The following is a 576716-nucleotide window of genomic DNA, read 5'->3' on the forward strand; positions in this document are numbered from 1 at the left end:
ACTGCCTGTGCCAGCACGACGGCATCCAGGCTGATGGAAACCACCGACGCCGTCGTGCACGTGCCCTGCCCGATGATGCCGTCACATCCTCCATCTGCTGGGGTCCAGTTGCTCTGGTGTCCACCCCTGCTGGATCTCTGACTCCCGACTGTGGCAGGGATGGGATCCCCACCGAGCTGGCTGCATTGGTCGGGGCAGGTCCACAGGGGGCCCTGGTGGCATCTGGGCTGGAAGACGGCAAGGAGAACGACTGGTGGATAGCCTGCACAGAGGAGGAGAGGGCCGCCACATTGGCCAACACATGCAGGAAACCCCCGAACATGGCCGATCCCAATTGGGCCACGTCGGCACGGTGCACTTCGTGATGACGTGCGTGCTCCTCCCGGGAAGCACGCACGGCATCACGAATCGCAGCCGTGCGCAACGCGACCCCAATCAGGACCTTCTCCGCACGGCCAGGGGTTCCCACGTCCGCAGGTGGAGGGGAGTCAGGTGACATGGACATCCCCTCTACCTGCGGACAGGCCTGGGACGGGGCATCCCTGCTGGTGCATGGTGGTGCACTCACAGGGTCAGGGACAGCGACATGCACAGGCCCCTCCACGGTGACCTGTGCTGCCTCCTGCCCCTGGCCCTGGACTGCACCACTTGCACCAGCAGGGATGCCCCCACCAGGCCCCATGTGTGCCCCAGTGGCGGCCTCCTCCTCCTCTGTGCAAACCACCAACCTGGATGGCTCCTCACCGTCTCCCACCGTAGCAGGCCCCTGTGGGGGCTCACCCACCCCTTCCGCTGCAGCCGTGGGGGCATCCCCGCCGCCTTGCTCCACAGCGCCGTCTCCGCCCTCTTCTTCACTAGCCGCTGCGTAGAGGGAGACAAAGAACACAAGCATCAGGGCACTGTACAATGGTCCCCTAGACAGGAAGCAATAGCAGATGAGCACCACTGTCAAAGTACACTTCCATCATGTCCCTCCACAACACATGGGCCAGTCCAGGCAAAACACACACAGTAACAGGCATGGTGCATGCCATGGACATTTCCATGCATGTCCAATGGACTCTTGAAACATTCAATGATATGTAACTCACATGCATCATGGCTCATGCCCATCACATGCACACACATCACCTCAGTCACATCCATCTGGCCCCAAACACACCAAACACAGCGGATACAAGGGTAATTTTGCTGCTTTACTGAATCTCTGCATTGTCACACACATGTGTCATGCATCCATGGCATGCACAAGTCACAGACACGCAGGTCAGGCACACAGACATGGCTACCATATATGTACCTGGCATCAGCACCCATCCCTCACCCCCACCCATGTTCAGGTACAGAGACTGGCATGCTCTCATGTTCATAATCTGATTAGGGCTCCCCATGCGGCATTTCAACACATGCAACAACCATGTGCATCACACATCACTGGTCGCACATGCATTACCATGATGTTCCTGCACACATACATGCATACATGGGCTATGGCACACATACAGGCAAGTATCATAGAACCAGCACACCGCAACATGCCCTGTCTCACACAGTAATGCATGGACACTTACCGCTCAACTCCAGACGGGCCTCCCTCTCAAGGATCTGGGCGTGGAGCGCTGGGCGTACGCGTTCCAGGACCCTCATCTGGATGGTACTCATGCGGCCCCGGCCCCCCTCCACGAGGCGCCGGGCCTTCACAAGGGTCCTGGACCTCAAGTCCTCCCAGCGCTTCTTGATCTTCAGGACGTCGCGGGTTGCCACCCCCTCCGCGTTGATGGCAACCACACAGTCGGCCCAGATCCTCTGCCGTCCTTCCTTGCTGGCGCGGGACGATCCAAAGAGGGCATCATACTGCCCCAGGACATGCTCCACCAGGACACCAACTTCGGTGACAGTGAAGCTGGTGCCCCTCTGCCCCTCTGGCCTGGGGTTGCCACTGGTGCCAGATGTGGAAGTGCCCGACATGGCAACCCCAGAGGCAGGTGTGGGTGGGCAACTGGGTCCTGGGGCTGGGCTGTGGAGCGATGTAATACCAGTCGGGAGTCTTCAGTTCCAGCAGGGGTGGACACAGCAACTGGACCCCTGCAGATGGCTGATGTGCAGGCACCAAATGGCAGGGCACGGTGGCAGCAGGCAGGCAGGCAGCAGCAGATGGCACGTGGGAGGCTGCTCGGGGCACTGGGGGGCAGTAACTCGGCCTTCTGGGCAGGAGCGTGGGCTTCCGTGTGTTTTCGCGTGGCCAGCTTGATACGGAGTGATTTGGCACGTGAAAATCCTGCACGTCAGCGTGAAATCCGAGGAAAGGCCCTTAGCGCGTAAGCGCGTCAGCACGCATACGCGATTCTATTGGACCAGAGTCCCTCAGCGCGTAAGCGCGTCTGTGACGTGACCCGCACGGGTGTTCCCCACTCAGGACGTGATGACGGGGCACACGTGGAGATACTGCACGTCAGAGTGTCATCGCGTGTAATTGGACAAAAGTGCGCGTACACGCGATTGGCCTATGTACGTGTATTTAATGGGTGCGCGGCCACTTACACACGCAAGTACGTCAGCGAACCTGTATCCCGTGGTGCGTGTGAATTTCCACACGCTATTGGACTGGGAACTGGATTCCAGGGCTGCGCGGGTCACACGCTGTATCCCGTGGTGCGTGTGAATTTCCACACGCTATTGGACTGGGAACTGGATTCCAGGGCTGCGCGGGTCACACGCTGTATCCCGTGGTGCGTGTGAATTTCCACACGCTATTGGACTGGGAACTGGATTCCAGGGCTGCGCGGGTCACACGCTGCATCCCGTGGTGCGTGTGAATTTCCACACGCTATTGGACTGGCAACAGGATTCCAGGGCTGCACGGGTCACACGCTGTATCCCGTGGTGCGTGTGAATTTCCACACGCTATTGGACTGGCAACAGGATTCCAGGGCTGCGCGGGTCACACGCTCGCCTAGAACACGCGCTAAGCATAAATTGCGGACTTTAACAATAACAAGCTCAGACGCCAGGATGAACATACCGTTCCTAGCAGCAGTGGCAGTGGGCTACCAAAGGAGGAGGAGGAGGATAGTCAGGGCCAGAATATTCACACCCAGAACCAGCCTTTTCGGGATGCCTGATGACCAGGTGTATGGGAGGTACAGGTTTCCACCACACATCATACTGGACCTGGTGACTGAGTGGGAGGATGACCTCACATCACCCACCCTGTGCTCCCAAGCACTCAGCCCCCTGGAGAAGGTCCTCAATGTACTGCACTTCTTAGCCACTGGATCATTTCAGCGGACAAGTGCCATAGTGGGTGGGGTGTCACAGGCCACCCAGTCACGCTGCCTACACCAGGTCTTGAACATCATGACTGCACGCCCATCAGTCCGCAGGCACATATACCTGCCCAGAACACCTGCAGAAAGGCATGCTGCCGCCCTGGATTTTTACGCAGTGGCACGATTCCCCAAAGTGCTAGGTGCCATCGACTGCACCCATGTGGCTCTACGTCCCCCCAGGGCATCTGAGCACATCTATAGGAACCGCAAGCACTGGCATTCCATCAACGTGCAGGTAGCATGTAATGCCAAGGGAATCATCACCTCAGTATATGCCAACTATCCCGGCTCCACCCACGACAGCTTCATTTACCGAATGTCCACCCTAAGCCGGGACCTAGAAGCTGGGCGGCATGGCGATACATGGCTGCTTGGTGAGTATGTATGCCACTGCACATGCATGCATGTTGGATACTGAGCAAGGTCACAACCTCACCAATGATACCAATCCCCACCTCCACAGGGGACAGTGCCTACCCTCTCAGCCCCCACATGATGACGCCAATTCGGAACCCCACCACGCCACCCCAGGTAAGATTTAACACAGCCCACATTACAACCAGGGGCATAGTGGAGCGCACATTCGGAGTGCTGAAGTCACGCTTTCGCTCCCTTGACCGTTCTGGCGGGCAGCTGTTATACGCTCCCCCAGTAGTGTGCAGGATCATAGTGGCAGCATGTGTCCTGCACAACGTTGCAACACGCCGGGGCCTGGCCGTGGACATGGTGGTGGCCCCACATCCCCAACCACATGCACAGCCGCTGCGCATGGGAGGGGAAAGGGCACGGGGGAGGCAGCCCGTACACAGCTAGTGGCTAATTACTTCACATAGAAATCACACCCCTGTGGAGTGCACACTGCCCTGGCACATTCCATCTGACAATCAATGATGACTCAACCTGACACTGATCCTGAATGTGTGGAGAATGAACCGGGAATTCCATGTCAGCCTGAGATTGTTCACCTGGAAGTGTCACAATGTGTGCATCCCTACCCACACAGACACCACCAATGCAGTTTTGTGAAGTTACACATTGAAGCAGCTAAAATGAATACCCACTTGCAAAATGCAACAAGAGGACAGTGCCATGTCAGCCAACCCAACCCCAGCACTGCCACACGACACACCGTGCCATGTCATGCTAATTGCAGGTAAACAAAGTAATCCCCACAACATGACATCACTCTCACTATGTACAGTGGCACTATTAGAAACCTGCAACACCTGAAATGCTCACAGCAATGCCGGACCAACAACATACTTGAGCACGTAGTACCATTAACATGACATCAAAAATGTAACATATTAGTAGACTCACCACCTGGAAATGCCTGCACTCCCACCACTACCAACTGTGCAGTGTTGGCGCCATGTAGAGTTGTAGGTGCACTGCTGCCAACATGGTCCCCATCGCCAGACTAGAGGTCCTTGTGTGGACTTGAGGAAGGGACCTGCAAATTGGGAGGTAGACACAGAAGAAGAGTTACACATCAATGCAACATGCAGTGTACAACACAACAGCAATATGCACTAGGAATGTATACACAGTATTGACTACAGACTGGCCACACAGGTCATGGGAGTCCAACGTCACTGTGTAATTCACTGTCACTTGGGCACACCCTTTGCAAGCCCATGGAAACGGGAAGCAGGAGGGGTGTGTGTGACTCAAACCCAAGCATCTGAACCAAATACATTACAAGCCTGCATGTGCCCAGCCACAATGCAGCGTATGCCCACAGGAACCACGGAAGCCAACAGATCGGAGCCAACAGATCGGAGCCAACAGATCGGAGCCAACAGATCGGAGCCAACAGATCGGAGCCAACAGATCGGAGCCAACAGATCGGAGCCAACAGATCCTCCCAAAAAAATTGGGAATAAAAGAAATCAAAATAAAAATAAAAATAAGAAAAAATCAAAAATGGCCATTGATGGGCCCGGGGGGTTGGGGAGGCCACCCAGGAGGTCCGAGGACAGGATGCACACCAGAACCCACCTGCGTGGATCCTGGCAAAATAAAACACCTCCATGGGCTCATGGCCCACACGGCTACCCTATTGTGGGAGTGTCACTGCTGTCGCTATTATCACCCTGTGCAGCTGCATCCGGAGGTGGTTGCACTATGGGAGGCAGCCCACGCAAGGCCCTAGTCTGCTCCTCCATGGCTGCAAGCATGCGGGTGTGGTAGGTCTGGTTCTGGAGGATGAGTGTGCGGAGGTCCCCATGCAACAACTCACGGGATGCCCGGACCTCCGCCCTCGTTGCCTGCATCTCAGCTGAGAGCGTACGGGTGAGACGCTCCAGCTGCTGTTCTGTCCTTTGGTGTGTTGAAGCCTCAAGCTCAACAAGAGTCGTCCTGAGGTGTAGGAGCTCCTGCCTCAGGGCTTCCCTGTGGCCCTGGGACTCAATGGAGATGGCCTCCTGCAGAGTCGCCAGTGCCGCCCGCCTGTCCCTGTTGGACCCCAACATGTCCTCCCTGTGTGACTGGCAGATGGAGTCAGTTGCCTGCTCTAGTCGCTCCATCAGCCTTTCTGGGGGGACAATGGAAGTGGCCACCCTATCCATGGCCTGAGCCATCATCTCGGATGATGCAGCCTGTTGGGTAGCCATACCGTAAATGGATTGCTCCCATGCGGTATTGCCAGGTGGCGTACGGCCACCACGTCGGCGGGCACCACACCTGTCTGGGGCAAGGCGAACTGCGCCTTGCTGTGCCGGCACTGCCTGAGGCTGCAGGACTGCATTCCCCCTCTGATCTGCTGGCCCAGGAACAGGATCAGATGTCGCGGAGTGTGACCCTGCATCCGTAACCACCAAAGGCGTAGCTGCCAACACTGACATCCCCATGGAGGGTACTGACCCTGGTGCAGGTGGGTGAGACAGAACAGAATCCCTCCCTGGAACACTCACCAGCGACGGCACGTAGGTCTCATCCGAATCAACACCTGAGTACAGCTCGGGGGAGGTGCAGCCAGAGACACCCCTTGAGAGCACGACCTGCAGCACTTGTGGGTTCTCCCCCACCACCACACCACGTCCCTCACTGGTGGTTGGTCGGCCCTGGGACACCTCCTGGGTCTGCACCATCTCCACAACCCCAGCAGTATCAGGTGCGTCTTCCCCTGCAAAGACATGAAAACAAAGTAATGGAAACAGGCATTAGCACCATGGCACACATTGAGGGCTGAGAAGCAAGAGAACCAGTACTTGATTGACATGTCCCACATGACTAGAACCCTCCCATGCATGCACCCTCACTGCGTATGAAGTGCAGGCAAACGGCACACACTGATGACACCAAGATGGAAGATGAACAAATTTTCTGCATGCTGCCTGGCAGTGGCATCACACATTGGCCTGTGATTGGCAGGTGAAACACACATGCCATCACACAGATGGCATGTACCATTGCTATTGAGTGAAGATGGAGAGGAGGGCAGCACCTATTCATTCAGTCCAGTTCCCGCATGTAATAGCTTTTCTGATTCTAACAGGTCAGATTTTTCACCTGGAGCTGCCAGTCTGTAATGGTCAAATTGCACAGGGACATGTGTGTACAAATGATATCCAGGTAACAAAGTCACTCCCCTTTACCATACCCATGTCAGACATGTGACTAGTGGACAGCGACATGCCTAGTGAAAGTGGTGGAATGCAAACAAACTGACTGAATGAACAGTGAAAAATAAGCAAATCTGTTGTGTCAAGGTGACACTTCAAGGGCAACTGGCGTGCAGTTGTGCTAGATGTCTACTGTTGGCAGAAGGGATACTGCTATGGCCAAATGCAGCTGCGCAGGAAGTATTGCATGAAGCACATGGCTGACCCATACGACTGAGGCGCACACACTCTCTCCTGGCACCCAAACAGAAGCCCTCACACACACACCATGCACATGTATGACACACACATGCATGTGCACTCACCGGACAATGCCTCGTAATCAGCCAGATCTCCCACGCCTTGGATCTGTTCCTCCGTGACGTAGGTCCCAGCGACTGACTCATGTGGAGTGAGTTCCATGTCTACTACTGGAGACCCACCTCCAGTCACTAGAGTTGCGGCATGACTTGAGGCCAGCTTACTCTTTGCCCTGCGCTTTAGGTCATTCCAGCGCTTATAGCAATCATTGGCTGTGCGCCTCACGATTCCAAGGGCACTTACGATGTCCGCAACGGTCTGCCAGTGTGCCTGGCGTTGTGCAGGTGTGGTCTTGGATCCTGCAACAATGACCATCTCGTTGTCATGTCCGGACACATACTCGACAAGTGCATTCAGTTCGTCATCCGTGAAGCTGGGCTTCCTGGACGGGCCGGACTGTGTAGCCGTGTCTGGGGCATCAGCCTGTGCCGGACGAGCACTCTTCCTCTTCCGCTTGGAAGGTGGTGGTGATCCTGAGTGTCCTGCGCCGCTCTGGACACTAGGGGCAGGAGCCCTGGTGGACTCTGTATCAGGAGTGTGGGATTGCACACTCAGCATGGGAGTTGGTGCAGGCATTGGCTCGAGTGTGATGGTGTCAGGGGGAATCTCAGCAGCATGGACTAGGACCGACACTGTCCTGGCTGGGTGTGTGAGGGCTGGGGTGGATGGAGCCGCAGCTGCCCCTGCAGCCACTCCGCCCTGCCTCCTTGGTGCAGTAGATGACCTTGCTGCCCCAGATCCACGTGGCATGATGGCATCAACGTGCACCAGCGCACGTGTCGTAGCCCTGCTGACCTGGAAGTCAGCCATGGAGTCAGCCAGGTCTGGTGCCACAATGGGCTGGTCCAACAAGGGCTGAGCATGGATGGTGTCAGCCACTTCAGCCTCAACGGGAGGGGGGGAGGGGGGGGAGGGGGGGGGATGATGGGTGCCCTTGACTGGTCCTCCACACATGGGGGGACAGGCTCACCCTGCAAGTTACGACCACGTCCCCTACCGGATCCACCACGGCCACCACTTGTGGCTCTTCCACCTTTGCCACCCTTACGGAATCCTCGCCTCCCAGCCATGGCACTGATATTAATGTGCGTATGGGAGTGGCTGTAGACAATTGTCCTGGGCAATTGGGGGTCAAAGGGGTTGGGTACCAGATGGTAATTGTACCCTAGTGCTCTAGCACGGCTGATTGTAACCCCTGGGGAAAGATGACGGGTCACGCAACGCACAGGAGGCCCAAAAAAGGGAGATGACGTGCACGCAACCCCTCCTAGACCACGTGTGCAGAAAGAAAAACCTGCACTACGCTGTGGCACCCAGTAACACAAGAATGAACGTATGCGTGTCACACGCAGCCTAGAATGACCTCTGAAGGGGTAGGCAACACACGGGGCAAGCACAGAAGTTGGATACGTGCGTGACTCACCGTCTGCCAGGTAAAAGAGCGTGAAGAATGAGCGCGTTTGGCTGGCTAAACCCCCGCCAAAAGAAGATGTGTACGCTGTCTGAGAAGACAGGACAACAGTAGAAGGGGACACTGTTTGAGGGAACAGGCCCAGGTAAACCAGTAAAAGAGAAAAAAGAGAAAAAGCTGTCAGAGGTAACAGGGAATACGAACTGGAAACGCCGTGAAGTAAATCGCGTGTGAAACGACAAGAAGTACAGATTTCACCCACTCGCTCTCCACGAAAAGCACGTACAAGGAAATGGTGTTCTACATGTACCTTATATACAGGCCCACACGTACAGCGTCACTTACGCGGCGTGTACGTTCACCAATCACACGCTTTGTCACTCCTGCGTGTAGATCCATTTTCACCAATCACACGCTTTGTCACTTCTACGTGTACATCCATTTTCACCAATCACGCGCTTTGACACTGGGACGTGTCACGCAACAATTTCCTGCACGTGCAGGTGACTATAGGCGCGCATATGCTGTTGACGGGTTTACGCGCTAAGGGCCTTTGCTGACGTGTGGGATTTCACTACCTATCAGGCTGTCCACGCGTTCACACACGAGAGACCACGCTCCTGGCCAGGAGGCGAAATTACTGCCCCCCCAGAGCCCTGAGCACGCTCCCACCTGCCATCTGCTGCTGCCTGACTGCCTGCTGGCCACGTGCCCCACAGTGCTGGTGGGTGGGGGTGTTGGGAGACATGGGTGGGGGCCTGGTGGAGGGTGCCCCTGCACTGGTGGGGGTGGTGGGAGACATGGGTGGGGGCTTGGTGGAGAGTGGGAGACATGGGTGGGGGCCTGGTGGAGGCTGCCCCTGGTGGCGGGAGGGTGGGGGTGGTGGGAGACATGAGTGGGGGCCTGGTGGAGGCTGCCCCTGCACTGCTGGGGGGGTGGGGGTGCAGGGGGACATGAGCAGGTGTGCAGGGTAGTCCCCTGTTTTGTAGGCTGCCTGCAGGGGCCGTGGAGGGTGTACAGGGAACACCTGTGAGGACCCACCCAGCCTAATCGCGTGTTAAACTTCCCGCGTACCCCTGTAATACACGTACCCTGGCTAATCGCGTGTATAACTTCCCGCGTACCCCTGTAATACACGTACCCTGGCTAATCGCGTGTATAACTTCCCACGTACCCCTGTAATACACGTACCCTGGCCAATCGCGTGTTAAACTTCCCGCGTACCCCTGTAATACACGTACCCTGGCTAATCGCGTGTATAACTTCCCGCGTACCCCTGTAATACACGTACCCTGGCCAATCGCGTGTTAAACTTCCCGCGTACCCCTGTAATACACGTACCCTGGCTAATCGCGTGTATAACTTCCCGCGTACCCCTGTAATACACGTACCCTGGCCAATCGCGTGTTAAACTTCCCGCGTACCCCTGTAATACACGTACCCTGGCTAATCGCGTGTATAACTTCCCGCGTACCCCTGTAATACACGTACCCTGGCCAATCGCGTGTTAAACTTCCCGCGTACCCCTGTAATACACTTACCCTGGCTAATCGCGTGTTAAACTTCCCGCGTACCCCTGTAATACACGTACCCTGGCCAATCGCGTGTTGAACTTCCCGCGTACCCCTGTAATGCATGTACCCTGGCTAATCGCGTGTTAAACTTCCCGCGTACCCCTGTAATACACGTACCCTGGCTGTTTGGCTGCCCTGTAAACTGGTCCAGAGTTAGCGCAGCCCTTTGCGATGATTTCGCGATTTTGCTGGCTTTTCCTTGCGCGAGGGCGTTCTTGGGGGCGTTACTGGCGCTGCTGCAGGGTCGCTGCGATACTCTGCGCCACGGCTGGTTTGGGAGCATGAAATCCATGAATACGCTGTGCGCGGAAATCGGTTTTATCGCACGTGCCTGGCGCAGTCAATCGCACGCGGACACTCTGCGCCAGCCGCTTGCGACACTTTTCTGCGAAATTCTATGAATTACCCTGTAAATCTACTTCACGAGACTGAAACATTAGAGGGTGCAAAATATGCTACATCTGACTTCATTTTATGCACTGAGAAGAGCTGACCAGGAGGCAAAGGATCTCTCTGGGGAAGCAGAGTGAGCGCTCTAGCTTCTCAACAAATGTGATTGGCCCAAAGCAATTCCATTTTCCAAAGCAGGAGTTTAAATATACCATGGCTGCAATGCGAAGAGACACCTATCTACCAATGAGGAGGAAACCGATGAGCCGTGTAGCTGGTAAGCAGACGAGAGCCAACAAGAGGGAAGCCACAAGCGGAGGAGGAGAACCCGAAGGCTGTCTAGGAAGCAAGAACTGTTTGGGCTGCTGCTGAGAAGAACCTCCGGGATCCACAGCACAGACGAAGCATCCATGAGAGAGGACGCACTGCCAGGGAGAAGCAGATGTCTGCAGAACCTTTGCAGACCACGGCAGAGCCCGAACGCTAGCTGAGACTGAACAGCTGCAGCAGCTGCTCAGGAAAAGCTGGTACTTACCAGGAAGAAGTAAACAAGTATGTGGGTTACCCAAGAGGTGCTGGAGATCAGGGTCTGGGTCCCTTCGAATGAAGAGTGTCCAGGAAGCAAGGACTGCTTGGGCTGCTACCAAGAAGAACCTCCAGACATCCAGAGCACCGGCGACGTGTCCATGAGAGAGGACGCACTGCCTGGAAGAAGCAGACTTCTGCAGAGCTGCTGCAGACCACAGAATAGCCCTCAACGCTACTGGAGACTCAAGAGACGCAACAGTTGCTTGGAAAATGGAAGTACCTACCAGGAAGAAGCAAACAAGTACGTGGGTTACCCAAGAGGGAGGGTCTGGGATCTTAGGAGCGAAGGGCGAGTCTGTGACCCGCACCGACATGAGAAACAGAAACAAAAGCCAATCAGAATATTGAGAGTCTGGGACCTGCACCCATATGAGAAACAGAAACAAATCCAATCAGAATATTACTAGGTGAGTGATCCAAGCAGTTATAAACATTGAAAGTCTTGGACTTGCACCCAAAAGAGGGAAAGTCTATGAGAGAACAATTGCTTGGCAGGGGAGTAAACCAAGCCATCCTCAATACTGCGAGTCTATGACCCGCACCCAAAATAAGTAATATATAATTCAACAAATCCTACACTTGGTAAAAGGAGTGTGCCAAGTTGGTGGGATAAACAGTAGAAATACAAGGAGCATATCCTTGTGAACTGTCTACTGATCATCGCATAAGAAAATACAGGCCTGAGAGGCCCTAGACGGAGAGAAACACTACAAAAAGGAATCTAGGGGAAAGGACTTAACCCTATCCCTGGAGTCCTACAGTTTTTAACATTTCTTTACTTTTATCACTTTTGATTACCCGAGAGACTGGGAACTTTTCTGTTGGTTGGATCTAAAGAGAACACTTTACTTTGGGAAGAGATCATCCTTGCACGGTTGGTTTAAGTTATTAGTGTTAGGGACAGATGTCGGCTTTTTGAGACATGAAAGTGACAGACTTTATAGTTTTGGACAGGGATGTCAATTAGGGTTCGCCAGAGGTCGCAAATGTGACCTCTGAGGTCTCCCTTGCAACCTCTAAAAAAAATGTTTCTTTTAAAAAATATATATATATATTTTTGTAATGCCAGCTCCTGGACTGTGGCCAGCACCAAAGAAGTCTTTACTTCTGGAGTGGCTGGCTTTCTTGTTCAGGCCCCTTAAAAAAAGAAGAAAAATAAGAACAGGAGTGCCACAAGTCTAACACTTTCAGCACTGATCCTAAATAAGAAAGAATAGGAATGCCAAATAATGTGTCTTTCTGGAATTCTATACAATAATTGCTAGACTCATTAAAGGTTTATTTCAGGCACACTTCAGGGGGTGAGTCACTGATTTAGTCTTTTCTAAAACGCCTCAACTCAGCCTTTCATCCTTCTGAGGTCGATAAATGAATACCAACACAGGTTGGGTGATATTGGGTGTATATTTTTTCTATATAAAGCGCTTAAGCGTAAGTGCTATATAATAACATGTCTGGAATGTTTGAAAAAAGGGTTTTTCAGGGTTTTACCACTGAAGGGTTCTGAATAATGACAACATGCCCTCACTGCGTATGAAGTGCAGGCAAACGGCACACACTGATGACACCAAGATGGAAGATGAACAAATTTTCTGCATGCTGCCTGGCAGTGGCATCACACATTGGCCTGTGATTGGCAGGTGAAACACACATGCCATCACACAGATGGCATGTACCATTGCTATTGAGTGAAGATGGAGAGGAGGGCAGCACCTATTCATTCAGTCCAGTTCCCGCATGTAATAGCTTTTCTGATTCTAACAGGTCAGATTTTTCACCTGGAGCTGCCAGTCTGTAATGGTCAAATTGCACAGGGACATGTGTGTACAAATGATATCCAGGTAACAAAGTCACTCCCCTTTACCATACCCATGTCAGACATGTGACTAGTGGACAGCGACATGCCTAGTGAAAGTGGTGGAATGCAAACAAACTGACTGAATGAACAGTGAAAAATAAGCAAATCTGTTGTGTCAAGGTGACACTTCAAGGGCAACTGGCGTGCAGTTGTGCTAGATGTCTACTGTTGGCAGAAGGGATACTGCTATGGCCAAATGCAGCTGCGCAGGAAGTATTGCATGAAGCACATGGCTGACCCATACGACTGAGGCGCACACACTCTCTCCTGGCACCCAAACAGAAGCCCTCACACACACACCATGCACATGTATGACACACACATGCATGTGCACTCACCGGACAATGCCTCGTAATCAGCCAGATCTCCCACGCCTTGGATCTGTTCCTCCGTGACGTAGGTCCCAGCGACTGACTCATGTGGAGTGAGTTCCATGTCTACTACTGGAGACCCACCTCCAGTCACTAGAGTTGCGGCATGACTTGAGGCCAGCTTACTCTTTGCCCTGCGCTTTAGGTCATTCCAGCGCTTATAGCAATCATTGGCTGTGCGCCTCACGATTCCAAGGGCACTTACGATGTCCGCAACGGTCTGCCAGTGTGCCTGGCGTTGTGCAGGTGTGGTCTTGGATCCTGCAACAATGACCATCTCGTTGTCATGTCCGGACACATACTCGACAAGTGCATTCAGTTCGTCATCCGTGAAGCTGGGCTTCCTGGACGGGCCGGACTGTGTAGCCGTGTCTGGGGCATCAGCCTGTGCCGGACGAGCACTCTTCCTCTTCCGCTTGGAAGGTGGTGGTGATCCTGAGTGTCCTGCGCCGCTCTGGACACTAGGGGCAGGAGCCCTGGTGGACTCTGTATCAGGAGTGTGGGATTGCACACTCAGCATGGGAGTTGGTGCAGGCATTGGCTCGAGTGTGATGGTGTCAGGGGGAATCTCAGCAGCATGGACTAGGACCGACACTGTCCTGGCTGGGTGTGTGAGGGCTGGGGTGGATGGAGCCGCAGCTGCCCCTGCAGCCACTCCGCCCTGCCTCCTTGGTGCAGTAGATGACCTTGCTGCCCCAGATCCACGTGGCATGATGGCATCAACGTGCACCAGCGCACGTGTCGTAGCCCTGCTGACCTGGAAGTCAGCCATGGAGTCAGCCAGGTCTGGTGCCACAATGGGCTGGTCCAACAAGGGCTGAGCATGGATGGTGTCAGCCACTTCAGCCTCAACGGGAGGGGGGGAGGGGGGGGAGGGGGGGGGGATGATGGGTGCCCTTGACTGGTCCTCCACACATGGGGGGACAGGCTCACCCTGCAAGTTACGACCACGTCCCCTACCGGATCCACCACGGCCACCACTTGTGGCTCTTCCACCTTTGCCACCCTTACGGAATCCTCGCCTCCCAGCCATGGCACTGATATTAATGTGCGTATGGGAGTGGCTGTAGACAATTGTCCTGGGCAATTGGGGGTCAAAGGGGTTGGGTACCAGATGGTAATTGTACCCTAGTGCTCTAGCACGGCTGATTGTAACCCCTGGGGAAAGATGACGGGTCACGCAACGCACAGGAGGCCCAAAAAAGGGAGATGACGTGCACGCAACCCCTCCTAGACCACGTGTGCAGAAAGAAAAACCTGCACTACGCTGTGGCACCCAGTAACACAAGAATGAACGTATCCGTGTCACACGCAGCCTAGAATGACCTCTGAAGGGGTAGGCAACACACGGGGCAAGCACAGAAGTTGGATACGTGCGTGACTCACCGTCTGCCAGGTAAAAGAGCGTGAAGAATGAGCGCGTTTGGCTGGCTAAACCCCCGCCAAAAGAAGATGTGTACGCTGTCTGAGAAGACAGGACAACAGTAGAAGGGGACACTGTTTGAGGGAACAGGCCCAGGTAAACCAGTAAAAGAGAAAAAAGAGAAAAAGCTGTCAGAGGTAACAGGGAATACGAACTGGAAACGCCGTGAAGTAAATCGCGTGTGAAACGACAAGAAGTACAGATTTCACCCACTCGCTCTCCACGAAAAGCACGTACAAGGAAATGGTGTTCTACATGTACCTTATATACAGGCCCACACGTACAGCGTCACTTACGCGGCGTGTACGTTCACCAATCACACGCTTTGTCACTCCTGCGTGTAGATCCATTTTCACCAATCACACGCTTTGTCACTTCTACGTGTACATCCATTTTCACCAATCACGCGCTTTGACACTGGGACGTGTCACGCAACAATTTCCTGCACGTGCAGGTGACTATAGGCGCGCATATGCTGTTGACGGGTTTACGCGCTAAGGGCCTTTGCTGACGTGTGGGATTTCACTACCTATCAGGCTGTCCACGCGTTCACACACGAGAGACCACGCTCCTGGCCAGGAGGCGAAATTACTGCCCCCCCAGAGCCCTGAGCACGCTCCCACCTGCCATCTGCTGCTGCCTGACTGCCTGCTGGCCACGTGCCCCACAGTGCTGGTGGGTGGGGGTGTTGGGAGACATGGGTGGGGGCCTGGTGGAGGGTGCCCCTGCACTGGTGGGGGTGGTGGGAGACATGGGTGGGGGCTTGGTGGAGAGTGGGAGACATGGGTGGGGGCCTGGTGGAGGCTGCCCCTGGTGGCGGGAGGGTGGGGGTGGTGGGAGACATGAGTGGGGGCCTGGTGGAGGCTGCCCCTGCACTGCTGGGGGGGTGGGGGTGCAGGGGGACATGAGCAGGTGTGCAGGGTAGTCCCCTGTTTTGTAGGCTGCCTGCAGGGGCCGTGGAGGGTGTACAGGGAACACCTGTGAGGACCCACCCAGCCTAATCGCGTGTTAAACTTCCCGCGTACCCCTGTAATACACGTACCCTGGCTAATCGCGTGTATAACTTCCCGCGTACCCCTGTAATACACGTACCCTGGCTAATCGCGTGTATAACTTCCCACGTACCCCTGTAATACACGTACCCTGGCCAATCGCGTGTTAAACTTCCCGCGTACCCCTGTAATACACGTACCCTGGCTAATCGCGTGTATAACTTCCCGCGTACCCCTGTAATACACGTACCCTGGCCAATCGCGTGTTAAACTTCCCGCGTACCCCTGTAATACACGTACCCTGGCTAATCGCGTGTATAACTTCCCGCGTACCCCTGTAATACACGTACCCTGGCCAATCGCGTGTTAAACTTCCCGCGTACCCCTGTAATACACGTACCCTGGCTAATCGCGTGTATAACTTCCCGCGTACCCCTGTAATACACGTACCCTGGCCAATCGCGTGTTAAACTTCCCGCGTACCCCTGTAATACACTTACCCTGGCTAATCGCGTGTTAAACTTCCCGCGTACCCCTGTAATACACGTACCCTGGCCAATCGCGTGTTGAACTTCCCGCGTACCCCTGTAATGCATGTACCCTGGCTAATCGCGTGTTAAACTTCCCGCGTACCCCTGTAATACACGTACCCTGGCTGTTTGGCTGCCCTGTAAACTGGTCCAGAGTTAGCGCAGCCCTTTGCGATGATTTCGCGATTTTGCTGGCTTTTCCTTGCGCGAGGGCGTTCTTGGGGGCGTTACTGGCGCTGCTGCAGGGTCGCTGCGATACTCTGCGCCACGGCTGGTTTGGGAGCATGAAATCCATGAATACGCTGTGCGCGGAAATCGGTTTTATCGCACGTGCCTGGCGCAGTCAATCGCACGCGGACACTCTGCGCCAGCCGCTTGCGACACTTTTCTGCGAAATTCTATGAATTACCCTGTAAATCTACTTCACGAGACTGAAACATTAGAGGGTGCAAAATATGCTACATCTGACTTCATTTTATGCACTGAGAAGAGCTGACCAGGAGGCAAAGGATCTCTCTGGGGAAGCAGAGTGAGCGCTCTAGCTTCTCAACAAATGTGATTGGCCCAAAGCAATTCCATTTTCCAAAGCAGGAGTTTAAATATACCATGGCTGCAATGCGAAGAGACACCTATCTACCAATGAGGAGGAAACCGATGAGCCGTGTAGCTGGTAAGCAGACGAGAGCCAACAAGAGGGAAGCCACAAGCGGAGGAGGAGAACCCGAAGGCTGTCTAGGAAGCAAGAACTGTTTGGGCTGCTGCTGAGAAGAACCTCCGGGATCCACAGCACAGACGAAGCATCCATGAGAGAGGACGCACTGCCAGGGAGAAGCAGATGTCTGCAGAACCTTTGCAGACCACGGCAGAGCCCGAACGCTAGCTGAGACTGAACAGCTGCAGCAGCTGCTCAGGAAAAGCTGGTACTTACCAGGAAGAAGTAAACAAGTATGTGGGTTACCCAAGAGGTGCTGGAGATCAGGGTCTGGGTCCCTTCGAATGAAGAGTGTCCAGGAAGCAAGGACTGCTTGGGCTGCTACCAAGAAGAACCTCCAGACATCCAGAGCACCGGCGACGTGTCCATGAGAGAGGACGCACTGCCTGGAAGAAGCAGACTTCTGCAGAGCTGCTGCAGACCACAGAATAGCCCTCAACGCTACTGGAGACTCAAGAGACGCAACAGTTGCTTGGAAAATGGAAGTACCTACCAGGAAGAAGCAAACAAGTACGTGTGTTACCCAAGAGGGAGGGTCTGGGATCTTAGGAGCGAAGGGCGAGTCTGTGACCCGCACCGACATGAGAAACAGAAACAAAAGCCAATCAGAATATTGAGAGTCTGGGACCTGCACCCATATGAGAAACAGAAACAAATCCAATCAGAATATTACTAGGTGAGTGATCCAAGCAGTTATAAACATTGAAAGTCTTGGACTTGCACCCAAAAGAGGGAAAGTCTATGAGAGAACAATTGCTTGGCAGGGGAGTAAACCAAGCCATCCTCAATACTGCGAGTCTATGACCGCACCCAAAATAAGTAATATATAATTCAACAAATCCTACACTTGGTAAAAGGAGTGTGCCAAGTTGGTGGGATAAACAGTAGAAATACAAGGAGCATATCCTTGTGAACTGTCTACTGATCATCGCATAAGAAAATACAGGCCTGAGAGGCCCTAGACGGAGAGAAACACTACAAAAAGGAATCTAGGGGAAAGGACTTAACCCTATCCCTGGAGTCCTACAGTTTTTAACATTTCTTTACTTTTATCACTTTTGATTACCCGAGAGACTGGGAACTTTTCTGTTGGTTGGATCTAAAGAGAACACTTTACTTTGGGAAGAGATCATCCTTGCACGGTTGGTTTAAGTTATTAGTGTTAGGGACAGATGTCGGCTTTTTGAGACATGAAAGTGACAGACTTTATAGTTTTGGACAGGGATGTCAATTAGGGTTCGCCAGAGGTCGCAAATGTGACCTCTGAGGTCTCCCTTGCAACCTCTAAAAAAAATGTTTCTTTTAAAAAATATATATATATATTTTTGTAATGCCAGCTCCTGGACTGTGGCCAGCACCAAAGAAGTCTTTACTTCTGGAGTGGCTGGCTTTCTTGTTCAGGCCCCTTAAAAAAAGAAGAAAAATAAGAACAGGAGTGCCACAAGTCTAACACTTTCAGCACTGATCCTAAATAAGAAAGAATAGGAATGCCAAATAATGTGTCTTTCTGGAATTCTATACAATAATTGCTAGACTCATTAAAGGTTTATTTCAGGCACACTTCAGGGGGTGAGTCACTGATTTAGTCTTTTCTAAAACGCCTCAACTCAGCCTTTCATCCTTCTGAGGTCGATAAATGAATACCAACACAGGTTGGGTGATATTGGGTGTATATTTTTTCTATATAAAGCGCTTAAGCGTAAGTGCTATATAATAACACATCATTATCATTTGGCCATGGAGGTCTGCTTGCATTCACAGTAATTTGGTAATATGGGCCTATACATACTGATCTTAACGATACATATGGCGATCCATTCTTGTATGAAATGTACATCACATTATAGTGATATCGTGACCATATTTGTCGTAGTGTACAATGCAATGTGATGCCACTTCCTGTTTTGTCAACGGGTGAAAGGTCGTGTTCCATCGCTTCTCGCGATATCACTTCCGGGTGGGGTCAAATGACATCACTTCCTGTGATGTCATCAGGGGGTCAAGGGTCGTGTGATGTCACTTCCGCTACCCCTGGCATTTTGGTGAAATGACGTTCCTGGTTTTGGACATTTTGACAATTTCCTGAGTTTTCATAGAGGCAGGGACCCCCACTTAGTTTTAGGGACAGAGACATTTTCCAACCCTTTTTCATATAATCAATGTTTCTGCAGAAAACATGCCACCATTGTGTCTGAGCCTTACTTACAGCAATGTTCTGTTAAAGTTAATGAAAATGTCTCTTTCACGTAATACTTTCCTCGGGATGGCAAAGCAAATGTATTTTCCACAACACTGTTTGGAGCATAACAAAAGGAAGTCTTTTCTACTTTACAGGATGTCAAAATGTTTAATTTCAACAACTCCTTGAAATGTCAAAGTTTCTCTTTCACACAACTGCTCCAAAATGATTTCCTGGTGTTCCCTCCTTCCAGGAATTTCTCAACGGAATCTTTAGATAGCGTGGTTTACTCCCCTGCCAGGAATTCCCCCCTCTGGTTCTCACAGATCCCCCGGTGTACTCTCCTGCCAGGTATCTCCTTCCAAAAAGGGTTCATTCACCAGGTCTTCCTACAATGTTCACTTTCTTTCAAGTATAACACAATTGCATTTCTTTGCTGCTTATACCTGATTGACTCCAGATATGGCTTGTTCCAACTTAACCCGTATTGACATCCCGCACATGGGGGTTCAAGTTCTGTCTGTCAACTTGTTCTTAGTATCTCTTGGCCTTTGTCAATGCTTGTTCCAATTTTCCCCAAATTGATGTTTCATGTGAGGAGATTTGTACAACTTTAGGCTTTCAACTCCTTCAATAGTGTCTCTTTGCTTACAGGAATACTTGTTTCAAATTTCCCCAAATTGACATCTTATATAAGGAGAATTGTACAACTTTTTCCCCCTTCAATTTCTTTATTAGTTATGACAATGGCTGTTCCAAGTTTCCCCAAATTGACATCTCATATAAGGGGATTTGTACCGCTTTTGCCCTTCAATTCTACTTGGATGGTATTCAAAATAATGACCCAAGTGTTCATAAATTGTTGGCACCTACCCGGACCCCCAACTTCTCTGGTTCGACTCACTGTTGTAACGTGCAGCTGCGGTGAAGGTTTACTGTTGGGCAGGCTTCCCCTGTCAGGTAGACTCTCGATTGGTTCCCGCGTCGGGTTTTCACCCACTCGCCGATGGAACCAGGACAAAGCCACAGGACCACATCTTCTTTGGTCTTGCAGCGGGTGTCTTTTTTCCAGTGGTCCCTCCAGGGCACACACTGTGGGTTTCCCGGACTCCTGCTCCTCCCATAAGGTATGCCTCCATTCAGTTGCCTGTAAGCGTTTGCCTTTTCTAACACGGCTCATCGCTGTGTGTCTGCCTCCTCCTTTGGATCTGCTTCCCGCTTCACTTTCTCTGCAGCTCACCTCTGCTCTCTCTAGACTGCTCTAGACAACTAGACTGCATGTTGAACTTGATGTTACTTTCATTCCACATTGACGTTTTTGTCTCAGTACTTGAGGATTTCTGAGACTTGGAGTCCAAAGGGATTTGAAACCGTTTTAAGTTATATTGCTGGACATCGTTGTTTAAATAACTTCCATTATTTATTTTTTATTTTATTTTTTGTATTTGTAGAGCGCACTACAGCCCAAAGGCATTGAGGCGCTGTTAGAGGAAATTGTACGTACGCTTGATTCAGGGGTTCCAATGGAACAAAGTAAGGTTTCTTGGTTACAGATACAGTGGTCATCACAGAGATGAAGAAACAAGTAGATGTTAAATGTGGTTTGGGGTGTTATGTACACAGGAAGAGTGAATAGTATTCTGTCTGGAATGTTTGAAAAAAGGGTTTTTCAGGGTTTTACCACTGAAGGGTTCTGAATAATGACAACATGCCGTCAGGAAATCTGGAATTAGATGTTCTTCTTCACAGGAAGGAGAAGAATACTGTGTCCCTCCTGTTGGAGTCACCACTTCTACCCTCCCATGTGATTCAACCCCAGAATACCACCTTCAGGATCAGGTAGCGGCCACCTTTTCCTGGTCACATGGGAAAAGACTTTAGGCAGGGGATCAGTAATGACTCCATAGGACTCATCACTGCAAGCCCAACTCAATGCAATTGTTTCAATGCAAAGCATCTCTGTGCAAGCCCAACTGAATGTGATTATTGCAATGCAAGCCATCAATGCGCAAGCTCAAGTCAGTGCAGTCATTTAAATGCAACAATCTCACTAGACGCCCATCTCAATGCAATCATTTCAATGCAAGCCATCTCATCCAGGCCCAACTCAATGTAGTCTCTTCAATGCAAGCCATCTCTGTGCAAGCCCAACTCAAAACGTTCATTTCAGTACAATCTATTTAATCAGAGGCCTAATTCGATACAGTGATTTCAAAGCAAGCCACCTTACAGCAATCCCAACTCAATTAAATCGTTTCAATGCAAGCCATCTCTATGCAAACCTAACTCAATGCAGCCATCTCAATGCAAGCCATCTCAAAGTAAGTCAAGCTCAGCTCACGCATTTCGATGCAATATTTTCTTTGGGAATTTCATTGTAGGCCATTTCACCAAAATCCGGGTATGTTTTTCTTTTTTATTGTATATTGTTATATATATTCCCCTTCTTCATTGCTAAATGGGGTAGCCCCTCCTGTAACCCCACTTCCTGCCCCTACTGATCCCACTTTCTTCTTTACTTCACTCGTATTATTATTTGCTTGCTTTATTCCTTTTTGTTTTCATATATGTATGCCATAATCTATCGTCCTGATTATATTATTTAAACATTCATATATTATTAAAAATGTTAGTGTGTCTTTTTTACATTTTTTTTTTTGGTGCATTTTACAAATCTCACAATGTGTGCATTTTCAGTCAGATGGCCTCACATTGGAAGAGTGTTTTCTTTTAAATTACATTCATTGAAATACAAATTGTTTAAGGGGTGGATGCCAGGAAGTTGTTTTTCTGGTATATGTTAATTTTTAGGATGTACTGAAGTTCAGAGCAACATTTAGACACATTGTTCATTTTATCGTTGTAAACAGTATAAGGGTGCAGAAGGAGGAGACTGACACACAGATGGCATGGTGATTGCTATAGATTTTAATTAGTCAGGAAAATAAGAGAAAACCTAACCTTCCCTACCTCTAAGAGGGGTTTCCCTGCCTCAACTAATGGTTCTGTCAGAATGTCTGCATAAATCAATAGTCCATCGTCCTGTGTCAAAAACCCTACTTCAAATGGATTGTGTCCTCCCACGTATTCCTCATTATTGATATTCGATATCCAGCTTCAGCTGCTTTGGAAAAAAAATGTGGGCAGAGGGTGCTGTGCGACGATGCAGTCGACTCGATGTCCCTTGAAGGCCTCTGTCTCGAGGATGATGTCATCAAAGGCATATATAGCACGTGCAGCGCCCGTTGGCTTCAGTTCTGTTTTTCCGCGAATGCTATCGTTTTGAGAAATATGGCGTGCTACATTTACTTCATACGTGACTATTTCTTCTTCGTCGACACCCACTACTCCAAAGACTGGGTTCAAGAAGTGTTGACATTGTGATTCGAAAATGTCATTGACCTATCCGCACTGCATATGTTTATGGTGTCTCAGGGTAGAGCATAAGACCTCGGAAAGCTCCAAGTACCAGCCGATGACCGGAAATGCCCTGAAGCAGCAAAAGGGGAAATTGGTGGTAGGTCAAAACCCCAAATCATCAAACCCGACCAAAAAACCTTCAACTGACGAGTCGAGATGCAACTCTCCTCAGAGGAAGAAAGTGTCACAACTATCACAGTATACTTCAATTCCTTCTGATCCATTACCCTCCTCCGACTCCTCACCTGTGGAACTGGACTCCGTATTGTATCCAACTGGTTCACGATATTGATGTGAAGCGGATGACTGAAACCTATCTCGATGGGAAGCCACAGTTGCCACCTGTAAGCTGTAGCCTCCTGTGGCTCCTCCACCGAAACAGGTGAGAAAGAAGGGGAAAAAGCTTTGGCTACAAAAAAAACCTCAATCCGATGAGTCTGGTACTTGAAGATTATATGGAAGAGCTAGAACTGGTTTAGCGATTCCAGAAGCGGGAAGAAGAATCAGGACAATATCCGGTTCACAGCACGGCAGGATCCGTAGCTCCGACAAATGGCCACAATGGAGAAGGGTAACAAAGTCCTTTCATGCCGAAGGAAGGAAAGCCGCTAGGAGATCCCTTGAGGAAGACAGAAGAGGAACCAAGAAATAGAGCAGAACACTCAGAAAGGATCTGAGCACTATGAAGAAGAGAAACGTAAGTATTACCGAAGACTCCAAAGATAGTAGAAAGAGGAGGACTACGAGCGGGGAAAAGCAAGGGGAAACCCGCTCGGCCAAGTACCGAAGAATTAGCAGGTAAAAAAAAGAGTGCGAGAGGGAAAGGAACCGCCACGGAAAATGCACGGCGGTGAGAAAGCACGAATAGTGCAAAGCACGTAGAAAACAGGAGCGCTGTAACAAGGAACGGCAAAGCGAAACTCTGACGTTGCAATGCGCGGACTGCTGGGAGCACGGGGGCTAAGTACCTCCCGGCAGTCCGCACGCCGAACAGAAAGCAGTGAAACCCTCCTAGAGAAAGGTGCTATAGAACTGGGCAGGCAGATCACAGTCTCCCACGAGTGGGAACTAGCTCAGGAAGTCCTTCATCAGATCTTCACCCTTTCGGGGCCACCTCAAGTGGATCTGTTCGTGACCAGTGTCAACTGGAAGTGCGAACTGTACTGCTCCAAGGAATTTCCCCCAACAGGAGCTCTAGGGGACGTGTTCTTGGTGGACTGGGAGTTTCCACTCCTGTACATGTTTCCATCAGTCCCTGCCATTCCTCACGTGATCAGGAGGTTAAAAATATTTGGGAAACACATGATCCTAATTGCCTCGAGTTGGGCCAGGAGGACGATGTACCCGGACCTTCTGGACATGTACATCGGTCCTCCAATACGTCTTCCACTAAGAGAGGACCTTCTCTCGCGAGAAGAGTGTCAGGTTCTCCATCCACCAGAGGTCAAAACACTCAGCCTTCACGCATGGTTTCTGGGAGGCTGAGATACAAGGATTGGGACCTCCCGGATGATGTAATAGAGATTTTGCTTTCGGCCAGAAGGCCAGCAACAAAGTCTTTGTACCGTTGCCATTGGAATACATTCTGCAGCTGGTGCAAAGACAAGAATGTAGACCCTTTTCTGTGCAATACACCTGAAGTGTTATCCTTTCTACTATCCTTAGCCAATCTGGGGGTCAAGGTTGGAACTGTTAAAGGCTATTTGGTGGCGCCATCCATCTTTAAGCGCTCGTCTGAAACATGTTCATATTTCAAGATTCCACTGGTGACACAATTCCTAAAGGGGCTCACCAATGTGTTCCCCCCATCTCCTTTCCAGGTTCCAATTTGGGACCTTAATCTGGTACTAACATTTCTAATGTGTGCACCCTTTGGAACCTTTACACTCATGTCCTTTAAGGTTATTAACCTGTAAAACCATTCTGTTGGTAGCTCTAACATCAGCCCGTAGAGTGAGCGAATTGCAGGCACTTTCATCCAAGCCACCCTTTACTATCTTCCATAAGAATAGGGTTGTTCTGATGGTTAAGCCTTCATTCTTATCCAAAATCATTTCTGATTTTCACGTAGAGCAGAATATTGTTGTACTTTCTTTCTATCCCCACCTCAGATTACACAGGTTGGACCCTCGTAGAGCTCTGAGCTTTTATATATATATATAGGCTGTCAAAACTTTGCAGTAATGATCAGCTTTTCATTGGCTATACAGGCCACAAACTGGCCCAGGCTGTTATGAAACAGACCTTATGAGAGGGCGCTAGAGACCCAACCAAGATGGCCGCTCCTTTGTGAGCTCCCGCGCGGCGTATTAAAATCCTTATTAATCCTGTTTATTCCGGCAGTATAACCCCCTAAAATAACCATCATTGCTTCAGCCAGTGTACAGGGAAGAAAATCAGTCGTGCAGAAGCCGAATCCAGAGACCCTGGCTGTCTAGATCCCGCTTCGCGACATCCCCAGATGGCTGGGGAGCCTTAAAGGCCGCGAGAGAGCTTCGGCGGCTGCAGCGCGGCCCAGGTGAGGCCGCGCTGAAAGCGGGAGAAAGGAGTAGCCCGCTGCCCCAGCTGCCGGCGCTACAGATCCCGCACCGCCCCGGCAGCTGAGAAGCAGCATCCCGGCAGAACCTCACGGCTCCACAGCCCCCCGCCGACAAGCTACACAGTTGCATCCTGACGAAGTGGCGGTGGCCGAGAGACTGGGCCAAATCGAAGGAGCGGAACGCAGGCGAGGCCTCACCAGGTACGGCGCACACTGGGGGGGAGGCGGCGCGGCTGTGCCCAACGACCCACTCGGCGCTATCTAGCAAGAGGCCCCACTCTGGCAGCACAGTGACGCACCGCAGGGACCATAGAACTCCGAACTGAACCAACTATTCTGGGACCCGACTGGCTCGGTCGGCTGATGATCCACCGTCCCCGACACCAACCAGAAACCCCCGTCTCGGCCGCCACACAAACTCGACGGCCAGGCAACCAACGGCGCTGTCCATCCGTACCCGCAATGGGGAAAACCGACAAACAACAGCGCAAACTGAACTTTGATGCAGGAACCTCGGCAAAAACCCCAAGACACAGCAACGAATCAGAGTCCCCGCCACACATGCTACACCAAGAGAACAACGATACCCAGCCCCTCGACTTCAGAGCACTGCTCCTGGAACTGAAATCCGGTATCAGTAACCTAGATAGTAAGATGGACGGCCTTTCGTCCAAGGTTGATCAAGTCCAACACCGGCTGGACACTCAAATGAACGGTTGGATGAGGCAGAGCAACGGATATCTACTTTGGACAATGGGGTATCATCTCTCGAGGCCCAAATGAAAGTAATCAATGCCAAAAACGAAGACCTCGAAGGGTGCTCCAGAAGGAACAACATCCGGATAGTGGGAGTAAGAAAGAAACAACTACAAGGCAAAATGGAAGATCACACTGAAGAAATGTGCAAATCGCACTTCGGTCCAGAAACTCTCTCGCCCCTGTTCGTCGTCGAAAGAGCTCACAGAATACCAACGCTAAGACCCGCTCCGGGAGCCCCTTCTCGCCCAATAATTGCAAAATGTCTCAATTATAAGGACAGAGATTTGATACTACGAATGGCCAGAGAGAAAGGCGAGCTACAGCACGATGGCGATACCGTCCACTTTTATCCGGACTTCTCCCCAGCCGTCCAGGCACAAAGGAGGTCTTTCACAAACATTAAATAGAGACTACGCACGAACCAGATACCATACTCGATGCTGTTCCCAGCCCGACTGAGAATACAACACCAGGGAAGAACCCAGTTTTTCCAAACACCTGAAGAGGCAAATATGTACCTAGACCGGGCGAGCTGTGGACCATCCAGAGAATAACCAGGCACAAGCTCAAAGGGAAAGGGCACAGAGGAACCCACCATAGATGGACTGAAGCAAAAGAACACGAAACACAGCAACAATCAGCACTGCCGGAACGCAAAATAGACGGTAAAACAACCTTAAGGCCGCGCGACTTGGGAAGATCCAAGCTCCCCTAGCACAGCAATGTTCAAGTTTTCAAATTACGAGTTAAAAAAAGGGGGATCCACGACGAGCCAGTTGGGGATTGCTCGCGAGAAATGGGAGGGAGAATCACACAAGTTGGGGGTTAACAAGTTGTACAGCACCCAGGACACCCCATATGCTCCACTCAAGAGAAGACCACACTACAAACAAAACCGACCCAACAAGGCCCACCAGCCCCGCCCGTTAGTAGCTAAATGCCACGATCCGTACGTGCAAAGATTTGAAAACACAGCGCCTTCACCGTAGCTACATGGAACATTAAAGGTGGGAATCAACCAGCGAAAGTGAGGAAGATGACTCAATACCTACGACGGCACAAAATCGACATAGCGTTTACCCAAGAAACACACCTACGCCCAACATCCGAACACCCCTGGGCCAAAGACTGGGGATGTCACCGCTACTTTGCCTCTTTCTCGTCCTACGCCAGAGGAGTGGCCATAATAATCAATAAGGCAATCAATTTCAAACTAATCTCTCAAAAAAAGGACACAGAAGGCAGGTCGCTCATGGTACAAGGAACGATTGATGGAGAAGAAATCACCTTAGTGAATTCATATGGCCCAAACACCGACAGTCCCAATAACTTCGACTGGGTAATGACCCAACTGAGCACGGTCAGTCGGTCCACGATCATATGGGGTGGCGACCTCAACACAACCCTGAACCCAGCCAAAGATAAATCGCATAACCAAACAGTGACCCCATCCAAGACGTCCCAACAAATTACTGAAATTTGCAAAGCCTATGACCTCATTGACATCTGGAGACACCAGAACCCAAACACCAGCGACTTCACCTTCCACTCCTGGGTACGCAGAACCAGTTCGAGAATAGACTATATCCTCTTGTCCTGCCACAGCCGCCTACAATGGAACGACTGCCATATCCTACCGAAAACCCTGTCAGACCACTCCATGGTGTCTCTAACCTGCAACACCGCACAAACAACCAAACCTCGACCTCATTGGAGATTCAAGCCACGAGCGCTGCAAGACACAGTCTTTGCGGAAGAACTCCCAAGTGAACTAGAACAAACCCTCGACTCCAACCCAGGTACAGTGCCCTCAGTGGGAGACTCTAAAATGTTTCACCAGAGGGGTCTGCATGACAAAGGAAGGCGGAATATGAAAACTATTGCAAAGGGAGCTGAACACCAGCGAAGCAAAACTCAAAGACCTTGAAGGCGCTCTCCTGACAAACAAAACTCCACAATCACTAGCAGCAATCAAGAAAGAATTAGAAGTGTTCCGCGACACAGCTGAAAGGGAAATAAAATGTCTGGGCAGACACCGCAAAATTCGGCAGTACGGTGAAGGGCAGCAACCTGGAGCTCTCCTCGCGAGTCTCATAGCTGCCGATAGGATACCCACAGCGATTGAGTCAGTAAGGGACCCAACAGGCAACACCGTCCACTCGACAATTGACATTGTTAAAATATTTCGCAGATTCTACCAGGAACTGTACGACTCCAACTACTCTGCCGACTAAACAGAGCTGACACGATACCTAGATGAAATAGAACTTTACTGGGTCAACCCAGAGCTCAGAGAACCATTAAACGCCCCCATTACCATTGAGGAGATCCTCGAAGTCATCAAAGAACTACCCATCTCTAAAGCACCAGGTCCAGATGGCCTGTCCAGCGAATTCTATAAACACTTTGCAGACCTCCTTGCCCCGCTACTCCTCCAAGTCTAGGACGAGGCCCTGACCAATGACCAGCTACCACCAACATTATACAGGGCCAACATAATCCTCTTGCACAAGCTCGGCAAAGATCCTATGGAATGCGGCTCATACAGGCCAATCTCGCTAATAAATTTAGACAACAAAATCTTTGCAAAAGTCCTAACCAGAAGGCTGATGCCCCTCATGCCCACCAAGGTGCTGGCTGACCAGGCGGGCTTCATCCCTGGGAGGAACACTTCATACGGGATAAGGAGGTTGTTTGGAGCAATTGAAGCCTTAGAACCAGACTGTCAGGCCGTGGCAGTACTATTAGACGCCGAGAAGGCTTTCGACTCGGTCGAATGGCCCTTTCTGTTCACTGTCCTGGAAAGGATGGGGCTGGGCAAACGTTTCTTGCAAATGATTTCCCTACTCTACACAAAACCAATCTCCAACATCACGCTAGGCGGCCACTACTCTGCCGATATCCACTTGAGAAGAGGAACAAGACAAGGATGTCCACTCTAGGCACTTTTGTTCGCTTTAGTAATGGAGCCCCTAGTTTCCGACATGCGAATGCGACACCTTCACAGAGGCCTATCTTTCGGCCCACACAAGATGGTCATCTCGCTTTACGCAGATGACATAGCCCTGTTTCTACAGAACGCAGATGAAAACCTAAACCCAGCAATGAGAGCGGGAATACAGTTTGACCGCTTCTCTAGGCTGAAAATCAATAACAGCAAATCAGTCATCTTCCCGCTCACCGCCGCCACCACTGAATTTACTGACGACTTTGCCTTCCAGTGGCAACATACACACGTAAGGTATCTCGGCATCTACATGTCCCGTCTGAGAGAGGAGATCATTCATGATAACTACAAAATCACTATAGACATCCTCCAAGACAAGATCGAGAGATGGTAGTCCCTACCACTCAACCTCTGGGGCAGGGTATCAATTGTAAAAATGATCATCTTACCAAAACTGTTGTACCTCTTCTCAAACATCCCTCTACTCCTCACACAGAAACTTATTCAACGCATAAAGAGTATGGTCCTAGATCTCGTCTGGGCCGGCAAGGTAGCAAGAGTCGCCTACTCCACACTAACCCTACCGGTACGGCATGGTGGATTGGCCCTTCCGGACCCAGAACGTTACTATTGGGCGGCCCAGGCCCAATACCTCAGCCAATGGTACGCAACGCAGTTCATACGACCACATGTCCAGATAGAGAGAGCATTGGCGACACCGCGCCTCCTTCGAGCCATAATCTTTGGGCAGTTCCCAGTCACTCAGTCCGGAATTAATCCTGTCGCCACCACATATTCAATCTGGAAGAAAATCGCTAAGGTAAACAACATCTCGACCAGATACTCTCCTCTCCTGCCAGTGAAGCACATTCCTGGTATCCCCATTACAACCGAAAAAGTCTTCCTGCTCTGGACAGAAAAGCTACAGGTGCACTCCATGGACGACCTCTTTCCGGCAGGGACTTTCATGACGGCACAACAAGCCCGAGAAAGAGGAGACGACAACGCCCTCGACACGTTCATATATTACAGGCTACGACACTCGCTTCAGGCAGTAATCCCGAGTTTTCCTCAACAACCACCAATCTGGCCACTACTCCACTACACAATCCAAGCAAATGGAGAAGGGCACCTGGTAACTAACATCTACAAAGGCCTCTTCGATGAAGCAATCCCACCCGGAGCAAGAGCCAAAAAGAGATGGGAAAAGACACTAGACAGCACGATTTCAGATGAAGAATGGACCTACATCCTAAAACTCACCCATAGAGTAGCGATCAATGCGAGATTCAAACTGATCCACTTTAACTTTCTCCACCAAACATACCACACACCGGCGAAACTGCACTCCCAAAGGGACTCCATCTCAGCAGAGTGCAACCGATGTGGGACACCCACAGCTGACTTCCTTCACTTGGCGTGGTCCTGTCCCCCAGTAGCCACCTTCTGGAGGGCAGTACTCGAAGAAATCTCAGCAATAATCGAAACAGAGCTTGTCCCCGAGCCAAAAACAGTATTACTAGGCCTGACGCAATCGCTACCGAGCTCAGTTAGAAGGCTGACAGATCTACTGCTGGTCCTGGCACGTTGGAGAATCGCCTACACGTGGGGTAGAGGACCCCCTCCAAACGTACAGCACTGGCTGAAAGACGTAACTTTTTGTCAAGATGTGGAAACTGACTTTATCAAGACTATGCCATTACACGCACGCCCTCCGGACATATGGGGGCCGTACATCATATACCTGCTTTCAACGACCGACGCTGCTGACTCTCAACAATCGGAACAACCGCAGGACTCAAATACCAGCCCGACACACAACGCCAGAGCCCTAGCAACGGCGCCACCTAGTTAATAACCTTTAGCACAATGACTCTTTTCAACATGATGGGTGGGGGGGGAGGAGGGGAGGAGGAGTGGGTGGGAAGGGTGCAGTTTTCACAGTACAACCGACGTTCGGTCTCATGGTTTGTTTGTTTTGTTGGAAAAAACCAATAAAGAAAGTTTTAAAATAAAAAAAAATGAACCAGACCTTATCCAGGTGAATCATTCTGGCAATTTCAGAATGTTACAGGTTGGCAGGCAAGAATCCTCCTGAAGGATTAAGGGCCCATTTCACCAGGGGAATGGCTAAGAGTATTTGGGAGGCAGCAACGTGGTCTACTATTCACACATTCACAAAACATTACTGCCTGGAGTCTTCCGCCGGTCAGTATGGGCACGTTGGAAAAGCAGTCCTGCATTCGATTCATGAAAACCTTTAAAAAAAACTAAAATGTGTTCTCCCTCCACCAAATCTAATACTGCTTTGGGAGTCTATCAAAGATGAGGAATACGTGGGAGGACACAATCCATTCGAAGAAAAAGTTGCTTACCCCTGGTAACGTTCTCTTGGCTGTATGTTCTTCCCACGTGTTCCTCTTCACACTCCCAACCTAGCCAACAGTAGAATTTCCCATGCTATTACAGCTTTTGCTCCTTCATAGTTGAGTACGGTCATTCCCGTGGTTATGCAGATATTTCTACTGTAAGAAAAAACAGAAGTGAAGCCAACGAGAGCTGCGCGTGCGATATCATCCTCGAGACGGAGGCCCTCGAGGGACATCGAGTTGACTGCATCGACGCACAGTGGCTTCTGCCGAACATTTTTTCCAAGCAGCTGAAGATGGATATCGAATATCAAAGATGAGGAATACGTGGGAGGAACATCCAGTCGAAAGAACGTTACCCGGGGTAAGTAACTTGTTCTTCTGTCCCTTACACTTAAAACTAAACTAGAGATAAAGTAGACCTTATTGGTCCAGAAGAATGTCGCCCTTCTTCTGGACTGAGGTTAACATTTCACATCAGGTTTTAGTCTCTTCTAAGGGGAATGAATACCTTCACCGGGTCAAAATTGTCCTCCAACATAAAGTTCCAGCACTTTTCTCTGTTAAACACACTGCTTATTTTCTAACACTTTGTGTCAGACAGTCTTTCCAGCTCTGGTTACCAGGAGAATGACTTCCTTCTCCTGATATCTGGATTTTGCAGTTCAACACAACCAGGGGGAATGCCTCCCTTCCCCTGGCCTTTCTTCCACTTGCTTTATCACTATTCACAACACCAGGGGGAATGACTCCCTTCCCCTGGCTTCCCTTATACTTGGTTTCAAAGTTCACAACACCAGGGGGAATGACTCCCTTCTCCTGGCTTCTGTTATACTTGGTTTCACAGTTCACAACACCAGGGGGAATTACTCCCTTCCCCTGGCTTCTCTTATACTTGGTTTCACAGTTCACAACACCAGGGGAATGACTCCCTTCCCGTGGCTTCTCTCTTATGCTTGGTTACACAGTTCACAACACCAGGGGAATGACTCCCTTCCTCTGGCCTTACTTTCACTCTGGTTTCACAGCTTCACTATACGAGGGGGGTATGACTTCCTTCCTCTGCTATTCTGATCACTTGGTTCTGAGCCAACTTGCCCAGGCCCTGAGGAAGACAATATGTAAGTCTCCCTGATTTTGTGTGCAGGTCCCAGAGCCGTATTTCTCTACTTCTCTTGATGGGCGGACTTGGTTTACTCAACTGCCAAATACTGCGACAAAGAAGATTATGGATGGCTCTTCCTTGGTGCTCTTCCTTTAGGTGGGGGATTTTCAGGATTCCCCTTAATAAAAAACGATCTGCTTTTTGGATTCTCTGGGATATTTTCTGTGAGGGAGGTCTTATGTTGCCCCAGATTTGTATGTTTTCATCCTTGGTGCCCCTCTGCAGTTGCTAAGACCCTCTTCTGTCCCCACCAGCCAGCCTTTTCACTTCCGTACCTTTGGGGTTCGTCTTCTCAGGGTCTGACCAGCCTCAGGGTTGGTTTCCTCCTTGCTCAGATCTTTTGTGCCTTATGCGGGCATCCCCTTTGCTACGGCATCTCCGGAGCTTGTGGGTCTCTTGCCTCAGTCTCTTGCGGCTCCCGCTGACTTCTCCTTCATTATGGCACCTCCGCAGTGTTCGTGCCTTGAAGTCTGCCTACCCATTCCAGACTGTGCAGTCCACCTCTTCTCTGAAGTCGGGTTCCTGCCTTGCCAGTTCTTTGTAGGGTCTTCCGATGTCAGACCCCACAGAGACATGTCTTCCTGCTAGACAGTGTCCCGGTCTGCAGGCACTGGAATTTCTCACTTTGAAAAGTTCCTTCTCTCTCTGTTCCTCCTGGGACGGCTTGTCAGCCCGCTTGGCAAAGTATTGAGTCCTTCTTCCCTTTTTATGTTGGTTGTTGAAACAATTTGACATGAATGACAAGAATGTTCATTTGAGTCTCACAGAGCATTCTTCACTACTCCGCACCTGCTCCTCGTCTCAGTCTTTCCCAGAGTCTCACAGAGCATTCTTCAACTACTCCGCGCCTGCTCCTCGTCTCAATCTTTCCCAGAGTATCACAGAGCATTCTTCAAATACTCCGAGCCTGCTCCTCGCCTCAGTCTTTCCCAGAGTATCACAGAGCATTCTTCAACTACTCTGAGCCTGCTCCTCGTCTCAGTCTTTCCCACACAATTCTCCACTGGGTAGTCCCAGTCTTCTTCGTCTCACTGGATTTCACACTGACTGCTCTACACATATACGTAGGTTGGTTGAGTATGGTTTTGAGGTATACATTGTAGGGACGGTCAAGAGGTGTTCGGTTGGAACGGCCATACCGCGTTCTACCAAGATGTTCTCCCTGATCCCTAGAGGGGGAGTGGCTCCCCATGAAATCCTTCCGCTGAGTACCATCCCCAGGGAGACTATCGGTAACCGCCCTGACTTCCCAGGCCTCATGGAAAGGTGCTGCCCTTTGGAGAGAAGTGACGACATCTTGGAATTCGTCACAACAGCCATTTCATCGGCACATCTCACCACTGTTTCGGTGCCAAGATGCCCTCCGGAGCATAGCTGATGCAGCAGTGCGAGACATTGCCTATCATTTCGCCACTAGGCGTTTACTGGTAATTGACAGCTGTCAAAGTGTGTGCACATGCATGCCCAGTCCACAATACATCTTGGTGCATCGTTCTCAAGCAGATAATAGTTCTAGCTTGTGTCATTGCCAGGGCCTTGGTGGCCTAAATGGTGGGAAGCCTGTCCAACTTCCAGCTGAGGCTTTGTTATCATGGGATGCAACTTTATTTTCATTACGGCATTCCTCAAAGGCAGTAAAGGCAGTCTGTGCCCCCCCCCCCCCCCCCGCTTCCTCCTCTGTCCCCTTGCTCTCCGCTCCAAGCATCAGCACCTACATTTTCAGAGTCGTAACACAATCGTATATCCCTGTAAACTGCAAAGCAAACCTCTCCATTTGGATGCCATGAATGCCATACTCGCATCCTTGACATCAGATTTCCTGGGACTGTTCAGAGATTCAATAATGAGGCTTTCGCCCACTCAATGGGGACCGTCGTCCTGTTCCTTAGCCAACTGGAGTCTGTTTTCATTTTCAAATCAAAATCCTGTCCTGTGAGAGGCTCCAATCTATACCAGCGCACACCTCTTCCTGAGGCCTACTTAGGGCCTTTGGTAAGATGATTTTCCCACCTCATAAGCGCCCTTATAACCATGTAGCAATGGCCGCAGGGGTCTGCAACCTGCATCTCACCAGGTGTTTTGGACTACGACTCCCATGACCTCTCACCATTGATTATGCTGGCTAGGGCTGATGGTAGCTGTAGTCCAAAACCTCTGGAGAGCCAAAGGTTGTAGACCCCTGCAATACTGTTATTTGTTCATAAATGGGGGGCGCGCAGCATGATTTGCACGTAATCAGGGGCGAGCAGCGTGATTTGAACGTAACTAGGGGCGAGCAGCGTGATTTGCTTGCAGCAAAGGGTGAGCAGTGGGATTTCCTAAGTACACTTTTTTTTCTGGAAACTGTATAATGCATGAAATAACTAATCCTCTGCACCCTACAAAAGAGTTCTAACCCATATATTGTCCCGTACAATAGTGTCATTTGCTGCATGATTTTAGTTGTGTGAACCATTCATGCCCAAGGCACAGTTTGAACTTATTATGGTGAAAATTGGGCAAGATTCAAAGTTGAAATGCCCCTAATCGGCATAACATATTCTATTGTACAGTATGGGGCGGAGTCACAAAGAGGTTACCATGATCAACTCAGACTTAGTAGGAGTACATTAGGTGTAGGTATAAGTTACTCATGGTAACTTCTTGGTGAACTGAATAGCCCTCTCCAGATGTAAAATAGGAGTAAGTCACAGCCATTTAATGTGAATTAGCCTCTATCTCTTCAACCTCTTGTGATGCGGCAAACCAGGCATGGCCCACATATCGAAAGATACTAATTTCACTCCATTAATGTCATGAATAATTAATGATGTTGCCATTCTTCTATCATATAAATCTCACCCTGGAGAGAACCAATCACTCGAGGGGTTTTCTCAATATCTTATCCTCCAATATCTCCAGCCCATTCGCTCTAGAACGAAGCATTCGTTCAGCGAAACCCTACACCTTTTTGTGAATTACACGCCTCATATTAATCTGAAAATCGCAACAGAGCTGGCTGCGCCAATGCAATCATTTTTCTAATTAACTGATTGCATCTTATAAGAATTTCGAGATGTTACATTATGCAACAGCCCTTTCAAGATGAAACAAAGTGTCAGAAAGCGTGGAAATGCTATCCCAGATTTGCTCGAAGCAGTGAAATTGACACGGATTTAGGGAACTTCCTGCTGGCCCCACTTTTAGCAACGGTTTGGTGGGGACGCTAGAAAAGAAAGTGATCAGTGACAGAGAGGAAGCAATGACACTCTTTTGAGCAGTTAATGAGAACAATGTTTTAGGTAAGCGGTGGTGAAAAGATGGCCTGATGGAATGAGGGTTTCGATGAAAGATCTTCTTGTGATTAGGAAATTGGCGATCTAGCGGTGATTCATGTTCTTGGTGGAGGTCTCGGGTCTTTGATGCTTAAGCCTAGAGCGACGTAGTGTGTGCATTGCGCGTCTCATCTGAAATATACTTTGGGCCTCATTAATCTGCCAGAATACCACCCAACAGAATTACCATTACCGCCAGTTGGTCTGGAGGAATAACCACTGGTATACAAGTGGCGTGGCGGAGTAAATCCCCATTTTTTTGAGTCCATTGGACTCAATGGGGCGTTTTCTGGCGCTAATTACGCCGATGTTGCCAATTTTCGGTGGAAAGCGGGAGGATTTATCTCCAGCATGATGCTGGAGGTAAATCCCCCACTCCAGGGCCATACCAATAGTATGGCCGGAGCAGGAAATGTGGTGGTAATTCCGGTGCCGCCAATTATTTCCTGCACCGCCATACTTGTAATGAGCCCCTTTGTCTAAGTCAGCACTTTAAAGCACATACATGTTATGGCTCAAGTAGATCCAGTGCGAGAAAATATGTATAATACTCACCTTGAATAATGTTAGGGAATTTGCAAGTAAGGGCACATTATTTGATTGAAAGTGAGCTTATGAACTAATACACCTGATTTACTACAGATACCTGTTTGGGCGGCCAGCCATCCCAAGCAGAAAGGGGCCGCTTATGTTCGCAGGTGCTTTATAAAGTGATTTTAAATCAAGGAGATCTCGGTTTCCTATTTCAATGACCAGAACCTTTTCTTTTAAATGTAATGTAAGTGGTCTTGTATAGCGCCTGGCTGCCACTATCGGTGGGCCTCGTTGCGCTTTGCTCTGTAAGAGAAAGGGGTGGGTGGGGTTCATTATTGGGACAGTGGATAAGTCAGTTGTGAAACCTGTGGTGTTCATGGGTGCAGGCCAGAAGTACCCGGTTCCTGCGTGCAATCTGCTTTCGGTGGGTATGGCGGCGAAACTTGGGAGTAAGTTATCCATAGGGAAGAGTCCAAGATCTGATAGAGTGCAGAGCTTTGGGTCTGGGTAGCAGAATAAGTGGGACATTGTGACAGGGCTAAGCGGGAGACCTTCGTCGTGGCTCGGTTAGTGTTGACGCGCTCACGGCTAGGCCTGTTTTGGCCTTCTGTGGAGGATATGTGTGTGTAGTGTGAGGTGGTAAATCACCAATATGGATGCATCTGTATTTGAGTTCTGTACAGTTTGATGCATTGACATACCTTTTCTATGGTGACTGTGCTTACTATGTGTGTCTGTTCACGCTGGAGGTGCAATATTTCTGAGTCAACGAAAAAGGTGGCTGGAAGGCAACGAGCTCCAGCACCTTGCAAGTATAGAGATGTCAGATACCGTATTATACCGTATGCTCTCGGGCAGCTAAAATTCCCTGCTGTGCCACTGCTACCCATTGCAAGGCCTAGTGAAGTCCCTCGTTCCATAGTTCCCACAATCCCCCATCCCATCTATGCAGCACACCAGCACATTCCTCATCCCGTCTACCCAACACAAGCCCACGTGACTTCCCTAATCTCCCACTAAACCACTCTCAGTCCAAACTAGTCCCCCAGCTTTCCTCCTCCCATCTCGCCCCCATTTCTTTATTTTTATAAACTCTGTTTATTAGCATTATTATGTTGAAACAATAGCACTAAACATGAATAACTTGCCCAATGTGGATTCCTCCAACCCGCATCGCCAAAGCCACCCCAACCCCTCCCCCGCCCCATATCATGATTATACTCCTGATGATCAGTGACGGCCCCGATTCAGAGGTCCCTGTCCACCCCCCCACCCTTACCCTGTGCTTTCCTCCAGTTTCCCCCATATTTCCCCTTTATCCGATATATTATCATTTCGATGCTGCGACAATGTCCCATACCCGCTTCCCAGTTCGTTCTCGTCGGCATCACCCCAATGTCTTAATTTACATTGCCTCCTCCTTCTGGCATTGATGCCAGAGCAGAAGCCCTTGCAGAAATCTTCAATTTGCTCCTAAAAAAACAGCACTGTGTCTAGGGGTGAAGACTGAAGTGAAAATTGAAAATGTTCCCTTTGCCACTTCTAGTGCATTTAATGGTAACCTTCCAGCTGCCACTTATTCTGGGAAAATCTCTGCCCTGACCTCCCCATGCCTCGCATAGGCACCTTGATCATTAGAGTCTGCATGCAGTATCCCTAGACCCCCCGGCTGCCAATGAGGGTGGCGTTGCTATGGGGGGGGGGGTGGCTGATGGGGCTATAGCCCCGGGTTTTTTGGTTGTAGCCCCGGATAGAAGCTCAGGGGTTACAACCAAAAAGGCTAGCTGGCCCCCAGTCCCGACAGTCCCAAAATGAGAGTAGCCCCGGATCTTTTCCAGACCTAGCAGCCCCCCTGATGGTGCCTTCCGGGAGAGGTTGCAAAGGGCTCTGTTCGGGCCAATCAGAGTCGCTGAATAGGCTGTTGCGAAACGTTATGCCCCGGGGGTTCGAGAGACACATAAAAGGACCAAATTACTTTCACTTTCTCTTTGTGGGTTTTGTTAGGGCACAGGGTCCCAAAGGTCTGCAACCGTTGGCCCTCCAGATGTGCGTGAACAATTGCCCTTCAACATATCAGTTTAGATCTGACTCTTTAGGGAGAAATGATTGTCAAGACCCAGGAGGACACAACTGCACCCCAGAGCAATATAGCTAACACTATTTTTATATTCTAGATCGTTCAGAAATAGAACTGGCTCATTCTCAATTTGTAGGTCAACCAGGGCAATATTAGCCTTAGGAAATTCCATGAAGAAGTGTCAATGTCACCTGGTTCAAAAGTGCTTTTTTCACCAGAAAGTGCATTAACTAAAATCGATCAGATTGCAATGGGATTAAAGAAGCAGGGTCATCTAATAACGCCCTGCTTGCATTCCTCACTTTAATATAATGCATATAGACTGGTCATTTGGCCTTAACAAGACACGATTACGGTGTCTACACCTAACAGGTTTTGGCGTCCAATGCAGTCATGAAAAGGTAGGCCCAATTTATGTTTATGTGGCATGGTAAATATCCCACAAGAAGGCCGTGCAGCATTGCATGATGATGATGCGGGCCTGCATCCATCGGCATTACATGATGATGATGATGCAGGCCCGCATCTACCGGCAATGCATGATGATACGGGCCTGCATCCACCGGCATTGCATGATGATGATGCGGGCCCGCATCCATCGGCATTACATGATGATGATGATGCAGGCCCGCATCTACCGGCAATGCATGATGATACGGGCCTGCATCCACCGGCATTGCATGATGTTGATGCGGGCCCGCATCCATCGGCATTGCATGATGATGATGTGGGCTCGCATATACCAGCATTGCATGATGATGATGCTGGCCCGCATCCATCGGCATTGCATGATGATGATGCGGGCTCGCATATACCAGCATTGCATGATGATGATGCAGACCAGCATCCACCAGCATTGCATGATGATGATGCCGGCCTGCATCCATCGCCATTGCATGATGATGATGCGGGCTCGCATATACCAGCATTGCATGATGATGATGCAGACCAGCATCCACCGGCATTGCATGATGATGATGCTGGCCTGCATCCATCGGCATTGCATGATGATGATGCGGGCTCGCATATACCAGCATTGCATGATGATGATGCAGACCAGCATCCACCGGCATTGCATGATGATGATGCTGGCCTGCATCCATCAGCATTGCATGATGATGATGTGGGCTCGCATATACCAGCATTGCATGATGATGATGCAGACCAGCATCCACCGGCATTGCATGATGATGATGCTGGCCTGCATCCATCGCCACTGCATGATGATGATACAGACCAGCATCCACCGGCATTGCATGATGATGATGCTGGCCTGCATCCATCGGCATTGCATGATGATGATGCAGGCTCGCATATACCAGCATTGCATGATGATGATGCAGACCAGCATCCACCGGCATTGCATGATGATGATGCTGGCCTGCATCCATCGCCATTGCATGATGATGATGTGGGCTCGCATCCATCGCCATTGCATGATGATGATGTGGGCCTGCATCCACCGACATTGCATGATGATGATGCGGGCCCGCATCCACCAGGATTGCATGATGATGTGAGCCCGCATCCACCGGCATAGCTTGATGGCCACGATGGCAGTGTTACCCGCCAGGACACATGAATCCCATTGGACAAAAGACAACACTGACCAGACAGTATTTCATAATATGTGCTTACTTTCTATTTCCTTTTCATGTCCCACCTCACCTATTCCATATGACAAGATCCCAGCATCCTTTTGTGTGGCAAAACACAAGATACACCAATACTAGGTTATCTACACGATTTCTTTCAAAACACCCATGTCCACCCTCCCCACCCCACCCTACATGCCCTAGATCACCAACAAAACATCCCTGATAAACCCCACATGCCTAGGCCCACTTCCGGTCTTAAAGTAAACACCCTTAAAATGCCTATAGCCACCCCTTTCTAACCCGACTCGCCTAACACACTGTGTGTTCCCTTTTTCCTCTTCCCTCCCTACTTCGGTATCGCCTCGAAAAAACGAATTACAAAATAAGGCTGAAACTGCTGTTTTTGTATCGAATATTTCGGTATTTTGTACTTTTTTTCACAATAAATAGATGAGGTTCGGTAAGGGAATAAGATACGGCTGGGGGATGTGGGGGAAACTCGCGGTGGGTCTCCCCCTGCATTCAATATCGAAAAAAGTGCACACAGTAAATTCGAAATTCGATTAAAACAAATTTGGCATTTTCAGCGTTGTTGTTTTAAATTCGTTTATTTTAACGTAGAACTCTCGACTTCAGCCCATTTTGCACACCCTGCATGCCCAAATCTCTTCTTAATACAACAGCCCAAACACCCCTAAGTCACTTTCTCCATGGTTCTTGATCAATGTCTGTGGACGTTAGAGAGGGGCCTGCTTGGCTGGCTGAATGCCTCTGCTGCCTATCCCAACATACAGTTTCATGGCGGAAATGGAGGATAACCTGGAAGTAGAAGGTGGGTTTGAGTTCTCGTCAAGCCCAGAGCCTTCTGGGGGATGTGGTTCTTCAAGATGTTCCACTGTGTATGTCATTATTGTGAAGGCAATCCTCCTACCCTCAGTGGCTACCAAATGCATTGAACCTATAACACATTTGATGCAGCCAACTCTATTCATTTCCACGCAGAGGGCCTGGCTCCAACTTTAATAATGCGCTTGCCACAATGACTGCTGCCTGTGACCTGCCAAGCCCCTTCTTGACAGTCTGATGGCCCTCATAATACTCCCCCGCTGTCGTGATGAATTATTTCTTGACCCCACCATTATAGCCACAATCCTCTGGGATATGTCCTACCATACCATTGACAGTCCGAGAGTCAGTGCAGTGGTTGGCATTGCCATCGCCAGGTCCAGGCTCCAACATCATCCTGCCTGGTACAATATGGATTCCTGACGTCTCACCTCCACAGGAGCAGCTGCCCTAAACCACAGAGAGCACGTGCTTCACCAAACACCTGCAGTGGTGTGTGGCTTGATGTGGAGGCAGATAGAGACTGGGCTATTGTCCAGGTCATTTACCTGGCGTGTGGGTCCTGCCAATCTGCAGATATGGTCATATTCAGAGGCTAATTCAGTGAATGAGGTAATGGCAGTGGCTTTGGGGCAGTAATGTGTGGCTCCTTAACAGAGTCGCTGCTGTCCCCCAAGTCCTCCTCCTCCTCCACATTTTCCTCTGCCTATCCCAGCTCCTGTACAGGATTCAGTGAGAAGACAGCCAGGAGATGTTCAGAGAGGGCTATGGTGCGCAGCACACTGCATGAGGCTTGAAAGGCCCACACCAAGCTCTCACTATTGCTTCTCACCCTTTTGAGGTCCACAAGGCTGAAGTGATCAAGAATTGAACCTGCCCTCTCCGCCAATGGCTCCATTATTAGAGAGGCACACGCCCACCTCCAGTGGCCATTGTGTGGTGCTGATGCTTGGCTAGCGTTTCCCACGCTTGGCGTTTGAGGTTATTCTACCCTTTTCTAATGTGGACCACTGTCCTGGGGTGGATGGCCACTGACGCGAAAATGCCCAGGCCCGGTGCCATGTGGATGCCTGCTTGCAGAGCGATGTTAGGGCAACTCTGTTGCCTGTCTGGAAGCCTCCTAGGCCACCTCCACCGCCCCTTTGCTGTTGCCCATCCAGCTGTACCTCCCTGCACTGTGAAAACCTACCTCCCCCTGACATAAAAAGTTTACACGCTAAGCTAGATGGTTTCCCCTGTGAAGATGGCCATGTAGGTGAAAGGTCTCGGGCGGATAGCTCAGCTGTAACGTGCTCGCCTTGGAAAAAAAAAAGACCACACGGAGCAACCCCGGGTCCGCGCTTAGAAACCTCTGGGTATTAAGCGCGTTTTAAATAACCTATCAAACACGACACTCTGAGCATCGGTTGATAGTCCAGGGTGCGGGCCACGGCTTTGTGGGGGTCAACAGGGGAAGTAGACAAACCGGCCACGCCTGAGGTTCCACGTGTGCCTACGCTATAGGGGGGAGGAGGGGTCGCCAAGTATTATTCTCCAGAGCCAAATCCACCTCGCTATTTTCAGGCTAACCACAAACAGCACATTTGAACAGAGTGAATTTAAGCCGGCTATGTTCATGCAGTGGCTAGCCTCAAAACCTGGTGGAGTTGGGATTATACAATTACAGTGCCATTTTTTACAGTGACCCCCCAAAATATCGACTTCTCTTTTAATTTCAACCCCCTTTTCATCCCATGTATATGTGGGGAGGATGAGTACAGTATGTAATAAATAGGGGGGTTGCGAGAGGTCTCCCCCTGCATACATATGAGGTGAAAAGGGGGTCGAAATTAAAAGAGAAGTCAACATTTTGGGGGTTTGCAGTAAAAACGGCACAGTAATCACAGAGATCGGTGTATTTGGGGCCCTTGATGGCCATACGCAGACAGTTTGATTACATATTCATTAGTTCTCTACACACAATAGTTATTGCCTCTGGTAGGGTACATTTCGTTTTTCTCCTGGTGTAAACAAATTTGCTGGATGGGATGGGGAACATTGGTTTAAGAAGCGTGCCATCATGGCGAGTGGAAAGTTTGGGGGTGTTGCCGTTTCGCCCCACAGCAAGAGTGGGACGGGGTTGGCTAATGAATGAATGAATGAATGAAGGAGTCACGTTTGTGGCAGCCAGGGAGTCAAACTGCATCACCTTTCATGGCCTTCTTCCCCTTGAAGTCTGTAACACCACTGATTGCATGGCATGAAAACTGTCCTGTGGCACATTCTTTCAACATCCTGCTGTGTTTGCTAATTTTTCTCTCAGTAAAAGACCAATAATAGTCACTTCTGTGACTTTAATAACCTTTGGATTTTCAAATGGTATGTATGGAAAATCTACATGCTCTCCCCACCAGGGTCTACAGTACAGGCACTAGGCTTTGTTTACTCCACTGCCTGCCAGAGCATCCGATTATCTCTCCAGCTGGGGGATTTCACTTTCAGACCTTCATCAAACGGATGTGCATTGAAACCACGGTGAATGCTCATTGTCTAGTGTGGCTCTGCATGGACTCTGCATTGCCAATGCAGGCATGCATCCAATTAGCCTAACTGCATCAGAACTGTACGGCCACTGTAACGGAAACCCTAATCAAAGAACGTAGCTGGACCTCTGCAAAACAACAAAAAAAACAGAGCGTGACAGATTTGTACTCTTGCTTCAAAGATTAAAAATTCCTATTTGGGTTTCTTCTTTGACAGAGGAGCGAGGAACCAGAGATGATTGTTTTTTCGCCTCTTGCGAGCGCTCGAGCGGTGCACGGATACTTTGCGACAGATTGCGAGTGGGCTGTAACGAGAAATGACTAAGCAGTTGAGAAGCTTGGCGCACATACACCCGGGCCGCTTCCTGGCGGCCGCCCGATTCAGGCGCGTTTCTGAATGGTCCCGCTGGATGCCTCGCTGATGACTGCACCAGGGCCCTCAACGCCAAACGAGCTCTTGTTGATCTTCTTCATCAGCGCGGCCAGATGGTGCAGTATTGCTAGCGCTGACTTCAATTGGACTCAGATATCATTGCCACACACTCGAGCAAAAGGGTCTAGACAATTGCCGAGATACCATAGAACAATCTACAGAAATAGTTTGGTCCTGTGAAGGAGTAGATCAAGTACTATGTAGGGATTTTAATTACGCTGGCTTCTGAAGAGGGAAAATGGGACGATCCCTTCCCCCGATTCTCATCCAGACCATGTCCTATGAGGTCACGACCTAAACACCCACCGCAGGAGGAGTTCGACCCACTCACTTCTGCCCCGGATGCCCCACAGGTCTGCTGCACGCCACCCAAAGCACGAGGTGGGACCTCGGGTGGAGCCGAGATTGACCTTATGGACCAGCTCCATTAGATATCACCCACTCATATCACCATCATTAGAAATGACACAACGACATAGCCAAAGGACAAGAACACACGTGCCACCAAGCACATGACTCAGCCACACACACACCAACCCCCACACGAAGAACATACGCAGTGCTATGACATAGACGACCGCGCGCACCCACATATATGCATCGTTGTTATTTTTCACATAGGCTAACTACCGCACCGCAGAAACGCAAGACGCCAGAAGAGCTTGTGTATATGTTTGCAGATGCTTCCTTGCTACTAAAACCATGACGACGCAACCCTGTACATGGACTAATGCATAAGAAACTATGTCGCCCCTCGCGACCCCCGTATTAGGGACCAAATACCACCACCCATGAGCTAGGCCAAGGTAGGCCGCAAACCGGAGTCCCCAGGCCAGAGCAGCCCAGGCGGAGCTACAGGATGCTGATCATGCAGAACGAACCCTGACGAGAGTCCCACAGCCAAGGCCACAATGTTGCAATCTACATGCCGCGCTCCACGCAACAAGGTTACACCTGCCACTGCTAAACACTCCTAAGAGACAAAATGCAAATCAAATACCCATAATTCTGCTCCAGCCACAGACACGTGACCAGGCCGACCTGATACGATGCCAAGCCCCGAGGAACAGGGAAGCTCTGGGGTCTCACACCGACAGCGATGGGAAAGGAGCACCTAACAGCCAGTAGTAAGACCTGTCCATTGTCTGCCACTGACACATAGTCACACATTGTTGCCAACACCAGGTACATTGCGAGCTGGGAACGGCGATGGTCCCAGGCTTGGGGGCTCGCAGATGAACCAATCAGAATACAACGGGCTAACCACTGATGACCAATCACTAACTTTCCCCTTGTAACAATTTTCATATAGCAACTATAAGGGACGACCCAAGCGTACCACCTGACCCCTTCTCTACCAATAACCTTTTCTTCTATATGGGTCTATACTGACCCTACCACTCGGGGAGCCAACCCGAGATGGCGTTCGGTTTAGAGGCTAGTTTTCCCAGGTGACGCGCGTAGTCACATCATCCGGCTAGAAAAAGGGCCTGCGAGGCCACTACAAGTGAGACGACTCCTGGGTACCTGTGATCTAAGAACCTGTCCCAGTCTGTTTTGTGCAATAAACAGCAGTCACTCTTTGCTCTTGCGTGTGTCTCATACTCCTTGGGGACGCAGGAGGAGTTGGGGCCTCCCCAACCCCAGAGGTCAGCGGACGGCTCTGCCAACCCCCGGGAAATTACCCCGACAAGTTGGAGGCACTGCTGAGATTGGTGAGATAGACCACAGCGAGGCCGCTTGCGACAAAGTGGCCCGGCAACGCGACCCCCTCTGCCGTTGCCCCCTTTGGAGGACTACAGGACCATCATGGAACTGCGAGACGACCGGACAGTGCAATCCGGAGATTGGCCGTCGGGAGCCGACTTGAGAAAATTCCCGCCCGTGGTTGGTGAGTGTCCAGACGTGGTCCAGGAGAGGGGAAGTGACGAGCTGATTGGGAGGGGTGCCTGCAGCCGAGCAGCACCGGCAGGAAAGAGCCCGATGTGAGTATGGCACAGGCAACCAGCAATGTAATATTGTGCGGGTGGCAGGAGGAACTGTAAATAGGGTGGCGTGTGTTTTTTTTTTTTGCAGTCTGTTCAGCAATGATTTTGGTCATTGAACGACGATCGATATGTAAGGTGTAGTAAGGATCGGAACGAAGACTGTCCCCTCTAGTGTTGCAGAGCAAGCTGGGTGGGGCTTCGAGCGCCCACGTGTGACTGGCGGGTCGTGCTGATTGGTCTAGATTGCGGACACCTGTATAAGGGGATGTGGTATTCCTATGAGTTGGCGTTGTAGATCAATGAACAGATGAGGATTCCTATTAATTGAGTGTTTTAGCTTGGTAAATAGATGACGTATTCCCGCTAGAGGTAGCTAGATTGTTTCTCTGTGCGGAAGATAGATGGTTGTTTAAGCTCCCCTAGAGAGAGGGCATATCACACGCGAGGCGATGCAGCGAATTATAATAATGAAGCGATTGATGAATACTCCACTCCGGATGTGGAGGGAAGACAGCTGTGGGGATTGTGGGAACTGTGGGGATTGTGGGGAATAACGTTGTAAGAATTGGCACACACTTTACCAACTGTACGTACCGGTAACACATTGTAGTAGATGGTGACGTCACCTGTAGGGCTTGTATAGGACACCGCGGTTTTTCTTCAGCGTTAAGGGAGGGGTGAAGAGGGACAGGCAGCCACGCACAGAGACCACCGGCACTTCTTTGACCAAAAATGGGTGGCACAGACAGGCGGTGCAACCAGTGGGAGGGGGAAGAGATGGGCATACACTGCATAGGCAGTGAGGACAGAAAGGAAGGAGGAGGGGTTAGAAGTACGTTGCAGGTGCGCTGAGTAGCGGCAGCACTGGAAAGGTGGGGCGGCTTAAAAGCACGCTGCATGGGGAGCGAGGCCGCAGGGGTCTTCGCGCGCCACAGGTTGAAGGGGAGCCTAGCCTCAAAAAGAGGAGTGTAACGTGAGGTGATAGCATTGTAAAGAACAGCAGGGCGGTGGTGGCCAGAACAAAGTACTGTAATACAAATATTGCTTTTCCTTGCAGCGGAAAGTCGGAAGTCCTCAAACTACGGGGCCACGTAATGGTGGTACTGACAAGTATAACATTTCAACATGTCTGTGTATTATGGGATAGGGGCAGGATATAGGCCCAACACATTAACAACACTGCTCCAACACATCTGCACAACACTAATACCGCACAGAGATAAAATAGTAAAGTATAGTATTGAATGGACTCGAGATACAGATGACAGGATTAGGTTACCGTGGCCGCCTAACAGCAGTTTTGACCTGACCACGCAACATTCACTGCTAGCATACTTACACAACACATATAAGGGAAAGAAGTTTGCCGGCCACCAAGAAGTTTTCAATCTTTGGAGGATGTTTCAGGGGTATGCACCAGGGATGTTTAGTATGCAGGAGGTAAAGAAGGAGGAGGTGTGCGATGGAGACGGGAGCAGCGCACACAAAGCACCTCCTAGTGCTGAGGAAAGCGAGGGGGAGACAGAAGGATCATACCCCATTGGAGAAGTAAAAAAGGAGAGTGAGGAAGGGACACCTGTAACGCTCACCTGATTCCCACGGAGGCGCTGGTCTAGGCAGGAAGGAGTCTGTGACTCGAAAAGTGATGTGCAGGACTCGATTGGCTTCTGGGGCTGAGCCTCTTCGCACTGTGTGTCGAACTCGAAGGGTGAGATTTCTGCAGATGAAAGAATATATGGGGTTAAAGATCTGGGCAATTGAGTGTCCTGCTCTCTCTCTCTCTCTCTCTCTCTCTCTCTCGTCTAAGCTTCTCCGTAGAGCCCCCAGGTCAACGTGCTCACCTTAGATAGGTGAATGCTGGGCTCTCCATCTGCGTCTGGTGCAGGGTGCCGTTGCCAGTTCCTTCACTGGGTGAAACGTAGGCCTCTTAACATCAGAGGATCGAAACCGCCGTTAACAGCACGAGCGGTGAGTTTCCGGACACCTTTTAGTCCATATAGTCTTTAGGTGCGTGGACACGTAAGTATTGAACAGGGCTCGGAATAATGCTTTCTTCTATTTGTTTTGCAGGGCTCTAGCGTTAGAAGATGGAATGAAGAGAGCCAAAACTGGAGCCAGAACCTTGGAAAGAAGCGCTTGGAAATGCGTGAGTAAATGCAAGCGCTTTAACTGTCTCTTTCCTTCACAGCTGTGAGTTCGTGCTGAAGAGGTGCTGGAAAACGCCGGAGTAGTTGCAGGCGCTCTATTGTGGAGAGCGCGATGGGCGTAAGTAAATACCTGTTTAATGTCTCTTCTTTTGTCTTTCAGATGCTGGGTTGCAGTGTTGAAAACATCCGGAATTCGCGGATTGCCGGTAAGTAATAACTATGCTTTTGTCTCCACAGGCGGAGGTGCAGCGTGAAGAAATGGTCGCTGCCGATGGGCCAGGTAAGGAATGCGTTGCATGTGAAGTCGTCGTGCTAACCTGTTGTTTCTTGTCTTTTACAGGCGCTGCTGAAGACTGGATACTGGAATGGTAAGTATTGTTCTTGCAGGTACAGGATCGGAAGAAGAAAAGCTGGAACAGACTCGGTGAGCGTTCTGCTGCAGATGCAGAATAACGCGAAGCACGCTTCATCAATCGGGTGTGGTTTAAATAGCCTAGGAGTGATGAGGCGTCTTCCTCCACGGCCCCGCCTAGGTAAGAAAAGAGTTCCTGTTCCAGAAGAGTTCCAGTGTTGTATCCAGGGCGTGGATCTTGCCCCACCCAGGTAAGAAAATAGTTCCGGCTTACAGAGGATTCCTATGTAGCTGGTAAGTAAGCAGCATGGTCTGCTGCAGGTAAGTCCACCCAAGCATCTCCACACATATTATGAGCCCGGCGCTTCCTGTGCCGGGACCGATGGCTTTGATGAGCCTGGTGCCACCGGCGCCAGGACAAGGTCCAAAAGGTCCCAGTAGGGACCGGCTGGTGCCTAGGCTAAGGATTAGGGGCCTGCTTCCAAGGACGTTGGGCTGGTCCTGGCTCCTTGGAAGCAGTGATCATGACAACACCCCAACTAAAGAGGTAAAGACGCAGACAGAGGGGCTGTACCCGATGAGGGTGTTAAGAGAAGCAACACAGCGGCAATTAACCGCTGACGAGGGATACTCCAACCCCGCCTACAGCCCACCACCATACGCACCAGAAGACAACTATCAGAAGGGGCTGAGCGTGGGGAGTGCAGTAGAAACCAGACAGGCACAGGTAAACTCCAGTAACATAAAAAAGACACGAATGGACTTGGCGTTTGTAGGGCCAGACGAATGGATAGCAGCACAGGTGTTACTGAAACTCCGGGGAACGATGACTGGAGAAGAGGAGGAGGTGATAAAACAGGTAGATAAGATGATGGTAGGGCACACGCGGGAAGGGAGCGAGGTAAGTACGAAGGAAGAGGGAAACATGACAAAGGAGGAGGTGGCAGTATTAGAGGCGAAACTAGCGGAGCTGAGAGAAGCGTGACACGTGTTGATTAGGCAGCTCGAGCAAGAAGCGGGAAAGGAGGGTAAAGAGGAGAGAAAGTGAGGGGATGCGAGCAGGATTAAACCAGCAAGAGGAAGGGAGAAGGAAAGGGGAAGAGGACCGCATAAGGGGAATTGCAGAAAGAGTAGCACACATGGAGCAGCGGGAGAACAGAAGGAAAGAAGAAGAAAGGGAGAAGAATGACATGGAGATGTCACTATGGAAGAAGAAGATTATATCAGAAAGCCCACGAAAGTACGAGGAAGGGAGAATAATAGAGAGCATACTGGCAAAAGAGGGCAGGACATGGGATATCAAGGATAGCAAGGGTGCTAGGGCAAGTAAGTGATGTGGTAATGAATGAACTTCGCAGGGCGGGGGCCGCATTAGAGAATGAAGGGGACCAACGAAGCAACCAAGGACTAAGGTGGACAAGCCAAGCACCCAGGAGTAAAATAAGTGCATGTAGTAGTGCGATAAAGCAAGTATGGGGAGAAACGGAGGAGAAAGGTGAGTACACAGACATAGACTTAGAAACTGTAACAATGGGGGAAAACGTACAAACACAAAATTTACATTCTCAGACGGGTTTTGTAGTGAAGAGGAAGAGGGATCTTGCGGGGGCAGAGTGATGGGAGTGGAGAGGGGCTAAGTAAATTATACATCACACGCACAGACTGCGGGTCAACATGGAGTGCAAGACTCAAGAAGAAGGGAACACAGGACTGGAGGGCAAAAAACAACAAAGAGAAGGAACACCACGGCAAATTACACCACCAGCACAGCACACGCCATATGTTAATAGGCTTAGAGACCTCCCAGGACGCAGAATGGAGGGACACACGGCTCACGCAACACCGTACTGACTTTTTCTAACAATTTTCTGACATGGAAGAGGAGAGTGAAAACACACGTATCACCACACAACGCGCACGCCAGAGGAAATAACAGGATACACACAGATGCCACTATTAGAGTGAGAGGGGGCAAAGCCACAATATGTCCCATGGAAGCATGCAGACAAAGAGAATATTAAATGCAGGCTACCATCATTGATTGGAGGGGCGGGAAAATTGATATATGAAATGGAGAAACTGACTGCAGGGCACAGGTTGGCGGTGGGGGATGTAAAGGGGTTACTAATCTCCATACTTGGTGGCGCAGCAGATAACATTTGGAAGAGGGCGGGATTCCCAGGGGTGACCATCAGTGACACATCGCATGATGGGGCGCCATTTGCAAATTGCAGACATGCACTATGGCAAGCGCTGAGGGTACAATATCCGGACACTTCAGACATAGGGCAATAACGTCACGCAAGATGCGTGAGAATGAGGACCCTGTTAATTACATCCAGGAAATCCAGGAAAAGTGCTGCCTGGAAACGAAGGAACCGTGGGACAAAACATTAGCAATTTTCTACCACATACTGATACAGGGGCTCCCAGAACCAGTACAGAGGAGGTTGAAAAAGTTGGTAGGAATGGAAGCAAAAGAATGGCCAGAAATACAACTAACAATAGTACACCACTGTAGGCTATGGCAGGAAAAGATTAAACAGAAAGAGGAAGATAGAAAGGCAGATGAGGCGAAACTGGTACAAAAGAAATTGTCAAAATACGCCATGGAAGGTGCGCTAATAACAAGCCCCGCCCAATCGACACAAGTACCAGCCCCACCAACACCAGCCCCAACACAGCAGCAACAACAACCAGCAGCACCACCAACATTAGAGCAAGCACAGGTTACGACACAGCAACTGCCACCACCGCCTCCATACACAGCCAACAGATACGCTCCTCCAATGGGGGGAGGATACATGCAAATGGGGAACGTCTACACAAACAACTACAGGGGGAGGCATGGGTTAGCAAGAGGGAGGGGATTTGAACCAGCAGCACCAGAGCAAGGGGGAAGGTTCAGAGGGTATATCCAGTTTGGACAGCAGGGGTACTCAGACAACACTGGAGGGTACCCGTGGCAAGCCCGAGAGCCGCCAACGTGCTGGACATGTGGGCTAGTAGGACACATAACATGCACATGCAGGGCAAGACCAACACAAGCAGGACGGGAGGAACAAGGGCAACAGGGTTACAACGGGGGACAACAATATTATCAACAACCACAGCCACACCAAATGACAGAATCATACGCACAGCAACAAGCACCACCGCAACAACAGCAACAGTTAGTGAAGCCCCCTGCACAACAACTCCAGTACCAACCAGCACAACAACAAGCACAACAGCAAATGACAACAGCTCAACAACAACACATCTAGACAGTACAACAGCTCACACAAACACAGGGCAATACACAACCCCCGGACACACCAGCACCACAGACACAAATGGGAAAGGTGACAATACTGGATCAAAACCCTTACACAGGGAACGGACAATCATACCCCCAATAAGACACCCCACAGACATCCTTGTTGTGTCCCATCCTGTCGGTAATGGTTGTAGGTGAAAGGATCGAATACAAAGGATCAAATGACAATACTTTCGAGTCAAAAGGACTGAAAAAAAGGTAGATTTCTTTTTTTTTGGGGCGGGGCTTCCCCCCCAAATCCCTGTTTTTGGTGTAAAAAGCACTTTCTTTTACTATACAGAAGCCAAAAAGAAATACATTTAAAAAAAGGCATTCAAACTTTTTTTCCAGTCCTTTTGACTCGAAACTATTGTATTCAATCCTTTTGTTTTCGATCCTTTGAGTGAACACCGTCGGTAACACCTAACCCTGCGGAGGAACCACGCATAAAGCTGGCGATAGGTGACAAAACATTTTCTTTCTTAGTTGATAACAGGTGTCATGACTTCAGTCGGGCGGCGTTTCTTTTCTCTATGGAGACGCCATTAATTTGTTCCACCAAGTCTGACGGCCGTCTGAGAGCACCGCTCTAGTGTTTTTCCAAGATGGCCGCCGGCGTTACTTATGGCCGGCTCACTGTGGCGTTCCTCGCGTTGCACCTTCACTGTGTTTCCCCGCCTCGAAGGTAACGCTTGGTGTATCCCTCCTACGTGTGTTTCTCTCCTGTGTTGCTTCCAGTGTCTCGTCCTCCTTTTGTTTTCTCTCGGGCTGTTTGCTTCGGTACAGCTCGTACTGGTCTCTCTCTCCCTCTCTTTCCCTTTCCTCTCTGCCCTTCGGCTTGTCTTCCCTCGCCCATGCTTCTACATTCATATAAGCCGGAGCGCTAGAGGTTCCATTCCTCCTGGAGCTATTTGTGAGCCATTCGAGCTACTTCTGGTGCCCTTATCACAGCTGTTCTCCGATCCCTTCTATGGTTCTGTTCTACGCTGAAGGATCGTTCGCCTGGACTTCTCATTGCCACTGACTCTTTCATCGGAACAATTGCTGCAGGGTTTTTTCTGCCCTTTTGGGCTTTTTCCCTGTTCAGGTGCCGGCTCCCGGGAGTCCCCGCTGTTCGTGTTCTCTAGAGACCCGACAGTGTGGCATCCCAGGGAGCTCGCCCCTACTTACGGCAAAAGAAAGAAGCAAGGAAGACTGATAAAGCGCAGACCCAAAGACGTCCTGGAAGAAGGCCGGAACTACAAGAAAGGTCCACAGTCGATTCAGGTGAGGAGGAAGGAGGGGATAGTTCAACCAACCCTGATAAACACGACAGAGTGCAACGCCAAAGGACCCCCATGGCATCTCTCGAGCAGTACCAAGAATTGGTGGCAGCCATACAGGGACTTACCGTAGAAGTGCAATCCCTCCGGTCCGAAAATCAGTCTCTGCGACAACAGGTAGCAGCTCGTGAGGATGCCCGTGGAGATCTACCTCCCCTTCCTTTACCTTGCGGGAAATTCGACGGAGATCCAAAAACATTGAAGGCATTTCTGGACGCCTGTCAGTTATATTTCACCTTCCGCCCTCGTACTTATGAGACTACCAGGGCCAAGGTGGGTTTCCTAGTGTCTAATTTAACGGGAAGTGCCTTGGCATGGGCTTCACCGTTGGTGTTACAGGCTGACCCAGCTACTGCTAATTACGATCTGTTTGTGCAACTCCTAAAGTCTCGCTTTGACCGACCCGAGGTACAGTATGCCTCTTATGAAGCAATCCTCGATATCAGACAGGGTACGCACGACGTACATACTTATGTTACCTCCTTCATGCAGCTTGCCACAAATGCCGGATGGCTTGATTCTGCTCAACAGACTTTGTTTCGTCGCGGCTTGCATGAAGAGATAAAGGATGAACTGGCACGTATTGCACGACCTCAGACATTTCAGGAACTAGTATCCCTCGCTCTCCAGATTGAGTATAGATTGAGAGAAAGAAGACAAGAAAGGAAACGTCCACGATCTTCTCCCTCAACTTTCTCACCAAACCCTTCTAGGGAACATCCAACCTCATCCGTTGGGGAAGAACCGATGCAAATAGGCACCACCCGAGGACCTTTAACAGCCGAAGAGAAGAAGGGAGCTAGGCCTCTGCATGTATTGCGGTTCTGGCAAACATCTGCTCCGTAACTGCCCTGAGGTTCCTCCACGCCGCCAGGGAAACGATTCACCCCGAACCTAAACAGGGATAGGTCCGGGGGTGTTGGGATGAATCCCTGTGCCAACACTGACTCCTCTTCCCCGTGAAGACAATCGTCTTATGGTATTTCAGGTTATACTGTCCCGGGACTCCTCTACCTTCTGGGAAGCCTTAGCCATGTTGGATTGTGGGGCAGCAGGAAATTTCATCGATGTATCCTGGGCTCAAGAGAATGGTGTGCCCATCGTCCCAAAGAATCTACCCATTCCGGTGGAAGGGGTGGATGGCCAGCCTCTGTCCTCAGGACCTGTTACTCAAGAGACTCTGCCACTTCGGGTCAAATTGTTTCAACATCAGGAGGAAATGGCATTCGATCTCATTAAAGCAGCGCAATTCCCGGTGATCCTCGGGATCCCGTGGCTGCGTAAACATAACCCAAAGATCGATTGGTCTAACAATACTATCCAATTTCAGTCGCATCTTTGTCTTAATGAATGTTTAAACAATAAATACCCCCTATACTTCCTGCAGAAGAGTGCATCCGTGCTGACAGCTTCTCTCCATCAAGTACCTGAACACTATCAGGAGTATGCTGAGGTCTTCATGGACAAACAACCTCACTCCCTTCCTCCTCACAGAAGAGAAGACTGCACTATTGAGATCCTACCAGATGCGCCTGTTCCTTTTGGAAGGATGTTTCCCCTATCTTTACCCGAGCGGAAGGCTCTTAAGGAATACCTGGACTGCAATCTACAGAATGGGCTCATCCAGGAGTCCAAATCACCCGCTGGAGCATCGCTATTCTTCATCCCGAAGAAGGGGTCATCAGAACTCCGTCCTTGTATCGACTACCGGGGCCTAAATCGCCTTACTGTTAAAGACCGTTACCCTATGCAGCTAATCAAAGAGATAATAGAAGCTGTCCAAGGTGAGTCTGTCTTTACAAAATTGGATCTCAGGGGTGCGTACCACCTGCTCCGTATAAGACAGGGTGATGAATGGAAGACGGCATTTCGAACCCCACTAGGGCATTTCGAATATCGAGTTATGCCTTTCGGTTTGGTAAACGCCCCTGCCATATTCCAGCGCTTTATGGATAGATTGTTTGCCGACCTCCTATTCTCTTCAGTAGTGGTGTACTTGGATGATATCCTCATTTACTCTTCCTCTCTTCCTGAACATAGAAGACAGGTCCGACAAGTGCTGAAACGTCTACGGGAAAACAAGCTACTGGTAAAGCCTGAAAAGTGTGTCTTCGAGGCCTGTTCGGTGTCTTATTTGGGTTTTATCCTCTCCCATGAGGGCATTCGTATGGATCCCTGTAAGATACAAGCAATCACCCATTGGTCCGCTCCAAGAAACGTTAAGGAAGTACAACGTTTCCTCGGTCTGGCCAACTTCTATCGCCAATTTATTTCAGGCTTCTCAAATATGGTTCTTCCGATTACATCACTCTTGAAGAAGGGTATTATCTTCACTTGGACACAAGAAGCGGATTTAGCTTTCCAAACCTTAAAGGAGGCATTCACCTCGGCTCCCGTATTGGTACAACCGGATCAACTTTTTCCCTTCATTGTAGAGACGGATGCCTCAGGTGGAGCCATAGGAGTTGCTCTCTTGCAAAAGGGCAAGGACGGTCTTGAACATCCTGTGGCGTATTATTCAAAGACTCTGTCACCCAGTGAAAGAAATTATTCTGTCATCGAGAGGGAATTAATGGCTATCAAACATGCCTGTGAAGAATGGCGTCATCTTCTTCAGGGAGCCATGCATAAGTTTACAGTTCGTACCGACCACAGTAACCTTCGTATACTCCAACAGATGGAATGTCGCAATGCTAGACATGCCCGTTGGGCATATTTTTTCTCTCAGTTTGACTTTGTGATTACCTATCTACCAGGCAAACAGAATATCTTAGCTGATGCCCTGTCACGCAATCTGGGTTCGGACTATGAGGTAGATTCTAGCCATGAATTATTGTTATCGGGCAAAGAGGTACGGACTATGGCAAATACGTACTTTTTTACGCGAAGTCCAGTGCGAACAGCACCGTGCACCGATGAAGACAGAAGCAGCCTCCAAATTGGAAGAAAGAGAAGGAATCCTTTTCAAGGGTCAAGCCTTGTACCTGCCCAACAAGAAACACCAAAGGCTGGCCCTTTCATGGTGTCATGATTCGCCCATGGCTGGTCATAAGGGCATTCGAGCCACCAAGGATTTGGTGTCCAGGCTATTTTGGTGGCCAGGTTGGAACCAAGACGTACATTCTTATGTATCTACCTGTGCCATCTGTGCTTCCAATAAGTATCATTCAACCAAACCCCTAGGTCTTCTACAACAGGAACCTGCTCCCAAACAACCATGGACCCACGTTTCTACAGACTTCATTGTGGACCTGCCTAATTCTGAAGGGAACACTGTCATCATGGTGACTGTGGATTCTCTAAGCAAATTGGCTCACTTCACTCCCTTGAAAGGATTACCTACAGCCCCTGAAACAGCCAAAACCTTTCTGAAAGAAATAGTGCGGCTTCATGGCCTTCCCGAGACTGTGGTGTCCGATCGAGGTCCTCAATTCACTTCCCAGTTTTGGGGTGCCCTCTGTAAACAACTGGGGATTCAACGAGCCCTTTCATCTGGGTTCCATCCACAAAGCAACGGTCAGACGGAAAGGCTCAATCACACGCTGGAACAATATCTTCGATGTTTCTGTGGCAGAAAGCAAGAGGACTGGAACGTCTTTCTCCCTATGGCTGAGTTCACCTATAACAATACCAAACATTCAGCCACTAATATGTCTCCTTTTTTTTGCACATTTGGTTACCATCCGAAACATCTGCCGTTGGCAGACATCCAACCCTCAAAGTCACCCACTCTTGACCACCTCCTGAAGGAACTCAAAGACACCCATGCGCTAGCCAGTGAAACCTTGGACGCTAGCCGTCATGTGTATAAATTATGGGCGGACAAGAAGAGGAAGGCTGCACCTTCTTGGTCGGAAGGTGATAAGGTTTGGTTAGCCACTAAATTTCTACCTCGCTGGACGCACATAGGGAAATTTGCACCAAGATATATCGGACCTTTCCAAATCAGGAAGAAGGTAAACCCTGTTGCATTTCGCCTTCAGCTACCCCCCTCCCTTAAACAGGTGCATCCCGTGTTCCATACCTCCCTTTTGAAGCCATACCTTCCGGATCCATACAAGAGACGATCCAAGAGGCATTCTGCTGATGTGCAGTCTGGTCCAGCTGAATATGAGGTTTCACATCTGGTGGATTCCCGTTACCATCACGGTAGTCTACAATATTTGGTTCACTGGAAGGGTTATCCCATCGAAGAACGGACATGGGAGCCTGTGAGACACATTCACGCCCCTCGACTCATTAGAAAGTTTCACAGACTGTATCCAGGCAAGCCTGGGGGCCCCCCATGTAGAAGGGGGCATACTGTCATGACTTCAGTCGGGCGGCGTTTCTTTTCTCTATGGAGACGCCATTAATTTGTTCCACCACGTCTGACGGCCGTCTGAGAGCACCACTCTAGTGTTTTTCCAAGATGGCCGCCGGCGTTACTTACGGCCGGCTCACTGTGGCGTTCCTCGCGTTGCACCTTCACTGTGTTTCCCCGCCTCAAAGGTAACGCTTGGTGTATCCCTCCTACGTGTGTTTCTCTCCTGTGTTGCTTCCAGTGTCTCGTCCTCCTTTTGTTTTCTCTCGGGCTGTTCGCTTCGGTACAGCTCGTACTGGTCTCTCTCTCCCTCTCTTTCCCTTTCCTCTCTGCCCTTCGGCTTGTCTTCCCTCGCCCATGCTTCTACATTCATATAAGCCGGAGCGCTAGAGGTTCCATTCCTCCTGGAGCTATTTGTGAGCCATTCGAGCTACTTCTGGTGCCCTTATCACAGCTGTTCTCCGATCCCTTCTATGGTTCTGTTCTACGGTGAAGGATCGTTCGCCTGGACTTCTCATTGCCACTGACTCTTCCATCGGAACAATTGCTGCAGGGTTTTTTCTGCCCTTTTGGGCGTTTTCCCTGTTCAGGTGCCGGCTCCCGGGAGTCCCCGCTGTTCGTGTTCTCTAGTTACCCGACAGTGTGGCATCCCAGGGAGCTCGCCCCTACTTATGGCAAAAGAAGGAAGCAAGGAAGACTGATAAAGCGCAGACCCAAAGACGTCCTGGAAGAAGGCCGGAACTACAAGAAAGGTCCACAGTCGATTCAGGTGAGGAGGAAGGAGGGGATAGTTCAACCAACCCTGATAAACACGACAACAGGGGCCACTAGGTCATGTATAAGGGAAGGGAAGTTCAACTTGTCAGGCGAGGCCATATAAACTCAAGGATTCTCTGAGGCTTGAGGGCAGGTTCCTTTTACTTATAACATCTCCTTATCTGTAGGAGATCACGACTTATCTCTGCCACTGTTATACTCAAAGCAATCACCAGTTAACATACTTGGGAGAGGCATCATGAGCAGACTGAACATGACTATATCCTTCACTGACAAGGGAATAGCGTGCTCCACACCAGGCATACACATGCTCACTGCACAACACATACTTCAGGCTTACTGTGGCAAGAAGGTGGCAAGGGCTGAACCAGAGGATGGGGACCTCTTCCAGTATGGTACCGATATGGCAATAGCATGGCTACCAGGAATAGAGGGCAAGTTGTGGAGGAGACCAGCAGCATACATGTTCAGACCAGAAACGCCTACTAGTGAGGAAGAAGGGGCAATCATATCAGTGGACATCGAGAGTATTGTAGCAACACAAGATTACATTGCAGTCCATGCTCAGGATGGAGATGGGAAAGCATGGAGGGCAGTGATATCACTGACTGAAGGGTGTCGGCTGACACAGGCATCAGATGAAGAGCTGTTCTCAGACGGATTAGGAGATAGTATTCCAGATGAGCGTCTATATTTGGTTGAGAGTGTCATACAAGGAGGTAGCACAGAAAATGGCAATGGCACTAGAAGCACCCACCACTACACAAGTACCCTTCTACAAGGAAGATTTAGCAACTGTACCTACATCACTATAGACTACCAGTCCCTATGACGTGGGTTGCATAAAAAGCATTGGAGGAGTACAAATAAAGCTAAAGAAAGGTGTAATGCTGCCCAGGGTGAAGAAGTACCCACTATCTAAAGAAGCTGATGAGGGGATCTACGAGACAATAACTGCCCTAGTGGATAGAGGAATATTGGTACCATCAGAATCCCTGTGCAACACTGTGGTGTACCCTGTGCGCAAGGCAAAGGGAGGGTCTTGGCATTTCATACAAGATTTAAAGCCCCTTAACAACATTGTAGAAGCAGAGTACCCAATGACAGCTAACCCAGCCACAATCTTATGTGGAATACCAGCAGAGGCATCGCGATTCACAGTGATCGACCTCAAAAACGCTTTTTTCTCAATACCATTACACCCTGATTCACAAGATTTAACAAGTTCCACATACCACAATACAAAGTGGAAGCACACTAGACTGCCCCAATGGTACTGTGAGTCAGAGTAATACAAATGGACCTAGGAAACATAGACATGGAGAGCACGGTGCTGCAGTATGTGGATGATATCATCATCTGCAGCACCACTGAGGAAAAGTGCAGGAGGGACTCTGTAAAAATGCTCACAGTGTTGGCTGACAAAGGATACAAGGTTGACAAGGGGAAACTGCAGTACTGTCAGGAGCAAGTACTTTATATCGGCCAGGTCATCTCACAAAAAGGAAGGAACATTGCACCACAAAGGGCACAAACAATCAAGAATACACCTCAGCCACATACGATCAGGGAACTGCAGCAATTTCTTCTCCTATGCAACTACTGTAGAGCATGGGTCTTTGATTACAGCTCATACATAGGACCCCTGCTAGAGATCCTCAGGGAAGCACAGAGGGGGGCAAAGAAGTTGGGTTGGATGAGAGAAATGACAGATGCATTCAATGAGCTTAAAGACACCATTTCTACAGCACCAGTACTAGGTACCCCTAATTACGAAGCTGAATTTTATATATCTTCAATATTTTCACACTGCGATGGTGCAGTACTGAAAGCGGTGCTAACACAAAAGACAAGCATGGGAAACAAACCAGTGGCATTTTACAGTGGCCATTTGGATCCTGTAATGATGGGTCACTTCCCATGTGAACAGAGCCTAGCTGCAGTAGCATTTGCAGTAGAAAGATCTGTACATGGAACACGCCCTGTTTGCAATATTAAACAAGCCAAAATCCACACTGACTACCCAAAGAGCAACAGGGTACGAGATTATCCTGTCTAAACCTGAGCTGAAAATAGTAAGGTGCAGTAATTTCAATCCAGCACGATTTATAGCAGAGGAGGTGGAAAATAGGGAGCATGCACACGACTGTGCACATGCCATTGAGTTCTACTCATGTACCAGAAAAGTAGAACAGAATGCCCTAGAGGGGGGTGAGATAATGTACATCGATGGGTCATCAACAATTGATCAAAGCAATGGGATAAGAAGGACAGGAGCAGCAATTGTGCGATTGAGGGAAGACTGGACTTGCGCACCAGTAAAATGTGTCAAATTACCCCAGCACTATTCAACGCAAGCAGCAGAACTAGTAGCACTCATTCTGGCCTTAGAAGAAAGCAATGAGAAAAGAGTAACTATATACTCTGACAGTTCATATGTTACATCAACAGTACACTGAGGATTAATAAAATGGCAAAGAAGAGGATTCAGAAGAGCAGATGGTACTCCAGTACAACATGCTCTCCTACTGGGTGAACTAATAGAAGTACTTAATTACCCAGAGGAGGTAGCACTGGTGAAGTGTCAGGCATAGACTAATGGTGACAACCCACTATCAAGAGGCAACAAAACAGCAGACGCACATGCAAAATATGCTGTGTAATTGGCGAGACATGGAACCTCCCAGAAAAACAAAAAGATAAGGGGGGGGTAAGACAGATGTGGATGAGGGATGGGTATACGCACATCCCAGAGACACAGATTATGGAGCTGCAGACAGCAGCACCAATGGCAGAAAAGGAACTATGGGTCAAAAGACAATGCACCATGTCCCCCAAAGATGTACTATGGCGAGAGTGTAATGCAGGGAAAGATGTGATGCCCCTGGCCCTACTGAAATCAGCTCTGACCCATATACACCATCCCACGCACACAGGGAAAGAAGTAATTGCAGCACGAATAAAAGAATCATGGTTCTGCCCCGAGCTAAACTCACACATTGCAAATTTCATCAGCAATTGCCTCACATGCCAGCAATACACGGCCGGTCACATGCTGCAAGTGATCAAAGGTACAATACCCCGGCCTAAAGGACCCTTTTTACACCTACATATTGACTATGTCGACATGATCTACGTATGTCAAGGATACAGATACATGATTGTAGTGGTATGCCCATTTTCAAGATGGATCGAGGCCGGTCCGTGCTCTCATGCAGATGCATTAAGAGCAGCTAATTTCTTGGTAAGGGAGGTATTCCTGAGGTGGGGAGTTTGCGAAGTATTGAGGTCAGACAACGGTCCCCACTTTGCCAACAAATTATTCCAACACGTAACTACCCTTCTAGTAATAAAACATAAGTTTGCCTGTTTGTATCACCCACAAGCTAATGGTGTCTGTGAACGCCTCAACCGCCTCTTAAAAGAAGAAATAGCAAAAATCCAATAAACAACCAAAAAGAGTTGGTTGTACTGCCTCACCCTGGCACTGTTTGAATTGATAAATAGACCAAGATCGGACCACCACCTCACACCCCACGAGGTGGTGACCAGATGCCAGATGCACCTTCCCCTCCCACCACCGTCAAGAGCTATGAGTGATTGTAATTCTGCAAGTACTGATTTTGGTGAAGAAATGCACGAGTATGTCTCTTCCTTGGTTACTAGTGCCGCTTTTATCTCTCAACAGATTCAACAGACACAGGGCAGGTCGAAGAACAACCAACAGGGAAAAGCAACCAACGAGGAACAGGAACTGACTGCACGGTGGACAGTAAAAGAAGGAGATGAAGTTCTCTTAAAGAACTATCGGAGGAAGTGGAACGCTCCTAGATTCACAGGGCCCCATATAGTGCAGAAAGAAGCACCTAGAGCAGTAAAGCTCCAGGACAAGGAGGTGTGGACACACATTCACGACATCAAGCCCTACAAAGCAAAGATCTGCCCTCACCTCAGCGAAGGGGCCAACGCTTCAGCAACGACAATCGACAACAGTGACACAGCACAGGCATCAGATACCCCAAAAGGCACAAACGATCAGCCCCCCCTAGCCCACCCCATGATCACGAGATTCCAGACAAAGTACGCCACCACACCAGAGCAATAAATTAAGAACTATAAGTTGAAGTAAATTTAACACACACTTGCCACCAGCTAAAGAAGAACATTATCAAAGGAATCTGCAATATACACCACACTGTGTAAACACGTGCATGCTCTCTTCTTCTTTTTGTCTCGCACATGCAGGTCCTGCACATTGTTATTGTATATGTCAGTGAATGACAAAGATCATATGCCTCTGAAACATATGTCACTGCCCAGTGGCAAATGCTACCCAGACGTTACTACCCCAGAAGCACTGTCACATCAATTTCTATATGTTATAAAAAAGGCTGCAATACTTAAGACGGAGGAGAATACGTGTATATTATAACACGTTCCTCATGATAATAGTACAATCATTTCCACATCTTCATGCAGCATTACCCGCCTTGAGTGATAGAACGGTGAGGAAGGCGTGGGAAGAGCTTTTCGCCTGGGCATTGAACGACTATTTGATACGCAGGGCTTGAATAAAAAGTACTAACAATAATAAAGCACATTTTCAGAGATTTTCAGGCGGGCTCCTATATCATCTAAAGTAAAGTAGCTGCGGGACGGCAGCACATGTAAGATAAAAATGCCAGTGGTATTAGCAACTGTAATAAAGATGTTAGGGATATTTTTCACCACTGGTCCCATAACTGCTGCTGTCTGGCAGGCAAACTATGCTTTTCATGTGACTGCAACTCCCAGTACTAACATTTCCCCCACCACAGCAGCAAGAAGAACTGTGTCCGGTGGTAAAAGTAGCATGGGGCCCAACGTAAAAAGGGATAAATTTAGTGTTTCTATTGATGTACATGGGGTGGACACATACATTACAGAATCTGCACACGTCTCCAACAACATGTGGTACAAGCACATGTTCAAAATTGGTAAGGGCATGACAAAGGACAACTGCTATGTGTGCTCGTTGATCCCATATGTCATGAGTGCCTCAAGAACATTCGTGGCAACTGAAGTACCTGCAACAACTGCAGAATGCCTGTTATATTTAGCATTGTTTCAAACACAGGGACGATTTCAAGGGAAGACAGCAACACTAAGATGGAAATCAAGGTCAACAAACCGCTACGAAGACAACTACATCAAAACAATACCAAATTTTGACAATTATTGGCAGCTGACACAAGGGCTCCAGTACATAAACGATGGACCCGACAAAGGAGAAACGAAAGAGGTAACACTGAACTACCTATCATGCCAGTGGAGCGCTAAAGAAGTTGGAGGTGAACCAGGGTGCTGGGTGAGGCCGCTAATACTAATATATGGAAAGGTATACACGAAGGACGGTTGGGTGGATGGAGTTGTGGGAAGCAAACCACTGACATTGTCAAAATCCACAGTAATGACAGTACAAGAAGAAAACGATAAATGCTACAAGGAATGGACAAAGAGTGCAGCATTAATAACATGGTTGGATAAAGAAGAAGAACCCATAACAATAATTCCCCTTACAACGCCCACACTACGTTATCAACATAATGGGGAGATTGATGTTGGAACGAATGAAGGATGCAAGAAGACAGTCAAGCTTCCTGAAGGGGGTGCAGGAATAGCAGTACTGATGGACCACTATTGGGCCTGTGGAGCAAAAGCATACCATAGCTTGCCACAGTCATGGAATGGAGTATGCACTATGATACACATAAACGTTCCATCACTGGTAGTACCGCAAAAACACGTCAACATGGAGAACTTCCCTACGATGGATGAAGGGAACAAAAGGAAGAAAAGATCGCTGAGAAAGGTAGGGGACAAGCCACTAAGCGGCACTACACACGTATCGAGAGTAAAAAGACAAGGGGAACCACTGACAGTAAATTACCTATGGGGACGGTCTGAAACAGCACTGAGCGACATTCCACCAGCGCACAGACTATTTAGCAGAGCGGCAATGTACTTTTCCTCCATCATACATCCAGGAGTGCAGGCGTATGCAAATGCAAAATGGCTACAGATAAGATGGGAACTCAAGATGACGATCAACTACACTGTCAACAGGTTCACCGCAATCAGGGAAGAACTGAGAGCGATTAGGATGGTGGCCCTCCAGAACAGATATATACTGGACCTTCTGACAGCAATGGAAGGAGGTGTTTGTGCAAAAATTGGAAGTTCATGTTGCACGTTCATTCCTGCAAACAACGAGGACAACAGAACTCTATCTGCAGCGGTATCACAGCTGGCCAAGATGCACGCCAAGATGGAAGAAGAAGCAAAGGAGGTGAATAAGGATGGTAGCTGGTTTTCGTACATCGGGTCTTGGATGCCATCATGGCTCTCGGATGGCCTCAAGATTGTGGCAGGATGCATGATGCTGGGAATGGCTTCTCTGATGGGGTTAAAGCTATGGAGAACAAGATCAAAGCATACTGCTGAGGAGATGATTGTTATGCGCGTCCTGATGCCAGCCGAGGACGACAAGCACGCAGACATCATCATCAAGGAACGTGAACGGCTGCGCCAGCAGATAGAAGCAGACTTGTCATTTCTTTTTAACACCACAGTTTTTGGGAGTGCGCTTCCGGTATTCCCTTTCTTGTCATTCAAATCATACAAAATAATATCTTTAGTTGTTGGTTCATATCTTTGTTTATTGTCAAGCATATGATTTTCTCCTTCAACTATATTGCCTCTCAACACGTGTTTCTCCACGCCCAGTATGTGTGGTTCATCAGGAGAGTTTCCATTTTTAAAGATTTAGTGTTAATTTCGATTTTTGACTCATAACTTATTTCTTAATCCATGAAGAAAAATTATTTTAATTCCTTTTCCATCTTCTAAGTGTAGTATTTTTTAAAATTCTTGCTGTCCAGGTGCGATTGCCTCTAGTCCTTCTTAATCCGTGCCCATCATCCATAAAGGTTGAGAATCCAAGGAACCCGAAAAGCTATGTTGGAAAGTGGGTTTATTGCAAACACTGTGGTGGATGTGTATATATGTACTGGTCATTTGAAGATCACTTGGACCGGTATGGACACTTGGCAGAAATAACAAAGGTATGACGAGTACGAGGAGATAAGAGAGTGGATAATTTTGTGGTCAACAAGTCAACCAGAGGGGGGACTGAAGAGGGAAAATGGGACGATGCCTTCCCCTGATTCTCATCCAGACCCTGGCCTATGACGTCACAACCTAAACACCCACCGCGGGAGGAATTTGACCCGCTCACTTCTGCCCCGGACGTCAAGATCCACTGTGGCCAAGCCCCACAGGTCTGCTGCATGCCATCCAAAGCACGAGGTGGGACCTCCGGTGGAGCCGAGATCGACCTTATGGACCAATTCGATTAGATATCACCCACTCATGTCACCATCCTTAGAGATGACACAACGACATAGCCAAAGGACAAGAACACACGAGCCACCAAGCACATGGATCAGACACACACCAACCCACACGAAGAACATACGCAGTGCTATGACATAGAGGACCGTGCACACCCATAGACATGCATCGTTGTTATTTTTCACATAGGCTAACTACTGCACCGCAGAAACGCAAGACGCCAGAAGAGCTTGTGTATATTCTTGCAGACGCTTCCTTGCTACTAAAATCATGACGACGCAACCCTGTACATGGACTAATGCATAAGAAACTATGTCACCCCTCGCAACCCCCGTATTATGGACCGAATACCGCCACCCATGAGCTAGGCCACAAACCAGAGTCCCCAGGTTGGCGCAGAGCTGCAGGATGCTGATCATGCAGAACGAACCCTGACGAGAGCCCCACAGCCAAGGCCACAATGTTGCAATCTACATGCCATGCTCCCTGCGCCAAGGTTACACCTGCCACTGCTAAACACTCCTAAGAGATGAAATGCAAATCAAATACCCGTAATTCTGCTCCATATAAGATAATTTCTGCCATGATGGACCAGGGCATCTTAATGACGTCTGAGTCACCATGAAATACAGCAGTTTATCCTGTCAAGAAATCAAAGGGGGGGTCTTGGAGGCTAATTCAAGATCTTAGACCAATAAACGATATTGTTGAGGCTGAGTTCCCTTTAGTCCTGAACCCAGCTACAATATTGTGTAATATACCCGTCGAGGCAAAATATTTCACAGTGATTGACTTAAAAAATGCCTTTTTCTCAATCCCATTGCACCGTGACTCACAAGATCTGATGTCATTCACGTTCAGACAAATGCATCTGAAAAGCACGAGGCTACCACAGGGATAATGTGAGTCTCCATTTATTTTTAACACAGTCCTGCAGATGGATTTAAGCAATATTGCATTAGAAAGTATAATCTTGCAGTATGTGGATGACATCCTAATCTGCAGCACCACAGAAGAGCAATGCAGGCACGATTCTGTTCAGCTTCTGACTATACTGGCTGAGAAAGGTTATAAGGTTGACAAGGAAAAGTTACAATATTGTCAACAGGAAGTGCTGTACATAGGCCAGCTAATCTCACATGAAGGCTTGAAAGTGACCCCAGAAAGGACTGAAGTCATATTGAACATGGCTAAACCACACATGATAAAGCAAATGCAGAGTTTTCTAGGCCTGTGCAACTATGTTAGGGCATGGGTTTTTGATTACAGCTCTTATAGTAGGCCTTTACTTCAGGCCCTAAAGAAGGCCCAATTGACAAAAAAAGATTGAATGGTCTGAGACAATGGAGGAAGGGTTTGCTGAAGTCAAGAGAGCAATTTGTACAGCTCCAGTTCTCGGAGTTCCCAATTATACAGAGGAATTTGACCTGTTTTCACACACTGATGGCTGCGCTATGACGGCAGTGCTCGCTCAAAAAAACTCGTTGGGGTACAAGCCCTTAGCATATTACAGTGGGAATCTGGACCCAGTAATGAGAGGCCACTTCCCATGTGAATAAAGTTTAGCTGCCACAGCGTTCGCCATAGAAAAGGCGACAACCATCGTAATGGGATGCTCCATGATGTTGTTCGTCGAGCACTCATTATTTGCCATTCTAGAGAAACCAAAGGGCACATTGACATCTCAGAGAGCTTCTGCTTATGAAGTGAGCATATCAAACCCATCGATTAAAATAGTCCGATGTAAGATAGTGAACTTAGCTATGTTTATAGCAGAGCCGGTCACTGAAGGCAAGCCGATCAATGACTGCACAAATTAAGAAGAATTCTATGATGAAATTCCCAGGGTAAAAGAAAATGCCTTGTCAGGTGGAGAGATCGTTTTTATTGACGGGTCTTTGAGAATCGAACAATGTGTTGGGCAAAGATACACAGGCGTTGCTGTGATAAACCACACAACGAATGGAGAGTTTCAAGTGCTTCTTAGTGCTCCAATACCATCTCATTATTCAGCACAGGCTGCAGAATTATTGGTGTTGATACTCGTCATTGAGAATCACGTAGACCAGGAAGTAACGGTGTATAGAGACTCCGCCTATGTGACGTCAACGGTGCACGCAGGCTTACCGCGCTGGAAAAGGAGGGGCTGCTTCGAGTGGACGGCACGCCAGTGCAGCACGCAGCCTTCTTGGACAGGCTGATTAAGGCACTACAGCTCCCAGTGGGGATAGCGGTCATGAAATGCGCCGCCCATATGAAAGAGACAGATTTTGTCTCACGCAGAAATCACGCAGCAGACACGGAAGCCAAGCGTATGGCATCCAAAAGTGAGACGATTGTGGAAGTGGAAGTGGCATGCACCCATGAAAGAATGAGGGTTGCACGAACCACACCTGAAGGTTACAACGATTTTGGGCAAACGCAGCTAATGGAACTCCAAGGGGAGGCGCCGCAGGATGAGAAAAACCTGTGGAAACGTCGAGGGTGTTCTTTAAACCCCTCTGACAGCTTGTGGCAACAAGACAGCACTGGCAAACCAGTCATTCCTGTACCCCTATTAAAAATAGCGCTGGGGAGGCCACCAGGGGGCGCAAGCGTGATGGCCGCCTGATCGTTCGGCTCCCTTGAAGCCCCGAGAGATTTGTGAAGTAAACTGCGATAACAGGAATGTTATCCTCCTATAAAGGCTAAATCCAGGTGGGGGAACTCCTGGGGACTCCGGAGATACTTTCCCGAGTCTTGGGGGTGCCCGGGTCCCCAGATATTTGACTTGGAGCATCCGCGCTTCCCCTCCCCCCCCGGGCCCGTGCCACGCACGAGGTGAAGCTCCGCGGCCAGGGTCCTCCTCTCCGCGGATGAGCGTCTTGCTGGGATCAATCTGAGGAATCAACACCCTGCACCTCTGCAGGCATCACTGAAAGCCCGTGCGAGTCCCTCTGAAACCGGGGCCCTCGCCTGTGGGGGCCTCCTCAGACGAGCCCACCTTCAGCTCCTGCTGTGGCGGCTCTGGACGTTAGTACGCTTTGGGCCTCCACGGCTGGACCCCGGCCTGCCGCACACACATCTGTGTATCTCGACCCGGGCCGTCGCTGGAGCGCGCCCGGGCCCCTTCCTCTCCTCACCCCCCAGGCGTTGGGGAACATCTTCGTAACAATTACCATAAGGACTCCCCCGGCTGCTGCTGTGACACAACTCTTAGAGGCCTACACCGAACAGGCCCGGGCCGACGCGGGAGCGCGTCTGGGCCCCTCTGCGACCTTTGAAAGCACCCACCGGCTCCACGTCGGAGCAACCGTGAGTAGTGGCTGTCGGGGGGTTGGGGCATGATCCGCCCGTCCTAACCACCACACCTCATCAGAGTCGGCGCAAATCGAGGGGACTGTCTCCCTGAGCCCCAGGGGGAGTTCTCGAGGAACTACGAAGACCTAGAGGGGGAGACACCACATGAGTTGGAAAGGAACCCTGGCAAGATACCAATTCATTCCCCGAAAACAAGAGATGGAGACCAACCCGCCGCCCACGCCGACCCCCGACATGAACACCATGCAGAGCAATATCCAGACAATCCTAGACGAAATCAGGGGGATGAGAACGGACATGGGAGCCAAGCTGGCCGACCTCACCGCCAAGGTCTCCACGTTGGAGGATAGAATGGAGGGGGTGGAGAACAACCAGGCATCCACCGTCTTCCTGGAGGCTCAGATGGAGGCGAGGTTCAAGGAGATGCAGCGGCGTGAGGGAGAGCTCTGCTTCAAAGTGGACGATATGGAAAATCGTGAACGGAGATGCAACATGCGATTCTTCTGCCTGTCGGAGGAGACTCAGACCGGCCTGGAGGGCAAAGTGCAGGAGATCATTAGGATTGTCCTGGGAACCGACTCCAGAGAAACCATCCTGATCGACAGGGTTCATCAAGCTGGTGGAGGCGGTAGGGGCCCACGCTCTGTGCTTGCGAAGTTCCACTATTACAGGGACAAGGCAAAAATACTTGAAAGAGCTAGAACCCTGAGAGAGATACAATTTGACAACTCCAGGGTGGCAATATACCAGGACCTGCCCGCCCTCACGCTACAAATGAGGAATAAATGTGGCCCGATCACCAGGTGGCTCCAGGAGAAGGGGGTCCGGTACCGCTGGGGACACCCATTCTACCCTGTACAAATTGCGCCCTGATGCCCCCGGGCCTGATGGTCTGCGCGTTATAAATAAACAAATACAAATACAAATACCTATCCTTTGAGTGGCAAGGGGAAAACTTTCAGCTTGTTACAGAAGAAGACATCCAAAGAGGCATCGACAAACTGATCGGGGTCCCTCCGGGGCCCTCGGGGGAGAGTGGTGGACCCGACAGAGACCCAAGACGGGCCCCACGGGGCCCTGACCACAGCCAGGGGAAACACAAAGTGAAGGGCACCCGGAAATTCAGGAAAACCAGACACCCCTCGGAGGGACGTGGAGGACCCGCATGATTACGGGGTAGAGGGGAGAAGAAATGGAACGCAGTGCTGATCGGCTGTGGTTCATTCGCTTGGGCGCCCCGGCAAATTGAGGACAAGCATTTGTTCCACTTCTGCAGATGCCAAAGCACGCACAGTGGATCCAAGTGACTGAGAGGGGAGGGGAGAAAGTTAAAGAAATGTGATGTTATGTTGTTGTGTTGTATTGCATCTGACCGCAGGGTCCTCACGGGCCCCCTCATGTTTGGGAGCGATTTATGTTGTGTTGTGATGTTGCCACGGTTGGCGAGGCTTAGGCCGAAATTGAGGGCTGAAGGTTCGGGTCCCACCTGTTTGAAACACGGAGGGGGGTTGTTCTCGGTCGCCGGAGGGTGGCCAGCTGCATCCCCCAAGACCTTCAAAGATCCCTCCAACTCACATTGGAAGCTAGTTCACGGTTGGACCCAGCCCCTATGAGACACATGGCGGGAGTAGAGGGGACTGGGGTAGGGGAGGTCTTGTTGAGGGACTGGACCCCGACTAAAGCTGTTGAATGTTCCTAAGGGTAAAAGTTGGAGGGTACGCTCCACACTATTTATCTCTCGGGGCCCAGGCAGCGGCCCTGGTGGTTCGTTGACTAAACACGATGTCTGTCGGGCGATGGAGATGGACGCCTACCAAAATGGTTAAGGGAAATCGGGAACCGGGGAGGCGGGAGAGGGGAAAGAAATAGGGACCGCCACGCCATGGTTCTGGGGTTCAAGCCAACAGATGATAACGGGGGCACTCACTGAGGTTTCACAGGGCAAGGATAGCGGCGAACATGGTTGAAGGTCGGATCGGTACGCTCAACGTTAAGGGTCTCAACTCGCAGAACAAGCAGTCTCTCACGAGTAACTTATTCCGCAAACAGAAATTATTTGCCCTCTTCCTACAAGAAACCCACTATAGAAGGGGGGCCGAGTCAACGATTAAGGGAAAGGAGATAGGCAGAAACTTCTGGGCCTAGCACAAATCCTCTAAGAAGGAGGGAGTGGGTATCCTCTTGGGTAAATCGCTGCATCTCACCGATGTAGAGACGAAGAGGGGCTTTGGAGGCAGATTTCTGGCGATTAAGGGGTTAGCCCAGGGTGCACGAGTCACACTAGACACAATATACGCACCTAACGCCGGCCAAGTCAAGTTTATTCGCAGGGTCTTTGGGGTCATGGACGGGTGGGCTGAGGGAGCCACAATCCTGGGCGGAGACTTCAATCTCATTACAGACCCCCATCTGGACTGGTGGTCGGCCAAAGGGACGGGACCAAGAGCCCCCACAAAAGATAATCTCGCCTTGAGGGACCTCCTACAAGAATACTACTGGGTTGATGTATAGCGCAAATGCTGGCAGACCCCTGGGGGTTACACGTTCTTCGCCCCTGCCCACCAAACCTACACTAGAATTGACTTACTGCTGGTCTCGGAGGAGGGAGGGGGAGAGGTTGGGGACCCTACGGTTGAGTCTGTGACCTGGTCAGATCATGAGCTCCTCGTTATGGAATGGCGGTTGCAAGCCACCGTGAAATCACGTAGGTGGTGCTGTAACGATACCCTCATGAGGTACCAGGTATTTAAGGAATTCCTTAGGAACGAAATGAAGGCCTTCTTCCAATCGAACGACACAGGGGAGGTCCCAATGGTCTCAGTCTGGGAGGCAGCGAAGGCCACCTTCAGGGGTCTCCTCATTGCAGAGGGTGCAAGCAAGAAGCGAGAGAGGGCCCTGATAGAATCCAGACTCCGGGAAGACCTGCGGGCCATGAGGGCACAGCTCACCAAGGGAAACATAGACAGCGAAAACCTCCTGAGTGAAATGAGAGAGAAGAGACAGGCTCTGCATACAATCCTGATTGGAGAGGTGGTTAAAAAAATGAGATACACGAAGCAGAGATACTACGAGAGGGGCGACAGGGTTGGGACTCTTCTGGCACACAGGCTGAGGGGAAATAGGGCGGACAGACACATAGAAAAGGTCAAGGACGGGGCGGGTAACACCCAGATCAAAACTGAACATATAGCAGAATCATTCGCGGCCTTTTATAGGGCCCTCTATACCAAACAAGAGGGTGAATCACTGGAGGAAATTTGAAAATATCTTGATGACCACCCCACACCCAAGCTCACAGACCTAGAGAGAGAGAGACACTGGACAAGGAGATAACGGAGGAGGAGGTGGAGGAGGCCATCAAAAAGCTTAAAATAGGCAAGACCCCGGGGGAAGACGGGTACACAGCGGATTTCTATAAACAATTCCAGTCCGAACTAACCCAACCGCTGACTAAATTATTTAACCACATCAAGACCTTAGAAACCATTCCACCGACATTCCTGCAGGCCATAATCACAGTTATCCCTAATCCGGGCAGAGACCCAGCGGAGTGTGGCTCATATAGGCCCATCTCGCTCCTGAACACAGACGCCAAGATCTTCACCAGGATCCTGGCGACACATCTAAAACGGTGTCTCCCCCGGCTGATCAACCCCGATCAGGTAGGCTTCGTAGTAAGTAGACAAGAAGCGGATAGTATGCGCAAAACCCTGCACATATTGAGCTCAAATGGAGTGAAATCCGATGGTGCCCTTCTCCTGTCTCTGGACGCGGAGAAGGCGTTCGACAGGGTGAGCTGGGCCTTCATGGAGGGGGTTCTATCGTCCTTGGGGATGGGACCCAGGTGGCGGGGATGGATGACGGCCCTCTACTCCCGCCCTTCAGCTAAAGTGGTGGTCAATGGAAGAGAGTCAGAGTCCTTTCCTTTAGAGAGAGGCACAAGACAGGGATGCCCATTGTCCCCCCCTAATATACTCACTGGTGATGGAACCTTGGGCTGTAGCAATCAGAACTAACGATCAGATCCAGGGTGTTAAGATGGGGGGAACCGATTACAAAATAACCCTGTTTGCCGACGATGTCCTCCTGTACCTCTCTAAACCAACCCAATCTGTCCCAAAGGTGTTGAATAGTCTGGAGCGAATGGTTCCCTGGCACGCTACAGGGTCAATGTAGATAAATCAGTGGTGTTCCCGGCAGGCCAGCTCAACGAGACCGAGAGACAATATACCGATAACCTTCCATTTTGTAAACGTACAGAGGGACTCTCCCACCTGGGGATCCAAATTCCATCAGACCTAGGGGATCTCTTCAAAGTAAACTATCTGCCCCTATGGAGGTCGATCAAACACGACCTGGGATGCTGGTCGAAATCCGGCCTCTCATGGATGGCTCACCTCAACTGCATCAAAATGGTAATCCTCCCCAAATTCTTGTACCTTTTTCAAATGCTGCCAACCCAGATACCAAACCCATTCCTCCTGGAGATCAAACGGGCCCTTCTCCGTTATCTATGGGCCGGTAAATCCCATAGAATTGCTTACGACACTCTCAAAAGACCCAAAGATGAGGGTGGGGTGGGTTTTCCCGATCTTGACACCTACTATAAGGCGTCACAATTGCGCGTCCTTGTTGACCACTTGATGACTGGCCCAAAGAAACAATGGGTAACGTTAGATAACACACGCTTCTCGCCGGTCACATTGGACGAATGGCTATGGGTCGCCAAGACATCTATTCCAAGAAGGGTTCTGAAACACCCAGTGTTGGGAGTGCTGTGGTCCATTTGGAAGGAAGGGGGTTACCTGAGATGGCTCACAACGTGGTCCTCACCTTTGAGCTGCATCTGGGCCCCACCACTTTGGGAAGGGACCAATGAACCACTAGCCTTCCAGCAATGGTATGAGGTGGGTCTCTGTAGGGCCGGACAGCTCTGGGTGGATGGGGTGTTTATTTCTCTAGGTGACTTGAAGGACGCCCTGGGCCTCCCTGACCTCTCCCACTTTCGATATCTACAGCTCAAGGGTGCCCTTACCGAGAGCAGATGGGGAGACACACTTAGGCGGGACCTAACCGATTTTGAGAAATTCCTCATAACGCACAAAGGTACCAAGGGGGTGATATCGCGGCTTTATTGCTTCTTGCTGTTCTCTACCCCACGGGACCCCCCATCTTCCCAAGTACAATGGGGGAAGGACCTGGGCACCCCTATAACGGAAAAGAGATGGACCAAGATCTGTAGGCAGGCACACCGCTCCACAACTGCACCCCAATACCGCCACCAGGTCCTGAAGTTGATACACAGATGGCACTATCCCCCACAAAGGATAGCCAGAATGAGCAAAGGCTATGACCCCCACTGCTGGAAATGCCATGTTGAAAAGGGAGACTATGTCCATATGTGGTGGAAGTGCCAGGTGGCACAAACCTATTGGAGTGAGGTTCTGCCATGGATAAGGGGAGTGGACGGATTGGTGAGAACTCTGTCCCCCTGGCTGGTGTTGTTCGGTATTGAGGTTGAGGGGGGCCCCAAGGTGAAACACGACCACATGTTGCAGGTCATGCTAGTCGCGGCTAGATCCTGCTGGGCCCAGAAATGGAAATCACCCCGACCTCCGGGGGAGGGGGAGTGGGTAGCGAAAACACGAGCAATCTACGATATGGAGTATTTGACCCACCTGATCGATGAATCCAAATCTATGGCTGCCATTTTTTGACAAATACGGGAAAACAACCTGAGGCATGAGTAACCATCTCAGACGGTTCTCCTGATGGGAACAACACGATTGGGGCAACCCCTTTGGAGTTGGAGGAGATCGATTGTTACAAGACATGTGACTCTTATATGTTGGACCTTATTTTTTGAGCACCGTTTCTCTCTCGGAAGCAACCCTATGCTCGCATTGTATCCTCAGATGATGTGCTGGACCCTGTTGTTGTTATCTACCATTAAACCATGGCGTGCGATAGGGGGGTGATGGGTTTGGGAGGGAGGGGAAAGTTGTGACCTCACCTTGATATATATGGATGTTTGCATTATTTTTTTAATTATGTCATAACTGTAAAATTCCAATAAAACCACATTTTCAAAAAAAGAATAGCGCTGGAGCAACTACGTTACCTGGCACATTTGACAAAAGAGAATCTAGCAGCAACGCTCGCGGAAGACTGGTTCATACTGAATTTAGCTGAGCATGTTGCATTCTTTATGGTGAACTGCATAATCTGCCAGCAATTCACCGCTGGGCACACAAGTAATGAGAGGAGTCATCCCCAGGTCAAATGGGCCTTTTCAGCACTTGCATGTCGATTACGTTGACATGATTCAAGTATGCAACGGGTACAGATACTTAATTGTTGTGGTGTGTCCATTCTCTAGATGGAAAGAAGCAGGTCCATGTACACACCCAAACTCTACCTGTGCGGCCAAATTTTTAGTGCGGGAAGTATTCCCCAGGTGGAGGGTGTGTGAAGTCATAAGATCAGATAATGGGGCTCACTTTGTAAATGCAGTCTTTGAGCAGATTAGCTTGCTGCTTGGTATAAAGCACAATTCTCATCGGCGTATCATCCAGAAGGTAATGGGATCTGTGAGAGGCTCAACATCTTGTTAAAGGAAAGGATAGCCAAGTTGAAGCTTACTCTAAAGAAGGGATGGTTTCACTGCCTTCCACTGGCACTGTATGCTCTTTGGAACCAACCTGGCTCCGACCATCATCTTACGCCACATGAAGAAGAATGAGAACTCCCCTCACACCCTGAGATAGAGCTAGATGTGATGCCCAGTCGACAGGAGAGGTTTTAGGGTCTGAAATGCTAAACTATCTGAACTGTATGACATCTTGGCTTACTGTAATTTCAGACCAGCTGCAGCGATGACGAAAAGGGTGCAGTGCAGCACAGAACACAGAAGGAGACACTACACCAGACTCAGCTCAAGGTCTACGTGTTCCACTCGTCTTCCCTGGAGACGCCGTCTTGGGGAGAAAACATACAAGGAAAAAGTGGGACGAGCTAAGGTTCAACGGACCGTTCACAGTTGAAGGCAGTACTCCATCCACAGTCAAGCTACAAGGAAGAAGAGCTTGGATCTTCCTTGGTGATATCAAGCCATACATTGGAGGAAACCCCCTGCCTCCACCCCACCGTGAAGAGACTACAAACAACGGGGAAGAACCACAGCACGTGCAGACGAGATCCATGACGAGGAAGAAGGACGCATGACTAGCAAAGTAAAGATAAAGAACTTTTTGCAAGTTGTGGCTTAACTTGGACACTTACTCTAAGCAAAAAAGGGGGTAAGAACATAAAAACGGACACTCTGTGCATCCTAGTTGCAGGGTGAAGAAGAAAATTGCGCATATAAGCCACAACATGTTTTGTTAATTTGAACTTTGAACTATGGCACACTTAAGCCGTGATGAGAAAAAGACTATGACACATTTTGGCCAAGGATATTTACATTGGAAACATATACAGTATCCCTATTCATCCAAAACCGAGACTTTGTTTGGAAGCACTTATGGTGTCCCACAGTAGAGACATCACAAAGGACGTGGTCACCTATTTCAACCTAGTGTTAAGATCATACCCGTCACTGGTAGGGAGGCTCACCAGTGTCACAGACTTTCTCCAAGATCCTGAAAACGAAAAAATAATGAGACAACTGCTTACTGTCATTGCCGAACAATCCATCATACTCCCTGAGTACAGCGAGAAAAAAAGCAAATGCTCCCAACACAGGCGGAAATAGATGAGCTCATCAACACACTGTTCTTTCGCATAATTGAAGACTGTCCAACTCTTATTGGAAGGACGACAGACACTCTCACATTCCTTCGAGACCCAGTGAACACTGAACATTTAAGCCATCTTTTAAATAAAGTAATCATTTTGGTCACACTCCACGCAACCGGACAGTGCAGACATTGTTTACATCAAGGAAAGAACATATAATCCTGAATCTCAACAAAGACAGAACAGATGTCCCTGTCACCAGAAGACAGTAGATTAGCATACAAAGTCTTGTTTCAGTTTATTGAAGACTTTCCAGAGCTAGTGGGAAGACCAACCAATGTTGATGTACTTACTTTTCTCGGAGATCCAGTAAAATGTACTCAGCTAAACATGCTCCTGCATGCTATTATAGCTCAAATTAAAACTTCCAATCTCCATCTAATCCTTAGGAGAAGATTGTGAAACTTTCCGCCGAGGGACAGATCGAGGGAGCAGAGTCAAGAACTTTATTTGTTATATTTGTTGTCATTTTTTCCCTATTTCTTCATACTGACCAGTGTCCAATATGTCCTCCGGACTGGAGCAGATTTGAGGAGTAGAATCGGAACTCACTTTGTGAGTACTTTGAACATGCACAGTAAAGGTGGCTCGTCAAAGTATTATTTTAATCTATTTTTCCCATAGTTTAGCAAAGGAAGTGTATCCTACATCAAGAGACAATTGTCACTCGCAAGAGGGGGGACACTTGTGAAGCACCTGACACTTTTGACACAGAACTCGAAGAACGATATTGGATGGGGGAACAATAACATTGACATTTGGCGAATGATCGAAATGGGGGCCCAGGGCAGCAACCTGGTCCTCCCACAAGTAGGCACCCCCGCTTCTCTGGAAGAAAATGCTGTTGCCTTACATATCGAACCATAATGTACTTATGCATTATATTTATCATTAATTTACTGTCATTAACAATCAGAACTGCATTTTTTATTGGTGCACGGAGCGTTCCAATTTCAGTGCACCCACCTAATGACACACGCATGAAACCCACAAGAGCACCCAGACCCTATATAGTCATCCCAGTCCCTAGAAAATCTGATGGTAGAGTAAATGAACTTGAAATGAACGTGATTAATAGTGATACACACACACACTTATGGTAACGAATGAGCAGGAAAGCCGGAGACAGGGTCGGCATGAAAAGAATGAAGAAAAAGCACTGACAACTACACGCACACACACACTGAATGCACACGAAACAGGCCTAGTATCAATGACCACAGAACTACAAACGAAAGCAGCAGAGAAGATGAGACTGCCTACCGTAAGCACCTTCCAAGAAGGTAGTGAGAGAAAACAAGAAGAATTCAGAGAAAGACCAACAGAAGCAGTCATATCAGAAACACTTAAGAAAACAGAAGCGGCCTCAGAAAAACTCTTCGCAAGGACACAAATGTTAGTAGACTTCCTATTCCCGCACATAGCCAGGGCGAGGAAATGACAAGAGGAACTGAAGAACAAAACAACAGAGACTGTATTACCTAGCACACATATTCTAACACAAGGGACAAGTACCAGGTCTACAATGCAGCCATATAGTGGACTGGTGTCAGGCTGGTTGACATGGGCAATTGCACGCAGCAGAGAAAAGATGCATGAGGACCAGGAAAGAGCTTCCAGACTCTTGTCCACTCAAACGGCGCAGATAAAGAGGCCTGCACCATGGACCAGGATACCTGAGAACCCTCCAGCAAGAAAAAGCCATACAGAGGCATTCAGAGATGTAGTTATAGCGAAATACAGGAAAACCTTAAGAATCAAGAGAAGCATGCCTGAAGATAATAATGAACTAAACGATTACCTGGAGAGCACAGCACATCTAGTAAACAACATTTGGTACCAGCACATGAAAGAAGTTGGAAGACGCAATTCAGAAGGAGAATGCTTTGTTTGTGCACTTCTACCGTACAGCATGGGGAAATCCAAGATCTTCGTGGCTGTAGAAATTGATGTCCCGACAGTACACTATCTCTCACACATAGCAATGTGCAACACCAGAGGCCAGTTCATGGGAAGTGATGCCTCATTGATATGGGCAACTGAAACAGCTTATCCCTATGAAGATGGTTATGTCCAGAACATTAAGACGAGAAATAGAGCCCATGCTAGGAATCACGTGATCAGGTACGAGAATGTCATGCCTGCGCCATGGGCGCATACATTGGCGACCATTATGGACTAATTGTTATTCATTTATCTACAGAAAACTCTTGGATCAACCCCTATTCACTTTTTGGACCTTATTTCCCATTTGCGAGACTTTTGTGCTTTTTTATTTTACCCAACTAACTACAAGTACCACAATGCACTTTGCCATAACTATCTATTTCTGGCCATTCCTATTCGTCATCATCGGAACTACAATCCCCAGAAGCCTTAGGGATCAGCTCTGCTTCCACCAGCTCAGGAACAGAGAGAGAGGAGGCAGATTGTATTCAGGTGTGCTGATCAGGTGTGGCCAATTAGCCTGCCTCTGTGATGGGCAGGGCGGTATAAAAGCTGCTACCTGGAGGGGCTCAGTCTCTTGCATTAAGAGTCCTTCAAGCACCTTTTTGCTTCGAGCTACGAATTTTTCTATGCTGTTCCTCCTTACTCCTGCTTTTTATCCAGTGCCCTGCCGGGCTCTCTGCATTGCAGCCGATAACGCTCTGCTGCTTGCTACCTTCCGCCTTTGCCCTTCCGGGCTCCTGCCTTGCAGCCGATCACGCTCCGCTGCTACCTTCCGCCCTTGTCTTCCAGGCTCCTGCCTTGCAGCCGATCACGCTCAGCTGCCTTCTACCTACAGCCTTCGTCTTCTGGGCTTCCAGCCTTGCAGCCTACTTCAGTCCTCTGCAGCCTTCTACAGTCATCGGCCCTACTCCTCTGGGCTCACTCCTTGCTGCCCGGCCCTTCTGGCTCCTTGCCGCACAGCCTGCTTCACTCCGCTGTCAACAGCCCTTGTCCGCTGGGCTTCCAGCCTAGCAGCCCTCTACAGTCCTCTGCAGCCTTCTACAGTCAGCGGCCCTGCTCCTCTGGGCTCACTCCTTGCTGCCGGCCCTTCTGGGCTCCTTGCCGTGCAGCCTGCTTCACTCCGCTGCCCTAAACCCTTTCCCTCTCGGCTCCCTTCCTTAAAGCCCAGCTCCTTTGGGCTTGCTATTTGCTGTCCTGCTCCTCTGAGATCTCTACCTTGTACCCTACAGTCCCCTGCAATCCACAACAGTTTACCTGCATTCATTACTTTCAGTTATTGCAGTCCCCCTGTTTCCTGACTGCTGCTCCCTTGCTTTCTTCCTTGTTTTCAACCCTATGTTCTTTATCCCTGTCCAATTCAGTTATACTGTTTTCCCTTCATTTCGTTCGGCGAGGTTGCTCATCGACTTCCTTTTTTCTTGGATTTGTCTGTTATTGTCTTCTCTTGTATCATTTGTAGACCCCTTGTACAGAGCTTGTCTGTTGGTCTCTGGCAGGCAACCTCTGCCCCTTCCCATGTCTAGTTTCTGTGTTACAGACACCCACAGCTGTTGTTCCCAGCCATGAACAAACAGCGTGGGCCTCTGTTATAGCAAACTGTGCAGAAGGCTGGAGTTTTTCCTAAGGTCCGTGGAACACTCTTTCCCGTATCTGCATACACCTCAAGAGGGAATCCATTCTGTTGTACTTTATTTCCTTGCTACACTTGCCTACTCTTTGTTCTCTTTTACTTTCAGCTGTGTGTGTACTTATCTGTCCACCTTACTTCGGCACAACCACGCAAACCCTACCTGGGTGCCCTGTGCCATTCTTAACAGAGTGCCATCCTTGACAGAATGCAAGAGCCAAACATTTCTTGTTCCATAGGCAGGAAAGGCACACACATACCAAAGATGCTTTCCTTTCGGGTTAAGAAACCTTTGCAAAAATCTATAGTTTCCCTAAAGACAGCAAACAAAAACCTTAGTTTAAAAGACAGTCTTGCCTCAGTAAACAAAGATTTACAAGCATGGTACTACACTCACTGGCTTGCTGACCCTTCTTCCATGTATAATTATTATGACATTTGCGACTATGATCCGCAGTCCTTATCTGTTGAAGAACTACAGCAAGATAATGAATTCTTACAGATCTTGTTAGCCCAAACAGTGAAAAACACTCCTGCGTCTTCTGACAATTCTTCTAACACTGCTACAGCCAAGGATATTGCACTCATTGTGGGAGACTCTAAACCAGAGTACGCTGTTGCCAGAGTGACATGCTCAAGATCAGCTTGGCAAGCTCCCCAGACTGCTGGAAACCCTCATTTAACAGGACAAGGCATTCAGTATCCTGAGGTTAGTGCAGCTGGCCGTGGGTACAAAAGACCAATACTGACCATCAGTTGTCTTAATGCTTCCCCAGTATCTACTAACCATAATAACTTTAAGGTCAGTCTTCCTATTGCTACACCCGAATTTTCTGCTTCACCAGTTTCTGAAGCTTTAGATCAGGCTAATGGAACATACCTGTTACAAGAACAACTCTTACGCCTTAAAAGACAAACTGAAGACCTCTATGATGGCTTTGTTTATTTGCATAGTAAGAATTTAATGAAGGGACACAATTTACCAGACCATCTGACACTATGTCCAACCCCCGACATTCTGTCTTTAGAGATCAGCATGATATGGCCTGGAATTGCCACGCAGAAAAGGATACAGACTTATACCAAGCAGATGGAAGGCCTAAATTTAGCATATGCATCCCTTCTAAAGTTTGACACAGCTCTTTCACTTTCCAGCCACAGTAACTCAGGTTGTTGTACAGATAGTAAAGAATTAACTCCTTCGGTGGGCCAAATCACTCACACTGCCATTACATCACAAATCAAGTGTAATCGTCTGATTGGAGATCCTTCTGAGTCAAAGGATTGTTCTGCTCTTACCCTTGACTACTGTCCTTTACTCACACTTACAGCCTCTTCTGAAGTGACCAAATCAGAAACGTACTCTGCTTCTAAGGGTTTTTGTACACCAGACCATGAGTCAGATTCTGAACAATGCCCAGTACCTGTCTGGAATCCAGCCTTTCCAACAGTCAATACCCCAGAGCCACCTAGCAATCTGAGCACACCAGACTTTGAAGACCAGCCTTCAGAAAGCCTACCCTATCCTGACCCCATATCTGTCATACTACCTGTTACTCTATCTGCTAGCCCACTCTCTGCTGCTCCTCCTGCTAATACTTCTAAATCTGCTACTATTGCAGCATCTCACATCACTCTTTCTGCAGTAGAAGCACCCCCTTCCTCTCTGCCTGCAAAGACAGTACCTGTTGCTAAACCAGTTAATAGCTCTTCTTTTAAGACTTCAGCTCCGGTTGTTCCTGCTGGTGCCTCTGCAGCACTTAAACTACCAGACTCTACTCTACCAGTCTCAGATGCGTCCCTGCCCGCTGGTTCTCCTATGGCACCCACACTCCCAGTTGCTACAGCACCGGAACTATCTACAGCCATTCATGATCTCCCTGCTGCTGTGGCTTCTGAACTTCCTACAAATCATGGAGAACCCGCCGTTGTGACTCCTGAATTCTCTGCGGCTAATCTTGACTTTGCCATTGCTGCTTCTGACGCCTTGGAAAACCTTTCTAGAGCAACCAACTCAGCTGTATCTCTGGCTCCACCTTTCAAAAATATACTGTTGCTGGCCCTTAGGAAGACCACTACTTTCAAAACAAAATTTGCCATGGAGCCTGCAGCAGACATTCACAGTTCCTCAGTTCATGAACACACTGTTGGGTTTTGTGCTCCAAAGACTTTGGGCCTCATTACACGGAAGGCGGTAAGCCATGGCGCTACTAGCGCCATGGCTGCCGCCGGTACCTTACCGGGTCCGCCTTGGTGGATGGCGGAATTAGCGCCATATTCCAAGGTGTGTGGGGGTGCTAATTCCGCCATCCACCATTGCCCCTTCACCATTGCCAGTCAGCCCCATAGGGCTCCATGTTAATGGTGAAGGTGCTAATTACGGTACCGCAAATTGCGGTACCGTAATTAGCACCAAGGTCCCTTCGCGGGTCCCGTACTTAACGCCTGTAAAAACCAGGCATTAAGGGAGGACCTGCAACGGGACCTCGTAGTAGGGCGGTAAGGGTTTACCGGTACCGGTGCCCTTACCGGTACCGGTAAACCCTTACCGCCTTCCGTGTAATGAGGCCCTTTGTCTTTTCTGAATTCTACCTCAAAGGTCCAGAACATTGGTACTGTCTCCTTCTTTCAAGACTCTCACCTTGCAACCTTAAACAGTTTTTGGATCTTCATGATGTGTCTTTTTGGTATAAGACTCTTCCACGGTGTGACAGACATTCTTCTTGTTGGTCAGTCTTCATGGAGCCTGGAGAGGGGCATACCGTCATGCCTGCGCCATGGGCGCATACATTGGCGACCATTATGGACTAATTGTTATTCATTTATCTACAGAAAACTCTTGGATCAACCCCTATTCACTTTTTGGACCTTATATCCCATTTGCGAGACTTTTGTGCTTTTTTATTTTACCCAACTAACTACAATGCACTTTGCCATAATTATCTATTTCTGGGCATTCCTATTCGTCATCATTGGAACTACAATCCCCAGAATCCCTAGATATCAGCTCTACTTCCACCAGCTCAGGAACAGAGAGGGAGGAGGCAGATTGTATTCAGGTGTGCTGATCCAGGTGTGGCCAATTAGCCTGCCTCTGTGATGGGCAGGGCGGTATAAAAGCTGCTGCCTGCAGGGGCTCAGTCTCTTGCATTAAGAGTCCTTCCAGCACCTTTTTTGCTTCGAGCTACGAATCTTTGTATGCTGTTCCTCCTTACTCCTGCTTTTTATCCAGTGCCCTGCCGGGCTCTCTGCATTGCAGCCGATCACGCCGCTCTGCTGCTTTCTACCTTCCACCTTTGCCCTTCTGGGCTCCTGCCTTGCAGCCGATCATGCTCCGCTGCTACCTTCCGCCCTTGTGTTCCAGAATCCTGCCTTGCAGCCGATCACGCTCCGCTGCCTTCTACCTACAGCCTTCGTCCGCTGGGGTTCCAGCCTTGCAGCCTACTTCAGTCCTCTGCAGCCTTCTACAGTCATCGGCCCTGCTCCTCTGGGCTCACTCCTTGCTGCCCGGCCCTTCTGGCTCCTTGCCGCGCAGCCTGCTTCACTCCGCTGTCAACAGCCCTTGTCCTCGGGACTTCCTGCCTTGCAGCCGATCACGCTCCGCTGCTTTCTACCTACAGCCTTTGTCCGCTGGGCTTCTAGCCTAGCAGCCCTCTCCAGTCCTCTGCAGCCTTCTACAGTCAGCGGCCCTGCTCCTCTGGGCTCACTCCTTGCTGCCCGTCCCTTCTGGGCTCCTTGCCCTGCAGCCTGCTTCACTCCGCTGCCCTGAGCCCTTTCCCTCTGGGCTCCCTTCCTTACAGCCCAGCTCCTTTGGGCTTGCTCTTTGCTGTCCTGTTCCTCTGAGATCTCTAGCTTGTACCCTACCGTCCTCTGCAATCCACAACAGTTTACCTGCATTCATTTCTTTCAGTTATTGCAGTCCCCCTGTTTCCTGACTTCTGCTCCCTTGCTTTCTTCCTTGTTTTCAACCCTCTGTTCTTTATCCCTGTCCAATTCAGTTATACTGCTTTCCCTTCATTTCCTTTGGCTAGTTTGCTCATCGACTTCCTTTTTTCCTGGATTTGTCTGTTATTGTCTTCTCTTGTATCATTTGTAGACCCCTTGTACAGAGCTTGTCTGTTGGTCTCTGGCAGGCAACCTCTGCCCCTTCCCTTGTCTAGTTTCTGTGTTACAGACACCCACAGCTGTTGTTCCCAGCCATGAACAAACAGCGTGGGCCTCTGTTATAGCAAACTGTGCAGAAGGCTGGAGTTTTTCCTAAGGTCCGTGGAACACTCTTTCCCGTATCTGCATACACCTCAAGAGGGAATCCATTCTGTTGTACTTTATTTCCTTGCTACACTTGCCTACTCTTTGTTCTCTTTTACTTTCAGCTGTGTGTGTACTTATCTGTCCACCTTACTTCGTCACAACCACCCAAACCCTACCTGGGTGCCCTGTGCCACTCTTAACAGAGTGCCATCCTTGACAGAGAAGCCTGAAGTTAAAGGAGCAGGAAATAAACCCGAGACTGAATGTCCAAGGAAAAACTCCAGAAGAGTCTCAAATTTGGAAAAACAGAGGCCAAATAAAGATTTGGGGAACAGTGCTTTCACCAAACGGATAGGAAGAAGGAGTAGTGATCTGCCGAGCATGCATGGTCCTTGGAGCCTGCAAGGAAGCAATAGAAAACTCACAGAGACTGTGCAAACCACTGTAGGCAAAATGTACAAAATTACTGACATGGGTCGACGACAGAGGAGGACCCTTGCAGATAGTGCCACTGGAAAGCCCGAAATTGTGTTCCAGGAACAATGGCACAAGGAAGATGGGAGAGAATCAGAACTGCGGATACATTTTTGAAGCTCCGGGAATGACTCATGGGATTGCAGTAATTATGGATCATTATTGGGCATGTGGATCCAAAGCATACATCAGACTGCCCAAAAACTGGGGAGGCATATGTTCAATAGTGAATGTCTATGTTCCAGCACTAGTGATCCCGAAAAGTGACCTGAATATTGACAGTTTCCCGAAAGCAGATGCCCACCTGAGGAAGAGGAGATCTGTGGAACTGATAACTCGAGTGAAGAGAGAAAATTATTTTCCTGCCAAATCAGAAGAAGCATTTCATGCAATCCCATATGAACACAGACTGTTCAGCCTCACCTCATCAGTGTTCGCGACAATCTTCATGCCAAGATTCCAAGTTGGAGCAAATACTAAATGGTTGCAGATAACCAGATGGGAGTTACTGCAAACCATCAACACGACAATAAAAGGATTCAATGCGATCAAGGAAGAGTTAAGAGCCATCCGACTGATGACTCTCCAGAACAGAAATGTACTTGACATGATCACAGCTGTGGATGGAGGAGTTTGTGCAAAAATTGGAGAATCGTGTTGCACATTTACACCTTCTCACGACGAAGAAAATGGAACTTTAACAGAGGCTATAGGTATGCTTGCAAACCTTCAGAACCAGATGATCAATGAAACCGACGAAGTTGATAATGACAACTGGTGTGGATCGCTGTTTTCATGGGTTCCGCAATGGATGGCGGTTACATTCAAGTTCCTAGGAGCCCTGCTAGTAATGATATTACTAGGATTTTGTGTTATCAAGATAATAATCTCGCAATGCCAGAAAACTGAAGAAAGCCATAGGGATGAAGATCATGATTGATGTCAAACCAGGATGGAAGCCCAGAGATCGAACTGATGATGAAATTAGAGACTTTGTGAAGTCCAGTGACCATGCACCAGAAGGCACAAAGTTTCTTTATCCCAGGAAACGCAGAAATTATGAAGGAAAATGGATCTATTGCAGCCCAAATGGACAATGTCAGCTGATGACATGGAACAAAAACAAACATGTAAGGACAGCAAGCGTCACTGTCAAGTTAAAGCAGTGGCATAGAGTTGATGAGAAAGCCGCCAAGAAGGGGCATTGGTTGCATGACCAGTAATGGTGGACGGTGTGGTCCGGCAACTGCGCCGAGACCGAGTACACCCCTGTATGAAAAAGCCACTGAAATCACATATAATGTAGTTTGTGTTTTATAAGAACCTTTTGTGTGGTTTTGAAGCTAAGAAACTGAACTGCCTATGTGAACTTGTAAAAAGTTACAATATCATAAGACCTGGGAAGTGCCCCAGGTAATTGTGTTGTTTTGAAAATCTGGAAGATTTGAACTCTTGGGGAAGGGAAACCCGGGGCCTTTTGAACTATTGTGAACTGGGGGAAGGCAAGCTGATTACGGAAAGCTGGTTGAAGCTTTGAATGCTACTTTGAACACTGTTCTTTTGTTATTGACATCCCTACATATTGTATACCTTTAGATGTGTGGGCAAGTATAGGTTTTGGACGCAGACAGACTTTTGCTTTAGACTATCCTTAGACAAAATCCCACCTTAGTACAGGGTAAGTTATGCCTTCTCTAACCCCACATGTCGAGTCAATAAAACGTTGCTGACCAAACTTGAACCTGTTGTCTGTGTCTACTTCATGATGCCTTCACAGACCCACCAACCTTCTTTCTCACTATCCACAGACTAAGGTCTTGCAACCCCTCTGACAAGGTTTAGGTGCTGTAAGAACACTTTGGTGGTGATGGACAGAGTATAAATATTGGATAACATAACACACACCCAAACAAAGCTGATGACACACATGTGGTTCTGAAATGGCTACGTACACGGGGGGTCTAATGATATTGACCAAAAAGTGTCCTGTGCTAAGGTATGATTGTCAGCTGCCCAGTGGAGAGCTTCCCCCAACTCCGGTAAGATATGAAACGTGTTCAGGACTCAGAGAACCCTTCTCCACTTAAAATGCAGCGCCAAAAGATTAATAATATTCCACACAATAATTGCAAGAAATAAGAGTGTATTGAATGCGCTCTTTTCGAGACGCGTGTTTCGGCGACAGACTCGCCTTTTTCTTTCAATCAGGGCTAAAGAAGGTAATCATGAAAGGAATTGAAGTTTCAAATTGCAATGGTAAATGACAAAAAACAAAAAAGCACAAAAACAGCAATAAAATCAAGCATAGCAAAGTAGAATCCAATGTTGAGCCTACATAAAGATATACATGCAGGTTAATAATGACATTTATTATATCACAAAGAAGGAGGGGAGGGGGTAAGGGAAGGATTGTTATAGGTAATCAGAAAAAATGAGAGTGAGGAAAGAAAGATAAATAATGCATTAGTTGGTGATAACTAGCAGTTTAACGTTGACTACAAAGTGTAGTTTATGACATTGTCAGTCTAATTTATCTCATTAGTGAGGATGGAGTCTTACCTAATAAGTGTCGACAATGGTCGGATTTGCAATTTGATGGTTGGCCTGTCCATAGGATAAACCCCGCCTCCGGAAAGGGTAAGTGCATTAGGTGATGGCGTCCCAAGTAGGTAACACAGGTGGCTGGGCAGCGGTACCATGGTTTTTATCTCATGCAAGTGTGGTATTGGGGTTGCATACCCTACACTTGTACTGATAAGTCGTAAAAATCCAGGGGTAGTAACTAAGCATTAAAGCATTATGTGTCAAAAGTAGTCAAACGACCAAGGGTCCGTGTTTGACATGCTAGATCACAGGATTAGCGTCCGACTTGCTTACCGTAATTCACAGTTAGCTGTTACTCTCATTTTATATATTGAGTACGTATTCCATTCATAAATGTGCGCTTGTGCAATGCATCTATAACCATTTAGTTTCCCCTCATTTTATAGTTAGCTATTGCTCTCATTTGATATGAGTCTGTATTCTATTCAATAAATGTGTGCGTATTCAAAGCGTTAATACACATTTCCCATCAATAACACGAAAATATTTGTATGTGCTTCAAAAGAAATGCAGCGGCATTCGTGCGGCACTAAATGAGCTGTGATAAGTATCCAGATGCTGTGAGGGGCTTAGGACTTACCTCGCAAGAGGTGAATCCTTGCTCAAGCGTCGGTGTGGGCAACGAAGAAGCAGACGTTGCGCTGGGGATTTGTATTATAAAAGGGGAAACCATGGTAAACACCGTTGTAGAGACATCGCGAGAGCCTGCGCTCTCGCGAGATCTCGCGGCCCGATCAAGCTCCGCCCCCGGGCGCTTCGCGCGCACTACGGGACGAGTGAGGAGGACGCGATAAGGGGCGTCCTGCATAGCCCTCCTGCTACGGGGCCCGCTCGGGAGACAGCTTGGACTGAGATCATCCCTGCATCATTCTCTCTGCCACTTTAGGCCCGTTGGCCTTTATCTTTAATGCACACGTGTTGGGTGCATACTGCATGAAACTGGTTAAGTAAAGAAATACATCGTAACCAGATCAGAGGCTGCTGTCTTCATTGAAAGAAGTATACAACATAAATTGGCGACGAGGATCACCACCAGAACCCACGGAAAAACATGCAAGGAGCAACGCCACCGCCGCCATTTCTCCAAACTCCAGGTAGGCCTGCCATTCCATGGCCACAATGGCAGCCCCTATTCACGACATATGTGGAGGCTCTAGGAGGGGCGGGGTTTTCAGCGGCGAGGCGCAGGGACATGCTATTAAATGCCCTGGGAGTGGAAGGACAGAGAATATTCGAGAGTCTCACTCCGATACCAGTGGCTGGCGACAATGACGATGTTTTCAAGGAGGCTGTCAGGAGAACCATAAAAAGGTTTGCCAGTAAAGAGAACACAGTGCTCCACCGAATACGGTTTTACACACGAAAGCAAGAAATATCTGAACCAGTCGACGATTACGTCACCAAGCTGAGGGAATTAGCGGCGCTGTGTAACTTTGGCAACAACGCGGAGAGTCTCATTTGTGACATGTTGGTCGTCCACACTAACAGCCGGAAGGTCCAAGATAAGTTTATTGTCGAAAAAGAACTGCAGTTGGAGAAAGCGATTGAGATCGCCAGGGCAGTCGAAGAAACGACAGGAAGACGTAAGGAGCTTACTGGGGCCCAGGGTTCGGCAGAAATACAAGCAGTGGGTTACCATGCAAGAAAAGAGAGGCCGGCTGCTGACACGAAAGAAGGGAGAGGGAACAGAAAAGAACCCCTAAGGTGTCACAGGTGCACCAGCACGAAACACCTGGCGTTTGACAGGGAGTGCCCAGCCAGAGACAAGGAGTGCTCCATTTGCAAACGCATTGGCCATTTCTCCATCGTGTGTCGGTGGAGGAACAAGAAAGTATCCAGCCTCAATGCAGATCGCAATCCGGAGAAAGAGTCATCCTCCGAAGATGAAGGGAGACCCATGGTCATCATGGTTAACAGCACAAGAGCGAGGAGAGAGAAGCCCCACTGCGTGATCAAGATTGATGGAATAGAAACCAGGGTCATGGCAGATTCAGGGTCCGATCTAACGATCCTTCCCCTTCGCACGTACAAGGACATGGTGGGAAAGGAAAAGGTACAAGTGCTCACAACAAAACACCCACGGTGTTTGGAGGGGCGTCAGTCGAACTACTAGGATACATCAAAGCCAAAGTTGAATTCAAAGGAAGGGAAACCACGACCAGGGTCTATTTCAGTCATGAAGGCCCAGCAGTGCTAGGGTGGGACGACCAGGACAAGCTGAAAATCAGACTGGATCCCAGCACTGAAGAACAAGTCCTGTCAGTCAAGGTGACGAGAGGACACGTGGTCAAAAGCGACTACCCAACACTTTTCTCAGAGGAGCCGGGGCACATTAGGGGTTTTCTCCACAAGATAATACTCAAAAGGAATGCTGTCCCTGTAAAGCACCGAGTGAGGCCAGTACCAGCCACGGCAAGGAATACCCTTAGAAGTCAGCTGGAAAAGATGAAAATGGAGGGTGTCATAGAAGAGATCGAAGCATCAGAATGGCTGAGCCCCGTCGTGCTCATAAAGAAACCCCAATCACAGGAACTCAGGGTATGCATAGACTTACGTAGCTTAAACTTGGAAGTCATCACTGATAACTACCCCCTTCCAAGCATAAATGAACTCATTCTGTTAATGAAAGAAGCCAGGATATTTTCGAAACTGGACATGAGGAACGCATATCACCAAATACAGCTACATGACGAATCGAAACCCCTCACGGCATTCATCACTCCCTTTGGCACATACCAATTCACCAAAATGCCATTCGGGTTGTCATCGGCAGCGTCGGCGTTCCAACGCATGATGGACGTCTTGCTGAAGAAAGTTAAAAACGTCGCGTACTTCCAGGACGACATCCTCGTGTATGCGGAGGATGAACAGACGCACGACGCCACATTGAGAGTGGTCTTAAACAAGCTACAAGAAGCAGGGGTGCCGTTACGCTATGAGAAATGTCTCTTCAGAGTGAAAGAAGTTGAATACTTAGGATATAAGATTTCAGAAAAAGGGATCAGTCCCAAACAGAATCTCATGCAAGCTATCATTAAAGCACCGGAACCAGTCAGCAAAGAGGAAGTAAGGTCATTTCTGGGGCTGGCTGAGTACTATGCGAAGTTCATACCTAAGTTTTCCGAAACCACGGCACCCCTTCGAGAAGTACTCAAAAAGGGCTTGGAATTTGTGTGGCAGGAACCCCAAAAGACAGCGATGGTGAAGATAAAACAGCATATCGTAGAAGCACCATGCCTCCAACCGTTTAATCCCGCGTGGGAAACGGTTGTCACCACCGACGCCAGTGCCTATGGACTGGGAGCAGTGCTAACACAAAAGAAAGGCGACACCGAACATGTAGTGGCCTTTGCATCGAAGGCATTATCAGAGGCGGAACAGAATTATTCCACTATTGAAAAAGAAATGTTGGCCTGCGCATGGGCGGTGGAACATTTCAGGACATATGTATGGGGCACCAAATTCAATTTGGTGACTGATCATAAGCCCCTGATCCATATGCTTAGCCCGGGAGGCACAAAAGTATCCACGCCCAGATTGGCACGCATTGCAGCCAAGCTGCAAGAGTACACGTTTGAGATCCAGCATATTTCAGGCTGGAAAAATTCACAAGCCGACTGCATGTCGAGACTGCCGGAGGGTAAGGATAAAGCCACCACTCGATTACGGACGTGAGAGCGCCAGAGTACCTGTAACTCAGTGAGAGACACTGGGAAGAGGAAGATGGAAAAGACCCCACCATGGCCATGATCCGAAAATGGACCAAGGAAGGTTGGCCAAGTGAAAAGGCGTTACCCAAGGGCATGAGACCCTACTGGAAGGTGTCGGACAAACTATCGGAAACGGAGGGAATAATCATGAAGTCAGACCAGATTATTCCTCCCACAGGAATGAGAAGAATCATCCTAGGTAGAGCACACGCGGGCCACCTGGGAAACACCATGACCCGTCGCAGAGTGAGAGAAGGCTACTGGTGGCCATCCATGGACCAGGAAATTCGATCCATGATAGAACGTTGCCATGAATGCCTCAACAGCGACAAGAGACTCAAAGTTCGCCAAGCACCCCTAATACCCACAGAAATTCCAGAAGCGGTGTGGTCAAAGGTCGGCATCGACTTCATAGGACCTTTGGAAGCAATGGCACCTGAACACCGGTACGGTGTAGTACTGGTTGACTACCTAATCAAGTGGGTGGAGGCCGCGTTCGTCCCGAACATAACCACGGCAACTGTTATAGAAGTACTGACAGACATCTTTCAGAGGGAAGGTCTTCCCAAGGAGGTAGTCAACGACAATGTGGTGCAACTAGTCTCGAAAGACATGGAGGAGTTCTTAAAAAGAAACCACATAAAACAAAAGAAAGCGGCCCTGTATCACTCACAAGCAAATGGGCTTGTCGAAATGGCCAACAGGTTCATAAAAGGCGCCATCCAACTGGCGACAGCTTCGGGCATGGACCCGCTCAAAACCACCAAGGAGGCAATAGCAGCCCACAGACTCACACCCAATGGGATCACCCAGATATCCCCGTTCAAAATGTTGAGAGGGAGGAGTGCAGCATCCACGCTGATCCCACCATGGTTGTCGAAAATACGAGAGGATGAAGTGGTGGACATGGCAGAAGTAGTCTGGAGAATTGAAAGCGATAAGACACGCATGAAATCATGGAGCGATCGAAGAAGAAGAAGCAAGCAGACGTCAGATATCGGAGAGGGAGACTTGGTCAAAATCCAGTTACCAAAGAAGGATCAAACCACGGGGTCTCGGTTTAGCCGACCCATCAAAGTGATTCACAAAGGGACAAACCACATCCGCACGGAAGATGGGCGAGCGTGGAATCTAGAAAGAGTAGCATTATACCAGAAGAACCGAGGAAGAGCAAAGACCCCAGAGAGACCACCAGCGGAAACCGAAAGGGACTTTGGAGCAGGCGAAGAAAGAGAACCAGAAGGAGACGACAGAGAGAAGGGTGAAACAGAAGTTGAACCGGAACCATTGGGTGAAGATCCCGATCAGGAGCAACGAGAGAATTTCACCCGGACTGTTGATCGTCCCAGAAGGGAACACAGAAGACCGATGAGATATAATGACTATGTTTTACAATGATTTGATGTGCGTTGAAAAGGGGAGATGTGTAGAGACATTGCGAGAGCCTGCGCTCTCGCGAGATCTCGCGGCCCGATCAAGCTCCGCCCCCGCACGCTTCGCGCGCACTACGGGACGACCGAGGAGATCGCGATAAGGGGCGTCCTACATAGCCCTCCTGCTACGGGGCCCGCTCGGGAGACAGCTTGGACTGAGATCATCCCTGCATCATTCTTTCTGCCACTTTAGGCCCGTTGGCCTTTATCTTTAATGCACACGTGTTGGGTGCATACTGCATGAAACTGGTTAAGTAAATAAATACATCGTCACCAGATCAGAGGCTCCTGTCTTCATTGAAAGAATTATACAACATAAATTGGCGACGAGGATCACCACCAGAACCCACGGAAAAACATGCAAGGAGCAACGCCACCGCCGCCATTTCTCCAAACTCCAGGTAGGCCTGCCATTCCATGGCCACAATGGCAGCCCCTATTCATGACATATGTGGAGGCTCTAGGAGGGGCAGGGTTTTCAGCGGCGAGGCGCAGGGCCATGCTATTAAATGCCCTGGGAGTGGAAGGACAGAGAATATTCGAGAGTCTCACTCCGATACCAGTGGCTGGCGACAATGACGATGTTTTCAAGGAGGCTGTCAGGAGAACCATAAAAAGGTTTGCCAGTAAAGAGAACACAGTGCTCCACCGAATACGGTTTTACACATGAAAGCAAGAAATATCTGAACCAGTCGACGATTACGTCACCAAGCTGAGGGAATTAGCGGCGCTGTGTAACTTTGGCAACAACGCGGAGAGTCTCATTTGTGACATGTTGGTCGTCCACACTAACAGCCGGAAGGTCCAAGATAAGCTTATTGTCGAAAAAGAACTGCAGTTGGAGAAAGTGATTGAGATCGCCAGGGCAGTCGAAGAAACGGCAGGAAGACGTAAGGAGCTTACTGGGGCCCAGGGTTCGGCAGAAATACAAGCAGTGGGTTACCATGCAAGAAAAGAGAGGCCGGCTGCTGACACGAAAGAAGGGAGAGGGAACAGAAAAGAACCCCTAAAGTGTCACAGGTGCACCAGCACGAAACACCTGCCGTTTGACAGGGAGTGCCCAGCCAGAGACAAGGAGTGCTCCATTTGCAAACGCATTGGCCATTTCTCCATCGTGTGTCGGTGGAGGAACAAGAAAGTATCCAGCCTCAATGCAGATCGCAATCCGGAGAAAGAGTCATCCTCCGAAGATGAAGGGAGACCCACGGTCATCATGGTTAACAGCACAAGAGCGAGGAGAGAGAAGCCCCACTGCGTGATCAAGATTGATGGAATAGAAACCAGGGTCATGGCAGATTCAGGGTCCGATCTAACGATCCTTCCCCTTCGCACGTACAAGGACATGGTGGGAAAGGAAAAGGTACAAGTGCTCACAACAAAGCACAAACCCACGGTGTTTGGAGGGGCGTCAGTCGAACTACTAGGATACATCAAAGCCAAAGTTGAATTCAAAGGAAGGGAAACCATGACCAGGGTCTATTTCAGTCATGAAGGCCCAGCAGTGCTAGGGTGGGACGACCAGGACAAGCTGAAAATCAGACTGGATCCCAGCACTGAAGAACAAGTCCTGTCAGTCAAGGTGACGAGAGGACACGTGGTCAAAAGCGACTACCCAACACTTTTCTCAGAGGAGCCGGGGCACATTAGGGGTTTTCTCCACAAGATAATACTCAAAACGAATGCTGTCCCTGTAACGCACCGAGTGAGGCCAGTACCAGCCACGGCAAGGGATACCCTTAGAAGTCAGCTGGAAAAGATGAAAATGGAGGGTGTCATAGAAGAGATCGAAGCATCAGAATGGCTGAGCCCCGTCGTGCTCATAAAGAAACCCCAATCACAGGAACTCAGGGTATGCATAGACTTACGCAGCTTAAACTTGGAAGTCATCACTGATAACTACCCCTTCCAAGCATAAATGAACTCATTCTGTTAATGAAAGAAGCAAGGATATTTTCGAAACTGGACATGAGGAACGCATATCACCAAATACAGCTACATGACGAATCGAAACCCCTCACGGCATTCATCACTCCCTTTGGCACATACCAATTCACCAAAATGCCATTCGGGTTGTCATCGGCAGCGTCGGCGTTCCAACGCATGATGGACGTCTTGCTGAAGAAAGTTAAAAACGTCATGTACTTCCAGGACGACATCCTCGTGTATGCGGAGGATGAACAGACGCACAACGCCACATTGAGAGTGGTCTTAAACAAGCTACAAGAAGCAGGGGTGCGGTTACGCTATGAGAAATGTCTCTTCAGAGTGAAAGAAGTTGAATACTTAGGATATAAGATTTCAGAAAAAGGGATCAGTCCCAAACAGAATCTCATGCAAGCTATCATTAAATCACCGGAACCAGTCAGCAAAGAGGAAGTAAGGTCATTTCTGGGGCTGACTGAGTACTATGCGAAGTTCATACCTAAGTTTTCCGAAACCACGGCACCCCTTCGAGAAGTACTCAAAAAGGGCTCGGAATTTGTGTGGCAGGAACCCCAAAAGACAGCGATGGTGAAGATAAAACAGCATATCGTAGAAGTACCATGCCTCCAACCGTTTAATCCCGCATGGGAAACGGTTGTCACCACCGACCCCAGTGCCTATGGACTGGGAGCAGTGCTAACACAAAAGAAAGGCGACACCGAACATGTAGTGGCCTTTGCATCGAAGGCATTATCAGAGGCGGAACAGAACTATTCCACTATTGAAAAAGAAATGTTGACCTGCGCATGGGCGGTGGAACATTTCAGGACATATGTATGGGGCACCAAATTCAAGTTGGTGACTGATAATAAGCCCCTGATCCATATGCTTAGCCCGGGAGGCACAAAAGTATCCACGCCCAGATTGGCACGCATTGCAGCCAAGCTGCAAGAGTACACGTTTGAGATCCAGCATATTTCAGGCTGGCAAAATTCACAAGCCGACTGCATGTCCAGACTGCCGGAGGGTAAGGATAAAGCCACCACTTTCCTCCACGGAGAATGCATAGTGGCATCGATTACGGACGTGAGAGCGCCAGAGTACCTGGAACTCAGTGAGAGACACTGGGAAGAGGAAGATGGAAAAGACCCCACCATGGCCATGATCCGAAAATGGACCAAGGAAGGTTGGCCAAGTGAAAAGGCGTTACCCGAGGGCATGAGACCCTACTGGAAGGTGTCGGACGAACTATCGGAAACGGAGGGAATAATCATGAAGTCAGACCAGACTATTCCTCCCACAGGAATGAGAAGAATCATCCTACGTAGAGCACACGCGGGCCACCTGGGAAACACCATGACCCGTCGCAGAGTGAGAGAAGCCTACTGGTGGCCATCCATGGACCAGGAAATTCGATCCATGATAGAACGGTGCCATGAATGCCTCAACAGCAACAAGAGACTCAAGGTTCGCCAAGCACCCCTAATACCCACAGAAATTCCAGAAGCGGTGTGGTCAAAGGTCGGCATCGACTTCATAGGACCTTTGGAAGCAATGGCACCTGAACACCGGTACGGTGTAGTACTGGTTGACTACCTATCCAAGTGGGTGGAGGCCGCGTTCGTCCCGAACATAACCACGGCAACTGTTATAGAAGTACTGACAGAAATCTTTCAGAGGGAAGGTCTTCCCAAGGAGGTAGTCACCGACAATGGGGTGCAACTAGTCTCGAAAGACATGGAGGAGTTCTTAAAAAGAAACCACATAAAACAAAAGAAAGCGGCCCTGTATCACCCACAAGCAAATGGGCTTGTCGAAAGGGGCAACAGGTTCATAAAAGGCGCCATCCAACTGGCGACAGCTTCGGGCATGGACCCGCTCAAAACCACCAAGGAGGCCATAGCAGCCCACAGTCTCACACCCAATGGGATCACCCAGATATCCCCGTTCAAAATGTTGAGAGGGAGGAGTGCAGCATCCACGCTGATCCCACCATGGTTGTCGAAAATACGAGAGGATGAAGTGGTGGACATGGCAGAAGTAGTCTGGAGAATTGAAAGCGATAAGACACGCATGAAATCATGGAGCGATCGAAGAAGAAGAACCAAGCAGACGTCAGATATCGGAGAGGGAGACTTGGTCAAAATCCAGTTACCAAAGAAGGATCAAAGCACGGGGTCTCGGTTTAGCCGACCCATCAAAGTGATTCACAAAGGGACAAACCACATCCGCACGGAAGATGGGCGAGCGTGGAATCTAGAAAGAGTAGCATTATACCAGAAGAACCGAGGAAGAGCAAAGACCCCAGAAAGACCACCAGCGGAAACCGAAAGGGACTTTGGAGCAGTCGAAGAAAGAGAACCAGAAGGAGACGACAGAGAGAAGGGTGAAACAGAAGTTGAACCGGAACCATTGGGTGAAGATCCCGATCAGGAGCAACGAGAGAATTTCACCCGGACTGTTGATCGTCCCAGAAGGGAACACAGAAGACCGGTGAGATATAATGACTATGTTTTACAATGATTTGATGTGCGTTGAAAAGGGGAGATGTGTAGAGACATCGCAAGAGCCTGCGCTCTCGCGAGATCTCGCGGCCCGATCAAGCTCCGCCCCCGCGCGCTTCGCACGCACTACGGGTCGAGCGAGGAGGACGCGATAAGGGGCGTCCTGCATAGCCCTCCTGCTACGGGGCCCACTCGGTAGACAGCTTGGACTGAGATCATCCCTGCATCATTCTCTCTGCCACTTTAGGCCCGTTGGCCTTTATCTTTAATGCACACGTGTTGGGTGCATACTGCATGAAACTGGTTAAGTAAATAAATACATCGTCACCAGATCAGAGGCTCCTGTCTTCATTGAAAGAATTATACAACAACCGTCCTTCTTTACTTGCCATTAAAGCTAACGTATAGCAGAGCACCATGTTTAAAAGGTCAAAACGGTGTGTTATTGATTGGTATATAGTGCCGGGCTCCCTCCTAATAAGTTATTACATTCCATTAATGGGGTGCAGGCGCCAAGACAATGTATCTATCTAGTAACACACATGTATTTCTGAATTTACAGAAGGGAAAGTTTAAAGAAAGTTAGTAATGACAGAAACGTCTTCTCCAAAAGTCTCATAGAATAGGGCTTCAAAAAGATATTAGTATACGGTGATCCAGAGTCATGGGGAGTGCATATTTTAATAGGGTAGTCTGTACTATTATAGGGTACAAGGTTGGTGCACTCAATTGAAGAGTGCAGAGGCCAAGGCATTCTATTCAGTAACACATGTACACAAATTGCATTATTGAAGAGAAGTGTGAAGAGAGTTAGTAAGGGCAGAAACGTCATATTCAGAGGTCCCCTGGGGTGCTGTTTAAAAGAAAGTGTTAGTATAGAGTCTCCAAAAGTCATGTAGCATGTATAGTCCAATAAAGCAAGTATGTAATAATGTAAATTACGGAATTATAAAGTTTACTAAGAAATTGATGTAAACAAGAGCCCCTTATCTCCATCACTTCACATATAATTACAGCAGTATGAAGCACAGTTATAGTTTTTACATTTTTTACATTTTTGCAACATATATCAGTAAAGATAGGCTTTGGTATCTTCATCTCACAGGAAGGCTCCCATCTCGTTGTCAGAATTTAGACCCACCAAGGTGGCTCTGAAGTGGCATATGGTACGTGCTTCCTGTTGTCTGAGTCGTAGTTCCTGATTGCCCCCACGTCTACCAAGACGTATTTTTCTCAGTCCAATAATTTTAATTTTGCTTTTTTCGTCCATTTGGTGATATTTTTGCCATTGTGTCGCAAGACGCAGTGTCGGGTTTTGGCTGCCTATTGTAGAGAGATGTTCACGTATCCGTGTCCTTAATTCACGTATGGTGCTTCCTATGTAAATCTTATGACATATGCAGATGATTGCATACACAACAAATTTAGATTTTCAGTTGATGTTATCTTTAATCATCGTTGTTGTGCCAAAACTGTCTGAAAATGTATGTTTGCTCATGTGCATGCTTACACATCGTGCATATCCCACATTTTCTGAACCCTGAGGGTGTTGTCTGTAGCCACGCTGAAAGTCGGGGTTTGGCTTCTTCTGGCAGCATGGATGGGCTAATGTTCAATTTGAGGGTTCTGGCTCTCCGCTACGTAATTGTAGGATGATCATAAATGAACTTATTGATATGCTCATCAAATTTGAGAAGATGCCAATTTTTTCGTAGAATTGCCCGCAAGATTCTATTATCACTGCAGTACGTAGTGATACATTTTATTGTATCAGGTCCAGTATTTGAGCCTTGATTTCTAGGTATCAAAGTTGATTCTCTCGTTATATTGTGTGCTTTATCAGAGGCTGCTTGGATATGCCTGATCTTGTATCCTCGCTCTTTAAATCTATGGTAAAGGATTTTACATTCTTATTTGAAGGTATTGGTCTCAGTACAGTTTCGACGAGCTCTAATGTACTCCCCTTTGGGAATATTGTTCTTCACTAGGTCATAATGGCAGCTGGTTGCAAAAAGAGTCGAGTTTACCTCTGTGTGTTTTTGGAAGGCTCTTGTCAGGAGCTAGTTATCTTGCACATAGATGGTGAGGTCCACGAAGTTAATGTGTGTGTTATTGTGGGTACCTGTAAAGATCATTCCTATGGTGTTGTGATTAGCTCTCAGCATGAATTCATCCAATTCCTCAGGTGGTCCTTTCCAAATTAGTAGGACATCATCTATGTAGTGAGTCCACATGACGACATTCTTCTGAAATGATGTATGATGATGTATCCATATAAATGTGCGTGTCTTCATACATTCCCATAAAAAGGTTTGCAATTGGCGGGTTCTGAAATGGGTCTGTAGGTCCACGCATGGAGCTGGAGTCTCAGCCTCATGTTATGTGCATCAGTTGGACAAAGCCCAGCATGGATCGCAACCCGGGTCTCGGCGCAAAACATACAGTGAGATAGCAACCAAGCATTGTGCATGATATGATAGCATGAATGACAACTTTTAATGAAATGCGCACATTCAGGAAGAAAATAGCAAATTCTTAACAAACTTGTATGGCAGAATACCAGCATGGGCCCTGCCATAATGACCCTAATTCTAATTTGGCGGGCCCACCAAGGGCTGAACTGCAATCTCCCTTAGCTGTCGTCACCTGGTCTTAAGGAGAGGGTGGATCTAACCCACAAGCGGAGATAGTGGGTGCACATGTCCAAGACCAATCAAAACAGAAACAAACAGGATAGCCAATCGACTCATTATTGCCCCATCACCTCATTATGCCCACATATAAAAGGGGACATGAATCCTCTGGCGGTGTGGGGGAGAGGATGGTGCTTCTGGGTGCTGGTGTTGGAGAGAAGGAAGAGGTAGTAAGAGGTTGGAGGATAAGGGAGAGAGCGGGAGAGGTTGGAGGAGCAGAAGGTATCGCAAGAACAGGGGGAGGAGAGAGCACAAAGGGTTGAGAGGGAAAGGTTGGAGGACAAGAAGGGGAAGCAAGAGCTGGAGTAGCAGCAGCAGGAGCTACTCCACGGGTGTTGCGTCCATCCCACAGCGATGCGCTACTTTCCGTGATACGTATTCATCTCTCGGAAACTCCCCCTAGATGTATATTCCCTTCACCTTTAGATGCCTCAGAATATAATCTTTTAATTCCTGCCCTCCTGATCGATGGTCTACTTTGTCTGTATTGATGCACATGCAAGCTCCCACTATCCTCCTTCCTTGAACCTGCCCCACCTCAGTTCAACCCCCTTGTTTGTTTCATCCATACTCCCCATTCTTTACTGCCTCCCTTTTCCTTTGCTCGACAGACATACTGTCTGTATAGAGGCAAAGTATGCCCACTTTCCTGACAAGCATCTGCTTTGGGACCACTATGGTAGGGATGTGGCACAATATAAATCATCTCCATAACAATCCTATCCAAACCGCCTTCTAAAGCAGGGATTCCTAACCTTACTTTGCTAGACTAGCAAGAAGGGCTGTGATATAACTCTGTTAAATGGAATAGATTCAACAGCTGACCTGCACATGGGACTCTTTGCCTGTAGAGAATTCATTTCTCATAACAGCGCACCCGTATACAGGTAGCATCAGAATCTGCAAAGTATAACGGAGCATCAGCGGAGTCAGCAGAGTCGAGCAGTCTGCAGGAGTCTGCCTTTCGTTTCCTTTACTGTGGGCGGACCCACTTTAAAAACTGTATCCTGTCCGCAGAGCGGACAGCGGAGCATCAGCGGAGTCAGCAAAGTCGAGCAGTCTGCAGGAGTCTGCCTTTCATTTCCTTTACTGTGGGCGGACCCACTTTAAAAACTGTATCCTGTCCGCGGAGCGGGCAGCGGAGCATCAGCGGAGTCAGCAGAGTTGAGCAGTCTGCAGGAGTCTGCCTTTTGTTTCCTTTACTGTGGGCGGACTCACTTTAAAAACTGTATCCTGTCCGCGGAGCGGACAGCGGAGCATCGGCGGAGTCAGCAGAGTCGAGCAGTCTGCAGTCATGCAGTCGGTGCAGAGGAACAGTGGCATGGACCCAGAGAAGCCTGAGAACCCAGAAAAAAGTAACAACACAACGTCAGAACCCACAGGGGTGCGATAGGTGGACGTGGGTGCGGATGAGCTGGAGCCGAGATGCCTGTGAAGTAACGCGAAGCATCTGCCGGAGACAAAGTTACCTCTAGTAAAACGAGGTAAGAACGCCTCCGCTACACTCACGCCCCAACAAGCCACAAATCCCCTTTTTGACTTTCTGACAGAGATCCCCCCGGATCGTCAAAATAAACCACGGAAAATGTTAAAAGCATTAAACAGTGCGGGGCAGGGAAGGCCAAGGACAGCACCTGGAGGCAAAGTTAGTTTGCTTACAGATCAAGCGGAAGCAGCAGTGTGTAATGGGGGCAGAGACAGAGATAGAGGCAGGAGCCCCGCTTCGGCGAGAGGTGTTCCAGTTGAGATGGCCGGAGGGCTATCCAGGCTGGCCCTTGCTCCTGCCCCAGCCCACCCAACATATACACGTGAGCCATCAGAGGCAACAGCGACAGTCCAGGCAAATAAGAATGTAGTCAAATTGGCAGTGACGTGGACATCTACAGGGAGGATGGAAGAGGTGGAACGGATAAAACTGCAAAGTTTGAACACAACGGGCAGGGAAGCCCCTGAGGGCAACCCATCATAAGGAGGAGCCCAGACAAACAAACCTGATGAACCAGGAAAGGAGGAGAATGTTACAATACAGATAACAGCGCAAATTCACCGCCAGAAGCAACTAAGGACGCAAAATCCAGAGGATTCAATAATTGACATAACGGAGGATAAAGACTTGTCAGCAAATGCTGACCCAATAAAATGACAAGTGATTAGTGAAGAATTGGCAGAACTTGACCCAGCAAGTATGGAAGAAAGACAAGCGAAGGAGCCTGAGGGAAACCGATCGACAGTTTCCCCAAAAACGTCTCAGGCAAAACCAACGAAAATAACCACCACCAAAAGACAAAAGGAAAAGGTCAAAAGCAAAGAGAAAAGGAAAACCGATTCAAAATATGTTGACCAGCAGCAGAGGCACGGATAAAATTTGTGAAGTTAAAGACAAAAAACTAGACAAAAAAAGGGGGGAAAGAAGAGAGGTGAAAACCAAACAGACACTCTACCAAACCCACTAATCTCAAATGCTCTGTTGAATTTCTTTAAGAAACAACAATTCAAACGAAACCTGGACTCAGTAATAGAATTGACCGACGCAGAAATGCTAGAAGTGGAAGACGGGATTCTACCTGCAAATAAAACAAGGAAAAACTGACGACTCGAAAGGCATCAGAAGCCATTAAAGTGAAACCGAAACGGAACTGGACAGGCCTCTAAAGCTACCTCAGGAATCAATAACATCGGATACCACAATTCAATTAGAAGAAAAAAATTCAATGGTTCCAGCAAGGAAAGAAAAGAAGAGTCAGCATTCTAGCAAGATGACGAAAGAATCGACACCTCAAATCTTAAATGAGGAGATCCGGCCACGGGAAAACGCCTCTCCCGTCGCCGAGGTGAGCCCGCAGACAGAGGGGAGTCCACTACAAAAGGAACTGTTAGACCCCACAGATAAAAAGTCGGTTCAAGATTCCCAGAGACATAAAAAGTTGCAGGAAGTGGGGGGAAGGGCGCTTCCCCAAATACTAGGGGCACAGGGGAAAATGAGTGAGCAGCCCTGGACAAAAATTCATCTGCACAACTTAAATAGAAGTAAAACTCGACCATTCCAAACTGCAGAAAAAACATCGCTATTAATGGATCCCACCGGGGAGCACGGAATGTATCAATCAACCCCATCTCCCCCCAGGACTCTCGGTGGGCCGGAAAAAATGTCACAGGCCTACCTCCATTCACACACCCAAGAACAAACACCAAGGTAGAACAGAAGACACAGTGAAATTTTGATGGATACACAAAAAAACTCACCAAACAGAAAACAAGATATGACAACAATTATGGCAGCAATAACGATCGCTCTTGCCCCTTTTGGCAAATTGTACGAAACAATGAACGAAGCAACAAAAGACAACACAACTATCCTGGGGAAATTACTATCCAAATTTGAATTTATGGAAGACTACATAACAGCGGTAGAAGCCAAAAATGAAAAACAAATATCAAGGCTGGAGCCGAAATGGGCACAAATGGAGATAGACTCCAGGGAAGGGACACAAAGAACTAAGCCACCAAACAAGACCGTGGAAAGTTCAACCCAAACATGTCCAACAAAGGAGAAAGATGATATGGAACAGACGCGCAACAATCACAGACAACCTACAGAGCTAGAAGAGACCCTAAATCCTAAAAGCAATCCAAAAAAAAAGATAGCCCTACAGTTGGCAAAGCAAACAGACACACAGATGGAGACAACCCCACGACCAGTACACAATAAAGAGAGAATCAGTGTGGATTTAACTAAAAGTCCTAGCCGAGATACCGAAAAGATAACAAAAAAGCAAAAAGAGGTTATCCACATAGAAAACTCGCCAAAAACGACGGAGGAGTTCCTAATGACAAGCTCATTAATGGATATGTCATTCTACTCTGAGGTGGAGACAGATAAAGAAACTGGCCACGAAAAAGATCATGAACAGATACCACAAGAAGAGCATTTTAAACGAGACCAAATCGAGACAGGGATGTGTACGGAGCACAAGACATACACAAAGAAGGGGCAAATATCTGGCGAAAAACAAGGTGAAAACCAAATGGAGCAGAGTCGTCTGAAACACACAAAAGAAAAACGAGAATGGAATCGAAGAAACGAGAACAGACAGTCGCCAACACGGAAAAAACAAAAATTACAACGAACATGGGAGGAAAGGACGCCAAGGAGAGAGAGACTATCTAGACGAGAAAAAGAACCGGAAGAAGTCAGAGTGTTCAAACTGGAACAATCGTCGTGTAAAAGTGAGTACATCATCCTAAACAGGAAAAAAGTGCTAAAAATACTGAATAAAATCAACTCACTAAAACACCTGAACACAGACGGATTCCTATTGATAGGACCATACCACCGTGACCAGAAAGCAAAAACATATCTCCACATTAAAAGCAAGGCTTTAAAGAGTTTGACACATGAACCTCAAAAAGAATTTAAAAAGATAGGCTTCACATTGACTGAAATCATGCAACAAGAAAAACAATCGAGTAGAAGGGGAAGAAATAAGGAGAACGAAGAGGGTATATTTCAACAGAGGAAAACCCTCAATCTCTGGGAAAGCAGAAAAGATACGAAGGAAGATTGGACAAAGAGAGAAACTTCAGAAACAGGAACTACAGCAATCAAGGAGGCAGACGGGAGGTAAGCGGTAAAAGAGAGCTCTACCCTGAGTAACAAAGGCAGAAAGCACCGGCATGGAAGAATGAGAGAGACTATAACGACAGTCATGTTTCCGAAAGAAAGGAACAATATCAAAGACCAGCAAAAGAGGGCAGGAAAGAAAATAGAAGGTTGAAGAGACCAAAGAAAGAGCAGAGGATGAGCCAGAAAGGGAAGATCTAAGAAAACCAAAAGGCCTGTGGAAATGGTTGAAAGTGGCACTAAACTCTAAATTGGATAAATAGCAACCACTAGGAGGTGAGTCGGGAAAACAACCTCCTCCAGTCGAACTTCAGCAAACAAAGATAAAGAACACCTTGACAATGGCTTCATGGAATACGAGAGGTCACCATCACCTAACAAACACAGATAACCAAGATCTCAGGGCTTTTGATATACTCTGTCTTCAGGAAACATGGTTAATGGAGAAACCGGCACTGTACGGTTTCGAAATAGCATTTTGGGCGGCAACTAAAGGAATCTTTGGCCGCCCGTCTGCAGGGCTACTTGTAGCAGTCCGAATGGGTTCAGGAATTGAAATTACTAAGGTAATAGCAGAATCATATGGTATTCTGGCGGTTTTGACCACCTGGACAAAAGAACAAAAAGGAACCAGTCGCCTAGAAACAGAGAAGATAGCAATTGTGACAATATACTGGAATCCGCAGAGAACATCAAGCCCGGAGTTCTGCAAAAAAATAGAAGACATGCTGGATACGATCTCAGTGGAAGATCCACAAACACACATAATCATATCCAATGGCAACCAAAATACGGTAAATAGAGAGAGGAGGAACGTGCAGACGCAAGCAGAAGAAAGAGGAGCCAGATGGAATGCCTTAATGAAATCAAGGAACCTACACAATGTCGCAACATAGAGAATATGGGGGGAGACTATACCAACCTGGGAGAGAGGAGAATCAAAAGCTACCCTGGACTACGTTTTTACGTCGGAAAGCATGCTACACTACATAGAACACTACGCAGTAGTTAGAACCACAGAGAGTGACCATAATTTAGTAACCATCGCATGGTCATCAACAAGCCATCTCACCCAAACGTACCAACACTCGATAGAGGCGACAAACCAGATAACTCGCCTGCGCCTAACAGCTTCAGACATCGCAAACATTACGGAGAAATATCAAAGAGAAATCCTTACCATGAACCAGAAAACAGCACGACCAGACTATCTACCCTTCCTCTTGCAGCACAGACAGAAAAGGAAAGGGGGAAACCCCCCTAAAACGAACAACATACACGCATACGATAAAGAGCTAGTTGAAAGAAGAAGAGAACTAAGGAAAACAAAAAAACAAGCTAAGAGGCTTAACACAACGTCAGGGTGGAGAAACTTGAAACTGGCAACAAGGGCATACAAAACCTGGATCGCAGGACACCGTCACGTGCAGTATCAAAAGGATACAGAGGCGATGCTTAGGGCCCTAAGCTCCAAGAAATGCAGTGACTTTTGGGCACTCATCAAAAAGCCTAATAAAGAAGCAGTCAACCCACTGACCAACGCGGTGAGTGAAGAAAAATGGGGCACTTTTTTTGAAGATTTGTTCAAAGCTCCGTCATCATCTATGATGCAAATACAAAGAACGAAAGGTCCACGCTGGCTTGACATGTCTGATAAACAAGAGATAGGTTCAGCAATAACAAGACTCAAGAAATCAAGGGCACCAGGCCCGGATGGCCTGAGTAATATAGATATCAAACAAAATGCTGACGCATGGACAGATTTCATCAGTACGCTCTTTGAGCACTGCAGAGATGCACAAGCGATCCCGACATCATGGAAAGAAGCAGTAATTGTACCGATTTCAAGCAAGGCGACAGGGAAGAAGCGGGCAATTATCGTCCAATAGCACTCTTGGACATAATTGGGAAAATCTTCGCTACCATACTGCTAAGGCATTTTCAAACTTGGGCCAAGACATCACTGGCAAACAACCCCTTTCAAATGGGTTTCCTCAAGAATGGAAGCACCATAGTAAACATTTTTATGCTGAACATTATAAAAGCAAAGGTAAAGCAAGGAGCGGCACCAGTACATATGGCTTTCATTGACCTGTCACAGGCATTCGACAGAGTGGACAGGGAAAGACTATGGAGCAAACTGGAAAGTTGGAAATGCCCAGGAGAGCTACTGGATCCAGTGAGGGCCCTTCACGAGAACACCAGAATAAGAGTTCGCCTCAACACCCAAGGTACGCTGACGCGTGAAATTACAGCCAACCACTGAGTAAAGCAAGGCTGCCCATTAGCCCTGGCACTTTTTATCGCATACCTGGGTGACTTTAAAGAAACAGAACTCTCAAAAAGGTCCTTCCCGCCTAAACTAGGAAACACAGCTATTTCACGGCTACTGTATGCAGACGACCTTATTCTACTGGACCAGACGGAGATAGGCCTACAGCGCCAATTAAACAACTTGGCGACACACATGGAACAAAACAACCTACAAATAAATAAGAAAAAAACAAAATTCTGACATTAAGAAGGAGAGATACAAAAAAAACAGAAGTCACGAATGGTATCTGGATAAGGAAAAAATCGAGGTGGTTATAGACTACAAGTATTTAGGAGTCCTGATAGATGCCTCAAACCAAGAGGACTCCACGCAAACAACTCTTTGAAAAAAAGCAAAAAACCTGGCAGCACAGATAAGAACCCTGGATAGAAAATACGGGAAATGTTCTATCACTCCGGTCATCCAATTCTACAAAGGAAAAGTAGTCCCGACCATCACCTACGGGATGGGTGCCATGTTGAATATAGCGAACACCATATGGCAGAAATTGGAGGGGTACCTGTGGAAAACTCTGCTAGGTCTACCTAATTCAGTTTCAATGGACCTTATTAGACGAGAGTTAGGCCTGCTCTCTCTAGAACAGTCAGTAACATTGAGTGCCATGCAAATCCTAAGAAATACTTTACTACCAGAGGACCCACCAACATAAAAGATTATCAGAACTGAAATATCAAGTCGTAAACTGCCCGCCTTAAACACCTGGATGGACAAGCTAAAAGAGAAACTGGAGGGGGTGGCATGTACAGAAGCAGACTTGCAAGCAAACCCAGAAAGAGTAAAAGACAAATTGAAGGCCCAAGACTGGATAAACACCCTGGAAAAAGCACATGGAAATAAATTGGCAAAACATCTCCCACCGACCTTCAATAGCCTGAATAAACCGCTACCATACTGTACAAAGTTCCCGGACAAAAGATTAAGAGCATTCTACATGAGAGCACGTTTAAATCTCCTCCCGACATGAGAAATTCAGGCAATCCGACTAAAAACTGCACCTAAAGATTGCAGACTATGTGGAGAAACCAACAAACCGGAAACAAAAATACATCTGTTAATGGAGTACCCGGAGCTAAGAAAAATACGGACGGACTTCCTCAACAACCTGTGTACCAGCTGGGTAGGCATACATGGAGAGGAACAAGCCACCTGGTGGAATAGACTATGTCAGGTGAAAAGACTTCCTGGACCTTGGCCGCAGCAAAAATTCTGGAAGCAGCTTTCCAAAATATAAATGAACGAACTGACCAGAGACCCACCGGTGCAGGCAAAGACCCTGTTGGAGACAATTAACTTAACCTAGTAGCATTTACTCTTCTTCTTCCTCTTCTCTCCGGACTTCTGGGCGCGACCTTGCCACCAGGGCTTCGTTCTGCTCGACTTTTGGACTTATCTTCGTTCGTTCTTCCTTCTTCTTTTATGTCTGTAATTTCTTAACTCCTAAGGAATACTGCAAGATTCTTGTAAAAATTGCTAAAGCAATTATATACGAGTAAATTAAAAAAAATTGATTCAACATTCATAGCAAAATGCTATAATGTTCAAACATGGAACAACCTTGAGTAATCTTCGAATCCTCCTGCTAATTCCTCCCTCACATCCAGGACATTGCCAAGAGGTCCAGCTTTGAGCTGTTCCTTCTCAAAGGAATTCTCCCTTTTCTCACTTTCCCCCTAGAAGCTCAATGTTACCAGAGATCTGGTTCTCTGTAGGCTAAACTACTGCAATAGCCTTCTCTTGAATCTACTTTCTTCCTCCCTACAACCCCTCCAGCTAATCCAGAATAGAGCAGCAAGACTTACCCTTGGCCTTTTGCCTTCACTGCCTCTCGGATGTTACACGGATTAAATTGAAATCCCCCTGTATCATCCACAAGGTTGTCTGGGCCCGGGGACCACACTATCTGAAACTTGCTATAACTAAATATTCTCCCTCTAGACCTCTCCGCTCCTCTGGTGCCAACTCTCTGAGTGTGAAGCATTTCGCTAAACAGAGGGCTGGAGGCCGATCTCTTGCTTCAGCCTGCTCCCTCTTGTGGTACAACCTTCCTCTTTGTCTTGAGCCGGACCTCTTCAAATTCCGTAAGCTCCTCAAGACCTTCCTTTTCACTTCTTCCTTCCCTTCTTCCCTCCACTGCTGATCTCACAGTCGCTGTGATTGGTGACCAAGGCCGTTGTGTGCCCTCTGAGTCCTGGCCTCACACACCCAAATGCCTCAGCTTCTGCCTACACACAGCACTTGTCTCACCACCCACCGCCTACGCCGTTGTAGGCCTGCACTTACCCACTTATTGCAACTCAATGCTCCCTAGCACTTACTATATTGGGCACTTATATCTGTTGCTCAACCAAAAGCATGGACCCGCCAGAACTTGCACCCCACTCCCTCTTCTCCTCTTCTCTCGCTGCACTTGCACCTTCTGAATACTCACAAGGCCTAATAGGTTTGTTTTATCCTTTATCCTCCAGTGTATACATTGTTTTTGAATCCAATGTTCCTTCCCTGTTGCCATGTGGGCGTTTTGAAACACGATTTACTTAAATTAAATAAAATAAATACTTACCAAAGCCTTTACTAAAAAAAGGTTGTTGTTCGATCTTAATTATGGAAAGTCAGTTGTTGACAGAAATGTCGTGAGATGAATGGAAGTGCCTTTTTTGGGGAGCCATACTTTGAAGGTAGTGTTTGCACAGTGGGAATGTTGAGGGGTGTCCACGTGGAGCACTGGCCAGCTTCAGCGTAAGTCGCTGCTTGATGGGGATTCAATAGGACATAGCGCCATTTGCTCTTGGTATTCCCACATGAAAGAGGAAGAACCCCCAGTGCAGAGAATTGAAAAGCTGTCCAGTGAATATCCAGAGAAGACAGCAAATTCTCGGCTAAGATAGCTTGTAGGGTCAATTACTGAGTCAATAAGCAATTCTTCCAACAAGTTGAATACTCCCTGTTTGGAATAGAAACCAATTTCAAGAAGAAAAACATGGGATGACTATTTGTTGTTCAACTACAGTGAAAGAGTAGTCTCTAGATTCACGAGTAGCCATCACCGACCTGGTAGAAAATTTGGCAAATTCTATTAACCATAAAAAAAATCAGAAGATAACCAATTGCTTCATTTGAATGGTTTAATTGAAGAAATGGAAGGGACAAGCCTATTTCTATGATATCAAGACATCCTCTTAGCTGGCAAATAGTGCTGCCTGCTTACTGATGGGAGGAGACACACATGTTCCTGATTAGGTTCCACAGCGCTTTATTCTTTGAATAGTATCCGAGACTGAATTGTCTCTTGGGGCATCCCACAAGCAATATTGATTGGGTCAGACCTGGATCACGTCTTTTTGGTGAGCTTGATTCTCTCAGATGTCATGGAGGAGAACTCATCCAGGGCATAACCACTGAATGCCCCTTTGGCCCGTTGTGTCAATGGTATTACCCAAATTGTTCATTTACAATTGTTCGAATGATACAATTGTTCGAATAACAGGGGTCCGAATTGACCTTCTGCACAATTGACCGTATGGTAATTTTTATATATATAATGGGTTGGGTTGGGGTAATAATAATATAAGGGGATTGGGTGGAGGGTTGGGGTGGGGTTGGATTGGGTGGGGGCTGCAGAGGGTTCCCCCCGCATATATATGCTAATTGACCATTTAAATTCGGTCAATTGTGCAGAAGGTCAATTGTTATTCAAAAAAATTGTCATTTGTACAATTCGTATACAACAGTGTCAATAGCCACCAAGAGATCCTGGAGGACAAGCTAATAGCCATCCCCACAATCCAGCTTATGCATAGCGTCACCACCAACTAGATTTTTGCATTCTGGGCACCACAACTCTCAGGGCACTTGCGTGTGGAAAGGGCCAACTGTTAGAGGATGGCAATTTGATTGGGTGAGTGGATCCAGGAAAAAAGTCTTCTAGTTTAGAGTTTCAGCTCACCAGCATGAAACAAGCCTGGCACGAAGGCTTCACCAAAGTACGGGGTCTGCATCCTTTGGCACTCCAGATGTTTTGGACTACAACTACCATCAGTTTTACCCAACATAGTCAATGGAGAGGGATCATAGGAGTCACAGTCCAAGACATCTGGTGGGATGCAGGTTGCATGCACACAGAGCAGTTGTTTTAATGACATTGGCTGGAAGCAGATCTTTGAAGTAAAAGGAGTCTTTCGTTGAAGATAAAATGGAAAGACGGCTCAACTGTGAGAGGAATTATTTGAGCAAGCACAAGATTGAATAATCGCAGGTGTAAGTGAACTACATGTATTTGTGGTTTTCCTGAATATCAGAAGTCAATTTCTAACTTTCCGAAAACAAAACATTGCTACTTGTAAATGGTCCCACTAAAAACGTATAAGATGAGCTGGAGCAGGGTCCCGGCACTGATTCACCAAAGGATTGTGGGATTTACTGCAGAAGAGGCGCAACCTCCAATAAATGCTGCCCCAGCTTCATTGATTTTTTTCGTGACCCTAAATATACTGCAGGGCACCAAATATTGCTGCTCAATAATTGACCCTATTGTTATTGCTGCCATTCCTTTTACGTGGATTCTCCCATATCTTGTTTTCCTGTGACCCTGAACTCAACAATAGTGTTCCTACCCAAACACTATTTGCCACTACAATATTTAATGCCACAACATTATTGATATCATTTAGTGACCAATCACTATTCTAAAATGAATGTGAGGGTGATTCCAAGATGGCCGCTCTCTGGGGCAAGATGTGCTGATCACTGTTCATCCCCGGCCCGCTTTCAAAGGTGGCAACAGCAACAAATTAAGCAGAAGTGCCTTCCCCCTGACAGTGAATGAGTGCACAGGGAGTGCGGGCATCCACATAATCTCACCCAAAATGAAGGCATTTCGGCGGGAGCCCCGTGCGGATTCGCTGGGGTACAGCAGAGTGGGAGTCGAGAAGGTGCGGGGCAAAGAATGGCTGGCGCGTGTCCCATTCACTGGAGCGGCCGTGCCTCGCTTCATCATGAGGCGGAGAGTGCAGCCGATGAGGCCCACTCCGGAGCAGAGGAGCAACGGGTGAGCCACTGCCGAGGCAGACCCTGGCAGTCACGGCGTGCCATGGGCAGGGATCTCTCTGCATACAGGAAGTCCGGTGGGGCATTGGCCTCCAGTGGTGTTTGTGGCGGCAGGCCTCGCACGAAAACAGCGTGAGGAAGAAGTGTTGCCCACCCATCAACAATAAAGAACAGTGAGGCGGCCCCTGAGGGGAATGAAAAAAGGCCCCAATTCTGCAGGGACATTGATACCAAGTGAGGAGTGGTGGGGGGTCTCCTATAGCAGCAAAAGGACAGACAGAAGGTGTAAAGTGGGAGGCCCCCCTGCCAGAAGCTATGGAGCCCCATCAGCAGGAGGAGAGGCCCAGCAAGTGAGAGGAGCCCAGAGGAGCGCAGGTAGAGGGGCTCCCTGATGGGGAGAGCCCACCCAGGGGATAAATAAGTGCAGCTGAACATCTGGAAGAACCAGACAGCACCCCCGATGGAAGTGTGGGGGCCTGAGCAGCACAGATCCTGCAGTGCTGCCCCGCTGGTGGAGGAGCCTTGGGCAGCACTGGGCCTGCTTTACATCACATAGTGCCCACATCAGGCCAACCCAGTGGGGGGACTCCAAACACAGGGCACACAAGCTCATTTTGATCAGTAGCAGTGCAACCTGAGGCCAGCGGGAGAAGGCAAGTTGGTGAGGAAGAGGCACCCCAGTGCACCATATGGAGGAGCAGACCCAAGCATTGAAGAGCGCAGATCCTGATCGGTGGCAAGTCAGAGCGGCAACATTCCAAGGGGTACATCTCTAAAGCTAAGGGCAGGGGTGACCCCGGTTCACCTAACGGCAGGTGTCCAGGGAGCAGAGGGCACGTTCAGCATGTGTTCGCAATTGGACAAGAAGAGGGCACATAAGTCTACACTATTCTCAGACGTAGCCGCAGAAGGAGGCAAGACCCCATCATCGTCGAGCCCCATGGCACTCAATCAAGAAGGAGGACCTGGCCAATGCCTAGCACATCTCAAGACGAGGATCACAGAGTCCTTTCAAGAACAGTTATCCTACTTAAAGTCAGACTTCAAGGGAGCAGTGCAGGAGATCAAGAGGGGAACCATTGAAACTGGGGGAACCAGTAGACCCGAATGAGCGGGCTCTTCAAGAATTGGCAGAAGACTCCAGGAAAACCGATGAGGCTCTGGAACAACTGGCACGGATGTCACACAACCTAGAGTTCCAGTTTGAAGACCTTGAGAATAGGTCACAACGATCAAACATACGCCTTAAGAATGTCCTGGAGGAGGTCGCAGATAGAGACCTTAAAATGACAGCACAATCCTTCTTTGCCAAGCTCCTTCAGGAGGCCCCCCCCAGGCGGGGTCCGCTTGGGCAGAATTCACAGGGTAAGCACTATAAGGAGAGAGACGGTAGCCCACCCAAGGGATGTCCTGGTAGTATTTACATCCTACCGCCAAAAGGAAGATGTTCTCAAAGCCACCTGTACGGCCACCTCACTGAAAATCAACAGCACAGAGGTCCAACTCTTTCAAGACCTAGCACAATCCACTCTGCTTAAAAGGAGACTGATGGGACCGGTTGTTAAAATCCTCAACCAAGAGAAGATCCGGTACAAGTGGACCTTTCCGTTTGGCTTACTGTTCCCTTGGAAGGGAAGGCAATGCAGAGTGACAACCGGTGAAGAGGGCCTCAGTGTGTTGGCTGCCTGAAAGCTGTGACAGGGCCTTGGCCTCAGACGACGCAGGTTTAGGTATCCAGAGGCAGCAATGGGAATGATCAACGGTGGCGAGAGAGATTAAGCGATTCCATGTGCCAATAGGCTGGAAAAAACCTGCTGACTTGCCACAGTAGGGAGGTAATAAAGGGGTGGGGAGACTAGACCTGTCTGGATGGGGACACTGGGCCAGTCATGCAATGCAATGGTGGGGAGGAGGGGATTGAAGTGTATCAATCATAAGTTCGCTAATCATGAGCATGCTGCATTGATCATGATCCTGCTCGGGAGGTCTGAGTGGTAACATCAGTCACAGGCAGTGGCGGGAAACCAGTTGCGGGAGTTTGCTCTTTTGGAATCTCATGGAGAGGCTTAGTGTGATCTCTCTGCAGTTCTTGAGCCCAGGTAGTTTACCGGTTCATGGTCGGGGGTATGTCCTTAGGTTGTTTCTAGGACTCATGGACCGGCCTGGGTTGTTGCAAGGGGAGCGGGACAGGGATGAGCTGCAGAACAAAGGGTTTGGTATCACGTGACGGAACAGGAGGACAAGAGAGGTTGAAGGGCTGAAGGGGACCAGTACTCTAGCGCTGGCCACAGCATAGTAGGTGGTCAGACAAACTCTGAAGGGTCTCGAGAGGTGACAGAGAAAGGAGGTCAAGGGGGAGGGCAGAGGAGGGCTGCAGGAGGGTTGAATATCATGTTCAAAGTTCTCACTTATAATATTAGGGGATTGAATTCCCAGACACAGCGGCGTAAGGTGGACCATTTCTTAAGGTGGGAGAAACCGGACTTTCTCACGCTCCAAGAGACACATATTCGTAAGGGTGGTCAGTCAAAAGGTCGAAAAAAAAATCTCGAATGTCAATAATCTCGAAACAAAAATCTCGAAAAAAAAAGGTTGAATTTATTATTTATTTATTTATATGTATTTTTGGGGTCAGGTAAGTAAAAAAAAGGGGTAAAATTAAAAAAAATTAAAATAAAGGGGGATGGGGGAACCCCCCATTTCGAAAAAAAAAGTATTGAAAAAAAAATGCGACTTTTTTTTCGAGATTTTTTTCTACCTTTTTTTTCAAGATTTTTTTTCGATCTTTTCACTATAAACCATTCGTAAGAAGGACAAATCGAGTTTCCGATTGCAGATGTATCCCCTCGTCTTTCAGGCAAATGCGAAGGATAAAACAGTGAGGGTCCTGATAGCCGTTAAACACATTCCCAATTTGGTGGTTCTAGAATCAAAGGGGGATAAGCAAGGGCGAGATCTCTTCGTCAAATTTTGCATTAATGCGGACACGGTCAGCCTAGCGACGGTGTATGCACTGAACTCTGGGCAGGACAAGTTTCTTATAATGACATTGGCAGAACTCGAAGGGACAGCCGAGGGGTACGTCATATTGACTGGAGATCAGAATGTGGCGTGGGTACCAGGAACAGATCTCAGTGGGGGATGCATCCAACCCAGGGAACACCATCTCAAAGGTTGAAAGCGAAATTCAAGGGGATGGGGCTGGTGGATGTTTGGCATGCATGCAGGGGCTCAGAAGCAGGACACACATACTATTCACATGTTCATAGGACACTATCTCGCATATACTACATTTGGGTGTCTGACCAGCTAGCGTGGTGAGTTCGGGAGGTTTCCCTGGGAGCTATAGCACGTTCCGAATATGCTCCGCTGAGCGCAACGATATATGTGTTTAAAGGATAGAGGGGGCTCTGGCATTGGTCCCTTCCGGAATGGATGCTAGTGCACACCGTCATGTCGGTGACATTGGAAGTGAGAATTCAGACCTATTTTCGGGAAAACGCCATGTCTGATACCTCACCAGGGATCTGGTGGGACGCTTTCAAGGCAGTTTTCAGGAGGGAACTGATCGCTCTCAGAGCCTCCAAGGACAAACAGAATAGAAGACTGGAAGAAGAATGAAATCACAACTCAAAATTATGCCTAACTTGGACAATTGCCCAAATGAGAGCCACGCTGAAAAGCTACAGGGCTATCCGGGGCCAGCTAGATCTACTGAGGGCCAGGGAGGCGAAGAGGAGTCTCCTTAATGCGAAGCAGAAGTACTATGTTAGGGAGAAAAGAGCAAGGGAGCTACTGGCGAGGCAACTTAGACAGGGGGGAGAGGTTCGGGCAATCCTGAAAATACTGGACGGAGGGGAGGAGGACGTGGTGGATGCAGAGGGATTTCTTAGGTGCTTCGAGCACTTTTATGGGGATCTCTACGCCTCAGACAGGCCTCAATAGGACCCACAGAAAGCATACCTGGTCACGATAGAACTGCATTGGAACGGGATATCACAGAGGAGGAGGTTTGCGTAGCTATTGGGAAAATCCCCCCTCATAAGGCCCCAGGGCCAGATGGCTTTACAGCTGCCTTCCAAAAAAAGTACCAATCTGTTCTCACCCGCACTTGACACAATTATATAATTCCTTTGAGGTGGTAGGGGACATCAAAAAGGCCATGAACCACGGTAACTAGTGATATTCCCGGGCAAAGATCCGACGAGCTGTTGCTCATACCGTCCCATAGCTTTGATTAATACCAATGCGAAGATGTATAATAAGATCCTGGTAACTAGACTCGAGGGTTGGCTTCAAGACCTTATTCACCCCGATCAGTCAGGATTTATTAGGTCCTGTCAGACGTTTAACAATATAAGGCAGGTATGCCATCTGATGGAGAAGGTTACAAAGCGGGGGAATTCCGGCAGTCCTGCTGGCCTTGAATTCTGGAAAAGCATTAGACCACGTGGAGTGGTCATTTCTTTTTCTTACCATGTCAGGCGTGGGATTCGGGGAGTGGTTTCTTCGGTGCATACAGGCCAACTATCAAGAACCTACCTTACGCTTTTCTATTAATGGACAGCTCTCATTTGCAATTCGCCGTGAAAGGGGGACCAAGCAGGGCTGCCCGTTGTCTCCGTTGCTCTACGCAATATTCCGAGATCCTTTTTACAGAGCCTGAGAGAGGCACCGATGGTGAAGGGTGTCCTGTTTGGAGGGATTGTCCACAAGACAATGGCTTTTGCTGATTACATGCTCATGGCCCTCTTCCTGAGCCGGCTGCTTCTCTTGAGGCGGTGGCCTTGAAGATTGCATCTTTTGGTGAAGTGTCAGGGCTTAAAATTAATGTGCATAAATCGGAGGTGCGGAACGCCATGCTGCAGAGGGAGGCCCTGCGAAAAGTACAGGAGCGTTCCTCGTTCCAATCTGCAAAAGGAGAACATTAAATACCTGGGGGTCTATATAACAAAATCCTTAGACATGTTGCATGAAGTGAACTACCCCAAACTACTTGGCGCTTTTAAAATAGACCGGACACGTTGAAACCATCTTCATATATCCTGGATGGGGTGGATGGCCTCCATTAGAATGATGACCCTTCTGCGCTTCCTCTACTACTTTCAGGCCCTGCCATTTCCTCTGCCCAGAAGATTCTTCAGATCGCTCAATTAGCTTCTCTCCGCTTTCATATGGAGTAACAAACAACCAAGGGAAGCTCTTTGGGTACTTATGGCCCCAAGGAGTAAGTGGGGACTGGCGGTATCAGACTTTAGACAATACTATCAAGCCGCACAACTACGGGTACTGAAGCAGTGACTGACAGGGGACGACAGTAAACTGTTTATGCGTATGGATAGAGTGATGGTGTGGGCCCCTTCGAGGAAGTGTTGTGGCTGGATACAGGGGATCGACCAGCTAATATGCAACATCCCAGATTACGGCATTGGTCGGGGAGGTGTGGGATGACCTAATAAAACAAGGGGGGATATCAAAACTGCCAGGCCCATCCACACTATTTTTTGGGAATCCACAGTTCACAAGGGGGATGGATGTGGGGGCATTCGGGAGGTGGAAAGCACTGTGGCTAGAGAGGCAGGTTCCGATACTATCAGCTCAGACATTGGGGGATGCACCCTTCAAACAAACTAGCTGCTAGCAGACAATTCACTGCATTTGAGAAATACATTACATCCCACTCAGGGAACTCACACCTGATTTCAGCACTATATGCTTTAATCGCTGAGGGGGCAATGAAGGTGCATGGCCTTACATGACCAAGTTGGAGGGAACGGTGGGATGGTACATTTTGCAGTAGGAGTTGGAATTTCTGTGGGGCAACATTCCCAAGCTTACGCACTCTATCCAGTTGAGAGATGCATAGTATAAGGTACTCACCCAATGGCACCATACCCCAGAGAGACTTGGATCTATGTACCCTGAGTCATCTCCGGACTGGTGGAGAGGCTGCATGGTACAGGGTAATCGGGCACATGTTTGGTGGTCAAGCCCAGCTATATTACCCTTTTGGGAGCAGGTGCAAAAGTCCATCAAAGAAATGTTAAACTCAGATTGACTGCTGGGGATGCAGGTTTGCACGCTGGGTCTATGGGGAAGGGAAATGGCGCTGCAGCGGAGAGCACAGTTTAAGGCATGTATGGTTATGGTGTTGGTAGCCCGGAAATGGAAAAACAAGGAAGCCTTCAAGCTCCACAAGTGGTTATCTACGATATGGCACATCTTAGCAATGGAGTGAGTTATGTACAACATTCAGGGGGACTACATCAAATTCCGGGCGGATTGGGGCTTGCTGTTGACATACCTTCGAGACGACTACCGGCTTCAAATGCGCCTGCAAAGCATAAGGATTTTGGACATTGTCTGATGTGTGAGAAACCTGAAGGTGTCTCACAGACTAGCCAGGAGGATCTGTCATCCAGGTGGCCAGGACACGGGCATCGCTATTGGGAGAATCACCTGAATGAGTGGTCCCCGGAGGATGTAAGTGGGACACCGACAGGTGAGACGCAGTACTCCTTTACTCATAACCCCTTTTCTACCTACTACGATATTCAGAAAGTCTACACCCATTCCCCTTTTCCAACACAAACACTTTCTTACATCATGAAAGACAACGAATTAAAACCCAGACCATTTACCTGACATGTCCTAACACGAGGGCTAGGCAGAGTCAGGCAATTGGCAATAAGTACACACGCCTGACGGCCCTTTCCCTTCCCCACAGGGATAAAAGGTGGAGCACAAGAGAACACGGGGAAGAAGGCCAACCATGCGAGGAAGCAGTTATTCCACGATGGCAGTTCAAGTGGAGGAGAAAGCTGGCAAGAGCTGAATGGACGTCAAGGCGGGAGTTGCCCTTGCCCTTTTTAACCCAGACCTGCAAAGCCTCTGACAAAAGAAACATACGACTGCATAGTTCAGCTGGCGAATGGTGTGACAGATGTCAGTGGTACGTGGAACCCTCCCACACAGATAGCTAGGACGGGGAGACAAGGTTGCCACAGTACTACCATCCTTGATTCCAGCGGCAAAAGAAACATCAACAAGTCTGGTGAGTGGGAAGAACTGATAAGAACCGGTCTGTGTTAAACCCAAGGTTGCAGTGGCAACATTTAAGAAGATTAAAAGACACCGAGTTATTTTTGTGCATGTACATGGTATCAGAGCCAAAGAGAGCCGGTGCCACGTGGGCACTCATTCGAAGGGACTCTGACTGATGCCTTGCTCCTGAGGAATGTATTTAAACAGAGAAATTGAAGTGGTCCTCCAGTGGGTTATGTTGAATCTCGTGCATAGTCAAAAGTATTTGGTTGTTGTAGAAACTACAAGAACCAAAAGTCCTTAGGAGAGGCCAGTGAGAAATGTCAAAGTGGTCATACGATGGTCAAGCCAACCCCCCTTGTACAGTTGAAAGTCTTTGGCATGTAGTGGAGGCAAATGTGAACCCGACTGAGGAATGCCTGCGAACTGGGGTGAACAGTAACACACCCGTGAACATTGTGTTGACAAAAGTGAACACGGCTGAGGGATGTCCACAGTGAGAGGTTGTTTAAAAAGACACTGAGACTTGTGAATACGACAGGCGAAAGTATTCAAAGTGGAAAGGCTATAGTGAGTCGGACAGAGAGATTTACAGGGAGATGTGAAGGTTCTCTTACAGAATTATGGTGAGATCCCTTTTAAAGTAAGTTGGGGAGATCACATTTCCCAAGGAATTTTGAAAGAGCTCTGTTTCCTCAGTTTTAAGAAAGCAAACCAGATGACACAGAAAGAGGTGCCTTGGGCTTTGGGGAAGCTGATAAACCTTTTATCATCGAAGAAAGAAAGGGAGAAGAGCCTACCATCTACCCCAATCTAGCCTTCATCCAGCAAAATGATCCAACTCTCGCTGAAGGAGAAGGCTTAAAAAAAGGGAGCCCTTTTTTTCATAAAACAAGGATTACTTTATAGAACAGAAAATCTATGGAATGCTTAGTAAAACACAGTTGGTAATACCCAAGAGCCAGTAAAAGGTTAAACTGGAAATTGTGCATTCCCATCCTATTGGGGGGCATTTGGGTCAATGTAAAACCCAGGTGCATATTAGTGGAACATTTTAATGGCCAGGTGTCCACGCCAATATAAAGACATTTATCCAGACATGCAATAAATGTCAAGAGACCAGCACACACATCCCATTACCTGTCCCTCTGAACCCACTACAAATCAGAGAAGTCCCTTTTTCAAGAATTAAAATGGGCATAGATGGGCCTCTAGAAACATTCTGATTAGGCAACAAATATGTCCTTGTAATTGTGGACTATGCAACCCGATATCCCAAAGCATTCCCAATGCAAAATAATACCACATAGCAAATCCTTAAACACCTTCTACCGTATTTCTCCAGGGTCGGCTTTCCCAAGGAAATACTAACAGACCAGGGTTTGAATTTTATGAGTAATGCACCACATTACCACATTACAAACTTCTGTGTATCACCCCCAAACCGATGGCTTGGTAGAAAGATTCAATAAAACTCTGAAGTTAATTTTACGAGAATTGGTAGATAAGGATGGGAAAGACTGGGATCGAATGATCCCATGGACACTATTTGCAGCAAGAAAAACTACTTAGGCCTCCACAGGTTTCTCTCCTTTTTAACTGCTCTATAGCAGAGAGCCTAGAGATGTCCTGGACATGCTGCGGGAAACCTGGGAAGAACGAGAAGGGGCACCTATTCCAATTTTGCAAACCGCCACCAGAATGCGAGAACATATGAAATTAGTTTGAGATCTAGTTTGTACTCATATGGAAAAAGCCCAGAGCCAACAAAAGTCCACTTACAACAAGAAGGTGAGCTTAAGGTCATTCTCCATAGGACAGAAAGTTCTGGTCCTCTTGCCCACCTCAGAAAACAAACCTGTCTCCAAGAGGCACGGGCCCTATGAGATATTAGAATGAACGGGAACCTGTATGTATAAAGTAGCCCAACCGGACAGAAAGTAGAAGGTCCATTTGAATCATGTGAACCTCTTCAAAGACTGAAAAAAGAGCCCATCAGCCACCCATGCCAAAGTATTAGCCTGTCTTGTTCCAGAAGAGATAGGTATCTTTAACTTAATACCTCCAGAGCTATCTACCCAACAACAAGATGATCTAAAAGATGTAGTTATCTCATTTCCTGATGTGTTCTCAGAAAAACCAGGGAGAGTGAAACGCACATACCACCATATCAGAACACCTAAGGTTAAAGTGTTCCACTTAAAACCGTATGGACTCTGAGAGGCCCATAAACAGATAGTTATTGAGGAAGTCAACAAAATGGTAAAAGCCAATGTTATCAAGCCTTCTTCAAGTCCATGGTCCTCTCCTATCGTGTTGGTCACTAAACCTGACCATTCCTGGAGATTCTGCATAGACGTCCAACAAGTTAATACTATTTCGGACTTCAATGCCTATCCCATGCCATGCATCAATGACCTAATTGATAAACTCGGAGTAGCCACCTTTCTATCTCCCTAGACTTAACAAAAGGGTACTGACAAGTTCCTGTATATGGGCCACATAAGGAAAAGACTGCATTCTCAATGCCACTAGGACTGGTTTAATTCAAAGTCCTCCCTTTTGGCTTACACAGCGCACCAGCCACTTTCCAACATCTCATGGATAATATATTGCAACCCTATTCTGATTTCTGTGGAGCATATATTGACGATATCGTCACTTATGGTAAAACATGGGAGGGCCATCTCTGCCATCTTTATAGAATCATGAAAGTCCTCAGAGGGGCTGGCCTAACTTCTAACCCAGATAAATACAGACTGGCCCAGTCAGCCATACAATACCTTGGCTTCCTTGTAGGGAATGGGAATGTACAGCCTCACCATGAGAAAGTGAAAGCAGTCTTAGATACACCAACCCCCAAGACCAAAAGAGAACTTATCGCTTTTTGGGTTAATAGCATATTACAGTATATTTATCCCCAACTTTTCCGACAAAACAGCTACACTAACGGATAATCTCAAGCATGCCGAACCCCAGAAACGTCATTGGAATGAGGAAGATGATATAAGTTATCACTCCTTGAAACATACTGTGCGCCAAAACCCAATCCTGAAGGCGGTCGACTTCTCTAAAGAATTCATATTACAAGCGGATGCCTCCCTTACTGGGTTAGGAGCAGTTCTGCCCCAAATTTGCAGCGGATTAGAACACCCCATCTTATTTGCTAGTAGCAAACTTTTCCCATGTGAAAATAATTACTCAATGTTGGAACTAGAAGCCTTGGCCATCAAGTGGGCCATTATCCATCTTCTATATTACCTATTGGGAAGAAAATTCACACTTGTTACAGACCACTCGCCCCTAGTTTGGATTAGCCAATGCAAAGACCCCAAACCTTTTGCAAAATGATGATAAACAAATCCTAAAAAAAAGAAATCAATGTATTTTCACTAAGACCTGCGCTACAATGAATGGCGTACATATGATTCATCCATGCTGTGTTAGCCAGGTATAGATTGCTGGAAGGAAGGTGTGGTGGCTAGAGAAAAGGTCTTCAAGCCATCATTCATTGATATATATATAAGAGGTGTTGTAGTGAAGTGTCAAACATCAAGTTGTAAATGAAAGAAGCATTTTGATGATACACAATTCACTGGTACTGAAATCCCAGCAGTTAATTATTAAGGAGTAGTTAAATCTTTATTGGGGGGTAGGCTTGGAAGACGATGGCAGTACTTCCACTAGTGACCCTGGCGGAAGACATAGTAGGCAGGAAGGGAGCACCATGCAACACATTCTTTTTTTTTTTTTAACTCTCTCTTTTCTTTTCAACAAATCAATACATTACAGAAAATAATATACAGGCTTTAGGTTATCATCAACTTTACCATTTTAGAGTTATAACCAACTAATATATCATCCAAAACTAACAAATCTACCTAACATCCAAAAACCTGGCCCAAAGTATAATGACAGAGACTACACATAAGTCAAACATGCAAATAAGACGCAAGATAGAACAGATACACATCCCCATGACAGAAGCATTGTGAGGGGGGAAGAGGGGTCTAAGTTTCATACTCAACACTCTAATCTATTATCACCCATGAAGTTCATTGAAAGGCCCCCACAATTCCACATACATTTCCTCCCTATGTTGTTTATGAAACATCATGTTTTCAAAGTCTGAGAGTATTGGCATATCGAGTAGTCAGCCTTCAACAAGTGGCTTTTTCCTCGTTTTCCACACTTTCAGTATTTGTTAAGTTGCCACCAAAAGGGCTTTGTTGATCCAACATTATGTTTCACAATCAATATTCCGTTCACTTCTTGGTGACTGCACAATCACCGCCGATGAATTCTGTGGGAATGTAATGTTCCAGATTATGGGCCTCATTATACGGTAGGTGGTAAGGGTTTACCGGTACCGGTAAGGGCACTGGTACCGGTAAACCCTTACCAACTTACTCCGAGGTCCCTTTGCAGGACCAGACCTTAACGGCTGGTGTAGACCAGCCGTTAAAGTTGAGACCCGCAAAGGGACCTTGGTGCTAATTACGGTACCGCAATTTGCAGTACCGTAATTAGCTCCTTACCCATTTCCATTGAGCCCTATGGGGCAAAAATGGGAATGGGGAAGGGCCATGGAGAAAAAGGGAATTACCGCCTCGCCAACCTTGGAATGGGGTGGTAATTCCCCTTTCCTCCATGGTGGTACCGGTATGGTACCGGCGGCAACCATGGTGCTTTACTGCATTCCGTGTAATGAGGCCCTATGTCAATTCTGTCCAACACGTTCTTCAAAAAATCCATCACCTAACACTATCCCATAACGTGTAACAATGTACCTTTCTCTTTCTGACAAGCCCAGCACATGTCTTAAAGGTTGCAGCCATGCTGCAGATTGACAGCCAATTGAGTTGAAACAGATGTCAGTTGACCTGGAACTGACATTGTGTAGTCAAGTGGAGAAGTGTGCTTTTTCTACACAAAGAACAGTTCCGGGATTGTAACATTGGTTGCAAAAAGAAGTGGAATTGTTAACAGTATAAAATAAAAGTAGTGGAATGGCCACTCGCGAGCGTTTCTGCTCACTTTAACCACTTGTTACATGGAACATAAGCAAGAAGGAGGCAAAGGGGTCTTAAGTAGGTCCTGCGGAGCTGAAGGTGCAGCAGGAGCGTGTCGTTGAAGAAGTTGCATGATCTCTTAAAGACGTGGCTTTTCACATAGACCTCCGTTTACGTTCTCCACTACTCCGATCATGCGTTTCATCTTACAGCAGCTGCGCCCGGACGCAGTGTTCCACTGCTCGCTTACGCTAACCGCGCATATGTGCGCTACAAATAACTCAAAATCACTCCATCTTGGGGAAGGAGAACCGGTTCGATTAGGTTGATGAGGTAGCACCCACGAATGATTGCCTGAATGTTAGCTGTCCTTCCAATTGAGGTGTTTTCCAATCTAATGGCTCTTTCACTTTTTAGACTGTGATGGACTTATTACACTGCAAATACCACCAGTGGTAAACAACTGTCTGGGAGCCCCTCTACCGAGAACCAACACAGCCAATTACCCTGTTCTATGGGAAGATGCCCACTCGGGGGTCTACAACCACGTTTTAGCTCACTGCTCCCTTCACAGAGGAGAATATCTATTTGCATATCAGTCTGGTCCCTCCCACAAGGGCAGTCAAGCACCAAAATGCTAGGCAGTTCCCCTCTGAACAAGAGTACCAACAGCAACCCCAGACACGTGTTTCGGCCCAGTCCCTGCTGTGTCAGTATTACCGCTCTTCCGTGTGGTAATCCCTGCGGTATGGCACTTATGCATTACCGCTGGTGGTCAAATATACCACAAGAAAACGAATATTTGTAGGATTTTTGAGTAAAAGCAATACCGATGGGAGTCAGCATTTACTGCCCAGGGGAAGTAACAGGACTATTGTCTTTGAGGTACGTCGATATCATCACCTGACGATTTAAGGACACCACCTGACGTACACAGCAGGTTGTGGTAGCTAGTTTTGATGTGTACAGTTTGGGATGATTTCATTTTTTGGGTGGTATTTTTTTGGTGGTAGTTTTTTGGTGGTAGTTAAAAACATTTCTAGGCTTTATTTTCTTCTAAAATAGGCATCGGTAAAGCCTTCACTGCATTGCCATTTTACCATTGGTTGTAATTTTATCGCTGACGGTAATCAGTTTTCTCTTCCTGTAACAGGCAGCGCTGCCCCTTTAACGGCGAGCATCTCCTGACACACTGGTCCTAACCCCCTTTCTGATGATGATGAAAATCCTTTATTCGAGTGTAAAGTCATTAGGATAGGTTACAAACACATAGAGAAAAACACCCTTTATGCATTCTGGCAGTTTTGGTTGATCTATATTGTATTTGGTTATTTATATAGCGCTCGTTCCTCTTTTGTATGGCCTCAATGCGCTTACATGAATGTAAGTCCCAAAATGAAGTTATATTTTGGAAGTATAGTGACATTCCTTTCTGAAACACTGGACCCCCTTGTGTATTGAGTTAACATTGCATGCCAAAGTAGTTCATTAATAATGGACCAGTCTAGCCCTGTGAAAGGCTGCTTGGGAAGGCTGCGCAGTGATCAGCAAAGGCTTGCTGGGAAAGGTATTAGGGTGTCTGCAACACCGGTTACTCGATTTCTTCCCACGTTCAAGAGTTTCATGAATGGAAAAAAAAAGCCCAACTGGCAGCTCTGGGTGCGATGTCACCTTGACACACTGGTGCACAGCGTTCACCTTCCAGGGGGTCACGCTATTGAGACCATCATTGAAGGCTCACTCCTGCCCCTGACAATACTAGCAATCGAAACTCATAGACACCAAGTACACGGGAGGGGCAGCGGAGGCACCTGCCCCCACACTGCTTGAACAGCTGTGCCATGAATCTATTCAAACACAACATCGGATTGCTGGGTGCAGGCCTCTTGCAAAATCAGCAGGTGGGTGCCGCTCACTTCAAAGTGGGCAGGTCACTTATTCATCGCCTCAGCCTTGATTGTGGGGACACTGGGCACGCCATGCTCGTAGTTATTTTTGCTATTTCTTCAATTTTTTCTCCTTATTTTTTTCTAGCTTTGACATTTTGCATCACACTTTATTTCGATTCTTACTTTCCTGACTTTCTTTTTCTTTCTGAATCTTTTTTCTATCCATCTCATCTGTCAGGCCTCTTTTTCTTTGCCTCTTTCATCTGCCTCCCAACCCCCTGCCCTGATATTGCTGCTGTCTCACTGTGACACCCCACCCCTCGTTCTTAAGCGGTAAGTTAGCCACACTCTCTCCCAGGTTACATGTCTATGGCTGTTTTAAACCAGAGACCACTGATTCAAGCTCCAATAAGTTAGCTCTGCATGTTAATGCACCTGCCGTGGAAAGATGAGCGCAGCCAGAAGGTCCGCTCCCTAGCAGACTGGCACAGAGGAATGGAAGAGAGGGGAATATGGAGAGGAGTGGATGAAGGAAAGAGGGCAAAGGTAGGAAGACGCGGGGAGAAAGGGTGGGAGAGTACAGGAGGGATGGCGTGGTGGGTGGGAGAGAGAGAGAGCATGGGTAACTGGACTTGGGAGGGAGTGAGCAAAGAAGAAAGAATGATGGACGCATCAGGAAATCATGTGTGGAGAGCGAGAAGGAGGGGTAGATACTGAGGGAGTGTTAATTGGAGAGATGGAAGGAGCAAAAGAAAACCAAATTAAGCATTTGAGGGATGTAGAGAGGGTGTGCCAAATGGGAGGGAGAGTTGGTACAGGGTAGTTGGTGGGGGATGGAGGGCTATAGGAAAGAGGAGTGGGAAGGGTTAATTAATTGTGTAGATACGCAACGTGCCCTTTGTGGTGCAGGTACTATGGCCCCAAACATTTACACGCAGCCACAACCCTGAGAGAAACACAAGGTATACAACTGAAAGATGCTCCATACCTCTGCAGAGGGCGCAGGGATCCAGGAAGGGATTTGCCACCCTCCAACCAGTGCAGCAGAAACACAGGCCCTTTGAAACGCAAGGCCTCTATGAGGCCCTCCTTGTAACTAGGCTGAGAAAATGGCAACGCATGACTGTGGTGTTCACCCCAGCTCCCGAATGACAGCCAGAGATTTGTTTCAGTCTCCCAGGGACAGCGTCAGTGCCAGTCCATCTTTTTAGAAGAAATGGGTCCTGACCCTCGGGAGGCCCCCTGAGAAGCTGCCCCATGTTGGCAGTCTTATGACGCAGCAACACCATCCTTTAATTCGGGAAATAAAATGTGTGCTCTGCAATGCAAACGTTACAGGCTTCATTTGCTGGTGCCTTCAGGCCATCACCTCCCTCAGGCCTCTTGCAGTATCCAGCAACCTTCTTATCACTCTGTTGCATTTTTACTCCAGTTTTCTCTACATTGGCACCCTGCTGTCAAAGAGTGATTAATAGCTTTTCAATTAACATTTAGGGCCTGATTTACAAAAATGTTTTCAATAAGACTTTCCCATGTTAACACATTTTTGTAAATCAGGCCCACAATGTTTCAGCTCCCCGCTGGCCACCTGTACAAGATAATCTGCAGCTATTAACCCCCTTGCTGCATTCTTTTGACTCCATTATAATCCAAGCACCCCACAAGTGCTTTAGACTGTTTTTCCCAGCTGTAGGCAAGGGGCCCCGAAACATCATTCTGAAATGGGCCCACACCAGCCCAGATAGATTTTCGGAAAGCCCTGCAGTTTCCTACTGCTTTGTGTTCCCTTTCCCTAAACATCCAGCCCTTACACCCCACAGCTGCTGGTTTTACTCTGATACATGCAGGTAGAACTCAGGAACGGTTCAATGTGTGACACACGTTTCCATTCTGGCGGTCCTGTGCGTGATTTCAACTCACAGAACATTGTTATAGACCAGAGCCTCATTGTTTGCAGTCTCAGCTGTGAGGCCGTGCCTCGAATGGGCACGCATTATGGCCTACCTGACTGGCCTCTTTGGGGCAGATTGTGGGTCGTTATGATTTGTTGATTTGAAATTGTCATTCTGGCATACTGCACGTTTTGGACATGGTCACCATTATGAATGAGCTTATCAGATAGCAACTGTACATGAAAACGGATCTATGTGATTATTGCGACGGCCGAAATGCCGTATTTTTTTTAAACCACTTTACACCACATATATATATATATATGAAGTGGGAGACCCGCACAGCCCCCTCCATTTTAATATTATATTCTATACCCCCCACATATATATGTGGTGTAAGGGAGGGTCCCAAAAAGAAAGTCGGCATTTTCGGCCATCGTAATTGTGTGGGCGACATTTTGGTACAATTCCCATGAAAACATATGTGTATAGAAACATTGCCTGCAATGGTGGTAATTCCAACACATCATGTTTTCCATTCGGAATGCTTTATACTAGTCTCCTGAAAGATACGAAAAGCATTATGCCCACAATCTAGTGACAGGAATGCGAGGGAAAGGGTCACCGTGGGAGGGCCGCAGTCAACTGGAGAGGGGAGTGGCACTCCGTGCTTCCTGTGTGACCGACATTGCAAGCTCCCCATACCCAACCCTGTCCTCCATGAACTAAAGACTGCCTTTATTCTCTAGCAGTGAGTACTAAGAATGCAGGGGCCCAGGTGGAAAAAGAGCAGCTTTGTAAAAGCGAGCAGCATGTACCAGTAAATAAAAGCCTCTTTATTCAGCTGGCATTCCTTTCCCCCCTTTGAAAGGCACGCGCTTTTCAGTAAAATGGCTGCTGTCTTTTTGACGTACTTACACGCTTTGGTGACGTCTTTGGCCCTGGCGTCGCCTCTGAAGCGTGACAGCCGCCCTTGTCAAATCAAGGGCGCTGCATCACGTGAGAAAGACCAGCGGCTTTGAAGAGGCCACGTGATCACTGTTAGCTGATAGGACTTGAATTTGTGCAACTCCCAGGTTCAGAGCCCATGGAAGGCAACACACCGGGCCATAACAGTCATTGGCGAGCGAAACCAATAGATCTGGCTTTGCAAATGGATATAGGACTTTTAATTTTCCCTATGAGGTGGCGATTAAGTGCCACCTATAAACACAAAACTATTGGCATTGAAATGCAATAAGGGGGCGATGGCATGTGGGGTGAGACACACAACCTGTGGGTGTTGCTCAACCTTTTACTGATCCATTGTCAAGCAAACCACTACAGCCATTTCCACCCAATACCGACCACGCTCCACCCAAAACCCACTCTTCTGGGCTCTGTTTGAACTAGCCCTGTCATGCAGTAACATAAAATAATGGCCTTTTATGGGGGTGTCATTGTTAGGCAGTCTGATGAAAGGTAATGGCCTATGTACTGTTGTAAATCAGTGACTAGTAAAATGAACATTTCTTCAGCAAGTGTGCCTTAGACTTTTGATTTTCAATCAATATGTGTGTCCTTGTATCTGTTACTTGCATCAAATTCCTGTTTCAAACAAGCAAAGCCAGCGGGTTTGGCACTTTATAGGTATTAGATAGGCATGTGTCAGGCACTGCCATCATATACCCCGGTACTCACGCCTTGAAACACTTGTGTATACGCGCGTTGTAAATATAGCATATCATACACCATTTGCCAGCTATTGTCATCTTTATTTATTTTAATTCTTACTATGCGCCACAGGCCCGTGGGCCTCAGGGCGCACACAAAACAAAGACAAGATAGACAACATGACCAGTAGAAGGGCGATGAGGCCGTGGAGGGTTACTCCATATTCAAAAGGTGAGTCTTTATGGCTTGCTTAAACAGGGAATAGTTTTGAATCTGTTGTATCCCAGCTTGTAGGGCATTCCAGAGGAGGGGTCCCTGGGCATAAGGGTGGTGCCCCCAAATTTAGTTGTCTTAAATCTGGGGGGTTCAAGAAGAGTGGCAGTGGAAGAGCAAAGGTTTCTTCCATTGGACTTGATGCTAACGCGTTCAGGCAGATAGGTGGGAGTGCTGAAGAACAAGCATTTGTGTGTTGTCGTTCGCACTTTGTGTGTTATGCAATGTTTTACAGGAAGCCAATGTAGCTTCTTCCTGAAGGTGGAGATATGAGTGCGACGAGATTGATTGAAGATGGTGGGCACAGCGTTGTTCTGAGCCACCTGTGAAGATTGAATATTGGCGACAGTAGTGCCAGACAATAGACTATTACAATAGATGAGTCTGGAATTTATCAATGCAGTAGACAGGAGAGCACAGTTTTCCGCTGTAATGAAAGGGCGAATATGGCTGATTCATTTGTTAATCAATCCACAACTGGACCTGATGCTGGAGACATGAGACTTCATAGATAGCTCCTCATCAAGAACAACTCACAAGGTCTTAACTTTCCTTTGGACAGTGATGGTATTGTCTGCAATAAGGGAGTTGGCGTAATCAGAATCAAGTTTGTTCTGAGGTTTTCTAAGAGGACACTATCATGAGCTCCGTTTTTTTGTTCTTCAGAGCTAGGGAGTTGCAGGCCATCCAGTCCTGGATGGCTTTGTAGATGCTGTTGATAGTTTCAACATCGTTCTTATACAAGCCACTTGGTTGTATGACGACCTGAGTGTCGTCTGTGTAGTTTGTATATTGAACTCCAAGCTTGCTAAGAAGACAGAGGAGGAGTCGAATATACAAATTAAAAAGCAGTGGCGACAGACAAGAACCCTGTGGGACTCCACAAGTTTGAGAGATGGGAGTGGATTGATTGTTTCCCATGCATACCCTTACCATTCGAGGGCCCAAGAAGGAGGATATCCATCTTGATGCTTGCATGGAGCAATTTGCGACCTCTCCGAGCATTGTCACTAGTAAACTGTGATCAACGAGATCGAAGGCTGCAGAGTGGTCAAGTAGCATCAGCAACGCAGCTTGATTTTTGTCCGCTATGCCCACAAGAGTGGACTTTAAGTCGAGCATGGCCGTCTCAGTCCCATGACGAGCCCTGTAGCCTGACTGTCGAGCCCCAAGGATGTTGTGTTCTTCGACATGAGCCTGCAATTGCATATACGCTAGTTTATCCAATATCTTCAGAATGAAGGGCAGGTTGGTTATTGGCCTGTAGTTATCTTTATTGGTGGGATCTAAATTTTCTTTTTTTAACAAAGGGGTTATCCAGGCGGATTTGAGCGCATCAGGTAACACACCTTCATCAAAAGAGAGGTTTATCAGCTTAGTGATCCATGGGACCAGTACGTCAGTAGATTCCTTGAAGATGTTAGTGGGACAGTTATCTGCTGGGCAGGATGTAGCCTTTAGAGCCTGTATTAGTTTAAGTACATCCTTTCAGAGTAATGAGTGAAGGAGAATTGAGGAGTTCTACAATGGGAGTAGTTGAGAGGGACTGTTCTTTTTATAGGTGGCATAGGTGTCACTTGTTAAGGGCATCTTTGATTTTTTCCTCGTGGGAATCAATTTTAGATAAAAATTAATCATGGATGTCTTGGCACCATTTGGAATCTTTGGTCATATTATTGGATGGTGGTGGCTGATCCTGAAATTCAGCTAGAATTTTAAACAGCTCACCAACATTAAATTGGGTGTTTATGATCCTTTTATTGTAATGTGTGGCTTTGGCATCAATGATAAGTTTCTTGTATGCCAGTGTGGATTTTTTATAGGCAGCTAAAGTATCGTCGTTGGGGTCCCTTCTCCAGAATCTCCAGGCCAAAGACCTTTTTTTTTAAAAAGCAGGTGGGGCGGGTGGGCAAATGTGGGCGTGTCAGTGAGCAGAGTCTTTAGGGGATGTGGGCAAGGCGTCATGTGACCAAATCTTTGGGTTTTCCTTTTTGAAATGTAGGCAGGTATGGTGTACAAGAGGGGCAACGTGCTCGCCTTGGAAGCAAGACGACACGGAGCACCACAGGTTCGATCCCCGGGTCCATGCTTAGAAACCTCTGGGTATTCAGCCCGTTATAAATGACCTATCATATCATATCAAAAATAAATGTAGCTCTGTCCAAGTTATTTGGATCTATAAACTATTCACTAAACACAATGTCAACTAATGTCTTTCTGCAAATTACTGAAAACTTGGCTCTTCCCCTAAAACCAACCCTGTATTCAAACTGAATAACAGCATCGCAATGACACCAACTCAACAAACTACTAGATCTTGGATAACAATAAGACAAATAACAATACAACATCAAGATCCAAGCGATAAATCGACAACTGATAATTGCTAAGGTAAACTAAAAGGACATTCAGAATAGAATGAGGAAAGTAGATCAAAGCAATGAAATGGATAAAAAGAATAAATCGTACGAAAACAGTAATTGCGGTAAAAATTAATAAAATCAATGTAATGATTACAATGGACAAATGAACAAAACAAACGGAATCAATAAGGTGAAGACGATAGAAAGATGAATACGGGAGACGGATGAGTACACAGACAGATGACATATAATGTATGAGTGCTTGGCATTAATAGAAAGTACAAAATAGATGATTCAAGTACATGAAACGGGTGTAGTGCTTGAAACAGAGAACACGGAACGGATCCAGTGCGCATGGCAAGTGAAATGGCCTGAACCGATAATACATGACGAATGAACAAAGTGAATAGAGCGGATGAAATCGGTAGAATGATTAAGCGGATGGGGCAGATGAATGCGTTGAGAAGATGAGTGTGTAGATTGGATGAGTGTGTAGATTGGATGAGTGTGTAGATCGGATGAGTGTGTGGATCGGATGAATGTGTAGAGCTGATGAGTATATAGAGTGGACGAGTATGTAGAGGGGACGAGTATGTAGAGCGGATGAGCATGTAGAGCAGATGAGTGTGTAGAGCGGATGAGTGTGTAGAGCGGATGGGTGTGTAGAGCGGATGAACGCGTAGAACGGAAGGGTGCTTAGAGTGGATGAATGCATAGAGCATACGACTGTATAGAGCGGATGGGTCCATAAAAGCAGAGGAGTATGTAGACCTGCAGGAGTGCATAGAGCAGATGAATGTGTAGAGCAGATGAGTGTATAGAGCAGATGAGTGTATACAGCGGATTATTATAGAGCGGATGAGTGTATAGAGCGGATGAATGTATAGAGAAGATGAGTGCGTAAGAGCGAAGAACTGTGTTGAGCAGATGAATGCATATAGCAGATGAGTGTACAGAAATGACCAGTGCATAGAGCTGATGAGTGCACAGAGCTGATGAGTGTGTAGAGGGCATGAGTGCGTAGAGGGAATCAGAGCGTGGAGCGCATGGGTGCGTAAAGCGGATGTCTGCATAGAGCGGATGTGTGCATAGACCAGATGGGTGCGTAGAACGAAGGTGTGAGTAGAGCGGATGAGTGCGTAGAGAAGATGAATGCGTTGAGCATATGGGTCTCTTAAGCAGATGAGTGCGCAGAACGGATGAGTGCGCAGAGCGGACGAGTTGCATAGAGCGGACGAGTGTGTAGGAGCGGATGAGTGTGTAGGAGCGGACGAGTATGTAAGAGCGGACGAGTGTGTAAGAGCGGACGAGTGTGTAAAAGCGGATGAGTACGTAAGAACAGATGAGTGCGTAAGAGCGGATGAGTGCGTGGAGCGGATGAGTGCGTGGAGCGGATGAGTGCGTTGAGCGGATGAATGCATTGAGCAGATGGGTCTCTTAAGCAGATGAGTACACATAGCGAATGAGTACGCAGAACAGACAAGTTGTGTAGAGTGGACGAGTGTATAGGAGCAGGCGAGTGTGTGAGAACAGATGAGCGGACGAGTGTATAGGAGCAGACAAGTGTGAAAGAACGGACGAGTGTGTAAGAGCGGACGAGTGCATAAGAGCGGACGAGTGTATAAGAGTGGACAAATGTGTAAGAGCGGATGAATGCGTACGAGCAGAGGAGTGCGTAAGAGCGGATGAGTGCGTGGAGCGGATGGGTGCGTGGAACAGATGGGTATACAGAGCGGACGAGTGTACAGAGTGGATGAGTGTACAGAGCGGATGAGTGTACAGAGCGGATGAGTGTAAAGAGCGGATGAGTGTGCAGAGTGGACGAGTGAGCAGAGCGGGCAAATCTGTAAGAACGGACGATTGCATAGAGCAGGTTGGGTGCGTAGTTCGGGTGAGTGTGTAGAGCGGGTGAGTGTGTGGAGCAGATGAGTGAGTAGATAAGATGAGTGAATAGAGTGGGTGAGTGCATAGAAAGAACAAACACTTGGAGTGGACAAGTGCACCGAGCGGATGAGTGCGTAGAGAGGATGAATGCGTGAATGATGGAATGGGGGAAGTATGTGGATGGAAAGATGACATATGTGGATAGAACGAATGAGATATGTGGATAGAACAGGTGATGTATGTGGATGGAACGGAGAACGTATGTGGATGGAACGGAGGGCGCATGTGGATGGAACGGGTGACACATGTGGATGGAACGGTTGACGCATGTGGATGGAACGGGTGACATATGTGTATGGAACGGTTGAAGTATATGCATGGAATGGGTGAAGTATGTCGATGGAATGGAGGACGCATGTGGATGGAAATGGTGACGCATGTGGATGGAACGGGTGACATATGTGCATGGAACGGTTGAAGTATGTGCATGGAATGGGTGAAGTATGTCGATGAAACGGATGAAGCATGTTGGAAGGCACGGGTGAAATATTAGAAGGTACGGTGAATTATGTGGATGGAGTGCATAAATCAACTTAGACTACATGGAACGGATCGGAGTACATGGAACAGATTAGAGTGCACGGAACGAATTCGAGAGCATGAAACGGATTGGAGTGCATAGAATGGGTTGGAGTGCGTGGAACGGGTTGGAGTGCGTAGAACGGGTTGGAGTGGGTGGAACTGGTTGGAGTGCGTGGAACAGATTGGAGTGCATGGAACGGACTGCAGTGTATGGAACGGATTGGAGTGCATAAAGCGGACTGGAGTACATGGAACGGACTGGAGTGCATGGAACAGATTGGAGCGCATAGAATTACGCAACATACATGGAATGATTTGGAGTGCATAGAACGTTTGAAAGAGCATGTAAACCATCATATCACATCACCACGCTTACTCTCTTCTTTACACCACCATTCAACTAGAACACAGAGATACTATGACACCATTCGGTATAGCTGTTCTCATACTAACATCCGCCTCATACTCCACATCACTCTAACTAAACACTGCTGGTTTCACACCCTCCAGGCAGGCGTTCTCCTCAGGCCTAACGCAACCGGAATCGGTCTGGATAAAACCTGCCAGAACAAACACATACTCCTGATCTCTCAACCACCACACCTAACGCTACGAAGCAGCTATTACACGAATGCCACACCAGCTGCACACATATACAGTGTTCACACGCACCTTTGACTCTCTCTACTCTCTCTACTGACTTGAACTTCGGCTCCCGAGGGTGTTCAACCTACCAGCGCCTTGAGACTATACCAATGGTACAGAAGGCGCTATATAAATGCAAAGTAACATAACATAACAAACATGAGTTAGTAAGTCAATGGATAGCACTGTCAAGAGACTTTTATAGTGTCCAGACTTAATATTAAATAAAATTAGCTAGTTTGTGTTTTTTGTTGAACCGTTTACTAATAAGGTGTACATCACCAGCCTGTAAAACAGCCCAATGTGTTAAGCGCTCTCCCCTGACATCTTTGTACCGGCTGCAGGAGAGCGCCGCTCAAATTTAGGTAGAGCCGACTCAACCCTTCACCATTTGCAGGGGTCTGTAACACATTCTGATACAGTGCTTAAAAGCAGGAGCAATCTTGCAGGAAGCACTGAATTAAAGTGTGTTACAGTTCTTCAATATAATGTTCCCTGCAGTGTGGAGGTGTTGCTTCGCAGTGGATTACTATATGAAACTAGCTGTTCCCGGAGTGTTGCAGGCCAATCTAGTGGTCTCTGTCCCTCTCTCTCACAGGCACAGACGCCCTCTTCTCTCTCTTTCTCTGTCTGTCTCACTCTCTATATGTTTTATGTGGGTCACAGTCACAGTGTCCGCTGCATGTTTGGTAGCGCAGCCCATCTGTTGGTGGCAGCTGCGCGAGGAGAGGCTGTGCTTTATTTCTGAAAAAGTAGCTATTGAAATAACAAACAAGACACATATTTCATTGTCACATTGTAAACTGCTCTTTTAAAAAAAAAATCTATACGCTGATCATTTCTAATGGTCACTTTGGTACATAATGTATTCATGAGTAAGAACATTACACTTGTCTCACTGAGCAAAGCACATCATCTAAACCAAGAATTTCCATGTAGATTATTTTCTGAAAGAAGATATCATTCCAAGCTGGACTGCTTGTTTGCTCCTACTGTACTCTTTTGAAATACCACTATCAGAAAGGAGAAGGAGGCAAATAGCACCAATGAGGATTTCATCCTGCTTTGCATAAAATCAAAGAGCATTTTGGAAACAGAAGAATGACCGCAGGTCTTTATTTCTGCCAAATTTGAGTTTGATGAAGTTGCATTCAGGAATCACTAAGTACAGAATTGAGACTCATTTCATTTTTCACAACATACACCCTAACATTAAAATGTTTGAAACATTGAACCATATACTGTGAACCATATACTGATTGACTGAAAACAGGAAAAAAGACCTAGTCGACGATACCTGGGATAAGCTTTTGGAAGCATCGCGAGCATGACGTCAGGTCCTCCCCCCTCTGGCTCAGGCAGGCAATGTCCTGCACCGTCCTGGCAGATGATTGGGTGAATCCTTTCTCCTAACTTTACCCATACAGGTCGTCACCATCGCGTAAGGCTTTTCCTCTAGCACCGTTTCCCCAGGAGAGTAGCTCTCCCATGCTGGGGGGTCGCAAACTGTAATATGACTTTTTTTACAATGGTAGCGGGCGCCCCTCTCTCGCAAGAACAGACATGATAACCTGTTCAGTGGTTATTAACCACTTGAGAGTTCGCAGCCACTGCTTTTACTCACTGTGCCTTTCACAGATGGGTAATATCCATTTGCATATCAGTCTTTGTCCTGCCCAGGGGCAGTCCAGCACCGAAATACAATGGCAATTCCAATCTGAACGAGAGTACCACCAGCAACCCCATACACGTGTTTCACCCTTGTTGGGGATCATCAGTGAGGTGAAGCTGATGCCTCTCTAAGCACAGTGAGAGGGAGACCACGTCTGGTTGCCCCCAGGAGACCTAGGGTTACCAATCCCAGGTTCCTTAAAAAATAGTTTTACAATGGTAGCGGGCGCCCCTCTCTCGCAAGAACAGACATGATAACCTGTTCAGTGGTTATTAACCACTTGAGAGTTCGCAGCCACTGCTTTTACTCACTGTGCCTTTCACAGATGGGTAATATCCATTTGCATATCAGTCTTTGTCCTGCCCAGGGGCAGTCCAGCACCGAAATACAATGGCAATTCCAATCTGAACGAGAGTACCACCAGCAACCCCATACACGTGTTTCACCCTTGTTGGGGATCATCAGTGAGGTGAAGCTGATGCCTCTCTAAGCACAGTGAGAGGGAGACCACGTCTGGTTGCCCCCAGGAGACCTAGGGTTACCAATCCCAGGTTCCTTAAAAAATAGTTTTACAATGGTAGCGGGCGCCCCTCTCTCGCAAGAACAGACATGATAACCTGTTCAGTGGTTATTAACCACTTGAGAGTTCGCAGCCACTGCTTTTACTCACTGTGCCTTTCACAGATGGGTAATATCCATTTGCATATCAGTCTTTGTCCTGCCCAGGGGCAGTCCAGCACCGAAATACAATGGCAATTCCAATCTGAACGAGAGTACCACCAGCAACCCCATACACGTGTTTCACCCTTGTTGGGGATCATCAGTGAGGTGAAGCTGATGCCTCTCTAAGCACAGTGAGAGGGAGACCACGTCTGGTTGCCCCCAGGAGACCTAGGGTTACCAATCCCAGGTTCCTTAAAAAATAGTTTTACAATGGTAGCGGGCGCCCCTCTCTCGCAAGAACAGACATGATAACCTGTTCAGTGGTTATTAACCACTTGAGAGTTCGCAGCCACTGCTTTTACTCACTGTGCCTTTCACAGATGGGTAATATCCATTTGCATATCAGTCTTTGTCCTGCCCAGGGGCAGTCCAGCACCGAAATACAATGGCAATTCCAATCTGAACGAGAGTACCACCAGCAACCCCATACATGTGTTTCACCCTTGTTGGGGATCATCAGTGAGGTGAAGCTGATGCCTCTCTAAGCACAGTGAGAGGGAGACCACGTCTGGTTGCCCCCAGGAGACCTAGGGTTACCGATCCCAGGTTCCTTAAAAAATAGTTTTACAATGGTAGCGGGCGCCCCTCTCTCGCAAGAACAGACATGATAACCTGTTCAGTGGTTATTAACCACTTGAGAGTTCGCAGCCACTGCTTTTACTCACTGTGCCTTTCACAGATGGGTAATATCCATTTGCATATCAGTCTTTGTCCTGCCCAGGGGCAGTCCAGCATCGAAATACAATGGCAATTCCAATCTGAACGAGAGTACCATCAGCAACCCCATACACGTGTTTCACCCTTGTTGGGGATCATCAGTGAGGTGAAGCTGATGCCTCTCTAAGCACAGTGAGAGGGAGACCACGTCTGGTTGCCCCCAGGAGACCTAGGGTTACCAATCCCAGGTTCCTTAAAAAATAGTTTTACAATGGTAGCGGGCGCCCCTCTCTCGCAAGAACAGACATGATAACCTGTTCAGTGGTTATTAACCACTTGAGAGTTCGCAGCCACTGCTTTTACTCACTGTGCCTTTCACAGATGGGTAATATCCATTTGCATATCAGTCTTTGTCCTGCCCAGGGGCAGTCCAGCACCGAAATACAATGGCAATTCCAATCTGAACGAGAGTACCACCAGCAACCCCATACACGTGTTTCACCCTTGTTGGGGATCATCAGTGAGGTGAAGCTGATGCCTCTCTAAGCACAGTGAGAGGGAGACCACGCCTGGTTGCCCCCAGGAGACCTAGGGTTACCAATCCCAGGTTCCTTAAAAAATAGTTTTACAATGGTAGCGGGCGCCCCTCTCTCGCAAGAACAGACATGATAACCTGTTCAGTGGTTATTAACCACTTGAGAGTTCGCAGCCACTGCTTTTACTCACTGTGCCTTTCACAGATGGGTAATATCCATTTGCATATCAGTCTTTGTCCTGCCCAGGGGCAGTCCAGCACCGAAATACAATGGCAATTCCAATCTGAACGAGAGTACCACCAGCAACCCCATACACGTGTTTCACCCTTGTTGGGGATCATCAGTGAGGTGAAGCTGATGCCTCTCTAAGCACAGTGAGAGGGAGACCACGTCTGGTTGCCCCCAGGAGACCTAGGGTTACCAATCCCAGGTTCCTTAAAAAATAGTTTTACAATGGTAGCGGGCGCCCCTCTCTCGCAAGAACAGACATGATAACCTGTTCAGTGGTTATTAACCACTTGAGAGTTCGCAGCCACTGCTTTTACTCACTGTGCCTTTCACAGATGGGTAATATCCATTTGCATATCAGTCTTTGTCCTGCCCAGGGGCAGTCCAGCACCGAAATACAATGGCAATTCCAATCTGAACGAGAGTACCACCAGCAACCCCATACACGTGTTTCACCCTTGTTGGGGATCATCAGTGAGGTGAAGCTGATGCCTCTCTAAGCACAGTGAGAGGGAGACCACGTCTGGTTGCCCCCAGGAGACCTAGGGTTACCAATCCCAGGTTCCTTAAAAAATAGTTTTACAATGGTAGCGGGCGCCCCTCTCTCGCAAGAACAGACATGATAACCTGTTCAGTGGTTATTAACCACTTGAGAGTTCGCAGCCACTGCTTTTACTCACTGTGCCTTTCACAGATGGGTAATATCCATTTGCATATCAGTCTTTGTCCTGCCCAGGGGCAGTCCAGCACCGAAATACAATGGCAATTCCAATCTGAACGAGAGTACCACCAGCAACCCCATACACGTGTTTCACCCTTGTTGGGAATCATCAGTGAGGTGAAGCTGATGCCTCTCTAAGCACAGTGAGAGGGAGACCACGTCTGGTTGCCCCCAGGAGACCTAGGGTTACCAATCCCAGGTTCCTTAAAAAATAGTTTTACAATGGTAGCGGGCGCCCCTCTCTCGCAAGAACAGACATGATAACCTGTTCAGTGGTTATTAACCACTTGAGAGTTCGCAGCCACTGCTTTTACTCACTGTGCCTTTCACAGATGGGTAATATCCATTTGCATATCAGTCTTTGTCCTGCCCAGGGGCAGTCCAGCACCGAAATACAATGGCAATTCCAATCTGAACGAGAGTACCACCAGCAACCCCATACACGTGTTTCACCCTTGTTGGGGATCATCAGTGAGGTGAAGCTGATGCCTCTCTAAGCACAGTGAGAGGGAGACCACGTCTGGTTGCCCCCAGGAGACCTAGGGTTACCAATCCCAGGTTCCTTAAAAAATAGTTTTACAATGGTAGCGGGCGCCCCTCTCTCGCAAGAACAGACATGATAACCTGTTCAGTGGTTATTAACCACTTGAGAGTTCGCAGCCACTGCTTTTACTCACTGTGCCTTTCACAGATGGGTAATATCCATTTGCATATCAGTCTTTGTCCTGCCCAGGGGCAGTCCAGCACCGAAATACAATGGCAATTCCAATCTGAACGAGAGTACCACCAGCAACCCCATACACGTGTTTCACCCTTGTTGGGGATCATCAGTGAGGTGAAGCTGATGCCTCTCTAAGCACAGTGAGAGGGAGACCACGTCTGGTTGCCCCCAGGAGACCTAGGGTTACCAATCCCAGGTTCCTTAAAAAATAGTTTTACAATGGTACCGGGCGCCCCTCTCTCGCAAGAACAGACATGATAACCTGTTCAGTGGTTATTAACCACTTGAGAGTTCGCAGCCACTGCTTTTACTCACTGTGCCTTTCACAGATGGGTAATATCCATTTGCATATCAGTCTTTGTCCTGCCCAGGGGCAGTCCAGCACCGAAATACAATGGCAATTCCAATCTGAACGAGAGTACCACCAGCAACCCCATACACGTGTTTCACCCTTGTTGGGGATCATCAGTGAGGTGAAGCTGATGCCTCTCTAAGCACAGTGAGAGGGAGACCACGTCTGGTTGCCCCCAGGAGACCTAGGGTTACCAATCCCAGGTTCCTTAAAAAATAGTTTTACAATGGTAGCGGGTGCCCCTCTCTCGCAAGAACAGACATGATAACCTGTTCAGTGGTTATTAACCACTTGAGACAAAGACTGATATGCAAATGGATATTTCCCATCTGTGAAAGGCACAGTGAGTAAAAGCAGTGGCTGCGAACTCTCAAGTGGTTAATAACCACTGAACAGGTTATCATGTCTGTTCTTGCGAGAGAGGGGCGCCCGCTACCTTTGTAAAACTATTTGTAATATGACTTTTGTCTGCTGAAGTCGATCAAAGCACAAAGAGCTGGTAAAGCCCAGGGGCCTGATAGTGTACACGTCGGTCTTTTCATATATGACCCGCTTTTCTGGTCTGGCTTCCCGTTTCACATCTTTAACATCATGCTAGCGGGCCAAACATTTCCAAACTCCTGTGTCCAATCTAAAATAAAGGCAATAACTCTCTACCGTCCTCATATTGCCCGTTATCCCTGTTAGATAGCATGTTTAAAAAAAAAAAAATCACATACGTTTTGTACTATTTTTGTGACTGGGTGGAATAAAATAACATTCCACCCGACTCAGTTAGGATTGCGGGATAGTCTCGGCAGTGCAAATCAGGTACTAAATCTGTACCTGATCTTGGCAAGTGTTGTGCATATTAAAGAGGAACCCATATATGTACAATAATAACGATAATTTGGTTATTGTAACGCACTTAATACCCAGAGCTTTGTACACACTGACCCAGGGATCGAACCTGTGTTGCTCTGCATCGTCTTGCTTCCAAGGAGAGTGTTTTGACCCTGAGCTATCCTCCCCAGACAATCCTTCCCTGTCTTTCTGGACCTTTCCACAGATTTTGATTCTGTCAATAGGACAGATCTGTGGATGGCCCTTCGCGGACGGGGCCTACTGGAACACATGGAGCTCCATAGAGGTAACCGGGCTGGAGTGCCAGTAGGCCATCTGGGAGACCGTACCGCATGCTTTAAGGTCGATAAGGGTGTTCGGCAGGGGTGTGTTTTGTTCTCCCTATACACTAATAATCTCAAAAGTACACTGCTCGAGCACCAAGTGGACGTCCCTCGTTTTTGCTCCAAATTAACACCCGTTGTGGCTTACGCCGACGACGTGGCCCTCATTGCAAGAACGCCATGCTCACTTCAAAAATTGATGGCAAGATATGCGAGTTGTATGGCCTCTCGCGACCTGAAAGTAAAGGCGGGCAAATCCGTGTTTGTTAGCATCCCAGCTCCCAAGCGCCCAAAATGGCGCTTAATGTATGCCACCGGTACCAGATGAAAAGATCCCAGAGAAAGACCATTTTACTTACTTGGGGTAACTTTTGACAGAAGGTTGGCATGAAATACCAGTGCCCTCAGTAAGTTTGGCTCCGTGTTTGGGTGACAGCCTGTGCCGATCCTTATCGAGATCTACGCGGTAGGCCCAAAGCTATCGGTAAATATACGGCGCAGAGGTCCGGCCTTTGAAGACCCACACTTATTACAAGTGGGGGAAAATCACTTTTGCCGCAGAATATTTTGTCTGCCAAAATGCTGCTCGAACTTCAAACTAGGTATTAACCCGGTCTCTCAATCCTCGCTGCGTGCAGCACTTAAGCTGTGGCTATCGTTGCGCTCAAATCTTACAGCTACATTAACCAACATCATTTCAGATCATGCCAAACCATGGTGCAGAAATGGGCTAAAAAGCCTACTTTCAGTGGCTGCGCCCACTTTGTGGTCTTCCAGCTTTGCTTTTTCCAAATCAGAAATGAAACAGTTAATCACGAAGCTGGACAACAAGTACAGGGGGAACAGGGAGACTGGCTCGCCCAACATTGACCAATGCAGATAGTTTCAGACTATCTCTCAGCCCCAGACTCTGTTGCTACCACTTAATACAATGTTTGCCACCTCGTATAACCACGCATCCTTTGCAAATATTAACTGCCCCTTTTGTGCTGCCAAGGCTGAAACCAGTCTTCATTTTAATATGCCCAAATACGCTATCATATACGCTGTACGAGCCCCGGAGCAAGAGTGGGACAAGGAGGCGTCATATTTTGGGTAAAGACTTTTATTAATGAGTGACAAAACCTATATATCCCTATTTCTACCAGGGGTGTCCCAGCCTCAACTAAAGGACTAAAAGGGCTGTCAGGATGTCCATCAAAATAGTGCAGACTAACCTTATCAAAAACACTACTTCTGTCAATTACACTTAAACTAAGGAGGATTTTAAAAAAAAGTAAAGTTTTCACCAGGAGAATGTCTCCCTTCTCCTGGCAGTGAAAGTCCTGTAATGTCACTGTAATTGTTTATTTATGACGCGCTTGATACCCAGAGGTTTCTAAGCACGGACCCGGGCAATGGACCTGTGTTGCTCTGCGTTATCTTGCTTCCAAGGCGAGCGCGTTGCCCCTGAGCTACTCTCCTGTCAGTGAAAGTTCCAAAAACAACCAAAGCAAAGTACCTTTACCAGGAGAATGCCACCTCAGGACCAGGTAGCGGCTGCCTTCCCCTAGCCACATGGGAGGAGATTTTAGGCTGGAGTTCCACCTTCCAGAGGTCACACCACCATCGCTTAGGCTCCAACCATACTGTGGACAAGCTCCAGCTTGCCGGGTGAAGAAGTTCCGCTGTTTGTCTTCTGCTTCGAGCACCAAACCTGCTTCGCTCTCCTGACAGAGGTCTCCTCTGTTCCTTCGGTTCTCCAGCGCTGGACTGCTTCCTGGGCTGCTCGGCTTCCAGGATTTTTCTCCCTGTTCTTTAGTCCTTTATCAGTGTTTATGTTGTGGAAGTGGGCACTCCCCCACGGAGCACTAGAATAGCTCCTCCAGTTCCATGGAGCACTCTTCATGGTTCCTTGGTGCCATCTCTTCTCAGCACTTGAACTAAGAGTGATCTTCATGTCTCTGGTACTGCTCCTCGTCTCAGTAGTTTTTATACTGATAGTGTTGAAGGCATTGCAATAATACAATGCTTTGTTCTTGGGGAAGGTGTTTGATATCGATGGGTGGGCTAGGGAATGTTGGGGTGTGATGGTCTTGGTGGGCCTGCTCCCTAGGTGGTTGTCCTTGTCCCCCAAGAGGGAAACCCCTCCCCATGAGGTCCCCCTGCATTATTGCACCCCTAGGAGGTCTATCGGTTAGCGGCCTCACCACCCTAGTCTCATGCGAAGGGCCCCCCCTGGTGAGCAGTGACGACATCTGGTGATTTGTCAAGGGGCTCATTATTTGATTCCAATCCTGAAGTATACTAATATAATGAAATGCTTCCTGGCCTATAATTACCTGGTCTCAAGGAAAGAACAGTGGGTGAACTCCACTCTGTACGTCTATCTAAGAAAGGCACTCCGGCTCGGATACGAGACTCCGAAACTCGTGATAGGATGAGCCGACTGGTATTATCTCTGTGACTAAATCTGATGGCTAATGTACTTCTTCTCTTTTTATATCTTCTTCTGTTGTTTTTATTTATCATATCATGTTTTTATCGCTTTGTGCACTTTAATATATTGTCAAGGTGCAACTCGAATAGAGTTTTATGAATGACTACACTGATTCGGACATTTAATGCGGCAGTCAAGCCATCAGGGCCATAGTGTATATTCTTTTTCATGTTTGTTCCCATGCCTAAATCCCATTTCTATGTTCCATCGCTTTACCTGTTCACCGTATTGTTACTCAAACTCACATTGATTGTTCCTATTCTAAAGGCAACATACCCAGGGACGGTCTGTCTCCGCTACCGACTCCTAAGTATGTCATTTTTATTTGACATGCCTCCCTACATTGATTAAATACAAATATTCAGGATTTGGAGGTGAGGATAGAGTGGGCCTGACATCAGTCAGTCCAATGAGGTCCAAGGGCCGGATCTCAGGGTCAGGATCTCTGTGCACATGCTCACTTCCCAATGCGAAGACATCCTAAGACAATGCAGATTCCCCCTGCTGGCTGTGCAGGGAGTATTCATTCTATTAAAGTCTAGGAGACGAGCATTATGCTTCAACCTCTTATTTATTACTCTTCAGCAGTTTCAACAAAACAGAAGAACATGGAAGAAAACCTCAGTTTTCTCCTTTACTTTTCTTATGAACTACAAGTCCCACTGTTTTGTAGTCCTATCAGGGTCAGCCCAGTCCATGACCCACTTCCTGTTCCTGAAGTCCTCCTCTTCTTTTCCTGCTCTTCTAAGTACACGTTGTCCTCTATGCCGTACAATAATATACACAGGATAGATAATGATGAACACTTCTGGGAATACGGCTAAAACACAAATTACTTTCTATCACCTAGACTGTGTTTTGAATAAACTGGGGATGCTATTGGGAAGATATTGAAGGTGGCATGTATTCCAGGAGGAGGGGGCTGATCTCCAAGCAGATCATTTTGTGTTGTTTTCTTCTAATGTCCCTACATCTGGATCAGCAGAACCTCTTCTCCCTCAAAGTGATAAAGGTAATAGAGAAGAGGATAATGACTCTGGTAGGAATTACCATAAGCAATTCAGATTTGCATAACAGGGGAATGTCAAAGAGCCGCGTGTACCACAGGTGAATTGCTCACATGACGCCTCATTGCTGTTAAGTAATGACAGTCAGAGGAGACTCTGGTGCTCACATTTGAAAAGAAATGACTTATGACAGTATCTCTCGGCGCTTCATTACGGGCCAGGTGGCACAGCTAAATTGCTTTAAATTACAATGAATTGGTCTCTCATGCTCAAGACACAGCAAAATGATGCTGTTTACTTCTAATGCGTTTGGTGAAAGGTACTGTAACCTTCATTACATCCCTCCAAACACTGAGGGAGTGTGCCCTTTGGCTAATCAGTCATGGATACATTTCGGTATAGCCCAGAGATTCCCCGATGGCCACGTTCCCTCAACATTGCAAACTTGTGTGTCTGCCACGCACGCAGTGCAGCTCGCGCTGTGAGCCCCACCACCAGCCCAGCTCTCATATTTGCTCGGGCCGCTCCTGACTGATGCGCCCTAGGACTTCAATTTTCACCAGTCCCGTGCACCTCCACGGACTCCACACCACCGCTGCTGCTCCAATCCTTGCCCGGGATGCACATTCAGAAACAACCTGGGCCTTATAAGATGGATGAGTAGAAGCACAAGGTAGTTTGGATCAGCATCTAGTGATATTAACGAAAATACAATAACGAATAACGTTTTAAACAAACCTTAAATTCCTAAAAACACTTAATTTTTTATTGAATATATACATGGGGTGGGGGTGGGGTAAGGGATGAAAATGGGTGGGGAGGGTGTTTGGGGCGGGCTTATAATAATAGGGGAACAGAGGATTGGGGAACAGCCCCCAAATAAAAAATAAAAAATAACTTGGTATTTATTTTGGTAATTAAGTTTCATTAAAAAAAATGTTGTTATGGTGGTAGAGGAGAAAGGGCCCAGTTGCAAGTGGGAAGGGCGGTTAGTGAGGAAAGAGGTCAGCCAGTCAGTGAGGCCGAGGGTGTCACTGAGTCATTTTATGAGGATAAAATGGTTGACCGTGTCAAAGGCAGAGGAGAGTTCAAGGAGAATGAGAACAGGAGAGTTGCAGTCTAGACTTGCGAGCATGGTTTCACAGGTGTTCAGGAGAGCAGTTCCTGTGCCTCTGGATGCCCGTAATCCAGATTGATGGTCATAAAAGCAGCCAACAAGATCAGTGTGGAGGGTCAGTTGGGGAGGACCAGCTTCTCCAGGAAGGGGGGAGTGGAAATAGGGCAATAGTTAGCCGGGCAGGAGGGGTCAGCGGATGGCTTTTTTTTAAGAGAGGGTTCACAAGGGAGTGCTTGAGGGATAGAGGGGAAAGAGCCAGTGGCTAAGGGTTAAAATGTTGTATTTTAGAGCATACTTAAAAAAAAATATTGGGTAAAAAGCCAAACATTTTGCAATTGGCGCTGGGGGGCCTAGAGGTCAGGTTTGATATTTTTTACTGGACATCTATGATAGATGTCCAGTAAAAGGACACCATCCCTGTCCCCTGGGCCTCACAGCGCCTAACACACACACAACCACCCACAATCAAAGTGATTATGTGTGTATGCAAGGCGCTGGGGGCACGGGGGAAAGCATGGCATTATTTACTGGACATCCCCACCTGCCAAAATCAGCTCCACGGACCAACACAAACACACACACATATTTACATAGCATTCATAAAGCAAGCACTCTATCATTCACACAAGCACCCATCATCATACACTCACAACACAGGCATACACGCATCAATACACATAAATACATAATAAATGAATGAACATAAACTCACCTTCTGCCTCAGTCCTGAAGTTTCCTCCCCAGCGCTCCAGCTCCTGCATCCTGAACAGGAATCGGGAAGCAAGCGTTTCTTGGTTCCTGCACATGCGTGCAGGGGCCTGAGTGTAGGTGCTGCAATGCCCTGCTCCAGCCTACCCGGTCTGCATATGCGAGGAGGCACAGGAGCTCCCCCTTGAACATACAGACATGAAGTTCCCTAGCCAGTATTTCCAATGAGCTATGCAAGGTTGGCAAAGCAAAGCGTCTGAGTCTTGCATGGCTCATTGAGCATGTGTGGCTGGGGAACTGAACTGCCAGAAGGAAACAGTGTTTTCCTTTGACAGTTCAGCCATCCCAGGAGCACTAAAAAAACAGCTAAGGCAGCGCTCAGTTTTTCACTGGGCTGGATCCTGGGCTCCTCCATAATGCGTGAGGGGGCCACTGGGTTGATTATGGATGAGCTGCACCTGCCAAGGGCTCCCCCTAGCCCCGCTTTTTCTTTACTCCTAGGATCTGATACAACTCACCAGGGTGGCCATTTAGCCACATTTTCTGCTGCATATTTTATCACGGGCCATTCCCTGATACTACCCTACTACCACCCTTCTAGGTATCAAATTCACCTTTTACCTACCCCATGACCTCGTACCCCACTTAGAAAATACTGGAAAAATATTTGGTGAAATATCCCTTCACCAAATGTGTCAAAATACCCATGGGCAACTGGGCGGAAAACTTGGTGGGTGCCTTCACAAGTTCAAACTGATACAACTTTGGACCACAAGATCCAACTCACATGGGGGTTTGCTTGAATATTTTTGAATAGTAGTATGTTTTTCTTTGAATAATTGTTTTAAATCATTTTCTGAATGCCGTCAGTCTTTAAGTATTGTAAGTACGTTTGGCCGATTCATAGAGTACCTGGAAAAAGTATAAACAACTCATGAGCAGGGTACTAAGAAATTCACACTTAGGATTAAAAAAAATGTAACCCTGTCGAGGAGCAGCCAAGTGTCCCTGCAGGAAGTCCCGCCCCTTCAGAGCTAACCCTGTGACGCGTGCATAGCTTTAGCAAAGGGCTACGGACTGGTACATAACTTCACACATTTGATTAGATGGAGTAAGGGTAACTATGCCAAGGGGCGTATCTGAGAAATGGAGGCGAGTGAGAAACTAGTACATGTCGACAAAAGTGTAACTTTATAAGATTAGAGGTCAACCTATGCGAGCAGACGCAAGGTACACATAGATGTTCTGTGACAGTGTGATATGAAAGGAATGTCAGTAAACAGGAATATATTTAAACGTGGGTAATGTGTGATGTCAAAAAATATATGTTGGAAAAGTAGATTTTGGTGAGAGAAAGAAAGTTTGAAGGAGTTTTTTATATTTTTAAAAACCTGTTGGCCATGGTTTGGATTTACTCCGGAGTTAGGTTATATCATGTCGGACCACCAATATTCGGCTCAAGTGCTCCATTTTAGTGAATCAAGGGAAACTTGGAGAACCCTTCCTCTCAGTAAGAGGCTGAATATCAGTTTTGTGTGAATGGCATTCCATTCGTGGTTGAACGTGGCGATTAACCGCTGCCGTGAATTACGAAAGGCGTAACGTACCAAAGGCGTGAGTCTTTGCCAAACACCCCCTGTGGTTCCTGAGGCAATGAAAGGCCCTTTTGTATTGACAGTTATGACTAGTGGTGGACTACCTAGACGGAACAATGGGGGTTTCCCATTGGGCTTCTACAGCAGGGCCCATTTCTGTGGGATATATCCCAGTTTTCTCATTCTCTTCTCCTCTCTCCCATGCACCCTACACCCTTCTATCCCCCCTCTCCCTCCCCACAGCACAGTTTTGTGTTTAACTACTTTAACAACTTTTGCATCCCATTACAGTAACAAATACACTTTCAAATTCACTATTTGAACCCAATTTGTTTGTGGAAGAACCGAGGGGTGGGGTTTGTTAGCACGTCCTAAAATGGGGCCTAAAATGGGGCTGCTTTGAAAAACATGTCCAGGGCTACTTTTGGTTTCCAGTTCACCCTTGGCTATTATACATGGGATAAAGTACCCCTCGCGATGCGTCATAAGGATATTGCCCTTTACTAAACAGAGGAACAAGGCTGAAGACTGAGTTCCTTCTTAAGGTCACAGAACTCTAAGGTGACCTGCAATATCCTTTTTACCTATGGTATGGGGGTATTTTAATACTTATAATACATGGCCACACACTGCCGTCCCCTTTAATACCTGGCCTCTTGCTTAACCTATTGTAAGAGCTCTTCTATTTTCTGATCCATATAATTAATATGGAATCGGTTCCGATTTAAATAGCTAATACGAAGCTTTGAATGTGCCACAGAAAAGCATTTTCATTTTATACTTTAAGATAAGTGATAACATGCAGCTTCTTGCGAACATGTGTTAAGCTTCAGCAACGCACACTTTAAAGATTGTAAACAGTTCCTTGGCAATTAATCACTGTCAAGTGTCATGGAAAACTAATTAACAAGCAAGGAATTTGAAATGCATACATCAGCTTTAATTAACTGCTGCAGTGACAGTGACATAAGTCCCAAAATTCCTTGGTTAAAACATCTGAAGAAGGAATTTAGCCCTCTTGTACTTCTCAACTTATTTAGATCTCTCACAAAAATACAGAAAAAGGGCATAACCACGGTGTAATCCTAATGCTTGCCATCCAAGCACCCCTTGTCTCTTTAACAATAACTCACTGAGAAATCTTATGCACTTTTTATTTTTGTGTCCGTTATCAAGTAATCTTAGGTCAAGGCTTCTAATTCCGTTATTAAAAAATAATAATTGTAGAACCATTGATGAGGCTGTAAAATGCCTTTGCTCCGTGCCTATACATAAGATGCCCACGCTGTTTATATGTTTATTCAAGATGCATCCTTATTAATTGAAGACGGTCATCAGAAGAACTAGCTAGATCTTATATTTTAAATGTCCGGGGGTTTTATTGATCTGATTTTCATGTATAATTGACTTTGTTAACCTGTTGTACTCCTTTATGATGGTTTTACACTTCGAAATAAAGATATGATTGATTGATTGACAACTGAAATTCTGACCTTTGCTGGCTCAAGCAGGAGGCATTGTGACATCACAACTGAAGCGTAATAACTGATTACGAATTAGTTGTGATGTCAGCACTAGCCTCTAATAAGAGCCTTATGTCTTGGCTTTTATACGGATATTGCAGGCTGCCACGTAATATATTATTATTATTTTTATTATTTTATGTGCACGACTTCCATGGCTCCATCTGGGCCGCGCATCATGCGTGACATAGTTACCATTAGAATAAATGGCACGGTTATGCCATAAGAAGCACTGCCTTATAAGAGGCCATATGGCTTGGTGCTACTCGAGATGGAAGCTTTGATCGGGAATCTGACCCCCCCCCCTCCCTCGGCATCCCGTGCATTGTATGCAGGGACTTCGACTCACGAGGCCCGAGTGCTCTTACCATTACTGATCCTGAGGACATGTTTTCATCTTCTTCCGCAGATGTCGGCCCACTTTCTAGTTTTTGTAAGAGGGGCCTTGAATGGTCTAGTTTATTTTACTCCACTCACTCTCCCTTCAGTTTCTCTAGGGTTCCCATTTCCTGCCCCCGTACCTTCATTTCCCCCGTCCTCTGGCCCGGTTCCGGGACTCACATGTGCTTTCCTCGAATCCTCAGGTGCCACAGCGCCAAGTGCCACAGCGCAAGGTTCGGCATGCTGCTTGCTCACGGAGACGCCCGCTCCATTGGCGTCTTCCCTGGCGGTTGCGAGACCGGCTTCTTCCGCGTCACATGACCACCACCTCCCGCTCGCGTGTTTCTAAGCTACGCTCACGTGATGCGGTCGCGGCTCATGTGACCGGGAGGAAATAGCAGCGCTAGTATTTAAACGGCTGCATCGTAGGGCTTCGGTGCTTCACAGCTGTTCTCTTGGACTCCTGTACGGCGCTAAACTTATCTTTTGTCACCTCTGGATTTTGGACTCGGATTTCACTACGGACTGTTATCGGATTACCCCTGTCTCTGGTTTCTTCTTCTTGGATTCATTGCTACGATCACGGACTGCCTCTCGGACTTCTATCCAATACGTTCCGCCTTCATTGTGCGCATTCTGGCACCCGGTGGGCCTGGCTCTTGCAACGCTGCTGGGATCGCTACACTGCTGAAGGAACAGCCTTGTTGGGTCTCGGAACCTCCCCTATAGGTACAACTGATACTCCACGGACACCTCTTGGTAAGACCGTTCCACTTACTTGTTGATTGGTTGTTGATGCTGTTTGGGCTTGATACTTAACCGGTGTTTCCCTTACAGTGGTTCGGGGTTCCACGAGTTCCGCAGTTCCGGAAGAACATCTCCCACCTGTGGCCTCAAAGGTTGTACAGAGAGTGACTTTGATTCTCTCTGTGCGGCACTTGTGGACAGAGGACTCTTCGACTACACAACAGTCAAGACACAACAGTACTCTACGGCCAATGGTGCTTTCTCATCCGATTCTCCACCACAATGCACTCGCTATGGGCCTAAGTCCTGTAGCATTTTGGATTACGTCATTATGTCCGATGCTTCTCATCTGATTAACGATATGGGCATTCTACAACGCCTTGACAGTGATCACATGCCTCTTGTGATGATCCTGGAGCAAATCATGAGGATACCTCTCCTGGAAAGTGTGGGGGACGTACAGGTTAATTCCAGCTTAAACCAGATAACTTGGAACGATCGAAGGTTGACTGAGGCCTCGGCCTGCTTTTATCCGGCCTTGGCCTCCTTCGCGGAACGATGTACATCCAGGCTCACAGGTTTTGCAGCTGTTGTCCCTAATGTCATCATCAGAGATTTTGGGGAGACTATTGCGACTTCTGTGTCTTATATTTTTATTAAGAAAGGCACGCTTACTAAGAGTCAATCCATTCTTTGTCCTCCCACTGCCATCCCTTTGATGGATTGATAGTATCCAAGAGGAGAGAGATGTGCAGAGAAATTAATGCCCTGGCAGCTATGGAGCTAGTCCCTGCCGAACGCACTCTTCAATTAAATAAAGTAAAATACCTATACTGTAACTGGTTAAAACAACATTGGTATACATCTGAGTGCTCACGATGGCGGGGTTTGGTGGAGTTAGCTTCCGTTCACGACACATGTAAATTCTGGAGGATATTAAATGCGTATTCCCCTTCAACCTGTGACATCTTGGGTGTACCGGAGGTAGCCTGGGTTGAATTAATCTCCAACACCCTTGGAGGTGGTGAATCGCCATTACCCGAACTGGTTCCACTAGCGGTAAAATGGAATTATTTATATAATTCTAATGATATCTTGAGGCTAATCGCAGGCAACAAATCTTCGAGGGATCCTGGCACTGATGTCGTTTGCAGCACTGTGATTAAGATGGACGCTGAATGGTGGGCTATTAGGTTGCACTGGCTCATCCATTGGATTGGTGAATTCCAACATATTGCTTGCTCCTGGAGAGACAGTATTATCGTCCCCTTCTGGAAGAGGGGCAATCACCTTAATCCTGTCAATTATTGTCTCCTAAGCCATGCTGGATGCTTCATCTAAAATCTGCTCATCTCCTGTTGAGCGAACTACGGACATGGGTAGAAGCTTCCAAGCTTATTCCATTAAATCCGTCTGGCTTCCAGAGGGGTCTGAGCACCATGACTAATTGCCTTGCTTTGTCGACTGTTACCCAACAGGCATGGCTTATTAGACAACGCCTCATTTATGCAGCGTTCATTGATTACAGCACCGCTTTTGACTCCGTCAATAGAAACAAGCTACGGCAGAAGCTGTCTGATTGGAACATCCCGCCAGGGTTACTCTCCATGATTATCTCCCTTCATACGAACACAAGGGGTTAAATTTAGAATAGACCAATCATATAGGACATCTTTCTGGATTCCCATGGATCGTGGTTTGAAACAGGGGTGTTCTCTTGCACCTCACCTGTTCATTTTATATCTTGCGGATATAGGAGGGATGTTGGATAAACCTACATCGATTGCCCTGGAAATTGGGGAATTTCCCCTTACAGTGGATGGGTTACGTGGATGACTTCGTCCTGCTGGATCTAACTCCGTCCGGCTTACAGTCGTCTCTTGATCTGCTAAAGAAGTTTTTAGATATTCACTCCCTAGTTATTAACATCAACAAAACAAAGGTAATGGTATTCCTTCCTCCTAGATGAAAAAAGACTATTGTACCAATGCGCATCGATGGAAATCGACTCGAGGTAGTCAAGGAATATAAATACCTGGGAATATTCTTTGATGATAGACTAAGTGGCATTCACTACTTGGACTATGTTAAGTTAAAGTGTGCAAAGGTAGTTGGGAACCTTGGGAAACTAGGAGGGGGATACACTGTTGGAATTTTGGCGCAGTTATATCTGGCCAAGATCCTAATGGGAGTGGCCAAACTGGAGGCTTCATTGCTTAAGAGATTATTTTGCCTCCCGATACGGACTCCGGTAGAGGCAGTTTTACTTGAATTAGGTATTGACTCCTGCTTGGCTTAGTGCCAGGTGACTTGTCTAACTATCTACTGGAAACTTGCCAATGCTCAGGCTGGCACCCTGAATTTTGTTTATCTTTGATGCCGTTCGGGTTAAGGCAGTGTTCAAGCAGGATAGTGTTCTATCTGATATTGCTGCTGCTGCCGGGTGGTTGGCTTTGTCCACGGGTGTTCTATTGAGTTGTTCCCTTTCACGCTTTAAAGCTACCGCGCAAGGCACTGTTTATAGAGGTTATCACGAGCAGGCTGTAGTGGATCTTGCCTCCAAAGCCAATAGTGGGCTGTTCATTGAGTACATACTTACTCTGGAGCATTCCCCCAGTTACCTCGGACAGTTTGTGGGTAATTCCCTGGTCTGGGATTACCTCAAGATTTAAACTAATTCAGTAAAGACCCTAGAAATTACGGGGGCCTGGATGAACACCCCCACGTATCTTTGCTTCTGCCGACTGTGTGGTGATAACCAATTAGACACAGTCAAAAACCAGCTGGGAATCCTTGAATGACTTGTGGTCAAAGGCCGCCATTGAAGCCGGGTTGCCTTCTGCTATTCATGACGAGGCTGTATGGGCTCTGATAATGGGAGGGAACAACGAGGCTTGCATCATTTGTTTTACTATCTTTTGGAGGAAGGTCGTGGGTATTTTAGAGGTTCTTAACTTGTACTAGATTATTCATGAGTTGGACGTAGATATGGGGGGGATTGGGATTTTATTGCGTTGAAAAGCTGTTGTTTGTATCGCTGTATAACATGTTAATACATTTTTTGTTTGTTTAAAGAAGTGCTGCCATTTCCCAGGGCAAGGAATTGCCCAACCACAGCCTTGCTTTCTTTCCCCACTTTGCACCAGTGCAAGTGTAAAGTCGCACGGAATCAGCACTAGGGCAACGTTTGCCCCATTCCTAAAACACTGGGACATATTCGGGGAACATTACACCATGACAAGTGGAGTCTGGCATGGTATAATCACCAGGGTAAAAATTGCCCTAGTGCAAAATAAATACATTTTCACTGCATTTTTGTAACAGGGCAAACTTTACCCTGATGCTTATACCGTGCAACTTTGCAGTTGCACAGGTGCAGAGTCCCTATAATCTGGTTGCAGGAATGTTAGTATTTGTACAGAAGTCCTCCTGCTTTACTTCCGTTATCCATTTTCATTTCCTGATGTTCCCTGAGTACAATACAGGCGCTCTTTTGGAATCCTAGCTGCCTATTAAAATCCTCCTTCACAAGGGCCGTGGACAGTTCTGGGAAGGGAGAATGCAGAGTTGGACTGCGCAGGTATCATTTCGGACAAGAGCGTGACTTTAATCAGAGCAGAATAGGGGGAGGGCTGATTACGCACTTGATAATAAATGAGCGCAAAGGAATGCGCATAATGCGGCCTTGCTTTAAAGCTGGCAGCTTTGAACTGCCGACCTTGAAAAAAGCAGATTATTCCCTGATGTCATTTAATAATGATATATTATTTCTATGTAGACGTTATGGGAAAGTCTGGCTGCACAACGAGACGACTGTAACCTTTTTTTAGGAAGATTACAGGCTGTTTTGATTAAATTCTTCTGCTGGGTAATCTTCTGTGTTTGTTCAAAGGAATTATACAACTGGTTAATCGGGCAAAAAGACCGGACTTTAGTGAAAGGTCACAGCTAGTCACTGGCGCGAGGGTATCTTTTCCAGACACTGAAGCCAAGGGTCATACAGTGGAGACACAAGGGGTACTATTGGTTACGGTGTTTGTGGATTTAGGACAAAAACAAAAAGCAAGCACCTAAATCTGGTCTGCTTCCTGTAACCCTCAAGCAAGCAATCTTAATATTCTTATAGCGAGCGCCTAAATGCCCGTGGGCTGTAGTGCGCTCTACAAACCCAAAATAAATAAATAAAATCATCGAAGGTTGGCTACAGCGTGTGCCCTCACTCAAGTGAATCCCCTTTAAGTGAGCCACCCTCCCTCCTCTCGCTTACCTCTTCCTTTCCTCCCTGTTTTTGCCCACTTCCTTCCCTCGTTTCTTTCGCTCTTCCACCTTCCTCCTGTCTCCTTTACTTTCTCCTGCCTGCCAAGCGCCAAGAAGCAATCAAATTAACCACTGAGCTCTCTTCAAATAAAGATGGAGTATAACTCTTGCTCACTCCCTCACTTTCACTGCAATCGCAGGCAGTGCCAAATGAGGGCACTGTGATGAAGACACGGATGAGGGAGTGGGCGAGTGTGTGATGGAGACCCTTTGTGTTGGGAGAAGCTGTCTGCTTTGTGATGCCAACTCGGAGGGGGTATTTGAGGGGTCCCCTAGGGTGTCGCTGCAGTTCCCAGTCTCCTAACTCAGACCCTCTGCTCCCGCACAGACACAAAGCCAGAGTAACACAGTGAAAACCCTCCCTATTCAGCAGCAAGGCCTACACAGACATAACATATTGATTTTCCCTCACAACCTCACTGGAAACACAAATTCAAAACTCTTCAGTAAAATGGAAGCAAAAAAGCCCCAGGGATTTGCAATTCTCCAAACTCCATTTCTCTCCTTTTTCCTGTCCCTCCTATCTCTTTCATTCTTTTCTCGCATTTCTTTCTCCTTCCCACTTACGCTCTTTGTTCTTTCTCGCCCCTTGCCTTCTCTCTCATGTTCTGTTTCTCAACCCCGTCCCCCTTTCGTTTTTTCAGGGTTATCCAACTCCAGGCCTCATTAATATTCATGAGCTACATTTTCAAACAGTGATTCTAAATGTATGCACATTTCTTCTCATGAATATTCATGAGGAAAATCCCTTTTGACTTTTATATCCTCTTCTCATTCATGTCCTCTTCCTGCTGTTTCTCTAGATTCCTGTTTACTCCTTCTCGGCTCTCTCTTTCTTGTTCTCTCTACTTCTGTTTTCTATGTCCTTCCTGCTTCCCTGGCTCTCTACCCCCCCCCCCCCTGTGCACACTGGAGGGCAAGAACTCTTTCTGATGTCAGTGTGCTACTTCTTGTTGAGAGCAGGGGTGGACTGGCTTATTGGGAACACTGGACATTTTCCGGCAAGGCCTCTGCACCCTGGGTGTCTTTTGTGTGGTAACCTATTTCATTTCCAAATTTTCTCATTGTTAAAGGGCGGAGCTTGCTGAAAATGTGTAATATGAGGCGTCTTTGAAAACTATTTCCAGGGCCTCTTTTGGTTCCCAGTCCACCCCTTGTTCAGAGAGACAAGGCCTAGAAGATGAAATTGTGGGCTCCATCTTTTATCAGGCAGCTGGTATGCCTCGGCAGCCATATTTGTTAAGAGCAGAAATACAAACAGGCTTCACCCTGTTCTAGCATCCCACCTTTGAGGAATATTGATTTTGGCATTGATGGGTCTTATTTAAATCCAACAAAAAACTCCCTCATGCCCCCAATACAGACGCTTGCTTACCTTTATGGCAAAGGGTCTCCCACATGGTTATTCCTGATATTTGAGCACCCTAAACTCACTTTGGTTGTAGCATCAGTGCAAACATTCCTTTACCCTAAAAGGAGGGAAATACATTTTAAAAAGAACCACACAATTCATGATTGAGTTCAGACCAGACAGGCCTCAATATTAACTAGCGTGGTTGTGTTTTTTTCTGGACTTTTCATAACTTATCGTACTTTGATGATGATGTTCCTTTTCACACATGATTGATCAGTTTCACCGCTCAGGATGAATGTTTCTCCCTATGACACCTAACCTATGGGAAGTGGGGTCACCCTCACGCCCGGAACAGGTTGATGAGGGAAGCCAAATCCTGTTCAGCTCTGGGCAGAAACAGACTACACCATTGAGCTGACCGCAGGCCGCGCTTTTGGTTTGTGGCTTGCAGTGACCACGTGAAGGCAATGAAGCATATTTTCATATACCAAGGTGATAGCAAGGCTCTTGCAAACCAGTTGATCCAACCACCCATCAAATAAACTGTATGGGTGTGCAGTAACAAAATCGCGGCAAAAAAGTCATCTCTACAATAAAATCGCTGGGGGTTGACCCAGTAAAGGTGTACCCATTATACCATTTATGAGGAGCAGGGGTTGCCGCGTTGTCCCCTGCATCGATTACATGGATTGCGGCGGCAAAACCACAGTCTTTTTGCTGTGATTTTTTTGTGTAAACAGCCATTTTTGCCACAATTTTAACACATGGAACCACTGTACGCCCAAGTTTCAGGGGAGTTTAGATCAACTAGACTCTCAGTCAGACCATGATTTGGTGCATGTGGCTGAGGATGGCACTCTCTAACCTACGTCGATTATTTCTACGTCAATTATTTTGTGTGGTCTCCTGTATTATGTAGGTCTGGTCGACCAAAAAAAAGGACTTCAGTAAACAAAGGTATAAGAAGATATAAACACATATATCGTTATTTAATCCAGGCTCATGACCCTGCCAACACCATTCAACATGTCTGTGAAGCCCTAAGTAGCCCTGCTCCTGGTCTCTCCTGCTTTTTCTTTGCTTCTCACCAAAGATCTTTGCACACTTCTCATGTTCATTGGTATTGTTATAATGAATTAGGGATTTATTTAACACATAACTTGTTTTTTATTGTTAATCTTGCATTTATACACGCTTTTGTTGGTAGGCGCCAGCGTCCACTCATGCTCAGTGTAGTGGCCCTGCAACTGGTGTAACAATTGCATGCCCAAAGACATAATTATATTATATTATAGGGTGGCAATAGCTGCCCTATGGTTAAGGTGAGTCGGACTCCCATAGCAACCCCTTAAAATTCTGTTGTTAATAACTTTTGATTCGAGTAACAGAGTTGACCGAAATTTCGAAAGTGATTAGGGACTCGCAGGTCCCCCCAGATGGCAACGTTTCATAAAGATACGTTAGAAAATAAGAAAGTTATTAAGAAGACAAACGTTTTTTTTTCTCCAAAGTTGCAGCCTACTTCCCATTCATTTTCGCATAGACAATATTTGCCAAAGCGCGCAGCCCAATGGACGGATTTGGACCATGCATGGTTTAGGGTTATTCTGTGCAGTAGTTATTTAAATATTTGACGGAGACATATTTCGGGGATTTACCCAAAACTGGGTGTTTTTAGAAAGGAAACAGCTGCCATCTTGTTTTTCTTTCGATGCAAGAGTTAACCTCGACTATAGCCAAGCATATGGGAAAATAAAACGCTGTAAAAAAGCCATTTGCAAGTCAAAAACAGGCAAATGCCATCAGGCTAGAGGTGGTGGTGGGAGGGGGTGGCTAGAGGGCACCAAGTGAAATTTGGGAGCTGGAGGGGGTCTAGGGACTGTTTGCAGGACAAAGCCTTCTGTAGGCTCGGCTACAGCCGCAACTAGCCGACATCTCAAAGCAAACTGCGTCCCAGAAACAGCATATGTTGTGGGGGGAAAGAGAAAGGCAGCGGAGGTGAGGAGGCCATCTGGAGAGTGGGGGGAGCTGCCACAGATGAAGGGGGCACTTGGTGAGGGCCTGGGGGGGCAGGAAAGCATTTTCATTTTCAGCTGTTTTTCCTATATTCAAGGCTATATTCGGGGTTACAAAGGACTACGGATAACCAAGGGTAAGAGTAGCTCCATGTCCGTGACTATTCATTATGGGGTGTATGTGTTTTATTTCTTTTTAAAAGATATTTTTATAGGTATAGTGACGTCGGGGCTGAAAAATCCTTGGCCATGTCCAAAGGCCATGGTCAGTGACGCAGTAGGTATTTAGGAATCTTATCTATTTTGGCTGTGTGTTTTCAGACTTTCTTACATGCCATGTATAGTCTGCTTTCTTTATCATCGTCTGCCTTACATAACTACATGAACAGTGATTTACTGTACTGATCTTTTAACTTCCATTGTAATACTAATGTCTCTTTGTCATTCCTATTCCATACTCAGATCTTTTTTAAAAATAAATTATTTTATAGCCGCGGCTATACAAAAGGGGAGCAATTGGAGTATTGAGGATCGTGCCTAGCAACAGCAACGGCTGGCGTGTATACCCATGGCTACCCAGCACCCACTAGATGCGCAGCATTGCTACACGCGGGTAAAAGTGGTACACTGTGTAGCCGTGGCTATATACGGGCAAATGGTACGTCGAGTGTTTGTGGACGTGTGATAGCTGCGGCTACAAGATGTTTTAAAGCACTCTTATAATTGTGGCTTTACAAAAAAAGGGAGTGATTGATGTATTGATGGTCACGCCGAGCCACAGCAATGGCTGGCGTGTTTACCCGTGGCTAGCCAGCATGCACCCAGTGCGCAGCGTTGCCACCGAAGGGTAAAAGTGGCACCCTGTGCAGCTGTGGCTACACACTAGTAAATGGCATGACTAGTGTTTGTGGACCTGTCCTAGTCGATGTTATTAACAGTCAAACATGCAAGGTTTCTCTATAACCGTGGCTATAACAAGCACGTGCGTTGGCGCATCAACGCCTTTCACCATTTCATTGGTTGTTATGGTATGCATGGCTATTATTATAGCCACGCGTATTGGACCATACATTTTCTGTGCAATAATCATATTTATATGTGAATGATACAGCTCAGAATGTTATCTGTGTTTCTTATTTTATGTGCTGAGGTGTTCCCTGGTCTTATTTGAAGTTTTGAAGGTTGGCTTTGTTGGTTTTGAGTTTGTAGGAAATGTACATGAAGCCGCGTCAAATAGCCAAGGCTACAAGAGATGCTAGGCAGGGTTTTGTATATATTAAATATAATTGGTTATTTATAATGCGCTTAATACCCAGGAGTTTTCTCAGCGCAGACCCGGGGATCGAACCTGTGTTGCTCCATGTCGTCTTGCTTCCAAGGCGAGTGCTTTGCCCCTGGGCTACCCTCCTGATATGTGTGTGTTTCAGTGTTTGTGGGTGGGAACAATTGTTGGAAGTTGTTTATTGGGAAAGAAAATGTATTTCATGGAGGTGTATGATATAGAACCACTAATTATGGTTCCTGCATTCAAAATAAAAGAATGATCACAGAGCAGTAGAAATGTGATTTTTTTGTTGTTGTTGCATTTTTAGTTTATTAAAAACATTTCGCAAAGACATCAATTTCAGTCGACTGGTCAGTAAACCTGAAAACGGCATCAACCCTAAGTGGCGCCAGTTATTCTTAAGTCCAAAACTCCTGGGCAGTCCTTTAAAAATGTGACTATTGCAATAGTCAGTGAAGTTTTCTCCCCTCTCAGTAGTAGAGACCACCATTCGCCTGCTGACAAGGTGCGAAGTCCTTCAAGGAGTGAGAAAAGTATCTTGTCCTCTCTGAGGATAAGGTAAATAAATGGGACAGGTTTTCCAATGAGCCTTCTTCCTTGCAAAATCTACATGTCACATATTTCTTGGCCAACCAGGCCGTAGGCGATAGGACCGCTATTGTGTTGAAGAGGTTGAATCTAAGCCTCATACATTGAAACCAGTAATGAGGTACTGGAAGTCTCCTGAAGTACTGTGGCATATAACCCAGTGCTCTCGTCTCGTTCGCTAAGCTGCAGAACAATTTATAATTATTCGCCTCATCACAAGTTGCGATCCAATTTGTTTCCCACCGCTTCTTTTTAACCTTACACGGGTTGGACAGCAACTCTTCAAGTGAGGAGCCTGAGTGGTCCAACAATGCTTTACCGTCAAAATTCCAATTTGCCACTGTACTTCCAGATCCATTTTCCATCTCTACTTTTATGAGGGCTAAAATTGGAGCAGGAGTCTTTCGAGCATTTTCCCCAACAAATCAGAGATTTCCACTCTATGGATGCAATCATAGAGGTTATGCCCAATTCCCTTCTAATGTTCTGAATTGGGACAGTTTTTGGAAGGCCCAACACCCTTTTCCAGAAAACACCCCCAGGCTAGCCCAATGTTTTTTTGGAAGCCCGAGCAAGGCATCCGCACCACATGTCAAAGTGGGTACCACCTTGACTCTATAAAAGTCTAATTTTGGCTGCAATGAATATCTTCAAAACCTACGTTTCAGGATTAAGGCTTGGTTAGCCAGTGCTGTTGATTTTCCTTTTAATGATACGAGGCTATGAGTTTCCACTGAGCTTTTGAGATTTGTGCACCAAGGTACTTAAGAGTCAACAGATACGATCACCAGAGGGCCCAAATGACATTTAAACTTCTGCTGCATCATTCCTATGCATTTTCCAAGAGTTAGGATCTTCGTTTTTTCTATATTGATCTACAGAACGTTTTGAAGAGTATATTCCTCGAGTCTTTCCAGTTGTCTTCAGAGGCCTATAGCATTATTGTCTGGTAATACTAGATCATCTGCGTATAATAGCCGGCCCACTTTTGATCCTCCAATTTTTGGTGGGAAGCACCTCATTGCCTCCATAAAGTTGGCCAAGTCGGAGATGTAGAGGGCTGGAGCTAAAGGGCATCCTTGTTTGACTCCCCGTCCAGTGGGTATCTCTTCACTTAGAGGTCTGCTAGTGTTTAGACAAACTCTAATGGAAGTGGCCCTATGGATTATCTGTAATTGATCCACCAGATCATCGGGACAGTTCCAGGAGGACAGTTCGCACCACAGACGCTGCCTGTTTATACTGTCAAACGCTTTTGTTAGGTCTACAAATGCTAAGTGGATTTTGCAGTTTTTTCTTAATACTTTTTCCTTCAAGCTGGAGAGGAGAGAAATCGGGTGAGATGCCCCTAGCCCCTTAACGAGTCCTGACTGGAAAGTGTATTGATGCCCTTCAATATGCGACCAAGCCACCAGCCTTTTTAATAGTAATGTCGCATACATTTTCACCATCACTTGCAACAGGGGAATAGGGCGATAGTTATTCGGATCGTCCCTATTGCCACTCTTGAATATTGGTATCACATTCACCATTTTCCGTGACATAGGTAGGTTTTGGGCTACCATGACATTCTCCAGTATCATGCGTAGCACTGTAGCCCATTGTTCAGGATTTTCTTTCATGGCCATATTAGATAGACCATCTGGCTGTAGAGCACGAGAAGCTTTAGAGCGCTTAATCAACTTCACTAGGTCTTCATGATCATATAACAGGCTCCAAGCTAAAGGTACTTCCAGCTACTTTTCCTTCTTTGAGGACGGTTCAGCATATAGAGTTTTAAAGAACCTTATCCAGTCTGTCTCTGCAACTCAGTTTATTTGCGGATGCTTTTGACATTTGCCAGTAGATTTAATAAGGGCCCACATTTCAGATGTGTTTTTTTTCCAATTGCTCTGAACATTTTCTCTTCCTCCTGCTGGATCATTTCACTCTTATGTCCAGAGAGCCAGTTATTAAACTTATTTCTTATCCTCTTGATGTCTGATTCTACAGTCAAGGATAAGGGACCGTTTTGCATAACCAATGGCAGACCTCAGTTCCCGCTTTTTCGCGGCAAACAACTTCTCATATACATGCTGGTGCCAAGTCGAAATTGTATTTCTGGGGGCATTACGTACCAAGAACAGGGCCAACATCAGGATATAATTGACTACGACTACTGGGCTTTGCAGAGTCATTGCGAGCAGCCTCAATATATTTCACCCATTTTTTCCACCATGCTCCTTGATATTTTTATTCTACAGCCGTTGTTTACCAACTCCAGAGATGTAAGCATTTTATGTGAACGTCTGCTCCTTCCTACTGTCGTCGACATTTTTAACATGTTGTGGTCGCTAGCTTTAGTTGGACCAACATCAAAGGCATTGATAGCTTAAGTCAGATCTCTAGACACAAATATGAAGTTAATGAACGAGGTTTGAGAACCACACGCCCAAGTAGGATGACAGAGCTTGTCCTTTTCAAACTGGCCATTAAAAATATGATTTTCTCGAATCTCCATTTATTCGTTCCATTCAAGCCTCTCTGCTTCCGTGGGTTCCGTTCACTGGCATCCACACTCATCAGTTTTCCGTCGTCCTTCGTACACATCAGCTTCAAGTCTCCACATAGAATTATTGATGAATCCTCTAGACTGTAGGCATCGTCAATCACTTCTGCAATTTTCCTGATCATCTAATTTGCCTCAATTCTAGAAGGATTCCAATAAATATCAATTGTCAAATGTTTCATAGATGTCTTCCTCAACTTCATCAGGTGGTCTCTGGTTACAAGTGTGGTTTACTGGATATATGGCCCTCTGTTATAAGATCCTACTACTTCAAACATTCCCACTTTTTAAAGTCAAAAGCCCTGATGAGGGGCGGCCTACAGCACCCATTACTGCTGGATTTAAAAACGTGGCAAAACTGTCCATTACCGGTTGTGTTCTTAGCCAAGATTCTTGGAAACATATGTAGTCTATTTTATTTCAATTCATCTTTCCTGCCATCACATGTGATTAGCCTTGCGTGTGCCAAGAGGCTAAAGTAAATGTCTTCCCTTATGACTTTAGGGGCTCAGCTAATCATTGTAACCACACGCGAAAGCGGCTGATAGCCAAGACCATGATTCACCAAACTCTGAGGGACTTTGTCTTTTTAATTCGATCTTTTACTTTCCTGGCCTTTTCCATTGTGCTGATGTATTGATAATGTCAGGTTCCTCCATGGTTAAATGTGGGTAGGTCCTTCACCTACTAAGCCTTGCTGCCCCATCTCAGCTAGATTAAACAACCCCACCCCTGAGGACCTCAGTTCCACCAAGGTTTTCACAGAGGCAGTCTTGACCGACTCCCTTTCTGTAGTGTTACTCCGCGAGTGGATGTTTGGTGCTGGAATAGCAAGATCATCAGCCACCCCATCGTTCAGATCAGTTAGAAAAAATCTCAGCAAAAGGAAGCTCAACGCTGCGAATAACAGCAGTTTCTTTACCACAAATGAGCATAGATGTAGATACACTAAGTCCATACGTTCCTCACGTGTGAACTCAATTATGGAAAAGTCATCAGTGTTGATTTGACGTAAAGATGGTACACGATTGCAGAGATTTAGCATATTATAATGATTTAAAATGCATTTGTCTCCTCTATCCACCACTCCTTCAAGTCTAAGACAGCGGGCATAGTCTCGCTCCAGAGATTTCCGATGCATATTCGTTTCTCTGTTTTATCGTGTCTTAAATCAGATGGCAGATGGTACTCCTTTTTATTATCAAGAGAGCTTCCCTTAATTATCTGTTGTGTCCTGGTAGTAAGAGTGATCGCTGACTTTGCTGATCATTTCTCAATCCCACTCTATTGATCCTCTTTATAAGCGGTTATCAACTGTGACTTGGCTGCCAGTCTGTGATGCTCCAGAGTCAGACATAAGCCGCTTCCTTGGGAGTTGGTAGCCTCCAATCCTTACTTTTCTCATCTCTAAGTTTGGCCTCCGCTTTCTCTCTTTTTTCAGTCAGTGTTAAAAATGAGATTACATGTTCCGGACTCTTCGTGGACACTGGGCGCGTGGACAAAACGTGATTCAGAGGTGGAACAGAGATGTTAATTTGTTCTTGATTATAGTCATCCGCTCCCATATCCAATGAGTAAGTAGATGCATTTAATAATGTATTCAGATTGTTAAACTCCATCGCTTCCTCACTTAACTTTGGCGAATCCTCCACCACAATCTGCGTAGCTATTATTTGCATTTTATTTTATATAATACTCTATGACAAAATGTTTGCTGTTTGGGGGAGTGACAACTTTCTCAAAAAGCTCTTAGAGTTGTTGGTCTTGACAATCAGAATTGGTTTTTGTTGTTTAGTTACGTCAGTCACTAACATTCTTTTCTTTTTTTGGGCAAATGACATAAAGGCCTTTAATGTTATCACCTTTGAGTTTGTCTTTAGCTCCAATATGCTGTCCGGCACAATAATGGAGGCATTCTTCTCCAGAGCGCCTGCTACTAGTTCTTCTACAATTGGCAGGAACACTTCCAACACCGTCGCCACGGCGGTTGGATAATCCGCTTCAACTCTCACCTTGTGTGATGGGGATAGCAGTCAACAGGGGTTCAAAGCGTCACACTCAGTTAGAAGTTGTGTTTCTTCGAACTCCCTGCTCCTAGTGTTTTGTTCCCTTTTGTTATTTCCCTACCCCTGGGGTGCCTGCACACCGCCACCTTCTCCAAAGAGGGCCCCAGCTGTGATTAAGCCTTCTATATAAAACATGTTTGTGTGCTGCATAGCCAGCAAAGTTATTTGATCTTTTAAAGTGTCATTCATGGCTTTGTATATTTGCATGAAAGGTGCCAATACAATGGTCACTAGCGACATTTGACTGATGGGATCATCGCGGCAGCATTTCCCTTGATAGCTTACTCTCCTTCTCTCGAAATCTTGTTTTCCCTTGGTCGTTAATTAGCTCGGTTGGACTCACATTCACAGATAATGAGTTGGAAGGCCTTCTACTTGGAGTACCTAGCAAGGGGACGCTTTCCACTCTATTTGGTTTATCCCCCATGTGCGGCAGCAATTGGAATCCTCAACCTGTTGTCATAGAGTTGCCTGAGCCCGCCAAAAGATAGCATCTTCCTCAACAGCTTCGATGTTGTTAGTCGAGACGTTGCACCCGTTATTAGTCTTAGCTTGGTTTGCATTTTTGCTAGGAAGCAACTTATGTTCACTAGGTCGATCCTTTTTCTTAAGTCATCAATGTCAAATTGCAATATACAGGTGGTTGAACTGCTGGCTGGGGAAATCAGAGCTTTTTTCCACTGCTTAGTTTTGGAGCAGTTGTCCCCATTTAGCTCTTCTCAGTGCCTTTAAAGTTGGTTTACGTGTCCTGCTACACTCCTAAATCCAGATTTATACAGCTTGAACTTAATCTTGCTCTTTTCTGAGCAGCCGTTCGCCCCCCTCTTGATGGTTCACTAGGGGGGGTATGTGCAATGTAGTTGTGTTGTGGGCATCCACTCCCAATGTACCCTCCAATAATTCATTGTCAGTTAGTTCCTCCACCGGGCCCAAACTGCAAATAGTTTACGCAGTGAACATTTAGAATTTTATTTTTCTTTCCTGCAAGTTGCACGCTAGGCATTGATCCAGTCTTAGTTTGAATCCCTTTGATCCACCTACATTTCACTGCTAGTTGCTTGTTCAAGCTTTTAGTAGAAGCTGGACCGTGGGAGGCCTTTGATGAACTTAAGTCCTTAAACAAAGCTGTTTCCATGGGAAGGCAGAGCGCCACTTCTGTGTCCTTCACTGCCGTCTATGATACTTTACCATTATCGGTGTCCTTTACAAAAAGGCCTCTAACACCAAATTAATTATCTCTAGATGGTAATGTTTTTCAAGATCAACGGGGTCCCCATCCTCGTTCTGTGTCTCCATGTTTGTAAGGGCGAAGGAGGTATCTGGTAGGCTTGTCGGGAGGATATATGTACTTGTTTGAGGTTTGGCACGAAATTACTCTTTCCCTTCTTCCCTTCATGGGCAATCTGAAGTGGGCCCTCAATCGCCGGATGCTTCTCAGTGAGTTCCTCCGACACTATGGCTGGAACGATATTAGTTTTAACAGGCCTACTGTTTCAGGACAACCCCAACTCGGATGTTCTATTGGGTTGGTGATTACACTTACAGGTTCAATATTAAGTTTAGTGTCAATCAGCTCACCCAGCGCAACCCCCTTCTCAGAACACTTCTCAGCTGCGGACAAGTTTCTAAGCATGCCGTTTATGCATGATTCGATTAAGTCTGCCGCAGCCCCAGAGACATCCAAGCACACGGGAGGGGAAGGTGGGGCAGTAGGGGGAACCCCCGCCAGCGCCGTGGAAATCTTACCCGCTATCCCACGTGCCAACGCATCCTCTCCTAACTCAGCATACTGAACAGGCTCTTCCAACGGTGAGCAGGCACTCCGAAGGCTTCATGTTCGTTCCATCGCCTGCCTAAAATCTCTGATGTCACGTTTTGATGGTTTTCTTGCTGTCTTTCGTGCAATCTCCGGGTCCATCGAGCCTCCTGTCCACTCGGCTACAGTCGGCTGACAGGCGAGTGACTGGACCCGGCGGCAGACTGTCCGCACAGGTGCTCCGCGCTGCCCAGGAGGATATATAGAATTCTCAAAGCTGTAGTAATGGCAATAGCAACAGGTCTGGAAACAGCTTTCTCGGGACAAAGTTTAACGACACCAGTCAGCTCAGAGGCTTTTTCACGAGTGACTGAACTCAGCGCCAGACTCTCCGCGCAAGCAATCCACGCCGGCCAGGTGAAGATATAGAATCCCTATAGCTCTAACAGCATGCCATAACAACAGATCCGGATACAGCTTTCTCAAGATAAAGTTTAACGAGACCATTCAGCTCAGAGGCTTTTTCACAAGTGACTGGACTCAGCGCCGGACTCTCCGTGCAGGCACTCAGCGCAGCACAGGGGGAGATATATAATCCTTAAAGCTGTAGTCTCAGTTAAATGCAATTTCAGTCCACAATTAGTATTTGAATTATGGGTTTGTTGTGCCTACTCTTTTCCTGAGTATTTTCTGTTTTTATTTTTGTAAAATAAGGGGATTCTAAAAACTGCCACTGAAAATTTGTTATAAATATTTGTAGTGGCAGCAATTGCTTTGGTCTTCTAAAATAGCTCATCGGCAACCATGTAGGGTGCAATCTCACACCATGATGCAGTTATCATATTTCAAACACATTATTTTTCAGTCGCGCAGATTAGGTATAGGTAGGATAGGAGGAGGTTCGGTGGAGTTGGCTGGAACAGAGGAAGCAATAGAAGTGGAAGAGAGTGACACAGACGTGATTTTCTACAGCAGATACCTGTGCTCATAGTATAGGCCATAGACAACTCAGGTAATTGGCAAAAGGAAGACTGTTTTAATATCAATTATCTAAAACAGGGAGTACAACGAACATCAACAAACTCACTCGATCCTCTTACTCAAAGCATTGTAGAAAAAACAGAGACTTTATACACAAAAGTTGTCATCAATGAGGTCAACCTATGTTGTTTATTAATGTCATCCTATGTGGCAAACTACAAAAACCTATGAGTATGGGTGATTGGCTCTGAGTGAATGTATAAGTATATGATCCATACTAGTATGGGATAGTGAGTGAAGGCAATAGGCTACTTAACATCAGGTGGAGCAACTAAGCCCTCCCCCAAAAATGATCACTATGAACGTCCCTAAATACACAACGTCCCATTGGTTACACAACTATAGGACCCCTAAATATGCAGTCCTCTACAATTGGTTGGCACTCTAACCTCCGTCAGTACTTTTCCACCTACGTCTAGCAGCTCGCAGGCTGGCCATCCAGATGCTGATGAGCTCGCCTTAACTATTGCTTCCCACCAATTAGCATATCAATCCATCATCTCCTTAGTGGTAGACTGTAAATTAGTACTTTGAAGCTCGGCCTTGAGTTTGTTCTAAACTCTGAAAAATTCAAAGAGTGAGGGCACTTGTGCGTAGGTGTGACCGTCTTGTTCGTCCAACTTCATTCTTCCATGTGAGTCCATGAAATTGAGCTTTTCGTGCATTGAAATACTATTTTCTAATGGACCTCTAACGTCTTCCTTGTTTTGTTCATGCCTTCTGAACAGGAGTCCTGTCCTTTCATGCGATTTGTATCCAATGTCAGTTTACTCCAGTTTGATAAGACCTTGGCTCCTCGGCTCATCCAACTCTGCCTGCTGAGATTCACTTTGTAATTCAATTTGCTTTTTAACTGCGACACACTACAAATAAGGCCTTCTTGCTAATGTCCCGCACTGCTATAATGCGTAGTGGAAACATCCACCCTTTACTTGTTCATATGCATATATATATATTGGTGCTTTCCGCAATCTATTCACTATAAAGCTAGCCTCATGATTACTTCATCTGCTTCCGTTTCTTTTGCATCTGTACATGTATAAACTAGCTTGATATCTTCATCTGTTTCTGTGGCATAAGCTTCTTCACCTTGATCCTAAGATGTCACTTATCCTTGGTACTTTCTTGATGCCTTATAGAATATCTTCATTCTCTTGTCTCTGCATCTCTTCTATGTACGTCATTTCAGCTCTGCATGACGTCACCATTCGTCTTGTCCATTTATTGGCTCTGCTTCTTCAGGGATTTCTTTCAAATGGCCATCATATTTTCTTATATGCAGGTATGGTTTTCTCAGTGGGTACCTTGCCTCCCAGATTATCTTAGGTATTGGTACTTTCACTGGTACTGCACAGAGTCCATACTCTGGCCTTTGTTGGTTCAACTGTTCCGTGTATGTCACATACTCTGATTTCTAACATACAGGCAATATGGGTGAGGTGGAGCACTTAGCTCCTTCTCTACACTCCCCCCTCTGGGCGATTTATCAACCACTCTCCCATCATCCTTCACATCTAGAAATCCTCGACTGAAGACATTTTTCTTAGAGGTCCATATCTTTATGACTCCCTTCTGGCATCCTGCTGATTTGACATGCTCATCCTTGTTCAATGTCATAAGACTGCCTTGTCCACTTGGACTGCAATAGATCCATCTTCCCACATACTTCTTATGGTTCTTTGGATACAGGAACTTCGTTCCATTGGGTGCATGATACTGGCCTTCACAAAGTCTCTGATTTCTTCATCTGTCAGGTCTCTGGCTTTCCATCGTGATTCAACATTGATCATGATTTTCTTCCCTATAGCTTTCTTTGCTGTCATCTTGCATTGCAAGATTATTATCTTCATCACACAGAATCCAAGTAACACCAGTACTATCAGGGCTCCAAGGAACTTGAACATAACTGCCATTCATTATGGAACCCAAGAAAAGAGCGATCCAAACAAGCTGTCATCAGCAATGTCTTCTACTTCGTCTATCTGACCATTGAACTTCGTCAGCACGTTTATGGCCTCTGTCAAGGTTCCATTCTTGTCATCATGAGAAGGTATAAATGTGCAACATGATTCTCCAATTTTTCCACAAACACCTCCATCCATTGCTGTGATCATGTCCAAGACGTATCTATTCTGAAGAGTTATCAGTCTTATGGCTCTCATCTCTTCTCTAATTGCATTGAATCCCTTTCCGGTAGTGTTAAGTGTCTGCAGCAATTCCCATCTGGTAATTTGAAGCCATTTTGTATTTGCTTCAACCTGGATTTTTGGCATGAAGATCAACGAGAATACTGACGAGGTCTGGCTAAACAGCCTGTGCTCATAAGGAATAGAGTCAAAAGCTTCTATTGATTTGGCTGAGAAATAGTTCTTTCTCTACATTCTCTTCATCAGCTCCACAGATCTCAGGTGAGCATCTGCTTTTGGAAAACTGTCGAGACTCAAATCACTCTTTAGAATCACCACTGCTGGAACATGGACATTCAACAATGTGCATATTCCTCCCCAATCCTTGGATAACGTCATGTATGCATGGATCCACAAGCCCAAAAATGGTCCATGATTACTGCTGTCCCAATGTTCATTCCTGGTGCTTCAAATATTTGCCCACAATTCTGGTTCTCACCAACTTTTCTTGTGCCATTGTTTCTGAAACACAGCTTTGCACTCTCCAAAGGCATTATCTGCAAGGGTCCTCCCCGGTCTTTGACCCATTTCAGTAACTTAGCATGTTTCGACCATAGAGGCTTACACAACATCTGTGCATTCTCAATAGTTGGTTGGTAGTGACCCATTATTACCCAGTCTCTGTAGATCACTACACCTTCTTCCCAGCCATCTGGTGATAGCACAGTTCCCGAAATCTGCATCCGGCCTCTGTTCTTCCATCTACGAATTTCTTCTGCATATTTTCCTGGAACTTCTAGTTTCTTATTTACTTCCCATCTGATGTCAGCTCCTTTTACTCCAGGCTTTTCATATCTCATCACATGATTCTTAGTATGGGCTCTGTTTCTTGTCTTTGTGTCTTGGATATAGTCATCTTCATCAGGATCTGTCCATTCAATTGGCCATTTGAGGTAGGATGTTCGACCAATGAACTGGCATCTTGTACTACAGAATGCCAGATGTAATATGCAGTGTGCAGTCCAGACATCTATTTCAATAGTTAGGAAGATCTTAGATTTCCCCGTACTGTTTGGCAGGAGTGCCCACATGAAGCATTCCTCTTTCGAAGTCCTTCTTCCTACTTCGTTCATATGCTGATACCATATGTTATTTCCCAGGTAATCATTTCATTAACAATCATCCTCTTTGGTGCTTCTTTTAGGACTCATTCTTCTCTTATGGCCTTCTATGATCATATCATGAAGTGTGCCAGCATAACTCCTTCTGACTGGATAAATCATGGGTATGTCTAGCAGTGGGATAGGAACACCCACATGCACTGTCTGAGTAGGAGAAATTTCAGAAAGTTTTATCCTCTCAGCATACCATTTAGGCATAAAAATGTCTCACAAAATCTCCATGTGTGACTGCCTTTGAGAAACTACCCTTGGGTCTTTTTTCACAGGAACAGGTGTGCTTGCATGCCTTTCTTGTATGGGCTCACCATCTAACACCCTCTTGTCCTGTCTGTCTTGCCAAGCCTGTCTTTTATGTCCCAACAGTGTTTCTAAGACACTTTTTGCATGTGAACGATTATTAGTGACACTTATCTCAGGCTCAGGCAATTTGTCATCTTTCTTTGGAACAGGAATGACTACATAGGGTCTTGGCTGCCTAGTAGTTGCCACAATTGCACCTTTCTTCTGCTCAGGAAGATTCACAGGAGTCCTAGCTCCATGTACATAAAAGTAATACGATGTCCATACTGTGAGTGAAAGGAATATGAATATGAACACAATGCAAGCATAAATAACACTTAAGTATGTCAATTTACAGCATCTAATTCGTGGACAACGTGGACGTCTCTCTGCATCTGGCATTTTTATATTACTACTAATACTTCCCATCTTTATTGCCTAAGGAAGGAAAAAGTAACTTTGATACATCAGCATTATGCACTGCTTCTGGAAGCTGCTGTCTTGACTCAGCAATTTGTCCTAGATCAGCTGTCCTAGATCAGCTGTCCTAGATCAGCTGTCTGCTTACTGGATGCCAAGAACAAACTCTTAATGTATCCCTGGAACCAGTTTTTGACCAGACAAAATGTGAATGGCTCTCCAGCATGAAGAAAAACGATTTCACCAAATGTGCTCTAGATATTTCTTGCAGAAAGTTTCTAGAGAAGTTCAATAACATACACCAGTTCCCAATCGATTCCTCGAATCTGCCTTAGACCAGATGACATGATGAATTTCTTTCAGCATGAAACAAAAGTTCTGTCTGACTAGCAACCTCTCGATCTGTCCCTTGTAGGAAACTTTCACTCTGACCTCAGCGTTCTCGCAGCATAAGCATTTACTTGCAGTATGACGCCTCTCAAGATTTTGTTTAGTGCTGCACTGTTTCTCAGATCCCTTAGAAACATGCGCACACGAGTGTGTCTCCCAACAAGCTGTGGATATTCTTCAATCAGACGATAGAACACCAAACAAACTCGTCTGTGGGCATTATCAGGTGTGAGGGGCATTTGTCTTTTCCCCGCTGTATTCAGGAAGCTGCAAAATTTGTTCAGTGATAACTATAAGCAATCTTCTCACAACTGTGCCATTTTTAGGATCTTGCAAGAAAGCAGGAATGCGAGTAGCTCTCCCCACAATCAAAGGGTATGCATGCAACACAAACTCGAAATATACAAGAATGATCCGAGAAATGAAACTCAGTGTGAAATGAATCATGATACTGCTCCCTTTTCCATTTGTCAAAAAGAAGCCCTCTACTTGGCATATTTTTATTATCAAGTCTTAGTAATGCGTCAGTCCAAAGTTAATCAAACTCCTGTGGCTTTAAGAGCAAAAATCTTCCCTTAACTCTGAAATGACTGCACAGAGTGTTTGAATCAGCTTCCTTTAACTCTTTATAAGTGGCTAAAAGAGTGTCCTGAAACAAGCCACAGCTCAATTAAATCTTTTCTTTCATACGACAGCCTCTGCATCCTTCTTCCTCGTCATAGACCTTGATGAGGTTCTTCTCCAATGCTTGCTTCTATAGGTGGTGGGGCAGAGGGATTTCACCAGTAGAAATCTTCACGTCACCTAGGAAAGTCCAAGCATGTCTGCCTTGCAATCTGACTGCAGAAGGTGTGACGTCTTCTACAATGAAGGGGCCATTAAATCTGGGCTCGTGCCTCTTCCTTGTAAAGTTGCTGATTAGGACCGCATCTCTGGGAATTAATTTGGGAAGACTTAATTCTTGAAGTCTACTTGCTGAAGCCTCTCCTTCTGTGTTCTGTGCTGCCCCAGACCCTTTTCGCCGTAGCTGACCTCAAATGACAGAGATACTTGAAGTCATACACATAAGATACTCACGTAGCTCCATTCCTAACAATTCTGAGGTAGGCTGAGCATCACTTCTAACTCTGGATGGAGGCATGAGGGGTGTCCTCATCTGCCTCCCTGTCACTATCTCATGGGGGGTGAGATGGTGGTCCAAACCTGGTTGGTTCCTCAATACATATAATGCCAGCAGTAGGCAATGCAACCACCATTTCTTCAAGGGAAGCTTCAACTTGGCTATCCTTTCTTTAAGCAAGCCATTGAGCCATTCACAGATCCCATTTCCTTGTGGATGATAAGCCAAAGAAAACGTGTGCTTTATACCAAGCAACAAGCTAATCTTTTCAAATGTTTGATTCACAAAATGTGGGCCATTGTCTGACCTCATTACTTGACATACTCCCCATCTAGGAAATACTTCCCACACTAAGAATTTGGCTGCACTGCTAGAGTCTGGGTGTGTACACGGACCAGCTTCAATCCATCTTGAAAAGGGACAAACTACAACAATCATGTATCTATATATGTTACATCCTGGCAGCATGTTGACATAGTCGATATGCAAATGCTGAAAGGGGCCATTGGATCTAGGAATAACTCCCCTAACTGTGCACAGTGTATGCCCGGCCGTGAATTTTTGAAACACGATGCAGTTCACTACATAGAATGCAACATGCTCTAACAAATTTGGTACGAACCAATCCTCTGCAATGGTTGCAGCAAGGTTCTCCCTAGTTGTATGCGCAGGGTAGTGTAGCTGTTCCAGTGCCACCCTCAATAAGGCTACAGGCATCACCAGTTTACCAGTGCTGTCTTGTCGCCACAATGCTTCAGAGGGGTTTAAAGAACCCCCCCCTTGCATCCACAAATCCTTCTCATTTTGAGGTGCTTCCCCCTGAATCTGTATTAACTGTGTCTTTGACAAATCACTGTATCTTTCAGACACGTTCATCATTACAACCATTTTTTCATTTACATCAGGCGTTTCAAATGTCATTACAGTTTCTGAAAATGCAGCGAGTTTCACTTCATCGTCTGCTGCTTTGCTTCCACGTGAGATAAAGTGTGCCCTTTTAGTATGTGCTGTGCATTAAACGACTGCGATGCTTGGTGGGAGTTGTAGTGCTTCATAAGCCTGTCCAACAAGATGGCGTGCTGCACTGGCGTGCCATCCCCTCGAAGGTAGCCCCTCCTTTCCCAACGTGCTAATCCTGCGTGCACCGTTGAAGTCACATAGGTGGAGTCGCTGTACACTGTTACTTCCTGGTCTGCATGATTCTCAAGTGTGACAATCAGCGCCACTAATTCTGCAGCCGTGCTGAATAATGAGACGGTAGTCGAACACTTACCATCTTCTGAAACTCCCCATTGGCCTTGTGCTTCACCACAGCAGCACCTGTGTATCTCTGCCCATCATTTTGATCTATCCTTGAAGAACCGTCAATAAAAACAATTTCTCCACCTGTCAATGCATTCTCTTTTATCCTAGGGATTTCGTCATATAACTCTTCATAGTTTGCACAGCTGTGCGCATGCTCATCCTCTGCCAGTGGTTCAGCTAAAAACATGGCAGGATTCACTATTCTGCATCAAACAATTTTGATCGCTGGACTCGACATGACTACTTCATAGGTAGAAGCCCTTTGAGAAATCAACGTGCCTTTTGGTTTCTCTAGAATGGCAAATAGTGCATGCTCAACAAATAATGTCATGGAGCATCCCATCACTATACTAGCAGCATTCTCTATGTTGAACACGGCAGCTGCTAAAGATTGTTCGCACGGAAAGTGACCCCTCATTACTGGGTCTAAGATACCACTGTAATATGCAAGGGGCTTGTACCCCAATGTGGTTCTCTGTTTAAGGACTGCTGTCATAACAGTGCCATCTGTATGCAAGAACAAAAATAATTCCTCAGCATAATTAGGAATCCCTAAAACTGGAGCTGTGCAAATTGCTTTTTTCAGTTCTTCAAACCCTTCTTCCATTTCCTCATTCCACACAATTTTTTCCTGCATTGCCTTTGCTTTCATCCACATATTTCTGCCATATTGTCTTGTGCTTTGTGCCACATCATCCACAAGTGACTCTCTAATGACACCCCCAAGTACTTGGCAGATAAGTTTAGTAAGCACATTTCAGCCAGACCAACAAGAACGTTGTACTCTCATTGCCTATCTATTCCCAAATTCTCCCTTAAAAAAAGCAGGCAGCTCCAGCTTCCCGGTCCTAGCAGCCAAACTATGGAACGCTATACCCATGAAACTTAGAGCAGAACCATCCTTTTGGACCTTCAGAGCCATAACTAAGTCTGGGCTTGCCAACAAGAACTATTCCACTGCCTGACTCTTCATCCATTGCCTCATCACTGTATCTTCCTATGTTGCCCTATGACCACCATGTAACCCGGTCATCTGCACTTATTGTCATTATCATGTATGATACCTCAGGGCTCGGTGTGCGGTACATATAAAGAAACTAAACTAAACTTTCTTTAATGCTGCAATAAATATCTTATATACGAGCTGTAATCAAAGACCTATGCCCTGACATAGTTACATAATCCCAGAAATCTCTGCATGTGTTTTATCATGTCTGGCTTTGTGGTTTTCAAAATAGCCTCAGCTCTCTCAGAAGTAACTTTCTTTCCCTCATGTGAAATCAATTGGCCTATTTACAACACTTCCTGTTGACAATATTGTAACTCCTCTTTGTCAACCTTATATCCTTTGTCAGCAAGTATAATCATCATCTGAACAGAATCGCGTCTGTACTCTTCTTCTGAAGTGCTGCAAACTAAAATGTCATCTATATATTGCAACACAAGACTTTCTAAATTAATATTGCTTCAGTCCATCTGCAGGACTCTATTGAAAATCGATGGAAACTCACAACACCCTTGTGGTAAATGAGTACTTTTCAGGCGCGTTTGTCTGAACGTATATGATGTCAGATCCTGCGAGTCTTTGTGCAATGGGTTTGAGAACAACGCATTTATCAAGTCAATCACAGTGAAATATCATGCCTCAAAAGGTATATTACATAAGATTGTAGCCGGATTGGGAACTAAACAGAACTCGGCGTCTACAATCTGGTTTATCGGCCTTAAATCTTGAATTAGTCTCCAAGACCCTCTTTCCCCTTTTTAACAGGATAAATTGCTTTGTTACAGGGTGAATCTGACATCACTAAGATACCCTGATCCATCATGGCGGATATCGTTTTAAAAATACCTTCATCTGCCCTTCGAGACATGGGATACTGTCGTGCTCAAGGTAAAATTGCTCCTGTTTTCAATTTAATCTTCACTTTTCTGACTCCCTTTAACAGGCCTATGTAATAGGGGCCTGTGGTCCATAATGAAAGTGCCACTTTCGCCATATCTTCATCAAAATACTCACACGGTTTGGTGCTAACATCATTTTCTGAGGAACTTCTCGTTTGATTGCTCTCACCCAATAAGTAATGCTCATCTCAAATATGACCTCATCATTAGATGGATGATCTCCAAATAGATCATCATCGGTGGCGTCAGTCAATCTGTACCCTTCCCCGATGGCAATTACTGCACACCATCGTTTTCCATCATGATCATTCCCATGTCACGACCCTCGCCCAAAACCCCCTCTGGCAAACCCATTGGCCAGGTGGAGTCAGGACTCGGGCCTGTAGAGCCTGGCATTCTCTTCAAAAGCCCTCATGGGGCCGCCAGTCCTGGCGCCTTTGGCGCCAGGCTCATACACCATGAAAAACAATGTTCTTGGGAACTACTTTATTGTATTGTCAGCCAACATGGAGGCATCCACATTGCTTGGTTCATAAGAACCAAGCTATGTGGTCTAGTGTTCTGGGTGTGGTAGCCTAGGGACTAGTTTACCTGGACTATTTTGTTGGGGCTATTTAAACCACACACGAGTAAGACAACACGCTTCGTGTTACTTTGCAGCTTGCAACGTGAGGCTCACCGTGTCCAGCTATTCCCTCGAACCTCGGAGAAGCAGAACCTGCAAGGAGACAAAAGGAACATCATTAGCAGCAGCATCTTACCTGCAGTCTTCATCTTTAAACACTCGCAGCTACTGAGAACAGCTGCCTCGAATCTGCACGCCTCCTGGACAGAACGACCTGAAAGAGGAAGATATAAGCAACATTAACATTATTATTATTATTATTATTATTATTATTAAAGAAAGCAGTAGAGACATTTACAAATTACAAACTGCTCAAAAGGCTTACCTGGCTGGTCGCCTCTCGGCTGGCACCACTCCGGACATTCCACTCGTGCTGAAGAACACTGCGACCTACAACGAAGGAAAACACAGGTTATCAAAGGCAAGACTTTGCAGCGCTGCGCATAGCGCTTACTTACCGCATCATGGCTCTGAATATGCGCCATCATTTACCAGCAGGGCTCAACCAAGCCAGTTCGCCGCGCTGAAGCTCCGCATACCTAAGGGAGAAAAAAGAGACATTTTAAACAAAGAAAGGCATGCAGGATAGCAACAAAACTAAAGAACAACAATAAGACCTACCTGAACAATATCAAACGGGCCGGTGTCAGTGAAGTAACTGGACCCCAGTCGCCCATGAAAGACAACGCGCCCCTGCAAAGAAGGCAGGACGGAGAGCACGCCTAATTCTACCACAAGGTGAGGAGAGGGCGCCAGAGGGACTGAAATCATACGGGGTGGAGGGAGGATACTTACCCCAGTGAGTCAGTCTTGAACACAGTCCTCCTGTATTTTCAGGCAGAACCTTCCCCGCAGACCACATCTGGGCAAAACAGAGAAGCATACCAGCGAGTAACCCAGCTGGGTGGCATCCCTGTGGATACCAGGTGAGTGTAACAGAACGTGAAGCCTACCATAACAAATCCACCTGGGCGCCATGGAGACATCAGAAATTGACCAATTGGCCCAATTACTAGGAGAGCTTCGTGCTAAGGTTCATTCTGCCCGACAAGAGACTAATGCCCTCCGGAGAGACCTAATAGTGACCAAAGAATGCACTGAAGAGATTAGCAGGCAATACTTGCAATCACAGGCAGAACAGACGCCTCTACCTGGAAGCAATCCAACGATGCAAAACCCCGCCATACCACCCACTCAGGTACAGATCATGTTACCTGGAACAGTGCCCTGGCACCACCAGAAACGTTCTCAGGCGACCCACGGAAGTATGCGGCATTCATCAATCAGTGCCGCCTTCATTTTCTTTGTAGGCCTGGAGCATTTCCAAACGACCAAGCTCGGGTAGCTTTTGTCTTATCATACCTGAGTGGTAGTGCAGCAGATTGGTCGGTGCCGTTGGTAACCCATGACGATCCTCTATTACATGACTTTGTGGGGTTCCAGAGAGAAATGGAAAAACTTTTTGCTCGCCATACCCAGGAACAAGCAATAGACAATTAACTCTTGTCCCTCCGACAGGGGAATCAGGACTTGTTAACGTACATTGCTACCTTCAACAGACTGGTTGCCGAAGCTAGGTGGCCAGAAAACAAACGAACCACGTTATTCCATCGAGGCTTACAAGGCGAATTAAAGGACGTCTTAGCCCAGGTGGTTGATCCACCCAGAGACTGTGCAGAATTCATAAATCTGGCCGTGCAGCTAGACCACCGGTTGCAGGACCGAAAGGCAGACCGGTCTAAGACGGACCCTCGACCGTGTATGTTCGACCAAGGGAAAACACACCCTGTGTACCTGAAAATGCTGTAGAACCCATGCAGATTGGAGGGATACGGCCTCCATTAACAAAACAAGAGCGGGACAAAAGAAGACAACAACAGCTTTGTTTGTATTGTGTGAAACCAGGACATTTCCTGAAGGACTGTCCAGTAAAACCCCCCAAGAAGAACAGTCGGGGCCACAGAGAAGGATGAAGCTAAGGAATCGGAAAACTACCAAGCTCAACAAACGTAGAGGTCAGTTTGTCGAGTGAGAAGAAAGAGTTGCTGACCTCACACTTTGCAATACCAGTGATCTTAATTAACCACCAACAGTCGTCAAGAATGCATGCCGTTGAAGCATACATTGATAGCGGAGCAGTTGGAAATTATATTGATCAAGAACTGGCAGCAGAGATGGGGCTTCCTTTGTGTTCTAAGTCAACTATGGACAAGGTAACCACTGTGGATGGGACAGAAATCACTTCCGGACCAGTAACCCAGTGCACAGCCAGGGTAACCTTGCTGTGCCAGGACGGACATCGGGAGTCTATTTCATTCGATCTCATCAAGGCACCTCAGTTCAGGCTAATACTAGGAATGCCTTGGTTGGTTGCTGATAGATTAGATTGATAGACTGGCGGTCACGAAAATGAACCTTACCCGGTGACTGCTCCCCTGCCTGCTATTACCAAGAGGAGAAACCCGATGTCTGTATCCCCATGACTCCCAGAGTGACAGTATCAACCCTGGGAGCAACTAATACCTTGCCAAGTGAATACCATGATTTCCAGGATGTTTTCCGAAAGGACCAAGCCAATACATTGCCGCCGCAAAGGCCCTATGACTGTCAGATCGACCTTTTTCCTGGTGCACAAATCCCTTGCGGCAGGATCTTTGCTCTCACAGAACCAGAAAACCTTAATTTGAAATTCTATTTAGACCAGTACCTTGCAAACGGATTTATCCGTCCTTCGAAGTCCCCCGCAGCCAGTCCTTTGTTCTTCGTACCGAAAAAGGAAGGAGACTTGAGAACCTGTATTGACTACCGCGCATTGAACCAGACCACCGTGAAGAACCGCTACCCCTTGCCACTTATCCCTTAGATGCTAGACCAAGTTAAAGATGCCCAGATTAATACCAAATTGGACCTTCGAAGAGCGTACCACCTGGTCCGAGTCAGAAAAGGAGATGAATGGAAAACCGCCTTCCGTACTAAGTACGGCTTGTTTGAATATCAAGTCATGCCCTTCGGGTTATGCAACGCTCCTGCGGCATTCCAGTATTTCATGAATGACGTCTCAAGGGAGTTAATTGATGTGTGCGCCTTAGTGTACATAGACAACATCTTAGTATACTCAGCCTCGGAACAAGATCATGTCAGGCACGTTCGTTCAGTCCTCACCAAGCTCCGTCAACATCACTTGTTTGCAAAGCTTGAAAAATGCTTTTTTCACGTCACCGAAGTAGAATTTCTTGGTTTTATCCTTACTCCAGGAGGCATCAGAATGGACGCGCACAAGGTAAATGCCATTCTGAAATGGCCTTCACCAACGTCTTTGTAAAGGGTACAAAGCATGCTGGGCTTCGCGAACTTCTACCGCCGGTTCATCCCAGACTTCTCTCAGGTTGTGCACCCAATCACAGTACTATTACGAAAAAACAATAAAAAGTTTGCTTGGACCGAAGAAGCAGAAGAAGCCTTTCAGGAACTTAAACGAAGGTTTACCTCTGCTCCAATCCTGCGACATCCTCGTCCAGACCTCCCTTATGTCATTGAAACCGATGCGTCCAGTCTCGCAATGGGGGCTGTCCTTTCACAGAGAGACCCGGAAACCGGCCAGCTACATCCTGTGGCCTTCTGGTCGAAAAAGTTCTCACCTCCAAAGATGAATTATGCCATCACGGAAAAGGAACTCCTGGCTATTAAATCCGCCTTTAAAGTCTGGAGGCACTACCTTCTGGGGGCCAGACACACCATTACAGTCATCACAGACCACCAAAACCTGCAATATCTGAAAACAGCCAAAACCCAGTCCTCGCGCCAATTACGGTGGGCCCTTTTCTTCGCCGAATATGATTATGTAATCACATTTCGACCAGGAGTCAGAAACGGAAAGGCGGATGCCTTATCTCGCATGGGCATAGATGAAATAGTATATACAACTCCAGACCCAGTACCTATTATACCTGAAGACAAACTCTTGGGTATCACGACAGCCTTAACACAAGCAGAACTACGAAAAGAAATCCAACGGACAATGAATCCTGATGCCTATCTCACATGGCAAACTCAAGGAGAACAATATACCATCAAAGACCATCTACCCTTTTTAAGGGATCGCCTACATGTACCCAAGAAGGAATTACAACAGAATATTATTTCAAACTATCACGATTCACTGATCGAAGGGCATCCTGGGATCGCCAAAACCCTAGCTAAGGTGAAAGAGAACTTTTGGTGGCCTACCTGGCGTAAGGACATCATTAAGTATATTCAGTCCTGCGGTGTCTGTGCACAAAATAAATCACAGAAACAAAAACCATCTGGTCTCCTACAACTATTGGACATTCCTCCAGTTCCATGGCACACTCTTTCCCTTGACTTCATCACTGATCTACCTCCAAGCCAAGGGTTCAACACCATCCTTGTAGTTGTGGATTTATTCTCGAAGATGGCCCATTTTATTCCTCAAAAAGGCCTCCCAGACGCAGCTACTTTAGCAAAAGTGTTCCTGTAGGGCGTTGTTAAGCTACATGGCTTCCCTTCGGTTCTGGTCTCTGATCGAGGCAGCCAGTTTGTTTCAAACTTCTGGAAAAAATGTTGTGCAATGGCGCAGATCGACGTTCGGCTATCTACCAGTCACCATCTGCAAACGGACGGCCAAACCGAGAGAACCAATCAGACACTCGAGCAATATTTACGGTGCATGCTGCACCATGAACAAAGGAATTGGAAAGACCTACTATAGATAGCCGAATATGCATATAACAATTCTTTGCATTCAAGCATGGGACAAACGCCCTTCTATACCCTTTATGGCAGACATCCACGTACCTCTGAACTAGACCTTCCAGCCAGCTTGGAAATGCCAGCGGTAAAAAGTCTACACACAACCATTACTCAGGCTTTCAAAAGGGCAAAGTAACACCTTATTCATGCCAAAGAAAAACAAAAGAGATTTGCCGACAAAGGCCCCTGATTATCAAGTAGGAGACAAAGTTTGGTTAGTCGCTAAATTCGTACCCATCAAGGGAACCCGGACCTTTCATCCCAGATTCTTAGGACCCTATACCATTACGGCAATTATCAACTCAGCAGCCGTGAAATTGGATTTACCACCTAATCTACACATCCACCCGGTATCCCATGTGTCCCTCCTGAAACCAATGCAACCCGGCACACGGATTGGGACACCACCTAAGCCCATACTTGTTGACGGAGAACCAGAATTCGAAGTCAAAGATATCTTGGACTCTAAATACTCTAGGACCAAGCTATATTATCTCATCGATTGGAAAGGATTTGGACCACAAGATAGATCCTGGGAGCCCAGTGAGAATATCCACGCACCACGTCTAATCAGGAAATTCCATCAAAACTTCCCAACCAAACCTGGGCCAGACAGAAGGAACAGAAATGGGAGGGGCCTTAGGGGGGAGTGCTGTCTCGACCCTCACCCAAAACCCCCTCTGGCAAACCCATTGGCCAGGTGGAGTCAGGACTCGGGCCTCTAGAGCCTGGCATCCACTTCAAAAGCTCTCATGGGGCCAGTCCTGGCACCTATGGCGCCAGGCTCATACACCATGAAAAACAATGTGCTTGGGAACTACTTTATTGTATTGTCAGCCAACATGGAGGCATCCACATAGCTTGGTTCCTAAGAACCAAGCTATGCAGTCTAGTGTTTTGGGTGTGGTAGCCTAGGGACTACTTTACCTGGACTATTATGTTGGGGCAATTTAAACCACCCCCGAGCAAGACAACACGCTTCGTGTTACTTTGCAGCTTGCAACGTGACGCTCACCGTGTCCAGCTATTCCCTCAAACCTCGGAGAAGCAGAACCTGCAAGGAGACAAAAGGAACATCATTAGCAGAAGCATCTTACCTGCAGTCTTCATCTTTAAACACTCGCAGCTACTGAGAACAGCTGCCTCGAATCTGCACGCCTCCCGGACAGAACGACCTGAAAGGGGAAGATAGAGGCAACATTAAAGAAAGCAGTAGAGACATTTACAAATTACAAACTGCTCAAAAGCCTTACCTGGCTGGTCGCCTCTCGGCTGGCACCACCTCGGACATTCCACTCGCGCTGAAGAACGCCACGACCTACAAGGAAGGAAAACACAGGTTAGCAAAGGCAAGACTTTGCAGCTCTGCGCATAGCGATTACTTACCGCATCATAGCACTCTTAATGCACCATCATTTACCAGCGGGGCTCAACCAAGCCAGTTCGCCGCGCTGAAGCTCTGCATACCTAAGGGAGAAAAAAGAGACATTTTAAACAAAGAAAGTCATGCAGGATAGCAACAAAACTAAAGAACAGCAATAAGACCTACCTGAACAATATCAAACGGGCCGGCATCAGTGAAGTAACTGGACCGCACTCGCCCATGAAAGACAACGCACCCCTGCAAAGAAGGCAGGATGGAGAGCACGCCTAATTCTACCACAAGGTGAGGAAAGGGCGCCAGAGGGACTGAAATCCTACGGGGGTGGAGGGAGGATACTTACCCCAGTCGGTCAGTCTTGAACACAGTCCTCCTGTATTTTCAGGCAGAACCTTCCCCGCAGACCACATCTGGGCAAAACAGAGAAGCATACCAGCTAGTAACCCGGCTGGGTGGCGTCCCTGTGGATACCAGGTGAGCGTAACATCCCATCAAGCAAAGCCATTTCACCTCGCACTATGGCTGATTGCAATTCTAAAGGAAAGATTTGTCCTCCCTCTTCACGCATAGGTATTTTTGGTCTAAATAAAAACTCATCAGGTATTCTCATAGTTATGCCTACTAGGCCTGGTAGCCATGTCAACAGAATGCGTACTCCATAATGAAAAACCTCTGGTTGTAAAGGTATTGCCCTCATGGCCAACTGTCCTGCAAAAGCCATAATATATTCACACACGTTAAAATAATCCATTCCTGGTGTTAAACACACTATGCCTTCATCAGTAAACGAGATTGTCATATTCAACTTTGTCATTAGATCTCGACCCAATATATTGACAGGTGTCTGCCTCGAATATAGCAAAGGCACCTTCATGTCACATTCTCCTATAGAGACTGGTAATTCTTCAGTAAAAGGAACTCTATTTGTAGCTCCTGTGAAACCTTAAGTATTTGTGGCATTTCCAGACATCGAAAATGTTCCCTCTCATATACATGAGCGCGTTGTACCTGTGTCTACTAAAAACAAAAACGATTTGCCTCCTATATTGACATCTACCCTCGGTTTCCCTGCGAGGATTCGGCGTCACAGATAGTACTGAACTCATCAGGTCTCCCATGATCTGTCCTATTGTTGGTACAGCATCATTCCATTATCCGTGAAAGGATTGCCTCCATCAACGGTGACACCCCGTATTCTATGAGTCATTAGCTGTCCTGTACTCGTGCTCTGCTGAATTTGCATAGGTGACTGCTGCGACTGCCCTTGTGGCGGATTAACTGCTACTTGTTGTCTTTGCAAGCCTTGCTACACTCTCAGAGCTTACTGCTGCTGGTGCATCGTTTGATTCTGAGCAAACCCGTCTCCACCCTGCTGTGAATATGCAGGTGGGTTTGAAGTCCCCCCTCTTGAAAATTGATCATTCTCCACAACCCTTGACTTCTACACGTGCAAGCAAGATGCCCTGTCATCCTACATGTCCAACATATAGGCGGAGGTCTCCTAATCTGCCTATCCTGCATGTTCTGATTATCATTCTGCATATTCTGAAATCAGCCTTAATTATTCTGGAAGTTTCCATATTTATTCTGCCAATATTCTTGATTATTCTGAAACCCTCTTCCTCGAAATCCTCCTCTTCCTCGTGGAGCAAACCCATTATTGCCCTGATAAAACTGTCTTTGGTTATTCACTTGCGGTATGTTTGCCATTTGCTGTGAACTTGATTCGCCTACACTAGTTAACATTGCCCCTTCAATGGCATACTTGGACAGTTTTTTCTGTACTATTTTTGCCTCTTTGCCTTTTCTTACATCATCTTTTTTGCGATTTTTTTCCTGCAAGAGTCTACAATAATGCGCAATGGTCAGCTGAATCTCCGACATGGTTTTGCTTCCATACCTACTAACTTCTTAAGCTGCTTCTGTATAGGGTCTGGCAGCCCTTTGCACAATATATGATAGAACACAGGTATAGATTTTCCCCAAGATTTGCGCTTCTCCAAGCTCCACTGCTCTTAAAAATTCTGAATGTAAACAAGCAGATTATCTCCATCCTGCATCTTTTGGGTCATTATTACTCCCATTTCGGATGTGTCCGGATACAGTAGTCTAAGCACTTTCCAGACTGCCGCTCTGCAGTTATTGAATGGTGCCCCATCATAAGCAGTGTTAACTATAGTAACACCAGCATATCCTGCTCTCGACCAAACGTCATTAGCCCTCTCACCAAGTATGGAGATCAGGAGACCCTTAATGTCCCCTATAACCAACGTGTTTCCTCCCGTCATTTTTTCTAACTCATGTATCCACTTCCCAGCACCAGAAGTTAAACTCGGGAGTTTACACCTTAAATTGTCCTTGTCCATTTGGGGCCATGGTATATACTGTGGTCTGGCACCCCCTTTTTCTAGCAATAGAAACTTTGAAGCCCCAAACTCATTCTCGGTTCTCATCGTGTGTCTGTCCACTGCAGGGACAATATTCCCACACTGCCTTCTTCCTGGCAGCGATCTTAATCTGCTCACATATGGTGGTGACTCCCCCCTCTCACCTGCATTTAAATCTGACCATCTTACTTCCTTATCTATTCAAAAAACAACTAGGGACCACATACATCACCTCTCACTTCCCCATGAAGCGTCTCTCTCTCTGTTCGTCTGACATTTCTTGTGCCCAACTCGTGCAACTTCTCTCCTCTTCATCTCTATTTAGTGACAGTCTATCTAAAGACAGCTCTTTATGCTTCATGCTACATGAGGCTTCCTCTGTGTCATACAACTGAGTGCTCTCCAGTCAATCGTTTTTTCCTTTCCCTTTAGACTCTTGCTGGCAAACTTTATTGATCATTTCCCCAAAGCTCCTAGAGTCAAACTGGTCTTCTAGACTTGCTCTAGACGGGCCTGATAATGACTTGTATTCGGGAAAGAATTCCTCTATGTCCTCCCATGCTACTTCTAGATTAGGATTCCTTACTTCCTTCTCCAAGCGATCAAGATCGCGTGCTCTCTGCCTTCTCTTTCGTTCCATATCATCATCAAATTCTCTCTGTTTTCTTGCTTCCTCTCTGACCCTGTCTTCCTCTTTTTTTATTCATATCTCTTCTCTCGTTTGCCCTTCGTATCTCCTCATCCTTTCGTCTCTGTATTCTTTTATCTCTCAACCTCTGTTCCTCCTCTTCCATTCTTTTTCTTTCTAGCCTTTCCTGTCTGTTTTCTCTTTTTCTTTGCTCTTGTGTCCTATCTTGTTTTCTCACTTGCTCATCTTGGTATAACTGCTCTTGTCTTTGTCTATCCTTCCTTTTCGCCCCTTCGTCTTTCAATCGTTCCTCTTTTTCCTTATTCTTTTTGTCTTGCTTGTCTTGATCCTCCCTTTGCCTTACATCCTCGATGCCTCGATCATTGAGTTTGAGCAAAATCAGACCACCCATCCATTTGTTCTTTAAGAGTGCTAACTCGTCAGTTTTATCTCTTTCTCCCTTCCATGTCTTTATTTCTCTTCCTATATCTAGAGATGTGCTTGGTTGATCATTTCTTTCCTTATCGCATCTCTCCTTGTCTCTAGAGATTGCGTCTCTCTCAGTATTTTTCTCTGGGCCCTTGTCACTGTTTTGCATTGGCAACTCATATGCCAGGTTGCTTTCCCCTCTTGCTGCCTTAAGCTCCCTCAATGGTTATAACCCATCGTCTTTCTTATTTCCGTCTTGTATTTCAGCCGTGGGGAGCAGAGGGCTCCTCACCCCCCTCTTTGCATGCATTGAGTATCAATCTATAGGAGGTGGCTTGTCTCGCTCCTCCTGGTACATTTTCCAAAGCTTTAAGCTTGCTAGTCGCTTGTCTAGCTTTTTTCCTGAGTACGCAGCATGCACATATGTCATCATATACTGCAGAACTGCCTTCGATAGTGACCTTCCTTGCGGCCACAGCATGAACATTTTATCTGCGGTCCCTTTAACTCATTCTGCACTATACTGTCTAGGCTTAGGTGCATGTTTCGGCAATTGCTTGCAGAGGTGCACAAGTCGAGTAATATCCTCCATTCTCGATTTATCACTTTTAATCTGCTTAACACTCGCTTGCATTTGATCACAAATTTAAAAATAAGTTTCAGAAAAATAATACAATATGAGCGAGCACCAATCGTCGCAAGCTACAATCCTTTAAAACAAAGTTTTTAAAAAACTTTAATCTTGCTAAAAAACAACCGCCAAGTTCAATTTCAAAACAATCAATCGCACTTCTCTATTTGTCATCAATTTATTTCTATGACATCATCAATTTTTCACAATCACATAAAAACAAACAGACAAACAAACATACTCGACCAGTCACATATAGTCTTCTCTACAGTCTTCTCTAAAACCTGTCTTGCCCTGTAAGATACTCCATACAGAATTTAAATTAACCTCTTTAGACTCGCCTTTAATGGAATACTTTTTCTACGTCATCCGCTACGGGACTCTAGGTTCAAGTTTCTACTGATTCATTCTTTAAAACGCAGGTCAGGGCGTACTCTATTTATCGTGGCCTCTCTCACGATACTTTATTGCTTGGCCACAGGTCAATATCACGTCACTACATATATAACACTTTTATTCTCACATTACGTTTATCCCGCCTCCCTCCGTTACTCACTTTTCCTTTCTCTTACTTCTTTTCTCCACTCAGTCATCACCCATACGTTTTTCCAACTCTTTCCGTTTTTACTCACCGCTCTCATTTTCGTCTTCCGACTCTCGGGATTGTACACCTTTTTACCACCTCTTCAACCTTCTGTCTGATCAGCTTCTCGTAGACATGGGAGGGGATTCTGTTGAAACCAGGAGACCCGTCACACATCGCTTGCAAGATTTTTCAAATTTGACGAACCACTATCTACGGGGAGCTTCACGTCCGTCCAGCCGAATGGCAAAGGTCGTTTGATATTACCAGGACTTTAAAGTTTATTTATGTCGATGCCTCTCTACTACCAAGTGAACTGGATAACCCAGCCCTTTAAGATGAGTAGCAATTACCCTGGAGAGGGAATGGGATGCAGATTTTATTCATACATCAATAATAGCGACAACTCTGGTAATAGGCAAAAGGAAGACTGTTTTAATATCAATTATCTAAAACAGGGAGTACAACGAATATCAACGAACTCGCTCGATCCTCTTACTCAAAGCATTGTAGAAACAACCTGAGACTTTATATGCAAAAGTCGTCATCAATGACGTCAACCTACGTTGTTTGCTAAAGTCATCCTACGTGGCAAACTAAAAAAACTATGAATATTGGTGATTGGCTCTGAGTGAATGTCTAAGTATACGATCCATACTAGTATGGGATAGTGAGTGAAGGTAATAGGCTACTTAACATCAGGTGGGGCAACTAAGGCCTCCCCCAAAAATGACCACCATGAACATCACTAAATACACAACATCCCATTGGTTACACAACTATAGAACCCCTAAATATGCAGTTGTCTACAATTGTTTGGCACGCTAACCTCCTTCAGAACTTTTCCACCTATGTCTAGCAGCACGCAGGCTGACCATCCAGGTGCTGGTGAGCTCGCCTTAACTATTGCTTCCCACCAATTAGCATATCAATCCATCATCACCTCAGTGGTCTACTATCAATTAGTGCTTTGAAGCTCGGCCTTGAGTTTGTTAAATTCAGGGTGTGAGGGCACACTCTGCACTCGTGCGTAGGTGTGGCCATCTCATTCGCCCAACTTCATTCTTCCACATGACTGGACTCCATGAAATTGAGCTTTTTGTGAATTAAAATACTATTTTCGAATGAACCTCTGATGTCTTCCTTGTTTTGTTCATGCCTTCTGAACAGGAGTTCTGTTCTTTCACACAATTTGTATCCAATGTCAGTTTATTCCAGTTTGATAAGACCTAGGCTTCCGGGCTCATCCAACTCTGTCTGCTGAGATTCACTTTGTAATTCAATTTGCTTTTTAACTGCGACACACTAGAAATGAGACCTTCTTGTTAATGTCCAGCACTGCTAGTGCACAGCAATGCATAGTGGAAACATCCATCCTTTACTTGTCCATATGCATATATATATATTGGCACTTGCCACAATATATTCACCATAAAGCTAGCCTCAAGATTACTTCGTCTGCTTGCGTTTCTTTTGCATCCATATACGTATAAACTAGCTTGATATCTTCATCTGTTTCTGTGGCATAAACTTCTTCACATTGATCCCAAGATGTCACTTATCCTTGGTACTTTCTTGAAGCCTTATAGAATATCTTCATTGCATGCAGGTATGGTTTTCTCAGTGGGTACCTTGCTTCCCAGATTCTGTTAGGTATTGGTACTTTCACTGGTACTGCACAGAGTCCACAATCTGCCTTTTGTTGGTTCAACTGTTCCGTGTATGTCACATACTTTGGTTTCTAACATACAGGCAATATGGCTGAGGTGGTTGAGGTGGGACTACACTATAGGGTTGCACCACATTTTTGTAACGGAATCGTATGAGGTGCTGAATAAAATTAGAGGTTGCAAAAGTTTGGGATAGTTTATTGGAAGCTTCCATTTGCAATAGCTTACAATAGGAAACACGCGGAACTTTTTTAATGTCCTTCTTGCCTACATTGCTACATGACATAGAAATACTGTCAGTGACAGCTTTCTGGGCACACTGGTTCTTCCATGGAGTTAAGACAAATATTTAGCATACCCATGCACATCTTCATAACTTTCTTTCACTGCTTTTTCCTCTCTGTGCTGAGAAAGTTTCCTGTAAGTTTTTAGCAAATGATTTGCCCCCAGGAAAGTGACAATGTCCTCCTACGCAAATTAGACATATACTTGGTGTTTAATTTGTTGATATGTTGAATATGTCAGCAGGATAGCTAGTAGAAGGTTTTTAAGATAGTGATTTATATACAAATCAAACAAAACAGAACAAGTAATGAATGTTTATTTTTCACCAAACTGGTGTTTCATTAATAGGAAAGAATGAATAAAAATGAACATTTATTTTAGGGTTTTCCTTGATGAATGAGCTGCCAAATAATTTGCTCTTGGCTGCTGCTACCTTCGATGTTGCTAGCTCAGTCCGTTGAGGTTAAATATTTCCTATGACAGACCTTTTCTTTTCCGTTGGGATTGTACTGTTGGCATCATGCAGTAGGCATATGGCTTTGACGGCAGATCTCTTCAGAACTGTAGGCTCTATGCTGCCCCCTTTCTCTTTCGCTTTATCAGCCAAGTGGAGTATCTTTGTATTTGGTCCCAACACAGCCAGTAATTTATCTTGGCATGATTTCCAAAATGCATCAAGCCGTTTCTTGATGTGTTTAGTATATTTGCCCATGCAGGTGAGCCTTATTTTGTCTATTTCAAGCATTTCAGCAATTCTTTGTGGCAGATGTGGTCTGGGACACTCAGTCCGTAGTTTGTTTCTGGCTTTTTTGGCCAGTGGTGTTCTCAACATCCTTATCAGGTACCTTGCTATTTTCATTGGCCGCTCCCACTATGATGACCAGGGATTTATGAGAGTGTCTGGTTCAAAGTCGTATCCATTCTCCTTCTGATTTTACTCAGTCTTTCTTTTCTTCAGAGCTCTTTTGTCTTTATCTTCACTGGAAGGTTACAGTGCTTCTGCCTCCTCTTCACTGGACTGCTCTGGGTGAGGATATTTTCTGCCATCTGCTTTCTTTCATCCTCAACCTCAGTGTCACCTTTCCCCTTTTCACCTTTCTGACGCATACTCGGAGGTATGTGTCCATCATGTGCCCTCTGGGCTTTATTTCTTCCCCCTTTTCCTCTCCCAGGCTCGCCTGTACTTCTGATCTTGTCTCTGCCTTTGGAGAACTTTAACCAATTCTACATGAGGGATAGATGCTGTGAACTATGTCACCAACGAGCACCTAATGCCTTTTGGCTGGTCTGCCCCATACTGGGGTGCAGAATCAACCTCCACCTATAAAAACTGCTGCGAGCAACAGCCCAAGTCTTGAAATACCTGCAGCATTGGATCACTGTATTCAAAGAGTCGTCTGAAATGCTAGAGTGTTTCAGAGAGGAGGCTTTTGATGAATTGTCTACAGAGGTGTTGCTCCCATCTCCAGGAGTACCACTTGGATGAGTGAGAGGCCTTCCCAGGATCTTTTCTATCTGATGCTAATGAATCTGCTGGAAGTCTTCATCCACTTCATCCCAGTTTTGTGTACAAAACGTTTGTTTTGAATTAGATCACAGAATTCATTTTTGCAGATTTTTGTGTAAAAGTTTAAGCATAGTTTCCCTCAATTCGTATAACTGAGCAAGAACCCAACCTCTTGAGAGCCAATGAACTACTGTGTGCAGTAGAGCTTTCTAAACCTTGCCCACAATAATTCACAAATATGAGCAAATAATTGTGATTGAAGAGGTCTACTTTTAATATAATTCACCATTTGAACTGCTTTGGCCAATCAGGGTTTGCGGCAGTGCGTAACGGCGAATAATCAACCCACCGACAAAAGTTTATATTGATCATTGCTACTAGTGCTTGTTAGTGAAAGGTTTACAGAGTAACTGCAAGAACATTTGGTGATTTAGCCCTTTAAATGTTCCTCCTTTTTACCCACTTTTACCCTTTACTTTTATTTTTCTTGTCTTGCCATTTGTTCAGTTTGTGTATTTTTTGTTTTACTTTTTTAAAAAAACGTTTTCATTTTTTGTGGCATTGTCTTTTTAGTGTTATCATTTTTGTTATTTTACATTTTCCTCGCCAGTTGGACATTTCAACATCTTTAACCATGAGAACAGCAGCAGCAATGACAATGTCATCTGGCTCCCCAATCCGTCACCATCCAGGAAGATACCCACAGGAATAAAAACCCCTGCAGACAGTTGGAGATATTTGAAGGTCAAAGAGCACTGCTCTAAAAAGGAAACCGAGGATGTTCGGTGCAATTGTGTATGAAGACTCTAAGATGTGGACCATCAAATGTACCATCACAAAGCCTTGGAATATCTGTGATGATCAATCATCTGGTGAGAGTGCATTGGGATGATGTGGACGAAACATATTGTAAATCGCACGAACACCACAAAAGTAAAATGCATGGGACTCATGCATTACGTGCACGGAAATCAGCACCACGTCCATCACCTGATTCCACCAGTACAATGCTACCGACAATGAATGAACCCTCGACTTCGCAGCAGTGTCAACTCTGCATGTTCCAATTTTACTGGCTCCCAATGTCTAAGTTATGAGAGTCATTTGTGAACTATAACATCAATGGGTAGCCGTGTAGATGTAATTGGTTATTTATAATTGGTTGTAATTGTAATTGGTTAGTTGTGGCACCACCATTGGTGGCGCCACAACTAAGGATTGGGATAAGGCAATAACTGAATACCAGATTAATTGTCATCCTTAGTTTATTTGTAAGTGGCAATTTCTTTACACCATTTTTTTAAAGAAAAAGAAAATGCCAAAACATAAAGAATCGGTGAAACCACAATCACATAAAATCATTACTTCTAAGACTAAAAGTCAAGACATGCAACATAATACATTAAAATGTAAGAATAGGGTAATACGTGTTTTATGTAAAGCACAAGATAGATTGTTACTAGGATGTATTTTAAAATTAATATGAAAGAAATGTAGAGATTACATTCTGAATATTACATACATTAGAAGACAAAATAGCATTCTGCAATCTTCTGCTTCTGTTTTATTGCGTAAAACAGTGTATATTTTAATACAAGTGTTCCCTATAAGTACTAGGTTACATAAGTGGTTCATTGTACATTATTTCTTTTTTGACAATGTATTTTTATTGAAATATCGTACACAAATAAAACCATCAAGTACATTCATGTAGAGGCTTAATGAAAATCATTTCAAACAATCAACTCATCGATATTTCATTTTCATCAATATAAAATCCGTGAATCGTCAAATTCATTAACAACTGGTCTCATATGAAACAGGTTTCACAGTTTTGAAACAAAACAAGCTGCACAGTTTTGAAACAAAACACTGAGAGGAGAAGGAAGAAGGAAGAAGGAAGAAGGGAAACATTTAAAAAAAAACCCTGGTCTATATTGTCCTCCAATTAACCCCCGGCTACAGGATCTGATGAGCTCCTCCAAGTATCACAGTCTCCTCGATATTCCCCAACTTCCACAGTATCGGGCCTCTAAGGTTTCAGGAGATATTTGATCAGGCGAGGTTGAAAAAACATATGTTCCCTTTCGGCAACATGTTCTAGAAAAGGTCCCCAGGTTCTTGAGAACTTAGTCAGTTTTCTTTCCAGCGTGGCCGTTAACTTTTCCAAGCCAAGCAGGTCCCATACATTAACCCACCAGTATGCGAAATGGGGCCCTTCAACGTCTTTCCAAAATCTGGCTCGAGTGAGACGGGCTGCCATAAGTAGATGAGTGATCAGTTCCGCTTTGTGGCCAGACTGTGGGTATGAACCATCATCTGGGGTGGCTCCTAAAACCAATATCAGCAGGTCCATGGGAAGGAGCGTTCCACAAATGTCTCTGATCCTGGATCTGACCTCTAGCCAGAACGATTGGATGACAGGGCAGTACCACCACCAATGGCCTATATCCCCCTTTGCCCCACAACCATGCCAACAGGTATCGGGATAATCGGGCTGAATTGCATGAAGTTTCTGCGGTGAAAGGTACCAACGAAAACACATTTTTAGCGCACATTCTCTCACCGTGGTGCATCTAGAGACTTTGTGGGCCCTTCTCCAAATCTTGTGCCAAGATTCTTGATCAATTTCTCTACCCAACTCCCTTTCCCAAGCTAAAATGTAGGGCATTTTCTCTTCCCTCATCTCCGCCTCTAGCAGACGGTAGCATGAGGCCACCCTTCTGGTGAGTTGGCCTTCCGTCAGCACCCTGTAGGGGATCTGGCCGCTGCCCTTTTTACACCTGGATTGGTTATCCAGTGACGGAGCTGGATGTACCTAAACCTTTCGGTCTCAGGAAGTTTGAATTTTTCTTTGCAACGATCAAAGGTTAGAGGGGAGTTGTTCTCGTAGAGACCCCTTAGTGTTAGAGGTTTCTCATTCAACCACAAACAGAACTATTTAGGTTGAAGCCCAGGAGTGCGGGCTGGATTTTGCTGTACAGGGACATCGGGCCTAAACCTGACGTGATACCCCTTTGAGCACAAAATCTATCCCATGCACGGGGTGTGGTTTTCGTAGAAGCTAAAAGGGCTCCTCTGTAACTCTGCATCTCCCGAGGGAGAAAGGGCAGATGACTCAGAGGCGTCTTGGCGCAATGATGTTCGATGTCCTGCCATCTAGTGGGTTCTCTTGGGTGAGACCATCTCAACATGGCGGCCAGTTGGGAGGCGCAGTAATATCTAACAATTGAGGGGAGACCCAGCCCACCCGCCCAGCTCCTTCGGGTCAAGAGTTTGTGTTGGATTCGGGGGGTTTTGCGCTTCCAAACAAAGCAACATATTTCTCTCTGAAGTCCCAGGAGATCCCGGTCTGGGATCAGTAAGGGGAGGTCCTGGAATGTATAAAGAAGCCTGGGAAGCAGAACCATTTTAATAGTGCTTATTCTCCCCAGCCAAGATATTTCTTGGAGTGACCACCTCCCTAGGGATTCTTTGGCTTCTTTTAATAGTGCAGGGATATTGGCCTTATGCAGACCCGCAAAGGTTGGTGTAAGATGGATTCCGAGGTATTTAATGGAGATGTTCGTCCATTGGATGGAGGAGAGACTCCGCAGAACCTCTAGGGCTTCGGGAGTTTCGGACAAGCTTAGCCCCACTGATTTGGCCATGTTTATTGTAAATCCCGAGGTCCTCCCAAATTGAACCAGAAGGTCCATGAGGGGTCGGGGGAGTGAAGTTCGGGTGTCTTTTAAAAAGCAGAGGATGTCATCTGCGTATAACGCAACTTTGTGGCATTGGTTCCCGACTGCAAAGCCCTTAATCTCCGGATGTAAACAAATATGCTGGGCCAAAGGTTCAATAGCTAGGGCAAAAACTAACGGGGACAGGGGACAGCCTAGTTCCTCTACCCAGCAAAATTTGGTTTGACCATAATGAATTCACTCTGATGTGGGTTGAGGGAATCTGAAAGTTTGAAAGGATCAATTTAGAAAATTTCTGGCCGAATCCAAAGTGTTCCAGCACTAAAACCAGGTAATCCCAGGCCATGCTATCAAATGCCCTATGGGCATCTAGGGATAGAAGGGATAACGGACCTGGGATAGTGGAGGCTAAGGCCACCAGATTGACCACTCTATGAATATTATCATGTTCCGGAGCATCCCAGAATGAATCTGGACTGGTCTTTGTCTATAATAGCTGGGAGCACCTCCCCTAAGCGTTGAGCTATAATTTTACTGAATAATTTCGCATCTGTATTAAGTAGAGCTATGGGACGGTATGAGGTACATTCAGTCGGGTCTTTTCCGTGTTTTAAGATTAGAGTAGTGGATGAGGCTGCCATGGAGTGGGTGACTGAGCCCGTTTCCCACAAATGATTAAACATTTCTGTGAGATGGGGTGTAAACTCGGGGAAAAAACATTATAAAATGTATCGGTGAAGCCATCTGGGCCCGGGGCTTTGCCCAAGGGGAGTGTCTTAATTGCCGACTCTACTTCTTGCGTGATTATCGGAGTTTCTAATGACTCTCGTAGGGCTTGGGAAATTTGTGGGAGATTTGCTTTAGCCAGAAAATCTTTAGAGACCTGTGGGTTCCCTAGGTGAGGAGCAGATTGTTCGACAAAGAATTTCTCAACAATCTGGAGTTTGCCTTCCTCTGAATAAATGCATTTCCCAGTTTCATCTCTCAGGACGTCTATTCTAATTTGCTGGTTCTGCTTTTTTAATTTTGCAGCAAGGAGTTTGTTTGCTTTATTCCCCTTTGAATAAAAATATTGTTTAGTGAGAAGCATTGAGTATACTGCTTTACCCATGTGATGTGCTTCTAGGGCTCTCTTTGCTACTCGCATGTCTCTCAGAGAACGTTGTGACCTGGTTGTTTTATGTATCTTTTCGAGCCTGTGGGCTTCTTCTTCTAATTATGTTCGCAGTGCCTTTCCGGCCTTCCCTCTCTGTATTGCCTGATTAATCAAATGACCCCTGATTACCGCCTTGGCTGCATCCCAGATTATTCCCAGATTCACCCCTCCCGTTTTGTTCTCACGGAAATAGGAGTCTGTGGTTTCTCTTATTTGTGTGCGAACAGATGGGTCTTCAAGCAAAACATCATTCAACCTTCAAGGGGGCTTCTGAGGTGGGGTTTTGTGAAAGGGCGAAAACACAAGTTTCACCGGTGCATGATCAGAGAGAGCTTCCGGCAGGATCTCTGCTGCCCTCACCAGTGAAACCAGAGAATTGGAGATCAGAAACATATCTAACCTAGAGAAACCCCCATGTGTTACTGAAAAATAGGTGTAATCCCGCTCGTTTTGATGACAATAACGCCAAATCTCAATAAGGGAGTAATCAAGCAATAAAGTGGTGAGTGCTCTAAAGTTGTTCCTATCCGCTGAGGATGGAGGCAAGGTTTTATCTATGAGAGGATTTAGGACAGCGTTAAAGTCTCCCCCCAGGAGGATTTCCCCATCTGCATGGTCAAACAGGGCTTTGGATAGTTTTGCGGAGAAAGTATCTTGTTTAACATTTGGACCATAGATCGAAACTAGTGGATTTTGCATTCATCCAACAGCGCCACCACCAACAGAAACCTCCCCTCTTTGTTCCAGACCACTTCCAGAGTCCTAAACCGAGTACCTTTGCGGACCAGGATGGCGACACCATGTTTTTTAAGCCCACTAGAGGCAAAACCTTTTATGGGGTAAAATTTGTTGTTAATGCGCGGTTCATCCACAGGGCACAAATGGGTCTCTTGCAGAAATAACACCGTCGCCTGTAATGTAGCCAATCTATCAAAGAGCGCTTTCCGTTTTAAGGGAGAGTTTAAACCTTGCACATTCATGGTGGCACCATCTCTGGCTCGGTCCGGTCCTCTTGCCCCTCATCAGGGCAGCTCGCCGCCCCTTTTATCTCTCTTTGTGATCTATAATCCAGCTTGGGGGGATCAAACCATCTGTAAACACCCCAAATAACACAGGGTGGAGCATGAACAAGGCCATGGAGCTGGGTTATCGGGACCATCCGGGGGAATGGCGCAAATGAAAGGACCAGGAGAAAAAGGAGATAACGCAAAAATGAATAGAAATAACAAATTAACATTTGTAGCCAGATCAAAATTTTTGAATTATTCAAAACTCTAGTTGATGCATCCCCATTATGTTGAGTGTTAGGGAGTGTAGAAGTTCATGAATGTTTACATATAATACAACTAAACAGTAGGATCTATATACAAAAAAATGAAATGCAATGTTTCCAAATTAAATGATATCTAACTGCTAATAAGAGTTTTAGAGAAGGATTTAGAAATATTGTGTCTTACTTGTTATGTGTGTACGAGGACTGAATGTGCAATGTTTGTTTCTAAAGCCCATCCTGTTTGGCACCATTTAATGTCCACATTCCCTTCTGACCAGTTGTGTTTGCAATCTCTCTTTCAGGACACTGGAGACAATCAAATTAATAGACTGGTTTCCTCTTCTGTGCACCCTCTCTGTATGCCAGTGGGCAACTTTTACTGCACACAGAGATGGGCAGCTGCAGGTTAGAAACAAGTAGTGCGTGTGTGTATATGGCACACATTGTTTCTCATACATGTCTGAGGGCACACGCATCACTTAACAGTGCAAAGATCACCACTGAGTACATATTTCTGTAACCAGGATGATTGAGTGACTTATAGTTTGCTTCCTGCGGATTTCATCTACTACATGCAGACTGGCACACCTTATAGATATACTTTTTCAATTATTAAAAAAAAGTTCTGTTTTTAAACGCCAAATTTAGACGTAAGGCACGCTGCGCAGAGAGTTATGTGAGGCAACTAATATGATCATAGAAACATACACTTGTGAAAGTCTTAGTGGGGAAACTGACTTGTAATTGTCGCAGAAAACAGAGCGACTTGAGGTTTGAAAGATAGGTACATTTCTTTAAAAGAAATAGGAACATTTGAAATGTCCAACATTAAAGGAAATATAAATGAAAACAAACCACATTCTTACTTATTGAAAAATTACTAGATGCATCACATTAAGAACTGGCGACTCCCTGGCAGGGTCACAATATGTCACAATTCAGACAATGGCAAGCACTGTAAGAACACTATGGTTTTGATGGGTGCAGCATAAATATTGAATAACATAACATTAAACATATCAAATCTGAGAGCAGATTGTCAATGACTGGCAAATTGTCTCTGCAATTTCCATTTAACTCTTAGCACAAAGGTCCTACATGGTCTACAATTGTACCATAACCTACTCAATATTATTGTTTACTGTTTGTCCCTTGGAGTTTTACATTAAGTTATTTCTATTGTCACAAGCACTTCTACTTGGAAGCTGCTCCATGAGATTTATTTTTAGGAAAATGTGGCAATATTTTTGGGGGGATAATACTTGGGGTTTTGGGGGGCAGGGGCTGCAGGGGTGTCCCCCACTCCTTTAAAATTAATGTGGGGTTTGCAGGGGTGTCCCCCGCAGGTTCCTTGCCTTAATAACGCCGCAAAAAATATGGCAATATTTTTGTATGGCGATATTTTTGCGGGGATATTAACACATGGAACCCCCTTACAGTACCAGGTTGCAGTGCTCTTCCCACCTGTCCTTTTCCTCCTCTGTGTTGATACAGCTCCTACATTTCCTATCAACTCCCCTTTCCTCCCCGTGTGGTGTGCCCCTGTTTCTTAGGAACCCTACACCCAGCGCATTGTTTCGCAAACCCTTGTATAGCTTAGTGTGCTCGTAAAAAAGTCCACTTCATGTATTGTGGGTGCCTACATTTAGCTTCACTGACATGTTGACACTTCAGCCCCCGAACCCAGCATAACTGAAGAATCTCTATTCTTGCCCAAAACTAAGGCGTGTTGCTGTCGAGACTTGATTGTCGTGAAGATTAGAGGGGCTTCCGTCCCCAAGTATCACACAGGGAGAGATAAAATGACTCTCTATGCGATCCTTGAGGCCACAGGTGGAAGATGCAGGAACGCCAGAACCACGTAGCACTGGAAACCCCAAGGCCGCTGTAAGGCAAACAATTATTAGTACAAACAATCACAGTGACAGTAACGTCCAGGAAGAAGCTTACCGAAGTGTAGTAGTAAGGTCACTGCTAACCACACAGGGGCCTGAGATGTAGCTACATGGGGGCGTGTGAGCAGCACCTTCAGCTGATGGTAATGGTAATGGTGACTTTGGATGATGTTCGGAGTAGCCACCAGTTGCTGAGCCCACAAGCAGTTGTTGACGTGGAAGACATGGATATTCGTAAATTCGTGATTGAGGTGAAGCAATCCAGGGAAGAACGAAAAGAAGTCCGGTATGAAAGTCCTGAGGTCAAAAACAGCCAGTAATCCACAAAAAAGAAAACGCCAAATCCGAAGGGTAAGCCAAAATAAGTCCGAAGTCCGTAGTTCGAGGTCCGAGTTAGAGTAATCCAGCAGGAATCAAAATAGTAGAGCAAAACACCAAACAGAGTCGCAAAGAACAGCTGTGAAGCGATGTGTGTTCGCGGGAACTCTGCTTTCATACCTTTTGTTTCGCAGTCACGTGACCCAAAGTAGAAGCACGTGATCGGGAACTCCTTGTCACGTGATCTGGAAGCAAACGTGAACGCCTGACCCAATGCGCCACAGCAATTGCCAATGCAGAAATGGATACAACTGGGACGGAATGTGACTTCTGCTGTGATGTAAGGTAGGTACCCCAAGCTGCTCATGCGGCCCCATCCTACATGTGATGTTGGGATTGGACAGGTTGCAGGACATGCTGCGGGGAATTTATCGGGCGTGCGGACATGATGCATAACAGAGCCCCTCCCAAAGGCCCACGACCCGTGGGCAGGACGGATTCTTCTCAAGGTGAAAACGGGAAACGAGGCGGGGAGCATGAACATCCCCAGCAGGGACCCAGGAACGCTCCTCTGGACCATATCCCAACCAATCCACCAGATACTGCAACCTACCCCTAAAAATGCGGGAACCCAAGATACCAGAAACCTTGTACTCATCAGGGGTGTTTAAAGAAACAGGGGGAGTATGTAGGCGGGTAGGACTAGGGCAAGGTTTGAGGAGAGAAGTGGGAAAGACAGGATGGATACGCCAGGCAGCAGGAATCGAAAGCCGGTAGGCCACAGAATTGATCACCTTAGACACCACAAAAGGCCCAACGAACCAGGGCATTAACTTGTGACTACCTGGCAAGCGAAGGTGACGAGATGATAACCACACCCTATCCCCCACTGAATAATCCAGGGCTGCTGAACGCCCTTTGTCAGACGCAGACTTCAGGGACGCCTGGGCCCCTTGGAGATGAACAAGGGTCTTGGAGTGGACGGCGGATAGATCACGGACACAAGCAGCAGCAGCAGCAGGATTGCCGGAAAGGGAGAGGTCAGGGAAAGGCAAGGTGCGTGGGTGCTGACCGTAGAGTGCATAGAATGGAGAAAAACCTGTGGAGGAGTGCAAGGCGTTATTGCAGGCGAATTCCACGAGGTGTAATACGCGGAACCTGGACTGTTGATGTTGCAATATTAAACAACGTAAGTACTGCTCCATTGTCTGGTTTACTCGCTCAGTTTGTCCATCTGTTTCTGGATGGTAGGCTGAGGAGTAACGCGTGTCTACACCAAGCAGTTTAGTCAAAGCCCGCCAGAAACGGGACGTGAACTGGGATCCCCTATCAGAGACTAATACGGTGGGTAACCCAAAGAAACAAAAAATGGACTTGACAAACAACCCAGCTAATACAGGGGCTGCAGGTATACCTGAACATGGAATGAAACGTGCCATTTTTGTGAATGAGTCTACCACTACCCATATCGTGTCAAACCCTTGTACTCGGGGTAGGTCAGTCACGAAGTTCATGGTAAGAGTGTGCCATGGTCTTGGGGGTACAGGCAGGGGTTGCAGCAGGCCTACAGGTCAACCCCTACGGTTTTTGCATTGAGCACACGCTGAGCAAGTGTTTACATAACAGTCGACGTCCCGCTTCATAGATGGCCACCAGCACCAGCGGTTCAACAGAGCCAGTGTCTGTCACTGACCGGGATGTCCATTGATGGCGGTATCATGGGACTATTCTAATGCAAGGTTACGAGTGTCAGTGGTGGGCAAAACTAGCCTGTTCTGTACAAAGGGTAGACCGTCATGATACACAGAGTCCCATTCAGACAAATGATGAGGATGTCGGGCCACTCAATTACGGATAGAAGTCAACATGGATAGAGGTGGAGTGCATAGGCAAATGACGTTTTTTCGTTGCAATAAAGTTTCGGGAAACACTGGTAGGGAAACACCCCCAGGTGAACGGGACAATGCATCGGCTTTCCCATGTGCTAACCCAGGTCAATGTTTGATCTGGAAATCATAGGCTGCAAAAAACAAATGCCACCAGACCTGGTGGCTATTGACGCACTTGAGAGAAGTCAGATCTTGGAGGTTACGTTGATCCGTAAATACAATTGTCTGATGTTTGACACCCAGGAGGTGGTGCCGCCAAACCTGAAACACATCCTTTACAGCCAGTAACTCCTTTTCTGTGACCGTATGATGGATTTCTGTGGAGGTAAATTTACGGGAATGGAATGCCACAGGATGTAAACGACCAGAAGAAGAGAATGCTTGAGATAGGACAGCCCCTAAAGCAAAAGAAGAAGCATCCGCTTCCACTACAAAAGGTAGCTTTGGGTCAGGATGCTGAAGGACTGGAGCAGTGGTAAAGGCGGTTTATAAGGATTCAAAAGCTTCCTGATGCTCGCCTTTGCACTCCACCTCTATCCATGTTGACTTCTATCCGTAAATACGGGACATGAGGACTGGTCAAAGCTGTGAGAGGAGCTACGATAGACGAGAATCCATAGATAAACCGTCTGTAGAAATTTGCAAAACCTAAGAATGACTGTAGGGCTTTGAGATTGACTGGAGTTGGCCAGTCTAACACTGCTCAGACTTTTGAACGATTCATTGCCAAAGCCCCAGGTGTGATGTGGAAACCCAGGAATTCAACATTGTTGATGTGAAATTGACACTTTTCGGGTTTAGCAAAGAGTGTATGTTTCCGTAGTCGAGAGAGTACTTCACGAACACGTGTTACATGTTCCTCCATGTTTTGGGACAATATGAGGATGTCATCTAGATAAACGAGCACGTACACATCCAATATATCATTGAACACCTCGTTCATGAAATGTTGGAAAGTGGCCGGCGTGTTGCAAAGCCCGAATAGCATGACCATATACTCGTATAAACCATAGCGGGTACAAAACGTGGTTTTCCATTCGTCCCCCTTGAGGATTCGAACCAAGTTGTAGGCTCCTCTGAGGTCAAGTTTTGTATACACAGAAGCATGTGTAAGTCAATCTAACAAGGGTGTGATGAGGGGTATTGGATAGCGATTCTTTACAGTGATAGCATTTAGACGGCGATAATCCACACATAGTCAGAGATCGCCTTCTTTCTTGGGGACAAAGAATATGGGACTGCTGCAGGTGAAGTGGATGGACGTATGTGTCCTAGTTTTAGTGGTTTTTGAATGTATGAATTCAGAGCTTGCTCCTCAGAATGGGACAGGGAGTATATGCGTTCAGGAGGTATGGAGGAATCGGGGAGCAGATCTATTGGGCAATCATAAGAACGATGCGGAGGGAGGATCTCAGCTGTCCCCTGGTAAAAAACCTCCTGAAATCATGGTAGATTGTAGAAATGCCCACAGCTACCGCCCCTACCACATGAGGACTGGATGTTGGATCCCCATCGTCCTCCAAAGTAAGTTGTGCGACAGCACCCAAAACCTGTGAAGGTGTCCCGGCTCCTTCAGGCAAAGTGAGACAGTAGTTTTGGCATATTTCTGATTCAAAGTGTACTTGCCCTGATTTCCAATTGATAAGCGGGTTGTGTTCATGTTGACTTCTATCCGTAAATACGGGACATGAGGACTGGTCAAAGCTGTGAGAGGAGCTACGATAGACGAGAATCCATAGATAAACCGTCTGTAGAAATTTGCAAAACCTAAGAATGACTGTAGGGCTTTGAGATTGACTGGAGTTGGCCAGTCTAACACTGCTCAGACTTTTGAACGATTCATTGCCAAAGCCCCAGGTGTGATGTGGAAACCCAGGAATTCAACATTGTTGATGTGAAATTGACACTTTTCGGGTTTAGCAAAGAGTGTATGTTTCCGTAGTCGAGAGAGTACTTCACGAACACGTGTTACATGTTCCTCCATGTTTTGGGACAATATGAGGATGTCATCTAGATAAACGAGCACGTACACATCCAATATATCATTGAACACCTGGTTCATGAAATGTTGGAAAGTGGCCGGCGTGTTGCAAAGCCCGAATAGCATGACCATATACTCGTATAAACCATAGCGGGTACAAAACGTGGTTTTCCATTCGTCCCCCTTGAGGATTCGAACCAAGTTGTAGGCTCCTCTGAGGTCAAGTTTTGTATACACAGAAGCATGTGTAAGTCAATCTAACAAGGGTGTGATGAGGGGTATTGGATAGCGATTCTTTACAGTGATAGCATTTAGACGGCGATAATCCACACATGGTCAGAGATCGCCTTCTTTCTTGGGGACAAAGAATATGGGACTGCTGCAGGTGAAGTGGATGGACGTATGTGTCCTAGTTTTAGTGGTTTTTGAATGTATGAATTCAGAGCTTGCTCCTCAGAATGGGACAGGGAGTATATGCGTTCAGGAGGTATGGAGGAATCGGGGCGCAGATCTATTGGGCAATCATAAGAACGATGCGGAGGGAGGATCTCAGCTGTCCCCTGGTAAAAAACCTCCTGAAATCATGGTAGATCGTACAAATGCCCACAGCTACCGCCCCTACCACATGAGGACTGGATGTTGGATCCCCATCGTCCTCCAAAGTAAGTTGTGCGACAGCACCCAAAACCTGTGAAGGTGTCCCGGCTCCTTCAGGCAAAGTGAGACAGTAGTTTTGGCATATTTCTGATTCAAAGTGTACTTGGCCTGATTTCCAATTGATAAGCGGGTTGTGTTCTTTTAACCATGGAATACCCAAGATGAGACCGAACTGAGGCATGGAGATCAGGTTAAAACATATGGTCTCTTTATGGATGGTTTGGATGATCAAGGTGAGGGGAGCGGTTTGCTGTTTGATGGGACCAGACACTAAGGCTGTACCGTCAACGGCTTGCACTGGTTCCGGACGTGGTTTATTCACCAATGGGAGGTTCAAGGACAAGGCCAATGTGATGTCGATGTAGTTCCCAGTGGCCCCAGAATCGATGACAATGGCAACTGAGTGCGTGATATCCGGAGTTGGTTTCAGAATGGCTTGCACGATAACGGGTCTTATGCAGCCAAAAGTGGGCACTGACTCCGAGGAAAAACAAGGCGTGCTCGATCTAGTCCCCGGATCTAAGATCGAGCTGTCCGAAAAACCTGGTTCTTCAACTTTGGGCGACGAGGACATTCTTTAATGAAATGTCCGGTCAGGCCACAATAGAAACAGGCGTTGTCTGTCCTTCTACGTTCCCTTTCGGTGAGAGAGATAGGACTACTGATTCCCCCAATCTGCATGGGTTCCCTGGAACTCTCAGAAGATGAAGTGGTGGGATGTGTACTAGAAAACCCAGCTTCTGCCCTTCGTTCAGTACGTCGGGCGTCCACCTGCAGGGCCAAGTCCACCAGATCGGGGTATTGTGTTGGTAAAGAAGGAACGAATGAAAGAGCGTCTTTCATAGAGTTGCTCAGTCCTATATAAAACACCACTGCTTTCTTGCTTTCCGGCCATGAAGTTTCAACTGATAATTGGTTGAAACGAGTGATATACTCTATGAGTGTACCTTTTCCTTGACTTAAATCCAACAATTCTAGATCACGTGATTGAGCCCTATGTCTAGTATCAAAAACCCGGGTCATTTCTGCCACTAGTAAATCAAAGTTGTACAAGGTAGGGCTGTCTTTTTCTAACAGAGGGTTGGCCCAGGAAGCTGCAGTACCTGCCAAATGAGACAGAGTAAATGCTGCTTTAGTGGTGGAATCTGGGAAGGCCAATGGTCTGCATAAGGAATGTAATTTACATTGATTGAGGAAAGTGCAGAACTTCCTAGGGTCACCATGGAATCTCTCAGGAGCTGCTAATGGAAAGGGAGTGGGAACCACCAGGGGAACGGGTGGTGGTACTCTGGGTGCTGGGGGTTGTGGTGCTGGGGGCTTTAGCGCTGCATCTCCAAATTCTGGATCTGCAGGGAGGGGATGTTGGACACTTTGTATGGACTAAACACGCTGGGAAATGGCGGTGGTGGCAGCTGCCATATCAGCCCGTAAAACTGCGATTGCTTGAACCAAAGCGGCCACGGTGTCTTCAGATGAGGCCCCCATAACCTAAACGACAAATGGTTTCACAGTCTGTCGAGACTTGATTGTCGTGAAGATTAGAGGGGCCTCCGTCCCCAAGTATCACACAGGGAGAGATAAAATGACTTTCTATGCGATCCTTGAGGCCACAGGTGGGAGATGCAGGAACGCTGGAACCACATAGCACTGGAAACCCCAAGGCCGCTGTAAGGCAAACATTTATTAGTACAAACAATCACAGTGACAGTATGCAGAATGTACTAGCAACGTCCAGGAAGAAGCTAACCAAAGTGTAGTAGTAAGGTCGCTGCTAACCACACAGGGGCCTGAGATGTAGCTATGTGGGGGCGAGTGAGCAGCACCTTCAGATGATGGAAATGGTAATGGTGACTTTGGATGATGTTCGGAGTAGCCACCAGTTGCTGAGCCCACCTGCAGTTGTTGACCTGGAATACGTGGATATTCGTAAGTTCGTGATTGAGGTGAAGCAATCCAGGGAAGAACCAAAAGAAGTCCGGTATGAAAGTCCTGAGGTAAAAAACAGCCAGTAATCCACAAAAAAGAAAAATTCAAATCCGAAGGGTAAGCCAAAAGAAGTCCGAAGTCCATAGTTCGAGGTCCGAGTTCGAGTAATCCAGGAATCAAGATAGTAGAGCAAAACACCAAACAGAGTCGCAAAGAACAGCTGTGAAGCGATGTGTGTTCGCGGGAACTCTGCTTTTATATCTTTTATTTCACAGTCACGTGACCCAAAGTAGAAGCACGTGATCGGGAACTCCTTGTCACGTGATCCGGAAGCAAACGTGAACACCTAACTCTGCCTAACCCAATGCGCCACGGCAATTGCCAATGCAGAAATGGATACAACCGGGACCGAAATGTGACTTCTGCTGTGATATAAGGTATGGACCCCAAGCTGCTTTTGCGGCCCCCGTCCTACCTGTGATGTTGGGATTGGACATGTTGCAGGATGTGCTGCGGGGAATTTATCGGGCGTGTGGACATGATGCATGACAGTTGCATTAAGTAAGAATAAATGGCAAAGAGTTCCAGCAGAAAGCATTCCAAAAGCACTACAGGGTGTAGTTAGCCTAGCAAACCCATTGACACAAATGCATCTGATCTGCAACTCATTATTTACTAAGGGAGCACCTCTGTGTATAGGTTTTGTAGATTACAGTTGTGCTTTTGATGCTGTGAATAGGGACATTTTGTTGGTGAAATTGAAGGGCGGGGGTCTTCACGCGATGGTCTTAGGTTGTGTTATATCTCTCTACACAGTTATTTCTGTACAGATATGGCTGAATAAAGAAAGTAAGCTCAGTCCTCCGATGAACACAAGCCATGGGTTAAAACAGGGATGGACTATGGCACCAGTTTAATTCAACCTATATATGGCAAACCTGGCAGAAACACTGACTGAATGTGAAAACGTTTGCCATGCGTGGGATGCCAACCTATAGTGTGGCTGTCATATGCAGATGACATTGTAATATGTGGTGGCACTAAGGTTGGGCTCCAATGCAGTCTCATTGCATTAAGCCAGCATGTGGATAACAATTGTCTTACTATTAACCGCAGAAAGACACAGGTCATGGCTCTGAGTCCTAGCTTAAGAATTAACCTATAGAGGTCATTAAGAAACATAATTATCTAGGTGTTCCTATCACCGATTCACTAACCATGGATATACTTGCTTCATCAATTATGGGAAAGTTCAGAAGCGATTTAACCCCATAAATAAATGTGTCTCTAATCGTTGCGGATATTCTAGAGAGGGTTTGCTAAAGGTGTACAGATCTAATATTACCTCCTGTGCCCTTCATGGCCTTGAATTATTCACAAACAAAGAAACAGCATCCTTAAATTCATACTTTTGTAAATTATTGGACAATAAAGCCCCACACAACGCTTTTAGAATTTGGGTGCAGGAAACCATCATGTTCTTTTATAGACATTGATTTTGCAATAAGTTATCCCATAAATATAGGAGTCGACATAATGGAGCTTAAACAGAAGGGCTTGATATGTGATGGAAACAATAATATGATGAGATTAAGTCCGAAAATCTCCCTGGTAAATTACGTTAAGCAGAGTTTTAGAATGAATATGCCCTGCACTTATATTGTTAAAATGTGTTATGCTAGAAGATTCATGCTACATATCACCTTAGAATAGCTGCCCACCATGGTTCGCCTGGGCGCATGGACTCATATTCCCCTTCATGAGAGACGATATAGGGTCTGTAATATGGAAATAGAGACCTCGAGGCACCTATTAACAGGGTGCCAAAAAATTTGGGAGGTCTACATAGGAAGCTACATGGGTTGTATGGATATAGATAATTTGGAGAGTGCCCAGACAATTCCTTCTTAAAACATCAAGAGGGGACTAATTTACCTATATCTTCGTCTATCTTCTTCCTTCAAGAGCCATGGAACAAACAAGACCTGATCATTGATAGTTTTAAATTAATAGCTCAGAAGGCTCGAAGTGGGGATATTGGCCGCCCAAAAGGGCGACTTTGCATAGGAACAAAAGTAGATTCAAATCTTAGAAAATATCCGTTGAGTGGAAACTTGGATCCTTACATTTTATGGGCAGTAGTAGATTGTTTATCACAGGTATATTCTAAAACGCTATTGATCACTATATATGATGTGTTTATACTTCCTCTCTATTTGAAATGTTTTTAAATATAATACAAGATTAGTAAGTTAATGCCCAAATGGCTCCATTCTCTTTGCAGGGGACTTAAATGTACATTTTTTCTGCCCTGGGGATGAGGAACGCTTTGAAGAATCAAGCTTCAGGTATAAGTACTATTCATTCTAGACAGAAGTAACAACAGAGGTTGATAGCTAAAGGCAAAATATAGACAAATATGATGTTTGACTTTCGTCTTTTACCATTAATTCCAAGTGAAGAGGATTCCCTATATGATGTTGTGACATGGCGTAATGGGAGCTCAACTTCAAACTTGGATTGTATTTTTGTAACTTATGATTGAATGGTACTAGTAAAGGAATATAGTATTACATTTATGGAACCTAGTAGCCATGTCTATTAAAGGTGATCGTTGGGTATCATAAAAACCATGCTGCTGGTGGAAAATCTAGTAAAGTCACCTGTAATGTACAAGGAAACCGTATTTTAGGGTCACAGAATAATGTATTGAAGGTTAATATCTTTCTTGCCAATGCTGCTATTTCTCCAAAGGTTCTGCTAGAAAACAATGATTGGGATATGTGACGGAGTAAACTGCGCGCTTGCCGATACATGCACGGACACGGGCTCCTTATGATAGCAATATTCATGTCAAACAGAAGTTACTACAAAAAAGGTGTTGGTATATTAATAAAAATAATCTTTTGGTGCCCAGTATAAAGAAATCTTGCATAAGCGCACTCCATTGTAAAAATAAAAACTGGCTATGATATCATAAAAGCTCACTTCGACAGCCAACTGGAAAGTACTAAATATTATTCTAAAGGCTGTGAAGAATCCTATGGATCCCTCACTGAACACCTGCCTAAAGTCTTCTCACAGGTGGCCAGGGGAAGGCATACGCTTCCTGATCCCAACCCAGAGGGTGGTGTACTGTGGTGGGATCATCTAGGAAGAGACAGGGCCCAGGGTGATGAGGATATTCCATTGGATGAGACACAATATTTTTCCTCTGACCGGAAGATTCTTATCACTGTGCCAAAATAGACCTAAAGAGTTATGGCCTATTGTCATTTTAATGTCTCTCAACCTCATCTTAGATCTAAGGTTGTGAACCCTATGGTTGTAACATCTGAGCAAATCATACCAAAAGAAAGACCCTTTTTGGTATCTACAACTAAATAGACTCCTCAATCCCAAGGGTAAAATGCAAAGGATTGTGGAACTGTTGTCTTTTCTTCCTCTGTAAAACCAACATTTTGAAGCCTCTCTACTAAAAGCATTAAGAGAATTAAACCTACCTTTAAAAATAATTTTGAAGTAGAAAAACCTTCAAAATGTTAGAACAAACTACAAGTCCCAGAATCCTAGAGGGACTGAGACGAGGAAAAGAGCTTAAGAGGTATGCAGATGTAGCAGTCAGGCAATTAAACCTAGTAGCCATTGCAGTAATCACCCAATTGAGGCTAATAGCCCACAGCTGAAGCCTATTACACAACCTGTGAGGCAAAAATGCCCCCCACAGGAAAGCAAGAGCAGAAGGAGCTGGAACGGGGGCTGGAAGGCTGGAAGTAGTAGTAGAAGCAGAGGAGAGGCACAAGGCTGGAAAATCACGAGCAAGTGGGAGCATAGAAGGGACGCTGTAACATGGAGACAGCTGATTTCTCCTGCAAGATCTGAGAGAGCCCTGTTCTCCCAAAACCTGAATGGCAGAGGCCGATTTCATTTGAGATATTTATATTGCACACACAACGTACTGAATCGTATCCTGGGGCAGTTAGAACCATAAACTGAACACAAAAATCAGTAACATGAGAAAATGTAGATGCCAGTAAAAACATGGCGAGCTGTGGGATAGCCATACCTACTTAAACAGGTACATTTTTAAACCTTCTCTAAAGGTTGATAAGGAATCTGCTCTTCTTAAGTTAAGTGTGAGGCTGTTCCATAATCTTGGTCCAGCAACTGAAAAGCTGTAATCTCCTCGTGAGACACAGTTGGACCTAGGAACGATAAGTAAACATTGATCTTCCGATCTTAAGGCCCGGTTGGGCGATGTTGCTTCAATTTGTTTATTAAATAGATCGATGCCAACCCATTAATACATATATACACCAGAGACCCAAATTTAAATATTATGCAATCTTCCACCGCTAGCCAATGCAGTGACCGACGAAGACCTGAGATTGGCGTATTCTTAGCAACACCAACGACCAGTCTTTGGGCTTTTTGTAAGCGTTGAATCTGTTTAGTAGGGGCTCTGGCGAAGAGTCCAATGCAGTAATCAGTAAAGATGTGCAGAGGAAGACGTGCTGGAGGCTATGCTCTCTTCATGTGAGCCATATTGCCATGATTGCAGAGCTGTGAACATGTAGTAGACCAAGGTCAGAAGAAGAAGGCAAGCCGCGGGAATCGGGAAGAAAAGTAACCCCCAATGGAAGTGGCTGGACCAGGGACACCTATGCTGGAGAAGGGTGTAGGGAAACAGTACAACCAGCAAAAGCAGTTTCCCTGAAACCGGTGAGTGAAGCACGGCATTCAAACACATTGCGCAAACCTTGATGGTAACTGTAGCCAGCACCTAAGTGACTCGTGTATGGTCTAATGCGAGGAAAAGCTGTTTGTTTATCTGAAGTCTTATTTCACAATGGAAATCTAGCACTTGCCTATATTATAAAATATATGATACTCACTTGAGAGCTAAAGTCATTGAAACTCCATTGTGGAAATTGTTAAACTGTTGCTAAATAACGGAGTGGTTGTGTGTTCTCAATTAAGAAGCAGGAACGATCGATAAACTGAAGAGAGGGTCCCAAGAATGCCCCTCCTCACCCCCAACACCATGACAGGATGTAGAGCCAGGAACGCTCAAAGTCACCCATCATATTTCAGACAAATCCCAAGTGCACTGTTTGCTGACACGTACACAGAAAGGTATGCCCTTAATCAACCTTATAGACCCAATCCATTACATATCCTTTCAGGGATAGGGGAGACAACAGAGATTGTAGATGAAAATACTCTAATGGACTGTCTCGATTAAGCACCAAAAAGCCATTATGCTGACTTCATTAGTGACACCAGGACATAGCAATGTTCATCATGAAGCGCACTCATAGCCCTGCACCGCATTACACAAACACACATTCACATACACGAAGAACATGCATACACAGTTCTATAGCTGGAGGACGGATACATATACATACTAGCAAAGCTTTTATAATTTTTCTCATTAGCCAAACACAGTAATGCAGAAACGCAAGGCTACAAGAGATCCAGAGCAAGCTTGCAGATGCTTATGGCAAATAACCCTATTTAACTACATGTGTATATATGGTGCTTGGCAGGACCATGTGTGAATAACTTATAGGTTACGTAGTATAACAAGAGCATGTAGAAATCAAATTATAAGTCTAAGGAAAATTACAGACGGCCTCACGCCACAGAGCATGAGACGAGAGGAGCTGATTCAGGCTGCACGGAGCGCAAAGCAGGCTCACAGCCAAGGTCAGAGATAAATGGTTGCATTCCAAACTCTAGACAACAAGGGACCAGCTGCATACAAATTTAATACATCCTCATAAATGCAGGCTCAAAAGCTCGATTTTGTGGTCTACAAGCATGTGATGCAACTGAGCCAGACAATGGGCATTCACAGATGGAGGGAAAGGAGAGCCGATCCCAGCGAACCAGATGTGTTCCGAAAACAAGTGTTGCAACATGGGTACCCACTCTCATAGGCAAAGGTGCTACACTACTAGATACAATACAGATATATAGATGTTTCACACCACCTTGAAGGGGTGCAAAGAGAGCTCAGAACTGAATCGAGTCCCAGGCCTGGGAAGATCAGCTCTAGCCTATCGCGAGATAGAAAATCAGGGGTGGATGGCACAGGACAAGAACGAATGGTAAGCCCACTAGTCTGCAACAATGAAATAGATAGTTACTTGGGGACAGGACAGGCCAGCCACCTGACATGCAAGGACCAGTAGAATAACCTCTATAGGTACCCAACCTAGGTGATACTACTCTCAGTGCCCAATCATTTGTGGTGATAGGTTTTTTGGGGAAGGGCCCAGGGATGACATAATTTGTCCACAAAATCAGGTTGCACACCATAGAATACTGCGATGTACTAGAGAATCTTGATTGTCTTGTATGATCACTGTTGGTTTTTGTAATAAACTGCAGTTCTTACATGCTGTTGGATGAGTCCTCCGCTTAATCTGGGGACGCGTGTTGGGCCCTTGGCAGTCGGACGGACCACCAGAGAACCTCTGGTATGCCTGGAAAATTATCCCAACAAGTTGGTAGCAGAGTTGATGGCTGGGCTACGTTAGTCTGGCATGAAGCCAACTCTCCAGCCGCTCAAGCTAAAAGGCTGCGTAATCCCTTGTGTATTCTGAGAAAACGGGGAATGCGTGCCCTGTGGAAAGGCTGTCACAAGCCAGCCTGGGAAATATCCTGCTCTGAGTCCGTGAGGCGTCCAGCAGACCACAAGGGTGAAGTAGCAGCTTTGGGGGATGCGGCAGCCGAACAGCGTCAGCAGAACACAGTATTGACCCAGCCACACGGCAATATAGGTGAAGGGAGAGTAACGGGGGTGCGAGGGTGATATTGAGTATTTTGTTGGGTATTGTTGAGTATTGTCCAGTAATGTCTAGCATTATTAAGTGTAGTAGGGACAGGAGCGGAGGTAGGCATAATTTCTGTGGTTAGGGCGCATTCGGTTTCAAGGTGAAAGGTTCTGGTGAATAACCTAGACTATTGACTTTAGGGCATGGATGACAGAAGTTATGTAAATATTTGATTTCCTGTGGGTTGGGCATTTTAGCTCGGGTTATAGATGGTGGTATCTCCGTAAAGTTTAGCGAAGGGAGCTGACCTAGATTGTGGAAGGTGATTCGACTGGTTAAGTCTCAAAGATGCAGTTACTTCTAAGGCGACGCTACAGGTACAGATCGAACACAAGAACATATTGGTATACTCCGCTAGGAGGCAGGAAGACAGCTGTGGGCTTTGTGTTGGAGTTGTGTGTATTTTTGGACAATGGGGTTCTAGCACTGAGCATGCTGTAATTGATTTCTTAGCACTACTTTGTTTAGTGAATTGGTGACATCACACATAGGTTTGTGCATAGGACTGGGAGAATACGGGCTTGTGAGGAATCGGTATTGGGAAGCTTGAGATTGACAGACAAGGTTGTCCAGCGGTGGTGCGTGGAAGGCGCATGGGCAAGGTGTGTGGGTGTGCCCAAGGAGGCAGAGATTGTGAACGGGTGGTGCACGGAGCACGCCTGACAGGTGTATGTGGAGCCAGAGAGGCTCAGAATAAATCAAAAGAATTGTGATTGCACTGTGTTTTTCCTATAACAGTAGAATATCAAAACCTCAATTTAAGGTAAGAGCAAGAGCAATGTATCAAGGGAAGTGCGGGTGTGACATGCCCCTACAGCACCTGTGTAATTCCCTCCCACCTCTCCTGCAAGCGAGGCCTACGCGGACACTTACGATGAGCAGGGGTTGTACACACTACGGTAGCTAAAAGCAGCAGAGGGTTTATTCAAACCCGATATATAAACCAACACTATATACCAAGGACGATGGACAGAATGGAATGGGGAAGCCTGGTGGCTAAAGGGGAGCAAGCAGTGAGGCACAGAACGGAACAAAGGATGGGCTAGAGGACATAGCCACCAACAAGTCCAGGGGGGGCAGATTCTCCAAAAACTGGAGGGTAAGATGAACGTAGAGTCAGAGGGAGCAACCAAAGGAAACGAAGGCCTTAAGGGAAGCAGCGAAGCAGCGAAGCAAAGGACTGGGCAGAAATAATGGAGGAAGCAGACAGAAAGGTTAGGGAAAGAGAAGAGAGACTAGAGAGGGAGCACAGGGAGAGGAATAAGGAGGAAGAGAAAAAGCAGGAGCAGCGACAGAGGAGAAGAAAGGAGCAAGAAGAGATTGAGAAACAGAGGGAAGCAGATGAGAACGAAAAATGTATGTTAATAGATAAGGAATGAAGAAAGTGGCAGGTGGAGAGAATAGCACGAGAGCGCAGGCACAAGGAGGAGGAGGAGCGTGTGATCAGAGACGTAAAGACATGATGGACAATGGCCACGGGAAATGACAGAGAAGGATGGGGCAGACGAGCGGAGCCGGACAGCACGACCGTTTAGGAAAGGACTACCACTGTATCATGCAGGACAGGCCTGGCGTGCTGCGGGGTAGGAGGCAGGCACGACTTGCATGACATCGACTTTTCCATGAAGCCTAATGCTGACACCACTTTTAGGATACTGAGTTTCATGGATGACTTTTGCAGTAATATGGGTTTGGATTCCGACGATGAAGTAAGGGACAGTGGGGACGAGGGAAGCGGACAACTCGAGCACCATTCCACGGGGAAAGGTGCAGACAAATGTGTGACATGGGAAAGGGGGGCCAGTACAGGGGAATCTAAGAGAGACAAGGATGACCGATTGCCACGGTCGACGGACGAGTTATGCAACATCGATGAACTCGTCCCATACGTTGACAGGCTTAGGGATCTCCCAGGACAAAGAAAGGGGGATACAGCTATAGGGTTTTCTAACACTAGGATCACGGACGGGGTCCTGACACCTGTGCACGACTGCCCAGAGGAGAGCCAATAGACATATACACTGACATTAGAGACGCAGACAAACACATTAGTCTGACTTCAGGAGCGAGTGGGGAAGTAGGGTTCACCCAACTGCTCCTACTGGAAAATGGAGGGGGGAGACCTCAATATATACCATGGGAGCATATTGATATTGACAAGGAGAACGTGAGGTGTAGGCTACCTTCATTAACCGCGGGTGCACGGAAATGGAAATACGAAATGGAAAGAATGACAGTGAGACAGAGATTAGCAGTGGGGATCGTAAAGGGACTGCTAGTGGCGATCATCGGAGAGGCTGCTGATGACGTATGGCAAAGGGCAGGGTTCCCAGGAGTGACTGTCTGTGACACGACACATGATGGTTCGCCGTTTGCAAACTGCTGAGCTGCCGTATGGCAAGATTTAAGGACACAATACCCAGGCACATCAGACATTTGTGCGATATTGGCCCGCGAGGTGCGGCCAGATGAAGACCCCTTACGCTATATTCAGGGAAGCAAAACCAGAAATACAGCATATGATTGCACACCATTGCAGGCTATTACTGGAGAAACTAAGGAAGAAAAACAAGGAGAGAAAGTAAGAGGAAGTGAGGCTAGTGCAAAAGAAATTAAAGTACACTTTGGAAGGGGTGGCACTAACAAGCCCAGGGGACACCACAGCAACAGTATGGACCGCTGCTCATGGGGGGAGGATTTATAGGGCAGGGAAACATGCAGCCTGGGTTTCCAGGAAGAGGGGGGCAACCCAGGGGACATTGCAAAGCAGCGCGACATGAAAGACAATGTCACTGTGCGTTCACCAAATGCTGAGGGGTTAAATCAGGTTCTAGATGATACACCTCTCTCAGAATGAGTATTAGAAGAATTCAGAAAATTGGCCCATGTGCCAAATGACTCTGAAGGCGATGGAGATGGGATATTGGGCCTAACAGTAGTTGTGGACAAAGGGACTGTAGAGATGGATGTAATATAAAAAATCAGATGTAATGGGTGGAAAAAGTGTGAGAAGAAAAACAAGGTCAATGGGGGGCAGTAATCCAGCTGAATTCCATCTTGAGTCTAAATCCAAGAACCACAAGGGCCATAAAACAAGAACTCAGTAAAAAAACAATTTTTGCAAGGCTTTGTCTCTCTCTAGTAAAGAGTCAATTGTAGACTCACAAAGGCTTGTGGTCAGCTTGAAGGACTCAGAACAGCAAACACTCATTTCTGAATGTACAGAGTTGCGAAGTGGTCAGTGTCAGACGCAAGTCTCCCAAGGGCAAACCTGATGCCCTTCGATAAATTATCTCACTTATCCAGCTTATAAAGTAACTGTTGGAATGCAAACTGAAAATCTCAGGAACCAACTAAGTAGGAGTCTATATTTTATTATGGCAACACAAAAAATCAGACTGCTCCCACTTCCGCTGCAACATTATCAGTAAATCAAGTCCCAGTAAGTGGTATAGGAGACAATTATTCTACTAGTCCTGTTTGTAAAGTTACCATCGGAATACAAACAGAAAATTCTTGAAGTAATCAAGTGGGAGTCGATTTCTTATTGTGGCAAAAAAGCTCAAGTAACTCCCCCTACTCCTGAAACATTACCGGCCAATCAAGTTCAAGAGGAGGATTCAAGGGTCAATGAAAACAACTTACGCCTCAGTCTGGTGACTGTGACAATAGAGAATGAAATACTTCGGCAGTCTTCCAGAAAGACTGACAAGAGGTCTGGAACACTGATGAAGTTGCAGCACAGGCTCGGGCAGAGCCGGTTTTGGATTCCTCGGTTAATCAACCATTTGCCATAACTAGGGTGTGGATGAAGCAGGCAAAAAGAGGAAAGGACACTACGGCTTTAATTCGTAGTACTATTTTGTCAGCCCTAAAGCACATTTCTGTTCTCTAGCTCTTCTCATCTAATGACATGGAATATATTCACTTTCCACATAGAAATGCACATTTATAGCTGAAATGGGCTTTAGAACAAGGCTAGGCACAGATGCATTATTGGCAGCTAGTACTGAGCTAAGAAATATAGAGTTCGAGTTCACATCAGAAATTATCAGCTAGGATTCCAGAGGTTAGAGCAATACATCAGGCAGACTTTCCCCTACAACTAAAACATAAAACAGCAGTACAACGTTAGCCTCTGGCAGGGACATTATTTCACCAAAATGCCAGGGGTAGCGGAAGTGACATCACACGACCTTGACCTCTGATGACATCACAGGAAGTGATGTCATTTGACCCCACCCCAAAGTGACATCACGGGAAGTAATGAAACACAACCTTTTACTCCTTCACAAAACACGAATTGGCCCCACATAGCATTGTTCTTAAGTACACTACGAGAAATATGGTTACGGTATCACTAATGTGATGTACATTTCATACAAGAATGGACCACCATATGTATCGTTAATATCAGGGTGTATAGGCCCATATTACCAAATGACTGTGAATGCAAGCAGACATCCAAGGCAAAATGATAATGATGTGTTATTATATAGCACTTAAGTGCTTTAAATAGAACAGATATACATACAATATCATACATACAATATCACCCAGCCTGCATTGGTACTCATTTATCGACCATAGATTGATGAAAGGCTGAGTTGGCCTTGCTGGGATTCAAACCTGCAAAGTGCAGCTCACACACACACACATTACAGTAGCAAGGGCTCAACCCACTGAGCTATCTTACGAGCTATAGTAAAATGAACAGTTACATGTCTGAATGTTCTCAAAGTCAGAAGCAAATTACACTCTGTAGTAAGTACCATTAAACTGGTAAATGAGATTTAACAGCAAACCAGTTCATCTGCAGGTCTGCTGCAATGTTGGCCACATGCCAAGCCTGCGTGGATCTACTTTTCAGGCTTCAGAGGTTGGAAAAATAGGGAAAGCAGCGCACTCACACAACACCCCATACTATGGGCACTCATAACCGCATAAATGCAAACAAATATCCTGAACAGAACGCCATGGAGATAGGAAAGATAGACACATTACAACAAAGCATTCACTGTGGCACAATGAAGTCAATGGCCACTTGATCTGCTATGGTCAAATATTTCTATACTGTACAGAAGTTTTTAGGCACAAGGATTGCCAGCGAGATTTATTAGTTCGGTGAGAGAGACAGATAGAGAAAGAGAGTGCGAGAAAGAGAGGAGAGAAAGATGGAGAGGAGAGACAGAGAGAGTGATGGTGAGAGAGAAAGCGATACAGTTCAGAGGAATGTTCTGACAGGCTTTGATTAACCTGCCGACTACGGTATCACTACAAAATATCCCCAACAGAAATATCGCCATAGATATGGCCCTTTGGTTCGCCATAGGCGATCATTTTGGGGGGGATATTATGTGGGAGCACAGGTTGCGGGGGTGTCCCTCGTACATTAAAAAAATGATGCAGGAGTTGCAGGGCTGTCCCCCGCATGGTCCATGTGTGAATTTCGCCGCAAAAATATGGGGATATTTTTGCATTGCGATATTTTTGCGGCGGAATTAACACATGGAACCCAGACTACACAATGAGAATGCCTGGCTTACATCATCATTAGTCATTGCAAGGTACAGTTTCTATACTCATGCTAACCCATGCTCCAGTCCACACGTTTCAGGAGGTCGGCAGAGGTCACAACTGTGACCATCGAGATCACACTTGCGACCTCTGGTGACCCCCAAATGACATCCCATGGCTCTGGAGAGTTAATCTCTTTGAATGAAACTGAGACCAAGGTTTGATCTCTGTTACTGGACATTTTGAGTCACATTTTTCAGAAGTTAGGGGTGACCTAGAATAGTCTCTAGTGAAAAGGGATTTCTGAATTGTAATTGGTTATTTATAACATGCGTAATACCCAGAAGTTTCTAAATACGGACCCAGGGTTCGAACTTGTGTTGCTCTGCGTTGTTTTGCTTCCAAGGTGAGCACGTTGCCCCTGATCTATCCTCCAGAGACTAAATGTTGGGTTAGACCCAAGAATGTTGGGTTAGAACACACAGGGCCCCAGTTCCTTCCAAAGTAAAGTAATTAGAGAAAGGCAATATTTGGCAGCTTTGACCTAATACTATTTCAAGAAACCTGATTCACTCATCGTTTTAAGATGGATGGTTTCCTTATAGTGGAGCAGTTAGAAATCCAGGGTAAGGGCAGCGCCCGGCTGGAGGCCTCCTGATCACTATTCGGGCTTTAATAGGTATCAGATTTGAAGTAATTCCAACTTCCATTGGAGGTTTGTTAGATGCCAAAGTAAACATGAGAGGAAGTTTTCCCCCAGAGGAAATTGTGGTGATTAGTATTTACTGGAACCCCGCCTGTTGAATATAACAGTTTTTTTGGAGTCATGAGAAAAAAACTACACATGGATCTGCAGGTATAATACTGGTGGTAGATTTAAATTCACAATGCATAACATTGTGAATGGTGGGGCTGAAAACAACGTAGAGGTAGCCCACTGTAAATGGTTGTAAATGGTTGACTTTTTTCTGAGACTGGAACTTTGTAATAGCCAATATATGTGCACGGGGACTGTCCACCAGTGTTAACTTGGACGAGAAGCTTGGCGGGTTTAACTATAGACCATTTATTCCTTTCAGAAGAGTTATTTGCCAGGTGCAAAGGCTTTCGGGTCATAGGCGGCGGTAACAGCGATCGCGACATGTTGAGAGTTATCTTCACCCATAAAACATCAAGGGTGGCAATATGATATCATTCTGACCCGAGGACGAACAATGGTAAAAACAGAATAGTACAATTCAGAAAGGGTGGTGCCTCTTTGAATAACAACTTACAAAGAGCAGTTAATGATCTGAGTTGGAGTTGACCAGAGTATGCAACCAGAATCATTTCTTGGATTTCCTGTGGGAACTTGACTCACCTGAATCACAAACATTCCTTTGACGAGGAAATCCATTTGGGGTCTAAAATACATAACCAAAACACACCAAGAATATCAACTTGAAGTGAAGATTTTGCGGAACAACTTTAATTGGTCTCGCTCACAAAGATATTTACGCTATCAACAATACTGGGAATCAATGTTGAGAGCCCTGGCGAATAACAAGACACAGAGTTTTTGGTCCCTAGTAAATCACTCCCAGGATTCTCAGTGTCACTTTTAATGCAATGTTATTGCAGAGACAATTTGGCCCAATTATTTTGGCGCCATATAAGGGACCCTTAACTTCTGTAGTTATAACGAGATCTCACATAGTGTGGCGGTTGACCATGAGTGAAGATATATCAGATCTAATCACAAGATCTTCATCTTCTAGGGCAGCTGGACCAAATGATCTGACCAATTCCATACCTAAATCTATTTTAAATCTTTGGTCTAAAACCTTGCTAATTCTCTTTGGTGAGGTCTTGAACAGTGGGTTTCTTCCAGATGTGTGGAAATCTGCCATCATTATTCCTATCTACAAGAAGTGTGATCGGGTGGATCCTGCCAACTACCACCTGATCACCCTGATGGATGCTGATGGCAAGTTTTTTGCTGGGGCTGTTTCGAGGGATATGGAAGCCTGGGCAATAAAAAACAAAATCTTTTCAAAGCAGAAAATTGTCTTTAGACGAGGTCTGTCTACTTCACTCAATGGCCTAGTGATGTCTGTTGTGTCAAAAAAGTCTTGGATGAAGGGTGGTCCCACAATATATGGGGCTTCAATAGATCTCTCAAAGGCTTTTGACACAATTAATAGGGAACAGCTTTGGTTAAAGTTGGAGGCATGGGGTTTGCCAGAATCCTTGTTAGCAATATTAATGAGAATGCACAAGGATTCTAACATATGAGTAAGATTAAACATGCAGGTTGACTTGTCTGCTCTGGTTCCAACTGGGAGAGAGTGTGACAGGGTGTATTATTGCCCACTGCCTCTTTAATCTCTACCTTGCTGATTTATCAGAAGTATTAGATCACCAATCGTTGGTCATCGTCAAGATTGGTCTCCCATCCATAAACTGGATTGCCTATGCAGACAATATAGTCCTTTTGGACTATATGCAGATAGGCCTACAGCGTCTTCTGAGTGCCTTTGGCAATTATGCTACCAAAAAAGATCTTAAAAAAAAATCCAGACAAATCCAATATTGTCACTTTTAAAAGGCCCTTCAAGACCTCTCTAAATGTTAAGTGGACTCAGTTGGATAAATTGGTTCCCCTGGCAAAAGAAGTCACCTACTTGGGTTTCAAGCTGAGCTATTTTCCAACACTTGCTCAGTTTGATATTGATGTAGAGGATAAACTGGTACAGTTGGTATGCCAAATGAAAAAATCTCTACCTTGCTTGATTTATCGGAAGCGGTATATCACCAATCGTTGGTCAGCTCCAAGATTGGTCTCCCATCCATAAACTGGATTGCCTATGCAGACAATATAGTACTTTTGGACTATATGCAGATAGGCCTACAGCGTCTTCGGAGTGCCTTTGGCAATTATGCTACCAAAAAAGATCTTCAAATACAATTCAGACAAATCCAATATTGTCACTTTAAAAGACCCTTCAAGACCTCTCTAAATGTGAAGTGGACTCAGTTGGATAAATTGGTTCCCTTGGCAAAAGAAGTCACCTACTTGGGTTTCAAGCTGAGTTATTTTCCAACACTTGCTCAGTTTGATATTGATGTAGAGGATAAACCGGTATAGTTGGTATGGCAAAGGAAAAAATGGTTTAATATCTAATGTAAATTTTCAACATCTCCCTTGGTAAGATTCTACATAGCAAAGGTTATTCCATCTTACTCTATGGAATGGATATAAAATTCCAATCACAAATAATGAACTGGACCAGAATAGAGGGGAAGATATGGAGGAAGGTTCTGTGTCTTCCTAAGAGCCTCCCAATGCCAAGCCTGAGGTTCAAATTAGGGTTAGAATCTTTACATCGTATATAGATTGGAAAATCATCTCGCTATACAGATGTACAATGGTGCCTCGGGCGAATTCCTTGTATGAAATGTATCATCCCTGTTAAAAAAGGGGTTTGGTCCAGTCTTAGCTCTGTTGGAGAAATATGTAATTAAGATCTTGGTACAGAGTGACCGAGTTGTGACTGATTTAATTATGAACCCTCATGGTGTTAAGATGACTTTGGCACGAATGGACCGGATTCGATCTATACCAGAGATGCGCAGATTGGCAAATTCAAGATTGTTGTCAATTTACGATAAACCTCAAGTTTTTTTGCCAAATTATTGTAAGACGTTTCCCAAATTCAAAATTGAGGTCGGAATTCTTAAGGTTCTGCTTGAATTTGATTTGTACGGGGCTAAATCCAGTTGATTTGCAATAAGCCTTCGGGTGGAACCAATTTTTTTCCACTTTGTTATGAGACGATAGCACAGTCACTAAAGCATATAATTATGGATTGCAGGGGTGCTGTTGAGATGAGAGCCAATTTGCTCTGTCGGTTTGTATACTGGTTGTCGTCAGACTCCTTCTGGGAACGATTAATAGCTGGTCACGAAATCTTACTATTGAAGTGTTATAAGTGCTCCAAACATTAGGATTTATAAGAAAATAATGAATTTTGTGTTTTTATCACTATATGAATTAATATTTAATTTAATGTTGTCATGTGCAATGTAAATGTGAAAAGTCGTATCTTCTACTATACCACAATAAATACATTAAAATAACAAATATATGGTCTACAGGTGTGTTAGTCATTTTGATAATATATTAGAGGATGTGGGGATTAAAGCCACTATTCATTTGCTTGCATTTTGGGTCCTGTTTATGACTGTGTAATGCAGTTTACTTCTGTCAAGAGTTCCTTTTTTTTCTCCCCACCCTCTACCTTATAGGTACTGAGCCCACACCAGGTAGTAATCATACATTTCGTTCATGACTGAGCAGGATCTGCCTTTGGCACTTCACTGTTTTTATGCATACACTGTAACTTTCTATGGGCCTCATTATGAGTATGATGGTAAATCGGCAGTGAATCCACCTAACTATCCCCAAAATCAATTACAATTACTGACACTCGGACTCGTGGACTTACCACTGGATTACAAGTGGTGGCACAGTGGTGTTTGTCCCCCTTTTTGGAGTCCATAGTACTCCATAGGGTATTTTTCGGAATTACTGCAGTAATTTGTATGATTTTCCATGCTAAAGTTGATGTTTACCCTTCACTTTTTGCTGTAGGTACGTATTCCACTTTACCCCTAAACGGCATAGTACAGAGGTGCAGTAATATGGCAGTAAAGTGGTGGTGACAGAATTGCCAACACTTTACTGACACTTTTCTCTGCAGCACCGTACCCGTAATGAGGCCCATACATGTGTCATGTGTAACCCAAAGTACATATTCACACTGATAGTTCCTCTATGTGTAATTTTATAATAAAGGGTATATTTATTAGTAAACAGTTATAATGTATTCTTTTGGACTGGCTATGTTTGACTAATTCCGCCTATCCCCCAGTCTTCCCACCTCCCTTGAGTGAAGCTCGACTCATAGCACTCAACGTTTTTTAGTCCCAGGGTGGGTGAAAACAATGATTTTGTTTTGGGCGGGTGAAAGCCAATTGACATGTGTGGGTGTGTGAGAGAGCTGGCGGGTGATACCTGTCAAAAGAATGTGAGTTGTGAGGTATGCCCGCTGCTCTGCCATAGCTACCTGAGAGAGAGGGTGGTCTACCTTTTTTTATGTTTAATAATTATTATTCATTTTAAATAAGAACATAATGATGTACAAAAAATCAGTGAACTGAGAAAAGTACATCAAATATTCAAAGAACATGTCAAAACCGAGTAAAACAGAGAGTCAATAAGCGTTATTTAAATCGTAGTCAATAATCATATTAGAATTGTGTAAGGAGGAGTCGAATACAGGGGGAAATCAAAGAAAAAAAGGACATGACAGGACACACGGGTGGTCTACCTTTTGGTTGGTTTGGGATATTTTCACGATCCAGAGATGTGGAAACATCTTCCAAACACTTACACTTGTGTAATACACACACAACATTTATTTTATTTATATATTATCATAACAGGGTCCATGAGCATACATGCCAATATTCCGACGCACCTAGGAGGGAGTTTTGAGAGAGAAAATTGGGAGACGTAGTTTTCCCCTACTGGTGCTGGATTTATTTTAGCAGGGAGAACGTGATTAAAAAGCAATATTTCTCACTGAAAAGTCGGGGCTCTCCGGCATAAATTGGGAGGGTTGGCATGTATGCATGAGTCATTGAGTCGTCGAGGTGGTAATAGCTGCTAAAGATGATTAATAAAATATATGAAAAAGGAATCTGCCATCTTTATTTTTATTTCGCAAAATGACTGTCAGGCTCATTAATAGTAAGAGTTCTCCCCCTCTGTTCATTTTAACTGTGGCATGTGCTTCCCCAATAACTTTGGTGGCTTTCAATGTTTTCGTTACCTTTTGATTATTTGTTTACGCATCTAGTTTCCTTTACACGTGCTGCGATGTATGATGTCATCGCGCAATCACGCGATGATGTCATCACGTGCACGCTTCCACGGGCGACGTACAGAGGTTCTTCTACTGGGATTGGGATGGTGGTGTCCTCCATTACAGCAACGGTGTTCTTGTAGTTTTTCTCGCCTTGGAAATCTTAAACTTTCCTCACGCGGCTAAACCCCATGATGCACGGTGACAGAGAAATTCGTCTGCAAATATCATTTTATGGTCAGCTATGTGTTTTTTGCTACATGTGCTATCACTTTAAAAGTGATGAGTTAATCTTTGCACTATCATATCTTAACAGCATAACGTTCTGCTTTTATTATTCCTGATAAAATTAGATTTTTTTGTTCTTGCAGCTTTTTCTTCATTGTTTATGTATACAGAAAAGTGGCTCAGGTAAAAACCATTTTTAATTCCGGTTCTGCTATGCTTATTGCTACATTTTTTTACTGGTTAGAGGGTGTTCTCAACACCTCTTTCCTTAGGTGTTCTTTCTGTATGTGGCACCATGTAGGTTTGTTAATCTTTTGGATTTAAGACATTTTGAGCTTCATAAAAAATACAGTGGTGCGGTTAAAAACGGGGGTAATACAAAGGTAGTTTTGTTATTGCCGAATTACTGCACCGCTGTACTACGAGTGTGGCAGTCAAGTGAAGGATTTACCACCAGCAAAAGGTGAATCAGCCATTTTACCGCCAAAAATTGAGAATAATCGTTGGAATCAATGTTGGCAGTTAAAATGCCAAAATCCCCATGGAGTCCTGAGGACCCAAAAATTGGCGAAGCACATTGCCCTATGACCACTTATAATCATACTTTAAATCTGCGGGACCAAGTGGTAGTAATAGTAATCGAGTTTGGCAGTAAGTTGAAGGATTTACCATCAAATTACCACCAAACTCGTAAGTAGGCCCTTTTTTTAGGTAGTTTAATATTTAGGATTTAAGAAATTTTGGGCCACATTACAAACACAGTGGTGCAGTTAACAAGGGGTAATGTGGCAGTAGTTTCGTTACTGCACCGCTATACTATGAGTGTGCCAGTGAAGTGAAGGATTTACCGCCAGCAAAAAGCTGAAGGTGACTCCACCACCTTACCACCAAAAATGGACAATAATCGTTGGAGTCACCGCCGGTGATAATTATGCCAAAATACCCATGGAGTCCTAAGGACTAAAAAAAAAAGCAAATTACACCACCCTACGGCCACTTGCAATCATGCTGTAAATCTGCCGGACCAAGTAGCAGCAATCTGGAAGATTTGCCTTCAAATTACCAACAAACTCGTAAAGAGGCCTTAAGGCCTCATTATCCAAGAACGATCATTACATTTCTTTACTTTATGCGTCGTGTTTGGTTTTGTTTCAGGCTTTTCTCTGACAATGGACTTTTGTCCAAAATGCATTGGCTGTATTTTTAGTCTCATAATGACGATTATATTAATGCATCTGAGGACACGTTTGTGTGTTGTAATTTGAATGCTTTAAAGGGACATTATTTATATTGTTGGTGGTTTTCATCCAACTTTGTGAGCACTGCTTGTGTCATGATCAATGTCTCTTTGCCTTCGCTGATTTCTTTCTACTCTAGGATGCCATGGGATGCTTTTATGATTTTATATGTTCAAACTATATCATCGGATTATCTTTGCATCGCATGTATTTCATTTATTTATGATATTGGTTTTATTTGTGTTATCATTTCATGCATGTTAACTAACACATATCTGATCTAATTGAACCGCAGTATAGAAATGATTGATTTAATAGTTAAGAGCCCTGAGGAAGAGCTAAAGGCCTGAAACACGCTCTAGAAACTAACAATTAATTAGAGGATTGAATTTATAACTATCTACTGGACTTATTATTGGTGAATTTGGAATTTATTAGAGGCTGAAATCTAATCTTCAAATTGTGTCCACTGCTTGTATATTAATCACTTCTTTACCCACCTAATTTTGAAAGTATTTCTGATTGTTTTCCTTTAGCAGTGTCGTCCTCTTATTTCTTCATTTGTTTAGCCCTAGATCCCTTGACTGTATTTGTTGGTGATTCTTTTAAAGTTTTGTTTTGAGAGTTTTATTTTACTTTGAATTATAGGAGAAGTCGCACAGTAGTGGGGCAGGGACGTGGTTGATAAGTTGTCCATCATTATCTGTTGGAACGTTGAGCAGAGCAGCTTGATGGATGGAGATGCAGTGGATGGTTTCAGGAGTTTCAGGAGGTGGTGCTAATGAAATGGGGAGCTGTTGTTGGCATTTCTTTTCATTGCCTTTAGAGCAACATCAGGTGCCAGTGTTAGAGTAAGTGATGGCGATGGTTTACTTGACTTTATTTCTTGTAAAGTACCACACACCCCCCTGCCTCAGGGCGTACACAAAACAAACAGGACACACACAACAGGGAACAATTATACATTATAAAAGTGGAAATACAAAAAAAGAAATTCAGAGTGAGAGGGTGAGATGGTAACAGGATTAGTTCTTGCCTAAATAGACAAGGTGCATTTTCAACCGTTTTTTAAAGAGTGTCACACTCATTATGGTTCTCAAGCTCAGGGGCAAGTCATTCCATGAGCGAGAGGCCTGGGACTCGAAACTGGAGCCACCAAATTTCTGTACGCCTTACACTGGAGGTATGTTAGAATTTGTCCATTACACAGACTGCCCGAAATGCATCATTCTGAGAGGCTTGCATCTTATTAAGGTTAGTGGCAGATATGCCTGTCAAAAGACTATTGCAATAGTCTTGTTTGGATTTGACTAAAGCAGAAGCAATCACAGCTCTGTTGTTTTCCGATAGGTGGGGACGATATGCACATGAGGATCGCAAGTGTGCCACATATCTGTCAAAGGTGAGCTGGGAATCCAAGAAGATGCCCAGAGTTTTTACATGTGAGGCTACAGGGATGGCACAGCCAGCGATACAAAATTGATCATATGCAGGATCTAATTTATTGAGCCTTGGACCAGAGCCAAGGATCAGCAGCTCTGTCTTGGCATTGTTAAGCATCAGTGACTTGGTCAACATCCAAGTTTATATTGTGGCAAACATTTAATTTACCAACTAAATGTTTTTTTAAATGTATTGTGTGGTCTGAAATTAAAGAACATTCAGCCTGACATTGCAGTGCTTTCAGCCAACACGTGTTTCGACACAGCGTCTTTTTCAAGGCCTTATCTTGGAGTATAGGCACTCCCGTGCTATAATGATTTCCAATTAAATACAGCCTTAACAGTTTTTCAGTTAATCATCAGGTCCTTAATTTGATGTTTTCAGTATTCCTGCGATGATTCCGAACAGGACATCTGATACTATAATAGAAAATGAAATACCAATAAGCATCGGAAACCAGGGCCTCAATATAGTTATGTGAGCCCCAGCGTTTTATATGTCAGAGGGTCCAGCTGCTGAATCAGGGATTGAGATATTTTGTTCTGCCGTTTTCCTTAATGATCCGAGTGCACGGTTTGGTTTGCTCGGTTTTCAGCCCATGGGTTGTGCATTCGTAATTGGGCTGGACACTCACATGTAGCTCTACAGACAGAACCTACATAAGGTGGATCCACCATCTTGAAAGTTTTTTGGTGTGCAGAACTCTGATGCTTGTGTACTGAACTGCTGGGAGACAGTTTGTTCAGAGCATTCTGTGTTGGGTCTCTGCTGGTGCCCATGTAACATGCAGCGCCTAGCCTGTATGACCGGGATCAGCTCCTTGACAGTTCCTCTTAGTAAACCAGCCAATAACTTTAGAATTAGGTGGTGCATGAAGATCAGTAGTTGCTCATCCTGAGTCCCATGAAGACAGCATCTTCAACAGAGACTTTCTCCAAAGTTGGAGTTACCACTGCAGTGGTCTTGATGGTGTCAAAACTACAGTTATGGCATGTTGGCGAGATAGCCCATGACTACTGGATGCACTGTTCATGCCTTCCTTAGTGCTGCATCAAACATTCAGGGATACATTAGGAGACTCCTCACCACCAGAAAAGGGGACACCTGCCAGAGCCGGTCTGTTTTTACAAAGAAGGCTGGACATGGGCAGGGGAACCCAGGGGTCCTCCTTCAATGCCTTCTGGGGCCTGTGTGATTTAACTGGTGGTGGTCCCTGGGCCCATGACTTCCCGGCACATCCTCTAACACCAAACATGGAACTTGATTGTAGCATAAACTGGTTCACGCACAGCATACCATCTACTCACCAGCATCCAAGGCTTTGTTGTAATTCTGTAGGGGGACTATTGGAGTGACTTGCCTTTCATGCAATGACATATGGCATTGATAGTGACTAGTCTGTTTTCATGGACCAAGTTCAGATATTTGTGAACACCAGAGTAGATGCTTGAACCAATCACTAAATGGAAAGTAAACTGAAACCTCAGAAATGGTTTCCAGTTGAAATAGTTCCCTTTTGAAAGAACTCGGGAACCATTTACAAATGCAGAGTGGGTAATTTACCACATGTCCGTCTGTTAATGCACTTAAGAACTCCAGGACCAATTCCTGGTTCACCTTTGTCACTCTGAAGGCACACACTTCAAAGAACATTAGAACGTGTGGTAAATACGAGACTGTCACATCTAATTGGCTACTTCTATTACTGCTCCTGATGTCCAACACTAATTACAATTTCCAGTTGGCATCCACTACTTAGCCATAATCCTATTCCAGATGCAGTGCTACGTCACGCACACAGAGGAGAATCTAAAAGTGCTGCTTGGTGAATAACTCAACCAGGAGAAGCATTCAACTAAAAATGTCCACTGCTGATAATAAGCAATACACATGTCAAGAGTAACAGATATGCAGAAACAAGGTTTCTTAGCCATGCCTAATCCATGCCATCAGTGTCTGCCCACCTTGCTGAAACAGCGGGTACAAATGGCAACTGCTGCCACCTCCTGCACCAAAATCACCACCTCTTAGACCACAACCTAAACATAAACTGCTTCCAGAGTTTCTTCCTACTCATCGACCACAGCGGCTACCTGGACATCCTCCAAGCGAGCACGTTTTGCTCAACCAACACAGCTGCCACCTCCCTCTTCACCAACTAGGATACTTCCTGAATCACCAATGCATCTACTAGTATCACAGCTTCCATCACATCAATGCCTCTTCCCCTAAAACACCCGCCAAAGTCTCCTTCACAACCTCCAACTGCAGCCATCTGATATCCAGTGTATCTGAGAGCAAGCTTTGCTCCATTTTAGCAGGTATGAAGGCGACCTCTTCCCTGGGAGACATATGTCCTTCTGTCTTCAAGGACTTTGTGTCTCTTGTACCCTGGTTCACTAAAATAATCAATTCTTCTTTTGAAGAATGCCACATACCAGCTGCCCTAAAGGAGGCATGGATTACTCCTTTACTGAAAACGGAAACCTTATACCCTGCAATTGCTACCAACTACAGGCCCATCACGAATGTCCCTTTCCTCTCTAAGATCCTCGATAAAGTGGCCTACGTGCAACTGCACGAGTTTCTAGAAAGTACAACATTCTAGGAGCTCACCAGTAAAGCTTCCAGGCCGGGCACGGAACAAAGACATCATTGCTTGATTTGAAATCTAACATATCTAACATCATCAATGTGATGCTGGAAATGCCTTTTGGAGGGACAGGGCCTCCTAGTCCTTGTACTACCAATTCTCTGTGTGTGTTTTCTTTGTTTTCCGCCACTGAAGTCCAGCCTGGACCTCCGGTAGTGCAGCACCTCATGTTTTCCTTTTGGTGAACAACACCCGTGGGATACCTGTTGTGGCAACCATGGGTGGGGGTACACCCCTGTACCCCTTATGTGTGTTTTTGGGCACCTGTGTCTTGTCCACAGAGAAGGGCATGATATGATACAGCATTTATAACGCACCTATACACAAGTGTTTCAAGGTGCGGCTGGTGGCAGCAACATGCGAACTTGGCAGTGGCTCTGAGTGTCCTGATTTTTTGGGACACCCACACCCTGCCATATGAATCCATGCATTCCTACAGTAAGGCAAAATGGCACTGTAGCCTCTTGGTTTCAATTGTTATGTTATTGTAAAGGATATTTATTCCGCGCACTATCACCACTGGAGTGGTCCCCTGGCATTCTGGCGGTCCTGAAAAGCAAAGGGTGGGGTAAGTTAGTAGGGCTGAGCGGGACAAAGTGCAAGAAAGCTGTGATGTGCTGTTGGCAGCTTCAGTTTGGTTTACACTGTTCGCTGAGCATAGGTGTGAATTTTCAGTCGGTAGTTGTCATGTGCTGTTGTGCGAGGCTATGTGTGGGAGTTTGAGGGGTGGGTTTTTAGTGGGTTGGTTAGTTGTGGCGCTCTATCGTACCACCTCTGTTTTGGCCACCTGTGGTATGCGTCCCTGGCAGTGTTGCATATTATGGTGTGCTACGGGGGGTATCCCCCCTATATTCTGCGCAGGGTTGTAGGTTGTCTGCAGGGCTATTTAGTGGTGATGCCTCTGCCACCTTTCCCCCCTTTGCCTTTAAACCTCATTTCCCAAGGTCCTGGGAAGCCCTGCCTCTGCCCCTTTCCTCCTGACTGGCTGTTGGATGGAAATACCATATATGGCTCTGGGGCAGCCTCCTGTCAGACTGACTGGAGCCTTCCCAGGGGCTGTGTGGTGTGGGTACACCCTTAGGGTGGGACCTGTATGAATGGAGTCTGAGGTGAACTCACATTCTGTGTTGTGGGTGTCTGGGTGTGTTGTGTGTGAGACAATGCCTGAGGAAGCCCTGACTGAACCTGGAGTGAATGCAGTGTAGTGTGCTGAAAGGCTGGGTGCTTACCCCAATCCACATTCTTTGTTATGGTTGTCTGGGTGGAGTGAATGATATGAATGCCTGTGAGCCTGATTGGCTGCATGAATGCACTCGTTAATTATTGGCTGCTGAACCTGGCTCAGCCTGAGTGAATGGGGACCAAATGTGCATAACAAGGAACCTCTCACTCACCAATGTGTTCAGAAGCAAATCTACAAACTGATGTTCAGAAGCTGAGGTCGAAGCTGAAGCAAGAAGAAGCTGTTCCCTGGAGCTCAGCTGGAGGGATCTGACATATAAAAAGCGCAACTCACACAGTTAATGTGAGCAAAGTTAGTTAGAATACAGGTGGTGGCAGTGGAGACGTTGGGGAGGTGATGGTGCAGAAGAAGGAATCGAATGTGGTGTGGGAGGAAGCAAGAAAAGGAAAGAAAGGGGAATAACATCATAAGTGATGAAGATCAACAGAGAAGAGGAGGAAAAGGAAAAGGAGGGGAGAAACATATGAGATGGGGGAAGGGAGAACACCCAAGAGGAGGAGAGGCATTGAAAGAGGGGCAGCATCCCCATGGGAGGAAGGAGGAGACAGTAACGAGAGAACAGGTCATGGTGATTGAAGGAAGGCATTATGATGGGAAAGAGATTACAGAAGCAGTGACATGAGAATGAGTACCAGAGGAAATCAGGTGATGGTGAAGTGAAGGAAATCTAAGAGGGGATATGGGGAGTGCAGAGTTGGCGAGGCTTTGAGGAGGAAAGGCATGAGTGCCAGACAGATGGGGGTGGGGGGTGCTCAAGATCCAGAACCTGGGTTAATCCTACCCACCACTTCCTGGCAAATACTGTAGCAGAGTTTGACTAGGGCAACCATGTTCTTTGTGTCTCGTAAATCAGAGATGGTAGAGTGCCCAAAAGAGGAAGGCAACATCATTACAAATCCAATGAAAGGTACAACTTGTAATCTTTCAAAGTCGAGAGAGAAGTGTCTAAGCTCTTTTCACCCCAAAGACTGCAAGTGACTTTGACTGTTGGCTTGCGGAATCCAAGGGAGAGAAGGAAGGAGTGACTTACTAGGAGCCTCTAAAAGTTGCATTTGCTCAACTTTATCTTTTGATGTTCCTCTTACCCCACTTTTTAAATTCACCCTAAATCCCTTGGCATGCTTACGATGTAAATAAAATCCTTAGAACTTCACATTCTGTGCTCCCTCTTGTCGATGTATTCCCCGCCCTGGCAGTACTTTGTCTGCAGCAATCTGCTGGGCACACTGCCTGGGAAAAGCTTGAAACTGTACATAGATTTAGTTTTGCTTTATCAAACCCGCATTGTACCCTGTCTGTGATAAAAATTACCACATTACGTTGTGCCTGGTTCCTTTATCGAAAAAAAAGCCACAGATATTACATAATGGCACACAATGAAAATTAGCTTCATTGATAATATTTTTTCTTCCCAGAATGTGGATCTTATTTCTGATCTCCCCAAACACCTACAATTTTTGCACTGCACAGAGTGACACATGGAAGCTGGGGGAATGCCTTACTTTGTAGATGTGCTGGGCAAAGATTGAACCAAAAAACATGTTTGCCATCAAATATATATATTTTTCATTTACAGATGACCGTTAATTTTCTTTGTCAAAGAATTTTGGACCTCCAGGCAACCCTTTTATTCATTTCATTTAGCTGATGGCATCTGCAAGTTCGCCCTTCGTGACATGTTGTGCAGTACCTAGAAGCTATATCTGAAGTATTCCAGGGTAATGCTACTACAGACATGAAAATGGAACAAGGATAGCTGTGCACATAGCACGCCCATCTCCGATAAGGAGGAGCTGCCGGTCAGGCAAGAGTTCAGTACGCCCCTCAGCCGACTTACTCTTTCCTCTGTAGAAAGTCGTAAATCAAGCTTTGTAAATGTGGGCAGTCTTGATGGTAACCTATTAGCAAGCATTATTAGCAAGTACTCTAAAACTGGTAATTCCATTATGTGGCACTGTAAGAAACACCAAAAAGTCTTATTCATTATCATCGGAACAGACCGATAAAGGAACTCTACCACACAGCATCCCGGACACCGAAGTGTCTTTGTGGCAATCTTAAGGGCATTTGTCTAGAGAAAACATTTCAGACCTATCGGCACCATAGATCTCTGGAATTGATCAGCACAACCTGAGATATGTTTTAGATTAGGAATACAGTAAAAGATATATGGCACCCAGTTGACAACAGCCCTTTATTTACTGGCACCTCCATTGCCGATCATAGCAACACGTCTAGTGAAGGAAATGCCAGATAACAGAGCAAATAGGCCCGGATTTGATCATAGAGCCATTTTTGTTTTGTTATCTGGCTTGGAAAACTGACATTCTGTTCATCAGAATTTTTAATAATCCGCTACTGTTGGGTTACCAATGGTGCCAGTTAATTAAGCTTTTAGTCTAAATCCCGTAAAATGCTTTGTGTTACACCTTTGCTAACTGTGTCCAACAGAGAACCTTTTTCCAATGTAAAAGAATGTATGAGACCTTGAAGAATCCCAGAATTTGGGGCCATTTCAACAATTTTAAATGTCATGCGCCTGAAAGAATAACACATAAAATACATCAAACTCCACTATCTCAGACGTGTAATGATAATCAGACAGCAAAAACCGATACTACAGTGAACTATTCTGGACTATATGTATTTGGTACTAGCAGTTTTTAATCATACAGGTTTACTTACTTTTTTAATTGAATTTTTTATTTACTCTTGTGAGATTTTCTGTCATGTATATCACGTTTCAGAAGCACAATGTAACACTTTGGGAAAAATATACAGACAAGCACTGTTGCACTCGAGGAGAGGATAGCGAAAACTTCCACAGCCACCATGTACTTCCCTTTCGTGCTTAGGTCCTCTGGAATGAACAGTGCCCAGACACTGAGGAAGGCCATCATGCTGAAGGTGATCCACTTGGTCTCATTGAATCGATCTGGTAGCTTCCTCGCCTGGAAGGCCACAAGGAAACTGAGACAGGCCAAGAGGCTCAGAAATCCAAGCATGCAGTAGAAGGCAGTCTCTGAGTTCTCGCTGCTTTGGAGAATGATCTTTTCCACAGAGTCCTTCATGTTGACTTCTAAGTATGGAGGGGAGGAGAGTAGCCATATCACACAGAGGGTCACCTGTGTGAGAAGGCAAACGAGTATAATCAAGGACGGGTTCCTAACGGCCAGCCAGCTTCTATATTTACTATTTGGCTCCCATGCTCTGAAAGCAAGAACAACCACTGTAGTGTTAGCAAGTATGCATGACACACAAAGGGAGAAGATAACCCCAAACACCACCTGTCGGAGAACGCAAGTCCTCTTCTCCGGTCTTCCTATAAATATTAGTGGGCAGAGGAAGCAGAGCACGAGGGAAATAAGGAGGATGTATCTGAGGGCTCTGTTGTTAGCTCAGACTATTGGAGTCTCTCGGTACCTGATGAATATAAGGAGAACTAGAATGGTAATCAGAGCTAAGACAACGGCAATGGCAGCTAACACTATGCCTAGGGTCTCGTCAAAGCTGAGGAATTCTAAATTCTTTTTAATGCACTTGACTCGTTCATGGTTGGACCAGTGATCTTCTGGGCACTTGAAACAACTCCTCAGACCTGTGAATAAATGCAAAAGAATAAATATAATTGGAATAATTAACAACTTGATGTCACCCTTCCCATGCCATCAACGGAACAAAATCCCATAACCTTTAGACTGCAATGCAACCCGGGTATCTCTATGGTTCTAAACAAGCCCACTCACCAGTAGGCAAGTCCCAATAATTAAGACAAAAGGCCTGACTTGTAAAGATTTGCACCTGCTACCTTTTACTTGATTGAAAAGCCTAGAACTCGAGCAAATTTGAAAATGCCTGGGGAGCAAACCTTTGTTAATGAAATGTGCATGTGAACGTCTCAAAGATGCGCCCGGCATCCCCAGATTTGCTCCTGCTCTTCACTTTGCGGATCGGGTATAAGCAAGCAGGTGAAAGTCTGAGATGCTCTGCGGCATCTCTTGCTTGTCTCCATTGCAAATCTTTGCCCCTCACGCCCTATGAACATTTGTAACTGTAACACCATATGGGACATCTGCGGATATACTTGCCGTTTCAACGCAGGCCCATTATTATTACTAAGATACTAATTCATTATTACTAGGATACACTGATTCTCTGCCAGGTGGATTCGAATCGCCCATATAAATATACCTTTTATTACCAAGCAGCCCTTAGTTTTGCTTTCATTTCATCTTTATTTGATTATTGCCTGGGATAATGAATCTTCCTCGGCCTGTAAGGATATACTATTTACCACTGGCTGTGCTAATTATTTAAATTCATCACAGATGTCAACTCAAAGTACATATAGTTTGTTTGTTTGTTTGTTTATTATTTGTAACGCACAATCCATACCCTAGGGTAACGGTGCGCAGCATTTACAAGAGATTACAACGCTTAGTTACGACAAAAGAACAAAATACAACAGAATATGCAATATATGATAACAGCTGGAATATATACAAATGTACAAGCGGGCATCATTAGGTGCAATAAAGATGAGTCTGAGAGGATAAGGCGGCTAGCTGTAGTGGGGGGCCTACGTTTTCATCCATGAGATGACCTTCGCTCGGAAGTTCTGATAGTGCAGGTCCATTCTGAAGGGTGGTGGGAGGGAGTTCCACAGTTGTGCTGCTTTGACTGGGAAACTGTTTCCGCCTTTGGGACGGAGAGGCAGTCTTTATATGGTATTCTTGTTGGTCATCCTTCATTCCCATATGTGCAAACATTGATGTTCTCAGAAATCAAACCTGCACACTCTTGCTCGAGCACCATTGAATCATGATCTGCGGATAACATGAATATGAAATGGGCAAATTATCAGTCCAGCAGCATTTAACTTTGACTAATCGAAAATGTGAAGAAGTGGTCATGGTTCCCAGCACCTAGTGTGCATGCGTGAGATTGCCACTTAAAATTAGTATTCAGAGATTGCACATTCATATTTCCGCAAATCTGAACTTTAAAGATGTTTGGGTATTAAGCGTGGGTTAAGTGCATGGTTGCATAAGGTTCTGCAAGGAGCTGTTTGAAAAAGCCTGTACTATTCTTTCATCAGACCCTTAAGGGAAACAATGTCCGTTGTGTGGTAGGACAGACAACAAAACATGTTTGTAGAAGGGTTTAGTCTAATTAAGTTCAAAAGAAGCACACTTTCCCTAATTCTATAGGTACAATTCCCATGCTAAAAAAGAAAGTCTAAGCGGTGCTTGTTGTGTCGTCTGGGATAGAATACTGCCATCCTCTGACCAGACTCCTATTCTAACTTGTGCACTTTCTCTATATAAAAAAAACCCTAATAACACAACTAAGGAAAAGGAGGCTTTGTCAGGGATGGCTGCTGGCATTTGACCCCCACCCTTTGAGTAGGTGTTTGCCCATAGTCCAAGGTTCAAACAAAGGGCCGTCCTTCTTATGCTGGAAGGTTATACAGGGATTCCAGGCCCGTTCTCTCACTGTCCAGTCCCACTCCAGGGTTCTCTCAATCACTCCCAACTCTTGACATTGTTTTCCTTCCCACTCCCTACTCTGGGGGATTTTCCTCTCACTTCTTCCCCACCCTTGGACTTCTTTCTTCCCACTATGGGGCTACTGTCATTTGGTTCTTTGCCCACACTGGTATTTGGTTTCCTTTCTCTCCCAATTCCAGGGTTTCGGTTTTCCTCTATCCCTACTCTGGGGTGGGTTCCTCTCTCTCCCCACTCTTGTGTCCCATTTATCCTCTCTCCCCAATCTAAGGTCTGGTTCCTCATCTTTCACCATTCCGAGGTCTGGTTTCCTCTCTCTCCCCACACTGTAGTTAGAGTTCTCCTCTCTCTCCTCTCTGGGGTTAGGTTTATCTTTTTCCCCACTCTGGGCTTGGTCTCCCTTTCACTCACTTGGTCTCCCGCCTACCTCTTTTGGAGAGGAACCGCATACCTGCTCTCTCCTCTGTCAGCGGTCCCTGGGAGAACTGGATAGCTTCTCCTTTTCTTCCCTCAGAGTGGAGCTGCTTACGCTACTCTTCAGCTGGGTGCAGTGCCGTTTTTGTGTGGCATCACTCTTGCTTCGTGGTGCCATTTATTTATTTATTTATTGGTCATTTATAATGCACCTATACACAAGTGTTTCGAAGCACAACAAGGCAAGGGAGGGGTTCATAGGAGCAAGGTAGCAATCTTTATAGTTCTTTTGGCATTCAGATTGCGCAAGTGCAGCAACGAGAAGTGCAAGGGTGGAGGGAAGTGGGGGAAAGGGCAGGAAAGGGTGGAGGGCACTAGAGACCAGGTGGGAAGGGCCAGGGGAAAGCAGAGTTTGCAGAGGCAGGGGGGAGGGGGTCCCCAAGCAAGTGTGAGGAAAGGGACTGGAATGTCTCTTAGGATGCAGGCCAGCTAGACAAGTGCAGGAGAGGGGGCCCATGAGGGTAAGCGCAGGATGAGGGGGGTCTGGAGAGACCAAGTGCAGGGGTAGACTGGGCACGGGGGGGGCCTAGAGCCCTGTGTTACTCTGAAGGGAACCAGGCCACCAGTCTAGGGCAGAATGGGGCTATTAGCAGGGCAGGCGGAGGAGGAAGGAAGAAGAGAAAAGGAAGGTCTTGAGGTGCTTCTGGAACTTTAGGAGATCCTGCTCAAGTCTGAGAGGGGCAGGGAGGCCATTGCAGAGGGAGGCACCTGCAGAGGAGAAAGATCTTCCCCCAAAGTCTCTGTTTGGCAAAGCGTCTAATCTGACGAGAGTTAGAGTTAGACGAGCAAAGGGCTCTAGCAGGGTGGTATTTGGGTAGAGCGGGTTGGATGTAGCGGGGTCCCAGGCCCCAGAGAGCCTGGTGGATGATGCACAGGGTCTTGAACTTGCTCCTTACAGCAACCGGGAGCCAGTGGAGAGATTTAAGGGCTGGAGAGATGTGGTCCCTGGGCTTGACGCAAGTATACGTCTTGCAGCCCTATTCTGGATTAGTTGAAGGGAGCAAAGGGAGGAGTTAGGAAGATTAAGGAAGAGGCTGTTGCAGTAGTCCAGCCTGGAGAGGACCAGAGCTCTGGAGTCATTGAGTTTCCAGGGGAAGGTGAGGAAAGCGAGAATGCCTCTGAGGAGGTGAAGCTGAAAGTGGGATTTCTTAGCAAGGTCCGTGATGTGAGGCGAGAAGCAGAGAGAGGAGTCGAAGATGACACCAAGGTTTTCTGCTTCACAGGAGGGTGAGGAGAGGGGCCCATGGTGGGCGGCCAGAGTGTGGGAGGGAAAGAGGGAGCAGGGGTCCCAGTGAGAACGATCTCTGTCCTACTGGAATTACGGCAGGGATCATTAGCAGAGCACCATGCCTGAATAGCAGACATGCAGTCGGGAATGAGGGAGAAAGAGGAGGAGGCAGCGGACGGAAGCCTGAAAGAGAGATGCGTGTCATCTGAATAACACTAGAAATTAGGAAAGAAGGTGGAAATCAAGTGGGCAAGTGGGGCCAGGTAGATAAAGGGAAGAGTATAGAACCCTGAGGGACATCACAGATGGAGAGTGAGATGGAGGAGAGAAAAGGGCCCAGTTGGACCTGAGAGGGTCGTTCCAAGACGAAGGAGGTCGACCAGTCCCGAGCCAGGATCTGGGGGCCCCCTCCACTCGACATCTGCTGGTTGTCGGTGAGCATCCATGAGCCGGACATCAGGCAGCCGTGCTCTTCCAAAGGGATCTCGGGTCTCTCCTCGCCTCCTGCCCACACAGAGCTGCTTACGTGACACTTCAACTGGGTGCTGCATCAGTCTCCCTTCTCTCTTCCACTGCACTTTCCCGCAGAATCTCTCCTCTCGGCAAGCAGTTGCTCGTGTGTCCTCTCTGTCTCCAGGCCACACATCCTTGGGACTGTATGCCTTGCTTAAACTCTGCAGGCCTGCTGAGGATCTTCAGGGATTGGTTGTATCTTGGACACTCATCTAGGCGGCTGGTTGATTCTTTGTGGGGAATGGGCACACCAGTGATCAGAAGCCATGTCAAAAGGGGGTGTATGGTTATTACAGCAGCCAGTTCCTAGACACTCATAAAGGTATTAGCAAGAGGGGGAGGGAGGATGTCTGGTGTCCCTGTCGGGGTCTTTGTCTACTAAGTGGGAGTCACTGCAAGAGGAATCTGCACACCCTATACCCTAGGGTGTATTACGCGTAGCAGGCTTAGCTCCCTAGACCCAAAGGGTGTGACTTCCCTTTGGTGAAAGGTGGCAATCTCCCTGGATTTATCACACATGGCACACCAAATAGCCTGCACCTACTGTTCCAGTTTGTTTTATATAGAAAATAAAACAAAGTATCCTTTCCAATTCATTTGCTGGTGTTCCTCGGGTACCGTTCTACCATGCAATATTAGAAGCTAAGTTGAAATCATTAAAGTGACATCAGAGGGATGAAGGCTTTGTAATGCATTCCTGGCATGCTGCAGACTGTGCCCCACAGTCATTTGAACAAATGAATACCTGACAGGAACATTCCTTATTATAGCCTTATAAACCAAGGGAGGGGTCGTTATCGCAGAATAATGACCTGCCACCCAATTGGGGACGGGTCATTATCCAATATAATCAACCCTCCCGAGGTCCATGAGGCTATTAGCTCATAGTGGTAGTAACAGTACATGTTTTGGAGTTTTAGTGGTGAAGTATGCTGGGCAAAGTAAATAGGCAACTGAGTTAGTAAATTAAATGTGGTATTTATTTTGCAATATTAAAATAACATACTTGTTCTCATAAATTAAGCATTTTTATTGTAAACTTGATTCACCTGAAATGGGTTTAACATGTGCATGCATATGTTCTCATGTAAAAGTAAACGGGTTCTCTATTAGAAAGTGAAACATGTTCCCATGTTTTAGCTTTCTCTTTCATGTGTTAAATAGGATGTTGCAGCAAAAAAAAGGTCCTTTCAGTGAGGAAATATTGCCTTGAAATTGCGTTGTTATTTCCCTGTCTGCTTTTGAAGATAGAATGTTCAGAGCGTAGTCAATACCAGTAGTTATTGACTGCAATCGAAACATTTTGATTGGCTAAGTGGTGGTCATTAACAATCTCCATGTACTAATATAGATTATATTGTACATAATATTACAAACTCATTGGTTGTCATGAAAGCACCACCAGAAGGAAGAATAGCTGCATCAAGCCTGATTGATGTCAGTCCCAGCATTACTCATCTTTGCAAGAGAATTGCCTGCAAGACTTGAACTCTCGCTGTTGCCAAATTACAAATGACAATGGTGGTCATTAGGGAACCTCAGAAGGATTAAATGGTCTTGGTACCTTAATAGGTGACCGATCCTGCCCTTTATTTTACACATCTATGGTACTCCTCTTTTTGTCCTTACAAAGGATGAAAAGCAGACCTGGGTATTCCTTTTATGCACCTTACTCTATCGTAGACCTCCACTGGTACATACTGCAATAGAATCTAATAATTATGTTCATCAACTGTGCTTATTTTATTACCTTCAGAAGTATTAAAGCTGGATCCTTGCTACCTTAATTTGAACCTCTTGCCTTCAGGTCACACATAGATCAAAGCAGCAGGTACCAAATTGGGATGACATACAGAATTCAATATTCTGGGCTAACCTGGTTTAAATGTACAGAGACACAAGAGCAATTTCTCCTTCGCCTACTATGTCCGCCATTTCCATACTCACTTGCTTCCTCATTTCCCACCAGTCTTTTTTTTTCACTTGTTGAAGCCTTTCCTGCCTTTCAAGTTATCTTTCCAGTGGCTTTTTATTTACCAATCCAACCGCAACAGCCTGAAGATCCCCTGGAGAATGATTTCTTCAAGATGAGGTTAAACCGCAACTGGACTGTTGATTTTTTTTGCAGCATCACGCAAAAAAAAGACATTTCACGTGGCGATTCAAAGGAGAAAACGCGAACCGTTTTTTAAAAAGTTCACAGAGGCTCAGCCCCAACTCAGTTTTGTCACGATGCTATTTATCTCTCTCTCTCTCTATATATATATATATATATATATATATATATATATATATATATATATATATATATATATATATATATATATATATATTTGTGCAATTGTGCAATACCATCCTACTACTTCAAGACAGAGAATAGCAGATGTGTAGTGGTCCATATATTTGCCCTTCCTGTTTCTAAAGGCACCAACATATGTATTTCAGAGTTGATATTTATGTATTTCTAAAAATGTAGTGTATCTCTTATTGCTTATATGGTACAGTAACAGTAAGAGCATTCAATATTTTTTATTTTTACCTTTAACATTTTCCACTTACGGCCAGGCATGTTGCTTTATGGTCACGTATGGGTTCTGCATCCACAATCAAATGAGCAGAAAGAGCAAGAAACTTGCCATTTAAAGTAAGACAGAATGTGCTATGAGCCAAATTCTGCTTGTCAATGGCTGTAGCCTGCAGATGATCCTTCTTAACTGTTCAATTTCCACGTGAAGGAAAATGTATATAGTCTGGTTTCTCTTTCAAGCTTGACTCAAAGGACTTCTAAATCTTGTGGCCTTTGACTGCAAGGGACCTACTGCGTCTGCATACTTTTCACTTCAAAGCTTGCACTGGCTTGTGGGTGCATAGGACGGTATGCTTCCGAAGGGACTATTGGGTTATCAAGGGCATCACAGCCCAGCTGGCCACTTGTGCCTGGTCCCTTGGGTTCAACATCAATGCAAACCTCTACTTCATGCAGCACATAGCAATGAAGACACAAACTGTGTGGTACCAACTTTGTCTCCTGTGGAAAATCAAGCCCTTCATCCCAGAAAAAAACTTCAGATCTGCTGTCCAAGCCTTGGTCCTTTCCCATCGGGATGGTTACAGTGCCCTTTTGGAAGGCCTTCCAGCGACTACCCTAGTACCTTTGAGATGTGTCTTGCATGCTGTAGCACGACTCATCGCGGGACTCCACACATTCAACTGCATCACCCCAACCCTCATGAAACTGCACTGGCTCCCACTGCAATCCTGTATCATCTTCAATCGTGCTGCATCCTCTACAAGGCTGTCACCCGGAAGTCACAAAGTTGCCTCACTGAGAAACTCAGCATCTCTGGAGGCCACTGGTTCACCAAAGTTAAGGACAATTGAAGACCTGAACTCTGCTGGTGCAGGAAGGAAAGAACCAGAAGACAGGCCTTCTCCTTCTATGCTTCAAGACTCTGGAATCTCCTCCCATCAACATCAGACTGGCCACCCATCATCTGCAGTTCAGGAAGGAGCTCAATACCCCCTCTTCAAGGAATGACTCCTCCCTAACACCTAGGTTCACACACCCTCCACTCCTCACTCTACCTGAAACTGGTTGATCTGATCCCCACTGTTTCTTGCATTGGTTGGTTGTAGATCTATTGCTGAAAAATTCCCTGCCCATCTGTTCCTCTGTTGTTAGAACCCCACTCCCATTTTTCTCTGCTTCCCTAGCCTTGTTCTTCCCCCTATGATTGTAAAGCGCTCTGTTGCTTCCTGAAGCTTGACCACGTTCAATAAATACCATAATGATAATAATAATTATCTAGTAAGGTCTCAATGTGTGAAGATATTCTGACCATTTGCTCTAATATTGTCTTTGGAAACTCATAAAACCCTAATGTGATCCTGAGTTTGACTGGAAGCTAATGGTCTCTAAAGCAGGTTTCCTGCAATGGTTTATCTTTCCATTAAGGCATAGTCTTGCTCCCTGCTGTTGTTTTCTTTGATCATTGTAAATTGGGATTTTCTAGAAAGCTGATGAAAATAGCATTGTCGTAATCTAAGTGCCTCTTATCAAAGCCTGGTTTTGTGGAGCAGTGGAAGGGTTTTTCAGAGCAAGCAGAGGCGGACATGGGCTCTCTTTCAAATGCATTAAGCTAAGAGTGATGTAAGGGGTCGGACATGGGCTCTCTTTCAAATGCATTAAGCTAAGAGTGATGTAAGGGGTCAAGAATAGGACTCAGACAAATTGATTGGTTTCAAGTTGACTTATAACTTTTATTCAGCAAAATAAGATGGATGGGGACATTCCTGACTATCTGTCATGATCACTGGCAAGGTTCTTAATTCTGGTCCCTAAAAGAAAAGATCTCCAAAGGGTTGGTCCTTAGCCTGGCACTCTTGGGTTACTGCGCTAGATAGGGTTTGAACTGGATTCTAAATGAAGAATAATTACTTCCTGATTCTCTAAACATGGCCGCCAGCTAAATGCCTTGGGATTAACATTGTAGGTCTATGCCTTTTAGCCTTGTCTCCTTTATTAGCCCCGCCCTCCTGGAGGTCTGCGCTTCGCGTTCCTTACTGCAACCGCAGTGCAGCGCTTTCCTTACTGCAGCCGCAGTGCAACGCTTAACGTGGTTCCCATAGAATTCCTCAGAACTCGTTGTTTTCAGTTATCTGAATTCCTCTGAGGGCTAGTTCCTTTTATTTCCCTTACATTCCTCTCACCTTACTCCCTTCATATTCCGTCCTCCGTCTTAGTTTGTTCCCGTTCCATTTTACCTCAGCCATTCCTGAAGCGTTCCAGTCAGACGCACAGAGACTGTTCTTTCCTCAGGTGTCCTCGTCGGAGCGGCTTTAGAATTCCATTCTGGGGTTTCACGCAAGTACAAGTTTTACTTTAGGCATTGTGTTGCCTTATCACTGTGCCAATGGTTCTCCGATGAACGTTACCTCTGTTTGCATAGTTACATTCTTAGGAGTTCAGAGTTTGTTTCAGTTATATTATTAGACAGCATTAAGAACAAACAACACAAGGGTACGATTGGAATACATGCTCAGTTTCCTGATTTAATACATTCTATTTATCTATTACCGCTCCTTTCACGTTGTCTATGCTATTCCATGTATCCTCATAGTAGGTCTAAATAAAGGGAAAGAATAAGTCTTCACTACATGCTATTAGTATTTCATTTAATACATATAGATTGGCAGTGTGCGCTCCCATTCATATTAGACATCTGCCTCACTCCTTTAATTAGGTAAATCCTAATCTTAGACCGTACTCACATAGGTTTAAAATAATAGATTCCAGTCAAAAAGAATTCCTTGGCTTCCTAGTTGCATCATCATTCCCATTGATCAGAAGCTGCCACTATCATTTCTAGAGAACTTCCCTGTACCAGAGCAGGATGGATAGCTCATTAATAAAATACCTCAGGTGAGCGTTTTCATCTTAATAAGGAGAATCCTTCTGACATTTAAAGTTTCTTGCATTGTGTTAAAAGGTGAACGTTGAAGAGGGGGTTAAGAATAATAAGCCACTGTTCAATTATTACAGAATCCACCTGACCTGTTCATCTAAGAAAAGACTTCTGAACACCTGGTCCAGGGCGCTCCTGCGAAGTCCAGGTAAGCGTTACACTATCCCTTAGCTCTAACAGGAGTTTCCCTGCCTCTACAATACCAAGGAATGTGTGTGTCAGGATGAAACAAAAAGATCGTCCTGTGTCCAAACCCCACACTGAGCCTTACCCTCTTAACTTAATATAATGTGTATAAGGGGATTTCAGTAAGCTTTATACTTCTAGCTTTTCCTTCAGAGTTCCAAAAACATAACGGTGCAAACCGGAATGAAAAGTTAATGTAGAGAAAGGGATCAACCCACCCCCTATGTTTCTTCTGGCCCTTCAACAACTGTCCGATGACTTTGGACAACAATCAACAACAGTTCTAGCTTTTTCCCACATTTCTATTTTCTTTCAGGTGTTTTACTTGACAACTGCAATGCCCTCTGCCTTGAACCTCTCCACTCCTTAGGCTTTCACATTTTTTTAAGAAATATTCCTCTTTTCCCTATTCCCAGTGCTTACAATTTCCCAGCCATATGGGTCATCCCTTAAGTTTTCTTTATACACACAGTTTTCTTCAATGTTCAGAGTCTCGTCCGTTTTATTTGTATTTACTTTAAAGGGGCATGACACTTCCCTTTTCCATGGTATACCTCTGGTATCCTCTCCGTCATGGTATTTGGCACTTTCTTCATGATCCTCAATGAAGGAGTAAGTTTCTTCTCTTTTTATATTTGTTGTCTCGGGAGGATAGCTCAGGGGCAACATGCCCGCCTTGGAAGCAAGACGTCACAGAGCAACACAGGTTCAATCCTCGGGTCCGCACTTAGATACCACTGGGTATTAAGAGCGTTATAAATAACCTATCATTTCATTTCATTTCTTCCAGTTTCAAAACTTTACACTTAACTCCACTCTCCGCTCTTGGTCTACTCTCCTGCAAGGATATCACAACACTGATTTCCAAATTCAACTTCACTTCTCTTTCTACTCCTGGTTTATTCTCCTGCCAGGATGTCACATCAGTATGCCACAAACGTAAGCGCACTTCTCTTCCCACTCCTGGTTTACTTTCCTGCCAGGATGTTACATCAGTGGGTCTCTTCATCTCTTGTTCCTTGGTGTGAGTCTCAGACTCACGACCTGCCTGGTTCAGTAACCTGCCAGGGTTTTTCTGTCCTTTGATCACTTTTCCTTTTATCCATGAAATTATATTTGTCAATATTGGCTTATTGACTCTTGTTTAGCAAAGTTTGTTTCAATATTTACTCTTCTATTCAAACATAGGTGTTCTGCCCCTTTTCCAAACCTATTCACATTCACATTTATTTCTCTCTTGAGATATCGGATCACAAACCTTTTGTGGTATAGTTCATAACCGTGTCAATCTCTATATAGGCTTCACGTCGCCTCTCTTGTGCTATTTCTGTTTCACGGCATGCTTTTTAAGGCAACTTGTCCATTTTCCAAGGGCTTAAAGGGTGGCTAAAGTGTCTCTCCCTCTCTATTCCCTTTGATTTGTTGGCTCGGCGTGCATCCCGTTAGTTGCTTTGCCTTCTTCATGTCTTCTTCTGCTGAGCATAGCTCCCACAGCCTTAGGCCCCCAAGCGTCAAGCTCCCTTCATTCAGGTTCCTCGGTACGCTGTTCGGGATTGCCTCAACACCACTTCCCTCGGCTTGCTTTCATTCAGCATTCTGACCGGCGCCAGAAGTCTTCACACAACTCAGCCTCTGTAGCTGTCTCGCATGCCTGTCCGCTGGTCGAGATTTAAACTTCCCCTCATGGTTAAACAACTTCCATAGACTAGACTGCTGCGTTGGTTTACCGGTCCTAGTCTTCTTCATTACTCCATCCCTCTTCCTCGTCTCTGTAGAAAAGGGTGGGGGCAGTAAAATATGTTGATTGACTATAGAAACCTGGACATTCTTCAGCTGCATCACAATAAGCCACATAGGTCTGTTGTAAGGGCACATGGATGTCATTAGAAAATATGGTTGTCAGATTATTTTGATCCAGTATTTTCTTGTCCCTCTGGAGTTTGTCTCCCCCATGTGATCCTCCCACAGATAACCACCCCCAGGGTCAGAGCCAGGTAGCTTTTGCTTTCCCTGGCCACATAGGAGAAGCTTCCCTCCAGAGAATCAGTGAGGATATTGCTAGATTTATCACAGTGAAACTGAAATTCCCATCAGACTTTACTGCCAGGAACAGGGTTCAAGAAATATTCTAATTTGTGATTTACGAATACTGGAGCTACTGTTCATTTTCACTGCCCAAATCTAAGATCTTTCACATTCTGTTTTAATTTTAAAAAAGAAGAGGCCAACAGGGGGCGCACAGGCAATGGCAGCCTGAGTGCTGAGCTCAGTCAAAGCAGGGCCATTAAGGGACTTCAGCCCCCCCCCTTGAAGATCCTCCTGTGAGCATTGTAGTATGGGACCCGGGAGGAGACCGCCTGAGGCAGCCCCATCAAAAAACCTGCCGTCCCAGGACCCTTACAAGCTGAAAAACGAGCCCTTATTGGCCTGGGTGGGAGAGTGAGGCCAAGGAACGACTGCAGAGGAAGACTGTGAGCGGGAGCCGAGCATGTGAATCCACAGAGCAACGCAGGCGCTCCATGGCCACACTGGACACGTCCCCAGCAGGAGTGGGCGCCCCCCCACTGCCACCTGCACGGGGCGCGTGTATGGTCCACTCCAGTAAAAATAAGACTCCGAGGCCGGGGGCAGGCGCCCCCGTGAGCGGAGCGAGGAAGAGGCGCTGCAAGGACTTAAGGGACCCACGACTACTCGAGTCCCGGGCGGATCCCTCTACATTCACGTTGGCTAGGCAGAGATTGTGCCACCCTCTAACGCAAGCCCTAAGAGAGAAGGGGATTTGGTAGCGGTGGAGCCATCCCTTCTCTCTCTCTTTCCAGTATGTGGGGCAGAGAGTGTGCTTGGTCACTGAGGACGACATTAGAGGGGCGATCCGGGAATATGTGGACACCGGCGATGACCAGAGATGGCCCACTGGGGAGCCAGTGGGGGCAACAGGAAACGAGAGAGACAGTAGACAAGTCCCAGGCTCCTGAAAATTCAAGAAGCTAAACATCCTTCCTCCACCCCATGATGAGGGCTTGAGAGGTTCTAATGGGTGACAGGGGTCCCTACCCGGACCACTGAAGCAGATCTGAGTACTCAGACTGTAAATTGGCTTGGCCTCCCAATGAACAGCAAGTATGGGGGGGAACGGTCACACAGGGAAAAGGTCTGAAAAACAGCGAATAGGGAGTGGGAGGAGAGGGGAGCACTGTGGGGCTCAAAGCTAGAAGCTAATCAATGGAGAGGCTCCCGCCAATGCGGGTTGGAAGGTGGTCCAGCCAAGTACCAGGAATGGGCATGCTACTTGGCCAGGCGCCAAGAGAGGAGAAAGGGGGGGAAGAGGGTGAATCAATTGGAAGGAGGGGTGCATTTGGGGGAAAGCTCCACCCAGGGGACAGGGGGTAAGGGTGAAAGGGAGCTAACGGTTTGTTAATGGTTTCGAGCAATCAATGGTTCTCTAAGGCGGAACAATGGCAATGGGAAATAGAACAGGGACGTACTCCGGGGAAGCTGAACAATGGAAATCCGAAGCACGAAAATGGCTGATCACCTACCCGTGTTGCAGATAGGTTCCCTGAATGTCAGGGGAATGAACTCTCCCACTAAAAGGTCCCTAATAAGCAGGGAATTTAGAAGGCCGAAGCTAGACCTACTATTCCTTCAAGAAGCTCACTGGGCAAGGGGGAAAGAACCAAACATACAAGGGAAAGGGGTAGGGGAGGTTTTTCATGCCTCGCACAGATCCAAAAAGCGGGGGGCGGCAATCTTAATGGCTAGTGACTTAGGTTTCAAAACAGAGGCCTCGGTGAAAGATCCAGAGGGTCGCTACTTGTTCGGTAGGGGTGGACTAAAGGGAACCCCATTAACGCTGGCAGCGGTATACGAAGGCCAGGCTCAATTTTGGGAGGGGGTAACGGACTGTCATGCATGCTGGACATTTTACCTCTGGATCGGGAACTCCGTCTGTACGCAGAACAGGTTATGCTCATAGAACTGCTAGACCGTTTTATTCGAGATGGAGGTTGTTTGATGTACTACCGGGAAAACGACGTCTGCATTGTTCACGTCGCTGAATTCACGTGATTCAGGATAGTCACGTGTGTTATGGCAGAACGTTCATAAGCAGGCTCGCTGGATACGTGGCTCGCTGCTTCTGATTGAACATTTTGGCGTCTTTGCATCCCGTCAGTTGCTTCCTTGGCCTTCATCGACGTGTTTCCTTCACACGCGATCTCCTGTACCTGCCTTTAGCAGGTTTCGTTAGCGTGTCTTCTCACATGCGGGTTCCTGTTCCATTCGCATGCTGTTTTCCTGTCCACGTGTAAGTTTCCACTTTCAGTCTCACGCGGACGCTGGAACTCTTGAAGCGCGGCTGGCCTGTACTTGGTTCGTGTGTAAAATCCCACGCGGACACTGGAACTCTGCAAGCGTGGCTGGCCTGGCTGTGTGTACTTGGTTTGCGTGTAAAATCCCACGCCGACGCTGGAACTCTTCAAGCGTGGCTGGCTTGGCTGCGTGTACTTGGTTCGCATGTAAAATCCCACGCGGACGCTGGAACTCTTCAAGCACGGCTGGCCTGGCTGCGTGTACTTGGTTCGCGTGAAAAATCCCACGCGGACGATGGAACTCTTCAAGCGCAGCTGTCCTGGCGGCGTATACTCTTGTTGCGTGTATCCAGCACGCAGTTGGTTTGAACCTGTGAGGAAATAACAGGTGGACTCATTTCAATTTTGTTCTATTCTTTGTGGGAAAGGAAGGTTTATCTACAACTTTTATTTGAAGGTGACTGTGCACAGAACTATGAACGCTATCCTGTGGTGCACCAACCCGGTATCTAGCGTGAGCCTCGTGCCGTTCGGGATAAGTCTCCCTTACTGTAAACTTTCTTTCAAGCCTAAATTTAGAGATTCATTAATGGCTGTCACCATTCCTGAACTTTCCTTCTAATCGACAACCTCTGAGGTTTTCCTATGGTTCATTTTGTCACTGCTTGTTTGTTTTAAAATGGTGTCTAAAGACAAAGACTAGGATTAATAATCTTGTGTGTTCCTTTTTTGGTATTTAATTTATTATTTTATTACTTGTGTAAAATTGTATAAAGTTTTGTATGTATATGTATTTTGTACTTGTATTTGAAAGGTTGATTTATTTCAACTAAATCAAATAAAAATAAAATAAGTCTCCCTTACTAACCTTCCCTCCTTTGTCGTTGGTTCTTTTCCTGGATTTCTTCATAGCCTTTGGTGGATACTCCAGTTCTAAGCCTACAGGTTAGTGTTGGAATTAGTGTTATTGCCATTCTATCAGAGAGGTTAGTTGGGATAGTTTATCATGATGCTTTATTTTTTCCTAGGCTGCCTTCCTATTTCTCCCCCACGCCCTTTCCAATGATCCTTCTCTCTGCCTGTTTAAACAGTTGGAGAGTTGTATCATTTGGAAGGTCTAAAATGACATCACTACTATCAAATCGTGTGATTTAAAGGATCCGGAAGACCCCTATCAATTGTATCCTTTTGGTTTACCGTATCCTTTTCATAAGATACTTTGGTGATTTATGACAGGGACAAGCTCCAACTCTTCATTCAGGGCACACTAATAGTGGGTGGGGATTTCAATATGGTACTGAATCCCTCGAGAGAGATAGGTAGAGGATGGCGCCCCAGGCCTCCCAGGTGGCCGATGACCCCACTTCGCAAAGTTTCTGCAAGGTTAATCACGAGTTGGGTCTGGAAGATACGCTCTTGAGCACGAACACAGGCGACCATCCATACACATACTATTCCAGGCTACACAAGTCCTTTTCAAGGATTGGCTATATCCTGATAGTTAGCACCCTACTTTCCTAAGCGACGGACCGCAGGGTAAACCCAGTTCCCTGGTCCGACCATGACCTGGTGGGGATCACTTTAATGGGAGGGTGGGGTCGACAACGGAGGGGGCGCTGTAAATGCAACAATGCTCTACTAAAGGATATGGCAAACACAAAAATGGTGCTAGAGAACATTGTGGAATACTTTGCCCTGAATGATAATGGGGACGTTAGCTCACACATGCTATGGGACGCATTCAAGGCGACTATACGGGGGGGGGGTCCTAATAAAAATAGGAGCTCAATAAAAAAAGAAGGCAGAGGGAAGCCCAGGAAAAAGCCCTCCGAGAGAAAATAGCAGAACTACAACTGGGCCGCTTCCCGGGCAACTCCATCACCCCAGCCCAGGCGGCAGCTCTTGACCACTATAGAAGCCAACTGAAGGATCTCCTGCTAAATAAAACGGAGAAGAGTGTCCAGTTCTGTGAAAACAAAAATTTATATGAGGCTGGGAAGCCCAAAAGAAACACACCAACACAGCTTACAAAGGACATACAAGTGCTTTAGTAAAAAAGCTACAACAGTTACCAAAGTCAATTGACAAACGGATAGCTATTCGGCTCTCAGAGTAACGTGACGAACTTCAACGAGGGTTTGATGCATTAGTAGAGACACAGTACATTCGGAATACTTGGGCTTTTATATCCTTTATCCAGCCCTTGGCCAACCCCCTCGCGGGTTAACCATTCTTGGGATCAGGCCTAGGGTTCCTTGGCAGGTCAATCCTATAATGTATGCATTTTGATCAGTTCCGCTGATACAGTTGTTCATTTACACATAGGTCAGTGATAGGACAAGGTCTCAGTTCGCGACCCCGACAAGTGGCCTGCAGGCATATTAATTATTCGTGTGTGCGGAGGTCACAACAGCCAGAATCTCACTCAGAATGTTATTCAGCCTCCATTTTGATGTTCAGGGTGACTTCCACATTTACAAGAGAACCTAAAATGGCGGCTAAATCCAAGATGGCGACTTACATTACTTTTTGTTAAGGTCAAGACCTTGCCGCGGAGTCTATTTACATGATATTTTAGACAACTTGGCGTAGACCAATACACATTCAATTACTGCGATAGGAGGCATAATATTATTTCAATTCCAACAAACCCTCCTTTTGGCCTATGCCAAGTGCTAATATCATTTCTAATACTTTTGCAAATAACTCCATGTATTGTCATCCATACATCCCAAATCATTGTCTGTAATATCTATAGCCATTAGGTCGTTCATCAAAACCTCTTGCAACACAAACTCTTTGGATGCTGTATCAGGGGCATATATTCTATGCCCTATTGTGCTCATTGCTTGGGCACAACATCCCCCCAGCATTCCACATATACTCGGAAGACATTGAAAACAGCAACAAAGGAATAGCAGGATCCCCAAAATAACCAGAATAACAGAAAGCACCTTCCAACCACAAGATCGTAAAGAATCCCAGAACCAGGTGCTAAGATTCCAATCTCCTACAGGGATATGTACTTCAGAACTAAGAATATGCAAGTTCTGTATTGCTTTAAAAATTGTCGGCGAGGAATCTGGTACGAAAACACAGCAAGCGGACCCCACCAATTTGCATACTCCACCTCGTTCTGCCAAAATGACATCTAATGCCATCCGATTTTGGAGTGCTACCAATCTTATTGCTTTTTGTTCTAATGTCATATTGTAGAGTATGTCCGTGGTCCGGTTGATCGTTCTCTCCAGTACCCTTGCTAATCCCCTAATGTTCTCAGAGTTTGTTATTTGTCCCCAAAAGGGCACAACTGATTTTGCTATATCTCCCAATACTTGCCCAGTGGTATCTCCGTTCTTGTCCCGCCGTGGGCGAACCTTAGAAACCTCCAATGTACTAGCTACAATACCCCGGGTAACAGGATTCCTAAATAACAAGTTCCCTGCCAATCCTTGGGCAACCAGGGAAATGCTAAACTACCACAAACAAAATAAACAGGCCCCCCTACATAGAGAGGCCTGTTTTCTCCAGTCAAATTTACATTGTTCATACAACCTTCAAAATCTCCCATTGGCCGAGTGCCATTTCTTTGTACACTAAAGGGGACCGAGTCAGGGCTATGATTTTTAGAGTAAGAAGGAGGCATGGCGTCCTTATTGCCTATCAGAGCCATTTTAAAGGAAATCAAAGTTTGAAAAGGAAGAGACAGTTTATCAGACGGCCTAATAGAAGCGACATTAGGTTTACTTCTATTTGCAAAAAGCGAGCATCCCAGGGGAGTTAATTCACGTTTCTCGAAATCATTCAAATTAGTTCCATCAAAGTTCCCTGAGATGCTATCATTCCAACGGCCAAAGAATAGTGCTCTAAGAGAGGCATAGCAAGCAGTCGTTAAAGGTAAAGGGTGAATATACCATCCTAGTCCCTTGTCCCCATGTTGCGGTAAATGAGTGCACATCCAACAATTACTCTTATTAAAAATGGCATGTGTTGCATTCATTACTATCATTAGAGTGTTATTATGATACTTTTGTCTATGTTGGGAGTCTCTAGGGGACAGAGTGTGAAGGTGTACAGAGGGAGTTAAAGCAGTTGGTACAATCTCGGTCGGTAGTAGAGGTTTTAGAGGATAGATTTCTTCAAAGTACCAAAGTCCTACAGCAGTAGTTGCAAAAATAACAATTATCATTATCAAAACACAGCAATACGTTTTCGGGGCCCAGGCACATTGTTCATTGTCCAAGTTGGTCACCCCCTTATTCACAAGTCCAGTGCGGGGAGCAGCAGTGGAGGTGGCAGGCATTGTAGCTCCTCAATCGACGACCCCAATGTTCGTTGCTGGCGACGCTGCGGTCGTGTGATTTCTTAGTCCTTCCCAACCCTAGCCAGCAGAATCCCTTTTTCTTCCTGTTGTTCAACAGAAACTTTCTTATACAAAAGAAAACTTTCAATCACTTCTCTTTTCCCAAATGCACGGAAAAACCCATGCTGTAGTTCTATTTTCTTCGTCGAAGGTTGTACCTGGTGGTACCCAAGATTGTTTGATCCGAAAACAAGGCGTCGTCACTTCCTGAGGGAAGCGACGTATCGGAGGCGATGGAAGTCGCAGAACTTGAAACAGTGTTTTCCGGAAGTGATTTTTCAAAAGAGTGTGGAGACAAAATGGACTGTTCCCCAAGCTCCACGGGCTCAGAGAACTTCTCCGACGCACTCACAGCGTTGTTTGCTATTCCAAGATCAGGGACTGTAGCATCAGCGTGGGGATCTGCTTCTTCTGTAACGTGTGGCGTCGGGTGAGGAAGTTTCTTGACATGCGTCGCGTGGATCCAGTGTTTCTTCCTAGCCACCCGCACTTCGGTCTGGGTGACCAACAGCACCTGGTAGGGTCCCTTCCAACGAGGAGCGAGACAGGAAGACCTTTCGTAGGCCTTCACTAGGACCCAACTTCCAGGCTGTATATCGTGTCCTGGGCCCGTGAACCGTACAGGTAAAGCCGAATACACCTGGTGATAAATGAAATACAGGTTTTTAGTTAACTGGTTACAGTAGTCTACAAGCAATACATTTTCCACCTCTCTCAGGGTTTTAGGTTTTGGGAGACCCCAAATGTTAGCAGGTCTCCCCATCACTACCTCAAATGGAGAAAGCCCAGTCTTAGTTTGAGGTGTGGTACGCATAGCCAATAATACAATATGTAAGGCATCTGGCCATTTCAGTTTGGTATCGGCAAATGTTTTTGCAAGCTTATTCTTTAAGATACCGTTGTGTCTTTCCACCAACCCAGCACTTTGAGGATGTCTAGCTGAGTGAAATCGTTTCTCAATATGTAATGCGGTGCATATCTGCAAAATTACTGCTGCAACAAAATGAGGACCATTGTCTGACCAAATTACCCTTGGGAGCCCAAATCGAGGAAAGAATTCTTTTACCATAATCTTTGCAGTGGTCATGGCGGTAGCATCTTTAACTCGGAAAGCCTCGACCCATTTACTGAAGGCACAAATAATTACAAGAACATATTTCAGATTGTTACACCATTCCATCTCAATAAAATCACAGTGAATGACCTCGAAGGGGACAGAAGGGGGGCCCAAAGCTTCCCCTTGGAGTTACTGTCCCCTTACCCACATTGTGCTGTAAGCAGATCATGCAATTTCGAACATGGCGATTTGCAGTCTCCAGAATCTTGTTATTCACCCAAACTTGTTCTAACATTTTCGTGATCTGCTGAGCACACACATGTGTAGGACCATGTGCCATCGTAACCATTGCCAGTACATATGAATCAGGGAGCAACCATTTTCCTTCAGATGTATCCACCCAACACCCATCATCATCTAGTTTCCCCATTCCTTCGGCCCACCTTTTAGATTCTTCTACTGTAGCATCAGTTTGAATATCCCGCACAGACCCAATACCTTCATCCATTACATAGGCATCTTTTGTTTTCCTTAGCACATACATGTCTGTGCTAAGGTCTGTAGCCGTTTGCCTGGCTGTCAGGTCCGCAAAGGCGTTCCCTTTTCCCACATCATCTATGACCTTACGATTTGCTGCACATTTCATAATCGCTAACTGCCTAGGGAGCGAGAGTGGCGAGAGCAATTGCACTATCAAGGGGCCATGCTGAATCTGAAATGTGTTTTATTCTTTCAGGTGTCAATCTTCTCCCCTCCTTTGACAGGAGGTACCCTAAATAGGCGACCTCCTGACAACAATATTGAAATTTTTTGAGCAAAGCTTTATGACCATTTTTTGCTAGATGAACAAGCAACAGTATAGTGCCTTCCTTACAAGCACTTTCAGAGTCTGCAGCCAAAAGCAAATCATCAACATATTGAAGCAGTGTACAAGTAGGTGGCAACTCAAGGGTGTCGAGCTGCTCTTTCAAAGCTCTACTATAAATGCTTGGACTTTCAGTATACCCTTGAGGTGCCCTAGTGAATGTAAATGAGCATCCCCCCAAGGTGAACGCAAACAAATATCTACTTTCCTTATGTATAGGAATGCTAAAGAAAGCATTTTTTAGATCCACAACGCTAAAGTGCGTAGCCGTAGCAGGGATCATTGTCAATATCGTCGTTACATCAGGCACGATTGGAAATTGTGGGGCGACAACTCTGTTAATAGCACAAAGATCAATTATGAACCGGTATGGGATTGCATTGTCGCCTTTCTTATATACGGGCAAGATCGGACTGTTACACAAACTACCTGTAATCTCCTCGATCACCCCACGATGCACAAAATCAGAGACAATACATTTTAAAGCACGCTCTCCCTCAACTGATATTTTATACTGCAGAATGCGTGGTAGTTTCACTCCATGTTTCAAAACTATTTTAACGGGCTCAATCTGTAGTACCCCGACATTGTCGTCAACCGCCCATAAACATTCTGGGACAATGCTAAACTCAGGAGGTAAAGGTCGAATCAGAAACTGAGAATTAGGAAGTTGCTGTAGTGAAACCGTCAGCCGTACTCCATCAGAGGAACAATGAATTACTGCATTCAATTTCTTCAACAAATTCAACCCCAGCAAATTCTCTCCACAGTTCCAAGTCAGAAGAAAAGGGCAATGGTCCATAAAGGGACCCAAAGAAACAGACACTGGTGAAGAAACCGGACAGACAATTGGTATACCAGAAAACCCTACGGAAACATTTGTTTGCCCTGACAGTGGAATGTTTGGAACCCGAGAATGGTCAATGGAGCACTTCTGTGCTCCAGTGTCTATCAAAAACTGGTGTTTCCTATTCCCTACTAATAATTCAACGTAGGGCCTTTCTGATTAACGGGAATAGGTGAAGGTTCCAAACCCTATTTCGGGCAGTCCTAATGAAATAGAGTATCGTCAGAAGGAAGCTCTTCAGAAAGGTAGGCAGCAGAAGGGTGATCAAATATGTTCCTCGAGTCCACACTCGAGGTCTGATTTTCCCGTGAAAAAGGTTGCTGAGGATCTTGCAAAAACTGACCTCTATCAGGGCCCCCTGCTCCCGGGCGGCCCCTGGGTCGTGTACCCATACTCCCAAACGCACTGTTTGACCTTTGTCGAAGGACGGGGCACTGTGCTCGCCAATGACCTTCCTGGCGGCAATAAGCACATTGATTAATATTCACAGAACCCAAAGGAGCATTTTCTTTTGGGACATACTGACCTCTGGTCTGTGTCGTGCCTCCTCTGGGATTTCTAACAATTTGTTGTAATAATACTTTGGTTTTCAAATCTCCCTTCCTCTTTTCTATTTTCTCCTTCTCATTATTAACACGGTTCTCATAATACTGAGCCATGTGCAAAACCTCAGATTGAGATTTTGCCTGCCAAGCGCTCTCAGAGGACATAATCTGTGACTGGATGTCGGGCAACAATCCACGCACAAATTTGTCCACAAACAACCTTTTCCCAGACTCTGTACCCAAATCCTGCCCACTGAAGTCAGAAAATACCTGCTCGAATCTATTAAAGAATTCGGTGGCGCCTTCAGTTTTCCCTTGAACACAGGCCGTAAGCTTGTCCCAAACAATTCTTTTCTCTGGAATTATAGTTTTTAATTTAGCGACAATTCTATCAGGCAAAGTAAGTATTACCTGTGGTGGTTTCTCACCTGCTGGTCTTTCCCCATCAATCCTAATTATATTAGCCCATGTATCTCCCAACCCTGGCACATCGTCTATTGTCCGAACCTGCTTCCATACATCTACGGGTAGGAGTACAGGGAATAGCAAGTCAATATCACTTAAGGTAAACACAGAGGACTGCAAGACGGACTCTATCTCTTTGTAAAACCCCGTCGGGTTTTTCCTGATATCGGGAACTGATTGTCTAATAGTGTTCACTTCCTGTCTTGAAAACGGGACGTGAACGAATTGTGATACATAATGTGCAGGGATATCCACAGCGGGTGCACCAGTCCCAGCTTTGGTGGGAATCTCAACCTTTGGGACAAAGGTCGGAGGAACCTCTCTCATAGGCAACTGAGATATAGGTACCTCCGGCCGCTTACTAAGCAACAGAGCCAGGTCGAGCGCTAAGGCAGCCGAAGAAGTGTTGGGCAAAAAAGCCCTTTTACAAATCCCCAACAATTCTATGGGGCAACTAACCTTCTTTCTTACACATTCTTCTTGCAGGTACTGTACCATTACCTGGATTACCTTTCTTTGCATTTCAACTGTATACTGACTATACGTGTCATATACTTCATCTGGCGGAATCGATGAATCCGAGATCCATCGAATCGCATCTTTGGTACAAATTTGTACTTCCTCAGGTGCCGATCTACGACACGGAAGGAACCGTTTCTGTACATACATACTATCGTCCTCGTCATCCTCATCTCGTGACTTTTCAAAGTCCTTCCTATACCCAAACAATTTTTCAACATGACCATATACTTTCTGCTCTGTGTCCCTCGAAAGTGCCAAAGCATTTAGATCTCTCACCCCTTGTGGAAGATCCGAATTTTGTAATCTATCCCCCACATCACACATAAATGAGTCCCCAAACCTTTGATAAAAACATTTTTCTCGGGAAAACTGTTCAAATTAGATAATGTGGAAAAAACATTAACTTGATCACCTTTCTCCATACAGTGCTTAGCCCATGCAAACAATTCCTATTTCTTATCTGCAGAAACAGTATTACGAGTGACGATCTTTGATCCTGCACCTTGATCAACTTCAGTCAATATGGGACCACTCGGGAGCGGAGGTGCAGGTAACTTTAATAAAGGTGCAATTATCGGCGCAGGAGGAAGGGGCGGTGCGATAGGTGGAGGAACAACAACTAGAGGAATTGGAACAATAGGTTGTACAGGGGGAACAGGAATATCAGCAGGAACAACAGCAGGAATGGGCAGAGCGCCCAAAAAAGGATCATACGGAGGTGGCGCAGAGGCACCAGGCCTGCGTTCGTTTAACAATTTTTCAATAAATTCTTCGGAAACATGAAAATCTTTAGAGGGGCACATTTTCTGGATTCCAAGTGAAAAAGCCCTATCCATATTTTTAACTGATTCTGAATGTTTTTCTTTATCATATAACAACGCTTTTTCAGCATTTGTTTTATGACGGCGTGCATGTTTATCCCTACTTTTAAGCTGCCGCAACGCTTCTTTTTTCCAATTCTGTAAAACACCAAAGGCTGCAGGTCTAGCCTTCTTTTTTAGCAAGACCGATTCTAGGTATTCAATACGGGAAATCTCAAAACTGCCATTGATTGGCCACTGAAATTCGGAGGCATGTCTGGTCTGTCTGTGCCAAATATCATTAAATACTATACTACCAATGACATACTTACAGTACATAGTACATGCCGGCGACCCCTCCTGTGGTGCCGGGCGGCTAAATTCCAAAGATTGTCGATCGCTGCGGAACAGAGCCCTAAAGCAGCTAGACAATTTCCCAGGCATTTCACAAAAAATTGGTGTTACCTGGTCAATAATTGTGTCTGCAGATACAATACGCCAAATTCAAATTGTCAGGGTTAAATTAAGAGCCGGGTCACGACTGCACCTGACCAAACCTAAGGAGGACCGTACGGTTTATCAAAGAACTTACCTAGCGAATTTTAACTTGTGTTTGGTGGTTTCGACAAATCTGCCCGCCTCAAAAATGGACCCTCGTCAAGATGCCGTGTCAGACCACACGACTATCGTCCAAGGATCGGACTGTGCAGCGCTGCCAAGGTATCGTGTCTCGTTCGGTCGGGCCCGCAGAATCACACCGTCCAATCCCGGTTCGATAGTCTGCGTCAACCTTCAATGATCCGGCATCAATCTTGAGGGTCCCTATTCGGGCGCCAACTGTGAAAACATAAAAATTGATATGAGGCTGGGAAGTCCAAAAGAAACACACCAACACAGCTTACAAAGGACATACAAGTGCTTTATTAAAAAAGCTACAACAGTTACCAAAGTCAATTGACAAACGGATAGCTATTCGGCTCTCAGAGTAATGTAACGAACTTCAATGAGGGTTCGATGCATTAGTAGAGAGACCGTACATTCGGAATACTTGGGCTTTTATATCCTTTATCCAGCCCTTTGCCAACCCCCTTGCGGGTTAACCATTCTTGGGATCAGGCCTAGGGTTCCTTGCCAGGTCAATCCTATAATGTATGCATTTTGATCAGTTCCGCTGATACAGTTGTTCATTTACACATAGGTCAGTGATAGGACAAGGTCTCAGTTCGCGACCCCAACAAGTGGCCTGCAGGCATATCAATTATTCGTGTGTGCGGAGGTCACAAGGGCCAGAATCTCACTCAGAATGTTATTCAGCCTCCATTTTGATGTTCATGGTGACTTCCACATTTACAAGAGAACCTAAAATGGCGGCTAAATCCAAGATGGCGACTTACATTACTTTTCGTTAAGGTCAAGGCCTTGCCGCGGAGTCTATTTACATGATATTTTAGACAACTTGGCGTAGGCCAATACACATTCAATTACTGCAATAGGAGGCATAATATTATTTCAATTCCAACAGTTCCTCAAACAAAAATATTTAAAAAAGGGGGATAAGGCAGACAAAATATTGGCGTGGAAACTGAGGGAGACCAAGAAAAGCAAGATGGTAAAAGCCACGAAAACCGAGGTGGGGGCGCTGATCTATGACACCCCGAGTATTGGTATAGCCTTTCAGCGTTACTACGAAAAGCTTTATGAGTCTGAATTTGGGGATGACGACTCCCAAGTTGAGGACTTCCTTAAGACAATCCCAAACCCAGGCCTGGCGAGAGAGGCCGCTGATAACTTAGAGGCCCCATAACGGAAGAGGAGATAGTTTGGGTAATTAAGGGAATGAAAGGAAGTACGTCACCAGGGGAGGATGGGTTCTCAGTGAAATTTTATAAAATATTTCGCTCCACACTGGGCCCCCACCTGGCTAAAGTGTTCATTGTGGTCCTCTCAGGGATATCCTGCCCGAGACAATGATGGGTGCAATTATAGTGGTTCTACCTAAGGAAGGAAATGACCCAACCAAATGCTCCTCCTATAGACTGATATTGTTGCTTAATACAGGTGTTAAGATCCTGGTGAAGGTACTCAGTAAAAGGATGGTGGGGGTTATGCCATTGCTGGTCCACAGGGACTAGGTGGGGTTCATAAGAGGACGCCAGGGCTCGGACAACATCTGGAAGTCTATAGATCTGATCCACTATGCACAGGGGTCTGACCTTGATGCAAGCCTGCTTTCTTTAAACTCAAGAGAGTCGAAAGGAGGTACATGATGCTACTCCTCCGGAAGATGGGATTTGGGGAACATATGAGAAAGTGGGTCCCTGTACAGGACCGGCACAGCAAAAGTACAAGTAAGCGGAGAGCTAACGGCCTCATTCAGTCTTTTGCAGGGTACAAGACACGGGTGCCCCCTGTGCCCCTTAATATACGCCCTTACAATGGAACCCCTAGCCATAGCCGTGAGGAAACACCCGGGAATTCAGGGAATTCAGACTGGCCGGGTGGAATTCAAACTTTCCTTGTTAGCAGACGCCATCTTGGGATACCTGGTGGAACCTCGCCTGTCGCTCCCGCCCCTTCTCTCCTTAATAGAAACCTTTGGAAAATTTTTGGGGCTGAAAATGTATAAATCAAAATCTATGTTGCTCCCCATCCGAGCTCAAGATCCAATGTTGGATCCCCTAAACACGTTCCTGGGGATTAGTGTTGGGAAAGTCTCCATACGCTACATGGACATCCATCTTACTAGGGATCTCTCGAAGCTGGCGCTAGCCAATTACGAACCTATAGCGGCCGAGATCAAGACATGGGGACAAAAGCTCAAGAGAACTCTAACTCCCATTGGAAAGTATTCGACTCAACCAACTCTAGGAAGGGTATGCTGTCAAAATTGCATAAGATAATAAATACCAACAACCTAACACAGAGACACGAGTATCGGCACTATTGGAATGAACTAGCAGGGGAGGAACTTACGGAAGAGGTATGGAATAAGGTCTTCAGAATAGCTTTCCATGGGAATCTATTCACATCAGACATGGAGCATAACTTAAGTCCTGCAGGGATAGCATAGAGACTCACTAAAATTATCAAAAATGTTCCTGTGGGTTTCCCTGAGATGTCCGAGGGGATGTGCCAAGGTGGGATCAACGGGGTACAGGTGGTGGCACTGTCCGCAGATACAAAAATACTGGGAGAAATTGAGAGGATGGATGAAGACGTCACCAGGGAATTACTCCCACAAGACCCGCTGACAGTGTTTCTTGGCCTCAGCCTGAGGGATTCGGATACGCACAGATACCCCAGAATGTGGGAACCGATGCTGTGGGCTGGGAGGGTAGCCCTGACGCAGAAATGAAAGAGCCCGGTAACCCTGAGTAAAGAAGACGGGCAGAACAAACTGAAAAATATGTTCCTTATTGATAAATTGACCGCGCTGGTCAACGATGACCCAGGCACCTTCCAAACAGCCTGGGACAGGGTGAGGCAGTCATGGGATGGGAAGTGCATTGAAGCAATGAAGGATTGAGTGGTCCGATGCAGAAGGGGGGGTAGGCGGTGGTGGGGGGCAGGGGTGGTGAGAGAATGGTAGGCGTGAGGGGGAGGAGTTTTATCCAGCTTAAGGTGGACAAACTATGAGACTCGTGAGAGGAATCACCATGCATGTACTCAAGCACCGGTAGCAAAGTCGCCATCAAGGGACGTGGACTCATAGCATATTTCCTATTGTTTTGGTCCAATTTTCAAAGCTCTAGAAACCACGTTTTATGGTAATTGGTTGAAGAAGGGAGCTGGGGGGGGCAGTTGAATGCTATTCAGGAAGCCATGAGGCTGACAAACTCTGTTCCAAAGGTTATTAATGTTTTGCATAAATGCTAATAAAAACGAAAGTTTAGAAAATAATTAAAGCTGCATCATTTTCCAGCTCACCTGTGGGCTTTTTGTTCTTCGCTGCATTCTCTATTCTTTGAGGGTTTGCCATAGTACAGGGGTCTTCAGCATACCATAATCCCTAGCCAGCATAGTCTATGTTGATGGGTTGTGGGAGTTGTAGTCCAGAACATTTCGGGAGCAAAAGGTTGCATACTCTTGCCCTAGTTGGCAGCCAGTGTGGGGAGAATCACCTTGAGGGTTACAAACTTTCAAGAGACTCATATCTATCTCTGAGCTTGCTCTCTGTGATTTACGGCAGGGCTGTTTTCATTAACTCCAGCCGCCCATGCTGCTCCTGATGCAAGTCTTAACACATGAGGAGTACTTTCGCTGACACGACTTTCTTCGCTGCATTACTACCCAGCAGGCCACCGCATCATAATTTCTGGAGGGGGCCACCGTTAGCAGCGCTATGTTAATTACAGCTTCTCGCTTTGTATCTCCTGATGAAGACGTTGTCCATTACACACTCTACGTCGAAACCGGTTGAGCTTACTCCTTAGGGATGTGATCTACATAACCTTCTTTTTCTCAGATCCACCCTTGTGATAGATTGTTTTTAATGAGTTCTATTGCTGTTTGTCTAATACATTTTAAATATTAAAATAATCAAATGGGATGTGATGAATGTTTGGTCCATCCCCAATTGGCAAGCAATGTTAATTCAGTCATTTTTAGCCATTGTTGGTTGGTTGAATGTCACTATGTATGATGTATGGTTTGGATGCTGCACTGTGAATGTTTGTTGAGATGGATGCATTTTAGCCAAGTATTTTGTTCACCTATGCTGTCGTGTCATGTGATTAATTGATGTTTAACAAAGTAATATGTCATTAATTGACTTTTTCGAATTTTTTGTATTATGGTAAATAAAAACATTTTGATACTTTTATAAGCAACACCGTTTTGCTCTCTGGACATTTCTTCAGCTTCTCATTTCATGATAATACTCTGGTCCAGGGGATAGAGTTTTCCTGCGTCTTTCTGTTTTTGTGTCATATCTATCACTGGCCAACCCGGCAACAGGATATGTGATACCAACCAGCGGGCCAACAACAATGTAACTGTATATTACAGTAGCAAGACCCCCTTGATCTGCAATGAACATTACAAGTGGCCCAATCAGTCAGAATGTGTCTGGTCAATGAGACAAGTATTGCAAATGCTGTGTTTAGATACTTCGTCAAGGAAAGGCAAGATATCCCTACTTTATTCAATTTCCAACACAGTTTTATCAGATAGATAACTGACTATGCGTTATTGTAAAGTAAATTAGGGAGAATTGTGCAAATTGGGGGTAATTTGAGAAGCCTCTCCCTGACCAGATTAGCACCCAAATCATGTTAATGTTAATGTTAAAGCATACACAAGATGGGGTTCACCCGAACGCAGAATGTATGTCACCTGTTAATTTGACACCATTTAATGTCCAGGTTCCCTTCTTACCGGTTGTGTTTGCAATCTCTTCTTGAGGTCACTGGAGACAATCAAAGCAACAGACTGGCTTCCCCTCCTGTGCAGCCTCTCTGTATCCCAGTGGGCAACTTTTACTGCACACAGAAATGGGTACCTGCAGGTAGGAAATAAGCAAAATGTGGGTTTGTGAGTATGGCACACATTATTTTCTATTTATAAAAATATACAATCACACTGCGCCCGACACTATGATTTTCATGCATAGATGTACACATTTTTATTCCATCCAAAGTCCGCCTGACACGTGTTTCGAGACTAAGCTCTTCGGAGGCTGAAAAAAACCATACCATACAATTTGTGAATTTAATAATTTTGGCAGTAGTGAACCAATATAGGTTTAAAAAGGCGAAAAACTCAATGTTCAACAAGGGGTGCCATCAATCCAAAGTGTGAATTCCCATATAACAAGAAATATTTGTATAACCCTTCCAAAAGCATGATTGCAAGTCAAATTTATTGGCACACAATATTACAAACCATACAGATAAGAGAGAGAACAAAAAAAAGAAAATAAATCATACAAAAAACAATTAGTAAGCCCTTATTATTATCATTCGATTAAAAGGATACAAAAATAGTCATTTGGGCGGTGGGTCATATCACCTATGCCTCTTGGATAGAAACAAACATTATTACTTTGAGTTGCTCTTAGGTTCACTTAGTCCACTAAATAAAATAAATCAGAAAAAGTGGGAATTGTAAAATGTAGTTCTCACTTAACTGGAAAAGTTTTGATGCAACTCAATACTGCCACTTACCAATAGGCGTATTGCCATAAAGTCAAATGGAATAAAAAGCCTGCCGGAAAAAATGGATATAATACCCCATCACCATCTGGTGCATACTCTTAATTGCTTGTTTATTATAAAGTCATCATTAATAAAACACCATTAATTACCTGTCTGTTGCGTCTGACCAATTATAATTACTGTGTTCAGATTACATAGTCCATTATTGACCACAGTGATCCAATCACTCGTTCATTTGTGATGTTCATATTGATCCCAAGTAAGGCGAGGAAGACATAAAATAAAACCGAAAAGAGAAACCAAACAAGGTCACTTAATATGTATTTCCACACGGACCCTTCAATCTGCTTCAATTAGCCCAATGCTAGCCCACCAGGGACTGTAACAAAATTCACAGCACTGCCGCTTACCTAACCTTTCGGCATCCGTCTGATTTCTAGAAAGGTTTGTTTCCGCATGCAACCTACGTTAATACGTTCATGGTTGCCTATCTGCAAGCACGCTGTTAACTAGACCGGTGGACGTATTCCCGTGTCCACCATCTTAGATGAGTATGACACTGCTATTGCACGGCGTTATGGATCCACATCCACCTACTGCAATTACCCGAACTGGCAAATACCCATATACTTTCATCTGATGATAATAATCATTGTAGGGAGCTAACACTTCTTCTAATACCGCTATGCAAGTAGGCACGTATGCCTGCATCCTTATTAACAAAAACTCCAAATTGTTTACGTAGTGATTGCTGTCATTAGGGAGCTATCACTCAATCTAATACCGCAATACAAGTATGCATGTGTGATTCCATCCTTAACAATTTGTGCTCCACTCTGATGTATCACGTAATTCGTGCTGTCATAATAATTCAAACATAGACATATAACATTTTGAACAGCTTCCATACCTGACAAGTAGCAATGGCTCCAATGGCCATATCAATGTCCACTGACGTCAGCCACATTTCACTGGGTGGCTTAGAAGTAAAAAGCATTGCATACTGATGTGACATCATCGGCCCAGTTGGCTATTGTACAAGTCATTGCACAGTATATGTCCCTGTCTGGACAAAGTGCAGCAAAAATAAAGATGAAAAAGTCTAAGAGAAACAGAAGCGTACATTGTATTTATCCCAAATGGATAATCGTGGGCAGTTGGTCACCTTATGCTATCTTATAAATATATTAACATAGCAGTTAAGTAAAGATATAAAATTTAGAATCAAATGTACCAATACATAAATCAACTGTACATCCATTCAAAGAAATGCAAAAAATTCATGATCGGAATTAAATAATTGTATGCAGTTAGCCATCTTCTACTATTTTTTCACAATAAGTTTGCATACCAAGTTAAGTACAAATATTTAATCTATAACACAGTGTGCAATACATTAGTCAACTGTACATATATTCAAAGAAATACAGAAAATTCATGATCGGTATTTAAGCCCTTGGAAACCGTCCTATACTGACAAATTAGTCTAGCCTCAACTTGTCTTAATTTAAGTTCAAGGTTGCCTCCTCTCTGCGGCAGGCTAACCTTGGCCATCCCTACAAATTTGATATCTTTTTTCGGATCCAGTTGGTGGGTGTTTTGCCAATGTGTTGCTAAAGGATATTTTGTTTCTTGATTCGATATAGTCGATAAGTTCTCCCCGATTCTGATTTTCAAGGGCCTAATGCTACTACCAATATAGTGTAAACCTCAGACACAAATAATACAATACACTACAAACGTGGTGTTGCAGTTGATAAATGAATTAATCACATGTTTACTCAAAGTTCCAAAGTCTGCCAATACTGTTTCCAGTGCATGGGCACACATGCTGCAACTACCGCATTTGTGGAATCTCTTTGTCCGACCCTGAAGTAACCATGTTTGGCCACCGCTTGGGTTTGACATGAATGATGGACATAGTATATTCTTAAGTGTTGGTGCTTTGCTAGATATGATACCAGGATTTGGTTCTAACCATCTCTCTAAGTCTTGGTCCAGTTGGAGTAAATGCCAATGCTGCTTCAAAATCTTGTATATATTATGGCTGTCAGCATTATAACAAGTGATCAGTCTTAGTTTGTTCGCTTGTGTATTAGGTGGTCTTATTTTTCGATGTAAGTAAGTCAGTTCTCTTCAAACTCGACACTTCTTGTTCTGCTTTCGTTAATACCTTAGTCTTATAACCTCTTGCCCTAAATCTTTCATTAAGCAACAATTTTTCAGAATTGAAGCCCTCCGTATCAGAGCAATTCCTCACGAGATGACAGAGATTATAGGCATAACCGAGTATATACTTATCAACCGAAATGTGATGAAGTAGCTAGATCTAGGAGTAGTAGTGTAGCTTCATCACCCCTAAGTTCAGATATTGAGAGTGACTCTGATGAACAAAAACCAAGTACAGATGAGCAAACTGAGCTAGCTACGGATCAGCCAATAGACTTAGAGGAGGGTGGTGAAGACATACAAGAGGTAATTGGACCAGTGCCTTTTTTTGAACAGATAAGGAGCTTCAAAAAGGGGAACCGCCAGGCGGCAATCAGAAAACAGGTCAGGTTTCAACTTCCCACAGGCCTAAATACACCAACAATAGGCACAAACCAAGGGGCACAAGGGGTGGGTGTGATGCTGGAAATGCATCAGAGGGACAGGGCCTCCATATCCTTGTCCTTTACTGCTTTTAATCGTGTGTTCTGTCGTAGTTTCCACGCAGGAGTTCATGTGGGACTCCTGGCGGTGCAGCTCTCTCTTTTGGTTTGGTGTACAGACCCATGGGATACCCTTATGGCACCCATGGGTGGGGGTACAACCCTGTGCCCCTAGTGTATGTTTTTGGGCACCTGTATGTAACCCACAGAGCAGGGTATGGGCTGGTGGCAGCTCTGTGCTGACAGGAGCCCTGAGCATCCTCCATTTTGGGATGCCCAGGCCCTGTCATTGGAATCAGTAGATTCCTGATGGAAACAAGATTGCCCCTGTGGCCTCTTGCCTTCCATTGCCTGTTACCTTGGTTTTCCCGAAGTCCCGGGAAGCCCTGACTCTATCCCTTCCCCCTGACTGGCTGTTGGGTGGAGGTTCCATATATGGTAGTGTGGGGAAGTGCCGAACAGACTGGCTGGAGCCTTCCCAACGACTGTATGTTGTGGGTACGCCTGTGGGTGGGACCTGGGTGAATGGAGTGTGTGACGAATAAGCATTCTATGTTGTGGATGTCTAGTATCTGCTGTTTGACACAATGACTGAGACAGCCCTGCCCGAAACTGGTATGAATGCAGTGTGTAGTGTTGAATGACGTAGTACTTGTCCCAATACACATCCTGTGTTATGAGTGTCTGGATGGAGAAGAATGGCCTGAATGCACTGTGCGCCTGATTGGCTGACTGACTGCCTGAATGCCCTTCTGAGGGATTGGTTGCCTGAGGTTGAAGCCAGCAGAGTGAATGGGAGATCAACTAGTATATCTGGGGGCCTCTCACTTTATTTATTTATTTATTAAATTTATATAGCGCGCAGGCAGCCCAGGGGCATTGTGGCACTGTTACTTGCAAGGAAGACTTAGTTACAATGTGTGCAGGTTGTGCCTTGGGTTACAGTGAGGCAGTGACCTGTGATCAGAAATACCACATAATACATCATTAAATACAATTATGAGGGCTAGGCCATGTAATTGTAAGATGAACAGGGTCGTTTTCAGGGTTTTCCGAAAGGCGGTCAGTGAGGGTTCAGAGCGCAGGGAGCTAGGGAGGGTGTTCCAGTGTACGGCACTGCTAGAATTCGTTCAGAAGCTGGAGTTGAAACTGACATTGAAACAAAGCTTAACCTTGAAGCCCTGCTGGAAGAGGAGTACTGCTGTTGAATCTTGGCTGAGGTCCTCTGTGCCTCTCCTCTACCATATAGAGAGCAGGAGTACAGACACCCCCTCCAGTCTTTACAGTGGGCAACACGGCCGGCGGAAGCACCACAATTCCACCACATCGGCTAACAAGAGCCTCTTGCCAAAAATCCCTGCAGAACCATAACTGGTAGATTTAGTGTACAACATAAGTCTGTATCAATTCTCATCAGAAGAACACTCGGTTCTGAATAAGGGTCTTTCCTTTGCATCATCTGGTGTCAACAATTATGTACGAATTCAAATTGATCTTTTTAAGTTTATTCGGAAGCTAAAACTAAATAAATTCTTCTCAACACAAGTAAAAAAATACACAGCAAAGATCCCGATACCTGAGCCATCAGAATTATCATTACAAACAATGATGAATACACACCTACTCATGTCTTTAGCAGATGCAGAATTTGATCGTCAATATACTATATTGGATACACTGAGGGAATTAGATATACAACAACAACATTTGAAAATTAAAGAATTTACAAAGAAATCCAAATTTACGCCTGTTTTTTTCTGATGAAAATATCATTGATACCTTTTATCAGTGACCAAAGACATACATCGGTTGGCTGATAATAGCAAAAGACACAAACAGCATTTTACCCCTTGTCTTAATAAATCAGAATCAATAGCCTTGCAAAAATGTGCTTCCAATGATACACTTATAATTAAAGAAGCTGATAAAGGGGGCAATGTTGTAATCATAAATAAGGTAGATTACATCACCATGGGGTTACAAAACCTCAATACTGCTGGATGCTATGAGGATTTGATGGCTAACTCCCTTAAGGATTTGACTTCCAAAGTAACAACTATGATTCAAAAATGGCATATGAAAGGAACTCTTACTGATGTGGAGAAACTCTTATTAGTGGAACGACCAGCGATCCCAACTGTCTATTTCCTCCCGAAGATCCACTAAGTATTTGATACTATTCCGGAGGGTAGACCCATTATCAGTGGACGAGGGGGTATTATGGAATCAATTTCCATCTATACCAGTGAATGTTTATCACCACTAGTTATTGAAATACAGACGTATGTTAGAGATACTATGCATATCCTACAGATTTTAGAGAACATAACATACCAGCCGAATCTGTTATTGGTCACTCTTGATGTCAAAGCTCTTTATACGTCTATTAACCATGATAAATCGATTGAGAGCATTGAGTATAATTTTTGCAAGGAATCAGCACCTTTTCATTCACACATAGAAATGTTGAAGGAATTATTATTGTGTGTATTACAAAATAATTTCTTTCTGTTCAATAACATTTATTACAAACAATTGATAGGTATAGCGATCCAGGGCAAGCTTTGCGCCTTCCCTTGCTAACCTATTTATGCACCATTTCGAACAGCAATATGTATTCACTAAATTATAATTTCTTCCATTTATACATGTCTGGAAACCTTTCATAGATGATGTGATCATGATTTGGGCAGGTACTGTGGATTGTTTGCTGGAATTTGTAAAATATTTGAATAACAATGATTGGGGTATACAATTTACACACCGATATAGTGATTCTGATATAGATTTTTTAGATCTAATGATTACCCTAACGGATAAAGGTTTCAAGACAGACAGTCTTACGGATAATGCAGAGGGATTTGAATTTGATCCTTGCAGCAACTGCAAGCCAGTTGAGAGATTTTAGAGCTGGAGAGATGCGGTCTCTGGGCTTGAGGCCAAGGATAAGTCTTGCAACCCTATTCTGGATTAGCTGGAGGGGTCGTACAGAAGAAGAGGGCACTGCATTCGTCTAGCCTAGAGAGAACCAGAGCTCTAGAGACATTGAGCTTCTGGGGGAAAGTGAGGAAAGGAAGAATTGCTTTGAGGAGGTAGAGTTGAAAGTTGGTCTTCTTGGCAAGGTCCTGAATGTGAGGGAGGAAGGAAAGAGAGGAGTCGAAGATGACTCCAAGATTTCTGGCTTCAGATGAAGAAGGGGGTAGCACCAGTGGTCGAAGTGAGCGGGAGCGGTCGGGAGGGGTGCTCCTCTACTTTTTTAAATTAACTTTTACAGCTCCTATACTTTTATTTTAAAAAGAAACCGTTCCGGAATGGTTTTGCTTTAAAATAAAAGTGTAGGAAGAAGTTGAAACTTGTACTTTCAATGCACTGCTCTGAATGTACCCTAAAACAGCAGGTACAAGTGTTTGGGGGTGTGTATTGTGTGTGGAAGGGGACGTGGTGATGGGGTTTGTAGGGAGAGGGTGTAGGCCAGCAGGGAACATAGTTCCACTACTTCTTTTCGTACACTTCGACCACTGGGTAGCACATAGTATTCCGGCATGTCCAGAATACTCCACTAAATATGGTCAGCCTATTGGGCCTGAGGGCTCATACCTGCCACCTGTCAAATGGTTGCAGGTGCATAAAAGGTGGAGCTGACAAGGAGAACAGAGAGACCAGCAGGAGAGAAGCCGGGCCGAGCGCTTTGGGCCTGATGCAAGAGAAATCCCATGGAGGAGGAGGGAGCCGAGTAGGGTCCTCTCGAGAAACCAGGATGTCGGCAAGTATTCAGAAGGAACTGGGAGCCAAGGCCTGGGTGGTGGGCCATGGGAGGGCCACAGTGGTGGAAGCCTCACATGTCGGTGCCTGCAGCAGGAATTGCGGGGCACAGAAGTAATCTGATAGCTGCAAGCTACCTGCAGCATCTTCGGGAAGCGAGCAGAGCTGCCGGCAACTTACAGAGAAAGGAGCGAGGTGTGAGCGGGGCTCGCAACCCAATGGAACATTTATGCGGAGCAGAGGAAGAGAAAGCAGCCGCCCGTAAGAGACGCCAGGGACCGGTGGCTAAATAGAAAGGAACACTCAAATCGGGGCGCTGCTGGGGGCTGTTAGATGGTAAAAATGAATGCTGAATGGACAAAAGATGATGTGCAAGATACCATAAACCCAAAGTAAAGGGTTGTGATGAAAAATATGAATATGATTAACTGTTAGCAAAAGGATAAGAGCATTGAACTATTGAATATCGAACTAAAAGGAAGCTTTTGACAAGCATCTGAAAGCTTTTGATAAATCTATGAGCAGATGACAAGTTTGTGTGAAGTACACAAACAATATATTGAATGCAAAGACCAAATCTTATGAAAAGCAAGTGTTTAATATTGCTGAAGAGTGTGAGAGCAATGTGGTGAAGGAAAGAGCACCATGAAGTGAATTTTATGAAAGAGCTCACTGTGGCAAAGTCAAGAGACTGGCAAAGAGGAAAAAACGTTGTGGCCATACCAAAAAGCTAGCAAGTAGAAAGCCAAGTGAGAGTGAACCAGAACACAGGTGCAGTTACCAAAGAACCTGTGTGGGCAAGCAAGCCTAGGGTGACAGGTTGCATGACCTGTTATGGGTGGACAGTGTGGTCCAACAACTGCACTATCTGTGAATGCCAAAGAAACATACAGAGAGCAAAGTAAAGTGTATGAAAGAGATTGCTGAGGAGAAGCAGAAGAAAGCAATCTGTATGAACTGTCAAGAAATCTGAAGGAGTGTAAAGTAAACCTGGACCTGATTGTTGAACATTGAGTGACTGAGACTAAGTACCAGTTGGCAAGCTGAGTACGCTGATGTCTTGGGAAGGGAAACCTGACACCTTATGAACCTTGTTGCTGCCTTGAGGAAGGGAACCTCAAGGATTCCTTTTTGGAACTGTGTTGTCTTCTTGGGAAAGGGAACCCCAAGGCTTTGGGAAATTGTCTTGAACTTGTGGAAGGGGAGCTGGAAAGTAAGCCAGGGACAGGAAGAAGCTCTGAACTTTATTTTGAACACTGTTTCTTTTATTGCTGGCATCCCTACACATTGTTTAGCTTTAGTTGTGAGGGCAAGCATAGGTTTTGCATGCAGACAGACTTTTAAATTGAACTTACTGATTGAGACATTCCTTACTTTCTTTAGGTAGGGAAATCCCACCCTAGCAAAGGGCAAGTTAGGCCTTCAACCTTTCTGGCATATAAATTAATAAACTACTTTTGTTTAAACTTTGAATCTGTTGTCTGTGTCTTGCTTCATGATGCCTTCACAGAGTGGGGAACACAGAAGCCTTCTTTATGTTGCTGACAGCTGCAGGAAAGTCTGGAGGAAGCGAACGCTGCTCACAGGAGCTCCCAGAGAGAGAGAAGCGAGCGAGAACCCAAGAGGAAAACCAAAGCACCCGCAGGAGCGGCTGCACACAGGTGATGACGGGGGATGGTCACTCAGGCGGGTGCATGGTGTGTGTAACAGCAGATGCCAGTCAAGTAAAATATGTGACAAATGGGCCTGGAGATCAAATGCGAAATATTGAAACAAGAACGAACAGCAAAGTATTTACCAAGTAATTGAATACCGATTTAATAAAGGAAATGTACAATGTATGTGAAATACCGCACGCACGAGTGAAAGAAAGTGATGAACAGTTCTGAACGCATTGAAACCAAGAAAAAAAGCCTTTTTTAATTGAGTGAAAGTGCAAATCAACTGTAAGCTATTTATAAAAGCCTGATAGGCAAGTGTGCAGCATTTTGGGAAGCACTCTGGAATAGTGTGAGAACAAGGTGGTGACAAGGAGAAACACTATGAAGTGAAGTGTGTAAAAGCCACATGTTGGCAGAGTCAAAAGACTGCCAAAGTAATACAAAGGTGTATATGGACTTAAGTCACAGTTGCAGAAGGGAAATCTCTGTTGTAAAGGAAAGTCCAAGGAGAGTCACTGAACATGACAATGTGCCATGGGTTATCGGTTGCGTGACCTGTGATGGGTGGACCGTTTGGTCCAACAACTGCACCTAGACTGAATAACCCCTATTTGCAGTGAAACAAGGAAAGTCAAGAGGCTGAAGCTATTATACCTAATAAAGATTCAAGAGACTAGAGGGAACTGTTTTTGAACCTGAAAAAGGTAAGTTAAAAGCAAGCCGGGTGTTGGAAGAAGCTCAGACCATTATTTTGAACACTGTTTAAATGGTTGCTGACATCCCTGCACGTTGGATATCTTTAGTTGTGAGAGCAAGTGTAGGTTTTGGACACAGACTATTGAGTTGAACTTAGTTACACAGACAATCTTTTGTTTCTTTAGGTAGGGAAATCCCACCTTAGCATAGGGCAAGTGATTTATGGTCAAAGTTTCGAATCAAAAGATTCGAAAAACAAAAGATTCAAAACAAAAGTTACAAGAAAAAAAATCTCGACATGCTATTTTTAACATGCAAAAGTGCATTTCTTTCTAAACCAATCCGTCGACAATAGTCATGGATTGGTTTCAATTGAAATGCACTTTTACATGTTAAAAGTAGCATTTCAATGCTGTTTTGTTTGTAACGGTGAAACGTTACATGGAGCTGTCCAGTGCTGAAATTACAGGACTGGACAGCTCCATGTAACATTTCAAAGTTATTTGTGTATATTGGCATTAAAATGCCTTTCTTTTTACTTTGAAACGTTACATGGAGCTGTCGATTCCTGTAATTTCAGCACTGGACAGCTCCATCTAATGTTTTAAGGTTTTAGTGTATATTGGGGGGGGTTAGAAAAAAAAGATTCGACAGTTTGCCTTTTGAAACTTTTATATTCGAAAAAATGACTGGACACCGGGCAAGTTAGGCCTTACTCCATTTTGGCATTTAAGAAATAAACCTTTGCTTTTAAGAAAGATGAAACTGTTGTCTGTGTCCTTCTTCGTGATGCCTTCACAGTACATATAGAACAACTAGGGACTTGTATAAATAACTACTGCACTCAGCAGAAGAGCCGGATTTGAAAAGCATTTCTACATTATCCAATTACCACTTTTGTCAGCATGTCCCAATCAAAGTAATGAAGATGTTGCATCGTATGTGACCCAGAGAATGAATTCATGGCAACCGGAAGTTGACATCATATAACTGGGGCCCAAATCAGTGTCCCTATACCAGGTGCAGGTTATCTCCTTTCCATCTACTGAGACCATCCAAAATATTTTGGTTTATTGTCTTGCCTCCTGCAAAGTCGGCTGGCATGTGAACCCAGCCCTACTTGCCAAACAACAGAGAATAGAGTGCTCTTTCCGATAGCCATGATGATAGCCATGATGAGTGACTCCACTATAGGGATGTCTATATCCTGTTCATTGTGCACTTGACATATGAATCAGGGTTCTTACCACTGCAGGTCTTGGGAAGCGCTGTATATTTGACTTTGTTTTACCTGGAGGACAGTATCACTGTTACAGCCAGCAAAGATGCATTACAACTCATTGCGTTAAACTGGACCCATAAACATGAGCAGTTACTGCAATGGAACATCAATGGCTGCCATAAACTAAGAAGCCGCAGGGGCCAATCTTTTTCCAAGTGAGTCAAGTTTCATTGGATCACTGACATTGTGGGTGATGAGTCACTTCAGAAAAGAACCCAAGAACTCTGAAACATGATCCATGTTAGACATTAAGGAACTACTGGCATCATTATGAGTTTGACGGTAATTAACAGTATTTCTGCAAAACAACAGCAAACTTGATCACTATTAATGCCACTCGGCCCTGTGGAATTACAGTTGGATTATGAGAGGTGGTAAAGTCCCCATTTCTGAAGACTATAGGACTCTATGGAAATATTTGTTGTTATTATTCCGCCTATGGTAATTCTAATGATTTTTGGCAATGAAGTGGACAGCACTTGGCGGGAGGTAACTCCTCCTTTCCCATTACAACTCTGAATTTCGTAGTGCAGTAAAAATAGAAGTAATTCTGTTACAGCCCCCAAATTTGGCAGTAACAGCAGTGCCTCCAAATATTTACTGTACCGCCAACTCATCATGAGGCTGTTTGTGTAAGAGGGTTGGGGAACTTTTACAAAAAAATTCCCATTGCTTGCCAAGGCCTGTGCAGAGCAGTGGGACGTGTTTTCATTAAACCCTTTAGTGCAACTCACCGAAAACATAGCATTATTTATATGTTTTCTATGCTTATCAGGGTAAAGGAGCATTAAAAAAATGACAAAATATGTCACACTGACCTACAGCGAGCTGCCAGATTCTACAATGCGTTGAAGTTTATCATTCCCCCAATATTTGCAAAAGGTATCTGAAATGCGTGTGTGAAAATGAGCTAAAATAAAAAAAATGGCGCCGGTGCGCTGCCATTTTGGACATTCACTTTCATAACCGCAATGGAAGTCTACGTTTCTGTGAGCTCAATTAGCAGACATGAGTTCTGCCATGGCTGCAATGTGTATATTTGGAAGCAGATGAGCTCATTATGGAGGATAGTTGGTGCATTGTTCAATCAAGAACGCACCAAGAAGGGAGTCGAAGTTGTGCAGGTGCAGTGATAAGGGGTGCTGGGAAAGAGACAAACTGGGTTTTTTCACTATTAACGGGATTTTTCTGGTCTGTGCCCCCCATGCTTGCTGTCTTTCCTTCGGCTGGGGATGGTTGGCAACCTGAGGTGGGTGGGGGTTTGCACCCCATAAGAGAAGAGGTATCCGGGTAGTAGAATATAATTGGAACCCCAGGTGATGAAGTCTCGCTGAGAGGGAGGATGCTACGCTCCAGACCCCGTTAGCATGTGTGATCTCTCTGCCTACCTGCCTTGGGACTGGGTAGTGTCGTAGTGGCTATCCTTACTGATCTATATGTCTGTGTCTATGTATAACCAACCCTATTCATTTACAGAGTTGTGTGCATGTTTATATGCTATGTGAATAAAGGGCCTGTAAAGAGCTGATTATATTCTAACTATTGGTCTACGTGTGGGTCATTGCCTCCCTGAGTCCAATAACCTTTGGTCCGTGTAATCTGGTAAGTGGTCTCTAGGGTAATTCCAAGTTACCGAAAAGCAAAACAGTATCAGATATAGTTCTAAATCCTGGACAGGATGGGAAGGATGCCAAATACCACTATTTATTTTTGGTGGTATTGGAAGCACCAAGTGATCCACAGAGATTAGTGGCTGACTCACGTTTTACAGGGAGACTTTGAATATCTGTGGCTCTCATTTGGGTTATGAGACCAGGCCTTCTGGGGACCTAATGTTGGCGCTTAGGGATTAAGGAGAATTCCTGACTTTTATTTAGCAACTGTGGTTAGGTGGCTAATTTAGCCGGTATAATTTACATCATATCCCCCGCCCCTTTCAATGTATGTGGCAACAAGAGCGTCCCCTGTGTAAAACAAAAAGTGATTTTACTGAAGTATTCCATTCTGGATTGCTCCTATGCAGTTATCAAACGAAACGTGGGTTGATTTAATACATGCTTATTTCGAAAATGTATCCATGAATCTTTTACATAATCCATTTAATTATATTACAATGAAAGCATATAAAAACATAAAATCCCCAAATAAATCTCAAGATAGAAACAATCCATTATTGATAAATCCCTGCCAAATCTGAAACCTCTTGTTAACTTTGACAACTTAATTAGAACCAGATTCTCTACACAACATTACAGATATTGACTAAATGTTATTGCATGAATCTTCAGAGTACATTGTAAAAATATATAATGAAGAATGTGTACTCGCTTTTTAATAATATTTTGCATGTATGCGAGATTCACATAATGTTTATTTTCTGCTGTAACCCACCTGTCTTATTCATGAATGGAAGCCCCATTAACAAGATACAATAATTTGTAGTAAAGTTTGGGTACTAGCAATATGTTATATTTTGCTCTTATGTCAAGCTCCTTTTAAATAACTGGACACAGCGCATAGTGTAGAAACATTCTGAGATGAGCAGGTCTGAATCATAGGTTCCAAAGGTGACATATCTGCTTGAACATCAAACTCCATCTGTCAGTTTAGGGTGTCATCAGGAAGAGCAGTGTTGCCGTTTGCATCAAAGTATACATATTCTCCCACTGTGTTCCAGAAATGGCCGTTCTTCACAAAATGCAGCAGCTAAATGCAAAAACCACAAATATAATGAAGAATGTGTACTCGCTTTTTACCAATATTTTGCATGTAGTGGAGATTCACATAATGTTTATTTTCTGCTGTAACCCACCTGTCTTATTCATGAATGACAGGTAATAGCTATTTCACAAGATACAATAATTTTTAGTAAAGTTTGGGTACTAGCAATAGGTTATATGTTACTCTTATGTGAAGCTCCTTATAAAGAACTCGACACAGCGCATACAGTAGAAAAATTCTGAGATGAGCAGACAGCAAGAGCTGTACATGTGTTCCTAACTCTTAATAACATACAAAGGACTTAACAGTACTCTAAGTATGGGCTTGTATAAAGGGCATAGAATAATAGATTATGAAGAGTGCCCTCTTTAATTACCGGACAAAACAGGCCCAATCACTTTGTCCAGCTTTTCAGTGTAAGTAGACCAAATCTTAGCTTTGTGGAGAGAACCTTTGCCAAAAAAGACTTTCTCTCATGAAACTATGGGCCTGATTCATGGAAGTGTTTTATAATGGTGAAATTCCATAGGAAAACGTTCCATGAATCAGGCCCTATATGTGTTAAATCCCATCTGTCACTTATGAAGCAAATGCTCGCTAGTGAGTGGTATTTTTGTTCATTCGGCCAGTCTACTGGCCAAGAACGATTAATCAAAATGCAATTTTCATGGCTCTTTTATTAGAGATGTTGATCGATCTTGGGCTGTCCCAGGTTTGGCTCATCCTAACAACCAGGGATAAAGTTTGGATCTCTCTTAACCAAGGTAAAGAAACGATTCTAGCGGTATTAGTTACATTTTATAACGCATTTCGATAACTCGTCAAAGTTGTAGAGTGCCAAAAGTGAGTCATTATGGAGTTCTAGTTCCAAAGGCTAAAAAGAATAGTCGCCACAAACATCAAGCAAAGGGTTATATTCCCAGATTGGAGAATCAGTGGGACCTAAGTGGAAGGGGTGGCAACGCCATCTACAAGTAATAACTGTTTGGCCAGTATCTTCCAACATAGTTTGTGCATGTAATGAGCTCACCTGAGAATAGCTCCTGCCCCACCAGACTTTATCATCATTGATTATAAGTTTTTGATCTTCGGCAAGTCGTGATTCATATTTTCCAAAGGTGACATATCTGCTTGAACCATCATTGTCCATCTGCCAGTTTAGGATGTCAACAGGATGATCAGTGTCGCCATTGGCATCAAAGTATACATATTCTCCCACTGTGTTCATGAAATGTACATTCTTCACAAAATGCAGCAGCTAAGGGCAAAAACCACAAATATATATATATATGTTAAATGTTACACTATGCACAACACAACTTGATCAGGAGAAGGAAGTGCAGATTATTGCATAAAAACCCACTGGTTTCGTTCACTGAGCAATTGGTAACCAGCGAAGTGTGTTCCTTGCATTGTGTAGTGCTACCAGGATCCACTGGAATGCTACCTTGTTCCCCTTCAAGGATGCTGACCACTGCAGTGGACCATGAATAGAGTTGAAGAAATGAGAATACTGAGGGCCCGATTCTCATGGAGATGGATTGAGCATGCTAAACAGCATGGTTCACTGCACCTTTTCCTGACGCTCTGGCACCACGTATATTCTGAAGTGGTCCTGGGCATCGGCGCAGAGCACGACAGTGAACTGTCTGGAATATGCCTGTTTTGGGGATTTTTGGGCAGATTGCAAGTCTCGACAGCCTTTTCGTTAAATTGCATGATAATAACCAAAGTGCTGCCGAAAACACCTCAAGTCACCTTTGCCTTGAAGAAACACTGGCAGGCACTTCCAGCCAAAAGTTTCATGTTAAGGAATGACAAAGTAAGCTTAAGAGATCCCGGGACAGTGTGCTTTGGGCGGTAAGAGGCAGGAGGTGGGTGGGATTGGTCACAGGGATTAGCCTGGCAATGTGCAATCAAAGGGGGTCGCAGAAGGTAAATGACCAAACAACACCAACAAGCATTGTGTCTCTCATCATATGCCAGTACAATCCTCTGATGTCGCTCCTCCACAATAGCAACAGTGAAATGATCGGACCACCACCAAAAGAGGTACCGTATATGTGCTCCAATTTCAGGCTGTCGCTATTGTGGAGGAGTGCCACCAGAATCACCATGAATATAAACGTTTTCTGAAATTGCCGGTTGGTAGGTTGAATTCCTGTCAATTTTAGCAAACGGCGCACAAGTTCCTAAAGTGGTGCATTCTATGTACCCTTGGTAAATGTGCCTGCTTCAAAATAGATGTTAATTACCGAAAATTTCGGTAACCCTATATACGACTTTTACAGTAATTGACACTTCATTGAGAATCGAACATCATATGTCCAGGGGCTCCACAGTTTTGCAACCTTAATGTTTGTTCTTTCTTGAACGTGTGGTGACATCAGTGTCAGAACATAAGGCCTAACACCTCAATAACGCCTTACTTTTTTTTTATTGGAGTAAGGAGGCCCTGACTAGTGCTGAACGGGCAGGAGATATTTGTCATGTCGGATGTTTAAAACAACTGTACTTATTAGGTGCAAACGTGAGCATGATATATTATTGAAGCCTGGGATATGGATTTCACATTGAACAAAATAATTGCGGTAGAGGAAAGGGCATCACATGGCCTTCCATGGCTGACATCCCAGGAAGTGGTGTCACATGTGTTTGGATGCCTACGACCTCAACGGAAATAACATCCTACAGCTTTTATCCCTAATCATTACCAGAGGAAGTATCATGTTCAATCAATATTACAGTAGAGAGTTCATATAATATAATAAATGCTTAACGATTGAAAGAGCAACAACCACAGTCATGTAAATCAAAATCAAAAACAACATGTTAATACCATGTGATTCAATTGCCACTTGCACAGAAATTTAAGAATTAAAGCGATCAACCCAGCTCTAAAGAATCACGCTGTATTTCCATAAATATCTTGCCCTGATTCCTATCAAACGTCTCTTTAGCGTCTATTCCCAGTTGAAATTTCCATTGTTTTATCAACAACCAATACATTAAAAATCAAAATCTTGGGAAATCTGCTGGGAGTAAAGTACAATCTGCAGCACGCTTTGAAAAGGTTTTGGCCCCTCCCCCATGCTTTTGTTTTCATAATGATCATATGTCACAGATGGCCTCTAGAACACACCAACTCCCAAGACAGTTCAAGGGTTTTTATTAACGAAATTGAGAAAGGGCTCACTAAGAGAGGTCACTCTCTGATATTCGGAAGGGATTCCCTCATTACTGATAGAGACAATAAGGGATCTCGCAAAGTTGAGTAGATTATCATCCAAAAGGTAAAGGCATGCAGAAAGATGAAGGCAGACTAATTGGGCGCTCATATGTTTCTTAATGAGGGATGTAAGGGTGTGGAAGGAGGAGCCTGACACAAAGATGCTATGGTTTTGGTTATAGACTTTCCTTTCTTAGGTAGAAAACCTCACTATCCCTGTTTCTACAAGGTGGTTCCCTGCCTCAAACTAAAACTAAAGGAATTGTCAGAACATCTGTCAAATTAAAGTTCCACCATCCTGTGTCAAATTCTACCCTAACTCTCACAGTACAACTAAAGAATAAGGTAACCAAAAGTTCTTCCTTTAGGAGAATGGCTCCCTTCTCCTGCTTCTTCAGCAGTGTTCAACACTTGTTCTTTCTTAATAGACAATACCAGGAGGAATGACTCCCTTCCCCTGGCCCAGGGGTTTCACCCAGTCTTTTGTCCAATGCCCAGAAGAATGACTCTCTTCTCATGTGGCACACTTTTCTAGTTTTCAACTTGTGCGTCTTTAACTTCAACTCTGGTCCTGCATCAGGAGAATTGCTCCCTTCTCCTGATGTTGTTTTGTTCTGTTCACAATATGACCAAGGGAATGTCTCTTTTTCCCCTGGCTTTTCTCTAGGGTACCCGACCTTCTCTGGTGGTCAGTGGGCTCCCCACTGAGACGAGACACGGTTCCTCAGATGCCCTTGTGGCTTTTTTCAGGGTCCCAGACCCTTCTCTGGTGGCCAGTGGTCTCCCCACTGAGATGATGAGGATGTCCTTGGATGCACTCTGTAGCTTCTATGTGGTTCCAGACTCTTCTTAGCCCCTCTCCCCTGGGCTTGTACTCAAAGTTATTAGAATCTCTCACAAGGTCCCAGACCCTTATTATCCCCTCTCTAGGCTGTGCGACCATCATGGTGTGCTTTGGCGACCCTCCTTGACTCCCCTTATCCCTACTGTGAGGGGTCAGTGATGCGAGGCGGACAACTGCTTGTGTTTTTCTCAGAATGGAGCCTTTTATTAAAGAAAAGGGTGCAAATAAATCTGCACTAAACCTATTCTATCAGGGAGTTCCTTACCTAGTCTAAGAACTAAGGGGATCACTCCTAACATAAACAAAACTGGCCCTCACACTAAACAAAACAACATTAAGGTAAATCATATACAACATAAATAAGTGCATACCAAACAACCAGTAATTCAGGAAACCTTCAGCTGTGCTGTCTAAATACTTACCCCAGTATTGTTCAGAGTCAATTTCCCCAAATGTTTAAAAGAAAAGTAATGTTGTGAACCAGTTCTGGTAAATCCCTTCCACAGGATTGTTCAAAGTCGATTTCCCCAAATGTTTAAAAGAAAATTAAAGTCTTGAACCAGTTTGTGTAAGTTCCAAATGAAACAAAGGTTCACCAAACACAAATTCATTGGTAACAGTTCTTCAGCTTTCTGATGAAAAGTTCCCCTTCCAGTTATAGCCATAACAACAGCACCAATGGTAATCCTGGATATTCCCTTTCCAAGATTGTTTTGCTACTGTTCAAAGAAGAAATGAACAACTCCTTCTTTGACAACTTTCCAAGTATTTATGACCTCTGCAGTGTCTTTGGTATAATTGTCAGGATGCTTCTAATTAGGGAGTTGCTATACTCTTGACTACCACCCTTCTACTGTTACTGTGAAAATGGACTTCACAGTGAGCTACTACTTCAACCACCTTAAATGTAACATCCACTGACAGAATTATACACAACCACAGTTTTGGTATTTCTGCTTCAAACCTGTACTTTATGATTGCTAGGCAATTGAAAGACAAGACCCTTCGACCTCCACAGGTAGGCAAGGCACACTTCTTTCCTATGGTATAAGAAAAGAGCAGTCTCTTTGCCTCTTCTCTCTGTCTTACTGCCACCAGTATAACCTGCTTTTGCTTTGAGACTGCCTTTCTCTCAGCTTCAACAGTCTCAGCATTACAGATTGTGGACTTAATCTTCTTAAAAGCACCCGGGTCCCTTCCCCAGATTTATTCACACCTTCTTGGTTCCAGTACCTACACTTCCAGCTTGGGATAACAATGTCACACTTGTATTAGAAGACACTGGACCTTTAACAACTTTAACAACCTCAGAATTCAGGTGGATAGATTTCAACAGGGCTGGTTTCACTATAGAAAAGTTTCACCTCTTGGCTTGGGTAATGCTTGCTCTTCTTGTCAGTTCAAAATTTTTACATTTATTAAATACTTGTTTTTGATGTTTCAAGGTTTAATTTTAAAAGAGAATCAGATTTATGTATACACAACCACTCTTTAAGGAAGATCTTTAACTTTGAAGAACCGTAAGTAATTTTATTCCCACATTTTAACACAGAGATGTGCTCTGACTCCGGTCGGGAACTACAATTGTTCACATGCAACCTCTCTTTTATGTAATAAGCCTTGTAACAATTTGTTAAAAAGTCAGCTTTAGGGTTCTGTGAGAAACCAGAGGGCATTCTCACTCGTAGGACCCCTGGATCCTCTTCTCAGGTAGCCCAGGAAAGGCCATCGCTATTGGATCCCGACCCTGGGGGTGGAGAAGCGAGGGAGGATCACCTGAGTAGATGTTCCTTGGGACCTAGGAATGGGATACCCTTAGGAGAGACCTGGTATCCCCCTTATCCTGTAGAGACTTAACCAAAACCCACACGACATGTATGGTTATTGTAAAGCTATTCCATTAGTTTCCTCACATATAACACCTAACAATACTGGGACGAAGGAGAGGCAACTAAGAGTAGTGAACAACACACTTTTACCACTTTGGTAGGGGTCAGTCATGTCCCTGTAATTATGATCAGGCAGATCTTATTAGAGTCCCACACCTGCAGCCTGTCAGGGGACTGCAGGTGTATAAAAGGAGACTTGTAGAGCAGGGCAGAGAGCGAGACCGGGGCCTGCAAGGAAGAAGCCAGCAGGGGACCGTGCTCCAGAGGAGGCTGCTGTGGTGGGACCGTACGAGGAGCCAGGATGCCAGCAAACTGCCCAGAGGACTTACACCACCCGTGTCAAGGGGGCCATGTCAGCGGTGCCAGTCTGGGAGCCTCTGTGATCTGTGCTCAGCATACCGGTCGCTAGCACGGGAAGTGAGACATGCGGCGGGTGAGCGCAGCAGAGAAGGGTGAGTTTCCCGATCTCCACAGTGCAGGAGAAGGAAAGGGAGTCACTGAACGGAGAAGCCACAAGCTGGTGAGTGTCGGGGAAGACGCGTCTACAGAGGGGCGCTCCTACAAGAATATATTGAATACTGAATGAATTAAACGTTACAATTACATGAAATTAATGCTTACGACATACCAAATGAATGAAACTTTACAATTACATGGAAATAATGCTTACAGCATACCGAATTAAATGAAACAATGCTTTGTGAATGCTGAATTGAACAGAGCTTTAACAATCAAGCGAAACCAATATCTGTTGAATATTGAAGTGAATGGAACTTTAAAAACAGCAAAACAAATGCATATTGAATGCCACACTGAATGGAACTTTACAATTAAGCGACCTGAATGTTTAGTAAACACTGAATTAACTGAAACCCTGACATTAAGCATTTTATGTGTTAAATGGAATAAACCAAATGAATATTCCCAATGCCAAGGGGAATACGATTTACAAAAGGGTGCACAAGAGTGACAGAGAGTCATAAGAAGGTGGGTGTGAGTAAAACACCCTCAACGTGAATTAATGCAGAGTGACAAGGTCTCAAAATCTGCAAAGGATATGTAACAAGTAATGGCAGAGGTAAGAGACTGAGAAGGAAAAGCCAGGAGTTTGTCAAGCTACACATCAAAACCAAAAGGCAGAAAGTTAGGGATGCTGGTTCTATGACCTGTAATGGGTGGACTGTTTGCTCTGACAACTGCGCCTAGACCAGTGAGCCCTAAATGGTGAAAATCCTAAAGACATTGGGGTGATGAAAAGAAAGTCTTGGGCAAGGGAACCCTGAGACCTGAGGAGCTACATGGTGTGGTCCTGAGAGACAGATCTTTCAGACCTTTTTGTGTTTGTGAACTGTCGTGCTTAAAACTTGGTCAATTGCCCGAGGATTGGTTTATTGAACTATATTACCGTGAACTGCAGAAAGGTAATCCTGGGACTTTTTGGGGGAACTTTCATATACTTGGGGAAGGGGAGCTGAAAAGAAGCTGTGAGCTGGAAGAAGCTCTGAAATTTGAGTTGAATACTATTTCTTTTGACTTTGACATCCCAACACTTTCGTTAGCTTTAGTTGTGAGGGCAAGGATAGGTTTTGGACACAGACAGACTTTTAAGTTGAACTCTTTGACGCAGACTTTCAATTTGGTTTACTAAAATATTTTGCTATGAACTTTTAGTCTGTTGTCTGTTTTCTATGTCTTGCCTCTTGATACCCTTACAAATGGTGTTTGAAGTGGGATGCGACTCAACTGGTGTAAGTTGGGGGACTCTAACATGTGAAAAGCTAAGTGCCAGAGCATCAGATCCCTCAGTAGTCACTAAGGGCTCAGGTTTTCTTTTGTTGTTTTTTTTTCTTTATTTAAGTGCATATGGTTAAAAACAAGTTTTACACTGTTTTTCTAAAAGACGATTTTGTTAAATTTACAAAATGATTTACACTTCACTTATAACACCTGGTAGGACTCAGACCTCGTCGCCCTAAAACGCAAGTGTAGGGTGGCCGAGAGGAAATGGCATGCTTCAAGCTCATCCTCTGACAAACTGACCTGCTGCCTGCTCCAAAGGCAAGACCGGCTCTCCGTCCTCTCCAAGAAGAGAGCTCATATCCAAGCCCGGGTCTCTGCTGCATCTAACAGCTCGGCTGAACTCTTTAAAATCTGCAAGGAACTGGCCAATCCTGCCGCAGTCTCCACCTCTCCTGTCCCTTCCCAGGCCCTCTGCACAGCACTGGCTTCTCACTTCATCTCTAAAACTCAGGACATCCTGTCCTCACTCTCCTCCTTTCCCCTCCCTCCCATTTTCCCTGCTCTTCCTCAGGCCCTTCTGCAGCCACCCCTTTGCCCTCCTTCTCTTCCTTTCCCCTTTTCTGTGCAGACAAGGTTTCTAGACAAGTCTGATCTATGAAAGTCTTGTCGAAACAGGTTCACCCCTGTTCCTCCAAAACTATCAAGGACCACATCGACACCCTGGCTCCTGCCCTGGCAGATTTTTGCAATCACTCCTTCGCCACTGGAGTCTTCCGTTCCCCTCTGAATCACTCCCTTGTGCACCCTCATCTTACGAAACCCTCTGGTGTCCCCCAGGGATCTAACCTCTCTCCTTGGCTGTTCAACCAATACCTGGCATCCTTGCCCACCTTATCGCTGCTCTCTGTCCCATCTTTCAGTGCTATGCGGATGATACGCAGCTCATTTTCAGGCTACCCTCGGCCTCCTTCTTTCCTTTCCTCATCTCTGACTGTCTGTCTGCCACCCAGGAGTGTGCGCCGCCAACGACCTCTGCCTTAATACCAGTAAGACTGAGATTCTACTCATCGGCACACCCACTGCCTCCTTCCCTGCAGCTATCTGGCCAGCCTCTCTCGGCCCTCTTCCTACTCCCACCTGCGAGGTTAAAAACCTCGGGGTTATCTTCGACTCTGCACTCTCCTTCTCCCCTCACATCGCTGACGTCTCTAAGAAGTCACACTACCAGCTACACCTCCTCAGTGGTACTCTTCCTTTCCTCTCCTTCCCCCAGAAGCTCACTGTCTCCAGAGCTCTGGTCCTCTGTAAGCTGGACTACTGTAACAGCCTCTTTCTAAATCTTCATGCCTCTACTCTCAGCCCTCTGCAACTTATCCAGAACAGGACTGCGAGACTTGTCCTTGGCCTCAAGCCCAGGGACCGTGTCTCTCCAGGACTGAAATCTCTGCACTGGCTCCCAGTGGCTGCGAGGATTAAGTTAAAAACCCTCTGCATTGTACACAAGGCCTTCTGGGGTCTGGGGCCTCAATACCTCCAACTCTCTCTTCCTACATATCTTCCTTCTCGGGCTCTTCGCTCATCCACCTCCAACTCCCTCCGGGTCAGTCGCTTCTCCAAGCAATGAGTTGGTGGCAGATCACTCTCTTCGGCATGGGCCTCTCTCTGGAACAGCCTTCCTGCCTCCCTGAAACTCATGGAGAACCATCTCAAGTTCCGGAAGCACCTCAAAACCTTCCTCTTTGCTTCTGCTTTCTCTCCCCCTCTCCCTGCTGAACTCCCTACTGTAACTGCACTGGTTACCTGGCCACCCTTTCTGATCTCTGGCCCAGGCCACGTCAATTGCCCACCTGGACTGCCCCCTGGAAATCCCTGCACCGGGGGACTGTTTTTTGTACCCCTTCAGTCCCCCTACTAGCACTTACGCCTGCACTTCCTTGCACTTGCCACCAGCTGGCCGTTATTTATCTTATTTATTCCACTTTCCCATGGACTGCACTTTTTCCTCTCCCTTCCCCCTCGCACTTTTCCTTTCCCCCCTTCCCATGCACTTGCGTGATCTGAATGACACTTGGCCTAGTAGGATCGTTGTCTGTCCACCTTTGTTCCCCCCCCTTGAAACACTTGTGTATAGGCACGTTATAAATGCCATATCATATCATATCATATCATTATACATTTCTATTTTAAGAGACCACCTTTAAGAAAAAATTATTAATACCATTTCTCAATACAAAACAATAAAAAGGTGGTACATTAAAAGCTCCTTGAGCAATAAAACTTTCCCCGATTTGTTCCATAAAAAAGCCCTTGATACAATGGCTAGCATGCAATCTAGACTAATGTGGGGCTTTATAAAGGGCTTTACCCCACGGTATTAGGCCCTTTTATTCCAGCATGGGCCTTGTCCTGAGCTAGACATGGTACACAGCTGATACCATCACTGATGACACAACTGCAAAAAGCATGCTCCAGAATTGATCGCTCTCACGTGATCTGAACTTGTCATATGCCTTATCATAGCTGCAGCTCAATTCAGGGCAAGATGTTAGGATGTGTCTTGCAGTTTCAACCTGGCGCCCACAAATCCGGCAAAGACATTGCTCAAACAGGACTCCCTTCCAGGCTCCCCCGACACCAAAAACTGGCAAGATGTCAAGGCGCAGCTGTAAATCGAAATAGATCAAACCAGGGTAGTGCCACCTGATCAAATACTGTCTGGGGGCCTGGGAGAAGCCCCCTTGTTGGGCATAATATGCATGTTTACGACTTCCCTCTAAGGACGCACAAGTCAGATTCCTATCATGATTCCTACTTACTACGTCAAGTTTAATCAGAAAGACAGGGACCTCTTGCTCAGAGCAACATGACAAAGATGTCTCAAGGCATTGGGCTTTCAGTGTACTCTCCAATTCCCTTAGGTACACACTAGGGGAGTATCGTCCCGCATGGGCCAGGCTAGCATGCATCAACGAAGGATACTTATCACCCGCAAATGTCATGGCAACCCACAGTTTGCAAACAGCCACCGTCCAGATTGAGACAAGCGACTGACAACCTAGTTACAGTCTTAACATCTCCACTGGTACGATGGCAGGCAAGCCCAGCAAGGACCTCAGAATGTTCCCCTCCAATTTAGGTAGCCATGTTATTGCTCTCCTGGGAAGGGTCTCCAGGGCATACAGGATCCCTGGCACAATTGCTGTTCTATAAGCTATTACTTTAGCCTCCAGTGAGCGCCCCCCCACATATCAATTAACTTCTTGATGGCCAGCCACTTAGCCCATACCTTAGGTTTGATGCTATCGTATAGGTATGTGTGGTCGGGGATACCTCTGCCTGCAGCCCCAGATATTGTGGCAATAAGACCCGAGGCGGCGGGCCAATACCGCATAGCGAGGGCCTTAACGAAGCCCCGGGCATTACCGTGGGCGGTATTGGCCCGCCGCCGAGGGTCTTATTGCCATTAGTACCCCGGCCCGTTAGACCGGGGTACTAATTGCTTTATTTTTTCTGTTCCGAAACATTTCGGAACAGGAAAAAAAAAAAACGACCAAGAAAATGGCCGCCGCCGTGGAAAGGGAAAACGGAGTCCGTTTTCCCTTTCCATGGCGGCCATCGGGAGCGGACGCGCTGGGAACACAAGTGTTCCCAGCGCGTCCGCTCCCGAAAAAGGATTAAAAAAAAAGGTAAGTAGGGTTGGGAGGGCGGGAGAGGGAAAAAAAAAACACGTACCTGCGTCCCCAACGGGGGACGACGGAAGCCCCAGCCGTGTGGAGGCACAGAGCGGGGGTGGCCCCGCTCCGAGTCTCCACATGGCTGGAGGCTTCCCTCGTCCCCCGTTGGGGATGCAGGAACAAGAAGGTAAGTTGGAGGGGGGGGGGCGGTGGGAGGGAAGGGAATAAAAAAAAAAAGACTTACCCGAGTCTCTGGCAGGGGGCGAAGGCAGCCTCTCAGCCGCGGGGAGGCTCGGAGCGGGGATGGCCCCGTTTCAAGCCTTCTCATTGGCTGAGGGGCTGCCACGTCCCTCGCCGGGAACAGAGTAGCTGGCACGCACGGCGTAACTGGGAATACCGTGTGGTATGGCTCGCAAATGAGCCAATCACCACACAGTATTCCCTTTGCGCCGCGCACAGCAGGTACTAATTATCTATAATGTCCAGTTTGTTTGGGCCCAGATGCCAATTGAATTCTGTTATCCCCAGTGATTTCCTGCCAAATACCATTATCTTTGTTTTTGTTGGGTTTATCCTAAGGCATTTTTCCTCTGCATACCTCTGTAGAGTATTCAAGGAATGTTGTAGGCCAATAGGAGTTCTTTCAAGAATCACAATATCATCTGCATATCTGAGGGTATTTGCTACTTCTTACCCATATCATGACGGGTGATTGTGGGTTGCCTTCATGGCCTCATCCAGATCAGCCATGTATAAATTATGTAATAATGGGGCCAGAACGCAGCCTTGCTTTAGGCCCACGTTTGTCTCTATGAGCTGAGACAAACTGCCGTCCTGTGATAACCGGAACTTCACGGTTGTTTTTTGGTGAATTTGTTTGATAGAGTACAACATGCAGGGGTCGATGCCCATCTTCTCCAGTTTCTCCCACAGTATCCTACGATTAACTGTTGAAAGCTGAAGTAACATCGACAAAGCACGCATATAGAGGTGCGTCAGGGTACCTGTAGGCATCAGAAATTAAATTGTTGAGTACCCATAAGGCGTGCTTAGTACCAAACCCCTTTTGGAAACCAAAATGATGCTTACTTAAAAGACGGTTTTCTTCTGACCAGCAAATAAGCATATCAAGCAGAATACCAGCAAAGATTTTTGAGCTACTACAGTCTAGCATAGCAATGAGTCTGTAGCAGCTGGGATAAGTGCGAGGACCGTGTTTGTACACGGGAATTAAGATTGATTCACGCCAAGAATGTGGAATGTCACCTGTACTGCAAATATGCAGAAACAGAGTTTTCAGAAGTTCAGCCCAAATGGTGGGATCCTTCTTCAATACAATGATAGAAAGTCCATCAGGACCCGTGGCCATAGAGGGCTTCATCTTTTTAATTGTGGCCACCAAGTCTGTGTCCTCTATCTGAGAACGCAAGTTTGAGTATTCTACCAAGGAATCCTTGTCGATAAGCAAGCAGACTCCTTGGTCCCAAAAGCACTTAATTATATAAGATACTCAGTCCTCATCATCAATAGGACTGACCTCCAAGGCCTGTTGTCCTCCTTTTGTCCACATCTAATGGAGCGTATCATGTACCAGAACTTCTTGCAGTCGTGGGTACGTATAATTCTATTTTTGTGGTGTCATGTACCTGTAGTGTCTCTATAGCGGTGTTCTCTGAGCCATCGTTGACATTGACATGTCCTATTTATGGAGGCCGTCTTGATCTTAAGATATGGTTAAAAAATCACAGTAGGGATCCATTCATAAATCAACAGGGGATCAGGTTGCTCAAGGGGTATTGGAGAAAGCAGTGTTCCCTAGGCTTAAGGGAACATCTGAAGTGGAAAGTACGGGCTAAGGGACTCCAGGTTTTGGGGAGGCTGATAAGACATCTGATGGCCCTTCCAACCCTGAACCCAGAAAAACTGTAGAGGAAGAACCCGAGATCCTTCTAGACTTGGCGTTTGGCCAAAGAAATGACCCATTTTTGGCAGAGGTATTTTTGCAAGGCAGTTTCGGAATCTGAGGCTCGTAAGAGAGGGAGACCCTTTTTCTTTTTTAGGAAATGGGCTTCTGCACAGAGGTGAAACCACTGCAGAAGGCCTTGTAAAAACTCAAGTGGTGGTTCCTAAGAATCACAAGCAGGTGGTCTTGGAGATAGCACACTTACATCTCAGCCAGTCCACAACTCAGAACTATATAAAAGAATGTTTTTTTGCCTGGAATGGATGCTGATATGGACGCTTTCAGGCAGGCATGTATAATCTTCCAGAAAAGTAGCACCTAAATATCATCTACTTTTTCCGCCAATAAACTAGAATCCCAAGAGGTAAAAACCATCATAGTCGCCTTTGGCAGGACAAATATGCAACAGGAGAGCCAATGGGAAAACACCAACTTCCCTGAACATGTAAAGCTCATTTAGGAATCTCTTATCAAATTTTGAACACGCAAGCTCTTCTGCCCATTAGAAAGACTGTAGACGGGAATGATTTCAATCTCTTTTGTCCACATGTTTGTCGAGTATTGGGGAGAGATAAGGTAATACTTCCTTTAGGTTTGCAACTCAGTTTCCCTTATGGCGTGTGCATCTATGTACTACTCCTTAGAGAAAAAGGATGGAAGATACTAACCATACTCTCTTGGGGCAATGAACTGAAGTTTGTCCTTTTGAATGTCTCTGAAGACCCCATTGAGATCGACCAGGGCCAATTGGTGTGAAGTTTACGGTATGAAACCTTATGGTAACCTCTTGCCTCTCCATCCTGGAAAGGAAGCTATCAGGAGAAAACATCTGGCAAAGAGGAGAGTCAGAATCTTGTCTTCAGTCCTTTAGAAATAGAAAGACAATGCTTTCTTAAGAAAGATGTTTTCCAGAAGTATCCTTTTCTCCCAAAAATCTGAGAACCGAAGATATTGCGGGAAACAGTAGGTGTCAAGGAGTTCCCCCTTCTCACCTGAGTTCGATCATTGCTGAGTTTCTTGATCGATGCCTTCTTGCAGACGGATCGAGTCTTGAATAAGGCTGCACGAGTCTCTTCTGACTCCAGCGTGCGTTCAAAGTTCCGGGATGCAAGGATCCAGGAATCTGGGAAATTAACAGAGTGCGCTACTACACACGAGTCCAGGAATCAAGAAAGGAAGGAAAGGGACTAGGAATGGGGTTGGCTGGAAGAAGCAAGGAAACCAATACTGCGAGCTACGGAGCACACGTCTTGTCGCTACTTCACAATAGCATTGAGACGCGCGGAGCCGCGGGAGGCGTGGTCTATAAATAGAACTCACTACGCCCAAGGTGTAGAGCGAAGAAGGTGTTTCACAGTGGACGGCCATGTTGGAAGTACAAGGGAGTGTAAGCCCCGTTGAGACAAGGACCAGGAAGTCCAAAAGGGGCGTGTTCTGTAGTTCATGACAGTAGGTGGAAAGGGAAGGAAAGTCTCTCTTTTACTCCAACACCTTCAGAGGTTGGAAGCTCTTGTGACGCCTGTGAAAAGATTAGTTGTCCAGATAAATTCAGTCCTCTAAACCTCCAAATGCCGTTTAAATATCAGGAGCTTAAGTCTGTAGAGAGAGTTTATTCCGATAATCTCATGATAGGAGCTGAGGACGGAACTCTTCCTTCTTTTTTACCCCTTTCTTCTATCCAAGGTCAGAAATGTGTCTCTTGTAGGGGATTTGGACATATCGCAAGAAATTGTCCATTCAACGTAATCGGTCTCGCCAACCCACCATCAGTAAGAAAACCTGGGCAAAATACAGAGAACCACGAGGAAAGGGTAGAGTCATCAAACAACAACGTCTTGTACACCAAACTCAGGATATGATGTTGGAAGAGGGGAAAAGTCAAAGAAACTCTGGTAGAAAGGGTAGAATGACAGAAACAAAGAAAACCTCAAGTCTATTATATATACGGGAGACAAGACCGCCTATAACATCCCTGTTACCCATGAAGACAAAATTGTCTGGGCGAAGTTAGATACAGGCAGTAAAGAAAGTGCCATAAGATCAGAATTACTTCCCTGAGAATGAAGGAAATGGGAAAAGAGAGGGTAACCTGTGTGCATGGCCATACAGAAAATCACCAGTTAACCCAAATCTCCATTACTATTTTGGAACAGAAAGTAAATCTAACAGTAGCAGTGATTCCCAACTTACCAGCACAGTTAATTCTGGGAACTGATTTACCCCAATGGGTTTCACAGGCAATTAAAGGTAAAGCTAAAACTCTTAGAGCAAGGCTTCATCACCCAGGGAAACTAAAGCATTCCAAGTTTGAAAAGAGATGAGAATCCTGCCAAAGGGGCATGCAGGGTTTCTTGGACCATCAGCCAAATGGCTCCACTGTGGAATACCGGAAAGGTCAAGAGCAAGGTAACGGAAACATCCTCTCCCAGTTTCCCTGTGAAACACCAAGCCCAACCTGCATTGGGGAAGGGTATGTGAGACACCTGAGTGTTTTATCACTCCTAGGACCCCTGGATCCTCTTCTCATGTGGCCAGGGAAAGGCCATTGCTCTTGGATCCCGACCCTGGGGTGACGAAGCGAGGGAGGATCCACTGAGTGGAGGGTCCTTGGAACCTGGAAGTGGGATACCCTTAAGAGAGACATGCTGTCCCCCTTATCCTGTTGAGACCCAACCAAAACTCTCCCCAACCTTTATGGGCTATTGTAAAGCTGTTTCCACATTTCCCCACATATAGCACCTAACAGTACTGGGACGAAGAAGAGGCAACTAAGAGTAGTGAACACTACACACCTTTATCACTTTGGTACTGGGACAAGGACGATGCCTGCAGGGAGCTGTAAGGGTCAGGCATGTCCATGTAATTATGGTCAGGCAGATCTCATTATAGACCCACACCTGCAGCCTGTCAGGGGACTGCTTGTATATAAAAGGAGACTGGTAGAGCAGGGCAGGGAGTGAGATAGAGGCCTGAAAGGAAGAAGCCAGCAGCGGACTGTGCTCGCAAGGAGGCTGCTGTGGTGGGACCGGACAAGGAGCCAGGATGTCAGCAAACTGCCCAGAGGACTTACACTGCCCATGGCAAGGAGTACGGCTAAGCGTTTCCAGTCTGGGAGCCTCTGTGACTTGTACTCAGCAGCAGGAGTTGCTGGAGAGCATAAAGTAAAGAGGATGCTTTCTGCGTCCGGGGAACAGCATTCCGGTCCCAGCATGGGAAGAGAGATGCACAGTGGATGAGCGGAGCATAAAACAGTGATTTTCCTGATCTCCACAGTACAGGAGAAGGAAGAGGAATCACTGAACGGAGAAGCCAGAAGCCGGTGAGTGTCGGGGAAGACACGTGTACACCAGAGCGTTCCTACAAGCATGTATTGAATACCGAATGAATGAAACTTTACAATTAAATTAAAATAATGTTTAAGGCATACCGAACTAAATGAAACAATGCTTCTTGAATGCTAAATTGAAGGAAGCTTTAACAATCAAGCGAAACCAATATCTGTTGAATATTGAAGTGAATGGAACTTTAAAAACAGCAAAATGAATGCATATTGAATGCTGCACTGAATGGAACTTTACAATTAGGCGTCCTGAATGGTTGAATTATCTCAAACCCTGAATTTAAGCATTTTATGTGTAAAATGGAATAAACCAAATGAACCAAATGAATATTTCCAGTGCCCAGGGGAAAACAAATTACAAAAGGGGGCACAAGAGTGACAGAGAGTCATAAGAAGGTGGGTGTGAGTAAAACACCCTCAAATGAACTTTGTGAGCGACAAGGCCTCAAAATTTGGAAAGGATGTGTAACAAGTAATGGTAGAGCCAAGAGGCAAAGAAGGAAAAGCCAGAAGATTGTAAATCTACACATCAAAACAAAAAGGCTGAAAGTTAGGGATCCTGATTGCATGACCTGTAATGGGTAAAATGTTTGGTCTGACAACTTCGCCTAGACCAGTGAGCCCTAGATGTTGAAAATCCAAAGATATTGTGGTGATGAAAAGAAAGTCTTGGGGAAGGGATCCCTGCGATCTGAGGAGCTACATTGTGTGGCCTTGAGAGACAAAGCCTCAAGACCTTTTTGTGTTTGTAGACTGGACTGTAGTGCTTGAAACTTGGGGAAGGGAACCCAGAGGATTGGTTTATTGAACTATATTACCGTGAACTGCTGAAAGGTAATCCTGAGATATTTTAGGGGAAACATTAATATACTTGCTGAACAGGAACTGAAAAGAAGCTGCAAGCTGGAAGAAGCTCATAACTTTGAGTTGAACACTACTTTTTTTTTGTTCAACTCTATTTATTGAGTTTTTCAGCATTGGTAAACACGTACTAACATTTTATGTTAAACAAGAGCAAACTTATCATAACATAGCTGTTATGGCACCTACCTGGGCCACCTCCGGAGGACGCTGCCGGACCTGGCGACTGTACCCCCGTATCCGGCTTGCTAGGGAGGGTATCTTCCGACGAGCAGACTTGTTTCCGATTCATAATCGGAAGCATACGCAAGCGCGGACCTCGAGGGTGGCCATGAGCAACGGGACTAGCTTGTGTTCCAAGCCTCGTTCCTGTCCCCGCTCGGCCACTGCGCATGCGTGGGCCGGCCTGCGCTCCAAGCCTCGGTTTCATGCAGAGTGCTCTAAATAGCATCCGGGTTCAGAAACAAACCGCGTCTTAACGCGGTTTGTTCCTGACTCTCCGCTATGCTTGGATCCTTGATCCGCCCCTGTTCCTGTCTTGGAAATTCGGCCTACCCTGTTCCCTGGCTCTGCTCTCGTCTCCTCCTGGGTCCTGCTTGCTTTCCCTGAGTCTGGGTTCCCTGATTGGTTCCTGGGGGTTCTCTGCCTCTTCCTTGGGGTCATTCCTGCTCTCTCCCTGGTTTGATTCCCTCCTTGGTCCTGGCTTGTCTTTTGTGCCTTACCTGGGTACCAGCTCCTGGCTTGACTTACCTGGGTACCAGCTCCTGGCTTGCCTTACCTGGGTACCAGCTCCTTGGGACTTCTTCCTGAATTGACTCTACATCCTGCTGGATTCTTTTTCTGAAGTCCTACTACCTGCCTACCTGTATTACAGAATAAGTGACTTCTTCAATCTTCAAGTCAACCACCTTGGACTTGTCTTTACTTCTCTATCTGATGTACCATCTACCTTCCCTGTCAGTGCTTGCACTGTTCTGATGTCATGTAAATCCGCAGGGAAGTGTATCTGTGGCGTCAGGAGTTGGTCCCCATCCATCCCTGTCCCATTAGGGCTGGGTCGGGATTGCTTCCTTGCGTCATCTTTTCTTCACCCTGCTCATGGATCAACCAGTCTGGCTTCTTCAGTGCGAACATCTCCTGGAAACACATGTACGCAGCGTCCACGTGACACACACCTTAACAATAACATAAATCAAATAAAATAAGATAAGATACGAGACGATCAGATGTACTGAGTTCCCTTCACAGAGTCTTGATAAATTCAAGTCTGCGGGTCCCAGTATATTTATATGCAATCAATATTTCAATGTTTGCCCACCTCATATTGTCCCCTCCCAGCGTTTCACCCCCACTTCTTCGTCGTCAGTTCCGGGTATCTGGAGGCTAGGGGTGGTATTGAGGGCTCCGTCTGAAATTTGGCCACAGACATATTGTGTCAGATGTATGCTTCCAGGATCTCCCCAAAGCAGTGTTCCCTATCGGGGTTCAATTTTTAAGGAGTCTCTGGAAGGCTGCCCTTTCGGGCCGGCATGTTTTGGCAAGTGTTTTTTTCCATTCTGCAACACTAAGTGCTGTGCTTGACTTCCAGTGGGTGATCAGAAGTTTTTGTGGTGTAAACGTTATAAGGGAGATCGCTTTGCGAATTAGTATGTCTTTGTGCCCGTCTGTGCCATCGTCCCCTAGGATCATCGCATTCGAGGAGAATGGAATGTCTGCCCCTTCGATGTTTCTTAGCGTTTGGATTTGTCGCCAGTATGTGGTTATTTAGGGGCAGGACCAGAGTATGTGACCCATTGTCCATGTGTTTTTGTATCCTCTCCAGTATTGGTTCGTGGGTTGGAGTCCCATTCTGGAGTCCCATTCTGTGCAGCTTATATTCGTTGAAGTATTTTGAATTGAATTTCCCTATTTTTGAGGTTGAGGGAGGTGTTAGGGATGGCCCCGAAGCTTCTTTCGATGTCTGTAGTACTTACGGGGGTTTCCAGATCCTCTGCCCATGCTGCTGCAAGTGCGCTTAGCCTGTGTTGGTTATCCGGTATTGCCATTGAGTAGAATGTGCGAATGCATGAGAATGCGTCTGTGTTGTGATCCATTGATTTCTTTCACTGCGTGGGAGGTTGTAGTCAGGATTCAGTTGTGGTGTGGTTGCGGATCACCAGTCCTGAATGTAGTGATAGTGTAGCCATTCGCCTGTCTCCAGGCCCAGTATTCTACGCGCTTCCGAGAAACCCATCAGTGTTCCCTCCTCCATTATGTCCATTAACCTGCACCACGAGGTAAAAAAAGACTTTCCCCACAAGAGCGCAGCCGGCAGAATAGTAAAACACCTGACTGGCTAGTGGCTTGAGTGAAAAGGCAGGAGCAGCAAAAGAGCTAAGGACAAAAGCAGAAACAATGAATATAAGTACCAGTATGCAGACAGTAGTCCCAGCCGCACCACCCTCAGCAACCCCACTCTTACCTGCGGTATAAATGTGGATAAGCCAGAAACCTACTAGTAGCAAGGGGTAGTCCACCTTTAGAATGTCGGGAGGAATTCACAGAGTGATTGAGTCCCAAGAAGAAGCTAATCCCTGACCCGAACAGCACGAGAGCGCAAGCTAAGAGGGTGTGGTAATCCTGTGGCAGAAGACAGCAGAGTGTCCCAAAAAGAACCCTAACAGTACAATCCAAACGTGATAACCTGTCATAATCCCAGCAGAGCGTCCAACGGGTTAAAGGAAGAGGGGGAAATCAGGCAGCAGAGCGTCCATAAGCAGGTAGTGTTCTAGTTCCTTGTGTGATGTGGTTGTAAGTCCGTGTAGGAAGACAACACCAGAGTGAGATGTGCTGGAAGGGAAATAGACACGTGGGAAAGCGGAGTGGGTAATCAGAGCAGTGCTCGCGTAGAACAGCATACCGATCTGCGAGCACAGCTACCGGCACGGGAGCAAGGATTTTGCGTCAGACTTGGGGAACGAGCAGGATGCAAATCCGGGAAGCGTAGCCAGGGGTCAGATACCAGGGGTGGCATACATAGAGTGCCAGTAGACGGACACCGACAAGGGAAAGCCAGAAGCAGAGTAGGTATTACACAGTCCAAAGGTCAAAGTCTGAGGAATCTTGAAACGAAGGAAAAAACTTGAAATGCTACTTCTCAAGCAATAATGCAACGGTTTAGGAGCACCGGAACGCAGCGTTGGGCTAACTAAACACTGGGAGGAGCAAGGTCACGTTACTGATGTGTCACGTGACTAACGGTGCTAAGCCTGCTGGGAAGCATAGTTCCCCCATGTCTACATCGCAACCACTGCTGGGAAAGGTGCCAAGGGAGTTTCCAGGGACAATGGGGAGCAAACCTGTGCTGACAAGGGAGTACCCAGGACATGACAGTCTTCTTCCCTGCCGTTCATCTCTGCGTTAGGAAGTCTTCTCCTCCAAGGTAGATTCTTGGTCCTTTTATCTTCACGCTTTGAAACACATTAAGTTAGGCGCTATATGAATAAACTATCATATCATGTCATATCTGTGAAACGAGAGGTAAGGGTTTTTTGAAGATCAGATGTCGAGTCAGAGGAGAGTTCAACAGTGGTGTCAGTAACACAAAAAAGGTCTTAACATATTTATAGCTTTTGTGGACTCCATATAGTCGAAGAGTACAGATTTTACAAGGGTTCTCATCCTATCCCGGGATTTCTTGTTCCCTAAAGGGGAGGCCCTCACTCTGAGGTCCCGTTTTAAGTTGGGTTCCTGGCCAAAGATGACACTGACACCAGTGTAGGAACATGTAACATCTTTACTCATGTTCCATTTCCAGGTACAGGGATACATTAGGCCACATCAGCTAAGTTAAAGGGACAGAGCATCCAACGGCATCCTCTCTCAGTCAACCCACCTTCTCAATTGATATTCACATAACCATTCAGAACATAACATTCACACACACAGCATTCTGTTTCAGTCACTCAGAGCATTCCAAGCATACAGTGCAGGGAAAGACAAGACAGAACACATCTTCCCCCTTAAACAACACAAGATGCGCTCAAGAAGCAGACACATACATATATACACACACACAGTCCCGACACTTCAGAGCGAATCCCTCCAACAATGCACCCAACACAAACCCCAAAAATCGTCCTCACCTAGTGGGACAAATCTGCACCAAACAATGTATCCCCCTTTTTCTACCAACTAAGGGACAGACACTAAACCACTAAACAAAGAATAACACATCCATACTTTCAGGCAACTTCAGGCTTCCAGGCCCAAACCACACGACTGAGGCAAAAACCATGCCATACTCTTAGGGAGGGTCTTGCAGAGTGGGCACATCTACCTAGCCTCAAGGGGGGTGGCTCCCCCTAGGGAAGTAGAGACTTATACCCTGGATGCATCCCAAAGGACACAAATATATCACAGCCATAATCATGATAATAAGCCTGGCACAAATAAACAGTAAAGCTAGATATCCAACCCAAAATCTCCAACACATACTTATATAACCATAAAAGAAAACGGAGTCTTGATTCAAAATTGTAAAAACTATTGGCTCCCCTGAGTGGCCTGCACAAGCGCACCACTTGCAGCTGATCTTCTCACGACCGCCACTTGGGTGAACTAGGGCTCCTTACCTCAAGTGGCAGTTATGCATGGGGGAATTCGAGAGAGGGCCATCCGCAAGCTCTGCGGTACACACACAATGCGCAGCAGGTCCGAGCTGTGGTCACCAACTACTGGATAAACCAGGGTCATGCATCAATTTTGGTGGATAGCAAACAGCAGCACCTTTATTCATTGACTTACAAGTCAAAGTAACAGCAATGTTGATTGGACTGGGTTCACTGGCTTAATCTGAAGGTGCAATGCTTTTGTCTGACATGGATAGACATAAATACATGAAGGCTACAGTACATGAATGACAGGTGTAGGGCCCTCTCTCTGGGATACATGATCTCCTTCATTCCCTATCAAAAAAATAATACTTACAGGAATGTGGTGCTTCCCTATGGGTACTCGCATGGCTTAACTGGAGAATCTTATTTTTGGATACAATAATAATGTGGGGTGCATCTGTTGATCAGATGCTGCTCCCGTGATTAACGTTCCACTTTAAGCTTCTTTTACAAATATGACGGTTTAGTCTTTCAAGTTTGACCTGACCTGTTTTCATTCCTAGCGCCATCCATGCAGGCCCCATCTTGGGTACAAGTGTCGGGCATCAGAAGGGGGAAGCCGTTTTGGTTGTCACACATGGATACACTTGGGAAGACGGAAGCCATGAACTCCTTTGCTAGGATGAACTTGTCTGAGTGGTCTATTCCTAACAACTCACCTATGGGGCAGCCATGATGCAGCATCAATAGCAAACTGGCTTTAACCTGCTAGCAGAGCCTCACACAGATTGGGATATTGATGTTGGCACATCATTGCAGGAGATCAGCTGTTGGCCCTGAGATCCAGCAGAGGACAGTAGCCAGTGGAGGGGGAAGGGAGAAGAAAAAACAGAGGACACTTTACCGAAAGTGTGGTTTGTTCAGGTGATGTCAAGCGAAAAACAGGAGAACCAAGAGACCAGGTGGGGGAAGCACAGAGCAGAGGAGTATGGAGAACATTCGTTGGAGGTGTGTGCAAGATGAGGTATTGGTTGGTGGGAGAGAGTGCACTGTTTTTAGAGTGGGCATGAATGGTGCGTTAGTGAGGGCGTTAGTACCAGAAGAGAGATGGGAAGTAAAAGGAGGGCGATTGAAGGAGAAGGTGTGGGTCGAGTAGTAGTAGAGTGCAGGAGGAACTAATATGGTGGAGATGGGGAGTAGTAGTAGATGTAGAGAAGAGAGTAATAAGGAATAGTATGTGGCAGAAGAGACAGGATGATCGGGGATAGAGGTGGAAGTGTCAGGGAACGAGAAATACGGTGGGTGGATAGGAGGAAGTAGAGTAGAAAGAGACAAGGGAGAGTGATCATGAGATCTAAGGAGCGAAATAGCTAGATTTGTAAGCGTAAGACCATATGGAGCCAGAGTGTCTGAAAGGCACAAAATCCACAACCTAACTATTCTTGGAGAGGATTGTTCCCTCAGGGAGACTTGGATACATAAGGCATTCCATCTTTAGGTCATCACCGTTACGCAAGATGGATCTTAGATAGTAGGGGCTACCGATCTCTAGCAACCATTCCAAGGTTCAGGGACGCATGGGTTAGGGAGCATAGCTTGACAAGAGAAAGGGATGGACCTTAGAGGGCCCCTTAATTACAATTGTAATTAAAAAAAAACTTGTACAGTCTTCAGGTATTGGTATGCTCATGAGGCCATTCACTATTTAATGTCAAATATTTTGATAGGATAATGCATTATAGGGAAAATTAACCCTCATCACCCTCTGATTGTAAACTGTCCACTAGTTTCAAATCAATATTCACTTAACTATTGAGTACTTTTGAGCTATAGTTGGTTTGTTTATTACTCCTTGCTATCTTTGAGGGTTTCTACACTCATTTAATTACTTCGATCCAATAATGTGTTTAAATCTTTAGTTCTTTTTCAGGTGGGTACATTCATGTACAACTGCATAAACAAAGCATGTGGGCGCTCATCATATTATTTTTACTGCCTGACTTCAATGGGTGGTTAAACCTTGCCAACGGGCAGTAATGCTCGGGTGGAGCAGGATTGCACAAAGTGATCTCACTGTGTCCACCAGGTAGGGAAAAAGTGACACCTTTTTCAGATGTTTGCTTTTGCCTGTAACTATCCCATTAGTAATTACAGTTTGTAATCCACTTTTTTTCAAAACATATTAACACCCTTCAGAATCAACAACTGGTTAGATCACTCACCTGCCAAGTTTGCAGATTATGGAGCCCAGAACATGCACCCTTTTTTGCATCACAGGCCAGCAGTTTATGAATGGCATGGGCAAAGATGTAGACGGCATTGTACGTTGTGTAGCTGAACCGTTGATTGTCCATGTCGTACATTGAGGTCTGCAGTGTGTCTACTCGCTCTCGTCCGGTACAGGTAGCTATCCCACCAATGGTTCCATTTTTGGTTGTGTTAACTTGGGTAGGATCATCTGGCAACTTGCATCTGAAGACGTGCTCCCAAAACGGGCGGATGAAGATGTGTCTGGGAGATGTGGAAGGCTGCAGTTGATACTGGAACTCCCTAAAGAGAGGTATGTCTCTTGAATGGAGTGCAATCCCTAGTGTTCCATTTAACAAGTCCCAAATGTCTCTTCTTAAAAACAATGGGGAGCCCAACAGGGCAGGGCTAACAATCCAGATTTTCCCATAAATTTGTTGAGCCGCCAGCACCTCCCTTAAAGGGATGACCTTTGGGGCAGAGGCATACACGATCATCACTGTTGCTGTTGACTCCTTAATGACTTGGACGGTTCTCTGGATTCTTGTTATGGAGCTATCAGGTCGGAGAGTTTCTAGGAATGCAATACAAACGTTGGTTTGGGAGAATACTTTCAAGAGCCCAAGAATCCCCTGTTGACCATAGTCAGTATACAAGCCCAGAAGGCCTACCCAAGTCCATCCAAAGTGTACTACTAGCTGTACTAGTTTTTAGGGCACCATCTCAGTGCTATGAGCCATGCGGACGAATGTAGGATACAGTTTCTTGTCACTTAGAACAGGAAGTCCAGAACCATGGCTGATCTACAAGACAAAGAGTATGAGTGTTCACTAGGGTGCAAGGGAGTCCATTCTAATCACTAAAACTATATGAATTACAAACAAACTCCTGGGTGGCAACACGCTTACAACATTTCTTCTCTAGCATAGTTACTTACCCATCATTGGTGCACAGGCTAGACCCCTGACCATCTATTTCTTCCCTATCTCACGTACCTGGCCTATACTGGTGCACAGGGGAGGCTCTTGACCATCTATGTCTTCCCTATCTCAGTTACTAGGCCTCTTCTGGTGCACAGGAGAGACCCTTGACCATCTTTTTTATTCCCTGTCAGTTACTGGGTCTCTACTGGCGCACAGTATAGACCTGTGACCATCTATTTCTTCATATCTCAGTTTCTGGGTCTTTACTGGTGTGCAGTAGAGGCCCTTGAGCATCTATGTCTTTGTAACCCATGTACCTGGTCCCTACTGGTGCACAGCAGAGGCTCTTGACCATCTATTTCTTCATATCTCAGTTACTAGGCCTCTACTGGTGTGCTGTAGAGGCCCTTGACATTCCTCTATGTCTTCCCTGTCTCAGTTACTGGGTTTCTACTGGTGCACAAGAGAGGCCCTTGACATCTTTTCCTTCTCTGTTTCAGTTACTGGGTCCCTAGTGGTGCACAGTATAGGTCCTTGACTATCTATTTCTTCCCTATCTCAGTTACTATGCCTCTACTGGTGCACAGTAGAGACCCATGATGATCTATTTCTTCCCTAACGCAGCTACTGGGCTTCTACTGGTGCACATGAGAGGCCCTTGACATCAGTTCCTTCCCTATCTCAGTAACTGGACTTCTACTATGCCCACGGATGACTACGAGGCGGCAGCCCAAAACAGACCTCCCGGCACCGCCAGGTAAGCCCAGTGGGATCTGATGTATATATTGCACAATTTTCCATGCGCACCAACACCACATGAGGCTCTAATTTTCCATCAGGACTTTTTCACCAACCTGTGCGCAACTAATATAATTTTAGGTCCGGCGCTACAATCAGAATACCCTTTTTGACCAGGGATGTTGTTCTGTTTTAAATACGGCCGATGCCATTGCAGTGCTTCCAAGCACTGGAGTGCCTCATCTACCCTGTTGTGGGACTGTTGTGTGATTGGCTGCTCTGCACCTATAGCCAATCGGTGAGCTGGCAGGTGAGAGCTGTCCCACCTACCAATGCCCTCCTTTAAGGCCCCTGTCTGAGCCTGCCTGTCTGGAGCTGTAGGGAGCGCCTCTCCTTGCAGCTCCTCGACATCACTGTCACCTGCTCAAAACTGATTTGGAGATCCAACACGTGCTGTCCATGATCATAAATCAGATTCCAATTGCCCTGGTAAGCTAATCTTGGACCTCCTGGTCTGCCACCTTCATTGGACACTTTATCTGCTCTAAATACTGCCTGCTCCTTCTCCTACCTGCCCTATCTGTAACCCATAACTCTATACACCATCAGCACAATGCATCTTGATATGCATCATCATTCTGACTGCTACGGCTCTCTTAATGCCCTACTTCAATGAATGAACTAGAACATGAATAACTCATGACTTATAACTAGTGGTTTTGGCTAAAATCGAATTTAGGTGTGCTTCCAACTGCATTTTCCGCCTTTTTATACTGCTTTCAGTGCTTTTGGCTAAAATCCAATTTAGGACTGCTTCCAACTTTGCATCCACCACCGTTATGTACTGCTTTTAGTGCTTTTTGGCTAAAATCGAATTTAGGTTTGCTACCAATTTGTTAACTGATGGGTATATCTGGGTATTTGCAACGTGCTCAATGATCGCTGTCTGCTTGGCCACCTGCCGTGATTCTACTGTTGCATAGTGCATGCCCCTCTCCCCTGGTATCCTCCGGCTCCCTCCACCCCCTCCTCTTCTCTCCCCCCATGGCTCCCTCAATCTCCCCTATCTTTTCTAACTGCTTCTCCATCTCATAGCCTCCCTCTCTCACTAAGTCTGGATGGAAGAAACTATAAAAGACATTCCTGAGTTCCAACCCTGGCCTGCCCATCGCAGACACCTTGATCAATGTCTCCTCTAGACAGACTATCACTGACATTTTCTTTGCTGTTCCTTCTCCCCTTTCTCCTCCTCTCCCATTACCGGCGGCACCAGATGGGAAGTGCTCTTGGTGCACTTTGCATCTTCCAAATGCACCATTAATATCTATCATAATGGCACTATCATGGCACAGAGCTCTCAGCCCAACCTCCGCCTTCTTGACAGGTGTCTTTCTTCTCTCTTCAACTTCCCTCCCTCTCCTTCCCTCATGCCCTTACCCCCAGTGGTGGCCCCCACCCCTATGCCCCCCTCGCAAATCTTTTAAAGTGGGCAACCAGCTCCACTTAGCCACCCTCAATTCTAACTCTGCTATCAAACATTCCTCTGACAACTGTCACCTCCTTGAAGATCTTGACCTTGACGACCTTCCGCTCACTTAGATCTAGTTCAAGGCCAGCTCAGTCACTGCTTTTGACACTCTTCTCCCTGAAGGCTAAAAAATCCAGTCCAATCCCAGGCCCTCATGGGCTGGTGGTGGAGTGGCTCTGATCTTCCCTGAGTGGGTCACTGCCTCCATCATCCCCACTCAAACCTACTCATCCTTTGAAAGCCTAGTCTGCAGGCTGTCTGTCTCACCTACTTTCTCTCTTACTCTCGCTACCATCTACAGACCCCCCCAGACCGTCCTCCCTGTACAGTTGGGAGAGAGGGGGGTGTTACATTGGGGGTGGGTTGCCTTCCTCCTAAAACCTCACTGCCATCCACTGTATGCAACAAAGAATGTCGCAAAAACATCAACAGATTTTACAAGACGAGATTAAATCTCTCCTACAGAAAGGAGCAAAAGAATTGGTCCCTCCACATGAGGTAAACAAGGGTATTTATTTGACATACTTCCTTGTTCTCAAAAATGATTTAACTGTGTGCCCTGTGTTAGACGTTCATCCAGCAAACACATATGTTAACCTCTTAAGTGCTAAGGACGAGTATGCTTGTCCTGTTTGCATAGACATGCATAATAGCCCAGCAGTTAAGGGGTTAAACCACCCTTCAGGAAGTAATCCCTCTCCTAAAACACGGGGCTTACATGGCAACACTGGATATTAAGGATGCATGCTTTCATATTTCAATGTTGACAGCACACAGAAAATATCTAAGGTTCAAAGTTGGAACTACTCATTACCAAGGTACTTCCCTTCGGCATATCCTCAACGCCAAGAGTGTTCATCAAAGTCCTTGCAGTGGTGGCTTATCACTTGCACAGACATTCTATTTCTGTGTACCCTTATCTCAATGACTGGCTAGTTATAGGAGAGACACCTCAAAAATGTCAACAAAACACCCAAGAAACAACCAACCGACTTTTCAGTCTAGGCTTCCCAATCAACGAAACAAAGTCAAGTCAAATTCCAAATCAAACAAAACAGTTTCTTGGGGCCCAAATTCAAACACAAGATGCCTTAGTCTTCCCCTCCAAAGAGAGGGTACAAAATGTGCTATTCCCCATTATGTAGCCGGTCGACAGATAACCGTACAGAAAGCCATGTGCCTTCTAGGGATGATGGCTTCCTGCATTTACATAGTACCTCACGCCCAGCTGCGCATGCATCCAATGCAGGAGTGACTAGCAAAACAATGCTCGCAGGCAAGCGGTTAGTGGAACGATCTACTGGTAATTTTGCAGAATTTAGTTCATTCTCTGCAGTGGTGGACAAGGGAGAACCTTATTCAAGGACAATCATTCACCACCCCCGCAGTAGAAGCCACTCTTACCACAGACGTATCACTGTCAGAGTGGGGAGCACATCTCCTCAATCACACTGCTCTCGGCAAATGGTCACAGTTACTAGCTAAGAAACACAGCACCCTTGTTGGTAGTGTTCAAAACGCTTCAAGCCTTTCAACATCTACTTCAGGGGAAATAGTTTTAGTCCTGAAAGACAGCACTACAGCCATGTTTTAAATAAACAAGCAGGGGGGAACACATTCTCCAGGTCTGTCCAAACTAGCCCATCACCTACAGAATTGGGCATTACAACGCAACAAGTTCCTACTGTCCCAACAGGGGAACACAACTGCCTAGCTGATCTGTTAAACAGAGACTTATAGCTTCCATCGGAACACGAATGGCAATTGCACAAACACATTCTACACAACATCTTCACAAATTAGGGACAACCAGACATAGATCTGTTTGCAACCCAGCACAAGGGTCAGTGCCCAGACTATGCGTCCAGTTACCTTCAAACAGGGTCCAAGGGGAATGCTCTGTCAGGGAGATAGCATTACACTTTTCCCCCAACACCACTTCTCAACAAAAGCATCCACAAGATGCACGAAGAACAAGTCAAGCTAATTCTGATAGCCCCAATGTGAGCACACCTGCTCACAATGTCCTTTGTCCACCAGTAAAACTTCCATGCCTATACAACATGTTTTCCAAACATCAGGGGACAATATATCATCCGTGTCCTCAAACACCGAACTTAGCAGCTTGGCTTCTGAGGTCTTAGAGTTTGGTCATTTAGACTTACCACAAAGATGAATGGGCATCCTTAAGGAGGCAAGCAAACCTAATACCTGACATTGCTACTACAATAAATGAAAACGGTTTGTTATCCGGTTCAAGGCTCGAAACATCAATCCAATTGAATGTTCTCCATCACAAATTGTTGTTTATTTGCCTTACCTGTTAGATTCAGGTTTAGTCTTCAACTCTCTTAACGTCCATTTAGCAGCACTCTCTTCATACACCACCTCACAAACAGGGGTGTCTTGGCTGAAGGTGCCAGTTGTAAATGCATTCCTGGAGGGGGTTAAAAGATTACATCCACCTGTTTCAAATCCAACTACCGGATGGGATTTAAATGTTGTACTTACAAAGCTCATGGGGCCTCCATTTGAGCCGATGAGTTAAATCAGTCTTAAATACCACACTTACAAGACTGCTTTTCTTATTGTTATTACATCCATTAGAAGGGTCAGTGAACTACAAGTACTCTCAGTTAAAGATCCCTTTATTGTCATTCAGAAAGATAAAGTGGTGCTAAGAAAATACCCACATTCTCTCAAATTTATTTTAAAGTTCCATGTCAACCAGTCCATACAACTTCCAGCTTTCTTCCAAAACCCTACCAATTTGGCAAGAAATCCTCCATAATTTAGATGTTAGGAGGGCTGTAATGTATTACCTTGATAAAACAAAGCCACTAAGAAAGGCTGATCAACTCTTTGTATCCATAGTGTGAGAAGCCAGAAGGTGTCTCACCCACTAGTCCCCGGTGATCCATCATCCAGGTGGCCAGGACACGGCCATTGCAATTGGATCGAGTTCCTGGGGGTGGACCAGTGTGAGAGGATCACCTGGGTGAGGGGTCTTCGGGGAGTGGGACACCGGATGGCGAGACGCGGTATCCCCTTCCCTGTAGCACCTTTACCCCATCCTACCAGGTAGGATACGTGGGAACATTCACCCGCTACCCCCTTTTCTTACACAAACACATTCACACAAACATCCCGCTCTGGGAGAAAACTGGCTAACACCCGAGCAGTATGCCTGACGTGTCCCAAAACAATGGTCAGGCGAGGTCAGACAATTACTAACCGACAATCACACCTGACTTCCATTAAGCTTCCCCGCACAGAGAAAAGGCAGAGCATGTTCTGAGACGGCAGCTAAATGAGGGGCGAAAAACTGTGAACTACGAGGGGTTTGCAACTAGGGAGATTCCCTTGACCTCTCTGGAAAGAGACTGTTATGATCAAGAGACCCCGAGATTGAACAGTTTAAAGCCCGGAGACATGTCTGAAGAATCCTGCATTGTGTCTCGAAGGTACCCACGCTCCTCCTACATAATGTATCGAGTCAGGGAGAAGCAGCAGCCGCTGTGGTACCGTCCTTTGCTCCAAGCTCAAAGTAGCGACAGAGAGATCAACTCAGCCATTCTGTTGGGGAGACTGATACAAGACCGGTCTGTGCTGAAGCCAAGGTTGCAAGCAGCAACATTGTATACCGAGCGCTGGAACGAACATTGTTAAAACACGTGTGATGAAAGACGCATGTAAAGTTGAACTGCTGATGGATGTTTGAACTTTGAAAGGATACGATATCGGTGACAGAGTGGTCCAGCACCGCGTGCATGCCCAATCGAAGGTCTCTGTAAGGTATCCAGCTGAGAGGTGGCAAAAGTGAAATTAACTAATTGTAAAGAGAACGTTTTTGTGAATCGAAGTGGTCCTGCGGCAGGTCAAGGAAAATCCTGCGCACAATGGAAAGTCTTCGATTTTGATATAGAAAAGGAAAGGTTGGAAAATGATATAGAATGGTCCAAGCACGAACGAGGGAGTTCAATTAAGAACATTGTGTTAAGTGGACCTGAAACCGGCGGTGGGGGACGCGTGGTGAACAGTAAATCACTCGAGAAATTGTGCATGTGAAAATCTTGAGAGAAGCGAGTCTGAGCCCGGTGAAGGGGGATCTGGGGTGAACAGTAAATCACCCGAGAAATTGTCCATATGAAATCCTGAGAAGAAAGGAACTTTGGTGTTTGTTTGTCGCATCAGGCCCTCTGAAATAAGAGACTTTGGCACAGAAGTCCCTGATGCTGAGGTTTTGAACTGCATCCTCCTGCCAGAGAAGCCAGAGTGTGTGCTATGCTCGAGAGTGCTGCCTTGTCCCATGCTAAAAACGTGGGGAAGGGAAGTTAACAGGTCAAATATCCTGACATATCATTTCTTGAACACTTCTCTTTTACATAACATTGTTTCCCACACTATTTGTATTTAGAAGTAAGGATTGGAAATTGGTTTATTAGTATAGGCCCTTTTATTTTGCCACAACTCTACTAGGACTGCATTGTTATTATTTGATGGTCATAGCTTGCTCCCTTCTTTAGATTTAGGATTAGATAGACGTTTTACCAACCCATTTGAAAGTTCAATAGACATTGTTGAACTATGATCTCTTATGTCTGTTTTATTGTTTGATATCATGCCTTCCTTACAATAGCTACTGGAAGAGAAGGGGATCCTGTCTCTAAGTCGGCTATCTCAAGAAGGATAGTCAAATGAATTCATATTTGCTAGTACCCTTCAAACAAAACTCTGCCTTTCACGGTCAGGGCACACTCAACACGTGGCACAGAGGCTACTTTAGCTTGTATTGCAAATGCTCCTTTGGATGCCATTTGCAAGGCAGCTACTTGGAGTTTTATGCATACTTTCACACAACATTACTGTCTGGATGCACATTCCAAACAAGATTCATAGGTGGGACAAGCAGTGTTAAGACATCTTGTTACTGCTGTACCTTCAAACATCCCACCACCTTCTTCAGGTACTGATCACTAGTCTATGCAAAGCATGTGATTCTAAGCAGATCCACAAGCCTCGGAAAGGCATACATTACTTACTGTAATCATATTTCTGATCCTTGTATCTGTTTAGATTCACATGCGCCCACCCTTCCTCCCCTCTTGGAGTTGAAGGTACATAGACATCTTACACCTCCTTGTATGTACTCACACATATTCTTCATGCTCCCCCGTGTCAGAAACCACACAATCTGAGAGACATTGACGCATGAAGTACAATGGGTACAACGGAAGTCACATTAGGGATCGAATTACAGAAACGCCCAGTCGACGTCCCTTTTCGACTTTCGAAAACAAGACATGCACTACTTTGCACGTACCACTTGATGGCGGCCTGGCAAAAACAAGTACATCTAAGCAGATGTGTATCTTAGTAGATACAAGCATCAGAAATACATTATGCTAAGTATTGTATGCCAAACATATATGAAATCTATTTTTGCTAGTTCTGTTGTCCACTCATGTCAGATTTCTATATATATTTGATAGCTGCTGGTCACTTTACGTAATTTGTTTTCCATATTCAGCATGTTATTAGGTGTTAATAGGATAGAGTTGATTCTGCTGTAACAGTAGAGTAGACATTTGGCCCACTTCGGCTTGATAACGCTCTAATTATGTGCCACATTATTTCCATTGCTGCAAGCTGTTTTGGCCAGTTGGGTTATACTGTGCTCTTTGCATTTTCTCCCATGTGAAGAACGAGTGCTGCCGCTTTCAAGTTGCAATCACAGCTTGTGTACTGTTTGCTACAATTTTCTATACATTAGAATTTGTGTTATAATTTTAAGAAAATGCACTTGCACTTCATTTTGGTATTGTATAATAATGTGTTTTTGTTGTAATAACTGTAACAATGGCCATCCCTCAAATCTAATGTGTATATATATTTTCACTTATCAGTTATATGACAGATTTTATTTCCATTAGAGTGAAAGCACTTGGAGCGCGAATACATTTTTTACTATTCTGGCGCTCTGATTTTATTTATTTATTTATTGAACTTTTGTATGGCGCCTATACAGCAAAAAGTGTTTCCATGTGCCACAAGACAAAAGAGGAGAAGCGGACAGAGGAGAAAATAACGGTCCTACCAGGCCTTGTGGCATTCGGATCGTGCAATTGCAGTAACTAGAAGTGCAAGTGGAGGGGGCTGATCTGGGGCAAAGGAATGGGATAGGGAGAGGGCTGAGGGAAAAGTGTAGGAGGGGGGGCAGTGGCTGGGCAAGTGCTATGGGAGCCAAGGAGGGCAAGTGCCTAGGAAAAACAGGGGCAGGGTCAACTAGTGCGGGACCGGGAGTATACCAGACTCAATAGGCTAGTCAGGGAAGGGTGCCCATAGGCACGTGCTGGTAAAAAGGGTGCAGGGGAAGACTGGTTGAGGGAGGTCCTGAACCCGGTAAGACTCCTAAGAGACCCACGCAACCAGTTACAGCATCAGGTAGAGACTAGCAAGGGAGGGAGAGAGGCAAGGAGGAAGATAAAAGAAAGGTCTTGAGAAGCTTCCTGGTATTTGAGGAACTCCGGCTCAAGTCGGAGAGGGACAGGGAGGCCGTTCCAGAGGGTGGCTCCCGTCGAAGAAAGAGATCTACCCCCCACTCTCTGCTTGGAGAAACGTCTGACCTGCAGAGAGCTGGAGCTAGAGGACCGAAGCACTCTAGCAGGGGTTATTTAGGGTGAGAGGGTTGGATTTAATGTTGTTCCAGGCCTCAGAAATCCTTGTGGATGATGCAGAGGGTCTTGAATTTGATCTTTGCAACCACCAGGAGCCAGTGGAGAGATTTTAGGGCTGGGGAGATGCAGTCCCTGGGCTTGAGGCCAAGGATAAGTCTTGCAGTCCTATTCTGGATTAGTTGAAGAGGGCGGAGGGAGGAGATAGGAAGAGGCTGTTGCTGTAATTCAGCCTTGAGAGAACCAGAGCTCTGGAGACATTGAGTTTCTGGGGGCAGGTGAGGAAAGGGAGAATGCCTCTGAGGAGGAGAAGCTGAAAGTGGCCCTTCTTGGCAAAGTCAAAGATATGAGGTACAAAGTAGAGAGGAGTCGAAGATGATGCCAATGTTTTTGGCCTCAATGATGGTGAGGGGAGAGAGCCCAGGGAGGGCGGCCACACAGTAGGGGGGAAGGAAGGGGCAAGGGTCCCAATGAGAAGAATCTAAATCTTACTGGCTTTAAGGCAGAGATCATTAGAAGCACACCATGCCTGAATAGCACTCAGACTATCAGGAATGAGAGAGGAAGAAGAAGACGAAGAGGAGGGAAGCTTAAAGGAGAGCTGTGTGTCATCAGCGTAGTACTGGAAATGAGGAGAGAAGGTGGAGATCAGGTGGGCAAGAGGGGAAAAGTAAATGTTGAAAAGCCACGGCGAGAGGATAGAGCCCTGAAGGACTCTGCAATTAGAGAGTGAAAAAGAGGAGAGAAAAGGGCAAATTTGCACTTGGGACGGCCAATTTGAAAGGAAAGCGGTGGACCAATCTAGTGCCCGGCCCGTAATGCAGAGGGTATCCCGGAGACGATTTATGTGGGTGGAGTGATTGACCGTGTCAAAGGCAGAGGACAGATCAAGGAGGATGAGAACAGAAGGGCAGTTGGAGTCGAGGATTGAGAACAAGTCCTCACGGGTGTTCAGTCAGATTAAGAGTTTGGATCATACTATCGGTCTATGCAGTTGTCTGACTTGCACATCATGTGACATGTTGTTGGGAGCTGGTTTTTGTCCTTTAAATCAGGAACTGAGAAGTTGTAATTGTAATTTTGCCTGACCTAGTCCCTTTTTTCGAGAATGGAACACGTGGCAGGGTAAATCCCGTATCACGGGCTATTTAATATTGTTTCAGCCATATATATTGGTTTCCCAGTTGCTAATTGAACTGGCATGATTATTTTACATCAATAAATGTTTATATTCAGCACTTTACAGAACGAGTTCCCAGGCTTTTTTAAGGGTTTGCTCTGGCTCGTCATGGTTTCGAATGTTGTTGTGAACTCTGAGGTTTTATTCCCTTGTCTTTGGAGTGAGCCTTCACCCTGCGCGGAGGCACCCGCCACATTCAAGGATGCAGTGCGCTTTCTAAGGCACTGGTGGTGGAGCTTCTGCGAATTCTTGCTTCTTTTTAAATAGGCATTTTAACATTATAGAAATTGATAATTGTTGGTGTTATTTTGTAACATGGTATTCTCATTACAAGCTATGAGAAATGGATGGATTTCTAGAAGTGGTTCTTAATTATCCTCTTTCCATTTTTTTCTTCTCCCTTTCCCTTTTTTCTGTCCCCTCTTCTCCCCTCCCTCCTCCTCCCAGTTCTTCCTTCCCTGTTTACCACTCCATCCTTTTCACTTTTTCTTGCTCATCTAGACATCCAAATTGGCAACTGGCAACATACACCAATGTGACCCTAAATAGGGTTCTTGTATGTCTTGAAGATGGCTTGGGTACGGAAACCATGAACAGTACCAAGCGGAAACTCGAGTCGACACCTTTTGGCTTAAGTTCCACCGGACTATAAAAATTGGGCAGTCGCCATGACTGCAAGGCAGAATGTTCATATCAAAACTAGACAATTGATATGTGCCAGCAGTGTAATGAATCGCTGCAAAAAACAGGAACTCCCTAGCTTTGGCCCTGAAATTGGAGCAATACTATTGGACTTTCAGGAAACAACTTAAAACACAACTTTTTTCACCAACTCCAGTAATGCCATGAACTGTGTGTCCTCATTGACTAACCATTGATACGTCTGCTTGTAACCAGGAATCAGTGCCTTGATACCTCTGGACTTAGTGAGCTTAATAAATGCAAAAATAAGTAAATAAATAAATATGGCCAGGTAGGTGAGGCTGCTACCCAATAGTCCCCAGGGGGGTGGTACTCAGGGGGTGGATCTCATGGGGACAGATCTCCCTGTGGGACTAGGTACGACTGTCCAGGAAGAACAGGTATGCCAAAAGCATATCCTCACCTCCCTCATCCTCCTACCCTACACAGGGTCCCATAATCCCACACACTTCCATGTACCTCAGTAGGGTAGATGTCCTGACCTCCCTAAAAAGTTCTGGGGCGAGGAAGGTTAGGGGCTACCTATGTGAGCCATATGCAGAAACTCGGATGAAGAAGAGCGCAGATGACCCAGTGGAGGATGAGAATATCAATACTGAGATGAGGAAGAGGCACGCAGCAATGCAGAGTGCCCTGTGGAACCGACATGCACAGCCTATACAGCTTGAAACAAGTAAGTCCAACCCAATAATACAAAGGGTACAAGGACATTTCAAATTATCAGACAATTCCTGGAGGAATCGGGAAACTTGAAACAAGCCGAAAGAACAGAGACACCAAGAGTGCAGAGACAGAGACACTTGGTCGCCGGCAGAGGTGTCTCCGACAGATCCACCGTGGTGGGGCCAAAGAAGGAGGCAGAGACAGGGCAGCCTTCCAACTGGGGGACCTGGTGTGCGCAGAGAGCAGGAAACGTGCAGCTCAAAAGCAGGGGAACACTGCAAGGCCGTTGCAACCCCTGGAGAGCCCAGGAGATGCTCGAGCGGGAAGGAGAAGCCCACAGACAACCGGAGGTCGCGGGTAAGAAGCCTGGAGAGATCCGGTTGGCCTGGACAGTTGGTGGGAACCCTGAAGGGCAGAAAAGTCACATAAAACAGGTCTCTGACCCAGACCTAAAAACAAACTGCCTCCAAAGTCATCTTCATAGTCACAGTACCTAGCAGGATAGTGAACTAGGTCTGCAACATCAAGATAAGAGAATCTCATAGGTCTGGGACCCGCACCCTTTTATGAAGAGTAACCTAAGTCATCTTCATTGTAACAGTACCTGGCAGGGTAGTGAACCATGTGGGCTGTGAAACAAAAACCAAGAAAGACCTGGGGAAGGGAGACATTCCTCTAGGAGCTTGTCAACATTGTGAAAAGCCTAAGAAAGGCCAGCAGAAGGGAGTCATTCCCCCTGGTGTTTGTGAACATTGTGATAAAGATCAAGGGAAGGGAGTCATTCTCTTGGCATTGCAAGAAGCCTTAGATAGGCCAGGGGAAGGGAGTAATTCCTCCTTGGTATTGTGAACATTGTGGGCGTAATTCTCCAATTTTGAGAAGTTGACTTGGGGATCCTGTAACCCACATTGCCAACAGGCAAGAGGCTATTTAAAAGAAGTGAAAGTGCAAAAAAGGTGCAATTTTCCACATATGAGAAGTCAGTTTGAGGAAACCTGTAACCCACATTGCCAACAGCCAAGAGGCTATTTAAAAGGAGCAAAAGTGCAAAAAGGGCACAATTCTCCAGCTATGAGAAGTACATTTGGGGAAACCTGTAAACCACATTGCCAGCATCCAACAGGCTATGTAAAATATCTGAAAGTGCAAGAAGGGCTTAATTCTCCAACTTTGGGAAATCCACTTGGGGATACCTGTAAATCAAATCGCCAACAGCCACAAGGCTATATAAAAGAAGGAGAAATAATGCAAAGATAGTGCATTCTCCGTTTATGAGATGTCATCTCGGGGAAACCTGTAACCCATATTGGCAATAAAGAAACCAACTGTGGTAGTAGGAGTGCTGTTCCTGGCAGGAGAGTGAACCGGAAAAGGGATCATTTAGAGTTAGTCTTGGCAGGTGAGTAGACCAAGAAAGAAACTGTTGATTAATGTGTTAGTGGTAAAAAGTTGTTGTGAAGAGATATTGATAACTACATCAATATTATTATTGTAATTGTTTTTTAATTTGATTTAATTGCGATGCAATTTTTACAAAAACGAACAAACTTCAATGTCAAGGTATATCCTTTTTCCAGGAGTGTCCTTCCTTTGTACGTCTACTCATATTTTTTTTCTAAAAAAAAGAAAAAACGTCGCGTAGGTTACTACATCAGTCCACATAAACTATTGGTTTCTGATACGTATGTTAAAAGTTCCAATTTCTTATGGAAAAATCTTCTGTATAAAGGACAGTACTGCAATTGTTCAAGCTGTTTTCTCACCGTTGATCAGGGCTGTCTAGCTAGTCTCGTCATTCATTGTGCTAAAGTCTTTCATCAGTGGTTTAAGGTAAAAGTCACGCTTTGTGGTCAGACGCAGGCATTTCATTATTACATGCTTGATTGACTCCACTTTGTTGGGGTCTGTGCAGAATCGACAGATATTTGAGGTGCTTAGGTTGCGAGATCTCATGATCTCTCTTGTCATGATTAGATTTAAGCGTATTCTCATGAAGGTGCTTCTGAACCTTCTGTTGGGGAACTTAAAGAGGTATGGACAGAGTTCATTAAGCTTCCTGGTGTTCAGTGGTAAGTCTCTCGTTAGTTTAGAAGCTTGTGCTTTCTTCTCGGTGTGGATCCAATCCAGTTCCAGCAGTTTTCTTTTTACTTTCAATGGGTTTGCTATCAAAATCCTTTTCGTTGCAGCCTAATTCTTCCAGCATTTGTTTTGCGTTATTGGCCCAATTTGTCAGCAAGGGGGACGTGCCTTTTGTCACTTCTTGGTGGCCAAAACAGAAAACCGTCCATATTTGTTGTCTACAAGTTTAGACTGTGTAGCTAGTATTTTCGATTTTGTCAACAATATTTCCTGCAAGGGGGTTTCAACTTTGCTGTTGTTGATTGTTATTCCCAGATATTTAAATGTGGCTACCTTTTCAATTCTGGTTTGCCCCAGAGACCATGTAAATGGTTCATTCTTTGATTTTCCTGGTTGGAAGGACATTATTTTTGTTTTTTCTTGATTGCTCTTCAACCGATTTAGTTTTACATATCTGTTTAAGCTGTCGAGCTGTCTTTGGAGACCGATTTTAGTCTGTTCTGTTAGTATAAGATCATCTGCATAGTCGAGTTACTTTTTCATTGCCAATTGTTGGTGGGAATGATCTTAGCTGAGGCTCATAGCTTTGTATATCCGAATTAAAACAGTTGTAGATCGCTGGGGCCAAAGGGCACCCTTGTTTGACTCCTAGGAAAGTTGGTATCGGGCCGGACAATAGACCTGCTTGATTTAAACAGACTCTTATAGTCGTGTCTGTGTGGAGGGCGATCAGTGGGTCCAGTACTTCATAAGGGCATTCACTTTCCCTTAGCTTTCTCCACTACAGGCTGCGATCCACCCAATCAAAGGCCTGGACTAGGTCTATGAATGCCATAATTGTCGTTCCTTTGCCTCTGAGGGATTTATCTTTCAGGATGGTAAGAATCAAGATATTTGGGGCAGTTCCCACAGTTTTCACGAAACCAGCTTGAAGTGAGTCTATTGACCCTGAGTCCTTAGTCCAAGCATGCAATTTCTCCAATAGGAGGGACCCAAAGATCTTACCTATCACGTCCAGTAACGCAATAGGTCTGTAGTTTCGGGGGTCCTCCCTCACACCCCTTTTAAAGGTAGGGACGATCGTAACAGATCTTCATGATTCTGGAATTCTCCCTTGTTGGAAGATGTTTGTAAATACTGCGCATATGAAAGCAGACCATTCTTCTAGGTTTTCTTTCAGTAACATGTTGGTTAGGCGTCAGGCCTAGGCGCTCTTGATGGGTTGAGTTTACAGATATTTCAAGATATCTTCTTCAGTGTAGTGATGTGGCCAAGTTTTACCTTTATGAGTCGATTCTGTAGTTTCCACTGTGAGCGGTAACCCTTTATGTAGATCTGTAAAGTGGGTAATCCAAGTTGTTTCTCTCACGTGGTTACGGTGCGGGTCGTTGGCATTAGGAATTGTTTGCTTAACCTGTTAATGCTAACCTTAACTCCTTTAGCCTGCTTTCCTCATAGTTACGTGTGCTTTCCAGCAATATCTTCCTTCTTCAAAATGCCATTTCTTGTTCAGCTGCAACCCTTTCCTTTTCTTGTGTTCTACGCCCTTTCGCTTCCGTACTCACCTTGCTCGTCCCTCCCATTGTTATCCTCCCCATCATCTCTCTCTGTTCCTTGTCGAATAATTCCTCCCGTTCCCTGCTTCCGCGCTCCGCCTTCTCCTGCCTTTCTAATTCTAGCTGCACCTCCCGTTCATTCTGTTCTAATTGTTTCACTAACACATTCCTCTTCTCCTTCAACTCCGTGATCCTCGCTTCTAGATTTGCCCCCTCCTCCTCCCGTAACTGCTCCTCTTTCGTGTCGTCCATCGGCTTGCCTATGCATTCTTTCCCCAACTCCAATTCCTCTATTGCTTTTGTTGCCCCTTCTGTTTCTCCCGTGGTGGTCCCTTGTAACTTCAATAGCACTTGTGCCGCTATCCACTCATCTGGGCCTATCCCTGCAAATTCGCTCTTCGCCTGCCTAAGCCCTCCTTCTCCAGCTTCTGGGCTACCTACCTCTGCTCGTGGGGCGTGTGCGTTCGGGGTGTACCTGGGTGGTTTGTACGTGGGGTTTGAGTAACCCTCGGCTGCAGTTAATTCCTGGTCCTCCGCAGCTTCTTTTAGTTCTCTAATCGGGTATAATCCTTGTTCCTCCTCCTTGTCCGCATCGTCTGAGGCAATGCTGGGAGGAGCGGTGGGGGGAGGTGGAGCGCTTGGGTCCCCTCCCTCTTCCTTTACCTTCTGTATGCTCAACATCCCAGGGTAATACCCCTGGAATATTCGCCACAGCTCAAATATTTCCATGCGGTTTGCTAATTTCTTCCCCTTGTATGTATTGTGTAAGTAAGTAAGTAGTGACTATAATATATCCTTCAAGAAACTGCCATTAGGCGGCCATGGTACCGTTATTTACCCATCCGTACCCTTAGTCCATTCTACACTGTATTTGACTATTTTGTCTTGATAAGTAGGCAGTGTCTCACAGATGTGTTGGATTGTGGTCAGAACCGTCGCGTGTGCCCCGCATGGTGCTCCTCCCCTGCTCCGTGGGACATCATTGCTTTTTACTCATAGTTTTTACCTGACCTCAAATTGAGGGTTTGACTTTCCGCTGTCAGTACAAGGGTAGAAATGTGTTTGTTATGCAGTTCAACGTTCAATTAGCGATACGTGCGGCCCTTAATGGCCACACTTCTTGTGAGGCGTACTCTCGTACCGCCCCGCCTTTAAGGAGCTGCAGCGATCCGGCACACTCCCCCAAAGTCTATGGCGCCCTGCAGCCTTATACCTTACGTGGTGTATCCCGCATCCACAGGCATTGCCGCCTCCCGGCAAGCCCCTTCAATGTGTCCGGCTCCCTGCGACTGTACACCAGTGCGGTGTACTCTGGTACTGCCCCACCTTTACTGGGCTGTTGCCGCTCGGCGCGCCCCTTGATCAAGTGCTGGCGCTGTCCGCGCACGGCTGCTAATCCACCTGTTCTGTAGTTTGAGCGCCGAGTTGTGAGCTCTGCGCCCACTGATCACACAATGTCCTATGCAATGGCTTATGGGTGACGTCACCAAGCTAACTCTTCACAATCACACTTCATGCACGTATTATAGACATACCCCCGCCGTTTTAATTCCACATGTAAAATCCACAATCCCCACAGCTGTCTTCCCACCTCCCCCGGAGTGGAGTATACATCATTGGCCAACTCTTTTGTGTAATTGAACTGACGTGTGATACACTTCCTAGCCCGGAAACCTAATCAGTCAACTACCTTCTGCAATCTTAAGATAGCCACAGCTAACTTGTATGGGAATCTGACATCTATTTGCCGAACTAGAACGTTCAATTAATAGGAAAACCACATCTATTCATCGAACTACAACTTCGATTCATTGGAAAACCATGCCTTTACCCATGTGATCACTATCCAGACCTATTGGCGCAACAACTCTTCGGTCACATAGGGACCTGCTGTCCCACCCCGAGACGTTCACCAACACAAAAAGGTACTACCTCCGCTCTGTTCCCTACAGTCATACACATGCCAACCACTGCCTTGGTACTGAACGTTATGGCAATGTTACATCCCCCTCCACCCTACGTACACATCCTCCCCCCTACCCAATAGGTTGTTGCTAGCTGTGTGGACCACACTTACTTTAGGTGCACGTCTGCAGGTGCCGCTCAGCTGCCTGCTCCCCACCCACTTGGCTCGTCTCGCCTCTTCTGGACCGCGTGTGGACACACGACAACCTTGGGCGGGATACATTTTTGAAGTCGGCTCCCGACGGCCAATCTCCGGTTGTGCTGTCCAGTGGTGTCGCAATTTCGCGAGGGTCCTGCAGTCCTCCGAGGTCCGACAGTGGAGGAGGCCGCACCTTGCCGAGCTGCCTCCACAAACGATCTTGCTGGGGTCTCAGGAGCGCATCTCAGCAGTGCCTCCAACTTCTTAGGGTAATTTCTGGGGTCGGCAGAGCCGTACCTAGGGTCCGCGGACCTCCAGCTCACAGAAGGCCCTAACTCCTTCCAATGTCCTAAAGAAGTTGAAGTCCACACAAGGAGCAAAGGGTAACTCCCGTTTTATTATGACAAACGAGCAGGGATAACATACATGGAGCCAAATCCAGTCCAAGCACATCTCATCGATTTCGGACATCACATTTAGCGTCACTTACCAAAAACCCATCCCTGAACCCGGTTGGCTCCCAGAGTGGTAGGTCCAGTATAGGGACATATAGGGTGCTCGGTTATTGGTGGTCACTGCGTCAGGTGGTATGCTTGGGTCGTCCCTAGAAATTGCTACCTGAGAATTGTTACATGAGAACCCCTAATGATTGGCTGGAGATTCCAGCCGCCAGCCTCTATCCCCCAGTATCCTGATTGGTTAGGCTGTGGGCCCCCAAGCCTGGGTCCACCGTTGTCCCCAGCCCGCGAGACACCTGCTCTTATACAATGTGTATCAACAAGGTTTGTCGATGTGACAATGTGTAACAATAGTGTCTCTACTAATGCCATGAGAGCAGTCCAGTCCCAGCACATGTTGTAGATGGATTGTTGTAATTACGTTGCAAGGTTCAGTCCCAGACGTGGGACGGCTGCATCTTCCCAGCTTCCAGGCCTTGGCATAAGGCCAGATCGGCCAGGTCACGTGTGAGTAGACCGTTAGTGAGGCAGAATTACTTTGATTTGATTTATATTTTAGCTCAGGGTATTCTCTTCTGTAGCTGGGCTCATCGTGGCACAGTGAATGAAGAATGTCACTTGCAATATCGTGGCCTTGGCTGTGGCAGTCCATGCCAGGGCTACTCTGCTCGCTCAGCAGTTTGCAGCTTCGGGCTCTCTGCGAGATGGGTTTAGTGTGCTGGATTTGTCTGAGGCCTACTTCAACTCTGGTTAATATAATATACTTGTTCATAGGTTTAAAGCATGTCGTGGATAGCCATGCTCCTGTCCATTCATAGGGTTAATAGCGGGTAGCCTCTGCAAGCATATACACAAGCTCTTCTGGTGTCTTGCGTTTCTGCGGCACATAGCGAGCCTATATAGAAAATAACAAATGTGCAGTCGTGTGTGTGTCGCTGTCATCTAGCTCAAAGAACTGTATGCGTATGTTCTTCGTGTGGATTGGTGTATGAGTGTCCCGATGGTGCTGACTGCACGTGTGCTTCCTGTATAACGCAGCTATGTCATCAGGAAGTCTCTAACGACCTGCAGTATGGCTTGCGGGGACGTCAATCGATTTGGTCCATATAGTCGTCTCGAGCTCGGTCTTGGTTGTCGTTGCTTGTGTTGGCTAGGGCTCGTGCCATAGCGGGATTGTATGTGCGGATGGCTGGATGTCGTTTGTGATGTGAGCTTTTGCTGGGAGCGGTGGGACCGGGTGCAATCTCAGATAGTCGATAGTTATTCTGTCGGGGCTGCTTCTTTTGGTTGGGGGCCCCGTCAGGAGGGAAGGGACACTCAGATTTTCCCTCTACAGTGTCTTTGTTCGACATGTGCCAATGGCATAATTCGCCCCCATAGGGAAAATGACGTTTCCCAGCACGAATACTTTTCCCCAGCTATACCGCGCATCTTACTATGCCAGCCATCCTGATTTTTGTACACCCCATCTAAATTGTCTTGGTGCCCTTGTTGAACGTAGTGATATTTTTTTGTAGTTAGTGTTGCGCTGTGACTCTCTTGAAAATGCTCTGCAACATGTAAAAAACCTCTTTGTACAGTTACCCCTTTTCTAACCGATTGAACTACAGTGTTTACCAAACTGACACGCCTCTCGCCCTGCATGCATACATTGGAAATTCCGTTGTTGATTTGTGAAAGGTGCTTTCTTTATGTACCTTTTTTCCTTTTCCAGTTCATTTTCATTTTTTATGGTGTTCTCACACACGGCACAGAAGGAATGGCAGGAAAGGTCCAGTACAAAAGGGGCAGCACCTGCCTGGATACTATAGGGGACATGCCGGGAGACAGAATTATTGCGTGGCCCTCACCTACAGAGACGCCAGTCATTGTAATGCTCCCGTAAGGACCGTTCCCACGCACTTCCAAGTACCTTCCCTCTGTACAGTAGCGCTTTGCAGTACATGCACAATACAATGGCCTTTGCCAGGTAAGGGTCTGTAGCGCGGCATATGGTTGGCAAAGGTTGTTTTACAGCTCCGCTGCCCTACAGGAGTGCCCCTCATGTTGCCTGCAGCAGATGTGGGAAATGCTGTACATGAAAGTACCCTACCTAATTGTTGGAAGGCCGGTAGCCTGCCCACTGGTCTCTTGTGCTTTCATTTCAGTTGTTGTCACATGCAGTACAAACACTTTATGCTACACCATTAGTGTTAGGGGTAGCATTCACGGATATACATACATTGTGGAATACAAGAATGTTTACAACAATGCGAAAGACAGCTTCATTACGTGCAGCAGGAGGCCATTTATTCTGTGCGACCCATGCAGCTACAGCGCTTTTCAATGCACCACTAAGGTTGTTTGCGCTCTGCATATTCTGCTGTTTCCTTACCTGCCTTTACATGCACTAGTATGTACGTGAAGAAGGTGCACCAGCTTTGCCATTTTGCAGACTTAGTACAAACTGTCCCACCTGCAGTTACATGTTTTGTTCAACTGTACAACCGGCAGGCGACCTCTTGATACTTTCCGTCACACTGCTGAGTGCAAAAACTATGTATCTGTTTCACGGGTCATGGAAAGGCAAGCAGCAGATAAATCACAGTAATGCGGCATTAAACACGTCCATGTGACACTGCAGGTTGGTGTTCCTTGTTCACCAATGGCCGTTATACAGTTAGGAGTACTTTAGCCACACATTGGTATGTTTGCAGAGCTACCCACGAAGTTGGAAGCAGTACTTTAAATTCGGTAGCCTACTGCATGAATTCGTAGGGCTGGCGACAGGGGCGGTGTTATCAGCATTCAGTGGATGACCTATGCATGGGTCTAGGTGTGGAACGGAAGCGTGCGCTTCCATAACTACTTAAAAGTGCATTTGAAGATGCAGACATGCGGCCACTAATGGAGTCCTACGGATAGTTGCAGTGTGATTGCACATACGCCAACCAGGTGCAGTGTCCCTAGGAAACGTCTATATTGCTCATCTAAAGTCATCTCGGCCAGTAGTGTGCGGCACAGATTTATCTTGCACTGTTAACACAAAAAGAGAGCCTCCTGACACACTAAACAACTTTTACTATGTACATCTGTAATTGGAACGATACACCAACACTATTTGGAAAAGTAAGGGGTAGCGCAAATGGATACATACACCAGACAATTAGCCCTTTCCACACGTTTATCATGAGGGCAGCCAAGGAATCAGTAACAAACCGTTGTTTACGGGATATTATGGTTATGTTGCCGTACCAAATACCTATCCTCTTTACAGAAAACGATATGCTAGAGCAACATTCTGCTTACAGTGCCCTACTAAAAACCTATGAAATTAACAAAAACATTGTTAAAGGGGTGTTATGGTTAAGTTGCACTAGCAGAAACCAATGAAATTCAATGGAAAAACGTTGTTACAGGGACGTTATGGTTACAGGTAAAACCGAGAAAAAAACTAAATTCGACAGTTATGGTAAGCTAAGCAACCATAACTCGCGCCATTAGTGTGCAGTGCAAGGACTAACAACCATGACATCAAAGATGCCATCACAAATCTCATTCATGACATCACTGATAACATCACATGTGTGGCTCCCTCTGTTTTGTTCACTACCATAAGAAGGGCAGGTGCTTTTCTTCACTAACAATCAGGAACAAACAATTCAAAAGGTTCTATATTTGTGAACGGCACCCTTCTCATATGTTCTTACACTACTTTCCTTACGGTTCACTCACATTTTATGATACATATACATATAGGGGAAGAGGAACGCGTAAAAGATAGCACTGGTTTCTATGCATGAACAGTTTCTGGTAACACTGCTCCTTTTTAGCTTAGTTTATTTCCCTTGTATATGGTCATGTTTGTATGCATTGTGGTGTCTTTATGGTTTCTGTGCAGTAGTGCAATTATGTAGTTATAAAGGCAATGGCAGCTGCTTCTTACATGTTTCACAGTACCTGACACTGTAATACGAATGCATTCATGATTTCACTATGCAACATGGAAAGATTGTGAAGGTTACAATTCAATGAGGCATGAAGAAGTGTGTAATACAATGGTGTGTGTATCAATGCATTCATCCATGACCTACTTCTCTCATGATAGTTCTTCCAATAATCTTTGATAGTTTTCTGCCACCATTACAATAACAATCTCTTGTGGAGGTTTCCTATTAAAACTAAATGCACATCTGATGTCATCAGTGATGTCATGAATGAGATTTGCGATGGTATCTTTGATGTCATGGGTGTTAGTCCTTGCAGTGCACACTGGTGGCACGAGTTATGGTTGCTTAGCTTACCATAACTGTCGAATTTCGTTTTTGTTTTTGTTTTACCTGTGACCAGAACGTCCCTATAATAATGTTTTTCCATTGAGTTTCATAGGTTTTTTGATAGTGCAACTTAACCATAACGTCGCTTTTAACAATGTTTTTGATATATATATATATATATATATATATATATATATATATATATATATATATATAAATATATAAATATATAAATACTTCATACCCTGGTACAATGACAGACTGCAGTCCTCGGAGTAGCAGAACGGGGGGAAAATCCTCTGGTCTGCAAAGAAAACGACACCACAGAGTTTACAGCTGAAAATTCTTTTTCATATAAATGCTGTGAACAGAAGGAAAACACTCTGCACACTTATTTGTGTTGCATTCTGGGTAAAATAATATATTTAGCTGTATTAGTTAGTTATTTGTCAAGTCTAATCTCTATGGAGTTTAAGGTGCGGGCGAGATAGTCACATCCTTGGCATCTATGTTGGAAGTATTATAGAAAACAGAAAATGGTGTCCCCTGCACACTGTCAATTGTCTGAATCAATCAAACCAGTAATTTGTGTGTGGCATATATTAAGCATGGTACTACCCCTAAGAAAAATGTGGCTACCATTACAGTATACCACAATTCTTAATGAAAATTCATCAGTATATACCACACACAAATTACTGGTTTGATTGATTCAGACAATTGACAGTGTGCAGGGAGTTCCCCATTTGGGAACACTGTCTGTACTATAAATGCTGTGGACAGAGAAAAAAGCTAGCAACGATGCGTCTCGCGGTTTGCAAACCGCTTGATCACGTTTATATATTATACTTGTAAAACAATCCCACAATGATTTGATCCCACTCTGCTTATTCCTCTATGGAACAATAAAATGAAGTACATTCTCCATTACCTGTGGTATGTTGAGGCGCCCTAGAAGTTGAGCCACTACAACTGACGATATGGAAAACAAATCCCCAAGTATAATTGGCATCTTGTGGGTGTCCTGGCATCTATAATTGGGCTGTGTGTTTCTCTGGCCTGACAGTAGCCACAGGGTTCCCTTGAGAGCTGCTGATTCTGTGTAGCAGGAGTCCACAACATGGAAGCCCAGTGTGAGGTTGGGCAGTAGCAGAAGGTTTCGGTTGATTTCTTCAGTTGCAAATGCCAATTGCGAGGACACAGTTGTACATTTCTGTGTATAGTCTGCAAGTTATGAGCATAAAAGGGCATTAGAACTTTGAAACTTGTTTTGGACACATCATTTTTTAGAAAGGGCGATTAAACCCCCTCCTTCATGGAGAAAGTGTAGTAATTAATGTTGTTCGTGGGCACAGTGTTCTTAATTCATAGGTTTTACACTAAGGAGGCAGAGAAGAGCATCTTCAACCAGTGTGATGTCACAGAAGTAGAAATTGACTTAAGGGCATATTGACAAAGAAGGTACTATGAATTACACCTCATTAGGTTTAGGTCAAGGGTAAGTTGGAGTTACTCATGGTAACTTCTTTGTTAATCAGCGTCTATGCCTTTGTCTTTTTGATGCAAAATTCTACGTTTGTAGGACAAATTCTCTGAGACCCTGATGAAGCAATCGCTTGCCTGGCAGGTTATAGTGATGGCCGTATTCATCCAGGGTAGCCTACATGGTCTCAGATGTACTGTAATTCACTGTTCAGAGTTTATACTAGACTGCTCCTGTTACCACTCTTAAGTACTGAGAGTGGGAGACAACTCCAATAGTTCAAAGGCAGAGTTAGGGGACAGGGGAGAAGGAGACTTTCCTCCTTGGGGTTTAATGGACCAGAGGGACCAGACAAATTTATCTTGGCTACCAGAAGTGGACTTATGACTCTAGGCCTTTTCTCAGTGGCAATGAGCGGAATCTGGGAAGTAAGGAGATTGCAGAAAGAGAAAGGTTTGAGTTTTTTCTGTGTGAACGGAGGTATGTAGAAGGCTAGTGATGGTGATAGAAGAAACTAATCATTCATTTCTGAATAATGAAATTGGAAGAATGGGGGTTTGGGGGGTGGCAGAAGACACCATCCCTTATTTCGTGTTTTACCCTTTTAGAGAAATGTTCCAAAACACACCATATATGGGCTCAAGGACACAGAAACGGGGGTAGCCTTAGAAGGTGGTTGTCTGTGCATCACAACACTGCAGTGTATGGCTCCTTCTGGAAGCCACTGGCAACTATTGCCTTTTCTGATACTGTCTATCCCTACTGTGACATCACGGCAGAGGATCATGGAATTCTTAATCAACTGCTGTGACATCACAGGGGATACAGCTCTTTCTGTGCCCTGTGTTTTCCTTTATCTATTGGGTTGTTCTGGGTGAGAAGAGAGGGAACCTATTTTTCTTACATTTTCTGTAACATCCTCTCATGCTTCCACTCTACATGCCTGCCAATGCCAGTCAGGACAAAAGGTGCACCTTACACAACAAATGATAGATTACAGAGTGTATTCTATCTCAGAGTTCCTCGTGACATCATAGGAAACTCCAGCTTTGCTCTCTTTGTCTATTAGATGTCACTCAGAGGCCCTCATCGGAATACATCCTCGTGGTCGATAACTATCTATCTTTAATTCTATATGTACATAGTTCAAACCATGTACATCTGAGTTTTCCTTTACAGGATTCCTAGTGTCCCAGGGATATACAGAGATCTACATGCTGGGACCATTTTGCCCAGGATACACTCTGAACCCCAGGGGGCAAACACAGCTGTTGTTTGTCTCCATCCATCCCTTATGGTGAATTACTTCTTGTTCATGTGTACATGTATATCAATTCTCATGCCCCCAGGTCAGACCCTACAACTTTCTACAGCAAGTGTACCCAACTCCAAGCATACCACTTTCAACCTTCCTCTTCTTTGCCTAATGATCAAAGAGATCATTCAGTTATATCTTCACATTATAAATAACCATCTTGCACACAGCACCATAAAACAGTGGCTGATGACATAGATTGCGAAGAGGATGTTTAATGTGTAATATACCCGGGGAGCAAAAAGGGGGACGCACTATAGGTCAGGAGAGCAGAGAAGGAGGTGGAGTGATAGTTAAGGGATTAGCGATGAGGAGTGTTTTGGCGAGGGAGTGGACTGTGGAGTTTAGGGGGAGTTTGTATTAAAGAAGTGGGGCTCCAGGGGTGTATCACAGATAAGGCCCACATGGAAGATCAGGGTGGGAGAATATTGGTCAGGTTTACGGGCGTTTCCCCACGAGACGTTGGGGAGGCACGGCATGGGAAGGAGGATTGGGAACATGGCACGCAAACTGATCTGTTTCACTGCTCACATTGCATAATAGGCCTGTCTGAATGTGGTGGGGATGGGGGGGGGGGGGTGAGGAGGGATTCTTTTTGCAAAGATAATGTTGGACAGGAACAGTATCATTGCAGTGCTATACATCAGCTCTTAACAATGTTACACTTCAGTAACCAACGCAAACCGAATAAATAAAAATATGATGCCTTTATATAAAGCTTCATGACAAAGTACTTTCCTAGTAGAGTAGATGGTTTTGCTAATCTGTTTAATGGTACATTTTCAGTAAACTGGCTTTCACATTATCAAACAAAACAATATTGAAAAAGTTGCTTCACTCAGTGATTCTAGTACTCAGATTGTTTGTTTTTATTTGTTTTGTAACTACATTCCATAAAGAAAATATTCAGTCTCCTAAATCCTTTCTCCCGTTACTGGTTGTAAAGCACATAGAGTAAGGGGAACAATACATAGGGAAATGCAAATATTAATTATCCTCGTAGGCTAGTAAACTGAGGCCACTAAAAAATAAGTGTATTATGGTTCGGTTATGTTTATCAAAACGTTTTGTAGTTTAAGATATTCTTAAAATATGGAAGCACATGCCATGCAGATGTACAGCACAAATACTGCATTGTCAATTTGTTCAAACTATGTTGAAAGCAGAATAAGCCATTTGAGTCAAGCCACAAATGCCACAGCGCCACACAGTACCCATCACTGGAAATTCACATTCAATTTAGAGCCACATGAGCAAAGCATTGTGGTTATGCACATTACCCAAAATTCAATCCTTTAGCTCCAGAAAATTGTCTTAGACTTATATGGCGGTGCTATTTTATATATAGCTTCTTCAACTCAAGACAGAGAGATCCCAAGGTTCCAGAGAACTGCACACCAGTTTCACCCTTACTATGGATCATCAGTGCACTATAGTCTGACAGACTTGCTCATGGAGGACTGGGCAATGTGTAGCAAACACCAGCAGAGTTATGATGGGTCTAAAAAGGCCAGAAACATCTTTGTTAATTAAATCAATCTGTGATATTATTGCAGTGCATTTAATGAGAGAAGAATATGCTGGATGTCACATATTGCACAAAATCTCTCCAACTCTCTCGGACGGTACAAGGGTTTTTATTGAATCGTTAATGGGCCCTGGTCTCGCCTTGTTATGACCCTCCTCCCTAAGCCAGCTGTTCTTAACCCTCAGGTTAGTGCAGCCAAATATTGACACCAACTCAGTGGATGGATATGAATTTCTGAACTGGAGGGGCATAAATGTTTGTGGATAATATGCGGGAGTGACTGAGCGCAGCGAGGGAGGCCAAACCAAACAGGGTTTATTTTGGCCGGGGTGGGTTCTCCCCATTTTTTAAATAATGGGTTAAAATGGTGCATTTTAGAGCACTCTCTGTAAAAGAATTGGGCAAAAACCACACAGCTTTCAAACATTTTGTCATGGTTGCACATGAAAAACCCAAAGGGTCACCAACAGTACATAGGAACATTTTCAAACACATGTTTATGATGCCCTCACCCACATCAAATTCCTTTATGTAAATATTTTCATGCTGGCTATGCCCATACATGTCCATCTAGGCTGCCATGCATTCCCCATATATGCCAGTATTACCATACAAGGACTACCAGCCTGTACAAAATATCATGCCACAGAAAGAAGGCATATCTAGACTGGCTATACCAACACAGGCCAGTGTACCACGTAATCACATGTTTGTTTGCTTTTACCCTTGATGCTCAGTAAAAATAATTCCATGACACACTAAGAAAATATGGCCAGACTGGAGCCACCAATGTATGCCAGTCTAGCAACATAATAGCACTTATCATATTTGCTTTACCCTTGATTCCCAGTAAAACAATGCCATGCCAGAGTAAGAAAGCAAATGCAGACTAACACTACCAATGTAATCCTGTCTAGACATTAATCACAATTATCATGGTTGCTTTATCGTTGATGCCAAGTAGAATATGCCTTGCCACAGTTAAAAAAAAAACTATACGGAGACGGGCACCACTATTGTAGGCCAAACTAGCCTTGTAATAAAACGTGTTTGCCTTACCTTTGTGTTCCGAGGCAGTGCACCTGTATTACTTTCATGCAGGATAGAAGATATCGATCTGCCTCCCCCAACAGATCCCTTGGCCTATGCAACAGATGCTACACAGCACACCAAGCAGCAGAACTACCTTCCTCTTCGAACCCAGAACACCTTGGACTACCCTTATCGATCTCGGTTCAAGTATTCAGGGACAACACTCCCTCAACTTGGACTTTCGCCCGTAACATTGGCTTCTGTTTTAAATACACGGAGCACGACAGGCGAAACTTCATGAACCCTCAGCCGACATCTGACTCACCCTGCCTACCACCTTTCCCCGTATGTGCAGGGAACGTGACAACCTCTACCACATCTCACCACAGAGCTCGTCCTGAAGAAGGACACAACGTCCGAAATGCATTGGCAGATGGACTCTGTACAGCACCAATGAAAGATGCAAAATTAAAATGAAGACTTGATTTATCAGACAAAAAGTTATTATCTCTGTATAATGTTCTGAAAGCTCATAATTTACAGTAGTCTTTACTACACCCCTTGGCGTCCTCAGGTCTGGTGACCATTTCACCATACATTTTTTTCTTTGCGTTACCTTTGATGCCAAGTAAAAAATGTCATGACACATTAAGAAAGTAAATGCATACTGGCACTACCAATGTAGACCACTTAAGCCATGTAACAACACTTATCATGTTTGCTTTAGACTTGATGCTAAGTTGAAAAATGCCATGCCAGAAAGTATATGCAGACTGGCACTATTAGTAATATTATGTCTTACATTAAATGTACGCCAGTTAAGCCACATAATCACACTCATCATGTTTGCTTTACATCAAGGATAAAGCAAACATGATACATGTTATTATGTGGCTAGATTGGCCTACATTTAATGGGAGGAGATGGTTATGAACCACCTCCTCCTCCTGTAGGTGTCCATTGTCATGCTCCACTGTGGGCATCTAGCAACAGGCATGATAGGTCTGTGATCGAAATGTCTAAGATAATAAGGTCTCATGTTAGAGCCTCACAAGCACATTTACAAGGGGTATGTTGTAGGGCCTTCCTGTTTTGCCGCCCTTTTTTCCTACTTAAGCAGCCCTCTAGCCTCTTTTTCTTTGCAGTTGGTGAGCAGGTGCAAGTGGATCTAAGTCACATGACCTAAGCCCCACCCACCTTCTTGGCCCTGCTCTTAACTCTTAGATCAAGGACATCTCTCACCCAGTCATCTGACGTGATGGGAAGACGAACAATATTAACAAGGCCATTCAGGCTTGGCACTTTAGAACCTCTGAAACACGTGTGTACATGCACAATATAAATAAAATATCAATATCAATATCAATTTTGACTTGCCAATTGCTGCCACGATATCGTCACAATCCCCTGCTGATCCCATTCCACACTGGACGCAACCTGTATAAGCGGTGCGGATGTGATCCACCCAATATACCGAGCTAATCGGGTTAAGCATCAGCAGTCTTTCTGGCCAGTTGCAACCCTGAAAATCTGCGAAATGGACTTCGAGGAACCAGTCTTCAAAATCCTATACCTGTTTTGCCATTGCCTCTTTTTTTCAGAGGGGCCCCACCATCTCACCCAATTTCTGTAGCGTACGTTGATCTTTTTAATGAGTGTGGACACTTGGAGCTTAGCAAAATAACTACCTAACACCTTCCGTAGTTTGCCAAGGTTCTGCCTCTTAGCCTCCCGCATATCTTTGTCAAACACTTTGCCCTTGCCATTTATTGGCTGGACCACATACAAACCTGGAACTGAACCAAACTTGGCAGACAAAGAAAAAAGCCACTTCTCAAATTCATCAGGAGAGGGGGGGAGAAGCTTGGACGGAAGTGTTATCTGGACACTATGCCAATCATTAGTGATTTAGACCAAATTAGCCTCAGTCCAAGAAATTCAGTTTCTTGTATTATTAATATCAAGGTCACTGCTTTTTGGCCAGGGCTGACGGTCAATGAACTGTGAAGGAATAAGAGATAGCCCTGTGTGGTCACTCCAATTGATAGTGCCCACATGAAGGGACTCTATTTGACACAACATGGCTTCTGAGGCAAACCAATAGTCCAGGGTAGCCTGAACCTTACCATTGGACAATGAGACTACCCCGGTATATCGACCACCGTTCTCCCCTTCAACATGTAAAGTTCCCAGACCATACAACATTCCAACCAATGACTCCCTGGGAGTTAGAGACTGAGTAAGGCATTACACAATTGTCAAAAACCTGAGGGTGATTAAGGGAAGGCCTTCTGTACACACATCTAGCATTAAAATCACCACCCATCAGCACACAAACACTGTTATTAGGATAACCATTTGATTGATAGTGTGGATAGTTCTTCAAAAATGCACTCTGTATATAAGGAGCCAGGGGGATCATAGACATTGATAATAAGAACATGCATGGTGGGTGTAGTAGGAGTAGTAGAATAGTGGGAGTAGTAGATAAAACAACATCAATGGCCAAATAAAGTCACTTTTGGTCTCGACTTGTCTAGCCAGTCATTTGTTTTTTATTCCCATGAGTAAGCCACCAAAGGGCCTTCCCATTAGACCTTTTTATTGCCAAAGACTGGTATATTATTGCTGTATTACATAACCATCCATCTGAAAAGGAACCATCAGCCATGTCTCTTGGAGCATAAACAGATCGTTGACCAAAGGTTCATCAATAGATCCCGATATTCCCAGAAAGTGGCGATGGCCACACGTGTTCCATGTCTTGAGCCTGAAGGATCAGGCATTATTAGATGGCCTGACCGGAAGATAGCTCAAAAGCGATTCCCAGCCCTGTAAAGTACCACTGTCTCCAACAGAAGTCGAGGCTACGGTTGATTGTTTAGAAATTGCTTTTTTCAAAGAACCTTTAGCACAAGTACAGCAGGGCTTATTTGCTGATTTATAATTACCATCTAAGACGAAACCCAACTGATCAATAGCAGGTTTCCGCGAACATATACGTTTGCCGGTTTCTGGCATGTGGCAGTGAATGCGAGCAAAAGAAAGAACACCACCCGTTGAAAGCGGCTCTACGAAATGAAAATATTCTGAAGTGAGGGCCGTTAATGGTAATTTTCAGCGGATAAGCTGAAGCAGATCAGAACAATTAAACCATACAAGCTTTTTAGAGGTTTTACATGCAATTGTAAAGATCTTGCTTGTCAGAGGGGACATACTCTTAAGTATAATCCCAGGAACCACTGGAGAGTGAGTCAACAGCCAGAGCAGCTGGATGATGCTTCAGAAGAAATTGATGCATCCTGTTCAGTTACAGCAGTTGATATCGGCTATATGATGTTTTTATTTTTTTCGTTATTTATATTGTTCATAGCTTTGATTGGGATCCGACCAGCAGTGCTACTATCTGTTACAGGTCAACTGGTGAATGTTCCTTTTGCCATCTGAGCTAATAACTTACAATGCTTTTCACATTGCCTGCTCTTTTTCGAGGTTTTAATAGTTTCTGACTTCGCTGTAGAATACAAGGGATCGGCCAGAGGCACCAGAGTAACTTTATTTTTGTCTTGGCCTTCCAAATTCTTTTCCGTTTTGCTAGTCTCCGCTGCTTGCCTGTGAGATATATAACAGACATATTCTCAGAGTCATTGGCAAGCACACTCTGACATGAAGCTTCTTACTGGGCCTCAATAGACTGAATCACTTGTGGAGACCTGAGCAAAAGTGGCTGAAAGGGTGACAAAGTTGCCATAGTTGCCAAGCGCATACAGTCTTCCATGGATTTCTCAAAATATAGCAGCGTTTCCTCATGACCCTGCTGAGCTTCATGTATACGCGTACAAAGTTTCAACAGAAATTTAACTGCAAATTGCAAGATGGCAATACTTGATGGTAGATCCACCGAGTCCGCATAAATAGAATTGGTGCCCTTAGATGGAGCAGAGGTAGGATATAAGTTTGCGATTGTTGACAGACGCTCGTTAGGGTGCATCCTGACTTTAAACGGCTCACTCACACTTTCAGGAGCGCGAGGACCACTGGCTATTGTTTGCAAATGTGCTCTGTTTGCTGTTGAGCTCTGTAATGAATAACAGAGCTCTAGTAAAGAGTTTTTATCAAGATGCAATGATTCTATGTCAAAACAGGAGGTGAGTATTATGCATTCATTCTTTACTCTGACACCATAGCAGCAAAGAAAAACTTTAACAAATAAATACGTTTCTTCAACTGAAACAGCTTCGAGCAAGTCACTGTTACGCTGCGACCGCTCTGCTCAAGAACATTTGGATTATTTTTGGACGTGTAAAAGACGTGTGGATCAATTGGATGGCACTGCCCTCCCCTTTTTCCCAGAAGCTCTACAAAAGTGCCGAGCGCGCGCTTCTGCACGTGCGCTTCGAGCAAGTCGCTGTTACGCTGCGACCGCTCTGCTCAAGAACATTTGGATTATTTTTGGACGTGTAAAAGATGTGTGGATCAATTGGACGGCACTGCCCGCCCCTTTTTCACAGAAGCTCTACAAAAGTGACGAGCGTGCGCTTCGAGCAAGTCGCTTCTCAAGTCGCTGTTACGCTGCGACCGCTCTGCTCAAGAACATTTGGATTATTTTTGGACGTGTAAAAGACGTCCTCAATTGGACGGTATAAAGACTCATCAAACATCTTGACTTTACCTAAGTCATACCCAAGAGGACTAAATACTAAATATTTACCTATTTTCACTGTCTTTCAGGCACTGCCCGCCCCTTTTTCCCAGAAGCTCTACAAAAGTGACAAGCGCGCGCTTCTGCGCGCGCACTTCGAGCAAGTCGCTTCTCAAGTCGCTGTTAAGCTGAGAAGCTGAGCAGCGTGGCACGTCGGCTTAGAGTTGCGCTTATTTTTAGCTCATACTGAGTACTTTGTTTTTCCCCGTTTTTTTTTTCTGTGTTATTTTTTCTCTTCTTGTAACACTCTGCTAATTTCATATTGGCTCCTTTGTCTGCCAGAGGGCTGATTTATACTTTAAAATCAGACATGCCGCCTGGGCATAAATGTTCAAGCACATCTCTTCAACTTAAACCTTCACCTATACGAACCCCTGCAACCATCGCAAACAAAAGGAAAATCAGCAATGAATCGCCGAACATTGCCGGAAAAAAGCCTGCGACTACGGACATTCGTGAGTTTTATCCTGTATGTGCTGTTACTGATTCTCCTTTAAAGGGAACTTCTACTGTAGAAATTCCAACAAATGCAATAATGAGTACAAATGCTTCTGTGATAAATGTCTCCATATCTACGATTCCATTGAATGTACCAAAACACGCCCCATCTGTATTGATCCCTGAGATAAGTATCACTGACACACAAATGTTGGCTGTACCTGTGGACGGAAATAACATGCCCACAACGGTGGACTTAACAACTCAAGAGGATGCACGGAATCCTCAAAAAAGTCCCTGTTCGCCCCCAAACGAGATAGATCAAAATGGGGAAAACAAATTTGAGGCTGAAAATAACAGTTCTGTGATAAGTGTACATATAAGCAATCCCCAACTTAATGAATCATTTGTTCCATCTAATATTAAGTTAACTCCATTAACATCATCCTTTTCTAAGGAGGATGAAATAACCTTATATCAGTCAGCAAGTCTATTCAATCACCCGAATGATTCCATTTCTGGGAGCCCAATTTCATATGTACATCCGACGCCAAGGAAAAGGCAGACAGGTAGTAATAATACTCTATCTCCTGTCAAAAAACCTGAAACAGTACGAAATCAAAACCAGTTAATTGAAATAACATTACATGCAATGAACAATACTATCAACTCCCTAGTTAAGCTTTTTGAATCATTAGAGACAAAGGTTATACATCAATCTAAGAAAATTGACAAAATTGCTAAATGGATGGGTGAATGGGACAAAAGAATGAAAGGGAAACAGATTGTGGATATTACGAACGAAAATCTCTCCTTAGCAAATTATGAGATCTCTGAGAGACATAAAATTCAAATTATAAAGACAACTCAAATATCAACAAAACCTCTTGTATTCCCTAACGATTGCCCTCTGCCAACCTTTGATAAAATCATGAAGGAGATTGGTGATAAAGATATAAAGATTCAGGAGGAGGGTAATTTGCCAAATCTAAATACTGTTTTACCACCTGCTCTGAAGTCAGGCGTAATCTACAACCTGTTTGACAATTTCGCAAAGAAAAATGATAAAGATGAGAATAATCCTATCATTGGTACAAATGTTTTTTAAAAAAAAAAACACAACACGTCTTTGGCTCTTCAAATATCAAGCAGTTTGTTCAACGTCTGACTTCGGTAAAAAGTGCTAAATCTATTTTAAGGAGGACTTTACAAAACAAGTGTAAAACTTTGAAGCAAAAAAGCTGTCTTGCACCGGCCTACGAGCCCTTAAATGATCTAGTTGCAATGGGTGCAACCTCTGCCTTGGAAATTACTCAACAGACAAATACACTGACACAGACAGCAGATATACCAAAATCAAACGTAATGGTTGGGAAATGTACCTCTGATGCTGATACGAATGCCCTTCTCTCTAACACAAAGAATGATACTGTGAGCCAACCCGTACAATTGACAACTAAAACAACGGAAGAAACAAATAATTTACCACTATGTCAATTGAAAAATGAAAACAACCCAGAAATATGTACAAACAAGTGTAGCTTTTCGAACGAAATTCTGAAAGACATCCAGGCTGAAATACGCAGAACGCTAGATGAATACAAACAATTCAAAGAAGCGAATTCTGCTGTAAGTCAGCGTGACGTGGTTGTGGTTACCAAACGGATTGCGCTTCCCAAATCACTGCCTTTAAATATCTTAGAAGATACTAAAAATAAAGAAGAAATACTTCAGACACGAGACGCAACATCGCAGGACTCAGTGGTAACAAACCTACCTCAGCAAGCAGCTATTACAGATGAGAGAAATTGCAGAGAGAAAGAAAATCCTAGTGTGAATATTAGATCAGAAATATACCAGGCGATGGATGATTATTTCAAGTTTAATAAAAAAAAATGGAAGATACCCTATCAAATAACACTGAAACTAGATATAATAGAAGCCCTTTACGAACAAGAGGAATTGAAGACAAAAAATCTCAGGAATACACCTCTAAATGTAAAAAGTCAGGAAATCCAAATGAAGTGATCGCTCCCAACAGTATGTCTAGGCATATGCTCGATCAAAATGATAACCACTGCTTCATATTAAATTTCCGGGATGCACCATTCGGCACATATGACTTGTGTCGAGCGAGTGTGCTGGCCATTTTTGAGGACATTCCTGCCTTGAGTGATATCACATCAAACGACATTGCCCAGGTTGAATTTATAAGTGATGTATCTTTGTCTATTGTGAGGCTGTGGTTAAGTTCAAATGTGGCACGGAATGTACTGTGGCAAGCTTGTATGGACTTGTTTGCAAATGGTTTTATTTTGGCAGTTGATCCTATTGACAACTGTAAAAATAAAACACATGATACTCCAAACACTCCATTTACAAGATCACGATAACTGAAATTGTATAATGCAAATAATAAACGTTCCCAAAATGAAGCTACAGACCGATTCCCTCAAGCAAGTTACCCCACATCAAACATCAGCGATTACCATTCATAACTAAGCTTAAGAGAAAATTATGTGGACTTGGTAATTGTAAGTTGGAACACTTGTGGTCATTCCCACCTGTTAGAAGACAATACGCACTTAATGGCATATAATATAATAGCACTGCAAGAAACATAGTTCACGTCTGTTCCAGTTTGGAACGGGTATGAAATGATCTTAGCACCTGCTACGAAGGGTACCAAAGGAAGACCTACCTCTGGCCTAATGGTTGCAGTCCAATTAGAAGCAAGGCTTAGAATTTTTCCATGGGCACAACGTAACCCCTTTTTACAACTTTTGAAAATAACTATACAAGGCCATATAATTGCGCTTCTAAACATATACCGAAATCCCATGGGTCTGGCCGATAAGAGCTTCTTTCTGGAGCTAGAAAAACTTCTAAATACCATCAAATTAGCTGTGGAAATCACAAACATCATCATTATAGGTGATTTGAACCTCCACTGTGTAACATCTTCAGCAGACAAAAAAAATAATTCATGTAAAAAATGGGAAGAGATAATGCAGAGTTGTGACCTCTTAATGTTAAATGGTTCAATAAAAAATGATATGCCGGCTCAGAGAACATGGAAACGAGGTCTGAACTCATCTACTATCGATTATATCTATGTTGACCCAGTAACTTTCAACTTAGTCTCCCAATTTGAAGTAATCCACTCTAAGTATAGTGACCATGAAATACGTAGAGCATGCTGCCAACTGAACAAAAACATTGGCAGACCACATACTATGCGCTATAATGGCGAACTCTCTATTAATAACAGTAAAATCAGATTCCGCTGGAATACCAAAAAATTAGAGAGCTTCCATAAAGAACTTATGGAAATAAAAAGGAACTCCAACTGGGAGGACAAAACATCTACTACAACTATGCTCTACTATAAGACAAATACTAATGTTATAACAGAAAAAAATACGAACTCACAAGACTGCTATGACGAACAAATTCAGCAACGTAAGACACAACTACGCAAAGATAAAAAAATTGCCTTACAACTACCAAGTCCTCAAAAATGCGAAAGTCTCAGATTTTTGAAGAACAAATACAGAAATTGGTTAAAAGACCATAAAATCTGGCTTTACCAACAAAATGGAGAAACAATGTTAAACACAATCAGATCTAAAAACTCTGCTCAAACTTGGGCTCTTTTGAATATAGCGAATAAAATTACACAATATCCAATTCAAATAAATGGAGTTCTTGAAGCAGATTGGACAAAGTACTTTACAACCTTCTACGTGAATACCCCATTGGAAGAATATGATGTTCAAAAACTAAGTCTGGACACAAATCAACTGCAAGTTTTAGAAGAAGACATTCTATACTTCATTAATTGATCAAATAATTCCAGAGCTCCTGGCCCAGATGGGCTGGGCAACTTTACTCTTAAACAACATCCTATACTTTGGTAAAACATTTTGTACAATATATTTTCGCAGGTTCTTGCCACTAACAGCATTCCATCATCATGGCTCAGATCTGTAATTATACCAATCTTTAAAAAGGGCGACAGGTCTAATCCAGCAAATTACAGACCGATCACCCTTTTAGATGTCACAGGGAACATTTTTGCACGTTTTATTTTAAGAGATCTAAACAAGTGGTTGAACGTGTCTTCCCTAAGAGACCCATGTGAAACAGGGTTTATCCCTGGCTTGGGTACATCAATACATTTCACCACATTAACAGCCATTATAAACCTTAACGCAGACAAGAAACAACCACTTTATATGGTGTTCGTGGACTTAAGAGCTGCATTTGATTCGGTTTCGCGAAAACTTCTCATTAAAAAACTTGCAAGAGATAATTGTCCAGCATACATTATTGCCCTTATTTATGCCTTGCACAATAAAACAACTCTTTGTGTAAGGCTGAATCTAGAAGGGCTTCTGTCAAATGAGATAAGTACCCATAGAGGATTACGCCAAGGGTGTACTCTAGCTGCCACATTATTTACTTTTTTTATAGCTGACATGCACAAAATCTTTGCAGTAATTGAATCTGATGCCCCAAAATTAGAATCACGGAAAATACCAGCCCTACTGTACGCAGATGACCTGATTCTAATTTCTAAGACTCCAGGTGGACTACAAAATCTTTTGAATGCACTATCTGAGTATGTCGATAATAACATGTTAAAAATCAATCTTGAAAAAACAAAAGTAATGTTGTGCAACTCTACTAGATCTTCAAAAAGTAAAGATTACAAATGGTCACTAAATGATAAACATCTTGACAAAGTTGATGAATATATTTATCTGGGTATAACAATTTCTGTCGACATGGGTAAAGCACAAATGACTAGATGGAAATCTAAGCTGAATACAATGATCTCGCAATCTACGATAATCCAAGCAAAATTCGGGAAGTTTTCGATCATGCCAGTTCTGACATTCTTTAGACAAAAAGTTACTCCAATTGTCTTATATGGTGCAGAAACTTTACCGATTGTGTCAGAAATGGTTAGGGAAAAATTTGAGGCAAAGTTTTGGAGACGTAGTTTATGTTTACCAAATTGTATACCGATTGCCTTCATCCGCAACAAACTTGGCTTGACATCCTTGCATAGCCGCTATTTGTGGCAACTAATAAGCCTGTTTCGTAAATGCCTTGTAACATATAACTCAAATACGTTATTGGGGACTCTTGCACATCATCTTCTTAATTCTGACAATACCTTCCCTAAAAAATGGCGACAAGAGGTTATTAATGCAATTTCCTATGCTGATGCTTCAATTGAATTATTGTTACAATAATTATACAAGGACTTTGACGAAAGGGTCTTTACATACAAAAAATATAGTCTCCCAGAATCTTATTTGATAAAGTCCCCTTCAAGGCATCACAGATCTAATTTCCTGAGAATAAGATTTAACCTTTGGTCAACACTAGAGGTACAAATCAAACGGAAAATCGTCTCTTCACAAGTTATTCTCTGTAGATTTTGTAAGAGTACCTTAGAAGTCGAAACCTTAAAGCATATACAAACTGAATGTACTGCTCTATGAGACAAGAGACGGTTATATTTAAAACCCCCATTGAAAGAACATAGTGATGTATCGAAAGAAACATTATGGCTTATGATTATGTCGGGGCTTTTAGTATCATTGAGAATTGGCACTATTCGCTTTCTGAGTAGCATCCCTGAGTTAAAGAACTATATGGGAGACAGAACTTGAACTTACAAAATCAGTTCACCTATATGCCATTGAAAATATTCTTGACTCTGCTTACGAATAGGACTGAACAGACCAGCCTTTTTAATCCCTACTTTTTATTATATTTCCTGTATGTGATGCTATTATTCTCAATGATATCAATTTTCTGTCTCTCTTCCTGATCCAGATGTTTTGAAATTGTTATATTGTTTTATGTTTCTTTTCTCCTCTTTTGTATGTTCAAATGGAATTGCATATTAAGAATGAAAATATTGTAAAGTTGACTTGTTCAACTAAACACAAGAAAAAAAAAGAAACAAAACTTAATGCAATACAAGGGAACAATCCCCAACCCAACATAGAGGCCAGGCCATGCCCTGCAGGTAACTAATATGCTGAGACCCACCCCCATATAAGTCCTTTCCTCAAACACCAACTCCTCTTTCTTTGCTGCTGACACCATAAGCTAAGTACATTTGTATTCACTAGTGTACTTTGTTGCTATTGGTGTCTTTTAAGTGCAGAAATGTTCGTTTCTTTGTTACTTTCTTTACTATTCCAATGCGGTAAGCGCGTGTCATTACATGGCTCAGACCCATTTATCCCTCATTTACACAGAGGTGTTTTCATATTGTTGTGCGCGACCGCTGCATCATTTATTCACTGCTTTGCAGCGGTCGCATTCGCACGAATGCCGGACCCAGCGTTCCATCTCCTCAGGGCCCAGGCGTTCTGTGTTTCTCTTTTCCTCCTCACACGGCCAGCAGTCACATTCACACGAACACCGGGCCCAACGTTCCATCTCCTCATGTCCTGGCGTTCTGTGTTTTCTTTATTCCCTCCACACGTTGCCTGCTCGGCGGGCGTGTCTGTGTGTGGGAGAGAGTCGGCCCTTCCCCTCTCCTTATCAGATGTTGTTTGTCTGTGTGGCCTGGTCAGCATTCAGACCCCGCCTGAAATGTAGAACACTGGGGGTGTTCTTGCCTGGGCTTGGAATTCAGCGCAATCTCCCTGAAACAGGTCCAACAACCTTAACTCTTGACCTCTGTTTCAACCCTCCCAGAACCCCTCGGTTCATCCCAGACTGATGTCTGAATTGTGCTTCACTGGTGTATAGGGACTCACCCCGGTTTCAGCCCTCTTTGCCTTAAAGCCTGATTCCAGTGCGGCAAAGCAGGGACCCTCTCTTGCATCTGGCTTGACGGCTAAGAAATGGCATGTTTCTTAATGGAACAGAAGTGGCACATTGCTCCAGGTCATACCAACCCTGTGGTCAGATTGTCCCGCCCAACCCAACATGGGGGCTATTTGTGCCGCCAACAGGTACCTTCCAATGTCTGGGACCCCCAATCTTCCTGCAAAGACCGCCCTCATGAAAATCTTCCTGGGGACTCTGGGCCTTTTTTCCCCCATATAAAAGCGAACATCTGCAGCAATGCCCACACAGGCGAACTTGGTATGATTAGCAGGAGAGAACTTACGACATACTGAAATTTGGGAAGTAGAGTCATCTTAAGCACTGCTATACGGGCAAACCCTGTAATGTATTATTTATGCCACCTATGGAGTTCACCCTTCAATTCTGCCCACAGGGGAGGCACATTGGCTTTGTACAGGGTTCCAAATACCCTGGTTATTTTGGTACCCAGATATTCGATATCTGAGTCTGGCATTGTAGCAGGAATGTGATACACCAACCCTCCACTACCTTCGGGTCCATAACCAAAGGCCACCAGAGTCTTCCAGACATATCCCCAGTCCATACAATCCAATGCCTGTGTTGCATCCAGAGCTGCGAGTATACATTTCTGCCCTGATCGCCTACCCCAGTTGATAACACTGACAACCTGCCTAATGTTGTCCGCTGTGTGTTTCCCCTCTATAAACCCGCCTGATCAGGGTGGATAATCCTGGGGAGGATCTGTGTCTGCCGCTCAGCCAATACCTTTGCATAGATTTTTGCATCGTTGTTCAGCAGTGAAATTGGCGGTAGCTGGCTCAATCCGCCGGGTCCTTATGGGGCTTAAGCAGCAGTGTGGTGGTGGAAATACCCATTTCCCTGGAGACTTGGCCCTTTTCCCTAATCTCATTAAACAGTCTTTTGAGGAGTGCCCATAACCAGATCTTGAAGGGTTTATAAGACCTGTTCCCGAAGCCATCAGGGCCCGGGTCTTGTTGGGTGGAAGGGAATCAATAGCCTGGCTCACCTCTGCTGTAATCAGACGTTCTAATACTTCTCTGACCTGCTCCGATAGCTTGGTGAAATTCCCCGAGCGTAAAAAGGAATCCTGTCTATTGGGATCCAAACCCTCTAATCCTACCAACTGCCTATAGTGGGCCTGCATAATTTCTAGTTTTTGCCACTCCTCCCGGCCCATGTCCCCGGAATCGGGCCACAGCTGTGTGATGTAATTTCTGTTGCGCTGCTTACGCAGCCTGCTTGCAAAAAGCGGTTGGCCTTGTTCTCTTTGCTTTGCTTGGAGCAACATCTGGGCGGATCTATCTGCCACACGCGCCTCAGATTTAGCCCTGGCTTCTGTGACTCCTGCGGCCTCCACCTTCCGCTACAGTGCCAATCGCACTGCGTCCCGTACCGGTAGGGATGCCACTGTTTCGGATATGTGCTCCCCTTGAAAAACAGCTTTTCCAGCATCCTACACCACTCTCCAGTCCATCCTGCCCGTGTCATTCTCCCGAAAATAGCTCTTAATGGCTCCCTCCATATGGGCGCTGAGAGCCAAATCCTGTAACACCAATTAATTAAGCTTCAAGTGCCTCCTTTCCCTAGGTTCGATCCCTCCCAACTCTGTATGTACCAGAATTGGGGAATGGTCCGAGAGAAATCGCAAGTCCAATGTTCACCTTTTCCTCCCCTTTTTCTCCCCTTTTCTCAGGGTTAATTTTGATAACTTTGCTTTTACAGTTCATTCACATTATCACTACAAACATTTCACCTCTCACTGAGACTTTTGAGTGGGCTACTTCCTTTCGCCCGACCATCCGTTGCTCACTATCGCTGGTTTCACAGCTATCGGGGTTTCAAAGTTGATTTGCAGGTCTGCCATTCTTCGCTTCTCATCCAAACGTATGCAGCCTTCAATTTGTACGATATATTGTTGCCACTTCAATCTTTCCTTAACACACACCGGTCTTTCATGTCGCTTTCCAACTCACCGGCTGTGTGAGTTTCTTTCTTGTCTTTGCAATTTTTCACGAGTCAAGGTTAATACCACAGGCTTGGCCTCGACTCGCCAACTCTGCGGTTCACCCGAGAGGGTCGCTGGCGTCCTCGAAACACAATGCAGTCTTCTTGACTGGGATTTGGCCTTACGTGTCTTTTGCTGCTTTTTGGAGGCGCCGACCTGCAGGGAACTCCTGGGGTTCTCTACCTATTTCCCTCGTCCCTCGGTCCGTTGCTCTGCCCCAGTAGGATCGTCTTCACCCCGGAAGTTCTGCACTTACTCGTGTTCCACCTTGCTCAGAGTGTGTGTCTGTGTTCCGCTTTTATCTGTCTGAGAAGAGCTAATTGGTATCTGATATATGCATTTAAAGCCAAGTGCCGGACTTTGCCTGACCCGATTAGCAGGACATGTCCAATGCGATATGTACCTAGGCCCAGTGCTTGTGTAGAAAGGAGGGGGGGGCAATTGGGACATCAGAGAATCCTATACAATAAGATGGGTTATGGGTATGGGAAAGGGGGGAATACCACGTCTCACCATCGGTCTCCTCACCCACATTTCCCGAAGATCCGTCACCCAGGTGATCCACCCGTACTAGTACACCCCCAGGGTCTGGATCCAAAGCCAATGGCCATGCGCTGGCCACCTAAGAGCGAGATCCCTAGGGACTAGTAGGTGAGACACCATTTGGTTTCTCACAGTAGCCACTATCAAGTCAGCTATTTCCTCTCATAATCCTCTTATTCACCTGCCCCATCCGCCACTCATTGGACCATCTACGGCCATAGTCTTATTGTGCATCCTCATGCCATTTGAACAATATAAACATGCAACAAGCAAAATGTGAACCCCTTTCTATCCACTGTGTTGTCCTCCCTTTGAGAAACCTGAGGGTATTCTCCCAGGTAGACCTCGAGAATCCCTCATTCAGGTTGGCAGGGAAGGGCTGACGCTTTCAGATCCCAACCCTGGGGGTGGACGAGCGATGGAGGATCACCTGGGTATGGGGTTATGCTCGGGGTTATGCCCCAGATGAGACGCGGTATTACACCGGGGAGGACGACGAAATACCTGAGGCTGTTATAGGCTGTTCCAAATCATCCTCCCTTCCACCCAATAAATCTCCCTTACCAGAATCCAACGTCCGCTCCTTATATGGTGAATTCTCTAAGAACCCAAACCCTGCTTCACTAAGAAACTACATCTCCCAGAATCCCTGTTCACCCTTTGCATGCCCATGTACTCCTAGTCATTCTTCTCCCCGTCTCTTTGACTATAATTTCACGAAATCCCAGTCTGCTCTAACCCAACACCATCCCCCTATTCATTTCACAAACCATACAAATCTCATCTTTCCGAATTCATCAAACCCCCCTTTTCTGACACAAACACTTTCTCACACTGTGACAGACAACAGACTAACACCAGAGCTGTTTACCTTCACAGGAAAGAGACTTGGCCCCAGAAGGTCCTGGCATTGTTGAAAGGAAGTGTAACCTCGTGCTGGCGAGGCCCAGGAGTGTGCTGTGCTCAAAGGTCCTGCCTTGTCCTGTGCTAAAAACATGGGGAAGGGAGACCCAGCCCCACCATCCTGACTTTTCATTTAGTGAACACTTCTTTCTTTTCTTGTGAACACTATCCCACACTATTTTGTAACTTAATTGTGAGGATTGGCAATAGGTTTTTTAGTAGAGGCCCTTTTTATTTGACAAGACGCCACTAGGACTGTCTTATTATAATTTGATGGTCGTAGCTTGCTCCAATCTTAGGTTTAGGTTTAGATTAGGCATTTTACAGTTTAATTAACACCCTTGAACTGTGATTACTTGTGTCTGTCTTTACTGTTGCCACCATGAGTTCCTTACACCCCCTCCCCCATATCCCTCCATCCCTCTCCCAAGGCTGCCACCTCGCCCAAATGGTGCACCCATATCCCGGGTTAATCGGGGCCCATTCAGGGCCCCCCCGCCAAACACTCCTCTGGTTCTTCTCCGCCAGGTGACTGCGGGTCCCCTCCCGGTGCGCCGAGCGACTGCCACCCCACAGGATCAGCAAATCGCCGGTCAGCATGCCTCCAGACCCCAGGTCTGCGCACCACTCAGATTGCTACCTGGGCCCAGGCACCATTTTCTACAAACAGCCCAGGGACACTATGCGGTCCCGGCATTGCTCCGGGGACACTGCGCTCTGGGCTTCTAAAGAGGCTGCAATTTATTTAGTTGGTGCGCCCCATAATCGGAAGGCTCCTCAGTTGTTCCGGGGTTCCAAAACCCAAATTTGCCAGGTTATTGGGAAGGCCGCCGGGCATCGGGGCACGGAGCTCAGCAGGAGCACGTCTCCATGCTGCGCCAGCCAACGACGCCCCACCAATTGAATGAATTCTAAAGAGACACAGCAGTGCTTTGTCTTTGGAATGGAATGCTCTAACAGCACTAAACAATCACCAGCTCCCTCAAGATAATGCTTCCAGGGCGATTGTTTGCAACCAGGTTCATGATATATATCTTTGGGAGTCAATCCACTGGATTACTGTAACACAACCTATGCAGGCTTCCCTCAGAAAGAGATTATGCAACTGCATCAGATAGCAGACAGAGCAGCAAAGTAATGCTTTACCCTTCGGAAGCGTGATGCCTTCTTTGACTCCCAGTAGAGAAAACTAGTGACCTCAAGGTCTATTAACCCATGCATTAATATTTCTTGGGAAGATCACTGCCTATCACCAGGTCCAGGGCCCCAGTGTGCCCCTTTTCGAGATATCAGAATACAGCCAGCCTGCCATGATGCCAGGACATCCCGCTAACTGACACAGAGGACATATGAGCTCATATTGCATAAGAGGGCGGTCGAGTTCACTGGTGGTAAGTAGGGTTATTGCCACTGAAAAAGTCTTACCACCCATTACAAAATGGTTCGAGACTATTGGCACCTGAACGGAAATTGGTATCACAGCCCTGGTTGAGGAAGGAGAAACACTAACCAAGTTAAGACTCACTTTGAACAGCACTACATTCTGGGTGTTTTGCCCCATCTTTTGCGAGGGGTTGCATAGGGTCCTCTCTCCTTTGTGACTTTATTTCCTCCCATCACACCAGTGGAGTGCCTGATCTGAAGGACATTGCAAAACAGGAAGACAGGCCCCTTTTGCCATTTGACCAGGTAGAGAATGTCTTCTGTAATCCTACCTCACCCTCCCATTTCCCTTGAGCGGAGAGGTAAAAACACCCTCCCTGGCATGCAGTATTACCCTTTAATATGATACATGGAGCACAGCTCAGGTATAACTGTGATCCCCAGCTCAAAGTTCAAACAAACTACATGATATTCATGTAAGATTGAAAGAATAAACTCGTGACGAATCGTGTTATGGTATATGCGCAAACCGGTTTACATATGCGCAAACGCAATTTGCCAATGTACATTCTGTTATTACAAATGCGTAAATGCTGCCTGCAAATCCATAATAACATCAGTGTCTGTCTAATGCAGATATGCAGCATTCAACCAAGAAATCAAAGTGCATGCCACTCCCTCTTCTGCAGCTACCCATGTTACTGTGCACAATAGGCACACATGAGCATAGACAGCAATGCACAATGAGCCAATGTACCCTTTTACCTGCTGGCATTGCATGTGGGCTTAATGCTCATATTTGTCAGAGCCCCCCCCCCTTCAAGATGTTTGTGGGTGCGTATATGTAGCAAAGGTCTTGATCATTCCTATGGGAACTTCTATGACAGGCCATGGATTGAAGGACTAACATTACTTGCCAGTATCTAGAAAGCAAACTGTTCAGTGTGTTGCGAGAACTGGGCATTTAAGAGAAAATGAAAAAGAACCACTCATCAAATTGAGGTTCGACTGCCCGACGCAAGTCTAAAAAGGTATAGCAGAATCTTGCATCTGCTGCAGCAGAAGAACAACAACAGAAATACTACATGTGCCCACAGGTGGCAAAGGCTATAACTTTTGGATAATATTGTATCTGACTCTGGGTGAATTTGAGGCTCAAATGATCTGTCTGTCACCAAATGAGTCCATTACTAAAAGCATGGTGTAATGAACCCGTACATCAGCCCGGAAGACTAAGGCTTATATGGTGAGTTAGCCTTCAACACTACACTTTCATTGAGCTATATGTCCCTTTCAGATCGCCAGCTCGTGTAATCAGCATCTGATACATGGGTTAACCATCTCAAAGGACAGTCTACCTTCCAAACACTCCCATAAGAGTAAAAACGTTACAGTGGCTGTCTACCATGGGCTGTGCTTTGGATCCTTTGGATATTTAAATAATCAAAACACTTATGTCACAAATTGCCTTTCAAAGCCCAGAAATGATATTTGCACTTAGCAAGGTAGGCATTAGGAACGTGCATTTTGAAGATATTTCTACATCCCAGAAATGTAGTGTATAATACTTCTGTAATATGTACCCCAATTATGGTGAGGAGGGGATTGTTCTGGGGCAACGTGTTTGTCTTGGAAGCAAGACTACGAAGCGAAGCGCAAGACAGGTTCGAATCCCATCCTGCACTTAGAAACCAGTCTCTGGTATAGTCTGGTATATCAGAGACTGGTATCGTCTCTGGTATTAAGCGCGTTATAAAAGGCCAATTATAATTATTATAATAATAGTCTAGGGGATCCCGCATTTTGACCACCCAAATCTGTCTTAATTTTGTTGACCATTACGGAATTCTAGGCTCAGAGGTCAAAATAAGCGGGAAGTAGCAGGATAGAGTTCAACTACTTTTATTTTTCACAGTTAGTTGTTCCACTACTTTGTATGACCATTTCACAGTCTCAGAACCGTTCTCTTTGACTTTCAAGCCAACCTCTTCATTTTACTCGAAGCCTTTTTTTAAGGCAATCATTGCATTTGAAATCACCCTGAGCTGCTAAGCTGTAGAACAATGTGTAAGACCATCAAGTGCAGGAAAAGAACAAAGCACTGACAGAAGTTATAGCTAAACTGAAATCTATTTTGACCTCAGAGAACATACAATCCCCACACAAACGATCCTGGAGGACTCTTTTCTTCTGCCCATCCATCCCACTGATCCATCTACCGGCACATTCCCAAATCCCTTAACAAAAAGGTGGGTTCCTATAAATTGTAATGCTTGTCAAAAAGCCTGAATCCTTACTAACAGTTCCCTTGGGCACTAGAGTGTTAGAAAACTGCAGACACATCTCTTATGGAACGTGTTGAAGTTGTAAAGTAAGCTTTAGAAAGAATGATCTGCCCCTATTTTTATATAAGTCGTTTTATAACGCACTGTATTGCAAAGTTGTGAAACCGCGTTGGAGCCTTTTCAACAAAGGTAATTTCTCTCTTTGATTTTCTATGATAACTTTGTTTATTATGACAACATTTGTATTTGTTTGTAAACTGTGTTTATACCAATCTACAAAATGCTTTCAGCAAATGAGTGCAGATAAAAGTTAAAGAAAGTGACTGCAAAATATGAATGAGTATATGCAAATGGCAAAACAAGAGTCAACAATTAGGGGTCGGAGGAGGAGAGTAAATAGATTTTAAAGAGTGTGTGCCAAGTGTGGAAGAGGTGGGTGATGGTGCGATAGAGCTTAGGACTAGTAGAGATCAGAGTGGAAGTGTGCGGAACACTTAACAGATGATAAAAATAAGAACAGAGAGAATGGGAAAGAGAGGAAAGCATGACATAGAGGATAGATAGGTTGGTGTAAGCAAAACTGAAAGAAATGGTGGTGTGCATGAATGTATAAAAGGCCTGGAACCAGCTGGGACTGAATGGTAAGTCACTGCACTGTACTGTACCTCATGGCCCCATCTCTCTCTCTGTACTTGCATGTTCTGACTGCTCACAAGGCCTAGTAGGACTGCCTCTCTCTTTCATTGTTATATTTGCCTTTCATTCCCATGTTCCCTCCCCATTGTCCTGTCAATTTACTTGATGTAGAAATGCCTTATAAATGCACAATAGAATAAAAACTAAAGATGCTGAAAATAGCCCCCTCGCATTGGTCTTCCTAGTTGCACCGTACTATACCTCAAGATGCAGGAAATAACCCCCTCTCATTGGTCTTCCTAGTTGCACCGTACTATACCTCAAGATGCAGGCAATAGCCCCCTCTCATTTGTCTTCCTAATGGCACTGTACGATACCTCAAAATGCAGGAAAAAGCCCCCTCTCGTTAGTCTTCCTAGTGACACTGCACTATACCTCAAGCGGCAGGAAATAGCCCCCTTTTCATTAGTCTTCCTCGTTGCACTGTAATATACCCCAAGATGTAGGAAAAGCCTCCTCACATTGGTCTTCCTAGTTGCACTGTACCTCAAGATGCAGAAAATAGCCTCCTCTTATTGCTCCTCCTAGTGGCACTGTAATATACCTCAAGAGGCAGGAAATAAACCCCTCTCTTTGGTCTTACTAATTACACTGTACTATACCTCAAAATGCAGGAAATAGCCCCCTCTCATTGGCCTTCCTAGTTGCACTGTACTGTACCTCAAGAGGCAGGAAATACCCCCCTCTCTTTGGTCCTCCTAGTTGCACCGTACTTTACCTCAAGAGGCAGGAAATAGCCCCCTCTCATTGGCTTTCCTAGTTGCACCATACTATACCTCAAGAGGCAGGAAATAGCCCCCTCTCATTGGTCTTACTAATTACACAGTACTATACCTCAAAATGCAGGAAATATCCCCTCTCATTGACCTTCCTAGTTGCACCATACTATACCTCAAGAGGCAGGAAATAGCCCCCTCTCATTGGTCTTCCTAATTACACTGTACTATACCTCAAGAGGCACGAAATAGCCCCCTCTCTTTGGTCTTACTAATTACACTGTACTATACCTCAAGAGGCAGGAAATAGCCCCCTCTCATTGGTCTTACTAATTACACTGTACTATACCTCAAAATGCAGGAAATATCCCCCTCTCATTGGCCTTCCTAGTTGCACCGTACTATACCTCAAAAGGCAGGAAATAGCCCCCTCTCATTGGCCTTCCTAGTTGCACCGTACTATACCTCAAGAGGCAGGAAATAGCCCCCTCTCATTGGTCTTCCTAATTACACCGTACTATACCTCAAGAGGCAGGAAATAGCTTCTCTCATTGGTCTTCCTAATTACACTGTACTATACCTCAAGAGGCAGGAAATAGCCCCCTCTCATTGGTCTTACTAATTACACTGTACTATACCTCAAGAGGCAGGAAATAGCCCCCTCTCTTTGGTCCTTTAGTTGCACCGTACTGCAGGAAATAGCCCTCTCTCATTGGTCTTACTAATTACACTGTACTATACCTCAAGAGGCACGAAATAGCCCCCTCTCTTTGGTCTTACTAATTACACTGTACTATACCTCAAGAGGCAGGAAATAGCCCCCTCTCATTGGTCTTACTAATTACACTGTACTATACCTCAAAATGCAGGAAATATCCCCCTCTCATTGGCCTTCCTAGTTGCACCGTACTATACCTCAAAAGGCAGGAAATAGCCCCCTCTCATTGGTCTTACTAATTACACTGTACTATACCTCAAAATGCAGGAAATATCCCCCTCTCATTGGCCTTCCTAGTTGCACCGTACTATACCTCAAAAGGCAGGAAATAGCCCCCTCTCATTGGCCTTCCTAGTTGCACTGTACTATACCTCAAGAGGCAGGAAATAGCCCCCTCTCATTGGTCTTACTAATTACACTGTACTATACCTCAAGAGGCAGGAAATAGCCCCCTCTCTTTGGTCCTTTAGTTGCACCGTACTGCAGGAAATAGCCCTCTCTCATTGGTCTTACTAATTACACTGTACTATACCTCAAGAGGCACGAAATAGCCCCCTCTCTTTGGTCTTACTAATTACACTGTACTATACCTCAAGAGGCAGGAAATAGCCCCCTCTCATTGGTCTTACTAATTACACTGTACTATACCTCAAAATGCAGGAAATATCCCCCTCTCATTGGCCTTCCTAGTTGCACCGTACTATACCTCAAAAGGCAGGAAATAGCCCCCTCTCATTGGTCTTACTAATTACACTGTACTATACCTCAAAATGCAGGAAATATCCCCCTCTCATTGGCCTTCCTAGTTGCACCGTACTATACCTCAAAAGGCAGGAAATAGCCCCCTCTCATTGGCCTTCCTAGTTGCACCGTACTATACCTCAAGAGGCAGGAAATAGCCCCCTCTCATTGGTCTTCCTAATTACACCGTACTATACCTCAAGAGGCAGGAAATAGCTTCTCTCATTGGTCTTCCTAATTACACTGTACTATACCTCAAGAGGCAGGAAATAGCCCCCTCTCATTGGTCTTACTAATTACACTGTACTATACCTCAAGAGGCAGGAAATAGCCCCCTCTCTTTGGTCCTTTAGTTGCACCGTACTGCAGGAAATAGCCCTCTCTCATTGGTCTTACTAATTACACTGTACTATACCTCAAGAGGCACGAAATAGCCCCCTCTCTTTGGTCTTACTAATTACACTGTACTATACCTCAAGAGGCAGGAAATAGCCCCCTCTCATTGGTTTTACTAATTACACTGTACTATACCTCAAAATGCAGGAAATATCCCCCTCTCATTGGCCTTCCTAGTTGCACCGTACTATACCTCAAAAGGCAGGAAATAGCCCCCTCTCATTGGCCTTCCTAGTTGCACCGTACTATACCGCAAGAGGCAGGAAATAGCTCCCTCTCATTGGCCTTCCTAGGTGCACCGTACTATACCTCAAGAGGCAGGAAATAGCCCCCTCTCATTGGTCTCCTAATTACACCGTACTATACCTCAAGAGGCAGGAAATAGCCCCCTCTCATTGGTCTTCTTAATTACACCGTACTATACCTCAAGAGGCAGGAAATAGCCCCCTCTCATTGGTCTTCCTAATTACACTGTACTATACCTCAAGAGGCAGGAAATAGCCCCCTATCTTTGGTCTTACTAATTACACTGTACTATACCTCAAGCGGCAGGAAATAGCCCCCTCTCTTTGGTCTTACTAATTACACTGTACTATACCTCAAAATGCAGGAAATATCCCCCTCTCATTGGCCTTCCTAGTTACACAGTACTATACCTCAAGAGACAGGAAATAGCCGCCTCTCATTGGCCTTCCTAGTTGCACTGTACTATACCTCAAGAGGCAGGAAATAGCCCCCTCTCATTGGCCTTCCTAGTTGCACTGTACTATACCTCAAGAGGCAGGAAATAGCCCCCTCTCTTTGGTCTTACTAATTACACTGTACTATACCTCAAAATGCAGGAAATTTCCCCCTCTCATTGGCCTTCCTAGTTACACAGTACTATACCTCAAGAGACAGGAAATAGCCGCCTCTCATTGGCCTTCCTAGTTGCACTGTACTATACCTCAAGAGGCAGGAAATAGCCCCCTCTCATTGGCCTTCCTAGTTGCACTGCACTATAACTATCCGGAATATAGGTACTATACCTAGCCCGAAACCTAACAAATGCGGAGTCCCATAGGGCTCTTGCATCTCACCCACCTTGTACAACCTATTCATGAGGCCACTTTTCAACTTCCTGGACGTGCACGGCATCACATGTACTAACTATGCTGATGACACACAGGTCCTCATCCCCCTCACCAGCATTAACGAGTCTGACATGGAAACCCTAAACTCCATTTACTCCACAAATAAAACCTGGATGGCAGAAAACGGGCTATGCCTTAACAGAGAAAAAAACAAGCTACAACTTATTGGATCACCTGCAACCCTAAAAAAAACTTGCCAATCAATACAACTCTTTCAAAATCGGCAACACCCAAATCACTGTCTCCCAGGTGGTCTAAACCCTGGGGGTCTACCTAGACTCAAACATCTCGATGATCAGACAGGTTAACGCCATAGCATCTGCTGCGGCCTAACACTCTAAATTGCCCAATGCAGCTAGACCTTTCTGTCAGAGCAGAACTGCATCTCCATAGCTAGAGCAATAATTGGGTCTCGGCTCGATTATTACAACACCTTCCTAGCAGGAACCTCAGCTAAAAACCTCAGAAAACTGCAGATCTTACAAAACAATACCCTCAGGGCCGCCACCGGCATATCCAAAAGGGACCACATCTCAGCAACCAGGAAACTAGTCCACTGGTTCCCCATCAAGGAACGGATCGTTTTCAAAACCCTCGCCATCACCCATAAATGTATCCACAACACTGCCCCCCTGTATCTATCACAGAGAATTGCCAAACCTTCTACAAACAGACCCACCAGAACCGCCTACACCAACAGAATAACCATTCCCATGACCAAGAGGACTCGCACAGGAGGCTCCACCTTCCCCGTCATTGCCGCCTCTCATTGGAACTCCTAACCACCGCACCTTAGGTGCATTGACTCTCACATAGCCTTCAGGAAAGCTATCCAAACTTTTTTGTTTGTATAAACAGGGCCCGACTGGTCTTTTAGCTTTCCCAATACGGTTTGCTACTCATCTCTATGATTTGTAACCCAGATTGCTTTTGTATAACATTCGTAACTCATTGCCTTGTAACCTGCACTACTAATGCATGACTTATGTAACCCACAATCAACTATTTACCAATTTTACCTCAGCCTGTTTAGGCTTTACGCTCTCTGTAATCATGACTAAAGCCTTTTGTGCTTGTAACTAAGACACTTTCTTGCAACAGCACCTCAATGCCCCTGGGCTGCTAGTGCGCTTGGCAAATGTAAAAATTTAAATAAATCCATACCTCAAGAGGCAGGAAATAGCCCCCTCTCATTGGTCTTCCTGCTTGCACTGCACTATACCTCAAGAGGCAGGAAATAGCCCCCTCTCATTGGTCTTCCTGGTTGCACTTTGCTATATCTCAAAGTGCAGAAAATAGCCCCCTGCCATTGGCCTTCCTAGTTGCACTGTAATATACCTCAAGATGCTGGAAATAGCCCCCTCTCATTGGTCTTCCCAGTCGCTCCGATGCCGAGAGATGTCTCCTCTTAGAACTCTGACTTTTTTATCTTACAGTATCTAGGGTAAAGCAGTGAAATGGTGTCTCACATGGACCACTGGCCTCTTATTCTCTCTATCAGGATGCAGGGAACTGGGCTTTTATGGACAACCTTTCTGGAGATCAGGTGTGGATAATCAGTCAACGTCTGTTGCGCTCAGGAATAGGGTGGTGACGTTGCCAATGCAAGCTTAAGACTGTATTCCCTTAGGGGGACACTGTCTTGAGGAATAATAGCAACTGGGTCTCAAAATGCAGTTAATAAGAGACTGCCTTAAAGTGGCAGGCAGGAGAGGGAATCATTATAATTATGAAGCAAGGCTGATGACTCTTTGTCTAAGGCACACACTCCTAGGGAGTTCAGGCGGGCCCCAGGGAGAGCGCATGAGGCGGATTGTGCTGTTGCTTTTGCTTCAGGTTCCACTGTAATGTCAGTTTCATGTACACTACTCTGAATAAGGGAATCGAAAAAAAGAAATAAACGTAGTCGCAGTTAGGGAATCTGGCATGGGGTCTGCTGAAGTTCTAGGGTCCCTGCATGAGGGTAATCCAGAGGCTCCTAAAGTTTGGACTGTGCTGGGATATCCTACTGCAGAATTATTTGCATGACTTATCTTAACCCCAGGATGAAAATGGAATAATAAAAATGATCCTGATTATGAAATCAGGTCCAATGAGGGTGAATAAAGAGTTGAATGATGTCATCATATTAGAAGATGGGATGGAGAATTTGGAACAGCAGTAGGGTGGCGTTCAAGAATAAGTAAGCAGTGCCCCCGAATTGTGGTTATCTCTGTTTTATTTACCAACAAAGGATCTACACTGCTTTGGGGGAAGGTTGCTTTGTGAAAGGGGAGAGGTGTGTCATGTGTATTGTTAAATGTCTTACAATGCAGGTTTATGCTCAAGTGTGTTATTGTTTAAACAGGTTTGATAACTTTCCTTCTTGTGATCAGTGCAGGCTTTGTAACATAGAAGAATGTTGAGAAGAGTTGTATGGGGAGTCTCCCTGTGAAGCTGGGCAGCTACACCTGAGCAGCGGAGAGGAGTCATTCTTCGAACTTGGTTAATGAAGATTATTGCATATCAGACTTTGGGATTACTTACTTTCATGCATGTGTAACAATGTTACCAGCATGGTTTGGGTCTATTTGACCTAAAACATTTGACCTAATCACATTTGATCGAATTTATTTGACCTTTTTTTCGGTCTAAAATGTGGGGGGAGACCCCCCGCAACTCCCCGACGTGCCTCAACCTAATCTATACACATACTCACCCCCATATATATATATTTCATTACATTTGACCAAAAATAAAAGATAAACAAAAATGCAATCAAATGTTTTAGGTCAAATGTTTTTAGGTCAATTATGCTAATACCACCAGCACCGATCTCCACTAGTGAGTTCCATTTTGTGCAGCAGCAGGTCAGAGTGAGATCTGATCTGTTGTCTTGTGTATTAGGCCTGTTCATTGAGACTAGTGAGAAGACTGCTGGGCCCATTATCCCTGGCCACCTAGCACCCGCGTTCCAATGAGAAAATAATTACTGCTGCCTCTGTGCAGTGTGTCATTTAGGTTACAAATTAAATATCTATGTAAATGTTGTAAGCATAGCTCAGCGGTGTAAACAAGTGAGCTTTTGAATGGCTCTGGAGCATGCCACCTTCCACAGGCGTTATGGAGCTTGGTGAGGAATGGATCGATGCATTTTGAAGAAGACCCCCAGAAACCTACCTGCCATTTGGATGTTTTTAATCCCTTCACGCTATGTCTTGCTTCCCTTCTCCGGCAAAAATATTGGTAACTTTGACTGGCCTGCACAGATTCGGGTTCGGCTGCACTGCCGTAGAGGGTGTGGTTCACGAGCCAGCATGTCAGCATAAGAAGATTCAGTAGTTTGACTTAACACTGTTGAAGGCTTGATTTGACACTGTTTGATGAACCTCTAACTTAACACTGGGCTTCATTACAAGTATGGTGGTAAGGCAAAAACGGCGCCAGTATTGCTACCGGCACCGTTGCTACCGTACCACCATACTAGGAGTTCTACTCGCGGGTGCCCTTGCAGCCACCAGGTCTGACCTGGTGGCCATACCGGCACCTGCAAGCAGAACAGGATGGTAGCACCGGTACCGTTATTATGGGGCCGAATGGGGATGGGGAGTCCCTTATTACCGGCACCCGCGAATGGGCAATTACCCATTCGCGGGTGCTGGAAAAAAATGGATACCGCCGGCAGCGGTGCCTGTGCCAGCCTCGTAATAAGGCCCACTGTGCACTGTAAAGTAGTCCCTAGAGGTTACATAACCATCTCTCAATTCAGCTTAAATAATGTATTTTATTATGTGTACACTGTACCTATCACGAGTTGGTGCCTTCACTCTCAGTCCCGCCACTTGGGGGCTTGATTTGGGGACTATTTCCAATTGAACTACCTTCTGAGCCCTGCTTGTACCTTCTGAGCCCTGTTTCTGTGGGAGCTCCATACCCCTATTTTCCATGTCACTTCCCTTCTGTATCCATTTCAGGTTTTTGGAAGCCAGTATGCTTTTTTATTCAAATGACAGTGCATCCCAGTATTCCTTGCCCACTGCTTCATCTCCACCCTTGCAGGACAAGGTTGGTTACAGGATGAGGAACACCTGTGACTGCAGGTGCTATCAAGCATCACACCGGAGGCGTGTGATCGTTAGCCAGCTTTAAAAGCCTCAGTTTGTTTCAGTCCAGCACTGCTCATTATTGCATCATTCCTGTTTCTGACTTTCCTCTTGTTCCTGGAACTTATGCTTAGTGTCTAGTTCCCTATTCCTGGATTTTGAATTTAGTGTGCTTATTAGTATTTTCTGCTTCCTGGATTCCCTTTCTGTGTTCCTATTTTGCAGTCAGCACTTTCCAGCTCTTTCCTTTTCCTATGCAGTCCAGTTACTCTGTGTGATATATTTGTTTGCCCTGCCCTGTTCTGCAGTGTGACCTTGATCCTTTAGACACCCCTCATTAGAATTCCTATTTTTGACCCTTTTCCTTTCCTTCCCTGGGTGGGGAGGGGAGGTTTTTTACTTGTAAATTGATTTTTCCAGCACCCTTTCCTTGACTTTCTCTTGGAGTCTGTTGTGGTTTCCCCTTGCATTTCTTTCTTCATTCCCTATTGATTGTTAGATGTGGTGCGCTGTTGTCCCCAGCTCCTATGGGAATGCCTATATTTTTCTCACTATTCTGTAAGCACTATTCCTACTTGTCCCTTGTCTGCGGTCTTGTGTATTAATGTATCCTCCCTTTTCTGCTATAGCCTTTCTGGTCCCTGTTTCATTAGCAGGACATTTGTGGGCTTCGCTAACATTCCAAGTGGTGTTTCTCATTCCTGTGAGTATCATCTTTAAGTTATCTTATACAATAGCATCAAGGGTGTTAGCTCACAGACCCTGTCATTGGTTTTCCTGCATGTGCACTGACAGTACCTGTAGCAGAAAATGTGGGTGAGAATCTTACTGACTTTCCGTGTAATCAGAAGGAACTTCTAGGGGCCTACCACATATCCCTTTTCATACATTTGTGTCACATTCCACGTGCACACCCGGGGATTAGCAGGCATATTTCTTGGTTGAGTGCATGTTGTTTGAAACATGTAACTCACTGTGTGATCTTGTGCACATTTCTGTGGCGACAAGCAATTAAGAGATTAACCAAGTGGTGCTGTGATGATTGCTGTAAACTTTTATTCAAAAGAAAGATCAACCTATCTGTCCTTAACTCTACTGTGATTTCCCTGCCTTAACTAAAGAAACTTGGGTGCTCCTCAGGAAGTCTGTGTAAGTCCAAATAAAAAGGCACAGCCCTAGTCAACAGGCTCCTACATTATTCCTGTCACTACAGCAAACAATAATAAACTTCTGGTTTTGCTAGTGACCCAGGAGAATGACTCACTTTGCCTGGATGTAAAGTGTCCCGAAGGCATCAAGTTGCCTCAAAGTAAAAGCTCCATAAATTTTCCGGCTTTTTGTGATACACAAACAAACAAAACAGCTCTACAGATTCCTCGTGGGGCTAGGAAACTGTCGCCCTTCTCCTAGCTGGTTCCCCAATGTTCCTTATAGTGTTTTAATCAAAACTTGTAATTTCTTTATGGATGTTTTCACGCTTTCGACTTTCTTTATATTCTTTATTCTGCCCCCAATGGGGGGGGACAAAGATACTCCTTGGGTCCCTCTCGATTCGTCCACGGCCACACCTTTGAGGAGCTGCCAGGGAATTGTGGTTCAAAGTGATTCACTACTTTCTTGTTTTCTTCACCTTTACAGTCTCATGTATTCTCTATTCCCCGGATGTTTCCAGGTTACTGATTCTCAGCTTTTCAAAAGAGAAGACAACGACAAAGACAATGGCTTTCTTCTTACTTTAAAAGGGAGTGTTGACTCTGTGGATTGAAAGGACTAGAATCTTGACAGGGTCTGGCGTCGACCAATCATAAGCTTGGAATAGGCTTTTGATAAAGAGTGATTGTTATTTGGTCCGAATAATTGCCCTAGATGATTCTGGGGTATTTGCAGGTGGGCTTCGATTTCCCACATGTTTTAGGATGTTACGTCTTTGTCACCGATTGTCCTAGAAAGTCCCCTCAGGAACCCTGTTCTTGCCAATGATGCTCCAGCAGACCCCTGGGAGGGTTTCTGTTCCTTTGGCGGATTTTGAGAAGATAACCCCTCAAATAACGTTTCAGAGAATTAGGGTTGGAGTTTTAAAGACAGACTCAATTCACAACCGCTGTGGTGAGTGTTATCTCTGTTAGTTAATTGTTCTTTATGCTTGTTTGCTTAGTTAATAGTTCTTCAGACTAGCTTGTTGTTACCTGCTTTCCTTGCTTTCCCTCTGCTCCCTCGCAGACTTTTAACAACTCCTGTTACCTGGTTTTGGAGTTGGGATGCTTCACCAGTTCTGCCTGGGATCTTGTGATAAGTAGTTTTTCTCTCCTTGAGCGCTTGTTTCCTGGGCCCTTTACTACTGGTTGTTCGAATGTTGGTAATGGACTCGAACATCCCTTCCACACGGGTCGTTCAGCCACCACCACTCTGGATGCGTCTCAAGCCCATTTATGCAACTTGTGAAAGTCTGGGGTTAGCGGTATTGGGCCAGTAGTCAGATCGCACAAGGCACCCACTACAGGCCACGCCACCACAACCAAATCTTCATCCTTTCATTGGGCCGTTTCCCGGCCGACATGTACAACGCTTTCCAGGCGTCTCACCAACAACATACATTTGTTTTGCCAGGGCGTTGTGCCAATTCTCCTCTTTCTCGGCCTTACTCTTGCCCTCCGCCCGCCAGTTTTCCCTTGTATAACTTTTGTCGTTCTGCCTCCATACGGGATACCTTCTCCACTTTCTGCTTCTGCTTCCACTATTGCCAACATCTAATCAGAGTGCAAGACGTTCTCGTGCATTCTCTTGAACCACACCCTCCACGTCTCTCCCTCGAGCCTCACAAGACTTCTTCTGCTTCTACCTCCATCCTTGACCTCGATCTCGCTTTCCAACTCTATTTTCCTCTCCATCTCTCTCTCTGTCTCCATCTCACTTCCCCCATCGTTTGTTTCTGGTGTCTTGATATAGCAGGTTCCGCCCTGGCATAACGCCGCTTTCATTAACAACAGCTGGTCAAGCGTTTTTCCCGCTTGACTGTAAGGTTCTCAAGTTCTTCCTCGTCCCTGTACTTATCACGTTAAGATTCTCTGACCTAGCACAATAATACATGGTTTCCAATATAAGCCTAGGAAAAAGAGGTTTGGGCGATGTCACTGCCTTATGGGGTTGGAAGTTAAAACGGCGTGCCCCTGATTCACATCCTTGTCCCCAGGAGGGGAGTTCTTCTCCATGAGGTCCTCCCACATATTACCTCTCCTAGGGGGACTATTGGTAAGCAGCCACACCTCCCTTGCCTCATGGAAAGGGTCTCGCCCCTGGGGACAAGTGACGCCATCTGAAGGATCGTCACAGTTCCCTAGCCATATCATCTGCCCTTTGTCTGCCCATGGTAGTACCGGTCTTGCATAAACAATGAATTGGCCCGCAAAATTCCAACCGCGTTTCGGGCTCAAGTTCAGAGTGTTTCATTACTCTGCAGCGGACTGCTTCCATGCCCCCGCACCCTTTGGCTTCAGAGTTCTGAATGAAGTTCAGGAGAACTTGGGATGGGGTGGGGGAGTTCAGAGAAAGGGTGACAATGTACTATTACCTTTGACAATCACCAGCCTGCTGTGGTGGAACATTGCATTTGTGTTCTTGTGCTCTCAAGCGATTGACCCAAACATTAAAATATATCTTAAATTGAGAGGAAAGGGTGTTTTTAAGATGGACAAAGGCAATGATATCAGTGGGTATAGAATACCTCAAAGTTGTTTGTTGCTTTACAAAATGAAATGTTGTTTTTATGTTGGGAAGGTGGGGTAGTGGCCATGCATCTCAACCACCAAACGAAAACGACCCCGCCACTTAAGCCACACTGCAAGAAATATATTCTGACAATCTTGCCCTTGAAGAACTCCTCTACACCTGCAGCGAGCGTGCTCTGCTGGGGCTAATTCACTAATGCTTTTAGGGCTGCATTGCTCCCTGAGCTCAACCAAAACCTGTGTTGCTATATAAACCATATGCTATGTTATATTATCCAGTATTTATACTGTACCCTTCACCACCGTAGTGGTCTTACGGCACCTGTCCTTGTCTGAAAGGTGGCATATTGTGGCCCTGCAAAGGTGTCCCCAGGCTTTAGTCTGTGCAAAGGAAGAGTATGTTTGGGGAGAGGGTGATAGGAAAGAGAAACTATACAATCGAAGGACCAAAATCATAGGGGCCAAACAATTGGGATGAGTGGCAGGGGATACATATCTAGAACTGACGAAGAAGCATGGTACAAGATGTGGTTATAAAATACACTCATAACTGACGCTATCACTATTTTACCTAACGTAAAGTAAATCAGGAGAACGTCTCCCTTCTCATGGTCGTCTGTTATTGAAATGTCTCTTCTTTACTCAGAAGTTCTCTTTAGTATATTATCATTAGATAGTCTCTTGCAATCTTCTGGATAAAGTCTTGCAACTCTTTGAAATATACTTGGGTTTTATCTCCACTTTACGCCTCACTTTTGACAGTTCTCCTTGACACCTTTTCTTATAGTCTGTTCCAGACGTGTGTGTCTTTCTGACTCTTGTATCCCAGACCTTCTTAGTTTGGGTGTACTTTGTTGTAATTTGCTCCCCCCCCTCTTGAGGCTTCTCACTTTGATTAGCTCTCCTCTTATCTGGTTCACTTGATGTCACTTTCCAATCATGCTTATAGGATTCTCGCTCTGGTTTCCTCCACTCTTTACTTCTTGAACCATGGGGTACTTTCCCCACTTCTCAGGGCATTAATACCAAGTCCTTAATGACTCCTCTTTCAGGCTTCTTTGTTATTCTCTTTAACAATTTATCACATTTCCACTTAAATAGTTTTAAATTGAGCATCTCGTCACTTTCAATGGGACAGGTTTTTCCCGCTTCATAATGATGTCCCGGTGGCCTCCTGTTCTCCCTGTTACCTCTGTGTCTGCAGGGGAATGCTACTGAGCTCAGTGCTCGCTCTGGTTCTTTTCCTCCACTCTGGATCTAGTGCTTCTTAATATTGCCGGCGTCGCACACTCAGTCTTCTGTGGGCAGCAGGGAGTCGCTTTCACTCCCCACCTGGATGGTTTTGGCGTAGTTCGACAAGTGCACGGGCCACCACAAAGTCGTCATGGCCATGCCACCACTCGGTTTATGATTCCCTTCTCTGCTCTTCCTCTGTCCTCGTAAATGTCAGGCCTCCAGTATTTTTTCAGAGTGCTCTTCACAGCAGGTAGTCTCATATATGCTGCTATGGTGGATTGTCTAGGGAGTTCCTCACAGGAACGGGAGTCCTTGTCCCCTAAGGAGGAGTCTCTCCCAGTGAGGTCCCACTAGGCCCAGACCCCTAGGAAGGGTCTTGCATAGCGGGCTCACCTCCCTTGCCTCATAGGGTAGGCTCCCCCTTGGGGAGAAGGGGCGAATACCCTTGATTCGTCATAATTACTTGTATCTTTAAGTCATGCCACTGGCAATAAAGCATTATTCTATTGTTATTGTGAACACTACCCTGATTTCTTCTCCTCAAGCAAGCGTTGCCTCAACAGTAGTACAATCACTTTTTGGTATACACGCACAATCTGTGACCTTTCCTGCACTCCCTAATCCCTAGATCATGGGTCTGCAACCTGTGGCCCTCCAGAGGTTGCAGACTCCAATTCCCATAAGGCCTCCACAGCATAGTCAATGGTGAGAGTGCATAGGAGTTGTAGTCCAAAACATGTGGAGGGCCACGCGTTGGACACCCTTACCCTAGATCATGTCCGATTTTAGAGTAGCTCACTGAGTTAAGTGATTGCTGCTGAAATCTATGTATTTACACTGCATGCACATGCTCAAGCCTCATAGGGGTCCTTCTGGGTTTTGTAAATTGTGTACCAATATAATGGATGATATTAGCATTGTTACTGGTAAGCAGGAAAGTCATCGCTATATAACAACGTAAAATACTGTGAGTTCAATTCTTTTTAACTAGGGCCAGTCCACTGTGCCTTTGTATATTTTCTGATTCAAAGCAAAGTTTTCAGTGGCAACATACATTTTTACCTGGGAATTAAGCTATTATAGCAATGGTTTCATAAGTAATTTCCTGTGGCGGTGCACCATAGTGTATATGCAATCATGGGGTGGGGTGTGTGTGGTGCGTGTATCTGCAAGCAAATATTTAATGAGGCAATATTCCTGAGGTGGCCGGCCAACCCTGTAGGTAACGGCCCGCCGCCCAGTTAAAGGCCGGAGTGCAGCAAGGGTCCTTTAATGAGGGTGGTGGTGCTGTTACCAAAAGGGTTGCAATGCCGCCGAGGGGCATATTGCCATTAGCACCCAGGTAGTTTTCTACATGGGTGCTTGTAACTGAATAAAGGGACGCAGCCCCTTTAAGGGAAGAAACAAACCAAGGCGGGAAGAGAGCGGAAGGGGAGGGACACGGGGAGGGATGGGACAGTTGGGGTTTGAAAATGAATAAAGAAGGTTGATGAGATATATGGCTCCGAGTGTCATTGAAGATAGCATGTAAGGGCGAATGAGAGAAATAGCCCACAACAACTGGCGACAAAGCCGACGAGACCCCACGTCATATAGCAGCATGGAAGGGTGAGGTGCACCCAGCAGGATGGGCTGTGTGCCCAGCAGAAACGGCCACAAGGAGCAGGCAATGCTGGCTGCGGCAGAGGTGGGTCATCGGACCCTGCAGAGCAGAGGAGGGCCACGATTCCGAGAAGCCAGCAGGAAAACGAAGCTTTCGATAACCCTGGTTCCAAGGTAGTGATGCGGTCACATCGCCCACATTGTTAAGCTGAGCGGGCTTGAGCGGTCGCCCGTAGCCCTGTGCGGCTAGCTGCGAGGCTGCCCTTCCTGGCCCCGTTGGGCTTTCAATGAGTGATCCTTTGTTGTGCATTTATCAGGCACTGTGTTTTGTTTTTAGTGCACTCCGTGCGCATTGTGCTGCCCCCTGCCCCCTCCCTCCACCACACTTCCTGGTCCTCCTTCCCCGCTCCCTTCCCGCCTCCCTACCCGCCCACACCCCCTCCCCTTCCTCTCCTCCTGCCTAAATTCTTACCTCCCCTGGGCAGCCCCTCTGCCCGGCAGCCCGCCCTCGGCTAAGGGCCCCCTAGGCAAAGGGCGGCTCCTACGGCTGCGGCTCCCAGTGTGTCTGCAGGTGTCCGCAGGGGATGCCAGGCGCCATTCCGCCGCTCCACCTGCTCCCTTGGCCCACCCCTCCCTTACTTGTTCACTTCCTCGCAGGGTTTCCATACTTCATTGTGTTCTGTAATTTGTGGTAACTAGGGTTTTTCACCCCTCGCAGGATTTTCAAATTTAGGTGGCCTCTCCATTGTGTACCTGATACGCATTACTGTGTTCTGTAATTGTGGTAACTAGGGTTTTTCACCCCTCGCAGGATTTTCAAATTTAGGTGGCCTCTCCATTGTGTACCTGATACGCATTACTGTGTCACTGTGTTCTGTAATTGTGGTAAACTAGGGCTTGCCGCTCTCTTCCTGTCCGCTTGCGCTTGCTCCTGTCTCCCCCCCCACTCACTCACTCCTATTCTATGGTGCTCTCTATCTCACCTATCTTCTCTAACGGCTTCTCTATTGACTATCCTGCTCTCCTCACTAAATCTGGTAGGAAAAAGTTTAAAAAGGACATCCTGGTCTCCAACTCAGGCCTCCCTATCGCTGACACCTACACTAGTGCCTCCGCCAAGGAAACTCTCACTGACATCCTCTTTTTCGTGCCCTCACCTGACCTATGGACCCTTTACATGGTCTCTATGCTCTCTCCTTTCTCCTCTTCTCCCATTAATTTTGGCACCCGTTGGGATGTCCTTTTGGCCTCCTTCCACTCCTCTAAGGCCATCATTAATCTCTACGCTAATGGGACCGTCTTGGTCCAAGGCCCTCAGGTCAACCTTCACCTCTTTGATAGACACTTCCCGTGTCTCATCAACTTCCTTTCCTCTCCTGCTGTCCCCCCTCCTCTGTCCTCAACTACCTTGCCTCTACCCTCCCTCCCTGCACCCTCTCTTGCTCCTTCTTCACCTCCGCAGGGCGTACCTCTGATCTGTACCCCTCCCCGGAAGTCCTTCAAAGATGGCACCTTCTCCACATTGCCACTCTTAACTCTTGCTCTGCCGTCAAACACTCCTCTGATATCTGCCGCCTTCTTGAGGAACTGGACCTTGACATACTCGGTCTCACTGAGACATGGTTCACGGCCAGCTCTGTCACCAGCTTTGACACACTCCTACCTGACGGTTACAAGATCCTCTCCGTGCCCAGGCCCAACCGTGCTGGGGGGGTGTGGCCCTCATCTTCCGTAAGTGGATTCCTTCCACGGTTACTCCCACCCAGACCTACTCCTCCTTTGAATGTCTTGTCTGCCGACTCTCTCTCTCTCCTAGCCATTCCCTTACTGTGGCTACTATCTATCGGCCACCTGGTCAAATTTCCTCCTTCCTCTCTGAGTGGGCGGACCTCTGTTCCTCACTCCTATCCTCAACCACTCAACTCCTCTTTCTTGGAGACTTCAACATCCACCTGGATGCCTCCTGTCCCCCCTCTGGACTCTTTTGCGACCTCTGCGACTCTCTCTCACTCTCTATTCTCCCGTCTGGGCCGACTCATTCTGCAGGGCACACTCTTGATGCCCTGATCTCTTCTGACCTTCCCCTCTCTGTCCCTCTCTCCACTCCTCTCTCCTGGAGTGATCACTTTCTCCTCTCCTCCCACCGCACCAGCAAAGCCACCCTCATCACTGCCACCTTCCTTCGCGGTCATCCGACCCATGAAGCGTGTGTCAGTCGAGGCTTTTGCTGCCACCTTCTCGCCCCCTCCTCCCCCTTCGGCTGCCTCCCACCCTGATACAGCCCTCTCCACTCTCCACTCTGCTATATCTGATACTCTTGATATCCTTGCCCCTGTCATGAGAATCCGCCTGAAGCCCAAAGCCAAATGTAACTCCTGGTAAGACTCGGATCTCGTCACCCTTAAACGCAATTGCAGGGTGGCAGAGAGGAAATGGCGTGCTTCATGTTCATCCCCTGACAAACTGGCCTGCCGCCTGCTCCAAAGGCAATACCGGCTCTCCGTTCTCACCAAAAAGAGAACCCTTATCCAAGCCCGCATCTCTGCGGCATCTAACAATTCGGCCGAACTCTTTAAAATCTGAAAGGAGTTGGCCAACCCTGCTGCAGTCTCTACCTCTCCTGTCCCCTCCCAGGCCCTCTGCACGGCACCGGCCTCTCACTTCATTTCTAAAACTCAGGACATCCTATCCTCACTCTCCTCCTATCACCTCCCCATCTCTATTCCCTGCCCCTCCTCTGGCCCTTCTGCAGCCACCCCTCCTCTCTCCTTCTCTGCCTTTCCCCTTTTCTCTGCTGACGAGTTTTCGAGACAAGTCCGATCTATGAAAGTCTCGTCCAAAACTATCAAGGACCACATCGACTCCTTGGCTCCTGCCCTTGCTGACTTCTGCAATCACTCCTTCACCTGCGGAGTTTTCCCATGCCCTCTCAAGCACTCCCTTGTGCACTCCCTTCTTAAGAAACCCTCTTCCGACCCTTCCTGCCCAGCTAACTATCGCCCAATCTCTATCACTCTCTTCCTGGGCAAGCTCCTGGAGAAACTGGCCATCTCCCAGCTTAATCGCCATGCTGAATCTGTTGGTAGTCTCCATGACCATCAGTCTGGCTTCAGAGCTGCCAGAAGCACGGAAACTGCCCTCCTGAACATCCGTGAGGACCTGCTCTTGAACCTTGACTCGAACATTCCATGTGTTCTCATTTTGCTTGATCTCTCTTCTGCCTTTGATACTGTCAACCATAGCATCCTGCTCAACCGTCTCCGTGATAACCTGGGTATCACTGGTCAGGCTCTGACGTGGTTGACCTCTTTCCTCTCCAATCGACCCTCCCAGGTCCAACTGGGGTCTTTCCTCTCTGACATCTTTTTCTCTACCTGTGGTGTCCCCCAGGGATCTAACCTCTTTCCCTGGCTTTTCAACCAGTATCTGACACTTCTCGCCCACCGCATCGCCGCTCTCTGCCCCAACTTTCAGTGCTATGCGGATGATACCCAGCTCATCTTCAGGCTACCCTTGGCTTCCTCTTCTCCTTCCCTCATCTCTAACTGTCTTTCTGCTATCCAGGAATGGTGTGCCGCCAACGACCTCTGCCTTAATGCCAGTAAGACTAAGATTCTACTCATCGGCACACCCACTCCCTACTTTCCTGTAACTCTCTGGCCGGCCTCTCTTGGCCCTCTTCCCGCTCCTACCTGCAAGGCAAAAAACCTCGGGGTCATCTTCGACTCTACACTCTCCTTCTCTCCTCACATATCCGACGTCTCTAATAAGTCATACTACCAGCTACACCTCCTCAGAGGTATCCTTCCTTTCCTCTCCTTCCCCCAGAAGCTCACTGTCTCTAGAGCCCTGGTTCTCTCGAAGCTGGACTACTGTAACAGCCTCTATCTAAATCTGCCCGCCTCTACTCTCCGCCCTTTGCAACTCATCCAGAACAGGACTGCGAGACTTGTCCTTGGCCTCAAGCCCAGGGACCGTATCTCTCCAGGACTGAAATCACTACACTGGCTCCCAGTGACTGCGAGGATCAAGTTCAAAACCCTCTGCATTGTCCACAAGGCCGTCTGGGGCTTTGGGCCAAAATACCTTCAACTCTCTCTTCCTAAATATCTTCCTTCTCGAGCTCTTAGCTCATCCGCCTCCAACTCCCTCAGGGTCAGCCGCTTCTCCAAACAATGAGTTGGGGGCAGATCTCTCTCCTCTGCAGGGGCCTCCCTCTGGAACAGCCTTCCTGCCTCCTTTAAACTTGAGGAGAACCGGTTCCGGAAGCACCTCAAAACCTTCCTCTTTGCCTCCGCTTTCTCTCCCCCTCTCCCCTGCTAAAATTACTGAAACTGCACTGAATCTGCAACTGGGCCACTCACCATTCTCGGTCCCTGCCCAGCTACTCTCCCCTGCACTGCCTCCCGGGCTACCCCTGCACTGCGGGACTGTGTCTATATCCCTACAGCCCCCCCTTCCCTAGCACTTGTCTGCATTTACCTCGCACTTGCCACCAGCTGGCCCTTGTTATTTATAATGTTTTTTGTATATAACCCTGTACTGCACTTTCCCCTCTCCCTTTCCCCTTGCACTTTTCCCTTCCCCTCTACCCTTGCACTTGCGTGATCTGAATGACACCTGGCCTAGTAGGATCGTTGTCTGTCTCCCCTCTGCTCCCCCCCTGCTTTGTCGCGCCTTGAAACACTTGTGTATAGGCGCGTTACAAATGCCATATCATATCATATCACCCGCAGCGACAAGCCCAGCAGTGTGAAGTGACACCGCAGGAACAAAGACCCTGCAGCAGCAGCGAGCCGTCGCCACACCACGAGCCCAGCAGCAAGAAGAGAAGTTGCTGCCGGACCGTGAGCCCAGCAGCAGGAGCAGGACGTCGCCGGACCACGAGCCCTGCAGCAAGAGGACAAGTTGCCGCCGGACCGTGAGCCCAGCAGCAGGACGTCGCCAGACCACGAGCCCATCATCAAGAGAAGTTGCTGTCGGACCATGAGCCGAGAAGTAGGAACAGGACGCTGCGAGACCGTGAGCCCAGCAGCAGCAGCGAGACCGACGCTGGACTACAAGCCCAGCAACCGCAGAGGACCACCGCCGGATCGTGGGGCCAACTGTAAGTAAGGAGAGCCAACGAGGGAAAGCAGCAGCGAACACAAGCACAGAGCCAGGTACAGACTCCGCGGCCCCGCCAAGGACAAGCACCCTCGCAAGACACAGCGCGGAAACCCCACAAACGCCAACACGCATCATTACGCTCCGTATCATTATGCTCCTCAGACGCACGCATCAAAAAAAAACAATACAAAAATAACAGTGAGATCCACTCTACCTCGCCAGTAAGCAAGGAAAGAGGGCGACACTAACACGCCAGAGCGCACTATCACGCCTCGCAGTGTCACGCTATGAAAGAAATGGTAATGGAATGACTTCACCACGCCAGAACATTCCAATAATAAGTCACACTTCCCAACGTGACTAAGAAATACGAGAACACAAGACAGGGGCAGGCACACCGGCAAAGCAAAAGGGGCACACAAGCCTCCTCCCACTACAAGGCCCGGGACTCAATTTACCACCGCCAAATTGTGCGGCACCACAAACATTTGAACGTGCAACGTATAAGCACCTCACACTGGGACAAGCAAAAGTTAGAGCCCCATTTGAATACCGCTAACAGCCCCATCCTACCACAGAGCCACCAGACCCCGCAACACACCACCTAGGGTGCAACCATGACCGACCAACCACAAGCAGCGGCAGATGCAGGATCTCCCTCGCCTGCCGCCGCCAGCCTCACCTCACATGCCACCCTCATGAGAAGACCAAGCCCATTCACCCTCAACCCGCATCATGACCAAGATCAACGATGGGAGGAATGGGTCGAGGAATTCAAAGATTTCCTAGGTGCCATTGGCACCCAAGACCCTCCCAACAAGATCAGCATCTTCACAAACGTAGCAGGAAGAGAAATTAAGAACATAATACGTACAGTTCCCCTACAAGAGCGCGCCACCTATTCCTGTCTCCTTGAAGCCATCAACAAAAAACTGGTTGTAACACCAAATCGTGACTATGAACGCTATACCTTCAATCAGTGCGCCCAGCTTCCCCACAAATCCATAGAGGAATTTGTTATTCGCCTCCAAAGGAAAATAACAAAATGTGACTTCGCCAACTTCAATGACGATGAAGCCATCAGACTGCGCATAATAGAAGGATGTATCTCATCCATGTTCAGAAAACACCTTCTGAAGTAACATCTATCCCTCAAAGAAGTGCTAGACTTGGCCAGGGTGTACGAAAGCCGCAGCCATAGAAAACCCCAAAAAAGGGGACTTCATCGCGGCAATCACGCCATACACCTGATACCAGAACTTTCAGAGTCGACAAACCCCCAGAACGACTATGCAGCGGGCACAAAGCGACGGGCAATGCTACCGCTGTGGATTCGAGTACCCACACAGAGGGCCATGCCCCACTATCGGGCAACGATGCATGCGATCTGGCCAGGAAAACCACTTTCAAGCCATGTGTAGAGAACAACTCCCTGACATGGGCCCGAGCCACCCACAGAATACCAATCGCCTTCTGGAACCACAAAAATACCAACCCGACCAACGACCCAGCGAGAGGGGACTGACATACCCCGCAAGCACCCACCAACGCCCAAACACCGTGAGAGTATTAGAAAGTCTACAAATTGAACCCGACAGGAAGGTTCACGAGCTGTATGACTTCCACCTCTATGACCAAATGCAAATGGCCACCCCGGAGAGACCTTCCGCAAGGAAATGCTCGCCACCACAAGAACAAGAAACCCACACCCAACAATCCCCCCTGGACTACGACCCATAGAACAACTCCCCACCGAGCTACATTCAAGAAGAGATACATCAACCCCAGTACCTCCAAGATGGATATGACCGAGAATATGTCCAGCTCCTCAGCGCCGACAGTGAAGACACACCCGCCCCCAAGGTCACGATACAAATGGGGAACACCAGGAACAAATTTGTTGTCGACACGGGAGTGATGGTGAACATCATGAACGAGGAACTATACCACGAGATATCAGCCCTCTACCCCCTGCGACAATCGAGGATCCACATCTTCCAGTGGGTAGCCACACTACCCATGACATCCAAAGGACAGTTTCAATGTGATCTTACTCACAGAATCCTTACAACAACCACCATAATACACGTCATACGGAGTCCCTCCATAGGACGCTGCCTCCTCAGCTATAGAACTGCCAAGGCCCTGGCGCTCATTTACCTGCAATGCGAACAGACTGAGGTCATCAAAGGACACCCATCAGTTAGCAGTGACATTATGGCCATAACCTGCCGTCCTCTCACCAAAGAGGCCCTCAAAACCCAATTCCCCAAACTATTTGAAGGGGTTGGAAAGCTTAAAGACTCTGTCATTCAACTGCACATTGACCCCACAGTCACACCAGTGCCACAACACCCCTGCAAAGTGGGCTTTCACCTCCAAGCCCAAGTATCGAAAGAACTCCAACTCTTACTCCTCAATGACATCATCAAAAAAGCGGAAGGACTAACACCATGGGTATCACCCATCGTCATTGTGCCTAAAGACAACGGACGATTACGCATATGCATCGATATGCGCATCTCCAACACCGCCATCCAAAGGGAGAGGCATCCGGGACCACGCCTTGAGGGCATGCTCATCAGACTGAACCAAGCAACCCACTTTTCAAAATTAGACCTCAATCAGGGCTACCACCAGCTCGTCATAGACCCAGCTTCCAGGCCAATCACCACCTTTGCAACACATGAAGGACTATTCAGATATAAACGCCTCAGCTTTGGCATATCGTCTGCCGCGGAAATATTCCAAGAGACAATCAGACACCTAATATCAGCTGAAGTAAACACCCTAAGCTACAGTGATGACATCCTGATCTTCGGGAAATGCCAAGAACAACATGACAAGGCACTTGTGGCAGTCTGCAAGATACTTCAAGAAGCTGGCCTAACTCTGAACGGCCCTAAATGCGACATCAACAAAACCAACCTCAGATTCCTTGGGAACATATTTTCGGACAAGGGCATAAAGGCTGACCCGGACAAGATAAAAGCGATCACCGACCTCCAAGCCCCCACAACAACAGCGGAGCGACGATCATTCCTAGGGATGGCAGGATACTGCGCACACTACCTCCAAAACTATGCCACGACCACTGACCCACTCCGTGCCCTCCTCAAAATGGACACACTCTTCAACTGGGACCCACAGTGCCAGACGGCTTTTTTGACCATCAAAGGAAGCCTCACCAACCATCGTCAGCTGGCATACTTCCACCCTGAGTGGCACACTATCATCACAGTAGACGCCAGCCCAGTCGGCCTGGGAGCGATCCTAGCCCAAGTCGACACCAAGGACAACACGCAACATGCAGTAGTGGCCTACGCCAGCCGTGCCCTGTCTCACACCGAGAAGGCTTACTCACAGGCAGAACGAGAAAGCCTTGCAGCCGTATGGGCCTGTGAAACTTTCCACCATTTCATAATTGGCCGAAGGTTTACCTTGGTCACAGACCACCAGGCACTACTCTCGCTATTTGGGAACCCCAAAACAAAAATGCCCCCCCCCGAATAGAACGCTGGGGGATAAGACTACAAGAATATGACTACAAAATCATCCACAAACCAGGAGGAGAAGCCAACCCGGCTGATTACCTGTCGAGACACCCATTAGCAGGAAGTGACGACTCCCTAGTTCACGAGGCGGAAGAATACATCTCATACCTGTCCTCCAACGCCTATCTCGTCAGCAGTCTTCGCAGCCAGGAGCAAAGCCGACCCCACAATAAGGACCGCCATACAGCTCACCGGCACAAACGGAAGGAGGTGCAAGAAAGAAGAAACGGAGGGGAGGGGACGGACAAGAAAAACTTAAACCACCTAGCAAAGATACACTCAGAACGAGGGGCCACTGATCAAGGAATACTGCTACGAGGGAACAGGCTAGTAGCCCCGAAAGACCTATGAAAACGCTTGTAGCGCTAGCAGACGAGGGCCACAGAGGGATTGACAACACGAAAAAGATCCTAAGGAGCCACACGTGGTAAGGAGGAGCCGGGAAAGGATGGGAAGCGCCCGACACTAAATAAAAGTGCTCGGTATGCGGGCTTACCTTTGTGAATATAGCCCACGTTACAAGCATATTCGTTGGCTCCAGGCGCCTCCCAGGGTGCTAATAATAAGCTTTGAAACTGATCTGAAGTAAATGTCATATTGTCTGGGCTGTTGGCGGCATCCGTGCATGCACCTATGCTCTTACCCGCACTTGTGTCTGCTTTTCATGGTATTTAAGAGAGAAATTGTTCTCCATCCTTTGAGGTTGGAAGGAAACGTGTTTGTATTCAGACACATTTCACAGAGAGTACTTCGCCTCTGCCCGCAACCCAGCTATAATCCCTTCTGAGCTAATGAGATTTTTTGAATGATTTCTGATATTCTGATTATCTGTTATTGAAGGTTCTGATGCAGAACCATGGGTGTGTCTTTGCCTGTCGGGCACTCTCCAGGAAGCCTCCACACAGGGTCCTGGACCACCTGTTGATATCTAGACCACCAGAGGGTCGAGGAATTATAAAGGAACCCTGCCTCTCTGAGCAAACCATACTGTATATTAAAGTCGCCATGTCAGAGATATTAGGCAATCTGGTTGTTCATTCTAAAACTGATTGTGTGCAAACTAAAATATTTGGAAGACTAAACCTGTCATTACTTCTAGAGACACACTAGAACTAAGTGTACAGTGCCACAATGAGAGGAAGTGACATGTCGAGGATCGCACAAGGTAGCGGATGGTGATGGGGCAGGATTAGTAACCAAGTCAAGAGAGACTGGAGTTCATAAAACGAGTGTTGCAGCCTAGTTAAAATGGTCAGTTTTAACCTTCCTGTGATTTCACTTCCTGTGACATCACATCTTCTGATGTCACCATAAGCAAATTCGAGGGGGGCCTCAGTATGATACGCAACAACCGTTGTCTGCAATGGTGAACAAAGAAGTAGATGCATACTAATCATTCTCTTCATACAAGTTTTCGTGGGGTGGCAACAGCAGTGGGGCAGTGGGGATACTGCAGAGCAGAGAATATTACAGACATGCACTATTTGACTTTATAGTACTTGTATTTGCTGAGTTTAATAAATAAAAAAACATCAATGTTACCGGCCTCTCATGGGTTAAACTCCTCAGTCCCCGCCGTTGGGGAGGCGGAGTTTATGATGTAGGAGTTGGGGAAAGGGGGAGTTATGGGTAAGGCGCGAGAGCGCCAGTTACTGTTATGTTGAGGAAGCCTAGCAAACGGCAACACTGGCGACGAGGTTAATTTTCCTGCGTACCGGAGTCCTCCTGTGGCATTCCGCCGCATCCATGCTCGCGTGACGGGTGATCCGCCAAGCCGCCTCCTCCTGCATCGCGAGCCACGGCGATCAGCCGCACACGCTCGAGCGGCTGCTTACCCGCTGAGCCGCCTCCTCCATCGTCATGCCTGGGCCTCCTCCTCCTCCTCTGCTGCTCGCATTACTACATCTGGACCAACAGCGTGAGCGCCGGAAAGAGCAAATCCGTTCCTGGGGGGCCTTTTCGGAGCACGCATGCCGGCGATCCCGCCCACGTGCCTGCAGCTGCACGCGACAATGTTGTCCTTCTCTGACACACATGCCACGCCACAGAAGGTACTGTTCACGCCTGTGGCACAGCTAGCGCTCCCTGCCAGCAAAGCACCGTTTCCACGTGCACCACGCTCACAGTTCCTCATCCGTACGGCAGCATGAGCAACCCTAGATCCAATCCTGGGTCCAACCCTGGGTCCCCTCAGCCAACCCATGCGGCGAAATCAATACAGCAGCGGTTGCCCCCTCCATTCACCATGTCGTCCCAAGCCACCAAAGGGCCCAGATGGACTGACCGGATGGACGACTTTCAGCACTTTGTGAGGGGGTCCGGTGACGGCGACTGCCCCAACATCACAGACCTCTTTCTCAACCTAGTTGGGAGGGAGATAAAGACAGTAGTGAAAACAATTCCCGCAGCTGAACAAACCACGTTCAAAAACCTGATTGCCGCCCTAGACAAACTCCTCATCATCGAAGTCAACCGTGACTATGAGAGATATCTATTCAACCAATGCACCCAGTTGCCACAAGAGACAGTCGATGAATTCGTAACTCGCCTAAGAGTGAAGGGAGCAAACTGCCAGTTCGACGCATTCTCCCTAGAAGAAGCGATACGGCTGAGGGTCATAGAGGGATGCCTCTCCCCCGCACTCAAAAAACAGCTATTGAAAAAAAACCCTCACCATCCCTGAAGTCAGTCAGCTTGCTTGCATACATGAGAAGGTTGATGCCCAAGCCTCATCCATGGGAAACACAGGCAACCCCAAACAGGACACCAATCAGCTCATCGCAGCCATGCAGCCATCTCGTCAAGGCGACAGAGGATCGCAACTATACAGGGCACAAGCTACGCAGGTCCCACGCCAACAAAGACAGTGCTACCGCTGTGGGATGTCGTTTCCACATCCAGGGTCATGCCCGGCCCTATCTCAACGATGCACAAATTGCGGGAAAGAAGGACACTTTCATTCCGTATGCAGAGAAGGCATAGCATTTCCCCCTATGCGCCCCCAAGCGCCCACCAGGACGCCTCTGTGTTCGCCACCCCCACAGTACAGACAACCAAGATACTATCAACAAGGGCAGGGGCAAAGGCGATACATCAGAGCAATTGATGAGTACAAGGCGCCGGGGGAACCTAACACAACCCGACCAGGTGGACCGGACCAGACATTTCATAGACGAATATGATAATCCACCGGCAGACTACAGGCCTGAGACATTCTACCACGATGATCAGGAAACAGCCTACAACGCACCTTATGACCCATACGACCAGGACGAGTTTGTCAATCTCATACTTGACAACACATATGCCAGGGAGGCCCCCAAAATCCCGATCAAAATGGGGAACTGCCAATTTCAATTCATGGTCGACTCAGGCGCTACGGTAAATATCATGGGCGAGCAGGACTATGCCAGGATACCAAACCCGCCATCACTTCATCCATCATACTCGAGAATCTTTCAGTGGGGAGCTGCCACCCCCCTACAGACAGTTTGACACTTCGCACAACATCTCCTCCTGAATGGTCGGCAAGTGGATACAACGATCCACGTCATCCACTCGCTTGCCAGGAGCCGATGTCTACTCAGTTATCACACGGCTTCCCGCCTGGGACTGATTGAGATTCACGTGAAGGCGGGAGACACCATTACCGCAACCTCAAACAGACTGAGCCCGAAGGACTCTGTCGGCACAATCGCGTCCTACCAATCGCAGGACCTCATCACACAAGGCGACATCATGAGGAAATTCCCTAATTTATGCACGGGGCTGGGAAAACTCAACGCCCCCCCATTAGATTACACATTGATCCCTCGGTAAGACCAGTGCCACAGCAGCCCAGAAGGGTGGGGTTCCACCTACAAGAGGCAGTGTCAGAAACACTCCAACAACTGCTCTCTGAGGGCATCATCGAACCAGCGGCTGGGCCAACCCCATGGGTATCCCCCCTCGTGGTTGTGCCCAAGGAAGGGGGCAAAATTAGTTTGTGTGTGGACATGAGGGTGGCCAACACAGCAATTCAACGTAAGAGGCATCAGGGACCATGTATTGAGGACATGATTGTGCAGCTAATCAACGACCAGATGTTCTCCAAGCTCGACCTGATCCAAGGCTACCATCAGCTGGAGCTGCATCCGGACTCCAGGTCCATCACAACTTTTACGACGCATGACAGACTTTGGATTTGACCCCAAGTTGTATACATTTTTAAATTATGTGTTTATTTTGCAGATCATCAGGAAAACAGCTGTCTGACAAAAAGTAGAAGATATAAACAGATCATAATATATCACAAGTTTACAGGAACGATAACGAACAGTAGATGGAAAATAAACACAAATTCATTCAAACGTATATCTCTGTACAATCATTAATACTATAGCTCTGAAAGGCAAAACCTATTGGGCCTCATTACGACTAATGGTGAAAAGTTCCGGTATTACCGTGATGGCAGTCCCACCGGTTCTGGCAACGCGCACCGCCGGAAACAAGGTTGCACCAGAACTGGAAAAAATGTGATCGCCGGATCCGGAAACCGGCCGCTGCCCATTTAAAAAGTTACAATCCACTCTAATCTGCCTGTTCTGGAAGCCATCCACCCATATTGAGTGCTGAGCCTAATGAGGAAGATGACTTCACACATCCCACAAACTCGCCAGCGCAAGCCACGCTTCAGAGAGGTGGAGCCTAACATGCTTGCCGACTGCATAGTCGAGCATGACAGGGACCTCTTTTCGATAGACCAGCGCCGCAGCACACAGCTGAGGAGAAAGGCCATAATGGAGGAAGTGGCACGGAAGATGACTGCCGTGGGTACAACCCCACGTAGTGTGAAGGACTGCCACAAGAGGTCGGACGACCCCCGCTTGAGGGTACTGAACATCATGGCAACACACCGCAAACACTGCACGGCCACAGATGGCGGACCATCCTCTCCCCTGAAGCTGCTGCCTTGGGAGGAGAGGGGCAGCAGTGTGTTACATATGGAGGGGATAGAGGGAGTCGGTGCAGCGTATGCCAGAGCCGGGACACCTGTCGAGGCCGTTGAGTACACATAGCACCCAATTTAAACCACACACCTGCCCACCCTGCCCCCCCCTGTACCACCACTGCACTGAAATGGCCATAACACTGGCCACATCCCCCAGATCTGAGCCAGCACTAGCATTGCCCCCCCACCAATTCTAAATGGTGCAACGCAAGTCACATGCCCAGCCACCCATGCATGCCCCATAACCAACCACATGACAAGGCACACACTGTGGCCCACATCCTGAGTGTGGCAGTCACAAAACAAGCGTGCCTTTAAGATCACCACCACACATGTCACTGGACCGGCACACTCATCATGAGGACCCATCACACTGGTTGCCAGGGCGGCACTGCCCAACAGGCATGTCTCTGGCTGGTGCAGCGGCCCTGGCAGTCTGAGGTGGTATGGAAGCACCGGCATTGCTAGAAAAGCTGCTGGTGTCTCAAACTCACCATTCACCAAGTCTGCCACCTGAACACCTGCATTGCCGTGACTACCGATGACTGTGGAGCATGGGGCAGTCAGACGGCAGATCCACGGTCGCGTTGTCAGCCACACCCCACCCGACACACTAGCGGAATATGGCCAATCACTCAATGATGCGCAGTGTCAACTGTACACTACATCACACACACACCCTGCAGGCACCACCATACACACCTGCTGGTCCATGTATTCACAAAGAATAACTCATAGTGACACATCAACATGTCAAAACGTACATGCCGAAACAATGTACGAAAAAGCAGCAAACATCCCCCCAGAATCTACGACTGGTTTAATAATATATTCTAACTTCAGTTCTAGAATATGTCGGCAAAGTACTGGATACTGCATTTTAAAAAGTCGTTGTTGTATATGTGTCGCCATATACATTTTTTCGTGATAAAATGTACGACATGTACACTGTATACCCACACCTGCATGGTCACCATGGGCACGGCCTTGCCCATACACCCAGGACCCCCGACAATATCTTGCACCTGATGACCCTGATCAACACCTCATATGTACCGGTAGTGGCAAAGTAAAAAATCATAAACCCTGACTCAGACACTAGGCACCCTTGCACTGAGTACTGCATGTGTGACTGCTGTGCCGCCACTGCCACCACATCACTGGTAGCCCTCACCTGCATGTACACATGGCCACCCACCCATCCAATGTGGAGGGCATGTCCCTTACATGACCCTGCCAGCCCTACCACGAACCCAACACTCACATACTGGGCCTGGAACTGGGCCACCCATAAACTCCAGGCACACCTCTCCCGAACACTTCCCTCATCACATTGCAACAACCTACACACGGTCAGACCCGCCTGCCACTGCTCCCAGCCAAATGCGGGAGTACCCGCCACCAGTCCTAGTACAGCTGTGTTGCATGTGACATCTTCACAGTCCCTCCAGCTATGGCCACAAAACACATGCATGAGTGTGGCATACCATGCTGCACTGCACGTCCACACCGTGGTATGCTGCACAATCACCATGTTGCATGTAACTGTCCAATAGGAAGCCATGCTGGTCACTGACATCATGCCTTTCATTAACCCACAGGCACATCATTGGACACCGACGAGCGATCACCAGACGTGCAAGGCGGATGAGACAACGTCCATCCAGATCCCAGAACACGTCCACTGTCACCGTGACTGCCACAGCTGCCACAGTCCAACAGGCAGCTCTCATTGAGGACACCCCAGCTACCACTGTCCAACAGGCAGCTCCCATGGAGGACAACCCAGCTGCCAAAGTACAACAGCCAGCTCAATTGGAGGACACCCCAGCTGCCACAGTCCAACAGGCAGTGGGAACTGTAAAAGGATAACCCACAAGGCAAATGGCAGGGGAACGGTCACAACCCCCACCCCAGCAGTCCATATACCATGTCACTGACTCCAGTGATGGGGGTGCAGCAGGAGATGCCGGCGTCAACATGGGGGACGACACAGACCACACCCCGGATGTGCCGGGTGCCTTCAGCCCCATTGGCATGTCTAGCCCACAGCGCTCACCCTACCTCTGCGTCAGGGAAATGGACGGGCGTCTGAGACGCATGGAGGAATGGCCGGACACCGTCATTGCCCTGGTGCAGCAGCACCTAGAGGAGGCCCGCCTCATGAGAGAGCACACATGCCACAGTGCGTTGCACTGCTCATGCACTTGGACGGTCAACTGTTGCCATAGTTTTGTTGGCCAGGAAGGTCCGTGAGGGGAACAACGTGATGTCCACAATTGCTGAGACAATGGCACTGGCCCTCCAGTCATGCATGGACAGACGGGGCAGCGGGCAGTCGCTGTTGGCCTCCACCAGCACCACGCCCGCAAGCTCCCAACAGGTCTGTCAGGCACGACACCCAGGTCGGGACCATGTTCCCAGGCGTGGGCGCAAGTAGGGCTGTCTGATCCAGATGGCATGGATGTCACATGGCCACGGAACTCTTGGACTACGTGTGACTAGTTGGGGAGAGGGGAGGTGGAGCGGCAGGGATAGTTGGAGAGGGTGTTTTTTGGCCAGCTGCAGTTACTTTACTTGAGTTTAAATACGCTTGGTGTTGCATACAAATCAAGACTGACATCCCTTCTTATTGTGAGTATAATGTGTTTATTTTCATGTGCTCTGCAGTTTGTGTCACCAGCCTACACTATGTGGCTGTGAGAAGTGTTTATAAATAGTGATGGATGAGTGCATTACGTGCATCACGCCCACCCTGCGAGGTCATCCTCCTCAGCCGGGTCCATGTCCGGGGGCAGTGGAATGTTGCGTCTTATACACATGTTGTGCAACATTGCACAGCCCAGGACGATCTTTTCCACCTTAATGGGGCTGTACATAAGGGCACTACCTGATCTGCTGAGGCAGTGGAACCTCGCCTTAAGCAACCCAACTGTCCCCTCAATAGTGCCCCGTGTACGTATATGTGCATGGCTGTAGACCTCTTAGTGCAGGTCCTGAGGTCGTCTGACGGGTGTCATCAGCCATTGCGTGAGCGAGTATCCGGTATCACCTGCATGGGAGGGGCAGAGGTGGATGCAATCATTGTGGTGCCACTGTCATGTCAGTGAAGTGTGCATTGACTCATTTCACAAATACCAAGCCACAAGATGTAGCTAATGGCACAGATGATCCTAGTGACTAGTGCAATGTCATATGTAATGGCATATCCCAATTCATATGGTTGGTCAGTCATTTCATCTGAGACTGATGTGCGTGCTCACTATCTGCAGTCATGCATGGAAATGGTCTTGAATGCTGCTACATGTACCTATGTTGGTATGGGTAGAAGGGTCGTGGCTGCCTACCAGGAGCCTTGTATCTGGTACGGTGCTACATATCAGGCTGCCGCAGCACCGAAGGGGTTCACCCTGCTGGGCGCTGTGGTCCCGGTAGACAGTGTGCTCACGTGAGTGCCAGCAACGTTACCAACAGTGCCGATCCTCCTGTGTCCACATTTCCATTGCGTACTATGGGACTCCATGGTAAGGGGGACTTACATTTTACAATAAGCACATGCTCTGGTGCCTGTGCATTTACCCCCCACCCCCCGCCCCTGCCACTACACAGAGCTCATGCATTGGTCAGTCTACTCACCCAACAGCCAGGTGCACTGTGGTGAGTGTGAAGTTACCCCCCTGCCCCCACTACACAGAGCTCATGCATTGTTAAGTCTACTCACCCAACAGCCAGGTGCGCTCTCTGGTGTACCGTGCCATGTACCCTGGTAGCGTGGAGTTCCTCAGTACCATTGAGTCATGGGTATATCCCGGAAACTGAGCACAACAATGGGTGATGAGGTGTTCCGCATCACAGACCATCTGCACATTTAGGTAGTGGTATAGTTTCTAGTTTTGGTACACTACCTCAATGGCATGTCTTGCCACCAGCTCCATATGGGTGCAATCCAACACATCAATGATGTTGCGCATGCCTGGCAGGGCATGGAAGCCGACTTTGGTGGCATTCACCTGGGCAGGGGATCGGGGTAGGGCAATGTGGTCTGCCACGTGGTGTAGGAGTGCATCCAGGACCTGGAACAGGACCCTTGAAAAACAGGGTTGGGACAGCCTGTGCAGCTCACCCACGGTATGTTGGTAGGTGCCGGTTGCCAGGATATGCAGTACCGACACTACCTTCAGCAAGTGGGGGATTGCAGTCCATATGTTTATCAGGCTGGCTAAGTCGTCATGTATCAGGGTGACAATTGAGGTTATGGTCTCCCTGTCAAGCCGATATAGGGTGTGTATTTGGCTTGGGGTCATGTTCCAAGGCGTTGCCCTGATACGGGGTATTGGTGGCTGCCTGCGGGGTGCTGCCTGCTGGCCATTGATGATCTGCATGGCCCTCTGGTTCCTCATTCGCCTCCTGTGCCTCCGCTGCCTCTCTGCTGCTTCCTCTTCTATCCTTCCTTGCAAGGGCCCCCAGCCCAATTGCTGCTACTGCAACTGCCAGCATGGTTGTGTTGGGAAGGGGGTTGGGTGTGGACCTTTTCTACATTCCCAGTGGTCGATGGTGTGCAGCTGGGCTGATTTTGGGCACCTGGGACCTGTTGCTGCATATCTGGCACTATTTAAAGCCTTATCCACGGCGCCGGTATTACAGGCGCGGTCTTCACAGTGCTAACACCATTTTTATGGCAGTGTTTCCATGTACTCGGTACACAGAATGTGCTCGTATTACCGCTGTGCTGGTGCTTCAGGCACGTCCGGCGGCGCTTTCCTCTCTTTACATTCACGGTGCTGCCGGATGCGGTTGCACTGTGGCAGTAGGTTTGCTGTAACAGTGCTTCCGCCATCGCGACTGGTGAGGTGCCAGTCTGGAAAATGGTGCCGTATGGTGCTACCGGCACCGCTCTTTCCAATCTGGCATGCTTGTAATGAGGCTCATTGGTCCACAAAGTTTGCACCACAAAATAGAAAAGCATGTCATCTTTAGCTTCATGTGAAAAGCAGGGAGAGCATAGGAGAGGCATGTGGACAAGTCTAAAATGTAATGCTGATTGTGACGAGTTAAGTGTAGACAAAACTGTCCGGATTTAGGGCCTTGCCTAAAGGTGGGTCCTCTGACCTCTGTGTGGTGCTTATCTCTTGGAAGGTGAGCTCAAACTAGAAGGCCTCAGGTGAGGGGGAGAACTGAAGTCCAGTTTCACAGAATCTACTCATCTCATCTCACCCAGGGGTGGAACAACATCAAGAGTGATTTTTAAGGAGTCACAGACAGTGTGATTTCCATGATAAATGTAGGCTTCCCAGGATGGCAGATAATGCCCAGCGAGACAACCCGACGCACCCACCAGGGCTCACCCCAGACAAGCGGTGAAGCCAGGACATGAGCACATGCAGGAAGTCCAGGCACCCAAGCAACTATCCTCCCAGTAATAGTAGATAAATAGCGTGATTGGCCTTTAGGAATAGTCTGTTTCATGGAGATGATTAGAAAATCACACAGATCCAAATATTCCAATCCGAACATTAATGCCTTTAATAATGTTATTGATAAGCGTGCAGTGACAACCTTATCACTTCTAGAGACTCCCTCCTTGAGTCGACAAGGCACGGTCATACAGAAGTGCTTGCCCAGCATCACTCACCTTAGATAAGGGAGTAGTTGGGATTCAAGATCAGATCCACAGATTTGGCCTTTGAGTGTGCATCTTCCCAGCAGTAGTTGATGGATTTATGAGATTGGCTTTCCAGAATGCTCTAAAAAACACATAAATCACACTATATCAATCTGACAAAAAATGAATACTTGTGGCAGAAAACCAAGCATTAGCATACAACTGGAGCGCGGATTTCTTTCTGCATATATCATAATTGCTACCAGGCAGCATACCTGTATAAAGTTGTGTGAAAGTGGGCACTGGCCATACTTAAACAAAGGCATTGGCATGGGCATTGATCGTATGGAGTTATGAATGAAGACAGGTGCCGCCCCAGGACATATTTGCAAGCGTTGGTATGGGCCATGTTTTGAAGGGGCGATGAGCGATAGCATGCATAAACAACTGAATAAGATGATGAATGCCAACCACCTGCCACATATGGATGGAGTAGCCTTGGCTAGTCGTCACCACGCACCGTCTGGATTGGGAATGCTCTCTGGGCCAGATTTGAAGCAACACACAAACGCCTACCTGCCCCGCATACAGACAGGTGTCACGTAGGTGGCCGATGCCGAACTTGGGTAAGGTTATGAATGTGAGTGGATGCTGTGTGTGAAATGGACTGTAAGTATCGGACAGCCCAGATCAGGAGAGGTAGGCAGAGACGCTCCCACACCCCTCGTGGAGAGAATACGGAAATTTAGCACCGCAGTTCCAGACAGCAACGCCAATTAACCAATCCACTAACAATTTCACCCATCTGCATACACCTCTCAAATTCTAACCACACAACCACAAACCTACAACACAACAATCCGCACAAACTTCACTACACAGCAACAACAAAACAAACCACACATAGACTCGTACAACAGCACACAAGGACTATCTATTGTAAAAAAAAACAAGTGCAGCCAACGGACCATCCGGGCTGAAGCCACCAACAGCACATCACTGCTCTCTTGCACTTTTCCAGCTTATTCCCACTAACTCACCCTCTTCCCCTTTCTTTTCAGAGCCGCCAGTGCGCCAGGGGACTACTCCGGTGGTGATAGTGTGTGGTACAACTATCCTTTAACATTAACATTAACATAATGCAAATACAGTTTGAGTCTAGAACGTGTGATTAATAAATGTGCTAGTAAGACATAAAGACACAGAAATGGCTTTTGACCCATCCTGTGACGCCATGCAACCCCCAGTGGAAAACCATATCCCATTGCACGGTTAATTTGCATGCAGTGGTCCCAAAACCCATCCGTTGCCAGGCGTGCATGGTAATAATGTGTGGCTTTACCAAATAGCTTGAGAAAAAGTGCTACCGTTCTGGACACTGCTCCAACCCTCAACCTTGTTAGTATCTCACTGCATCCCCAAGGCTGGGTACACCGCGCAGCTACCTCCCATCCTCCCGATCCGCTCATTTGCACTCCAAAGCCCCAGTTTCACCCAGAAAGGCCCACACAACTGCCACCTACGCCTCCCACCGCCTCTTCCTTCCCCACAGAAGCAATACATCCATTCACTTACACCGAGAACTAACACTCCAGCTTCCACTCGAAACCAGCCCCTCACCTTCACGAGAACACAGAGAAGTTATATTTTTGAACCCAAACCAAAATATACACCCAAATAATTGAAATAAAAGTTGTACCTTTCATTCAGGTTATAGAGGTGGTGGGTAAACATCCACAGATGATTAAAATGGTAAAACATGCAACCCAGTACTAGAGTCCGCTGCTGTATATTCAGTTTAATTTGTGGACTCTCTGGAGCGTGTCTGGATACCCCTCAGGGTGCATCACTCGGAGAAGCAGTTTACTAGCAGTTGCTTTCATCGCTACGGAGCATTTAGCACAGTCCGGACCGAGGCGACGTAGCAGCAAAGCGACCATTTTGGAATCTGCACAAATCAATTTAGCTGTCTCACAAAATGTCTGCGGGTTGCTCAAATCACCGCCTCACACGTACGCTCCTAGAGATTGCTCCGCTCCTTTCCCTTCGCTCGTGGAGGCTGATACATTTGACTCACTATTTTTTATGATGTTAAATTCAGAAAAAATCAGAATCAAAAATTTGATTGCTACACAGCCAGATCTGGAGATACCTTGGTAGTGATAATTACTTCCTCATTTATGCAAAGTCAATCCAATACTGAACAGTGTTGATATATGAGTCCTTTGCTTTGATTTTTCAATGGTGCTTTGATTTTCTTAAAAGAGGTTACAGAAGCCACAGCCAATGCATGTCGGTCTGAGCTGTGTCCATCATCAGGGCTGGTTCTATAGATAAACATGAAACGTGCATAGTTACAACCTTTGCATAAGGTGAGTTCAAATTCAAAGTAATAAAGAAACACATGTATTTACATTATGCCTATAATTCAAAAGGAACGAAAATAGAAAACATTTGTGATGGCTCCTTACAGAATACCCTTACTTCACTGAAACATATATTATCGGCTCACTGACTGACAGCCATTGATTGGTCTGCTTAGAGTGATAACGGGGCTGTTGTAGTGCCTCCTATGGCGCATGGTGCGTGCAATGCCTTTAATGTAATGTGCTTAGAATAAATGAAGACACACAATTTCTGCAATGATATTGGATGTCATGATGTGTCTGTTGAGACTCTCCCCAGCTTTCTAGTCCAGGTCCTAATCGAAGTGGAAAGGAGCTGTACGGTACTAATAATCACTGATTACTACCAGGGTTACCTCAATGGATGCTGTCATAGCTGTAGCTTCCCCATGATCTTTCGCGCCCACCTTTGAGATAGCAAGGGTGTTCTTATCTGCAGTGTGTTCCTCTAGCTGAGGTAACAGTTGTGATGCTATTTACCTGAATGGATTTGCAGAGCAGCAACTTTCTGACTCATCATCGCACAGCTTATGATGTCGTGCCACCATATAACGTCAGCGCGCTTTTTTGTTTATGCCGTTCGTCACGGATTCAAGTAAGTTGGTTTTACGGCCCAAAAATATGCTTCTCATCATGTAGATTCTTAGACTGTACCCTTAAACACAATATGTTCCATCACCAAAATCTTTCAAGATGCTTGTATGGCAACTCTCACTGTTAAGAGTCAAACTGGCTGTATCTAATGCTACATAAAACATTTTCTCTGTACACTACTACCTGTATATGAATAAACATAACTTAACATTATACCTCCTAATGTTCAAAGTGGGTGACCTGTTGTGTTTGACATTGGTCATTGGTAAGCAACAGCGATCACAGATAACACAATAAAGCAACTCATGCTCAGCATGTCTTAGTGTTACAACTTGGTGTGATGTACATGTTAGCTTGGATCCTGCAAAAGAAATGGTGTCACCATACATTCTATATATTATGTGAATCATGTCCGGCATGGTATAGTGTTATAACCTAGCATGATGTATACATTACCTTGGCTATCAATCCTGTAAACACATGGTGGCATCATGCATTCTATATATTTCTTAAGGGCTTGATCACTGGGGCGTTGCTTACCCGATCCTGGTTGTGAGGATCCTTTCCCTTTCTTCTTAGGGGCACTGGGTCGAGAGTTGTCCAGGATCAACAGGGGTCAATGCAGGCAGGACACCCAGCCCCCTTCCGACACAATCTGATGTTTACCGGGGTAGAGTCAGGGACTGGTTCCCCCACACCACGGGCTGAACAGCTTCCCGGAATTTACATGGTGCAAAGGCAGTGAATCCACGAGGGTCCCACTGAACCAGGAAGTATTGTGGTAATATAGTCTGACGGAGGAGCCACTCGCTGACAGACAGCCCAGCAGGAGAGAGAGAGAGAGAGAAGGAAGGAAAGACGCCAACACGGTTGGAAAGGAGAGAAGCCGGCCAGCAGAAGGCAGAAACAGCACCAAATGGCTGAAAAAGGGGCTATAAGACAGGTCCCAGACCATGGAGAGACACAGGACAGGTCAGACCATATGAGCGATAAGACACACTGGAAATGAGGAACAGCCAGCCTTATGTAGAGCCTGCATCACCAGCAGCAGTGGTTTCCAGGCAACCGAGACACTGCAGGCCAGGAGAAAGGCCATGTGACCCACATTCAGAAGGCCGTGTCATGACCTATGCATGACGCTGCCCTGACCCTGGAAACATCCAGCTGGAAAATAGAGGACTCACGGAGCACCCCTACGGTGCCTCTCGTGATGGTAGGTGGCGCAGGGATCCCAGGAGCCGTGGCGCCTGCCCACGCCACCCAGGATACAGACACCCAGACCTTGCAGGTAAGTGTGCGGGAGGCACGGGTATCAAACAAGCATAACACTCTGCCCCCCTCCAGGGGACCTTGGGAAAGCAAGCTTCCAGGGAAATGAATGGTGAAACAACCGAACCAGGTGTGGTGCATGGACTTGAGACGCTGGGTCCCAGGTACGATCTGCAGGGGCGTAACCTTCCCAGTCGATCAGATAATACAAACTGCCCCTGCGGAAACAGGAATCGCAAATGGACCACACCACGAATTCAGGTGATCCATCAACATAACCCAGAGCACGTCTGACAGGTATGCGACCGTAGGAATCAGGCACAAAGGGTTTCAACAGGGAGATGTGGAACACAGGGTGAACATGCCATGTCGTAGGCAGTTGTAATGTGTATGCCACCAACGAGATCTTCAGAACCACAAAGGAACACAAATACTTGAGAGCCAATGTGACAGGTAGATTCCGCAAGTGTAGGTTCGCGGATGATTACCACACCCGGTCTCCAATCTGGTATGTAGTCTCCAGACATCAGTGTTTATCCGCCTGCTGTTTGGTGTAGGCCTTAGTGACCTGCAATATGGAATCAGTGAGCTGATGCGTCTGCTGAACGTGCCGTATCATTGAGTCTGCTGAAGGCACCGGGCTATCGGTGATGGATTCCATAGGGGACAGACAGGGATGCTGACAAAAAGTGACAAAAAAAGCAAATTCCGGTTTGATGAATGCCAAGAATTGTTGTAGGCAGGCGAATTTGGCCATGTCCAAACAAAAGGACCAGTTCTTCAGTGTTGCGTTTCCATAGCAATGGAGTTACTGTTCAAGTGTCTGATTGGTTCTCTCAGTCTGACCATTAGTCTGGGAATGTATATGTTTATGAATTTTTACCGCGCTCCATGTACCCGAAGGCTTAAAGATGCAAACAAAAGATCCAGACAAGACAAAGACAAGAAAAAAGTTTACATGAGGTGGTCGGAGGATGTAACAGTGGCCAATAGGCTTTGAGAAATGTAAAAGAATAGGAAAGTCTTCAGTTCCTTCTTGAATACCTCTGTGGATTCAACTCTTCTGAGAGCAGGGACAGAACATTCCATGCTAACGGAGCTGCTATGCTGAAGGCTCCGGTGCGAACTTTGTTTGTTTTGCAGCGAGTGGTTTTTAGAAGATTCGTATTGTCAGATCTTAGGGATCTGGTGCTATGCTTTTTTACAATAGCTTCCATTAAGTACATTGCCATCTGACCCATGAGGCATTTATGGGTAATAAGTAGCATCCTAAAACGCACTTTGGCCTGTACAGGAAGCCAGTGCATGCTCTGTCTTGCCTCAGATACGTGGTCCCTACCACAGAGTCCTTTAACAACCCTCACTGCCCCATTCTGGATGACCTGGAGGCGGTGGAAATCTGCTTGAGTCATCCCGACTAAGAGACTGCAACAATAGTCCAATTTGGATCCAATGATAGCTCTGGCTAGGGTCTCTGAATTTTTCTCAGAAGTCAGTGGGCGAAGGTGACGGAACAACTTGATAAAGTAGGATGAAGAGGCTATTCACCTAAGCTTTCATGTTCAAGTTCTTATCCAAAATAATGCCTAAAGTTTTCACCTTATTCTTTACCTCAATGTTGCAGTTATCTATATTAAGTGTATTGTACATTGGACCTAATTTTGCAAGCCTGATATCAGAACCAACAATCATGAGCTCTGTTTTTGCACTATTCTTTGCCAAACCATTCAAACCCATACAGCTTTGGATCGCTTGATATGCTTCATTGATGTTTATTTCATCATCACTATGTGAACCTGAGAGGGATGACACATTGTGTGTCGTCTGCATAGTTGGCGAATAGAATCCCTCTTTTTCTAGCATATGGAAAAAAGGTATCATAAAGATGTTATAGAAGCATGGAGAAACACAAGCGCCTTGAGAGACCCCATACAACAAAGGCGTTGGTTTCGCCTCACTCACTCTCATCTGTCTACCGCTCAGAAACTATGTAATCCATTGAGTAGTCTGAGCTGAGAAGTGGGCAGTGTCCCTTAACCTGGTGGACAGGATGGAATGATCCACCAGGTCAAAGGCTGCTGAGAGGTCTTGGGCTGTTTGGCCTCCATCCAAGACTTGGAGCAGCTGAGATTTTAAGGCTAAGAGAGCGGTCTCTGTCCCGTGATTCTGACGAAATCCAGATTGATATTTATGGAGGATCTCAGTGTTATTTAGGTAGTGCGAAATCAGTTTGTACGCCACCCTGCCCAACGTTTTCAACAAGAAAGGAGTGTTGGTGATAGGTCTATAATTGGTGTACGTCATCGGACAGAGATTAGGTTTTTTCAATAAAGTAGTGATCCAGGCATTCTTAATATTATCTGGGACACAACTTCTGGAAGGCCATGCGCCCAGATACCTCCGGGTTTGGTGCGCTTTATGAATAAATAAATAAACAAACAAACAAACACAATTCTGAGCAAAGGAGGCATTGACAAATTGTGCGAGTGCTGGAATAAGTATGGATGAGCTCTCCTTAATCATAACAGTAGAGCAGGGACCCCCCTTGCAGCTGGTGATTTTTAGCTGTGCGATGATTTTGAATAATTCTGTTACTGAAACCGGCGAGAAATGAAAAGTCTGAAACTCCTTATCCTTTTTAGGTAGGTGATTAGCTTCAAGATCTTTTTTGCTCAAGGACAATTTTTTCTCTTATATGGATTCTTTTATCTTTTCCAGTTTATTAAACATAACTGCCTCACTGTTTGTACACCAAATCTCATTTTTTAGAATGCGATCTTGATTAGGGCCCTTTGGGTGTTGATGTTCTTTTAGTATTTTGAAGAGCTCTTTACTATACGACATAGCATTCACTATTCTGAGGTTCAGTGATTCCTTTTTGGTTGAGATGATTGCCATTTTGTAGGTGGGTGAATGTGTGAATGATAGCCAGAAATAAGACCCCTCTGTATTTTCAGATGTTTGTAAAATCGAGCGATGAATTGTGGTAATTTGTGATCGAGGGTCTGAGATGATCTTGGATGATAAATCGTGCAGGCGGTAGATTTCATGCAAAAACACATGGGTCATTTGAACTGCCATAGACAATCCTGTTAATGGCACAAAGTGGGCTAACTTTGTGAAGCAATCAACCACCACCATTATGCAAGTATAGTTATCTGATTCTGGGAGCTCTACAATGAAATCTACAGTGATGGTATGCCAGGGTTTGGGTGGTTTTTCGGTGGGTTGCAGAAGGCTGATGGCTTTCTGGCGTGATGTTTTTGACTGGGCACACACTGGTCAGAATTTTACGTACTGTTCAATTTGTCTGTTTAGTTCAGGCCACCAAAAGTTACGGGAGGAGAGTTCCATAGTAGTCTTGATGCCCCTATGTCCAGCTGGGGGTACATCGTGGAACCCAAAAAGGATTTGTTTACCTCGTTCGGGAATGGGAATGTAGTGGCAGAACTAGTCCATCCTAGTGGCCGAACAAATAAGATAAAAAAAGGATTGAGTTATGTCCACGAAATGCTTATGATGCAGAATGGTTGAGGGGTATTCTCCCAGAATTTTGTCAGGGTCAAGAGATCTGGACAAGGCGCCAGCACGGATATTGGAGGAGCTGGGACTATAGGTAAGGACAAAGTCATATTGGGGGAAAAATGAAGGCCCACCAGGCTTGTCGGCTGTTACAGCATGGCAAGGACTGTAAGGTCCCAAGGTTTCGGTTATCTGTACGAACTGTGAAGGTGTGTTGTGCCCCTTGAATATGGTGTCTGCACTGTTCAAAAGCTTCTTTGATTGCCAGTAACTCGTTTTTGATCACAGAATAGTTGACTTTGCCAGGGGTTAATTTGCAAGAGAAGCAGGCGTTGGGGTTTTCAACCAAGGACTGGACATCAGCTTGCAATAACACTGCCCTGATCCCTTTGACAGAAGCATCAGCTTCAATGTAGAAAGGAGCCGAATCATCAGTACAGGAGCAGACATAGAGGCTTTGTTCAACTTCTGGACGGCCATTTCAGCTGGTGGACCCCAACGGAATATTTGGTTGGTGTGTAGTACCTGTGTTATATCCAAAGTTAATTGAGCAAAGTCGGCTATGAAGTCCCAGTAGTAGTTTGTGAAACCCAGGAAACGTGCTGCCTTGCGGTTGTGTGGACTTTGCCAGTCCTTAATGGCTTGGATCTTGCTGTCACCCATCTGTATACCATGCTTATTTATCGTGTGTCCCAGGAAGTCGATCTTAAGCTGAAGAAACACACATTTGGAGGGTTTGGCATACAGATGATTAGTCTCCAAGCGTCATAGAACTTGAGCCACATGCGTCTGGTGCTGTTCGAGAGAGGCAGAGAAGATGAGAATGTCATTGAGGTATGCCAACATGGATATTCCTATGAAGTCAGGGAAGATGGTGTCCATAAACCTCTGGAACACAGAGGGCGTATTACAAAGTCTGAACAGCATCAGTGTGTATTAAGGGTGCCCCTCTGGTGTTGTGAAAGCTGTCTTCCATTCATCCCCTCTCTTAATCCGGACCAGATAATAGGTGCCCTTCAAATCCAATTTTGTGAAATAGCCGGCTCCTTTCAGGGATTCCAGGATGTCCCGGATAAGAGGCAGAGGATACCGATCTTTCTTCAGCTCTCGGTAGTCCACACTTGGGCACGAAGAACAGGGGTGCACCTGCCGGAGACTCAAACGGCACAATATACCCCTTCAGTAGACAATCCTTCAAATATTGTTGGAGTTCTTCCCGTTCGCACGGTGATAGGGCGTGGATTCTTCCAAGAGGATTGGGCAGGAGAGTGATGGAGCAATCGAAAGGCCGATGCGGGGGAAGGGGATTTCCTCAGGTTCGGTGAAGACTCTCTTGAACCCTGAATGAACTGCAGGGACTTTGTTTATGGCGCAACCATTGGGTATGGTGCTGGCAGAATCAAACAATGTGGAGGAAAAACAGGAATCACTGGTCTGTTTAACACAACATTGGGTGGTACAAGTATCAGATCCAAATATGAAGGTTTATGTAGCCCAGTTGATATATGGATTATGGTATGTCAACCAGGGAAGACCGAGGACCAATGGATATGACAGGGTTTGGAGGATGTCAAAAGCAATCTGTTCTTTGTGCCGAGCAATCCGTATGGTAACAGGCACTGAGTGGTGTGTAACAGGACCTGAGAAAATATATGACCCATCAATAAGAGCAACCACCGCTGGGGATGCCTTCTCCATCATTGGCATGCCGTTCAGGGTGGGAAAAGCCTGGTCGATGTATTTACCAGAGGATCCAGAACCCAACATGGCTGTGGTGGTGATCGTCTGCTGTGTAGCAGCATTAAACAGGTGGATTTCCAGTACTAGGAGACAAGATGTAGGCATGACCCCCTGGTTGACATCGGGAAGAGACAAGGAACCAGATGGGCTTGCTGTTGTCTTCCCTTCCGACAGCAAGCCAACTAGTTTTCTGCCGACCTGGGGGGGGGGCGATTTGGAAAGCATCCCAAAAAGTGCCTGGACCCACCACAGTATTTGCATAATCAGTTGGTTCTCCTTCTTTTCTTTTCCTCCTCAGTCAAGGGACCTCGCACTCCTCCTAACTGCATAGGTTCTGCTTGGGGCTCAGCGGAGGCCATCAGAGACTGAGACAGACAGGTTGGGTCGGGGGTTAATGTTGCTGGACTCGTCTTCTTTCTCCCCTTCTTTCTGTGAGATGATGATCTATGCATAGGATCAGTTTGATCAAAGGAGGCAGGTCCTGTAGTTCCCCATGATGCACAAGCTCAATCTTCAGTTCTTCACGTAGGCCACGTTTGAACAATATCTGCTGTGTCTCGATGGGCATCAGTAGCCAACTGTCGAAAACGTCCAATATACATGAGCAGATCCTGGGCGCACTGCTTGATCTCCATAAGCTGATTCTGGGCTTTCAAGATCTGGTTGGGTGATTGGAACATGTCGAGAAATGCTTTTTCGAAGTCCTGAAAGTTCTTTACATAGGGGGCGGCCCAGGCCAATGCGTTCCCCACGAAGTTGCTCAAAATGTATCCTATCCTTGCTTTGTCATGAGTGACATGAGCCGGTCTGAAAAGGAACTGGATTTTACAATTGTTCAAAATTTGGTCAGTTTCCTTGGGCCCCCATCAAACTTCATGGTGGAAGAATGAGCTACAGTACTTTCAGAGGCATATGCTGCAACATCATGTGCTATAGCTGCAGTGAGGCTGTTGTTTTCTTGTTTTAATGCAGCAACCTCTAAACGTAGTGCTTGCATCTCTTCCCTCAGTTGTAATGCCTCCATATCGCGGCCGGATTGTCAGTGTCTTATTCTGTAATTACTGTAAGAGAGCTAGCTTTGACAGCCTTAAAAGCCATTGAATATAAAATTGGGTGGTAAAAAGATGTTTGTATACATTTGGCCTCCCTTTATTCTTAAGAATTCTAAAAGAATATTTCACTTATGGTGTAGGTCATTGACAAGAAGGAATAACAAAAGGATATGTAAATATGATCTGTGATTGAAGATGGTCTATTTCCCAGAGCTCATATGTACTTATGACTATACAATTAATTAATTGTATGTGCCAGTATAAAGGAAGGCACATTTTGGATTAGTTGTGAACATTATCTCCTTTTCATCTCTGGCCTCACCTCCTACTTTACATTTATTTAAGTGACTTCCCTTTTCAGTGTATTGTGTTATAAGATACACATTAAACAAATTCTAAAAATCAGAGGTTTTACCTTTATTTATTTTTAAATTAATTATTAACGCTATAAGGTTTTCAGAAAACCTTTAGCATCACAACATATAGAACAGAAATGTACAAATGTCCCTTCAACACTCACAAAGATTAATATAATATTATTGCAACTCATCCATTTTACAGTTTCAGGTCAGGTTATTCACTCCATACGTATTTATGCAACCAAAATTACAATCCATCAAATGTACAATTCCAAGCAAACTCCTACATAAAAATAAATATTTTAAAAAACTAGTTTACACCATGGTCATATTTACATCTTTTAAAACATCAATTAAGAATGTTGCAACTTCTACAATACGAGCCACATGGTTACCTCTCATACAACGTTCCAAAAACCTGGACTATCAATACATTCTGGACAATGTACAAAATGATAAAAATATCAGAATCTTTTATCCTTTAAATACCTATAAGTATTTAACCAATGGTTAGTGGATTCTATTTGCTCAAACTTCTGACAAAACCTGCAGAGTTGATTTGTTCTTGACAATTTCAAACTCGGACCGAACACTTCCAGTGTTGGGATTCATCTATTTCTTAAAAATGTTTCTGGGAATATAAAACTATATGGTTTAGGTACATAATATTGAGAAAGGTATAGTAGGTACTCTGTTGCTAATTTTCTAACACTCCTCATGTTTATATTATTGTTATAGTTCCATAATGTTGCCTTCTTATGAAGTTCCTTAATTAACAAGGTTAAGTCAAAATTTAAAAAATTCAAGGTACATTCTGAGGCTAAACTAATTTTTTCCCAAAAATTGAGCACCTGGGTTTTATATTTCTGAAAAAGACTGTTTCTCAAAGTGCATCCCTATACCCAATAAAGTAACAAGTTATTTTTGGCTGGTAATGTATATTTTTTTTAAACAGGCTTGTCTAATCTCAGTTTTGGTGCATAAAGACTTAAGGTCAAACTCTAAATGGACTAAAGCCACCTGACAGGAATTTGGAAAAATTCAAGACTAATTTGGAAAATTTGAATTCCACAGCATCTAGCCACTTTTGAAGTATTTCCAGTACAGTATCCAGCCATTACCAGAGATAGGGCCAATGTTCTGCCTATGTGCCATTTGAATAGGCATTATGGAGAATGCAACAGCCCCATATCCACTATGAAGACTGGAAGGAGTGGCACAGGTCAGCTTCATCCTATCTAGGCTCTCTTTAAAAAAGAGAAAAATATTAGTTTCATCGTGAAAGTTCATACCTAAATATAAATAATCTGAAACTGCTTTAATCGACTCCAACACTAGCTTCCACAAAAAAGATTTTTTTAGTGTATGTCTCTCTGAACTGATCACAATATTGGATTTGTGGGTATTAATCAGAAGCTTAATACTACAAGCATATTCTGATACTGCTTTAAGTGAATGTTGTAGTCCTACTTGTGTGTGGCACCAACAATAATACATTGTCAGTGTAACTCAGCCATTGTAGTTTCATTAAACCCAATTTTGGAGAAAAAGCATTACCCTGGCTCAAAGCTTCAGCCAAATCAGAGAGGTAGAGGTTTGACAGGGTAGGTGCAAGAACACAACCCTGTTTAACTCCTAAATCCCTCCTAATATCATCAGAGCAATGACTCTCTAAATCCGAACGCACCCACACCTAAGCAGAAGCGTAAAGGGCCAGAATCCATATCAAAATATCTGGTCATTTCCTCCTTCAAGTGACTTGTTTGCAGTGTAACGTGTTACAAAAATAAAAACAAATTTGTTGGCGTCTTTTCCATCACGAAACAAGTGCAAGTGTGGGCGAGGAGAGGCACTTGTGTCCAGAAACAAAAGCAATCTGTTTTTGAATAATCTTATAAAAGGAAATAACATCAATAAAAGAATCCATCAAAATTAAGAAGAACTAATTACTCAAGAACAAGAAAAAGGAATGCAGGAATAAAGCTGCATTCATTTCCTCCTAATGAGCTATTCTTATAGTGAAACACGTATTGTGGAACAACTGGAATATAAAGGAATCACCTAAATTAAATAACATATACCTCACATTGATAAATAATTATTTAATGAAAAATGTATCTAGTTAAGTTATAACTAAAAAACTCCTAAACAGAATTAATGAATTGCAGAGTATGGATACATTTCAATCAATGAGATTGTTGTAAAGCGAAGAAGATTGAAAGACTAACATAAATCTATACACGGAATGCACTAAGGAAAAAACAAGAATTTGAATTAAGCAAAAGATTTTAAATATTGTTCTTTTTCGCTAGAAAACATAACTTTTATTTTCTTTGTTTCTTTCCTTTTTTCTTTTTACTACTTTAATTAAAGAAATAGATAAAAAACACAACACAATCATAAGATTTGGATACGTTATTGCGCACAAGGATCCACATTGAAACTATGAAATCACATTAAACAAATTTATAAAACAGAGGTGTTACCTTTACTGTTTAGTGGGCAAAAAATGTGAATTCTCTGCCTCAAGCTTCGCTTCTCACATTCCTTACTTTCACAAATCATACCTAATCCTGGTGAGAGATGGTCACTGCATGTAGTATTTACAGAATCTTCCACGCAGCAAATCCTACATGATTGTGAGTTTTAATTTCACATCGTTTTTACCTCTAGCCAAACAAGATGTTTCGTCATTTAATGAAATTATATATTATCACAATCTTTCAATCTAAGGGACAAATCTCCGAAAAAGAATCAAAAAGGGAGTGGTAGTAAAGCATTTTCATCTTGCTATCTTGATGAAAAGCAGCTACATTATTACTCCCCTTAGCAGTTGGCGTTCCAAGGAGTTTCAACTCCTAATCATTTAGGATTTAATGCAAGTGGTATTCTGGGAATAGCGCATGTGGTCAATAAATCATGCCGCCAGGATTAGGTGTGATTTGTGAAAATAAAGGTATATGAAGGGTGGAATTCATTTTTTAGATAGTGAATTGAGCAACTGAAAAATGTAACTTTGCAAAACAGAACTTCTAGAAAAATGGAGCCCCCTACTAAGAACACGGCCAAAGAACTAGTTTGGTGTGATGGTTCCCATTCAGGCGGTCTCGCAACCATGTTTTTGCTCTCTGAATTTTTCATAGAGGAGAAATATTCATTTGCATATCAGTCTGGGCCCACCAACAATGACAGTCAGGCATCAAAATACTGGGGAATTTTCATCTGAACAAGAGTATCATCGGCAACCCCAGACACATATTATGTCCTTGTTGGGCCTTCTGAGCGAGGTGAAGCTGGCCTGTTCTAAGCACTGTAAGCAAGGAGGCCTCATCTGGTCTGAATTACCCTTAGTAATTTAGGCTTAGACCTCAAGTTGCAAAAATGTTGGAGCCTCTGTACTGAGAACACACAAAGCCAAATAACCTGTTCTATGGGAAGGTTCCCACTCAGGAGGGTCTGCAACCACCCTTCAGCTCAGTGTACCTTTCAGAGAGGAGAATTAAAAAAAAAAAAAAATTATTAGCATTTAGCGTAAATTAATACAAACCTTTTGCTTTGTCTTCAGAAATGACCCTACCTACATAGCCAAACATTTTAAGCAGTCATTATTCCACTTATTGCCTGTTGTTATTTCATCATTTTACTCTTTTTCTGCAGTTCTAGTCTGACGACATCGGTGTTCCAGCAACTCGAGTGTAAACGATGGTAGAGTACTTGTCGGTTTGCCCAAATAGCCTTTTTCGCATAGCTTCTAGGAATAAACCTAAGCCTCTCACTGTTCGATTATTGATGTCAACCCACAAAGGTGCCCACCAAGAATCAGAATCCAGCTCACACAACACTGGCAGCACTGGTTGAATGAGCTTTTCTCTCTCTGCTTTTAAATCCTTGCAGAACATGAGTAGATGTTGGAGCGATTCTCTATTTTTATTACATAAACGACATGTGTCTTCCGTTGTCAGACCATATTTTCTTAATGCTTGTTTTGTTCTTAAGATGTTTAGCCGAAAGCGCAGGATTGCATCTCTGTGGTTAGGATGTGGGCTCTTGTTCAGATAGTTAGGAATATATTTAGGGAAATGAACCATTTTGGTTGATAAAGTATGTGATTTGGAATTTCTGCAAATGTTTTCAGTTTGTGCCCAATCTGCTGCTAGCAGTGCTATTTTGGCTTTTTTTTCTGATTGGTGCGTAATGTTTCGATGTTAACGCAAAGATTTTCCAGAGTTTCTTTACATTTATTCCTCCATAAATTGAGGGGCCAAAAGGTAGCTACCTCATTTTGAGATTTCAATATTTTGTATTGTAGTGGACAGTCTGTTATTTCCACTTTTCTGTATGTTCTAAAAGTTTTCCATAGCACATGCACGTGTATGGAATAGAGACCCAGTTTGTGTTTGATCACGCCTATTGGTATGCAGTTTGGCAGTCTTAGAAGTCTTTTCCAAAATCTAGCCTCCAAGCTTTCCCATGTTTTCCAGGGCAACCGTTGGCAGGTTTTACTTGCATACGTGTTTGTGGGGATTACCTTTTAGTTGTAAAAGTCTACCGTAGGCTGGAGGGAGAATTTTCAAAATGTATTCTTTAGTATGGGGCTTGAGCTATCAATTGGTCCATTTTTAGTTCCAAGCTAGATCCATGGCTTGTCACTCCAGTCAGAGCTGATTGTTATCCCCAAAAATGTGGTCTGTTTGATACACTAATTGGGGAGTCCTGTAAACACAATTTAAAAGGTTTGAATTTTTTTTGGGAAGTTTCTTGAAAATAAAAATTTCTGATTTGTAGCGTTAATTTGTTGTTTGTTGGCTTCTACGTAGGCCTGTAAAGCATTGAGTTTTCTTAGAAGGTCTATGGCTGTCAACTCTAGTAGAACTAGGTCATCTGCTTGTAGCAGATGACCCACAAGATTTCTGTTTATTTGTGGGGAGTAGGTTCTTTCCAGCTGTTCCAAATTCCAAAGAATTCCTCAATCGACTGTCGAACGCGGCTGCCATGTCAATGCATGCCATGTATAGCTTTTGATTGTCATTTACTATTTTTAGCAGATCAAGTAACAGAATATTTAGGCCACAATCAACACGTTCCACGAATCCAGCCTGTCTTTGGTCAAGATTTCCAGTCCTTGTTAACTATTCTTTTAATCTCTTCAGCAAGATTCCTGCATACAATTTTCCTACGAAATCTAGTAAGGATATCGGGCGATAGTTTTCCAGGTTTTGTTCAGTTCCCTTTTTTGAAAATTGGTATGACAATAGCTCTCTTCCAGGAGTCAGGAATTTGCTTGTTGATGTTTATTCTTGTGAAGAGTGCATTGCATAAATCGGCCCATAATTCCGGATTTTGTTTTAAGATGGAATTTGTCAATCCATCGTGTCCCGGTGCTCGAGAGGAATTTAGATTTTTTATTAATCCAAGGATTTTGTATTTGGAGAAATGTATGTTCCATGGTTTTGTGCCTGATGATTCAGATGTGAAGCTTGATTCAGAGTTCATATGTTCATACATGGTAACCATAATGCTTCGAGGATTGGGTTGATCTGTTTGTATCCTCTTGAGTATAACTCGTTGTTTATGAGAGACCAGAAAAAGTTGGCCCTTTTGTTTTCTATTGCCGCGATCATTCCTTCCGAGTCTCGTTGGTACAACTGAGCTCTATGTGCCTGTGCCCAGTTATGGTACTTTGTTAGAACTTTCTTTGATTCTTTGCCAGTCGTCTTTAGAACTTGGATTTTTGCTATTTGCAGATTTTGTTAACTGTTTTTTCTTTTCAGCTATGACATGGTCATAATAATGTTGTCTTTGTATTTGTCCTTTCGAGCTGGTTGTGTTTGTTGTTCTGAAGGCGCTTAAACATGAATCATAGGCAATTCCTGCACTATTGGTGTTAATCCACGTTCTTATCGTAGCCACTAGCTGTGGGAGTGTTTTGGTGGAAAGATGTAATCTGTTCGTACTGTTGTTTGTAAAGACTTTGTAAGGCAGTTGTTTTCTCTTTGTAGTTTTCGACCTCCTTCATGTGGAATTGTTTGTCTGCAGGTTAGAATCAATTGACTATGATCACTCTTTGGTGTAGGCATAATTTCCAACGGTGTTATTTTTTGGAACGTAACAGTGTCAACAAAAAATAGTCTAGGGTCCCGCTTGCATTATGAGGATAGCATGTTGCAGACCCAGACCAATCACCTTCTACGTTTCCATTTACCATGTTTAAGTCTCTTATATTTGTTTCATTCAACCATTTTTGGTTTATTTGGATTTTTTCCTTGGTTGGTGTTTGCTTTGAGGTAATCTATATTCAGGTCGCCACAAATAAGGATCCTTGGATTTTTTTATCTCCACTCTTAGGTCTTCTATGTGTGACATGACCAATGCGAAGAAACGGTCGCCATCCTTTGCTTTACTGTTCTAGTAAAGGTTAAACAAAATCTGTGTTGTTTTGGTTTTTGTGGGTGGTTGATGTTCTTGCATTATTGCTATTTGGATTAGAGGGCAAGGAGTCATAATGTGTATAATTTTCCCAACCAAGGTGGTTTTTATTAACATCAGTAAGCCGGCCAATGGTCTTCCTAGGGGGCCCTTATATGCTTTGTTTAAATAGCAAGCATAACCGTATAGAGTGGGCGTAATTTGTAACCAGCATTCTTGTATGCAGATTACGTTAGCCACTAGAAGTTCTTGGTCGATTTTTCCGAACCGATGTTTAAGGCCTCTGGAATTCCAGGAGCCAATCTGGAAAACTCCTTGTTTTTGTGGGCCGTCGGTCTACAGTTTGGTCTCATTTGCAAGGATCGCTGGGAGCCACTCCCAAGAGGATAGATCGTCTATTCTGGTTGTTATACTTGGATGCCTGGCTGTTTTTGCCTCTTCGTTGCCGTCAAGATTTCCTCTGACAATAATGCATAGTGCTTTGGGGCCCTGTAATATTATTGATTCAAATCTTATGGATTTAGAGTTAATGTCATCTTCATATTTGTCGACAGTTAGATGTTCAGGCAACTTCCTTTCACTAGGCGTTTCTTTAAACTGGACTGTTTCAGTGCTTTCAAACAGTTTGAGTTCAAAGCCTAGTATCCTTAAATCTTCTGTGGCTGACCTTATTAGATTCATAATGGCCCTAGTTGTAAGGTGCATACAGATGAGGTCAGTTTGAGATTCAATAGGAAAGGCGACTATTTTGATGTCTTTGGGTTCGACCTCCCGAAGTTGCGGCACAGAGTGCAGCAACTTCATCATGTTGGCACGGTTAAAAATCAGTCCATCCTTGGCCTTCAATATGCGTTCAAGTGACAATTTAAGCAATCCACTTGTTTTATTGTCTGGATTGTGGTTTGATTAATTGTTGTGAGGGTCTTTCTCTAGTTTATTTGGTTGTTTTTTGTTAGTTATGCTGGCTGGCTTTGAGTGGCCTATCATCATGTCCAATTCTTGACATTGTTTAGCCATTGTTTTCTGTTTTTTTGCCAGCAAATCTCTTCTGGTTTGTAATGTTGCAAAGTGTGTGACATTTCGCCTAGGAATGTTTGTCTTTGTAATTGGATCCAGGAACAATGGTCTTTCATTTTTTGATGTTTCTCTCACTTCTTCAGTGGAATTTTCATCCTCGTATACAGATAGATTCAATAACGGATCTTGTTCGTTATCACTCAGCGATCTCATATCTTTCTTATTTTGGGTCAATCTGTTTGCAAATTGTCTTGAATCCATACAAAGATTTTGTTCCGAGGCTGCATCGGCAGTCTCTTGGGCCTTAGCTGTTGGAGCTGGAACTCAAGGAGATACTCCAATTGGTTTCAAGTTTAGAATGAAGTTGCGTGCTCCATTGTTGGAGTTTAGTCTTGCTGCGGGTGCGTTTGGTATTTTGGATTGATGATGAGGTATTTTTTTCCTGCCACCCAGATCCTATCCATTTGCCTCGCCATTTTCCTTCAGCGTGTCAAATGGAGGGAACACTTCTTGTGCCAATCTATTATGGTGTCTATGTTCGAAGCTACTTGGGCTTGAATTATCTTTTGTATAGTGTGGTGTTAGCGAAGGGATTGGTTGATGTGAAGTGCTTGCTCCTTTAGACTGCTGTGTTAGTTCTTGTGTAGGTTGCAAATGACATGATGAGTTTGGTTCTGATATAGTTTGTGCCTCGGCCCTTGACAGTGACGCCAATGTATTATTTGTTGGTTGATTTACAGGCAGTTTAGATGCCAAGACCTCCCTTAGTATTTCGTTTGATCCTGTGTTTATGTTAGTGAAGGTCTCATCCACTGTATGGAGATCCTTAGAACGCAATGAGCTTTTCTTGTTGCTAGTATGCTCTGAGGTGACGAAGTTCACTATGTCACTAAAACCTCTCAAGAATGCTCTTTTATCCTCGCGACCACCCTCCATTAGATCAATCAATGTCTTGAAAATGATGTTTTCAGACTCCTTTTCTTTGGCTATTCTTTCTTTTGTCACCTTAACTCCATGTATATCAATTTGGATTGCATGAGGGCTAGAAGAGTGGTCTGGTCTTTATAGTTGTCATGGAGGGCTTCATAGAGTTTGAGGAAGGGGGCCAGTGTTATGGTTAATGTAGCTCCAATGGCTGATTGAAAGTTTGTCAGTTGTTCTAGCATTGCTTGAGTATCCTCTGTTTGTGTTTTGTATTGGGCCTACCATTTTGCAGAGTGACTTGAGCTTTTAAAGGGTCTTTTATTTATTTCATTTTCTCGGGGCAGGCACTCTTTGAATTTCTGAGCTTTCAGGGTCGTTGCTATTGGAGAAATATGTTATTTCTGGTTCATTGTGTTCGGGCAGAGCCTGGCTCAACACTTTTGGAGGCAATTGAGCTTTTTAATATTGATCAACGTGGCTCATTTCCGCTTGTGTTGATTTTTGTGGCGGATGGCTCTGGGGAGCATTAGATCTCACTTTTTTTTGTGGGGCCATTTGTGTAACAGATTTATTTGGTTCTACTTCTACAATTGCACACTTCACCCTTCGCCTGTAGGGCGTGGAGGTTTTAGATAGTCCATTTGGCCTCGGGGGCAAGTCACGGTCCTGAGGTTTTAAGGTGTTATTTAGGCAGTGGGGCTTGTGCTATGTTGACACTTCATTGAGCATAGCTTGGATCGACAAGTCCTGATCTCCATTTTGAACATCTTGGGCAATTGCCTCCGGTAGGAATTCAGGAATTATGTCAGTGGTTCATTTCCACAGCACTCGACTAATGGTCTTGCTGTGATAGATGCTGGCTCACAGCGACCTGATGCCTGTAGAAGTTGAGTGTCAGAGACCTCACGCCATGTGTCATTCTCTGCCTGAACCATAGTTGTAACCTTGTAGTTTGGTGTGGGTTGATCAGTTATTAGCAAGGGAGGCTCCTTAGGTTTTAAATACCATGTTATGGATTTTAGATCAGGTAGTGATTTTGTCCGCTGTTTTTGCCTGGTCCCCCGTGCTTTTAGCGGGGACACTGTGGCATCCTTCAACACAGCATCTTTTTTTTCATTTTATCTTTTGTCAAAGATAAAAAATGTGTTTGGTTTTAAACTTAATTTAGGGACTGCACAAGTGCTTTCTGTGCTAGCATTAAAAGACCCAGGTCCAAGCGCAGGTATTGCAGGTTCAATTGATGGCTCAAAGTTACCCAACATGTTGTGATTTAACATTTGGCAAGTGGGCACAGTCTCGGAGGGCAGAGGAGGTTGCTCAAGTGTCTCTTCTATAGCACTATCCGAGAAAAAGCCCAAGGCGTCAATGTAAATGGGAGAGTCTACACTGGGAGCCTGCCCGTGCTTAGTTTCTGTTCCCAGCACCTCCGCCAACCCCACCATGGGTGCCAAGGTCCTATGGTCCTGTGCCTCTTTGGGCACAGGACGAGGGCTGGGGACTCACCTCTCTCCATCAGGTCTATGTCAATCTCACAGGCGCTCCTTCCTTCCGCTCTTCGCAATCCACGACAGACCGATGCTCGAAGGTGCCACGCCCCCTGGCGCCACCAGCACGGACTTGGCATCTTGCGCATGTGCAAGTTCAACAGCGAGCGATGATTGGGGGGGGCAAGGGCCCTGTGAGGTGAGTTGAAGAGGATGCAGGAAGATTTTTTCCATGGAAGTTGTAATTATTTTGCTCACGTGTGGCTCGATAAGCAGCTGGATCCATTATATCGCCTGGCTCTTCAGTCTCCGTAGCTTGCTTGGTTGGATTGCAAAAAATCGCTTGCGAAATATGACAAAGGCAGCGTTGATCATCAGAGCACTGGGGACGCTGTTCACAGTTCGCCTCAGTGTATGTAGCGGACTACTTGGTGCCGCTCCGCGTTCTGAGGGCAGGGTTAATCAAGGCTGGCTCCATCACAGCCCTCACCAAACCCTCAGCTAACATTCAGCTTAAGAACAGTCTCCTCCTTCAATTTAGCTGGTGGAAAGACTCAACACCAGCAGTAGTAGCAGAATGGAGTGTTTTCGCAACCAACACTCAGCCAAAACTCAGCGGATGCTCCGCGTCCTAGTGGGGCTTGTGAACAGTCTCCTCCTTCAATGAAGCTGGTGGAAAGGCTCAAAACCAGCAGTAGCAGCAGAATGGAGTGTTTTGTCAACCAACACTCAGCCAACACTCCAGTTTGGTTGCACCGAGAAGGACAGTGCAGCACTGATTTTAGGTAATTCACTACACCTGCTTAAATAAGCGTGATTGCTCTAGCTATATAGTTCAGCTTGCTTCTCATTAAGCATAGTCTTTCTTCTATTAGTACCCCAGGGAATGATGTGGCAGAGTCCCATTGGTTAAACTCCAGGCTCTATTTCCTGATAAAGCCCAGAGTTTCAGCCAAGCCACAGTTCCCCCCTGGGCCTGAACTCGCTGCTGTGGCTCCCCCACGTAGCTTGCCATCTTCTGCCGCTGCCTGCAGTTCTCATGCCTGCGCTCCAGTCTCCTTGTGTCTGCACCCCACTTGCTGTACTCAGCTTCCGCGTTATTGTCATGAGTGCTTGAGGTCATTTTCCTTGTTAGCCCATTACTCGTGCATTTTTCCCTGTGGTCGGTTTCATCAGTTTGTGTATGTATATGTTGTGTGTTTAGGGGTAGGGGATTGACGGGTGGGTGGCAGGGTCAGGTGGTAGCATAGATGGGGGCTGGCGGGGGAACCCCGATTAAAATAAAATAGATGAAAACGGCTATGGGGAGAAATGTGCAAACAAGGAAAGTGACCTTGTTTAAAAACCACGTGCAACGCATTTGTGAAAATGAGAACAGTATATGAACATCAGAATCGATTATTTTAGGCATTGGAATAACGAAAGGAACTTTAAAACCTACTTTTACAATGTGAACACACGGATTAGCGTCGCCCGCCTCGGGCCTAACACTGCTGATGCCCTTGGAGACGTTCCCAAGCAAATGCGAGTCACAAAGATTTGCCCAATGGCATTTCCAAAGACACGTCGGTTCAAGGTGTCTTGACTCAGGTGCACACCGAGATGCTCATAGCCGCCAGTGCAAATCTGGGTGAAGCAGGCCCTCCTGTTCTGCACGCCCTCGGCTGCCAGCCACAGGAGAATGACTTCGCTTTTCAGCTCGCACCACGACTGTCTTCTGAAGCGGCTCGCCCCGTGACACCTGGCTAGATAAAGCTTGACATGTGTAATTACAGGGCTATCCATTGCAATTTATTTCAGAAATCAGAAAAGGATGTGCTTATTTTGCAGAGCTGCCTTCCCGGTGACCTTTCCCTGACTCCTGGTGTCAGCAGTCGGAATACTGTGAAAAGCGCGTTGCTTATCAGCCTCGAAATAACAGGAGGGACGGTTTCTGTCCTTTCCTCCAGGGATCGGAAACTGGGTCAAAATAACTTAAAATGCCACAACCAAATATGCACCCAAAGGCATAGCAACAGAAAAGCGAAAAAAATAAAATCCTGCCGCAGCCTGCTTTTAGCTTGACATGTATCTTGGGACTGAAAGACTGTGATTAAACAGAGGCTGCAGAGTGCCAAATGGCTTTGACGAAAAAGCCACTTGACCTTCAGCTCCAGCGATAAAATAAGGGGGCAGCCGCAGTTGCTACAGAAACCGGCGTAAGTGAAGTCATCTCACTCTCTTTTGGCCCTATTAAAGACTAATCTTTAGCTCAAACAATGCAGCCTGCAAGAGGCTTGCTGTTTCAGTCTCTCACGGATGAGTTGGAGGCAGCAAGTGTTTCTGCAGAAATGCTTTCACGTTGCGGCAGAACCTGCATAGACTGCTGCTTGTCATTCACAAGGTACAGTATGTACCAAGAGAATGACACTTACATTTTAAAAAAAATACCGCCAGCGGTAAATTACAGCTCTGACGAGGATGCAGCTTTTCCAGCCAATATCACCAGTGTTATTACTGCCTGTGGTATGACATGGCAGCAGTGAAATTTTTTCCCCAGCAGGAATACAAATACAGCTGCGTGTAAATACCACCAGGGGTAAAAATACAGTCAGTCATATATTTACATTTCTCAGTTTGGCAGGTTTCTCACAACGTACAAACCGCCCCCTCGTCATCACATGTTTATTTATTTATTAATTTACAGGAGGAACAAGAGAATCTCAAACCGCCCCACAAGAATGACTAACGCCTATACCTTGATGGTGCCTAGATACAAAAAGAGTACAGATGGCGGCCCTAGCTTTCCAGTCATAGCTGGCCAAACTTGGAACAAACTCCCCTTGGAACTTAGAAAGGACCAACCTTACCAAAGTTTCAGGCGTAAGGTTCTCTCATGGATACGATCTAATGACATCTAAAGTCATCACCCTCTTCTACTAGAACCACTCTCCCTGAGCGACACTTCTCGACTATACCAACTGTTAACCTGACCACCCATAGGAACCTCTGACTACCACTGCTAGCATCTAGGAATTTCACTGGATCCTACCGGGACTACAAACTGTGGTTGATTGTGACTTAGCTCCTATGCTGCCGACACCTGGCATTAATTGTACAAGTATATTCAGACTGTAACGCTGCTGAACTGTCCTACTTTCTATTTTGTGTGTCACTGTAACTAAGCTCTTAAGTATCCTTGTAATGTTTGCGCCCGGCTACCTGAGGGTTTGGTTTTGCGCTATATTAAATAAACAAACAAACAAACAATGCTCTTTTGATCCCAAAACAACATAGAATACATAGGAAATCAGATTTGATGGGAAGCAGTGAGCTTCTGACAATGGGGTGAGTTTGAGAGACATTCTGACCAGGTTGTTGAGGGGAGTAAATGGAACAGTCACTGGGGACAATATATAGGTGGACTGTAAGGATATCCAACATTGGACAATTTTATGTGCAGGCAAGCGGTATAGCCAGCTGTGCCCGGGATGTGACCATGATGGGTGAAGTGCTAGAGTGGAGGCAGAGGAAGTGATGGACAGAGGCAGGTTAGAGGCGAGAGAAAAATGTTAGCTAGCAGGCAGATGAGAGGTAGGTTAAGAGGCTAACTCGGAGTCGAGGAAGTAGGCTTTCAGTTTGGTTCTGAACATATCCGTGTGGTCAGTTTCTCGGATGTCCAGGGCAAGAGAATTCCATGCAGGTGGAGCAAGAAGAGAGGAAGAGCGGAGGCGAGAGGAATCGAAGGCAAAGAGCCACAGGGGTAGTCGAGGAGGCATAGCAGAGATAATGAGAAGGCTTGTAGATTTGGATAGAAGGGGATAAATAAAGGGGATCCTTACCGTGGTTAGATTTGCGAACCAGTAGATGACATTTAAATCGGGTCCTGTTTTGCATCGTTAGCTATCCAGCCTGGTGACGGTACGAGGAAGTAGGTGTGAAGTGAGCGAGGTCAAGGTAGCGAAATTAATGATCTTGTTGAGAGGACAGAAAGCGTAGTTGGGGAGACCAAAAGAGGATGCTGGCGCAGTAGTCCATTTTAGAGAAGACAAGAGTGGGTAAGAGATGCTTGGCAGTGTTGAAAGGAAGGAGGTGCCTGATTTTCCTAATATTTAGGAATGTGAGGCGAGCTGCTGTTCCAATTTTGGAGACTAAATCAGAGAAGGTGTGAGAAGAGTCATCGATCACACTAGGGTTTCTAGCTGAAGAAGAGTAGAGGATAGTGTTATGTGGGTACTGGATAGGCAGAGGAAAAGATGAGAAAGAGCTTTTGGCCCAGAAGTCGAGCACCTCTGTTTTGGTAGAGTTTAACATCAGAGAGTGCAAAGCCATCCAATATTTAATGGCAGAGAAACAGTTGGAAATGTTGATAGAGAGATCAGAGGAGAGTTCAGGAAAAGAGAAGAAGATTTAGGTGCCGTCTGAGAAGAGTTGGTATGAGAACCCAAAGAGGGAGCCTAGTGTCCCAAGAGCAGAGGTGTAGAGTGTAAAGAGGAGTGGCCCTAAGACAGAGCTTTGTGGAACACCAACAGTTAGTGGAGTGAGTTCAGAGGTGCTGGTGCTCCAGGAGACAGAGAATTGGCAAGGTGCAATGTAGGATTCATTCCAGGCAAGGACTTGGTCGCGAATCCCTACGAAGAAACAGAGTATTAAGGAGATCAAGGTGATTGACTGTGCCAAAGGCAGCCGATAGGTCAAGGAGAATTAGGATAGAGGATAGGTTGGAGTGCTTAGCCGACACAATGAAGTTGGCACATTCATTAGAGCAGTTTCTGTGGAGTGACAGGAGCAGAAACCTGCTTGTAGGGTGTCTCGAATGTTGCAGATGTCTAAGAAATTGGTAAGATGACAACCAATTTGAGCACTTTAGTGTAGTGTGGAAGGAGAGACACAGGGTGAAAGTTAGCCAGTAGATTTGGGTCAGCCCCTTGCTTTTTTAGGAGCGGGATGACCATGGCTGTTTTGAAAACAGAGGGAAAGCAAGTGGAATCGAAGGACAGGGCGAAGAGTTTAATCAGGTCAGAGGCCACTAAAGGGGCAATAGGCTTGACCAGCTGAGGAGCAAGAGGGACTGATGGGGCACAAGAGGGGTTAGCCTTCATCAGTAGAGATAGTACTTTGTCAGTGTTAGTGTGACTAAAGTAGGAGATGGAGGCAGACGATGATGGTTAAGTAGACAGAGTGTAAAATGTGGCAGGAGGGTGTGTTAGGAAGGTCAGGAGGGTCCGTAACTTTGGAAATGTTTGCAGCAAAGTATTCAGCTAGGCTATTAGCTGTAAGAGTGGAGTTAATAGTCATAGGCTTAGGAGAAGTGAGGAATGAGTTTAGGGTGCCCTGTAGACGGGGAGGATGGTAGGAGCGAGTCAATGAGGATAAGGTGGAGTTCCCTTTTCGCTCTATCAAGAGTGGACTTGAAGGAGTGCATGGCAGTGAGGTCGAGTTGCAGGTCCTAATGCGAGTGGGTACACCTCCATTTGTGCAGCGGCCAACACATGTCTGTGCGGAGAGAGAGTATGAATGGGATCACCCTTGGTTGAGGATGCTAAGACTTAAGGGTGAAATTAAGCAGTGGGAAGTGAGAGAATGAGTCATAGCAGAGATTTGGAAGCTGGAGAAGGCACTGCTGGTCAAAGAGGCATCGGGTGTGAAGGAGCAGAGTGAGAATTGTAGGTCGGAGAGAAAGGAGGGAATGGCAGAAGGTTTACATTTCCTTTTTGTAATATGTGAGGCAAGGGGCGAGGAAAGGTCCATGGGTCAAAAGGAGATGTGGTGGAAACAATTGAGTGATTAGATATGGATGATGTGACAGTAGTATTAGTGGCTGAGAGAGAGGTAGAGATGGATAAGAGATCCAAAGAGTTACCCTCTGTGTGGTTAGGTAGGTTAGAGTGGAGAGCATTGTCACTAAGAAAGACTGAAGTACAGATTTTTGAGAAATGGTTGTAGAGGGAAGGTTAAAGTCACCTAAGAGAATGAAGTGATGTTTAGTGGAAACAGAATCAAAGAGCTGCCCAAGATGATCAAATAATGGCCCAGAGGGACCAAGACAGTGATAGATGGAGATGATGTGAACCGGGCGAGGCAGAGCAATAGAAGAGATGGTGAAGCCAAAAGAGGTAGGAGAGGATGTGGCATTGGAGATTTGTGAGGCATTGAGGTGGGAAGAGGCTAGGTGTCTGATGCCTCCACCTCTGCCAGTCAGCTGAGGAGTGTGATTGAAGGATAGTTTGGAGTCGTGTAGTGCCACCAGAGTGGTCAGTAATGAATGATGTTTTGTTGCACACAGACTGGGCATTTCAGAGGGCAATGTTCCGTTGATGAGGTAAGGAAGAGTAGAGAAGTTGAGTTTCAGAGGAAGAGAGGCGAGGTGGATAGGTGTTAGAGGAGGTATGGTTAGCATTTTGGCTTTGTTTGCCAGAAGGAGGTGGAAGAGAGATGGAGTAGTGGGGGTTTCGAGTTGTGAGTTTTATAATAGGGTTAGGCAAGGAGGAAGCTCTAGCGTGATTGTGGAAAGCGTAGAGATAGGTGAATAAGAAGAGCAGCAGGAGGAGCAGGAGTGAATGCATTACAGGTGAGTAGCACAATGTGGAGAGACAGTACAGTAATTAGAAAGCTTGGGGTACTGAAAAGGTGCAGCAGGGATAAAGGAAAAATCTCATAGGCCAAGAGGCAAAGAGGCTGGTCAATGGCCGGTATTCACCCTTCACTGTTCCGCTCATAACTGGGATGCCTCTGGCAGGACACCGCGTGGAAGTTCAGAAGGGATGACACTCTCTCTTGGCATCTGGTCGCCTAGTCCATCAGTGGTTGGTCTCTGATATTGTCCCTGGTGTTGGTGGGATGAGGCGATTTCTTCCTGATTGGTGTTCCCAGAGGAGAGTCTTGTGGCCTTCGGATGGAGATCGGGTGGATCCAAGATGGCCACACGAAGTGATGTCACCAATCCAAGACGGCCGCTGGAAGTGATGTCACCATTCCCACAAGTGTGTGTATTGTTCACACAAGACACATTTGTCATAGGGCAGTAGCTATTTATAGATGGTGCCTTTTGTGGGTGGTAAATGCAGCCAATGCCTGGCTGTGCTTTCTTTCATAATGGGCATTTTCAGCAACAATACTGTTTTGATGACTGCACTTTTCCCATCTGCAGTAATTGCACCCAGTGTTACACTGGGTTTTACTGGCGTGAAATATTGTCATCTTCAGTAATACAAAATTCCACTGGAGCTGGCAGTAACTGACATATAACACCAGCAGTATTCATACCATTCATTCTGTAGTGAGGTTCTATATAACTGGACACATAATGGGTGATATTTCAAATGAACAACACAGTTTGGGCGAGCTTTGTGGCCTTGCTACCGCTGCAGTGCCTACCATGTAACAAATACCACAGACGTTAAATGCCTGCTCTGCCATGATTACCGCTCAGCCGGGGGAATTGCAAGTACGCATTACTACTGGTGTGAAGTACCACCACAGGTAATAAATTCCAGAGCTAAGGAATATCACTGACAAAACACATATTATTTGGATGTTCAGGTTGTAGACGTACCACAGGGGTAAGCATTAAAAGGCTGATGAACAGTTATAGTATGTACCAAATTGATGCACAGATGTATGGACGCTGGGGAACTCACTGACTCAGGCAAGCAAGGCTCCTGGGAGGCAGATGGTTGGGGGCATGAGACTTTGCTTCACTGTTGCCTTTTTCTCTACCATAGCAACCACAGCCATCGGCATCCATTGGCTGCTGGTGCTCTCAGTGTCCGGAACTTCTGCCTCGTCATGTGGTTTCTACAGAGGGCAGATTCCTCGGGAGAAGTAGATTGCTTTGACTCAGCCAAGTCAAGGGAGGCGAGCAGTAGGCCTTGGTCTCTCGTGGGTCGACAACAGTCGAATGTCAGCAGATCCCCATAGAGCCTTGATGTCAGAGCAGTTCTTGGAAGAATGAAGTGGCCAACAGAGCTTCATTATCCTTCCTCTTCGGATGGACGTGTTCTCGGCTTCAGGACCTGTCTTCAGGTTCAACAGATCAAGGATGAAGACTCCCAAGTTAAATAGGAAAGTGCAGCTTAGTGGGGCATTTTTTTCCCAAACAATTTGTTGGATTTGTAGAAAGTTGTAATGGCCACCCAATCACTGGGAGGCTGCCACGTTAAGTTTTGCAGGCTTCTTCACAGGCTTTCTCCCAGATGTGGATACAGAGACCATTCACAAGCAGCTATTACCTCCTTCTGGCAATGGATCTCCTTGCTTTCTGATGGCATCATGGCAAAATGTGTACCCCACTCACTCACATTTAGGAACTATGGCCCTCATTATGAGGTTGCTGATAGGCCGCCTGTACTACCGGCAACCTCGGCTTAGCGTTTCCGCCACCCAATATCCCGGTAATACTGGGATATTGCAGCTGGCGGAGGAACGGTCAGTGCCCATTCCTAGTAACGGTGCCGGTGCTTCAGTGATTTTTCTGCCGGTAAGGGTCTGAACTAGCGGCAGGCCTGCTGGTATTTTCGCTGTGAAAGAGAGCCGGGTGGCTAGCTCAAGGGCAATGCGTTTGTCTTGGAAGCAGGTTTGAATCCCCGTACGTGCTTAGAGACTGGTCTCCAGTATTAGGCACACTATAAAAGATTAATTAATAACCAGTAATGCAAACAAAAAAGTTAATTTTAACTTTTTCAGAAACTTAAAAATCTCATTAAAAAAAAATCACTTTACTTAAAGTGACCCATGATTCTAACCGATAATTAAAAGAGGTTTCTTTATTTGAATATTGTCTGGCACTGTCTCATCAGAAGACACGGTGCAAAATCGACAGGTTTCTCACTTACGAATGATTGGAAAACTTTGTGTTAACTCTGGCTTTGGACAAAAGGCTGCAGCAAGGTTTCGGAAAGTGGTAGAAAAGAGCTCCCTGGAAAAACTCCCCACTTGACACAAATGACAACTAAGGATCCTTTCAATGGCTAATAGGACTCCTGGATGCATAATTTGGGTCATCCTGGAGGAATATCTGTTGCGCAGCTGCAACAGATGTTTTATGGGGGCGTGGTTGGCCTTCTGAATTAAAGGGGTCTAACTCCAGGTTGCTGGTCATCAAGGATATCGAAGGCAGAATCTTCAATCAGGAATGGGCTCATCAATATCTTGCGTATTAGAGTTTAGGATAGTGGCACGGACATCCGCCTGGCCTGGAGGGCACACATACAGACAGGAAATACAGCAGGCACATCAGCAGAGCATTCAGTCATGTTCCTTAGCAGCACTCTAAGGTGGGTGGAGGCCCTCAGTCTGCTTCCGAGACTGTACCAGCTCACCCAGTTTAGGGAAGCTCTGCAGTGACGGGTTGAGACACCTTCTTCTTGCAGGCCAAAAAGGCTAAATGTTGGACTATTAAATGTCCTCCCCAACTACAGTTATCCAGTCGAGTCATTTTACAGGTTCAACAACATCCTAGGATTTGTGGTGCTCGACATTATCCAATTATTGGGTATCACTACATATTATCCCCACCAAAAATATTGCCATATATATGGTCCTCAGGAACAGCCATAGGTGATATTTTTGGGGGGGATACTTTTGGGGGCTTTGGGAGCGGGGGTTGCGGGGATGTCCCCCGCTCCTTTAAGAATAATGCAGGGGTTGAGGGGTGTCCCCGCAGGTTCCATGCCTTAATAACGCCGCAAAAATATGGCAATATTTTTGTATGCCGATATGTTTGCGGGGATATGAACACATGGAACCAATTATTGGTGTATCTTATCCTAGACCGGCGGTTAGGCCAAGAAATAGAAGGTTACTATGGTTTGTGAGACGGCACAACATGTCTGCCCAAATGTAAACATACCATATCTTTTATATATTTGTTTATGTCACCCCCTAATCCAGTTAAAAACCTTCTTTTTATAGGGATTGGAGATGGAAGATGGACCATATTTCCTCGGATCATATTGCCATATTGCTTCTGGATATCCCAATGTTCATAGGATTTTCAGAGAGCGCCCCTTTCTATCTACTTTGCAAGAATAGGTGCCAGTACAGGCCAGGGCCAGTGAGAATTAACTGGATGCCCCCATGTCTTTCAGTGAGCACGTGGCACAGCAGACAGCAACCAGTGACTACTACATAGGCAGAGGTTTTGCACAAACAACTTGGCTTTTGACAATGTTGAGAGTACTGGGCGGTCTGCGCTTTCATCTCAAAACTAAGTGATTAAGAAAAACTGCTAAACATAGAAATACATACAGGTATTGCAAGCTACAGTCTCAGTGCACAGTGTTGAATTAAAGGCTACAACCACATTGTCGGTACCCTTGAAAAGTTCAAATTCCCATTGAATATTCCTTTTGTTTTATAAATACCTGCTTGTATTGACCTCACTCCAGACATGCTGACTTCAGCAGCGGTAAGGGAAACAACAGCAACGATTGTTTTGCATTCAAGAAACAGCAATACTACTTCCCAGCAAGATTTCTTTCAACAGGACACTCCAACCTAATTTAGCACAAGAAAGTGAAGGCTAAAACATGAAAAGATGCTTTCACTGTAACATTTTGTCAATACTGTCACTCTGATAATCCAACTCGTCGGTCCCACTTCCCTCCTCCGACTCCTCACCTGATGAACTTGAGTCCGTGGAGTATCTGGGAGCTTCTCTGTACTGGTGGTCATTGGAGGCTGTATCCCAACCGTGGTGGGAAGCCACAGCGGCCGCTAGTAAACAGCGGCCTCTGCGGCCCCGTCACCGAAGGCGGGTGAAAATAGGGGAAAAAACCTTCGATTGTCTTGGAGAGCGGAAGGAGAATGCTGAATTAGAAGGCAGTCCGAGGAGGGCCCGTGAAAGTAACCAATGAGACGGGAACAACGGTAACAAAGCAGAGCAAGGAGATGATGGGGAAAATAAGTAAGTCTAGAAAAAGGAAAAAAGGAGTCCAGAGGAAAATACTCTGAGGGAAGGAAGCGAGAGGAGAGAGCGACGGTAGCAGCCAGGGAAAGACTGGAGGGGGACAAGTAGAAGGCAAAACAAGCGTACAGCAACCAAGAAAGCGAGTGAAGCTCAAAGTTGCAACGCGCTGTTCGCGGGGAAGATGTGGAATGAGTCTTCCGGCAACAGCGACGTCACAATGTAAGAAACGTGCAAAAGACTAGACCGCTACCCATGCAAGAGGAGAAAAGTGTATCATCCTAATGGCCACTCCAACGGAACCGTCGCCACAATCTCCATGTGGTCGATCGCATGAGAGTATGCCACCGTCTGACGGAGACTCCCCCCGGCTTGCCCGGGTGATAGGTGTGAAATCTTCAGAGCAGTCTCGGGGCATGAATGCGTGACAAAGGTTCCCATGAGTCTTCCGACCTAGGGTATCCTGTCCATCCAATCAAATATTCTAATCTCCCCTTATGGTATCTTGAATCAAAGAAGTGGGAAACCTCATATTCATCTTTTTCAGAAGTGGCTCGCAGATGAGTATGATTCGATATAGAGTGCCCATCAGATGGAAAGAAGGGTTTGAGTAGAGAAGCATGAAACACCGGGTGAATGTGTTTCAGATTGTGTGCAAGATGTAATTTGTAAGAGACAGGGTTAATTTTGGCAAGGATGGGAAATGGCCCCAGACATCGCGGGAGATATTTGCTGGATAACCAAACCTTTGACCCGACCTTCCAATCTGGGCCCAGCTGACGGTGTGCATCTGCTTGTTTCTTGTTAGATATGGCGGTGTCCTTCAGACTGGAAGAGGCCGCAGAATGGGCTTCCTGGATAGTAGTTAGGATAGTTTCTATGGCTGGAAGCTGTGACTGTACTTGAGCCACCGGAAGGATGCTTCGTGGGTGTAAACCATAGTTGCAATAGAACGGAGACATCTTAGTGGCAGAGTGTTTAGTGGTATTATAGGCAAACTCTGCAGTGGGAATAAGCGCTACCCAGTTGTCTTGTTGTTGATTGCAGAAACATCTTAAGTACTATTCCAGGGTAGCGTTTGTCCTCTCAGTTTGACCGTTAGTCTGAGGGTGAAACCCTGAAGAGGGTGCTCTTTCTATGCCTAAGTGATGGCACATGGTCTTCCAGAATTTAGAGGTGTACTGTGGACCTCTATCAGAGATAATCTTGTCCGGTACTCTGTGTAAACGAAAGACATCTCGAAGAAAGACCTGTGCCATCTCCTCTGTTGAGGGTATTTTAGGTAGTGGAGAGAAATGTGCCATCTTGGAGAAAGTGTCTACTGTCATCATGATACACGTGCATGCATCCGAAGGAGGTAAATCGACTATAAAGTCACTGGTGACAATGCTCCAAGGACGTGAAGGAGCTACGGACTGTTCCAGGAGTCCTATAGGTTTGCCGGGATGGTACTTAGCTTGAGCGCAAACTGGACATTTCCGAACGTAATCAGTCACGTCCTTCCGCATTTGGAACCAGAAATATGAACGCTGGACAAGGTCTAGAGTTCCTGACACTCCTCTATGTCCAGCAGTGCGAGTGTCATGACAAAGGTAGATGACTCTTTTGCGGAGATCGTCGGTGGGTAAGTGTAACAAAAGTGACGAATGTCACAATAATCTTACAATTTAATCCAACTGGCAGGTTACCCCAAGGACTCACCGTTAGCTCTCTTCTTGTCCTGTGACTGACACCTTCTAGCAGGGGAAGACTCTCCTTGCTCCAGGCGGGGAGATGAAAGTGAAAGCCTCCCAAGTACCTCTTTCCCTTCCCGGATAAACCAGGTAAGAGAAGAAGTCCCCGGGAAACCCTCTAGGGAAGAAAACCCTGTGCCGATGGTAGCGGTAAGATGTCTTCAGGTTTCAGGTGGAGATTCCGGTGAAGTCCGGAGGACGCTTGTCTTGAAAGAGAAAGAGACTGGTAAGTACAGGCAGGTAAGTGGAAAAATGGATATATGAGATATATAGGTATGGAGATTACCCTTAAACAGGAATGAAATGTGGGTAAAGGTGCCAGCCAGAGACTTCAGAGGACTTCTGAGTAAGTAAGGAAGGTTTTGATGAGAACAAGTAAGATAACTAAAATGGAATAGTGAAAAGCCACTGGAAAGTCTTTACCTGAGAGGAATGGAGGGCGGAGCTAGGAGTTGTTTCGATAGAACAGAGTTTAGCACGGGCGGTCTCAATACCGGGGTAACATAAGCCTGTAGCTATACGAAGTAAAAGAGATCAGTAAGTCGGGAAAGGAAGAGAAAGCGGGCATTTGATATGTCGGAGAATTCCGAAATAAGCTTACCGCCCTCCGAAACGAGACCGGTAGGCAAACTTTGGTGAGAAGGAGATGGAGTCCGTGGAATCGGGAGACAGAGAGGCAGTGGAAAATGCACTGAAATTCAGACAGAGCAGAACAGTTTAGAATGTTGAAGGGTAGTGTTTTAGCAAGCCGTATCAGGATTCCTAGATGCGAACTTACGTAGCGTTGTTGAAGCAGAGTAGCAACGCAATTGTGTGCTGATCACAGGAACAGATATACCTACACTCGGGTAGGGAGACAGCACTTCCTGGAAACCGAGTCGTGCAGAATCTAGACCCGCAACTCCAGTTACGGCGGCCATCTTACTAGGACAAATGGCCGCCACCCGTCGTCCAACGATCCATCGATGCCACAAAGACCACCGCCTTCGAAGGGGCGTGACAGTAAGTAGAGTTGATGTCTTCTGAACCAGAGCCCCTCCTTCATCTGGAAATCTTTGGGAACTACAGGTTTTTCCATCGCAGTGGCTTGTCTGACTTGCTGTAGAAAAGTGTTAACCGTGGCTATGTGGATGTGATCAGGGAATATACGCTCTGGGTCCAATGTTAGAGTTTTATCAACCTCTTTCCTAGACAGAGCATCGGCCAGAATGTTCTGACTTCCTCCAACCTAGGTGATGTGAAAGTCAAACTGAGCAAAATAATGTGCCCACCGAGCCTGTCTGAAGTTTACGCATTCCATTGACTCTAGGACTTTAAGGTTCTTGTGGTCTTTGCGAATGGTAAACGGGTGGCTTCCTCCTTGGAGCAGATGTCTCCAGGTCTCACAAGCTTGTTTCATCGCCAACAGTTCTTTTTCTAGAACGGAATCATTTTTTGGGCTTGCCGTTAAGGTCTTCGATAAATAGGCTATGGGATGTTGTATGCCTTCGAAGGTTTGAAGAAGAACAGCCCCAATGGCTGCTGCTGAGGCGTCTGTTTCGATGATGAAGGGTTGGGATTGGGGGGGATGCCTGAGAATTGGAGCAGAACAAAAGAGAGTTTTGAGATGGGTGAAACTTTCTTCTGCCTTCGGCGACCATTGGAATGGAGAAGAGCACTTCTTGAGGAGAGACGTGATTGGAAGTAATACCTCAGAGAAGTTCTAAATGAACCGGCGGTAATAGTTAGCCAACCCCAGGAATATTTGGACCTCCTTCACGGAATTTGGCGATGGCCACTTCAGAATGGCAGTTACTTTCCGTTCGTCCATAGCTACTCCTTCATGAGAAAGAATGTATCCCAAATAGGGTATGGTGTTAACCCCAAAGACACACTTTTCCAGTTTGGCCCGTAAATGATTGTCTTGAAGGCGGCTCAGTACTTCCGAGACATGGGTAGTATGTTGTTTAGGATCCTTAGAGAAAATAAGGATATCATCCAAATAGATTACAACTGAGACAAACATCATGTCTGAGAACAAGCGGTCCATGAACCTTTGGAAGATGGCTGGCGCGTTAACTAGTCCAAAGGGCATTACCCGATATTCATATAACCTGAACGGGGTGCAAAATGCGGTCTTCCACTCATCTCATTCTCGAACACGGAGGAGATGGTACGCACTCCGTAAATAAAGTTTGGTAAAGATCTTGGCTCATTGCACTACCTCGAATATATCTGAAACGAGCGGCATCGGATACCTGTCCCGTATGGTGACCTTGTTAAGTCCTCGAAAATCAATACAAGGTCTTAAGTCAGTGGAGTCCCGTTTGGGAATGAAAAACAGCGGCGCCCCTGCAGGGGATTTAGAGGGCTGGATGAGTCCATTTTGCAGATGGCTATCTAAATATGACCGAAGTGCTTACCTTTCGGTGTTTGAGAGAGAAAACATGTGCCCAAATGGTACCAAGGCTCCGGGAATCAAGTCAATTGTGCAGTCTTCTGGTCTATGTGGTGGTAGCTCCAATGTGGACTGCTCTTTAAATACCTGTTGATAGCGAAAGTATTCTGTGGTAAGGAGTGAATCCCAACTGAAAGAGTCGGTGTTGAATTTGTAGTTTGAATATTCACAGTGCATGTATGTGAACCACACTGTTTATTGCAGTATTCTGACTCAAACGCCAGGTAATTGTTGATCCAATCTATCCTCGAGTTGTGACGGCGAAGCCAAGTAATTCCCAAGATAATTGGAAAGTGGGCTGCCCGTATGATGTCAAAGGTCATTTTCTCTGAATGTTGAAAGATCCTGAGTTGTAATGCCCCAGTCGAATGTGTGTAATGGAGCCCAAAGATAGGGGGTACCATCGACCTCTTCCACCTTCTGATTTTCAGGTTTTTCAAGGCGTGGGATTCCCATATTGGTAGCCCAATGGACATCCACAAAATTTCCGGCTGCCCCGCAATCGAGTAGGGCCAAAGCCTCCTCCCACTTTCCTTTTATGTGCAATTATACCCCAATCACAATGAAACGGGAATCTTCCGAATTGTTTTGTGTAGGAGAGGATATTGCAAGGGAAACATAGGGATGGGAAGTCATTTGAATCCCTCTCAACTCCGAGGATGTCCGTTTCCCGACCTGCGTACTGCTAACTCCTCACAGTTCGTTATAGAGTGCTTCTCTGATGCACAATATGCGCACAATCCTTTTGGTAAGGGGTCCTCTGGTCATCCCAATCTGCATCGGCTCCTCTTTTGTGTGAATGGAGGAAGAGGGAAGGACATTTGGTAGAGTACCCTTGAAAAACAGCCAATTCTTGTATAGGCGCCTTTCATTCTTTCGTTCAGTCAAGCGGTGTTCAATCTGGAGAACCGCGGAGAACAATTCTGCGAGAGTCGGGGGGTCTCGGCAAGCGGGCAAGCTCATCTTTGTTGTCTTCCTTAGACCCCTTCTGAAAATCCCATACTGAGCTTTTTCTGGCCAACCTGCCTGGGCAGCTAAAGCCTTGAAATGAGAGATGTAAGACAAAACCTCCATAGAACCCTGATGAGCATCCAGAACCTCTTCACAAGCTGCATACGTGATCTCGGGACGCTCCAAGGTCTGCCTTATTAAGGTGCAAAATTCTTCGTAGTCCTGGAGGGCGGGAGCATCCCCTATGGCTAACGGGGTAACCCAGGACAAAGCTTTGCCCACCATATTTGATACCATAAATCCCACTTTAGCCTTGCTGGTGGCAAAGAGGACGGGTCTGTATGTGAAATACAGCTTACAGGAGTCGAGGAATTCTCCCACCCTCTTTGAGGATCCGTCAAACTTGCCGGATGACAATGACATCGGGGGTAGTTCAGGTACCTGGGGGTTCTCTCTCGTGGTCATTAGTTGTTTGAGTACAACATTTTCAGCCTTTAGGTTCTGCACCTCTTGAGAGATATGTTGCAATGTCTGATTCTCCACCTTCAACGTTTGGACATCTTGAGAAAGTTTCTGTATGAACCCAACAAGTTCTTGGATTTGCTTGGGAGTAGCCATTGTTTGGCATTGCAAACTGTCAATACTATCACTCTGATAATCCAACTCGCCGGTCCCACTTCCCTCCTCCGACTCCTCACCTGATGAACTTGAGTCCGTGGAGTATCTGGGAGATTCTCTGTACTGCTGGTTGTTGGAGGCTGTATCCCAACCGTGGTGGGAAGTCACAGAGGCCGCTAGTAAACAAGTGCCTCTGCGGCCCCGTCACCGAAGGCGGGTGAAAATAGGGGAAAAAGCCAAAGGCTAAAAAAAAACCTTTGATGGTCTGGAAAACTTTGTGTTAACTCTGGCTTTGGACAAAAGGCTGCAGCAAGGTTTCGGAAAGTGGTAGAAAAGAGCTCCCTGGAAAAACTCCCCACTTGACACAAATGACAACTAAGGATCCTTTCAATGGCTAATAGGACTCCTGGATGCATAATTTGGGTCATCCTGGAGGAATATCTGTTGCGCAGCTGCAACAGATGTTTTATGGGGGCGTGGTTGGCCTTCTGAATTAAAGGGGTCTAACTCCAGGTTGCTGGTCATCAAGGATATCGAAGGCAGAATCTTCAATCAGGAATGGGCTCATCAATATCTTGCGTATTAGAGTTTAGGATAGTGGCACGGACATCCGCCTGGCCTGGAGGGCACACATACAGACAGGAAATACAGCAGGCACATCAGCAGAGCATTCAGTCATGTTCCTTAGCAGCACTCTAAGGTGGGTGGAGGCCCTCAGTCTGCTTCCGAGACTGTACCAGCTCACCCAGTTTAGGGAAGCTCTGCAGTGACGGGTTGAGACACCTTCTTCTTGCAGGCCAAAAAGGCTAAATGTTGGACTATTAAATGTCCTCCCCAACTACAGTTATCCAGTCGAGTCATTTTACAGGTTCAACAACATCCTAGGATTTGTGGTGCTCGACATTATCCAATTATTGGGTATCACTACATATTATCCCCACCAAAAATATTGCCATATATATGGTCCTCAGGAACAGCCATAGGTGATATTTTTGGGGGGGATACTTTTGGGGGCTTTGGGAGCGGGGGTTGCGGGGATGTCCCCCGCTCCTTTAAGAATAATGCAGGGGTTGAGGGGTGTCCCCGCAGGTTCCATGCCTTAATAACGCCGCAAAAATATGGCAATATTTTTGTATGCCGATATGTTTGCGGGGATATGAACACATGGAACCAATTATTGGTGTATCTTATCCTAGACCGGCGGTTAGGCCAAGAAATAGAAGGTTACTATGGTTTGTGAGACGGCACAACATGTCTGCCCAAATGTAAACATACCATATCTTTTATATATTTGTTTATGTCACCCCCTAATCCAGTTAAAAACCTTCTTTTTATAGGGATTGGAGATGGAAGATGGACCATATTTCCTCGGATCATATTGCCATATTGCTTCTGGATATCCCAATGTTCATAGGATTTTCAGAGAGCGCCCCTTTCTATCTACTTTGCAAGAATAGGTGCCAGTACAGGCCAGGGCCAGTGAGAATTAACTGGATGCCCCCATGTCTTTCAGTGAGCACGTGGCACAGCAGACAGCAACCAGTGACTACTACATAGGCAGAGGTTTTGCACAAACAACTTGGCTTTTGACAATGTTGAGAGTACTGGGCGGTCTGCGCTTTCATCTCAAAACTAAGTGATTAAGAAAAACTGCTAAACATAGAAATACATACAGGTATTGCAAGCTACAGTCTCAGTGCACAGTGTTGAATTAAAGGCTACAACCACATTGTCGGTACCCTTGAAAAGTTCAAATTCCCATTGAATATTCCTTTTGTTTTATAAATACCTGCTTGTATTGACCTCACTCCAGACATGCTGACTTCAGCAGCGGTAAGGGAAACAACAGCAACGATTGTTTTGCATTCAAGAAACAGCAATACTACTTCCCAGCAAGATTTCTTTCAACAGGACACTCCAACCTAATTTAGCACAAGAAAGTGAAGGCTAAAACATGAAAAGATGCTTTCACTGTAACATTTTGTCAATACTGTCACTCTGATAATCCAACTCGTCGGTCCCACTTCCCTCCTCCGACTCCTCACCTGATGAACTTGAGTCCGTGGAGTATCTGGGAGCTTCTCTGTACTGGTGGTCATTGGAGGCTGTATCCCAACCGTGGTGGGAAGCCACAGCGGCCGCTAGTAAACAGCGGCCTCTGCGGCCCCGTCACCGAAGGCGGGTGAAAATAGGGGAAAAAACCTTCGATTGTCTTGGAGAGCGGAAGGAGAATGCTGAATTAGAAGGCAGTCCGAGGAGGGCCCGTGAAAGTAACCAATGAGACGGGAACAACGGTAACAAAGCAGAGCAAGGAGATGATGGGGAAAATAAGTAAGTCTAGAAAAAGGAAAAAAGGAGTCCAGAGGAAAATACTCTGAGGGAAGGAAGCGAGAGGAGAGAGCGACGGTAGCAGCCAGGGAAAGACTGGAGGGGGACAAGTAGAAGGCAAAACAAGCGTACAGCAACCAAGAAAGCGAGTGAAGCTCAAAGTTGCAACGCGCTGTTCGCGGGGAAGATGTGGAATGAGTCTTCCGGCAACAGCGACGTCACAATGTAAGAAACGTGCAAAAGACTAGACCGCTACCCATGCAAGAGGAGAAAAGTGTATCATCCTAATGGCCACTCCAACGGAACCGTCGCCACAATCTCCATGTGGTCGATCGCATGAGAGTATGCCACCGTCTGACGGAGACTCCCCCCGGCTTGCCCGGGTGATAGGTGTGAAATCTTCAGAGCAGTCTCGGGGCATGAATGCGTGACAAAGGTTCCCATGAGTCTTCCGACCTAGGGTATCCTGTCCATCCAATCAAATATTCTAATCTCCCCTTATGGTATCTTGAATCAAAGAAGTGGGAAACCTCATATTCATCTTTTTCAGAAGTGGCTCGCAGATGAGTATGATTCGATATAGAGTGCCCATCAGATGGAAAGAAGGGTTTGAGTAGAGAAGCATGAAACACCGGGTGAATGTGTTTCAGATTGTGTGCAAGATGTAATTTGTAAGAGACAGGGTTAATTTTGGCAAGGATGGGAAATGGCCCCAGACATCGCGGGAGATATTTGCTGGATAACCAAACCTTTGACCCGACCTTCCAATCTGGGCCCAGCTGACGGTGTGCATCTGCTTGTTTCTTGTTAGATATGGCGGTGTCCTTCAGACTGGAAGAGGCCGCAGAATGGGCTTCCTGGATAGTAGTTAGGATAGTTTCTATGGCTGGAAGCTGTGACTGTACTTGAGCCACCGGAAGGATGCTTCGTGGGTGTAAACCATAGTTGCAATAGAACGGAGACATCTTAGTGGCAGAGTGTTTAGTGGTATTATAGGCAAACTCTGCAGTGGGAATAAGCGCTACCCAGTTGTCTTGTTGTTGATTGCAGAAACATCTTAAGTACTATTCCAGGGTAGCGTTTGTCCTCTCAGTTTGACCGTTAGTCTGAGGGTGAAACCCTGAAGAGGGTGCTCTTTCTATGCCTAAGTGATGGCACATGGTCTTCCAGAATTTAGAGGTGTACTGTGGACCTCTATCAGAGATAATCTTGTCCGGTACTCTGTGTAAACGAAAGACATCTCGAAGAAAGACCTGTGCCATCTCCTCTGTTGAGGGTATTTTAGGTAGTGGAGAGAAATGTGCCATCTTGGAGAAAGTGTCTACTGTCATCATGATACACGTGCATGCATCCGAAGGAGGTAAATCGACTATAAAGTCACTGGTGACAATGCTCCAAGGACGTGAAGGAGCTACGGACTGTTCCAGGAGTCCTATAGGTTTGCCGGGATGGTACTTAGCTTGAGCGCAAACTGGACATTTCCGAACGTAATCAGTCACGTCCTTCCGCATTTGGAACCAGAAATATGAACGCTGGACAAGGTCTAGAGTTCCTGACACTCCTCTATGTCCAGCAGTGCGAGTGTCATGACAAAGGTAGATGACTCTTTTGCGGAGATCGTCGGTGGGTAAGTGTAACAAAAGTGACGAATGTCACAATAATCTTACAATTTAATCCAACTGGCAGGTTACCCCAAGGACTCACCGTTAGCTCTCTTCTTGTCCTGTGACTGACACCTTCTAGCAGGGGAAGACTCTCCTTGCTCCAGGCGGGGAGATGAAAGTGAAAGCCTCCCAAGTACCTCTTTCCCTTCCCGGATAAACCAGGTAAGAGAAGAAGTCCCCGGGAAACCCTCTAGGGAAGAAAACCCTGTGCCGATGGTAGCGGTAAGATGTCTTCAGGTTTCAGGTGGAGATTCCGGTGAAGTCCGGAGGACGCTTGTCTTGAAAGAGAAAGAGACTGGTAAGTACAGGCAGGTAAGTGGAAAAATGGATATATGAGATATATAGGTATGGAGATTACCCTTAAACAGGAATGAAATGTGGGTAAAGGTGCCAGCCAGAGACTTCAGAGGACTTCTGAGTAAGTAAGGAAGGTTTTGATGAGAACAAGTAAGATAACTAAAATGGAATAGTGAAAAGCCACTGGAAAGTCTTTACCTGAGAGGAATGGAGGGCGGAGCTAGGAGTTGTTTCGATAGAACAGAGTTTAGCACGGGCGGTCTCAATACCGGGGTAACATAAGCCTGTAGCTATACGAAGTAAAAGAGATCAGTAAGTCGGGAAAGGAAGAGAAAGCGGGCATTTGATATGTCGGAGAATTCCGAAATAAGCTTACCGCCCTCCGAAACGAGACCGGTAGGCAAACTTTGGTGAGAAGGAGATGGAGTCCGTGGAATCGGGAGACAGAGAGGCAGTGGAAAATGCACTGAAATTCAGACAGAGCAGAACAGTTTAGAATGTTGAAGGGTAGTGTTTTAGCAAGCCGTATCAGGATTCCTAGATGCGAACTTACGTAGCGTTGTTGAAGCAGAGTAGCAACGCAATTGTGTGCTGATCACAGGAACAGATATACCTACACTCGGGTAGGGAGACAGCACTTCCTGGAAACCGAGTCGTGCAGAATCTAGACCCGCAACTCCAGTTACGGCGGCCATCTTACTAGGACAAATGGCCGCCACCCGTCGTCCAACGATCCATCGATGCCACAAAGACCACCGCCTTCGAAGGGGCGTGACAGTAAGTAGAGTTGATGTCTTCTGAACCAGAGCCCCTCCTTCATCTGGAAATCTTTGGGAACTACAGGTTTTTCCATCGCAGTGGCTTGTCTGACTTGCTGTAGAAAAGTGTTAACCGTGGCTATGTGGATGTGATCAGGGAATATACGCTCTGGGTCCAATGTTAGAGTTTTATCAACCTCTTTCCTAGACAGAGCATCGGCCAGAATGTTCTGACTTCCTCCAACCTAGGTGATGTGAAAGTCAAACTGAGCAAAATAATGTGCCCACCGAGCCTGTCTGAAGTTTACGCATTCCATTGACTCTAGGACTTTAAGGTTCTTGTGGTCTTTGCGAATGGTAAACGGGTGGCTTCCTCCTTGGAGCAGATGTCTCCAGGTCTCACAAGCTTGTTTCATCGCCAACAGTTCTTTTTCTAGAACGGAATCATTTTTTGGGCTTGCCGTTAAGGTCTTCGATAAATAGGCTATGGGATGTTGTATGCCTTCGAAGGTTTGAAGAAGAACAGCCCCAATGGCTGCTGCTGAGGCGTCTGTTTCGATGATGAAGGGTTGGGATTGGGGGGGATGCCTGAGAATTGGAGCAGAACAAAAGAGAGTTTTGAGATGGGTGAAACTTTCTTCTGCCTTCGGCGACCATTGGAATGGAGAAGAGCACTTCTTGAGGAGAGACGTGATTGGAAGTAATACCTCAGAGAAGTTCTAAATGAACCGGCGGTAATAGTTAGCCAACCCCAGGAATATTTGGACCTCCTTCACGGAATTTGGCGATGGCCACTTCAGAATGGCAGTTACTTTCCGTTCGTCCATAGCTACTCCTTCATGAGAAAGAATGTATCCCAAATAGGGTATGGTGTTAACCCCAAAGACACACTTTTCCAGTTTGGCCCGTAAATGATTGTCTTGAAGGCGGCTCAGTACTTCCGAGACATGGGTAGTATGTTGTTTAGGATCCTTAGAGAAAATAAGGATATCATCCAAATAGATTACAACTGAGACAAACATCATGTCTGAGAACAAGCGGTCCATGAACCTTTGGAAGATGGCTGGCGCGTTAACTAGTCCAAAGGGCATTACCCGATATTCATATAACCTGAACGGGGTGCAAAATGCGGTCTTCCACTCATCTCATTCTCGAACACGGAGGAGATGGTACGCACTCCGTAAATAAAGTTTGGTAAAGATCTTGGCTCATTGCACTACCTCGAATATATCTGAAACGAGCGGCATCGGATACCTGTCCCGTATGGTGACCTTGTTAAGTCCTCGAAAATCAATACAAGGTCTTAAGTCAGTGGAGTCCCGTTTGGGAATGAAAAACAGCGGCGCCCCTGCAGGGGATTTAGAGGGCTGGATGAGTCCATTTTGCAGATGGCTATCTAAATATGACCGAAGTGCTTACCTTTCGGTGTTTGAGAGAGAAAACATGTGCCCAAATGGTACCAAGGCTCCGGGAATCAAGTCAATTGTGCAGTCTTCTGGTCTATGTGGTGGTAGCTCCAATGTGGACTGCTCTTTAAATACCTGTTGATAGCGAAAGTATTCTGTGGTAAGGAGTGAATCCCAACTGAAAGAGTCGGTGTTGAATTTGTAGTTTGAATATTCACAGTGCATGTATGTGAACCACACTGTTTATTGCAGTATTCTGACTCAAACGCCAGGTAATTGTTGATCCAATCTATCCTCGAGTTGTGACGGCGAAGCCAAGTAATTCCCAAGATAATTGGAAAGTGGGCTGCCCGTATGATGTCAAAGGTCATTTTCTCTGAATGTTGAAAGATCCTGAGTTGTAATGCCCCAGTCGAATGTGTGTAATGGAGCCCAAAGATAGGGGGTACCATCGACCTCTTCCACCTTCTGATTTTCAGGTTTTTCAAGGCGTGGGATTCCCATATTGGTAGCCCAATGGACATCCACAAAATTTCCGGCTGCCCCGCAATCGAGTAGGGCCAAAGCCTCCTCCCACTTTCCTTTTATGTGCAATTATACCCCAATCACAATGAAACGGGAATCTTCCGAATTGTTTTGTGTAGGAGAGGATATTGCAAGGGAAACATAGGGATGGGAAGTCATTTGAATCCCTCTCAACTCCGAGGATGTCCGTTTCCCGACCTGCGTACTGCTAACTCCTCACAGTTCGTTATAGAGTGCTTCTCTGATGCACAATATGCGCACAATCCTTTTGGTAAGGGGTCCTCTGGTCATCCCAATCTGCATCGGCTCCTCTTTTGTGTGAATGGAGGAAGAGGGAAGGACATTTGGTAGAGTACCCTTGAAAAACAGCCAATTCTTGTATATGCGCCTTTCATTCTTTCGTTCAGTCAAGCGGTGTTCAATCTGGAGAACCGCGGAGAACAATTCTGCGAGAGTCGGGGGGTCTCGGCAAGCGGGCAAGCTCATCTTTGTTGTCTTCCTTAGACCCCTTCTGAAAATCCCATACTGAGCTTTTTCTGGCCAACCTGCCTGGGCAGCTAAAGCCTTGAAATGAGAGATGTAAGACAAAACCTCCATAGAACCCTGATGAGCATCCAGAACCTCTTCACAAGCTGCATACGTGATCTCGGGACGCTCCAAGGTCTGCCTTATTAAGGTGCAAAATTCTTCGTAGTCCTGGAGGGCGGGAGCATCCCCTATGGCTAACGGGGTAACCCAGGACAAAGCTTTGCCCACCATATTTGATACCATAAATCCCACTTTAGCCTTGCTGGTGGCAAAGAGGACGGGTCTGTATGTGAAATACAGCTTACAGGAGTCGAGGAATTCTCCCACCCTCTTTGAGGATCCGTCAAACTTGCCGGATGACAATGACATCGGGGGTAGTTCAGGTACCTGGGGGTTCTCTCTCGTGGTCATTAGTTGTTTGAGTACAACATTTTCAGCCTTTAGGTTCTGCACCTCTTGAGAGATATGTTGCAATGTCTGATTCTCCACCTTCAACGTTTGGACATCTTGAGAAAGTTTCTGTATGAACCCAACAAGTTCTTGGATTTGCTTGGGAGTAGCCATTGTTTGGCATTGCAAACTGTCAATACTATCACTCTGATAATCCAACTCGCCGGTCCCACTTCCCTCCTCCGACTCCTCACCTGATGAACTTGAGTCCGTGGAGTATCTGGGAGATTCTCTGTACTGCTGGTTGTTGGAGGCTGTATCCCAACCGTGGTGGGAAGTCACAGAGGCCGCTAGTAAACAAGTGCCTCTGCGGCCCCGTCACCGAAGGCGGGTGAAAATAGGGGAAAAAGCCAAAGGCTAAAAAAAAACCTTTGATGGTCTTGGAGAGCGGAAAGAGAATGCTGAATTAGAAGGCAGCCTGAGGAGGGCCGGTGAAGGTAACCAATGAGATGGGAACAACGGTAACAAAGCAGAGCAAGGAGATGTTGGGGAAAATAGGTAAGTCTAGCAAAAGGAAAAAAGGAGTCCGGAGGAAAATACTCTGAGGGAAGGAAGCGAGAGGAGAGAGCAACGGTAGCCGCCAGGGAAAGACTGGAGGGGGACAAGTAGAAGGCACAACAAGCGTACAGCAACCAAGAAAGCGAGTGAAGCTCAAAGTTGCAACGTGCTGTTCACCGGGAAGACACGGAATAAGTCTTCCGGCAACAGCGACGTCACAACGTAAGAAACGTGCAAAAGACTAGACCGCTTCCCACGCAAGAGGAGAAAAGTGTATCCTCCTAATGGCCGCTCCAAAGGAACTGTCGCCGCAATCTCCATGTGGTCGATCGCACGACACATTTCTCCAAACGGAAGCTCATGCCAAAACTGTTCCATTCAACCAAGTTTCCAATCAGAATGCTTATCTTATAAAGACAACCTAGTTATTAATATATCACACAGTGATACCACATTTAATTGACTAGCACGTTTTGTGTACTTACTCATTATTAAAACCAGCCTCTTTCTTCTTCACCATCATAAATAACTTCAAATACATTTTTGCTACTGGCACTACGTGCTAATAGCCATATAGACTTTGGGAGGGGCCATTATCAATTGGAATAATTACCTTTTCCTCAGGCCATAACTTAGTAGGGGGTCATTATTCTGCCATAATGACCCCTCTCTTGGTATATAAGTCTATATTATGCTTGAGGGGTTCCTATTGCCTAAAGTAGCCAACAAATATCCTAACTTACTAAGGCTGGTCACTTTTTGCGAAAAATAGAGCATCTTTGCTCAAGTAACCAGGGATAGAAACTGCACTTTGGATTCAGGTTTAGTGTTGTACAAATTGCCTGGCTGCTTCATGCCGCAGCCCTTTTTGCAACATAAACTTTCAAGTGTTGCTTTGCCCTTTAAAGTAATTGTGAACCTGAGTCAACTATGGAATATGCATCTCAATTCATATTTAGAGTTGTCCTAGTAGCGCAGGGAGTCTACGCTGTGCAGGTGGTATGGACCACACCTCCCATGATTCCTTACCATTGACTATCTGGCTTGACCTTATTGGAGTTGTGTTCCAAAGCATCTGGAAGGACCAAAGGTTGCAGACCTTTACAGGACCATATCCGCACTGACGAGCCCGTGTAACCTGTTCAGACTGAGCAGCTGAAACGAATGGTTTATATAGGCAAGACTTCAAGCAATAGTTATGTCTTGACACGTTTTTCCTTTTAGAATGCATTATGAAGAAGAGAGCATTTTAATAGAGTTTGGTATTAAAGATGTAAATATTGCTCTTTTCATTTTGTTGCTATTCACATCATTCGGCTAGCTGGAGAGCTAGTTCTACCGGCTTTTCCCTTGAACATTACTACGCCTCGCAGATCTCTTGCATCCATGATGACCCAAGAGTGTGGAAAGCAAGGATCATCTCAATTGGAGATAATGATCTTTATTGTTGATCCCTCCCCACCCCCACCAGCCCCCCCCCCCTCCACAGGACACACAGAGATGATGTGGCTGGCCAAAAATAGTCCCTAATGTGTACCATCAAAGAACTCTGAAGCCGAGTGAAGAAAACAAAAGCTTCAAAATCGCCCTGACAAACTAATTTAAGATATTTAACACTGTCTATGTTCGGCCAATTTCATGAGCGGCCTTCGGTTCGATCCATCCACAGTAACATCTTGGCACAAGTTAACTAAAGATTGCTACAGTATTCCATTCGAAGCCAGCACCAATCCAAGGAGATGGAAGATTAACAATGCAACACAACTTTTACCCAAGGAGCAAATACACCATTACCAGATACATCAATGGAACTATCATGACTCAGGCTAGCGACAAGAACCTGAAAACATTTCATGCAAGATTTGCACAAATCGTCAGGTTAGAAAACGTTCTGTACACACATTCATTTGCACAGAATATCACACCAGCATCGAAACCACTTATTGGAGCACAGGTGTTCCACTCATCAACAATTTCAGTTTCCAGAATGCTTGACAGAGTGCTACCCTCGATCCACCAAAAGTGAATTAATCAGCTAGCCTCGCTTGCCGCTACCACCCATACAGCGCAACGCAGCCCTGCCACTGGTGAATGTGAGCAACGCAATCTTACTCTAAAGGCATGTCTATCATCATGGGGGTGATGAGCGAAGTCAGGGTCGTAAGCACCGTAAAGAGCGCCTGGATAGCTCATGCTATCAGTGATACTGGGATAAAGGTGGCGAAGGTACTGAGAAGCATGCACATGCCTGAAGCGGGGGAGCACACGGAACAGTCTTCAAAAGCTCTGGGAAGCATGTGAACCCAGAGAGGAACATGGGCCTGGAAATGTGGACGGAGTCTTGAGGATGCCATGTGGTTTTGTTGACCGCCACTCCCTTTTATTCTTGCCTTGCTTTTCGTCCAAATTTCTCCAACCTACGTTTCATCAACCCTGCATCCTTCTGCTGGTTCTTTGTTATTTCATCCCCAGGGTTCATCAACCCTGCATCCTTCTGCTGGTTCTATGTTATTTCATCCCCAGGTTTCATCAACCCTGCATCCTTCTGCTGGTTCTATGTTATTTCATCGCCATGTTTCATCAACCCTGCATCCTTCTGCTGGTTCTTTGTTATTTCATCGCCAGGTTTCATCAACCCTGCATCCTTCTGCTGGTTCTATGTTATTTCATCCCCAGGTTTTTGTTCGGATGAGCATTTTGTCGAAAATCTTTTTACGAAAAACTCATCGAATATTTTTTTATATATTGGGGCGGGTCCCCGCCCCCGTCAAGCTCCCCTTCCCCTATTATTTAATACCCTATTTATTATTAATCAAGTTCTCCAGCATTGGATCTTTCATGGATTCACATGCTTAGAATATTCCCCGTCGTCAGACTGGGACCCCTCGGTACACATATATAGCCTTTTCCAATAGGAAAACTTCCGACACTTTTGTGTCCTATCTACGTCCTTTTAGGACCCGCCTACGCCTGCTCCGTAGGCCGTCCCCGTATAAGAGGCCCGCCCCCGCGGTTCCCCTTCAGATTTCAACCGTCTCCAAAGTAGTGGGATCTCCTCGCGTTGTCTTACTATTTTGTACAAGGTTGCATTACTGGAATTTGAGTACAGAAAATGTCCTCCGGGTCAGGAAAAGCGCTGTTTCGCCCATGCGCGACGTGCGGCTTGAAAAAAGTTTACGAGGGGGACGGACATATGGATTGTATATATTGCCTCCACCCTCATCATTCGGCGGATAACTGCGACATATGCAAAGGGTTTTCTCAAAAAACCCTCAAAGACCGCAGTCGACGACTGGTGGCATGGCTGAATGATGGGGCGGGGCATACCCCCCTTCGGAGGTAGGCTCCACACAATCGGCGAAAACATCACGCCACGCTACCTCGTCGGAACCACCGGCGATGAAATCTCGACCGACGGAAAAAGAGTCGTCTGGAAGTCACTCAACTAGAGACTCCTCGTCAAAGAAATCATCTTCATCAAAAAAGCATGAAAAGGAAAGGAAATCCTCCTCGGGCGATCATCATAGATCGACCATGAGTCGAGAGTCGAGTAAAAGCAAGTCAAGTGTGGAAAAGGCGGGACCGCCAAAACCACCGGCTAAGTCACTGTCGTCGACGGCGGCCCAGTCATCGGCCTCCACCCTGCCACTTACGCAGGTGGCATCCACCGTCCCACCGACAACGACGTCGACGATGGCCTCGTCGACGGGGTTCTACAGGAGGCCTGGAGGCCTGAAGTTTTTGATCCGACCCCCCCGGATACTTTACTACAAGAACAGGCTGTGTTGCTGTCCTCGGAGGACGAGAATGAGAGAATAGCTTGCCCAGCAGACCTAGGGCTACGAGTGGCTGACAAGTCGTCGACGAGGGGATCCGTTATACCGGTATCTGCCCCTCTTCACAATACTCAATCTGTTTTGTCATTGGAAATTCTGTCCACGCTTCAGTCGTTGTTACAGTCGTTGGACCAGAGACTACCTCAGGCAAACCTCCCACAGTCACCCGTCGACGAGCCGGGCCCGTCCCGTCAACCGACGCACCTATGCACGCCAATCTCACCACTGGCACAAGAGGAAGGTGAGCTGCCAGATTCGGAGTCTGACAGGGGAGCCATGTCGGATATCTCATCATCCCCCTCCAGGGATCCAACCTGGGAGTCAGAGGTGGAGTTGGAAACCCCTAGAAGCCCAGCTCACCCGTCCCCTTCGGACGACATTGCGTCATTCCATTCCATGATGGAGAAGGCATGCAAAGAATTTGGTTTGTCCCAGGAAGAACAGAAAAAGGACTGTTTTTTGTTCGACCACATGGGTAAGAGAAGGAGGTCTGTGTTCTCGATACCAATACTAGACCATGTATGGAAGGAGGGGTTGCAGACAATGCGTCACCTGTTTTCATAGCCGGCAGTGAAAGGACGCCTGGAAAAAAAAGTTTAAGGCTCCAGAGTCTACCCCCAAGTGTTTATCCTCCCAACCAACGCCAGACTCGGTGGTGTCGGCGGCAGCGGCGAGGAAGGCGAAGGCCCAGCACAAGTGCACGACTCCTCCTGAGAACGAAGCGAGACGCCAAGATGCCTTTGGCAAAAAAGTGCTATCCGTGGGAGCGACCACAGTAAAGGCCGCAAACTCTCTGGCAATTGTTGCCAGATACGATAGGGAGATGTGGCACAGGCTAGCTCCGTTGCTTGATCATCTTCCGGAAGAGCATAGGAAGGCAGCTTTGTTACTCGTCCGAGAAGGTGAGGAAGCCTCAAATCACGCAATAAACATCGCGGTGGACCTCGCTGAGTCAGGCTTCAAGCAAGTCAATAATGGGGTCGTATTACGTCGACAGTCATGGCTTAAGTGTACCTACTTCAGGCCAGAAGTACAATACAAAGTTTTAGATATGCCCTTTGAGGGAGACCTTCTTTTCGGTGAGAAGGTGGACGAAGCCCTAAAGGGAATGAAAGAGGACTCGGACACGGCACGTTCATTGGGTGCCCTCCAGAGTGGCAGAAACTACAAGTCTTTTCGTCCCTTTAGAGGGGCTTCAGGTAATTCAAGATTCTCTGCATCTGGAGACAGATCCTTTGGCAGATCAGCTTACCCCTCCCAGGGATACAGACGTGCCTCCCAAACGGCAAACCGTCGCCGGAACTTCCAGACTTCCAGGAAAAGACCATCATATCAGTCGTCGTCGAGAGACAAGCAAAATAAAGATCAGCAGTGACATACAACACACCGTTCTGGGGGGAAGAGTTTCAGCATACGTCGACGAATGGGAACGAATAACGACGGATCAATGGGTGCTGGATACTATAAGAAACGGACACTCTCTACAATTCAAACACAGCCCTCCGCAAATTCCACTTGCGTTCACCGCTCATTCCCATCTGAAGATACTGCAACAAGAGGTAACACTCATGTTAGCAAAGGGCGTGATAGAATTAGTTCCAACATCACAGAGAGGTCAAGGAGTCTACTCAAGATATTTCGTCGTAAAAAAGCCGAACGGCAAATGGCGTCCCATTTTAGACTTACGCGATCTCAACAAGTCTTTAAAGAGCCTAAAATTCAAGATGCTCACTCTGCAGGAAGTGATCCGCGCCGTTCAAGAGGGGGATTTTCTAGCGTCCCTGGATTTGCAGGACACGTATTTCCATATTCCAATGTGTCGGAAACACAGGAAATTCCTAAGATTTGTAATAGGGCGGACTCACTACCAATTCACGGTTCTTCCTTTTGGGCTCAAGACCTCCCCCAGAACGTTCACGAAATGCCTGGCTCCAGTAGCGGCCTGGCCAAGGAAGCAAGGCCACCATGTATACCCATACCTCGACGACTGGCAGGTAAGGGGATCCTCCCCAGCGTCGATCAACACAAGTTTACAAGCCACCATGCAGCTTCTACAACAGCTGGGATTCGCCATAAACTTCGAAAAATCCTCTCTGCAGCCATCGAGATCGCTGGTATTCCTGGGGGCACAGTTCGAGACCCAGTTAGGGCTAGTGAAACCTTCTCTCGACAGAACCTCAAGACTCAATCAACAAGCATGCCGACTACGGCGAAACAACAAGATCTCAGTGAGAAAATACGTTTCGGTCCTAGGGGCCATGGCATCCTGCATCCATCTGGTGGAAAACTGTCGCCTATTCATGAGGCCAGTCCAGGAATTCCTCGCGGACCGATGGACGCAGGCTCAAGGATCGTGGTCAGACAAGATAACCATCGACGACGACAAGCTGCTTCGGACCCTTCAGTGGTGGCAGAGTTTCCACAATCTGAACAACGGCGTACCCCTACAGGAGCCGCAGTTTCAGCGAACCATAGTCACGGATGCGTCCCTAACCGGATGGGGAGCTCACATGGGTGCTCTCCAAACGCAGGGTCGCTGGTCTCCAACAGAGTCACTCCTACACATAAACGTGTTAGAGCTCAGAGCAGTACGATGGGCCTTGAAGGCTTTCCTACCACACATCAAGGGCTCGCGAGTACGAATACTGACCGACAATACAACGGCCATGTTTTATCTGAGGAAACAAGGAGGGACGCGATCAAGAACTCTTTCCATAGAAGCCCAGAAAACATGGCATTGGGCATTAAAGCACGAAATTTCCATCGTGGCTCATCACCTTCCAGGAGTGAGGAACTCCCAAGCAGACTCCCTCAGCAGAAGCATGGCCCAGATACACGAGTGGGAAATGGACACAGTTCACCTGATGAAAGTGTTTGAGAAATGGGGTCACCCCCCTCTGGACGCCTTCGCGACCAAAGACAACAAGAAATGCGAGCAATTCGCAAGCAGATGGCCTCAAGAGGGCTCCAGGGGGGAGGCATTCTCCTTCCCATGGACGGACATGTTCCTCTATGCTTTTCCCCCGTTCCCCCTCATACGGAGGACAATACAGTGGATACGCAGATACAATTGCAGGGTAATTCTAGTGACACCATACTGGCCAAGGCAACCGTGGTTCTCCGACCTGCTTCACCTGTCGCTGGAACATCCCATAGGGTTTCCGAAAGTCCCGAACCTACTATCCCGGGACAAAGGCACGGTGTGGCATCACGACCTGGACAGTCTCAACCTTACAGCCTGGCTCCTGACTTTTCGGAGTTCGGTGCTTTAGACGTTTCGGAGGATTGTCAAAAAATTCTGCAGGCGGCTAGAGCCCCTTCTACAAACAAATCCTACTCCTATAAGTGGCGGAGGTTCTGTGAGTGGTTTAGGGGACAACAGGGCCTACAACCGTTGTCGGTGACGCCGGAACAAGTTCTACCTTACCTGCTCCTCTTGGCGGAGAGGGGATTATCCTTCACATCGATAAAGGTGCACCTGGCGGCCATCTCGAGGTTCACAAGGAAAAGGCAGTCGTCTCCTCTATTTAGCGACAGACTTGTAAAACACTTCATGAGGGGTTTATTTCGAGCTTTTCCCCCGGAAAAACGTTTCCCCCTGACTTGGAGTCTCAACACAGTGTTGGCAGGCTTAATGAAACCGCCTTTTGAGCCTATGGCCACGTCCGACATAAAATTTATTTCGTGGAAGTTGGCATTCTTGATTGCTATCACATCAGCTAGAAGAATCTCGGAACTGCAAGCGCTGGTCGTAGACCCGCCATACCTAAGATTCTTTAAGGACAAAGTAGTCCTGGCAACTAATCCTATGTTCGTCCCAAAAGTTCCGACAGTGTATCACAAACACTCGTCCATTGTTCTCCCTACTTTCTTCGCCACACCATCATCGGCAGCAGAAAAAGCTCTTCATACCCTGGACGTTAAGAGGGCTCTGAAATTTTACCTACATCGTACACAGGAATTCAGGTCTACTAGACAACTGTTCGTAGCATATGGTCCGTCGACGAGAGGAAAAGCAATCTCTAAACAAGGATTGGCTCGATGGGTCTCATCGACGATTGCGTTTTGTCACTCTAAGGCCGGAAGGCCACTGCAAGGACATCCTAGAGCCCATTCTACAAGATCGATGTCCTCCTCAACAGCTTTATGGGCAGGAATTCCGTTGACGGACATATGCCAAGCTGCGGCATGGTCAGTGCCCCACACGTTTACCCGCCACTACTGCCTTGCCAGGCAGCATGCGGACGAGGTGCAGATGGGAAGAGCTGTCCTGCGCCATCTGTTTCAGTAAGGTAAGCTCCACGCTGTGGAGAATCTGTTGTCTACCTTTTTAATGACAGTTTGTTTTATGTGGGTAAGGTCATATGAGGTAGCTTATTCCTACTGTACATATGCATTGTGTAGTATGTTGAGGGTATATTACATTACATTCTCACCACCGTCTCAAGTGTTACTGCTATACAATCTATTCTAAGCATGTGAATCCATGAAAGATCCAATGCTGGAGAAGGGAATAGTTTCTTACCTGTAACTCCATTTCTCCAGCATTGGTATCTTTCATGGATTCACATGCGCCCGCCAACCTCCCCGGAATGTAATGTATTTGATTGATAAATTTAACCCTTCCTACTTTGGAGGGGCCGAAATCTGAAGGGGAACCGCGGGGGCGGGCCTCTTATACGGGGACGGCCTACGGAGCAGGCGTAGGCGGGTCCTAAAAGGACGTAGATAGGACACAAAAGTGTCGGAAGTTTTCCTATTGGAAAAGGCTATATATGTGTACCGAGGGGTCCCAGTCTGACGACGGGGAATATTCTAAGCATGTGAATCCATGAAAGATACCAATGCTGGAGAAATGGAGTTAAAGGTAAGAAACTATTCCCTTTTTCATTAAAGCATTTACGGCAAAAAAACTCATCGAAAATACCCGGCGGTGAAACAACGTTGTACACTTCCGCTGCCGCATTACTATTTGTCTGCATCTATTTGTCCCCATCCCTGCTTCTCCCTCTCGCTCTGCTAATGTGAGGGTCTCCTGCATACCCTATGCCCGCTCTCCCACCTCACTAGCCAGCCTCCACTTGTTGCACACCCAGAATTCCTGCATTGGAACCAACTCTTCCATTGCCCCTTCCCCTGATCTCTAATGAGGGCTAGACCCTCAAAACCACTGGCTATTGCAATATAATTTCCCAGCTTCATCCTCCTTCCATAATGCCCTATTCCTGCTGTTTCCACGGAACCAAACCAACCACAGCATCACTTGGGTTGAAGCCTTTGGGCAATGGGCTAATGGCCACAGCTTTTCAGGCAGTCAGTCAAAATGAGGTGTATTTATTTATTTATTTATTTATTCACTTGTAAAGCGCAACTAACCGGAAGGTATCTGGGCGCATTCCTTGTAGACCCTCTTTCCACTATCTACCATCCTGAAAGCTGAGACGAGGTGAGCCGAGACACCTAAAGCTGAGAGCTGCTGTGAAACCCAGAGAGGTGCATGAACTTAAAGAGGCAGGAGTGGTGAATACAGAAAGGCTCTTGAACCCAAGTGACACTCAGAAAACCATAGCTGCACTTGAACATGAAAAGGTGTTATGGACCGGGAGAGATACTGAGGACCCAGAGTGGCCCTTGAACCTAAGAGGATCTAGGAACCTACAGAGGCACTTGAGCACCTGGAGAGGCGCATTAAACTGAAGTGGTGTTGGGAAACCTGGAAGGTGCTGAGAAGCCATGGTGGCACTTGAACCCGAGGACGTGTTATGAATTCTGAGAGGTGCTGTGAATTCAGAGAGGCACCTCAAACCACGAGGTGCTGAGCACCCAGAGGTGTACTTGAACCTGAGTGGGGTAGAGAACCTGGAGACGGGTATTCACATGAAGAAGTGTTGGGGTCCACCAAGGTGCTGCGATCCCATAGAGGTACTTGAACCCGGAGAGGTGGTATGAATTCAGAGAGGTGCTGTGAACCCAGAGAGGTATTTGAACCTAAGAGGCGCTGTGAATCTGGAGCGCCACTTGAACCTGAGAAGGGCCGAAAACCTGAAGAGGTGCTGCGAACCTGGAGAGAAAGATTAACGTGTAATGGTGCTGGAAAACCTGAAAGGTTTCCTTGGAGCCTGTTGATGCACTTGAACCTTAAGGTGTTATGCTTTCTGAAAGGTGCTGAGAATCCAGAGAGGCACTTGAACCAGAAAGGTGCTAACAACGTGGCTAGCGGCTGAGAAATGAAAGAGGCGCATTAACCTGAAGAGGGTTCGGGAAACCAGAAAGGTTCTGAGGACCCGTAGAGGCACTTGAACCCCAAAAGGTGCTAATAACCTGGAGGGGAACTTGAACCAGAAAGGTGCTGAGAACCCATAGAGGCACTTGAACCCAAGAGGTGCTAATAACCTGGAGGGGAACTTGAACCAGAGAGGTGCTGAGAACCCATAGAGGCACTTGAACCCAAGAGGTGCTAATAACCTGGAGGGGCGCTTGAACCAGAAAGGTGCTGAGAACCCATAGAGGTGCTAATAACCTGGAGGGGCACTTGAACCAGAAAGGTGCTGAGAACCCAGAGAGGCACTTTAACCCAAGAGGTGCATGAACCTGAAGAGATGTTGGGAACCCTGACAAGTGCTGAGAAGCCAGGGAGACGCTTGAACCTACGAGGGTCTGATAGCCTTGCAGCGCACTTGACCCAAAGAGGTGCTGAGAACCCGGCGATGCTCATGAACATGAAGAGGGTTTCTTAATTCTCAGAGGTGCTAAGAACTCAAAGAGGAATCTGGACCTAAGAGGTGCTGAGAACCTGGAGAGGCACTTGAACACGACAGGTGCTGAAAAGCAGGCGAGGGGCTGAGAAGCTAGAGAAGCACATTAACTTGAATATGTTTTGGCAACCCTGAAAGGTGAGGTGTTATGAACCCAGAGAGATGCTTGAACCTTACAGGAATGGTAGACCTGGAGAAGAAGCTGAACCTAACTGGTGCTGAATGCTCAGAGATAAATTAGGCCCTAACAGGTGCTGAGAAGCAGGAGAAGCACTTGGGCCCTATGTGCTTGACCCTTAAATGTTCTGAGAACACTTGAAACTGACATGTGCTGAAACCACTTGAAGATAAGGTGGCAAGATGCAAATATTCATGAAAAAGTCAGAGAGGAATTAGTAAGTTTGCAAGTGGGATCAAAGCTCCAGAATTTAGAAAGAATTGTTCATTTTGAAGAGATCAAGAATAGGCTAACCCTCGAAGCAGAGTGCTACCAGCTCTGGGGCAAAAAGAGAGAGTCAATGAGATGATTGAGAAGTGTGAACTAAAGTAAGTGGTCAGCAAGCTGAGTACAATCACAGCATAGAGTAATGGGGAGCGGACACGTTTTGAGATGTATGTTCTCCAGGAAAGAGACAGAAAGATAAGAATCACTGTGATATGGACTCGAAGATGTGAACTTATTAATATAGACTCTAAGAGGTGTAAGAGACAATGAAAGATAATGGCAAACAACTAAAAGAAAGATGCAAATAGCCACAGATTGCAAACACATTGCATCTAGTTCTGCACTGTCGACCTTGTGTATAGGTTATGTGCTGGGGAAGCTGCTGCTCTGTCTCTAAAGACATCATATCTGTTTATGACACACTATATACGAACACAAACCTTTAAAAGACCAATTGAGTGCCCTCGTGCATAGACACTCCACGGTGATTTAATTCCAATAGTCGCAAGTATTGATTGAATATTAAATGATGTTTCCAATCTCAATAAAGATAATTAATTAATTTAGAGTCCTTTACAAGCGTGGACTGATGAACTCACTCCAAAGGAACAAATCTGTTCCTGGAAACACAATACTTATTTCTAGATGCTGAATTTCCCATTTGCAAGAATGTCCACTCCAAATAACGTGTTGATTCACTTTAACTGGCTAACTCGTGTTTTGCATATGCACACAGTGAGTATACTGTCTGTGTGCTTCTTCAGAGCCAGTGTGTCTATGTGTAATTATCCTTCAATTATTCCAATCTTACGAACTATCTTCGGATACATGCTTCGTATAATGGTTCATATTTGGAAACAACATAACCTTGTAGGTTGTTCCTAATCTCTTGTATTCATTCCCAATTATCTCTCTTGGATTTGAATTGTATTCCTTTCTTTCACGTGCTTTTTGATTATGTCTCGGGAGGATAGCTCAGGAGCAACGTGCTCGCCTTGGAAACAAGACGACGCGGAGCACCACAGGTTCGATCCCCGGGTCCGCGCTTAGAAACCTCTGGGTATTAAGAGCATTATAAATAACCAATCATATCATATCATGTACTTCTGAATCGCCTTGGTAGGCTTGCACGTCTTGTTCAATATTGCGTGACGTCCACGTGGTTATTCTCCCATAAAAAGGTAATACAGCTTGACTAACTTCAAATCAATAAGCCTTTGCTCTCTAGGGTGGGTGGAATTTCTGGGCATTGGGTGCCTGGAAGCCTGACTTGATGTGAGGAGGAGGATTTGTGGAGGGCTTTGGGCACCCAATGACCTGGAATTCTACCCACTTTTATCACCCAGGGCTGCCTAAATCATTCCCCTACACCTCCAAAAAAGAGTGCAGGTCTCACTGCAGCTTCCCCTTTGCATTGCACGGTCATGCAAACATGGCCACTGTGTGGATGCACACTGTGTTGGACATGCTGCACAAAACAAAGATGGGGCTGGTGCTGTGTAAAGAGCAGCGAGGGAGTGAGGAACTGGTGAGGGGCCAAGACCGCAGCACCAGGGAGTCTTCTGACTGTCCCCGCTGGGCAAGAGTGAATATTTGAAGCAAATATTGAGTAATAGTGGGTGTAATTGACATGGAATCCTCACCGAGCCAAGCGGGACATACTGGGTGTAATTGACATGGAATCCTCACTGAGCCAAGCGGGACATACTGGATAATAGTGGCTGTAATTGACATGGAATCCTCACTGAGCCAAGCGGGTCATACTGGATGTAATTGACATGGAATCCTCACTGAGCCAAGCGGGACATACTGGATAATAGTGGCTGTAATTGACATGGAATCCTCACTGAGCCAAGCGGGACATACTGGGTAATAGTGGCTGTAACTGACATGGAATCCTCACTGAGCCAAGCGGGACATACTGGGTAATAGCGGCTTTAATTGACATGGAATCCTCACTGAGCCAAGCGGGATAGTGGGTAATAGTGGGTGTAATTGACATGGAATCCTCACTGAGCCAAGCAGGACATACTGAGTGTAATTGACATGGAATCCTCACTGAGCCAAGCGGGACATACTGGGTAATAGTGGCTGAAATTGACATGGAATCATCTCTGAGCCAAGCGGGACATAGTGGGTAATAGTGGCTGTAATTGACATGGAATCCTCACTGAGCCAAGCGGGACATACTGGATAATAGTGGCTGTAATTGACATGGAATCCTCACTGAGCCAAGCGGGACATACTGGATGTAATTGACATGGAATCCTCACTGAGCCAAGCGGGACATACTGGATAATAGTGGCTGTAATTGACATGGAATCCTCACTGAGCCAAGCGGGACATACTGGGTAATAGTGGGTGTAATTGACATGGAATCCTCACTGGGCCAAGCGGGACATACTGGGTGTAATTGACATGGAATCCTCACTGAGCCAAGCAGGACATAGTGTGTAATAGTGGGTGTAATTGACATGGAATCCTCACTGAGCCAAGCAGGACATACTGGGTGTAATTGACATGGCATCCTCACTGAGCCAAGCGGGACATACTGGATAATAGTGGCTGTAATTGACATGGAATCCTCACTGAGCCAAGCGGGACATACTGGGTGTAATTGACATGGAATCCTCACTGAGCCAAGTGGGACATACTGGATAATAGTGGCTGTAATTGACATGGAATCCTCACTGAGCCAAGCGGGACATACTGGGTAATAGTGGCTGTTATTGACATGGAATCCTCACTGAGCCAAGCGGGACATACTGGGTAATAGTGGCTTTAATTGACATGGAATCCTCACTGAGCCAAGCGGGATATACTGGGTAATAGTGGCTTTAATTGACATGGAATCCTCACTGAGCCAAGTGGGATATACTGGGTAATAGTGGGTGTAATTGACATGAAATCCTCACTGAGCCAAGCGGGACATACTGGGTGTAATTGACATGGAATCCTCACTGAGCCAAGCAGGACATAGTGGGTAATAGTGGTTGTAATTGACATGGAATCCTCACTGAGCCAAGCAGGACATACTGGGTGTAATTGACATGGAATCCTCACTGAGCCAAGCGGGACATACTGGATAATAGTGGCTGTAATTGACATGGAATCCTCACTGAGCCAAGCGGGACATAGTGGGTGTAATTGACATGGAATCATCACTGAGCCAAGTGGGACATACTGGGTAATAGTGGCTGTAATTGACATGGAATCCTCACTGAACCAAGCGGGACATACTGGGTAATAGTGGCTGAAATTGACATGGAATCCTCTCTGAGCCAAGCGGGACATAGTGGGTAATAGTGGCTGTAATTGACATGAATCCTCACTGAGCCAAGCGGGACATACTGGGTAATAGTGGCTTTAATTGACATGGAATCCTCACTAAGCCAAGCGGGATATACTGGGTAATAGTGGGTGTAATTGACATGGAATCCTCACTGGGCCAAGCGGGACACACTGGGTGTAATTGACATGGAATCCTCACTGAGCCAAGCAGGACATACTGGGTGTAATTGACATGGCATCCTCACTGAGCCAAGCGGGACATACTGGATAATAGTGGCTGTAATTGACATGGAATCCTCACTGAGCCAAGCGGGACATACTGGGTGTAATTGACATGGAATCCTCACTGAGCCAAGCAGGACATACTGGATAATAGTGGCTGTAATTGACATGGAATCCTCACTGAACCAAGCGGGACATACTGGGTAATAGTGGCTGAAATTGACATGGAATCCTCACTGAGCCAAGCGGGACATAGTGGGTAATAGTGGCTGTAATTGACATGGAATCCTCACTGAGCCAAGCGGGACATACTGGGTAATAGTGGCTTTAATTGACATGAAATCCTCACTGAGCCAAGGGGGATATACTGGGTAATAGTGGGTGTAATTGACATGGAATCCTCACTGAGCCAAGCGGGACATACTGGGTGTAATTGACATGGAATCCTCACTGAGCCAAGCAGGACATAGTGCGTAATAGTGGGTGTAATTGACATGAAATCCTCACTGAGCCAAGCGGGACATACTGGGTGTAATTGACATGGAATCCTCACTGAGCCAAGCGGGACATACTGGATAATAGTGGCTGTAATTGACATGGAATCCTCACTGAGCCAAGCGGGACATACTGGGTGTAATTGACATGGAATCCTCACTGAGCCAAGCGGGACATACTGGATAATAGTGGCTGTAATTGACATGGAATCCTCACTGAGCCAAGCGGGGCATACTGGGTAATAGTGGCTGTAATTGACATGGAATCCTCACTGAGCCAAGCGGGACATACTGGGTGTAATTGACATGGAATCCTCACTGAGCCAAGCGGGACATACTGGATAATAGTGGCTGTAATTGACATGGAATCCTCACTGAGCCAAGCAGGACATACTGGGTAATAGTGGGTGTAATTGACATGGAATCCTCACTGAGCCAAGCGGGACATACTGGGTGTAATTGACATGGAATCCTCACTGAGCCAAGCAGGACATAGTGGGTAATAGTAGGTGTAATTGACATGGAATCCTCACTGAGCCAAGCGGGACATACTGGGTGTAATTGACATAGAATCCTCACTGAGCCAAGCGGGACATACTGGATAATAGTGGCTGTAATTGACATGGAATCCTCACTGAGCCAAGCGGGACATATTGGGTGTAATTGACATGGAATCCTCACTGAGCCAAGCGGGACATACTGGATAATAGTGGGTGTAATTGACATGGAATCCTCACTGGGCCAAGCGGGACATACTGGGGGTAATTGACATGGAATCCTCACTGAGCCAAGCAGGACATAGTGGGTAATAGTGGTTGTAATTGACATGGAATCCTCACTGAGCCAAGCGGGACATAGTGGGTAATAGTGGCTGTAATTGACATGAATCCTCACTGAGCCAAGCAGGACATACTGGGTGTAATTGACATGGAATCCTCACTGAGCCAAGCGGGACATACTGGATAGTAGTGGCTGTAATTGACATGGAATCCTCACTGAGCCAAGCGGGACCTACTGGGTGTAATTGACATGGAATCCTCACTGAGCCAAGCGAGACATACTGGGTAATAGTGGCTTTAATTGACATGGAATCCTCACTAAGCCAAGCGGGATATACTGGGTAATAGTGGGTGTAATTGACATGGAATCCTCACTGGGCCAAGCGGGACATACTGGGTGTAATTGACATGGAATCCTCACTGAGCCAAGCAGGACATAGTGGGTAATAGTGGGTGTAATTGACATGGAATCCTCACTGAGCTAAGCAGGACATTCTGGGTGTAATTGACATGGCATCCTCACTGAGCCAAGCGGGACATACTGGATAATAGTGGCTGTAATTGACATGGAATCCTCACTGAGCCAAGCGGGACATACTGGGTGTAATTGACATGGAATCCTCACTGAGCCAAGCAGGACATACTGGATAATAGTGGCTGTAATTGACATGGAATCCTCACTGAACCAAGCAGGACATACTGGGTAATAGTGGCTGCAATTGACATGGAATCCTCACTGAGCCAAGTGGGACATAGTGGGTAATAGTGGCTGTAATTGACATGGAATCCTCACTGAGCCAAGCGGGACATACTGGGTAATAGTGGCTTTAATTGACATGGAATCCTCACTGAGCCAAGGGGGATATACTGGGTAATAGTGGGTGTAATTGACATGGAATCCTCACTGAGCCAAGCAGGACATACTGGGTGTAATTGACATGGAATCCTCACTGAGCCAAGCAGGATATACTGGGTTTAATTGACATGGAATCCTCACTGAGCCAAGCGGGACATACTGGATAATAGTGGCTGTAATTGACATGGAATCCTCACTGAGCCAAGCGGGACATACTGGGTGTAATTGACATGAAATCCTCACTGAGCCAAGCGGGACATACTGGGTGTAATTGACATGGAATCCTCACTGAGCCAAGCGGGACATACTGGGTGTAATTGACATGGAATCCTCACTGAGCCAAGCGGGACATACTGGATAATAGTGGCTGTAATTGACATGGAATCCTCACTGAGCCAAGCAGGACATACTGGGTGTAATTGACATGGAATCCTCACTGAGCCAAGCGGGACATACTGGATAATAGTGGCTGTAATTGACATGGAATCCTCACTGAGCCAAGCGGGACATACTGGGTAATAGTGGCTGTAATTGACATGGAATCCTCACTGAACCATGCGGGACATACTAGGTAATAGTGGCTGAAATTGACATGGAATCCTCACTGAGCCAAGCGGGACATAGTGGGTAATAGTGGCTGTAATTGACATGGAATCCTCACTGAGCCAAGCGGGACATACTGGGTAATAGTGGCTTTAATTGACATGGAATCCTCACTGAGCCAAGCGGGCTATACTGGGTAACAGTGGGTGTAATTGACATGGAATCCTCACTGAGCCAAGCAGGACATGGTGGGTAATAGTGGCTGTAATTGACATGGAATCCTCACAGAGCCAAGCAGGACATACTGGGTAATAGTGGGTGTAATTGACATGGAATCCTCACTGAGCCAAGCGGGACATACTGGGTAATAGTAGGTGTAATTGACATGGAATCCTCACTGAGCCAAGCGGGACATACTGGGTAATAGTGGGTGTAATTGACATGGAATTCTCACTGAGCCAAGCGGGACATACTGGGTAATAGTGGCTGTCAAGCGGGACGTTACTTCAGGGGGGCCAATTGATGATCTGCTAATACGTCTACGCACAACCCAATTACGTACTTCTTTACTCTGTCCAGAAATGCTAGACACAGCAAGGGATGATGCTCCCCTTCTCACGATGGCAGGAAGCCTTTGGTGTGATCAGTAGAGCTGGAGACAAGGAAACATATAAGCCTTGGAAAAGAGACTGGTACCTTTTACCTGGACAGTTATGGAAGCCCCAGTGGACCTTGCAGTACTGTGGGTCTCTATAGTACCATTTTAAAGGCTAGGTGGACACCGTGTGGGGACATCACTTGCTTCAACAGGTCATATGACGGAAGCTAGATCATGGCCATGTCCACACCATCCGGGCAGCGAGATAGAACATTTCGTTGCTACTGATCCTCAACCTGCTATAGGATCCATAGCGCACACTGACGCTGATGATCCATTGCTGCGGGATGACATCACAGGACTGCGACATGATAGGGGAGACACCTGGGAAGTTGACCTTCTATAGGGGGACTATAGAAGTGGAGAGTTGCAGAGGAAAGGAAGTCTTGCAAATACCCCAGCACAGTGCAATCCGGATCCTCTGCTATGAAAGGACTGCACTGCCTCGAGGGATTTTGATATTGCCTGTCTCGCTACAGCTCCTGTGTCATGCTGCTACATTGTTCTTCGGGGCAAGTGAGGGTGCCTGAATTACAGAGCACACCTTCCTCTAAGAGGCCTGGCCTGCCTCCGTTCCCTAGAGATGGGCAGCATACGCCCTTGAGAGTCTGCAGGTGTACATCTTCTAGGGCTCCTGAGAATGCCTCGATTCTTGACCTGCGAATCCCGACACTCACTCGTCATCTATCGGTTATGCTATCTTCTACAATGTTCAAGGAAAGATCGCAGCATTATATTAATAAGTAGTGCAAGAGCCTGCGTACACGGGCAAAGTGCAGGTTTTTCATTAACACAGTAGAACTACTATATATCCTAAGGCAACAGCTCCCTCTAGCGGTGACAACAGATGAACCTGTGCAAACTGACATTGGGCTTCATTACGAGGTTGTAGGTAGCCATGGCGCTATTAGCGCCATGGCTGCCTCCAAAATCGTTCCGACTCAAGTCTGGTGGATGGAGCAATTACCGGTCCATTCCGAGGTCGGCGGGACCGGTAATTCCCCATTCACCAGAGCCATTCCCCATTCCCATTTGAGCCCCCACAGGGCTCAATGGGAAGGTGGCAATAATGGTAGCGCAAATTGCGTTACCGTTATTGACCCCGGTATCTCGTAGTAGGGCGGTAAGGGATTACCGGCACCGGTGCCCTTACCGGTGCCGGTAATCCCTTACCGCCCACCTCGTAATGAGGCCCATTGTCTCTATATATCGTAAGGCAACAGCTCCCTCTAACGTTGACAACAGACGAATCAATGCAAATTGGCATTGTCTCTATATATCCTTAGGCAACAGCTCCCTCTAGCGGTGACAACAGACGAATCAATGCGAATTGGCATTGTCTCTATATACCCTAAGGCAACAGCTCCCTCTAGCGGTGACAACAGACGAATCAATGCAAATTGGTATTGTCGCTATATATCCTAAGACAACAGCTCCCTCTAGTGGTGACAACAGACAAATCGTTGTGAATTGGCATTGTCTCTATATATCCTAAGGCAACAGCTCCCTCTAGAGGTGACAACAGGCTAAGCTATGTGAATCTCCTGCGCATGACAAACGCACTGGACAAAGATACATCTGGCCTTTTATTATATTGCTAGACTAGGTACAGCTCTAATAGTTCTACTCACTTCCTGCCATATCTGTGGGTGAGTCCAACTAACTTGCTAAACAAGGAGCTGAACCCCATCAAAACCCAATGCAAAGTATTTTCCTGCAGCGCCAAGACTTTATACAGCAAAGAACAGCATTACATCGAGTCAAGATGCGACAAGGGCTCTTCATTATCCTAGATTTAATCTCCCCCAGCCCCTCCAAAAGAGCCCAGCGCAAGGACATTAGAAAGCTGCAAGCGCGCGTCATGATAGCCTGGGCTTGGTGGGAAATGAGTATTCATAACCGCCCACACCCTCACGGCAGATACTGTGTCAAGTCACTTTGCCAGAGGCAAATCATAGACTTCTTTATGAAATGTTCATTTATTCATATAATATCTGTCATTGTCCTGAGCACCTCTGGCGCTCCGATGCGCCTCGTGCTTCCTTAAGCTTCAGGCCTGCAGCACCTGCAGTTTTGCTGAGTAGCTGCAAAGCCTGCTCTCTGTTGGGTGTTAATGGCTGACCCATTAGGCTGCTTGCTGGAGTGTGCCAAGCAAGCAGGATTGTTTGCGGTGGAACTTTTCATATAAACATATATTTTCGCAATACCAAAATAGGCAACTTCGAATACATTTTTGAATGTATATAACTGGATTTGTATAGTTGGCTTTTGTTTGTAATTATAAAGATTTTGTATTCTGATTTATTTTATGTTATTGATTGCTTGTTAGGTGCTTATGCAGCAAATAAAATACTGTTTCAAATCGCTCACAGGGCGAAGGGAGGGAACAAGGGAGTGAAACACATTACAAAACACAATGTTTAAGAGCAGTGGGAGGAAAACGGGAAAAGGCCGTACCTACTATGGCCTGTGAGTATTTAGAACGTGCAAGTGCAGCAAGGAAGAGGCTGGGGGGGGCGGGTAAGTGCTGGGGAGTCTGAGCTCATGGGCGAGCAACAGATGAAGTGCTATGATTCTTGAGTGCTATACGTCCAGAGCCACGTTAGGTGTAACTGTAAACCTCTGGGGCGGAGGGGTGCCAATGCAAGTGCTGAGGGTAGACAGGAGCTGGACCGATTGAGTGTGGGAGGTCAGGGGCCACGAGGATGCATAAAGGCCCCGGACACCAATCACAGCAACTGTGGGATTAGCAGAGGAGAGTGGAAGGGAAGGAGGAGGTAAAGAGGAAAGTCTTAAGGAGCTTCCGGAATTTAAGAAAGTCCTGGGTGAGGGGGAGGTTGTTCCATACGAGGGAGCCAGCTGAGGAGCCAGCTGAGGAAGGCAAAAGACCACCTATGCTCTTTTTAGCAAAACGCTTTGCACACAAAGAGTTGGTGCAAGAGGAGCGTAGTGGTCTAGAGGGAGAGATAAAGCTGAAGGTAGTGTGGTCCCCAGGCCCAGAGAGCCTTGTGGATGATGCAGAGGGATTTGCATTTAATCCGTTCAGCAACCGGGAGCCAGTGAGGTTTTTTTAGGGCAGGAAAGATGTGGTCTTTGGGCTTAAGGCCAAGGATAAGTCTTGTTGCCCTATTCTGGATTAGCTGGAATGGTCACATAGTGGAAGAAGGTAGATTCAGGAGGGGGCTGTTGTAGGGCTTGGGTAACATGAGCCTCCGGGGGAAAGTGAGATAAGTGATAATGTATACAAGATTTTCTTGATGCCAAGACACACTAACAAACAGAAAAATAATACCTGATTTTGATAACTTAACTCCTTATGATATTGCAAGACACAAGGTATGATGAGACTCTTGAGTATAGTCCCAGTTCCTCTGCTAGGAGAAGGGATCATCATTATAGACAGGTTGCAATTCATAATTTGCCCTAACTGTAGAATAAGGGCTGCTGCCTGTATTTCATCAAAAGATGAACAGTCTACCCACCACCACTACCGCTGTACACCACCCAGAAGAAGAAGGCACATTTTGAAATGACATGTTTTTATTTGTACTGATGAATACTTGAATTGATTAGAAACAGGCTGAAACATGTTGAAAGAATTAAAATGTTAGACAAAACTGAGATTGGTATAATGGTAAAAGGTCATACGATTGAATATTATCCTGCAATGGTGGGGAAGGTATTGAACTTCCTGGTTAAAGCCTGGATTTGTATGAGGGTATACAGTCAAATTGATCCTTTTGAGTCTGCGACTTCAGAAGAATTGCTTTAAGAATAACATTGGCCGGTAAAGGCAATCTAGTTTCTTAGCATTGAGCAATCCAATTTGGCCCTTTTTTAAAGATGGGGCATAAGTCCCAATCAGAAATGAGAAGGAAAGAAACCATGTGACAATTAAGAATCATACACAGTGGAGTTTGGCTGCAATCACAGTGGAGCCTGTGTGCAATAACTGTGGGTTCTGGATGTAATAATAGATGAGCCTGGCCGAAACAACAGTGAAGTCTGGCAACAATAACAGAGGAGTCTAGCTGCAATAACAGTGGTGTCTGGCTGGAATAACTGTAGGGTCTGTCTGCAATAATACTGGGGTCTGTCTGGAATCAGAGTGGGGTCCAGCTGCAATAACATAGCAGCCGGCCGCAATAATAAGGGAGTCCGGCTACAATAACAATGGAGTCTGACTGCAATAACAGTGGAGCCTGGCTGCAATAACAGTGGAGCCTGGCTGCAATAATATAGGAAAAACAAAAACCTGAGGTCCTCCACTACCATAATGTTAATGGTATGGGAACACGTGGAACTCCATTAAGACTCATTTTGTTTAAAATCAGTGAGGATGCCAGCGTTCAGCTTTTTCGCTGGATGACACATGAGGTTACATCTGTGAAATGAGAAACAAGCTGCCAATTTGGCTTGATGTTTTGAGACGGCCCTGCTGCGCCCATGTGGAGGAATGCATTTTTGAAATTGTGTGAGAGTTGCTCTCTCCTCCCTCCCTGGCCTTTGCCCCTCCTGTACAGCTGTGTCAGTTGGGATGTAGCACCCATTTGCCTCTGATCCTAAAACAAAGATTGTTTTCACCATCGGTGTTTGGGAAGTCGAGTGTCGCCCTGATGAAGGCTGGATTTATGTCAATCACTTTAACCCGATAGCCGAAACTTAAGTAGGCCATTGGAGTTCTATAAAAGCAGACTATATACAAATGAATTTAACCATAGCTACGCAGCTTCAGTCTGCAATCCGGAAAAAAAAACATTTTGGCACACTACACATATTGATGTTGCCAGACTGGACTTGTATACAGTCATATTTTTTACACCGATTTTCACTTTGCACAATATTGGGTTGTTTGAACAACAAAAAATATTTTTGGCACATTTGTATTGTATTTATTGTACATGCGGTGAATCAGATGGGATTACTGTATGTTTGAGAGTGTTTGCTATTTTTAGTGTGATTGATATTTATGTGAGATTATGTTCATTTGATATATTGTATGGATTTTACTATGTGAAGTTATATTGGACGTTACATCCTGTTTAATATTGTGAATAAAATCATTAATTGGTTCAGATCGTGTTTGTAAATTTCATATGTATGAGCTGTCTACATGTATGTCATGAGGTTAATTGAATTACAGGTATTGGAAGTTGTTTTTGTGTTCTGCAATAATCGGAGGCTGGCTGAAATAACAGTGGAGTCTATCTAGAGTGACAGTGTGGTTTGGCTGCAATATCAGTGTCGTTTGGCTGTAATAATACTGGGGTCTGGTTGCAGTGACAGTGGTGCCTAGCTGCAATAACAGTGGGGCCTGGCTGCAATAACAGTGAGGAATGGCTGCGATAACAATGGGGCCTGGCTACAATAACAGTGGGGGCTGGCTACAATAACAGTGGAGCTGGCTGCAATAACAGTGGGGGCTGGCTACAATAACAGTGGGGCTGGCTGCAATAACAGTGTGGGCTGGCTACAATAACAGTGGGGCTGGCTGCAATAACAGTGGGGCCTGGCTACAATAACAGTGGGGCCTGGTTGCAATAACAGTGGGGGCTGGCTACAATAACAGTGGGGCCTGGCTACAATAACAGTGGGGCTCGCTGCAATAACAGTGGGGCCTGGCTGCAATAACATTGGGGCCTGGCTGCAATAACAGTGGGGCTGGCTCCAATAACAGTGGGGCCTGGCTGCAATAACAGTGGGGCTGGCTACAATAACCCTGGGGCCTGGCTACAATAACAGTGGGGCCTGGCTACAATAACAGTGGGGCCTGGCTGCAATAACAGTGCGGACTAGCTGCAATAACAGTGGGGCCTGTCTGCAATAACAGTCGGGCCTGACTGCAATAACAGTGTTGCCTGACTGCAATAACAGTGTTGCCTGGCAGCAATAAGAGTGGGGACTGGCTGCAATAACAGTGGGGACTAGCTTCAATAACAGTGGGGCCTGGCTGCAATAACAGTGGGGCCTGGCTGCAATAACAATGGAGACTTTCTGCAATAACAGTGGGACCTGGCTGCAATAACAGTGGGGCCTGGCTGCAATAACAGTGTTGCCTGGTTGCAAAAACAGTGGGAGCTGGCTACAATAACAGTGGGGCCTGGCTGCAATAACAGTGGGGCCTGGCTGCAATAACAGTGGGGACTAGCTTCAATAACAGTGGGGCATGGCTGCAATAACAGTGGGGCCTGGCTGCAATAACAATGGAGACTTTCTGCAATAACAGTGGGGCCTGGCTGCAATAACAGTGGGACCTGGCTGCAATAACAGTGGGGCCTGGCTGCAATAACAGTGTTGCCTGGTTGCAAAAACAGTGGGAGCTGGCTACAATAACAGTGGGCCTGGCTGCAATAACAGTGGGGCCTGGCTGCAATAACACTGGGGACTAGCTGCAATAACAGTGGGGCTTGGCTGCAATAACAGTGGGGGCTGGCTGCAATAACAGTGGGACCTGGCTGCAATAACAGTGGGGCCTGGCTGCAATAACAGTGTTGCCTGGTTGCAAAAACAGTGGGAGCTGGCTGCAATAAAAGTGGTGACTGCCTACATTAACAGTGGGGTCTGGCTGGCATAGAGTCATCAAAGTAAGTAGCAGCTTTCATTGAAGACATGCTTCAGACAAGGGTGTCCTTCTAGAAATTGTGAACGTTGAGGCATTGTGCAGCCTTCACAGGGATGTGGTGGTCGTTGTGTGCCACGTGAGCCAGGCAACTCCATCACAAAATGCTCATAGTACATCTACCTAATGACACCAGGGTCAGGGATATGTTGTCAGGACTGAGACTCTGGGGATGTCGGCGGCTGGCCGGCTTAAGGGCAGCTTTAAATATCCACCTCAGAGCAGACACCCAATTCTTTTACTGCACTGAAGAGGGAGGCATCAGGAGGATAAGGTCACAAGGGAAAGGAACATGTACCTAAAAGGGAGTTTAAATGTGTCAGAAAGTGAAGAAGGACCAACCTAATGTATTGATTACCGATTCATTGCTTACTGTTCAGAACCTCCTCCCTGGTGATTATACTCCATAGAGGAGCAGCAAGGGTCAGCCCTAGGTTCACTGGGTGTCTAGTCAAATGGTCGACAGACAAATGGTCGACACAATTTGGTCGACAGGACAAACGGTCGAATTTTCTTTTTATTTATATATATATTTTTTTAGGTTTTCATTTAGGGAAAAAAGTGGTTTTTAGCAAAAAAAATAAAAAATGTGAAAAAACAAAAAAAAATTCGATCTTTTGACCTGTCGACCTTTTGGTGTCGACCATTTGTCCTGTCAACCATTTAGATTCGACCAATTGACCTACAACCGCTCCACCGTGCTACAAAGACCTGGATCCATCTGAGCCACCATGTCAGTTTCCTATTGGTAATGGACATTGCAGACAGACTGTGCAAAAATACACATTATATACAAACACTGCCTTTTGCCTAATTGAGGCAAGCAGCTTTTGCCACATCATTTCAGTTTTCTTTACTACTTTTACTGATTATTGAATTGATTGTTTATTTATATAGGGACTGTGCACACTGTGTTTTACTATGCCATAACGTCATGGGTCACTCTTTAATCACTATTACGATTTCTATTACATTTTATCTTCAATAGTTGGGTTTAACGTGCTTTAATAATTTCCCATAATGTTCATCGGGCATCCTATGGGGGAACCGGAGAGCAAATGCCCGTCTATTTAATCCCTATGCCACGAACGTCCAGCTTTTATAAATAGGAAAACTTGGAGGAACTATGAGCACTTTTTAATGAGGGTGGGTTTGAAAGGTGGCTCCTCCGGGAGCAAGAACCTGGGTGGCACTTCCTGGAAGCTCTTGAGGCCGACTAGGAGTGTTCTGGGCATGGTTTAAGTGCTGTTGGAGTCACGATTCCTCTTGGGTTGAGGCTGGGCTCTTCTGGGAGTTAACCCTCTTCTCAGCCTGGGCTGCAGTTACCTTGACCTGTTAAAGGAAGAGCAGCGTGGTATCCTAGGTCTAACTAGGCTGTAGCAACGTACCAGTAAGATGTTCAGGTTGGCCATGCGGTTCAGAATAGTTGGTTCAGGGTGATGATAGCTTCTGGCTCTTATATTTTATGGGGTATATCTTCACTGGAAGAAGCTATTGCTTCTTGTAGTATTTACCCATTCAGTCTTCTGCAGTAGGTATGCAATATTCCCTGTGTACCTCTTCCAAATATTCCCTTTATTTCTTATTGCCGCTGAAACTGTCAATCAAAAGGGGAGGCTTGGCATTCTTCCTCACTCCACTGTGCTGGCAGCCAATTGGACAATAACACTGCAGCATTTCAATAAATATTGGGAGTACATGCTCAAAGATATCAATACTTTACTCTTTACCATTCACCGCAGAGATACGGTACTCAGAGTACTCTCCACGCAACACAGTGCCCACAGACAACAGTCGGCCTATGCCCCATCTGCAACAATGTCTTAGCCCACCACCACACCCCACTAAAAATCCTCTTTTATCCACAAACTTTCAAACACCCACCTAGACCGTGCCAAAGAAAGTGTTGGTTGGATCTGCGTTAATCGAATCCACAAACGGAGTCACACCCAATCGGAGGATAGCACAGGGGCAACGTGGTGGTCTTGGAAGCAAAACCAAGCAGAGCAACAGTGGTCCGAAATCCCGGATCTGCGCTTAGAAACCAAACTCGTATTGGTATTAAGCGCGTTATAGGAAACCAATAAATAAATACAAAATAATCAGCCCTCACTTGTGCAATCCAGCTACTGGACCACTGTCCATTTTCTGTTTTCTGCCTTCTCTTCCTAAGGTTAAGAAAGAGAAGGTTTCCTCCTCTGTTCCAAAAGTGCAGCTCATGCGCTGTCCTCGAGAGCCTTCTGTTGTGCTGTAAGAGTCCTCATGCTCATGTCCACTCTGCATCGGCTGCACTCCTTCTCTCTGCCTGGAGAACTCTCAGAAGCATTTAATAATGGTGCAGTCCCATTGGAAAACGCTCTGTGAGCCAGGCCCTAAGTTAGACAAGTCTCAGCCTGGTTTCTATCAGAGCTTAATAACATTAGTATTAGTTCTAACCATGCTCTGCTACAGGCACTTTAGGGTGCTCCAGGTGCAATTCCAATTTCCATGTTTAACACGTGTGATTCGTTTCTGCTCCTCCCTGCATTTATGTGTGCACTTACACAACATATCACATTACAGCCCCTGAAAGTGTCCTAAGGGCATCGGCCGAAGTGAGCGGGAAACGGTTGGGAGCAGTGTTCGATTACTTATATTTTTTACTGTTAACAGCGCCACAACATTTTTGCAACCATTGTCAACATTCCGAAACTTTTCTTTGTGAAGTGAAAATACACTTCGCCATGTATCACCGGATATCAGTTACAGGTAACAAGAAATCTGTTTCAATTCAATTATTCTCGGGAGGATAGCTCAGGGGCAACGCGCTCGCTTTGGAATCAAGACGCCGCGGAGCAACACAGGTCCGATCCCCGGGTCTGCGCTTAGAAACGTCAGAGCAAAACAGGTTCGATCCCCAGGTCCGCGCTTAGAAACCTTTGGGTATTAAGCGTGTTATACATAACCAATTAGAGTTCAATTGGCTGTCAACCAGCATGACTGCAACCCTTGAAAAATGTGTTGCACGCTGCTCCCTTCCTTCCTACTCTGTCCGCCGCCGGAGTCACACAGCTCCACTGCTTTTTTGGACCGCTTCATCCACTGCCAAAGGGCCACGCAGGTAGCGATTCTACAGAAAGCGTGTTAATGGGCGGCAGTCTTTCTCAAGGTCCCATAGGCCCCAGCACAGACCTCCTAGGGTTGTCCTACTCCAAGCCTCGAGGCTGGATCCATGCCGGGGTTTTCAGGATACCCTTTATTAATATTCATGAGATTGATTTGCATACAATGATTGTAAATGTATGCATATTTTTCCTCATGAATATTAATGAGGGATATCCTGAAAAACCACCAGGATTCCCGCCCTCGAGGCCTGGAGTTGGACAACCCTATTCTAGAGCATTTATGCATCTTCTGTCTGATGCAGCTTTCTGATCCGTGTTCAGTGTATTTAGTTGCTTATTTAATTTGGTGTAAGCAAATGTAAGGCAGCGTTTTAGCACAATGTAAAACAGATGATTCCATATCCTGGAAGCCACCATTTCTTTCACAAGCCCCTGCTGCCAGACGCTTCTTGATTTGGGGCATTAAGGTGCCCCCCACAGTCGCCAGGACATAGCACCACTTGATGAAAGGAAAGAGAAATTTGCGTCAGGGCAGACCAAGGCTAAAATGCCAAGGTGAAGTCCTCTTGCCTTTGATTTCTGGGCCTGCCCTCCACAAAAAGTCCCCCATCTCATTTTGCCAGTCGAACCCCAAAGAAACAGATCTCACATCTGGATGGGGAGATTCCGACGCAGGCTGTGCCCTAACCTTGTGGTGTTATTATGGTGAGGTACATTATTATTTGTGCGATTTGCGATGCTGTGCCATGTTTTTGATATGTGGTCGTGCTATGCTGCCTTATGCTATCTTAATTATGTTCTGCTGTGCTTTAAAATGCTAAGCTTTTTTAGGTTTAGTATGCCAATGCCACGTTGTGCTACTCCAAATCATGTTTAAACTGCTGGGACTTGCTGTGCAATGTTGGTCTGTTAGGATCTATGTACATTGTTGCCAAGGCATCTTTGCCAGAGAAGTTAACTTGAAATTGAGCTGTTGATATACACTTTTTTCCATCGGCCAGAAGGATTGTGATGAGATTTCTCTGGACTCAAAGCTTCAAGAAATTTGAATAGATCACCAAAGAGACAATGGATTGCTCATCGTACCAGAACGATGGCCTATTTTTAACCTGTTTTTTGTAGTGATACATTTCACTTTTATTTTTGCAAAGCAGCATACTTTGTTAAATATTTTACTGGCCTTCTTTGTTGTTCTGTGTCAAAACATTAGTTGATGATTAAAAGAAGAAATCTCCATTTGAGCCAAGTCACATGCCTCTGTGTTGTAATGTGTATTTTATTGTGTATGTTTGTGTATGCAGTAATAGGGGGAGATATGCTGTAAAGTACTTGTCTGTGGGTGCATGAGCTGTGGGAATGTTGGAGTCCTGTAGTGGAATGTTGTCCTGTGGGTGTGTGTGAATGTTCTAATGGATGGCAGTTGAAGCTGGGCTAGCCTGGGTGATGGGACCCAGTGGTGTTCCTCAAGAGATCTTATTGTAACAACTTAAGAGAAGTGAGAATAAAGCTCATGTATTGAACCAGCTAAGCCTACTGAGCAGCATTACTTCACTCAGCACAACCATAGCTGGAAGTTCCCCTTCAATTCAGAGAGTCATCAGCAAGGCATTGTCGGTATGCAAATTAGCTAAACTGCAAGCCTTTTGCTCCAGGAAATTGTCTTTGTCTTACATGGCAAAGTTACCTTATACATAGTTTTATCAACCCAAGACAGACATTTCTCAAGACTGAAGACAACTATTGGTTTGACCCTTATTAGGGCTCACCAGTGCATCATTGATGATTAAAGCAAATCCTGGAGTGTTCCAACTTTGCAATCAAAAATCTGAGTTTTGGAACCATTTTAGACAAGTTATTTCTTTTCATCTTAGTGGTGCTGAAATATCCCCGATGGAAATATACCCATCGGATGATGCAAAGTTTGGAAAGAGATGACCCATCCTGCCTTTCTGAATCTGCATAAAGACATTTCTTGGTGATCAGCCCGTGAAATACTCCTTGTACCAACTACGAGCTGAGAAATTCTTAATCCGAGCATCTTCGAGTTCCAAGACCGACAAGCGCAGAAGACAAAACAGCCGGTCACTTAGTCGGAGAATGTCGATTGGAAGAAAGGGAAGGAAGCCTTAAGAGAACATTCCCGCAGGAAATGTTTGGGCAAGGCGACGGTAATGTACGGAATACATCGGACAGACTGGAAAAAGGAGAAGCGGAGTGTCCTGCGGCGAGCAGTCCTGTGAATTAAATTGGCTGTTTGACCTATATTCAGGGAGATATCAAAGGCTTTATTGCATAAAAAACTGTAAGTTAGTCCTCCGATGATGTTTACGCTCTGCCAGGCAATACCACCAGTTTTATTGACATTACACATTACTGCTGAGAGTATATACTGCTAATCTAACAGTCAGAATACATATTTCAATACTTTTCCAGCAACCCACAAATATGACTGGTGATAAATAACACCAGCAGTAATTACCACTGGCAGAAAAATAGCCGCCTGTCATATATTTACATTTCTAGCGGGTGTTACATAGGTGTGGATAAAACATACACTATGGTGTGCAGAATAAATGAAATGTTAGCTTTCAGCTTGAATCTGAAATCTGAACAAAATGAATGCATGCATCTACTAGTAAGAGTGCTATAAAGTGCTATAGGTGAAGTGAGGCGCTTCATGGAAATATTGCTAAGAAAATGTGGCATTAGTCCTTGGAGATGTTCCAGTTTCAAAGCTGCCAAGATGGAGCAATCGCTAGTTGTACAAGGGAGGGTGGGGAAGAGGAGGGGAAGGGAAGTGTAATTTTCTATTTTTGTGATTTACATTGACTGGGGGGGCACTCCTGGGGCCACAGCCATTTTGTATAAGCAACCAGAGTGTATTAGAGGTAGGTGCCCTTCCTGCTTATCAAGTGGTATGTGCGAGTGTACAAATAGAGGGCCCACCAAAGTTGCACGGCCGGCTAATGGGGCCCAATTCAAAATGCTGTTTGAGTGCCCCCGTATCTTCATCAGGGAAAACCTGTGTGGTGCATATGTTATACTGGAGATGCTTCCCAATGCGCAGTAGCAACTTGGGCTATCCAATCAGTGAGCTTGAAAAGCCAGCTGTATTCTCTGGTATAAGCCTGCGTTCTGAACTCCCCCACTTCTGCACGCCCCTAGCCTTGTGACTCCCTTGCGCCCCTCTTCCCGCATACCGCCTTCAGCACCCACGAGTAACCACACACAGGTGCTAAAGGCTGACGAACAATAAAAAAAGGGAATAAATGAACCTTTTTTTCAGTCCTGTGATGATGTTTCTGGTACAGGAGTCCGCTTTCAGTGTTGATTACAATTGGCAAGAACCCTGTTTTTTTTTCAACATGTTCTTTTTGTTGGCAATAATAAGAAACAAATACAATGATAAGAGGGGGGAAAACACCAGTATGAGTGGGCAGCATTGATGTAACCAAAAGAGTGTTCACAACAACCTTACAGTCCTCACAGTGAAAATACGCATCATATTTACAAACCGCGCATAACAGAAACATGGAAATCGCAAACACAACTCAGTCCTGGGCCCAGGACCACAATCCGCCCCAGGCCTACCCCTCAACCATATCCAGCCTGTGGTCCTCATCCTGTACACCATCTGAGGCTCAGCGGCTTACATACCACCGCCTGGAACCGCTCTGCATATTCATAGAAAGGAGACCAGACCCTTTGGAACTTTCCCGGCTTCCCCAGGCGCAGTGCTGTAATCTTTTTCCCAACCGCTGTGTGCCAGCATTTCACCCACCACGTGGTTATAACGGGTCCCTCTGGGTTTTTCCAGAGGTGCGATATGGTCATCTTTGCCGGTGTAAGAAGATGCACGATTAACTCAGTCATAGGCACTTAGAGAGGAACAGTCCCATCTCCAGTGTCACCCAGCAACACCATCCCCGGGTTCCAAAGGACTACCAACCTCGTGATCTTCTTGACTTTAGCAAGTACCTCCTTCCAGAATCGGGCTGACTTCCCACAAGACATAGGAGATTGAGCAGCAAGTCTGTCTCCGAGCAGCCCCTACAGTACAGTGGGGACAGGGAGGAATTACTCCTGTGAAGGATTTCAGGCGTCACGTACCATCTATAGCACACCTTCACTGCCTCTTCCCTGTTTGTAGTGCATCTGGAGGCTCTGAACATGTGGGCCCAGATCCAGTTCCACTCCTGCACCTCTGGCTCCCTTCCCAGTTCCCTTTCCCACTTGGTTATGTAGCATTCCTTCCAGGAGGGGTCTGGCCTATCCAGCAGTTTGTAGAGTGTTGACACTTTTCCATTGGGCACAGCAGCTGTCAGTGTTAGTTCCAGCGCATGAAGTTCCCTGCGCCCGTGTGCGATCGTGCGACATCCAGTGGTGGAGTTGGGCATACCTGAATCTCTCTCTTTCCGGGACCTGACACTTGCCCTTGCACTCCTTAAAGGACCGATGGACCCCATTGCTAAAGAAATCCTTAGGCTGAGATAAACCGCCTTACCGCCATCTGCGGAATTCTGCCTGGCCCATGCCCGGTATGAACTCTGGGTTGCCCCAGTCAGGGGTGAAAGGGCCCAGGGAAGAACTGACACCCCATCGCCTGACCGCCTTCCTCCAGCAGCGAATTGTGTTCTTTGTTGACGCGAATGGGCCTGGGCCTGGAGCCTGCTGCTCCAACATAAGGTGGGGAAGCGCCGAAAGGGGGGGCAGGGCCCTGGCTTTCTCAACGTGCTGCCACATGGGTGGGTCATCCAAGTCTTGCCACACGAAGGCGGGGGTAATTGCGCCACCAGGCAGTACCTGGAAACGTCTGAGACCGCCAGGCCGCTGCCGTTGAGAACCTTAAACCCTAAAAGACCACTTTAGAAACTAGTAAGCTTTCTATGTCAGGAACAAAAGGAGATACCCCTGCCCTAAGGCGTGGTGGCCCTTTTCAATTGAAAGTGATGAAAGGCTCTGATGCCAAGCCTGATTGCGCACATGCGCACACACACACATAGTAGTATATGCATTGTAACTTGCAAAAAAACACTTTTGTGTCCGGACCGAAGCCTATGCACAAAGTCATGTTAATGTTAAAGGTTACTTGTACCATGCACTATCACCATCGGGGTGGTCCCCTGGTGCTCTGGCGGCTCTGAAAAGGCCGGTGTGAAACAGGGAGGTTGTGGGAGCGGTTAGTGGGGTGCAGTGGGAATATGAAAGTGGGATATGGTGTTCTGTTGGCAGCTTCAGTTCGGTTTGCACCCTTTGCTGACATTTGTCATGTTATCTTTCATATTGTGGGTGTTAGTGTTAACAGTGCACGGTGGTGGTGCGAGTTATGGTTGCTTAGCTGACATAAAAGAAAGGGGCTAAACATGTGATGGCGTCAGTGATGGCATCAATGACATGTGTTGTGGCATCTTTTATGTTTGGGGTGGTAGTGGTAGCTTTGGAGAGTGCTGATGGGAAAAATGGGTGATTAGCTTACCATAACTCCCGAATTTCAGGGGTTTTTAGATTTTACTTGTAATCATAACGTCCTTTTGTACAAAGTTTTTGTGCAGAATGGCGTAGGTTGTTAATAGGGCGACTTAACCCTAATGTCCCTTTAACAACGTTTTTTTTGTAGTGAATATATATATATATATGCTAGTACATGATAGATCTATGGCTTCTACCCTAGAGTATAAATTGACGTTTGCCAAAATGGCACTCAGTCCAAAAGAAAAAGTTTGAAGGACCAATCCCCCTTAATGAAATGTACCAGGGCCCTCATTGTTATTCATTAACACAGTAATTGGAACATTTTGATTGGCTCCAATCAAGTACGAGGATTCTGGGCGAAGTCAGGGCGCTATCAGCCAGTATACCCTAAGGATCTACGTTCATGCCTGGCTGGGCCATGCAGAAGGTCCCTGTGTGTGGTGCCTTCCCGCGCCCTTCTTCCTGGGGATCCATGTCATATCATCGACAGTCATTTTACGACGGGTGTTTTTACAAAAGCATTTTGCCCGAAAAAAGCCATCAAACTGTTTACTTTTTTATTTTTGAGGGGTTTCCTGACCCAAGCCCCCAGCCTATTTTTAACTTTTCCAGACCCCCTCAACCCCTTATCTGCCTCCGCCGCCCTGCCCCAAAAAATTGCGATGAGTATTTTCGGCAAAGTGCTCTCGTAAAAAACACAGGCCGAAAAAACGACTGTCGATGAAATAATGTTGTACCCTTCCTGGTACAATCAGGAGCTGTGGTTGCCTCCGGCAGACCCCTCGCCAGCCGTCGTAGTGCTAAAGGGTGCAAACTTAAACCACACAGAGAAACCCCTGTAGCAGCAAAGAGTCTGCCCCTCCCTCGGGAGCCAACAACCTCTCATATCTCTCGTGATCGTATAGGTTTCAATACACAGACAGCAGAATCTTGTATGAGCTCATCAAAGCTTAACCTTGTCAGTACATTTGCTTGCATAGTGTTCCACACACACTTAGGTACCCAAGATCGAATACCCAGTGGAAAGATAAGCTAAGATAACATCTAGTTGATCAGAGCAAATCATTGGTCTTCAGCCCCTTCCTCGGACCTAGCAAAGCCGGGAGCTTTCTCGTTTATGCCTTCTCCTTAGATTCACGGCGGGAAGCAGTCTACATTCCAATTGCACCAATGCAGCAGAATATAAAAGGTTCTATGTGATGTCACCATTGGTCGAATCCAAATCCATCGATTATTTATTTTTTTTGTTTGTTTTCCTTTTAAGCCATTTGGCCGCAAATATATGCCGCGGGGATATGCCCCTCTTACCGCCACCTTCATTATTACCCTTGTTTATCTTGGAGAGCACCCGAAAGCGTTGTATGGCATAAGCTTGTCCTATCATTATCGGCATTCCTAAACACTGGTTCCAATAACAGGATTCACTAGTATTTGAGTTATAGTGATCGATTCTATCCGCAATGAGAACAGCCAAGAGGAAGCCTAAGGGTTCACCCATAGAGAAAATAAGAACTAAACTGAGACCTGTGCCTCCACATTTAGGTTTGTTTCAATATGCGTTGGAGCAAGCCAGCAACGTGATTGGAGGAAAGCTTGCATCAACCCTTTAATCATTGGAACACACTGTACCCTCGCTGACCATTACAGACCAAGCAGAACAGCTTTTGGCAGGCCTTGGTGGTACGCAACCCTTGATAGCTCGCTCCCTCTCCGCGCCACTCACCGAACCTCAACCAATGCAGAAACGCGACAGGAAAGCCGCAGATGCAAAGAGAAACATGGCGCATTTAGACTGACCGCACTGCATGCCGCAGACGGCATCTATTTTAACTAAACCTTCATCTGGTGGGGGACCGTTGGAGATCTATCGGGACAAAACGCTGAATTGATTTGGGGCGATGCTGAGAGAGAAATGTTGCCACTCTTAGTCAAGACAGAAGTGCGATTTTTAGGCATATCGACTTGTACACAGTACACAGAAGTCATAATGATCCGGCAGAGAGCCGAGGGAGTAATACGGGGGATCTATCCTTGTCAACACAAAAAAATCCTATTTAAAAGTAAGGAAATGCCTTACTGTTGTCACTACCCTGCTTTCATGTATACCGTTGCCTTCGGATTGTACTGCTAACTCTGGTTTTACAACTACGTTTTCTCCGTGCTGCTCGGATCACAGCGCCTCTCAGTGTACGCGGGCCAGCCCTAGGCCACAATTGAATGCCTCACCATTCGCCCGTACTGTGACTCCTACTGTATCTCTGATTGTCGGGCCTACTATGCTCCCAGCAGCCCTGTTGGCGACTATAACTCAGCCGCTCGCCGGGCGCCTGTTGCATGCTCTGCTGTGCACTGTTGTTGCTAGTAGTAACCTGCCCTGTAACGATGTCTCGCACCGCTCTGCTCTGACTTCAGCATTGCTGCTGCCGCTCCCCCCCATGCACACGCCATGGGCACCACACCCCATCTTATAACTACCCCATGCTTCCCGCAGGTACGTACCACTTGCGCCATTTTCCCTTTTGATATGTCATTTGGCAACACAGCAACAGCCTCCACTATTCTCTATAGCTATCCTCTGCCATGCCCCCTCCACCTCCTTGCCCGCCCTTAGCTGGGTTGGCACACCCTCCTACCCCGGCCTGCCTGTGGGCTACCCCTAAGCTCCAGCCTGCGCCCTCAGAGCCCTCAGACATACCTCGCAGACCGCCATCTGGCTACCTATCCACCAACCCATTCATGGCCCCACCTCTGTCATGCTACCGCCGGTCACATCCCTTACCAGTAACTCGCCTTTGCTAAATTCTTCATCACTAGCCACCAATACCAACTTGGTACGATCGCCATCGGGCACCTCCAATGCACCTACTGCTGCCTATCGTGGCATTACACGCTTCCACAGACTGCGATCAAGAACAGGTAGCCCCACCAAACCCTTACATCCCTCCTCCCATGTAGCCCATATTCTCACTGGCCTCTCCCATGCACACACGGTACCATGTCTAGACAAAGCACATGGACACAGACTCAGATTTAGAACTGCTGGCCTCATCAACTACTTCCCTAACCCTGGATGCCCCCTTACTATTTTAAGGCCCAAACCCCCACCACACCTCCATCACCCACCACAGCGATGTTGGCTCCACCCACTAGCCCAGTAATCTTACCCCAACGTACCAAGCTGCTCAAGTGTGGCCATTATAAGTGCAAGATCACTTGGAGCACACGCAGTGGAAATTCATGACTTACTCATTGAGCTGAACCTGGACATCCTCACCATTACCAAGTCCTGGCTCCATGATGCCACCGGCCCCCTACTCTCATTGCCACCCCCCTGACTTCACTATCTATAGGTCTGACCGACTTATTGGTACAGGACGTGGAGTTGCCCTCATCGCCAAATCTTCCTTGAATTTTAGAATCTCCCCCCTCCCTTCCACCCGCAGGTATGAAATGTTGCTCCAAAAGCTAACTACAGACCCTCAAACCACAGTGAATTGGCTCCTGATCTATAGGCAACCCAATGGCCGCTGCCACCCTGATCTTGACATCCCTCTACTCATTATGCCACTCCAGAACCACTCTCCAAATGCATCATTTTAGGAGTCCTCAATCTTAGCTTTAATGATGCCAGCGATACCAAAGCTATTGGACTCGTGGTTGCACTTGGTGAAATGAGCTTCTCCCAACTTATCTCAGCCGCTACCCATGCAAAAGGTCGTAATCTAGACTGGATACTAACTGCTAATGATAACATCACCATATCACCCATCAATCCAGTCTCATGGTCTGACCACTTCCTAATTAGCTTCGGTCTCTCACTACAGAAGACCCACAAAATGCCCACCTTGCCACTTAGCCCTAATCTCTCCCGCAACACTCCAACCTAGAGCACAAACACCTCAAACCGTCCGTCCTTGCCTCTATCTCTTCGAACATCACACCTCAACTACGATCCGCAAAGGACTTGGCCAATCTCTAACACTCTGGCCTGCTCCATGCTTTTGACTAGGTTGCCCCAATAAAAAAACAAAATCCCCAAACCTCACAAAGCGAAAAGCACCTGGTTTTCAGAGGAGGTGGGTCTGTTTCGCAGAGATAAACGAGCCCTGGAACATTGAGCAGAAAACACCCCTTTACAATCAACTGCCATGCGCAGTACAGGAAACCAGTCATAACCTGTAAATGTAATAACTATAATGACCGATTTGCCAAAGCCAGTTCTAATAGTAAAGAATTATTTACTATTCTTCGAGAGCTTGAAAACCCCATCCTTCCTACTGCCGCTACACACACTGACAAAGCTTGGTGTACCAAAAAATCAACTCTCTGCTTACCAAAATTAGCATGAAAAAACCTTACTCGCCAGCAAAGCACCCTCGCCTGGTGTTCTCCCCCCCATCCTCCCTATTGGGACTCCCACCACGAATACCCCGCTCTTCACCTTCTCTCAAGTCTCCCAGGAGCCAGTAGCTGACACCATCATGAAAGGGGATGCATGTCCGGCCCAAGTTATTAAACTTTGTACCCCTTCACTCACTCCTATCATCACAGACTTCACCAATGCCTCCTTCTCCTCCAGCTCTGTGCCCTCCTCTATGAAAATAGCTTGGGTATCTCCGCTCTTAAAAAAACATCCCTTGACCTAGCCACTCCCACTAATTACTGCCCCATCACTACCGTTCCCTTTGTTCTCAAAATTCTAGACCGTCTTTCCTATACCCAAGTCCAGCATTTCCTGGAGACTAACCAGATGTTTGGTAACAGGCAATCTGGACTCTGCCCCAAACACAGCACAGAAACAGCCCTATTAGATTTAAAAATCCAAATGGACGCCATCCCAGACTCTGGTAAGCTAGCAATCCTGCTTCTGCTAGATCTCTCAGCGGACTTTGATTGGGTCAATCATGACATTTTATGCCACCATCTCCTCGATCACTTCCACTTCTCTGAGGAAGCCACTCTTTGGGTCAAATCCTTCCTTAGCGGCCGTACTGCACGAGTCTTCATAGGAGACTCAGCAGCAGATGCTATACTGGCACCACTCGGTGTCCCGCAGGGCTAATGCCTTTCTCCCACTCTCTATAATACCTATACCAAAGCCCTTTTTGATCGCCTAGAGACCAGAGATATTGTCTATACTAATTCTGCTGATGATACGCAAATCCTTTTCTCCCTCTCGGGACCACAATTCTGACTCTATAACAATCAATGGGGTTTACAGCATGATACAGAACTGGATGGCCACGCGTAACCTCTGCCTCTATGATGAGAAAATTGAGCTGCTCATCATAGGCACCCCACACGGCCTTAAGCATCTGGACGCCTACTTCTCATCTCTGTATCAATGGCACTCCCATCCCGGTCCTGCAGAATATAAAAACACTTGGAGTTCACCTCAAAGCTGACCTTTCTATGACTAGAAATATGAATGCCTTAGCTTCGTCAACGGCCTACACAGCGAGACTTAACTCACTTAGTAGACAGTTCCTCTCCCCCAGCAACTGTCTCACCTTCGGCCGTGCACTTATCCTATCCAAACTTGACTATTGCAACATTCTGCTGATGGGCAACTCCTCTGCAAATCTAAGCAAATTACAACTGCTCCAGAATTAAGCACTCCGCTCTGCCCTTGGCCTCAAGCGTACTGGTCACAAATCAGCCAGTAGACGTGCAGTACACTGGCTTCCTATCAAAACTGGGGTTGAGTTCAAAACCCTCTCCCTCCCTCACCACTGTGTTCATAGTGTGGCCCCACAATGCCTCAACAATTACATCTCCAAAAACGGCTCACGGTCGGCTCTCAGATCGAGTTCCAGCATCTCCCTGCATACGCTCAGCTTCAAATCGAAAAAGGCAGGTGGAGTGAGTTTCTGTGTTCCAGCCTCTGCCCTCTGGAACTCCCTCCCACCTGCTATCAGAAAGGAGCAATCTTTCTCTACTTTTATAAACTCGTCAAGACTTGGTTATTCGACAAATACGAGTAAGGTTGCGTCTGCCTCTTATCTATGGCTACTAGCTCTATCCACTACAAGTTAACTGGTCCGGATATAACGGTGCCCGTAAAACCGTACCGGCACTGTTTTCCAGACCGGCTAACTGCAAGTTCTGTGGCCGTGTGGTGTTACACGCGCCAGGTCTGACCTGGTGGGCATAATGCCACCGGCCGCAGACGGACGTGGAAACACCGGCACCATTACCACATGGTGTCAGTGTTTCCAATTCCCCATTCCCGTGGAGTCCTATGAGATTCCACGGGAATGGGGATTTACAGAATGCCGGCTCTGGAAATGACCGGATCAACGGGCTGTAATGCCCCGGTAATTCCGGCAAGTCCGGAGCTGGTAAATCCATACGGTTTTACTGGCACGGCTACCGCCGGACTCGTAATGAGGGGCATTGTCTATATCTCTACTGTAACAATGCTATGATACCTCTGGGTCTGGACGTTTCAAAAATGTAATAAATAAATAAAATAAAAATGGGAAACGCATGAGTGAGTGTTTAGAGAACCTATAGAGATTAAAAAAATAAATTACAGTTAGCCTTTTAGTACCATTCTCCATCTAACCTGAATGTTGTTTACTACTAGCAGCATAAGCAGATGCAAATGCAGTGAAATGCCTCCAGGCGGACACCTCTAGAAAAAACAAAAATAGAAGAAAGACTGGAATCTGGTTTGACAACCATAACTAAAGGAAAGCTTTTATAAAATGTCGCCCAGCTGATCATTAAAAGGCAGAAATTTTCCGAAAGCATGGTAATAACTCTTTGAAGTTGTTGGATGCCAACATATTGTACTGCAATTGCGCAGACGATTCAGGAATCAAGCATTAGATTGTCTACTAAAAAGCCCTAAGGTCCCCCCGACCCCCTGATTTCCGGGAGAGGCAATTACTTTCTGCAACACTGTAGCTAAATGTCTTTAACTTTAATCTCTCCGATCTTCATTTTAATTATAATTATAACAGTGTACGGGACTGGATGAAAGAGAAGGACGTGTCCTCGTAAAAGTGTGGGACAGAGCACAGTATTGTGGGAATTGTGTAGGCCTGGTGAACCTATGTAGGTACTTTTACAGTACGGCTGCCACGTCTGCACAAATCACACTGCACTTTCCCGCCAAGAAACACATTATGGCTTGTGATCATTAGTGTGTGAGGTGACACGCCTATATTACTTACTTTATTGAGTTACTAACATTCATTACCTTAACAGTAGGTTGAGTCTGAAACACTAATTCAATGGATTAGTGTATTTGTTTACTTCAACAAATTGTAATTAGTCTTTTCGCTGCAGAAGTTTCACTCCTAATTTCTTTTACTGCACTTTTGCACTGAATTGTTTTCTGCAAAATGCAGCAAGGAGCTTTGGATGAGGAGAGGGGTTGTGTTGGAATGGACTACAGAGACTTTGGGATTTGTAGTTTCAGGAAAGGCAAGTTACTTATGGACGCTTTTCAGAGTTTTCGTATGTTTTGTTGAAACTGCTGAGGAGTAATAAATTGAAGTTGAAGCATAATGCTCGCCTCCTAGTTTTTAATAGAATTAATATTACCTGCGCAGCTGGCAGGCGTAATCTTCATTGTTTTCTGCAAAATTCTGCTAGGAGCTTTGGATGAGGAGAGAGACGGAGTGTGGAGGCGGTCTCCCCCTTCATTCTGCAGCAAATACATTGGTTAAAAAAAGCTGTATCAAATTTCTGCTGTGATATTCCATAAGTAACACAGGCATGGATCCATGTGAGGTCCGGCACTAAGATGCGTTCTTGGTGAATGACGGTGTGTCGATGCCGGATTATAGTGGGAGGAGCAAACGTGAGGTCCTTGAAGAAGGAATGGTGATTATGAATATACTTGATTGTATAAGTAAGCGACTTCCAGAGGCTTGCAGATGAAATGGAGGAGGCCCAACCTCCAGCCCTGGACACTTCACTTTGTTAAAGTCGGAAGGTGCAAGATGAGCGGAGAGGCCTTGCATGAGTGTGCGGCTTGGAATTGTGCCATGCGAAGTAGGAGGCCAAGCTGGGGGGGAATTTCCAAGAGATAATGAAGATCGACTTGAAGCGAATGCTCTTAGCATCATGAAACACAGGGGATTGGACGCTAGAGCAGGAGAGCCGTGGCTGAATTTGGGGGCTCCCGGAAGAAGGCCTCTGTGATGGCAGTCTGATGCGGAAACAGCTGCCGCAGTGGGGCCTGTTGCAAACTCAATAGTCGCCAACAACGGATGTATCAGGAAAGTAGCGGTGTACTAGAGCTTTCATTAAACTTGGCTACGGAAAGACACAAGTGCTGGTGCTTTAAGTATCCTCGCGGCCACTGGGCCCAACAGGTTCCCCATCATGATAAAGGATTAATATGGCAGAGACTGTCGTATGCTACACCAAATAAGGGCACAAACACCTTTAAAACATTTGACTTGATTTCAATATATAATGCATTTTCTGTATGTATAATTAAATGTGGTGTCTTTTACAGGGTATATGTATCGCTCTTATTTTCTAACTGCATACATTACCAGTTGGTTATAATGATTGCATTCCTGTGTGAGAAAAACACGTAAACACAGTCACCATTTTAGATTTTATTGGTCACGTCACATAATGGCTGACCCTGGATGTGTCCAGTTGGGGGGGAGAGGGAGGGTTGGCACTGGTAAATTTACATGAAGAAGTCCTGACAGAAAAGCTGTCGCCTGTTGTCCTTCTTGTAATACAGTTGCATACCCATAAGTGTTATTTTTTAATGCTATCGCGTACCCATTGACGGCTTCCAGCTGCCATTGCAACCTTGTCATTGGTGAATTCTCTTATTGTGATATTTCCTCACTGAGAAATAAGGCCCCTGGAGGATATATCAATTCCCAACTTAGGGCAGGTAATTATTATTTCACGCACCAGGCCGATGCATCGTACTTAGATGTCCCTACTCATTGAACCCTAGTAGCCATACAGCCCAAGTACTCAGGGACGCGCTGCAGGCGCCGCAGTCCATCTCCAGTTACTCTCCCACCACACTGGCTGCTCTCCCAGAGCATCTAGAGCAGGGATCTGCAACTTTTGGCTCTCCAGATATTTGTGACTACAACTACCATCACTGCAAGCCACTAATAGCAATGGTGAGAAATCAAGGAAGTTATAGTCCAAAACATCTGGAGAGCCGAAGGTTGCAGGCCCCTGATCTAGAGAAACATCAGCGTGCTGGGTTCCCCTCAGACATGAAACCAAATAACAGTATGTTCCATACAAATGATTTGGTGGGGGGTCAGGGTAAGGTTGAAATACAGATGGGGGGTCAGGGTAAGGCTGGAATACAGATGATCTGGCGGGGGTCAGGATAAGGTTGGAATACAGATGATCTGGTGGGGGGGTCAGGGTAAGGTTGGAATACAGATGATCTGGTGGGGGTCAGTGTAAGGTTGAAATACAGGTGGGGGTCAGGGTAAGGCTGGAATACAGATGATCTGGTGGGGGCCAGGGTAAGGTTGGAACACAGATGATCTGGTGGGGGTCAGGCTAAGGTTCAAATACAGAGGATCTGGTGGGGGGGTCAGGGTAAGGTTGGAATACAGATTATCTGGTGGGGTCAGGGCAAGGTTGGAATACAGATGATCTGGTGGGGGGTCAGGGTAAGGTTGAAATACAGATGCTCTGGTTGGGGTCAGGGAAGGTTGGAACACAGATGATCTGGTGGGGGTCAGGGTAAGGTTGGAATACAGATGATCTCATTGGGGTTAAGGTAAGGTTGGAATACAGGTGATCTGGTGGGTAGGTTGGAATACAGTAGATCTGTTGGGGGGTCAGGTTAAGGATGGAATACAGTAGATCTGTTGGGGGTCAGGGTAAGGATGAAATACAGGTGATCTGGTGTGGGTGAGTGTAAGGATGGAATACAGATGGGGGTCAGGGTAAGGTTGGAATACAGATCATCTGGTGGGGGTCAGGATAAGGTTGGAATACAGATGATCTGGTGGGGGTCAGGGGAAGGTTGGAATACAGATGATCTGGTGGGGGGTCAAGGTAAGGTTAGAATACAGACGATCTGTTGGGGGGTCAGGGTAAGATTGTAATATAGATGATCTGTCGGGTAGTCAGGTTAAGGTTGGAATACCGATGATCCTGTGGGGGGTCAGGGTAAGGTTGGAATACAGATGCCACATTGTTTTGGTCTCATGATACTGGGTGGGATGGGAGCTAAAGTATTGTGTGGGATCAAAACATAGCAGTGTGTGGCTCATGATAAGATGCTATCTGGCTCGGGGAGCGCTCCTTTAGTATATTACTCAGTGCCGACATCCACACACAACATATATTTTCCTAAATTTAAAGTTGTCAACTGTAGTTAAATAATGTCCTATTCTGAACCTAATAGGATAAACATCCATAATCCAATAGGGGCAAACAAAAGATGAAAATATCCCTATGCATTTCAGATTCTTAATCCTGAATCAGGAGAACATGTTTTAAAATGTAATAAAACGTTCTAAATTAACCCGACACAGTCATCAATTATATGTAACTTTTCAACATTACCATTTAAGAATCTTTGCAAATTTCGTATACATTTTTCCTCGCTGCCCTTTGTGAAGTGAATTATTTTGGGGCCGAATCCCATACGCAACAGTTCATCATCGACAAGCACCATGCAGTATTGAGTTTAGAGTCTTTCTTCCATTTTTATTAGCAGTACCCTTTATCATATATCACCAATTTTGGTGAAGCACGGATAGTTATACATAAGACTGTTGAAATGTTTTTTTAAACTTTGAACTACTAACAAAAGCTGTGCCCCGCACATCAATTAACTAAAATTGTTGCTATATACGTAAAACATAACTCCATTGTGCAATATAATTTCTTTGTTTTCTGACTATGGCGAGCATTTAATGCAACCCCTTGCAGCTTCTCAAAAGGCACCATAATGATGTGTAAACTAAGCACACCTAGTGAGCCACAAATATCAATTCTCTTGGTGCATCATGGCAAGCCATACCAAGCAACTGCAAGAGGCATCATTGGGACGGCCTTAAACAATGTGTCATGAACCGTCGCCTGCGTCCATTCTGGACTTTGTGGTCCCTGACCCATAGAGGACTGAATGCAGCGATCGTCCCAACATGGCCGCCTGATATGGAACGCAGCTTACCAGTCCTTGCGCTCCACGCTCTGCGTACTACTAAACAGACACACCCCCGCGTCTCTGCGCGTCTCAACGCTACCGCTCGCTGTAGTTGGACGTGTGTTGCCGGAGTTCGCTCGGGGCTTTCTTCTGAATCCTGTTTCCCGGTTCCTTGAATCCTCCTCCTTTCCTTTCCCTTCCTCAAATCTTACCTTCAAACTTTCCTGGATTTTCGCCTGCGCTCGGGTCACGGCGTTCCCTGCCTCCAAGCTCAGACATTGTTCCTTCCTGGTTCTCGTCCTGGACATCTGAACGTATCCTGGAGTTGGAACATCTTCCTCATGCTGGACCTCATGCTGGAATCCGAAGACCAGCACACAGGTTTATACAAATCCCCGACCGTGCGAAAGAAATCACCAAAGAAGGTCACAAGCAAACAGGGAAAACAGGTGAGAAGGGGAGAGACTTGTGACACAATGTGTCATTTCTTGTCTAGGAGTGTCCTCCATAAATTACCTGCTACCCCCAAATCTACTAGATTGAAAGTTACTCCTCATGTAAGCTCAACATAACCACAGAGAAGTGTACCCATGTCATGGGTGATGAGTTCTTCCTGTCCTGGATTTATTATTTGCATTCTGGGACTTGTATTTGTGCTTTTCTCTTTTTTAAATTTAGGACAATAAGACACAGGTGGCAAAGAATGAACAAGGACTGGATGATTTACTCACGCAAGGCATCGGTAGAGTGGAGAGCTATGTAACTACTCCACCTCGCCTTGAAGCAGGCTCTCCAAGTCCTTCTGCCCTTAGGTCAGCTCCAAACCACAGCTTTACTCCTGTACTGTATAAGGTGCACGTAATGGGGCTGATTCACAAATAGGGCGCTATCAGTAACTCAGAGATACTCCATAAAAGGGACATTTGGTTCACAAAGAAGTTACTCCTGAATTACTCGCAGTAAGCCGACATTAAGTCAGTTATTCATAATATCTTCTTTTTGAATTAACTAGCTATGCCATTTAGTAAGTCAAGGATCATAGTGAGTCAAATACTCTCTCTCACTCCAGGAGTAAGTCAAAGGTATGTCAGAGTTACTCAGAGTATCACCTTTGTGAACCAAATAGTCTCTCTCCAGGAATAAGTCAAGAACAAATTAGAGTTACTCTTAGTAGCCTCTTTGTGAATCGATTAGTCTTTCTCCAAGAGTAAGTCAAAGGTAAGTCAGAGTTACTCATAGTAACTTCACAGTGAGTCAAATTGACTCTCTGTAGGAAAACGTATTTGGTAAATCCAAGTTACTTATAGTAACTTCACAGTGAATCCAATAGTGTCTCTCCAGGAGTGAGTCAAGGGTAATTCAGAGTTACTCTGAGTAACTTCTTTGTGAAACAAATAGTCTCTCTCCAGGTATACATTCTGGTTAAGTCTGAGCCACGCATAGTTACTTATTTGTAAAACAAATAGCCTCCCTCTTTGAATATGTTAAGGGTAACCAAAGTTACTCATAGTATCTTCTTTGTGAATTAAATAGAGTCCCACCAGTAGTGAATCAAGGGTATGTCAGAGTTGCTCATAGTATCTTCTTCGTGAATTAAATAGTCTCCCTCCAGTAGTAAGTCAAGGGTACCCCAGAGTTACTCATAGTAACTTCATAGTGAATCGGCCCCAATATGAACAACCTGTCTAAATGTTGCTTTGACTCCTTTTGTGGTATGAGGTAAGTGCCTACTCAGCTGCATCCCAGAAACCATCTTGGTTGGTGGATGAGGACGATAGGCGATGACTCACAGATGTTTACGTTTTTTTTCGACAGCAATCCAAGGGAGAGGCTGCATCTCCACTCTCTGTTATTTCTGTATACGTAGACTCTGCCAGGAATCTAGAAAGACTAGTTGAGCTGATTAAGGAACAGTACTTGCCTATAGCAAAATTGAATGAATGAATTGAAATAATGGAGTGGTTAATGAAAAGTACCTATCGCCCCGGGGACTGTAACTTACATCTTCAGAAGAGCACCTGCAGGATGATGGCTAAAGCATGCCAGACTAATTCCCAGGGTACAGGCGTATCTGTTGCAGATGGTTTCTTACCGACTGTGCCTTTGCACTGACCTTGCACTGCAAAAATACACTTTTCACAGTTCCATGAATCATGGTTTGTGTGGCAGTGCAAAGTCACTTTTCAGAAATGCAAAGTCACTTTGAACCGTGCAGGAAATTCCATGAATCGGGTCCTAAATATTTAGCAGTAGCCAGACTAATTCCCAGGGTACGGGCGTATCTGTTGCAGATGGTTTCTTACCGACTGTGCCTTTGCACTGACCTTGCACTGCAAAAGTACACTTTTCACAGTTCCATGAATCATGGTTTGTGTGGCAGTGCAAAGTCACTTTTCAGAAATGCAAAGTCACTTTGAACCGTGCAGGAAATTCCATGAATCGGGTCCTAAATATTTAGCAGTAGTCTGGAGGGAGGCAGCATCCTTACACCAAAAAAAGCCTAGTGGTGGCCCAGCCCTAAAAATAGTGCGCTGGAATATCGCAGGCTTACAAAGTAAGTTAATAGACGCCCATTGGATTCAACGGCTGAGTGCGCACGATGTGGTATGCTTGCAGGAAACATGGATGTATGATGATATATCTTTGGAAAATAATTTCCCTAATCATAGCATAGTTATGGTTAAAGTGGTGCGTCTAAGGTCTGGCAAATGGCGCAGAGGTCTGGTGACGTTTGTGAGAAAGGGATATAATGGGTTGCAGTGTTTTCATCGAAAGATTCTCCATCGAAAGATTTTCCATCGAAAAATGTTAATTGAAAACTTTTTTCAGAGAAAGAATCTTTCAATTCATATTTTTTCATCGAAAATGTATGTATGTATATTTCGTTGGCTAAAGGCTTAAAGGGTTAAACGATTACTTTTGAATAATGGGGATTTGAGGGAAACCCCCAATTAAATAATATATATATATATATTTGGCAATGGGTGTTTTAAAGGGCAGAAAACTGAGGTTTGGGGGGCCCTCCAATTTAAAAAAAATAATAATTCATCATAAAGGTTTTCGATGGAAAGTGGTATTAAACCACATTAGATGAAAAAAAAATGAGTTGGAAAAAATTCGATGGAACACCTCTTCAATGAAAAAAATTCGATGAAAAGACACGTAACCGGATAAAATACTTTGGTTGAATATTCAGATAACATGGTATCTCTAGCTATGACCCTTCATAAAAACGTCCCACTTCTCTCTTGAACAACGAAGATTGTGAATGTCTATGTCCCCCCCAAGCTTAAGCAAACTGGTACTCTTGTGGGGGATTTCCTTTTGCCAAAGGGTCGGTTGATTTCCGGAGAGGATGATGTAATAGTGGTAGGTGATTTCCGGAGAGGATGATGTAATAGTGGTAGGTGATTTCCGGAGAGGATGATGTAATAGTGGTAGGTGATTTCCGGAGAGGATGATGTAATAGTGGTAGGTGATTTCCGGATAATAGGACGCTGCAAGATAGGTTAAGATTGCGTTGTCCCCAGGAGAGGCATAACTGGCGGCTTATCAGCAATGGGCCGCAAATGTAGGGGGAGATTCCCCCAAAACCCTCTTGCAAAGCCGGCCAGAGGAGTACAGTGACTGATTACTGCTTGGTAGATTGCTTCACTTTGTATGAGGTAAAGGGGGTTTGAGATTCAAGAACGGCCAGAAAGTGATCACAATCCCCTGCTTTTCAAGTGGCAGCTGGGGGCCGTATGAGTGCAGCGCCTCTGAATCTTGGGCCCAGCTCCCCCCAATATTGAGAATTGAGGAGTCTGAGATTATACCTCTGTTACAAAAGGAGGACTCTCTAGCTCTGTGTAGTAACAGTTTGAAGGCACAGTGTCTGGATAGGTCCGTATATGACAACCATCCAAAAAGATTCTGGGCATTGGTGAAAAAGGGACTCGCTGGAGGAAAAGAGGATACTGAGGGGCGAATCCCCTCAGAGCAATGGATCAAGCATTTTCAGGAGATCTTTTGGGTGATAAAGGTGCAAGCACACGCCAGGCTTTCGTCTAATTGGGAGGCAGACTCTGGGGTATTTTTTACCCTAGGTGAAATTGAGGCACACATTAGATGTTTAAAGAAAGGCAAAGCTGCAGGCCCAGATGGACTGAGATCTACGGGCCTGTAACCCCATTGATGAAACCCTTGTGCTACTACAATCATGGAGAACGAGTCTAATTGCCCAACTGCTTAACAATTGTGACATATTGGACCCCCACCGCTACTGTCCAATAGCATTGTTGGATGTTTCAAAGAATTTATTTTCAGGCTGCTTGGCCCAGGGATTGGAAGAGTGGGTACAGGACAATTCGATTATCCCAGGTACACAAGCGGGTTTCCGTAGAGGTTTCTCAACAATTGACCAATGTTTTATACTAAACAGGTTGGTGGAGAAATATATCGGCAGAAGGAAGGGTCCTCTTTATGTCGCCTTTCTCGGTCTTACAAAGGCTTTCATCTCGGTATACCGAAGTTTTAGGTGGACAAAGCTCAAAGGGATTTGGTGTGCCCCTAGGACTCCTCCAGTTAATGATTTTGCTTTATGGAAATACATCAGCAAGGGTCAGGTGTGTGGCAAACCACCACTATTCTGGTGAGCTTGCAACTGACATAGGGGTAAAGCATGGCTGCACTCTGGCTCCTTTGTTGTCCGCTCTCTTTCTCCATGATCTTAACCCTCAGGCAGCAACTCTGGGTCGGATTCCTCCTCTTCTAAATGGTGTTAAAATCAGTGCTCGATCCTACGCAGACGATACAGTCCTGATAGGCCTTACTCCTGGCAGTATGCAGTGGAATTTGGAATATGCATATAAATATTTTGCGGGTGTCAGTCTTCAGCTGAATTGGTCAAAAACCAAAATACTTGTGTTCGGGAAAAGGGAAACCATCCTTTAAATGGTTGCTGAACAACAAGCCCTTAGGGCTGGTGAATGAATACAGATATTTGTGCCCTTTGTCCCCCAAAAGGAGAGGTTGGAGTTATCATATAAAGGCGAGATGTAAGCCTGCCTCTAGGAGCTTAATGGGACTTCTCTGCTTTTATTATCATTTTGGTGGGAACCGTTTAGACAAGTGCCTGCAGGTTCTGGTTACGTCTTTTCATCGAAAAAAAAAAATCATTGAACACTTTTTCACTTACTGTAAATTAATGACACTTTTCACCGAAAACCTGTGTACCGAATTTACTGAATTATTATTCTTTTTTTAATTGAGGGGGTCCCTCCCAAACCCCTGTTTTCTGGCCATTAAAACACCTCAAACATTCCCAAATATTATTACTTTTCTTTATTGGGGGTCCAACCCCCAACCCCTGTTTCCCAAATTGAACCCTTTACCCCACCCAAACATACAGACATATGTTTTCGATAGAAAATAATTCAGTGAAATTTTGATGAAAACATCTTTCAATTAACACCTTTCGGTGAAACATCTTTCGAGGAGATTTCTTTCAGTGAAAAGACTGTATACCACAGATTCTCGGGTCTAAAATGAATGCAGCCGTTCTTTATGGAGCACAGATTTGGGGTGCATCTCCCTGTGGGTGCCTGGATTTTGTGTTGAACTCTGGCTTGCGGAGGACTACAGACCTGCCAACCAGAACTCCTGGTGTCGCTTTAAGATGAAGAAAGTGCATTGTTTGATCTAAATGAGCTGGGCGCGTTCTGCTTCTGTTTGGAGGACATGAGTTCTGGTGGGCTGCTTGTTATATTACAGTACAACACCGAACAGCTTCTATATACCAAGTACTCGTTACTTTCTGGCCTACCCCTCCAGCTGATGAAAAGCAACAGCAAAGACTTGCCATCATATGTTGGCTTTCCGCCACAGCATGGCTTGGCACGGGCACATGCTGTGATGACTTGGCAAGCTATAACTGTGTGGCCCTCTCGGGTTTCATAGCGCTATGCTCAACATAGCAATGTATTCACTTCCGGAACGGGACGTGGCTGTCCGATATTCTTGGCACTACTCTGTGGTGGCATAGGCCAGGAGTTACAATATCACAGATCCATTCAGAACCTTTTGTTGTTCATCTCTGGAAATGACACAGATACATTCAGACCCGTTCATTGGTCATCTCTGGAAATGACACAGATACATTCAGAACTTTTCATTGGTCATCTCTGGAAATGACACAGATACATTCAGAACCGTTCATTAGTCATCTCTGGAAATGACAGATACATTCGTAGCCTTTCATTGGTCATCTCTGTAAAGGAGCTTTCTGATCAGGTTTCACAACAGCTTGGTTGCCTTGGAAACAAGACGACGTGGAGCAACACAGGTTCGATCCCCGGTCCGCGCTTAGAAACCTCTGGGTATTAAGTGCGTTAGAAATAACCAATTACAATTACAATCCTCTCCATCGCCTCAAGTAACACTACAGCCATGCTGCACAGACCAGATCAAGGAGTGTGCAAATGAATACCACTCATGCTGCTCGTTATAATGTGACTCACACATTGTGGTGCAGGTCAGTGCAAGTACCATGAAAGTGGTTAATAACAGCTGCTGTTATTACAGCACTTTAAGGGGGGATTCTGATCCTATTATATTTATTCGTATTATTATGTACGCTGCTTTTATAAGGTTTGATTGCCACATTTAGGAGATGCACCCACCCATTCAGGGGGTGATAGAGGAGCAGCAGTCAAGTGGGCAGCCCGGCCACCCAGCCACCTTCTCTTTCCCAAAATGGGCAGGAAATGTCCAGAGTAAAGAAGGCCTTATGGGAGAAGACGTCACTTCCTTCCCAGGAACTTGAAAGCCCTGACGTCATTAGGAAGGCCTATTTATCGCGCCTGCGCATGGGAATGCGGCCACGCGCATCCACCTGGTGTTAGGGAGGCCTAACAGTGCAGTATGCCCACTGGGGATTGGTGGAGATCTGTGACTGGCACCAGATGTGCACCGGTCGACTTGCAGTTTAAGGGCTGTCACAGAATCTCCCTTGTTTTCTTCCCAATGTGCTCTTCCTCGGCGGGGACCCGTCCATACACCCCATTTCTTCCATTTCCTCTCCCCTTCCCTCTAGTCTTTCCTACACCTTTTGTCGCCTCCTCAATCCCTGTTCATGTTTGTTTGTTAGTTCATGTGAACGGATTGCTTTTTAGGGAACAGGTGTCCTGCACATGCAGTTTCTGTGCGTGCTTTCGAGAAAGAGACAGCAACCCATTTCTGGAGATCGGTTCACTGAGGTTAGGCTTTGAAAAGTGTGAGTCCAATACCTTGTGAAGATTGAAGAAGGAGGAAACGTGAATCAACACACTGCCGGAATTCTCACTCCATGAACAACCGGATTTGGATCTAAGCTGTATGTCGAACATGCCCTGTAGGGTGTAATGACGTTTATATTAAGTCGACAGGACACTTCAGTGCCAGCTATCTGGATAGCTCCACCTTTGTGAGCTTGCTCCAGTGAAAGAATTTGAGCCAAAAAAAAAAATGTGCACCATTTTATTGTTTGCTTTTAGCTGATGGTAGCCAACCAGTCCTGCTCCAGTTACTATTACAAATAGGCCCAGGCTTACAATCGAATGCAAGCAGCATATTGCTCCCCAGCTACTTCTGCTACACACAAGTCTGCTCACTCCGGAACATAACTTGGTGGGAGAGGAGTGACTTCCTGTGGGCCCCAGTGACACAGAGGCTGACATTCACAAATCCATTGGTCCTAATACACGGCTGCGCACCATGGCCCATCACTGCTGATGACGTTTTTACATGTCGCAACTTCTCCAGGGCTGGAAATGTAGAAACATGCTAGAAACACTCATGCTGGGCATGAGCATTTCTATCTGGGGCTAAGCAAAGCAGGTGAGAGTCTGAAAAGACACTGGTCTGTGGAGACGGAGGGGCAGGCACACCCTAGAGCACGCACGCCCTTTTAAGAATTGGGGTTTTGTGCAATTCAGGCCTGTCCGCCGCCTTCAAGAATTCGCCCACCAGCAGAACGCAAAAGTTTGGAATCGTGGCCAAAGATTGTTCTTCTATAGGGCTCTGCAACTTGTTGCTCTTCAGATGTTTTGGACTACAATTACCAGCAGCTCTAGGTAGCCTAGTCGATGGTGAGGAATCATGGGAGTAGTAGTCCAAAACATCTGGAGAGCCACAGGTTGCAGGCCACTGCTATGGCAAGCATGAAGCAAATGCATGCTGTGCTATGTTTGTTGTTTATGTGATTCCGGGAGGATAACTCAACGTCAATACGGTCGCCTTGGAAACAACGCGATGCAATGCACATGGGTTGTCTGATCAATGCTGAGAAGCTGGATGAGTCCGGCATTAAGCGCCAAATAAATTCCAATAATAAGAAGATACAGAGCACATTGATTTTGGCTAAACCGTGTCCCATCTTACCCATTTCCGAGGGCAGCCAAATGTATGTTTTGATCTCTTTACTACACAAACAGTAAAAATCGTGCAAAATAATTTTGCACCATTTTTGTTTTGCCAGAGAGCGAGAAACACTATGTGGGGCATAACTTGCTTGCTCCATTTCCAATCCGCGAAGGTAGGCTTTGTTAAAACATTCCCCTTTGTTTAGCCTTGGTGCAAACATCTTCAGACAATATGCTATAGCCATGCATTTCTCAAACCTAACTGGTGTCACAAAAAACTTAACAACGCTTGGTTAAGAAAACCCTAACACACCTGGAAATGTCACAGATAATCCTGCACCAGTTGGCTCAAGACTTGGTTATTGCAAATTGACCCAAATAGACCTCTGCACACACCTGGCCCACTGTTAAGATGGATTTCTGAACTCTGACCTGGTGTGCAGAGGTTCAGAAGGCCATCCCAGTTTCTTGGAACAGGGTAACCTTGTGGACAAGCCAGACCAATCAAGGTAGCATTGGTGGCGGTCAAGACTAGGTCTCAGGAGGGGTGAGAGTGATCGAGAGTCCACAATGATCACACACAGTAAACACCACCACATGAGCACACACAGTAAACACTACAAATTACTCTCAGTCAGGGGTATATATCAAAAATACATATACATTTATTAAAGGGCTTTTAAATCAAACACAAAGCAAATATGAGCAGTAATAACTGAACCAACATAACACTACTATAAAACATTTATACAGTTACCAATGGCCTAAAGGAATAGTGCAAAGTAAGGGCCCACAACCTGTAAACAAAGGGAGCCAACAGTGGGAATATACTTTAGGCCGTCCTTCACTCTTCAAACCCTAACTGAGAGGCAGTCCCATCCCTAAGAAGAGTGGAGCCGTGCGCTCAAAAGTACTTTCGGGTGCAGATGCGTGCAATCGTGTGGTTGGGCAAAAACAGGGTCCCTTGCAGAGGCTGTAGCAGCTCAGGAAGGCAGGTGAGGCAGTGAAGAATGAGTTCCCACTATTCGAGGAGGGTCTAACCAAGAGGGCAGAACAGGATTCAAGAGTTGGGAATAGCTTGGTAGCACAGGCTACCTCGATAAAGAAGAGTGGCCCTCATTGGACACTTGTGCGTAAAAATGGATGGATGCGCCATTGGCCACCGGTAAGCGATGCAAGTACTCACCGGCCCTCAGCGCACTACAGACCAAACTTCGGCAGTCAAGTCCACTTCAGTTGCGGGTTCAAATCCTGCAATTGTGCGGTTCTGCAGCTTTCAACAGCTGAGTTCCAGAGATGATTCCATGGCAGAACAGTGGCGATTTCTCCGCTTCCGATGAAGGAATCAGCTTGAATTCACTGGAGCTCGATTCAGGGCACAGGGGGGCACAGCAGCAGGGCACCCTCGATGTTTGTCACCACGACTGGGTGACACAGTCACCGCGTGCACTCGGGTTCAGACATACTCTCCTAATTCCAGAATTAGGGTGCCTCGGTGTACGTAACCTGGCTGGAGAGTGCCTTGTACTCAGTGCTTACGATTTCCAAAGTCTCAAGTGTATTTCCAGTGGCGGTTCCAGGGCAAAGGTCCTGTGCAAGCTGGTCAGTACACTGGTTGGCCCAGGAACACTTCCGAGAAGGCTTGCTTTCAGATTAAGGTGGAGGTGCCGAGAATAGTTGTTCCCACTATTCTAATGGGTCAAAGCGTTGTTGCAGACCTTCTAAGTTTGATCAGAAACAGAGGGGTCCAGCGGGACAACAGCGGGCTCAGGGTGCCAAACCTTCCAGCGGGTCACCAGCGGTTCCTTCTTGGTTTCAGGATACTTGGCTCCTGTCCTAAGTACGGTGTGAACTCAGGAGATCGACCTTGTATGGGTGTTTGGGCCCTTCTCTTATCCAGTATCTCCTTCACGCCAATACAAGAAATCTGCTCACATACAGGATACAGCCATCCCAGACGTGCACCAATCACGGACCATGGTGGACCCAGTCATTCCCAGCACACCAGACTCTCTGGCATCCAGGATGTGTATTGGAACTAGACAGTCCAGCCCACATCCTGGAAGCACACACACAAGGCATGCAGAAGGTCGCGAAAGCTTCTCTTTGCGCAGGGATCTGCATGACCAAATAAGGGTTTTCCTGGGTCTCCTCGGCCTGGGGAAGGCAAAGGGACAAGATGGCCAAAAGACAAAAGACTTTCTCCTTGCAGTGAACCTGATCTGAAAGGCAAACGAACATTTGTACCTGCGCTGGCTGTGGGAGAATAGCGCTGGGAGTTTCCTTAACTCGCGCTTCACCGACACCGACACCCACTTCCTGGAGGGGGAGGAGCATTGTGACGCTCACGTGACTGCTCACGTGACACTGCCTGCCATTGAAATCAGGGCGAGCGTACCCTAAGTGACGAGATCAGCCTGCACCAATTCGCAGCAACCGAAGCAACTAAGGTAAGACCTAATCAATGGCCGATAACAGGCCACAGACTCGGCTAAAATCTAAACAAGCCCAGACCTTTTTGCTCTCTCAGTCCTATCATACGGACGATATTTCAATGCACATAGACTGTGAAAGCGAAAGCCTAATTAAAATGTTAATGAAACTGATCTTGCTTTGGAAAATGAACTAGAAAAAGACACAAAGTCAAAAAATGAATTATCTGAACTAGTTGAATCTTGTGGGTCTGAGTCATCCAATAATCCAATGAATCCCAATATGAGACATATATACCCAGAGGTTTTAGTTGTAGTCTCAACAATTGACACACAGGAAGAGGAGGTTCCTCCATCAGTATTATTACCAGTCTCTGAACTAGCATCAACACCTGTAGCAGTTCTAGAAACAATGCAAGGTAATTTGGGACAGACACAACAAAATGCCCAATTACCCGTGGCCAAAGGCCTACTAACTGAGGAGTTTTTGATACCAAAAGCTGAACTAAGTCCGACCGAGAAACTGGTACTGGAGCAGCGTTCTCCATCCCAGGCACAATTGACGACATTAGAGGTTCTTGTGCATAATCAGGGCGGGAGAAACAAAACTACTGGAAAAATTGAATGTAATAGCAGCAATGGCAGCAAAAAGGACACCAAGGAAAATGATCGCCGAAACAAACTACAACCTATATCATTATCCACAGAACGGTTGAGATCAGAAGAACGAGTACTTGAAAAAGAAGATAATGGCATGGAAATATCTAAACGAACCATTAAGGACCCCAGTTCACAAGCAACTGATCCACTAGTAGTGGATATTAACGCAGAATCATTCCAATCACCATTTGATGTAACAGATTTGGAGCTGCTTGCGGTTGAAGTCCCAAGTACCTCCATGGACACAAAGTTATTACGGTTCACTTTTCTTCGAGATCTCGCTAAACCATCGATACAAGAAAAGGAGTGCACTTTACAACAAGAAATAACAAATAGCAATAAGGAAGAAAGATGCTCAAATGTCAAAGCCAACGAAGGCAGGCGAATAGAGAAAAGTGAAACATGCACACAAACTACCTTAGATCGAAGACAAAATGAAGTTGCCTGTGAACAAGCAGGTGAATTTTTCTTTACAGAAGAAACAGGTACGGAAAAAAAGGTATAGATTATGCTGGGAGAGAGGCACGCCTGACAATGAGGCTCCAGGCTGACTTTGAGCAAATGAAAGCAAGACTGGCTGATAGCTTCATAAAAGGCAAAGCAGGCGATATCAGCTCTCCAAGCCGAACGTCTAATAACACGAGCACTACACTGAAGAACCCTTTTTTATCTGAAAGAACCGGTGATTCAATACAAAAACTGATAACTAGTTTGCCAGCGGAGGTTGTAAAGGCTGGTCGGATAAATAATACCGGACACAAACAGGCCATGCATTTGACTAGTGAAAATTATATAAAGTCAACTACAAATCATCAGGATTCTGAGACCCAAAAAAAACCTGCGAAGAGAATTTCGAAAGGCCCTCTGACAATGAACACAGAAATGAGAGATCATGACCAGCCCTTCCCACAAAGGTTTTTAAGTCCTAATCAACAGGAAAGGGGCACCCTGAGAGATAGGTGTAATGAAAGAACAAAAGACCTGGAACAAAAAGCCAACCTGTCGACAGTGGCAGCCATTCAGATTCATAACAATGTCTTAGCTGCCACTTTATTGGCTCTAATACCATTCATAAAACTATATGAGAGTTTACATGAAGCAATTCAGAATAATGAAGGAATATTGGGCAACCTTAATGAAAAAATAACTAAAATGGAATCCCGCCTGTCAGAACAGCAATCACGACAAAAAGAAGAAAAACGCCAGTTAGGTGAACAACCAAATAAGCAACTGGAGCTGCTTCTGAAAGACAGTGAAGAAAAAAATAGTCGAATGGAGGAAATGGCCAGTTTTCTGAAACAAATGGCCTCACAGATATCTTTATGTACAACTTCACCTGTGAAGGGGGTGCAAAGTGGAATACCTGCACCCACACAAGGTCTCTTAGAATCAAACAAGATGGACAAGTCAGATGGGAAAATTGTGCTTGACATTGTAACCAACGTCAATAACATTCCTGCTAGACTAGAAAAAAATGATGAAATAACGAATGCCATGTCAGAGAGTAACAACTTGCTTGCAGGAAATGTGAGGGATAAAAGCAGTCCAATAACAGACGTGGTAGATAACATAGAGAAACATAACGAACTAAAAGACAAATTAGCAAGGCTTGAACCTGTTAATGGCATAAGTAAGGAAACACCCTCCTGCTCCTTAGCAATTGAAATGGAGGCAATGACCACTAACGATAAAACTACAGAAATTCAGTCTTCCTCCATAGCGAAAGCATTGTATGGGATATTCAGTGGTCAAGAAAAAAACCTCTTTTCCAACACCAATAAAGAAAAACCACACGTTGCTGCCAACAGACAAGGAAAAAAAAGACTGGAGAAAAGGAAGAATATTCAGGTTCCACCAAATCGAACGAGTAAAACAAGGACATTTATAAGAAATTTGACAACTCCAGTAAAACCTAAGTTATTTGAGAGAGAAAAACCCGTAGGCACAAAGAAAAATGATACAGAAAGGAAAGTTGGAAAAGAAGTGAGAAAAGGTGAAAATGGAGAGAGAAACCCCAAAAATTGGATGAGAATTGATTCAGATATAAGCACAACCTACTCAGTTGAACAACTTGAGGAACTATGCGATCTCTCAACTTATCCTCATGAGAATGATGATGATTGCACAATAATGTCGGAGGATGAGCGGCCAGACAAGAATTCACATAGTCCAGGTACTTCAGCACAGACCCTAGGCAAGAAACAGCTAACAGTGGAACTAGACAACAAAAAGAATGGAAAAGCTGTACATTCAAGGTCAGTAATTGATCAAGTTGAATCGGACAAAAGAATAAAAACTGCAAGTGAAGACCCTAGAGACAAAACAAGGCCGGCCTTAAATCCAACCCAACCAAAAGTAAAAATTCAAAAATACACCAAAATAGCGGATAAAGAACATCGAGCCAAGCAAAACGTGCAAACTAGGAAGATAAGGGTTGAAAACGTCTTGAATGACGATCCTTATGTCAACCTGAATCGTTACAATATAATGCGACTGCTACATGCGGTACCAGTGTTATGTACCATTCGATCTGATGACAATCGAATTGTTTAATATGCTTCAGAAGATCGTGTTCACTGTGTGTTATTACATGTCATCTCACAAGCAGTCTGCAAGATCCTGATGGCTGCTAAAGATGAGCTATTGTGTTTAGGGTTTGAGATTTCAGAACAGGAGACGATTGAAAATCAGATCGCAGAAGAGGGAATACATAACAACAGCAAAGTCATAACCCAGGAACAACGACGACAAGAACTTAGGAGCCATCTGAAAATGGTCTCCCAACCACAAGCTGGAAATAGAAACTCATTGTTTGAGACAAAGAAACACTAGCTAGGGAAATATATCCAAGATGAAACAGTATCTGTGATTTCCTGGAATACCAGAGGATTTAGTCATCTGTACAATGAATTCCCAGTAGACCTGACAGATAATTTTGCGATTTGTATGCAGGAAACCTGGATGCGTTCACCTCCAGTAAAAGATGGCTATAAAACAATGTTAAACCCAGCAGTGAAAAATACAAGAGGAAGACCGTATTCCGGGTTAATAACTATGGTGAAGTCAGGAACAAACTGGGAAGTAATTGAAGAATACAACCCTAACAGTTATGTACAAGGGACTTTACTGAAACAAATGAATGGACCTGAAAATAAAGAACAAACGATACTCTTGTTAAACGTTTATTGGAATCCAGCAAAAATTGCAGTTAAATCATTTGTTGCCGCAGTAACTTTGTTGATAGATAAAAACCAGAGAATTTGCCCAGATTTATCGATCATAGTGTGCGGTGACCTGAACATTTCATGGTTTGATAAGAATAAGGAACTGATTGTGGCTAAAGCTACCAATGGATGTCTTGAAAGTTCTAGACGAACAAAATGGACTGACGAAATGGAAGCACGTGATTGCATGATGGTAAATGGAAATGTGAATGGCGATAGTCCTCCAAACGACACATGGCATAATTTGGGATATAATAAGACTCTTGATTATATTTGGACGTCGCGAAACGTGTTCATAAACATCAATAAGCTGTGCATTTTACCAACTACAAACAGTGACCATCATGCACTAGTAATAACATGGCCATTACACTGCAAACGCGAGGTCGAAATTAAAGGCCAAGCACTAGAGGTAAATGTTGGTCGAAACAGACTGCGAATAAATGAAAAAAAAATTCGTATATTGACCACGGCAATAGAGGAGCCAAACAGAGAAATCTACGATCCGACAGACTACGTGGCACTGCTTCCATCTTTAACAGTGGGGTTTGCCCATAAACAGAACATTGACACAGTACACAAACACAATTGGAGTATGACTCTAAGTAAACAAAAGAAGCAGCTAAAAAAAGATCTAGCTAAACTAAAATCACGTCTATGCGTACAAAAGCATAGCCTGATAAAACGGAGGAAACAAAAATATCGTAATTGGCTCAAGAGTTTCTCTTATCAGAGAGACCAAGAGCGTGGAGAAGAGATGCTGGGTCTAATGAAACTAAATAACACAAGAGAAATATGGAATATTGTAAATAGAGGCTCCATTAATCAAGCTGCTTCTCTGGCAAATGGAGTAGCTGAAAGTGAATGGCTGCGACACTTTAAGAAAGTGTTCTCTGGGGTTGAGATGTCATCGAAGACAGGAAAACAACAATGTCATACTAACTGGGATACTAAGGAGGACTGTGAAGACATTTGCACCGCCATTGCGAAGCTGAAGAATTCAAGAGCGGCCGGCCCAGATGGCATCACTAATGTGATGCTGAAAAAGCATAAACATGCGTGGTCTATATTTATCGAACAGTTGTTTTGGATAATAGCAGAAAGTCGAAAAGTGCCAACATCTTGGACAACGGCAATAATAGTACCAATCTATAAGAAGGGCAATCGGGACGATCCTGCCAACTATCGACCGATTGCCCTTCTGGATACAATCGGCAAGGTATTCGCGACATTTTTGCAAAAAAAACTATCAGCCTGGGCGCTAACAACGGCAAAATTGGATAAAAGACAAACAGGATTCACCAAGGGAGTTGGTACAGACATCAATCTAGCCCTGGTGGACCTATTGAAGTTAGAAGCCTTACAGAAGAAGGACAATTTATTTGTAGCCTTTATTGATATGCAACAGGCTTTTGATACTATAAACCGAGGAAAACTATGGCTGAAATTGGAAAAACTGAAATGTCCTGAGACCTTGCTGCAACCAATAAAAGCACTGCATGAAAAAACATCAATTAGAATTAGACTAAACGAAAGAGGTGTCTTGTCAAAAGAAATCCTTACCAGTAAAGGGGTTAAGCAAGGATGTCCATTGGCTGCCACTCTGTTTAAGCTATACATAGCCGACATTCAACCTGATTTAGCAACAGTGAAATGCTTTCCACCGAAAGTCAATGGGCAACAAATAGGCTATGCAATGTATGCTGATGACTTGCTATTGTTTGATCGGACCCAGATAGGTCTACAGCGGCTACTGGCGAAAGTAGAAAGTTATATGGCAGAAAATGATCTATTAATAAATGTGAAAAAAACAAAACTTATGAAATTTGGACACGCAACAGGTTCAAAAAACAAAAACTTCAAGTGGGAAGTATATGAAGAACACCTTGAAGAAGTCACAGAAATTCGCTATCTGGGAATAACAGTGAATACCTCAATATGTGAACGGAGTTGGGTGGAAGACATTTATCGCCGAACTCGAGGTCTCTCTTTACAAGGTGCAAGAATTCAGACGCTTTATGGAAAATTATCTTTAATACCAATACGAACATTTTATGTGCAGAAAGTAATTCCAGCAATTACATTCGGGACAGAATCAGGATGGAACATCGACCAAAAGATATGGCCACAATTGGAAGGCCTCTTCTGGAGGCGAGCCCTGAGACTACCCAAATATCTATCAATGACAATACTACGTCATGAATTAGCTCTGGAAAGCTTACACGGAACAGTGATATGGAAATCCATGTCATTATTTAGAAAGATGGTGATCTCAAATCCTGAACCGGCGTTCCAAATACTGGCACCAAGCAGTGATCAACCGCATAAAGGCTTACTCCTGGAATGGTCGGGAAAAGTGAAAGCCATCATGCGAATTGCCGAGATTACGTTAGAAATGTTGGTAGACCGCCCTCAAATTGCATGAAAAAAGCTGAAAGAGTGGCTTTGGTTTGAAAATCTTGATAACTATGGAAACATGCCCACAGCTCTGGATCTGGGATTAACGACGAATAAAGTCGACAACATGCCAAAATACCTTCAACAATTTCCTTCACGGCATCACAGAGACAGTTTTCTTCGTCTTCGAACAAACATATATAAATCAAAACATATGATGGCAATGCGTCACTTGGACAACGTAACAGAAAATAGCTGCAGACATTGTACATTGTATCCAGAGACAACAAAACATTTAGTAACTGAATGTGTGGCATTAATGGAGGCAAGAAGGGTACATTTGAGTAAATTTCAGCCTGAAACAGACACAATGGCTGAGTTTTGGTCTCGCATTTTGGGTGGAATCTCGGTTCACTTAACTTGTTCGGTAATTAATTTCCTAGACAAAGTCACAAAATGAAGAATAAGGAATTAGGAAAGATGGTTCAAAGACAGCAGTAAGAAACGTGAATGAAAGTAATGAAACAAAAAAAATTGTAATAAAAGTTTGAAATAAACTAGATATTACAAAAAAAAATAAAAAAATAAAAAAATAAAGGACCTTGTGGAATGGCCATTTTGGGGCCAAGCTACTGTCTTGGTCCAAATGCAGTTAACGCGATATGAACCAAAAGAAAGGGTTAAAAATCTGCGAAAAAATAACAGCTGCTACCAGCTCTGTCCAAGGCACATTTGTACTTCTACTGAAAAATCCTTTGAGAGTGTCTAGGGTCTTAAAAATGTATTATAATAATGTATTTATTGTGATTTAGTTCAGTTAAGAACTTTACATACAACACAATAGTTATACACCAAACAATCAACAATAATAACAATTGCTTAAAAAAAAGAGATCAAGAGAGAGAGAGAAAGAGAGAGAGAGAGAGAAAGAGAGAGAGAGAGAGAGAGAGACTTGGATATTGCTGATGGATTCAGATTCATAGTCAGGTTTCAGTTTCTCTCCTATATGTCCAAACATGCCATGGTATTACTCAATTACAAATGCAGTACAATATATTAAAATTCACAATAGTCACATTATGAAAGCCTAAAAATACACACTTGAGGGCGTCATACAGAGAAAATACTCATAAGGTCATGAGGTCATACTATGTAAGTGAATAGGCACACATAAGACTTTCATGGGGGTTTGCTCCCTCCGCATACACACACACAGGACACGGATCAAGCCTTAATGGTCACCAGCATAAGCTTCAGAACATCCGATTATTTCACACTAACCAAACTGCGACCCGCAGAGCTTCGCTCAATTCTTCTTGCTATACTCGCCTCTGACCTACCTTTCGTCAGTTCTCCTCCATAGTCGTGCAACTCATCCAAAAAATTAAAGGACGACCCCAGCGCACTGCACTGTAAGGTACTTTGTCCACTGTTAACTTGTTGCTAAAAATGTGCAACAGAGTGAAAGACTAAGGGAAACAAAGTCTTCCAGTACTGACTGCCTTTAAGGGCAAGTCAGTTTCCCCATAACAAAGAGAGCAAAAGCCCAGCAAGTACAGCAGAAGGCTGGGCACCACTGGCAAAAGTCAGGCTAGGATGGTCAGACAACAGCAAAAAGATGGGGGGTTCACAACTGGAGGGAACATTACACATACACTGAAATCTTTCATAACACTCACCACCCTCAATTCCCCCCAAATAGAGCTGCAGGGATAATCTTTGCCATAAAACCCTTGATGCATTGACGCTGACACTGGTGGTGCAGCAATGGCTTCATATTGAAACAACTGTTGGCAAAGCCAACAGTTTGTGATTTTGTGTAGGCATGTGACCGGAATTTTCTAGGCACTCCCATTGTAGGACTACCTGGAATGGCAGCAATTGACTAATGGTGTTATTAGTACCTTAGTATATTATGGCAGTGTCTGCTACATGCCTATTTAATGTCTATGCAAACTGTTGCTTTTGACAATCTTTGTTTTTAACAGGAATTCCTTGCAAGGAACAGCTGCAAGGGTACACATATTTCTTAGAAATTAAGTGTCTCTAGGCACACCTGGTTAAGACTTTTTATTACAGAAGGAGCTGGATTAAACATGTTGTGCCATTAAGTCACAGAAGACTCTGGAAATAACATTGACAATCTCTTAAAAGCATGGTTAGTTCAAATGGACTCCAAAGCACGGTTAGTTCAAATGGACTCCATGGGGATGATGTTTTTGGCGGGGAGGGAAATTAGGGGGTGGTATTGGCCGTAGGTACTAGGAGGGATTTTATCCACGACTCCATTCCCATCCACACCATTGTTTTACAATCCGGAATTTCTGCCAGGGATGGCACTGGGATCATTTGGGGAATGGCTGGTGGCAGGGTGTTTAAAAATATGCGACAAATATCCAAGGGCAAGTACTTAGATCATTTGAGGCCTGTAAACACCATATAGGACTCTCTGAGTGGGACAGGTCACGCTACTGCTAGTTGAGACATTGGTTATCAGATCCACATATCAAGGCAGCTGCTACTCAGATATTAACCCCCTTTGAGAAATATATCACGACCCATTCGAGATCGAGGAAGCTTGTCTTATCGCTCTATACATTTCTTATTGAAGGCGTATCACCAGTCCAATGGCGGTACATGGAGAGGTGGGAGACCACGCTACGCAAGGAAATAACAGATGAAAGGGTCGGTGCATCTCTAGGGCAACATACCAGAGCTGACACGATCCATCCAACTGAGGGAGATGTGGTATAAGATAATGTTGCAATGTCACTACACGCCGGCGCGATTGCGCACAATGTACCCCACAGTTTTGTCAGGGTGTTGGAGGGGATGCACAGTCACTGGGGACTGGTCCCACATCTGGTGGGAGTGCCCGGGTATCCAATCATTCAGGCAGGACGTACAGAGCGAGATTAAGTAAATATTCTCAGGGTGTAACGATACAGACGTAAAGGCATGGTTCTGTGGCTTGTGGGGCCTGGATAATACGTAATATACTAGAAGGCATTTAAGGGGATACAAGAATCTACTAATAGCGGCATGGCTTGTAATAGCACAAAGATGGAAACAGAGGCAAGCACCGGCAAAATTTGACAGGCTACAGAAAGTGCAGAGCTTTGTTGCATTGAGTGGAGTGGCACTGTGCAAGGAAACCAGTGCGGAATTTAAGCAGGGCTGGGGGCATGTGCTTTCATATCTCCAAAGTGACTTCACAGTGCAACGGCGCCTGCCCAGGTGGAGAATACTAGATACATTGTGATTGTGGATGATGGGCTCCCATACACTGTTACATAAACTGTATCTGTCCCTCTGGCAGTGGGTGTGCTAGGGGGGGTTATAGATGTGTTTACATGTCATGGAAAACTTAATAAAAAATATATTTAAAAAAAAAAGTTAAGCCTAGGTGAAAGGTTACTTCTTCCTCTCTCAATCTTTTCACTATCCCAACTTTTAAAAGGTACCATCGTAAAAGCAGAATTGCCATAGGGGTGAGGTCCAGAAGCCGGAAGGAATGGCAGAGTTTGGCTGGAAGAAAAGATGACCGAGATTCACTAAGGCTTGTTTGTTTGTTTGTCTGTTTATTATTTATAATGCGCACCAGTCCCAGGGGTATCAGGGCGCAGCAGTTACAAGACAATGCGAAACTTAGTTACAAGGGGTCAAAAGTGTGAAACATTATTTACAAAACAGGGTATACTGCTAATTTACAGATAGTACAGGCATTATGTACAGAGCTATAGTTACCTCCACGGGGTAACACATGGTGAGTCCTGAGATGCAGTACATGCTTGGTTGTTGAGACAAGCGTTTGGCTGTTAACCTTGAACAATCTGGCTATGAGTTTCAGACCCTGACCAATCCTATTCTCTGTAGGTATGTGATTAATCCCCATGCCTTTGTTTTCCTGCTCCCTCCCGCCCCCCACTCTCCTCCCCCCTCACCTTGAAGCAGTTGTACCTCAATTTAAAACAAAACATTATAAGGGCTGGAGCAAAATCACTCCCTTCCATGTTAGCAACCACACGGCGCAAAGCGCCTTGGGCGCCGACTGAACAGTCACTTAGAGCTTAGCCAACCCCATTGCGACTGCGCACTTTCATTTAATGCACCGTCCGATTGCCTTTAGTCAAGCTCAGAAAACACGTTCTTGTTGATGTGTTTGTAAACTGTTTAATTGATTGCTTTTGCTGAATGCGTGAAGCCTTGCTGAATACATTATTATAAAACAAGCCTTGTTCCGCGGCTGCTTAACAGCCATTTGTAGTGCTGTAATTATTTTTTGATCTCGATGGGTCTCCGGAGTGTGCTTTCAGTGTCCTGGAGTACAGAAAGCTACAGCTGTATATTGCCTTGTTTTCTAGAAAGTTCTTACTGTGCATGCATGGCCCTTCTGCCTTTCTTGGAATATGTCCTTGTTCCATTGGGTTATTTTACACTATTAAAGTGTCCTCTTTTGCTTGCGCCTTTGTTTTACAGTAGGACTCACTCAAGGGGGCCCTCTGTTCAATTGCTATGCCAGTGGCCTGCAGCCTGAGACTGTCCAGATGTTTTGCCTCTGACTCCTAACATCCACCACCAAAGTCTGTGCTGGCTGGGCCTGATGGGCCTGGAAAGCCAGAGGTTGCAGACCTCCGCAGACGTGCCCTTATTCTTACCCCAGTCTTGTTTCTGGCTGTACGTTTCTGGCAGCGGAGCATGTCAGTTACATGCTGCACATGGATGGGAAGATGAGGGTTCTGTGAAATGACATCTGTAAAGCCAGAGGTTGCAGACCTCTGCAGACAGGCCCTTATTCTTACCCCAGTCTGGTTTCTGGCTGTGTGTTTCTGGCAGCGGAGCATGTCAGTTACATGCTGCACATGGATGGGAAGATGAGCGTTCTGTGAAATGACATCTGGGTAGCCAGAGGTTGCAGACGAGCCCTTATTCTTACCCCAGTCTGGTTTCTGGCTGTGTGTTTCTGGCAGCGGAGCATGTCACTTACATGCTGCACATGGATGGGAAGATGAGCGTTCTCTGAAATGACATCTGGGTAGCCAGAGGTTGCAGACCTCCGCAGACGAGCCCTTATTCTTACCCCAGTCTGGTTTCTGGCTGTGTGGTGTGTTTCTGGCAGCGGAGCATGTCAGTTACATGCTGCACATGGATGGGAAGATGAGCGTTCTGTGAAATGACAGGGCCTTGCGCAACGTAAATGTCAGGATCGCCTTCTTACGTTGCCCTCGTAGTGTAGACGAAGAATTCTACCCTACAATGTAACCCTGTGTCTGGATATACAATATACCAGCACCAGGGATCTATTGTTTGGAAGAATGGATCCCGGGTGGCGCGTGGCAGCAGATTCCCTCGCGTCTGACAGTATACCAGTTGATTCCCTTATGTCTGACAGTATACCAGTTGATTATAGGACAGCCATTTTATGCAGATGTCAGAAGGAACAGAAATAGCTGTTACAATATATGAGAAAGCAATCCTTAATACTTATACCCGGGACACCAAGAACAAAAACATGAAAGTAGGACAGACACTCTTACCATGGGGTTGTTGATAGGAATTCCATGGGCAACCAATGCTCCAGTAAGACCGCCAAGGTACAGGGATTTGGAACTATTCCCGCCGGCACGCGTACGCCTAAGGGTCGGCAGTACAATCCCCGACGAAACGAGGATGCTCCTACCTCCACCCCTGATGGTACCACGGCAGTCTCTAGTCCGTACCGGGGAATGGAGAGGAGTAGTGTACCGGCAGTCTGGAAAATAAGGAGCACTGGTCAGGTGGATCCACAGCGGGAGATAATGTTCAGGTTGATCAAATCGATAGGCAGAGGCAATCCGTTCGGCAATCCAAGTCGAAAATAACCAAAAGTTCCGAAGACAAAATCATGAAACAGAGGCAATCCTGGGCGAAGTCCGGTCCGGTAACAAATAGCATTGAGGCAAAACGGGGAATTCCGAGGTGGGCTTAGACAGAAGACAGGAGAGGTACGCAGAAGGCGTGGGGAAAGGTTCCGACAAGAGGGAACAGGGCTAGACAGGAAGACAAAGGTACAAAGGCAGGAAGACAAGAAGTTTCACAAGCACGTAGCAGACTCCAAATTCAAAATCAGAAGCAACGAGTTAACTGCAGGCTAGAGTTTTATAAGATCGTGATCACATGACCTGTACGTGCGGCCGCCGTGGTGCGAGTCGACGTGGCTGCCCTAATCTCCACGGTAACCGCCAACGCAAAAACCCTGAAGGACGAGATCGTAATCGGTTCTTGTGGCCGTGGATTAAACCTTTAATGCGAGGTAACCTCATGGATAACGACCGCTGAAGCAATGTATCTTGATCCCGTTTACTGCGAGACTGCGGGGGTACAGCCCGCCTATGACTCCTACGGCTCCCGGGCCGATTCCTGACAGTAAAGTCCAGAATTTGTATCGACAAAGAAAAGGATCGCTTTGGTTTCAGAACATCCCACTACTACGTGTTGATGTAGTGTGTGTTTATTGTTAAACCATGATTTATTTTACCTAGGGAAAACATAACATAACGCTTCCTTTTCGTTGGGGATGCGCGACTCGGTGAGCATTCCCTGCAAGGAAAATCCCCAATCAAAATGGCAGCCTTAATAGGGCATTGAAATTCAGCTGTGCTGGGCATCTTCTCAAGATGGCAGGTGTCTAAATGCTGAACACAGAGCAATCCAAAAACAGTGACACGCTACATTCTCTTTCAAAGCTGCAAGAGAAACATATAAGAAAAAAGGATTGTGCATTAAAAAACATTTCAAAAATTCAGGTTGTTAGTAACTCACACAGGAAGACCACAGGCAAGAATCTATTGCATAGATCTCCTTTTCGCCATTCATGTAATTTGAAAGGTTTACCTTATAGCCAGCTCTTAGTATTTAAAGCACTCTAAATGATCCACTAGAAAGTGAATACCAGGTAAGATTAATGGGAGAAACCTTCTTGAACAGAGCAAATTCAGTTGCTGAAATTGGACAAAACTAAAAGAACGGGTTGCCAAGATTAGTTGGAAGGGCAGACTTAACGTTTGCCATCAATTTTGGCGCTCTGAAACACTTGTGTACGAGCGCGATATAAATAAAATATCAAAATTCAAAATATAAAAACGATGTCTCGAAGAATGAATCCAAAGCCAGAAAATTAAACAAATACTTTTGGAAAAATCTCAGCTCTTCATGCATAATTCAACATTGATTTCTTTATTTCACCTGCCACCTACTTTGCCTACTAATGAAATAATAATAGAAAGATGTGCTAATAAAAATAAAAATGGCAGACTGGTTTAAGACAAACTAGACTAGGTTCTAGATGTTAAGAAGCATTGCTGCATCCATGTTGCAGAACCGTAATGACATGGATGAAAGAGATGCATGTTATCACTGTAGGACAGGGTAAGATGCTTGAGTTAAGGTGCTTTGCGACCTACAATACCACTGACATTACACATACTATCAGATGACTAAGTGGCATATGTTATGTAGTTCAGGGGACTCGATGGCAAACATATGCTGGAACTAATGAATTTCAACCATCGGAGCAAACAGTGTCAAAACATCAGTAGCAAGACACTGTGAAGACAAATGTCAGCAGATTTGTCTGGTACAATTACACATATTGGAAACAGTACATCCTACAACAAGAGGGGTTCGTTAAGTTCAATTCCTCAATCAATATGAAGACTTTAGGATTGACAGATTGTATTGTTCATTTATATAGCTCCCATACACAGGAAAGGGTTTCAAAGCGCTCAAGGAGGGCTGGACTGCTGGAAATAATGATTGCCCTGCACGATCATACATCTATACACGTAAGACTGAACTTCTTGGGTGACTTGTCCTCAACCATATCTCCTGACAAGGGTGTTAGGCAAGCGTGTACGCTTGCAGCCTTCCCCTTCAATGTTTATCTTGCTGACTTGGCTCCCTTTTTACTAAATCACACCTTTGCTCCTCCCTCTATAGGAAAATGTACAATTCACATATCTGCGTATGCTGGTGATATAGGCCCTTATTGACAATACACCCTCGGGGCTTAATCACTTAATTTCAGGATTGGAGGTATATGCGAAGAGCAATGACTTAATAATGAATCCTACAAAATCGAACATAATGATGTTCGGGAAACCATCAAATAGAAAGTGAAAACCACATTATAGCCAAGCATGAAATCCCGAAAGTGAAAAAGGGCAAATATTTGGGTTTTACCCTTAAAGCTAATCCGTCGTTGCAGGCTTTAACATTGGAACTAGAGATTAACATCCATCAATATATGTGCCAGCTAAGAAAACGCTTAGGCTCCTACTGTCTTAATGCCCTTAATAAAAGTATATAAAGGCAAAATCATCTATGCCCTCTTATATGGGATGGAATGTACTCTGTGTGCTCGTAACGTCAATTGGGATCGGCTTGAAGGTCAACTATGGAAACAAACCCTATCCTTACCGCAGTCGCTGTCCATCTCAAGGCTGTGATATGAATTGGGTCTACACTCCCTTTACTCTCACTTTTGTTGTAAAGTTTTGGCGCTTTATAGATCGATTCTTATACCTCTTGACCACTCTTTATATGTGGATATTATTGATCACATAAATACACATACGAATTGCTATCTATCCAATTTCCAAGTTCACACGGAAAAGATACTTGAACAATGTGAATGTACATGTCAGATTCTTATAGACAATCCGGATAAAGTTAAGCGTGCTTTAATGCGGTCTGACTGGATTAAAACTAGAGCTACGTTTAGCAATTTGAAAAACACTAAAATCTAGTTCTTATGTTCTTCCATACATTAGAAGATTCCCAAATCCCACTTGGTGCCAAGAGCTACTACGTTTTCATTTAAATTTGATAAAAATGAAGGAGACAGATCACCTTCTGGCATAAATGAGATCTCCCTGCCAGTGCTTGCACCCTAGGTGGCGAGGGGTTTCTTCAGGACATGAAACATATATTGGTAGCTTGTTCTATTACTTGCATGGATCTTCTCCCAAAGTTTTTGGCACAGGTTATATGCAGGAAAGGAAACAGCGCTGTCAATCGCATTACTAAAACTTTTGAACAAATTGAATTTTATCAACATTTCTTTATAAACTAATTTATTACAAGGATTGGAAAAATTGTTTTTTAGACTGCTTTGTTAATAAGTAGTCTGTTTGTGTTTTAAATTGATTGACTCTATTGTGTTTTATTGATTATTCCGTTTTTGTATGGTTAAAATTGTACTTTGTGATTTATAGGTTCTATGACAAAAAAGCAGAGCATTCAGTCTAGGAACCCTCCCGTCCCCTGCACACTTTCAAATGTGTGGACTGGGTCCTCTACTAAATTTAGGTATTAATATCAAGAAAGAATGTAAACTAGAGGATCCAGTTCTGTAAGATAAAGTAAGAATTTATATCATAAATATATAGTCAATGTTCATTCACAAAGAAACATTATAAAGTAAAGAAGCAGAAAGTGCATCAATAGGTCACAGCAAATTTGAAGAAATGGTGGAATCCAATTCAAGTGGCGACGTGTTTCGAGGATACCTTCCTCTTCTTCATAAGGCCAAAATTGAATTCTTAATGCAAAAAGAAAAAAAGGGACATTTGTACAAAATTGTCATTGTTACCTAAACATAGGCTATAATGCATGTGCTGTACATTCAAGTGTCATCAGTTAACATATCTATGTCATTTTTGTATGTCATATATTAGACAAAAGAACATCAATTTAGTTTACCCTGTACTGGGTGGGCACATTGACTCATGATTCAAGGTTAAGTGGTGCTGGTTAGATTTTATAGCGTTAATCTATTTATGTCCACAATGGGGATTCGCTCAAGACGACGATTTGACAGACAAGCAACATGAACACCCAGTGACTAGAAGAGTTTCAAGGTGAGTGTGTCTGTCCTAAAGATCCATATAGCCCACAATAAGGACAGGAAAGGATAGTTTTGGAAAGGTCTACTTACCAACAAAGGCAGTGTATTCCAAACTCAAGGTGCAGAAAAGATCGAGAATAGTGATTCAGGTAGTGTGATTAACCTCTGCGGGTAAGATCCTCCAACTGGAGAGCGTTTAATAACTGTAGCGACAGGAGACATAAAAGACAATAGATGGTATGTAAGTAGGAACAAGATGATGAACAGTAGAAGTAGAACGGCTAGTGCATATCCAAAACGTATACCTGAATAATGAATGTAGACAGTGGATTGGTCCCTAATAACGGGAATAGTGAGAGACGGACAGTCTCAGATTCAGGCACTCGCAAGGCAGTGGTGCTTCAGAAGAACAGCCTGTTATAAGTAGACTGGTCTGCAAGTACAAAAAATATCAGGGGCATACCTTAACAACCTTATATATAAAGTACAACGATAATCTGAGATAATAACTTCTTGAAGTTGGTAAATAAAATACCTTGTGAATATGTCCTCAAAAAAATGATGTAGCACGGACTGTCACGCTCCACGAGCTGAGTATAAAGATGTTCGGTCAGGCGGTCCGGCCGTCCGGTGGCTGTAAATGCGCCAATCAGATTATGTACACATTCGGACGTTAAGCAGCTAAGTGAGACAACTCACGATATGCTCATATGCACATATTAAACCCTGCAAGAATGAAACAATAGTTAACCCCGCTAACGGGTCAGATCTGTGATGGATGTACTATCCCGGGGCACCTAAATCTAACCTTAAACAATTTTCAAATTATATTATAATCTTCATTGAATTTGAGGTGTGCGCCCGTAATCAACCTTTTCGCTATTTTGATTTATAGGTTCTGTCTTTCTTTTTTCCTTTTTTGTCCTGTTCATTTACTTCTTGTGTATTCGAAAGCGTTCCTAATTTTGTACATTTTTCTTGTGACTGAATGCACAATAAAAAAAAAATTCAAAAGGAGGGTTGGAGCAAGGGGAAAAAACAACAGTAGTTGAGAGCCCTTGAAATTCTGAGACGATAATAGTCTGCAGAGGCAGAGTAAGTGCGTAAAAATACATTTAACAGTTGAGACACAGCAAATTGGCCTGACAGCGATTCTCCAGTTTTACCAGTACAATTAAGGAGATAAAACAGGGGAGAACAGACAGACGATCTTCAGGCACGTTGCATTTGGATCATGCAAGTGCATAGACGGTAACATGGAGGGGGAGGTCCAAGTGCACCCAGTCGGTGAGGACTGGGGTAAGTGCAGAGAGCCACCCTCTTGGGTTATTTCTAAGTGCCGTGAAGGTGCGTGGGTGTATGGCCCTGAGGCAAGTGCGATAGAGGAACGGTGGGGGTGCCCGGGACCGGTGAGACTCTGAGGTACACCAGGCAGCCAGCAAGCTGTAAGGAAGAGGAGGGAGAGCTGGAGAGAGCATAGAGCCAGGTTAGCAGGGTAGAGGGAGAGTGAAGGAAGAGGAGAAGAGGAAGGTCTTGAGGAGTTTCCAGAATTTATGAAGGTCAGGCTCAAGACGGAGGGCGGCAAGGAGGCTATTCCAGAGGGAGGCACCTGCTGAAGATAAGGATCGCCCCCATAATCTCTGCTTGGAGAACCGGCTCACTCGCGGAAGGTTGGAGGTAGATGAGCAGAGGGCTCATGAGGGAAAGTATTTAGGTAGGCAGCATTGCAGGTAGGTAGGTCCCAGGCCCAAGAAAGCCGTGTGGACAATGCAGAGGGTCTTGAACTGGTCCTTGCAGCCACTCTTGAACTTGATCCTTGCAGCCACTGGGAGCCAGTGAAGGGATTTCAGTGCCAGAGAAATGCAGTTCCTGGGCTTGAGGCCAAGGATAAGTCTCAAGGTTCTGTTCTGGATGAGTTGTAGAGGGTGCAGGGCCCATTAAGGGAGGTTGAGGAAGAGGCTGTTGCAATAGTCCAACCTGGAGAGAACCAGAGCTCTGGAGACAGTGAGCCTCTGGGGGAAGGTGAGAACAGGTAGAGGACCTCTGAGGAGGTGTAGCTGATAGACTTTTTAGAGATGTCAGATATGTGAGAGGACAAGGAGAGAGTGGAGTCGAAGATGACCCCAAGGTTTTTTGCCTCACAGGTGGGTGCAGGCACAGGGCCAAGGGAGGCCGGCCAGAGTGAAAGTGGAAAAGAGGGACCAGGGGTCCCAATGAGAACAATCTCAATCTTACTGGTGTTGGGGCAGAGGTAGTTTGCAGCACACCATGACTGAATAGCGGACAGTCAGATATGAGGGAGGAGGAGGTGGCTGACGGTAGCCTGAAAGATAGTTGCGTGTCATCCGCGTAACACTGGAAGTTAGAGGTGAAAGTGGCAATGGCACGTGCCAAGGCAGCCATTGAAGAACCAGGGGGCTAGGTTAGATCCCTGGCGAACGCCACAGGTTGAAAAAGCAATAGTCGAGAGAAATGATCCGAGTTCCACCTGGGATGGGCGGTCAGAGAGAAAGGAGATTAACCATGCCAGAGCCTGTCCTGTGATTCCCAGGGTGTCACGGAGACGTGCGATCAGGGTATTCTGGTTAACCCTGTCAAAGGCAGAGGAGCGGTCAAGGAGAATGAGGACAGAAGAAGTGTTAGTGTCAAGATTTGAAAGCAGGTCTTCATGGGTGTTCAGAAGAGCAGTTTCCATGGATGCTCTAAAGCCAGATTGATGGTCATGAAAGCAGCCAATAGATTCAATGTGGAGGACCAGCTGACTGATAGCCAACTTCTCCAGATGTTTGCCCAAGAAAGGAGCAATAGAGATATGGAGGTAGTTTGCCAGAAATTGAGGGGTCGGCAGAGGGTTTCGTGAGCAGGGGGTGCACAAGGGAGTGCTTAAGGGCAATGGAGAAAACTCCAGTGGAGAAGGAGAGATTGCAGAGATCAGCCAAGGCAGGGGTGAGGGAGTCAATATTGTCCTTAATGGTTTTAGAGGGGCAGGGGTCCACCTGTTTGGATGAGGCCTTCACAGACCGGACTTGTCTGGCGACCTCATCAGGTGTGACAGGAGAGAGAGCAAAGAGGGTAAGAGGATGGATGCCAAGGGAGGCTCGGGTGTTGGTGTATGCTGTGGAGTAGCAGAGAAGGAGGAAAGGATGTTTTGAGTTATTGTGATGAAGTGTGCAAACAGGGCCAAGCAAAGGTCCTGGGTGGGTGTGACAGAAGAAAAGGGTGCTGCAGGATTGGCCAGTTCTATACTGCTGTATTCTAGGTGACTGTGTTCAGTTTTTTTCATCGAATTCGAATTGTTTGAATTTTTCTTTTATTCAATTTGGCCACAAATATATGCAGGGTAGACCACCCGCAACTCCACCGACTACCCCCAATATTTATTATCACGATTGCCCATCCCCCACCAAAAAATATTACACAAATTCTAATTCTAATGCGAGCAAAGCTCCATTCCCATACTGCGATACAGCAATACTACCCACATAGTTGGATAGATTTGAGCACCAATGTACTTATTTGTGCACTGTTGAATTAACTATTTCTTCATATTCTTTGGATTCTTCTTACATTTACTTTGTTACAGCCATTTACGGCTTTACGTGATGACATGTTACATATTCAAAATATGAAAGAGAAACAAAGTAGAAATACTCTGCCTGGACTCATGCCTGATGATTTGTTGCAGGGCGTTTTGTAAATGGGATGTTAATTTTATAAATACCTGAAGATTTGTTAGAAGTCTTTATAAATATTTATATATTTTCACTGCGTGCTCACGTAACGTATTGCCCATAATCATAGACATAAAAGACTCTGGATGGTCCGATCTGCGTTTTAAGGTTTTGTCTGATGTTGGGTATGCTATGTAATACTAGCCAAATATGTCTTTAAAAACAGGTTATTAAGTTGACAACAAACGATTTCTGCTAATATCATTCCACTTAGCATGTATCTTTTTTACTGTTATTTTTCCAGACGATGTTTCCCTGTCGAATGACCATGTTGATCGGAAATACACAGGGACTGGAATTTATGTTGTTTGCCCAGGTTGGGTCAAAGCATGGAGTCTAATAAGATGGGAATGACATATTGAAAGAATACTTGATAATATACATAAATGATCAAGGACTACATTATTTCAGTGGCAAAGGATTTGCAAGAGTGTTTCCAGAAGATTGTTTTCCGGTCCTACTTTGCAACTTCACACATTTTGCAATGGATGTCTAAATGAAGCCTAGAAGATCAGCAGAGGAACTGATGTGTAATTCTTATGCGTTCCCTCGCTTTCCAGCCCGCAATCTCCTGTGCAGCGCTGAGGCTCGCACCGCTGCGGCATTTGACTAGCTTAGATAGTCTGGGTAGAGTTGGAAAGGTTTTCTGCAGATAACTTCTTTACTCTGCACTTTTAGAGTCACTCTCTCCGCGTTTGTTAGATCAAGTCAATATCAAACCATACAAACACAATAAATGTATACAAATATCCGCTGTGAAAATATAAGAACATAAGATGCAATTCAACTTTTTTAACTCTTCTAACGCATACATATTGCAGATCAAAATTAAGAGTCGTAGCAATCTATTAATTTTGAAAACCATTGTGCTAGGTTTACTAAGGCTTTGAGCAATTATTTAGATTTTTTCAGTGCCGGAGCACGAGCCTTTTGCCCAGCAATAAGGCGTTTTATCCAGAAGCGCTTGCAGTGGGGTGGCTGCACTGCGTTAGATAGATCGCTGAAAAGGTTTCACACCGAACCCATAATTAACGGCATGAGGCCTGGATCTAGGCATGATGCTGCTTCAAAACCCCAGAGGGACACACCTCATTCTGAGTTAGGGCACTGAAGGGTTGCAAAGGCCACATAGCATTAACCCGATGTGAATGAGTTCCTTTACCAGGCTTTTCTGAACTTTATGCTCAAGATATTGGGCAATTTCTGCATGTGGTTTTATTGTGCTGTACGCCGTAAAATCATAGGCGTGTCCAGGGAGTGGCCTGTGGTGGCATGTGCTTGCCCTGGAATCTGATTGGCCACCCCATTATCCTAAACTATGATCATTATTTGGCGGAACGTTGCGTGTGTGTGTGCACTCCTACTACATGCCACCCCTGCATAAGTCAGTGCCACACTTGGGCCACCCCAGGCAAAAGAGTCTGGACATGCCACTGCCTACAAACATGGGCACAGAAACCTTGCACCATTGCAAGGGCATTTTTGCACCATATACCTCTAGTGCCTCTAGTGCAAGACAATCGTAATAGTTGACCGGTGTATTTTATTTTTTGGAGCAGTATTGCAACAGTGCAATGGTTACCCTTGTGCTAATCCCATGCCATTCTCCATTGTGTGCTTAAATGATAGACAAATAGCACAGAAACGCAATTTAGCACAACAATCTTGTAATACCACTGCAGGTTTTCTACATATTAGCCTAGAAGTATATTCTGTTCTCTATATGAAATTTTGAGGACTGATTCACAAAGATTGTTTCCAATCGTAAATCTGGCTTACACCTATTTCTATTTCTATGTATCTATAGAAGACAGACCAACAGTATCTATAGAAGAAAGACCAACAGAACAAAACAAAATTACAAAGAAAAAGTATTTCTATGTCTATATATTTATAGAGCACATAAGAGCACCTGGATAAAGGACAAACGTACTCCTGTGTAAGTTACTGTGATTTCACAAAAATAAATCATGAGCGCGTCGCACAAGAATATAGGCGTTTCTAGGTGTTATTTTACAGCTAGTCATTCAGAACATTTCAAAAGTTATTTTAGACCCTATTGTAACTACACTTACATTATACCCGAGCTTTCGTGGTGTAGGTGTTTAATGTGACGTGTGAGAGTGTAAATGCATTTGTGGAATAAGAATGCCTATGTGGTGGAAAATATTTTAGACTGAGAAAAAAAAGTATTGCATTTAAAACAAAAAGTTTTAAAAGATACAATATTTCGCCTTCCTGTCTGACATATAGGCCCTCATTACAACTCAGGCGTTAAGGGTTTAACGGCGCCGTCGGCGCCGTTAATCCTTAACGCCTGATTACAAGTGTCCCTTTGCGGGTTGGTGTTTAACGTCTGCTTTTAGCAGGCGTTAAAAATCCAACCCGCAAAGGGACTTTGGAGCTAATTACGGCACCGTAATTTACGGTGCCGTAATTAGCACCTTCCCCATTCCCATTATGCCCTATGGGGGCAAAAATGGGAATGGGGAAGGGCAAATGGGGAATTACCGCCCCACTCACCTTGGAATGGGGCGGTAATTCCGCCATCCACCATGGCGGAATCGTAACCTTAGCGGCATGGACCATGGTGCTGATAGCACCATGGTCCTCCGCCAAGGTTGTAATGAGGGCCATGGTGAGCTACCGCAGAGCAAGTTACTCCATGGCCCTCATTACGACCCAGGCGGTAAGTTACCGCCTGGGTCGTACCCTTACCACCATGGCGTAAGCTACGTTTACGCCATGGTGGTTGGCGGATTTACCGCCCCATTCCAAGGTGAGTGGGGCGGTAAATCCCCATTTCACCCTTCCCCATTCCCATTTTTGCCCCATAGGGCATAATGGGAATGGGGAAAGGCGCTAATTACGCCACCGTAAATTACGGTGGCGTAATTAGCACCAAGGTCCCTTTGCGGCATGGGTTTTAACGCCTGCAAAAAGCAGGCGTTAAAATCACCATCCCGCAAAGGGACCTTGGAATCAGGCGTTAAGGGTCGGCGCCGTTTACCCCTTAACGCCTGGGTCCTAATGAGGGCCCATGTCAGACCACCAATTTCAGGTGGGGCTATTTGTTTTTTATTTGTTTGCATTTTTAAAATGCGCTCACACAGTTTGGGGGCATCGAGGCGCTGTTACAGGAATTCTCTTAGTTGCGTATTAATAACGCGGAGGTTTCTAAGCGCGGACCCAGGAATCGAACCTGTGTTGCTTCATGTCGTTTTGTTTCCAAGGCAAGCACGTTGCCGCTGAGCTATACTCCCGGAACATGAATCTGTTTTTGAGATATAAAATAAGCCCAAAAGTAAGAGTTGCTTGCACCTGGAGATACTGAAGTCAAACACGAGATCCTTTGTGAACTAGCCCCTTGGTCCTTACTGGCCACACTATAAGCTTGGACTGCAAGCGGCATCTTTAAAAAGGCGCTCTTCATAGTGATCATCAGAATACAGTTGGGTGAAATGCTTGTCAAGTGACCCCCGGTGTTCTGCAAGAACACACTGGGGCGCATGGCAAGAAAACAAGATAGACATTATTCCATCGTTTTTATTTTATTGCAGGTATTTATTTAAAAATATATATATGTATGAGCTTGGAAAACAGAACACTGCACATTACGCCATCCTTTATTCTGAAAACAGAAAAAGCATTAAAAATAGAACTCACAATGTAAAAAGTACAATGACCTTTTAAGCGGCTTTGAATAGTAATTGTTTTGTCGTGCGTAAGTGTTTGACTGCTTATTCCTTCTGCAACATTCAACATTATTTGGAGAATGTTTATTTCCTTCAGTTTCTAAGGAAGTGGCATGTGAAACACACTGATTTCTTTTTTATGTGCAAGCCCAGATGGGTGGTAGGGTTCTGAAATGTCTTGTTATCTAAAAATAAAATGACTTCTTGGATTAACTGCAGGCGCCCAAAAGAACATTCGATTTTGCCACAAGCTCCTGCATCGTCGCGCTCGTTTACAGTAAGTGATGTGTTATCCTCTCAGTGGAACACTAAGGAGCTGCACAATGAGTCAAGGAACAAGAGGTCAAGAGGCATTACAGGGGAAAAATAACTAACTTCCCACAGAAGACTAAGGGTTTTGAAAAGAAACACCACAATACTTTCCTTTCCAAACCCAGTGCAAGCAAAATGCTACTGGTCGGAAATCGGTTCGAGCAAAGCTTTTGAGACCGCAAAGCCCCCGTTATTGGCCCTGCGGATGCGGATGCATAAAATAGGAAAAGGCCCTTTCTGTGCCCAGATATCACCCTGATCATTATGCAGATGTTTGAGTTCTAGCACCCACCAATGTGGTGTGTGTGTGTGCGTGCGTGCGTGCAGTATGTGTGTGTGTAGGGTGTGTGCGTGCACATGGGGCTGTGTGTGTGTACGGGTGTGTATGCATGGGTGTATGTGTGAGTATGTGCACATGCATGGGCATATGTGTGTGTGTGAGTGATGTGTGAGTGTGCGTGCGTGCAGTATGGGTGTGTGTGTGTGGGTGTGTGCGTGCACATGGGGCTGTGTGTGTACGGGTGTGTATGCATGGGTGTATGTGTGAGTATGGGCACATGCATGGGCATATGTGTGTGTTTGAGTGATGTGTGAGTGTGCGTGCGTGCAGTATGTGTGGGTGTGTGGGTGTGTGCATGCACATGGGGCTGTGTGTGTGTGTACGGGTGTGTATGCATGGGTGTATGTGTGAGTATGTGCACATGCATGGGCATATGTGTGTGTGTGAGTGATGTGTGAGTGTGCGTGCGTGCAGTATGTGTGTGGGTGTGTGCGTGCACATGGGGCTGTGTGTGTGTACGGGTGTGTACGGGTGTGTATGCATGGGTGTATGTGTGAGTATGTGCACATGCATGGGCATATGTGTGTGTGTGAGTGATGTGTGACTGTGCGTTTGTAAAAAAAATCATAAATAAAACAGATGTGAATTCCCAAAACGAAAATAGATCAAGCATCATGTGTATTTGCCTTCTTTCTAAAAAAAGATGTCCATGCTATTAAATGCTGTTAATAGTGTGTATGCGGTTAAACAGGTAAATGATCAACACTTAAGTCTTGCAGCCACGTGCATGTGGAAGTCTGTGCTTTCAGTAGATTTGCATATTTCTGTAAATGCTGTTGTCTGCATTAAATAACATTTAAGGCATCTACACCGTGTGCCATTTACATTTGAAAAATAAATGTTAACGTCATAAATAAAAATAAGAATTCTCTATAAGTCACCTTGCACTATGGACATAAGGCATTGTGGACCCTGACCCCTTACCCTTATGGTGTGTTCAAAGGTCAAGATGTCAAGGCTCCCTGTCACTTTGACAAAAAGTTTCCCTATACACTACTAACAAATGACTCCGCTGGAGACATCTTTGAAAGACTCATTAGATATATATATATATTTTTTTATTCACCCATCACCTGGTTTTTATTAAACCTTAGATGCAACCAATTAATCAATACATACATAAAAATTGTTTCCAGAAAAAAACTTTATTTACAGGAACTATTTGCAAAGAAACTATTTGCGGAGAAAGGAGTAGAAAGAAAGGGAACAAAAAAAGAAGAATAAAGGAAACAAAATAAAAACGAAAGGCAAACATTTTTCCTCCTCAGAAGATCCAATCTATGAAGTTGTTTTCACCCAACTTGTGTGTTTTCGATAACCTCCATAGTGGTGAAAATTGCCCTCACAAACAGAAGTACAGCTAACGACAGCGAGAGCCGAGCCCCCCATCTGATGTGAGCCCACCATTCGTCCAACGTTTTTGTGGTCGATTCCTCAAGGAACCTCCCTAGGTATTTAGCTCTTGTAGAGTGCAAGGGTTCACATACTAACACAAGATGTTTCAGAGACTCAGGACTTTTGTTGCACATCCGACAGTTTAGTACTCTCTTCCTGGGCCTTCGTTCTCCTTTCTGTGACCACCCGTGTTGGAGAGAGGTCTAAGCGAAATCTTAGGACGTTTTGGCGCTCAGACGGTGAAGGGAATCTATCAAGGTAAGGTATGACCGTACCCCTACTGTAGTGTTCCGCTGGTTCATCCACATACAGTTTGTAGCCTTTCACTTTTTGCTGAGTCCTAATCCAGTCGAGGTCCAGTAATTTGTGCTTCACCCTCATCAGGTTTTCTGTTAGTGTTTTGCCCGAAAGGGCTAGAGACAACAGGATAGAAGAACAGGACTCAAGCCAGGTTTTTAAGACTTCTACCTGGTTCCCTTCCATGGCCTCCTTGATTATAGAAAACCCACTTACTCCTGGAGGGTGAATACATTTCCTCAGAAAGGATAAAGACTTCCATTCCATTAGAGAATATAGGGAGGGTAGACCCAGTTACCTACAAACCCGTTCTATTGGTATTGACTTTGGGAGTGCCAAAACCCTTTTCCAAAACAGGCCTTCCAAGTGGTTCCAGTTTTTGGGGTCCATAAAGAGGTTGGCCTCTGCTGCATACGTAAGTATAGGTGCGACTTTCAATTTGCAAAAGTCCAGAATTGGAATCATGGAAAATTTACAATAGCGCCCTTTAATAAGCAGCGCTTGAGATGCCAGGTTGTTGACTTTACTTCTCAAGTGGTCGATGCCAGTAACGTCTCCCCAACTGTTATTTAGCGTTATCCCCAGATACATCATCGATGCCACCACTGGTATTTGTTCTCCATTCAGTGTCCAACGGCATTTATTCCACTTACTGACCCTGCCACCGTCACCCAGTATCAAGATTTTAGATTTTTTTGCGTTTATTCGGAGGCCGTTTTTGTGAATATAGAGAGACAAGTCAGTTAATTGCCTCTGCAGCCCAATTTCCGTCTGGTCGAGCAGTAGCAGGTCGTCAGCAAATAGTAGTCTGCCCACTGGATGGCCAGCGATTTTAGGTGGAAAGCATCTCGTATTTGTGAAAGCCTCAGCCATGTCTGATATAAATAGGCAAAAGACCGCTGGGGCCAAGCGACAACCCTGCTTTAACCCATTCTCTGATAGAATTTTGTTGGACAGTAGCCCCCTCCTGTCCAACCTGATTCTTAAGGTGGTATCGCAGTGAAGGGCTTCCAAGGGTTCCCTCAAGGCTAAGGGACAACCCCATTTCTTAAGTTTGTCCCACAGGATTCTGCGGTCCACAGAGTCGAAAGCCTGTTCCAGGTCGATCGAAGCGATGTAAAGCGACCGTATCTTTTTCTGATTGACCAGGCACTTGAGTATACTGATGATAAATATATTTAAACTGGTGCCGATCCCCTTTCGGAAGCCGGACTGCCACTGGTCCTGGTGGTGGGCCGTCAGGCTCCATTCATTTAGGTGCCTCAAGATAATTGCCGCAAATATTTTGCCAACCACGTCAAGAAGGGTGATAGGCCTGTAGTTGCAGGGGTCCGACCTGTCCCCCTTCTTGAAGATGGGGACCACTATTGAACGGGTCCAGGATAGTGGCAGACTCTTTTCTCTCACCACTGTGGTAAATAGTTTCAACATAAATGTTGCCCAGCCAACTGGATCCTTCTTCAGAATCTCGTTGGTCAGCCCATCTGGGCCTGCTGCTCTCGACACATTTGACTTCTCTGTGAGATTGATTATTTCATGAATGTCGAATTTGAAGTCCCAGGCGGCTTCTGACTTTGTGAATGACTTGATAGGCACTGGCCCTTTGGATGCGTATAGGCGTTTGAAGTGCGCCTCCCACACTTGTGCAGATACTGAGTTTGTTATTTTAGATTCCTCAGGGGTATTCAAGTCATTTATTAGCTTCCACACACCTGCTGTGTTTTTCTGGGTGGCAAGCCGCAGCATTTTCTCACCATCTTGTTGAATAATATGTTGTTTGTGGTGAAATAACCAGTTCTTAAAGGTATTTTTGGCTTTTTTGAGCACAATTAGATTTTCAGTTGTTTTGTATTTTTTCACTCTTCATCCCAATCTCTTGATGACTCTCTTTCTTTCTGCGATCTGGATGTTGAATACATGTCTCGGTACAAAGGTTGGCTTCATAGAGGTGGGTTGCTTTTCTCTGAAGGCCTGTAAGAAGTCTGGGTATTGTAGTATAGCGTCGAATTGGCGCAGTGGGTCCGAGTTCAATGCCAACAAGGAGGATGTAACAATCGACATGTCTCTTTTGTTGATCCGTAATCGATTACCTCCCGAAGAGACCTGGAGATTCTGATCTTCTTGGTGGTAGCTCCTTGGTGGATTTGCGGAGGCCCAATCTGTGCATTCAAGTTCCAAGAGATTATGATCACTTAGCTCTGTAGGTATTACTTTTAGGGAGGTCAATTTTGTTAGTATATTTTCTGTGGCAAAGATGTAATCGAGAGTACTTGAGTGAACCCCCCTCTTCCATGTAGCGGCTGCTGGTTTATCCCCCGGCAAGTTGCCATTGGCCATGTATATATTTCTCTCAATCAACTCCTTTTCAAGGTCCAGTCCCCTTCTTATGTTCTCTGACGCCCCGTTAGGTAGCACTTCTATTTTGCTCCCTGTCTGGTCGAAGCACTCCATATTGAGGTCACCACAGAGGAGAACCGCCAGGTTTATCTTAGTAGTCCTGGCCTCGTCGATTTCCCTGAGCAAGATGTTTTTGGTACTTTGCTCGTTTGCCGCGCTGCTTCTCCAGTAGATATTACAAATTAGCAGCATCTGGTTCTTGGTTTCCCTATGGGTTACAGTTGTTTGTACAAAGGTGAACTGGATTTCTAAGTTAATATTTGTTGAGGAGATTACAGTTAAGCCACTCGTTCTTTTTATTGCAGTTAGAAGGCCTGCCATTGGGCGACCTTTCACCCCCTTCGTGGCCGGGTTTAGGTATACCTCGTAGCCCTCCAGCACAGGTGTCTCCCTCAACCATGTCTCCTGGAGGTAAATAAGATCGTATCTAGATAGAGTTATTTCGCTTTTTCCAAACAGATGTGCAAAACCCCTAGTATTCCAACTAGCTATTTTCTTAGTCCTGAAGGGGTTAGTGATGCACTTGGACTGGCGTTATGATGAACCTGCCAATGTTCCAGCTAGCCAACTCCAGTCTTCTTCGCTGTAACCCCTCTGTCCCACCATTCCCTTCAGAGTGACACACCTGCTACCCTTATGGATGCCAATTTTTAGATCTTATGTGCCCTCTTTAGAGTGGTTACCTGTTCTTTTTGGGGCGACAGTCTTAGCTTGCGGGAATGATCTTTGGACTTCATCCGATTCCTGGAGTGGGATTTCACTTGAACTTGTTGTGTAATTTTCTAGTTCCTTTAGTGTAAATCCATGAGCATTCAGTTTTGTCCCTTCTTTGACAAGTAAGTTTTTGATGTTACATGATTTTATATGAAGGGTCACATTGTCAAAAGAGGATTCACTGGGAAACTCAATTAGGTCGATGTCCTTAGAGTTTACTTGCTCTAAAGTTGGTACACATCTCAGTAGCCTCATCACGTTATTTCTATTCATGATGAGGTTGTCTTGAAATCCTAAATTTCTTGTTAAGGATAATTTGAATGCCTTGTTTTGTGGGGTGTTGTTAAAATCCTGCTCCCTTGTTTCTTTAGTTTTTTTGGCAGCTCTCGCCGGCTTGCTGGTTTCCGCCCATGTGACCGATCGTTTTGGGTCCCCCATAGTTGTGAGCCCGTGGTTATTACTAAGATGTTTCTCGTGCGCCTCTACTGGTGCCCTCTGAACTAACATGAGTCTTCTTTGTTCCATTGTCAGAAATTGAAGTTCGCAGTCTGAAGAAAAGGTATCTTCGCCCATATCCATTGATTCGTCAGACGATACCACCTTGTTGGATCGCTTCGACCTCCATTTAGGAGTTTTCTTACCCTTTTTTCAAACATGGCAATGGACCTTGGTTCACGGCTCCTGGGATCTTCCTTGCCCACATTTTGATTTTGCGCAGAGTTTATTTTTACTGTAGCACTTGGTAGCCCAGAGTCCCTTGATTCTGGTCGACTAGAAGCCTGCTGCTGACAGTCGTTTGTCTCTAGTACCCTTATGCTAGTGTCGTCCGAGTAAGTTGACAGATTCATTAAATCATTCTCTGTGCCAGTATCTGATGATTCGTATTCGGAGTCTTCTTCACTAATTGAATCTTGGTCTATCCCCATATAGGATAGTGGGTCTTTCGTGTTCAACGTGGACCTTGTACGGACTGCCCCAAGTCCTCAAGTTTGAAAGTTTCTAGGGAGAGTGGTTTTGTTGGACCTAGTCAGACTACGGTCCCTCTTTTTAGACACTACTGGTAGTGGTTTAATTTGTGAGATTTTCGTTTCGCCACCCTGTGTGTCAGAAAGAGGTGGTTGATTTTTCAAATAGTTGTTTGATCCCGTTTTGTTGAGAACCATCTCAGGGCTTGGCAATTCCCTCAATCCTTTTGTTTGAACTTTAAACATGACGTATATTTTGATTTGAGGTCTTGTATGGTCAGTCGCCGATTCCCCTGATTTGGCGGACTTGTTCTTTTCAGGTAAAGGCACGCTACTAGCCTTGTCCTTATTGCTGTCTAGGGAGATGGAGACCCGGTTTGATGGAATAGCCGTGGACTTTTCAATGTTAGTTGATACGTCTCTTGTTGGTACTACTATGGAGTCCTCTCTTGATGGCACGGTTATGGGCGGTGACTCTGATAGAATTGAGGAGGCTGGAGACTCTGCGCGTGCAGGGTCTATTTGAGCACTTAGTGACAGTGAGTTACAACTCAACCTGTCAACTCTCCGTTTTTCTTTTTGGAGAATAATTGGGTCCAGTATGCTCTTGAGAATTTGCGTAATTTGGTCGGTGTTTTTGTCCAGATTGGTCTGGAGTGCTGAAATAAAGCCTTCCACAAAGATCATTTTCGAATGCAGCATGGCAAGAACCGTCGTTTGATCACGAAGTTGCTCCGATTGAGTCTCGATTAGTTTCATGAATGGGGACATTGTGATGGCGAAAGCTGAAATCATTTTAGCATCAATTTGCGCATTTCCTTGAGACTGCTCCTCGACCTGTGCCGCTGCCAAGACAACAAAAGATCTTCATCCGACGGAAGGGCTTGACAGCGTTGTTTTTTACTTGAAAAAGGTGCCTGCTGACATACTTCCGCATAGGGAGGCCTACTAGAGGGCCCCCCTGGCCAGTGCGGCACGGTCTTTAGGTAGGGTGGTTTGTCTACAACGTTAGGGCGAGCCTTGAGACCTGCTCCAGCTCTTTTTTGTTGGTGAATCAACGATAGTGAATCCTGGATTGGATATGGTCCAACATTTCCTTGTACCGTTGTTGAACTATGGCCCTTGCTAAAGATGTCAGTGTCAGTGTAAGAGTATTAGTAGTAAGGTGTTTATGTTTACCTTAACTTGAAGTCGCTGACGTTTCTTCGCTCTGAAGTCCCGTTCGGCCCATGGGTATATAACCTTGGCACAGTGCACAGCAAAGCAGCAAACAGCGAAACAGTGTCCACAGATTGCAGACCGCCCTTAACACGCACCGGGCTTAACCCACAAGGGTGATGGTCCTGCAGTTTTGTACTCGGCTTCCGGTAGGGAGGAGCCTGCCAGTTCGAATTTCCTTAGAGGAAAGGGGCTTGTGAGCCGGTGATTATGGGAGTTGGAGTCTTCACTCGATTTCCAGTTTTATGCAATCCCTTGCATCACTCCAGCCTCACAGCATTCGTAGCACAAACAGAAGAATAAAGGGTGCACCCGTGACAAGCAGCACAGCGAAACAGTGTCCACAGATTGCAGACCGCCCTTAACACGCACCGGGCTTTTAGATATTCCAGACAAACATTTCACAAGCATACATCTGGTCGAAAGAGTCTGTGTCTCTGTGTGTCTACTTCAGGGATCTGTGTTCACATGTTCCCAAAGGGGTTGATTCAAATGCTGAACACATGACCATACCTCAAACCATCCATCAAACAACAACATGTCCACCGTCACCCTAGAGTTCCAAAAGTATAGACATAAGTTTATTTTGCATTTGAGTGTCTAGTTCAACATTTTAAAAGTATATAAATTTAAATTCATACACCATTCATACTCATTCATACACATCCATTCAAACCCAAAATTTTATAAACATGATTACTATCATGAACAATAAAATACTCAAACAACCAAAATAAATTGCATAAATATATAAAACAATGTCTAGCTGCTGTTCTCTGCCTTATGTTGATGTAATTGTTATGCCATGTCCTTCATGGGAACTTCAAATCAATGTAGCTTTTTACATCAGTAAATGTTTATCTATCTGGGTGGCCATTGGGAAGCATCTTTTCTATGCCCTTGAAGCAAAGATCTTTGGGAAAATCCTATAGCTTGCTCAAAACGGCTTGTGAAGGACCTGAAAGATTCTGCTAAAGATAGATCAGGAGCCCAATTGGTAATGAAAGCCCAGGGCCGGAGCAGGGTTCTTGGAAGTACTTAGATTGAATTAATCCAGCATATGAAAGATCCTTGTATTTCGGATGAGGTTGGGAATATTCCCGGTAGCCTCATTTATGAAATCATGGAATATCATGTGTGGGGAAGTATGGGAAATGTTGGTACATTGTCTACTGATTTGCCCTTGTACAATAACTTTGAAAGAATTGGATTTGCGACCTATCTTGAGTTGTAGGAGCCCGTTGTGTAGCAGAAACCGTGCATATTGTTAGACAAACTGTGTCTTCCTGTGTTGTCTTTGCAACAGCGCAATATTTGCACAGGGCTTGGCTGCAAAGACAGAGGGCCTTGAACTAGATTTTAATACTGACTGCTTTATCGCTGAATTCAGGCACTGTAGCCAAATTAATAGAGACGCTGTTAAGGCCTGTCGTTCGACTGACAAAAATTTGGTTCAAGGTTGCAAGCAATGCTCTCCTCTATTTTACTGTTTTTATTATTATGTGGGTATTATTGACTCTTAAGAAATATTTTTTGTATGTATCAAAAATTCAATACTTAAAGTTTTTATAAACAAATACACGTTTTTTCAACAACTGTTATCTATTTTTCATCAACTGGTTCACAATTTTCTCTTTTCTCATTGGGCTTTTCCACCATACCTTCAGTACTCGGGAAATCTCTCTGTCAGTTTAAATTTTATTTTGGAAAATATAATTTCCAAAAAAGCATAGTACATTTCAGAATGGAACAACAATACAAAAAATTATGGCTGAACGCATTAATCTGTACCTTCAAAAGAACAATATATTGTACATATCGGCAAAAGTATGCATTGTTTTAATCAAGTCTGAACATGAAATTTCATGTATGCACAAGGACAGTATATTATAAATAGCAGCAAAAGTAAAAAAACAGTTCAACCAAAAATAATCACCTGCCAGTAGAGTCAAATTCCTAACTTTAAGAGCCAGCTTAGTATGCTTCTTGAGAGACCATGTAGAAACGATATAATTCAGTCCAATCAAGTAAACGAAAGCCAGTGACCACTGCCTAGAATTCTGTTTCCTCAAAAATTGAACTAAATAAAATGTCCTATTCTCATTAGAACCTGGACAAAAGAATATAAAATGCATAATAGACTCAATAGAAGAGGACAGAAAGGACACCATGCATCCCGCAGGGCATCTTACCTCCAAAAGAATACAACAATGAGTTCCGCACAATTAAAACCCAATCGGGCCAATAGAACTCTTCCTAAAAAGTGAAGACCAGGTAATAAAACATTTAACAGCATCAGCATTCATTATCGTCTCGTATTATCTATTTGAAGGTTTTAGCCATTCATAATTCCTCTCAATTCCCGACGTAGGTCCAGGAGATATCTTTTTATTGCACTTAGCATATTATCTTATATGGAGGTAATAACATATTCTTAGTCATCCACTCTACGTGGGCATTTACTTTTTTAGAGCAGTTGACTCGACCATCTAATTAGAAATAAATTGATCAATTACTCATTAGACTGTATGATCTAACGGAATAATGCATGACCAAAATCATCATTGATTTATTTCATACTTAAGTGGACATTTAATATTTATTATGGTTATTCAAAGATCGAGTTAAAACATCACTTTTTCGTAAAAAAGGGATCTTGGGTTCACAATTTATGACTACGCAGTTAAGCAGGTATATCTGAATGTACACCTTCACAAGTACTTCCCAAGGAGATTCCATTTGTGTCTTTAATTCGATTGTCTATCCCCTTAAAGGTTGACACCAGTCTTTTTTGTGCAGTTTCTGCCATTTTATGAAGATGTTTTGTTCATGATGGAATACCCCATAAATAGGGCACATATAAGGTGTGCTAAGTACTGTTTTTTATATTAAAAATTCTGCTGCTAGGGAACATTAGTATACTCATCCCCGGGAGATGGATCGACCACTCATAGTAAACCTTTTATTCCTCCAGCATTCCCTACATTCCCTCCTTATTAGATTTCCAGGTTTAAGTAAAGGACCTTAGAATAGAGCAAAGCATGGGAAGTGTCTTACACATCCAGATCACCAATATCAAAATATAAATATACACTCATTTAGAAATGCCCTACACCCAAGGTGAGTCTTCATTAAACTGAGCTGCAATATTATTGTTGTCTTGTGATTAAACAATGCACATACTGTGAATACATTGGACAACAACTGCTGATACCCGGAAGAAGATGCACCATCAGAAGTTCACAAGCTTTTGTATATTGAAGAACACAGATCGGTTCTTCCCAAAAATGCGTCATTGCCGCATCATGCGAAGTGACATATAGCAGAATCGTGCTGCATCAAGTTTACAAATGTTTTTAACGTAAACTTGACTGCTTCTCCTGAAAACATAAGGGCTGTTGTCTTTTTTTTTAAAGGATCCATAGAACACCTATTCATCGACACTTACCAGGCTTATCAATATGTCATATCTTTGCTGTTTCATAGATTTTCAGCAACTAAACACATTTTCATTGGACCATGGATATTATGTGAAATCACCACTAGTAGTTAGGTGATTGCCAATCAATACGTGTGCACTATGTACGATCCAGAAGATAAAGGGGACATTAATCACATACAAATACAATGAAAGTATACACTTGTGACTAACCACCTGCTCATTATAAAGTATACATCCACCTATTACACAAGTCAAATGTTTGCCAATTCAGAAACAAAAGAGTGCATTCTCTTCCAACTGTTTATTCACTCGGTCCCTCTTTCTGCTCCTTCCTGTGAGGCTAAGAACCTTGGTGTCATCTTCGACTCCACCCTCTCCTTCTCTCCTCACATCTCTGACGTCTCAAAGAAGTCAAACTATTTGCTGCACCTCCTCAGAGGTATTCTCCCCTTTCTCACTTTCCCCCAGAAGCTCTCAGTCTCCAGAGCTCTGGTCCTCTCTAGGCTGGACTATTACAACAGCATCTTTCTAAATCTTCCTGCCTCTACTCTTTGACCTTTACAACTTATCCAGAACAGGACTGCAGGACTGCAAGACTTGTCTTTGGCCTCAAGCCCAGGAATCGTATCTCTCCAACCCTAAAATCTCTCCACTGGTTCCCATTCGCTGCAATGATCAAATTCAAGACCCTGTGCATCGTCGACAGGGCTTTCCAGGGCCGGGGAATGCTCTACCTTCAACTTTCTCTTCCACAACATCTTCCTGCTCGAGCTCACCGCTCATCCACCTCCAACTCTCTGAGGGTCAGACACTTCTTGGGGGCAGATCTATCTTCTCAGCTGGGGTCTCTCTCTGCAACAGCCTCCCTGCCTCTCTCAAACTTGAGCAGACCACCTCAGTTCCAGAAGCAACTCAAGACCTTCCTTTTCGCTTTAGCTTTCTCTCTTCCTCTCGCCTGATGATGCACCGAACGCACTGGTCACCCTCTGAACTCGGGCCCAGGCTCCTGCATGTCCAGTTGCCCTTGCACTGCCACCAGGTTCCCCAGCACTTAAGGGTCTGTATCCGCAACCCTAAAGTCCCTTCTCTCTGCACTTATTAGCCACCCGCTGGCTGCACTAGTTGGTTAACTGCACTTCCCCCTTGTATTCCCCCTTGGCACTTCTCCTCTTCCCTCTTTCCCGCACTTGCATGATCTGAATGACCCAAGGCCTAGAAAGATCGTTATTTTTTCCTCCCTTTGTTTCCCCCTCCTTGTTTGTCGTGCCTAAAAACACTTGTATATAGGCGCGTTATGTCATATCATATATCATTCAACCCACATTTGACAGTGTCAAATTTCAAAATTAATAGTGACTCAACATTCGCTAATCTTCTAGTCATATCCTCTCCGCTCTCACCCTGATGTATTTTATCCAGTGCCTCCACAGCGACTCAGTATCGGATGTCCTTTCAGAATAAAAGAATCCACAAGAGGTGATGGTATCTTTCCCAAGTTAATTTGGGATGGATATTCACTGACTCTTACTGTGACTTGTCTCATTTTCAAACCCTCATACATCGAGTTACAAGAACCAATAGCGCTATACAGCACAGTGTGGTGGTCCGCATGCCAATACACAAGAACCAATAGCGCTATACACCACAGTGTGGTGGTCCGCATGCCAATACACAAGAACCAATAGCGCTATACACCACAGTGTGGTGGTCCGCATGCTAATACTTAAACTCATGCATGACTTTTATGTATTTGCATGAATTGCATTGACCAATCATAGATGGTAGCCGCCATATCTTATTGGGTGTGGTGATTTTGTCATCCTTATGCGCCACTGGATGGACCTTTGAGTTATGCCCACTCTTGAACTTAACCCAAGGATGATCCAGGTAGTTGTTTCCAATATTTAGCATAGCCCAGATTTATAGAAGCAACCATTCTTTATGGCCGTGGAGGGTTTGCAACACGTTGTGCCACAAAGGCTTCTTTCTAATACCCCTTTCTTCGTTGTTCTTCCCAGGGGGCGGGGGTCACACAATCATTCTACCCAGCTCTTTACAGCAAGCAGCAGAGCAATTTCTTAAGATAAATTCTGGAAATCACACTGGCGGCCATTTTACCTGCCTGTCTAAAATAATCATATGTTGTTGAACAATTCCCTTTGGCTCGCAAGAATTGGCCAAAGGGGATATAATCCATTTGGGAATAGGGCTGTCGGGTCTTATTTTGTAGGACAGTATTACTTACTATCTGTAGATGATTTGACATAACTTGGTCATCAGAACACCCCTTTAATGCTCAACTCATGGGCACTGGCAATAGGGATTCTATCATTTGCAGGATGGTGAGGGGCATGTCCTAATGCGAATGAGAGAACCTCACCCGCCAAGTTAGCTGGCACACATTTGGTATTACAAATGGAGGCTAGCACCTCCTTCCATGATACCATTGTGCCATCATGCATGGAAAGTGGCAAGGGGAGCACATTCCATAATGAGGGTTCCTGCATCAGTTTGACCTGAGTGCCTTGAACCTTACCGGGCAGCCAACCCTCTCAGTGACTTACTCTTAGCACGGGACGGGTTCTCTTTTCTATGATACCGCGGCACACTTTTCCACACCCACCCAGGTAACCAATGGGAGGGCGGTGACAAAGGTCGAGCCGCAGTACCTGGCCTGACAGGCGGAGGAACTCTGTCAGGGCCCAGGTAGAGGTCATAGGGGTGACCCACGTGAGGAATTAAAAAAAAGAGATCTGGGGGTCATGGGAGTGTACACCATGAAAGGCTCGCCCCTCTTGAGCGTTGCACAGGAGACACGCATGCAGAAAACAGAATGGTGTGGCCCAGGAGATCCAAAGGCGTAAGGACATGGGGGCAGCAAGTACCCCAAAAAATAGGCTAAAGAGGGCATGAAAGAGGCACAGGAATTGTGGGAGAGAGGGGCACAGACCAGTGGCGTGTCGAGACTCTTTTGACTGGGGTGGCCCAAGTGGGGCACTAACTTATGCAGAGGTGGCATAAAGTATGAGCGTGTGCACGTGCACACACACACATACCCCACGAATAGGAAAATGGGTGGCACCTGGGGTGACCAATCAGATTGCAGGAGTATCATGTCTGGGCCACTCCCCGGACACGCCTATGGCACAGCCCATCGGTGGCAGTGCTGCGCATAGACTAAGTAGTGTGGGGGGGTATGGCAGCAGTGTGAGTGCAGTTATGTACAGCAGAAAGAAGACCGTGGCAACATGACCCCAGCAATTACCACAGGTTTCTGTGACTTAATATGTAGTGACTTGGGTGCTCTAAGGGTAGTAATCCACCACACTGGTGTGTTGATTTGCACACTACTTTGTTGTCCAATGGAATGTGCGTCTTTCGATTCATGTACGTGTAACATAAGTAAGCAGGAGGGACCGCCTGTATGTGCGTCCAGAAGGATCAGGACAGACATAGCTGACTTCTTAAGCCAATACAGTGCTTTATTGGCGAGTGAAAAGCAAGAGGATGTCATTAGCCGAACAAATACATATAATAGGAGTGCCTGGGTGTGTTTCACCAGAGTCAAGCTCTGCCATTTCAGGCATGAGTTAACAGCGCACCCAGCCATGTTTTTAGTTTCGGCCTATGGAGGTGGCGCTCAGGTGGCGCTCGACAACTCTGTGAGAACAAAACTAATGGCACAGGTGGTGTTGCTGTCACCCTTTGTGCTATTTGTGGGTGAAGGCACATGCCCCAGATGCATGACACCCTCTGCATTATCTAAAGAATTGTCATATTAAGTTGATTTGGCGCATCCTCTTTTGCCTGCAAAAGAAGAATTCTGAAGGGTAATACATTAATTTCAACTATTAGTGTAATAAAACGTGCCTTAACCAAGTGCACATTCAGCCACTTGATGTGTACGCAATGCAACATCCCAGTACACTCCCCTGGGTGAAAGTACTTAGCTTGGAGGTCGTGCTGTTACTCTGCTGGTTCATGTCGCAGAAGTTGAATGGTAATATGCTTGCCTCCAGCTGGACAGATGCATTCACCTTTCTGTGCTAAATGTCCCTGTTGGGAACATTTCAATTAGAAATATGTCTATTACACTTTCTCGCACTTGACCATCTGTAGGGGGCGACTTGAACTGCAAATAATAGCACTCATTGAGGCCTCGGCAAAGCCAATAGTTTTTCTTCTACCGGGTATCTAGTGTAAATGGTAGGAGAAGGTGGTTGTGGTTTTTATTTTGTTTAGAAAATGTAAAGACTTGTAACATGTTATTAGTGGTATTTCCATGATGTGTAGAAGATTGTAATATTTCAAACTTGTTATATTATAGTGGACCATGGCTGCCTATAGAAAAGCACAAACTGTTGGCTTTGACAATGCTTGTTTTTCATTTGTTTCCGGGACTTCTGGTCCTGAATATATAATGGAAAAAGCAAGTATCTAAAGGCAATGGATAAAATGACATCTGTAGATGCTCAAAAAGCATCTCCATGCTCCTCCACCTTCCACATCATGCCATTGCTTGCTCTGCTTACGTTCACCGCCTGCCTGTGTCATCCATAACACTGCCGCTGTTGCAATCAATTGCTAAGCCATGTCTATTGCAGGGATTACTCAGTCCCTAACTGGACCTATGTCATGGATTGCTGAAGTGCTAAACCAGGCCTTTTTCACGGATTGCTCAGTTGCTAAACCAGACCTATGTCGTGGATTGCTCAAGTGCTAAACCAGGCCTTTTTCACGGATTGCTCAGTTGCTAAACCGGACCTATGTCGTGGATTGCTCATGTGCTAAACCAGGCCTTTTTCACGGATTGCTCAGTTGCTAAACCAGACCTATGTCGTGGATTGCTCAAGTGCTAAACCAGGCCTTTTTCACGGATTTGCTCAGTTGCTAAACCGGACCTATGTCGTGGATTGCTCAAATGCTAAACCAGGCCTTTTTCACGGATTACCCAGTTGCTAAACCGGACCTATGTCGTGGATGGCTCAAGTGTTAAACCTAATTGTACGAGCCTAAAGCACGGACTGCTGAGGTGCTAAGCCGGGCCTATTTGATGGATTGCTCATTTCTAATATGTATCTATTTCATGGATTGCTCAAGTGCTAAACCAAGACTTTTTTTTGTGGATTGCTCAGAGCTAAATCAGAACTATTAAATGGATTGTTCAGGTGCTCATCTGTGCCTTTTTCATGGATTGCTCAGGTGCTAAGCAAGGCATATTTCATGGATTGCTCAGTTGCTAAACAGGGCCTATTTCATGAATTGCTCACGTGCTAAACCGAGCCATTTTTTATGGATTGCTCAGATGCTAAACTGGGCCTTTTTCATGGATTGCTCAAGTACTAAGCCTGGCCCATTTCATGCATTGCTTAGTTGCTAAGGTGGGCTCTTTCATGGATTGTTCAAGTGGCTCAGGTGCTTAACTGGGTATTTTTTATGGATTGCTCAGTTGCTAAAACAGACCTTTTTCATGAATTGCTCGGGTGCTACACTGGGCTTATTTCATGGATTGCTTGGTTGCTAAAATTGGCCTATTTCATGAATTGCGCAGGTGCTCAAATGGGTATTTTTCATTGATTGCCCAGCTGTTAAAGTAGTCCTATTTCATCGATTTCTTAGGTGATAAGTCCCGGCATATTTCATGGATTTCTCAGTTATTAAGCACAGCCTATTTCATGGATTGCGCAGTTGCTAAAATTGGCATATTTCATGGCTTGCTTCATTTATTGTTCAGTTGCTAGGACAGACCTATTTCATGGATTTCTCAGGTGCTAAACTGGGCCTATTTCATGGGTTGCTCAGTTGCTAAAATTGGCCTGTTTCCTAAATTGCTCAGTTGCTAAATTGGACCTATTTCCTGGATTGCTCATGTGCTAAGGCGGGCATATTTCATAGATTGTTCAGGTGCTAAACCGGACTTATTTCACAGATTGCTCAATTGCTAACCCGTTCCTTTTTCATGGATTGCTCAGGTGCTAAATTGTGCCTAGTTCATGGATTGCTCAGTTGCTGAAATGGGCCTATTTCATGTGTTTCTCAGGTGCTGAGCAGTGCCTATTTCATGGATTGCTTAGTTCTTAAACTCAGCATATTTCGTGGATTGTTCTAGTACTAAACTGAGCCTATTTCTTGGATTTCTTGTGGCTAAAATGGGCCTTTTTCATGGATTGCTGAAGTGCTAAAACGAGTCTTTTGCATGTATTGCTCAGTTGCTAATGAAGGCCTATTCTATTTCATGGATTGCTCAGGTGCTAAACTACACAATTTCATTGATTGCTCAGTTTCTAAAATGTGCCTGTTTCATGGATTGCTCAGGTGCTAAAATCGTTTTTTTCATGGATTACTCAGTGGCTAAATCTGACATATTTCCTGAATTGCTGATCTGCTAAGCCGGGTTTATTTCATGGATTGCTCAATTGCTAAACAAGGCCTATTTCATGGATTGCTCAGGTGCTAAGCAGGGTCTATTTCATGGATTGCTCAAGTACTAAACTGGGCCCTTTTCATGGTTTGCCTTCCATGCATTGATCTGGTGCCAAACTTGGTCTTTTTATGGATTGCTGCTTAGGTACTGAGCTGGGTCTATTTTATGGATTACTCAATTGCCAAAATGGGCCTATTATATGTATTTCTCAGGTGCTAAAATAGGCCTATTTCATTATTTGCTCAGTTGCAAATATGTGCCTATTTCATGGATTGCTCTATTGCTAATCTAGATTTTTTCAAGGATTGTTCAGGTGCTAAACAGGAGGGACTAATTTATGAATTGCTCGTTCACCATACTTCTGCATGGCTAGTATAAAATTTTGGATTCAAGCCACAATTTTGCACAATCACAAAAAAACAGATTTTACTAATTCACAATTTTGCCTATTGTGAATTTTCTCTAATGCAGCAAATACATTTGCTCTAACAAATCACGTAAAAAGCTGGAAACATTTGCGATCATTTTGCTAAACCATTAGTCCACCGGCCTCCCCATTCATGGACGTGCACAATTGCTATTGCACTTTGCGCACGTTGGTAGCGGCTTGTTTTGTTCAGCAAATTACGTCAATGCTTTCTGCTCATCAGATTCAAGAGGTTGTCCATTTTCCATTGTAAAATGTTATTGACTGCTGAGGTTATGTTATGTTATACAAACTTACAATGCACTGGATCCCCCGCAGGCATCAGGGCACAGAAAAAGAGAGAAGGCGAGAAAGGAGACAGAAGGGAAACGTCAATTTGGGGATAATAACTCAAAAATGATGGTTTTCTACCCTTTCCTGAATTTCAGTAGAGCATTTTCTAGGCGGAGAACTTTAGGAAGTTGATTCCATAGAGTAGCGGATTGGACAGCAAAGGATCTGGCCATACCTCTGGCGCGCTTACTCCTAGGAGCAGATAAGGTCACCGCAAGGTGAGGCTTTGCAACATCTAAAGCTTCTAACTTCCTAATCGAATAGCCTGTGTTACTCAACCCACCCAACTGACCTCATTATGCCAGCGCTGCAGCCCAGGAAGCGTAAAATGGATGCCACAGAGTAGGTGGGAATAAATAACGAACGCGCCGCTGAGAGAGAACACAGCGGTGACAGCGGCTATTAATTTTTCAGCTGAAGATATGAAAGTATGCTCATGGGGAGATAATCATTTCATGTGAATTATAAAATTGCTTTTTATGAATGTTCTGTGCCTGAAAGCAGGACAATTCATTTCTTCATACACTGACAAGAGGAAATCATATTTAGTGATAGCTGTGTTTTACTGGTGCCCTTATTTGCAACGTTTGTTTTATACTAATAACGAACCATGGAAAGACATTTTGGGCCTCATACGAGTAAAGGTCAAAATAGGTGGGGCCGCAGGATGAATGTGGTAGTGATGGTAAAATCATGTAGTATTTTAAATACATCTTATTTTTAAAATACCACCTAAAATCGCACAGGAAATTTCACTGATTTGTCCCATGCCATACTTTCCAAGAAAGTCACCCCAAAAAATATGCCATACAATACCAAGTCATAATTCGGTGGTTCTTTTTTTTAAATGTAAGTTTTTAAAAACACCACAGGCATTATTCAATAGCCAAGTTATTAATACCGCCGGCGACAACTCTCAATTCCATTATAGTGGGGACAACCCTCTCTGCTAACAAAATCTATTCCATTAACGCCGACTCTGAATAGCACTGGTGCTAAATGATGTATCACTGGGTTTCAAAATATAGCAGGCAGAACTTTATTACCGCCGCTAGTTCATATAGCAGGCAGAACTTTATTACCGCCGCTAGTTCATATAGCAGGCAGAACTTTATTACCGCCGCTAGTTCATATAGCAGGCAGAACTTTATTACCGCCGCTAGTTCATATTGAGGGACAAATTACTAGTTTTTGGTTGTAATTCTATTTCAAAACCGGACAGTCTTAAAAAGGTTGACACCCGTTAATAGCTGTGCCAAAGAATATGGCATGTGTGTACAGCGCACACACGCATGGGATTATGTGATTGTGGCTTTGGCTTCAGGGGGTCACATGCCATCTTGTAAAATGTAACTAATTGACGACTGTATTTATACCGTCACCGGTATTCATTTGGGTGTATTAGTGTCGCTGCTAGAAAAGCATCAAAATATGTGCTCCACTGGCTGAATTTGTTTTTACCACCTATGGTATTTGCCCTTGTGGTATGTCCCCTGGTGGCTGGTGGTAATGACAAATTTCAATACCACCCTTGGTATGACTGGTGGAGCGGAAATGCCAGTGGAGCGATAATTTACCTGGCTTTGTTTATTATGTTCCATTCAGCGTCAACTAATGAAACTGACATCCACGACTCCAAGAATGAAAAGACAAAGCCGTCACGTGACATGCAAATACCCGGCGCGCACGCGCAGTTCATTAGCTCTGCAGCATTCCTAATACTGAGACTGTCAAAACCGGAACAGCATTCAAAAAGTGATTTTAAAAAAAAAATACATTTTCCGAAAGAAGTTTCACAATAACGCTGACATGATTCATATCTTTCAGGCTAAGCTTAATTCCCACGCCATGCATTATTCATGAATTTGGGAAAATAAACGGCATCCTCGTGGGCTTCTTTGATTTGCGTGATTCAAACACCTGTAAACCTTTCCCTCGGGAGGCAAACTCTATACCTTGCAAAGATGCAAATCTTTGCGAAATGTTTTTTTTTGTGCAATATGTCTCTAAAGCCTTTTCTTGTGGCTTATCAGAATATTTTTAAACTGAGAGCAAAAAAAGTTGTTCAGGATAGAAAACCACTCAAAATGGGTTTGCGCGTAAAGAGGCCAGCATTGGCAAAGCCGCAATTCCTATGTAAAGTGCATAACACACACTTCGCAAGGGCACCTGGTAAAGTCTTCATCGCCCAGGTTATCATAACATATCGAAATAAGAACTGTGATCCAGCCCAATAGGCCCAGCCAGTAATAGGCACACAATAAATCATAGCTTGCAACCTTCTTTTATTAACAAAGAATTATATAATCTCTTTTTATTCAATTTAAAAACATTCCATATTATACATAGCTCCACTTTATAATTTTTTTCTACAGACACCATTCTTTACTCAACTGAATACATGCATGTTTCACACGTCATACACATTCATTCCCTAACACACAACCTGCAGGACATGCCTACTTTTGGTTTAACTGGCAAGTCCCGGCAAGGGCTGGTTTCACTGGGACATCGCCCGTTTCTTTATCCTTCTTTTCTGTGAGCTGGTGTTACTGGTCTGCTGTCGGTTCTCTGGGATCCCCAATGGCTGAGATGGTTTCTCTTAGTGGAATTGTCGGTCTACCGTAACAAAAGACTAAGGGTCCTGAGAAGAGAGGATGTCACCACCCACAGTCGTGACTATGGACCAGGGGGCTTGGCAGAGTGAGAGTGTGCCTCTGAAACCTTAAGGTGGCCAGATACTCCCCCACCCTCCTTTCTTCCAGGCTCATGCTTCTTTATCTGCTGATGGACATGTGGACAAGTTGTCAAAACGCGGACTATATTGCTGCACCGGCTGAAAATGCTGACTATATTGCTGTACCGGCTGAAAATGCTGACTATATTGCTGTACCGGCTCAAAACACTGACTATATTGCTGTAACGGCTCATTTGGTCCCTTTATCTGTAGGGCAAGGCAACATTACTAATTGGAGCAGTAGCCCGCTGTCCACCAAAAAGATACTTTTTGAATGCAGGATCTGGATGACAGGTGCCGCTGTGGAGCTGGCGTATGGGAGAATGTGAAGGAGGTGATTGTAAAGTGATTAAGCCCCAACTGTTACAACTATTAATTGTGATGTGATGCAATGGCTTGATTCCCGTCGATTATCTAATTCCAGAGAACATAGAGCCTGTCCTTGGCTTCACACATGTTCTTCACGTAATGGTATCACATTTTAATGTCGTCCTTGCTGTTGAACAGCAGATGCCTAAAGAGTAGTGATAAGAAGGCTGTAGTCAATCTGCAGAAATTCTCCAGTGCACATGCAAGAAAAAGTAGACTATGGGAAAAATGCAATTCTGCAAGGCAACAACAGTAACAGTTTGGCACTGGAGGTTGCCTTCTTCACACCAATTCAGTTGCAGCTGACGCGCAATGTACATTGTGATCATTTTCTGGAGGCCACCAACTGTGTGAGCCAGATGACAATGGCACTTAGCGTTGCACTGCCATTAAATACTTGTGGGTTTTGAACTTGTCCAGCATGCAGATGGATCATGACACCCTTGGGGAGCTATTCACCCACATCTGATGAGACAACTACGATTAGTATTATTCGATGATGCAAGAAGGGAAAACATATCATATCTCCTGGCATCTTTCCTAGGTGCCTCTTTCAAGGTAAGGGTGGGCGTGTTTTAGGAAGTAGAGAGAGAGGAGATGCATAAAAACCCCATTACTATATCCTAGGAAGGAAAGTTAGTTGAGGACTTGGGGTTGGAAGGACAGTCAACACACCAGCAAAACCAGCCAGTGAGAAGCCTGGAACCTGGAAATTCGGATGCAGGAGTAATACATTGTGCATGCCACTGTCTGCTATGCACCAGAACAGCAGATGAAGGGACTAGGGCTGATTCTAGATGCACATTTGCATGCTTAACAGAGCCCAGCAAGGGAAGGATGATGATATGTGCCCCCCATGAGGCCAGTATCACGTGCCAAAGAGGCCATCGAAAGCATAAGCTGTCCACCAGGAAGATCCAATCAGAAAACATTCTTAGTGTTGCATTTGGCACTGTGTCTGAACTCTTCTATGTCAATAAATCTATGGAATAAACATTGTTGCGACCAACAATATTCTTTCCCACACTAAACAGCCATCCCCGATATGATCATATAAACAAGCCGCTGTTTTGGAAGGTGTGGGGATGAACGTGCTGGATAGTGAGAGAACAAGACGTTTCTGCATCGATATTTTTCACTGGCAATGTAATCAATGGATACCATCTGAAGAAAGCCAACGCCTCTTTGTGACTCAAGAGGAACACCAGACCTTTTCACATGTGTTTGATGGAAAATTGTGTATGCTTGTACAGGTCATCATGATTGTGTTTCTGCACGGGCCACTGATTTTGTCCATTCGAAAATAATACTTTTAAAAATATAAGTAAATAAGGTTATCACATTTGTGTGCCTTTTGGTATGAAACACATTACCCATGTCCTTTGAATTTTCTAATATGTGGCAGGAAATCATGTTGAGCTGTTGTAGCATTGCAAAACAATGGGCCTCATCGCGAGCTGGGCGGTATCCTGGCTGGGATACTGCCCAACTTTATTAGCGTTAGCGCCCACCGGTCCGGCGGTATTAGGTCTAGGGAGAGAGATGGACCAGCCCAACGAGACCACAGGGTGGGAAAGAAGGATAAAACAACATGACCGAGTGAGAGACCCAAGACGTCAAGGTGGGGTAGAAGAAACAATATCCCATGGAAGGGTGAGAAACCTGATACCCCAAGGCTGATAAAGGAAACTGAACCCCAAAGAAGGGTGAGAAACCTGAGACCCCAAGGCTGATAAAAGAAACTGAACCCCAAAGAAGGGTGGGAAACCTGAGAACCCAGGTCTCAGGTTTCCTGAATCAGTGCCACACCCCAGTTGACTTTGACAAGCCACTAATGGCAGGCCAATGACAGTAAAAAGTGACCTTGAAATGTGTGCGCCTACACCCCAAAGAGGTCCTTCTTTGCTAGTATAGTGGTCATTTGCCAGAGCAGTGAAGATAATGGTGTTGGGCAATTGTGGTATTACATGTAGCAATAGGTTTAGCAGACAAAAGCAGATATACCAGAAATGGCAGTAGTAGTGATCATCAAGTTGATCATCTTGAAACACTGAGTATACTACTGTTTCTACCACTTCTCTGCATGTTATTAACTCCCAGGTTACATGAAGGATTTCTTCTGGTTGCGTGAGTGGCATTGACTATTTTTACAAGCGGTTTTCACACTACACAGTTTCACCAGTAATTTCCAAGCAAGCCTTACCCACCAACAATACAGTTTAGCAAGACCAAAGTGTAACATAGAAATACATATATGCTTACTGTATTTCCTCAGGGGAGTATCACGAAAACCAATAATGTATATTTAAAGTCCACTCACACCGGGCAAAATTGCACACACCAATAATAAACTCGCCACTGCAGATTTCTACCCACTATCATTCTTCGACGGGTGCTGCCAGAGGTGCGAAGGATACACATGAGTAAAATGGAGTCGCTGCTCTCATAGGGTTGAGTCTCATACACCAGGAACAATCTTTATGGGCATCCCACCAGTGGGGAGCAGCGCACACCAATAACATGATTGTGTGGCATAGCCACAGGGTAAGGCCGCACCTTCTGTGTTTACATTCTCTCAGTAGACACCAGACCAGATGGTGGTTCTAATCACTGACCCATCGAGATAGCATTGAGCCGGTCATTGTTTTTGCTCCGCTCTCTCCTGCATTTACTGATATGATATGATATGGCATTTATAACAAGTGTTTCAAGGCGCCAAACTTATCGCTGTGGCGGTGGCGCGCTGTGAAATAGAAGAGGATGCTACAGGCCGCGTTGACTTTGGGTTGGATGGCCTAGGGGACACAGTGACCCACTTCCTGATGTTATTCTTCTCATATACTTGCTTTTGCTAAACATTGGCAGTGCTGGCAGTGCTAGCCAGAAGACATGGAGTCTCATCCAGGTCTCCCTGGATAGTGTGGTAGATCAGAACTAGGAGACAGACAAGGTGGCATTGTTTGCAAAATGTGTCTTTATTTTTAAAGCAGTACAAACCTAACTGTAATGTGCTTTGGAGCTACACAATAAAGGAAAAGGCAAACAGGGGGCTCGCCAGGATGTTGTCACAAATAATAAGGTCCACTGTCCAGAATCCTGTACTACCTAAGTTCTGTCCTTACCACTTAGTAAAGAAATAGATAAACTAAACATAAAAATACAGTTAGGCTAAGAACCTAAGCTAATGACGGTTGGGTGGCTTCTGCCCCCACTCCTTCAGTATTATGTCTTTGTCAATAGAAGCCCCTCACCGCCAACCCTTCACTTTTGATCACATCAGTCCAACAAATGTCTCTTTAACCCTATCCTGGGCCTGGCTTTTCTCACCCATCCCCGGGGTCTCCTATCTCTCACCTTGCCTTGGGGTTTCGTTTATTTTACCCTGTTTTGGGGTCTCGGGTCTCTCACCCGGCTTGGCGTTTTCTCTATTCTTCCCCCACCCTGGGGTCTTGGGTTTCTCACCCCACCTTGTTTTTTTTTTTTCTTCTACCCCGCCTTGGGGTCTCAAGTCTATCATCCTGCCTTGGGGTTTTGTCGCTTCTTCCTGAACCTGGGATCTCAGGGTTTCTCACCCCGCATTGGGGCTTCATTTCTTCCACCCTACCTTGGGGCCTTGAACCCCTCTCCTTGCCTTGGGGTTTTGTCTCTTCTTCCCCAACGTGTGGTCTCAGATTTCCCACCCTTCTTTGGGGTTCAGTTTCTTTTATCAGCCTTGGGGTCTCAGATTTCCCACCCTTCTTTGGGGTTCAGTTTCTTTTATCAGCCTTGGGGTCTCAGGTTTCTCACCCTTCTTTGGGGTTCAATTTCTTTTATCAGCCTTGGGGGTCTCAGGTTTCTCACCCTTCTTTGGGGTTCAGTTTTTTTTTATCAGCCTTGGGGTCTCAGGTTTCTCACCCTTCTTTGGGGATCAGTTTCATTTATCAGCCTTGGGGTCTCAGGTTTCTCACCCTTCTTTGGGGTTCAGTTTCTTTTATCAGCCTTGGGGTCTCAGGTTTCTCACCCTTCTTTGGGGTTCAGTTTCTTTTATCAGCCTTGGGGTCTCATGTTTCTCACCCTGCTTTGGGGTTCAGTTTCTTTTATCAGCCTTGGGGTCTCAGGTTTCTCACGCTTCTTTGGGGTTCAGTTTCTTTTATCAGCCTTGGGGTCTCAGGATTCCCACCATTCTTTGGGGTTCAGTTTCTTTTTATCAGCCTTGGGGTCTCAGGTTACTCACCCTTCTTTGGGGTTCAGTTTCTTTTATCAGCCTTGGGGTCTCAGGTTTCCCACCCTTCTTTGGGGTTCAGTTTCTTTTATCAGCCTTGGGGTCTCAGGTTTCTCACCCTTCTTTGGAGTTCAGTTTCTTTTATCAGCCTTGGGGTCTCAGGTTTCCCACCCTTCTTTGGGGTTCAGTTTCTTTTATCAGCCTTGGGGTCTCAGGTTTCTCACCCTTCTTTGGGGTTCAGTTTCTTTTATCAGCCTTGGGGTCTCAGGTTTCTCACCCTTCTTTGGGGTTCAGTTTGTTTTATCAGCCTTGCGGTCTCAGATTTCCCACCCTTCTTTGGGGTTCAGTTTCTTTTATCAGCATTGGGGTCTCAGGTTTCTCAACCTTCTTTGGGGTTCAGTTTCTTTTATCAGCTTTGGGGTCTCAGGTTTCTCACCCTTCTTTGGGGTTCCGTTTCTTTTATCAGCCTTGGGGTCTCAGGTTTCTCACCCTTCTTTGGGGTTCAGTTTCTTTTATCAGCTTTGGGGTCTCAGGTTTCTCACACTTCTTTGGGGTTCCGTTTCTTTTATCAGCCTTGGGGTCTCAGGTTTCTCACCCTTCTTTGGGGTTCAGTTTCCTTTATCAGCCTTGGGGTATCAGGTTTCTCATCCTTCCATGGGATATTGTTTCTTCTACCCCACCTTGACGTCTTGGGTCTCTCACTCGGTCATGTTGTTTTATCCTTCTTTCCCACCCTGTGGTCTCGTTGGGCTGGTCCATCCCTCTCCCTAGACCTAATACCGCCGGACCGGTGGGCGCTAACGCTAATAAAGTTGGGCAGTATCCCAGCCAGGATACCGCCCAACTTGCGATGAGGCCCATTGTTTTGCAATGCTACAACAGCTCAACATGATTTCCTGCCACATATTAGAAAATTCAAAGGACATGGGTAATGTGTTTCATACCAAAAGGCACACAAATGTGATAACCTTATTTACTTATATTTTTTAAAGTATTATTTACGAATGGACAAAATCAGTGGCCCGTGCAGAAACACAATCATGATGACCTGTACAAGCATACACAATTTTTCATCAAACACATGTGAAAAGATTTGAAAACGCAAAACTAGAACATAAATTATATGCAGACAACAAAAATCATTAATCTAACAACTCTTTGTCAATTGCGTGTTCTTTCTATGCGTTCAGGCGGTATCTAGATCAAGTTAATCCTGTCCTTTATTTAAATAAAAATGGGCAAGTGTACAATATTTTGGCCAGTTATGGAAATCAATCTTTTGTAAAGTTAATCTGGGTCATCAACCATTAAGACGAGAGCAGAGAGGGTAGCCACGGGGCGATACGCAGACAAGACTGCCATGTGCAGCACAGGTTCCATGCCCGGTCCTGGTTCAGTGCTTAGAAACTAGAGTCCTCCATGATGTGCAATATAGGAAGCCATTTTGTTTTTCTTCTAAAGAACAGATCCTTATGTATCCCAGCCTCTTCTCTAAGGGATGCTGCAGCCAAGGCAATACTTTGAATATATTGGACACCAAGCAGTCCTTCATGTCATAGTCTGATATCCTCTTACTTATTACAATTGTTCTGGTACTACAAAATTTCCTGTTAGATGTTATTGTGAGGAGTATCATCTGTTGTCTGTATTCTATAGTCTTGCGGTCAATACTGTTAGTGGCAGGAGTACTTTTTTGGAATTTGGCACCTGTGTGATACATCGCTCTCTTCAAAAAAGTGCATTCTTTTTATTGGTCAGCCTTTTAGGATCTTACTCCTTGATCCTGTGATATACACATGCAGAGCTGGTCCATGAAATGCGGCCAGTTATTGGGAAGTCGCCGATCTTCCAGGTCTCCTTGGCTGGACACATTGCACAGAGAGGGCATATTATTACAAGATGGCGAGCAATATTTTATTGCCAGCGATCCACCCATTTTCCCTTGGATTGTGGTATGGGGGGGCTGTATGTACCTTTTGGTGGGTTGGGGTGCTACTGTCAAGCTTGGAATAGGACTCAAGGGGCTATAGCGCTTAGTCCGACCGCAACAGTATGCTCACCCCTTATCTCAAGGTTGTCCAACTCCAGGCCTTGAGGGCTAAATCCATGTTGGGTTTTCAGGATACCCCTCATTAATATTCATGAGATAAATTTGCATACACTGATTTTAAATATATTCACATTTTTCCTCATGAATAATAATGATAGATGTCCTAAAAACCTGTCAGGATTCTGGCTTTCGAGGGCCAGAGTTGGACAACCCACTCCTTATCTGAAATAGTTCTGGGAAAAGGGGTGCAATCTTGCATTGACTCGCTGGCTCAATTTCTGTCATGGCACGTGAATTCCACTCCATCTTCTCAAAATAATCCTAATTCCTGGAGTTTGCTTCTAAAGTGAATGCACTCTTGATCCATCTAGAGAACTTCTGATTGTCCACCCTTGCCCTTTCTCTAGGGTAAGTGACTCCTGCCTCTCTCCTGAGCTCACTGATAGTCCGCCTCCACCAACGCCACCTTTTCCTCATCCTCTTTTTCCTTCCCACTAAGCGGGCAAACCCGGCAACAGCGGCAACACAACTTGTAATCTCAGACCCATCCCATAGAAGAAATGAATGAATGCGCATCTCCATCAGGTGTGGGGAAGGAAAAGAGGACCTCAATCTCTGCCATGTCCACGAGGCCTGCATTGCTAAAGTCAGGGTGATCGCCGCCACGCGCCAGACTTTTTTCAATAGAATGTACCAAGAACGCCAACTGAAAAGAGCCAAAAAATGAAAAACGACAAAAAAGATGTCAAAAGAAATAGAAAAGCTAAGCGAAGAAACGGTATGAAAAGATTAAATGAAAAGAAAGAAGAAAAGAAACAAAGAGATGCAAAACAAAATGAGACAAAATAACCTGCTTACTCAAAAAACCTTTTAGGCTAAATAAAATAAAATGCTAACTGAAAGTGTAACAAACTACAACATAAAATAAATGAAGCTAAACTGAATATAAAAAAGATTTCCAAATCAAATTTATATAAAAGAAATATAAAGGCATATTATTTTTTCTTCGACTGCCCCTGCCCCAAAGCTTTACACCTTTAGTTGTTGCCCACCCTTCTCTCGATCTTCTGAAGCCTAAGGAAACCCACAAAAAACCAGGAAGTGGCTGGGAATTCACAGAGAGATGAATATCATTCTAGCCACACAAAACTCATCAACCCACAAAAAACCAGGAAGTGGCTGGGAATCCACAGAGAGATGAATATCATTCTAGCCACACAAAACTCATCACACCTAAGGAAAAAAACAGGAAGTGCCTGGGGAATTCACAGACAGCTGAATATCATTCTAGCCACACAAAACTCATCACACCTAAGGAAACCCACGCTGGGAAGTGGCTGGGGAATTCACAGACAGCTGAATATCATTCTAGCCACACAAAACTCATCAACCCACAAAAAAACAGGAAGTGGCTGGGGAATTCACAGACAGCTGAATATCATTCTAGCCACATAAAACTCATCACACCTAAGGAAAAAAACAGGAAGTGCCTGGGGAATTCACAGACGGCTGAATATCATTCTAGCCACACAAAACTCATCACACCTAAGGAAACCCGCAAAAAAACAGGAAGTGGCTGGGGAATTCACAGACAGCTGAATATCATTCTAGCCACACAAAACTCATCACACCTAAGGAAAAAAACAGGAAGTGGCTGGGGAATTCACAGACAGCTGAATATCATTCTAGCCACACAAAACTCATCACACCTAAGGAAACCCGCTAAAAAACTTGAAGAGGCTGGGGAATTCACAGACAGCTGAATATCATTCTAGGCACACAAAACTCATCGCACCTAAGGAAACCCGCAAAAAAACAGGAATTGGCTGGGAATTCACAGAGAGATGAATATCATTCTAGCCACACAAAACTCATCAACCCACAAAAAAACAGGAAGTGGCTGGGGAATTCACAGACAGCTGAATATCATTCTAGCCACATAAAACTCATCACACCTAAGGAAAAAAACAGGAAGTGCCTGGGGAATTCACAGACGGCTGAATATCATTCTAGCCACACAAAACTCATCACACCTAAGGAAACCCGCAAAAAAACAGGAAGTGGCTGGGGAATTCACAGACAGCTGAATATCATTCTAGCCACACAAAACTCATCACACCTAAGGAAAAAAACAGGAAGTGGCTGGGGAATTCACAGACAGCTGAATATCATTCTAGCCACACAAAACTCATCACACCTAAGGAAACCCGCTAAAAAACTTGAAGAGGCTGGGGAATTCACAGACAGCTGAATATCATTCTAGGCACACAAAACTCATCGCACCTAAGGAAACCCGCAAAAAAACAGGAATTGGCTGGGGAATTCACATACAGCTGGATATCATTCTAGCCACACAAAACTCATCACACCTAAGGAAACCCGCAAAAAAACAGGACGTGGCTGGGGAATTCACAGACAGCTGAATATCATTCTAGCCACACAAAACTCATCACACCTCAGGAAACCCACAAAAAAACAGGAAGTGGCTGGGGAATTCACAGACAGCTGAATATCATTCTAGCCAAACAAAACTCATCACACCTCAGGAAACCCACAAAAAAACAGGAAGTGGCTGGGAATTCACAGAGAGATGAATATCATTCTAGCCACACAAAACTCATCAACCCACAAAAAAACAGGAAGTGGCTGGGGAATTCACAGACAGCTGAATATCATTCTAGCCACATAAAACTCATCACACCTAAGGAAAAAAACAGGAAGTGCCTGGGGAATTCACAGACGGCTGAATATCATTCTAGCCACACAAAACTCATCACACCTAAGGAAACCCGCAAAAAAACAGGAAGTGGCTGGGGAATTCACAGACAGCTGAATATCATTCTAGCCACACAAAACTCATCACACCTAAGGAAAAAAACAGGAAGTGGCTGGGGAATTCACAGACAGCTGAATATCATTCTAGCCACACAAAACTCATCACACCTAAGGAAACCCGCTAAAAAACTTGAAGAGGCTGGGGAATTCACAGACAGCTGAATATCATTCTAGGCACACAAAACTCATCGCACCTAAGGAAACCCGCAAAAAAACAGGAATTGGCTGGGGAATTCACATACAGCTGGATATCATTCTAGCCACACAAAACTCATCACACCTAAGGAAACCCGCAAAAAAACAGGACGTGGCTGGGGAATTCACAGACAGCTGAATATCATTCTAGCCACACAAAACTCATCACACCTCAGGAAACCCACAAAAAAACAGGAAGTGGCTGGGGAATTCACAGACAGCTGAATATCATTCTAGCCAAACAAAACTCATCACACCTCAGGAAACCCACAAAAAAACAGGAAGTGGCTGGGAATTCACAGAGAGATGAATATCATTCTAGCCACACAAAACTCATCAACCCACAAAAAAACAGGAAGTGGCTGGGGAATTCACAGACAGCTGAATATCATTCTAGCCACACAAAACTCATCACACCTAAGGAAAAAAACAGGAAGTGGCTGGGGAATTCACAGACAGCTGAATATCATTCTAGCCACACAACACTCATCACACCTAAGGAAACCCGCTAAAAAACTTGAAGAGGCTGGGGAATTCACATACAGCTGGATATCATTCTAGCCACACAAAACTCATCACACCTAAGGAAACCCGCAAAAAAACAGGACGTGGCTGGGGAATTCACAGACAGCTGAATATCATTCTAGCCACACAAAACTCATCACACCTCAGGAAACCCACAAAAAAACAGGAAGTGGCTGGGGAATTCACAGACAGCTGAATATCATTCTAGCCAAACAAAACTCATCACACCTAAGGAAACCCGCAAAAAAACAGGAAGTGGCTGGGGAATTCACAGACAGCTGAATATCATTCTAGCCACACACAACTCATCACATCTCTCTCTCTCCTATCTATCTATCTATTCACTTTTTATATAGCGCCTTACACCCTTGGGCCTCTAAGCGCTGACTCTTGCACACATTTCACACATATAAAAATGAAAAACAAACCTCTGTTAGAGATTTGATGACCTAAAATGAACAGCAGGTCTTTGCCTATTCATACCAATTCTTTATTTTTATTCTTTATTTGTATTCATTAATATTTATTTAATGTGTTATGGTTTACAAGTAAACTTTTCACATTTAATAAGTACAAACATTTCAATTCAATCATTTCTACAATATTCATTTTTATCACAATAGTGCAATGTCCTGGGCGGATAGCTCAGTGGCAACGTGCGCGCCTTGAAAGCAAGACTATACGAAGCAACACATGTTCGATCCCGGGTCTGCGCTTAGAAACCTCTAGGTATTTAAGCGTGTTATAAATATGCAACTAAGACAACAACAAACAAAAAATTCTGTAACAGTGCCTCGAAGTTCCCGGGCTGTGTGAGTGCTTTAAAAAAATGCTAAATAAATAGAAAATATGCATCTATTATACATATTCAATGTAACTACAACTATAGCTGTAATTGCAGATATGCAAGATAAAATATTATTTCTAACAAAATAAAATGCATAGGTCAACAGTAATTTCCAATTGACCAAGTTAAAACATATGAATTCCAAAATTAGATCTACTTCCTGTCTAGCTTGATCTTTATACAGTGTGCATATGAGAGAGTAAAGAATGCATCGAATCACGGTTTTATGGCTATTTCCAGGAGTTTTTCTGCCTTTTGCCAGACATTATACATCGAGATATATACCTTCATGTTCCTTGTCTTAATACACTGTGCCCAAAAAGCCATGTCCTTTATGGTATCAAGATTGTGTACATATCTCCCGTAAAGTCTGGTATATGTCTCACTAAGGCTGGGGCATTCTGACAATACGTGCTTGGCCGTTTCTATAACATTCTTATTCTTACACATCCTACACCATCGGTCGAGCCATTCATACCAATGTCCCATTAGAGTTTGAAGAGATGCACAAGTCATTATTGCAAGCATTGCTGCTGGAAACACTTTGTAATCACATCCCAAGAGACAGCCATATAAAGCAAAAAGTGTGTGTTTAATGAAAGGACAATCATTTCATTTGAAAATAGAAAGGAATTCAGATGTAATATACATAATATGTTAATTACTAGCGGTGACTAGTTTCCTCTTCTGGAGAGACTACACAGGCAAACAAGCCGACAAAACAATTAAACAAAGCCTACCTTGTGTTCGATCTGAACGAAGAATGGAGAAGTCCACCTGGAACTACCTTCCAACGCCTTCCGAACTCTGAGCTGAATGCCCAGACTGTTGTCGCAATGCGTAGGTTTCTATCTTTAATTGCTGGACCTCTGTAGAAAGGGTCTGCATGGCGGCCATTAACTGTTGTAGCTGTTGTTCCATTGTTAAGGTCAGCCAAGTTTTGTCTGTGCGTCTTCCACACTTTAAAAGAACCGGGCGTTGCTATCTGTTAATTACTAGCTGTAACTAGTTTCCTCTTCTGGAGAGACTACACAGGCAAACTAGCCGACAAAACAATAAAACAAAGCCTACCTTGTCTTCGATCTGAACGAAGAATGGAGAAGTCCTCCTGGAACAACCTTCCAACGCCTTCAAGCTTAGGCGCTGAGAGGAAGCTCCTGGGAAACCCTCTTGGGGGAGAAAACCCGCTGGTTGGTAGGTAACGCTGAGTGAGGAACTGGATCAGCTTCTCCCGGGTCTTGTGTGGTGATGCTTCCTGCCGGTAGGTATGTGGGTTCTTAAGGAGTACTGGTCTCGGGGAGAACTGAGTGGCAGTCATGGAGGAGCTATTGGGAAGAGCTTAATTGTAGAAATAGGTTCCCCTTCAAGGTTTGTGTGCGTGTGAAGCTCTGATATGGGTTCTGGTACTAGTGAAAGTATGAATTGGAACTCTGAAATGGAACGGGATCGGAACCTGAAGAGATGGTAATGAACGTAGGTAAGGAGAAATGTCGCGCTTGATGTCCGAAGGAACTCGGCAGCGTATGTGTAGATGGTGGAGAGGTGGAGCTTCCGGAGTGAAGCTTCTGTATACAGTAGGAACGCATCATTGTTTGGGAGCCGTGGGTCTTTGTACTGCTTCCGGGTGGGGAGGCGGAGTCTCTCTCCCGTCTCTTGATCCAAAAACTAGACTGTTCACTCCGTTTACGGGCGCCCTGTTGGAAGCACAAAGTGTCATCCGCGGCTGGAGCCGCCAACGTTGCCATAACGATCTGCGCCGGAGGCCAGTCGTAACAGTATGCCCCCTCCTAAGGGAGGAAAACCCCAGTTTCCCCGGGTGAAACCGATGAAAGGAGCGAACCAGACGTGGTGCATGAACCGCGGATGCAGGTTCCCAGGAACGGTCAGAAGGGGAATAACCCTTCCAGTCCACCAAGTATTGAAGCACCCCTCTATGATAATGGGAGTCACAGATCCCGGAGATCTCATATTCCGGACCTGAGTCCGTTAACACAGGAGGGGGTGAGCCACATGACGTCAGATGGTACTGATTCCGTATTTCGGGTTTTAGTTGAGAGACGTGGAAGGTGGGATGGATGCGACTCCAGGATTTAGGGAGCCTTAGTCTGTAAGCCACAGGCCCAAACCTGGCCATAATGGGAAAAGGGCCGAAGTATTTGGGTGACAACTTTGAAGGAATGAGTCGCCTAGGAAGAAATTTGCTGGCCAACCAGACATGGTCTCCTATTTGGAACTGTGGGGCCGGAATACAATGTTTATCGGCCTGTCTTTTGCTTCGGGTTTGGGCCTCTTGTAGAGCTAAACCTGCCTTGACGTGACCTTGTTGAATGGTATCGATCAACCCTTCGATATCAGGGAACTTGGTAAGGGGAGATGTCACTAGTGGAAAAACAGTAGGATGGAATCCATAAGTGCAAAAAAAAGGACTGGCTCTGATGGCAGAATGAGCGGCATTGTTATATGTGAATTCCGCCATGGGTAGTAGATCTTTCCAATTGTCCTGGGCAGAAGAGATGTAACATCGGAGGTACCCTTCCAGGGTCTGGTTTAGCCGCTCCGTATGCCCATTGGTTTGCGGGTGGAAACCCGAACTCAAGGCTCTAGAGATCCCCAGAAGCTGACATATTTGTTTCCAATACCTTAAGGTATACTGCGGACCTCTATCGGAAATTATAGTTTCCGGAAGGCAAGGAAGGGAAAAAATGCGTTCCAAAAAGATCCGTGCCATGAGTGCTTCTGAGGGAACAGTAGGCAAGGGGATAAAATGAGCCATTTTAGTTAAACTATCTATCGTGACCATGATGGTTGTACATCCTTTGGAATGGGGTAGTTCAACAATAAAATCTGTAGAGATTATTTGCCAGGGTTTGACTGGTAGTTGTGGAGTCACAAATTCTCCCAGGGGGGAATTGCGAGGTGACTTGGTCTGTAGGCATATGGTGCAGGAAGCAATATACTCCTGTACATCAGTCCGTATGGTAGGCCACCAAAAATGTCGCTGGATAAGTTCCAGGGTATTAGAAAACCCTCGATGACCTGCTGCCTGTGAATCATGGCACAGCCTTAACACTTCCTTTTGGAGATCTGTATCGGGAAGGTAAACCGTTTCACCTTTGAATAGGAGACCTTGGCTTCTTGTTAATCCATGGGTTGATAATTGTTCTGAGATCTCAAGGTCTCTGGACTTGTCCTCCAGTTTTTGTAGGAAGTGATGTACTACAGGCACGAAGACTGCCTTTGGGAACATAGGTTCAGATTTAAAAGGGACTTTTTCTAGAGGGGTCTTTCTTGATAAAGCGTCTGCCTTCAGATTGGTGTTTCCTGGAATGAAGTTAAATCTGTTGCGATACGGAGAAAAGAAGTGGGCCCACCGAGCCTGTCTGCTATTGCAGGTTTGTGTGCATTGTAACGTCCAGAGGTTGTGATGGTCTGTCATGACCTCTATAGGATGTTGGGCCCCTAAGAGAAGATGGCACCATTCCTCAAACGCCCTTTTTATGGCTAGGAGTTCTTTCTCCAATACCGTGTAATTGATCTCTGCCGGTGAAAGGGTCTTGGATAGGTAGGCCACCGGTCTTTCTACATTTTGTTCATCTGGTTGTAGTAGAACGGCCCCTAAGGCATGTTGTGATGCGTCAGACTCTACAATGAATCGACGCCCTTGATCCGGTACCATTAAGAAAGGAGCCTGGGTAAAGAGGATCTTGAGTTGTTCAAACAATCTCTGTGTCTCCGAGGTCCAGAGAAATGGGATCTCCTTTTTTAGTAGATATGTTAAATGTTTAGTGAGAGAAGAAAAATGTGGAATGAACCGTCTGTAAAAGTTGGCAAAACCTACAAATCTTTGTATGTCTTTGACCAACCGTGCAGAGGGCCATTCAGTGATGGCTGTTATCTTAACAGGATCCATAGCAATGCCTTGCTGGGAAAGGATGTATCCCAAATGCGAGATGGTGGTCTTGTGGAATTCACACTTCTCCAGTTTACAATATAGATGGTTTTGTTGTAGACGTTTCAGAACCTCCTTTACATGACCATAGTGTTCCTCCCAAGTGGAGGAAAAAATCAATATGTCATCCAAATAAATAATAACATAATGTAAATTGATGTCTGCAAAAATATGGTCCATGAATCTTTGAAAGACAGCAGGGGCATTCATAAGTCCAAATGGCATGACTCTATATTGGTAGTACCCGAATGGCATGCGAAAAGCCATTTTCCACTCATCCCCAGCCTTAATGCGGATCAAGTGGTAGGCTCCTCTTAGGTCTAGCTTGGTGTACAGACTGGCTCCTTGTACTGCTTCGAGTATATCTGGGATCAGAGGCATAGGGTACTTGTCAGGGATAGTGATCTTGTTCAAACCCCAGAAGTCTATGCAAGGACGAAGCTCTGAGGTGTCTTTTTTGGGGATAAAGAATAATGAGGCAGCTGCGGGGGAAGTGGATTCAGAGATCAGACCGTTCTTGATATGTGTGTGTAGATACTCTCTTAGAACTTTCTTTTCTTCGCGGTTAGAATGTACATTCTTCGAAAAGGAAGGGGACGATCTGCGATAAGGTCAATTGCACAATCGTTCCTCCGATGTGGCGGGAGTTCTGAAAACTCAGGCTGAGAAAAGATAGAACGGAAGGATTGGTATTCAGTAGGTAAGGAGGAGATTTTGTTAACAATGGTATGAGTAATCCCCAATTACTGCTCAGGATTCGAAGGAGTGGAGTTAGATGTGAGGTGCCCATGAACACACTGTTCCGAACCTAAAAAAAGAGTACCAGCCGTCCAGTTAATATAGGGGTTGTGTACCCTTAACCATGGAATCCCTAGAATTACCGGGTAATGGGCTGTTTTAATGATGTCTAATTCAATATTCTCTTGATGGGAGGCCACCGTCATCTTTAGGGGTCGTGTGTGATCTTTAATGGGCCCAGATATAAGAGGGCTACCGTCCACGCTTTCAACTGGGATGGCTATGGTTTTGGTGGTACGTGGAATTCCATGATTCTTTGCCCAAAGATCATCAATAAAATTTCCCGCAGCTCCGCTGTCTATTAATGCGAGAACATTTACCAGACAAACGTTTTCCCAAGCCAAAGAAACTCCCAAAGTAATCATGGTGTTTCCAGTTGCAAGGGTAGATGGGCTGACAGTGAAATTTTGAAGGGGACTAATGGTTGCTGAGGAACCCGGTGCCATTGTCCCCTTTACGGTCGGGCAGTGGCGTTTCCCTACTTTCTCGGGGGTGCTACTGTACAATCTTTGACTGTGTGGCTGTTGGACCCACAATACATGCATAGTCCTTGTGTCTTTCTCCGGGCTCGTTCTTCCGGGGAAAGAGGACCTCTGGCGTTTCCTAATTGCATGGGTTCCTCACTAGGGCTCTGTTTGTGGGGAGGAGAGAGGACTTCCAAAGGATATGTAGGGTTCTTTCCCTTTCTCTTCTCTCTGTTTCTTTCTTGGAGTCTGTAATCTAACTGCATGACTAAGGCAATGTATTCGGCCAGATTGGAAGGTCGGGGGACTCTAGACACTTCATCATTTCGATCTTCAGATAATCCCCTTCTAAAGAGGGTCATCAATGCATCGTCAGCCCAGGAAGTGTTGGCGGCCATTCTTTTGAATGTAGTAATATAAGTCAGAATATCTTGGTTCCCTTGTTTTAGATCAAGGAGTCTTTCCTGAGAGGCCACTACCACCTCTTGTCTGCTAGACATGCTGCGGACACTGTTACAGAATGCCGGATATGAATCTAGGATGGGATTGTTATTGTTGACTAAGGGAGTGGCCCATGCTAATGCAGCTCCTGTCATTTGGGCAATCATATGACCCACCTTGTCTCTGTCCATTGGAAAAAAGGCTGGCTTGAAGGCAAACTGCACTGTGCATGATTCTAGGAATTCTTTTACGGCTATTGGATTGCCCTCAAAGCGACCGCCTGGTAATGGCCCTGGGGGAACTTCCGAACTCTGAGCTGAATGCCCACACTGTTGTCGCAATGCAGAGTTTTCTATCTTTAATTGCTGGACCTCTGTAGAAAGGGTCTGCATGGCAGCCATTAACTGTTGTAGCTGTTGTTCCATTGTTAAGGTCAGCCAAGTTTTGTCTGTGCGTCTTCCACACTTTAAAACAACTGGGCGTTGCTATCTGTTAATTACTAGCTGTATCTAGTTTCCTCTTCTGGAGAGACTACACAGGCAAACTAGCCGACAAAACAATAAAACAAAGCCTACCTTGTCTTCGTTCTGAACGAAGAATGGAGAAGTCCACCTGGAACAACCTTGCAACGCCTTCAAGCTCAGGCGCTGAGAGGAAGCTCCCGGGAAACCCTCTTGGGGAGAAAACCCGCTGGTTGGTAGGTAACGCTGAGTGAGGAACTGGATCAGCTTCTCCCGGGTCTTGTGTGGTGACGCTTCCTGCCGGTAGGTATGTGGCTTCTTAAGGAGTACTGGTCTCAGGGTGAACTGAGTGGCAGTCACGGAGGAGCTATTGGGAAGAGCTTGATTGTAGAAACAGGTTCCCCTTCAAGGTTTGTGTGCGTGTGAAGCTCTGAGATGGGTTCCGGTTCCGGCGAAATTATGAATTGGAACTCTGAAATGGAACGGGATCGGAACCTGAAGAGATGTTAATGAACGTAGGTAAGGAGAAACGTCGCGCTTGATGACCGAAGGAACTTGGCAGCGCAAGTGTATATGGTGGGAGAGGTGGAGCTTCCGGAGCGAAGCCTCTGTAAACAGTAGCAACGCATCGTTGTTTGGGAGTCGTGGGTCTTTGTACTGCTTCCGGGTGGGGAGGCGGAGTCTCTCTCCCGTCTCTCCATCCAAAAACTAGACTGTTCACTCTGTTTATGGGCTCCCTGTTAGAAGCACAAAGTGGAATCCGCAGCTGGAGCCACCAACATTGCCATAACGAACTGCGCCGGAGGCCAGTCGTAACAGTATTAAACAAATGGGATCCCAAGAGACAGAGTACACTTTGGTGTTTGAAATTTCCTTTATAAAGTATATATTTTTTTTTATTTATTTGTAATTAATAACAAACCTGTACACATCACAGTAAAACACAAATATTACAATTCATGGTATTTATAATTTTTCTTCACTGTCAGCTACATTGGTGACTCCTACCCAGCGTCCAAAAGCAAATATTCATCACCCGCATTAGAGTACTTTGTTTGGACTTACTCAATTGATTAAAGATGATCACAATACAGTGATAAAAGAATGACATTGTGCGTGCTACCATATCAGTTAATTAAGTTTCCCTACTGATGGGGGGACAACATGATGGGGGGCATATTAAGGCACGGCCGACACGAGGAGGGAGACCTGTGCAACAGAAGCAGAATCATTAGATGTCTATTGTCTGTTAGAAAACTAGAAATCCCAAGTTTCCCATGCCAACCTGCACACTTGAATCTAATAGGCCGAGGACCCTCCCAAGGGGTGGAGCTAAAGGTACGCGGGAGCGTAGGAAGTATGAAGCGACCACTCCAGAGCCCCGACAGACACACTCAGCCATCCCCTATAAGGAAAGGGATTGCCCAAGAGGTGAGGCCAGGCTTCTCTTAAAGGGGCCGGGATGTTGAGCGTGGGCCTGCTGCTGTTCTGGGATTCAGGAGTTCATATGTATATGATGACGGAAATCATAAAGAGGTGTGGGAGTCCAGGAGGTTTCAAGAGCAGCAGGAGGCAGGGAGTGGGAGAGCGGTGTCCCAGGAGAGAGAAGGTAATCGGGAAGTGGGCTACAGGAGTCTTCATGGCAGAGGCGTTGCTGGGGGGGCTATAACCCCTGGTATTTTGGTTCTAGCCCCGGATAGAAGCTCAGGGGCTACATCCACAAGGGTTGCTAGCCCCTAGTCCCAACAGCCCCGACATTAGTGTAGCCCCGGATCTCTTCCAGATCTAGCAACACCCCTGCTACATGGGGAGAAGGAGCAGGAAAGGGCAGTGGGAGTTGAATGAGATAGCCAGAGGGAATCAGTGGGGCAAGGTGTTGAGAGGTGCATAGAGGAAAGAAGAAGAAGAAGAAGAAGAAGAAGAAGAAGAAGAAGAAAGAGGAAGAGGAAGAGGAGGAGGAGAAGGAGGAGGAGGAGGAGGAGGTGGTAGACACATCAGAGACAGCCATGATGAGGGGAAGGCGGGATACAGAGGCTGGGACCATCGGGAGCTATTATGAAGAAAGGTGAGTGTGAATAGGAATAATGGGAGGACTGCGTGGAGAAGGTTAATAAACCAGCAGAGGGTTCCTTGGGAATGAGCATGTGACTTGCCATCAAGGGGGAAGCGTCCACAAAATGGTGGGCATTAGCTCTGTCCCTCATAGTTTAAGAAGTAGAGTTAGTGTAGCTGGCCATCTTCTTGTCCTCCCAACCTCTCGTCACCCACATCCAGGCCTTTGCAGGACTTGCTGCAACCTTTGCCTAGACATCCTGCATGCCATGGCCTGATTGGAGGGGGTCGGCAGTCCAAGACAATCAGTCCGATAAGTGGAACTAAACAAATAAATCACTCAATGCCAGTAGGAAGAATTGGGAGACATCCCTGCAAAACTCCTGCTGGTTTTCTGTCTCCCAAGAATCCCAGGGCAGATGTGACTGGGTCAACAGGAAAACCCAAAGATTGTGTCCAAAAGCTTTGACAGAGGCTCTCCCCTATGAAAGGAACCCCAAGGGAAGTATTACGTTGCATGAAACCCATGTTGAACATTTAGTTAAGCTGGAAACCTTTAGATAGTCCTGACCATTTGGCTGAGTTTTATTCTGTCCCTGTATATTAGTGTGTCACATACTGTACTGAAACCCTATTAAAGCGCGCTAAACTTGGGTTTCTCATCTTGTCTGATCTTTTGATGTCTGTCAAGGTCATGACAATATCCATGTGGACCTTTCAGCAGGGGAGTTGCTAGGTCTGGAAAAGACCCGGGGCTAAGCTGATGTCGGTACTGTTGGGACTGGGGGCTAGCTAGTCTTTTGGCTGTAGCTCCTGAGATTCTATCCGGGGCTACAACCAAAAGATCAGGGGCTATAGCCCCCTTAGCCCCCCCACCCTAGCAACGCCCCTGCCTTTCAGTATTTGTGATTGCTTCCAGCAAGACTACTTCATCTGTGAAGCTGAGAACAGGAAACCTCCTGTTCGCTATCTGCAGGATGTGAGATGTGATTTTCCACAAAAGCTCATAGAAATGACAAAGATTGAAAAGAACGGGGGCCAGGGCACATACCTCAGGCACCCCCTCAATTTCTTCTGCGATCTCTTCCTCCTTTGCAAATCTCACCCCGCCACTGTACTCTCATGGAGAGCCATTGCGATGGCCACCAGCGGGGCCAGGAAGCCAGAGTTCAACAGAGCCAGTCATGGGGTAGACAGGCCAGTCGACGTGGAAAATATGGGCGTTAAGTCCATGAAGGCTACCTAGACAGGTTACCTCCAGGCTATGGACAGAATGAAGTTCAGGTTTAGTACTTGCTGAGCAATACCTAGGACCTCACTGAAGCCGACGTGGGTGTCTGTTAGTACGTGTTCCTATAATGCATCAATTTGATTTTGATTTGATTTGTTATTTATAATGCGCTTAATACCCAAAGGTTTCTAAGCACGGACCTGGGGATCGAACCTGTGTTTCTCTCGGTCGTCTTGCTTCCAAGGCGAGCACGTTGCCCTTGAGCTATCCTCCCGAGTCAATTTGGTGTGTGTGAGTAGAAGCATAGAGAAAGATTTAGAAGTACCGTCAAGTAAAGTGATTGGATGGTATGATTTGGAGGGGCACTGCCAACCTTTATGAAAAAGGAGATAATTACCCAGGTGCTCCAGCTGACTGGGAAATTTGAAGTAATCCCTATATCATTAAATACTACTGCCTTCAATGGGGCCCAGAAGTCCATATGAGTTTTTACAGAAGTTGTTAGGGACACCATTGAGCATAACAGAGAGTAGTTAATGCCAATAGATTACAATAGGGGAATATAGCTTTTTGATTACTGAAGGAACCACCCTTTAATAGAAGGGGAGTATCCCTAGTATAAATGTGTAAACCCCATCAGTGAATACAAGGGGCTGGGGGGGGTAGGGTGGTCTTTAATTTCAATCCATTGTAAACCCTCAACCTTCTGGATGTATAATGTTAGATGGAATCGTGTTCGGTCTTTATAGCCCGTTTCCTCTGCCGGCACAAAAACAGGAAATGCTGCACGAAATACATCTCATAAAAGGTAAAGGCTGCGCATAGGCCGCAGCGGATTACACGCCGTGGGCACAGTAATGAGACGGGGCTTGCAGGTGGAGGAGAGCAGTCTACAGGAGATGCAGATATGGGGGGTAAAGAGGAAAGTGATTTGGGGTGGCCTGGAGTGGCAGTGGTGGAAAGGGTTAGGCTTTTGGGGGGAATAAAGTGGGCTGGAAGTTCAGGGGGGACACCCCCAAAAATGAAATGCAGCATGTGGGCAGAGCTCTTTGTGGACCTGCCAAAGATAGAAAGCGGCAGGTTGCGAGGTGCTGGGGGACAAAAAGAAAAGAAGTTGGGAGAAGTGATAAATTATCTTCTACCCTGCAGGAGTACAAGGATGAGTAGAGGCTAAAACGCTGACTCAGCCCTCACACTTCTGCAAACCAAGAGCCAACACAATAATAGAGGTAAAACAGGTACAGTCAAGAGATTTACCGCCTTTGCTTTTTGTGGCAACATGGGCTCAGGGTAGGCTATACTCTCAAGAGGGGTGTGAATGTGGTTCAGTACCAACCTAAAAAGCAAAGCATAACCGTCCAAAAAAAATGAATGTCCAATCAAGGTTCTATAAACATATATACTTTAATCAAACACACCATGTATAAGAATAACTAACTAGAAAACACTGTAAATGCCCACCCCTCTACAGGGAACACATAATATGCTAAGATAGAATAGATGCAGCACTCTGGATAATGGGACAGGGGAAAAGGGCAATTAAAAGACCACAATGTTCAAAAGTGATATTTCTTGAGTTTGCAAAATGGGATCAAAATGACCTAGCCAGTGTCTAGGGCCCAATAATGGACCAGGGGGCAGATATTAGTCAATAGTACCTTTTAAAATGTCTCGGTCCGGCAGCACTAAATCAGACTTCTTGGTGCTTGTGTGACATTTGGGAGAGGTCAAGAGGCAGCAACAGAGGTTTCTGGTGGTTCAAATGTGTCGAACCAGTCTGGGAACACAGCTTCAAGCAGTTCAACATCACAAAACACTAGATCATGTCTGTCTTTGCTCTCAGGGTGCTGTGTGTCCCAATCCATGGGCTCAGGGACAAGATGATTCCTTTTCTTGTGCTCCCAAACATGGCGGAGGCTAGAAAATAACTGCAGAGGACCTGGGTACCGCTGTGGCTGGCAGAGAGGCATGACATGGTACAGCAGCAGGTTAATCATCACTGGTCCCTGGGAATGGTGTGGGGACAGAGATCCCTTTGCCTTGGAAGACCTGCCTTCGGCTCACAACTGGAGGACTCTGGAAAGGACTGCGGTCCCAGCAAGGTCCAAAAGATGATGCAAATAATTGGTATGAGATCCCTTCTTTTAAAAGCAAAAACCCACAGGTGATTGGACTAAAGGTAGCCTGTTTTAGGTTTCCAATCCCTGCTCCTGAAAGCAGTGGACTTGGCCCCACTGACATCACACCAAAAGTGCAAGTGGAGGAGACATGAAAGAGAAAGAGAGGCAGAGAGCCAAGAAGGCAGAATCTTCCCAAAACTGTACGGATATCGCTCTGGTTACACTAATCCCTCCCCTTCCCTTCTAAATAGAATCAAAGACCTTTAGATGTGCAGCACCCTGGTGTGAGGCCCAGCCTTTTTGTGAATGGGTGTGCCCTTTCATTCCTGTTCCCATGACAGCATCCTGTAGAGTGACAGTCTCTGGGGAAAGGGTGTTAGAGGCCCTTACAAAGGAACACAGATAGGCAATCCCCTAAGGCTACAGCACTGCCACTGGGCTGGGTGAGCCTTATAATAAACATAATCCTTCCACAGCTGAACTGGGCCCACAGGGCTGACACATGTGTGATATCAAATTGAATGTGGCTGCAATGATTAGAAGTAGTGCCATGCACCATGCCTTAACTCAGGCATCGCTTTATTTTGAAATTTAACCTGCCACAATCATGGACTACTTATGATCATATATTTGGTAAAGGGGTGCATATCTAATATGCAGGCCCTGCACTGCAGATACTTGGCTGGCTGTCACTGTAGCTGTCAAGAGGGCACCTGTGACCTCTGAACCTGCTCTGAGCCACCGGTAGGGCAGGTGCTGCAGATCAGGATACTGATGCAGCAGGACACAGATACACACTATGCCTTTGGCATGGAGCTTCCGAAAGGGAAATCTGCTGAGCGGATTACCCTTTCAGGGCTAGAATGACCTGCATCACTTTATTATTTAATACAAATAAAAAAAGCCAGGGCGTTGTACCGTTGGCAATGGCAATCCATCACAGGAGAAGAGACACAAAGGACATGAAAGTGGGCAGGGGACAGTAGGCAAGCGGCAGTCAGAATGCAGTGTTTTGGGTGTCATGAGGCTTGACACAGAACCAAGCAGACATTTCATTTTAAAATAAACATTTGAGGGACCTCATAGCATGACAGAACTCAAGCTCTTTGATGCCAATCACTTTTCTTTTATGTGTTGTATCTATTGCATTCAAATGAATGGTGGTTAGATGAGACCCTAACGTTAAAGAGGGAAATATGTGTGAATTGTATTTTGTTTATTAGGAGGATTGCAGTCTAGAAGAGCTTTGTACACTGAGGTCAATTCAGAAAGATGCTACTGGTAGTAGGACTGACCTACACCTCTGTAGAGAGACTAATAGATTCACAAAGAAATTATCAGGAGTAACGCAGACTTACTCCTGGAAACCGAAGCATGAAACAGGAGTGTCTCGAAGCTACCACCAGTAACACCTTCACCAATCAGTTTCTCTCTCTTATGGGGTGACTTGTAATTGTAATTGATTATTTATAACGCGCTCGATACCCAGAGGTTTCTATGCACGGACGTGGGGATCGAGTCCTCTTGTTTCCAAGGCCCCGAGCTATCCACCCGAGACAAGTACAGTTTACTTCAGTTTATTTCTTTGTAAGTTTGCACCATTCATGTTTTACAAAAGCCTTACATACAGATGTTTGCAAATGATACCGTTCAAGTATGTCTTGTGGTTTGTGAACATGTTTTATTGGAAGGTTTCTGAAGAACAATTTCAGAACGTCTTTCTGGGGCTTTGTTCAATATCCATCTTTCATTTTTATAAATTGTCTTCAGTAGGTTCTCCCCTTTATCAAGCTGATGACACCATTGATGACATTATAGGCCAAAACGTTGCATCCCTACAATAATGCATTCTAAAACAATAAGCCACATTGACAGGGCGTCCTCCAAAACAGATTCCTCTTCTGCATGAAGTATACAGAGCACATTTTCATCAGCAAAGGGACTCGTATATTTTATTCAGAAAACCTATTTTTGTATGCTTGAGGTTTTATTAGCCTTTGAAAAGGTGACATGCTTTCCTTGTGTCTCTTAAAGAAACTGACTGCGCTGTGCCTTCCTCGCCGCTTTTCCCAAAGTGGCTGACCTACTTATGGACGCCGCCATGAAAGGGTTCAGTGCTGTTCTCTGTTGCACTTTTCAGTTTTTGCTGGCTCCTTGCAGCAAATCCCCAAGGCCCAGTGGCTCAACGACAGTGGAAGACCAAAGTCTCTCACTGCTTTAATGTCAAGTCAAGACAGCACAAAGCAAAAACCTGCTTGAGCGAGCACTAAAAAGTTGTCCTTTTTTGTTCCCTTCCATATAGTTATATGTTTCTGCATAAATCTGTCTGTCAACTTCTAACATTTCAAGACCCTCCAATGGCAACAAGCAATTTAATTTGAAATGTTTAATTGTGGCATACATTGTGAAGCTCGGCTTGTACATGTTACCACGCAGAAGGGCAGGCTGCTCTTAAGTTGCTTTAAAATGATCCTTATTTTTTAATATGGATTCCAGTCAACCCATTTAGCCGATATACAGCTCCCTGGTATGCCATCACAGCATTTAAATATGTAAGTCATATTTCACAACGGTCATGTCACACCCCGCACACCGACCTTCTGCGCTGTTCAGAAAAGACATGCATGTCGGTTCCCTGCTCATGCCACCTTTGCTGACTCCAAGCAGCAGCTCACATTCTGCCTCTAGCTGCCTGGGCTGGAAACAGGAAGTGAGAAGGCTATTAGAGAAAAGGACCATACGTTTCTCCTGAAACATGGAAGAAACTGATAGACGCCAAAAAGCAACATGTTGTGTGGGTGACTATCAACCAAGGGGAAATATTCCACCCAGGGGTCAGACACACGTCATAGACAATTTGAGCTTTGCTTTACTTGTCTGTCAGCTGAGACTCTGAGCAACTCAGTGGAATCTAATATATAAAGCTGAATGTATGCGTATGTATGTTTGTCCGGCTATACAAATCCACACCGTTGAATACACACCTACCAAATTTTGCATGGATTCCTCTTTTGTCTGGGGCAAGATTGTAGTATATGTTTGGATGCAAGATATTCACTCCGTAGACACCCTCATTTACTGATACTCACCCTGATTCACTACAGTAGGTACTAGAAGCAGGCAAAATTTGGAAAAGTGTCAGAAGCAAAATGTTCGATGTGTTAGTTATTCCTTTGAAATCTATTGCTACTGTATACAGCACGAAAATGTTTATTTTTAAAGGGAATTAAACATTTTTAAATTGTATTCATCAGGCCACTCCAAATATGGGAAATGGCAAGGTTACAGTTTACTTAAGTTCCTTCACGAGAAGAGAGCACAATCAATCAATCTTTCTTGGACATTTTCTGAAATGTGCTGCAGCCATTGAGTGACTGAAACATGCTGCACAAAAAACAAACTTCACTTGGAAAAGCTCCATCTGATGCAAAGCGAAAATCAATATCAGGAGCTTCTGAAACACAACAACAAACAGCAGCACAACTTGTCGAGCAGAGGAGAGATGCCAGAGCAAACTGAAGCAAGACTTGCTGACATGAGGACAAGAGCAACTTTGTCCAGGGCACTTGAGATACCAGAGCAATCTGAAGCAAGACTTGCCAACCAGAGGACAAGAGCAACATCCTCCAGAGCACATGAGACACCAGAGCAAACTGAAGCAAGACTTGACGACCAGAGGACAACAGCAACTTTCTCCAGGCCACATGAGACGCCAGAGCAAACTGAAGCAAGACTTGCTGACATGAGGACAAGAGCAACATCCTCCAGGGCACATGAGACACCAGAGCAAACTGAAGCAAGACTTGCCGACAAGAGGACAAGAGCAACACCCTCCAGGTCACATGAGACACCAGAGCAAACTGAAGCAAGACTTGCCAACAAGAGGAGAAGAGCAACACCCTCCAGGGCACATGAGACACCAGAGCAAACTGAAGCAGGACTTGCGGACAAGAGGACAAGAGCAACACCCTCCAGGGCACATGAGACACCAGAGCAAACTGAAGCAAGACTTGCCGGCAAGAGGACAAGAGCAACATCCTCCAGGGCACATGAGACACCAGAGCAAACTGAAGCAAGACTTGCCGACAAGAGGACAAGAGCAACATCCTCCAGGGCACATGAGACACCAGAGCAAACTGAAGCAAGACTTGCTGACATGCGGACAAGAGCAACATCCTCCAGGGCACTTGAGACACCAGAGCAAACTGAAGCAAGACTTGCCAACAATAGCAACATCCTCCAGGGCACATGAGACACCAGAGCAAACTAAAGCAAGACTTGCCGACCAGAGGGCAAGAGCAACATCCTCCAGGGCACATGAGACACCAGAGCAAACTGAAGCAAGACTTGCTGACATGAGGACAAGAGCAACATCCTTCAGGGCACATGAGACACCAGAGCAAACTGAAGCAAGACTTGCTGACAAGAGCAACATCCTCCAGGGCACATGAGACACCAGAGCAAACTGAAGCAAGACTTGCCAACCAGAGGACAAGAGCAACATCCTCCAGGGCACATGAGACACCAGAGCAAACTGAAGCAAGACTTGCTGACAAGAGCAACATCCTCCAGGGCACATGAGACACCAGAGCAAACTGAAGCAAGACTTGCCAACCAGAGGACAAGAGCAACATCCTCCAGGGCACATGAGACACCAGAGCAAACTGAAGCAAGACTTGCCAACCAGAGGACAAGAGCAACATCCTCCAGGGCACATGAGACACCAGAGCAAACTTAAGCAATACTTGCCAACAATAGCAACATCCTCCAGGGCACATGAGACACCAGAGCAAACTGAAGCAAGACTTGCCGACCAGAGGACAAGAGCAACATCCTCCAGGGCACATGAGACACCAGAGCAAACTGAAGCAAGACAGCATCTGTTTGTTCATGTATGTCATTTCCAAAATGGACCAGTGCTTTCCATGGAATAAAATAGAGGCCTTTTATGCAAACTTGAAAAAGAGACAAAGGGCCTGATTCACAAACATGTTTTCAATGGGACTTTCCCATGTTAAAACCTGTCTGTATGCACAGCAGATGGTGGGAGATGATCGGCGGTGGGACCGTGCGCTGGACAGGGCTAGCAGGCCTTTGCCCAGGGAAGGAGGGGCCTGAGCACTGCTTGCAAAGCAATATTTCAGATCAGTGGGCAAAGGGAGCACCCCTCTGCTCCGCACCATCAGCACCCCTCTACTCTCCGGTGTCAGCACTCGTCTACCCACAAGTGTCAGCACATCTCAATTCTCCAGTATCAGTAGCCTTTATCTTGCCAATGTCAGCACCTCTCTATTCATCCAAATTTTCAGTTCATTTCAATAATGCTTTATTGACCATGAGTCCTTGAGAGAAAATGTTGACAAAGCTTGCAGATTACCCATCGAACCATACAATCCATCATACAGGGGATCTCAAGTTTCTGATGGTGGTACGTGCTTCTGGGTATTCTGTTGCGTTTGCCTCCTTCTCCTACCAGAATTTGGATTGTTTGTTAATCTGGGTAGATATGGCTGTAGGTGGAAGGGCCAGAGGATCTAGGTAGATGGTAACAGTAGGTGGAAGTGCCAGAGGATCTGGGTAGATGGTAGCAGCAGGTGGAAGTGCCAGAGGATCTGGGTAGATGGTAGCAGCAGGTGGAAGTGCCAGAGGATCTGGGTAGATGGTAGCAGCAGGTGGAAGTGCCAGAGGATCTGGGTAGATGGTAGCGGTAGGGGGAAGTGCCAGAGGATCTGGGTAGAAGGTAACGGTAGGTGGAAGTGCCAGAGGATCTGGGTAGATGGTAGCGGTAGGTGGAAGTGCCAGAGGATCTGGGTAGAAGGTAACGGTAGGTGGAAGTGCCAGAGGATCTGGGTAGATGGTAGCGGTAGGGGGAAGTGCCAGAGGATCTGGGTAGAAGGTAACGGTAGGTGGAAGTGCCAGAGGATCTGGGTAGATGGTAGCGGTAGATGGAAGGGCCAGAGGATCTGGGTAGATGGTAGCAGTAGGTGGAAGTGCCAGAGGATCTGGGTAGATGGTAGCGGGAGAGGGAAGTGCCAGAGGATCTGGGTAGATGGTAGCGGTAGAGGGAAGTGCCAGAGGATCTGGGTAGAAGGTAACGGTAGGTGGAAGTGCCAGAGGATCTGGGTAGATGGTAGCAGCAGGTGGAAGTGCCAGAGGATCTGGGTAGATGGTAGCTGCAGGTGGAAGTGCCAGAGGATCTGGGTAGATGGTAGCGGGAGAGGGAAGTGCCAGAGGATCTGGGTAGAAGGTAACGGTAGGTGGAAGTGCCAGAGGATCTGGGTAGATGGTAGCAGTAGATGGAAGTGCCAGAGGATCTGGGTGGATGGTAGCGGTAGATGGAAGTGCCAGAGGATCTGGATTGATGGTAGCAGCAGGTGGAAGTGCCAGAGGATCTGGGTAGATGGTAGCAGCAGGTGGAAGTGCCAGAGGATCTGGGTTGATGGTAGCAGCAGGTGGAAGTGCCAGAGGATCTGGGTAGATGGTAGCAGCAGGTGGAAGTGCCAGAGGATCTGGGTAGATGGTAGCGGGTGTGAGTAGGAAAGTTGAGGTCTTTGTCTAGAGGGAGGAAGGCCAAGGAAGAGGCATGAGCAGTAGTCGAGTTTGCGGAGCACACGGGTGAAGATTAAGGTTCTCGTAGAGGGGTGTCCAAGAAATTGGTGAATTGTCTGAATGTTGAGAAGGTTAACACAAGCAGCCGAATGGACAGAACTTATTATAGTATATGTGTCACCATTTGCAGCATTACACCCTCATTCTGAGAAGACGCAGCACTTCAGCAGTGAGAAATGTCTTTGTTTATTCTGAGTGTCTGGGACCTCCTGCAGTTTTAGCAGCAAAAGATTCCAATTTATTAGCAAGAAATGCTGATTCCAACTCTGTATACATGGGACCATTTACATCATCCTGCTGTATTTGGCAGGAGTAGGCGATGAGTATATCGAAATTTGAGATTGCATCATCTAAACAATGTCCGCACATGGTCACCGTGAAGGCGAGGAGGGAGAACACTTGTAAATATCTACGTCACATTTAGTAACCTCTGTATTACGAGGTGATATATGTTATTTATAACGCGCTTAATACCCAGAGGTTTCTAAGGGGAACGAACCTGTGTTGCTCCATGTCGTCTTGCTTCCTAGGCGAGCACGTTGCTCCTGAGCTATCCTCCCGAACATAAGGTCTAATCTGGCTTTGATAAAATCAGAAAACTGGATTGTCAAACATTTTAGTGTACAGTGATTCTGTACCACAGCTGGTGTAGTGCAATCTGCCAGAGGTAGTTAAGGGTCCATGTTCATTTTGTAACCGAATGCTCAGGAATCGTCTGAGAAATGAGGTGATGGGCAATCGTACTCCCCAAGTCAACCAGGTTATTGCATGCTCAGGTCAATTACCATAATCACATGACCGGAAATCATCCCAGCCCTGCTCATTCTGGCACCCCTACTGATGTTCTCAAAGGAGGTGGTACCAACAAAAAGGGGAGACAACATGCTATGATGTGAGGTATACATTTTAGGGGGCCTAACTGACCTGGGATGAACCGAGAAGGCTGAGAGCATGCAAGCCAGGAACCACTCTGAAGAGACCACGCGCCGCCAAGTAACAGCAGAGTCTTCCTCTATTGCCATCCACGGAACAGCAGAACCCGAAGTGAAAGCCATACATCGAATGGTTTCATGTAATACTATACCTGCAAAAATGTCTCCTGACAAAAAAGTCGCAGTTTTTTGCAGAGACATTAGTACATTGAAAATGTGGGGGACACTTAGGCAACCCCTGATTTATTTCTTTTTTTTTACAAGAGGTGCAGGGGACATCCCCACAACCCGTCCCCATACATAATATCACCATATATAATGTCTCCAATGGCTTTTCCCGGCGACATTATGTATGGGGACATTTTTACCTGTTACACATCGAACCACAGGGCCTGGGTTCAATGCATGGACACTTCCCTTAGTAAATCAATTTTCGGTCCTTAGGTTTCTGGGAGGAGTTGTCGGACACATGCAGCCAGAATTCTGACTGAACATTTTACCTTCACTCTTACCTACAGGGGAAGCCCTGCAGTTTTAAGGAGACGTTGGGCTCTCCCTGTTTGGTCAACATCATCTTTACAAATTCCCACAGCATGGTTCACACTTTGAACACCACTGAAATGTAAATAGTGTTTCAGGACTTGGATTGTGTGAGTCTTTCATGGACCGATGTCTGTCTTAAAAAATACTGTTGTATGGGTCTATACATCAGATCTGTGTTTCTTGGAATTTGCCTTTTTATTCCTACCCATTTCTTGGGATGTGCCCCTCTTGTTTTCTTCCCTTATCCTTCAATGGAGTTGTCCCCCAATGCCCACTTGCCCATCTGCCCACCCTCTCTCCACACCCACCCTGCTTACAACTTTCGTCCCCACTCTCTATTTTATGTCCCTTTCCCAAACTCAAAATCGGGGTATATGTTGTTTATTGGTGTATTTTTCAAACCTGGAAATAATTGTGTATGTATGTACCCTGCACCGTTGCTAATAATGATGGCCTGCCTCATAGCACACTATCAGTGATAGCGAGCCTGCATCTAAACAGGCTCGCAAGTCGCTCTGGAGGATAGCTCAGGGGCAACGTGCTCGCCTTGGAAGCAAGACTACGCAGAGCAACACAGGTTCGAACTCTGGATCCGTGCTTGGAAACCTCTGGGTATTAAGCAGCTATAAATAACCTATTATAATTGTAATCATGATGGAGAAGCGCTGTGTGGCCCTGATTATCTCCCCCTCTCTCCTGAGTGGGGTTCCCCTTAGGATCCTTCTTTCTTAGTTTCAAAGATCACGGTCAAAATGCGTATTACCCCTGTGACATCTGTCTAGCGAAGCACATGGACAGGTCCAACGTACACATGTGCATTCCTTAGTAATACACACCTTGTGTATGTGCAGTTGGGAATCCTTTATCTACATGGGGCAGCCCCCTCCCCATGCAAAAGCGGTCATAGTCCTCAGAAACGTCATCGGCGGCGATGCCTGGAGATGGCCTCCATTTTGGAAGCCGCTGCATGCAGACTCTCCCAAGGGTCTTTACTCCATGGAATAAGGCTGCAGCCTTATTTCGTTCCATTTCAAGTTGTATTATTATCTTATTGTGTTTTGAGAGTCATTTCATGTCCACTTACTGTTTCTGTATCAGCGTAAAATCAACAGTTCTGCCGGCCACACCCATTAGCACGCATCTTGTCTTTTGCTAAGGTGTTTGCATAGCTCTCAACCATTTGTGTCGCAAAGGCGGGTGAAATCACCCGATTTTGTTTTTGGCGGTCGAGACACCCATTGGAATGAATGGGCGTGCAGGAGGTTTGGTGGGTGAGTCAGCCCTTTAAAAGGCGGGTGACACCCGCCAAAAGCGTGTGAGTTGAGAGCTATGGTGTTTGTCTACAGCATTAACCCACTTGTTCAGGAACTGACAGGGACAGTAATGGCTCGCCAGCCCAAGTCCAGGGTACGCCCAAGTTAAGCAAGGATTCAAGGCAATTACCTGCCCTGTCCACCCCAAACACTGCTATTTATTCTTAGAGAAACGGGCTCCATGCGTACTGCTCGCTCGTGTCCAACCCCCACACTCCCCCCCTCCACCACCACCAACCAAACAAACTAGAAAACAAGATGGCCGACACTTGAAATATTAAAGGGAGTAAGTCCCTGTACTATTTCAATGGCCAACATGACAGTGGCCCGAATGAGGAAGAAGGGGCTGCCACTTCTAGTGCTGACAGTTGAGAAAATGTGAGCAGGGGGTTGGGACCATAGGGGTACAGGAAGCAAACAGGTGAGACAAAGAGCTGGAAAAGGGGGCTAGGATAGAGGACGACAAAAGAAGATGGCGGATTTTGAGGGGAGCAGAGGTGGCCGGCAGAGAACGTGTGCAGATGCTCAGGGATTCTGCCCGCATTCCTCGTCACCGGCTTGGCTAGCACCGCTCTCCCAGGGGCTAATGATTGAAATACTCTTCATAAGCCTATGCTCGACGTTCGCCTGGCAGCATGAGAAATCATCCCAGGTCCACAGTATACAATATTAAAATGGAAAATAGTAAAGACTGTTACGAATTTTAATATATAAGACAGGCACTGAAGATGGCCTGCTCTCTTGTACCAATGTTGACAAAATGCATAGATATGCTGCCTCTGCTTTATGAGGCTCCGGAGGCACAGACAGATTCTTTCTAGAGTTAATTAGCTCCCAAGTTAATTCAGTTTTAACTTCTGGCGTTTGCGGCAGAGAGCTGCTTGAGTATTCAGAGCAGATTTTATTGTTCTTCAAACTTTATGGCCTAATCAGCATTCAGCTGCAGCGCCATTTTATAGACAAAGGAGATATGGCAATAACCCCCAAGCAGCTGTTCCATGAAGGGCCAGTAAATGAAACCGCAGCTCCCGGTTGCTCTGTGTCCCCGGCAGCATTTCAAGAACGCCTTACAGAAGGAACGTTGAGGCGACTGCACTGCACACCCTCTTTGCATAGCATTAAGCTCTCTGAAGACCATCATTACTGAAGGATAGTAATGACCTTTTCAGAATTGAAATCCCGGGCGGATAGCTCAGGGGCAACACGCTCGCCTTGGAAGGAAGACGACACAGAGCAACACTGGTTCGATCCCTGGGCCCGCGCTTAGAAACCTCTGGGTATTAAGCACGTTATAAATAACCTATCATATCATATCAAGTTTAGACTCTCAATAATATCGCCCCTAATCAGAAAGCCTCAAATGAACAAGGACGCCAATTCACCAAAATGCTGCGGTGCTGGACGTGACATTGCCAACTGCATCGCCGGAAGTGACATCATATTACACTTGCCACAGGAAGGGACATGACATGGCTCTTGATATGTAAACAATAACAATAACAATAACAATGACAGTAAATAACAAATGGTTACTAAAGCAGAGAAAGGTCATTTTAGTTATCAACCACATATGAACTAGGATGCTGACTTGATATGGCATGTGTACAGTCATGCTATGCCAGAGGTGCACCTAGCAGAGCCATCATAGGATGTGATCACTGTCTTCCTATTCCAAGTGAGCGTTATATGGCCAGCCCCCCCCCCCCACTGCTGCCATCATAAGGTTAGCCTCAAATGTCCATGTCCTATTATGGAATGCCTTACAAAGTACTTGCATACAAGGTATAGGGTTGTGTCTTGTGTTCCCTGCCTTGGTCCTGCATGAATACTTGCCTGCGAGAATGCCTGATGAAATGTTATGACTATGGAAGGTTATGACATGAGTGCCCCTGAACGTCAGTTGGAGTGAAGCAGCCTGTGAGAGAGGCGGCTGGTGGATGTCTCCTGTGTACCTTCCAATTTACTTACCCTTGGACTTACCTGATGTATTTACTTTGTCACTGGAACTTAGTAAAGACGTTCACTTCCATTACCTGAGTATCAGACCATTCTCCTCTCACCCAGAGTAAGCAGTACCTAGAAGCAAGGAAGGAAGCTGTGGAGACCAAGGAGGGGACATCCACTGTCCCCCCACTGCCAAAGGTGAGCTGACCCCTGTCCATAGCCCAACAGCTGTTGCATGGCAGGAAGGAGGCAGCTTGGGGTGGGAGTTAACTGTAGTAGCAGTTGGAGTACCAGTGGGGACACCTTACAGTCTTTGTACACTGAAGCAGCACTTCCCAGTGGGACCAACTTACATTCTTTGGCCACTGAAGCAGCATTTCCCAGTGTGGTCACCTTACAGTTATTTGGCCACTGAAGCAGCATTTCCCAGCAGAGCCACCTTATAGATTTTGGCCACTGGAGCAGCATTTCCCAGCAGGGCCACCTTATAGATTTTGCCACTGGAGCAGCATTTCCCAGCAGGGCCACCTTATAGATTTTGGCCACTGGAGCAGCATTTCCCAGTGGGGCCACCTTACAGTGTTTGGCCACTGAAGCAGCACTTCCCAGTGGGACCAACTTAGTTATTTGGCCACTGAAGCAGCATTTCCCAGCAGAGCCACCTTATAGATTTTGGCCACTGGAGCAGCATTTCCCAGCAGGGCCACCTTATAGATTTTGCCACTTGAGCAGCATTTCCCAGCAGGGCCACCTTATAGATTTTGGCCACTGAAGCAGCACTTCCCAGTGGGACCAACTTACATTCTTTGGCCACTGAAGCAGCATTTCCCAGCAGAGCCACCTTATAGATTTTGGCCACTGGAGCAGCATTTCCCAGCAGGGCCACCTTATAGATTTTGCCACTGGAGCAGCATTTCCCAGAAGGGCCACCTTATAGATTTTGGCCACTGGAGCAGCATTTCCCAGTGGGGCCACCTTACAGTGTTTGGCCACTGAAGCAGCACTTCCCAGTAGGACCACCTTAGTTATTTGGCCACTGAAGCAGCATTTCCCAGCAGAGCCACCTTATAGATTTTGGCCACTGGAGCAGCATTTCCCAGCAGGGCCACCTTATAGATTTTGCCACTTGAGCAGCATTTCCCAGCGGGCCACCTTATAGATTTTGGCCACTGGAGCAGCATTTCCCAGTGGGGCCACCTTACAGTCTTTGGCCACTGTAGCATAATTTCCCAGCGGGGCCACCTTGCAATATGTGGCCACTGGAGTTAACATATGGTAGCAACTGTTGTGGCAGCATTTCCGAATGGGGCCACCTTGAAATTCTTTTTGGCCACTGGAGCAACACACCTGATCACTGGCAGAGGTACAGCTTGGGAGGGATTAAGTAGTTAGAGGATCAGGCACCAGAGGGGCCACCTTACAGCACCTGGCCACTTGCACAGAAAATGGTCTGGGAGATACTGCGACTGTCATAGCCTCTCTAGTGTTGAGTTAGTGACGGTCCCTTCTACAGAGGAAATACAGCAGCAATACAATCATAAAGGACCTAGTGGCAAGCAGGTCACTTACCTGAGCCTGAAATGTGTTGGAGTGATGGGTGTCTGAGTGAGCGCTCGCAGTATCAAGGAAAAAGCTACTGTTCTGTGCCCTGCATGCTGTTCGGCATCAAATGAGGCATCTGCTCATTGGACCGAGACTTGGGGATATTGCAGATGTTGCGGTTCTACCCTTGAGGATCCTGAGAGCATATATCGCATGGTTTTAGAAGAACTCGATCCTGATTTGTTGGCTTTTTCTGAGAGCTTTCAGTATATAACAGAGAATACTGATTTGGTTATGATGTGTCTTGGGTCCTGCCTGGTTATGTTTGGCTCAGTTCTCTTTTGGTTTGGTTTTGGGTTGAAGTGTTTTTTGGTGTGGTTGACGTGGCCTCTGTTTAGAACAGTTGCAATCTTTTCTGATCTTTGGTTGTGACAACAGTGCATTAATTGACAGTGATGTATCTTACTCTAATGTTTTCTCCCACAGGACCAACGTGTATGTTATGGACTTTAAAGTTAGGGTATTATTTTCACAAAATGTTTCAATATTTGGATTGTAATTTATCACCTTATGTGTGGTTGAGGGTGGTGGATGAGACGTGCATTGGGAGAATGTTAGAGGTTTTGCCTTGCAACAATTTGTTTTGGGGGTTGGGAACCGGGCACTAGTTTTATTGTTGTGTTCTGCCACCTGTGCCACAAGTATTGGGGTTTGGAACCCGGCACATGTTTTATAGGGGTGTTATGCCATCTGTGCCATAAGTATTGGGGTTTGGAACCCGACACTGGTTTTATAGGGGTGTTCTGCCACCCGTGTCACAAGTATTGGGGTTTGGAACCCGGCACATATTTATATAGGGGTGTTCTGCCACCTGTGCCACAAGTATTGGGGTTTGGAACCCTGCACTAGTTTTATAGGGGTGTTTTGCCAACCGTGCCACAGATTGTGGGGTTTGCAACCTGGCACTGGTTTTATAGGGGTGTTTCGCCACCTGTGCCACAGATTTCGAGGTTTGGAACCCACCACAGGTTTTTATATGGGTGTTCTGCCACCAGTGCAACAGAATCTGGGGTTTGTAACCCAGCAGTAGTTTTATAGGGGTGTTCTGCCAACCATGCCACAGATTGTGGGGTTTGCAACCCGGCACTGGTTTTATAGGGGTGTTTTGCCACCCATGCCACAGAGGTTGGGGTTTGGAACCCAGCACAAGTTTTATAGGAGTGTTCTGCCACCCGTGCCACTCATTTTGGGGTGTTAGCCACCGCACTTGAGGGGGTTTCCTGCCTGTGCCTTGGGGAGTTGGACGCTGGTACATTAGGGGGTGTCCTCTCCACCTGCTGGGCACAGAGTGGGTGCCTCTGCTCTGTGCATGCTGAGCGTCGATTACTTGTTCTGGTTTTGTATACTAGAAGATGAAAGGTGTGCTGTGTTTCAGTGCACCTTAGTTGTTGGTAGAATGATGAATGAGGGTGATGTTTTGGAGATTGTGTGGCATGGTGGTGTGCTGAGAATTAGGGCTGGTTCCTTTGGTTCAGTGGCTGTGTATTGGATAGCGGATTGGCCGCTTTGCAGGTCTCAGGCTGTCATGGTTTCTTGGCTACTTTTGGCATCCTGTTATTCCAGTCTGCTATTATTCCAGTCTTCTGACTGCTTGCCAGACCATGGAAATGTGTTGGATTTTTCCTGTTATTCCAGTCTGCTGACCACTTGCCAGACCATGGAACTGTGTTGGATTTCCCTTGGCTGCTTTTGGCATCCTGTTATTCCAGTCTGCTGACCGCTTGCCAGACAATGGAACTGTGTTGGATTTCCCTTGGCTGCTTTTGGCATCCTGTTATTCCAGTCTGCTGACCGCTTGCCAGACCATGGAACTGTGTTGGATTTCCCTTGGCTGCTTTTGGCATCCTGTTATTCCAGTCTGCTGACCGCTTGCCAGACCATGGAACTGTGTTGGATTTCCATTGGCTGCTTTTGGCATCCTGTTATTCCAGTCTGCTGACCGCTTGCCAGACCATGGAACTGTGTTGGATTTCCCTTGGCTGCTTTTGGCATCCTGTTATTCCAGTCTGCTGACCGCTTGCCAGACCATGGAACTCTGTTGGATTTCCCTTGGCTGCTTTTGGCATCCTGTTATTCCAGTCTGCTGACCGCTTGCCAGACCATGGAACTGTGTTGGATTTTCCTTGACCGCTCTTTCGCTTCTGATATTCCTGGCTATCTATCTCTGGACTGTCCTCGGAACTTGCTTGTCTTAAACCTTATTGTCCTGCTACCTGCTGGATCTCACCTTGGACTTCCTTTTTTTGGATATCTCTGTTGGACATTTTCCCTGTGACTATTGTTCATCCTTGTAACTGCTTGCCCCTGAACTGTTGCTTCTTCCTCCTTAGTTGCACCCTTGTGCCATCTAGGTTAATCTTCCCTTCCTTCCACTTTAGCTGCACCCTCATTCCGCCCGGTTAGTCTCCACTTCCTATCCAGTTCCCTCCAATCCTCTCTGTTGCATCCTTCCGCCTGCTACAAGACTCCTATGGGTGAGGATCAGGTACAAGCTTTTCTTCTAGAATATGTTTGTGTTAGCATCAGAAGTTCCAGTCCTCCCTGGGAGAGAGTAGGACGATACTACGCCTGACTTTTCACCTGAGCCCTTGTGTACACTGCGTATCATTTTACCACAGGTGCGGAGCTCTCAGGAAGGGAAGGTTCTTTCTCTTCTAAGCCATCTAGGCGGTCCCAATTGTCGCGACAAGACAAGAACAAATCTTATTCCTTGACCTGTGACCATGGACCAACATCACGCGCACATTGCTTCCCCTCAGTGGCTTCTGGTCGGAGCATACATTATTTTCAATATTCTATACTTCTTCCACAGAGCTTTCCGGAACATTGGCCCATACTACAGCAGACATAAGGTGCAGAAATGCTCCCCTTCCTGGCTCTTGCGGGCGACTAGATCCAGGTCCATAGCAGTTGTTCCCTCAAAGAAGACGACGAAACTGGGTGCGTGAACTCTTGATGCAGCTGGGGACACGACATTGACATGCCACTTGGCATTAAATCTGTTGAAAATCATGTTCTGTTCCACAAAACACTGAAATCCTTCAGCCTCAGAACATCTCTTGCATTGGGAGACTGCAGTCAAGGTGGACTTCCCTTTGCACCTCCTTGGCCGCAATGGCTGACACAGCCTCCTGGCAGGATCCTTTGTGACCCCCTCGACTCTTGGTGGTTTTCCTTGTTTGTTCTTGCCTGGCCCACTGCTCCCCGTCCACTGCATTCTGGCTGCAGGGTTGCACTTCACCATGTTCCCTCTGCTTCGCACTTGAGTGATCCGAATGTTTCCAAAGCTTTTGAGAGATCCGGTGCCTGTACACCTTACCTTTGGTGGTGCTGTGACGTTAAGTCAATGTCTTATGATATGATAGGTTATTTATAACGTGCTTAATACCCAGAGGTTTCTAAGCGCGGACCCGGGAATCGAACCTGTGTTGCTCTGTGTCGTCTTACTTCCAAGGCGAGCGCGTTGCCTCTGAGCTATCCTCCCAAGACATTTATGGAAAATCAACAAATAAATGAAATAATGTGAAACTGTAGGAAGATACCCCATCCAACCCATTGGTTTGCCCAAATATGAGAAGTGTATAGGGATGAGCGCATGATCTGCTGCATCTGGTCACTTGCCCCCAAAAATATTTTGGGAATCGGCACAAAACAGTTAAATTCCTACATCACCTCATCTTTCTAAGAGTACCAAACATGTCATTTTAATAACATTTCTTTTTTTTTATAGTACTAGAGCAAGCATTTTGTATCTTGTTGTAAGCCTCACTGAGAGAGTGACAACTTTGACATTTAATCATGTGTTTTCTAAAAGTCTCAAGAAAGTTTCATTTGTCAAAGAAAATGTTATAATAACTATCGTGAATTGCATCCAATTGTACCAGATGGGCTGTGTTTCTTATATTTTCCTGAAGCCTAGTCTTGAAATTGACACAGTAGTGCAGTTCTATGAGAGTTTGCTTTGACCTTGGTTGGAAGGAATGCTTTATCATACACACCTGCATTTCTGTCTCATCCAATTCCAGTCTCGATTGATAATGTTCTGTTGTCTGTACAAAAAATCATGGAAGAAATGCCGTAGTTTGACCCAGTAAAGGTGTACCCCATTATACTATTTATGGGGAGCTGGGGTTGCCGGGGTGTCCCTGTTCCCCTTAAATGGTATAATGGGTCCGGGGGTTGCGGGCGTATCCCCCGCATCCATTAAATGGAGCAATTTTTGCCACGATTTTAACCCATGGAACCCTAAAAAGTGACTCATAAGCCCTCTTCTCCGGTGTTCCAGCGACGCACTTGGTCCTACTTAGGGTTTTCCAACTTGATGCGGCTCGACTCATAACAGGAAACAAGAAATTGACCAGATTCGTCCCACGCTCGCCGAGCTGCACTGGCTTCAGATCCCAGACAGAGAATACTCTTTATGCCTGCCCGCATCACCTACTTTGCCGCAAACCTCTGTAGCCCGGCTGGGACGCTCTCCTGCGAGAGCTAGCCCAACTCTAGGCCTGCGTTGAAACTGGCGTGCAAGCAACGAAACGGGCAACAGCCTTTTTTTGCTATGGCTCTGCTTTCCAGAACACCATCCCGGTGGTTGTACAACGCTCTTGCAGTTCAGGAAGGAACCAAAGACCTTACTCTTCAGTCAATACCACGATGCCAGCAAGGCTTCTTGTGTTCCTGCATCCCTTCTCGCCACCATAACGCTAACAGCCCATGCCACATATCGTAATCCGGCCTTCTTACCTCGTATGGCTGCGCTATATAAAACCCCAAATGCCAATCGACGTGTAACTGAAATAACACCATTGATCGCAACTGTAGGAAGAAAACCCACACATGCCAGTGTCACAGCGATGTTTACAGTTCATGTGTACAGTAAACATTGTGCCTAGAAGAATCATTGTTTCCAAAATGAAGACAGCTGTCTGAAATGTTTGAACAGAGACTTGTGTTAAGTGCCAAGGTCCGTCGAGGGTATCGGTGTTTGCAGGAATGACGTCAGCTGTAGGGGATATGGCGGGGTCAAGGCAGAGTGTAATGTAACAGAATCCCAGAAGGCGCCCCCTCTCCTTCGTGAGCAGAGACCCTTCCTGCACAAACACCTGAAAATAGACTCTGCTTTAAATGTCACACCTGTTCATGTCTGCGGTGAAGAAAATAGACAGCAGTAATAGTTATCCAATGGCTTTGTCGACAGACAAAATGCATGTATTCAAATACACCTGCGGCCTCATTATAGGAACTGGGGCTGGCGCAAGTGTAGTATTGCGTGGTAAAAGCAGTAGGGTCAAAAAAGCCCCCTCGTAAATACATAGGGCGGTATTGCAGAAACTTCTCATTGGTGCATGTGCAATTAGAACTAGAGAAACAACTGCCTTAATGCAAAAAGCATATGTCTTCAACACATGTTCGCATCAGGGCAATGTTTGCCCTACTTATTAGTTGTTTGCTGTGGAGAAAAATGCATTGAAAGAATATATTTTTTGCACTCGAGAAATGTATGTATCTGCAGTCCCACCCATATCCTTTCAATAAATGTTGAAGAGAGCAGAAGATCCCAAGGATAGATGCAAGGTCTGTAATGTCAATAGGCTGAGCTAGGTCATGCAACCTTGCAATGTCAATAGGCTGAGCTAGCTCATGCAACCTTGAAATGTCAATAGGCTGAGCTAGGTCATGCATATTCAATCCATTTTAAGCTTGCAGGGGAAGAGAGCAGCAGATCTCAAGGATAGAAGTCAGGTCTGTAATGCCACATAGGCTAATCTAGGTCGTATATATTCATTCCTTTTAAGCTCACAGGGGAAGAGAGCAGCAGATCCCAAGGATAGATGCAAGGTCTGTAATGTCAATAGGCTGAGCTAGGTCGTGCATATTCAATACATTTTAAGCTTACTGGGGAAGAGAGCAGCAGATCCCAAGGATAGAAGTCAGGGTCTGTAATGTCAATAGGCTGATCTAGGTCGTGCATATTCAATCCATTTTAAGCTTGCAGGGGAAGAGAGCAGCAGATCCCAAGGATAGAAGTCAGGTCTGTAATGCCATATAGGCTGATCTAGGTCGTGTATATTCAATCCTTTTTAAGCTCCGAGGGGAAGAGAGCAGCAGATCCCAAGGATATATGTCAGGTCTGTAATGTCAATAGGCTGAGCTAGTTAGTGCATATTCAATCCATTTTAAGCTTGCAGGGGAAGAGAGCAGCAGATCCCAAGGATAGAAGTCAGGTCTGTAATGCCATATAGGCTAATCTAGGTCGTGTATATTCAATCCTTTTAAGCTCACAGGGGAAGAGAGCAGCAGATCCCAAGGATAGATGCAAGGTCTGTAATGTCAATAGGCTGAGTTAGGTCGTGCATATTCAATCCATTTTAAGCTTACAGGGGAAGAGAGCAGCAGATCCCAAGGATAGAAGTCAGGGTCTGTAATGTCAATAGGCTGATCTAGGTTGTGCATATTCAATCCATTTTAAGCTTGCAGGGGAAGAGAGCAGCAGATCCCAAGGATAGAAGTCAGGTCTGTAATGCCATATAGGCTGATCTAGGTCGTGTATATTCAATCCTTTTTAAGCTCCCAGGGGAAGAGAGCAGCAGATCCCAAGGATATATGTCAGGTCTGTAATGTCAATAGGCTGAGCTAGGTAGTGCATATTCAATCCATTTTAAGCTCACAGGGGAAGAGAGCAGCAGATCCCAAGGATCGAAGTCAGGTCTGTAATGCCATATAGGCTTGTCGGGGGGAAATTCACCCGGGGTCTGCTGGGCTGTCCGCGGACCCCCGGGCAGGGAGGCCCCAACTCCTCCCGCGTATCCCAAAAATGAGTATGAGACACACGCAAGAAGCAAGGTGATTCTGCTGTTTATTAAACAACGGCAGGGATGGGTCAAGGATCGTACGCGTCCATCCTGACTCTCTCTCGAAATTCGTGGGGCTCGCAGGCCCTTTTTACCTCAGTATGACGTGCTACTCGCGTCACCTGGGAAAGTTAGCAAAAAAACCTATCGTCACTCTGGATTGGTTCCTCGAGTGGTAGGGTTAGTATAGCATACGTATAGAGAACGCTGTTAGTGGTTAAGGGTCAGTCAGGTGGTATATTTGGGTTGTCCCTTCTATTAGATACATAAAAATTGTTACATGAAGACCCCTGATGATTGGCTAATGTTAATGGCGTCAGTGATAAGTGCCCCATGTTCTGATTGGTCCACTCGCGAGCCCCCCAGCTTGGGACCATCGTTGTTCCCAGCTTCGGTGCACCTGCCATTTGCAACAATGTGTAACTATGTGTTTGTGCAGACAATGCGTGGATTTATTCATATGCTTGAGAGCAGACTACTCCCACCGCCGCAGATGTCCATTGAGTCGCTTCATTGTTGCTGCCTGTGTCTCAAAACGTGGGACCCAGGCGCCTCCTCCCTCCTGGGTCTGGCACCCTGTCAGGTTCGGCTTGGTCATGTGAGGAGAGACCGTGGTTGAGGCAGAATTCTGCACATTTAATGTTGCATTTTCCACTGTGTGTCTGGCTTAGTTTGCAGGTGTGACCTTGGCTTCAGCTTGTGGTATGCGAGTTTGCAACATTGCTCCCTTGGCTGTCTGTTCTCGCCAGGCTCATTCTGCAGGGTCAGCAATTGTACTCTTGCTCGTTCAATGTTCATGGAGGCTCTTGCTTGCGGCCTACTTGGGCCTGGTGCATAGGTGGGGATGTTTGATGCACAGCGCTTTAAGTTACGGTATCATATTGCTTTATCCCCGGTATCATGTCTTCGTTATATTTCTCATTGCAATGCATGGGTTAGGAGAAGCGTCAGCAAGCATTTTAGATGAGTCCGTTGTGCGTCTTGCGTTTCTGCATTTTGAAAAACCTATGTGAAAAATAATAAAGATGCGTGTCAGTGGGTGTGTCCGTCACCTACGTCATAGCACTGAATATGTTCTTCGTGTGGATTGGTGTGGGAGTGTCCAGTGTGCATGTTTGCACGGGTGTTCTGACCGTTGGCTAGGTCGTCATGGCATCTCTAACGATGTGTTTATTTACTGTTGAATGGTTCAGTCGAGTTCATCCATGCCGCAGGAGTCGGCTTGTGCAGGGCAGGCTGGTGGGCACATCCGTATGTTCCTGTACCAGGGTATTTGGTCGTCTGGTAGATAGGCAAACTCCTCTCGTGGCGGGTGTCTGGGCCGCGATCCTCTAGGCCAGGGGCGTGAGGGGATTGGTGGGAGTCTTTTGTTCCATTCTCCCACTTCAGTCCCCCCTCTGGTCGACTTGTCGACCACAAACATATCTTTTTCCTTATCTCCTCTTACTCTCCATATTTTAGTTACTCCTCCCAAGTGTCCATAGTGGTTGACATGGTCTTCAAATGACCAATAGATATACACAGGTTCCTCCAGGTGTGCAGTATACCCATTTCCCTATGTAGCTCCTTGGGTTTCTTGGGTTTTCGAGCTTCACAGATGGTGGGTCCAGGTGGTTGGTGATGATCTGTTTGCGCAGTTTTTCTCTTTCTTTTATTATTGTGCCTGTGTGCTGGTCATCATCTGTCGGCATCAAGGGGTGCATGCCAACCATTTTGATAATTTTGTCTGTATTGCATGCCTTCCGGGCCTTCCAAAATCTTATTATGATCAGTGCAGCTCCAGCCAGTATTATGCATCCAACTATAATCTTCAGTCCGTCCGACAGCCAAGATGGCATCCATGACCATAACATTGAAAACCAGCTGTCATCCTTCTTCACTCCTTTACTTTCTTTCATCATTTTGGAGTGCATCTGGGCCAGTTGTGATACTGCTTCTGTCAGTGTACCATTGTCAGCATTGTTAGCAGGAATAAATGTGCAGCATGATTGTCCTATCTTTGCGCAAACTCCTCCTTCCATTGCTGTAAGGAGATCTAATACATATCTGTTCTGTAGTGCTACCATCCTCACTGCTCGCAGTTCCTCTTTTATTGCGTTGAATCCATTTACTGTAGAATTGTCATCATTAGCTCCCATCGAGTTATCTGGAGCCATTTTGCGTTTACGTAAGCTTGTAGTCCTGGATGTATTATTGACGAGAAGAACATTGCTGCTCTGCTGAATAGTCTGTGTTCTGGTGGGATTGAAGTGAGTGCTGTTTCCGACCTTCTCCATAGGTCATTTCCTGTCAGAGGTTCTCCTTGTCTCTTCTTTCTATTCAGGACATTGTTGTTGTTGTTGTTTTCGTTCTCTGACCCCTTCTGAGGTTTTACAGATCTCTTCTTCCTCTTGTTTCCTTCATCCATTTTAGGGAAGTTCGCCATGTTCACATGTTTCTGGGGCACCACTAGTGATGGTACATTAACGTGTACCATTGTGCATATACCATTCCACAGCGGGGGCAGTGTGTGGTATGCCTTGTTTCCGCAGGCCCAGTAATGGTCCATTAATACTGCTGTTCCTGCTCCCCCCTCAGGTAACTCTGTCACGCTTGCACAGTTGGTGTTGTATCCCACGTCCACTTCTCCTCTATGTTGGTAGCATATTTTAGGTGCAGACAGCGGCAGTATGCTTATTGGGTCTTCATCCTTCCCCATCCACGTCATCATGGGTACGTACTTGCCCCAAATCGTCCAACATCTGTTATTGTGTTCATCAATAATTGTAATATTTTCTCTTGTTACCATGTTGCTGCCAATCACTCCTATGTCCCATTTGTTGTCCATGTACACCTTCCCTGTTATTGTTACCAGTGGTCTTTCCCAACATCCTTGTGTACCAGGAACTTCAGTGGCGTACCAGTCACATGGTAGGTATTGTAGTGTTACTTTCTTTGTTTCTCCCTTTTCAGAACCACTTGTCATGTATCTGAATGCTTCAGCATACAAACTGCTTTTGGGGTAACTCAAATAAGTCTTGAGGAAGTTGTTTTCTTATGGATACGTGTCTCGCGTTTTCCACACCAGTCTCACCACCGTCCCTTGAAATCTCCCTTTCGTTTGGAACAGTGCCAGGTATATTATACATCGTGCTGTCTTTTCATCTACTTCCGTGGCAACAAATGTTCGAGAAGCGCTCATGGCGTATGGGATCAATGAGCAGACGTAGCAGCTGTCTTCTGTTGTCTGCTTACCTATTTGGGTCATGTGTTGGTACCACATGTTGTTCGAGACGTGTGCTGAATATGTTATGTAATTATCAATACCTTTATTATCTGAGTATGTGCTACGTTTAACTCTATTTCCCTTATGTGGAGGCTTGCTAGTACCACCTGACGTAACACCTGTTGCAGCCGTGGGTGGGGGTACATTAGGTTTGTGTACAGCCAAAATATTGATAGCATAACTTTTCTGCCATACAGAGGCAGCCAAAAACCCAGTGATCATCAAAATCCCTATCATTTTTATTACAGAAGCTAGTCTCACCGGCATTTTGCTCTTACCTTGCTGCAGTCCGGCAGCTTATTCTTGCGACGTTAAAGTTGCCCGCCTGAAAATTCTCAATATGCTTGTTATTAGTGTTAGTTGTTGTTTTCAAGCTCTCCCTATCAAGTAGTCGTTCAGTGCCCAGGCGAAGAGCTGTTCCCACGCCAATCTAAGCGATCTGTCTCTTAGGGCAGGCAAGTGTTGGTGAAGATGGGGCATTGATTGTTCTATGGCCAAGATAAATGCTGTGTAGTAGACACGTACCCTCCTTCTTTTTAGGTACTTTGGCCTTTTTATGTGATAGACAAATTGGTGTGATAGGGCTTTAGGGTAGCTATCGTCTGAGGGTAGCATCTACTCCTGGGCAATGAACTTTATTAGTTATCTGTTTCCTTAGCAATACAATAATACGCGGTACCTGCATGTGCGAGAAAGAAAAAGAGAACATTCAAGTGTTTACATGTGTATATGTGCAAGACAATGTCCTTCAATTGGGTGGTTACTGTAGTGGGTAGGAGGTCGATGGGCAGAGGGTTTGGGGTTCAACTGGCGGAAGTCTCTTTACTCTTTGATCGTGTGACCATCGGGTGGGCGGTATGGGAATTACCAGTTTCTATTTCAGTAGTTGTCTCTGGGGAATCTGGGGGGTGGCAGGGTATGGAGACACTTATGTTGTCAGCTGTGGTAGAAGTCTCTTCCTCCGTGGGTGACGCTGTCGCTGTTCTTCCAATGGCCCTGTCGGTGACGCTAGGGCGGGTCTGGAGTTTGCAGATCTTTACGTCGTGTAGGTGATTCCAAGCACGCTTATCCTGCAACTTTACTGCTCTCGTAGATACCTCCTCTACAAGGTGGGGACCAGTGAAGCGTGGGCTGTTCCACTTTCTATTGAAATTGCGGAGTAGCACGTGGTCACCTTTAGCAATTTTGCACAGTTTTTCCTTTTCCGATCCTTGGTCCTCGTCTTCTTGTTGATAACTCTTAGACCCGCCCCGCGTGCGCTCGAGCTGTTGAGACACACAACAGACACACAACTACACTAGTAATCAAAGAAGACACATATTGGTACATTTCATCACCAAGAACAGTTGCAGTGTTTTCATAGTCTGTGAATGCCCTTGATGTTGGCGTTAGAGGAAGGCGCATTTGACGTCCGGTCACCACCTCATGAGGAGTGAGGTGGTGGTCGGAGCCTGGTCTATTCATTAGCTCAAATAGAGCTAGCGGAAGGCAATACAACCAACTCTTCTTTGTTGTTTGCTGTATCTTTGCAATTGCCTCCTTCAGTAGGCCATTCAGGCGTTCGCATACACCGTTGGCCTGCGGGTGATATGCACATGCAAATTTATGCTTGATGTTCAGTAAGGATGTGAAGTGCTGGAACATTTCATTAGCGAAATGCGGGCCGTTATCCGACCGCAGTACCTCGCACACTCTCCACCTGGGGAAAACCTCCCTCACTAGAAATTTAGCTGCTCTAAATGCATCTGGATGTGAGCAGGGTCCTGCCTCAATCCACCTGGAGAATGGGCATACTACTACAATCATATACCTATTTCCTTGACATACGTTGATCATATCAACGTAGTCAATATGGATGTGCAGGAAGGGTCCCTCTGGCCGGGGTAT

Source organism: Ambystoma mexicanum, chromosome 12 (assembly GCF_040938575.1).
Source record: "Ambystoma mexicanum isolate Mex_15411 chromosome 12, UKY_AmexF1_1, whole genome shotgun sequence".
NCBI classification, from domain to species: domain Eukaryota; kingdom Metazoa; phylum Chordata; class Amphibia; order Caudata; family Ambystomatidae; genus Ambystoma; species Ambystoma mexicanum.